General features: G+C 42.2%; 5 protein-coding genes and 1 long non-coding RNA gene across 19 annotated transcripts; 3 read left to right on the top strand and 3 right to left on the bottom strand.

Annotated features, from left to right (window-relative positions):
- Nucleotides 1-138,124: 138,124 nt before the first annotated feature.
- CTPS2 (CTP synthase 2) lies at nucleotides 138,125-283,700 on the bottom strand. 6 transcript variants are annotated; one of them, XM_077816266.1, is made up of 21 exons: nucleotides 283,633-283,698; nucleotides 279,378-279,434; nucleotides 278,039-278,103; nucleotides 272,845-273,050; nucleotides 263,170-263,340; nucleotides 261,177-261,277; nucleotides 258,864-258,980; nucleotides 257,856-257,939; nucleotides 253,024-253,104; nucleotides 248,757-248,908; nucleotides 245,467-245,599; nucleotides 237,150-237,238; nucleotides 235,891-235,985; nucleotides 234,046-234,108; nucleotides 233,097-233,140; nucleotides 173,117-173,213; nucleotides 162,575-162,630; nucleotides 160,371-160,467; nucleotides 153,953-154,097; nucleotides 142,607-142,717; nucleotides 138,125-139,815 (listed from the first exon to the last, which is right to left on the bottom strand). In XM_077816266.1, the coding sequence occupies exons 3-20, from the start codon at nucleotides 278,080-278,082 to the stop codon at nucleotides 142,648-142,650; spliced, it is 1,845 nt and encodes a 614-aa protein (XP_077672392.1). In that variant the 5' UTR covers nucleotides 278,083-278,103; nucleotides 279,378-279,434; nucleotides 283,633-283,698; the 3' UTR covers nucleotides 138,125-139,815; nucleotides 142,607-142,647. The 6 variants fall into 6 exon arrangements, with proteins under 6 accessions (XP_077672392.1, XP_077672352.1, XP_077672360.1 ...); XM_077816226.1 differs by lacking the exons at nucleotides 138,125-139,815; nucleotides 142,607-142,717 and adding an exon at nucleotides 152,921-153,617; XM_077816234.1 differs by lacking the exons at nucleotides 138,125-139,815; nucleotides 142,607-142,717; nucleotides 279,378-279,434 and adding an exon at nucleotides 152,921-153,617 and having other exon boundaries at nucleotides 283,633-283,697.
- A 2,376-nt stretch (nucleotides 283,701-286,076) lies between these two features.
- Nucleotides 286,077-321,066, top strand: SYAP1 (synapse associated protein 1). The gene is made up of 9 exons (XM_077816277.1): nucleotides 286,077-286,411; nucleotides 291,087-291,205; nucleotides 297,790-297,856; nucleotides 299,782-299,855; nucleotides 301,228-301,367; nucleotides 308,830-308,975; nucleotides 317,141-317,199; nucleotides 318,135-318,282; nucleotides 320,042-321,066. Exons 1-9 carry the CDS (start codon nucleotides 286,210-286,212, stop codon nucleotides 320,167-320,169), a joined length of 1,083 nt encoding a protein of 360 aa, XP_077672403.1. The 5' UTR covers nucleotides 286,077-286,209; the 3' UTR covers nucleotides 320,170-321,066.
- On the top strand, nucleotides 308,990-314,896 carry LOC144264534 (uncharacterized). 2 transcript variants are annotated; one of them, XM_077816289.1, is made up of 3 exons: nucleotides 308,990-310,867; nucleotides 311,112-313,918; nucleotides 314,343-314,896. In XM_077816289.1, the coding sequence occupies exons 2-3, from the start codon at nucleotides 313,414-313,416 to the stop codon at nucleotides 314,870-314,872; spliced, it is 1,035 nt and encodes a 344-aa protein (XP_077672415.1). In that variant the 5' UTR covers nucleotides 308,990-310,867; nucleotides 311,112-313,413; the 3' UTR covers nucleotides 314,873-314,896. The 2 variants fall into 2 exon arrangements, with proteins under 2 accessions (XP_077672415.1, XP_077672424.1); XM_077816298.1 differs by having other exon boundaries at nucleotides 314,346-314,896.
- Nucleotides 319,642-337,451, bottom strand: LOC144264549 (uncharacterized). Of its 8 annotated transcripts, none has more exons than XR_013346067.1 (4): nucleotides 337,260-337,451; nucleotides 332,232-332,366; nucleotides 328,580-328,854; nucleotides 319,642-320,985 (listed from the first exon to the last, which is right to left on the bottom strand). It is a non-coding gene; the product is annotated as an uncharacterized LOC144264549 (long non-coding RNA). The 8 variants fall into 8 exon arrangements; XR_013346070.1 differs by having other exon boundaries at nucleotides 332,232-332,371; XR_013346069.1 differs by having other exon boundaries at nucleotides 332,232-334,785.
- A 426-nt stretch (nucleotides 337,452-337,877) lies between these two features.
- TXLNG (taxilin gamma) lies at nucleotides 337,878-391,544 on the top strand. Its single transcript, XM_077816339.1, has 10 exons — nucleotides 337,878-337,926; nucleotides 348,917-349,226; nucleotides 350,039-350,130; nucleotides 378,741-378,911; nucleotides 379,936-380,130; nucleotides 380,833-380,952; nucleotides 384,589-384,663; nucleotides 386,327-386,419; nucleotides 387,042-387,137; nucleotides 388,103-391,544. Exons 2-10 carry the CDS (start codon nucleotides 348,920-348,922, stop codon nucleotides 388,418-388,420), a joined length of 1,467 nt encoding a protein of 488 aa, XP_077672465.1. The 5' UTR covers nucleotides 337,878-337,926; nucleotides 348,917-348,919; the 3' UTR covers nucleotides 388,421-391,544.
- Nucleotides 391,545-412,851: 21,307 nt separating this feature from the next.
- Nucleotides 412,852-427,436, bottom strand: RBBP7 (RB binding protein 7, chromatin remodeling factor). The gene is made up of 12 exons (XM_077816349.1): nucleotides 427,117-427,436; nucleotides 426,609-426,753; nucleotides 425,872-426,017; nucleotides 423,720-423,893; nucleotides 423,123-423,238; nucleotides 420,448-420,608; nucleotides 418,221-418,347; nucleotides 417,945-418,022; nucleotides 416,525-416,601; nucleotides 415,870-415,927; nucleotides 414,482-414,592; nucleotides 412,852-413,399 (listed from the first exon to the last, which is right to left on the bottom strand). Exons 1-12 carry the CDS (start codon nucleotides 427,130-427,132, stop codon nucleotides 413,331-413,333), a joined length of 1,278 nt encoding a protein of 425 aa, XP_077672475.1. The 5' UTR covers nucleotides 427,133-427,436; the 3' UTR covers nucleotides 412,852-413,330.
- Nucleotides 427,437-454,153: the final 26,717 nt, after the last annotated feature.

Consider the following 454,153-nt stretch of genomic DNA (forward strand, 5'->3'; position numbering starts at 1 on the left):
TCCTTCAGATGCGAGGCACCAAACTTGCATTGGAGTCGAGTTAGGCACTTAGGCGCTTTTGAAAATCCCACAAGAGCCTGTCTGCATCTTTAGGCACCTAAATATCTTTGAAAATCTGACCCTAAGTGCCTGAGTCATTTTTGAAAATGGAACTTTATATCCTAAGGCACTTAGGCACCTTTGAACCCTCTTTATTTTTTGTAAAATTCTACATAATAGACAAAGAGCTCATTTTTTAATTCCTTGTCCACTTACCTCTAAGATTCTCACTCCACCCAAATTTAACATTGCCTAAATGTTCATGTTATCTTTATTTTTTGAAATGTGCTTTGCCTGATTCCCCACTGCATTTCCCCTGTTTTAAGCCACTGTAACTCAGTTTAAAAATCAGGGAAGTTACACCAGCATAATACCATTTACACTGATGGCTATAGGCTTGTAACAGAGAAGAATGTAAACTTCAGGTTCTGTCATGCTCATCAGTTTTCAAGCAGAGCTGTGCAATGAAAATGGTATGGCCTTAAATATTATGGACCTTAATTACTTTAAAAACATGTGGCAGAATGCTGCCAGAATTGCAGGAAGATCCTAATAGCATAGTATCTGTGTATGCACTTCCAATCTTCCCTTATGAAATTATCCCAGCAATGGTTACTCCCTAAGCCTGCCAGGCTGGTTGGCAAGAACAGGCACTGAAGTTAAAGATCTGATAAAATCTCAATAGATTTAGACCAAGAATGCACAGCAGTGATTTTTCAAGGACTTAAACGTTTTGGATCTGATCCTGCAAAGATTTTACACACTTCATTTTGTATGCTGTGAGCAGTAATCCCATTTCTTGCAATGGGATTACTGACAGTGCACCAAATTAAGCGTGTGTGTAAATTGTTGAAGGAGCCAGGTCTTTATTTGTACTTCCCCTTCTACCTCCCCAAACACATCACTACACACTTCAGTGTAGTTAGAATTTATAATGCAAAAAATTATAGTTTATTCACTTTCTAATGCCAAAGGCTAACAGAATTTTCCCCTCACGCTTTTCAGTCAAATTCAACTTCAAGCAAAGATCAAGCACAGAAAAAAGTTCAGCCCCAAAACACGAGCATTTTAGGAAGTTCACAGCATGTTATAACCTCCTCTTTTTCATAATAGAGAATGTTGTGCAACCTTAACTATACAAGTCAAATAATGCTGTCACACAGGGTAATATGCCTTATCTTAAACATGACCATTACCCTCACTGCTAATGTTGTTATACTCTGTGCATTTTGTTCTTTGTTTGTAAGCTCTTTGAGGCAGAGGACTGTATCAGGTGCGTTTGAACAAAGCCGATCCCAGTGCAGTGCTGATCCTGATTGAGACATATAAGTGCTATGTAGAAATAAACAGTAGCAGTCACTTCAAAATCTGAGTACTTGTCTCCAGAATACATTGATGGGCCCAAATCTATATTTCTTGTGTACCTCAAGCTCCCACTGCAGTCGGTGGAAATTTGGGCTATGCAAAGAATGATGCTAGAATCTCACGCCGATCTCAAGGTATGTGGATTCAGCGAACACTATATGCAAGGTCAGACCAATGCAAGAACCACAAACCTGGTTTCATGTGGGGAAGACAAGACTGTCCATGACAATTGCAGGCTGTGGTATCCTTGCTTTGCGTTGTTCTCATTTTTCACATAATGTGTTAATGCATCTTGCTTCAAAGCAGTTAAAGGAGATGTGACAAATCTGCTGCACTTTGCTCTGTCACGGGCTCTTGCTCCCCAGTTGCTGGGGCCAACCCTGTTACACTAATAAAAATGATACCAACAGGATCTTGTAAGAGGGACAAGGCAAATTGCCTCGTTTATTGTAACTACAACAAAATATTCCTATATGCAATTTCTATATAGATCCATTCACACACACAGACATTCACTCACAGGTTCTACACAAAGGTTGTTATAGTTACCAGCCTAGATGTTGCTTGTGCCAAGTCACTGGCCAGGCGGCCTGGACACGAGAGTGGAGCCGAGTTGTTGTCAGATGCACATCCAATGCTCCTGGAGGATGGTCGTAGAACCAGACTCTAAGAACACAGTCCCTGGACCCAATTTTTATAGGTCTCTGGTTCAATACAAGTCTATGGAAGTTGCTTCATCATGTTGAATTTACAATTGAGATGACCATCAATCAACTCAATCAGCAGGTGGTACATCCATGACGGCTCCATGATGGCTAGATGTTATCTTCTTGTTCTTCCTTGATGTGTTTTGGGTGGATTCTGGTTCACCCTCCGGGGGTCATCCGGTTATCTACACTTTGCATCTTCTTCGGCCCATCGATATCAAGGTTGAAATTCTTAGGATTAGGCTGGCACCATTTACTAACCAATTATTTCCCTGCTTCAGTCTCTCAATCCCATGCATTCATCATTCATTCTTTTATTTAACAACACAATCTATTACCAACAGGAGCTTATGCTTAAATAAATTGGTTAGTCTCTAAGGTGCCACAAATACTCCTTTTCTTCATAGAAATGAGAACCCCCAGACCAAAGCAGCTGATGTTCGATCTGCAGTGCTGTCATGCCCAAACAAAAGTGGCAGATATACTCATTAGGGAGCTTTTTTTCCGGTAGATGCCTGTGCACAGATTGCTCACTCAATTGCGGACATCGAAGTAACTGATCACTTCACTCGTGCAGTTAGTAGTTTTCGTTTCACAGTCAGCCAAAAGAAAACTGAAATGCAAATACCACCCTACTGTGAGCATTCGAAAGGACTGAAAGTATACAGGCAGGCTATTTTTTCCTTCACCATGAAATGTTGCTAATGGAAGGAGTCTCTTCTCAAAGAGATTTAGATCAAATAACGTATTTTATTATGCATTGTGCTAGACTGCACAGATGGAAAAACTGTATGTGGAAGGAAGACTACATATCTCATATTTTAATTCATAATAGGCTAGCATACTTTCAGACCATATTTCTATGAATCCAGGTCCAACTCTCATGTGAATATTTATAACTCCAAAATAATACCCAGTCTTGATTTAATGATGGCAAGTGATGGAATCCACCAACTCATAACAGCGTACGCATATTTTAAGGGTATGGTATCAAAGAGAGAGAGGAAAAGGGGATTTAACTAGGAATAAGGGGATTGAATGTAGGCCATGTATCAGAAAAGCTACCTCACTCTGACATCTATTCGATTGGAGAATATTTTCCAAAGGAAGTGGTGAAGTCTTCCATTGTGTGGAATTTTTAAAATTGGATTGGCCATAACACTAACGAATGTACAATTGGAAACAATCTTGCATAGACAGGGGCATACTTCACTGAACCAATCTCTTCATTTCTAGGTTCTATGGGTACCTTGCCGTAGTTTTAAAAGCTGTTTTGAGCCTTTAGGGTAAACTTGAATCATGGATTCAATTTCTTCTCAATAGCCATGTGTTAGCCGACGGCCAAGGATGTTTGGTGAGGTGCCAGCTATGCCCGTTTATACCATCCGTGACTTTAACCGCTAGGACGCACTGTCCCTTCGCGGCGGGCAGCCCGGGCTAGGCTGACGGATGCCCCAAGGTCCTAACCACCCGTGACTTTAACTGCTAGAGCTCAGAGCTCCTTCGCAGCGGGCAGTCAATACTGACTGACAGGTGCCCCAATGGCAGCACTAAGAGCCTCTCCACACCCGTGACTTTAACTGCTAGAGCTCAGAGCTCCTTCGCAGCGGGCAGCCAGGATTGACTGACAGGTGCCCCAAGAGTTTGCCCCGTGGAGGCGGCACAACTCAACGCTAGGCTCTTAGTACTCTCACCTAATGGCCAGGCTTTAGAGCCAAAACGGCTGAGGTTCTTTAATTGTGTCGGCTGCTTTACAGTAAACCAGAGAAAACAAGTCAGGCTTATGCATAAATGGTTACCAAAATTTATTAAGCTAGATTCTAATCATGTGGTTACAAAATTGCTAGTGCCTACTTATTTAAATGTAGAGATGTTACACACACAAGCAAGTTACAAAACTGAAGCCACAATCCCAAAGAAAGAAAACAAAGTATAGAGCTCTATTTCAAAATATGTGTACACTAAAGATAGGAGATCAGGTGTGGGTGCTTCTTACCCTCCTTGCATCTCTCGATTCCAGCGGTGCCAAGCCAGGATCGGTCACTCAATTCCGCGGAAAGACGAATAAGGGACAAGGCGTAGGGACCCTCTTAGCTGCAGAAGCCTTGGGAGGCTGTCACTTATCTGACCAGCAGATAGATAGTGAAAAGCACTCAAAAATCATGGTGCTGTAGGTCCCCTACTTATACCTCTGTACTCCTTTATTCTCTTTCTCCTTTCTTATGCCAAATTGAGGCTGGTCTGTCTGGGTGACGCCAGCTTTCGCAAGAGTAGTTTACACTTGCAAGGGAGAGAAACAATAAGTGTCGACTACTGGACATTTCTTTTATCAGGGTAAATATTTTCCCAACTAGGATGTTGGTGTGTGTGCATCACGCTATTTAGTAGGGGCTAAAAGCCATGTCTGTCACAGGGCCTCTGCCTGCTGTGAGCTTAATCGTTGTATCTGCCCCCAGAGGCACACCTGTGCTTTCACAGCTTCAAAGGCTGTGCTGGAATATATGTTAAGTGCCCTGTTCCGGCTTCCTCCTGTGTTTCCAGCAATGCTGGTCTGGGGGGGGGGGGCTGGCTGTCTGGCTACACCATGAGAGCTAGAAACTTGTGGAGATTCTCACATAATCAGAGGATTCCAGGAGCTCACGCTTTAATAAAAACACCAAATATGTCAAAATAAAAATCACAAGAATTACCCCCCTTTCCACACCCTCCTAACTGTCACCCAGTCCCTGCACACACACACACACTGCTTCAACACCTCCCAAATCCCCCTGGACTGCTCCAACCTTCCCATTCTCTACCTCTGCACCAAGAGTTATAGCAATCTGAAAATGTTACAAGCAGCTCATGTTAGGGTCCATGTATCCCTGGCCAATTGACCCAATGTGATGGGTTGCTCTGCTCACCACTGAGCGACGACACCTCCTGACGGTGCTGGGGATTAGCTCAGTCAGGCTGACACTCCTTCCAGCAGGTACACTCCATCAGTTTCTCCTCTGCAGCCCCTCTCTCGCTTCAGGAATGGCAGCATCCTCTTCATGACTCAGGTCTCCAGCCAGGTCACCGTTGTGGTTTCCCCTTCCCCGCTGCCTCACAGTGCACTCCCACAGTGGCTGGCAGGGTAATCTGGGCCCATCCTCTACTCCGGGTTCCAGCTCAGGGACCCTCTACACAGTAGCTAAGGTTGTTTCCTGCACCTTGCTACCTTTCCCTGAGCCACCTCTATACTTCCTATAGACCTTCCCACTCCTCTGGGTTTGCCAGTCTCTTCAATCCCTCCTCCCAGAGAGTATCTTTAGGCAACTTGTCTCTGCAGCCCCCCCCCGCCGCTTGCTTGCTTGCTTGCTTGCTTGCTTGCTTGCTTGCTTGCTTGCTTGCTTGCTTGCTTCTCCCAGGGAGTGACTGCAGACTTTTTCCTGCTGCCTCTTCTGCTTCCAATTTCCTGTCTTTTGTACATGCCCCACCTGTCCCTCACAGGTGAGCTTCTCTCAAATTAGCTGCCTCGAGCCTAAAACTCGCCCCCCCCCTTGCCATCTAATTAGCTGATTTTGCCCACCTGGCCCAATTCAACTTTTGCAGGGCCAGTGTGGGGACCACACCTCATCATACCCAGTGAATTTCTTTCCTTTGTTTGTGCTTATTCCCACTGTAATGCTAAATTCCTTGACAATACTTCAAAAGTAAAATCAGAGCCTGCGTGTGGGTTTTAGAGCACTTGGAAATATCAGTCTTAAAGCAAAAATGTGGGTGTCAGGGCAAAAGTTCCAAAAGGAGCCACTGCAGAACAACCTAGGCAGAGAGCAAAGAACATGCATAACCCCCATTCTCTGAATGCCAAATGTAGGACTTCAGATCCCCGTGCATGAGTGCAGGTTCAATAGCAACAGCACACTACCTTGAGCCACTTATTTAGTGCAACAGATTGTCTGCAAACCTTCTAGCTTCAACAGGGCCCTAGTTGTGGTCCACATGCACATTTCACTCTTTGGTTCAGTGGTTTGGGTTGACCCACTGAGGGGAAGCTTTACTCTCAATAACCTTTTCAATATTCCTTCCCAAAAAAGACAATAGATACCATGGACTAGCTGAGATAAATCCCAACAGGGTAGGATCAGTTTGGGGAGGGTCAGATCATCAGCTTGAGCCCCAGGTGTGGGCAAAACAAAAACAAAAAAAACAACAGCTTAAGAACCAGCTGATTTTTGTAAATGTGATTTTTGGAAAGAGCTGTAGCTTGGGAAACCCTTGCTGAAATGACCCCAAAATCAGGACAAGTAACTACCCTACACCGTTAAGAAACTCAGCAAATTTCAAGAGAATCCAAGTGAGCATGTGGCTTTTGGAGCACTTACAATAGTAATCTTTTAAACAGTAAGTGAGTCTCAACCTTTAATTATAGCAGAGCTGCCCCTCCCCTATACTACCACAAAAAGATGACGAATCATAGAATATCAGGGTTGGAAGGGACCCCAGAAGGTCATCTAGTCCAACCCCCATCTGCATTGTCAAATCTAACAACACACTGCATTGTGTTCTGTTACAGGCACATTCAAACCATTAATTCAGATCTATGAGAAAAGGAAATGCTGGCAACCAGCTAGTTAATGAAACCCTCATCTGTCAAACTATCAGATGAAGAAGTTTATAAATTCAGAGCAATTTGTTGTTCTGTTTTCTTCAGATTAAGTGTATAACTACTCATATCTGTGTGTATTGGGTTTAATCTTCGTTTACAGCTGGTAGATCTTCTCTCAGGCATTCGCCTTGCTGGAAGGCTCATATTTATACCCGGATAAAAATGTACAAACCACTTAAAAGATACTTATTCATAAAAGAACACAGACAGTCTAAAATCCCTCTCTTTACAATTTCCCTCCTAGATCAATGGAAGGAGAAGGGCAGGCCAAATTCTATACTCACTTACGACTCAATCTAATTCCCACTGAAGCCAAAAGTTCCATTCACTTCAGGGAAGGGCAGATTGAATCTTTATATCTTGTACAGCCCCGCTGATGCTAATGAATAATGATACAATTCTGTCATGGTGGTCAGCACTGTCACGGAACCATGAATTTTGCCATTGATTTTAATTCTACCACAAAAGGTCACCACGGTCACAGACCTGTGACTTTTGCCATTTATATGGACCCTTACACTAATAAGGGTTGTCATCTAGGTGTGTGCTGGCCCCTCAGTAGCTGTGCCCGAGTACATCCCTAAGAAGCAGAGGATGGCAAATGGTCAGGACAATGCAGGAGCGTGTGGGGAGGAGAAAAGGAGGAGGTCAGAGCTGTGAAGTAGGGACGTTGGTGGGGCTTTGGCTCTGCGCCCCACCCCACCCCCCGGCAAGCCTCTCCACATTCATATCTCCTATTTTGGTCTCCCCTTCAAATATGCCCACTCACTCCATGCATGAGTGAAGCTACAGTTTTCAATTGTTTGCTGAAATAAATTTAATTAATATAAGAGGATATTTTATCACAATTTAAAATTAAATTACCTTTCACAAATAAATACTGAAATGAATTCTTCTTTTTTCATTTTGCATTTATTTACTTTCTAATTCACAAAGTTCCAGTCATTCACCATGGGTCTCTCAGTCATAGTTGTATCAAATCACAGAGGTTCTGCAGTACTTGTTCAATTACATTCCTAGTTTAAAACAGTACTGAACACCACTTTGAGACTGAATGGAACAAAGCAAGATGTTGGCCATTACTAGGTGGAACATAAGACCAGGCATTTGCTAAACTTAATGCACCCTGGCAGCTGACATGTGGACAGAGGCAGGCCTGTCCAAAATGCTGAAACAGTGTAAGATGCTTCTAAGTAGAAATTAAGATGAATTAAAACATCTTGTTTTGTTGCTCAAAGTCAAAATCACAGAATCATAGAAATGTAGGGTTGGAAGGAACCTCAAGAAGTTGTCAAGTCCAGCCCCCTGCACTGAGACAGTCAACCTTGACTGTCCCTCACAGGTGTTTGTCCAACTTGTTTTTAAAAACCTCCAATGATGAGAACTCTACAACCTCCCTTGGAAGCCTATTCCAGAGTTTAGCTACCCTTATAGTTAGAAAGTTTTTCCTAATATCTAACTTAAATCTCTCTTGCTGCAAATTAAACCCATTACTTTGTGCCCTACCTTCAGTGGACAAGTGGGTCAAGTAGCATTTCATCACCATTCTCAAGTTATTACAGGGTACCATACATTGAAATGGGTCCATCAACTCTTCACATGAGCACAGCGGGGGACATTAGGCCCTTCTGACCAACTGTATCCCCAAGCAGTGGGCAAACATTGCAACTCTTAGTATGTGCAGGAGATAACTCGGCTGGCTGAGTGACTCCTTACGCTGTGTCTTTCTCCTGAATTCTCACACTTCCCCCTGGATAATATCCCAGTTTTCCCATGGTGACAGAACAGGGACCTCAAAATACAGTAAAAGGATCATTTTAATAAGACTTTGAGGGTATTGAGAGGAGAATCATGATTATGCATAGCTTTACATATATTATACCCCAGTCTAGACCACCTCATGCATGAAAACAGAGCCCTGAATGGGTACCCTGGCACCACATGCTGAAAATGTCATATGTGCTTCTCTCCCATATTCCTGCTGAAATAACTGCTTGTATGGGTATTTGTGCAGCTAAGAACATCTGACAATATAGACCTTCATTAATTAATTAACCCTGACAGTTTACCACTTTAACAGATGAGAGACACGAGGTACAGAGTAGTTAAGTTATATGCCCAAGGACACTGGCACAGCCGGGACTAGCCTGCGGGGTGAAATCATGACCCCATTTAAGTCAATGGCAAAATTCCTCTTGACTTCACCAGGGCCAAGATTTCACCCCATGAGTCAAGAACCTCAGTCACCTACTCTGATCAGTAGATATAATCCCACAAGGTTTACTTACTTTAGAGATAACTACCTCCCAAAATAAACCATGAATGACAATTATCCTTGCTCATTGTGACATCAATGCAGCATGGGACCTATCCTCATTCATTCGCACAAGACATGACTTAGCCACCGGACTCTAGGAGAGGGGCACTGAGTTGTGGATTGCTAGCAGAGACAGACACCTCCCTGAAGCCCAGACTTAGTTGCCTATCTCCATGAGGGGGGCAGGGCTTAAAACAGACCCTCCCATTGGCTAGTGTAGGTGGCTTCCTGCTTAGCCTGCTGACTTTTGTGGATTTCCTACCCCCCCCTCCGATGTTCTGGTTTAACTTGGATTTAAACTTGGAGAGTGGTCAGTTTGGATGAGCTATTACCAGCAGGAGAGTGAGTTTGTGTGTGTATGGGGGTGGGGGGGTGAGAAAACCTGGATTTGTGCTGGAAATGGCCCACCTTGATTATCATGCACATTGTAGGGAGAGTGGTCACTTTGGATGAGCTATTACCAGCAGGATAGTGAGTTTGTGTGTATGGTTTTTGGGAGGGGGGTGAGGGGGTGAGAGAACCTGGATTTGTGCAGGAAATGGCCCAACTTGATTATCATGCACATTGTGTAGAGAGTTGTCACTTTGGATGGGCTATTACCAGCAGGAGAGTGAATTTGTGTGGCGGGGGTGGAGGGTGAGAAAACCTGGATTTGTGCTGGAAATGGCCCAACTTGATGATCACTTTAGATAAGCTATTACCAGCAGGACAGTGGGGTGGGAGGAGGTATTGTTTTATGATCTCTGTGTGTATATAAAGTCTGCTGCAGTTTCCACGGTATGCATCCGATGAAGTGAGCTGTGGCTCACAAAAGCTCATGCTCAAATAAATTGGTTAGTCTCTAAGGTGCCACAAGTACTCCTTTTCTTTTTACTCTAAGGTGTATCTCTCTTGCCCCCCATTCATTGTATAGAGAGCCTGTGTGTCTAACTCAGGCTTTGCTGTTTTTGTGATTTTCTAAGTGCCTGAAAATTAGGTATTGTGACACTCGGCAACACACTACCTAGGTCCCTTTGTGGTTCTGAAGCAGGGCCGGCTCTCGGCACCAGCAAAACAAGCAGGTGCTTGGGGCGGCACATTTCTAGGGGCAGCATCCCGGCACCGGCCATGCCGCCCCAGCTCGCGTCCACTCCCCCTCCGCCTGCTCCCCTGAGCGCGCCACCGCTGCTCCGCTTCTCCCCCCTCCCAGGCTTGCCGTGCGTGAAACAGCTGTTTGGCACGGCAAGCCTGGGAGGGAGGGAGGAGAAGCCGAGGCGGCGTGTTCAGGGGAGCAGGCGGAGCGGAGGTGAGCTAGGGTGGGGGGTTGTGAGGGGGAGCCGCTGGAAGCAATGTGGGGGGAATGCAGCACACCCAGGGGAGGCGGTGGAGCTGAGGATTTGGGGAAGGGGTTGGGAAGGGGCGGAGTTGGGGCAGAGCTGGGGGCAGGGGGGGCAAGAAAGAAAAGTGTGGGCAGCAAAAATTTTTTTGCTTGGGGCGGCAAAATTCCTAGAGTCGGCCCTGTTCTGAAGGTAAGGCTTTTTGGATTATTTTTTTAATCCATAGGATATTACTGAGAAGCAAATGGACATAGTACATTAAATAGCTTAAGCATTTCCATGAATTAACAATAAATATATTCAAAACACTGTCATGCCCATGACAAAAGGAAAAAAAGGACCTAGCGCTTCATTGTTTTAATACCCAATTATTTTACTTGCCAATTATCCAAAAGCCATATAAAAAATTAATTCAGCTTAACGAAGTGGGAGACAAGATGGAAACATGAACATCAGAGTATCTGTCTGGTTTCTAATTGGCAGAGATCCATGTAAACAAGTGAACATAAGTCTAAATCCCATCGAAACAAATGCAAACTCCAGCCTATCTTAATTGTTATTGCATTCCCTTTTGTGCTTGCTCAACAACTGTTTGCGCTTGATTAATTTTTTTAAAAGAGAGTTATATCTGTGAGAGCAGAACATCAAGAGCATAGTTTTTATACCAAGGCCAAATTATTAAGGATTTTTGGCTTATCAGAATTCAAATAGCTCCTCAGAACCTCATTGATAGAGAGGTCACATGGCAATACATTCCTGCAGTTTGCCCTGCAGCATAAGAGCAAGTTTGTCCCTGATGATCAGAGACTCCTTGTCAGAACAGTGCTCAATTTCCAAGACAAAAACAATAATGTTGTTGTCAGCCAGGACCACATGAACACATAGATCTTTATAGTTGTCCATAAGGTTCAAGTTGGGTAGTGACCAGGTGAAGAAACTAAGGGAATGAAATGCAGGTTTGAGCCAGTGATTATAGAATCTGTTTATATTAGATCATACTGAACAACAGGATGTGTTCACCATAGGTATGCCAATCAGCACTGCCTTTGAGACAGTCTAAAGGAAATTCCTTTTTGATGTTTTTTTAATAGATTGGGCATAATGAAAGATCAGAATAAAAATTTAAACTCGGTTTTTTGTGACAGCAGTGGTTGCAAACATCTGGACATGAATTTCCAAATCATATCAGTGCCTGCATCAGTTAAATGGAAATCTCCCATAATTAGGTAATATAGTTTGGTCTTTTCTAGTTCAGACCATTCTAGATAATAACCCTTTTAAGACTGAGGTTTAAAAATAGAGGCTTCCAAGTTCTTTTGGTCCTTTGGCAAAGTCTTCTTGCCAAGATATACAGCTCAAATACCCGCAAATAGTGGGATACAGAAGAGGTTTTTCCACTGATCTCAACATTCTGTAAGGCTCTGCATATTCAATTTTTCTCAAAGCTAAAGCATACTGGTAATCTCCTGATTATTATATGAAATGGAGAGCAAATTGTGTCTAGTGATTCTCTTTGGATTGGGGCGGATTTAAAGAAGTAATTAAACTTGAGAACTGTGTATGGGATCGTCACACTCCAGCATGTTGATCCTGCAAGTTGTTCCATGCAGGCTGACCCATGATGTCACTGGGGCTCCAAAGATACAGTGGTCTACCGGTGCAGAACAACTTGCAGGGTGAAGGCCTAACTGAAGACGCGATGCAGGAAGGAAGATAATAATAGGATGGACTAAGAGAGTCAGAACCGTGGTTACATTAATGAGGCTACGTGGTTACACAGCAAAAGTACACAGTACAATACAGCAAAGATGAGACTTGCATAAATGAATTAATGCCCCAACTCCTTTCCTTAGGATATTTCAGCAGATGTGGGACTTCAGCAAGGGTGGGATTTGTGTAGATGAGGAAACTGAGGCACAGAGAAATCAAGTGTTTTGTCAAAAGATCACATAGTGAGTCAAGCTGGGAAGAGACACTTAGAATCAGCACTTAGGCTCTGTCTACACGACGAGATGAGGATGTGATCCCCAGCTCCTGCAGACAGACTTGTGCTATCTCTCATCCGAGCTAGCAGGCTAAAACCAGTAGTGTAGCCGCGGTAACATGGGCAGCAGTGGCACAGGCTAACCACCCCACGTACAAACCTGCCCGAACCCCACGGTACATAGCACCAGTGGCTAGCCTGTGCTGCGGCTGCTGCCCGTGCTACAGAAGCGACACCGTTATTATCAAATGACAATTAGCATGAGTAAGTCTACAGGAGTTGGGAATCACACCCCTAGCTCATAGTGTAGACATAACCTAAAATTCCACTGTGCTAGGTGTGTTGGAAATAATGTTCATCAATGGATTAGACTAGCTAAGTGGATAGCCCAAATCCAATGGCACCCAGGCCTGAGACTTAAACACAAAAAGTACCCTTCCTTCCACGTATGATGACTGTCTTTGGATAAAGTATTCTCATCAACTGACCTTGTATCAGAGCTCCAGTATTAAAGTAAACGTACTGCCTGTGTGGCTAGCTTGGAAAGTGCAATTAATGTCTCAGGAATGTACTCTGAAAATGTCATTCTCTTGAACACTTGAGTGAGAAACGACGCAAATGAAATATGTTCCAATTAGTGTATTCTCTTTTCACATTTACATAAAAGGCGCTAACAGGGCTGTATAGATGTTATGCTGGGGTATAAAACTACTCAAAACGTATCTCAGGAGCTGCACGGGCAACACAGCACACAGCAACAGCACACAGCAACATCCAGACAGCTTAATACAATTCAGGAAGGCCTGACTGAAGTACAGAATACCAGAAAATAAGCAGCTGATGACTGAATTCTATTGCTTTCTTCCCAAATCGATCAAAGAAAGATGTCAGAGTATTGCTCATACTGAGTGCTTTGATGCACTGCAGTATGTACCTTCACTTTTTAAGGTACAGACGCAATCTGGCATCTCCAAGCTGACCAGTGTCCGCCAATGTTAGTGGTGGAGTATTTGATTGTTGCTGTGGAATATATTCAAACAGCCAGGGAGGTGGTAGGGATATCCTTTTTTCTAATTAGTGCACTGTTTGTGCTCATTTAGTTCACTCTAATTCAAATCCATTTTTTGAATAATCACTTTGTTTCTTTTTTGCTACATGTCTTCCTTTGTCCTCTTAGCACTCCAGTCACTTCCATCTACAAGTATTTATTTTGAGGTGTGTAAGATCAGACTAAAAAGTTTGTTAGCCAAGAACAAAGAGAAATCATTAATATATGCTGTGATGTACTATGGCCCATGGCTTCATCCCCTCCCATATGCTATAGAGGAAAAAACCTGTTTTCTTCATAGCTTTCAAGAGATCCGCATTGTACCACTCAACTGCATTGTCCAAACATAGGCAGCATGTTGCCACATGCTTTCCTTGACCTGCAGCAGCTCTATGGAAAATAAGCCAGACCAGTCTTTTGCATCCATACCTCTCCTTGGGATGGCTGGATCCCACTACAATGCTCCCATGGTGGCAGCTAACTGGTGTTCTTTTCCTATGGCTTCTTCCCCTCTCTCACTCACTCACCTCCAATGCACTTTCCTTGTTAGGTGCCTGCTCTGAGTCTCTGCTTCTCAGATGTTTTATCTAAGCAATGGTGTGAGCGGTGTGACAAAGCTCTGTCCTTGCCTCCGTGGGTCCCGCGTTTCCTGACGGATTTCGCTAGCCTCAGAGGCCCACTGTGACCCTCCACGTAACCCTTCTTTCTCTCGAGACAAGGGTCACAGTCTACTGAGCCATTTTCATCATAAGCCAGCAAGGGAGGTGAGGAGAAGTTATTCTTCCTTGCACAGTCTCTGTTGTCTCCCAGTTTCAGTGATTAATCAGGGGGCAAAGGTGGGGGGGAAACCCCGGGCCCACTCTCTACTCCGGGCTCCAGCCCAGGGACCTGAATAGTATCAGCTATGGTAGCTGACCTTTTAGAAACATGACATGTACAATTCCCTGGGCTACTTCCCCCACAGCAGCCCTCACTTCCTCAAGCTCCACTTCACCTTTACCTCAGGGTCTCCTTCCTTGTGCCTGATATGGTGTGTACTACTCAGCCTCTCCAACAGCACAACTTCCTCCCACAGCTCTTGACATGCACACCCACCTGACCAACTGGGAGGCTTTTAACTACTTTCAGCCAGCCCCTGATTGGCTTCAGGTGTCCCAATCAACCTAGCCTTCTCCCTGCCTTCTGGAAAGTTCTTAATTGGCCCCAGGTGTCTTAATTGACCTGGAGCAACTGCCATTTCACTTATCCTGGTACCAGGGATTTGTTTAGCCTGGAGCTAATATATCTATCTCCCACTACTTTTCTATAGCCATCTGGCCTTGCTCCATCACAGCGGGCAAACTTTCTCAGATAAAAGAGCCACTGCTCCAAACCTTCATGGAAATCAATCCTATATCAAATGGCTATTTGACATCTCAGAAAGGTTTTTTCCACATCAAGAGAGAGAGTAAATAAAATATTTTTGCATGCCTCTGCACCTCCACCTCAGATGGCTAATGAAAGTGACAAACCAAGGGCAGGAAAGACTTCTGCAATATTTTCATCCCAGTGAGAAGCAGGAAATAATCTCACACAGAAGCCTGTTCTTCTGAGATTTTTCAGCTCCATTTTGCAGACCCCAGAAACCTGAGTAGTTCTAATAAGTGCCCAAACATTTTGGTGCTTATTCATAATGAACCTCCGATCCTTTTGGGATTCACCCACTACTCATTCTTCCTGTTTCTGCTCCCAGCCTCACAGGCTCTTCTCTTCTCCCACCCAGCTTCTGTGTGGGTATCCCCAAGACCTGTCTTTCGATTTCCAGGCCGTCTTGCCTCCAAATATTGCAGCTCACTTAGACTTATCTCATTATTGCTCACCGTATATACTCCATCCCATGCTTCATGTGTCCATGTTACTGCTTGTCCACCCACCATATTAAAAACCAGATGTACTCCAGGGGAAATGGGGCCACCCCTTCCAGAAGCTGTGATGCATGAACCATTGGAGCTACAACAAGCATTTTGTGCCGTCACACGTTTCTAAAACACTACTGATGGTAAAGTTGCTTAATACACTGGGACACTCAAATGTAGTTCTCTGGCTGAGGATGTATGCACATGCACCACACCACGGCAGGAAGCCCTGGCTGCCTGGTCTGGTGTGAAGCTTGCCAAAGAAGTTTATAGTCACAGTGACCTATTGACTGATTAGTGTGTTTAGTATCCCATGTAGCTGGGGTTGTGGCACCTGTCCCCAGTGCTTAAAGTGGTTGGGGTCTGTCATCACCCCCACAGCTGCCCACCCCCCTGCCCAGCACTTCATTCTGCCCCCAACCCTCAGATCAATTCTGCCCCCACATCAGTTCTGTTGGCTCCTGAGGGGAGGTGGGTAGAGTTCTGCCTGCTTCCTGCACCGGCTCCAATTAGCTGCTCTTCCCTAGCAGGCAGGGAAGTGGGGAAAGCAGCCAGTCAGAGGGAGCTTTCCCCCAGGAAGGGCTGCAATGTGTGACCTCTCAGCAACCCTGCTTGATTCTTAGCATTTTTCTCCTGGGTCCTTGATCTCTGGTGACCCAGAACACTTTAAGCTCTGCCTGTTCCCAACCACATGTAACCCTACTCTCCAGCCTGTTCACAGCTGCATACTTTTGCCATGATTGAATCTGCAAGAAATTAAATCGTTCTCCCTGTGTAGAGTAGGGGTTTAGCCCTAAGTGTTGGAGATGTGATAGGCCAGAAGGTGGCAGCAGTCACATGCATCCTATGATCTTAAAAATTGTACGTCCTAGAGGAGAAAAACTGATAGGGTTACTTCGTTCTGGAGGTATTAATTACCACACAGACTTCAATTAACCCTGAAATGGATATTCTGTACATTGTAAGCGGGTGTCAGTAACGCTGTCCTGTGTTAAAATACTTCTATTACAAAGTTGAACTATCAGCAGTCAGAGGGCAGCATACAGAATTTGCATAAATACCTTCATACAAGGATAGGCATACCGCAAGATTATCTTCCAGCATTTAACTTCAGCTAAGGAAACTTCACTGGAGAGATACTGTCATTTTGTGACAAGATATGTTAGTGGAGGGTTGTTTTAAAGGTGGATGATGGTTTGAGTCCTCAACTCGATCTTCTCTCTTATTTTCTTTATTTTCTGTCCTTCCAAATTATATTTTCATGCCCTAAATGTACTAGCTTCTTCCCAAATAAATGAGGTACTTTCCACTTGAAGGGTTTACAAGCTAAATATGAGACAATAAGAAATTAATTAGTATAATCAATAGTTATAAAGTACTTAACTTAGGTTAGTCACATATATTTTAAGACTACCAAGCTATGTATTACACTACAACCATTTTCACATTCAGTGGATCTTAAGCCAGAGTCCAGGGGGGTTCTGTTGGCGTACACACCAGAGTGGGACACCTACCCTTTTACGGAGCACAACACTCATTCCCTTGCGCTGGCTCAGCTCTTCAGGCCTGATGTTGGGCTGGGCCATGTCTCCCTGCACACTCTTCCACCATCTAACCCTAACCCTAATGCAGGGGTGGCTCTAAGCTGTTCCTTATTGTTACTAATTCAGGAAAGCATCCCTATTTGGAAAAGCACAGAGACGTATTTAATTTTAAGCACATTCTTTAGTCCCATTAAGTCCATGAGAGTTAAGCACATGCTTAAGGGCTCCCTTGAATAGGGATAAACTTAAGCAGTATCTTTTGAAATTTAGATTGTAAACTCCTGGGGCCGGAACTTTGTCTGTCAAAGCACCCAGAAAACTCTTGCAACTATATCGATACTAGAGTGAAAGTACTCTAAGAACCCCTGATCTAGTGTAGATGGTTCTGTTTATTTCTTTTTGAATATCACTGCCAAAGCAGAGAGCACGTAATGCCTTCCACTGTTTTTACTTTAAATAAAGATTTTGTATTCAATATCTGCCTCACATAAAATAAAATGTAGATGCTGCCAAATAATTGTTACACTTCTCTGTTAGTCTCATTCACCGGTCTGTGTTGTGCTCAATGCACTTACCATAATACTCTCTTTTAACTACATAAAGCCTTTTTTAACCACAATCATTTTAAATCCCACAGGATACTGTGAAAGACCAGGCTAATGTTGGAACTGCAAATTCACCAATACCAAATACCTACCTGGGAAACAAGTATTTAATAATTGGCTCTTCAATCTAGCGGCGGACGGTAGGACACAATCCAATGGCTGGAAGTTGAAGCTAGACAAATTCAGACTGGAAAGAAGGCATACATTTTTTAACAGTGAGGGTAATTAACCATGAGAGCAATTTACTAAGGGTCATAGTGGATTCTCCATCACTGGCCATTTTTAATCCAAGATTGGATGTTTTTCTAAAAGATGTGCTCTAGGAATTCTTTTGGAGAAGTTCTATGGTCTGGGTTACACAGCAGGTCAGATTAGATGGTCACAATGGTCCCTTCTGGCCTTGGAATCAAAAAAGAAGGAGAATAGGCAGCTCTGAAACCTGAACTAGTCAGACAGCACAAAGCCCCACGACAGAGCAGAGGAAGTAGAATTCAGAATTTTCTGCATGTTCCTATGTGTGGCTATCTTTACATTTTCCTCCGCAGTCTTTTTTCAGAGAGCAACAGATCGACTGTACAGTACATATTGAGTACTCTGTGAGTACAAGAGGAGTACCATGGGCTTTCACCTTTGAGGATTCTGGAAAGAAAAGCATGAGGCCAAAAACAGTTCACATTCATCTTATGTCAACCACTGAAGCACCATCTGGAAGTGCACTAACAAGTACTCTCTCTCACCCTGGGCATCTGCTGGTAGAATGGTATGACCATTGAGCAGGGGTGAGGGAAGTGTTCCTATGCCCTTGTCCCTCTACTCTCTTATTTTCATCCTGGGAATTCATGGGAAAGATTTTGCAAATTCTTTTTCATTTTAAGAAATTCTAAAAAAGTAGTAGGCAAACTGTGGTCAGTTTGTTAAATATTCTTAACAGATTTCAAAGTACATCATCTTCCCACCTTTATCTCAAAATTGAAATTGAGAAATTAGGACAAAATCATTAAGGTGTTTTGTTAACAACCAGCTGCATACATACCAGGACTGTAATTTACAGCTCTTATTCAAAGGTATCAGAGTAGCAGCCGTGTTAGTCTGTATTCACAAAAAGAAAAGGAGTACTAGTGGCACCTTAGAGACTAACCAAAAGGTAGTTTGTCACAATCTGACAGAGGAAATCAATTACAGTAAAATTCCATCACATATTCAATAAGACTGAAATATAGTAAACCCTTGCCATAACTGCTGTATAATGTATTCAAATTGCAAAGGGCATAACTAGCCCCAGACTCAACATGTATTTCCATCAAAGAGTAAAGGTATCATTCCCTAACCGCTGTGGTCTTTTATAAAAATTATATTAGGTTTTTTTCCATGTGTTTCATTTGTTATATTCTTTAGAGTGCTGAAATAATGCTTTACATACTGCCCATGTCAGACAAGCAGTAAACACCAGCTTTTAGAGGAAAGTACAGACAGATTCAAATCTACCTTCTTCTAGCCTGTAGTTTATTTTCTACACAGTCCATTTACTGTATCTACATCCTTTTTAAGAGCGGAAAGGGTTGTCATACATGTTTTATTAAATCTAATGTGTGACTTCGTCAAATCTGGTCTCCATTACTGAAAAAACTGTATTGCCAACCTCAAGCATTAATATATCATGAGATGGCATAAAAACTAGGAGATTTAAAAAAATAATAAATATAGGGTGCCTTTTATTTGCTTTCTGGCTTTTGAGCCTTGATGTTATGCTCAGGTCACCTTTTCAAGCTTTTCACCATACCTGAGGGGTCAGATTTTGTTTGTTTTATAATGAAAGCTTAGATTCTCTCACAGTCACATGAATCCAGGAGGTGGAGCTTTAATAAGAATACCAAATACCATGAAACTCATGATAAAATCATGGGCAGTAGCAACCCTGCCCTGCAATAAATGCTCAAGTTTATTGATACTGAAAACTGTTCAAACTCTTAACAGAACAGAAGCAGTGTTATTTAGTAGAGTGAATACAGGATTTAGGGTCAAGCACCCCTGAGTTCTAATCTCTGCTCTGCTGTCTGGCTTGGCACAAGTCACTGAGGCCTACATTTTCAAGCTCATAAGTTAGACACCTAAATCTATATTTAGAGCATGTAAATGAGTGGCCAAATTTTTCAAGGTGCTGAAAACCTACAGCTTCCATTGGAGCCACATTAGAAATGTGAGTAGCAGTGACAGGATGGGTGAGGTAATATATTTTATTGGACCAACTTCTATTGGTGAAAGAGACAAGGTTTTGAACTACACAGAGCTCTTCTTCAGGTCAATAGCAGTTCAGTTAAAACCCAAAAAACATGCAAAAGCCAGGGTTATGCATCTGGAAAGGTATGTGTGTCCGCAAGTCTCCGATTTGAACACATGCCTTAGTGGGTTTTTTTTAAATGTGAACTTTATCTTTAAAATAAATATTTCAAATAGATATAAAATGTGAGCTGTTGCAATAGATAGGTTGTAGTGCTAAGAATGCTCCTTTGGGGATGTAGACTATGGCCTGGTCTACACTACGAGTTTATGTCGGATTTAGCAGCGTTAAATCGAATTAACCCTACACCCATCCACACAATGAAGCCATTTTTTCGACATAAAGGGCTCTTAAAACCGATTTCTGTACTCCTCCCCAACGAGAGATTGTGGAGTTCCCTATCTCTGAGGAAGGGATCAATGCTATTTAACTGATGAGTAATGTTCACTCTCAGTCCAACAGTTCTTATTCCAGGCCCTTTGGAGAATCCTTCCTTTTATTTAATGGCTCTGTCTCCTTATTTCCTCTTGTTTTGTTGCCTTATGTATTTATCAACTCTTGCTACTAGTATTTACCTCACACTGTCTGTATCTTCAGAGATATAGGAAGGCTAAACATTATTATACAAAGCCTTTGCACCCTTACTCTCGTTCTTTGTTTTTGTTTGTTTGTTTTAATTTCCTTTCATGCACTTTTTGACATCTCTTTCTGTCTCTGTCGATGGCACTATGGGCGACTTTCACCAGCTGAGGATTTGGCCCTGAAAATTTAGATACTTATTTGTATAGCTTGAGTAGGCTTTTTAGATAGGGAACAAGGTCCCTGCCTTGAGGATCTTACTAATTTAATTAATTTGCTTTTTAAAAAGAGAGGACAATTTGAGGGTACTGTGCCTTTAACAGTAATGGCATGACTCCTGTAACTAGCTTTGTGCTGGCACAAGGGCCACTCATGAGAAGTAACTCGCAGGACTGGAGCCTTAAGTTTCTTTTATTCCTATTCTAGTCAAATCAAATCTTTTAGGAAAGGTTTTTTTTTATTTTGACTGTATAGAATTTTTATATAGGAGATATTTGAGAAGAACTTCTTCTCTCCTTTGGTTCATTTCTTTTGTTCACTAAGGTTCTGATCAAAAGCCCAGTGAAGTCAACAGAAAGACTGGCACTGATCTCAGTGAGCGCTGGCTCAGGCCCAAAAGTTTCTTTTCATGATCTTCTTGTGTAAAGGATTTTACAATCACATTAATTATTTATAAATACTAAATGGTGCAAGTGTTAAAAGGTGAGTCAAGTACTTTTCAGTTTTGACAATATTTACACCCTGATTCCGTTTTCTTATTTTTGTTTAATTATTTTTAGTTGCTAGGTTATTCAAGTGTTGAGCATCAGGGCTCCTAGGTTTTTAGAGTTTTATGGTCTTATCCAGGCCTGCCACCAATTTCTACCCAAACGCACCCACAATCAGTGTTGTTAAAACATCACTGTTATGTACTCCTTGCACAAGGTAGATTGCAGAGTTGCTACGAGAAGCTTGCCTTCTGTACCAGATTTGAACTGGCTACAGAACTTCCATTATGGTGAGAGATACAAGGGATGTGTTCTTTTTAAGATACTTTAATGCACTGCCAGGTATAGTACTTACCTGCTCAGGTAAAATATGTTACACACACTGCCACCTTGTGGCTGACTATTATAATAGAGTTTTAGCCTTCCATGACATCCCCGCCTCCACTCCCCTTTGAGTTTTACATTCCTGTGTTTCTCAGCAGCGTGCAGAGCTAGCCATTGCCTATCTGCCCTCTCACCCATACATATTGTTATTGGCAGGAACAGTAGCAATCTGTGTAAAACTGTACTCTTCGTCCCTGGCTGCAGACCTAGAGAGCCTGAGGGCTTGGCGCACAGCAGACTTGTGAGGGGGCCAGCAGTAGGGCAGAAGTACACACCACAATTTTCCAAGCTGCTTCTTTCTCCTCCAATGTATACCAGGGAGGAGGAGAGTGAATTTGACCCTTGATAGCTCTTGTTCCTTTTCAATATTATTTCAAACCGAATTCTCTTCACACTAGTCATCTGGGGGCTATACAGACGGAGAGCTGCGTTATGCAACAGACGGAGCAGCTTTCTTTTGTAAGTTTCTAGCTCACGCCATCCTTCTATCATATGTTTTTCCATTCTTTTCTCAGCTCATATCGGTGTGATGTTTGCTTTTGGTGATATTGTTTTCTTTTCCTACTGTCCTTAAAGTTACATTGTGAACAACAGTGATGCCTATTCATGTATGGTAATTTGTTTATGAGGTTTCCCAAGGATAACCGTGCTTCCTTCAAATTCGTGTCTTGGAGATGCTTTTGAATCTTAGTCAAATAAGTAAATTTCTCCTCTGCCTACCAAAACAACATGACAGTGCATTTATTCACAAATCCCATTTCATTGGCAAAGATGTTATTGACTCAACAGGATGTGAATGAACCTATATTGTATCCTCACAGTTACACACATACCTAACTTTATGCATGTGGTTAACACCTGTTGAACTTAGCTTGAAGTCAAGCAAGAATTAAAGTACTTTGATGAATCAGGGCCTCAATTCATAGAGCAGAGAAGAGGTCATTGTTGTGATGGAGGGTTGTTTGAGCATATTGCCCAGATGTTTGCTGAGAAGTCATTATGTAAGTGAGGCCTTTTCCCTGTAATTGTTTGAGCACTCTCCCCTCCCCAGTGCAGAGCCTCACTTTCATGTTGGTTTCAGTTTTTTCCAGCTGTGTGCTTTGCTTGCTTTATTGTTCTTGCTGCACAAAACTGAAATCAACATGAAAGTGAGGCATCACTCATATATTGATTGGGTCCAAAAATATTGCAACGTGGCTCTAATATTAAAGTTGAATCATTTAACTCAGGTTTAATATATGTGATCCAACTAATAATCTATGGCCTTTCCATTATTTCATATAATTAATAGTAAATTATGGCAAGACTATTATCATTCTTTAATTATTACCAGAGTTTTTTATTACTATGATGTAAATCTTGCTTTGGATAGCTCTGGGAGATCATTGCCTGTAAAATGGGTGAAAGCAGCATGCTTTACCTAGCACTAACTGAAGCTTTACAGTCATCTTTACAGTCAGTGCAGAATGCATCTGCCCATCTCCTGAGGAGAATGGATTAGTGAGAGCACTGGGTGACAGGCAATTTCTGGGTCAAGCTCAAGTTGCTGATTACCTCTTGCAAATCTCTAGAGGTCCAACTACCTCAGAGATCACAGCTTCCTTTTGATCCCTGTAGCCGAGCGAGACTCACCCCTGCGGCTCCTCCTGCTGGTCGTCCAGGGAATTAGCTCGCCAGCCTCTGGAGCACCCTCTGTCGGCCAGTGTCTCGCCTGTCACTGGCCCCCCGTGTCCCGCTTGGACCCCGGTGCCCCTTTCCCTTGGGTCCTGCCCCCTGGAAGTACCCCCACAGTCTCTGGATCTCCCCTCCCTGGGGAACCCCCAATCCCCTATCCCGCAGTGTATGGCTACTGCCAGTCACCGCCTAGCCCCCGTTTCCTGAGGCAGACCGCAGTATAATTGCCACTCATCACCGGCAAGGAGGGTTTGGACCTGCTGCCTCCGCTTACCCTTGGGCTGCCCCCTGCAACTCCAGTACCTATCTGGCCTTACATTAGGCCTGTAGCCTGAGTGGTTTCCAGGCCGGAGCTCCCCAGCTCCTCTGGCCTTCCCCCAGCCCTGCTCCAGTCTAGGTACCCTACTCAGCTGGCAACAGCCAGGTCCCTCTCTCTCAAAAGGCTAGAGAGAGAGTCTCTATGCTCCTGGCCCACTGCCCTCTTATAAGGGCCAGCTGGGCCCTTGTGGGGCGTGGCCCCAGCTGTGCCTTTTTCCCCAATCAGCCTGGGCTGCTTGCCCCAGCCACAGCCATCCCCTGGGCTATTTTTAAGCCCTTCAGGGCAGGAGCGGGTGACCACCCCGCTACAATCCCATATGACAACAGCATTTATCGCTGGAATGCTTAAGCTAACTGTTCTACACAAGAAGCTCCAAGAAGCTGAAGAGCCCTCACCTCAGAAATTCATTCCCATCAGAAAAGTGTCTAAACCAGGGTGTGCAGCACAAAACCCTTCTGTCCAGGCTGTTCACTGCCACTTCTCCTACAACCAGCATTCAGCCCACTAACATTGTTTGTCCCCCCATCTTTACTCTTTAAAGTTGGTTTTGCTCTTTAGTGGAAGGCCATGCTCCTCCATATGGGCCCAGTTCCTAATGCTGAGTGCCCTCGACTCCCATCTTCACTCAGTACCTCACAAAATTGAACGCTACATTGAAGAAGTGTTTTCCATGCCATGTAGAGTTCTTCCGGAAACTATATAGATGGATGCTTTATTTGCAACAAATAAAGGTATTAAAAGTTCTCACTATTGTAACTCAATCCTCCTTACTAATTTTATAGAAGAGCTAACTCTATAAGACATACAGAGCCTGCATAGTGAGCAAATCTTTCCTCCTGAGTTTAAGTCATCTGAGAATTTATATTTTTGTCCTTGTCTTTTATTTCTCAGGGTTTGGGCTCCTGCATAATATTCACGTCTGGCCACTCTTCTGGAGTGTTAGCTTTTAGGTTAAATTCATAACTACATAAAGTTAGTAGATGATGATTTAATAATACAGTTATCCAGGACAATTTTTTGTTACTGTTGTTTGTTTCAATGTCAGCAAGGAAATAAAGAATTTTGCTTCCTTTAATAAATTTCCAGCTATTTCCCCAGCTATAGCTAAACACTAAGCCAGCCTCAGTGGCATAATTGTTTATTTCTCCACATTAAAACATGTGCCAAATAGAAAAGATAAAAAAAATTAAGACTAAAGAAGTTAAAATTTTAAACAAATCTTCACTAAGTTAATTCTAATGCTTGGCCACAGTGTGAGGACACTGTAACATCAATCATGAACTCGGCTGAAGGAGACACACACAGTAAGTGAGGCTGAGGCAGATCCATTGGTAGCATTGAGAGCCTAGTAGTTCAACTCTGGACTTCTCTAATGGAGAATAATGAGTCACTTGTTCACTTCCTTTAAATAAACCTCCAAAGGCTAATAATCTTTTCAGGAAAGATTTACATTTAAACTACTTTATGAAGACTTTTAAGTTAGTTCTCGCCACAGGAAAACTACCAGAGTGAAATACAATTGCCCTGGTTAGGCTTGATCTTTAATCAAAAAGAGTACCCTCTACAGACTGCAAGATATCAACTCATTTCATTCCATTGTGCTTCCAAAATTCAGACATAATTTTTGGCTAACAGGGTTATAAATATTAGGATCATTAATCCACCAAGATTGGTCTGGGTTCATCAAAAGGCAAATATGCAATTAACCACGTCAGTCATCACAAAATGTACTTTTATTCATATATCAATTGGAAATATATTTCTTTTGAAAGAAGTTTGCTGCTTCTGGCTATGGGAAAACCTGAACCTGATAGGCATTTATCAGTTCCTCTTCAGTTTAAAACATCTAAAATCTATCTTTTTGCTGTTGGGGTTGTTTTTAAACTACACTTAAGCATGTACTTAAATGCTTTGCAAAATAGGAATGGGATTACTCACATGCTTGAAGTCAAACACATCCTGTGAGTTCAAAAAAGAACGAGATAAGTTCATGGAGGATAGGTCCACCAATGGCTATTAGCAAAGATGGTCAGGAATGCAATCCCATCCCCTGCATGTCCCTAACCTCTGATTGCCAGAAGCTGGGACTGGACAACAAGGGATGGATCATCCAGAATTGCCCTGTTCTGTTCATTCCCTCTGAAGCACCTGACACTGGCCACTGTCAGAGACAGCTAGATGGACCATTGATCAGTAATGGGGGTCACTCACTTCTTGAATGCCTCCTACTGGCTGGGTGTGCCCAGTCTTTTCCTTTCCCCTTAGGCCCCATGCAGACTGCCAGCCAACCTTGATGTCTGTTCCGTGGTTTGGCCCTCCAGCCGAGTCACAGTCCAAATGAACCCCTTCCAGAGTATTAAAGAGTCCAATAACTAACAGTCTAGCCCTTGCTAGGTTCTTCAGCCCCAGTTCTGGGCCCTTTAAATTCAGCCCTTTGTTCAGGCTACCAGATATGGTCTGGCCCGTTCTTGGGGTTTACACCACTTTACCTGTGGCCAGTGGGGAATCCAGGCCCACCCACTTCCTCAGGTTCCAACCTCAGGACCCTACACACAGCAGCTACAGCCTGCTCAATTTCACTTTATTGATGCTTCTTCCCTGGGCTTCTGCCTACCTGCCCTCTTTTAGTTTCACCCCTATCTCAGGGTTAAGGTTCTTAGCTCCTCTCTCTCTCTGCAAATCCAGCTTAAGTAAATGCAGCCAGAAACAAACTCTAGCTCTCCTTCAAACTCCTTTGACCTCAGGAGAACGGAGCATAGTGAAGCACCAACCTAACCCTTAGTAGGTCAGTTCCCAGCCAGGGACTGACCTACTAAGCACCTCCAGCTCCTTTTATCTGAGCCTGCTGGGCTCTGATTGGCTGCTTCTGTGAGGCCTTTCTAGGCAACCCTGGAGAGCCCACCCTCACTGCTCCTTTCCTGTCACTTTGCTGTTTTCTGGGGCAGGGTGTAGGAGGACCACAGGGCCTCCCATAGGGAGCCACAAAGGCCAAGTACACGCAGTCATCCTCCCGTTAAGAGTACCAGGGCATGTTGTTGGGGCAACTGCATAAAACGAGGTAAGATGTCACTCTTAAGCTCTCTGCTTAAGCACATAGCATCGAGTATCTGTTTGCTCACACTCCAGTGTACATGCACACACTACATGGTGTTAGAAAGAGGCAGGATCTACCTTCAGAAAGAAGAGAATCAAAGAGAAAAGAATGCTCTGTTGTGAGAGGAGACAGTTTGAATTTCTCACTCTCAAAGACTGGAGCAGATCTAGAAGAGGCTGGAACTAAACTGAAAGACCAGATAAGGATCCAAGAAGGGCTGAGAGGGAAGGGAAAGATCCCAGAGAAGAGAAGACAAGGGGTGGGGGAAGGAGAAATGGCATGGAAAAATAAGCTCTATTAAGAGCTGCAACAAGGATTTCTTGAAACAGGGGCAGTGAGAGAGCAAACAAACTGCCTCAAAGGGGCAAAAGCAGCAGAAATAATGAATTAATAGAGTCTCAAAAGGATCAAGGACAATGGAGCTGGTGGTTCCCATAACGCCCCCCACCCCCCAGGTGCCTTAGCGTGGCTGAAAAATCAACATGGCCAAAATGGAAATGCCATTTTGAGCAGTTTCATGTGGCATTGGGACTTGTAAATAAGAGTGTGGAACAATACGTTCATTTCCTGACATTCATCAAGGGAGACAATTCACATGACATTCTGATGACATAAGTTAGGGTTGCCCTCAGATCAGAAGATTGGATATGAAATAAAGAAAAAATTCATTGTGTATTTCATTGGGAAACAGGAGCTACTCTCCGAGAATAATCAAATAGAAGCTGCACTAGCCCAGAGAAAAGAAGAACATGGAGCGAGGCTAGAACCATGCGTGCAAACTATATAAGAGGCTGCAGAGTAGAAGTAACAGTTGTGCTCAGATAGGTCATGCTGGAATTCCTGAATTAGGAAAGTACAATGAGCAGAAAATACTAAGACCTGAAAGAAGAGATCCTTTCCCTGAGTGCAAAGGCCACCGTAGTGATGGTTACCAAAATGGCAATCAGTCCCAGATGATGCCAGTCGCTGGGAAAGCTGAAAGACAATCATAAGAAGAGGAAGGTTCCACAGTGGAAATAATCGAGCTGTCAATGGCTGATCGTGGCATTACTGGAAAAGGCGGAAGAGATAGGCGGCCACAATAGGCCAGACCATGGAACTTTTAATGCCCATAAAAGACTTCAAAATTTGTCTCCTTTTTTAACTAGAAGGAAAAGGATAATAGGATTGTACTGGAAAATCTATTTCTGTCTGCAGTAAGCATTTGCCCAGTATGGCCTCATCTGTGATATGTGACGTGTTATATTTTATTTCCATCATCCCTGGGAAAGATTTTAGCAGATGCCTTGTCCATATTTGCAATAATGAGCTTACTTGCTTTTTCATGTGGGCAGGGAATAGCTCAAATCAAATGATAAGAGGGCCTGGGGACCCACTAATAGCACAGTTTTACAGAGGCAGTCAGCCCATTGCATCTCTTTATGCCACATGACTGACTGGCAACAGTAAAACTCTTGAGCTTTATACAACAAAAAAATAAAATAACCTGCAGGATAAACCTAGGACTACAATGATATACACATGAATATGATTCAGGTTTGATGCCTTTCCAATTACCCCCTCAAACTCCGAATTCTCCAGGATATGTCCTATACATTCAGCTGACTGGCCTTTTCTGATATATAGACTTAAACATAATTATTTCTAAATCCTCCCCATGCTGTAGCACCATTGACTAAAATGGGCAACCATTACTTATTACATTCAGAGATTTGGAGGGGGGTGAGATTTCAAGGTATTAAGGTTGATATTTTCAAAACCACCTAAAGGCTCTGGGAGTCCAATTCCCCCCAAAATTAACTCTTTTTGGCACCCAAATCCCTAGGCAGCTTTGAACATCTCAGCCTGAAAGCACTGCCATTTATACTGGAAACACTGGGAAACTGTGAGTTGTCAATGATTTCAAGGAATTTTACATGATAGCTGGAAAAATGTTTCAAACAGAAATGCCTTAATAGTTACAGAATAAAGTAATAAATTTATAGATCGGAAATTTGCATAGAAAAGTAGATACTCTAGTCACTGGCTCTTTTAATCTGTAGTTCTAATACATCGTAATTTGTTTGCTGGATTTTTGCTTTTGACAGGCAATGGGGAATTTTGTATCTACTTTAATGTACTATTTTGGTTTTCTTAGAGGCTTGATGTGAATTTATTGCTCATGAATGGTAGAAGATGGATAAGGTGACCATACATTCCATTTTGACCGGGACAGTCCCCTTTTTTAAGGCCTCTCCTGGCTGTCCCGATTTTTTTAGCAAAAGCAAAGGGGACAAATGTCCACTTTTGTCAAAAAAGTGATGTGCAGAGGAATGTGCAGGGGGCCGCCTGCATGCAGGGGGGATGTGGGACAGGCAGGGCAAGCCTTTTGGAAATATGGTCAGCCTATCTGCGTCACTGCTCACCCAAGCCCTGCCTCCCGTGCCAGGGTGGGGGGCCGTGGGCCAACCCCGCGTGGTGTCCCATTTTCCCTTTGGGAAGTATGGTCACCCTACCTAGTGTGTGAGTCTCTGCTCACTCAAGCCCTGCCTGCCCCCTGTGCCAGGGGGCTCGGGATAGCCCTATGTGGGGTCCTGGTTTCCCTTTGGGAAATATGGTCATCCTAAAGATGGAGGTCTCTAGCAAATGAAGTCCTCAACTGAATCATAGGGGCATCAGTCTTGCAAAGTACTGAGCACACTAGCGATGATCCTGCAAAGCATAAACATGTGCTTAACTTTACGCCCAGGAGTCATCCCAAAGCTTCCAATAGAACTGTTCCCCAGCTTAAAGCTGAGCATATGCTTAAATGCTGTGCTGGATCAGGGCCGAAGCGCTCAGCACCTTGATGGCTGGAGCTCAGAGCTGGTACAGGACAGTAGCAGCAGTGCTGGCTTACCCAGTAGGCCCTGCCAGCATGCCTCAGCTTGAACTAATATCTTTTATTGATCCAACTTCTGTTGGTGAACGAGACAAGCTTTCAAGCCCCACAGAGCTCTTCTTCACGTCTGGGAAAGATACTCCCCGCGGCACAGCAAAATGTAAGGTGGAAGATTGTTTAGCATAAGTAATTAGCACATATTGTAAGGGACCATTCAAGGTAGAGTTTTGGCCAATGAAAAACATTTATAACAATTGGGATATTTTCAATAATGTCCTTGATACAATTTTTTAACATTGATAAAATATAAAAAAGCATGGAATATTTCTCAAAATCCAGATTGTATAGTTTCAATGTGTTGCAAAAAGTGTCATTTTTTAAAAGGACGTTTCTTGACCAAACCACCCCCCTTCCCTAAAACCCCCAACAACTCTGCATTCAAAAACTTTGATCAGCTCTAGTTTTGAACTCTCAGTGGTGTAAGTGCTCCATATCCACTTACCAATCCCAAACCATCCAACTCCCACTTTACTCTTTAAAACATACTTTCCCTCTAGATAGGATAGGTCTAGTAAATTATAATTAATAAAAAAGGCTATTGGAAAAATACTACCATGAATAAACGTGGCTTTAAATGAGTGCAGCTCAGCAACTACATTCAAAATGTACAGTATTTTCTATCTGTTAAAATGTGTCATTTTTAATAGTGTATAATAGTTGGTAATTAAATGTACACAGCTGCATCAGATAGGATACCTGTTTTTAAAGGGTTCACTATCAAAGGAAAGAACCCATCTTATTATCTGTTCCCTGAGTTGCTCGATATTTTTAGCTCGCTCTTTAATATAGTTCCTTTGGATTTTATTAAAGTACTGATTTTAAGAATTATTTGATTGCTAGGTATGTTATATTTTGCTTCTGCCCAATTCTGAATTCGGCCCAATTCTGCAAATGCTTAACTTCACTGCTGTGAGTAGTCCTGCTGATTTCTTAGTGTGTATTAGAAGCCAGTAATTCAAGAAGTAAATGCAAGTCCAATAGCACATAACATCCGGTGCGTGGGTGGTACCATACAGTAATTGATCTGTTATCAGTCTTTTGGATTAATGTTATATTCAAAGATCTAATGATTCAGATTTCTTCTACTGCATTTGACTGAGTGAAAAGATACAATTATGGATCAAGAAAAGGAGTACTTGTGGCACCTTAGAGACTAACCAATTTATTTGAGCATGAGCTTTCGTGAGCTACAGCTCACTTCATCGGTGTAGCTCACGAAAGCTCATGCTCAAATAAATTGGTTAGTCTCTAAGGTGCCACAAGTACTCCTTTTCTTTTTGCGAATACAGACTAACACGGCTGTTACTCTGAAACCTGTAATTATGGATTAGCAATGTTTGTGATAACTCCTCTGTAGGTCTAAAAATAATAATTTAAGGACTATTGTACAATGATTTTTAAAATATTATATATTTTTGCATTTTCTTCCCCCTATTTTAAGACAGAAACATAACAATGCACAGAAACAAGAATATTTTAGTAGATGACAATGATATGAAACAAATGACTGTAAAGACAATAGTCAAGGCCCTCATCCTGCAAAGACTTGTAAATCTTTGGGCCCAAAACTCTAAAAGTTTGAGGGAATAAACACGATATAAAGAAGTTAACAGAAACTCAAAATCAGCTGAAACCTAATAAAATATTAAGATGCTTAAAATAGCCAGAGAATGAATACCATTTTTGATATGCTTGTCAATCCACCAAAATCTCTTTATATCCAACTTCTAGACAAACAGTGTTGAGGCAAATATTAACTTCTTGTCTACTGAAATCTTTCCAATAATACAATGTAAATTACAGGGGATTGAAATAGGACTAGCTGAAAATCTTTTCAACTCTTTATCCATACTGATGGCGTAAGCTCTCTGGGATAGGAACTAGATACATCTTGTCATATGTTCACACATTATTGGAGACTGTAGGCACAACCATATTATCCAAGATAAATAATAAACAAATTTTAAAACTAAGTATCTTACTGGCTAGATGCCTTGAAATTAGGGCAAGATTTTCAAGAATAGGAGCCTAATGTTAAGCTGCTAAATCCTTATTTAACCTCTTTGCTAAATGACTTGATGTTCAGAAATCAGCACCTAGCAGCTCCCACAGAAATCCCTAGATCAGGTCCTTTGTTTAGGAGCTTAACTAGCAGTGCTAATTTTTGAAAATCTTGGTCTTAGCTACTTCCTGAGGGCCCAGTTCTGCTTTCCTTGAAGACAGTGATATCAATGAAAGCTTTGCAGTTGTCTTTGATCAGAGCAGGAAATGGGATTTCTGCCATTGAATTCAGTGGGAGCAAGAATTGGCAAATTGATGGTGAGGGTACTGATCTAACAGGTTCACAAGTCTAATCCCATTGTTTCTGTACATCCAAAACTTGTTCCCTCATGCACATGGTTCTTTTGATACTCATACTCTGATCCAAATTGCTCTGTTGGGAGGAAAAATTCATGGTCTATAATCCCACTGATTTTGTGACAAGTCTGTGTTCAGGCCTGCTTTCTTGAATACTTTTTTCAACACCCATAAACCTAGAACACCCGCTCGTGAAGATGATATTCAAACCTAGATGTTGACAGGCCTATCATATAAAAGTTATCTAAATTTTCAGTTTCTCCCTGTTGAGCTACTTGCAGAAAAAAATGACTCTACATGAGTCTGGGTAAAAGAATCAGGCCCAAAGGTTTAAGCACTTGGGGTGAAATGTGGGACCCATCAAATTCAGTGGGAATTTCACCAAGATACTGAAACCTATCAGAATAGAAAAAAAGTCATTTGATTTGTTTACTCCTCATTGAGCCCAAATTCATCAACAAAAATGTTTCTTAATTGATGCTGAGGGATTGAATAAGTGGTTAGTGGGATAACTGAATTATAAATATGACAAATGATCAGTTAAAGAGGGCTTGCCAGGTTGGCGTAAGTCCAGGGTTAGACATTTTATTGCTGATACAGAACAGAAGAAAGATTGCAGGACTTCATTAATGAACACTTAACATTACGAAAGAAGGATTTATATTACACCTGCGTAAGTCTACTCCCTCACTTTGGGCAAATAAACTTCTTTTATTGTTTGTATTATGCTGTTTCCTGGCCTTACTAACCAACCAATTAAGTTATTCACCCCTCTTTAAATAATAAAAAGTACTTCAAACAAGTCAAATTAATGTAGAAATCTTGTCATAACCAGCTCAATTTCAAACTGCTTGGAATTCATTCCTTATTCTGAGTAGGTTGCCAAATAAACTCTATAATGTTCTTCTTTTAATGCCGTAAGTCTTTTTTAATGTTCTAAGGCCTGATTCTCATGTACACCACGGCCCCATTTTTCTACCACTCTGGTAGTGCAAAGCAGTTTTAAAGTGGGATTGTTGGTATTGTTGGCAGACTAGGTATTGTTCACAAGGAGAGAGGAAAGTATAAGGCTATAGAATAAGATAATAGGATCGAAACATAAAGCAGCAAAGTCCAGGACAACTTGAATGATTCCTTCCTTCCAGCATTTTAGACCTTTTCTCCCACACACAGAATACATTCTCTGAACGTCAGGCAGTTTGGGTAACTCTCTTCCAAAAACCTTTTGCCAAGTAGTCTGCACGTCTGCCATGACCCTTTAAAAATAATCCTCCATATTACATTTTTTCACCTTGTCTAAAGAACTGGAAAAACAAACAAATTCCGTTAATGAACTGTAAGTCAAATGCAAGCAGTTTATGTCAACTCCAGTATTTAATTCTCATTTAAATCAATTCCATTATGTTTAGGAATAACTGATTTCCCTTTACAATTTCAGCACTGAGTCCCTTTCAAATTAGAATTGCCACTGATCAGTGCTGATACCCTGCACTTGAAAAGCACTCAAATCAAAGTGGTTAGGTAGTCATGATTTATTCATTTTGGAGGAGGAGGCAGCTATGAAAGTGCACTTGCAAAGAATGCATCCTTCGACATTACCCTGTACAATGGCATCAAAGGCTAGATGACATATGCTTTCAGGAGAAAATTGACTCCTGGTGGTGTAGACTTGTGCAAGGCCCTCTACAACACTTAACCGCAGAACAGAGACTGTGCAGAGAGATTACCCAGCAGTAGAGCACCCTCTGTGCATTGTGTGCAACTGGTTTCCACATTGGCCTGTAATTAGCCAGCATGCAAGCTCAATTTGGTTGTGGCCAGGAAGTTATTAATTTGCAAGAGGGTGAATTTATTGAATCACAAGCCTATCTCTTCACTCACACATTTGCTTGAGAGTAAGCAACACATGAGAGGTGTTTACTTTAAGGTTCGACTGAGGGAGGTGATTTCTATATTTTCCCTTTCCATGTATTATTTTTGCTGCTGGTGTTAGCTCTGGGCCTGGGAGGAGTGTTGATTAGCATTTTCTACTACTGTCGAGGTGTTTCTCTGTTATCTGTTATATAGTCAACTGTGTAAATACAAGTTTAAGTAATGCTATACATAAAAAATATGGGGAGGGGTTGGTTTTCATTCTGCCCAATGAATGTGCGCCACTTCCGTTAGATTTCTGATACAGCAAAGCAGTTAAGTATTTGTCTAACTCTAAGCCCTTACGGCTTCCCATTGAAGTCATCGGGACTACTCACAGTAGTGAGATGCTCAGATACTATGGTAATAGTGGCAATATAAGGACAGACAGCAGTGTGGGAAAGCATCATTAAATCAACATATCTCACTCATCTACCTTCTGGGGAGAAAAAAAAAGGACAATATAAGAACAAAGCCTATCTGAGGCAAGGAGAAATGAATACACTGCTGTATCTTTCTTTATATTAAACAACAACTTTGTGGGAGGAGGGGGGTTGCCTTAAGATCTACTTTCAGCCAAAGTACTCAAATAAGTCTGAACAAGCATCTGAACTTCTGAATGCTTTTCAAAATCTGCATATCATATGTTACTACCGTAGTACTCTTGTTATATAACCTTTCTTCCCCTTTCAGTCCCCCGAAGTGGGTATAATGATTGAGAACACCAGTGTTGCAGGATTTTTCTGGTCCTTAATGATTCCTGGAATGTCCCAAGGTGCTTCCATCTCAGACTAAGACATTTTTTACAAAGAGGCTAATCAATATTTCACTTGCTATTATCTCCAAGAAAAAAATTCTATTAACTTAAAGTTAAGCAGCCCTATCACGCCATCCATTTATTTTAAAGCATCCCCATTGACCTCATCAGAGAGATCTGCACAATATGATTGTTATAGTAGGTAACAAAGATTAGACAAATACTAGGAATATAAGAATTAAAAATACCTAACTCTTAATAAGCATGGGCATTATAAGCTAACAATAACAGACATCAGAAAGTTAACATTAAATGTTTTTAATTAAATTTACCCATTTCTGATTTCAGCCATCTTTGCCACAAGAATGGACTATTTGGAGAACAATATTTTTTAGGAGGACAGTAAAAAGCAGGCAGTAAAATGTACATATGTGTTTGGTTCCTCAAATGTTTAATTGTTTCACATATTGAAATTACATGGAATATGAACTTAATGTCAATATTTTGATGAAGCTTCACTATAGAACAATACATTTAAAAATGCTACAGAGTCAGTAGAATATTAAAATGTTACTGTGCATATGACTTGTAATCATTTAACTTTGACACTGCAAGAGCACCCAAAGGCTCCAGTCAGGAACAAAGCCCCATTGTACACAGCACTGCGCCCCCCAGGAGTGCTTACAATCTAGGAATACTTACAGTCTAAGGCCTTGGTCCTGCTAGCTGACAACGGGGCTGTATGTGGGCACAGGGATCTGTTTACTTGGATCTGCTTGCTGGGGAAAACAAACAGCAAGAGAAAGGTAATATAGAATAAAATGCCAAAGGTACATCTCATCAATGTGGGTGTTGGTTTGTTTTTTTTTTAATTTCCCCAAACCATCCCCATCACTGCCATCATTTCAGTCTTCCCTGATGCCACAGTCAGTTTTTCCGCCACAGCTGCCCTCAAGTCTCTCTTCCATCCTGCGTATCCAACAGAGTTGAATCAGGCACTGTATAGGGGAGGAAAAAACGTACCAGCCAGTCAAATAGTGCCTGATGTTACAGAGAAGCAGAACGTCTACAGGACAAGCGGCTGATACCTTTCCTGAGCATATAGTGCAGCTCCTGCTGCTCTTTCTCTTGTTCCCATTCCTGTCATCCAGGAAGAGAGAGCTCTCTCTCACTCTTCACAGGGAAGGATGGGGGCAGTACTCTTAAAGCTAATCCCTGCCTTTAGAATCTTAATTAAATAAGAACTTTAACCACGGTTACGGAGCAGGCAGCATCAGTTTACAACAAATGGATAATAAATGATAGTAATAGCATTAAAAATTAAAAGAATCATTTCTAGTGTAGCATTAACGGGGCATGCAACTTGCTAATGAGTGTTAATTAATATGTTAATGACATATGACTACAATGTACAATCCCACATTATTCTGCAAATCTCTGTTGCCGAGTCTGCACTCTTTTTGCGCATGGAACACCTGCTGTTGTCAGTGGGAAAATCCACATGCAAATGTACCGTGAGAGGTGCAAGCTGGTCGCAGAGGCTAATTTGTTAACATGATGTTCTTGTTGTTGGTTTTCATTCTTTTCTTTTCTTTTCTTTTCAATTTTGTGTGTGAATTTACTTCTAGGGAAGTTTGCCAGTTCTCTGATCTGGAGACTGTGGGTAAAGCAATAGAGTGGGTCTCAGGAGTTCTGGGTTCAGTTCCTCACCCTACTTGTATGACCATGGAAACAAAAAACACCTAATCTGCTCATGCTTCAAATCCCCATCTCTAAAATCGAGATAACAATCCCTACCTACCTGTCAGGGCTGTTACGATGATACGTTCAATACTGCTTGTGAGATGCTCAGACTATGGCAGTTCAGGCCTAGACAGATAGGTCCAGCCTGGAGACTTAACAGCGCAAACTATCCTGTGCAGCCCTACCAGCATGCCAGAGCCCTGACCTGGATTAGACGCCCCTTTGAGGTTACGGGTCAAATGCCATTAGAGTTTGTCAACATGGGGTTTTTGCAACAACATCAACAAAAAAAGTCACAATTTTCTCACCAGCAATCATCTTTAAGTCCATTCCACCTTAGAACTCCCTGCTGAGACTTGCAATGAGGATGTGAATTAGCACAATTACAGTGGCAGCTTTAGTGACATGAACACCTGGGCATGCTGGGAATTGGACTGATTTGGTTTTTAGGTTTTTCCATGTCAGTAACTTTCCCCCGCACCCTGTAACACACATTCAGGAGATACTAAGACAACCACAGTGTTTATCACCGGTAATGTCTAAAATAAGATTGAAAATGAAAACTCTGTCACAGTGACCTTTTCAGTCCCTGCACACTTTTGGAGCTCTTTGCAAACAGTGCTGGGATTTCAGGTTTGCTAATGAATTTCCGTTGCTAAATAATAAATGCTTCAAGGCAGAACAAATCTGTAGTCAGAGGGTAAAATTGTGCTCCGTTACGCTGATGTGAATCCCTGTAATTCCTCTGAAGGCTGCATTGTGTTCATTATTTCTGGGAGGGGTTTCTGGAGATAGCTGGGGTTTGAAAGAGTAAGAGATCAGAAATAAATGCAAGTAGAGAAGAGCACTAATCTAGGTGGCTATATAAGAAACAAACCTTGTTAGATAAATCTGGTAGGTCTTTGGGGAGGTGCCATAGCCATTGGTTCCCTATTCCTGTCAGACTTCATGGCCAATGCGATTTCTCTCTGCCCCTAGGGCCATAGTCAGTGGCTGGGTGGCACTTCTGAGGGGGTGGCCTCTCTCATGTCCCAGAGTAGCTGTAATTTTCTCCCCAACTGCCTCTTACCAGGGTTCAGAATGTTGTTTCCAAGAAAATATCCCAGTGACTTTACTTCAGAACAATCCAAGTTTCGAACCGGCTCATTTCTAACTGAGGTCAACACAATGGCAGGGTCATAGCCTGCCCCCTCCATCATACTCCCAGTTATACTCCTCTCTGTGTGACGGTCCTGCTCAATTGCACTAGCAAACTGAGCACGACCCTCACGCAGAGAAGAGTATACTGCACGCAATTAAAGGGGACAGTAACAGGCATACTCCCCTGGGGGAAATCAGAGAGGCCAACTCTCAGCACCACATGCCTCTCTGTACTCCTCTGAGGATGAGGCAGCTCCAAGCACAATTGAGCCCTATATAATTGATCAAATAATGCATCACAAGTTACCTGACTAATGGAAAAAATCATTTTTGACATATTCAAAACTGTCAGTATTTTAAAAATCAAATCTAGGGCATGATAAAAACATTCAATTAAAGACAGGCATGGAAGTGAACTGTATGGAGTAAAAACAGGAATTCATCGTTTAACACAAAATAAATGAGAGAGCAGGCGGTGGGGAAAATTCAAGTTATTTCATTATGCAGCAAATAGAATGAATATTTATTAGCAAAGGAAAAGAGCAGTGTATTATTAAACAAATGTAATGCAGGTGGACTAATAATGAGCAAAATCTATTAAGCTGCCTTACTCCTAAATTACACTGACATTTTTCTTTAATACATCTTGCCCTATAGTGGATTTGATAGTGTTTCAGTTTAAGCTCCTTTTTGCCCCTCTAATAAAATATTTCCATGGGAACATTAAGTAAATAGCGTGTTGATATTAGCCTTCTCCAATATACTCAATAAAACCCAATTTAATACTCAAAGTCAGACGCTTCTATAGTTAAGTATAAAATCTAATTTGCTCGGATTCCATTGTTAATGGTTTACATTTTATTGTTATCCTGTAAAGTCCATACACTTTGCAAACTTAAAAATATGATTATCTATGCTCTCTCAGGCATGTCAAAAGGAGCTTTAGCTTGGTAAAGAATGGATCTATTTCGGAATGAGTCCAGTATCATATACACTCGTAAAGTATCCCTCCAACCACAGTTCAGATACTTTTCCTAAAAATATTCTGAAGAATCCAAGTCTTTTGGCTCATTATAATTCACCTGGAAATCTTGTGGGAATTAACTTTCCTTGCAAGATTTCCAATACTTCCTATTTCCATATGGTTTGAAAATACCACAAAAACAGTTTTTCCCGCAGTGTATCAAAATGTACCCTTTTAGTCTTCTCTGGAACCAAATAGCATTGAGGTGAAGAATAATATGAATGGGATGATAATAGTTCTAATCAGTTCCAAATCCAAACCAGGATGAACTAAAAGCAACAGCCTGGTTTATTCTTTCTCTCAGCCCATCTCACCTGCTGCTCTCATTTGTTCCATTCACTTGCTCAAACTGTTTCATACTTTCTCAGAGCTTTCAGCAAAGCATTTAAACACAGGGAAACAGAGCAAAATGGGCCAGTTCTTCCCTTCTCTTATCTGCTTCAGTTTGCAAATGGCATGTTCCCCTCTGTCCACTCTCCCACCTAAAACCAGGCCTGTAGCTTTTCCCCTTTCTCTTACAAAATATTTCATGACTGTTTACTGAACACAAAGGAAATTATCACCCAAAATTAGCCACCTGAGCTAATTCTTCCCCAGGCACTTTATAAAGTACATCTGAGAGGGCAATACAGCCTACTCTGGCCTTTGACATTGTTTAAAAGTGCTAAGATTGTATCAGTTATACTGAATAGACTCAGTACAATTTTCAAAGGCTCGCAACTTGGTTAAATCAACATCAGTTTTCCGCAAAGGCACTTTTTGTCACAGAGGACTGTTTTTTTTGCCAAATTTCAGCTTCCTGTTAGGGATGAGAGCTGTTTAAAAGACAATCATCATGGCAAAAGTATATTTTTTGCCATTTCCTGCTACTCAAAAAAGGTGAAACGGGTTTAACGCAAACATTTTAAAAATAAATTTACCTTCAGACAGACTTGGCCTGGAAATATTCAGTGCAATAGATAGTGAAAATTTTAGAAAGTCATGATCACCTTGTAACATGGAAACAGTTACGCAACTTTCACTCGGGCAGCTGTTGGTGCACCCTCTATGATTTACATGCATGTCTCTGCACATTATAGATGGAGCAGCAACAATAATGTAATTATTTTTATGTTTAAATATTTTATGGCTGCTGAGCACAAAGAGAGTAATTATGCGGGAGAGCCAAAGAGAGATTGCACTTCCCCAGACCCCTATCCTCTCCATTCCAATGGTCCCAAGCTAAAGGCAGAAGCACAAACACAGAATCAGCCTCTTCCAGGCCTCATTGTAACTGTTTCCCAGCCTAAGATCAGCGTCTTCTGCTCTGCTTTGTGACTATAATGCTGTTTCTGCCACTGAGTCATACTCCTAACGCTGACTGTTAACAGACAATATTTGCCTCTCTCCTTTGTGAAAATCGAACATTTAGTCCTACCCTATTTTTCCTGTCAATATCCACTGGATCACCCTTGTCCACATGTTTGTTGGAACCCAGCCAGTGCGGACCACCCTAGGGCATGGTTGGGGAATATTGGTGAGGATCAGTGTATGGGAGCTTGAGTGCTGGAAGGCACTTAAAGAGTTAATACAGCAGGTCTTACGACACCCAGAAGCAGTGCTGACTATTGGTATCGATTCCACATTATTATTAATAAAGTGCTTACCACTGTTGTAACTACACATTTTCGCCTTTGCTCCTTGTTCCTGTGTTGTTCCCCCTCCCACCAGACAGGTCAAACTGCCACGGCCACGCTATACTTGTTCTGTGAATAATGAAAGGACTTCATTTACTGGAAACATCAGTCCATCCCCTTTCACAAGCCTTAAATGTCACTTAGCTTTTTTTTAAAAAAGAAAAGCTCAGTTGGACAGAATTGAAATAAAATTACCTTAAAATATGTGGAATATCATAAATCCTGTTGCAAACTGCATTCCTTCTTATCATTCTTGACACAGAATCTAAGGTTATAGTACATCACCAGCAAGACAGATATTATTTTTCGGAGAGAGCTACCCTGGTAGCTATTGACAGGAGGGTTCCCGTTAGAGTGGTACCTAGGGTGACCAGACAGCAAGTGTGAAAAATCAGGATGGGGGTGAGGGATAATAGGCTCCTATATCAGAAAAAGCCCCAAACATTGGGACTGTCCCTATAAAATAGGGCCATCTGGTCACCCGAGCGGTACCAAAAACTGATTTGATCAGTATACAACCGTTGCAATAACTTCAGGCCACTAACACGGGGAGAGTGCACCAATAAACTGTTATTACTCTGAAGGGACACATAGTGTGGGTTTGTTGTTTTTCCTGTAACTTTATCTTGTTAAGATTGTATATTTTGGATAACACACAACAGGAAAATTGATGCTTTATATTTGAATGCAAAAGAAAGTTGCCTATTAGTTGACTTTTAATTAAGAGATGTTTCAAAGTATAAAGTAAGAAATGTGAATGCTAAACTGAGTTATGTGTTGTTGTTGTTATTTCTTTGTATGGCAGTAGCAGCTATGAACCAGTCATAGATCAGGATCCCACTGAGCTTGGTACTGTACGAACACAGAACAAAAAAGATAGTCCCTGCCCCAAAGAGTGTTAGCTATTCCTGTGCTCAGTGCTACAAGGGTGAGGTTTTCAAAAAATGTTTACCTTCAATGGGAGCGGGAGCAGGCTTCGGCATAACACCTTGGATTCAAAGTGCTAGGTAGGGGTAACAGAAGGACACAATTGCATTAAAAATAGCAATAGCCAACAACTGGTGGTCACAAGTGAAAACAACATACTTAGAAGACAATAAAGAGAAAGGATATAAATTCAGAGTCAAGCGGAGGTTCTGAGTTGGCATATTGTGGAGAACAAAAATGGCATACTGTGGAGGAGAACGAAAACAGCGAGATGAAGATAGTTCCGAAGAGCTGAGGCTTGCAGATTAAAAGCATATTTTAACTTGGCAACAGAAGAATGAATTGCAGTAAGATAATGAGAAGTTAAATGAAAAAGCTAAGGTTAATGGGATGGTAGGAAATAATAAGAGTAGAAAGGCAAGAAGGGCCAGGTCAGGTGATGGTTTAAATGTTAGAAAGAGAATTTTAGGATGACAGCATAGATGGATGAGAAGCCAGTGAAGAGAACGGGGAGATGTGAACAATGAGGCAAAGGTTTTGAACCAATTTGGCTTGGTTTTCAACCAAGCAAACTAATTGAAGAAAAGATTTTAGAAGACAGGAATAGACATTATTGCAGAAATCAAGAAACTGGCAGTGTTCAAGTAATCAAGGCATAAGATCAGAAGGTCACAGCCCTGGTTCTATTTTTCTGTGTTGTGAATGAGCAATTTGAAAATAAATTAGTGTAGAAGATACGTGCGTGGTTTAGCAACGTGAGAAATATATGAACAAAGCTGCTGGTTGAAGAACATGCCAAGGTTCCTGACAAGCAGCATAAGGGAAATGCCCTTGCTGGTGAAAAAAAAATGGGAAAGAAAGAGGTGAGGAGAGGGGAACTTCTGTCTTGATCGTATTAAGTTTCAGGGAATTGGCTTTTATCCATGAGGAAATCTGAAAAAGTCAGCTAGAAATAGTACTCTGGATACCCAAGGAAAATGAACCATGAAAGAAAGAGCTTTTAACTTTAAAACCCTGCTGCTTAATTGTGAACGGCATTTTGGATAGACATGAAAGCTGTGTTATGTACAGAGATAATGAATGATATTTTTTTTTCTGAAATAGTAGCACAGCACTAAAAACAGTCTGCAGGAAACCAAAGCAGAAGATGGTGTGCAGCTGAACTCCACTTGCAAGTAAGAAACTCCCCAAATAAGTTGTAACTTTTGCATTCCTATTTTTAATCACAGAAAGGGAAGCAGAGTGTTGAGAATTTTTTTTTAATATATGAGCTAATAAAATATTTAGAGCGTCATTAACCACTTAACCATAGAGCCAAACATCTAATATAGACAGTGTGTTTATTAAATAGTAGTAATGATTAGTAATAAATAGCTCTGCATTTATACAGCCATTTCATCATGATGTTAAAGCTCTACTTCCTCTTTCCAATGTGTCATCCTGCTTGGGCTGTGGAAGCATTTTACAAATTCCATAGGTGGTCAAAACATCAGCTTCAGAGTTTTTCCTCTCATTACAAAGAACTCATAGGCTGGTCATGGGACTCCTTATATGTAACTGGGTCACCCATGTCTTATAAATTTGGATCTGATTTACAGTTGTGTTCCATCACTCAAGAGTATTTTAATCAGTTATGAAACTACTAGCAGGCCACAGAATGCAAATTTCTTAAATCTATCCTGAGTAGCATTGCTGATGAGCAGATGGATGGGATGAATTTAATCCTTGCAGTAACTCCACTAGTTTCAGAGGAGTTACCCCAGAGATTAAATTTGGTATTGTGTTCAAACCCCTATAGTGCAACCCACCCTCTCTAAAAGTTGCTCTAATTAGTTGTTCTAACTGAATTTCAGCCTTCAGTAGAAGACCATTCACACATGTCCAGAACTTTTGTTTTTGTCTAACAGCAAAGAAGTAACTCATTAGACCTGCTTTCTGCACAGAGGCAGAAAATATCCTATGCAGATTAAGAACACAGTCACAAAAACAAATCATTCCGAGAATGGTAATATGAATATGGTGTTGACAACACAACTATTTAGACAGACCTCAGCTGATTTCAAAATGTTAAATGGTGATTTTAATTGAGTGAATACTTGTCATGATGCTTAGAAATTAAGGAGTGAGCCCAGAGGGAGCTGTATATTAAAAGTATCTAATGAGTGCCTGTTTTCTATGGGTAATGAAACAATGATTAGAGTAAGAGATAAGACATATCATGACCCAAAGTACTCTCACATTGGACCTCTCTCCCTGTTTATCACAGTTAATACTCATATACTGTAGTCTACAGGGTCTGATCCAGCTCCAACTGAAGTCAATGGGCATCTTTCAGTTGACTTCAAAGGGAGTTTGTACAATGCCACAGTCCCCAATATATTCTAATAGACAGCCATCAGTTTGTTGCTGGATATACATAAAGGCTGAAATTTTCAAAGAGGCCCAAGAGATTTAGAAACCCAACCCTCTCTGAAAATCCCAGCAAAGTAAATACCTGATGAGTTTCAGCAACAAACCTAACCTGGGGAGGAAAAGTGTCTTATTCTCTACATAACACCACAATACCAGCTGTGTGGCTGTCACACTGCAAATAAATACTTTTCCTTTAAGAAAAATGTTTCAGCAATAATATCAGTGTAGAAAGAAAGACTGCAATGTTTTATTTTCTGAGTTGGTGTCCTTTGGAGCAGGCAGTTTTGCATACCAGTTAGTGCCAGCTTGTGGTAATAATAAAATACTATTTTGATGGGAAAATGATAGTTTCTTTTAGATATGTCTCTTGTAGTCTGTTTATATTAGAAGAAGATAAAGTTTAATAAAGTGTTCCCAGAAGTTTCAATATCTTATTTAACATGTTCCAGGGCTCTTCAGCGAGTGTTTTCCTTCTTGAGCAAACTCCTGCTTGGTTATATTTTTTCAATTTGTTGGTGGAGAGAGAGTGGCCGTGAGAGGATGTTTTTGTAAACATCATTTCATTCATGTTCCTTGCTACTGACCCCCTTTACTTTAGTTTTGGTACAACAGCATCACGTTGTATTATCAAGACATAGCATATACGTACACTGCATTTCTTGATGATGTATTTTTCTGTTTCTTGGAAACTTAGATTACAATGGAAATTTTAATCTAAAATTTTAAAGTAAATAGAAAAATAGGGGTGTGGGGTTGACAAGATATTCCAATTCTTCCAAGCTTAAATTCCGGATGTTTAAAAGAAGGAAGATAATTTAAGAAAGAAGAAATTAGACAAATGTTCACATCAAGTAACATTGTTCATACTTACATGCCATGATTTTCAGTGTGCTAGAAATTCATAGAAATGGTAGATTACAGGCACTAGATAGAGATGCTTAGAAAATTTAGTTCTCAACAACACTAAACCTGCTCGAGCGCCCACCCAGTGACCTGGGACAATTACACACCAACCCCTGGGCACCTCTAAGAGGCAATACTTCCCCACTCGCAAGCAGAGAGTCTGAGTGTAGCAAAAACTTTTAATAAAAGGAGGGGAGTGACTCAGCATTAATTTGGGAAAACACTGCAACTTGATTCATAAACATAAACTATGAGCAAAATACCCACCCCCTAAGTAAGTTGGGCAGTGTCCTTTTCCCCTCAGGTTCTTAAGTCCAGCAACCCAAAAGTCCCTTTAACATGCCCGTCCCTTCTCTGCACCCCACTCACAGTTGCTGTCCTTGGTCAGTGCAGCCCCAGAGTTCAGAGGTTCATCATCTGAGTTCATCTCCCACCCTGGGTGGAACGGGGGCTAAGGAGGCACCTTACGTGCTCCGCTGCTCAGGCACTCACTTGCCACCCCGCCAACCAATTGCCACACCTCTCTGCAGGGCTCTGCTCTGGCCCTCTCTGCCAGCCACCCTGCTGGCCATGCCCCTCCGCCAGCCAGCCACTTGCCAAGATGTTTTCAGGGCCCACCACTTAACATAGCTCTCAGTGATTTCAGCTGTTTAGTGGGAGAGCCTCACTGCTGGTGCACACTGGGCAGTCTCTTACATCAGAGACACTGTCCCAGAGTAGGTCTAATACTTAGACCTAGACATCAGTGATTTCAGCTCTGCAGCATGTAGCAGTACTCTCCATTGGGTGTAAATTGGCTCTTTCATTATACCATGGAGAGAGGAAGAGTCAAATAGCATCTAGACCCTTTAAACAGGGCCCACACCACTAGGTACAAGTACCTGTCCCCACCCTCTCTCAACTCATTGGGCTTTGGAACCCATGTCCCGTGCCTAGCAAGTACCGTTCAGTTGGGAGTGAGTCCCTTCATCAGGATATGCTAGGTACAGTTCTGCTGCCCTCGATTCACACAACAAGGATAACAACCCTTTATTACTCCTGCCCCAATAACAAAGAAACTGGGAATCCAACACCAGCCACAAGTGATCATTTGGGCAAGCAATCCCATCATGCTGAGCACCTAGGCAGTGTGGTGCGCCCATGCAAATTAGATCAGCTCCTGAAGTCCTTTTCCACAGCTCACCACTAGATGTCAGGGAAGAGCTCAGTCAGACTCTGCTTACATCAGGGTTTACAATTTGTGTCCAAACAAAGGGAGAAACAGGTCTCTCCCAGATAGGTGGGAATGTCAGATCTATTTACCTGTCTTCTATGTAAATTAAGCATGGTTGAATCAAAACAATGGAAGCCCATTTACACAGAAATCAGCAGGGGGATGGGAAGTCCACAGGAAGGGAAGAACAGTACAAAGGCATCATGCCACTTGAAACAATGTCATTGAACTTTGGAAGATATAAGCAAGGACAGAAGCCATCTTTGGCATCCATCACTAGACAGACACAAGGGACCAGAGCTCTTGAAAGCTGAGAAAATTGGGTCCTTCAATGAAGGGGGAGCGGTTGAAGTCTCTGGGAACTGAATATGCGTGAAAAACCTGCTGAAGCAAAGATCTTTCACCCAGGAAGAAAAGGAAAGCCAGCACCTTGTACTTCTGCAGAAGATCCTGATTGAGGGAAAGTCAGCCATGGCTGGGAAGAAGGAAGGTATATGAAAGGAAACCATCTTGAACACAGTCTGTACCTTGCTAGATTAAGTTTTAGACTTTTAGATGCATTTTCAGTTGTATTTGCTTGTAATCATTTCTAACTTTATTTCTTGTACTTGGCATCACTTATCTATTAACAGGTTTCAGAGTAACAGCCGTGTTAGTCTGTATTCGCAAAAAGAAAGGGAGTACTTGTGGCACCTTAGAGACTAACCAATTTATTTGAGCATAAGCTTTTGTGAGCTACAGCTCACTTCATCGGATGCATACTGTGGAAAGTTTAGAAGATCTTATTATATACACACAAAGCATGAAAAAAATACCTCCTCCCACCCCACTCTCCTGCTGGTAATAGCTTATCTAAAGTGATCACTCTCCTTACAATGTGTATGATAATCAAGTTGGGCCATTTCCAGCACAAATCCAGGGTTTAACAAGAACGTCTGGGGGGGAGGGGAGTAGGAAAAAACAAGGGGAAATAGGCTACCTTGCATAATGACTAAGCCACTCCCAGTCTCTGTTCAACCCTAAGTTAATTGTATCCAATTTGCAAATGAATTCCAATTCAGCAGTTTCTCACTGGAGTCTGGATTTGAAGTTTTTTTTGTTGTAAAATAGCGACTTTCATGTCTGTAATCGCGTGACCAGAGAGATTGAAGTGTTCTCCGACTGGTTTATGAATGTTATAATTCTTGACATCTGATTTGTGTCCATTTATTCTTTTACGTAGAGACTGTCCAGTTTGACCAATGTACATGGCAGAGGGGCATTGCTGGCACATGATGGCATATATCACATTGGTGGATGTGCAGGTGAATGAGCCTCTGATAGTGTGGCTGATGTAATTCAGTCCTATGATGGTGTCCCTTGAATAGATATGTGGACAGAGTTGGCAACGGGCTTTGTTGCAAGGATAGGTTCCTGGGTTAGTGTTGTTGTTGTGTGGTTGCTGGTATTTTTTTTTTTTTTCATAGATATTTAGGTCAGAAGGGACCATTATGATCATCTAGTCTGACCTCCTGCACAACGCAGGCCACAGAATTTCACCCACCACTCCTACAAAAAAAACCTCACACCTATATCTGTGCTATTGAAGTCCTCAAATTGTAGTTTAAAGACCTCAAGGAGCAGAGAATCCTCCAGCAAGTGACCCATGCCCCATGCTACAGAGGAAGGCGAAAAACCTCCAGGGCCTCTTCCAATCTGCCCTGGAGGAAAATTCCTTCCCGACCCCAAATATGGCGATCAGCTAAACCCTGAGCATATGGGCAAGATTCATCAGCCAGATACTACAGAAAATTCTTTCCCAGGTAACTTGGATCTTACCCCATCTAAAACCCATCACAGGCCATTGGGCCTATTTACCATGAATATTTAATTACCAAAACCATGTTATCCCATCATACCATCTCCTCCATAAACTTATCGAGTTTAATCTTAAAGCAAGATAGATCTTTTGCCCCAACTACTTCCCTCGGAAGGCTATTCCAAAACTTCACTCCTCTGATGGTTAGAAACCTTCGTCTAATTTCTAATCTAAATTTCCTAGTGGCCAGTTTATATCCATTTGTTCTTGTGTCCACATTGGTACTGAGTTTAAATAATTCCTCTCCCTCTCTGGTATTTATCCCTCTGATATATTTATAGAGAGCAATCATATCTCCCCTCAGCCTTCTTTTAGTTAGGCTAAACAAGCCAAGCTCCCTGAGTCTCCTTTCATAAGACAAGTTTTCCATTCCTCGGATCATCCTAGTAGCCCCTCTCTGTACCTGTTCCAGTTTGAATTCATCCTTCTTAAACATGGGAGACCAGAACTGCACACAGTACTCCAGGTGAGGTCTCACCAGTGCCTTATATAACGGTACTAAAACCTCCTTATCCCTACTGGAAATACCTCTCCTGATGCATCCCAAGACGACATTAGCTTTTTTCACAGCCATATCACATTGGCAGCTCATAGTCATCCTATGATCAACCAATACTCCAAGGTCCTTTTCCTCCTCCGTTACTTCTAGTTGATGCGTCCCTAGCTTATAACTAAAATTCTTGTTATTAATCCCTAAATGCATGACCTTACACTTCTCACTATTAAATTTCATCCTATTCCTATTACTCCAGTTTACAAGGTCATCCAGATCCTCCTGTAGGGTATCCCTGTCCTTCTCTAAATTAGCAATACCTCCCAGCTTTGTATCATCTGCAAACTTTATTAGCACACTCCCACTTTTTGTGCCCAGGTCAGTAATAAAAAGATTAAATAAGATTGGTCCCAAAACCGATCCCTGAGGAACTCCACTGGTAACCTCCCTCCAACTTGACAGTTCACCTTTCAGTAGGACCCGTTGTAGTCTCCCCTTTAACCAATTCCCTATCCACCTTTCAATATTCCTATTGATGCCCATCTTATCCAATTTAACTAATATTTGCTTCAGGGTGGGGAGCTGTCTGTAAGCGAGGACTGGCCTGTCTCCCAGGGTCTGTGAGAGTGAGGGATCGGCCTTCAGGATTGGTTGTAGATCCTTGATGATGTGCTGGAGAGGTTTTAGTTGGGGGCTGAAGGTGATGGCTAGTGGCGTTCTGTTACTTTCTTTGTTGGGCCTGTCCTGTAGAAGGTGACTTCTGGGTACTCTTCTGGCTCTGTCAATCTGTTTCTTCACTTCAGCAGGTGGGTATTATAGTTTTAAGAATGCTGGATTGAGATCTTGTAGGTGTTTGTCTCTGTCTGAGGGATTGGAGCAAATGTGGTGTGGTCAGGGTGAAAGCTGGAGGCATGTAGGTAGGAATAGCGGTCAGTAGGTCATGCCTCCAGCTTTCACCCTGACCACACCACACGATCCATCGTCTACAGCCAAGCTCTGCGATACAACCGCATTTGCTCCAACCCCTCAGACAGAGACAGACACCTACAAGATCTCTATCAAGCATTCTTACAACTACAATACCCACCTGCGGAAGTGAAGAAACAGATTGATAGAGCCAGAAGAGTTCCCAGAAGTCACCTACTACAGGACAGGCCTAACAAAGAAAATAACAGAACGCCACTAGCCATCACCTTCAGCCCCCAACTAAAACCCCTCCAACGCATTATTAAGGATCTACAACCTATCCTGAAGGATGACCCAACACTCTCACAAATCTTGGGAGACAGGCCAGTCCTTACCTACAAACAGCCCCCGAACCTGAAGCAAATTCTCACCAGCAACCACATACCACACAACAGAATCACTAACCCAGGAACCTATCCTTGCAACAAAGCCCATTGCCAACTGTGCCCACATATCTGTTCAGGGAACACATCACAGGGCCTAATAACATCAGCCACACTATCAGAGGCTCGTTCACCTGCACATCCACCAATGTGATATATGCCATCATGTGTCAGCAATGCCCCTCTGCCATGTACATTGGTCAAACTGGACAGTCTCTACGTAAAAGAGTAAATGGACACAAATCAGATGTCAAGAATTATAACATTCATAAACCAGTCGGAGAACACTTCAATCTCTCTGGTCACACGATTACAGACATGAAAGTCGCTATTTTACAACAAAAAAAACTTCAAATCCAGACTCCAGTGAGAAACTGCTGAATTGGAATTCATTTGCAAATTGGATACAATTAACTTAGGGTTGAACAGAGACTGGGAGTGGCTTAGTCATTATGCAAGGTAGCCTATTTCCCCTTGTTTTTTCCTACCCCCCTCCCCAGACGTTCTTGTTAAACCCTGGATTTGTGCTGGAAATGGCCCACCTTGATTATCATACACAATGTAAGGAGAGTGGTCACTTTGGATAAGCTATTACCAGCAGGAGAGTGAGTGTGTGTGTGGTGGGGGGTGAGAAAACCTGGATTTGTGTTGGAAATGGCCCACCTTGATTATCATACACATTGTAAGGAGAGTGGTCACTTTAGATAAGCTATTACCAGCAAGAGAGTGAGTTTGTGTGGGGGGAGGGGGGAGAAAACCTGGATTTGTGCTGGAAATGGCCCAACTTGATTATCATACACATTGTAAGAAGAGTGATCACTTTAGATAAGCTATTACCAGCAGGAGAGTGGGGTGGGAGGAGGTATTTTTTTCATGCTTTGTGTGTATATAATAAGATCTTCTAAACTTTCCACAGTATGCATCCGACGAAGTGAGCTGTAGCTCACGAAAGCTTATGCTCAAATAAATTGGTTAGTCTCTAAGGTGCCACAAGTACTCCTTTTCTTTTATCTATTAACAATAGGACATCAGTTTTGTTTTATTTTTACTATAAACCAACTCAGTCCTGTGTTTGAAGAATAGGGTGTATTAAGTTAAGTTAATAAGCTGTAATGTGCTTTTGTCTCTTTAAAGGAGCAATGAGCCTTATTTCTCAGAGCTGTCCAGGAGAGGGCTGGATACTTCATGACACTCATTTTGTGGGAACTTCAGGACTGGGAGTGTGTTGTGGTCACCTTGTTGGTTGTAACCAAGGCTGGTGGAAGCCAGAGAAAGATTATAGACAAGGTGCTGGGGTCAGAGTTGCTGGACGAAGTCTGCAGTTATACACAAACTTCAGGGTGTGATCTTCATGCCTGTAGGCTGGCTGTGAGCATCCCAGACTGGGAGCTATAGCAGCAAAGCATTGTAAGGGACCCAGGATTCCCAGGCAAGTGGTGACACAACCCCTTGCTGGTCTGAATTGCACCCCGAACAGTGACAGTCACTGTGTCTTGGAAAAGGTTGCATATGTTCTTTATAGCAAACATTGTTTTTAGATTATATTTAGGAAGTATGAGTAGTGCAAGGGTCTGATGAACAATATTAATAAAATTGTGTATATGAGCTTACCTTTTGTTTCATTCCTCAGAGGATAAAATACCTCACCATGCTTTTGGTTAAATAGAGACATTTGATTCAATTTAGGTGCTATACCCACCTTCAGAATACATTTTAGTTGGTGCTGTTAGTCTCTTTATGTATGAAACTGTTCTCCATAATCCACTTTGCCTCTTGCATGCAAATCTCATAAGGCTAGAGTGTTGCTCCAACCACCAGCAAATTGAATACATTTCCTTTCCTGAGATGGTGACAGCCTTAATTCTCAGGGATCAAATGACAGCATGTACTTGTTAGCAACGTTGTAACTAAAGACTGCATCCTGTCACAGCCATTCAGTGCAAATGCTGAGGCTAATATTGGTAAGACACCATTTCCATGTTAGTTTTCAAATGCCCTTATATTGTCAACTTGGAGCAGACATGGAAGCAAAACCACATCTAGATAAAAAAGGAGATCCCTTTTTATCATCTCCCTAGAGATACTTGTTTGTTTTATAAATACATCAGAGTATTTTCCTGCATATCCTGGCCGAGTTTCAAGTATTAGTCTATCAAAACTTTCAGCTAAAACACAGAATCCTCAACTTGAGTATTGGAAAGAAGTAACAGAGGATTTGATTGACAGATATTGACAGCTTGACAGATTGATTGACAGATATTTCTAACTAACAATGAACTTCTCTTCGGTATTAAATTGGTATCTTACAAAGTTTTTATTCAGATATAGATTTGAGTCACTTTTATAACAACGTGATTGGAAGAATACAAAACATAATGGTATGAATATAAAATTTATGGAGCATACATTCTAAGAACTTGACTATATTATGCAACAGGAAGCTAGAAAAACTTAAATTCAGACTGTTAAGGAATAATATACCAAGGAATTAAGATAACATTTGCCTTCTATTATAAGTAGAGCTGCCCAATAATTCAGTTTACCCATCCATAAAATGGTTATAATATTTATTTCATAGTTTGTGAGGCCTCATTAACATTGGCAAACCACTTTGAGATACTTGAATAAAAGATACTATATATATGCAAATTATTGTTAATCTTTACAGTTTGGTTTAAAACATCATTCCTCAAAGTTTACCATTGTTCCAATCTGAGGGCTAAATCCTGCCCTGGCCAACACAGTGAAGGGGAAGCAGAGATGCTAGTCATCCTCTCCATTAGGGATCCTGCCAGCCAAGGCAAGATTCCCCAGAATGCAGAGGGCTGCTGCACACGACAGGGGCAGGAGAAAGTGGGGGTGGCACTATGCCCACTTTTTGCCATGGGCCTAGCCCCCTGCCCGACCTCTTCCCACCAATACCCCACGTCCTGGCCAGGCTGGAAGCTGGAGCCCGGCCCAGGTAAGAGCAGCCCAGGGTGTCTGGGCATCTGTGGGGAGCGGCAGACCCTCCACCTGTCCAGGGAGGGGGGCTGAGAGCAGCCACTTGCCCATATCCCAGCACCCTGGCTCCCTGCCCAAGGCAGATGGAGGGTCTGCGGCTCCCCACAGCTGCCCAGGTGGCTCTCACTCCGACCCGGCTGTAGCTTTTCAGTCCCCAAGGCCCTGTGGCCAGGCCAGAAGCTGGAGCTGGATCAGGGTAAGAGCCGCCTGGGTAGCTGTGAGGAGCCATGGACCCTGGTGGGGCCAGAGGTGGGGACTTGGCCTAGGGAATGCTCTCAAGCCCTCCCACCCTGGGCAAGTGAAGGGGCCCAGGCCCCCTGGCCCAGCTGCAGTTTCCAGCTTGGCTTGGGCAGGTAAGTGTAGGCCTCTGGGGGCCACAGAGGGAGCAGGGCCTCATGCCCCCTCCCCAACTTCTAGGAACAATCCATTGTCCTGGCACACAATCATGTACCTTTCTTCTCCTTTGACCACAAGCAGTATGCAACCCTGCTAGAATTTATTTCTGACTCCAGCATATGTGCTAAACTTCCTGTGGAGTTGAAAGCTGGCATGTCCTCTAATGTGCTGACCATAACCCCTGGAGAACATGGTGGACTTGCTGTTGCATTGTCATTATGGATCAGTAACTGGTAGGAAACAAAGGGTAGGAATAAATGGTCAGCTTTCACAATGGAGAGAGGTAAATAGCGGGGTTCCCCAGGGATCTGTACTGGGACCAATGCTGTTCAATATAGTCATAAATGACCTGGAAAACAGGGTAAAGAGTGAGGTGGCAAAATTATTCAAAATGGTTAAGTTCAAAGCAGACTCCAAAGAGTTACAAAGGGATCTCAAAAAACTGAGTGAGTTGGCAACAAAATGGGAGAAATTCACTGTTGATAAATGCAAAGTAACACACATTGGAAAACATAATCCCAACTATACATACAAAATCATGGGGCCTATATTAGCTGATACCACTCAGGAAAGAGATCTTGGTGTCATCATGGATAGTCCTCTGAACACATCTGTTCAATGTGCAACAGCAGTAAAAAAAGCCAACAGAATGTTAGGAACCATTAGGATAGATAACAAGACAGGAAATATAATAATCCCTCTCTATAAATCCATGGTTTGCCCACACCTTGAATACTGTGCGCTGTTCTGATTGCCCCATCTAAAAAAAAAAGATATATCAGAATTGGAAAAAGTACAGAGAAGGGCAACAAAAATGATTGGGGGAATGGAACAGATTCCATATGAGGAGAGATTAATAAGACTTTGACTGTTCAGCTTGGAAGAGAGATGACTTAGGAAGAATATGATAGCAGTCTATAAAATCATGAATGGTGTGAGGGAAGTGTTATTTACCCCTTCACAACACACATGAACCAGGGATCACCCAAGGAAATTAATAGGCAGGAGATTTAAAACTAACATAAAGAAGTACTTCTTCACACAATGCACAGTCAACCAGTTGAACTCATTGCCATGGATGTTATGAAGGTCAAAAGTATAACTTGGTTCAAAAAAGAATTAGATAAGATCATGGAGGATAGGTCCATCCATGGCTATTAGCCAAGATGATCAGGGGTGCAACCTCATTCTCTGGATGTCCCTAAACATCTGCCTGCTAGAAGCTGGGACTGGATGATGGGCATGGATCGCTCGATAAATTGTCCTGTTCATTCCTTCTGAAGCATCTGGCCCGAGGCACTGTCAGACGACAGGATGCTGGACTGGATGGACCACTGGCCTGACCCAGTATGGCTATTCTTATGTTCTTATCCAGGTCCCCTAGTTCTCTGTTGATAACATGCGCTACTGTCTGCAGGGGCTCCTTCCTCCCTCTCTTAACAGAGTGCAGGATTTTGCCCTATATGTGTTTGCCTTATAGTTTTACAAAACACACATGCTGAATTTTTTGCTTATCTGACTGAATTCTTTGCTTATCTCAGAATTTTATATGTCTGGTGAAAAGTTTGTGAGGACAAAACTTTTGTTTCATACTACACTGTACAAGGCTACATACTATCCCCTGAAGTATTTTCCTCCCATTGGCTCTAGCTTTTGAATGCAGTTATTGCTCACAATTATATAGAAAGCAGAAATAATTCAATAATTTCATAAATGTTGTTCTTTTGAATCTCTCTTCTTGAACAACAACAGATATGTTTTCATTTGTAAATTGGCCAACAAGCTGCAAAGGAGTTAAGTAATAGCAGTGTCCTGTTGTGGAATTCTCTCTCTGGCAAAGAAAAGTAGTCCTTTGTTCTTAACATCAAAATAATGTGTTCATGTCACAAGCTCAGATGAGAGACGTCTCATAGCAGCAAAACTTTTACTCATTTAAAAAAATGTGCCTATTGGAAACTACAGAGAAAACGTACTTAATAACACTGAATGGCTGATTGGAACAGGTTTAACGGTAACATGTGTGGGGCCAAATTCTAACACATGAACGTACGTACATGAAGCAAAGCAGTGCTAACTTGTATGTGCATTTTGACTGAGATCTGCCCAATGCAGCTCTCTTGCACATTCTGAGCCAAATCCTCTGCTGGTGTAAATTGGCATAACTCTGCTGAAGTCCATGAGGTTATGCCAATTTACAACAGCTGAGGATCTGTCCTTTTATTCTTAATAAAGACAGGAATGCTTGGCCTGGAGGGAGGGGTATAAATATGGGCTAATACCAGTATAGGGAGCATATGTGTATAAACATAAACTACATTGCCTTTTCTCCCAATACTATGTACCCTTTATCTTCCCTTGTGATGCACATTACAGGGTTCCTACAGAAACATCATTCTACTGGCAGTGTGCCTAGTCACATCAGCAGCCAAAATTGGCATACGGTGGGTAGTAAGAGCATTCACTGTCTGCCAATCCCTGTAACAGCAGTGCACAAGGTGAGTGCAGAGTGAAGTTTAACCTCAGCATTTTGTTTCTTAGTATTTGAGTGTTTAAATCAGCTCAGTGAAGTGCCATGCTACCCTGAAAAGTAGAAAAGGCATCACTAGCTTACCTGTTTGTTACAGCTTGTTAACATCTGAATCATATTTGCTCAGTTGACAATTAAAGAAATGTTTTTTCAGTGTCCACCCTGCAAACTCAATCTGAGCTCTGAAAGTCAATATATCTTATTTCTGATTCATGCATCATTCCAGTAAATAAAGGTGCCAAGACCAAACTTTGTCCTCATTTCATGCGACTCCTCTGTCTTCAAATTCTCTTCTCAGTTAAATCTCTGCTGAAGTTATGAATATTGGCTATGTACCTGTATCTCAAACATGTGTCGTATGCCTGGGTGACGCACCCCAGATAGATTTACATCAGGACTAGACAACTATGGGTTTATGGCCCATTAAAGACACTCAGTCCTCACAATGGGTCATTGAAGAAACTCATCCCAGCCAGCAGCCCTTCCTGCGGATGCTTCAGACAGCAAGGTTCCAATGGCCGCCCTGTGATTCAGTAAACCATGTAAGGACATGTGATGAGGACATATGACCTAAGACGCCCTCCTTTACCAGTAACTTGCCATGCTCATGTGACACTGGACTCCATCTTAGGCCAGTAATTTTCCATGCAATGGCAGAGGATATAAATTTCAGATTGTGACATCTCTGCTTTGCCTCTTTCCTGCTTGAATTCTCTCGACTGTGGATTTACAACTAAAAGGAGTATTTTGAACAATGGACTGAGGACCTTCCAATCTTTTGGAAGTTACCAGAGAAACTTTTCCAAGCCAGCAGCCTATTCCATCACTGCCACAACCCTGATATAAGGACTTTGCAATAGTTTGTATGTATATGATCTATTAACCATTTATAACTCTCTTCTAACTAAAGATTTATTAATAAAAGAAAAGTTTACTAAGGATTGCCTGACAGCGTGATATCTGGGTGAGATCTGAGATACATATTGACCTGGAGGTAAGTGTCTGATCCACTGGTTCTCAACTGATTACACATTGTGGGCCACATATGCGACCCACAATGTGTTACCTGGGCCACAAGGGCCGGGCAGCCCCAACCCCAATCCTTGCCACGTGGGGTGGCCAGCTGCCTGCCCTGGACCATGTGGGGCTGGCTAGCAGCCCTGGACCCAGCCATGTGGGGCGGGCCAGCTGCCCCGGACACGGACACCCACTACAAGAGGCCAGCTGGCTGTCCCAGACCCAGACCCGGAGCTTGCGGGGCCTGGCAGCTGCCTCAACCACTGCCATGTGGGCTGGGTGGCTGCCCTAAACCATGCCATGTGGGGCAGGCTGGCTGCCCCAGACACAGACACTGGAGCTCGTGGGGCCAGGAGGCTGCCTAACTGATCTGGGCACAGCTGTGTGCTAATTGGGCCACACTTGGCCCACGGGTTGAGAACTGCTGGTCTGATCCTTTGGGATTAGTAGAACTTCACATATGGTGAACTGGGTTTTCAGTAACCTGTGACTATATTAGGCCTGTTTCTCTGGATGGGAGACAAGGGCTGGAATGCCTAAGTGGGACTGAGTTTGGCTCTTTGTTAACCAGAGTGGTACTGCAGAAGCTCTTTTGTTACTGGCTTGGTGAATCTAATTATAGAATAAACCCCACCTGGTTTGGGGGATTGCCTTCCCTGTTTCTTGCAGTCTCCTTGAGTGTGGCATTCTTAGTGTGGCCCATCCCTGGTACCTGGTCACATGGGGCACTACAAATTTTATGGGATCTAGAAGACCCAATAAGGGGAAAGGGGTTGGACCTTCAGGCAAATAAACACAGATTATGGGTGTGAGTAATACAGCATAAAGGTGTCCCCCAGCACGAACAGGGAGGAAGAATCCAACAGGAGACCCTCCACAGATAATCACCTATTGTGTGAGATGCCCATCTTGATGGGGGTTTGGGTATGAGAACACTGATGCTGGACATCTCATGATATTGCTCCTTCTTCATTTATATCTATGTACCTGTGGCATTGATTATCTGTGTAGTAAGGTTTTTAATAAAGGGAAGCTTGATAACTTGTGAATGCTGTTGTGGTCTCTGCTGTCATTCCTCGTGTGCTCCTAGAATTTCCAGACCAAATCACATTTCTAGTGGGAGTTCTCACTCGGATAATACTAATACTGTAGCCTTTAGTGAGCATGAATCTTTGACCCAGGTTACTGTGGTTTAAGATACCACTGGTAATATCAGCCCATCAATAATGTAAAGGCTTCAGTCTTGAACAAGTGTAATTTCTGAAGAAGGTTGATTTTCCCCACCCTATAATACTAGCTGTTTACACTACCCAAGATGTTTTTCTGTTAAATCCTGGGTGAGATGGATTAGTGGGCAAAGAGGAAGTGAGATGATCAAAGGTGCATGATAATATCATATACCACATTGCTTTGCAATTTATTACATAGATATCACCTCCATATAGGAGATACATGGCTTTAAAAGTGTCAGCCTAAGGGAATTGGACACCCCGTTCCCATTTAAATTGCTGGGAACTGGGTATCCATATCAGATTGGTGGCTTGAAAACCTCAGCTGTACAATTTACCCACACACTTGAATTCTTGAAGTACAAAAAAAAAGATTCTCTCTTTTTCACTTGCCTAATTTAACATAGTTTACTGATCTTTTAAAATGCTGACCTTGTATGCTGAATTTCAGCTAAAAAATTTTAAGGCTAAATTATATAACTTGATGAAATGGGAGTTTCTAACTAATAATCTGAGAAATTTGCCCTTAATTTTTACATCCACTAATGCAGGGAGCCAGAATGTTAGCCAAAGCAAAAACCTTGGCAATGGTTTCTATACAGGTGATAAAAATATTGATGTAACTCTAAACTTGTGTCTGTGCAAGAATGCCATTACAGTCCACATGACTTTATGCTATTGAATGCCAATATATTCTAGTGTAAGTCAAAATCTTGCTTAGATCACTGGAAGCAGATGAAAAGAAAATATTTTTGTAAAAATTTGTGAGAGTACCCCCCCAACCCTACATCAGAGGGGTTGGTTTGTAGGATAAACTCCTTCCCCGAGTCTGGAGCCACGAGTATGGGTCAGTGCAGAAGGCTGTCCGTAGATCTGAAAAAGCGTCTTCAGCCACAGTCGTCCATCTTACTATATCTGGGCCCTGAGCTTTCATTAGGTCCGTTAATGGGCATGCCCTGGTGGCAAAGTGGGGAATGAACCATCTATAGTACCCCACTAGTCCCAGGAATGCCCTGACCTGTTTTTTTTTTTGGAGTGGTCAGGGCCACTTCTGTATAGCTTCTAACTTGTTGAGTTGGGGCCTCCCCGCACCCCTCCCCACTATATACCCAAGGTATTTGGCTTCAGCTAGCCCGAGTGAACATTTGGAAGGGTTTGCTGTCAGCCCTGCCTTCCGCAGGGTATCCAGCACTGCCTCCACCTTCTCCAAGTGTGTCCCCCAGTTGGGGCTATATATGATGATGTCGTCGAGGTCGGCTGCTGCGTACTTGCCATGTGGTCACAACAGTTTGTCCATGAGCCTTTGGAAAGTAGTGGGCACACCATGCAGCCCAAAGGGGAGGATGGTGTACTGATATAGTCCCTCTGGAGTTGCAAAGGCAGTCTTCTTTTTGTCAGCCTTGGCCAGGGGGATCTGCCAATAGCCCTTGGTCAGGTCAAGGGTAGACATAAACCGTGCTTTTCCCAATCTGTCAATTAGCTCATCTATCCGGGGTATAGGGTACGCATCAAACTGGGACACCTCATTCAGCTTTTGGAAGTCGTTGCAGAACCTCACGCTGCCATCTGGCTTAGGCACTAAAACCACTGGACTTGACCATTGGCTATGAGATTCTTCAATGACTCCTAAGGCCAGCATTTTCCTGACCTCTGTCCTGATATCCTCTCTTTTGGCCTCCAGGATCTGGTATGGCTTGATGTTCACCTTCACTCCAAGCTCTGTGAGGATGTGATGGTGAACCTCAGTTGTCCTGCCTGGCTTTTCCGAGAACACATCCTGGTTGTGTTTAAGCAGGCTGATCACTTCAGATCGTTGCTCTGGACTCAACTCCAGGGATATTCCCACTTGGTTGGGCTGGTTGCTTTTAGGGGATGGTGCCCCTAGCGCGACCACATGCGATTCTCTATCCTTCCATGGTTTCAGCAGATTTATATGGTAGATCTGCTCCAGCTTCTGGCGACCCAGCTGTCGGACCTTATAGTAGACTTCTCCTATGGCTTCTATTATCTCATATGGCCCCTGCCACCTGGCCAGGAGATTGCTCTCTGCCGTGGGTATGAGCACCATTACCCGGTCTCCCACCTGTTACTTCCGGGTGGTTGCTTGGCGATTGTAGTATGTCTGTTGGGCCCCTTGGGCCTTCTCCAGGTGTTCGCGCACAAGGGGAGTGACTTGGGCTATCCTGTCTTTCATTTGCAACACGTTATGATGATACATGGGGCAACTTTAATCTCCAAGACACTTTTGGTGCATTTTTTTCTAAAACAAAAGCACTGGAACTATGATGATAAAAACAATGCTGAAAGATTCATATAATCTTATCACAACTGCTGCCTCAAAATAAAAACAAACAATCTGATCCTGGAATGCCTGCATCATTAATTTGGGGTCCAACTGACCCCAATACCTTTTCAGTGACTTTTTTCATTATACCAAAACCACAACAGGTATGCAGACGAAACCAATGCTAACAAATTGTCCTCTTCATAGTTTGAGAAGACTTAAAGAAAGAAGCAGTTATGGTTTGCTTATAATGTTTTATTTACATTTTGATATAAGTTTGGGGTCCAAGAGACCCCCAAACACCTTGGAAATGTAGTACTTTCTTTTTCCGCACTAACATTGAAGTGTCTACTGAGCCCATTACCTTTTTAGTGACTTTTTTGCTACACAAAAACCACAACTGGTAGAATGATAAAACCACTGCAGAAAGACTGACCTCATCCTAGTCTGAGAACACTGAATGTATGAGGAGGCACAGGTTTGGCAAGAAAAATTGTAGTTACATTGTTATGCATGTTGGGGGTAAGATAGGAGGGTTAAGCCAAGTTATTCCTGGTAGGACAAAGTAGTCTGGACATAATTGCTCCATTTACAGTCTCCATGTCTGGCTTTTGCAGCAGAGATGAAGTCTAAAGAAATGGGGGGGCGGATTTGCAGGTCCTGCTTGGTCTAGATCCAAACAACTTTATTTACCAAATTATATGAATGTTCCTCAGAGGCAAAAAAGCTCAACTACCAGATGCAAACATGGATTAACAAAATCATTCATCCCACAGGGCAATTTTTCTGACTTTGGTGCTGTTTCAGTGGAGGTAAAGAAACCTTATTTAACTTTCTGCACAAGCTTGGCATACATTTTCTGATATTCTTTATGCTGCAGTCAGTCAGCTGCAGCCCATGCTTCCATCATTTTTGGAAGCTACCTAGTAATGAATAAAAAAGATACCTAATATTATATTAAACCACAGACGTCTCCACTACATGGACTTCTTTCTTGGGAGGCCACTTGGCAAAGCAACAAATTGACCTTTTGTCTATTCTGCACCTTCTACTGTGTTTCAGAGCCACTTTATCTAAAGCTAATTTACATTACAGGAAGTGGGGACCATCACTTAAGCATGTTTAAAGGGGAATTCATTAAACTGCAAAAAAATAAAGCAAAACAAAAATCTGTTTTAAAGAGAATCATCTCTTGTCTTATAGCTCTCTCTCAAGTACCATGATCTTAAGACAATCTTGCTTCAGAGTGGCCCTCTCAATATTTTATAATATAGCCCATTTGCCTTTGATGTTTTTTAACCTCTGGGGTATGTTTGTTTGAAGCCGAAAGACTCTCTTTCTCAGATTAGTGAAAGAAGAGTATTACAGAGCATTATTTTTTGTCCTACAGAGAAATATAGAAAATAAGATTCCTTAACATTTCAGCCCAGTGTTCCATTATACTAGCAAATTCAAGATCAAAGCATCATCACATTTCAGTAACAATGGACAATTTAATCTGACGTATGGGAAATAAAATTGAGCAAAAATGATGTAGTTAATAAAATTTGAACTAAGGGAGAAATTAGCACTTTTAAAAAGACATTATATTAGTGAAGCTTCTGCTTTGATGTTCCTCTGTTTTGACTGAGATCCCCTGAGTCTCAGAATTAAATAAAGTATATCCTTCCCTTTAAGCTTTGCATTTAAATTTTCCTCAGGAATTTTCTGTGTCTTGAAGTAGAAAGTTAGACTAGTAGCTAACAGAGCAGGAAAGGATCATTCTGCAAGACAGTGGGGTGTCAGGTCTCTATTCTGCAAAGAGATTTGCACAGGTGGAGCTGTAAACCAGCAGGCTGGCCCACTGAAGCTGTGTGGGTGAGCTGCGGACTGTGGGTGCTGGAAATTACCAGCAGTGCAGATCCTTTGGCAGGACTGGGGCCTCGCTGAATTTAAGGAGAGTTTTTCAAAGGCATTAAAAGGCAGTTAGACACCCAACTCCTACTGCCTTTCAACATGCCTTTGAAAATCTCCCCGGGATTCACCAGGCTGGCTGTGACTGAGAAGCTTTGAGGAGGTTGCATTTAAGTACAATTACAAATAGGTATGGCACCTCCAGATTTCTGATCTATGACTAGGTTCAATACACATTTTATATGGCTGTATTTGAATAACAAAGTAGTTGATGATTATGAGTATGACTTAGTGTGCTGTTTATAAAACTGGACCATGTGTAGGTACAGTATGATTCTACACTGAACTCAAGGGGAGAAGTGTCACAGTGACAAACTCTGTAATGGGAGGTAAACCGAATGTGTTACATGAAGAAAAAAGAAGAAGTCAGCACAAGTCATCTTTAGAGGCTGAAAACCCTTTGGTACAACTTGTCACATACCAGGACCCTCCAACAGGAGCAACCAGACTGAACAGTAATATTTAGGGAGCATGAACTGGCTAAAGGGAAGAAGGCAATGAATTATCCAACATTTGGCTGGATAGAGGTTACTAGTGGAGTTCCTCAAGGATTGGTCTTGGAACCAATTTTATTCAATATTCTTTATTAGTGACCTTGGCACAAAAAGCAGGAGTGCACTAATGAAATTTGCTGATGATACAAAGTTGTTAGGCATCAATGCAGAGGAGGGTGGGAATGTTATACAGGAAGAGCTGGATGACCTTGAAGACTGGAGTGACAGAAATGGGATGAAATTCAATAGTACCAAGTGCAAGATCATACACCTGAGACTAAATAACAATTTCTGCAACAAGTTTGAGGCTCAGCAGTTGGCAGCCTGGGTGTGCGGGTCGATCACAGGATGACTATGGAGCCACCAATGTGAGGGGGCCATGAAAGAGGCAAATGCCATCCTAGGAAGTATCAGGCGAGCCATTTGCAGTAGAGATAGAGAAGTATTAATGCCATTGGACAAGGCACCGATAAGCCCTCATTTGGAATACTACGTACAATTCTAGTCACCTGTGTCCACGAAAGATTAATTTAAATTGCAACAGATTCAAAGAAGAGCTACTGGGATGATCAGAGGAATAGAGGACTTAGCTTATGAGAGGAGACTGGAAGAGCTTGGCTTGTTTAGTCTCACAAAAAAAGACGGCTGAGAGGGGCAAGGATTGCGCTCTATAAATACATTAGGAGGTAAATACCAGGGAGGATGAAGAGCTATTTCAGCTAAAGGACAATGCTGGCACAAGAACAAATGGATATAAACTGGCCATGAACAAATTCAGGCTGGAACTAAGAAGAAAGTTTCTAACCATCAGAGGGTGTGAGGTTCTGGAACAACCTCCGTGTAGGTGTTGTGGGGGCAAACACCTTAATTAGTTTTCAGAGAGAGCTGGACATATTTACGAGTGCAATTTTATGACAGGGTTGCTTGTGATGGTAGGGGACAGGGCACAACAGCCCTGGGGCTCACTTCCAGTTTATGTCTTATGTTCTTAAAAACTACATGCTTCAGGGTTTCAGCTGGCTATCCGCAGAGGTCAAGAAGGGATTCACACCCACAGAGAAAATGTATTCTGAGGTTGTTTATCATCTCCTTCCTCTGAAGCATCAGAGATGGTCATCCCTGGAGAAGGGACAGTGGAGGGTGAGGGCCAGGGCTCTGAGTTGGTACTGAGCAGGGTTTCCCTCTCAGGTGCTTGGCTGGCTGGTTCTTGCTCACATGCTCAGCATCACCATATGTGGGGTCTTGAAGAAAGGAATTTTCCCTCAGATCATATTGGCAATGACACTGGAGGGTTTTTTGCCTTCCTCTGCAGCATGTGGATCACTTGCCAGTATTATCTGGCTCTCTCTCACTTAATCATTTCCCTGCTGTTAAGGTGCCTCAGACACTGGTGCACCTTGGTTCTTCCTATTCTCTGACTATGGCACATAATAGTCTCCTGTGATCTAATTTCAGTTGTTGGGTTTCGCATGCGGGTGCTTGCGGCCTGTGATATATTGGAGGTCAGATTAGATGATCTGGTGGTCACTTCTGGCCTTAAACTCTATGATCTTCATGAAGGTCTTCTTGTCCACCTTGTATAATCATTATTTTCCTTCTACATGTGCTTCTAGGAACCAATTAGCTGGGGGATCTGATTGTTTTTCATGATTGTACCTACTTCATTCTTCCTATGTAGCTCTTCTGTTCAGGAAGTTCTGCGTTTTATCAGCCACTACAGAACAATACAAAACAAATTATCTTCCTGAACATATGCCAGATCCATGATGTTCCTTGTCTCTGCCAGATAGAGAAGCAAGAGCCATAGCTCAATGTAAGAAACTAGGTCATTTACTTGACACTCAAAGATAATTCTGGGGCAACACTCAAGCTTTGGTCTGTAATTTGTTCCAGAGTGATGTATGACCCATGCACATTGCTCTTGACAGCACATAAATAAAAGACTTCAGAGTTCAGTATTAGCAGTCCTTAAGAACAGCTACCAGACAAACTCTGATGCTTAATACCTCTGAACCTGGGGAAATTCAGGCTTCAGCTGTATAGCTCAGACCCATCTCTACTTTAAGAGAAAACTTCTTTGCCTACTTTTTTACTAAGCTTTTGTTTTTTTTCTTTCTAAGATTCTAGAGGTTGAGATTTTTTTCATGCTGTGTGAATTAATACTGCCATGTGGCACCTCCTGTCCAGAACGGCTGTACATTTTAATTACGTATTTGATTTACTGGGTTGTCATTATAATGACAGCAGTGCTAGACTTGCAAGAAAACAGGCCTGCTGTAAAGTAAAAAAAAAAATAAAAGGACAACTCGAAGCCCAAGATTGCAGAATACTCTTACAGCCTTTGTAACACCGAAACTTAGCACACACATTTCAATCAGTGCCACGATGGAGGGTGCTCTTGGAGGCTCACATGAGCCTCTTGTTAAAATCCCATCATCAGACTGAAGGGGGCTTTGAGGCTAGTCTCTGAAGGAGTCTAAATTCTGTTAAACCATTCCTTGAAGAGATGTAGTGTCCCAGTGTACTTAAGTACATTTGTATATATGGATTTTGAAGTACCCTACTTACCTGTATCTAAGTATTTTAAATATTCTGTACTTAGTACTTGTATCTAAGTACATTTTAAATATACTTCAAGTGTAAGTAACTTTTTTATTTGGAAATGCTTTTTCAAAATTGCTTTTCTGAAACAATCACATCCCTCCCAACTGTCCTGGATTCTGGTTGGCCCCAGAACCCACTGTCCCAGCTTGGGAGCTCCAGGCTCTGACTTCTGGGTGACAGGGCTTTTTTCTGTTGGCCCTGCTGTTGTGCTATCCAGAGAGGGTAATGGCCCCACACGCTTCCCTCCTGATTGGTCACCACAACCAATGCAGAGATACTCATGAATAGGGCCCTACCAAATTCATGGCAATGAAAAACACAACACAGACTGTGAAATCTAGTCTCCCCCTGAAACCTGCTGGTGAGTGGCAGAACTGGGAGTGCCCAAGCCAGGGCTCCTACAATGCACCAGGCTCCAACTACTAGTCCTGGCTAGGCTGGGGAGGGATAGGACTTCCTGTTCTCCTGCAGAAGCTGCTCCCTGGGCTGGTTAGGGCCCACCTCCAGGAATCTCTCGTAGCTTCAGGAAGCTCTACACCTTGCCCCACTTCCTGCCCCCATCACTCCCCAGCCATGGGGGGAGTGGTCACTGTACAGGGAGCAGCCGCAGAGTTTCTTGCAGCAGGAGAAAGTTCCTGAAGGTGGGTCTGACCCGGCCCAGGGATCAGCCCCTGCAGGAGAAGAGGAAGTTCTGTTCCTCCCCAGCCCTGCCAGGACTAGCAGCTGGAGCATGGCACACAATAGGAGCACCCAGCTGGGGCATCCCCAGCCAATGGTGCCGAAACTGGAGAGGCCAGGGAGCCATGCCCCCCCCCACTTTTTAAACATGGGTATAGTTTGGGGGAGCAGAGGGTGGCATTGCCCCTCCAAAACTGCAAGTCTTGGGCAGGCACAGAGCAGCACCAGCAGGGGCTATGCTTCATGGTGGGGGACACACATGCACATCTACAAAGGTTCCAGCACCCTTGGCCCCAGCCCTGCTGCTCCCCAGCTCCAGGCCCAGTGCTCAGGAGGTTAAAGGGGCCTTGGGTTGGCGGTGGGGGACAGAAGTGCCACCCTGACCACAGGGCCCTGGGAGGTTGCTCATCCATAAGGCCAATGCTACTCCCCCCTAATAGTGATGAACTACACCCCCATAAGAACATAAGGCCGTGCTGGATCAGACCAAAGGTCCATCTAGCCCAGTATCCTTTCTTCTGACAGTGGCCAATGTCAGGTGCCCCAGAGGGATAAACAGAACAGGGCATCATCAGGTGATCCATTCCCTGCCACCCATTCCCAGCTTCTGGCAAAGAGGCTAGGGACACCATCCCTGCCCATCCTGGCTAATAGCCATTGATGGACCTATCCTCCATGAACTTATCTAATTCTTTTTTGAATGCTGTTATAGTCTTGGCCTTCACAACAACCTCTGCCAAGGAGTTCCAGAGGTTGACTGTGTGTTGTGTGAAGAAATACTTCCTTTTGTTTGTTTTAAACCTGCTGCCTATTAATTGTGTTATGAGAAGGAATAAATAACACTTCCTTATTTACTTTCTCCACACCAGTCATAATTTTATAGACCTCAATCATATCCCCCCTTAGTCGTCTCTTTTCCAAGCTGAAAAGTCCTAGTCTTATTAATCTCTCCTCATATGGAAGCCGTTCCATACCCCTACTCATTTGTGTTGCCCTTTTCTGAACCTTTTTCCAATTCCAATATATCTTTTTTGAGATGGGGTGACCACATCTGCACACAGTATTCAATATGTGGGCGAACCATGGATTTATATAGAGGCAATAGGATATTTTCTGTCTTATTATTTATCCCTTTCTTAATGATTCCCAACATTCTGTTCGGTTTTTTGACTGCCGTTGAACATTGAGTGGATGTTTTCAGAGAACTATCCACAATGACTCCAAGATCTCTTTCTTGAGTGGTAACACATAATTTACACCCCATCATTTCATATGTATAGTTGGGATTATGTTTTCCAATCTGCATTACTTTGCATTTATCAACATTGAATTTCATCTGCCATTTTGTTGCCCAGTCACCCAGTTTTGAGAGATCCTTTTGTAGCTCTTCACAGTCTGCCTGGGACTTAGCTATCTTGAGTAGTTTTGTATCATCTGCAAATTTTGCCACCTCACTGTTTACTCCTTTTTCCAGATCATTTATGAATATGTTGAATAGAACTGGGCCCAGTACAGACCCCTGGGGGACACCACTATTTACCTCTGGATTAAGTTTAGAAGTGTGAGCACCAAGGGTCATGTCGTTGTGGGAGTCTGCTATAGACCACCGGACCAGGGGGATGAGGTGGACAAGGCTTTCTTCCGGCAACTCACAGAAGCTAATAGATCACACACCCTGTTTCTCACGGGAGACTTCAATCACCCTGCTTCATCTGCTGGGGGGGGCAATACAGCGGTGCACAGACAATCCAGGAAGTTTTTGGAAAATGTAGGGGACAATTTCCTGGTGCAAGTGCTGGAGGAACCAACTAGGGGCAGAGCTCTTCTTGACCTGCTGCTCACAAACTGAGAAAAATTAGTAGGGGAAGCAAAAGTGGATGGGAACCTGGGAGGCCGTGACCATGAGATGGTCGAGTTCAGGATCCTGACACAAGGAGGAAAGGAAAGCAGCAGAATACGGACCCTGGACTTCAGAAAAGCAGACTTTGACTCCCGCAGGGAACTGATGGGCAAGATCCCCGGGGAGAATAACATGAGCGGGGAAAGGAGTCCAGGAGAGCTGACTTTATTTTAAAGAATCCTTATTGAGGTTACAGGAACAAACCATCCTGATGTGTAGAAAAAATAGTAAATATGGCAGGCGACCAGCTTGGCTTAACAGTGAAATCCTTGCTGATCTTAAATACAAAAAAGAAGCTTACAAGAAGTGGAAGATTGGACAGATGACCAGGGATAAGTATAAAAATATTGCTCGGGCATGCCGGAGTGAAATCAGGAAGGCCAAATCACATCTGGAGTTGCAGCTAGCAAGAGATGTTAAGAGTAACAAGAAGGGTTTCTTCAGGTATGCTGGCAACAAGAAGAAAGTCAAGGAAAGTGTGGGCCCCTTACTGAATGAGGGAGGCAACCTAGTGACAGAGGATGTGGAAAAAGCTAATGTACTCAATGCTTTTTTTGCCTCTGTCTTCACAAACAAGGTCAGCTCCCAGACTACTGCACTGGACATCACAGCATGGGGAGGAGGTGACCAGCCCTCTGTGGAGAAAGAAGTGGTTCTGGACTATTTAGAAAAGCTGGACGTGCACAAGTCCATGGGGCTGGATGCGTTGCATCCGCGAGTGCTAAAGGAGTTGGTAGGTGTGATTGCGGAGCCATTGTCCATTATCTTTGAAAACTCATGGCGATCGGGGGAAGTCCCGGATGACTGGAAAAAGGCTAACGTAGTGCCCATCTTTAAAAAAGGGAAGAAGGAGGATCCTGAGAACTACAGGCCAGTCAGCCTCACCTCAGTCCCTGGAAAAATCATGGAGCAGGTCCTCAAGGAATCAATTCTGAAGCACTTACATGAAAGGAAAGTGATCAGGAACAGTCAGCATGGATTCACCAAGGGAAGGTCATGCCTGACTAATCTAATTGCCTTCTATGATGAGATAACTGGTTCTGTGGATGAAGGGAAAGCAGTGGACGTGTTGTTCCTTGACTTTAGCAAAGCTTTTGACACTGTCTCCCACAGTATTCTTGTCAGCAAGTTAAAGAAGTATGGGCTGGATGAATGCACTATAAGGTGGGTAGAAAGTTGGCTAGATTGTCGGGCTCAATGGGTAGTGATCAAAGGCTCCATGTCTAGTTGGCAGCAAGTATCAAGCGGAGTGCCCCAAGGGTTGGTCCTGGGGCCGGTTTTTTTCAATATCTTCATAAATGATCTGGAGGATGGTGTGGATTGCACCCTCAGCAAGTTTGCAGATGACACTAAACTGGGAGGAGAGGTAGATACGCTGGAGGGTAGGGATAGGATACAGAGGGACCTAGACAAATTGGAGGATTGGGCCAAAAGAAATCTGATGAGGTTCAACAAGGACAAGTGCAGAGTCCTGCACTTAGGACGAAAGAATCCAATGCACCGCTACAGACTAGGGACCGAATGGCTAGGCAGCAGTTCTGCAGAAAAGGACCTAGGGGTTACAGTGGACGAGAAGCTGGATATGAGTCTGTGTGCCCTTGTTGCCAAGAAGGCCAATGGCAATTTGGGATGTATAAGTAGGGGCATTGCCAGCAGATCGAGGGACGTGATCGTTCCCCTCTATTCGACATTGGTGAGGCCTCATCTGGAGTACTGTGTCCAGTTTTGGGCCCCACACTACAAGAAGGATGTGGAAAAATTGGAGAGAGTCCAGCAGAGGGCAACAAAAATGATTAGGAGACTGGAACACATGACTTATGTGGAGAGGCTGAGGGAATTGGGATTGTTTAGTCTACAGAAGAGAAGAATGAGGGGGGATTTGATAGCTGCTTTCAACTACCTGAAAGGGGGTTCCAAAGAGGATGGATCTAGACTATTCTCAGTGGTGCAGATGACAGACAAGGAGTAATGGTCTCAAGTTGCAGTGGGGGAGATTTAGGTTGGATATTAGGAAAAACTTTTTCACTAGGAGGGTGGTGAAAGACTGGAATGCGTTCCTAGGGAGGTGGTGGAATCTCCTTCCTTAGAAGTTTTTAAGGTTAGGCTTGACAAAGCCCTGGCTGGGATGATTTAATTGGGGATTGGTCCTGCTTTGAGCAGGGGGTTGGAATAGATGACCTCCTGAGGTCCCTTCCAACCCTGATATTCTATGATTCTTTCCATTCTGAAAACTGACCATTTATTCTTACCCTTTGTTTCCTACCTTTTAACCAGTTACCAGTCAATGAGAGGACCTTCCCTCTTATCCCATGACAGCTTTGCTTAAGAGGCTTCGGTGAGGGACATTATCAAAGGCTTTCTGAAAAATCTAAGTACACTACATCCACTGTATCCCCCTGGTTCACATGCTTGTTGACCCTCTCAGAGAATTCTACTAAATTGGTGAGGCATGATTTCCCTTTACAAAAACCATGTTGATTCTTCCCCAACAAATCATGTTCATCTATGTGTCTGACAATGTTGTTTTTTACTATTGTATCAACCAGTTTGCCCAGTCCTGAAGTCAGGCTTACTGGCCTGTAATTGCCAGGATCACATCTGGAGCCCTTTTTAAAAATTGGTGTTACATTAGCTATCCTCCAGTCATTGGTACAGAAGCTGATTTAAATTATAGGTTACAGACTACGGGATAGTAGTTCTGCAATTTCACATTTGAGCTCCTTCAGAACTCTTGGGTGAATACCATCTGGTCCTGGTGACTTATTACTGTTTAGTTTATCAATTTGTTCCAAAACCTCCTCTAATAACACCTCACTCTGGGACAGTTTGTCCCAAATTTGTCACCTAAAAAGAATGGCTCAGGTTTGAGAATCTCCCTCACATCCTCAGCTTTGAAGACTGATGCAAAGAATTCATTTAGTTTCTCCGCAATCGCCTTATCGCCCTTGAGTGCTCCTTTAGCATCTCGATTGTCCAGTTGCCCCACTGGTTGTTTAGCAGGCTTCCTGCTTCTGATGTACTTAAAAAAATTTTTGCTATTACTTTTTGAGTCTTTGGCTAGCTGTTCTTCAGATTCTTTTTTGGCCTTCCTAATCATATTTTTTACACTTAATTTGCCAGAGTTTATGCTCCTTTCTATTTTCCTCACTAAGATTTAACTTCCACTTTTTAAAGGATGCCTTTTTGCCTCTCACTGCTTCTTTTACTTTGTTGTTTAGCCATGGTGGCACTTTTTTGGTTCTCTTTGTGACATTATAACAATATTTCTATGAAGAATATGAGATGTGAGATGAATATGGCATAACTAAGATATGCTTTATGCAAGATGAATCATGTGAGGTATCATTGGAAAGGTTATGATTTACTGAATGTGTTTATCCAATTTGTATGCATATATCATTTCTGTATCTGAAGTTAGGAATATTGTCTATATAACAATTACAACTGTGTGTGTACTTGGAAAACACCCACCAGACAGTAAGCAATCAGCCTTAGTGGGCCATTCGGAAAAGACAACGAGTCTTTGAAGATTTGGATCTCCCATCTTCCCTAGAGTTCCTTGCTGTGGACATTGCAAATAAATCTTGTTTCATGGTTGCTTTGACACTGCAAGGTCAGGTGATAAGGTCACCTGGTACAAAATACCACCTTGGACACTGCTGGTACTTTTCCACTGGAAACAAAGGCTTCCTGCCTTATGTAAATTCTGTTTAAGGCTGGGGAAGGAAGGCATTCAGGGCTCTCCTCCATTTGCCTGCCAAGAAGGAAGACTGCTAAAAACACCTGAAGGGGAAAGCAGGGTTCAGTCCAGGCTGAGACAACGGTCCAGTCTGTAAAGAGAAACTCTGCAACTTGCCTAAAACATGGAGGGTGAGAAATTACATTTTGTAACCTGTTTCTTGAGTGTATTAAGCTTAGTTTGCATGTTTTGTTTTATTTGCTAGGTAATCTGCTTTGTTCTGTTTGCTATCTCTGTGGCCTCACCTGTGTGTGTACTGGAGAAGGCCCTATGGCGCAGCAAGGACAGGCTGAGGAAGCCCAGGCTGGGGGAACGGGCAGATGCAGTGGGACCCCAGCACATCAGCTGGCATCCCAGATGGGGGATTCCAACCCGTCACACTCTTACTATGTTTTTTAATTTGGGGTATACATTTAAGTTGAGCCTCTATTATGGTGTCTTTAAAAAGTTTCCATGCAGCTTTGCAGGGATTTCACTTTTGGCGCTCTACCTTTTAAATTTCTGTTTAACTAACCTCCTCATTTTTGTGTAGTCCCCGTTTCTGAAATTAAATGCTGCACTGTTGGGCCGCTGTGGTGTTTTCCCCGCCACAGGGATGTTAAATTTAATTATATTATGGTCACTATTACCAAGCAGTCCAGCTATATTCACCTCTTGGACCAGATCCTGTGCTCCACTTAGAATTAAATCAAGAATTGTCTCTTCTCTTGTGGGTTCCAGGACTAGCTGCTCCAAGAAGCCGTCATTTAAGGTGTCAAGAAACTTTATCTCTGCATCCCACCCTGAGGTGACATGTACCCAGTCAATATGGGGATAGTTGAAATCCCCCATTATTATTGAGCTTTTTATTTTAATAGTCTCTCTAACCTCTGAGTGTTTCACAGTCACTATCACCATCCTGGTCAGGTTGTCAGTAATATATCCCTATAGCTATATTCTTATTATTCAAGCATGGAATTACTGTTCTATGATTCTATGGTACAGTTTGGTTCATTTAAGATTTTTATTTCATTTGATTCTACGCTTTCTTTCACATATAGTGCCACTCTCCCACCAGCATGACCTGTTCTGTCCTTCCAGTATATTTTCTACCCTGGTATTACTGTGTCCCATTGATTATCCTCATTTCACCAAGTTTCTGTGATGCTTATCATATCAATATCTTAATTTAATATGAGGCACTCTAGTTTGCCCATCTTTTTATTTAGACTTTTGCATTGGTACAAAAACACTTTAAAAACTTGTCATTTTTTAGCTGTCTGCCATTACATGATGTAATTGAACAGGTCTTTTTTTCATTTGACTGTTTTTCATCAGATCCTACCTGTATTTTAGTATCTTCCATCCTCTCCTCCTTACTAGGACATAGAGAATCTCCATTAATAGATCCTCCCCTAAGGGATGTCTCTGTCTGAAACACATGCTCCTCCACACTCTGTCAGCTTTCCCCCAGCCCTTAATTTAAAAACTGCTCTAATGGTCTAATGACCATTTTAATTTTAATGCCATCAATCTGGTTCCATTTTGGTTTAGGGAGGGGGGAAAGCAATTTAAGGGACTTACCAGTATGCAGGGCTGGGGTCTTGAGCGGGGGGATGCGGGGAGGCCTTTAAATCGCTGCCTCTACCCCAGGGCTCTGGCAATGTTTTAAAGGGCCCGGCGCTCTCACTGCAGTAGCGGTGGCCAGGAGCCCTGAGCTGTTTAAATCGCTGCCGGAGCCCCATGGTAGTGGCAACTGCAGCAGGGCCACTACCATTCAAAGGGCCAGGTGCTCCAGCCACTGCTGGGAGCCCAGGGCACTTTTCAATTGCCCGCCTGGTGAAGCTGCCCCCTGCTGGTACTGTCAGCTATGTACCAGCTCTTGTTGGTATGCCGTACCGGCTTAGTTTCTCCTCTGGGTTTAGGTGGAGCCCATCCTTCCTGTATAGGCTCCCCCTTTTCCCAAAAGTTTCCCCAGTTCCTAATAAATCGAAACCCCTCCTCCCTACACCATCGTCTCATCCACGCATTGAGACTCTGCAGTTCTGCCTGTCTAACTGGCCCTGCGCGTGGAACTGGAAGCATTTCAGAGAATGCCACCATAGAGGTCCGGGACTTCAATCTCTGACCTACCAGCCTAAATTTGGCCTCCAGGACCTCTTGCCTATCCTTTCCTATACCACTGGTACCTACATGTACCACAACCACCGGCTCCTCCCCAGCACTACACACAAGTCTATGTAGATGTCTCAAGAGATCCGCAACCTTCGCATCAGGCAGGCAAGTCACATGTTGTTCTCCCACTCATCACAAACCCAGCTGTCTATGTTTCTAATGATCGAATCCCCCATAACTATTGCCTGTCTCATCCTAATAACTGAACTTCCCTCCCCCGGAGAGGTATCCTCAGTGCAAGAGGATACCCCAACATCATCTGGAAGGAGGTCCGAACAATGGGATCGTTTCCCTCTGCTCCAGTTGGATGTCCTCCGTCCTTGAGACTTTCATCCTCCTCATCAGCACAAAGGCTGTCAGACTGGGGGTGGGACCATTCTACTGTGTCCCGGAAAGTCTCATCGAATACCATGTGACCCTCATGTCTGAGCTGCCCACTGCTCTCTGACTGTCCAGGTCTGAAGTCAGCACCTTCGTCAGCTGCAGCACAGAAGTAAGGGTGGCAATACCATGACCACCCTACAATAGCATTGCCACCCCTCCCCCCCACAACCCTCTTTTGGGTTGGGATCCCATGATTATAACATCATTAAATTTCAGATGTAATTATCTGAAACTGTGAAGTTGGCGATTTTTAAAATCCTATGTCTGTGTAATAGACCAAAATGGACCGTGAATTTGGTAGGGCCCTACTCAAGAGTTGCTCCCTGTCCCAGCCTAGCAGCCATCGGGAGACTTGTTCATAGCATCTGGGGGAAATCACAAAGTACAAGGCTCCCTGTTTGGAAACTTTACTGCAGTAACAACTCTGTGGTGGACCAGTGTCCAAAGAAAAAATAGATAATCTAATTCTCATAATATGGGAATTGAAAGTACTTACATTTATACTTGTAGTTGTACTTTTACTTATAAATACATAGCATTATTTCCACAGCATACTTGTGCCTATAAATACATACACGTGCCAAACACACCATCACAGAAGTAAGTCCTTTTTATCAGTACTTAGGCAATACTGTAGAGATGATACATTCTTGGGGACTCACTGAAGTGAAGTGCAATTTTTTGGCTGCTGGAATGCATCAGATTGCATGAAATAGCAGGTCTTTTAAAAAAAAAAAATTCTAGAAGAGAATTCCTGAAAGAATATCTCACACACACACACACACTTACACTTCTAATCAACTACACTCAAGCTGAATGCTGTGCCAAATATTGCAATATCAATATATATAGTTCATACTTTGTTTCTGAAAAGTATGAACATGTCCAGTAAGTGCATTTAATACAGGTTTGTTTGCCAAATAGCTTCCTGGTTATAGATATGAGAAAATGTTTCTAGTGAAATGAGAAAACAAGGGCCTGATTCAGGGCTGATAGAAGAAAATGGAAGTCTGTTGACTTCTGTAGGCTGTGGATCAGGCCCCATTTGAATAATCTCCTCAGTATCTCCTCTGGTATATACAGGATAAAGGGGAGAGGGATATTTGTCAGAACCCCTTATTACAATATTGGCAGCACATCACAGATTTCAACTGAGCCCTGTCAAAACAGCCTATCCAGATGTACAACAGTTTTTGTAAGAATTAAAAAGAGAATAGCAGAAGCTGTAGATAAAGCTGCGGTCATGCAAACTCAATGTTGTGATGACAGTCTTCCTTACGGAAATAAAAATTAAGCCAAGTTGCAAGAGATTTAGTTTTAATATTCTGAAATTTAAAAATCGTGTGAACACACTCAGTAAAACAATTTTCTTTTAAAAATCAAAAATATTTCTAAACTGGATATTGGCTGCACTGAAAATAAATGCTCATGCACTCTAGCTGAAGTTCAAGGGAGGCAAAGTACTCCAATTAAAATGCATCAGGCATTTAACTTGAACCAAAATCCAAAGCTTCCTATATGATATAAGTGTGTATTTTATCCTAGCACAAGTCAGTTGGGAAAGAACGAGAGAGTATGTCTTCCTTATGTACGGTACAGGTTGTGTTAATTCAAACTGTAATTTTCAGAAGGAAAATTAGATGCTTCATGGTTTACAATATGATAAGTTGAGATTGGTAGGAAATAAGAGAAACTTCAGTTTCAGTACTATTAGATTTAGTGAAGTCACACTTCTATCAGAACTTTGCCCGATAAGAAGCATCAGTTAACCAGCCCACCAGCAGTAGAAGACTAACGCAGTAACAGCTTAGAGAAATAATGGAATTGTATCATGGTAGATTTTTCTTTCAAGAAGAGAATGTCTCAGTAAATAAAGAAAGATCTATAACCAAGAACTGAGGGAACAAAAGGTGCCTTCATAACTCTGGCACCTTTTATTCATTTAACCTTGTGTTGCCTCATAATCTGAGAACACAGCTAAGATTACAAAGGATATTAAAGGCACTTTCTGTCCCTGGTTATTCCCATTGTATCTCAGGTGGTTTATTAGTGTACCTCAGATTTTTATAAAGTGGTCACTGACCTTAGCTGTATTACATAGTTGTAATTTTCACATAGGCAAATTGTTCTTGAGAGATTTTTTCCAACAAGTTAAGCACAGACATGTTTCAACCATCAGTGCTCCATGTCTTTGCTTTCATTCCATTGATTCTTTAGCAAATATCTCTTGCAGATACAACGAAGAACCTTTCGAGCCACATCAAAATGAAAAAATCCCACTTTAAGCTTCAATCTCCCTTTTCTTTATTTACAGGCTTATGGTGAAGTCCAGGGATTTGTTTCACAATCTCCCTTTAAGCCTTCACTGTCTCCAAGCAGCTGGCAATGTTTGCAACTCTTCTACATGGGTAGTTAATTTTTGCAGGGGGTAGGGAAATTTGATTTCTTTCATCCTGGCATGTATAGTTCCAGACTGTGTCGGATTTCCCAAGAGTACACATGCCAAACATAAATTCAGGCATCAAAAGTGACCACCTATTTTAACACCTATGGAGTAGATGGAGTATGGATGTGGCATTTCCTTTTCCCTAGTAGTTCTATGCATTAGTCACAGCAGCAGACTGAGTCTCTGTAGTAAAATGTTCTGTGAAGCATACATTGTGCATTCAAATATTCAGTGTTCTATATAGAGTGATTAAAAAGGGAATTTATTTTGCATGTGTGATATCTGTATTCGGTACACATCACCCAACACATTCTAGAAGCCATTTATGTACAGGTGCAGTATTTTATTAATATTCTTTTATTTATTTGATTTTAAATATCATATCCCATAAACCTATGTACCTGCTCTGCCATAGCCATGAAATCTTTCTTTTAAAGTTAAAGAAGTCAGCTCTTAAGGATTGAAGGACTAAATTAATAAAGCTCTTTTATCACTTCCTAGCTGATAAGAAATTGCTCATCAAGCCAACCCTGTATAGAAATGTATACAGTATTTCAGTAAAAGCCATTCAAAATCTATTTAAAATGTTAGAACTTGGAGAAGACACATTGCCAAGCTAAACTGCTCAGATTGCTTACATGCCATGCTGCTGCATGAGAGGGAATAAACAATGGAATTTCCTCTAATCCTTTGGAACCTGCAGCTCTTACAGAATTATTTCTATACGGGCTCCTTAGCTATCATTTGAAAAAGGCCAACATTCCAAAGATTAAAATTGCTTAATAACTTCCCTCTTACAAAAATATCCCCTATATAGAAAGATATTGCTTTCAACCACCTTCCATTAAACCCCCTGAGCTTTAGAATCAAAACAACAATATACCTGAGGGCCATCCTGTCATGTATTTTATACGTCACACACACCCCTTTGTTTGCATTTGGCTTTCCACATATTAGCAATGGCAACATATAGGCCACACTTAGGAAACTGAAATATTGCTTCAGTGTAACTTGGCAGTGACAGGGAGTAGAACTGAATAATGCACAGAATATCCTAAGCCACTGCAGGCCAGATCCTCAGAGCTACGTTATCTGGAGGATTTACACCAGCTGAGGAGTCATATATGCAAGTGTTGGGCTTTATAATACCAGCACACTTACAGCTGAGCTTGATGTTAACTCAATAGAGGAAACGATGACATCACTGTTTGAGCAATAGCTGTAATAGCTGCTGTCCTGTATCTTCACATCTGTGAGTGCCCTTCTGACCCAGATGTCTTTTTTCTTGCTAATTCATCCTGTGAAATTTGAAATGCAGTTTATCACACTGAAAGCTAAATGCAAAATCCTCAATTTTACCTGAGTGAGGACTGTGTGAAAACTAAGTGAGAGCTTCAGGACTTAGCCCTTGGAGCTAAGCAGAACTATCATCTGTGCCTCCAGGTATAATCCAGACAGATTTCAATCCAACTTTAACGGTGCCATCTGCCAATCACAGCCCCTGAGGCAGCGGGCAGGAAAGGAGCACAGTCAGAGTATATCTACACTCCAAATTCCTCTGGTGCTAGAATGGCCGCTTGGGGTCATATCAACTGGGCACGAGTTACTGGAGTGCTGAAGCTGAACTAATTTACACTATGAACCAAGTTGACCCTTCACAACTCTGGGGTAGGCTGACCCACAAAAGCGATGGGGCCTTCTGCTTCGATTCTGTGCTAAATGCAGCTCAGTCAGACTCAAGAATCAGGCGCACTAGCTATTCTCTCTCTCCACACAAACACCGCCCCCCCCCCCAGAGAATACAGGGCTTAGGGGCAGGAGAGAGAACTGTACACAGTGGTTCTCAACCAGAGAAGCTGGGGCCTAACTGAAGGACTTTTCAGAGTGGGTGCTAGTAGGGGCAAACCTTCTTGAAGCAGCTAACATACCATGTTTTGCCTTTAAAGAAAAACTGAACCATTTTATTCAGCAAGTCATCCTAAATGTTTCTGGCAGTCCCTGTGGTGAGAAGTACTTGTCAATATGCAGGAACTGTAGTGTGTAAAATTACAGCTTTTAATTAAAACTGGCACTGCTGCAAACATTTTTCTGAAAGGTGACATGTGGTTTAGTAGTTCAAGTGGCAGAGAGGGTGATGTAGCATTGCCAAATGCTGGAGATATGGAGGATTTGGAGGGTAAACGGTTCTGAGGTGGAAAACTGATCTGCATTGTGAGTGGTTTGGAAATATAGGTGAATTTTTCTTTGCAAGCCATACTATTATCCCATTGGTCTCTCCTACAGCTTTAAGATACAGCCAGTGTTGAGCAGAGAACTGAACTTTTGGCTAACAGTGTTTAAACACAGTTCATCACTATTAAGACCATCACTGTACATTATGTGGGTGAGGTATCTGACTACGTTTGCATTGAGGCCTGACTTGGTAACTCTGCCGAATCTGTGTGGGCTATGCATTGTTCCACTCAAATGCTTTGTTCAGCATGAGCCCAGGGAGACTCAGGTAGGAGGTATACGCACATAAAACTAGGACCTCGTAATATTTAGGGTTCATCTACACAGCTAGTGTCAGCAAGTCTCAGAGTCCTGGTCTGCAGAGACTTGATTCTCCATTGCCCTGAACCTTGAATAAAATTCTGGCCCCACTGAAGTTGATGGGAGGTTTGCCACTGGCTTCGCTGGGGCTAGGATTCAACCCTTTGTGAAGCAATTTACACCTGTGCAAAATGAGTGTAAAACTACCATTCTGATTTGGTAGAATTTTGCACATGCTTGTGCAATCATTTACACCAGTGCAACCATACAATGTAATGGAGAATCAGACCCTGCATCACTGCATTCGCACCTTGTTTGTAGCATTTGGTCTACTAAGTTCTTCTGGCAGTAAAAGTACTAATTTTCATGCCAACTTCTATTGCATGTTTGTGTTTTTATATATTTCCACTGAGAACAGAACTGGTAAAATGAGTGGTGGGTGTTCATAGACCTATTTCCTGTGTCTAGAAACCATGGTAAGAGGCCCAGAGGCTCATACTGCTGCATTCTGCAGAGATTCCTATAATTGATCATTACTTTGACATCCTGAAGTGGAGATGTGTGGGTGGACACAGTCAGCATGTGTAATCCAAAACAAACCCAACCAATTATTCATAAATGTTAAGCTTTAAAAATACAATAAAGTACAGCCAGTTAATGTGGCTTTTCTCTCTTACAGTTGCAATGTTTTTCTGAAGGAGGATACAGTCTCCATACTCTGCTGTGCCCATCCATTAAGAACAAATACTTCAGGTGTTCCAGGGACTAGAAGGCAAACTTGGATGCTCTAAAAGGCTTTCTATTAAAGACATTTTGCTGCTGGAGAAAATGAAGTGGCCATTAATATATCTTTTAGTCTTCATTTCACCATAGATAAAAAAAGTCCATGTAATATAAGACATCTGCACTGCAAACTTTGAGCAAAATACAAAAATATGTTGATTTGTGTTTGTGATGTCCTGTTCAGCACACCCAGAACCATGAGCCCCTGGTTACCCCTCAGCCTCACCAAGTGAGAGCTTCGATGCCTCTCAGCTGTGTGTCAGCTCCCTGACACACCAGCCTGTCTGCCTGGTCAGCAAACTCTTCAAGACTCTGCCAGTCTAAGCTTTATCTTGCAGGTAACAATCAGTGAACCCTAGTTTCCCAGAGACATCTATCTGCAATGTCCTGTCCCTCGCACTGAACTCACAGAAATTTTTTGTTGCCTCCAAAGAAAAGCGTACACACCTGCCTTTTAGATTAGCTGAACACTTAAACTTCACTTTAATACACAGCTATGATGGGCTCCACTCACCATGCTAGTGTAAGGGGACTGTTGCCCCCTTACTTACATTCAGTGGGGGTGTTTTGGTTGGCTAGCTCCCAGTACTAAAAGGGGAAGGGTCTATGGGAAATCAGGACCCTGACACTGATAGTCCCTAGGATCAATGGGGAGAGGCCAATGCTCCAGGTCTGCCTGAATGACAGGGCGGGCAGGCTAATCAGAGAGTCAGGAGGCCAGGGAGGTCCTGTCCTTCATGTGAGCTGAAATTGCCTGGGTCAGACAGAGTGGGACCAAGCTAAAGAAAAAGCAGGGTGCAAGCTGAGCTGGGGAGCAGAGCTGTGCCAAATCCAGAGGGACCAGACCCTGTCCTGGGAGCAGAGCTGCAGCCCCAAAGCCAGAGGCACAGCCCAGAGAGAGCAGACTTGCCCTGGGAACAGAGCTGCAGTAACCAGAGCCAGAGGGGCCAGAAAAGCAGCCCAGGAAGCAGATCAGTGCTGGGAGCAGAGTCACAGAAGCAGCCTGCAGAGCAGACCTGTCCTGGGAGCAGAGCTGCAGCAACCAGAGCCAGACGGGCCAAAGAAGCAGCCCAGGGAGCTGGAGGCAGAGCAGCAGCAGTGCAGAGACCGAGTGGTGGAGCTGGGGCTGGAGCAGTTTGGAGCTGGGTGCAGTGAGCAGCTGGGGAGAGCGAGCGGGACCCTGGGAAGCGGGCCCAGCACAGGGAGACACCTCAGCCAAGAGGCTCTGCAGGCCAGGCTTGGATCATAACCCCGACAGGGTGGGGGTGACACTGGGAGGAAGGGTCCTACCACCTAGAGCCTGAGAGCCTGTGGCCACCACCAGAGCAAGTGTCCAACCCACAGCGTCCCTGCAGCACCACCAGGGCCTGAGAGGGAGGCCTGGGACTTACAAGGAACAGACTGTGACCTGCCCTGACATTGCAGACACACTGTTTGTGATGTTCCCTGCCACAGAGCGGGGTGATGTGTTTCCTTGAACCTTTCCCATTTTTCCTTATTCTTTTTAAAATTAATTGTTGATTAAATAACTTGCATTTGCTTTAAATTGTATGTAATGGTCAGTGGGTCAGAGAAGTGCCCAGTGCAGAGGGAGTACCCCGGAGTAGGGACACCCTAGCCCCTGTCCTAGGTGACCACAGCAGGGTTGGGGATCGAGCCCCCCAGGAATCCTGGGCCCAGCCTTGTTGGGGTTACGAGGACTCTGCCAGACAGGAGAGTGGAAGGGGAGTCCTCAAGGGCAGGGAGGCCCCTGGGTAAAGGAAGTGGGAGCGAGGACTCAGATCCTTTCGCTAGCCCACTTCACCGGGATAGTACAGAAGCCAGGAAAGTTCCCCACAATAGCGGGACTATTCCCCCGCTTACACTAGCGCTCCCAGATGCACGTCACTCCAAGGACCACAGCACCCTCTTCATGACACAGCCCTCCAGCTAGCTGTGCCACGATCTGCACTCCCCTTCTGGGGGGCCATTACTGCAGTCCAACTGTCCAGCCACTTCCTCAGTGACAAGTGGGAGGAGAGGGGGATCCAGACCCACCCACTACTCTGGGTCCCAGCCCAGGAATTCTGTAGATGGCAGCTAGATGCTGCATCCCCTCCAACCTCTCAGTACATTTCCCTGGGCCACTTCCCCGCAGCCCCAGCACCGTCTTCACCCTTACCTCAGGGCCTCAGCATACCAGTCTTAGCAGCCAGCCAGGAGCTCTCTCTCATTCCCCTGATCCTGCCCAGCACTGCTCTGTCCAAGGTGCTAGCTTTCTTCCACCTGCAAGGCAGCCAGGTCTCCCTCCTTGAGTTCCAGGGAGCAACTGATCATGCTCTGCCCTGCAGCTCTTCTTATATGGGCCTGCCATGCCTTGATTGGCTGCTTTTCGCATAGCCTTCCTAGGGCTCCATTACCCCTTACAGGTCAGTCCTATTGGGTTCTGGGAAGTGGGTGGGCACAAGCCTACCCACTGCTAAAGGACCCTCCCCCAGCCTTAGGGGAGGATCCACAAGGTCCAGAAACTCAAATAATTACAGGGGACAACCAAAAATGTAACAGGGGCAGATGTGAAGGTCAAAGGGCCACACAAAGAGAACCTGAAGGGGACACCGAGCAGAGAACCCCGGACAGCAGAAAGAAAAGGAGTACTTGTGGCACCTTAGAGACTAACCAATTTATTTGAGCATGAGCTTTCGTGAGCCACAGCTCACTTCATCAGATGCATACCGTGGAACCTGCAGCAGACTTTATATATACACAGAGAATATGAAACAATACCTCCTCCCACCCCACTGTCCTGCTGGTAATAGCTTATCTAAAGTAATCGTCAGGTTAGGCCATTTCCAGCACAAAACCTGGATTTGTGCTGGAAATGGCCTAACCTGACGATTACTTTAGATAAGCTATTACCAGCAGGACAGTGGGGTGGGAGGAGGTATTGTTTCATATTCTCTGTGTATATATAAAGTCTGCTGCAGTTTCCACGGTATGCATCTGATGAAGTGAGCTGTGGCTCACGAAAGCTCATGCTCAAATAAATTGGTTAGTCTCTAAGGTGCCACAAGTACTCCTTTTCTTTTTGCGAATACAGACTAACACGGCTGTTACTCTGAAACCGGACAGCAGAGAATCCCGGACAGCACCGACTGCTCCCCGAAGGTGTCAAGGGAACCAGCGGATGCTCTGCCCAGATACATGAGTGAAGTAAGGATTGGAAATAGGCCCCACAGTCACAGGAAACCCCCTCAACCAATCTCCTCTCCCTGGTCTTATAGATGGCCACTTTGGCCAGAGCTAGGAGGAGGCTGACAAGGAGGTCCCGCGACTTTGTGGGGCCACAGATAGGGTGTGAGTATATGAAAAGGTGAGGGGAAAAGTGCAGCCAAAAATGTAAAAGGATGGTCAGGAGGAGCCGGAACAGGGGCTGCAACCTGGCACATTCCAGGTATACATGCACCAGGGTCTCCCTCACGCCACAAAAAGGACAGAAATCAGAGACAGGGGTAAACCGCGCCAAGTACACACCCATGCTCACGGCTCCGTGGAGGAGCTGCCAACTAATATCCCCAGCGGGCCTTGGGACTAGGGCGGAATATAGGCTAGCCCACTGTGGTTCCTCACCCTCAACAGGTCCTGGCACTTCTTATCGGGGTGGGACACGAGGGTGAGGAAATGAAGGATGTGGAGCACGAGCACATACAGATGTTTCCTCGGCACAGTCTGGAAGCGAACCGGCTGCAAATTGCGCAGCCGGCTCATGGTGTACGGGTGGGACAGCCATGGGGACTCACGGGGCAGGGTCCCAATGAAAAGGTCCGGAGGGCCTGGGGTGCAGGGTGGGCAGGGAGAACCCTCCCACAGGACCTGTTTGAGGTAAACCCAAGCAGTGGGCAGTAAGGCTTCCCTCACCTCCTGAAGTATGTGCCGGGGAGTACGAAGGGTGGAGAGCCCCATGCGGTGAGCAAGTATCAGGGGATCCACCCAGTCTCCCCGGTCGTAGTCCAGGAGGTCTCCGACTCTGGTGACTTCTGCCAGGACCAACCTCTGGTGTACTGAGGGGGAATGCCCCACCTGCACATGGAGCTGGGGGTTGTGTAGCAGGGGCTCTGCAAGGTGCCAAGCTGGCTCCGCAAACTGCCACTGACCTGGTCACCAAAACCAGCTTCCAGGTCCAGAGGAGGTCCTGGTAGAAGACGGGCAGCCCAGAGAGGTCTCATGTAAGACCTCTTGGGATGGAGATAAAGGAACTGCCGGTTATATCGGAGCCCTCGGAAGTGGCTCAGGAAGGCATGCGCCAACGTGCTCCACACCGAGCTACCTGCAGCTTAGAGGAGACTCTGCAGGGCTCAGAGGCAGAAGACATGGACTTGAGTGTGCAAGCATGTCAGGCCCTGTCCTCCCTCCTCCAGGGGGAGATGTAGAACCCCTGCAGAGACCCAGTGCAGCCCTGGCCAGAAGAACTCCAGAACCAGCTTCTGGATATTAACCAGGAAAGCCGGGGCTGGGACCAGGGTGTTGAGTCGGTGCCAAAGCATGGACAGTGTTATACCAATAAAACAAAAACCAGCAGGATCTTATTAAAGGGGAAAAGGCAAAATGTCACATTTATTGTGAATATAGAAAGAATCATAGTCTCTAAGGTGCCACAAGTACTCCTTTTCAGTATGCAGTTAGTTATAGCTATAACATTCCATTCAATTTCATATTTATTCACACATTCATTCATACACACACACACACACAGGTTCTGCAAGGTTGTTATCATAGTTACTAGCCTTAGAGTTGCTCATGCCAAGCCACTGGCCAGGTGGCCTGGACACAAGGAGGGAGCAGGGCCTTATCAGATGCACATCTGATGCTCCTGGAAGTTGGTCTGCAGAATCAGACCCCAAAGTTCTCACTTTCTAGAGTCCATTTTTATAGGAATTTCTTCCTATGCCAGTCTATGGGAATTGCATCATCATGCTGTTGCTGAATCAACCAGCAGATGGCACATTCCTGATGGCTCCATGCTGCCAGAGGTTATCTTGTTCTTCGGTTCTCCTATCCTTGACGCTGTTGGGTGGATTCCGGTATGCCCTCTGGGGGTCCTCTGGTTATTTCCACTTGACGCCTTCTTCATCCGATGGACACTGGATTCTTAGGCTGGCACCTCCCTGATGATTCAGTTATTATCCACACCAAACATCCATCCACGTACATCCACTATCTCTATTTTAATCACAATTGTTAACAAAGCGAGATGAATACAACAAAAGGGCGGGGAGCCTCTGGGTGCTGTTTCTGTTGTTACAGAGTATTGCTTTGAGTCTCTCTCTGTGAGTAGTTGTTGTTACAAAGAATTGCTTTGAGAACAGACTCTGTCTTAGGATGTACTAACACAATTAGCAGCTTGCAAGTTTCACACAGAGAGGGAGAGAAACAGTACCAAAAACCAAGAGACCTCTTAATTAGTAAAACCCTGGAATTTAAACTATGGGGAATCAAACTCATTTGTGATTTTAATACAGAACTTCTTTAATATGATCCAACATAATGACTAGCTGGTTGAGCACCAGTGCCCTCCCCCACAGAGAGAGGCAACAGAATAATCCTGTCCACCTCCGCAGCCGCTCAGACACCCTCCCTTACAGGCCAGTGTGGGGCAGTCACCCCATCACAATAGCCCTGAGATAGTTTTGTAATAAAACAAGAATACATTTATGAATAAAGAACAGGGATTTAAGTGATACTAAGCAAGAGATAAAGAGCCAGGTATGGTTACAAACTAAACAAACTAAAATACACTTTCTAGTGCCTAAAACTTAATTCAAGCAAGTTATATCTTTGCCTAAAACAGTTTCTCACTTACATCAGGCCAGGAGGACCCACCATTCACAGGATCAAAAGGTGCTGTTCCCTATGCCCCCTATATGATAGATCATGAGAATGTCTTTTTGCTCCCTTATATTACTAAAAGTCCATTGTTTCTGCCTCAAGAGCCAGGAAGGCTTCCTGCGGTGCAGACATGGCTCTCACTCTCCCCCCCTGCACACACACACCAGTGAGCTCACTAAGCTCCTGCCTCAGTTACTTGTTAGCTTGATAGCTTTGTTTACCATATGTGTAAATGTAGTTCCATTGTCCTCTGCCAGTAATCAAGCCAGTCCAACAGTGGAGTCCACGTTCCTTTCTCTAGGGCAGGCTTAGTGCCTGCCAAACTCACTTTAAGAACATACTTCCAGCACACATCTGTACTTTATGTACACAACCTGTACATACCTCACGCAATGGTTTTCGGGGCCATTGTGACACCAGTTTACATATGTGACACCGGTTTACCAGTTTTTATATGACACTTTTTTGTGTGTCGTGTCTGATCTGAGTTACACTATAGTGGGCCCTCTGGCACTGGGCATAGAGGGGCTCCCAAGGTCACAGTGGTATTATTTCTGTCTGCAAGTACCATTTCTAAATCACAATCCAGTTTTCTTTCATCCCTAACTACAAATGGGTACATATATCTGCTGCCACAACACACGACAATAACTCAGAATGTTGGCTTATGAACTGAGATAATAAAAATGACCATTAACCTCACCCCATCTGGAACAGAATGCAAAACCATCGCTTTGTCTTACTTTCCCACATTAAATTCTTTGAAACAGACACACAATACATACACCATAAATACAGACTAATCAAGCTGTTTTTCCTACAGGCTGGGAAGGAACCAAAACAGAGAGAGAAATTATTACCATTGTTTGTCATTTGAATTGCCTGAGATACCATAGTGATGAGGACTCTATAAACAGACAGACATCACACGACACCATGCAAACTGATATACCATATAAAACACACAATGATGTAAAAATTGTACTGTCATGCCATATGTAAGGAAATATTGATTGTTTGAAGGCATTTGAAAAGTCAAGTCACTAGGTAACATTTAAAACCTCTAAATTTCTCTTGGAGCAAAAGACTTCATAACAAAATTTGTATCGGGATTAAGTAACCTATAAACAGGACAGCTAACAGGGTAGAAATTAGAGCTGTTGAAATGTTTATAATACAGTGCTTTATTCTAGTTGTCATGGTTTCCTGAGATGTGTTCACCAATTCCTGTACATTTTGGAAATATTTTTGCAGACTATAAACACCACAATATTACTGGAATAAACACAGGTGAAGTGAGCTGAACCCCCACCCCATGGGTGCAACAAAACAACCTCACTTACTATTGTGTGGGTGTAAATTAAAAGTAAAAAAAAAATAAAAAAATAGTACGTTATTTGCTCCTGTGATAGGCCAACAAATTACTGTCCCCCTGAAGCAAGTGGGGAGCAGGGAGGGAATGGAGGCACTTTGAGTCAGTGTCTTACCTGACATGCTCTTGGAGCAGCACAGCAACTCACTACCCCTATGTCCTTGGGACACAATTTAACCCGACAAAAATTCCACACTATGTAAATGTATAGGGCAAGATAAAAATTGCCCTCTCCAATCTTCATCAGTGATTTCAACTTGAAAATTCAGTTCACCCTGTACACACGAAAGTTTTTATAATGTTAGAGGAGCAGAATACCAGAGTCAAGTTCTGAAATGGAGAATTTTTGCTGTTTAATTTGTAGTTTTAAAAATTCATACAGAACCTCCATCTTAAAGCATATCTAGTCTTTTCTGAGTATATCAATCCCAAGTTACCACTCAGCTCTGTGCATAATAAAATGCAGCAGCTATCTAAATCCCTTTGAATACTAGTAGACTTTATTTCTAGTTCACAGCATTGCAGTGGTTATCAACTGAAGGAGACTATTCCTCATATAGTCTCTTTGAATGTCCAAATACAAATAAGTGCTGGAAACAAACTCACAGAAATTTTCTAGTTAGACATCCCCTTAGTCAATATTTCTAGTACTTTTTACTTCACTTTATTTTGAAGGCCTTTTGTGTATTGTGGTCTGAGCACAGACTGCATGATAAAGAAGCTAGCTGGCAGGGATTCTTTTCCCCTCTGCAGTTAAGCAGAGCAGGCAACAATGAGGAGAATAGTAATAAGGTGTATCAGTCACTGGCAAAAGAAAATCTGCCAGCCATAGTTATGCTGGGCTCATCTCTTATATGCCAACCTCTATGGGGAACATGTGCACATACTGGGGCAGGTCTGACATCAATCAGTGGGACACATATTCTGGTCAGTATATTATAGTAAACGAGCCAAGATATTTCAGTACTTGCATTCCATGGTATATGCTAGTGTAAGGCACAGTAGTGGATAGACAGTGGTCACTGTTATCCTTGCAAATAATTAACGTTACTCTGGTACTTCTTAAGACATCAAGAGTGACAAGGCTGAATATAATTTTTAGATTCAGGTTTATCGTGTAGCTATAATATTTGTTGTCTAAAGTGAATTCGTCATCACCTACTGTAATTTAAGACCTGCATGAAGATTATTTGTTATCGATAAGAAAGGTGATGGAAACAAGTGTGGACTAGATCTTTGGTTTTGAGTCTGCCTGCCTAAAGGGGTCATCCAGTGAGTCCCCTGACAAAGAGGAATGCTTGGGTGGTGTAGAGCCAGGGGCAGGAAAGGGAAGGGGTGTCTCAAGGGGAAGGGCAGGGCACCATGGCACTCTCTAATCCCTAGCTGGCCCAGTGGGCCTTGGTGTTTTAAATTATGCCACCCAGAGACACCATGCCCCACCTGAACCAGACTAGACTTCCCTTCTACTGTCCTTTCTACACAGGTCTGGGGAAAAAGGTCTCGCTCACATTTGGGAAACAAAAAAACCTAACAGCTGACACCAGCAATACATCAGTTACTCAAACAGCTCTTTGGCACAAATATGTTTCACCTCACAACTTCCCCCTGGATCCCCATTTACTGCCTTCTCCATTTAGCTCTAAGCACCCAAGAGCCAAAGATTTCTGAGCTTAGCTTTAATACTCTCTTTTCATGCATAACTCTCCCCACCCCACACACCCTTGCAGGAGGGTTTCTTCCTTTACATTTCATACCTCTTCAAATTCCTACTGTTCGAGTCAGTGGACAGAAGATATCTGAACTAACAACAGCAGCGCTGTCCCCACATCTTTCGCATTAATGTTAACGCTGCTTTACCTCATGCTTCAGAAGACAGTATTTAGAATGGTCTCCCTCTCAGAGATGAAAGTGCTTGATAGGTGTCCTCACATGTATACCAGGAAGTTGGACAGAGACAGAGAGAATGCATGCCTGACCCACCGAAAAGGTTGGAACTTTCAAGTGAGCAGCCCTTCAGGTCCAGGCAGAGGGAAACACAGAGGGCTATGTTTCCCCTCTTTTATGTGTAAAGATTCCTTGTTATAGTTCACTTCAGATCACACCACAAGTAAGGCCTCATCTACACTGGGTTATTTGCACCGGTGCTTGAAGGGTGCCTTGTCAAAAGAGGTCACAGATCCAACAAATGAAGTGTCTCTAGCTGGTTCTGGGCTGCTGTAGGGTGCACATGTCAGCCCTGCCTGGGGAACTCCCCTTTGATTGCCTGCTTTCCCCACTTACCCACCTCCTGGGCAGAGCAGCCAATCAGGACTCCACCTCTCCCATCAGGGGATTACACCAGGAGGGGAGGAGGAGAAAGGAGTGGAAAGATCCCAGCAGCACAGGGTGGCTCCACTTCTTCCACCCTTCCTGTGAGCAATGGGGATGGCTCCTCTGCTCGTCCCCCACTGTCCTCTCCCTCCCTGCAATACCCAGCTTGAGAATGGGAGAGGGGAACCCACTGCAGCCCTTCCAGGCCCGGGAGAGGTGGGATGAAGAACGCCTCGAGCTGCAGAAGGATCAGAACAGCTGTGGGGGCAGAACTGATGGAGAGCACGGGGAAGAACAGATATGGGGCAGAAGTGATGTCTCAGCCATTTCTGTACAAAATGAGACATCCCGCACACACTTTTTTTCCAGAGCACTTTAAGCACTGATTTGCATCACTGTGTCTTCATCAATGTAGCTGCACTGGTGTAAACCCCTTCTGGAGAAGGTCTGCAGCTGTGTAAAATGTAATGTGTAGCAGCTTCAAACCAGGGTAACCTGCACTGGTGCCGAGAACTGTATAGAGGGTTGTGCTGGGGCAGATACATCTGTCTAAAATATTCCAGTTTGGAGACAAGGGCTCAGGCTTGACTCTGATTCCACTGCCTTATAGAACTTAGTTTAGCACAGTAATAATCAGACCTCAGTAGCTGAGGAGCCACATTAGCAATCAACATTACCCAAAAGAGACCCAGTAGTGTGAATTAATTATTTTAATTTCCTATAGTACTGTATATTTAAGCAGTATTACAGGGGAGCTCTAACAAGGAGTACTTGCTGATCGTCTATAGAAATCTGGCTAGTCACGGCCTGCTGTTCTCCTGGTCTCTGGCTGCCAAATTGTGTTAAGAGATAGGAAAGTATTTTAGACATGTTTAGTTAATCCTTTTCTATGTAAAACAATTGCTCTAGCTGTTCACTTCAATGTTACATGACCCACAGTTGGCAAAGGAGGAGGCCCAAGTGATCACAAATGGGACGGGAGATAATTTCTTTAACAACATGTGGTCCAAACTAAGAAAAAATTGAGAACCACCTGTTTTATGGTGGTAAAACAGCCACCTTTAGAGAAAAGTCTGATGGGGTTTTAAAAAGAGTGAAACAAAAAGAATTCTATAGACATGCAGAGGTGTTGTTTAGAAATTGCTTTAAAAACATACAGAACTTAATAGAGAATTGTGTCCTTCCTCTAACTTTTTTAAATCATCCTACAGAATTCTATAGCAGAGAGAATTTTCTATGATGTTGCTTTCTAAAGGTTATAGTTTTCTATTCAATTGTCTAGGATTTTCTAAAGGGAATTTATATACATCAAAATTTCAAATATGTAAAGAGTAAAGATATCTGTGCTTTATACCCATGTATTAATATTCAAAAACTAATGCTATGCCTGATTCCCAAAACAATTTGGGCAAGAGAACCAAGCAGTGGTTTTCTCAACTAAATTTTTTGTCACCCTGTAGCGAAGCGAAGCCTCACCGGCACGGTGCCTCCTGCTGGGCGCCTTGGGAATTAGCTCAACTCCAGCGCACCTTCTTCTGGTCGGTGTCTTGCCTGCCTTAGGCCCCCAGCAGTTCCCCTTTACTCTGGGTTTCCCCTCCCAGGGGAACCCCCAACCCTCTAAACCCACCTTCCCTCAGTGGCTACTGCCAGTCGTCACCTAGCCCCCACTCACTGGGGCAGACTGCAGTCTGTAATGGTCACTCATCATTGGCAAGGGGGTTAGGACCTGCTGCCTCTGCCTATTCACAGGCTGTATCTCTGCAGTCCCAGTACACTATAGGCCTTCAACAAGGCCTGCAGCTAGGGTTTTACCAGGCTGGAGCTCCCCAGCTCCCTTGCCCTATTCCCCAGCACTGCTCCCAGGCAGCTAGCCCTTCCCACTCCAGGACTAGAGTAAGCCTTTCTCAGCTCCTGGCCCCCAGCCCTCCTATCAGGGCCAGCTGGGCACTAATTGAGCTGGCCACACGTGTGGCTGCTTCCCCAATCAGCCTAGCTTGGCTGATTTTAACTCCTGCCTATCGGAGTGGGGCAGCTGCCCCACCACACACCTCTTCAGGTAAATGGAATACATGAACTGTTAATACATATAACTAATTCCAGGAAAATACAGAATTTGAATTATTTTCTGCATTTTAAAGGTGTCATTTATTCTATTCATATTTAATCACCAAAGCTTGTTAACACAAACACATTAATTTACGAAGAGCAAGGGAAATGGATTTAGCTACAAATGTTGCTTTGTAATTGGCAAGCACAGCACTGCAGAATTTCTTGGCACAAGCCCCTCTGGACCACATACCTCTACACTGGACTGATGATTTTTTAATGAAGTGTCACAGAAGTTTGGGATGAATTATTGCATATAGACTTTGTGAACCAGTTAGTGAATAAATAACTGTTATCAATTATTTATAATTTTCTCTACTGAGTAATGAACTACTGATAGTCCTGAATTACTCTTTAAAATATTGTATGGTTAGTAATTTTTGGAGACACTGATTTTCAACAGCTTAAGATATTATTTATGTTGTTCCAGCTGTGAAGCTTATATACCAAGAAAGAGAACAAAAAAAGATTCTCTTGGCTTATTGAACAGAGGTTGATATTTATTATTTTTGGTGAGTGAGCTGCATAGCCACCTTTTGGAGGCTTTTTTTCAACATTTTCACCTTTCTTTCCTCCGTATTTGTTTGGTCAACCTGTCAGCCATCCACATCTGGGGATAGGTTGGTTTTTGTCAGCTATCACTTATGGACTAGATGGGTTGGGGTTACAATGGAGGCACTATTACAGCAGCAAGTTCTGTGTAATGGACTGTTTTCCCCAGGGACCGACCCATTTGCACACGAACACCAAACAAAACCAAAAAGTAGAAGATAACCACGTTACTACTCCTAAAGGCTGGGAAGAGAAAGAATGTGAACAATTATTATTATTATTTCCATTTTTAAATACTTGGAACATACTCTGATACTATGGTGAGGGGGGCCGTATAAATGAATAGACACAAAGTGATAAATACTCCATTCTCCCAACCTCCCTCCCGCCCCCCAGCATTCTTTGCTGTAAAGTCTCCCAGCTTTTCATTCTATAAAGGGGAGGATGGTGGGAGAAGAAAGAGAGCCTCTTTTCTTCTCGCTTCCCATACACCTGCTGCATCCCCCATCCAAATCCTCCCCATTGTTGTACCAATAAAATAAAAACCAGCAGGATCTTATTAAAGGGAAAAAGGCAAAATACCACATTTATTGTGAATACAGAAAGAATCATAGTAAGCAGTTAGTTATAGTTATAACATTCCATTCAATCTCATATTTATTCACACATTCATTCATACAAACACACACACACAGGTTCTGCAAGGTTGTTATCATAGTTACCAGCCTTAGAGTTGCTCATGCCAAGCCACTGGCCATGTGGCCTGGACATGAGGAGGGAGCAGGGCCTTGTCAGATGCTCATCTGATGCTCCTGGAAGTTGGTTTGCAGAATCAGACCCCAAAGTTCTCACTTTTTAGAGTCTATTTTTATAGGAATTTCTTCCTATGCCAGTCTATGGGAATTGCTTCATCATGCTGTTGCTGAATCAATCAGCAGATAGCACATTCCTGACGGCTCCAAGATGTTATCTTGTTCTTTGGTTCTCCCATTCTTGAGGCTGTTGGGTGGATTCCAGTCTGCCCTCCGGTGGGTCCTCTGGTTATTTCCACTTGACGCCTTCTTCATCCGATGGACACTGGATTCTTAGGCTGGCACCTCCCTGATCATTCAGTTATTATCCACACCAAGCATCCATCCACATACATCCTCTATCTCTATTTTAATCACAATTGTTAATACAACAAAAGGGTGGGGAGTCTCTGGGTGCTGTTTCTGTTGTTAGAGTATTGCTTTGAGTCTCTCTCTCTGTGAATTGCTTTGAGAATAGACTCTGTCTTAGAATGCACTAACACAATTAGCAGCTTGCAAGTTTCACACATAGAGGGAGAGAAACAGTACCAAAAACCAAGAGACCTCTTAATTAGTAATACCCTGGAATTTAAACTCTGGAGAATCAAACTCATTTGTGATTTTAACACAGAACTTCTTTAATATGATCCAACACCATGACCCTCTCCGTTTGAAAATCTGGTCAGTCTGCAGTGAGAGGTTAGAGTAGTGGCTGCGAGTGGAGATTGTGGCTGATTCTAGTGTCCCTACAGCCCCTAAGCAGCCAGAAAGCCCTGACACTTTGTTTCTGTCTGTCAGCTCCCCAATGGGTCCCACTGCCCCAAAGGCTCTGGACAATCTGCCACAGGAATCCAGCTCTTCTCCGTGGACTCTGCCAGAACAAGCTCAAGGTTGCTCAGAATGCAGAGCAACAATATCATGCACATCAGACAGCTGCTATAAATGTCACAGCTGTTGCTCTCATTCTGATTTCTCCTCTCATTCATCTTCACTCACTCCATTTAAAAGGGGGAGTAGAGGCACGCTCGTCTTCAGCCTTCAGTCTGAGTGTGTTCAGCACACAGGTAAGATTCAATAATGCTGGTATTAAAAGCAGTGTTATCCACCTTGGGGACTAAGCTGAAACACCTACCGCTAGCCCCCAATTGCAGCTCCTGTAGTTATTTTGTATGTGAAGCTAACATATGTTTATACATTCTCATCTAAACTCTGCCTGCTCTATTGCTCCCGCTCCAGAGGGTGTTCACTGCAGAATACAGCTGGCTGGCTGCAGTCTTGTCTCTGTGTCCTGCCTGCCAGCCAGGCCTGGCATTCCAGAATACTCCCCCTCCCTCTCCTGTTTAACGCCAAGATGACAAAAATGATGACACAATCAGTCTAGTGGCTGTCTTTGCAAGCCATCATGGGACGCTAGGGCGGGAAAGATGGTTCATTTCAAAATCACAACAGATGTGTGGATCGGTTGTCAAAGCACCAGTACGGTGTGTGGTGAGCATGCCAAACAAAGTCAATGCTGAAGGAGGGAGAAATGGAGATCAGGATCTCAGCATCCAGCCAGAAGTTACAGCTGCACATCCAGGTTTTTCTAAAACCCACCACATATATAACAGACATCTGTTCAGGGAGTGCTGAGCGTTTGAGCAATCAAACCCTTCCTCACATGATGGCCTCAAACAACAGGATCTCACAGACTTCATAGATTTAAGGCCAACAATGACCACTGGGATCATCTAATCTGACTCTCATTTAGCCCAGGCCGTACAATTACATCAAGTGACTTCTGCATCAAGCCTAACCATTTGTAGCTGGACATTGCTACACAATGTGTGCCTGCTTTCTGCGTATCACAAATTCGCTTTTTTTAACAATTCCTATTTAAACCAGCAAAAAAAAAATCGGACCATTTTTCCTCAAAACTGGCACAAAGCGTTAAGTAAAATCTGATTTTCCACACAAAAATAAAAACCCCAAATGCAGTAGGCTCCTGGCATTTCATAGAAAGAGAAACATTTGGGTGTACCAAAAAATCCCTTAAAACAATTCAAAAATAGTTCTAGTAAATCACATCAGGAATCTGCTGCACTTGTGCAAACTGGAGAGTGACTTCTAATTCCTAAGGTCCAAATCTTGTCCTCTCCCTATTTCCATATGGATGTGTGTGTGTGCGCTGCCTGTGGTTGGGAGGGGTCCGATACGCACCCTGTTCATAGAGGGTCTCCATGTCTTGTGTGCTGTGCTCCACAAAGACTTTCCACTAGAGTATGGAAGGAGTTTTGGGGTGGGCCATTAGAGGTTCAGTCATACCACTGTAGCCATGGTCACAAGTAATCTCTGGCCAAACCCTCCCCACCCCTATCTCTGGGTGTGAGGGGGAGGACATCCAGCCAAACCTTATATAACTCCCCTGACAGCCCACAACATCAAATTTGCAAGTATGCTTTGCATCTGCTGTTATAGAACATGTTTTAGAATAATATGAGTAGCTTTCACTCTTTAATGACCTAAGAGGTAAAACAAGGTCACTCCTTGTTTATAAAGCAAGGCCCTGCTATACGTCATGTTTAAAGGCATGTTAGCTAATCATTTTTATACATTGCCTTAATCTAGACACCCCTACATGTGTTTGCCTCCCCTAGGTTCCTCTGGGTTGTGGAGCTACAGAGTTTAGTTAGCATGGAGCTATTTCCAACCCCTCTCACAACTGCAGACTGGTATTTTTGAGGTCCTTTCATCCCTCAAGTTGAATTCTGGATACAGTCTCATGAGTTGTTAGAGGTACATTATCCATTTTATACATTAAATAATAGATAATCAAATGCTCATTATTTAATTTCTACCATATCTGCCTATTGGCCAGACCGAGTAAATGTGCATTTTTCTTTTACAGTAAGTTTTCCTAATGACCTGGCCACAGTGCTCTGGCTGCCCCAGATTTAGGAACAGCCCTACAGCTCTCATTCTATTAGGTAGTGGAATGGAACAGGCAGCTGCCAGGGAGAGGATGGAGGATAAGCCGTGTGTCTGCACCATTTAAAAATCACCCCAGGGCCAAAGTAAAGTTAATGGCGTTAGTCCAGATTTCCACCTTCAGGGACTCTGGCAGATCTGAACAAAAGTGAGGCCATCAGAGGTGGATACTTTGCTAGCTTAGGGCAGGATTGTGCCTTGTAGGCAAAGCCCTGTGTTGGGGGCAGTGCAGAGCTGTGCACAGGGCTTCCTGGAGCTCCTAGAGCTGCAGGGGCAGAGACATTGCTACATCTTTTAGGAATGTACTGCAAGTGTCACCCTCCACAGCCGCTCAGTTCTGTCAGGGCCAGTGCAGACAAAAGACTGGACCATGGCTCCCCCTTCTCCCAGACCTACCTGTTTTGCGGTGGCTAGTGTCACTTGCACCATAGCCTCACCTACGCCCAGTCTAAAACCCACTGAAGTCGATGGGAGGTTTTATTCCGCTGGGATTTCAGGCCCATATTCCTTAATCTCAGCTCACATCTATTGATGTCAGTTGGGTCTGGCCCCCTTCAAAGGGTTGCAAGACTCTGGTACTCTCCCCTTTGTGAACCCACACAGGTGGAGGTGACAATACAGCCCATTGTTGTTACTTGTCCTTTGACAGATGCCATTATTTCTCTCTGCCACTGGCAGAATTAACATAGCTGGCAGCGACAGTGTTCGGCATTAACCTCAAAGGGTGAAGAACATGGATCACATGGGCCAGCACAGTAATTCCAGGCTCTCTAAAAAGAGTTTATTTTTTAAAAATGACTGCATAAATCAGAGCAATGAGAAATCTGACAGCGGCTGGTACAGAGATTTATTATTAAAAGTTAAGTATACTTTAGATAAGAGACTCTTTACACCTACAACTTCCTGCCATCCCCCACCCCACTGCCTACCTACTCACCCCTGGAACTGACCTTAAGCCACACTTGAGAATCCCTTGCCCTTCAGGGCTATAAGCAATTCTGCTCAGATTGCGTCAGTACACAACGTACTATAGAGATTTAAATGTAAGATGAGTAATTCAGATGTAATATAAAACCTAAAAAACGCAACTATTCTCCGCTAAGTGAGTACTGTGAGATTTTCTCCTGGATGGCACATTGTCCCTGCTCTCACCTTCAGTGGTGCTAGATGTGCAATGCACTCTAAGCAGCCTCATTCTAGAAATGAGTGTCTCATATCTCCCCACAACAGCTGTGGTTGATTAACACAAAATGATAAAACTGAGCTTGCTAGATTGCATCCTGTTTACTTCTGCACTGCACTCCCAGGAACACCAGTAGATAGCTGTTCTGTGACTTTAAACTAGCCTCCATTCACATCCAGCAGGGTGTCTGACCCCTGAAATATATTATGATGCATACCAACACAAAGCACCCCTTTTGTTGCTTCTAGCCTGTGAGAATAATAAATTGAATGCGTGGGTTATATAAAAAGTAATAATTACGCATAAACCAGCCCATATTCCCTTGGCGATGGCACCTCATTAATTTTGCCAGATCCTCTCCCTAAATTATAGCAAAGAATTCTGCTGTCATTTTTTCTTTTGTGAACAAATATTAATAAAGAATCATAAGACAGGAGCTCTGCTGCTTTTATGGAATTGCTAAAGTGTTCATATGCAAAGCAGGTGGGCACAGTGGAAGTACCTTGATTGACAGATTACACAGCAGTTGGATTTGCTACAGCTGTTATGGGAAGGATTGCCATTCAAAAACAATTCAGTACTCCAAACTCACAATATCATAAGCTTCCTGCCTCTCATCAGCACCTAGTAATGACATCATCAAATCAAATTGGTATTTATATGTTTTCTTTACACCCTTACCCCATGTTTTTCACAATGGCTGTCTTTGCTGTCCTAAGACCTTAGTATGTGAATATTCTTCTTTTAAACAAACAACAAGGAAGGAAATTCCTGGACTCCAGTTTTGCCCAAGTTCTGACATATCCAACTTATTGTACCCCACAGGATTAATCAGGTGCAGAGCAATGTTCCACCTTTTTGAAACAGTGTCTGCCTTACGGCTCCACTGTACAAGCAACTTTTGGAAGATATATTTACAACCATCAAGAATAAAACTAAAATTGGTCCTTTTGCTGTTGACATATGAAAGTCTGGAGAATGTTCCTTGATTCACCCCTACAGTGTGTACATGAGCAGAACAAGATCACAAGGACATTAAAGGGGCAGCAACTTGGGAGTTGGCTATGGCAGCTGTTTTGAACAATTGTAGGAAGATAACCAGGTTTCATAACCTACTTGCTGGAAAAGTTAATGCAAATGTCAGTCGATATATATGACTAGTCATTGTGCTCATAGTGAGCAGGAGATCACAGGAGCTCAGCTTCTTCACTTCCTCTTTAGTCTAGCTGAGGTAAATGGCTGTTGCTATGCAGGCATCATTAACGTGCCCAAACACAAACAACTCCTGACACCTTTCATTACTTGTTTCTGTCTGACATGATTCTTAATTCACATTCTTGGAAGATCATAACCAAAGTTCAGAGAGAGAGATGAAGTTAATATGATTTCACTTGCAAAACACTGGCTAATAAACTGCTAATAAGCTACCCTGAAGCAATGAACATGCTTGCCTGAGACATTTCACAGAGCGTGAAACTTTACGACAGGTGCAGTCGCAAAAGACTATGAGGAATTTGTATTGGTTTGACTTAGAAAGGGTAGGAGTTATCATTTTAAAGGCCACTACATAGACAGCAAACTACTATCTCAGTAAATGGCATTCAGTATATTTCATTTCATTCCTCATTGTAGTGTACTTCATGTACCTGAACAAGAAAAATCTAATGATGTCAGTTGACCAAGGTTGCCTTACTGTACTGTAGTTCCACTTGACATTCTACATCCTTGGGAGGTGCCACACCAGGAAACAGATTCAGTTGTCACTTTCCAGTCTGGCTTCAGCTACATACTTGTATGATATTTTTCCCCTGGCTTTTTCCACTTTACAATATTCCATTAACTTTAACCCAATAAGCCTTAGCAAATACAATGGTTTAAAAACAAAAAATCCCAAGCTATTTGACTTCCCAACACAGGTTTTTGTTCTCATTCTGATTCTTCAAGTACCTTCCCCCAGTTCTCTCCTTCTGAGACTGTCATTGCCAGAAGAGTATCCACTTCAACATTTCAAGCAGGCTGCAAGTTCCCAACTGAATGCTGTTTTACAAGCAGCAGCTACAAAATAAAACTGAGATTTCATTCATAAATTGTGTGGGCTCAAGGTGAGAATCACATTTAGACTCAAGCACTCTCCCAAATGATGCTCTCAGTAAAGAAAACAAATGTGCCTGATGACAGAGAATAAGGCTGAAGATCAATGGACAAATGCACATCTGAGATTCCAGCTGAATCTCAGAAGGGTAATAGCAGCTGAAGGACCCTTAGTAAATGTGGCCACAATAAAGAACCCTGATACAGTAAACAGATAAAATAAAGTTAATATAACCTTAAGTGTCTTTATTCTGTCAGAGGGCAAAGGAATTGGTTGGTATATCACAAATGAGAAGAGACTCATGGAGAGGGGAGTGGAGAAACTCCTTGGTCTATTCCCCATCCTACATTAATCCCATAAGAGTAAAAAGTTAATTATGCTAAATAATACCATCTCCAGAGCCATTTTCAAAGGTGGGAGGTCTGATTTTCAGAGGTGCTAAGATCCCACAACTCCCACTAACGTCAACGGGAGAAGCAAGTGCTCAACATTTCTGAAAATCAACTTTATCTAGGTGCCTAAATATTAAATTAGATACCCAAGTGGAAAAATGTTAGCCAGTGCCTCTAAATGACTTGCTGTACCAAGTTTTTCTATTATCTAACTCGATCTTTCCCTAATATCTCATTTAAATTTTTACTTTTCTGTGTTCGCCTACTTTGTCCTTATCATCCCTCTCTTGGATTTCCTTTAAAGTAAACAATTACCCATTCATCCCATTTTTAAGAGGTTAAACTCTGTTAATCTTTCTTTGTAAATTGTGTCATCCAGTAATTTTATTTTTTGCTTATTCTCAGTCTATTTCTTAATGGACAGGTGAACACTGCACAAAAGTTACTAACAAAAATTATATCTCTGGCAAATTGTAAGTTCTTCATGAAAATATACATTATCCTACTTTTTGTTGGTAACTTTTATGGGTTCTTTTTAGTGTAGAACATCTAGATACTGTAAAAGAGCAAAGAATGACAAACGTTGAGTCCTGAATGTGTCTTGAAGAGGAACTTTTAAACTACAGCAAATATGAAAAAAAATCTTTCTTAAAAAGCAATTTTCTCTGCCACTAGTTTGTTGAATTCCCATGTTTGATTAAGTGGTCTCCCTCATAGACCAGCTTCTGCTTTCTCCTGCAGTGAGGTGATACTCCTTTGCTTGTTATATTATACAAAAAGAACGAGGAGTCCTTGTGACACCTTAGAGACTAACAAATTTATTTGGGCATAAGCTTTCATGGGCTAGAACCCACTTCATCAGATGCATGGAGTGGAAAATACAGTAGGTATATATACACACACACATATACATACAGAGAACATGAAAAGATGGGGGTTGCCATACCAACTCTAATGAGACAAATCAATTAAGGTGGGCTATTATCAGCAGGAGAAAAAAAACTTTTGTAGTGATAATCAGGATGGCCCATTTCAAACAGTTCACAAGAAGGTGTGAGTAACAGTAGGGGGGAAAATTAGCATGGGGAAATAGTTTTTAGTTTGTGTAATGACCCATTCACTCCCAGTCTTTATTCAAGCCTAATTTAATGGTGTCCAGTTTGCAAATTAATTCCAGTTCTGCAGTTTCTCTTTGGAGTCTGTTTTTGAAGTTTCTTTGTTGAAGAATTGCCACTTTTAGGTCTGTAATTGAGTGTCCAGGTAGGTTGAAGTGTTCTCCGACTGGTTTTTGAATGTTATAATTCTTGACGTCTGATTTGTGTCCATTTATTCTTTTGTGTAGAGACTGTCCAGTCTGGCCAATGTACACGGCAGAGGGGCATTGCTGGCACATGGTGGCATATATCACATTGCTAGATGCGCAGGTGAACGAGCCTCTGATAGTGTGGCTGATGTAATTCAGTCCTATGATGGTGTCCCTTGAATAGATATGTGGACAGAGTTGGCAACGAGCTTTGTTGCAAGGATAGGTTCCTGGGTTAGTGTTGTTGTTGTGTGGTTGCTGGTATTTGCTTCAGGGTGGGGGGCTGTCTGTAAGCGAGGACTGGCCTGTCTCCCAGGGTCTGTGAGAGTGAGGGATCGGCCTTCAGGATAGGTTGTAGATCCTTGATGATGTGCTGGAGAGGTTTTAGTTGGGGGCTGAAGGTGATGGCTAGTAGCGTTCTGTTACTTTCTTTGTTGGGCCTGTCCTGTAGAAGGTGACTTCTGGGTACTCTTCTGGCTCTGTCAATCTGTTTCTTCACTTCAGCAGGTGGGTATTATAGTTTTAAGAATGCTGGATTGAGATCTTGTAGGTGTTTGTCTCTGTCTGAGGGATTGGAGCAAATGTGGTTGTATCTTAGGGCTTGGCTAAGGATCATTTGATGTGGTCTGGATGAAAGCTGGAGGCATGTAGGTAAGCATAGCAGTCAGTAGGTTTCCAGTATAGGGTGGTGTTTATGTGACCATCACTTATTAGCACTGTAGTGTCCAGGAAGTGGATCTCTTGTGTGGACTGGTCCAGGCTAAGGTTGATGGTGGGATGGAAATTGTTGAAATCATGGTGGAATTCCTCAAGGGCTTCTTTTCCATGGGTCCAGATGATGAAGAAGTCATCAATGTAGTGCAAGTAGAGTAGGGGCATTAGGGGACGAGAGCTGAGGAAGCGTTGTTCTAAGTCAGCCATAAAAATGTTGGCATACTGTGGGGCCATGCGGATACCCATGGCAGTGCCGCTGACTTGAAGGTATACATTGTCCCCAAATGTGAAATAGTTGTGGGTGAGAACCAAAGTTCAGCCACCAGGTTTGCTGTGACATTATCGGCAATACTGTTCCTGATGGCTTGTAGTCCATCTTTGTGTGGAATGTTGGTGTAGAGGGCTTCTACATCCATAGTGGCCAGCATAGGCATGCACACAGGGTGTGCCCAGGTACGCCCCAAGCGCAAAAAAAAAAAAAGAAAAAAAAAGGGGCACCCAGACTGCCGGAGATGGGGGCGGGGGAGTCTGGGGGGGGGGGGGGGGCCTGGACCGGCCTCTCTTCTCCATGCCCACTCTCCCCTGCGGAGGCAGAAGTTTGGTGGTTCTGCATGCCCTGGGCTCTGTCCTGCTGCTTCAGCCAAGCTCCCGCCTCTTCCCCCAGCGTGCTGCGTACTCGCCTCTCTTCCTCTCACTCTCTCTCCCTGCCCCAGATGAGTGTGTGCCAGGGAGAGAGAGAAGGAAGTGGAGAAGAGGCAGAGGCAGGGCCTTGGGAAAGGGGGTGGAATCAGGGTACACCCCCTCCAGTCCCCTGCAGTGAACTGCTTAGAGCAGGGGACTGGGAGCACCCCTATGACCCCAGCCCACCTCCCCAGCCCTGACCCCTGCACGCCCCTCACACACACCCAGCCCTCTGCCCTGACTCCTGCACCCGCCACAACCCCATGCCCTGACTCCTGCACCCCCCCCAACCTCACCCACACCCTGAGCACCAAACGGGGAGCTCCTGCACCCTCCCACCCACATATCCTCCTGCACCCCTTGCACTGAATGAGAGCTGCCCCAGGTAAGCGCTCCACACCCAAACCTCCTGCCCCAACTCTAAGCCCCATCCCTCATTCTAGCTCCTGACCAGACTCTACACCCCAACCCCCAGCCTGCTCCTGCACCCTAACTCCCTCCCAGACCCTGCATCCCCAGCCCTGTACTTAGTGCACACCCACTCTCAGCTCGGTGCGGAGAAAGACAAAGAGAATGGGGGGAGGGATAGTTCAGTGGTTTGAGCACTGGCCTGCTAAACCCAGGGTTGTGAGTTCAATCCTGGAGGGGGCCATTTAGGGATCTGGGGCAACCATTGGGGACTGGTCCTGCTTTGAGCAGGGGGTTGGACTAGATGACCTCCTGAGGTCCCTTCCAACTCTGATATTCTATGATTCTATGAATGGGCTAGAACCAGGGAGAAGGTAGGTACCTGCTCTATGTGGGCAGGAGTGGGGGGATCCTGTTTACCCCCTTCCCAGCCCTGCTGCACTTGCAGTTTACCCCAGCCCCTCCCTTGCTCCAGGGACCAACCCTAGCTCCCGCCCCACTATGCTTTTGCCCCCGGCCCCTGCTTTGCTCCAGTCAGCAGGGACTAATCCTCCCCCCATGCCCCACTGTGCTCCTCTTGCCCCTGGCCCCTGCCTCACTCCAGCTGGTGACCAATTCCCCCCATGCCCCACTGTGCTCTTGCCCCTGGCCCCTGCCTTGCTCCAGCTGGGGACCAATCCTTCCTCCCCCCCACCCCCGCCCCGCCCGTCCCCACCATGCAGGGTGGATACAAATCAATGACTTTAAAAAAAAATCAAAAATATCAGACTTTTTTTATTTAAATTGGATTTTTGAGGAAAAAACATATCTAAAGATAGTTTTAATTAAGATACATTAAATCTCATCATGGAATAGGGATTATAAATTCTAATTCTATAGTATGAGACAATATATTCATGTAATGTTTAAAAAAAGTTTTGTAAATGAGTTCTAATAGTTCATGGATTAGGGACCCAATCTTATGGGGTTCCACAGGCTTCTGTATAGATTATTTAGGTTAATCTTTCTATCTACCCAATGGGACTCAGTGCTCAGTCTAGAAGATACCATCAGAAATGCTTAGTTTTACAGTTGTATTATGCAATAAGCGCCGAATTGCCTAATATAGATGTTGTAGAAATGTATAGAAAGCCCTTGTTCACTTGCAGCATGCGTCCCCACTACTGCGGCGCCGCATTACCATTGGTCCTCCCCTCCCCCTCTGACTACTATTCTAGAAAATTCTTTGACCTCTATAAGCAGCCACGTCAGGCTTGCCCAGCACAGTGTCTACAGTGTTTGTAATCTTTGTCACGTGTACTCTACTGAAATAGCATAACAAGCCCATGGCTTTATGTTTTAATTCAATCGTATGATACCCCTTTTAATTTTAAAATATGGATCGGTTCGTTGTTAAGATAAGAAAAGGAGCAGACAAATTGAATTATAATGAATGTGTTGATAGGAGTGCAAATACCTCAGACTCCTCAGTTAAGAATTTACATGAAGATAATGCAGCCATCAGTTCCAGGGCATGCAATAAACTGAGTAATGACCAACAGAAACAGCCTTTGTCTCTTAGTTCAGGTCAGTGTAGTTCCTATTCAAAGCCATCAAACATTCTATCTGATGACCCGGTCTGTGATACTCCAAAAAATAGATTAGAACGCCAGTCTCGATTATCTAGAGGTCCTTATCAGCCTAGATTGAGTATGTTTCCTAGAAGTAAAATAGGGAATAAACAAAGAAGTTTTCAGTCCGATTGGTATGAAAAGTATAGGTGGTTAGAATATAGCTCATCAAAGGACACAGCATTTTGCTTTTACTGCCGTTTTGTGTCCTCTAATGATGCAGCAAACAAAGGTCACACTGATCCAGCATTTATTGATTAGGGATTCAGGAACTGGCATAGGGCTAACAAATGTTTTAAAAACCACCAACTGTCAAAATCTCATGTGTTGAGCTGTTCTTCGTGGTCAAGTTTTAATGAAGGGAAACCTATTGATGTATTGTTGGATGAGGGCAAGCAGGCTTATCTGTCTAAACAAGAAGAACGGTGCCATAACCAAAGTGTAATGGAGCAACTGATTGACATTGTTCTGTGTTTGGAGAAAGGTGGGAAACCATTCAGGAGTCACAGTGAAAAAGCTGACAGTTTTGAGAAAGGTTTATTTCTAAATCTTGTCAATATGCTCCAAAAACATGATCCCATAAAGGCAAAGCATGTACAACAATCTCCTCGAAACGCTACCTATCTGAGTAATCGCATCCAAAATGATTTAATTGTAGCCTTGCACAACGTTGTGTCTTCACTAAATGGAAAAATGGTCTCAATAATTGCCAACGACACTACTGACTTTGGACACCATGAACAGATGTCCATTGTGGTGCGGTATTTTGACAATGAAGAACAGTTCAGTTGAACATTTTGTGTCTGTTCAGACTATTAACAGTTGATGTTCAGTCTATTTTTGACCAGTTAAATGATGTCCTTGGCATTCTTAAAATTGACTCGTCATCAGTCTGTTTTGATGGCGCATCTACTATTTCTGGATATACTGCGAGAGTTCAAATGAAATGTAAAGAAAGAAACAGTGAAATACTCTATGTACTCTGCTATACGCATTGTTTGAACCTCAGGCTAGAAGATGCATGCACTGCAAGTAAACAAAACAGAACTGTCTGATTTTTTTCGTGTTATTCAGACTCGTTATGCCTTCATGGAGGGGAGTCCTGTGCAACATTCAGTAATGAAGAAGATTTCACAAGAAGTAGGATCCCAGCTGAAGACTTTGAAGTCCCTGTCAAACACAAGATGGGCATGCAGAGCAGAAGCAGTGGCTGCTATAAAACAAAACTACTCCATTTTATAAGCTTTACAAGAGATTATTGAAACAACTCACCTTACTGACGCTAAAATAAAAGCCAGGGGCCTTATCCATGAGCTAAATTCATTCAAGTTCATCTTTGCCCTTCACATGATGCACCCTATTCTCCAGATGGTGGTAAAAGTGCGTAAGGCTCTTCAAGCTCCAGATCTCAACTTACTTACTGCAATGACAGGGGTGAAAAGCTTGTGTAACTCTTTGGCTGCGATGAGAAGTGGCCCAGAATATTTTCAATCTATTTTCAATGGCAGTGTGAAAATGTGTGTAGAGAACAATATATCGATTCCTCCAGTTAAGAAGAGAAAAATGTCTACTTGTATTGATGATGTGTTTGAGTCCCAGCATCACTTTGATACAAAAGAGGAGCAGGAGAGAATAACTTCATTTTACCCACTCCTAGAAGACTCAGTGATTACCGGCATTGACCAGCGATTTGAACAGGAGACTTGTAAAATTGTGACTGCAAATGGAAAACTGCTGAGCTTAGACATTGGCAAAGATGATATGAGAATCATTGCCAACAAATTTAAAGTGTCCTTGGATGAGTTGGAAGCTGAAGTCGGACTGCTTCGGGGTTATGACAGATCTGTTCCTAAAGGTAGCACTATGAACACCACCAGAGAGTGGCTTGATTGGCTAAAGGAATCGGATCACTCTTCCATGTTCCAGGCCTTTTACAAATCTATTCAATGCTTTGCAGTCTTACCTGTTACAAGCTGTTCATGTGAAAGAGCCTTTTCGAAACTAGCCCATGTAAAAAACAAACTAAGAAGTACAATGTCCCAACAGCGCTCGACTCACTCATGATTTTGTACATTGAACAAGAATTGGCTTCATCAGTTAATTACAATGATGTGATTGAGGAATTTAAGTCCATAACACCTGGTGAGCGATGTCTCATTCTCTAGGACAGGAAGATGATGAAACCTTAATCTGTTTTGGTCAATTTGGGTTAGCTCATTATCTTGTTAAAGATAAAGATCATGAAAATTGACTGTATCTTTGTATACATCTGGTTATCACTACAGCAAAAATTTGGTATTTTGTGTCTCATTTTTTAAAGTTTGTATTTAAGTAAAGTTTAGTTGTTAATTTAAAAAATGTTAAGTTTAGTTAAGTTTTAGTTTCTTTAGTTTGTTTGATGAATAAAAATAATGTCCTTTATAATTGAGTATTCAATAAATGTTTGCCTTTAAAAAAATAAATAAATAAAATTCCCTGGGTGCACACCCTAATGAAATGTGCTGCATATGCCCATGGTGGCCAGGATGGTGTTTTCTGGAAGATCACCAATGGATTACAGTTTCCTCAGGAAGTCAGTGGTGTCTCAAAGATAGCTAGGAATGCTGGTAGCGTAGGGCCTGAGGAGGGAGTCTACATAGCCAGACAATCCTGCTGTCAGGGTGCCAATGCCTGAGATGATGGGACATCCAGGATTTCCAGCTTTATGGATCTTGGGTAGCAGATAGAATACCCCAGGTCTGGGTTCCAGGGGTGTGTCTGTGCAGATTTGTTCTTGTGTTTTTTAAGGGAGTTTCTTGAGCAAATGGTGTAGTTTCTTTTGATAACCCTCAGTGGGATCAGAGGGTAATGGCCTGTAGAATGTGGTGTTGGAGAGCTGCCTAGCAGCCTCTTGTTCATATTCCGACCTATTCATGATGATGACAGCACCTCCTTTGTCAGCCTTTTTGATTATGATGTTATTCCTGAGGCTGTAGTGAAATTTAGTATTATGATTTTATTATTGCAGCAAATGTTATTTATACAGTGCCATAGGTATGCATGGTGCTTTGGACAAATACAGCAATATTTTCGCCCTTTAAGAACGTACAACTGAAGTAATATGCAGCAAAGAGAATGTGATGTGGGGGAATGAGAACATTTACACAGTACGAAGGTCAAGAATTATTTGAAAGTACCCATCTGTGGTCCTGTTTATTAAAATAACCACACCATAGGTTTTGAAGAACAGGAGGCTGCATCAGACACAGGATCAGAGAGTTCATTGTAGGCACAGTGCATAGTGTGGGAGATAGTGCAGAGGCCTCTGGGGGGATAAAGACAAGAAAAGAGCAGTGGGCAGAGAGAAAGTGGGGGAGTGATGAGAGATGAGATGTACTCTCCTAGGAATTAAAATCTTTAAATTAGATGAGGAGTACAGGCTTTGCCATGCTGAGCTTGAGAACTGGCCATGGGAATCCCGGAAAAGATGTTGGAAAGAGTTTCAGCTGTAAAACTAAACAGAGCAGGAGGAAGGGAAGGAGAGGAGGAGGGGGAAGGAGTGATCACTAACAGAACCCAAGATAATGATCAGCTGGTAGACAAATGCTGTGTCCCCAACTATAGATATCTGATAATGTACAATGGCAAGAAGCAAAGGATCTGATAGAAGAACTATATCCCTATGATTGGTAGGATTTTTAAGGGTTCCCTATTGAATATTTAGCTTTAATAAAGTTAGGTATCTTGTGTTAGATTGTCAGCTGGTGTAAATCAGTTATTGAAGGCAATGGAGCTACACTGATTTATACCAGCTGATGATCTGGCTCCTGGTTTCCATTTACTCTTGAATACTGTAGAATCTACACTGACCATTCCATTCTTGATGGAAAACCTTTGCTCTGACTTTAAAGACCTACCCAGCAAGTACAAAAGAAGTGGGGCAGAAGTGTCCCTTCTAGGAAGGTGTCTTCCTAATGAATGACATTACAGCATAGTCAGGTCAGAAGACGGACCTGTATTTTGGAGATATTCACAGACATCTTCCTTGAGGACAAGGCTATGACTTACCATAGCATAACCACACAAGGGAGTAAGGGGATGTGAAGCGGACACCAAGTCCTTTTACAGCCTGCCAGATCCCTGCCCTGGATACCAGGTGGGAGAGAAGCAAGCTCCAAAGGGCTGCTACGGCCTGCCATGAGAGGAGTGTGGACGGAGGAAGTGGTTTGCTTGACAGTGAATGGAAGAGAAGGTAGGTCCAAAAGATGGTCTATTACATACGGTCCATGCAATGAAAATATTTCTAATCCCTGATGTAAATAAGTTTATTTAATTTTAAATATCAGCTTTCAGGGACACTTTCCAGAGTGGACAAAGCCTTTCAAAATGTACACAACTAGATCTAAAATGGTTTATTTGACTATCTTTTGGTAAGATACATGCACCAGAAAGACACAATTAGTTATCAAGTCCTACAACCAACCCAGACCATTGCAATAAGATTCAAATGGAGATGCAAAGGGTCTGATTCCTTTCTTACAACTGAGACACTCAGGAGTAGCTAGATTTAGCTCAGAAGAGTGAGAATAGTGTAAAATTGGTGTAAGCAAGAGGAGGTTCATGCCTTTCAGCTTGGAATTAGACACAGCTACTCTAAAAAAAATTGCTCATCTATCTCCTTACGCATTACATTGAAAAGTCACCTCATCATGCTGATGTATATAAAAAGGGAACAAAATAAAAGATACAGAATAATGAGAAGACTGACACAATAGATGAGATGGGAGCTAGCTCCCTATGGGACATTTTCAATTTATTTACTATTGCAATCTTACCAGCAATTATCTTTTCATTTCCATTTGTCTTCCTTCATTCCCTCCACCAGGGTTTCTTTTTTGTTGTAATTACTTTTTGCCTACCACCCCCCCCATCCTTCCACTTCCCCCCCCCCAAAAAAAAATCAACCAGAGAGGTGCTATTTTTTAGTTTGTAATTTGTATTTAGTTCTTTCTGAAAAATCGATGTAAAGTGTAATGTAATTTACAGGGAACAAAAGGTATAGTTTTTTCATATACAAAACTTAAAAAATATTGTTAGCAGCTTATCTCACTCATGAGGCAGTTCAGAAGAATGGCTTGCAAGATTAATGTTTTCTGTCAGACTGTTCCTGAATGGAACTGCTGGTCAATGGACTCCTAAGTGTCTATTTATTTTGAGTTAAATAAGAAAATACATGCCAATATAAAGTTTAGGTTGAAGCTGTGCAGAGAAAATCCCATTTCATGGAGGATTACAGTATTTTGATTTTTTTCCCCCAATTATGGACAAAACCCAACTGTTTTTCAGTCCTCTGAAGAAGAGAGAGCTTGGGGTCCATGACTCCAGGACAGCCTCCCAACCTGGCTGGCTGGCCTTGAGCCCTAGACCCTAGAAGGCTTGAGGTCCTGGCCCCAGGACAGCCTGTGTGGCAGGCAGTTTTCATCGGAACTCTGTCTACCTTCTGGAGGAACTTAGTCGTAATTGAACCATCTCCGCAGAACTTTTCCATTTGAACAAATTGGTAAATTCCAACAAAAATCTGTGTTGTTGGAATTTCTACACTAGGCACCTGACATATAATTAATAGTTTTATTTGAGATAATGTTGAAATAAGGAACGGTACAGAGTTCAAGCATAGGAGATTCTGGTTGTCGGGGGATAAGGTACAGATTATCAAGGGGTGCAAAATTCGATTTAGGAGCTGGTGGAGCAAGGATCACATAATAATCTGCAAATTCCCCGACTGGGGGAAAAGTTTAACCGGTCAGAGTACAGGCATCGAGATATGGGGTAAGTTATCCACACAACAGCTATGTTCAGTATGCTGGGTATAGCGAGAGAATACGGGGGTGGGGATGGGTCTACCCTTATTTGGTGGGGTTTAATGTTCAGCGGGCTTACGGTTCCAGTTCATTAGGTCCGATGGGGAAGGCCTCTCAGTCTCTTTCCCACACTGTGTGCACAGTGTCGTACCGGCTCACTCCTCCTGGTACTGTCGGTGGCCGGAGATGTGCTCGATATAGATGTCCCTGGGCCATCGGATGGTGTCCGAGACCATGAGGCGTCGCATGAGCCGTGCGTAGCGTCTACTGATCCCGCAGGTCCGCAGCACACGCTCGTTGCAGGGGTCCCAGGCGCCCAGGGCTCCGACAACCAGGGCGTCCAGCTGCACCTCGTAGCCCTTTGCTCTCAGGGTGTCGGCCAGAGGGGCGTATTTTTCCAGTTTCCGAGCTCGAGCTTCTCGGAAGGCCGGGGTCCTGTTCTCGAAAGGGACCGTAATGTCGACTAGGATGATCTTTTTCTGGGTTTCGTTGGTGACAACCACGTCGGGTCGTAGCGGGCTGTTGGTACCGGAGATGGCGCAGTTCACGGCGACCTCCCCCAGGCTAGGTGAGATGGCTTTCACTAGGCGGTTCTGGATGGCATTGTGGCGCAGCTGCCAGGCTCTGGAGTGGGGCTTGCAGCTGCACAGGACGTGGGGCAGGGTCTCGTTGGAGTAGCCGCACTTCCTGCAACGCTTGTCTCGGTTCCCGTGGCGGACGGCTCCGTTGAGCGGGACGCAGTTGAGCCGGGCGCGGTGGATGAACCGCCAGTCGGCGAAGCGGGTTAAGCCGCTCCCGGCGAGGAAGTGGTTGCTGGCGTCCCACTTGCTGGTCAGTTCGAAGGCTTTTCCCTGGTCCGGCTTGCGCTTCAGGGCTTCTACGTACAGCGAGTGGGTGGCTGCCTTCAGGGTCCTTTCCAGCAGGCCCCTGGCGCTCGGGGTGACGATGGTGTTGCCCTCGGACCTGATCTGTGGCACCAGGACACCCAGCTCCTGACGCTCCTCACACCACTCCCAGCAGCAGCCGATGCGCTTCCCCAGGCGGCGCGTGGCATTGCGGGCACGGGACCACAGCGAAGCGATGTCGCCCCCATCTCGGCCGAATTCACCGTCCAGGGAACCGCTCAGGAAGCTGGCGATGTCTTGGCTGGAGGGGGCTCTACTGATCCGCTTTTGCGTTGCGTCGTGGAGGGCTTTCGCTGCGATGCTCCTTACCGTGGCGTCGGGGCATGTCAGCAGGCGGAAGGCGTGGGTGATCACTGCGATGTCACACAGGTCACCATGCGGGGGACATTGGCACCGCCATACCTGTGGGTGATATAGACCAGCTCGTTGCTGGCTCTCTTACTACAATAAAACCCCATCAGCTCCCACATTGTCCTCCTTCCAATCCCTCCTTCAAACTCTTGCCTTGATGGCTACAAAAAAACCTGACCATGGTTGCTGGTTTGCTATGAACAGTGTCCATCATCCTGGCCAATCTTGTCATATTGTTTCGTTGTGCTCCCTCATCTGTCTGTCATATCCACCTGTTGTCTCTTGGCTTATACATAGACTGCAAGGTCTTTGAGACAGGGACTGTCTTTTTGTTCTGTGTTTATATGGTGCCTATCACAATTGGGTCCTGGTCTGTGACTGGGGCTGTGAGGCACTACAGTAATAAAAAATAAATAAGTAGATTAGCCAACCATCTACAAAAAAGCTTGTTTCACACCTTCTTCTGGGGAGAAGAAACCTCTCCAGAAACCTTCTCACACAGATGGCTTTCCAGCATTCCCAGGTGGTCACCAAATTTGGTCTATTTCAGACCAAGACAACTAAATTTAAGCTAACTCTTCTGTTCAGTTCACATCCTATACACCAAAGATAAGTAGCATCTCCATCTTTAGTTTGCTAGACAAGCTTTATTATTGCACTTAATGCTGTTCAGACTTGTTCTTGGGTAGTTACTATCAGGTAATTTTCTGACTATAAAAATGTTTAATTTTCAATTCTCTTTATGTGCTCTGTATCTGTGCATCTTTTTCACCTTACACTGATTTATTCTGTATAAAGCATTTCTATTAGAGCTGTGAGAACCCTGTACATTTGAATCTCAGAGGCTGGCAGTGGCCTAATTCCTGCAGGTTTTGGTTCCTGCCTGGGACACTACATTATATTTGCTGTTTGCCTTTTTCTCCCCCTCACTGAAAACAGTCACCTTAATATTTGCTCCCTTGGATCAGGGGGAACTCTTCCTTGCTCTTGTTGACTTATGGGGACAACAGACCACATCTTACCCTTCAGAAGACCTTCAGAGATTGAAGGAGCAGTGGCCCATACTCATTGCTCCACAACCCACTGGCAAAACCCAAAACCTTGAAAGAAGGGAGATAACACCCAGCACTCCCCGAAGATTATTCAAGAGAGAGAAATTGACACAAATGAGCACTCACAATGTGTGACCCCAGCAGAAGGGGAGACAGCTAACCTGGAATGTCTACCCTCCAACAAGAAGATTGTTAAGATCAAGGGGATCCCAGAGTTTGTGGCTCTGCTATTGTCCCAGGCACCAAGCTTGACCTTGCTAATGCAAGGGTTTATCTTTCCAATAAGTTTCCATGTTGTGTCATGGAAGTTGCACTCCCTCAAGCCTCACTGAGTTTAAGTTAACCCTAAGAAATAAGTATCAGAGAAACTTCAAGCCGTAATGTAATGAAACTTCAAGCTACCTCCAAAGGGCTTCCTCAGAGGAGAACTGTTGAATGAAGACTGCATTGCCCAGACTTTGTCTGAAGTTTTGTCTTCTCCTGCTTTTCCACTCAATTTATTTCTGTTCCAGCTGCCTCAGACCACTAAAGTCTTTTGGGATCTTATTTTTATTGCATTGTCCTTTCATTTGTTTCTGTGAAAACTTTGCCCCAGAAGGTGCAGCCACTTTGGGTCTTTAAATCTATTTCATATTCACATATGTATCTTAAACAGAATTTCAGATTCCAGTTAAGCCAAGATTTACTTTCTTTCCATGTGTGAGTTTGGATCAACTGACAGAACAAGTCATTGTGCTGGAGGATATGTTTGAAGCAAAATGCACACTGTTTTATTTGACTGATTTGTGAACTTTTTTGGTTGGTTCATACATTTTTAAAAGTGAGGGTAATATTACCAATGGTTCTGCTGTATTCTCCATCACTGGCAATTTTTAAAACAAAATTGGATTATTTTTAAAAAGATATACAGTAGAACCTCAGAGTTATGAAGTTGTTTGTCACTCTGAAATGTTCATAACTCTCAGCAAAATGTTACGGGTGTTCTTTCAAAAGTTTACAACTGAACATTGACTTAATAGAACTTTGAAACTTTACTATGCAGAAGAAGAATGCTGCTTTTAATGATCTTAATTTAAATGAAACAAGCACAAAAACAGTTTCCTTACCTGGTCAAACCTTTTTTTAAACTTTCCCTTTATCTTTTTGAGTAAAAGTACTGTACAGTATTTGCTTTTGGCGGGGGGGGGCGGGGGGGGTCTCTGCGGCTGCCTGATTGTGTACTTCCGGTTCCAAATGAGGTGTGTGGTTGACCGGTCAGTTCGTAACTCTGAGGGTCTACTGTCCTCTAGCTCAAAACAGGAATTAACTCAGTGATGTTCTAAGGCCTGTGTTATACAGGAGCTCAGACTAGACGATCACAATAGTCCCTTCCACACTTGGAATCTATGAACTCTATCATGCAGAAGAAAGACTACTTAGATTAAGTCAGGTCTCATTGTGAATGTAATATTCAAATAGAAAGGAACTGTAACCTGTCATATTATGAACTGAAATCAGAGCACTAATCTTATTTCTTGTATAAGGTGCTATAAAAATTGATTTTATTTTTCTTAAATTTAAAAATAATATGATACTTGATGAGAGCATTGTCTGTTGTGATCATTTCTTTTTGCACAAAGACATGCCAGAGGCACAGATTCTTTTGAATCCACACACCAAGTCTTTGGAATTCCTGCCATGAGTAAAATTTTGAATTATCAGGTACAGTCTGATTCAAGTTTTTCTGATTCAGACATGCATACATGGCTAAAAGGAGAGTTAGAAATGCTTTCACACTTTAATGCTTAGTTTTAAATGGCTGAACTTTCTTAATCCATGTATTATTCACGATAATTCTACAGCCTGCTCTAGTTTCCTTGGGAACACTTTACTCAGAGATTAAGAAAAGTAACACATTCATTATCAAACAAAAGTCTGATTTAGGATTTTTTTGCTCCAAATACTACAAGAAGAGTAATTACCAGTACATATGATCATTCACATGGAACAATTCTGAGACAGCTCTATTAAATATAGTTCCCCAAAGTATAATTAATTCCTTTGTTGTTCAACGTAGACTAATATCTACTCAAAGTCTTCTTGAGATTCATGTGGCTATAATATAAAAATCTAGAGGAATGCAATTTTGCAATAATTGTCTACTTTAAGTGTGGGTTGTTTGCCTTTTTGTGTTTATTTCCTGTCACTGTAACTATTAAGTAAGGTTTCCTTAATGCAGCTTTTGTCTGTGATCCGAAACCCATGGCAGAAATGACACAAAACATCTTGCTGAGTGCTTAGGGACTGCAGCAACACCAGGCACCTAATAGGAGCCAATGCCATCAATAACACTTAATAAATAAAAAGTCGTTTCCTTTCCTTGTGCCAATATTTCATTTTGTAAACGATACAACTGTTCACAAGCGACCTTTCAAGAAAAAGTGGCAGTTTCAGAAACAAGCTGGTTTTCACGGCGCTTTTGCCAAGTACCGAGCAGCAATCGCAACATTGCTGTTGCATCCTGCTGCTGTTTTGAAAAACCACCATAATTCTTTTCAGCAATTAAGCAACCCTTTTGTATGCTCACCACCATTTTGCTTATGAAGTGGGCCCCACTGGTCCATTCGTGTTCTCCAACTGAATTGTTAAGATATACTTCCTATTATAGAGCTTCATCCTTTTACAATCATTGCTATGGCAAATATGCATGCCAACAAAAAATGGCATCACAAAAACAAACTGGTGTCAACTTTTCATCCCATTGGGCAACGTACACAGCTCAGGATTTCCTAGAATGCATGGTGGGTATTTAGACAGCTCCAGCCATGTTACAGAATATGTTTAGTTTTGCTAAATTAAAAGTCCATTAAGCTCCTTGCTATGTTACGTGAATACAGTAATAAAGAACAAACATTACCCATAAATATTACTTTGTTGCTTGAAAATTACATTTCACACAAATCATACTCTGATTACATTCCAGTTTGAAAATATTTAAGAATAAATTTCAATGCTTGTATGTAGGATTTTTTATACCTTTAACATTTGCAATATTTCCCCTTTTCTCAGGCAAGATAATGTGAGAGATGACTGATTCTCCACTAATCTCCAGATTCTCCATCACTTGCAGCCTATACAGCAAGACTGGATGTCTTTCTAAGATTGCTACCGCTTGAACAGAAGTTATGGGCTTGAAGAGACATTACTGGTGAGTTATGCCACCTTAGAATTGTCTGAGTGGTCCTCTGAGTGCTGAAAACTTACAGCTTCACACACAGTCCACACGGTGTCAGAAATGTAGTATAGAGTCCAGTGCAAAAACAGCCAACTACTAGTTAGTCTGTTTGTTTGTTCGATCAGGCAATTTCTTGTTCTGTCATTTTGTCTCGTCATGGGTGGCTGGTTTGCTAGACACTTACCTGTAGGTTGTGTACCTAAGATGACAGGTTACTTCTAGCCATTAAATCAAAAGATTTAAAGGACAGCATGGATGGGAGGCAATGCTGGTTTAATGAAGCCAAAGCGGGTGGAGCCAAGGGTGTGTAAAGGTGGTCTCTGAGACCTAGGTAATGAAGTTCAGGACAGAGCCTGACTTTGCTTCAATAAACAAATGGGCCCTGGTAGGGAGTAGTCATTGCCCGAACAGGTGTTACCTGAACGTTTGGAAAAAGATTTAATTCACTTTTTACAGGACTTTAAATGTGAAGATTGCCTACTTTTATATATCATGGACTCTGGACTGACTTCTATCCTTCCTTGCTAAACCCAGCTGAGAGTCTAAAACCCACAGTTCCCACCCTGCAGCCACAGAGGGACAAAGTCAGCTTTGTGGCCCAGCAGATAAGGCATGGTAATGGGAGGCCGAAAAATGAATTCCATTGCAGGCTTTTCCAAAGATTCAGTGTGTTACCTCAGCCAAGCCATTTAGCCTCTCAATTTCCTAGGCTGAAAGCAATCCCTTCCTTTATAAAGGGTTATATTCATAAACAGAAGTTTCATTTTAAAAAAAGAGGTAAGGATGAATGTATTTGAAGAGAGTCCAGTTAATATCCCTCCCATCAAAAAACCACTCTTTACAAAAATTATAGTTTTAATAAACCAAAACTTTAAAAATGAACAGTTATAGGGTCAACCCACTTCCCCACTGCCATGTAATCCACCTGATTTATATCACACTCCAAACTTAACTTTGCACCAAATATATGAAAAGGTCAAAATAACAAATCAGTAGGAGATTATTACATAATATTTCATATTCAAAGGAGGCATTTATGGTGCACAAGACATCAGCTCTGCTTTGACATATCTTGTCAGGCCTACCGAAATAGACTTTCCTTCCCTGGCGCCTGAGTTTCTGCATGCCCCACAGTGTCCTTCGTCTCCCATGATGCTCTCTTAGTCCCCTGTAACCACACCAATCTCCTGCACCTACCCAATGCATCCTCTATTCCAGTCTCCCTCAGAGTCCTTCATTCCAAGTCAAGGAACATGGTTCCGTATCACCACTCCATTTCGACCCCACATGGTGTGCCCAAGTACTTAAGTAAGTGAATAGGGAAGTGTCATTCACCCCTTCACAAAACAAGCAGCAGGGGACACCCTTTGAAATTCATAGACAGCAGGTTTAAAACATACATAAGGAAGTACTTCTTCCCACAATGCACAGTCAACCTGTGGAACTCAATGCACCAGATATTGAGAAAGCCAAAAGTATAACGGGGTTCCAAAAAGAATTAGAGAAGTTCACGGAAGATAAGTCCAGGAATGGCTATTAGCCAAGATGGTCAGGGACACAACCCTATGCTCTGGGTGTCCCTAAACCTCTGCCAGAAGCTGGAACTGAACAACAGGTGATGGATCACTTGAAAATTTCCCTGTTCTGTTCATTCCCTCTCATGCATTTGGTACTGGCCATTGTTGGAAGACAGGGCTAGACAGACCATTGGTATGATCCAGTATGGCTGCTCTTAGGTTCTTATTTGTATTTAAGTACATAACTAGTATTTTGACATACTCGCAATTAAAGCACTTTAGTACAAGTATGTAGAGTATTGGGCACAGAATATTTAAGTACATTTTAAAGATACTTAAAGCAAGAATAATTTTGTCTGCAAGTACTTTTTAAAAAAATTTATCATGCTCTGCCTCCCCCAAAGTGTCCCAATTTCTGGTTGGCCCCAGAACCCACTGTCCCAGCTTGGGAGCATCAGGCCCTGATGTCCAGCTGAGAGGGCTTTTTTTTTTTCTTTTGGCCCTGCTGTTGCACCAGCGAGGAAGGGTAGTGGCCCCACCATCTTCACTCCTGATTGGTCACTAGAAGTCAGCAGTGGGTAAACTTGCTTCTCAGCCTAGCCAAGGGGTGAGTCAGGTGGAGTGGCACTAGGGTGACCAGACAGCAAATATAAAAAATTGAGACCGGGGGCGGGGGAAATAGGTGCCCATATAAGAAAGAGCCCTGACTATCGAGACTGTCCCTATAAAATTGGGACATCTGGTCACTCTTAAATGGTACAGAACAGGCAGACAGATACCTCTGTGTCCTGCACTGAGCGAACAAGCCTGGTAACTGCATCTTTTTTCTATGCTTATATTATTTAGGTAATTGTCCATACATTGAGCAGACCATTGAAGGGAATGTGGGAGTGGAAAGTACTTGCGTTTTTATTCTTGTATTTTTACTTTTAAATACATACGCACTATTTCCACAGCATACTTCTAACTGTACTTATGAGTACTTCGGTCACAATGTACTTGGCCCTTAAATGCTTTTTATCAGTACTTACGGCAACACCGACCCCCAGGCCCTACTGCTCCTGTTCCTCTGTATGCTCCCCCTCCTCATCCCCTATGGCTTCTCCTAGAAAACAGGGTTTAATTGACAAAATCTCTCCTAATCATTATTGTCCTTTGTGAGCAACACAGGAAGTTTCCAATTCCTCCTTGATTCCAGGCCTGGGCAAAATATTCCTCATTGTGCTTCCTCATGAAGGGGCGAAGAGAGAGCCAGATGGATGCACATGCACACCCATAACTTCCTCTTAGGTCTTATTCTATCTCTGCCCTAAAGAGCCCCTCAGTGAACCACTTTCCTGCCGACCTCTGTGTGGGTGCAGCATTATACACTATACAAAGGAATGAATCTAGTCCAGTGCCTCCCAAACTCAAAAAAAGACAGCAGTCACGAGTGACAAAAAACCTGTTCGATAGCTGCAGCAAAATGATGTGGACCAGCACTAAAGAGGGAGGAGACAGTACGCACTGTCAGTCTGAACTACTGTATTAGAGCTGAAGCTTGTTCAGATCTTAAATTCCTATGCAATGTGAATAGGTTATAAAACTTAAACCCCATCCATTTTGTTTGCTCTAGCATTTATGTATCCTTTGCCTCATTAAACTGATTTAAACAGCCTTTGTGATCTCCTGGCTTGTTAAAAAGCATGCCTAGTATCATATGACCTCCAGGCACTCTGAATACAATGTGCAAAATATCATAATAGGATCATGTTGGCGTGTGCCTGCAAGAGAATAAATATATCTTTGCAAGTAATTCCCACCAGCAATCTTGGAAATAGTACAGTACACTACTTAAACATTGGCTTAGGCACACAACACAAATACCATCAAGCTATAAGAAGACAGGCCCAGTTTGTGGGAACTTTAATTCCATGGTTAAACGGCACGTGGAGAAGCACAAGGCTGTGCATGGAAATACTATTGTAGACATCTATGCAGAAGTCCTGACAGATGGCATATTCACCTTGGCTAGTTGATTAACATTCATTTCCAATAGGCAACCAAATTACCTTTCTACACCCATCCAAGATAATTTTTGACACTGATTAACTTAAGTAACAACTACAAACAATTTATAAGTTATTATAGATGGTGCTGGTAGACTGGGACTCAGGAGCAGGGAAGATGAGAAACGGATTTGCTGGATAAGGAGATTGGGGCTGGGAGCTGGTGAGAAGAACTGGAAGCCAGGTGGCGGTGGGGGAGAGCAGGGGAGGGGAGATACACATTGATTTCAGACAAGGAGCTGGGAGAATGGGAGAAAACTTGGAACCAGTAGAAAGGGGAAAACAGGGAGAGAAGCTCTGACAAGGGGGAAAACTGGGACTGGCTAGCTACAGACATGGATACAAGGAGCCAGTGAGAGGAGACACTGGGGTAAGGAGCTTTGGAGGGAGTAGGAAGATAACTGAGATTGGATGAGGAGCCAAAGGAGGGAGACTAGGATAGGGAACCAGTGCAGGGGGAGATTGGGCAGAGACAGATTGGATGAGGAGCCTGGCAGGGGAGACCAGGGCTGGCTGTGCAAGGAGACTGGGAGTGAGATAAGACACCTGAGGAGTAGAGAGCAGGAGTGAATAGGCAAGGAGAATGGGACTGGGACAAGGAGCCAGGATTATGGAAGAAGCAGAACCCAGACAGGTTAGAGAGGATGGGACAGAAAGGTTCTCATTTGGTGGGGGAATGGGAAAAGTCTGTGTTAACTAGAGCACATTCCCCTCCAGAACCTGGAGTGGAACACAAGATTCTTGAGTCTCATCATTCCACAGCTGTCAGCAAGTACCTATGAAACCCACAGGCAAAGTGTGTGTGTCTCTTCCCTCTTTAGTGCTGGTCCACATAGCAGTAGTAGGGTATAATCCTCTATCAGTTACTCAAGTACTGTAACAATGAGCACTATACAAAAGCCCATGGGAAAATTAATAATCCTACCTTCAGGGCAGGGTTTGAATCATATGTGGTACATAAGGCATGGGGCTGTATCTTGAACTCTGAGAAAACAAAATATTGAATTAAGTGAGCACTGTCCACCCTGCAGCTCATTAAATGAGTACTGATGGAGATACGAGTCCTGCAGAAGAAACACTATGTGATATGTAGTTACATGTAGTTAAGGACTGTATTATAATGCATCTGCACAAGGGTGAGAAATGAAGGTTGCACAAGCAACTTTAATAGCTTCTGAGAGCTTGACTTTTCATCCTTAATAATGTTATTTGAAGGTACCTTTGTGTGTGTATAATTTTTTACATCCAGACACATACACATTTACTTTCCTGGAACTGAAGCTAGGACCCTGATGACTATAAGTTACCCATTCTGTAATAAAAGCAAGAGTCATGACTTTTACGCTCTTGAGAGCGTTCAATATAAGTGAAAAATAGAACAAACAAAAGCATCTGTTGGAATTAATCACCAGAAATTTTCCAGCCACACTTTAAACAATACATCACTATTACTTCAGCTCTTGTGGGTCTTTTCAAATCTAATTCCAAACATTGTTGTAAATCAACTAAGACAAAATCAGTCCTCTTATACGATAATAATGGAATATTCCTGAGAACAAAACAAATGTGCAGAAGTGCCTAGAAAAACATATTAAGTCATCATGAGAAAAGAGTTGTGGCTAAAATTTATTAATCTTATTGCCCTTGCAATAGATTTGCTGGCTATCACTGGTCTCCCAGGCATGATCTAATAGTATGTGGCCATTATTCTACTGCTGAATGAATTCATTACTCACTCCCTCTGTGAGCCTTTAGGAGAATACTTTACTAATCAGCATAACTCCCCATGAGTTTGGGAAAACATATAGGAGTGCATTTGACTGTGTGTGCTATCATCCCTTTGGTCCAGTTGGGCAAAAGTAGAACTTACTGCGTTCGGTTTACTGTAACTTTTGTCATTTTTCATCTAAGAATGTTAGTACCTTGAATGTCCATTGTCTTCAACAGGCTTTGGGGCTGTACCTTGAACGCTGAGAAAACAAAATATTGAATCTGACCTAATTTAGCCCACTTGTTGCCCACTACTTGTATCCCGCAGCTTAGTGCCATCTGAGTTTATGCCAAGCATTGATTTAGTCCAAGCTTCATGCCCCTAAGCTACTACCTACCAATTGCCATAATTCAGGCCAGATAACTGTAGAAGGAAAGAGCAGGATTGCCCAGATGCTGAATTCTGGAATAATCTTACAAAGCATTGGGTTGTGAAGGCTGTAATCATCGCCAGAGACATATCCCTGTACCTGTAGCTGAGTAGAGTAATTCAGGGTCTGATTCTACAACACTTACCACAGGATTCCCCCCTCAGATGTATATTTGCATTGCTACTAATAGGGCCACATATCTGAGCTTGGGCTACTCAGGTGAGTAGGGAGGCTGTTCTGGTACCTATGTTCCTCCAGCTGTGAGCCTGAAAGCTGAAAAACAGCCAAACATGCACAAAATTAAACAAAGAAAAACTCAAATGGGTTATAAATCTAATATACGTGTTCTTTAAAAAATATATATATTTGCGTTAAATTGCAAGGTTGTGACTAAAAATGGCAGGACAAGAGAACAGAATGATCAGGGGAAGTGCTCTGAGTTCCTTAGGCCAACAGTAATTATTAGGGGATAACTATCTTTCAGTTACACCCACGAACAAGTTGGCCACAACATTTACTAACAAACGAATTCCATTATGCAGCATTCTATCGCCAGGTGTGCGGAGGCTGTGACCAGCTAAAAGTTGGAAAGCAGAGAGCAATCCAGCCAGACGTCTCTCCATAGACGCTAATAAGCATTTTGGTTAGTTCTCTAGCGGCACACTTGTTGAGAAATGCATTCGCAACATTTACACATCACCCCTTGTGAGCTTGTCTTTCCATGTTGGTGTAAAAGGAGTTCTGAAACATTTAGACACCCCCTTCACATGTAGGGCTTTAATTTCTTCCTCACAGAGGTAGTCAAAAAAAATGGGAAAGCTACGTCTGTGACCCAACCCATCACAATGCCTCCACTCCCATCTTGCTGAGCTAGACACACGAACTGGCTCCAGCACAGACCAAGAAGTTGGGCCACGCCCCCCTTCAGTTCACAGAAACTAAGATTCACCTAGCCCAGGGGCTTCTCAGTTAACAGGGACTTTCCCAGCACCCAGTATTCAGTCTTTCTGGGAGCCTGAACCCCCAATGAATCTGTTTTACTCTGTATAAAGCTTATACAGGATAAAAAACTTAAATTCTCCACCCTCTATAACACTGATCGAGAGATATGCACAGCTCTTTGCTCCCCCAGGTATTAGTCACTTCCTCTGGATTCAGTAAGAAGCAAAAGTGATTTTATTAAGTATAAAAAGTAGGATTTAAGTGGTTCCAAGTAATAACAGACAGAACAAAGTAAGTTACCAAACAAAATAAAACAAAACACGCAAGTCTAAGCCTAATACAGTAGGAAACTGAATACGGGTAAATCTCACACTCAGAGATGTTCCAATAAGCTTCTTTCACAAACTAGACTCCTTCCTAGTCTGGGTCCAATCCTTTTCAGACCAAAGTTGTAGTTTATGACCTGGGTCCAGCAATCACTCACACCTCTGTAGGTACAGATCTTTGTTCCAGTTTCTTTCAGACATCTCTTTGGGGTGGAGAGGCCATCTCTTGAGCCAGCTGAAGACCAAATGGAGAGGCTTTCAGGGCCTTTTATATTCTCTGTCTTGTGGGTGGCAACCCCTTTGTTCTTCCGTGCAAAATCACAGCAACAAGATGGAGTTTTTAGCCACCTGGACAAGTCACATGTCCATGAATGATTCAGCTTTTTGCAGGCCGATGCCATTGTTTACATGTTAGTTTGAACATTCTCAGAAAAGCTCAGATGTGGATTGGCATCTTCCAAAGTCCATTGTTAGTTAAGTACTCCCAATTACTTGAATAACCCCTTCACACTGTGGTGACCAAATCTGCTTTATGTGCTTCCTACAGCAAACACTTTCAATCAAGCATAGAGCCAACGCTCATAACTTCAGATCTAAAAACGATACATGCACACAAATAGGATGAATAGATTCAGTAGATCATAACCTTTGCAAAGATATGTCACATGGCATATCTAGCATAAAGCCTATGCCAGTTATGCTATAGTTACACTCATAAGCATATTTCCATAAACAAACGGAGTGCAACGTCACAACGTCAATCTGCTCCGGGCACTGGGTGTCCCCCTTTTTGTGGGCAGCCTCCTAACTGATCCGTATGTCGCAGGAGACACACAGTGTGCCGGTAGCAATGCCACCGGCTCCCTCCGCTTCCAAAGCTGCCACTGTGGTGTCAGGCACGGTGAAGGAGCTAGCTCAGTTTCAGGCAGGTCGTCTGACAGGGACAGAAGAGGGACCATTCCTTCCCTACATCCTCCTTAGGCAACAACGACAGATAACAGGTTTGGCTCGTAACTCCCCACATGGGAAGAAGTTCCATCCAGGGAAAGGTGCAGGCAGATCAAATTATGCATGTGCATCCCATTGACAAACTTCCACTCACCCAGGTGTAGGTGTATGGCCCTCAGTGGGAAAACTTTGTAACAATAGTTTTAAATTACTTTGACTATCCTTGCTCTGGGTTAGTGTGCTATGGAGTTGTTGCCAATCATGGATCTGACATACTACAGCAATTAGTGTTAAATAACGATCAAGCAGAACACTATCCCTGAGAGTATTCAACAATTACTTGTTACGCCAACCACAAGAAACTGTTCAAACTGCCTAATAAGGCGGCAGTTAGTACATTCCACTATGCATCCCGCTGCCCAGACTATCTCTGGTGCTGAAATCCTCTTCCTTGTTTTCATTGTCTCTTACCTTGACTACTTCAGCATGCTTCTTTATGGCTTCCTCTGGCTCCAGCTCACCCGAACCCAGGATGTGTATGTCAGCACTAAGCCAAAAGTTCCAAAAATGTTGACAAAAAAACTACCTAAAAATTGCAGAAAGATTCAGCATTTTCCAACCAGCCCTACTGCATCTTGCCACTGCCAGCCTTCCCATGCTTCCATCCTCAAACAACGCTCATTCATGCTAGGATCCAGTTCAAAACCCCACTCTCCTGGTTTTCAAATCACGCCTGTGACAGGGCGCTGAGCAGAAACTGCTTAGCCAGCCCTCTGTCACTCCAGCTCCAATTAAGGGAGGTGAACTGGAGCTGGTTAGACCACCTGGCCCTGATTGGGGAAGCAGAGAAAGCTGCTGCCTAATTAGATTGGGGCTGTATAAAAGCCTCAGCAGAAGGAAGCCGGAGGGGGAGCAAGAAGAAAGGGAAAAGACAGGGAATGGAAGCGGGAAGGTAGCTCCTCCCTCCCGCGGGTGGTAAAGGGCTACCTGTGTGGAGAAAAGGTGGTGGGACCACAACCTGTAAATAAACTACACCAGTGGTTACTGAACCCAGGGTCTCTGAGTGACTTTATTAGCCCAACGGGGCAGGCGCCAAGAGGGCCCTGCAGCATCCTGTTACAACTCCCCGAATTTTGCTCCAACTTTTTCTGTGTGTCATATACAGCACTGAACACACTAGCATCTCTTAAAACCATCAAAACAGATGATCATACCAACCAGCCCCATGGGTCTCATTTCTCTGTTCCTTCTAGTACCAGTCTCCTCTGTCATTTTAGCCAATTTCACAACTGATGGTGTCAGAGAGGCTTCTTCCTGAAATACCTGTTCATACCAATTCCCTCCAGAGGGCAGAGCTTGACAGTGAAATGGGAATAATCTGCTCTTCAACATGATCCAATGAAAGATGGCAAGTGGAACTGGTGCTAGTAGTAAGATATTTAAGTAGCCACTAGCTCTTTAACCTCAAACTCTAGAAATACTAGAGGAGTTTCAACCCTAAAGCACTGACTTCCTTATGCCTAAGGTCTCAGACTACTTCAGCTTAAGACTATTTTACCAACCACACTTATGCTTCCTTTTCTTTCACTGCCAACCCCAGCCTGCATTAAGAACTGGATTTTCCAAAGAGCTCCGCACCCAGCATCCCCCTGGTGACACTTATAACCAGAGTTTCACGGTGTACTAAGCTCTTTTGAAAACCTTGACCCATATGCAAGCAGCATACAGTTGGCCTCTTAACAGACATATTATAATGAGAGTTAGAGAGATAGCTTGATGAAATCCTATACTGAGAGACTTCTGTATCTTCCAGACAATAAAGACACTAGAACATCCATTCAATATTGTTTTCACTAAGGACGGCAATTAATATGTATCATTTAGAATGATTATTCTACTGTCCCTCCCCACACAAGTCAGAATTGGTGTGATAAGCAGCATGCTGAAGAAAGCCACATAACACAACAAAACAACATTTTTGCAGTACGAATAATCTTACGGGCAAATTATTAGTCTTAGCAACATAAGACTATTTTAAGGCTCATTCTTAACTAAGGTAATAGTGTAATTTGGCCTGCATGGGAGTGTTTTATAAATAGTAGATATAGCACTAATGGTCCAACTGTCAAATGTGCCCCATTTCCTCAAATAAAATGCCCAGATCTGTAATTAGGCAATTAAAAGGGACCTCTCTCTATGCTAACATGCCAAATGGAAATTGAAAATAAGGTTGTTTATGTTATTTTGAAGCACTGTACTAGAATTTTTTGCAGCATTACAGTCAATGGACAGAAGCCATTTATCTATCTTGCCTAATTAGATTATAAACTGTTTGAGGCAGGGACTGAGTCATGTCTGTACAGTGCCTAATGCAGAAGGTGTCAGGGCTGGGGTATGGGCAGTCTAGCCTAGGGGTTAGTATCTGGTAGAGGCCAAGATTCCCAATTACCGGGAATCAGGCCAGGTTGGAACACCAGGAGAGCAGAATTGAAAGACAAACTGGAGGGTCAAGATCAAGAATCAGGATCAGAAAGCAGGAACAGCTAAACACTAAACCAGCAGTCCATAGCAGAGTGAAGTCCACTTGTACAGACACCGTCCTGATTCTGAGTGGGGATCTTGGGTGCTATAAAATATTAATAATCAAAAACCAACCAGCATTGTTACGTCTGATCCAGTTCAGCGTCAGACTTTTGAGTTTCTCTAGCAAGAGTTTTCCATATATCATCATGCTTCCAATTCAACTCTTATCCAAAGCCAGAAGATGTTTTGTTTTAAAGCCACACATCTAAAATCCACTAAATTTAGCTGAAAATTATCAGCTTTCTGGAAAAAGTTCTTTGTTCAAAGTTCGATACAGAACATGCTGATCATCTAATGGACTGTTGATATCATTATACACAGGTAGTGAGGTTGTATTACTCACATATATTCTTTTAAGTACATTGCAAGAAAGGATAAAAGCAATCATTGTCTGAAGTACCCATTATTCATTTTTGTAGTTCTGAACAACAAGTCCCAATTAATTTACAGATATTGCTGGAAGAGATAATTATTTATGTTCCTTTTTGTTGCTTCTTCATCCAGCTATGCTTGTGAGCAAAATAAATCGATCACAAGCTGATCTCATGTTGCTGGGAGTTGAGAATTCTCAGTATTATTATTTATTCCTTGTTTAGCACTGAAAATTTACAAGAAAGAAGATTAAACTTAATGTTGCAATAAAGCCAGATGCATGGGGCTAACTCTAGGCTTCCACACCCACAGTGTCTAAAGGGAGGTAATGAAAATGCTTTCTTATAGATTCTTGCATCTACACTATGCTGCTCCCTTGAAAGCACAGACATTTGATATTCATCCAGGACATATCACTTGGGACTAGCAAAAATAATAAAACAATGGGACATACAGTACATTTGTTCATTAGACATATTTCCCACTTAAACAGAAGAGAATGTATTAATATAGAGTCCCCCGATTTTTACTTTCTCTATTCCCACTATGTTTTCACAAGACATGGTATTAAATAAACTTATTCTTTGCCAGAAGTATCAGAACTATGTATCTGGTTATGCTAATAAGCCACAGAGGGCCCTCCTGCCATCAGGATCTTTTGTTCTCATTCTTTTTATCAAGAATGAATAAATAATGATACTTAGATCCTTTACAGCACTTTTCATCAGTAGATCTAAAAGTGTTTTACTTACGAGGTCAGCAGCATTATCCCCATTTTACAGATGGGGAAACAGAGGCACAGGGAGGTGACCCAGCAGGGCAAAGCCAGGAATAGAACCTATGTCTCCCAGTCCAATGTTCTGTCCACCAGGCAGCACTGCTCTGAAGAAAAACTGGAGTATGCCCTGGGTGAAATCCTGCCCCCAGTAGAGTCAATGGCAAAAGTTTCATTGACTGTAACAGGGCCAGGATTTCTCCCATTGACTTTAAAGGGACATAAAGGGCTCAGCATCTGACAGGACTGGACAAAAATTCTGTAGCAAGGCGGTCATAAATATAAAGGGAAGGGTAAACACCTTTAAAATCCCTCCTGGCCAGAGGAAAAATCCTTTCACCTGTAAAGGGTTAAGAAGCTAGGATAACCTCGCTGGCACCGGACCAAAATGACCAATGAGGAGACAAGATACTTTCAAAAGCTGGGAGGAGGGAGAAGAACAAAGGGTCTGTGTCTGTCTGTGTGATGCTTTTGCCGGGGACAGAACAGGAATGGAGTCTTAGAACTTTTAGTAAGTAATCTAGCTAGATATGCGTTAGATTATGATTTCTTTAAATGGCTGAGAAAATTAAGCTGAGCTGAATAGAATCAGAATATTCCTGTCTGTGTGTCTTTTTTGTAACTTAAGGTTGTGCATAGAGGGATACTCTATGTTTTGAATCTAATTACCCTGCATGGTATTTCCCATCCTGATTTTACAGAGGTGATTCTTTTTTTACTTGTTACTTCTATTAAAAGTCTTCTTGTAAGAAAACTGAAGGCTTTTTCATTGTTCTAAGATCCAAGGGTTTGGGTCTGTGTTCACCTATGCAAATTGATGAGGATTTTTACCAAACCTTCCCCAGGAAATGGGGTGCAAGGTTTTGGGGAGGATTTTGGGGGGGAAAGACGTTTCCAAACAACGTTTTCCCAATAAACCCAGATAAAACATTTGGTGGTGGCAGTGGAAGTCCAAGGGCAAAGGGTAAAATAAATAAATAGTTTGTACCTTGGGGAAGTTTTAACCTAAGCTGGTAAAAGTAAGCTTGGGGGGGGTTTCATGCAGGTCCCCACATCTGTACCCTAGAGTTCAGAGCGGGGAAGGAACCTTGACAAAGGCAGATTGAGGTTAGATATTAGGAAAAACTTTCTAACTATAAGGGTAGTTAAACTCTGGAATAGGCTTCCAAAGGAGATCATGGAATCCCCATCACTGAAGGTTTTAAGAACAGGTTCAACAAACATATGTCAGGGATGATCTAGGTTTACTTGGTCCTGCCTTAGCACAGCAGGCTGGACTAGATGCTTCAACCAGGTATTAAAGTTCAGTAAAATGCTGGACTGAACCCCATGGAGCTTCCCTGCAACTGTTTGAAAGGAAATGCTTTGCAAAGAAGTTGCAGGAGCTGCCTGATCCCTAATGGAGTGTGTGTGCTAATTTGAGCAGGGAGGGGGAATCTAAACCAGCTAGCTCAATATATCTTGACACTCACTTGGGGAATCTCTGGGCTGATATCGCTTGACCCTCCATTCTCTCAGCAAATGCTGTAAAAAGCTTTGAGAAGTCCTGAAGGTTTTGATCCCTGGCAAATAAAAAGCTGGCGCCCTGATAACATCTAAGGCATGCGGCCCAGTGTCTCTTTGATTACATTATATATGATTTATTGAAGAATGTTGGTAAATGAATCATTTGATTCAAATGGAAATCTGTTACTATTTTAGGTAAGGACTTTGAATGGGTCCTGCATGATACCTTATCCCTATGGAACACAATAAACGGAGGCCCTGCCACAAAAGCCAGTATTTCTCCAATTCTTCTTGCTGTTGTAATTGCTACCAAAAGGGAAGTTTTCATAGATCAGTGCAATGGGGATCAGGTTGCCAGGGGTACAAATGAGGGCTCTCATTAAACCTGCCAAAACTTCAGTAAGGTCCCAGGAGGGGGAGGTTTTCCTATTGTCAGAAAAACATGAATAAGACTGTTAAGGAATTAAATCATAGTTGGGTGAGGAAAAACTCAATGGGAGGGTGAGATGAGCAAATGACTGCAAGATGCACTCCAACTGAGCCAACAGACAGTCCCAAGTTTTTTAGCAAGAACTAGTAGTCCAAGATGGGAGGGAGCTGAGAGTCAACAGGTCGCAACTGTCATTCACACCAATTCCTGAATCTCTTCCAGTTCTCAGCATAAATTAGTGAGGTAAAATCTTTCCTGCTCTCCATGTTGTGCTGCCTTGAGCAAGCCAAAGATTTTCCAAGGTGAAAGCTGTTCAGGAATGAATGAGCTGTTCAGGCATGAATGTTATTTTGAGCAATGGTACCTTCCACCCTCATCCTCCCACCACGCCGCTGAGTATACAGGGAAGGTTCATGCAGGTGAGGCCAAGGAAAGAGCCCTTGCTAAAAGAACTGGCCTGCCACAGGGAAGCAAGACAGGGGCCTGGCAGATCTACAGGGTGCCTGTTATAAATAAGAAAAATAAAATCTGGTGCAAACTGGCTTCTTAAAAAAAGCAAATTTAAACATCTGTGGGAAGTAATTGAATCTGCATGCCTGTCACCAGCGTCTGCAGGCACCATCTCCTCTATCCTGTCCAGGATTGTGAGCTGAAGAACCAAACTCAGCTGGATGCCATTGAAGCTGAGACAGGTGTCAGAATCCCTACCAATCTAAAACACACAGACAACTGGCCAGAGGACACAACAGAACCAAACTACTAACACAGAGATCCTCCCCACTGGCTGGGGAGCAGCTGCCGAGCCACGCGGGGAGTCTGTTTCAGCCCAACAGCAGAAGTAGCTTTGTACCGCACCAGTGCGCCCTTGCTGTGGGGAGCCAGAGGGGAACTGGGCAATCCATATGGAGGCAGTTTCTCTGGCCCCACTCTGCCTCTGCTGCACAGGAAACTCTCAAAGTTGGGCTTTACATTCCATGGGGGAGAAAGGAGACACATCCCTTCACAGCTCCCCAAAATCCAGCCTGTGAACACACAAAAACCCACACCAATTTCATTGCCAGGGGAAATGGCTCAGTCGCAGAGATGGGAGCCGGATTTGCCCCTTAGTACAAGAATCACTTTCCCTGGCTGTCCTGAGTCCTGACCATCTCAGGCTTGATGATAACCACAGATAAAATTAACCAGCATATACTTATGCAATCCAGGAATTAATCATTCATCTTCAGAAGTCATAGAACCATAGTGTTAGAAGGAAGCACAAGGATATCTAACCCCCACTAAGATACAGGATTCGTTGTGTTTAAACTATCCAAGACAGATGATTATCCAGCCTCCTTTTGAAAACCTCCAGTAAAGGAGTTCCTACAATAACCTTGGCTGTTCCATTGTCCTACTGTTCTGACAGTTAGGAAGTTTTTCCTGAGATTTAATCTAAATCTGTTATGTTGTAGCTTGAACCCATTGCCTCTTGTCCTGCCCTCTGTGGCAAGAGAGAACAATTTTTCTCCATCTTTTTTATGGCATGCACCAATGAATGCCCTACTCTATAAATACAGAATTTGGCACAGCCTATAATGAACCAGCGGGGAAAATGACTGGACAGAAGAAGTGATGCAGCAAGCATCATCTATTAAGAGAAAACATCTCTCCAAAAACCTCATCTCATAGCCCAGTACACCAAAGGGAATGTTAGTCCTACTGCTGAAAAATGAAGGTAGGCCATCTGCTTACTTGAAGGTACCTGATGGGTTTGAGGACAGACCTGCCAGCAGCCCATAGATAATTAGAAGAGCAATCTAGCTAGTTAAGACCAAGAAGGGGAAATGAGGCCAGCTATCCATCCCTTGAAAACATTGGCACTCAAACCCCAAAACATGTACTTTGGTTCTCAGTGTAGAATCCACAATGTTCAAATGAGCAGCAGACCTATCTCATGATCACTCAGACTAAAGAGGCGACTGAACCGTTTTAACGGCTAAGTTACTTCTAGACGGCATGGGCCGAATGCAGGAATTATCGGATGAGGTTCTAGGAGTTGTGGTACACAGGTGGTCACACTAGACAATCACCTTCAAATGATGAAAAGATTCAGTCTGGGTATGAATCAAGTTTTAGGCCAAGATTTGAGTCAGTTCTCATGTTATCCAAACCATTTTGCTGTAATCGCCCTTCCAGTGCAGCCCATTCAGGTACAAATGGCAGAAATCTAACCTTACACTTGAACTCCTGCAGCTCCGAATGCGGTTTACAATGCAGGCAGGACTATTTTTCTAGGATGTGATTCCAAAGGTGTGACAGGATGTAAGCAGCGGCCTCGTAAGGCAATCAATCTGCCGCACAGTACTGAGAACGTATTCTGAGATAAAGCACCGTGTGTACAAACAAAACTGAAAAGCACAAAATACAAAGGCATGCGGCAAGGCAGCTTGCTCAACAAATTTTATTCCATCAGAAAGTTCCCCCAGGCTAGGCAAAGTTTTGCCATTAGATCCTGCAGCATTTGAGCCATTTTAACAGAGCCATTTAAACAATCATTAGTGCAGTTTGTGGTTCACTCCTTATGTAAGTATGCAATGCTTTAATCTTAAGAAACCAGACAGTGCTTATATCAGAGATGATCCACTTGTGCAAGATAAGGAACAGCAGTGTTGGATTAATTCTTCCATCAATGGGAGAGTTTTGGGCTGTGTTGGAGGAGCTATATAAAAATTAATTGGTATTAAAAAAAATTGCATTAAAACTAATGATATAGACTCAGTAAAGAGACTGAAAATTCAGTACCCTTTGAATTACTACTGACAATTAACTTCAAAAGGAGGGAATAGTCGAGTTTGTTTCAGATAAGTGATAGATATTTGTGAAGACAGCCTCTGAATAATTATAAAGGAATTACCCCAGTCCCTTGCATATAATGTAGATTCTTTTTATTTCCTCATTCTTCACTGAGAGTCCCCAGACATGTCATAGAAGATGGTGGGCAAGGGTTCTTCCTATGCTGCCAGCCTGTGCCTGTGCTTCCCTCTGCTATTAAGGGAAGGTCTGAGAGGCTGTTTGTGCTGCCACCTAGCAAGGTGATGCAGTGACCCCTGTAAACAAGGAGTGGGATGGAGAAGCTGATTGGAGCCTAGGCGAGGCTAGAGCTGAGCCCAGGGGAAGGGTTAGTGTTGGAAGAGAAGACGGACACTTGTGGGGAAAGGACTGTGCCTAGTGAGACTGGGATGGAAGATTGGCTACATTTGTTTGAACTGGGCTGCTATTCTGGAAGCAGGGAGCTTTTATGTGACTTAGTCACTTCAGTAACTGAACTGCGCTGATGGCACGAGACTCCTCAGAGATGAGGGGTAACTGAGGCAACAGATGGGCCCACACTCAGATCGGGTCAGTCTAGTTACACCAGGGTTCTCATCATGTTTGTCATAGCACTGACCATATCGTAATGGAGAGAGTGTTTTGTTCATGCCTCCTCTCCCATCTGTGATCTGATAATATCCCTGGGCAACTACAGCAATTGCTTCCACATGAAAGTTATGTTAGGAAGGTATATGTTCCTCTTCTTTCTGCCCCAGCACAGGATTCCCTGCTGCTTGACTCTCCTGACCCCGACTCCATACCTCCATCCTATTGGCCCCTAACTTTCCTGTTCCTCTGGATGTACTGCCCCGGCTGCCTCACTCCCTTCTCTGACCTTTTGCTTCCTCTCCTCCTTTCATATGGAAACTGCCTCACTCCCTTCTCTGACCTTTTGCTTCCTCTCCTCCTTTCATATGGAAACAGCCACCCGTGGAGACAGCCTGCCTCCACCTCCTCATTTCAAGCTGCTTTTCAAACCTCAGATTTCTTCTTTGCAGTTAAAAGCCTGGACACTTAGAAGGAGATTCATCAGCATAGGACCATAGACCACAGTTTGGGAACCTCTGTACTAACTATATCCAGAAGTCATTCCTATTCAGTGCCACACTCTTGATGGAGCAAATCCTGCTTTGACTTACTGTATATCCAGTACAACCCCTATTGGCTTCAGGCATGTTGCACAAGGTGTAAGTCAGTGCAGGATTTGACCCACTCTTGTCTACACAGAGAAGTGCTCTCTAGCAATGAGCAGTAAGACTAGCAAAGCAGCTCTTAGCACCTGATCCAAATCCCACTGATTTCAATGGGAGTCTTTCCAGGAACTGCAGCAGGCTTGGATTAACCCCTCAGTCTCCAGGCAAACTCACCTTTTTGCCACTCTATCAGTTATCATGCTCAGCCTGTTCCCAGGAATTACACTAGCCCAAAGAGGTTACATCTCCAGGCTGCAGGTTTCAGAGTAGCAGCCCTGTTAGTCTGTATTCGCAAAAAGTGATGAAGTGAGCTGTAGCTCACGAAAGCTCATGCTCAAATAAATTGGTTAGTCTCTAAGGTGCCACAAGTCCTCCTTTTCTTTTTATCTCCAGGCTGGTAAATGAACTAAGGCTATGTCTGCACTGTAAACAGAGGTGTGAATGCAGAACTTGTAGACATGGGAGTTAGCTTTGATCTAGCTAGTGCGATCACCATAGTAGTGAAGCCACAGAAGCACGGGCTTCCATGCAGGCTAGCTGCCTGAGGTCCTACGTAGCTTGTACAGTCTGCTGCTTCACTGTTATTCGTACCTGAGCTAGCTTGGGTATGTCTGTGTACAGCAATCGCACCCCCTGATTGTGGTATAGGCCTCTCCTAAGTGCTGTATGTAAACAAGGGGTAAAAATCGTGGCTTCAGGGAAGTTATGGCACAACTCTCATCTACTTCAGTGGAACTAGGATTTCACTAAAGGCTTTCTTATATCTAACAAGAACATTCTAATTCTTTATCAATTCACAGCCATTCTGGGTTGGCTGCTGCATACATTCCATTTGTGTTTGCTTGACCTGCCAGATTGGTAAACTAGCAACTTAACCCAGTTCCACTGTAATAGCATTCAAAACAGTTACAGAAGAAAAAAAAAAATGGGCCCCTCTTATTGTTCAGATTTTGTCAGTTGTTTCCCTTATCTAAAAGCTTGTTTTATTGCCCTTCACTGTGTATTCTTTCTTATGGCAGAGGTACTGGATGCTACATCAAATTCTCTGGCTTGCTTTAACTTTATGAGACCAGCTGTGAAATCAGATATTTCCAAGAGAAATACATGCCCAGGGGATGACGGCACAAGGTGCTGACTATCTTCAAACTTCAACTGACTTCAGTAGGAACTGAGGAGCTTAGCAACTCTCTGGAGGCATTTGGCAACATGCAGAACAGGCCCTAAAGGCATGTGTCACCTTTCAAGTTATTACAGTGTGTCTTTTACATGTGAAGTGTTTTAGATCATAAAGTTGGACAGGAAATAGTTCAGACCTGCTTGTAAAGATATAATAGCAATGCAACCAAGTAACAAATGGCTAGTAAATGCTTACATGGCCAAGTTAAACAAGACACAGCTTAGCTCATTAGCTTGCCAGCTCCCCACTTCACAGCTGCCCTCTATATGAAGCCAAAGAGAACAAGTTGGAAAGAGCAAGGCTTTAGAGTTTAGTAAATAATGAAAGAGACAGAAAGGGGATTTTGTTAAGATTTTGAATTATGACAAATACATTAAACAAATTGCTTTGCTTCACAGTAACCCCATCCAAGAGCCCAAGTTATCTTTTATTCTGACATACACCCCAAAACTCAAATCAGGTAAGCAACCATCTATAAGTTTGGTTGTGTGTTTCTTTCTTTGTAGACTGTCTTCTCTGTCTTGCCACAGTGATAATTAAATGTTTCCCTGAAAGTATTGAATAGGAACATAAAAATGTAAATAAAATAAATTCTCCTTCGCCCTCTTGGAATGGGATGGTCAGTACCCATTGAAGATTGAAGATACGGCAATAGAGCATTTCATAAATAATGACTCACCTTTCCTCTCAAAGGGATAGACTGTTATGCTATACAAAGCACACAGGATCTTTTAGAAGAGAGAAGGCAAATATGCCATATTTATTGAAAATACAACAGTTAGCATATGCTTTTCAGTCACACACACACACACAGTCCTGCCAATTGATGATTTTATAGTTACCAGTCTGGATCGATCTAGTGGCCAACCAGATTGGTCGCAGAGGGGAGCCAGGCTTTGTTGGTCACGATCCGATGCTCCTGGAGTAGTGGCAAGACGAACCCAAAATCCCATGGCAAAGCACTCTGTTCTTATAGTTCTTTTTCTCTGTTGAAGTCTATGGATTTTGCTGTGTCAGATTGTGATAGGTTACTCCTTAATTGGTGTATCTTTTGATGTAAGTATTCCAAAACACCTCCAAGAGGGTTATCTTGTCCTGTTTCCGATTTAATCAATTGTCCTGTCTTTAGGGGTGCCAGCCTGCACCTCAGGGTTATCAATTTGCCCTTCCTTCATTATGGATGTGCGTTGATGATTTTCTGGTGTCGTTAAGTCTCTTTACTCCTTTTTCCTTGACTATCTGGCTACAACAATAGCCTTCACACCTTATCTTTTCCTGATGCATACATTCCTCATTCACGCAAACAGTCTTTTTACAGAGACCTTTGAGAATACAAACAGTGTCAGGATCTTGTATTGTGTCTATGTTAATGAGATTCAAAATAAACTGTCTTACTTACCAACCCTTAAAAACAATTAAATGTATATTTAACTAGAGTGCCTAATTTGTAATACATATAGGAAGCCATATCAGACATTATAACTTATCCTAAAAGGAAAGGGTGACCATAATAAGTTATAAGGATTGTTCTGGTCTGTCCCTCCCTGCCTTATCAGTACAGACAGTCTGTCAGATACAGTGGCAGTCTGTCAGATGCATTCCTACAAATGTCCCAGAGGGTCATTCCTTTCTGCTATTCAAAAAGGGTGGCTGGTAAAATGAAATCAAGACATGCATTAGTAACTCTATTCTTATAATACAATTATAAAATCCTGCTCCTACAAGACTGCGCAATGTGTAAAGGCTGAAGAGTCAATATTCTTCTGACTCAAAGCCTCTTTGTTTGTGGCAGTTCATGGATCAGTCTGGTGTACAATTTGAATTCTCACATGTATGTTTCCCTTCTCTTTCCTTGGGGAAAGATAGAGATATGCCTGTCATCTGGCAGTAGCAATTACATTTAGTTTGAAAGTACTGATGGGTGTGAGCTCATGACCCAAAGGAGATGGATGAGGTAGAGGTAACATACAGCAATTTCAAATACTGGACAGTCAGAAATTGGATTTTTTTTTTAAAATGACATAGACTTTCTGACAATAGCAGGGAATAAGTGTTAAAGAAAATGTCTTGTGGATATATCTTGATACGAATTGGACCCAAGGGATTTAACTGTTTGCATTAGTCCATGCTGTAATATATTAATCTCTTCAAATATCACACTAGGTAGAAGAGAATAGCTAGAATAAGGTTAAATACAATTTAGCAGGGAGCACTTAATTCTTGTATGCAATATGCACTTGCATAGCAATGAGATGAATATTTATAAAATGCTCAAACATGTGGTAGGTGTCTCACTGAATACATAAGAGAAATGGCCCTTGCCTGAAGAACTTATCCACTTTCAGACATTATGTACAAGTGCCTATGAAGCAAAAGGCACGGTCGGATCTCCATCACTGACAATTTTTAAATCAAGATTAGATGTTCTTCTAAAAGATAAGCTCTAGCAATTATTCTGGGGAAGTTCCCTGGCCTGTGTTACACAGGAGGTCAGACTTGATGATCACAACAATCCCTTCTGGCCTTACTATCTATGAGGCTAGGGAAGAAGGGAGGACAAGGGTTACAGTAAGTGTGTGTAATGATGCAGGACTCACCTCTGCAGCACCTCCTGCTGTCTGTCTGGGAATTAGCTCATTTTCCAGCTCCAGAGCACCCTCTGCAGGCCAGTGTCATCATGGCTGGCCCATGTCCCTTCCAGACCCTGGTGCCCCTTTGTCTGGGGGTTCTTCCCCAGCAGTATCCCCTCAGTCTCTGGGTCTCCCCTCCCTAGGGAACCCCCAACCCCATAATCCCACCTTGCCTCAGTGCCTACTGCCAATCATCATTTAGCCCCCCACTCACTGGGGCCAACTGCAGCCTGTAATGGCCACTCATCATTGGCAAGGGGAGAGGGAATAGGATCTGCTGCCTCTGCCTATCTCTGAGCTTCCCCTTTACAGCCCCAGCACCTGGTTTAGGCTCCACACAAGGCCCTGCAGCCTGGGAGGTTGTCAGGCTGGAGCTCCCCAGCCCCTCTTGCCTTTCCCCCAGTGCTGCCCTAACTCAGGTTCCTGCTCAGCTTCCAGGCAGCCAGGTCCTTCCCTCTCAAAAGCTAGAGAGAGAGTGTCAACCAGTGTCTGCCTAGCAGCCTTTTTATAGGGCCAACTGAGGCCTGATTGGGGCTGCTTCCCCAATCAGCCTATTTGCTGCTTACCCCAGCTACAGCCCCCTTCAGGGCTGTTTTAACCCCATCAGGGCTGGAGCGGAGTGACCACCCCGCTACAGTAGGTTATTAGAGCATCTTCATGGTTTAAAGGGTTCCATTAAATTTACAGGCGACTGTGGATTGAGTGGGAGAGGTGAGATGGAAGAAGGCAGAGAATGTGGGCATAGGAGAGCATCAAGGGAAGGACAGGAAGACAGTAAGGAACGGTGGGCTTGGGACCAGCAAGGGGACGGAAGGGTAGAGATAAGGGTCAGGAATGTGAGCAGAGGTGGCATGTGCGGCAAGGAAAAGGAAATGGAGGTAACAGACACATGTTACATGAAGCGGATGGCAGCTATTTTAGTTTACAGTGTTGGAACCTGGAATCCTGAAGTGAATGAGGAAGGACAGGGCCTCTATGATGAGGACGGGGTGTGCAGACCTGCCTCAAACCTTGCAGTGCTGATGTGTGAAAAGCAGGTGAAGTGAGGCAATGTGGGGGGTGAGGAGGCTTATCAGTCCCTGGAGAAGTGGATCCAGCACATGGGACCTTGGTTTCAGGGTGGTTCTGCATGAAAGAATGACATCAGCAGGCCAGTTAAATTGGAAGAGGCTGCTGCTGAACACCATGAAGCACACCTACCTGCTCTCTGGCCCTTTCCCAGGGAGTAGGGTTCTTTAAAAGTCACCCTTGGACGTGTCCTCCTGCTGCTGCTTGTGACAAGGGAGGGGTTCCTCATGGATATTGTGGGGCAGACCTCCAGGATCCAATGTCCTGGGGGCAGCTCCCCAACACAGTCTGGAGGGGGAGAGGACACGGTAAGCGAGCTGAGTGATCAAGCTGCTATTCTGAACTCTGTCACTAGCTTCCTTAACTTTTAAAAAAAAAAAATAAATCACAACTCCTCTGTGCCTTAGGTATTCTACCAAGTTTCTGAGTGGGGAAACTAGCTCCTGGGGTACTCTCATAAGTCATTTTTTTATGAATATGTTTATAGATTAACAGGAGATGGCTGCATTGATAGACAATATTGCATTCAGGCAGACTGTACATATTGCCTATCTTAATGCTTTCATGAGACACAAACAACATATGCTATATTCTGGACAAATTACAACACAGTGTATAAACATTTTCATATAACATAATTTAATGTATTTGAAAATACATTTTAAAGTTATAGACATTCTTAAACGTCCAACATGTTCTAGATCACAGAGACATATAGTAATATCAACTTTGACAATACCTGTTATTTCCAAGGCAAACATCTGCAAACCACCCCAAAACAATGACATATTAGAAGCTTATTTCATCATCATGGTTTCTCTTAATGAACAGAAACTGGGGCTTTCTAAAGCAATTTTTAAAAAGCTCATACTTACAAATTAAATATTACTAAGTTATTTAAAAAGCAAATCACTTTTTTTAGATGACTGTCCAGGCACAGGATACCACTTGCCAGTGTGCCTGGGTAAAAAATAATCTTTTAATTTATAAAATTAAAATGTGACGCTTGAGGACCTCATTTCAGACATTTGGGCTACGCTAGCTTTAGGGTGCTGATCCACACTATGGGCCAGATCCTTGGATGGTCACACAACTGGTGGAATCTGGTCCTAACTGGCCCTTGGCAGACTCACTACGGAATCATCTGTTGCCCTTGTGCTGCTCAGATAGTAGGCAAGGTAGGATGTGGCCAAGATACCCCTAAAAGACACTGATTACTGGCTGCAGTTTCAGTAGTTCTGGGTGTTTGCATCTGTCATAAGTTAGAATAGTCCATTGGCTGCTCTAATGGGGCACAAGGGGACCAGCTCTGTACAGAGTGGCCCCTGGATCAGAGGAGTGTGAATATGAGTTTTAATCCATCTTTGTACCCATTTCCTGGACATATGCTATGTGCAATTCAGCTGGATCCCAGGATCTGCCCCTCTTAAATTCTGTGCATTTATGTTTTGTTTACAGCTGACTAGATTACATTTTATTGTGTACCCATGTGTTTAAATACTCTTAGGCATCTAATAAATTCAAGCCTTCTACTATCCCATTTAGAATTTAGTAGGCTAGCATTATGTTCAGTATTATCAGCTTTTCAAAAATATTACTGTTCAGGTGAAAGCAAGAAGCAGACAAATTTTAGCAGCTGTATGGTGACACTGCATTTGAAGAGGCAAAATGAAAAGGCATGCATATTCAGCATCGGTTATTAAACTCCGTGAAGACTACAATAGACCAACATAACGCCTTGTTCATGTTAACCGCAAAGGATTAAACATTTATTCAATAATCTTAACACTGAAATGATTCTCCACTGCTCACATATAAGATCAACTTTGTTTTTTAGTTCATTCCCACCTTTGAGCACACAGACAGCACACACACAAAAATACATTTTACTGTTCTAAGGCAAAAGCATTTTTCCCTGTGTTTCATTTTATTTAAAAAACAACCCCAAATCTTCGTGCAAATAAAGATTGCTACAGATAAAGAACTATGGCAGATTCACCTGAGATCATTCAGAAATCATAGGACAAGACCAATTATTGTGACTGACAGCTAACATTTGATGGTCCTTTGTCTCATTTTTAAACAAACAGCAATTATCTGGAGAAAATATCATGTGGAAAATGTCAACTGGAAAACAATTCACATCTATAGCAGGGAGGGAAATGCTTTTGTGAGGAAGTTAAGTTTCTGGAATAGCTTTAAAGTCTATATCATATGCTATTTATATCATATATGGAAAAATAAGACTGTACAAAAATGGTGCAACCAATTAATGTGAATTTCCTTCCATTCGATTTTGTTTTGTCTTTCTAAAAAAAAAGAAGCAAGATATTAGTGTGTGTACAAGCCTTCTCTGCATATCCATTTAACATTTTTGTAGCTGGCAATCCCGTAATGTCCGTGTACCCAGTGGAACTGATGATGGACGTAAAAATAATTTTACAATAGAAACTGCAAGTTTACTTAGATTCAGCAGAGTGCTAACAAACCAAAGCAAATATAGTCTCCATGTGCATCCACCCTTGATTAGTGGAAATCATGCCCCTCTTAAAATCTTAATATTGTAATGAAGATAACTGAGGTGATGATCACTTTTGTAATTTGATTATGCCTATAAGTAAAGCTGTGTGCTATTTGCTCATCTAGTGTAATTCTACAATGTAATTAGTACCTACTGGTGAGAAATCAAAATAGAAATGTAGATTCTTCAGTCTGAAACTCTGTTGGCAAAGTAGCTTAAAGCATCACAGAAATACATTAATGCAAGCAATTTGCATCTGAAGAGTCACAATTCTGTAACTAGATTAATGGCATGTTCGGATTTGCCATCATGCACTCTGTTGGGAAACCCATAGTCAAAGCTAAAGCAGATCTCATAAAGTCAGTTATAGACACACACAGTGTCACAGTGTTGCTTTTGCAGCCCAGGCAGTCGGCGGGGTGAGACGTGTTTTATTTCTTTACTGACTTGTTTAAGCTGCTCATCACCGTCGTATTTGAGATCCTCATACAGATTAATCCTCCTTAGCCATGTGAGGTAGGGAATTATCATTATCCCTATTTTACAGCTGGGGAACTGAGGTATAGCAAGATGAAGGGTGGGATTCACAAGGGGGTTTAGGCACCTGCCCTGAGTTAGGTGCCCAAGCTCCCTATACAATGCATGGTGGACACTGGCACCTAAGAATAGAATTAACAAAAGCCATCATACTGAGCAGGGAGTTTTCTAAGATAGCCAAAAAGGGACAGGTTTTATACCACTGGTTAGAGCACACGCCTAGCACAGGGGAAACCCAGGTTCAATCCCCCCTCCCCTGCCTAATGTGGCAAAAGGATTTGAACATGGATCTTCTACCTCCCAGGAAAGAGCCCTAGCTACTGAGCACTAGGACATTTAGGATCAGGACTCTCTCAATCTCTCCCAGTGATGCTGTCCCACTGTGTATAAATACTTAAATATGCACTGAGCCAAAGACAGAGTCAGAATAACCATAGCCCGGTGATTATATAGACCACCCACTTGGGAGGTGGGACACCCAGGTTTCAGTCTGCCTATGCCAATGACTATTTAATTATTTAAACACAGTGGAACAGTTTCAACAGGAGAGCTGGAGAAACAGCTATGCAGGCATATGCCATAGTCCCTTGGCTAAGGCAGTCCTCTAAGAGGTAGGCGACGCAAGTTCAAATCCTTTCTCCACCTCAGGAAGAAGTGGGAATTGAACCTGTGTAAGTGCTTTAACTACTGGACTAAAAGTTGTAAGAGAGAGGGACACTCTACCACCTCCTCCTGTTTTGGGTGTGTTTATTTGTGCTCCAAGCACACTACCCGCTCATGCTCTGCAGGCAAGACAGAAGAAGTTCATTAATCTTTATGGGGCTTAAGTGTGAGTTAGGTGCCAAGCAGTGTCAGGACTTACACCACTCTAGACACGTTCAACTGCTGAAATTTAGGCACCTGGAGGACTTTCACAGTTGGAAACTTAGGCACAAGGGACTTTAGGTACCTACAAGGTTAGGCAACAGCTAAGCAAGGGCTTTGTGGATTGCAATGGTGTCTAAATATTGGACTTAGGCACCTAATTCTACCTTGTGAATCCCACCCAAAGTGACTTGCTCAAGAGCACAGAAGAAATATGTGGTTGAGCTAAGAACAGAACTCACATTTCCTGAGCCTCAGTCTACCTTATTTATATGCAGCCTTAATCACCAATGTGGCACAGCAGTCAGCAGTTATGCCATGCAAATGGAGAGGATTAAATTGGGGAAATGGAAACCTAAAATGAACTGCATACAACGGTACTGAAGAACACTGCGCCATGGTTCGGAATGAAGGGATGAATGAGATTATCACACTGGCTATGATCTAGAAGGTCTTGTGTGCAGGTTAAGTCTCAATGGTTAAAGTAAGATTGCAGTTCAGTCCATGACTTAGCCAAGGTCAGGTGCCTCAAGGGAAATAAACGTTCAGATAGTTGTGGAGACCATTACTGTTATTGTTAAAGAAGCAAACAACTAGAAGTAACAGGACTTTAGCAAGAGTATACAAGCAAACAAACCGCCAATTTAAAAATATTAGCTTGCTAAATTCACATCCCTACACTGGCTGAACACCGAGATTTATCATGAAGTGTCTACACTGTCCTAAGGCTGAGTGTCCATCTCTGGAAGAAATATGACAACAGAAAATAAAACACAAAGAAATGGTTCAAAGAGGGGCAAAAACCAAATCAGGTCAACACAGTGGAATCAAACTCATTTTGAATTGCATGCTAAAGTAACAAACAAGTAAAGAAAACAATATTTGGAAAGATTACAAAAGAATAATTATAAAGCATAGCTTTTCAAACACTATCAGAACTTGGTTTTGTCAAGCACCTTTCACACAAACTGCACCCAAAACACACTGCAGACTTTAATAATACAATTAAAAAGTTAAACAACAAAAGGGGAGAGAAATTAAATGCTGCAGGCAAGGGAGAAAAGACAAGTTTTCAGAGGGGATTTGGAGTGAGAGGGAGACCCAAGATAACTTTGTCTCTTGGAGTAAGTCAAGAAGAAATAAAGGTTGTAAAGAAGCATCAAAAGGGCCCTGTTCACCTCAGTAGCATTCTCCAATTCTCTGCTCTCATGCAGGAGGTTCAGCTTGTTTCTGAATCAGGAGGTTCTTTTTCTGGGGAACTGTCATCACTGAGGTCACTGTAGCTATCACTAGCAAAAAAGAATAGATTGTGTGAGTGGTGTAGAAGAAACAATTGCTTCATCTGAAGCCCTCCAACCCCAATGACCCACACTAAGGTGCTGCTTTCTCAGGAAAGACGTAAGCACAGGCTTGACTGTACTGCCATTGTAACATGGTTTCCTTAATAGGAATGGACTTAAGCGTCTGCTTAAGTGCTTTTCTAAACTGAGTTCTAAGTAACTGATGAGAACCAGTACTCCATACTGACAGTATATTATTCTTCTGTTTGGTTACTATGTCTTAACACTTAACAGCTTGATGCTGAAGAGTGCTGAGTGACTGCAAGCACCACTGATGTCACTGAGAGTAGCAAGTTCTCAACATAAGATTAGAAAAGGAATGTTCTAATTTACAATAGAGAAGAAGGAGTTTAAATTGAGAAAAATTTAAAGTAGAGTGAGTTGGGAATTTTCCATCGAAGGATTTACCAACAAAAAATGCCCTTTTCAAAAAACACATGTTCCAGGAGGAAATTTCAATATAGCCAGAAAAATCTGATTTTCTGTCGGGCATATCAAAATGATGGCTTCCCAGCTGTCTCCTAGAAGACTCTTCTGCCTATAGGCAGAAAGTCAAATTGACAAAAGCCTTCCAAAAGGACTGCCACGGCTGAGAGCCCGGAACCTGCCTTTCTGGATCTCAGGGCTCCCTGCCTTCACCCCAAGCACCAGAGAGGCAAAGAGCTCAGGCACTCAGCCTTCCTGCCTCCTCCTAGATCTGGAGCTCTCTGCCTCCAGAAATAGGGGAAGGCTAAGGGTATGTCCACACAGCAAAAAAGGTCAGTGAGCCTCACAGTCCAGGTCAACTGACTCAGGCTTGCAGGGCTCATGCTAAGGGCTAAAAATAGTAGAGTAGATTGCTTGGGGTGGAGCCCGAGCTCTCCGACCCTCCCCTCATGTGGGGTCTCAGGGTACTGCAGTTTTATGGCCTTGCAGCCCAAGTCCAGCGAGCTTGAGTCAGCTGCCCCAGGCCAGCCATGGCCATGCTGTGAGTCTTTTATCGCAGTCTGGACATATTTTTCATGTGAAGGAATTTCCATTTTCTAGCCAGCTCTAATTAAAGGCCCACTTTTATTTATTTAACTTGACCAAAAAACTTAATTTATATTTAAATTAAAATCCTGCTATTTCAAAATCACATCAGAACAAGATCCTTACCAATGCACTACTAACATCCTAACAGCTTCCCCCTTCATCTCCTGTTTCCTATAAATACATTGTTTTATACAGGAGAGAAACTAGTGTGCTAGTGATCATTTTATCAGTGAACAGAACAAGGAAATGGTGAAGAATGTAAAGCAGCACAGTGATCAGCTGAAGGAACTTCAAACAGGCCACAGCGGTCTTGATCAGACAGACTGCACGTTCTTCAGAAGAGTTCAGCTGAACAGCTCCTTGCACAGCCTATGGCAGTGGATGTGTATCTGGGTTGGCGAGCTCTTGGGCTCAATCACAGCTCTTCTGCATGCCCAAATTAAACCTGTTCAGAAGATAACACTCCAGGTGGATCCCTGGCACTCTCCTCCAGTGTATCCCCCAGCTGTTTTACCTCCCTGTGATCACAGGGGTGCTGTGAAAACCAGGGAGTTGGTAGCCCCCTTTGACAGCTACTGAGCTGGTGAACTGACTGGCAGCCTAGTTGGAAGGGAGATGATATACTGCAGTTCAGATAATTTAGAAAAGTCATTAAACTGCACTAAATTATGCTTGGGCTCAATGCAGTTTGCCTAGGGTGCTGGATTTGACCTTAATCTCATCTTGTTCATGTTATATATATTACCTAACTAAAACACAAAAATTGTAGAAGAGTAGAATAGGGTATATGACAGCAAAGTTGTCTTATTTAATTTCAGACTTTCACTGCTAGGGGAAATCTGCAACAACGTAACTCATTATGTCCCCAGAGGAGAGAGGAGCCTATGGCAGCATAGCCCCCTAGTGCAGACACAGACTATAGTGTCAGAATGAGGGTTTTTTGCTGAGGTAGAGACACTGCCTCCCCGAATGATATTAGCTATGCCAACAGAAGCATTCTTCTTTCAACATAGCTGCAGCTACATTGTGGGTTTTGTCAGCATAGCTCTGTCGCTTGGGGTTGTGTTTTTTTCATATTCTTGAGAGATACAGCTACACCTTTATATGTTTTAAGTGTAGACCAAGCCTCAGTTGCTTTCACATTTACTAAGGGTATGTCTATACTTGCAGAGTTTTTGCACTGTAAGTTTCACCAGTGATAGAGAATTGGTGAAAGTAAAGAGCTAGTTTGTGTACACGCTTAATTCCTCAGGTGTCAGAGAGCGTTTACATTAGCAGCACTTCCATTGCCAATGAGAGCAGCGCTCTAGGGCAGCTATCCCATAGTGAGGCTCTCTCCATTTTGACGATGGGTCTTGTGGGCGGGGGGGTGATTGTGGGGCACCCTGGGTCCCTGCACAGCCTCCTCTCCCCAAACACCAATCGGCTCCAGTAGCTCAGCATTGCTCCAAGCAGGGGATCCTTTGCTCCGTGGAGCGGGCACTGTCACCTGGCCAGATGATCACTGAGCACTTGCCAAGAAAACAGGAAGGGGAGTTTCAAATTTCCCAGAGCTTTACAGGGGGAGGGCTGGATGTCTGTTTACCTGGCATCAGAGCAGCAGAGCTGCTGGCCAGAGTGGTCACCTAGGCAATGTGGGATATCCTCTGGAAGCGAAAAGCTCTGTAAACAGGAAGAACATGCCTTCACTTGCACATCACCGCAAAAGCATCACCGGTAAGAGCTGTATGCCTCTCGTGGAAGTGGTTTTCTTTTTGCAGTGAAACTTCTGAGTTTCACTGCAAAAAGTCATTGGCAAGTGTAGACGCTCCCATGGTTTTTGCACAAAAAAGGGCCTTTTTCCACTGTGTAGACATGCCCTAAGTCTTAACCTATAACTTTCTGTACTTCCTTTGTGTTATATGTATGTGGTTGATTAACCTTGTTAAAAGAGTGGGTCATATAGGACTAACTAAATGATCAATCTGAGGATTTTAATATGTGGGAAACAATTACATTACCAACATGCACCAGCTAAAGTGAAGAAAAGTGTTGCTAACAATATGATCAAGCATGCCAAATGCACACAGACAAACACAGTTTCATCAGAGCATCGTTGCCATTGTACTTACTTCTTTCTGAATGTGCCCAAGGAAGCATGGAATAAAAACTTTGTATTATTAAAACAGTTATGTGTATAATACAGTACAGTATAATACAGAACATTTTCAAGTACAGTAATTAATTGCAGTGTTTTGCCATGTTATGGTAACACTTAGCCTTTAAGTTTTCTATTAGCACTTGCAAATATTGGGACTTTTATTAGTTTCAGGAAACATGCCCTACCTTTCGTTTCTCCATCCAGCATATATACTGTTAATTTTAAAAAGCGGCCAGTGGGAGCTGCGATCTGCGGAACCTGTGGACGCGGCAGGTAAACAAACTGGCCTGGCCTGCCAGGGGCTTTCCCTGAACAAGCGGCGGACTGGCTTTGAGAACCACTGTTTTAACGGACTCAGTGAGAGTTGGATCAGGCCTTTTGTGGCTTTAAGTAATTGTTAAAAAAGTAAAGACTTCTTGGAACAAAATGATGCCATTAGCTTTGCCCAAGAACATTTCCTCAGAGCCCTTTTGACCCTAACGCCTACTTGTTATGTTTAACAATTCCATCTTATCCTGTTGATGACTTATCCTTATGACTGTTGGATGTGAACATTAAGGTTCAAATTATCTTTTGGGATTGATTGAACAGGAAGTAATTTAGGGAAAAATTTGACTTTAAAAAAATCAGTGAATTACAATAAAATGAAATACCACTTGGGGCAAGAGCTCGGGGACAGATATTCCCAAATGATAGCAAGCAGAAACACTCTTATGTAGGAGCAGGTTTTTTATACATACTTTTTCAGGATGGATCCAGCCTCATCCTCCTCCCCCAGCACTGAAGCAAGAGTTCCATTAGCACCAAATTCACCTATATTTAGAGCCCTGGGATGTCCCTATCTGTTTATTCGAGTTACTGTACCTCTGTTTTCCCCTCACACGCCATCATGTATCAGTCAATGTTGTGCCTAGGTGCAGCTAAGAGGAGAGGATTTCCTGTTCGTGTTACTATGGAAATCATCTGATGTGTTCATGTGGTGATGGGGCATGAATGTAAGCTGCAGCGTGTCACCCCATTGATGTATCTCAGCTCCTACAGGGGCAGGGAGTTAAGATCATGTCTAAACAATACATAATCTGCTGTGGTGCAGACCAAATTTAAACCAGCTGGAGAGTCCCCTAGAGAATTCCCCGTGTGTAGCAGGAATTTCCACTGGCAGAAGAGCTGGCGGGGGAGGCACCGCTGAAATCTCCACTCTTGGCATAAGGGAAGGTAGGAGTGGAGAGGAGGTGTGGAAGAAAGGTTCTACTGTGCCCCGTTCTCCAATGGTGAGAGGTCTCTGAGGGACCTTATGTCAATGACAGAAATTAAAGCTGCCCCCTTTAACTTACACCAGGGCTGGGCAGCTGAAAATCAGGGAGCCATGGGCTGTTCCCCTCTCTCCACTACACAGCAGAAAAAAATCAATCCTTTTGTGTCCTATTTTGCCCAGAACTCCTCAGACACCAGGAATTATACCAATGGTGTCACTGTTTCCACAGGGCTAGACATTGCCTTTGGGCACAGCCCTGAGCAAAGGAGACCACACCAGGAGTAGCTCTGAGAGGCAGTATGACTCAGAGACACACCTTTGAGGCAAAATTCCTTCCCAGAGCAAAGAGGAAGCAGGGACGGTTGTGATTTGCTTCTGGGTTTTCGGATGCCTTTGAGGCAAACTGCCTAGTAATACTACTACTGAAGCTAGGATTCAAAAAAGCATTAGACTGTTATCTGGGTAATGAAAACATCCAGTTAAATTAGATGGTCAAAACACATTTAGAAAGGATAGCACCTCAGACTTCAGTCAACCACTAACTAACTAACTAAGCACACTGCTAAGTCAATCCCTCAGGGTTCGATTCACAAATGGACTTAGGTGCCTGACTACCAACATTTAAGTACCACTAACATTCACAAAACTGCTACCTAACCCTGTAAGGCTCCCTTTTCATAAGTCAGCACCTGCAAAGCTGCCTAACTCCTGATGCCATCTTCCAGCTAATGAGCTGATCAGAGCTCTTGCTGACATCTAATCCCCAGAAAGATTCTCAAACTAGGTATTCCCCTGACTATATCACCTGCCAGGCCTGATCCATTAGGCATGCTCAGAGCACACCTATCCTCTACAAAAGGCAGCCGGGGATGGAGGGGAGCCAGCAGGTCAGGAATTTTTCAAACTGGTTGGGGTATGCAGCTGTAGGTCTAGAATATCCAATAGCGAGAGTGCTTATCTGGGATGGAGGAGACCCACTCTGCCTGATTTGGAGCAAGGACTTGAATCCAGCTCTCTGACATCCCAGGTGAGTGTCCTAACCATTGGGCTATGGGCTGTTCTGCAGTAGGACTCATTCAGTCGCTTCTGTTTAAGCGGTTCCTCTTTGCTTAAGTACTTAAATATTCATTGGAACAAGGACTGGAATCTGGCTCTCCCACATCCTGGGTGAGTGTGCTGACTACTGACTATAATGGGGTGGAGTCTCTGTTTTTTGTAAGAAATGGCTGACTCGGCTTAGACACCTAGCTCCAAGTTCATGGCTGAGAATCTAAAGCAGAGACAAGTGCCTAAGGCACAGCTCAATAGAAGTTAGGTACCAAAATCCCTTTAAGCATATGGGCCCTAATTCCCACCCCTTTCCTCTACATCTCACGCCTGGCTATCTTAAGCAGCTCCCCACTCAGCTTGCAGGCTTCAGAGAATGGCTCTCTTAGACACCTAACACTCCCCATTCAATGCACAGGGAGCCTGCATGCTAAGTCAGGGTTGAAAATTCTAGCAGACTGCAGGACACCTAGGAGTTAGTGTTGCAATACTTATGTCCTCTTTGAGAATCTATCCCTACCTCATTAGGATTAGGAAGGAACTTCTCCTATAGGTTTTCCTGTAATTGTCCACTTCAGGGTCTCTTGAATCTTCCTGTGAAGCATCTGGTGCTGGTCACTGGTAGAGGCAGGGTACTAGATCAGACAGACCATTGATCTGAACTGATATAGTAGTTTATAATTGGTGTGGGGGAGAGCACCACAAGAGCATCCCTTGAAACCAGGACTTGGCATTACAAGGATAGTTCCCCTCTGGCACCCTCTAGTGTCTGCCATTCTGGTTCTGCAGTGGTCTGTGGCTTCCTTGGCCCAACCCTCCAGCCAGTCCAGTCCCTTTCTGGTGTTACAAAATTCCAACTGAAAATTCAAATAAACATCCAAACAAATGATTCTGTCTCTCTTGGGTTACTCTGACATTCCCTGCTCTTCAATCCTACTCCCAGGCTCTGCAAAGTTCCTCTTTGCACCTTAAACTGAGCACTGTCTCCACAGCTTTCTCCCTAGTGGTTTGTTTCCTCCTAGCAGGTTTCCCACTGTTTTCCCTGTACAGTGGCTTTGGCAGTTTCTCCCAGGGACCTCCCTGCTTCTTGCAGACTTTACCTCAGAGTCTTTCACATGGCTTCCTCCTCCTAAATATTCTCTCTCAAGCCTTGTTATGAGGCCCACATATTCATCATACTAACACCTAGCCCCATTAGCTCCACCCCCCTGAGGCTGGGATATAGTTAATTATGGCACAGCTGAGACCAGCCACTTTCCCCTTATAGAGGCCAGTCTCCCTGTGATGCAGTTCCTATTCTACTATTTTCCCTGCCAATGCTGGGTTGTTTCCTACTTTACATTGTCTGGTGTATTGCCTACTACAGTGTGCAAAGTAAGGAGCTTCCACCACTTTGCTAGGGAGACTATTGCAGAGCCAGATACATCTTGTCATCAGAGTTCTTCCTGATATTCAGCCTCAATATCCCTTTCTTAATTTCATTCCATTACTCCTAGTGGTAGCTGGTAAGTACTTCCTCTCCATTTACAAGGCTGCCCAGGGCAGGAGGGAGGCAAAAGGGGCAGTTTGCCCTGGGTCCCCTGTTTGAGAGGGCCCCCAAACTGAATGGTGCTGTGATCCCACATGCCAAGTCACAGTGCCTGGAGTGGGGAGCTGGGCCCAGCCCCATGGAACAGGAGCTCCTTCTGTGGGGTAGGCTCACTCTCCAACAACCCCCCACCAGGTCTCCCCTCAGTGGTCATTTCTTTTGGAAGGGTGGAGGGGTCTCTGGCCCATTCATATTTCCACCCTTCAGGTATTTGGATATTGTATCCCTTCCTTAAGTGTCATTTAGCTAAACTACATATGTTTAGTTCTTTTACTCTTCTCTTCTCTCAATCCCTCTAACTTGTCAATATTCTTCTATTAATGCGGTGCTCAGAATTTAATGGAATACTTCAGAACTAGGGAGAGAAGGATGGTTACTTCCCTGCTCTGCATTTTCCCAAGTGGAATCTCATTTCATTCTTTTCAATTCATGTTTCTAAACTGTCCAAGTCCTTTTGTATCATTCCTGTGCCCTGACTTGTGTTTCCAACTCCTCCTAAATTATTATTGTTTGCAAATGTCATTAATTTATTGTTACCCCCCTGCTCCAGACCCATTAATGAAGTTATTAGAAAAGACCAGGCCTAATGATTCCTGTGTTTTCCCAGGAGACCTTCTTTCAACTTCACATGGTGCTGCTTTTTTTCCCTACTTAATTTATTGCACTTCAATGGTTTTACAACCAACATGATATTAGCTAATTTCTACTACTTTTTCAAGCAAGATTTCACAAGACCCAGTACCAAATTCTTTACTAAAATCCAAATATATTACTTCTGAAGTTCTCTCTTCATCCATGAGCTTTATAATCAAATATTTCTGTCTGGCAATATTTATTCTTTATAAACCCATGATGCTTATTGCTCATGGTCCCTTTTGAATTTAGGGATCAGAGCTACTGTAAACTGGCATCGCTGCACTGAAGCCAATGGATATATACCAATTTATACCAGCTGAGGATCTGGCCCTAGATGTTTAGTGATTTCTTTTACTTAATCTTTGTTTCATTACTTTACTAAGGAGAGCAAATATATGTATAGGATGGCAATTGTCAAGAATCACATTTGTTTTCTATTTTCAGAATTCTCTGTTTGTTTTTCTCTGGTGTCTCCCCAATAGTCTGTACTTTTTCAGAAACACCCATTCATTTACTAGTATACTTAATACCCCCTAGGATGACCAATAGTTGGAATGGCTGATCAGTAGATTTTGAATTTTTTTAAATGTTCTTTTACCATGCCAGAGACATACACCACATTCCTTTATGCACTGAGAACAAAGAGGTACTTAAAGAAATGAAAGGACATTTCATTTAGAACCAATAAAACTGTACTTCCCTTTCCAATTTATAGATAACCTGTATAATGCACTACTACAGGAGGCCATCAAATGAAACTCTGGATTTGAAAACAGGATAGATAATGTTATGACCACACCTCTAATAACATTTGTAGCAATGGTTAACAACAAGGTAATATTTGAATACTATGAATTACAAGAGATGGCCTGCTGAAGTCAGGAAGGAGTTTTTCCCCATATTGACAGGTTTCAGAGTAACAGCCGTGTTAGTCTGTATTCGCAAAAAGAAAAGGAGTACTTGTGGCACCTTAGAGACTAACCAATTTATTTGAGCATAAGCTTTCGTGAACTACAGCTCACTTCATCGGATGAATACTGTGGAAAGTGTAGAAGATCTTTTTATACACACAAAACATGAAAAAATACCTCCCCCCACCCCACTCTCCTGCTGGTAATAGCTTATCTAAAGTGATCACTCTCCTTACAATGTGTATGATCAAGTTGGGCCATTTCCAGCACAAATCCAGGTTTTCTCTCCCCCCCCACCCCCACCCCCACACACAAACCCACTCTCCTGTTGGTAATAGCTTATTTAAAGTGACCACTCTCCTTACAATGTGTATGATAATCAAGGTGGGCCATTTCCAGCACAAATCCAGGGTTTAACAAGAATTCCAATTCAGCAGTCTCTTGCTGGAGTCTGGATTTGAAGTTTTTTTGTTGTAATATCGCAACTTTCATGTCTGTAATCGCGTGACCAGAGAGATTGAAGTGTTCTCCGACTGGTTTATGAATGTTATAATTCTTGACATCTGATTTGTGTCCATTTATTCTTTTACGTAGAGACTGTCCAGTTTGACCAATGTACATGACAGAGGGGCATTGCTGGCACATGATGGCATATATTACATTGGTGGATGTGCAGGTGAACGAGCCTCTGATAGTGTGGCTGATGTTATTAGGCCCTGTGATGGTGTCCCCTGAATAGAAATGTGGGCACAGTTGGCAACGGGATTTGTTGCAAGGATGGGTTCCTGAGTTAGTGGTTCTGTTGTGTGGTATGTGGTTGCTGGTGAGTATTTGCTTCAGGTTGGGGGGCTGTCTGTAGGCAAGGACTGGCCTGTCTCCCAAGATTTGTGAGAGTGTTGGGTCATCCTTCAGGATAGGTTGTAGATCCTTAATAATGCGTTGGAGGGGTTTTAGTTGGGGGCTGAAGGGGACGGCTAGTGGCGTTCTGTTATTTTCTTTGTTAGGCCTGTCCCGTAGTAGGTGACTTCCAGACTCCAGCGAGAGACTGCTGAATTGGAATTCATTTGCAAATTGGATGCAATTAACTTAGGCTTGAATAGAGACTGGGAGTGGCTAAGTCATTATGCAAGGTAACCTATTTCCCCTTGTTTTTTCCTACCCCCCCCCCCCCCAGACGTTCTTGTTAAACCCTGGATTTGTGCTGGGAATGGCCCACCTTGATTATCATACACATTGTAAGGAGAGTGGTCACTTTAGATAAGCTATTACCAATAGGAGAGTGGGTTTGTGGGGGGGGAGGGGGAAGAGAACCTGGATTTGTGCTGGAAATGGCCCACCTTGATTATCATACACATTGTAAGGAGACTGATCACTTTAGATAAGCTATTACCAGCAGGAGAGTGGGGTGGGGGAAGGTATTTTTTCATGCTTTGTGTGTATAAAAAGATCTTCTACACTTTCCACAGTATTCATCCGATGAAGTGAGCTGTAGTTCACGAAAGCTTATGCTCAAATAAATTGGTTAGTTTCTAAGGTGCCACAAGTACTCCTTTTCTTTTTCCCCATATGTACCTCATTATACAATGGCCAGGACCATTAGAGTTGAGGTTCACTTGCATCTGAAAGATCTGCGGTAAACTGTAAGAACCAGGATTCCAGCAGTTTGATTTGGCTTGATAATTATGTTCCTATTGAGTCTTCAGAAAAATTCTTCCCCTTTGCTCTTAAGTAAGAGAATCCATTTCAGAAATATTTAAAAGCAATGCATGGGGGAAAAAAGCAAAACTGGTAAGTTCTGCACTTCAAAGTTGAATCTGAGTAGGTTATCTTATGGTGGTCTATATTTTGAGAAGCATTGCCATTTTACCCTAAGTTCCCCCTGGCCTCACATGCTCTTTATAATTATTACTATTAACATGGCATCTTTGATTATTAAAACATTTTACAAATATGAATTAATTAACACAGGCTGAAAAGTATTGCTATAAAAACAGAAATGTCCCAGGAACTTTACCTTGGATACACAGACAGGTCTGGGGCTGTTGGGATCAGAGATCTTTGTTTGGCTCAGCCACAAAATTCTGACCTAGGTTCAAATCCTACCCAAACTTGGGTTTTGCTTTGGGCCCTTTTCTACTTGCTCAATATTACCTTGCTGCAACAAAATAACCTTGACATTCACTGTTTCATTGTTATGATCATTCACATACAGATAGGTAAGAAAACTTAACTGCATGAGTTGCCAGCAGACCTTTTTCCTGGTAAAATAAACATTAACACAGGTGAAGTTAGAGGACCAGACACCTCCTGTGAGGTGAAAAATAATTTTCCTGTAACTGATTGCAGCCAGTCAGGATTTACTTATTTGCATTTCATTACAGTAGTACTTTATTGTTTCTGATCCTACTATTGTTAGTCTTTGAGAAGGAAAAATTGAAGAGCCATATCTCTATAATGACTGTTTTCAGCCAGGGTTTTTCCTCATAAATGTAATAAAAATCAATATAAAAAAGCCCCCTTCCCTTCCTCATTTATTGTATCAATAAAGGATAGTCCTGCTGAAACTAGGCAAACAAGCAAATAATAACGTTACCTTGGAGACAATTTACATCCACGTTGCAAGTATGCACTGAGTGTCCCAGTTGCTGCAAGCAAGAGACCAAGGTATGGAGGTGAGGGCTTCATAGGTCTTGAGGAAAACTCTGGATGAAACTGGACACCAACAAAATATGGGTGATCTAAAATCCAAAGGGCATAAAGAAAATGGTAGAAGCTAGGAAATAGAAGACAGTTCTTAATAAAGCTACTTTATAAGGAAAAAGATTTAACACAGGGCACTAAATAACTCTCAATCTTATAATTTCATATGAATTTAATGGGGAAAAAGATCTTAATATTCTTTGATTAAATACAACAAAGGAAAACTGACTAAGGCTATCCAGGCTGTAATGTGCGAAGCTGAGGGCCAATAATAGCACAAGTGACTCAGATTTCATTCCCATATTTACAATGAAATCACTAGAATGCACCAAAGTGTGCTTAGGCTTCTCTCTCGTATTTACACTGTAGTTTAGTCTCTACATTTTTTGTGTGTATGTACAGATACACATAAATGTAAGCACAGTGTGCATAATAAACTGTCAGATCCTGCAAGCTGCTGAGTGCCTTCAACTCCCACTGAAATAAGTAAGCGTCAAAGTCACTTGGCACTTTACAAGAAAAGGCCTACCGGCTGGAAACAAGAAGAGAACAGTGATCCCATTTTGTGAAGGATTTTGATATTTGGTTTCATTCTGACTCGGAATACAACCCCAAAATACTGTAATTATCCACACAAGGGAATGGAGCTCTGGTTCTGGTGTAGTCTGCATGGTAGGCTGCTGCAGAACTTAGAAGCCCTGCAGTCCCTGACTCCAAGGCAGACTGTGTGATGGGCTGCCCCAAAGCCATGGAGACCCTGGGAGCCCGGGCTACTGAGAAGCTGCAAACCTCAGAGCCAGGGTTCCCTGGTTCTTGGCTCCCCATTAGCCTGCTGCGGAGTCAGGTGGACAAGCTGGCAGGAAACCATCTCTGTGAAATGGTTTGATTTCAACAAAAGAGCAAATTCTGACAATGTTTTGTTGGAATTTTCCTGACCAGCTCCAGAGAATATATTTACTAATCTTTTCAAGTAGCACAAAGCAGCTGATCAGACGTCCCAGCTGTGTGTACTACTGACCTGCAACGTTTGGTATAAAATACTGTGGAATAGAAATATAAGGATTAATTGCAATAAATATGGTGACTACTAAGGGAGAAGACTACTTTTTTTTTCCCTCTAAGGAGAACTCTGTTTTTTCCTGATGGGGAATTCTGATTGGTGAATGGGAATTTTGCAACCTTAATTCATTCATCCCATGTGTATGCATTATGATACAGTTTTTAATTACATGACCACATACTTTTTTTTTTCACAAGACCCCTGCCTCATTCAATGAAGGGATGGACCTGCTCTGGGAATGAATCATGGTTGTGTAGTGAAGGAGGCTGTTGTCTATAGGATCCCTGCTTCATTGGTCTCATGGGTAGGACAGCTGAATGCTGCCCTTAGGAACCGGATTCTATCCCTGCCTCTGCCACAGAGTTTCCATGGCTTGCTGGACAAGTCACTTAAACCAAACTTTTCACAGCTGGTCCCTAATTGTATGTTCGTTATTTCCTGGGTTCCTGACCTGAAACTGTACAGTCTGATTTGCAGAAGTGATGAGCATAGAATCATAGAATATCAGGGTTGGAAGGGACCTCAGGAGGTCATCTAGTCCAACCCCCTGCTCAAAGCAGGACCAATCCCCAATTAAATCATCCCAGCCAGGGCTTTGTCAAGCCTGACCTTAAAAACTTCTAAGGAAGGAGATTCCACCACCTCCCTAGGTAACGCATTCCAGTCTTTCACCACCCTCCTAGTGAAAAAGTTTTTCCTAATATCCAACCTAAACCTCCCCCACTGCACCTTGAGACCATTACTCCTTGTCCTGTCCTCTTCTACCACTGAGAATAGTCTAGAACCATCCTCTCTGGAACCACCTCTCAGGTAGTTGAAAGCAACTATCAAATCCCCCCTCATTCTTCTCTTCTACAGACTAAATAATCCCAGTTCCCTCAGCCTCTCCTCATAAATCATGTGTTCCAGACCCCTAATCATTTTTGTTGCCCTTCGCTGGACTCTCTCCAATTTGTCCACATCCTTCTTGTAGTGTGGGGTCCAAAACTGGACACAGTACTCCATATGAGGCCTCACCAATGTCGAATAGAGGGGGACGATCACATCCCTCGATCTGCTCGCTATGCCCCTACTTATACATCCCAAAATGCCATTGGCCTTCTTGGCAACAAGGGCACACTGCTGACTCATATCCAGCTTCTCGTCCACTGTCACCCCTAGGTCCTTTTCCGCAGAACTGCTGCCTAGCCATTCGGTCCCTAGTCTGTAGCGGTGCATTAAAGGTAGAATGGTAGCAAGAATCCCATCTGTCAGCCTTTTGGAAGAGAGCCACATGACTCCTTTCAGAGTAGCAGCCGTGTTAGTCTGTATCCACAAAAAGAAAAGGAGTACTTTTGGCACCTTAGAGACAAACAAATTTATTTGAGCATAAGCTTTCGTGAGCTACAGCTCACTTCATCGGATGCATGCAGTGGAAAATACAGTGGGGAGATCTATATACAGAGAGAACATGAAACAATGAGTGTTACCATACACACTGTAACAAGAGTGATCAGATAAGGTGAGCTATTACCAGCAGGAGAGCGGGGGGACCTTTTTTAGTGATAATCAAGGTGGGCCATTTCCAGCAGCTCACAAGAACGTGTGAGGAACAGTGAGGAGGGGGGAAATAAACATGGGGAAATAGTTTTACTTTGTGTAATGACACATCCACTCCCAGTCTTTATTCAAGCCCAAGTTAATTGTGTCCAGTTTGCAAATTAATTCCAATTCAGCAGTCTCTCACTGGACTCTGTTTTTGAAGTTTTTTTTTTGTTGAATTGCCACTTTTAGGTCTGTAATTGAGTGACCAAAGAGATTGAAGTGTTCTCTGATTGGTTTTTGAATGTTATAATTCTTGACATCTGATTTCTGTCCATTTATTCTTTTAAGTAGAGACTGTCCAGTTTGGCCAATGTACATGGCAGAGGGGCACTGCTGGCACATGATGGCATATATCACATTGGTAGATGCGCAGGTGAACGAGCCTCTGATAGTGTGGCTGATGTGATTAGGCCCCGTGATGGTGTCCCCTGAATAGATATGTGGACACAGTTGGCAACAGGCTTTGTTGCAAGGATAAGTTCCTGGGTTAATGGTTCTGTTGTGTGGTGTGTGGTTGCTGGTGAGTATTTCCTTCAGGTTTGGGGGCTGTCTCCCAAGATCTGTGAGAGTGATGGGTTGTCCTTCAGGATAGGTTGTAGATCCTTGATGATGAGTTGGAGGGGTTTTTAGTTGGGGGCTGAAGGTGATGGCTAGTGGCGTTCTGTTATTTTCTTTGTTGGGCCTGTCCTGTAGTAGGTGACTTCTGGGAACTCTTCTGGCTCTGTCTATCTGTTTCTTCACTTCAGCAGGTGGGTATTGTAAGAATGATTGATAGAGATCTTGTAGGTGTTTGTCTCTGTCTGAGGGGTTGGAGCAAATGCGGTTGTATCGTAGAGCTTGGCTGTAGACAATGGATCGTGTGGTGTGGTCTGGGTGAAAGCTGGAGGCATGTAGGTAAGCATAGAGGTCAGTAGGTTTCCAGTATAGGGTGGTGTTAATGTGACCATCGCTTATTAGCACCGTAGTGTCCAGGAAGTGGATCTCTTGTGTGGACTGGTTCAGGCTGAGGTTGATGGTGGGATGGAAATTGTTGAAATCATGGTGGAATTCCTCAAGGGCTTCTTTTCCATGGGTCCAAATGATGAAGATGTCATCAATGTAGCGCAAGTAGAGTAGGGGCATTAGGGGACGAGAGCTGAGGAAGCGTTGTTCTAAGTCAGCCATAAAAATGTTGGCATTCTGTGGGGCCATGCGGGTAGCCATAGCAGTGCCGCTGATTTCAAGGTATACATTGTCCCCAAATGTAAAATAGTTATGGGTAAGGACAAAGTCACAAAGTTCAGCCACCAGGTTAGCCGTGACATTATCGGGGATAGTGTTCTTGACGGCGTGTAGTCCATCTTTGTGTGGAATGTTCGTGTAGAGGGCTTCTACATTCATAGTGGCCATACACAACCTCAGCTGTGCAGAACACAATGCCATCCACAGCCTCAGAAACAACTCTGACATCATAATCAAAAAGGCTGACAAAGGAGGTGCTGTTGTCATCATGAATAGATTGGAATATGAACAAGAGGCTGCTCGGCAGCTCTCCAACACCACTTTCTACAAGCCATTACCCTCTGATCCCACTGAGGGTTACCAAAAGAAACTACAGCATTTGCTCAAGAAACTCCCTGAAATAGCACAAGATCAAATCCGCACAGACACACCCCTGGAACCCCAACCTGGGATATTCTATCTACTACCCAAGATCCATAAACCTGGAAATCCTGGGCGCCCCATCATCTCAGGCATTGGCACCCTGACAGCAGGATTGTCTGGCTATGTAGACTCCCTCCCCAGGCCCTACGCTACCAGCACTCCCAGCTACCTTCGAGACACCACTGACTTCCTGAGGAAACTACAATCCATCGGTGATCTTCCTGATAACACCATCCTGGCCACTATGAATGTAGAAGCCCTCTACACCAACATTCCACACAAAGGTGGACTACAAGCCGTCAAGAACACTATCCCTGATAATGTCACGGCTAACCTGGTGGCTGAACTTTGTGGCTTTGTCCTTACCCATAACTATTTTACATTTGGGGACAATGTATACCTTGAAATCAGCAGCACTGCTATGGCTACCCGCATGGCCCTACAGTATGCCAACATTTTTATGGCTGACTTAGAACAACGCTTCCTCAGCTCTCGTCCCCTAACGCCCCTACTCTACTTGCGCTATATTGATGACATCTTCATCATCTGGACCCATGGAAAAGAAGCCCTTGAGGAATTCCACCATGATTTCAACAATTTCCATTCCATCATCAACCTCAGCCTGGTCCAGTCCACACAAGAGATCCACATCCTGGACACTACAGTGCTAATAAACGATGGTCACATAAACACCACCCTATACCGGAAACCTACTGATCGCTATTCCTACCTACATGCCTCCAGCTTTCACCCTGACCACACCACACGATCCTTTGTCTACAGCCAAGCTCTGCGATACAACCGCATTTGCTCCAACCCCTCAGACAGAGACAAACACCTACAAGATCTCTATCAAGCATTCTTATAACTACAATACCCACCTGCGGAAGTGAAGAAACAGATTGATAGAGCCAGAAGAGTTCCCAGAAGTCACCTACTACAGGACAGGCCTAACAAAGAAAATAACAGAACGCCACTAGCCGTCACCTTCAGCCCCCAACTAAAACCCCTCCAATGCATTATTAAGGATCTACAACCTATCCTGAAGGAAGACCCAACACTCTCACAAATCTTGGGAGACAGACCAGTCCTTGCCTATAGACAGCCCCCCAACCTGAAGCAAATACTCACCAGCAACCACATACCACACAACAGAACCACTAACTCAGGAACCTATCCTTGCAACAAAGCCTGTTGCCAACTGTGCCCACATATTTATTGAGGGGACACCATCACAGGGCCTAATAACATCAGCCACACTATCAGAGGCTCGTTCACCTGCACATCCACCAATGTGATATATGCCATCATGTGCCAGCAATGTCCCTCTGCCATGTACATTGGTCAAACTGGATAGTCTCTACGTAAAAGAATAAATGGACACAAATCAGATGTCAAGAATTATAACATTCATAAACCAGTCGGAGAACACTTCAATCTCTCTGGTCATGCGATTAGAGACATGAAAATTGCGATATTACAACAGAAAAACTTCAAAACCAGACTCCAGCGAGCGACTGTTGAATTGAAATTCATTTGCAAATTGGATACAATTAACTTAGGCTTGAATAGAGACTGGGAGTGGCTAAGTCATTATGCAAGGTAACCTATTTCCCCTTGTTTTTTCCTCTCCCTTCCCCCCCCCCCCCCCCCAGACATTCTTGTTAAACCCTGGATTTGTGCTGGAAATGGCCCAACTTGATTATCATACATATTGTAAGGAGAGTGATCACTTTAGATAAGCTATTACCAGCAGGAGAGTGGGGTGGGGGGAGAGAAAACCTTTTGTAGTGGTAAACGCCCATTTTTTCATGGTTTGTGTGTATAAAAAGATCTTCTGTACTTTCCACAGTATGCATCCGATGAAGTGAGCTGTAGCTCACGAAAGCTTATGCTCAAATAAATTGGTTAGTCTCTAAGGTGCCACAAGTACTCCTTTTCTTTTTATATACAGTTCACTATGATAATGTTTTCACTTATTTAATACATGCCAAAGGTGTTACAAAAAAACTGAGCTACTTACTTTCCAGTTCAATGATCTCCATTCTACTCCCTTCTGTGTCACGGCCAACAAATTTCAAACCTTTCTCTTCAAAGCAGCCAGTCAGTTCTGGATTTACCTGGAAAATTGAAAAATATGGGTAGTAATTATTGTAGAATTTACATATTTAACAAAGGTAGATAAGTTTTTAACTTTTTAAATTTATATGTAGGAAAGTGGGGGGCTGGGAATTATTCCTTGTTTAAAAATTGTGCAGTGAAAATTTGTAAAATTGGTGGTTCTTACGTAATATGAAATTAAGCAATATTTTTTTAAAATGTGAAATGCATCCAAAATACTAAAAGGGCTCCTACGAGTATACTATATTTGTATCAAGCATGGTTGATATTCTAGAGCATGTATGATGTCGCTAATAAACAAGTATGTTTCTTTAATATAGTCAACCTTAAAAAAAAGAAGTTGGTGAACACTTGAAGTCCTAAAGGAAAATAATGCCCAAATAAAACCCACATGACTCATGAAACCTAGAATCAACAACTTCATACAGCACCTTCTCACACATACATACCCACAGATACTCACAAATATATGATATTCCTATCCCAAGCAAATTAACATTCATCAACCTCAGCCACCAAGCTGCACCCACCCAATCTTAACTCTGCCCTCTGTGGCTTGTTGTCAGCGTTCCTGTAATTCATCCCCTATACTTGATTTCAGCATTATTTGCCCTAAGGAGCTGTGCAATTTTAAGTGAGGTTTGGAAGTGCAGGTTGTTGTTGTTTGGGGGTGGGGTTTTTGTATTTGTGAACTACATCATGTTTATTATTTTGCTATTAATAAGGAGTGTTACTACATTGCGTGGTTGGTAGAATAATAGTTATTGATCATTAGGCAAGGGAGAGTACTAGGGGGCTCAGTGGGCTGGGCAGCCTCGTAGCTAGTGTACCTAAATTCCAGCCCTTTGCCTCTCTGTCAGGGCAGCAGAAGTATCTTTTCCTGACCTTACGCCAGGGATCTTTGGCTTCCCACCCACGTCAATGTGTAGGCCCTTAAGAGGATATTGTAGGGAGACTTGTGGGAAAGTGACACCAGCAGAGTCCTCCCTGCAGTGCGTCTAAGTTGCTCTCCTGAGGCACTTCCTACATAGAGATCCCTTCGGTTTGGGATATGCCCCTATGAACAGTCAATCCCCTTACACCAGAAGAATCCAAAGGAGCAGGGCTCTGCCAGACCTGCTGGTTCTTCAAGAAAGTGGTGGTTGGCAAAGGCTCTGCCTGTGGACCTTGCCCACTCTGTGGCCCCCTCTCAGGCTCACTCTTCTGTCTGGCTTTCCAGAGAAGGATTTCTCTCTCCTACAGTCTGTTCACCACCCTTTGGCTGAGCTCCTCTTAACCGAATCCTCCAGGCGGAGCATGCTTGGCAGCTCTGGAGGCATAGGGCAGCCAGGGCCCAGTATTGCTTTTTAACCCCTTCGGGCCCAGGGTGGGGTTTGTATATCCCATCACAGAGAAGTACAATAAATGTGTAGTTTTTGCAGGGCATGCAGCATGAACTGAAAATGATTTGCAGAATAGGAGTGCTATCTGAGCAGTGCAGCCAGGAGGCAATATTCTTCTTTTTTATTTTGTCATTAGTAGTTGCTACTCGGAGTCACACAAATGTGATTACCTCCCCTATTGTGCCTATCTTCACTGATATAGATGGAGGCCTAACCGTCCCCTACACCTTTATTCAGGTAACCAATCAAATCATTTCTCAAAAGCCATCTCCTCTTGTGATGCTTCTCTTCTAGTCTGCGCAGCATAAGTGTGACTTCCCCTAATATCATTCTGGAAGTCTGCTCACAGGAGGGGCTCATATAATAAACTGCAGTTACCTCGTTACCTATGTGAATTATCTGAGCTCAACCAGCCTGAGAAGCAATACACCTAATCCTGCTCCCAATGAAATCAATGGGAATTTTACCATTAACTTCACTGGGAGAAGGATCAAGTCCAGTATCACTCTTCAAGCTAGGTCTCCTCCTAAAATGCAACACTGTCTGCAAACCACAGAACTCTTTGGATTACATCTAAATAGTACCTACTATTACACCAAACCCCTAAGGCCTTGCTTAACCCTTATTCAGGAAAACTCCCATTGACTTCAGATTAAATAAATTCTTCATGGTTTGCCAATGCTATACATTCTCAACAATATAAATTATATTAGCAATGCCTTACCTCATATCGATGCCTGTGTCGTTCCTCCACAAAATCTTCATCACCATAAAGTTTCCCTGAAAATAGCACAAGGGAAATGATTAACAGTAAAGTATTGCTTCTAACAAACATTTCTAGAAACCCAAAGACACCGCTCTTACAATGTGCCATAGTGTTTCTAGTGTTGTTCTTTTAGTTCATGATGTCCTGCACATGCTCCATGAAATCTAAATTCCAAGAAATTTCTTACACTCAAAACAAACAACCCAATTGTATTCACTATGACCCTAACACAATCTTTGCTTGTGCTTTCCTGTCTCACTACTTATCCAGTTGTTTGCAGTGTCGTTGTAGCCACGTTGGTCCCAGGATATTAGAGAGACAAGATGGGTGAGGTCATATCTTTTATTGGACCAACTTCTGTTGGTGAGAGAGACAAGCTTTCGAGCTTAAACAGAGCTCTTCTTCAGAAGAAGAACAGAACTTGGTCCAATAAAAGATACTACCTTACCCATCTGGTCTCTCTAACTTACCAGTCACTATCAACTTCTGCAAGTAAGATTATGAATAACTTTTGTAGACTGTAGAGCTTTGACACCAACCCTGAATGGCTTTGCATGATTTCATAAAGCCTCCACACAGGAGATGGGCTAGTGAATCAACCTGTATGAAACCCTTATAGGGATACTCAGCACCTCTGATGCATTCACAACAGGCATCTGCAAGAGAGTGCAGACTAAGCTGAGCCTGCTGCCCAAACCTTTGACTAGGGTTCTGTTCCATTTTAAAGGACCAAACCCTGCAGTTGACATAAAACCTGCAACAACACAAAGACATTCCCTCTCTGTTCTTTTTTCCTTTTCTTTCTGCTTCCCCGGCTTCTTCCATCTAATGACTCCTAAAGCCCATCAGCCTAAGCTAAGATCATAAGAATGGCCACGCCGGGTCAGACCAATGGTCTATATAGCCTAGTATCCTGTCTTCTGACAGTGGCCAGTGCCAGATTCTTCAGAGGGAACTAACAGAACAGGGCAATTATTGAGTGATCCACCCGTTGTCATCCAGTCCCAGATTCTGGCAGTCAGAGGGATAGGGACACCCAGAGCATGGGGTTGCATTCCTACTAACAGCTATTGATGGACCTATCCTCCATTAATTTATCTAATTCTTTTTGAACTGTTATACTTTTGGCCTTCACAACATCCCCTGGCAATTTGTTCCACAGATTACTGTGCATTGTGTGAAGAAGTACTTTCTTTTGTTTGTTTTAAACCTGCTGCTTATTAATTTCATTTGGTGACCCCCTAGTCCTTGTGTTATGAGGAGTAAATAACACATTCTTATTTGCTTTCTCTACACCAGTCATGATTTTATAGACCTTTACATAACCCCACTTGGTCATCTCTTTTCCAAGCTGAAAAGTCCCAGTCTTATTAATCTCCCCACAAAGGGAAGCTTTTCCATACCCACAAACATTTTTGTTGCCCTTTTCTGTATCTTTTCCAATTCCAAAATACAGTGAAAACTGTGTTAACCGGCCCAGCACAAACCAGAAAGCTCTATAAACTGGCGTTTCTAATCTTCATCGAAAGTCTGGTTTATAGTCTGGTTGGCGTGGGGCCGGCAGGCTCCCCACCTGGTTTCACATGGCTTCCCGGAAGCAGTGACATGTCTCTGCTGCTCCTAGGAGGAGGAGGAATGGCCATGAGAGCTTCAGACTGCGGGAGGAAGTGCAGGGCTGGGGGGCAGGCTCTCAGAGGGAGATTGGGTGCGGGAGGGGACGTGGGGAAAAGGGTTAGGGCACAGGAGGGGGCTCAGGGTGCCGGATCTGGGGGGCACTCACCTCTGGTGGCTCCTCGCACATGGCGACCTGTCCCAGCTGTCCTAGACGGAGGTACGGCAGGCAGCTCTGCACACTGTCTCCACCCACAGCTCCCATTGGCCGTGGTTCCCGGCCAATGGGAGCAGCGGGGGTGACATGCAGAGCCTTCTAGTCACGCCTCCACCTACGAGGAGTAGGGACACGTTGCCACTTGCAGAGAGCTGCCCAAGGTGAGCGCCCCCCAGATCGGGCACCTCAAGCCCCCTCCCACACCCAAATTCCCTCCCAGAGCCTAAGCCCCAACTCCGTACCCCCTCTTACACCCAAACTCCCTCCCTCTTAGTTAACTGGCATTTTTCACTTACCAGCACACCCCATTGCCCAACATGCCTGATAAAACAGCTTTTACTATATCTTTTTGAGATGGGGCAAACACATCTGCACACAGTATTCAAGACATGGATGTACCATGGATTTATATAGAGGCAAATTGATATTTTCTGTCTTATTATCTATCTCTTTCCTAATGATTCCCAACATTCTGTTTGCTTTTTTGACTGCCGCTGCACACTGAATGGATGTTTTCAGAAAACTATCCACGACACCAAGATCTCTTTTTAGAGTGGTAACAGTTAATTTAGACCTCATCATTTTATATGTATAACTGGGATTATGTTTTCCAATGTGCATTACTTTGCATTTATCAACATTGAATTTCATCTGCCATTTTGTTCCCTAATTACCCAGTTTTGTGAGGTCCCTTGTAACTCTTCACAGTCTGCTTTGGACTTAACTATCCTGAGTAGTTTTGTATCATCTGAAAATGTTGCCACCTCACTGTTTTCTCCTTTTCCCAGCTAGAAAGTGATGAAAGTCTAACCGTAGTTCTAATTAAAGGTAATGGACCAAATTCTGCTCTCTGTTACACTGCTGTAACTAAGATTAGAATCTGGCCCAAATTGTTATTGCAGGACTGAACTGCGGGAGGACATCTCCAAAAATTGCAGTGTGGAAATAAAGGTCTTACTGAGGGGGGTTACAAAAGTTAATCCTAGGGAAACCTTTAGAACCCTTCATATTCCCATTCTAGTTGTGATTTATGAGGAGTGGGAGCAGGATTTCCTTCTCCAATACAGAGTATCAAAGCTCTACGCATTCCTCTGACACATATGGCCATCCAAGCTACTCAAAATAATGGCACAGATTTACAACATATTGCTGCACCTTCACATTAACCTTTCTAGCAGCAGATAAGGACCACATAATAACTGTAGTATAGCAACAGGAAAAGATTATACATGATGAAGCGTGTATCCATATCCTCTCTAGTGTTACCCAGGCCACATAGCTGATTGTCAAAAAGCCATTATCTCTAAAAGCACTTTTTCTTTTAAATGGGTATATAGACTGCACTTTCATTTCCTGCCAAATTACATAAAGAAAAGGAGTACTTGTGGCACCTTAGAGACTAACCAATTTATTTGAGCATGAGCTTTCGTGAGCTACAGCTCACAGTGAGCTGTAGCTCACGAAAGCTCATGCTCAAATAAATTGGTTAGTCTCTAAGGTGCCACAAGTACTCCTTTTCTTTTTGCGAATACAGACACGGCTGTTACTCTGAAACCTGCCAAATTACATATTATCTTAAAAATTCAAAAAGCTACTGTCTACAAATCTGAGAATGCAAAACATTTTTTCATATCCCAGATGAATGCCACAAGCTGAAAAGATGAATAGGATGATAATGTAGCAAGTACGTCTGAATCTGCTGATGGACAAAGAATTGTGTTGTATCAATGTTTTATCATCACCTAATTTCCTTTATAAGTGAGACATGCTAATAAGTGACCTACATTAAGCATTATTGCAACTTTTGAAACATGTGGCTGAAATTGAATGTGGTATTTCTTTTTGCCTACCAGCTATAAGTAGTAACTTAATTTATACCACTTCTCCATTTTGACCCCACAAAAACAAAAACCACAACACTAATATATTAGTTTGTGGGGCTGGGTGGTTGGTCCAGGACTAAGATTAGGGCCCTAGACTATGGTTTGTGGGGGCCGTGGGAGGTCCAGGACTAAGATTAGGGCCCTATTCACAGCCCAGAGCCCTTTTGGACCTAACCCTAACCCTAGCAGTGAGCTGCCTGCTGACACAAACCTTAGCAATAGCCCAGGACTCCTTGCCAGCACAGACTGTAACACAAGCCCAAGGATGAATGCCAGCCCCAACCCTAACTCTAACTCTAGCCTGGCAAGTACTGCTGGCCCCAACTTTAAACAGGGACCACCAGTAACTAACTGTAACCATAACTAGAGGATCTCTGCCAGCCTATGGAAGGGCAGACTTGCTCCAGCCTCCTTTCTAGCCCATTAACGGCTCAGAGACCTTCTTCTAGTAAAACACCTCGTGGTTCATTTACAGGGTTCTTTTCTAGAGCCTTTACAGACTGTGCTGCAACATATCAACAGTCCCATGGAGCCCTCAGCTCCTGTGCCAAGGAGAAGAGAGATATCTTGTGATTCATGCGACAAGGCAGCTGGCCTGGGGCTGGGGCTGCCCCTCCCCCACCCTCTTTCCCCTTTCATAGTTCCTTCCTGCACCTTTTGAACCTTCTGGGCTAATGAGTTAATTAGCCTTTTAACTCTCTCCATCCCATCCCAACCTATCAACTGGGCACAATGCCCATATTCAGGGTGCTGTGGGACAACTAACTGGCGTTGCAGTGATCAGAATGCTGGCTCAGCCACTCTTGCCCCTGCACTCTAACATCCATATCCCCCACCCCCGTTACCTCAGAATCAGATTTTTCTTTCCCTGTGCTTTCCCTTGCATAGCAGAGGTGTCATGCCGTGGGGGTCCCTAGGGTGATCATCAAGGTTGTTCTTGTGGTGTCCACCCATTTTCCATCCACAGAACCCGTGCTTGGTGGGGGGAGGATGTCCCCACAGCTCCATTTCAGCCCACAAGTCGTCATACAATGTGCATCCCTAGGGGTTGCTCTCCCTACTCTATCGCTTTACATCTGGCAGTGGATCGAGGGCATGCCCCTCATTCCCCTGGTTAGTCAGGGCCTTGGGCTCTCCCAGCCCTCCAAACTGTGCCTGAGCTGCTTCTCCTTGGGGTGCACTATGGGGTACCTCCTGGGCCCCTCAACCTCTACTAAGGAGCTCTGCTTGTCTTTCTCCATCGTTCCTACTTCCTGAATTCCTATCCCCTCCCGCTCAGTCTCTTGCAGGACTCTGTTTTCCTCCCCTTTCACCTGCGTTAGGCTCTGTTCCCTAGGGATTTCTAATTTGCTCTTGCTGATCCCCTGTGGAGTTGGCCCTCTGCCCTGGAGAGATCCACCTCTGTGAACCCCTCTGTCAATTTTACCAGTGCATCCAAAATGCCAGATAGATGCCATCTAACCCACACCTGTATGTTCCTGGGGAGGCCCTGAAGGAACTGTTCCAACACCAGAGCATTCATTATCTTCCCCACTGTTTGGATGTCTGACCTCAGCCAACAGGTGGCCCAATCCACCAATTTTTGGGCAAATGACTGGGGCCTCACTGCCTCATAATCCTTGCGCCTCAGAATTTTTGTGGCCATTTCTAAGTGGAGGCTGACTAGATGTAGGATAGCTGCCTGGACCCCCTCATAGTCTCTGGCCTGCTCATTATTCAGGGAAATATAGGCTGCTTGACCTTCCCCAGCCAAACAGGTTTGGGGTGATCAGTGAGCCGCAGGCTAGGTTGGCACTGGGGCTGGCAGATGGCCCATGGGTAGGGGGTAAGGATGGGGCTAGCAGGTACTCTTGTGGTACAGGTTGGGCTGGCAGTGCATGCTAGGCTTGGGTTATGGTTCGAGCTGGCTGAGGATTCTGGACTAGGGCTAAAAGGGCTCGCAGAGGGCTCCAGGTTGGGGTTAGCTTTTGGGTCAGCAGAGGCCCCTGGACTTTGATTAGATTTACAGCTGGGCAAAGGCCTTCTGGCTAAGGTTAGGGTTAGCAGAGGCTTCAGTACTAAGATTAGGGCTGTGGCCAACAGGCTATCCCAGGCTAGTATTAAACTTTGGACCAGGAGACAGCCCTGTGCTACAGATAGGGTTCGGGTCAGCCAGAAATTCTAGGCTAAATTTATGTTTGGATTTGGCAGGTCACCCAGGACTGTGGCTATGATTGGGGCCGACAGGTGTTCTGCAACCTGGATTATGGTTCATACCAGGAGGGGGCCTCAGGTTGGGGCTAGGGTGAGGATTGGGACTAGCAAGGGTTTCTGGGCTAAAATTTGGTTTCTGTGTGGCAGGTTGCCCAATACTGGTGTTAAGGCTAGGGCCAGCATGTGGCCCCAGGCTAGGGTTAGCATTCAGGCCAGCAGAAGCTCTCCTGATAGTGTTGTAAGTAGGACTGGCAGAGGTTCTGGGCTGGGGTGAAGTTTGGAGTCAGGAGATTGATCGGAGCTAGGGTCATAGTTAGCACCTCACCCCTAACCCAAACGCAGGGCCCATTGGCGTATGTCCACGCTGCAGTGGGGAGAGGGCCTCCCAGCCCACGTCGACAGATTCACACTAGTGGGGCTCAAGTTAGTGCACTAAAAATAGCAGTGCAGACATTGCAGCTTGGGATCTTAAGATCACCTACCTTTTGGGTCTCACTCAGGTGGCTGTCTGAGTCTCCACCAGAGATTTAACGCCCACACTGCTACTTTAGCACGCTAGCTCGAGTCCCAGTAGTGTGAGTCTGTCTACCTGAGCTGGTAGTCTCACTCCTAGCTGCAGTATAGACACTCTTGCTGGCCTCAACACCAATCCTAGCCCAGAACCCACCGCTCTTCCCAACCATATCAGTATCCCAGGGCTGCCTGCCAACCCCAACTCTATCCCTAGCCCAGATGCCTCTGCTGAACAAAATCCTAACCTTGGACTCAGGGCATCTGCCAGCCCCAATCCTAGCCCAGGGCTGTCTACTCGCCTACCATGAGGCTGCCTTCCACCAACAGCCCTAACCCTGGCCCCAGGGCATCTGCCAGCCCCAATCCTAGCCCAGGGCTGTCTACTCGCCTACCATGCGGCTGCCTTCCACCAACAGCCCTAACCCTGGCCTGAAGGCCTCCACTGATCTGAACCCTAACTCTTACCTGAAAGTCTCTCTTAGTCTCAACCTGAACCCTAGCATTGAGGCTGCCTGCCGCCCCAAATCCTGACACTAGCCTAGGGCTATCTACCAGACTCAAATCTAACCCGGGGGCTGCATGGTGGCCCCAACCATAGCCCTAGCCTCTGTTGGCCACAGCCTCTGCAAATCCCAACTTTATCCTTAGCCCGTTGGCTTCTGCTGGCCCCAACCCTAACTTTAGTCCTGGAAGCTCTGCCAATCCCAACCATCATCCTTCCCCAGGGTCTCCTGCTTGCTCTAACCCTCATCCTAAACTGAAGGCTTCTGCTGGCTCTGGCCCCAACCCCAACAGAGGGACCCCAATCCAGCCAGCCCAAACCCTAACCCTAGCTTTCTGCCAGCCCCAGCCTTAGCCCAGAAACCTCCTGCTGGCCCCAGCCCTAACCATAGCCCCCAAGCTAAGGTTCGAGTCTGGCCAAGAGGCTCAATTTCTTTTTTGAGATTTTGTCTTTATGGTTAAAGACTTTATAGAAAACACTGTTTTCATTTGATTGTCATACGAATTCTTATGTTACGTTGCCTTCTAGAAATGTCATCAGTAGTATTTAAAAAAGGGTAAGTGAAGGAAAGAAATGCCGGATTACTTAAATTCATATTAAAAATCAGTCAAATAGTCTTTGTGAAGTAAAGTACTGTCTTTTAATTTAAGATGAAGGTATCTCCATCACTCTTATATAGCTAGTAGCACATGCTTCTCTTAGGAGGAACTCACTAATCCACTGAATAATGAGTGATCACCTGGAGAAGATGCATTTCCAGGAGGTTACAAATGATACTCTGACCTCTTCAGCTGTACTGGAAGTTTATAGTACAGGGCAGGAAGGTGAATTCTCTAAAAATCTTAATTCAACTATATCTGGTTTTGTTATGGGGTCGGCACCTGCTTTTCAGGAGCACCCCCCACCCTTGGTTGATGGTTTCTTTGGTGGGTCTTCAGTGACTCACTCAGCCCTCCGGTCAAGTCATACACACTGTCTGTAGGCACAACAGAACAAAACTCTTCTGGGGTATACAGCCTTTACCTTCTCCCGGCCCTGGTATGGTGCCATACCCCAGGGCTTCCCACCTAGAGACCACTGCCAGGCTGCAGCCCTCCCCAGCAGCCAGCCAGGAGCTACTTCTTAGCTCCCTTGGTCCCTGCCCACACTGAGCTGTCCATAGTCCTGATGTTCTTTCAGCCATCCAGGAACACAGTCTTTTCTCTTCTAGATCCAGGCAGCAACTGATTGCCTCTGGCTCTGCAGCTCCTTTTTATGTGGCCCTCCTGGCCCCTCCTGCAGCCCTTTGGATTGGCTGCATCCCCTGCAGCCACTCTAGGATGCTTGGAGGACTTCTCATCTGCTCCTCTCTGGGACGGAGTGTGGCAGGACCCCAAGGCCTCCAACAGGGGACTTCTGGGCCTAGTCCACCCCATCACAGGTTCCCAGAAAAAAAACCCCGGACACTCAGTTATATCTTAATTACGAGCTAGTGTCTTGCACTGATGTATATTTTATAAATATATTCTAAAATAGAGGAGAAAATGTTACACTTCAGTTAGCACATTCAGCTCAGGAAGGTTTCATTAAAGGGATGGCTTCAAGGGGCAGTATAAAATGACCCTTTGTAACATAACTGCCCGGGCCAAAAATTCATCTCCAGAAATAATGGGATCTGAACTACTCATCATAAATAAAGATTTCTATTTTGTAGCATTCTTTTGTTCCTGACTAATCCCACTTTATCAACAGGTAATCTCATGTATATTATTGAGGACTTTGTAACATATTTGGGTACAAAATTAGTTGGGGGAAAAGAATGAAGTATTTTTCTGTATTGTCTGAATGGAATGTCACTCATAGCATAGAATATTTATCATTCTGAAAAAAATGGTCCATTAGTTAATTAATGGGTAATTTCTTTGTGTGACAGACACATTAAGAGATAGCTGAAGTTCCTGTCTACTAAATGGAATGAAGCACTTAGATAAGAATCCGAATTCCCGATGTAGTTTGGGCATTTATTCACTTCCTCTATTTTTTCACCTGATATGTAAAAGTAAGAAAGGAGGAGGCTTTGGCTGAGTCCTCTAGCAGTGGACTGTGGAAGTTCATGCAGACAGGCATCCTTTAAGTTAATCAGAAGAAACATATCAGATGAGAGAAGGTAAGCAGTGTCTGTTTGCCCTAGAATTCTGGCTAGAATGAACATGACTGGATTAAATCCACACTCAGAGCATTGGGAACGGATGTGGAGCACACTGGCTATCATATCATCCAAGTGTGCTTCAGCTTCCAAGGCAGTAAAAATAGTAGGTTTGGCATTTGCTGTGACATGCCAGGCTGGATCAATAACATTTGCTAAGCATTACTGGAGCTCAAAGAATCCTAATGCCAGGGATCTTGATGGTGAAAAAATTAGAAAATTGGTTAGAATAAAAATGGACTATTATTCCATGATGGGCAACAATGGATTACATTGAATTTATGAATTACTAATGTTTAGTTTATGGGAATAATGACACAAATGTTCCCATGTGACCTTTTTTCTGGCACACCCTCTGGGCAGGAGTATATCTGACAAATATCTCTGTTCAATATGGCTCAAGCTCTACCCTTAGAATTTCATTCATCACTCCCACTGGCTTCAGTGGGAGCTGCATGTGAGCATCCAAGGGTAGATTTGGGCTCAATATTTGTTTTCCTCTCTGTGCTCCTTGTAAGCTGAATACAAAAATAGAGAGGGTTATTACCAAAGAGGCAAGGACGATCATCAGTGTACAGTTTAAAAAGTGGCTGGAACCACCGATGTCACATTCTGAAAAACTGAGGCTCACACTGCATAAATAACCAAACTTAATTTAAAAAATAAAACTGCAATATTTTATACCAGGGAGGCTTCATGTCCTTCTTGACTGACCCACTCACTCGGCTTGCTGGAACTCCTGGATCCTGCTGCGTATACTGGTGTGTCATCAAAAAAGAGAGAGGCAGCAGCCTGTACTGTACAGTGAGGAATGCTTGTGCCCTTGTAAAGAATCTGGCAACATGGGGCCATCATGGGTAGCCCATCCTTCTGTAGAGACGAGCACTGCTGGGGAGCTAACATGTTGAAGCCAGCCTGGAGTGCTGAGCTTCCTATCCTCCCACTGCTGCCTTCAGAGCCACCAGTCTGTGCCAGCTCCCTTCACAGTGACCATTTTATCTGGTGCTTGGAGGAGAGAAGTGAAAGTGGGACAGAGAGAGAGTGAAGCTGTGTATTTTCCCCCTCCAGTGCCTCTCTGATAGTGGGTGATTCATCTGCATGCACTTCAAACAGGGAGAGAGGGAAGAGAGAGGGCTGTTAATCTGTCTTTAGTAGATGGTGTTTACAGATAATAAAAAGATTCACCCCAGGAACTAATCAGACAAATAAAAAATGCTATTTGTGTAGTTGCTTTTCAGGGTAGGAAACATTTTAAATGTGGACTGCATGGTGTGTAAGGAGAGGCAATGAATGTGACCACAAGAACATGTTTGGCACAATTCATTTAGGCCTTTAAATATGAGACAGATGGTATTTTTATCATGAGAGAAAATGAAACAGCCAAGAAGTAACTTACTTAAGACAGAGTCTTCTGTTTTGAAAATAGTCCTCCTTTTTCCCAGTCTCATTGTTCCTCCCATATCTCCAGGATTGTGTTCAGGCATGTCAATGACCTTGCGAGAGAAAATATTGAAGTAGTGTTTCATGATTTCTTTCTTTAGTTGAGAAAAATATTATATAGAAGTCTGTGACATTAAAATATTAACTTTATTATATTTACAATATTTCATACATATTATTAGGCTGGAAGACCAATGAATTCCAAAGCATGTTTACCAAAGAATGCCGCTACACAGTTGGCAATCACATCATTGCCAAAAGTTTTGGTAGTGTAATCAGATTGCAATGATGGATATAAACCTAATATCCAGCCAGACCACCTTAAGGACCTAAATAAAGACTGATCTGGGTGGCACTCAATCTGCAAGGAGTCTACAGCCTTTTGGGATTTCCCATGATGATGATGGTGATGATGATATATGCAACCCACATTAGGATACCATCAAGGACAGCAAGACATTTTTGGGGCAAGAAAGGTGTCACAATATCACTTCAACTCTCCAATCTTATGTACCATTCTTTAAATGTGTAATGCTTTGGAACCATAATTTGATCACAGCTAGCTCACATGCTGCTGAACATGATTTGCCCTGGTTTACGCTGACCGGTCAGTCGTATGCACTGTCATTTAAGTTAACTCAACTCTTCACAAAGATGTTTGACTACAATAAGATTTTCAAATGTAGACACCCTTGATTTCAAAAATTACCTTTGGAATGTGAACTAGACATACCCTGAGGTAGCCCTGACTTCCTGAGTCTGTAGGCATCCTGACACATTAGCTGCAAGAGGTGTGAACTGCCCTAGTCATATTAATGGGGTGGTGATTCTGAATCATAAATAATATCAACTTTGTTAACAGCTTTACTACAGATAACAGAAAAACATTACGAAGGAGGAGTAGGAAGTTCTGCACAAACTACTGTGAGTGGCATCTCATATAGCTATCATGAATGGGTGGAGCTTGGTTTGTGGGCAGACCTTGGGACGATATCATCTCTTTCCCTGTTGCAGCAAGACCCCTGAAAGAAGTACTTTAAGATAACTCTTATCTTCCCACTAACATAATGAATTCTGCTCTCTAATGCTGACTGTCACCTGAAGAACCAGAAGCAGCTGAAACTGCATTTTGCCTACAGCAGGAACAGTATTCTGATGCTGCTGCACAAAACATACCATTATTTCTGGTAGTCTTTGTAACCTGAACACGCTATTCAATTGAATATCTTTTTTGCGATGAGTGAGATTAGTTGCAAAGAATGATACAGGGATTACAGTTTAAAATTTTGCCCTGTTTGCCTGGTTCTGCTGGTACTAGCCATTATATCTATGGGAAATCCGTCTCACAGTGGTAAAAACTTTCAAAATGGTAGAGACACCAAATTTATGTATCCATATATGTAAAAACACACCAAGGAATGAGACTGGCCAAGAACGGTTCAGAAAATAAAAAATAGTCACCCTGAGTGGTAATCAGGAGCTGCATTTTATTAACGTTAGTTTGCCCTTCTGGAACAATAAAAACATCCTATGAGAGCAATAATGCATTTCATAAAGTGAAGCTATACAATTCAGAAGGGATGGTGGAAGGTGCTTGGGGCACTGTGCCAATGTAATTCAGATGTGCAATTATCTCTGCATAACCTCATATCTTTCAAATGTTATTTATGATCTATATACTTGTTGTAAAGTACCATGAATAAAAGCTGTGATCAAATTGGTTGAAGATTACAAACCCTGTAATTACTTCCCAAAGAACATGAATGTGGGGATTATGCAGCTTCTTCAGCCAAAGTATCACTACTCCAGTCCACATATTTTTTAAATCAATTATACTTTTCTGAATTCTACTTACCATTTTATTTGCAGTACACTGGGCACAGTTACATAATCAAAACATATAATATCAGAAACAGAATGTACAAAACACACAGGGTGAAATACTTACTGAAGTCAAAGGCAAAACTCCAATGGGGAGTTGCTTGCTTGCCTCTAGAACATAGGAAGGGAAGGGCCTTTCAGTGGGTATACTGGTTCTTGCAGATGATATGGGGTGGTGGTGATGAAAGTCATTCATCCTCACTAATGATTACCCCCAATAGGATTGTGCAGGCTCCATGCATTTGCTGTTTAATGTGTATTTCAGGTTACTGAAGAAGATCATGAGGGTCAAGGTTGTTAAAATTGGAAGCTCCTAAATCCATATTTAGTTACCTGCTTGAATTTCAAAAGTGCTGAGCACCGAAATAGCATTCTACAAAGTCAACTTTAGGCTCCTGTTTTTAAAAATTAGGTCTGAGAGGTTTTCATCTATTGTTACCTGAATGCTGATGATTATACTCATCTGTACTTTTTATTCCCCACTTCAAATCTAGACTTTATAATCTCTTTGCCTTCCCAATACCTGACCAACATAGGATTTTCCATGAACTTTCATTCAAAATATCCTGAAAGTAATGCTGGCAGGCAGATGGAAGCCTCTGGAGAAAATGAGAGAGATGGCAACTTCATCCTTTGAGACTATGCCAGATTCTTGGATTCTGTGACTTTGCCATTCTAATCTGGGCCTGTCCATATACTTATCCACCCCTTAGTCACCTCCACGTGAGATTTCAGAACTTGGGGCTGATCTTGATGAAGAATCAAAAGCATCAGCTAGCACATAATGTGCCTTCCTATTTACTAAATGGGGAACTTCAGTTGGAACATGTTACAATTTTGCTCTGGGATGTGAACTTCTATTTTTGCCTCCAGGTAGAAAGCGAAATGCTGATGAGTATCTCTAAAGCACTAAAAATAGCCAGTCTATGAAACCACATCTTCTCCCAAGCCCCACTACAGCAGTTATGGTTATGCAGAGATGAAATCAGAAAGGCTAAGGCACAAAATGAGTTATATCTAGCAAAGGGCACAAAAGGCAATACAAAGCTGTTCTATAAATACATTAGGAGCAAGAGAAAGACGAAGGAAAGTGTAGGTCTTTTACTTAGCAGGGAAGGAGCTTATAATCAAGAAGGTTGAAGTGTTTAATGCTTACTTTGCTACATTCTTCACTGAAAAGGTTAATGGTGATCAGATATACAACACCATTAATATTAACAAAAGGGGGGAAGGAACACAAGCCAAAATAGTGAAAGAACAGATTAAAGTATATTTAGATACGTCATCATGACCTGATTGAATTCATCCTGGGGTACTTAAGGAACTAGCTGAAACAATCTCAGAACCTTTAGCATTTGTCTTTGAGAACTCATGGAGGATGGGTGGGGTCCCAGAGGGCTAGAGAAGGGCAAACATAGTATAGATCTTTAAAAGGGGGAACAGTCAGATGAGGATGTTGCAGAGATCACATGTATTTTGGGCTAGGCAGCCCCAATGAAACACTGATAATGGATGAACATGACATAACAGAGTATATGTTTAGGTAATAACAGTATGGTCTCACTGGTGTTAAATCACAATGATGAATGACTTTAAACACCTTTAGAGCTCAATATTTGCTAGTAATTTTCTGTTTGGAGTATTTCATTAGGAAATGTATAAATGCAAATGAGAAAACTGTCAGGCTCAGATATTTAGTGCAAAAGCCTCAACCTGTGGAAGCTGCACCACTTATCATGTTAAGTATTTGCCTTCTGGCACAAGTCTTTACTGGTGGAACAACTTAGCAACTAGCCTAATTTTCCCAGGACCATCAGGATTTGGAAGAGATTGTCTCACATCCTGCAATACCAACTGGGAGAATGCAATAAATCAATTTTTTTAAACCCCCAAACCTTTCTTTTTTGTTTCAGGCTGCCATCTGTAAATGTGGCCACTTTAGAACTCTGCAACTGCAAACAGCCGACGTGGGGAGAATCTCATTTAACAACAAATCACAACATTCCATTTACATCCAGAATTCTGTGTTATACTCTAAAATACATAGCCCTGGTCTACGCTACGAGTTTAGGTCGAATTTAGCAGCATTAGATCGACTTAACCCTGCACCCGTCCACACGATGAAGCCATTTTTGTTGACTTAAAGGGCTCTTAAAATCGATTTCTACACTCCTCCTCGATGACGGGATTAGCGCTGAAATCGACATCACCGGGTCGAATTTGAGGTAGTGTGGACGCAATTCGACGGTATTGGCCTCCAGGAGCTATCCCACAGTGCTCCATTGTGACCACTCTGGACAGCACTTTCAATTCAGATGTACTAGCCAGGTACACAGGAAAAGCCCCAGGAACTTTTGAATTTCATTTCTGTTTGGCCAGCGTGGCGACCTCATCAGCACAGGTGACCGTGCAGTCCCAGAATCGTAAAAGAGCTCCAGCATGGACTGAACAGGAGGTACTGGATCTGATCGCTGTATGGGGAGATGAATCCGTGCTATCAGAACTCCATTCCAAAAGACAAAATGCCAAAATATTTGCAAAAATCTCCAAGGGCATGATGGACAGAGGCTACAACAGGGACCCGCAGCAGTGCTGCATGAAAATTAAGGAGATCAGGCAAGCCTACCAAAAACCCAAAGATGCAAACAGCCGCTCCGGGTCAGAGCCCCAGACATGCAGCTTCCATGATGAGCTGCATGCAATTCTAGGGGGGGCCCCTACCATTACCCCACTCCAGTCCGTGGACACCTGCAAGGGGGGAGTCTCATGCAACAGGGAAGAGGATTTGGGGGATGAGGAGGAGGACGATAGTGCACAGCAGGCAAGCGGAGAAACCGTTCTCCCTGACAGCCAGGAACTGTTTATCACCCTGCAGACAGTACCCTCCCAAGGCGGGCTTCCGGACCATGAAGCTGGAGAAGGCACCTCTGGTGAGTGTACCTTTGTAAATATAATACATGGTTTAAAAGCAAGCATGTTTAATGATTAATTTGCCCTGAAGACTTGGGATGCATTCGCGGTCAGTACAGCTACTGGAAAAGTCTGTTAAGGTGTCTGGGGATGGAGCGGAAATCCTCCAGGGACTTCTCCATGAAGCTCTCCTGGAGGTACTCCCAAAGCCTTTGCAAAAGGTTTCTGGGGAGGGCAGCCTTATTGCAGACACTTTAGGACACTTTACCCTGCCAGGCCAGTAGCACATAGTCTGGAATCATTGCATAACAAAGCATGGCAGCGTATGGTCCCAGTGTTTGCTGGCATTCAAGCAACATCTGTTGTTTATCTCTCAGTGTTATCCTCAGGAGAGTGATCATCCCAGAGAACTGGGGGGGAGGGGGTTTAGTTGGGTTTGTGCTGCACGTTAACCCGAAAACGACAGCCCCTCCTTTTAAATAGCTAACCCAATGAGGGCTTGGTATGGGAAAAGAGGGCGCTGCTGTTTGAAACCATTCCCACATGTTATGAAGGTTGAAGAAGCCAAAAGACTGTGGCTTACCATGGCTCCCTGCAAGCTGAATTCTGTTGCCCAGCCCTGCATGTGTGATCTTTCACACCGAACCGGCAGGCCCTCAATATAAGAGGTAAAACACGACCTTGTACCGAAAGCACATGTGCTATGTAATGTTAACAGCTTGGTTCACCATGAAAGAGTCTACCCATTGTTTTCTAAAATGTGTCTTTTCAAATACTACTCTCCCCTTTTTTCCTCCCACAGCTGCAAATGTTTCAACGCTCCCCCTATCATCTCCGTCCCAGAGGCTAGCGCAGATAAGAAAGTGGAAAAAAAGCACTCGTGATGAGCACTCGTTCTCTGAGCTCATGCAGTCCTCCCGCACTGAAAGAGCTCAGCAGAATGCGTGGAGGCAAACAATATCAGAGTCCAGGAAAGCAGATGAACGCGAGGACAGGAGGGACGAGCGAGATAAGAGGTGGCAGGAGCAAGATGAGAGGTGGTGGCAGCACGATGAGAGGAGGCAGGATGCAATGCTGAGGCTACTGGGGGATCAAACTGATATGCTCCGACGTCTGGTGGAGCTGCAGGTAAGGCAGCAGGAGCACAGACCGCCGCTGCAGCCCCTGTGTAACCGCCCGCCATCCTCCCCAAGTTCCATAGCCTCCTCACCCAGATGCCCAAGAACGTGGGGGAGGTGGGGCTCCAGGCACCCAACCACTCCACCCCAGAGGATTGCCCAAGCAACAGAAGGCTGGCATTCAATAAGTTTTGAAGAGCAGTGTGGCCTTGCCCTTCCCTCCTCCCCTCATCCACCACTCCACCTGGTGCTTCCCTCCTCCTCCACCCCTCTCGGGCTATCTTGGCAGTTATCCCCCTATTTGTGCGATGAATTAATAAAGAATGCATGATTTTGAAACAACAATGACTTTATTGCCTCTGCAAGCGGTGATCGAAGGGGGGAGGTTGGTTGGCTTACAGAGAAGTAGAGTGAAGCAAGGGGGTGGGTTTTCATCAAGGTGAAACAAACAGAACTTTTACACTGTAGCCTGGCCAGCCATGAAACTGGTTTTCAAAGCTTCTCTGATGCGCAGCACGCCTGCTGTGCTTTTCTAATCGTTCTGGTGTCTACTGCGCATAATCAGTGACCAGGCCATTTGCCTCAACCTCCCACCCTGCCATAAACGTCTCCCCCTTACTCTCACAGATATTGTGGAGCACACAGCAAGCAGCAATAACAATGGGAATATTGGTTTCGCTGAGGTCTAACCGAGTCAGTAAACTGCGCCAGCATGCTTTTAAACATCCAAACGCATACTCTACCACTATTCTGCACTTGCTCAGCCTATAGTTGAACAGCTCCTGACAACTGTCCAGGGTGCCTGTGTATGATGGCTTCATGAGCCATGGCATTAAGGGATAGGCTGGGTCTCCAAGGATAACTACAGGAATTTCAACATCCCCAACAGTTATTTTCTGGTCTGGGAAGTAAGTCCCTTCCTGCAGCTGTTCAAACAGACCAGAGTTCCTGAAGATGCAAGTGTCATGTACCTTTCCCGGCCATTCCACGTTGATGTCGGTGAAATGTCCCTTGTGATCCACCAGTGCTTGCAGCACCATGGAAAAGTACCCCTTGCGGTTTATGTACTGTCTGCCTTGGTGATCTGGTCCCAAGATAGGGATATGTGTTCCGTCTGTCGCCCCACCACAGTTAGGGAATCCCATTGCAGCAAAGCCATCCATTATGACCTGCACATTTCCCAGAGTCACTAATCTTGATAGCAGCAGCTCAGTGATTGCGCTGGCTACTTGGATCACAGCAGCCCCCACAGTAGATTTGCTCACTCCAAATTGATTCCCGAATGACCGGTAGCTGTCTGGCATTGCAAGCTTACAGAGGGCTATCTCCACTCACTTGTTAACTGTGAGGGCTGCTCTCATCTTGGTATTCTTGCACTTCAGGGAAGGGGAAAGCAAGTCACAAAGTTCCATGAAAGTGCCCGAACGATTGCGAAAGTTTCTCAGCCACTGGGAATCATCCCAGACCTGGAACACTATGTGGTCCCACCAGTCTGTGCTTGTTTCCCGGGCCCAGAATCGGCGTTCCACAGCATGAGCCTGCCCCATTGCCACCAGGATGTCCAAATTGCCAGGGCCCGTGCTTTGAGAGAAGTCTGTGTCCATGTCCTCATCACTCTCGTCACCACGCTGATGTCGCCTCCTCGCCTGCTTCTGCAGTTTCTGGTTCTGCACATACTGCAGGATAATGTGTGAGATGTTTACAATGCTCATAACTGCCACGGTGATCTGAGCGGGCTCCAAGCTTGCCGTGGTATGGCATCTGCAGGAAAGCAGAGTTGCAGCGGAAGCGGTGGCTGACGACGGATGCCACGAGAATAGATATTTATAGAGAACGACAAGAGGACCTGAAAGGTGGATTCATGAGAGCAGGAAAGCACAGTTGCAGCAGAAGCGGTGGAGGACGATGGTTAGCACTGCGCACATTTCCCAAGGAAGAACACATGTACCCGGGAGCCCATGATAGACAACATGGAGAAATTCGTTATTGAGACAATAGCAGCAGAGTTGCAGCGGAAACGGTATATGACGACAGTTAGCAGTCCTACTGCACCATCTTCTGCCAGCAGCACCCAGGACACAACAGCAGCAGTGTCGGTGAGCTGAGCTGAGCGGGCTGCATGCTTGCTGTGGTATGGCATCTGCGTGGAAAAAAGGCGCAAAACGATTGTCTGCCATTGCTTTCACGGAGGGAGGGGCGACTGACAACATGAACCCAAAACCACGTACAACAATGTTTTTGCCCCATCAGGCATTGGGAGCTTAACCTAGAATTCCGATGGGTGGCAGAACTGTGGGAACTGTGGGATAGTTACCCTCAGTGCACCACTCCGTAAGTCTATGCTAGCCACAGTAGTGAGGATGCATTCCACCAACTTAATGCGCTTGGTGTGGACATACGCAATCGACTGTATAAAATCGATTTCTAAAAATAGACTTCTATAATATCGACCTAATTTCGTAGTGTAGACATACCCATAGAAAGTGGAAGTACTCACAAAGCAAACCAAATAAACTCGCTATGCTACTTTAGGATTTGTACAGTTAGCTCCACATCCACAATATGCTATGTCATATCCTTGAATTGATATAATTTCATTTTAAAGACTCTTTTCAGAAAATCAGTAAGAACTTCAGTTTTGTCTGCCATTTTAATCCTCTCCTGTTTAGGGAACAAATTATTTGTCACTGCGGAAAGCACTCAATATTAATATAAGTGCTGATCAAATTGCCAGGAGAAGGAATGACTATAGAGATTAGCTACACACTGAGAGCTCAAAGGATAATGCTAACAGTAACATAGGTGTGCAGAGGGGAAAGCAGATGGTTTCATGAAATGAAGCGGCAGGTGCTGCTGAATACTAATACCTATTGGCATGGTTAGGAAAATCCCAGCAATGAAAACCAACAAAAACTCCCCCTAAAATGCCCAGGCACCCTTTCATTTATTGCTGTCCAGGAGTAATCAATATTTGCTAGATTTAGATTGATCTGTTTCAATGAAGATAAGTATATTGTTCAGCAGGCCCAACCAATCAGAAAGCAGTAATGTTAAACTAATACTCTGGAAATTTTTTAAAAATTACAAACGAAGGAAGTCCATTTGAAGTGAGAATCAATCAGCTATAGTTGAAAAATTGGCACCGAAGCCTTCCAAGTGTGAACATGAATACAGAAAATTTCTTCCCATACTTTTCAAATCTTATTTATTGGCAGAAGATGCACAGACTACAAAACTTCTATGGCCAGTACTAAGCAAATGAAAACATTAAACGCAACAAAATATATTTTTGCCCAAAGAACACTGAATTCCAAGCAAGCAAAATTATTATTACACACATCTAAAACACTCATCACCACAGGATCTGCCAGTCAACCACTGGGTTCATCTAGTTTGTCTCAAATTACATCCATTTCTTGCAAAACGATGACTGCCATCTGTAAACTTGGAAATTTAAAATTATCAATGGCCCAATCATACATCCCTTACTTACATTAGTAATCACTTTGAAAGATGGGGCTCATTATTTGTCTTCACTGGATTGTACTATAGTACCCAAAAATCCCTCCATGGCCTAATCTAGCTAACTGAACCACATGACTTCAGGCTGAAAATTGTTGGGTTCTTTCTGAGATTTTTGACATTTTTTAAATCCTTGCAAATTCTTATCTACACTCCTGTGGTAAGATAACTTCAGCCAGTTCCCATTTTCAACACTCCTCCTATTTGAGTTTTATCATTTCCTTATTTTGAATTTATTTAATCAAGGTCTAAGCCCTCTGAGAAGAATTCCACTTGAAAAAGCAGAAATTTTAGTACATATAATTTTACCTGAAAATAATCTTACAAAGCGCATAAAAAGGATGTTCCTTTTTAAAACAATGATTTCTCATTCATAACTACTCACTGAAATTGTAAAGATAATAGGGATGCTGATGTGGGAAGCCCACAAAGGCATTATTTACTACATTTTAGAGCTAGTTTAAATCTATCCAAATTTTCCTCAATATTCTGTGATACAGGAGGGCCAGGAAGCAGTGGTAGAGTGTTTAGAGGGGAACTATATAAACCCTAAGCTAATTAAGGTGTGGTTCCCTGTAGACTAGAAAGGGTTGCTACAGGTTAATTGGAGCACCTGTTGTCAATTAAGACCCTGTCAGGAACCTAATAAAACCCCCGGCTTCAGGCAGTTGGGTGGTGGTTGTTACACCAGAGCTTGGAGGTGTGTTGTGAGATTTGGAAGGCCAGAGAACTGAAGTAAGGGAGACTCCATCCCCCAGCATCTAAGGACTGAGGATAACTCCACCTAAGGGGGATGAGGGTAAGAAACCCACAGGGGTTAAGAGGGGCTGGGACTCAGAGTGAGGAGCAAACCCAGACCCCTCCCTTGCTTCCCTCCTCTATCACCTTCCTGGGCCACTAGCGGGGCCCTTGGTGCCTAAGAGCAGGGGCAAGGGGTGGTGTCTTAGTCCCCTTGCCCCCCAAGAAAAGCACAGGACCCACCATATGAAGATTGGCCATCTTGTCACAATTCATATTGCACCAAAATCTTCTTTGTTTTCTATTTGGATATTTAGCATTACTTCCACTTGATTTCAGAATATTTCTAGTATTTCATGCATGATATTTTTGGCATTGATATGAAGATCATGATACTTGATAGCTGCTGGCCATTTCAATAGATTAATAAAATCAAACAAATACAGCAAATAAAATTCTCACATAAAACAGAAAAAAATCACTAGTACAAATGAGATTAGACACTTGAAAGCTCAAATCCTCCCTAAAACTAGAGTTAACAAACTCCTATTGACAAGATATGGCATGAGCTGACAGCCACTTGCAATTTGTCTTTAATTTTATAATTGTAATAAAAACTGGATACAGTTTATTTGTAGAGTTACACAAAGGATCTTAATCAAAACTCTGCATCCAAATACCCCTGGACTTCAGAGGGGTTCAAAATCTGAACTTTTGCAGCTAGCCTCTGACTCACTAGTGGGTTAAACCAAAACCCTGGATCCTAACACACCAAAACTTTGGAGGGAGAATCTCAAACTTAGTCTAAATTTTATAGCTTGGGCTGATTTCTAGTTTAACATGACCTATGGCCCTGATTCTGGGAAACACTTAATCGTGTGCTTAAGTTTATCCATCGATACATGCTGTTCTGAACAGGAGTGCTTTCCTGAATCATGGCCAATACGAATATATATGTGAACCCAGTTAGCTAGTGGAGGAGGTTAGCATAACCCTTGAGACTCTGACTCAATTACCCTTAGGTCTTGTTTATACTGATTTTTTTTCCTTAGAGTGTAGCATTGGTGAGAGCAATATCAGACTTTCACCATCATTTTGATTTCCTCTGAATAGAGCTAGATGACCTGGTGGCTAAAATGGCAACCAGCAACCAGTCTGCTCTAGCACTTCCACTTATTGCTGGCCCTGGAGGAGCTGCACTGGTGCTATGTAGAGCAACAGAGGGAGAATTTCACAAAAAGCTGAGAGTAGACAGAATTAACAATGAAGTTAACATGATACCACTTCTGATTCACATGGGGCCAGATCATCCTACTCTAAAGAAAACTCTTGTAGGGTTAGAAGCGAGTCCTTTAGAGGAGTTTTTCTTAGATGATTCCATTTGGGTGAGGGTGGTGCCTTCCTAGATTTGGAAAACAAATCCTTCCAGGTATACCTTTAGAAAAAATCTTCTCTGTAGATGCTTTCTGTAGTATAACTGATTGCACATAGCAAGAGATCATAGAAAGTACAGCAAGGAACTGAACCTTGATAAATTAAAAAGATCACAGTCCATTCTGGTAGAAATGTCTGACATAAATCGTTTGGAAGTGTGCCCCAAAGAATCTGGAGCAAGATCATCAACAAATTAAAACTGTTATTTATATGGACTGACAACGGAAAATCTTTCATAATCAAGTTGGTGTGGCAGCCCGGAAAAACTTCAAAGAGTTGTCCCAATCCACGGTCCTCAAGCTCGTATGAATCTTTTAGCAATTCCGGTTTTGTTATACACTATCTAAAATTTCAATCTCTCATACTTAGCATTTCCTTTTGGAACTGATTCAGACCCATACTTGTGAACTCTGAAAAAGCTGCTGGAGGAGAAAGAGAAGGAGTCATCTTGCTCTACTGCGTGACAGACTAGAGCAGAGGTGGGCAAACTACAGCCCGCGGGCCACATGTGGCCCGCGGGACTGTCTTACCCAGCCCCTGAGCTCCCCGCCGGGGAGGCTAGCCCCCGGTCCCTCCCCCGCAGCCACGCCATCGCATGGGCGGAGCTCTGGGCAGCGGGGCTGCACACTGCTGTAGGGCAGTGCAGCAGCGTGTCTGGCTCTGGCCGGGTGGCACGGCTGCCAGATATGCTGCTCTGAGCAGCATGGTAAGGGGGCCGGTGCTAGTGCTGAGGGGTTGGATAAGGGGCAGGGGGTCCCGGGGGACAGTCAGGGGACAGGGAGCAGAGGGCGGTTGGATGGGGCGGAGGCTCGAGGGGAGGGGGGGCAGGGGACGGGGAACAGGGGGTAGTTGGATAGGGCAGAGGTTTTGAGGGGGGCAGGGGGGGAACAGGGGGGTTAGATAGGGGGTGGGGTCCTGGGGGCAGGTAGGAGCAGGGGGTCCCAGGAGGGGGCAGTCAGGGGACAAGGAGCAGGGGGGGTTGGATGGATCGGGGGTTCTGTGGGGGGGCAGTCAGGGGGCGGGAAGGGGCGGAGGCCAGGCTGTTTGGGGAGGCACAGCCTTCCCTACCCGGCCCTCCATACAGTTTCACACCCTGATGTGGCCCTCGGGCCAAAAAGTTTGCCCACCACTGGACTAGAGGCTGGATACACACCATCCCCTTCTTTGTATCCTCTCACATATGCCCAAGTGGATTTGCTGCTCACCCTCCCTGTCTGGAATTACTGGGCTTGCAGAGCATGGAAGTTCCATGAACTGATAAAGACAGGCTGAGAACTCAGTCATATAAAATACTCTTTGCTGTCTCTTGTTTTTTCTTCTCCGTTTTCTTTGCTCTTTTTTTATTTTGTGGCCTGCATCTCCCATTTCTTTACTCACCAGAAGGCTACATGCTGCTCAAGGTAGGGGTCTGGGAGCCAACTGGTAGTTCCAGTAGCCTTTATAGTGTTCTTGCAGCTCAGCTCTATGCTACAGGAACAAAAAGAGAAGAGAAGACTGTGCCAGAAGTTTCCCCATAGCTGGCTACATTAGAAGCCACTTCTGGAACAGCACAGTAAGGCAGTCGACTTCCAGGGACCTACTTGCTACTTTCTCCACAGCCACAGAAGCATGCTTGTAGTGCTGGGATAGGTGGAGTCATACTATTTTATTCACCCCTTCTCTCATGAGTTCTGACCTGCCCCTCTCAACTTGTATCTAGTGAAAGAAGTCCTGGCCTAGGAACTAGGACGTGTTGAGTTCCCTCACTGTCCTTAACAATACTTTCCACTCAGAGCTTTGCAAACTGAACATATTGTCCCCATTTTAGTGGTGAGGAAACTTAGTGTAAAAGAGGTTAAATGATTTGGTTGAGGGGCACTGCCTAAAAGTCAGGAGGCCTTTCTAACCTTGGTTCTGACAAAAACTTGCTGAGACCTTGGGCAAGTCACTTAACTTCACAGCACTTCCATTTGTTGAAAGTATATCTACAGGCATTTTTTTAGTTATGAAATAAAATGCAATATATTATCAAGGCCGGTGGTCAGAACAGAACTCAGTCCCTTCAGGCACCAAACTTGGTCTTTCATCCAGTTGATCCCCTGGCTGTTGGGGAAGACTTCTACCACGAATTTTTGCATCATGCCTTGGCAAAATGTCAAGTGAAAAACACTTTGCAGGTTTTCACCTGCCTCGCTGCAGATGTTCATCAGCCTCCTGAAAATTCAACATTTTTGGAGTCCAAAATCCCATGTAAACAAACTCATGAAAAATTCTAAACCTGTTTTCTTGACCAGCTGCTTCCATCAATTTTGCCCTGTGAGAGTATTACTGCTTTATTGATAAAATCCTTTATAACTGTGTCTGTATGCACAATCTCTGCTAAAGCCAACTATACATTTTTTTTCCAAATACATAATCATTGCATATAAAATGCAATCCATAAATAAATATTTTAATACCGAACATATCAAACTGATTACTTTAATTTTTCAGGTAGATATCATAGGAACATTTCCTTTCAGGCTTTACCAGAAGCCCAGAAAGATGTCAAACAAATCCCACAAAGAACCTAGATGTATTTTGAACCGTTATGCTGCAGAAAGGGGGCAATCCTGGCCAGCTGTCCCAGAGTGAACTGAAACTTGAGACTTATTGAAGCTAAGTGCAGGCAAAGTGGCTGAATTCAGACAGTGCTGTGCATGGAACGGATATGCAAAAGTACACGTGAGCTGGGGTCTTGTGTCGATGTGGGTAATCTTTGCTAAGGGCTTGAATTTATCTAGAAGTGAGTGGAACAAACTTCCTGCACTTTGGGCCTGATCCAATTCCCATTAGAATAAATGGCCAAACTTCAGTAGCACAGGATTGGACTATTTATGACTTAACACGAATCCAACCATAATCACTTCACATCCCTCCATTCGCATCTACTCATGCTGTTAACCTCATCACAGTCCCCCTTGGAGACTTCTCCAACTCAAGCTATTAGGGTGTTCCTAGCCTTTTATATCTTTGTTAGGATAAACTCCTGCTCCCTCTGAAGCGAGCTAAATACAGCTGAACTATATTAGGATTGGGAGGCTATTCAGAGGACCAAAAAGAAGAGGTTTCATGGGACTAGCCAAGCTTGGGGAGGGTAACCGTGACAATGTGGCTCCCCTGGCCAAACTCCCCACTAGAGGGGAGCTTTGCCCAGGCTGGAGTTTTCTATGTGGGACTGGTGGAGGACAGAAGTCTTCTTCTCCAGCCACAGATTACTATCTGTGCTACTGCATGGCCAGTCTCAGAGATGCAGCCATTACTCCTGTGCTCCCTGATATATAACTGCACATTGCAAAGGGGTAAAAGATTTGATCTTCAAACCCCCAGGTGCTCCTGCCTCCAATCTGAGCTCTGTCTATTCCTTTATTCAGTATTTAGTTATTTCTCTTCCCAAATACTAGAATGGGGGGGGTGGATCTTTATAAAGATCTAGTAGGTGTAAATCTTGAAAAATAGGTAAGAAGGGTATTCATTTTACAAGCAATGATTAAAGATTTTAATTATACCTTAACTAACTTAATGGAAAAATCAATGGAAAATTTGATCTTGGACAGTCCACCTGGTGCTTTCTTAATAAAATGCCAGGTACTTAGTCACAACTGATTTAGCATCAAGGAAGAGAAACACAAATATGTCTTTCCACTGCCCCCCAAATCCTACCAATGTTTTGATGCGTTGTTCTTATATAATCAGTGCTTTACATATTTCACAATATTTTCTATCACTTGCCATGTTTACAAAACATGCACCTTACTTGCCATTGAAACAGATGGATACAAAGCAGGACAGCATAATATAATAAACATATTTGTCATACACACAACAATAAATCAACAGAAGAAAAGTGTAGGTTTGAGTGCTCAGAATCAACAGTATCTAGCTTCATAACCTCTCCAACGCATCATCAGTGATCTACAACCCATCCTGGACAATGATCCCTCACTTTCACAGGCCTTGGGAGGCAGGCAAGTCCTCGCTCACAGACAACCAGCCAACCTGAAACATATTCTCACCAGCAACTACACACCACACTATAGTAACTCTAACTCAGGAACCAATTCATGCAACAAACCTCAATGCCAGCTCTGCCCACATATCTACACCAGCAACACCATCACAGGACTTAACCAGATCAGCCACACCATCACCGGTTCATTCACCTGCACGTCCACCAATGTAATATACGCCAGCAATGCCCCTCTGCTATGTACATCGGCCAAACTGGACAATCCCTACGTTAAAGGATAAATGGACACAAATCAGATATTAGGAATGGCAATATACAAAAACCTGTAGGAGAAAACTTCAACCTCCCTGGACACACAATAGCAGATTTAAAGGTAGCCATCCTGCAGCAAAAAAACTTCAGGACCAGACTTCAAAGAGAAACTGCTGAGCTTCAGTTCATTTGCAAATCTGACACCATCAGCTCAGGATTAAACAAAGACTGGGAATGGCTAGCCAACTACGAAACAGTTTCTCCTCCCTTGGTGTTCACACCTCAACTGCTAGAAGAGGGCCTCATTCTCCCTGATTGAACTAACCTCGTTATCCCTAGCCTGATTCTTGCTTGCATATTTATACCTGCCTCTGGAATTTTCCACTACATGCATCCGACAAAGTGGGTATTCACCCACAAAACCTTATGCTCCAATACGTCTCTTAGTCTATAAGGTGCCACAGGACTCTTTGCCGCTTTTACAGATCCAGACTAACATGGCTACCCCTCTGATACTTAGCTTCATAATTGTAATCTAGATCACCCTATTGCATATAAGATTTGGCAATTTAGGCAAACTGCAGCTACAGGGCCTGATCCAGAACTCACTGAAATCAATGGAAAAACTCCCAATAACTTCAAGGGGACCATAGTTGAGAGAGGTTAGCCATTCCCGCAGTGTCTTGAGAAAAACGGATACACAAACAATGTTAGTAGCAGGAGGCAATTGCAGGTTGGAAATTGGATGTGTCATTGCCAGTCCTCTTATCAGGGGAATTTAACTGCAGAAATTAACATTACATATTTTTAACTTTTTGTTTATTAATCCCCACAGGATATATCTAACATATTTAAAGAGATGAACAAAAATAATGATGGAGAAGTCAGTCTGGAGGAATTTAAAGCTGCGCTAGCCAAGCTGAAAAGGTCTGGCCAGTAAAATATTCTTCAAAGGGGAGGAGCATCACAACTACAAGAAAGGAGAGAAAAAACACTGACTTCACAAAAAAGTCTTTAAAGCTACAGATTTATTTGTTTTTTATTGTGAGAAAAGTGACCATGAGAAAATAGGGACCTTTCTTAACAAAGACAAAATAAGATGCACACTTTATTCTCAAAGATGCTCACCTTTATCATATTCCAGCAGATCCCAATTCCAGTTATTTCATAGTCACTAAGCAGTCTTAGTAAAGCAGTTCCATTAGGAGCCAGGAAAAAGAATCAATCACTCCATGTCCTCTTCCCCCACCAGACCATCACTGAGCAATCCCCATCACTGGGTTCTGGAGGTTTCCAAGGGTTGCTCATAAAGGCCTTCAGACCCCTGTAAACATTAACATCCCCAGCAGGTCCTATGGAGAGACCTAGCCACGCTACTTCCTCTCTTCTACTCCCACCAAACCACCTTCAGACCCATTAGCAAAAGAGTCCGCCTTGGATTCCGATGACGGAAGTTTCCCATTGTCAGGTATCACTTGTCCCAACATTCTGTCATCCCCCTGCCCTGCCCTGGGATGAATTTAGTGAGTCTTAGACCACAGAATTGGGTAATTCCTTTCAGGAAAGAAATTGAGTGGGCAGCAGACAAAAGATTAGTAGATTATCCTAATCTACATTTTATTCCAGTCAGAATGTACCCTTGTTGTGGTAGAGCTTTTGGCTCAGGAAATGTTATTGGTAGGTAATTTTTGTGAGCTGAGTGTGAATTCTTGGAAGCGCCTTTGAGAATGGCTGAAACACAAATTTTTTTTAAAAGATTCTCTCTTTCTAATTCTAAAATAAAACATAAGAACAAACCAATACAACAAATTTGTAATTAATGCTGAATTTGTTTTTTAACCTCTTCCTCCACAGCAGGTAAGGGCAGGGTGGTAGAAAGGGATACCAGCTAGAGGTTTGTTGTTACCTTGCTTCAGTATGCTTTGAAGGACCTGGAAGTACTCATCTCATGGGAAGAAGTTAGAATTATGAACTCTTTTCCCCCTTCAAATAGTTAGTCTCTAAATGTCTTTCTTTTTCTTTCTCCCTCCCCAATTTATTTGACTAGAATGAAGGACAGGAAAATGGAACTGTATTCAGATACTGAAACTGAGACAGATAAAGTTTATTGGATTTCAAGCGAAATCTCTGGTATTAAGAGGCAATACAGAGTGTCTGAGCTTGCAGTTACATTCCATTCCATTCCTTTCCATTAGAAGGGCACATACCAAAAATATTTACTTATCTTGGTTTGAATTCTGCATGAGGGGAAAAAAAAAACCCTATTCTGTCTGTGACTCAGGGTCAAAGAACTCATTTTATTTTTATGTAACAAAAACTGTTCAGCTGAGATGGGCAGATTTAATAATTTTAAAGTGAATTTGCTGATCATTGTGAGATATTGTTGCTTATGTTTTATATTCAGCTAACTTGAGATTCCAAACTGAAGAGAAAATCATACCACTTTACTGCTTAAGATGATCCCACGAGAATGTCTGATTTATAACTTGGAGCAAATGAACCAACCTAGATGGAAGAGAAAGTTCTACGGCACAAGCTGAGCCAAGTATCCAGGAAACTTTCTTTGAGGCACATCCCCACCCCAACTCACCCACTCCACTAACAAGGCCAGCCTCAATGACCTGCCCAAGATGCACAAGTTTACAAAGGGCAAACAATGAGTAGGCACTGCATAAAAATAACAACCCCACCTATTAGCTCATACTCACTTTTCTCAAAATTAAAAAAAAAACATAAATCTGTGGCTTTAGGGACTTATTTTTGATGAGGCCCATGTTGTTTCTCTCCTTTCTTGTAGTTGTGAAGGTGGGCTTGAACCCTAGACCTTCAGATAGAACCACTAGTACTTGAGCTAAGAGACTGTCTTCGTTAGCTAGAAGCTGTGGTAAAATCTTAGTCTCTTATGCAGATCAGCCAGGATAGGAAGACAAAAATGCATTATCCTAGTATGGCTTGAGTAACCCACAACATATACAAAACATTCATACAGTACAAACACGATCGCCACCATGAGTCAATGTACCATGAGATGTGTGGCACAAATGTTCACCAAGACGGGGTGGAAAAGGAAAAGGTAAACATAACACAAAGTAGTGCAAAGATACTACAGAGTGAACACACAAGTTAAAATTGTGGTGTAATTTGTGTTGACTTGACACATTAAGGCCATTATCATATCCCACAAAGATCTGAGTCCCAAGATACAGAAGACCACACAGGTAATCGCAAAGGTAAACAGCACACTCAGTCCTGTTGCCAAGCCATGCTGCACGCAATCCTATTTGTTTCACGAGCTGCTCAGCTGTGAGTCCATGCTGTGAGAGCTACAAAGAATAACCAATTCAAACTAATTGTAACAGTTAAAATATTGATTACTGCAATTTATTCTAATGAATGAGCCTACTTCCCTGCCATTCCTCTTTAATATTTAATACTTGTTGCCAAAATACAACACAGTCTGACTTTCCAAAGATAGACTCATAGGCTTTAAGGTCCAAAGGGACTGTAAGATCATCGAGTCTGACCTCCTGCACATTGCAGGCCACAGAACCTCACCCACCCACTCCTGGATGACCCAAAGGCTCAGCAAAGCTACGGTAATTCTCATCCCTATTCATCGTGGACCATGTTCCTTCCTTTCGTTAGCTTTTTGCCTTCCAAAAGACCACAGTAACAACTTTCACCAGGAACGTTTTGGTAGGGCAGCAGGACCACTTCACTGGTTTCTTAACAGAGCACTCTTTAAATATCCACCATGCAGATATTTTTAGGGTATTGTTTATTTATTTTCTTCCTTTCCTCCCTCCTCCCAATTTTGGTATGGTTTAGTTTAGTTTCTTGCCTACTACATACTTTACCTCAATTCACCAGTATTAGTACCCACCCTCCATTTAAAAGCATACAAAGTTGAAATAAAACTGTGTAATTGCAACTGGCCAGTTCCACCACTGGATGGCAATATTACTTAGCAAATTACCAGCATAAACAGATCTAACAAGTTTCAGAGTGGTAGCCGTGTTAGTATGTATCAGCAGAAAGAATGAGGAGGACTTGTGGCACCTTAGAGACTAACAAATTTATTTGGGCATAAGCTTTCGTGGACTAAAGCCCAATTCATCAGATGCATGCAGTGGAAAATACAGTAGGAAGATATATACATACAGAGAACATGAAAAAATGCGCGTTGCCATACCAACTCTTAATGAGACCAATCCATTAAGGTGGGCTGTTATCAGCAGGAGAAAAAAACCTTTTGTAGTGATAATCATGATGGCCCATTTCAAACAGTTGACAAGAAGGTGTGAGTAACACTAGGGGGAAAATTAGCATGGGGAAATAGTTTTTAGTTAGTGTAATGACTCATTCACTCCCAGTCTTTATTCAAGCCTAATTTAATGGTGTCCAGTTTGCAGATTAATTCCAGTTCTGCTGTTTCTCGTTGGAGTCTGTTTTTGAAGATTTTTTGTTGAATAATTGTGACTTTTAGGTCTGTAATTGGTAGGTTGAAGTGTTCTCCGACTGGTTTTGAATGTTATAATTCTTGACATCTGATTTGTGTCCATTTATTCTTTTACGTAGAGACTGTACAGTTTGGCCAATATACATGGCAAAGGGGCATTGCTGGCACATGATGGCATATATCACATTGGTAGATGCACAGGTAAACGAGCCTCTAATAGTGTGGCTGATGTGATTAGGTCCTACGATGGTGTCCCTTGAATAGATATGTGGACAGAGTTGGCAACGGGCTTTGTTGCAAGGATAGGTTCCTGGGTTAGTGTTTTTGTTGTGTGGGGTGTGGATCTAACAAGGATCTGCTTAAGGGCTGGTTGTAAAGAATTATGGGAATCTATAGACCGTTTGTCTGTAGTGCAGTCACTAGAGCTTGTAATTACTTTTACTCTCTTGCAGGGACAGTCTCAAGCTTAGCTCAAGAGACACGTACGATGCTGAAAGTGGCCTGTCTGCTAAATGGTCTTTGATGGCCTGTATTTTACCCAAAGTACAGAGAGCCATTCCAATGTGTGACATCTCATGAGCCATCAGGGATGGAAACTACACGACTGGAAAGTATTTCAGTGATGTGCACTAAGATTTTCCAGCCCTTGTGAACTGAGATAGTAGACCTTACAATATCATTATTGAGATGATCCTCATGCCTCCCCCTCCCTGAGAACATTAGAACCACAGTTAATGCTCCATGCCATCCAAAAGCTTTTCTGAAATGACATAAAGCACTGACCTCTAATTCTAGGAGTTCCTGAGAATACTATACCCCATGATAGAACTGAACTTGGGGGGAAAGCAGTGAGGCTATTAAAATGACCTGATCTTCAAAAGTCAGTATAAATTAATTCTTAAAAAGTCAATACTTTTGTTATTGAAAGTTAACTACAGTAAAATTTGTATTATCTGGCACATTACCAACTGGAAAGCTCTATAAACTGGCATTTCTGATCTTCATTGAAAGTCCAGTTTATACTCCAGTCGGTGTGGGGCCGGCAGTCTCCCTATCTGGCTCCGCGTGGCTCCCCGGAAGCGGCGACACGTCCCTGCTGCTCATAAGTGGAGGAATGACCACAAGGGGTTCAGTGTGCAGGAGGGGGTGTGGAACTGGGGGTTGGGGCATGGGAGGGGGTGCATGGTGCGGGCTCTGGGAGGGAGTTTGGGTGTGGGACGGGTCTCGGGGCAGGGGCCTGGGTGGAGAGCAGGGTGCCAGATCCGGGTGGCGCTAACTTCGGGCAGCTTCCCACAAGTGGCGACATGTTCCTGCTGCTCCTAGGCGGAGGCGCGGCACAGTGGCTCTTCATGCTGCCCCTGCCCCGCCCTGAGCGCTGGCTTCACAGCTCCCATTGGCTGGGAACTGTGGCCAGTTTGGGCAGCACCTGCAGGGAGCTGCCACACTTCCATAGTGCACTTTGATCTATTCCTGTTTCAAAGCACACTATGGAATTGTTAGCATGGGTCAATAGGATTCACACAGACACTAGTGTGCAGCAAGCCATGAACTAGCCTGGTCAACACTACAAAGTTAGGTCTCCTGCCAACAGAAGCACCCCATTACAGCAATATAGCAAAACCACCTCCCTGAACGGCGTTGAGCTGTGGTCCCTGTACTGTGGTCAATGCAGTGTGAGTGTAGATGCTGCATGACCTATGTTGACCCTAATAGTCCTCCAGCAGCTGTCCCACAATGCCCAACACTGATCACTCTGGTCACAATTGTGACCTCCACTGCCTAGGGGTCATGCCCCACTCCACTCTCTTAAAACACTTGGTGTATTTTTGACATGTCTTTCCCTGAGCGCCCAGCTTGGGAGCACATCTCCCAGCTCTCCACTGTCATGTGCAGCTGCCCAACTGACCAGACCAGCTACATGATCCAGATGTACCTGGAGAAGACAGGAGGTACTGGATCTCCTGGGACTGTGGGGAGGAGAGTCTATGCAGGCACACCTATGGACCAGTTGTAGACATGTGGACATCTATAAAAAAATTGCACAGGGGATTCAGGCAAAGGAGCACGACAGGGACCAGCAGCAGTGCCACATGAAAGCAAAGGAACTGCGGTATGCATATGCCACAAGATCTGGGAGGCCAACAGTTGATCTGGTGATGAGCTGCAAACCTGCTGGTTTTACGATGAGTTGCATGTCAGATTTGGCAGACATGCAAGTATGCACCAGCACCCCGCAGACTACCATGGATACCTCAGTGGAGCCCAAGACACAGACCCCTGCCATAAGTGAAGAGGAGGAGGAGAGGGACACATATTGGGGTGGGGGTGATGTAGAGGATCCAGCTATGCCACAAACCAGGACCAGTTTGAGACTCCGCTGTGGTCCGGCTAGTCCCACCAGCCAAACACGGACAAGCCCGATCCAGAGAACCCTCCTCGGGTAAGTGCTTTTTCCCTTACAGTGTTTAAAAACAATTGTGGCACCTGGCCCATCCCAAATTACCAAAGGCCACATGTATCAATATTTAACTGTCTTACTCATACAGGAAGAGGTAACAGTACAACAAACAGAGCTAGAGTTATCTGCTTTTCATTCCCCTGTAGGATTAGGAGGACGAAGGAGGGCATATGGAGCACCCTGTTGATTTATATAGGGATGTCCCTTGTATCCTCCTGAGAGATCTCAATGAACCTTTCATGGAGATACTCTCCAATCCTCTCCCAAAGGTTTCTAGGGATGGCCACCTTATTTTTTCCTTGGCAGTAGGACACCCCGCAACGATCTACTTGGTACCACGGGTCAAATCCCTATCCCTATTACTCCACACAGTCAAATCCCTATCCCTATTACTCCACACAGTCAAATCCCTATCCCTATTACTCCACTCCCTATTACTCCACATACACTGACCTGGGAGAGGCACGGCTACTGTCAGAGTAGCCAAAGCAGACTGCATTTCTGCACTTGAATGGACAGATCTGTGTGCTTTCTAGTTAAAATTCTGTTCAGTTAATTCATGTTTGTATTGTATTGTCCTTTTTTATTTGTACACTGTCTTTTCCCCACTATTTTTGTCAGACAATAAAATTCTATTTTTTGTAAATAAATTCATCTTTATTAGTTCACCAAGCACACTGCAGAATGTATGGCAGGATTCAAAGCACCCAGCTCTTGCAAATGCACAGCACCACAGAATTCATAGGTTCAAGAAACCACCAAGTAATATCTGTACACATACAGCAAGCACTGCATAATTCAGTTTCAGCGAAAGACCATGTAACAGTTATAAATGCACAGGAAATCACAGTAATTCAAAGGTTTATTATAATACACGGTGTAGTATGTATACGTGCACATCAAGCACTGCACAAGGCCTGACAGCCTGCAAACCCACAGGGCCAGGGCACAGTCAAGCACAGCACATGAATGTGGCTGACTATTACAGTGTTTTTTCAAAGCCTCCCGCAACTGCATAGCTCTATGATGGGCTCTTATAACGGCCCATGTGTGTGGCTGTTCAAACTCAGCAGACAGCCGCTCCACCGTGGCGGCAACTTTCCCCCCTTTCTCTCACATATGTTATGCAGGACACAACACAGAGCTATAATTATTCAGATATTTTTCTCACTGAGATCCAGTCTAGCAAGTTGAGCTGTCAATTAATCGCAGTTAACTCATGCGATTAACTAAAAAAAAATTAACTGTGATTAAAGAAATTAACTGGGATTAATCACAGTTTTAATAGAATACCAATTGAAACGTATTAAATATTTTGGATTTTTTTCTACATATTCATATACATTGTATTTTGTGTTGTAATTGAAACCAAAGTATATATTATTTTTATTTATTTTTATTTTTTTATTATTTATATTTATTATTTTTATTCCAAATATTTGCACTGTAAAAATGATAAACAAAAGAAATAGTATCTTTCAATTCACCTCATACAAGTATTGTAGTGTAATCTCTTTGTCGTGAAAGTCCAATTTACAAATGTAGATTTTTTTTTTTGTTATATAACTGCATAGATAACTTCTGCTGGTAGCATCTGACTCAGATAATGAAAATGAACATGCATTGATCCGCACTGCTTTGGATTGTTGTCAAGCAGAACCCATCATCAGTATGTCCCCTGGAACGTGGTTGAAGCATGAAGGGACATATAAATCTTTAGCGCATCTGGAACATAAATATCTTGCGACGCTGGCTACAACAGTGCCATGCAAACGTCTGTTCTCACTTTCAGGTGACATTGTAAAGAAGAAGTGGGCAGTATTAGCTCCTGCAAATGTAAACAAACTTGTTTGCTTGAGCAATTGGCTGAACAAGGAGTAAGACTGAGTGGACTTGCAGGCTCTAAAATTTTACATTGTTTTATTTTTGAATGCAGTTATTTGTACATAATTCTACATTTGTAAGTTCAACTTTCGTGATAAAGAGATTGCACTACAGTACTTTTATTAGGTGAATTGAAAAATACTATTTTTTTTACAGTGCAAATACTTGTAATCAAAAATAACTATAAAGTGAGCACTGTACACTTTGTATTCTGTGTTGTAATTGAAATCAATATATTTGAAAATGTAGAAAACATCCAAAAATATTTAAATAAATTGTATTTTATTATTGTTCACAGTGTGAATAAAGCTGCTCCATGAATGCCAACAACAACCTGGAAGTGTTTTTCGTCATGCCCCTCAGCAATCTGCCCTCAAAGAAACTGTCATGTCCCGCACTGTTGCAGTTCTTCCTGAGGTTCTGATAATATCAGAAAATCATGCATCCTGTATTTGCAACATTCATGACAATAGTACAGAGCTGTGCCAACTCTGTGCTTCTATCACAGAGGGTGGACACCAAACAGTGCTACATGGGTTTGTGGGATCATAAAGAAAGGTGCAAAAATTATGGGATACGGATGCATTCTGGGATGGAGAAAGTTGTGAGAGGGGAACTCCCAGAGTTCACTGTGTGACTCATTTCTGCCCAACAATACATTGTGAAAACTTCCCAGAAGGCATTTTGCCAGACTGGGATACCTACCCATTGTGTGCAGCACTTTGCATTGACACAAACTCTACTAGTGAGTACATGAAAATCCAATGCAAGCGGCCAAGTGTGTGCTCACAAGTAACATACTAACTGTGGCAGCTGTATGCCAGCTTAACTTTAACTTGTGTTTATAAAGTTTGTAGTGTAGACGTGGACTAAGTGTTCATAATAAATTAGGAATACAAAATTAATGATAAAAAGGATTAAAAGGTTGCAAAATCAAGTACTTTCAAGTCAGGAAATGCCAAAATGAACATTGCCCTTGCAACATTAATTTACCCCCACCCCACATGCATATACACTATGATACAGTCTTTAGTTACATGCAGAAGTGACTGTGAAAAATTTGGCATACATGACTTGTCCAGTGTCACACAGAAACTTGGTGACAGAGGCTGGGATAAAATTCAAGCCTCCAGAGTGGCATTCATCTGGTCTAACCATTAGACCACTCTGTCTCTTCCTGCAGTCCCCTGCCTCATTCACTACCCATCTTCCAGCTTCCTACAGACAATAGCCTCCTTCATTACACAATCCTTATTCATCCCCAGATCAGATCCATTCTGTGCACTCAATGAATGTCCTGTGTAAAAAGTAATATGGGATCATGGAATTAAAGGCTGTATTATAAATAATGCATATAAACAACATAAGAATGGCCATTCTGGGTCAGACCAAAGGTCTATCCAGCCCAGTATCCTGTCTACCAACAGTGGCCAATGCCACCGGGGTGACCTCCGCTGCTGCCACGTCCCTCACCCCCTCAGATTCTGGGGGAGCCCCCCCAGCCAGCGGGGTGGGGGACTAATGGCCAATGCCATGTGCCCCAGAGGCCGTGAACCTAACAGGTAAGGATCAAGTGAACTCTCTCCTGCCATCCATCTCCACCCTCTGACAAACAGAGGCTAGGGACAACATTCCTTACCCATCCTGGCTAACAGCCATTAATGGACTTAACCACCATGAATTTATCCAGTTCTCTTTTAAACACTGTTATAGTCCTAGCCTTCCCAACCTCCTCAGGCAAGGAGTTCCACAGGTTGACTGTGCACTGAGTGAAGAACTTCCTTTTATTTGTTTTAAAGTTGCTACCCATTAATTTCATTTGGGTGGCCCCTAGTTCTTATATTATGGGAACAGGTAAATAACTTTTTCTTATTCACTTTCTCCACACCACTCATGATTTTATATACCTCTATCATATCCCTCCTTAGTCTCCTCTTTTCCGCTCTGAAAAGTCCTAGCCTCTTTAATCTCTCCTCATATGGGACCCGTTCCAAACCCCTAATCATTTTAGTTGCCCTTCTCTGAACCTTTTCTAATGCCAGTATATCTTTTTTGAGATGAGGGGACCACTGTACGCAGTATTCAAGATGTTGGAGCACCATGGATTTATATAAGGGCAATAAGATATTCTCCGTCTTATTCTCTATCCCTTTTTTAATGATTCCTAACATCCCATTTTCTTTTTTGACTGCCGCTGCACACTGCATGGACGTCTTCAGAGAACTATCCACAATGACTACAAGATCTTTCTCCTGATTAGCTGTAGCTAAATTAGCCCCCTCATATTGTATGTAAAGTTGGGGTTATTTTTTCCAATGTGCATTACTTTACATTTATCCACATTAAATTTCATTTGCCATTTTGTTGCCCAATCACTTAGTTTTGTGAGATCTTTTTGAAGTTCTTCACAGTCTGCTTTGGTCTTAACTATCTTGAGCACTTTAGTATCATCTGCAAACTTTGCCACCTCACTGTTTACCCCTTTCTCCAGATCATTTATGAATAAGTTGAATAGGATTGGTCCTAGGACTAACCCTTGGGGAACATCACGAGTTACCCCTCTCCATTCTGAAAATTTACCATTTATTCCTACCCTTTGTTCCCTGACTTTTAACCAGTTCTCAATCCATGAAAGGGTCTTCCCTCTTCTTATCCCATGACAACTTAATTTACGTAAGAGCCTTTGGTGGGACCTTGGCAAAGGCTTTCTGGAAATCTAAGTACACTATGTCCACTAGATCCCCCTTCTCCACATGTTTGTTGACCCCCTCAAAGAACTCTAATAGATTAGTAAGACATGATCTCCCTTTACAGAAATCACGTTGACTTTTGCGCAACAATTTATGTTCTTCTATGTGTCTGACAATTTTATTCTTTATTACTGTTTCAACTAATTTGCCCGGTACTGATGTTAGACTTACTGGTCTGTAATTGCCAGGATCACCTCTAGAGCCCTTCTTAAATATTGGCATTACATTAGCTATCTTCCAGTCACTGGATACAGTAGCTGATTTAAAGGACAGGTTACAAACCGTAGTTAATAGTTCTGCTATTTCGCTTTTGAGTTCTTTCAGAACTCTTGGGTGAATGCCATCTGGTCCTGGTGACTTGTTACTGTTAAGTTTCTCAATTAATTCCGAAACCTCCTCTAGTGACACTTCAATCTGTGACAATTCCTCAGATCTGTCACCTACAAAGGACGGCTCAGGTTTGGGAATCTCCCTAACATCCTCAGCCGTGAAGACTGAAGCAAAGAATTCATTTAGTTTCTCCGCAATGACTTTAAGTGCTCCTTTTGTATCTCGATCATCAAGGGCCCCACTGGTTGTTTAGCAGGCTTCCTGCTTCTGATGTACTTAAAAAACATTTTGTTATTACTGTGATACAGCATGGCCAGAGGGCAGCAAAAGACTGTTTTTTGGAGCCTTACTCCTTGTAGAGGGAACAAAGTTTGCTATAAATTAATTAGAGCACCTGAAGCCAATTAGAGCACCTCAAGCCAGTCACATTATAAAAACCCCCTGCTTCAATCAGATAAGTGGAGAAGTTGAAACAGAGTGGATTGGTGTTGGAGAAGAGGAGAGTTTGGAGGGAAGCAGAGGAGAGTTTGGAGAAGTGCTGTGGTGGGCTAAGAAGACCAAGACCGTAGGTAAAGAGACACCTGGTTTGTGCAGAGGGAGGGCAGGAAGCCCTACAAGCTGAAGGGCAGGAGAGGGAAGTAGCCCGGGGAAGGAACTGCTAGTTCTAGTGGTTTACTGCTATCCCTATGGCCCCTGGGCTGGGACACGGAGTAGAGGGTGGGCCTGGGTCCCTCCCTCGCCACTCCCCTCCTCTAGGACACTAGTGGGGCAGTTAATACCCCAGTTCAGGGGCAAGAAATGGTGCCCTGAACCTCCCCCCACCCCCAAGAGGAGAAAGCATGAGACCCATCATTGTAGTGCTGGAAATTTGCCACATTACCTTTTGAGTTTTTGGCTAGCTGTTCTTCAAACTCCTTTTTGGCTTTTCTTATTACATTTTTACATTTAATTTGGCAGTGTTTATGCTCCTTTCTACTTACCTCACTAGGATTTGACCTCCACTTTTTAAAAGATGTCTTTTTATCTCACTGCTTCTTTTACATGGTGGTTAAACCATGGTGGCTCTTTTTTAGTTCTTTTACTGTGTTTTTTAATTTGGGGTATACATTTAAGTTGAGCCTCTATTATGGTGTCTTTGAAAAGTGTCCATGCAGCTTGCAGGGATTTCACTCTTGTTACTGTACCTTTTAATTTCTGTTTAACTAACCTCCTCATTTTTGCATAGTTCCCCTTTCTGAAATTAAATGCCACAGTGTTGTGCTGTTGAGATGTTCTTCCCACCACAGGAATGTTAAATTATTATGTTATTATATTATGGTCACTATTTCCAAGCAGTCCTGTTATAGTTACCTCTTGGACCAGATCCTGAGTTCCACTCAGGATTAAATCGAGAGTTGCCTCTCCCCTTGTGGGTTCCTGTACCAGCTGCTCCAAGAAGCAGTCATTTAAAGTATTGAGAAATTTTGCCTCTGCATTTTGTCCTGAGGTGACATGTACCCAGTCAATATGGGGATAATTGAAATCCCCTGCTATTATTGAGTTCTTTATTTTGATAGCCTCTTTAATCTCCCTTAGCATTTCATCATCACTATCACTGTCCTGGTCAGGTGGTCGATAACAGATCCCTACTGTTATATTCTTATTAGAGCATGGAATTACTATCCATAGAGATGCAATGGAACATGTGGATTCATTTAAGATTTTTATTTCATTTGATTCTACATTTTCTTTCATATAATGTCACTCCCTCTCCCCTGCACGACCTGTTCTGTCCTTCTGATACATTTTGTACCCCGGAATGATTGTGTCCTGTTGATTGTCCTCACTCCACCAGGTTTCTGTGATGCCTATTATATCAATATCCTCCTTTAACATGAGGCACTCTAGTTCACCCATCTTATTATTTAGACTTCTAGCATTTGTGTACAAGCACTTTAAAAACTTGTCACTGTTTATTTGTCTGCCCTTTTCTGATGTGTCAGATTCTTTATGTGAATGTTTCTTGTCTGATCTGGCCCATACTTCATCCTCCTCCATCCTCTCCTCCTGACTAAAACCTAGAGAATCTCTATCAATAGACTGGCCTCTAAGAGATGTCTCTGTCCGATCCACGTGCGCCTCTGCAGTAATCATCTTTCCCCCATCTTAGTTTAAAAACTGCTCTGCAACATTTTTAAAGTTAAGTGCCAGCAGTCTGGATCCACTTTGGTTTAGGTGGAACCCATCCTTCTTGTATAGGCTCCCCCTATCCCCAAAGTTTCCCCAGTTCCTAATAAATCTAAACCCCTCCTCTCTACACCATTGTCTCATCCACACATTGAGACTCTGAAGCTCTGCCTGCCTACCTGGCCCTGCGTGTGGAACTGGAAGCATTTCTGAGAATGCCACCATAGAGGTCCTGGATTTCAGGCTCTTTCCTAGCAGCCTAAATTTGGCCTCCAGGACATCTCTCCTATCCTTCCCTATGTCATTGGTACCTACATGTACCACGACCACCGGCTCCTCCCCAGCACTACATATAAGCCTATCTAGATGCCTCAAGAAATCTGCAACCTTCGCTCCAGGCAGGCAAGTCACCATACAGTTCTCCCGGTCATCACAAACCCAGCTATCTGTGTTTCTAATGATTGAATCTCCCATTACTAACATCTGCCTTTTCCTAATGACTGGAGTTCCCTCCCTCGGAGAAGTAACTTCAGTGTGAGAGGATACCCCAACACCATCTGGAAGGAGGGTCTCAACTATGGAAAGATTTCCCTCTGCTCCTGTTGACTGCTCTCCTTCTCTGGGCCTTTCATCCTCCTTAACAGCGCAGGCACTGTCTGACCGGAGGTGGGACAAGACTACAGTGTCCCGGAACAACATACCTCTCTACTTCCCTTAGCTCCTCCAGTTCTGCCCCCACTCTGCTGCTGGGCTTCTCCCTGAATTCTCTCCTACAGCTACTTAGGTTAATGATAGGGTTTTTGTTTAAATCAAGAAGTTTTGATTATAGTTTAGTTTAAAGGTTTTAAAGAATGGCAAGTGTACCTCGCCCCCTTCTCACTCCCCTTCCAAACTTCCTCTCGAAACTCCCTCTTAGCAGTCCCTGGTTGCTTGCTCACTGCTTTATAAATCCCTGGCCCCCTGACTAAGGCTCAGACAATGAACAGACGCTTCTAGATTTCAAACCTTGTTTAGGAGCTCACAGCTTCCAACTGCCGGCCACAGCACACAGTCCTTCAGACAGACAAAGACAAGCTCAGCACACCGCAAGTGACCCCTAAACACAAACACACACTACAGACAGCCACTTACTCCAAGGGTCCCATATTTGCTCCTCCTTCACCTGGAGAACTCCAGCTCGAAATTCCCTGTTAGCGGTTCCTGGTCACTACACAAGAGTAGTTAATTTAGGTAGCATGGGCAACATTTTATTCTGGCATTTCCTAACGTGAGTGTGTTTGACATTGGGATCTTTTTATCCTTTTTAATCTTTAACTTCATATTTCCTAATTTTTTTATGGTTTAGTTTATCGATGAGAGCAACTTTACCTAACATTTAACAAAGCTTTTTGTTTATAAATTTCCTTAGTTTTATAATGCGTGCTATTTTAAATAATAAAGCATTTACAGATTTGTTTAAGATGTTAAGTTTTCACATCATAGGGGGAAAAAAGAGATAATTTTTTTAAAAACAGAAAACAGGAGGAACTCGTGTCTATAAGTTCTCTCTTTTTGTGAAAGGTAAATATTCAGAAAGCTATAGCCCCGCAATTTCCAAGCAGCATCTAAACAATATTTGTGAAAAAGAAATTGCAGTTTTGAATCTTATTTTCATGCAGCTCTTGCTGAGGAAAGTAACAATTACCCTTTGAATAGAAACAATATAACTTACCCTAGTACAAACCCAAAGAAGCAGAGCAGGAGCTGATCCAAACCCAATCTGCTTTCATTACAGCTCTTCCTGAAATCTTATCATGTAATAATGTTATGTTTAGCTGACAGAAATCAGTTATTGAAGACAGCTGTTGCCATGACAACCAGGGCACAAGTGATTCTCCCAAAGTATGCAAATGAACTGGAAGGAGTGAGGGATAAATGGCTGATATTCTCGGATGTCACAATATCTCAGATGTCACAATACAAGGTCCCCCACAAAAGGCTCTTAAGCAAAGTAAGCTGTCATGGGATAAGAGGGAAGGTCCTCTCATGGATTGGTAACTGGTTAAAAGATAAGACATAAAGGGTAGAAATAAATGGTCAGTTTTCAGAATGGAGTGATGTAAATGGTGTCGCCCAGGGGTCTGTACAGAGACCAGTCCTATTCACCATATTCAAAAATGATCAGGAAAAAGGGGTAAACAGTGACGTGGCAAAATTTGCAGATGACACAAAACTACTCGAGATAGTTAAGTCCCAAGGAGACTGAGAAGAGCTACAAAAGGATCTCACAAACCTGGGTGACTGGGCAACAAAATGGCAGATGAAATTCAATGCTGACAAACGCAAAGTAATGCACATTGGAAAACACATCCCAACTATACATATAAAATGATAGGGTCTAAATTAGCTGTTACCACTCAAAAAAGAGATTTTGGAGTCACTGTGAATGGGTCTCTGAAAATATCCACTCAATGTGCAGCGGCAGTCAAAAAAGCAAACAGAATGTTGGGAATCATTAAGAAAGGGGTAGATAATAAGACAGAAAATATCATATTGTTTCTATACAAATCTATGGTACACGCACATCTTGAATACTGCGTGCAGATGTGGTTGCCCCATCTCAAAAAAGATATATTGGAAAAGGTTCAGAAAAGGGCAACAAAAATGATTAGGGGTATGGAAGAGCTGCCATATGAGAAGGGCTGCCATTTAATATGGACTTTTCAGCTTGGAAAAGAGACGACTAAGGGGGGATATGATGGAGATTTATAAAATCATGACTGGTGTGGAGAAAGTAAATAAGGAAGTGTTATTTACTCCTTCTCATAACACACAAACTAGGGATCACCAAATGAAATTAATAGGCAGCCATTTAAAACAAGCAAAGGGAAGTATTTTTTTCACACAACACACAGTCAACCTGTGGAACTCCTTGCCAGAGGATGTTGTGAAGGCCAAGACTATAACAGGGTTCAAAAAAGAACTGGATAGGTCCATCAATGGCTATTAGCCAAGATTGGCAGGGATGTTATCCCTAGCCTCTGTTTGCCAGAAGCTGGGAATGGGCGACGGGGAATGAATCACTTGATGATTACCTGTTCTGTTCATTCCCTCTGGGGCACCTGGCTTTGGCCATTGTTGGAAGACAGGATACTGGGCTAGATGGACCTTTGGTATGACCCAGTATGGACATTCTTATCTTCTTAATATTACCGCTCGGGCAGTAGAAGGCGACAAATTTGCACTATGTCGACAAAATCAGGTTTTTCCAGTTTTCCTAAATTTCCTAAAGTCAACAACATACAAACACAAAATACATACTGGAGATTGTTGCACACACATTAATTAGCAGCTAAAATCTGGTTCAAATTCCCTATGGCATGTTGACAAAAAAAATTCCTAGTGAAAGATTAGATACTGAGGTACAGAAAATTCTGACCCAATCTTAACTATGGTCTCACTATTGTGAGACTATAATATAAAATATATCAAGTCCGATTATATATGATAGCCTATTGGGGAAAAGTGTAGATGCAAGAGGCAGAGAAGTGAGAGTGTGAGCATGCAAGGACAATGTTAACAAATAGGATAGAGCAGAAAAGAAATATCTTCAGATCATATCTCACTGTTCATTAACCAGGAAGAAATCTGCAGGAAATGAAGGAAAAAAATCTATCAAAAACCCCTATATTCCTTCAAAGCTAGTAATAGCTTCACAATCAAACCACCTTCAAATCATCTGACAAGTACTAATTAATGACAGGATTCAGAGTAGCAGCCGTGTTAGTCTGTATCCACAAAAAGAAAAGGAGTACTTGTGGCACTTTAGAGACTAACCAATTTATTTGAGCATAAGCTTTCGTGAGCTACAGCTCACTTCATTGGCTGCATGCCAATTAATTAATGTTACTCATCTCAAATGCCCACACCCAGTATAATTTACACTCTCTCTCTCTGTGAAATGAGTGGGCGATTGGATGCAGAAGATAAGCTAAATGGATTGTGTGATGATGCACTCATCAGCATATGGAGAAATGTATGCTAGGCAACCAACAACAAAGACTGAGGCTATCTCCACAATACAAATAAACACAGGTTATGTGTCAGCATTTAACAATGTCATCAATAACCTGTAGCTAACACAACAGTTGGTCCTTGAGTTCAGTAAAGCAGAGCTGTTATGGGTTGGCAAAGGCAAAATAACGTATTCTTAATGTTGTCCATGCAAAATCCTTTTGGCCATTACTTGTCTGTAATTCTCTTCACACCCACAATGTAAGCCTGAGTGTTACACTGCCATGAGAACTGACAACACAATAAGATTCAGTTTGTGGGAGGTTGCCCTGCTTGATCCACCATGAGGCATCCAGAAGTGGTGGTGAGCTATGGGGAAAGAATAGAGAACACAAGAGTGATGGTGAAGGAGAGACATGCAGGGAAAGCCCAAGGATCTCTAGTGTTGATCCTCTGCTGCTCTGAGCTTTTCCTGCTACTGACATTTGTTGGGAAACGCTTGGGGATTCTGCTCCATACAGATGGAATTATGTGTCCTACATATAACTTGGTAACGGCCAGTATGGACATTCTTATATAAGCAGTTTAGTCATATTATCAGTTTAAGGTTTCACATTAAGGGACTGTTTACATCATTGACAATACTCACATTGCTTAAATGGGAGCCTGACGGAGCGCTAAGTATTATTTAATTATTCTGTAGTAATGTGGCTACAAGAGGTTATACTATTCTGTATATATTCATTACAGTGGAAGTGTTGCAGTATATGTTGACATATCAATGTGTCACACAGTGGTTATATTTGTGATAAGTGTCACAAACCTAAGAAGATTGGGAATCAATGCACTAGGTCATATTTGTATCAACATCAATGTAATAAGCCCAAGTTGATTTAGGCCACACACAGACAAAAGTATGACAAGGTCCAAACAATATTTTTTTCCAAGCTTAAATCCTTTATAAGAGTACACACTTATCAGGACTACCATATACATATGTTTGCTGTGCACGCGCACACACTCTGCCATGCACATGGTGTTGTGTGTGTGAAGGTGCTTACAAGCGTGGTCATCGTGTAAATCGGAGCAACAATGATTTGACATAACCAGCAGATTGGCATACTTTGTAGAACAAAGAAATCCATATGAAATAAATGCTGTAAATGTATCCAGATCATAGTAACTTTGAGCCACCATTAGTGGAGGAGCTGAAAATGGTGATGGGATGTGAGGAAAGTGAAGAGTTTGAGTTAGTTCATGCAACCAATATCAGTTTTCCGAAGTATACAACAGGATATAACATTCCCACCATATAAACCTAATATTCCTAGTGTGCTTTCAACAGTCTCCAGCAGACAGCAGTTCACAAATATGCATCGTTAGCGTTATTTGTCCCATAATGACAGATACCGAAACACCAGGTTAAGAGCTCGCAAAAAGAAAAGGAGTACTTGTGGCACCTTAGAGACTAACCAATTTATTTGAGCATAAGCTTTCGTGAGCTATTTGAGCTTATGCTCAAATAAATTGGTTAGTCTCTAAGGTGCCACAAGTACTCCTTTTCTTTTTGCGAATACAGACTAACACGGCTGTTACTCTGAAACAGGTTAAGAGTTGTTGCTGCTGCCCAAATGTAAGAACAACAGTCATAAGTAATAGTTTTAATCTAACAATCATAGGCCAGTAATTCATTGTGGGTAGACAGTAGGTGCAGATCCACTGGTAGGTGCATTCCTGGACAGCATGGGATATGGTATCACACACAAGTCAGGGAAGGGAAATAGACAGACAATAACCACTTGCACCTACATGAACATTTTCATACAAGGATCTCAAAGTACTTTACAAAGGGCATGATTAACAGATAACTATGCCTATAATGCATAGTGCAGTACAAAGGAACCATAGGCTCTCATGGAAGGAAAATACTTGTAATATTAAAAAAAAACTTATGAAAACTAGCATTCTAAATAAACGCTTACTGGTTGTCATTTAAAACTCCATTGTATAAAGGGGGTCAAATCTCAGATGATTTAGATCACTCTAAATTGTCCCTCAATCCAGCGGGATTACATAGATGATCTGGACTTCCTAATGATCATCCTTTCTCTCCTATGTGCTATTAGGAACCTGTGCAGCTCATAATTCCAATTTTCTTTTACTTGAGGCTTACAAGGCTGTAATAAAAAAATGATGAACAGACTCAATGAATAGACAGAGCCTCTCCTCTGCAGATATCAAAGCCCTTGGAACATAACGACTGTTGTAATTATCTCCTGTCTAGAGATGAGAAAATTAAGTCACAGACAGGTTAAGTGATTTGCCGAGGTTATATGACAGTCAGCGATACAGTTGGGAATAGATTCTAGGATGCTTAATCCCCAGGCCTGTGCCCTGTATTTACTAGGCCATGTTGCATCTACAATAGCCCTTTAAATATCCTCATTTAGCTGGCTTGAAAACAGACTCCTAACCGAGTTGGATCAGCCCCTAGAATTGATGTCAAATTCCCAAATGTAGGGAAAAAATGGAACTGGAATTCCTGATTTCCAGTGTGAATTCATTAAGTTTTCCCCATACATTCCTCAGCACGCAGCTAACACTCCGAACTCCATCACTCCTCCTTACTTGTTTTTTATGTTCTAGTTTTCATATGCTACAACCATAATGTTATAGCAAATGCCTCCAATATTTCTTTTGTATCATTCATCGGCATTTTCATTTTTGACTTGATATCTGGAAATACTGTTGGTGTGACGAACTGTAATCCACCACCGGAGTTTTGATGGATCTCTGTGTAACCAGGTAGGGGACAGTGGTCAGTCACCATCTCAAATTCTCAGCCATACAGGCATGGTTAGAACTTTAATAGAACCACACATTAGCAAGCCATGACTTCTCTACCAGGACTTAGGCTATCTTTTGAGGAAGTAATTTCCTGTAAATGTATCCCACAGGACATTCCTCCCCTTTGTCATACACTTGCCGGAATACCTGCTGCAAACCAAAATTCAGTGTCTTATGCACCACACACTTCTGAGTGCAATTTGGTTTACTGAATACTGATAACCTGCAGAGCTCGCTCTTAGAAGTTCTGAAAGTTGTTCACTCTTGTTTCTCTACATCAGCTTCACAAGGTGGGTGAAGTGATATCTTTTATTAGACCAGTTTCTGTTAGTGAGAGAGAGATGACTTTCGAGCTTACACAGAGCTCTTCTTTAGGTCTGGCCTTGTCAGTTTGTCATAGTTTCCTCTTAGATCAGGCAGACACAGCCATAATTGTTTATGACAAAACCTACAGTCCCCAAGAAAGCCCTTTGTAATGGGTGTGGGCCAATCTTGGAGCATCCACTTTGGCTGGCTTCAGTTTAAACCACACCCCATTCTGTGTCCTAAATTCAACACCTAGGCCATGACAAGTGTGATAGTGTTCTGCCCTAGCAAGCAGGCCTGCTTGCAAAAGCCTGGCAAACACTGTCTATATGTTGCAAGCGGCCCATATGCATCTATGCTTTATCAGCATTATATTTACCACCCTTTGGAATGTAGGTGTGTTCCTCAGACTCAAAAGAAACATCAAGAATTCAGCAAAAGCAGATGATGTTACAAAAGCAGATTTAGTAGTACTATATGTTGCCAAATACACCTACCAGTACCTATTTATTAGATCAGTAGCTGACACATGCTTGGCTTGGCCCAACCTGTTCAATAAACTGTTACAAGCACTGAATAAGAGTTAATCAACACTTGGTTTATAATTGTCCACACAAATTGTGCGATCCTAATGTAGTAATTTACCCTACCAAGGAAGATCAAAGGCTTGCTGAAGGTTTAAAGTGCAGTTCCACTCTCAGAAGTGACATTGTAAAAAGCACAGTTCAGCTACAAGATTATGCCATGCCATAGTAAATGTGCTCAGTTTACAAGAAACTGTTTCTTAAACAACCAATTCTGCAAGCTCATCTTGGGCTCAGAGTCAAGCTGGGTTCTTTTCTTCTAACTCAACATCATCCATAATAAAGGTACTACCAGCTAAATTAAATCTTGAGTGACACCTGTTCAACCCTACACAACTCCAGGGCCTTCAATAGGTTTGCGAGATAATTAGAATGTATTAAATAATTCTGTTGATGATGCACAAGGAATAGGGTTGCCAACTTTCTATTGGCACAAAACCGAACACACTAGCCCTGCCCCTTCTCTGAGGCCCTGTCCCTTCCACGAGGCCCTGCCCCTAACTCACTACATTTCCCCCTTCCTCAGTGGCTCACTCTCCTGATCCTCACTCACTTTCACTGGGCTGGGACAGGGGGTTGGGTGCGGGAGAAGGTGAGGGTTCTAAATGCGGGTGCAGGCTCCAGGGTGGAGCCAGAAATGAGTGGTTCAGGGTGCGGGACGGGGCTCCAGGCTGGGTCAGGGAGTTGGGGTGTGGGAGGGGATGATGGTTCCGTCTGGGGGTGTAGGCTCTGGGGTGGGGCTTGGGTGCAGGAGGGGGCTCCAGGTTGGGGGTGGGGCCGAGGGATTCAGAATGTGGGAAGGGGCTGTGGGTTGAAGGAGGGGGTTTGGATGTGGGAGGGGTGAGGGCTCTGGGCTGGGGGTGTGGGCTCTGGGGTGCAGGACGGGGCTGTGGGTTTGGGGGGGCTCAGGGCTGGGGGTTGGGGTGCAGGAAGGGGCTCTGGGTTTGGGGAGGGCTCGGGGCTGGGGCAGAGGGTTGGGGCTCGGAGTTGGGGTGTGGGGTGCGCGGCTCCTGGTCAGCGGCACAGTGGTGGGACTAAGGCAGGCTGTCTGCCTGTCCTGTGTCACTGCGCTGCACCCCAGAAGCGGACAGCAGGTCTGGCTCCTAGGCGGGAGGGGGGGCAGGAAGCTCCTCGGTGCACGCTGCTCTCGCCTGCAGGCACCACCCCGCCCAGCTCCCATTGGCCGGGGGCAGCACACAGAGCCCCGTGGCACCCCTGCCTAGGAGCTATTCTCTGTCACTGCATTTATTTATCCTTACTATCATCACAAACAGAGATGGAGAAGGGTTAACCCTGGCCATTCCTTGAAAGCTTAGGTAGGTCCTGTGACCCAAGAACCTCTTCATGCCAACTGGAAAGGGGGTTATAGGAATCTCTTGGTTCTGGTATGTACATTCTGGTTCCCCAAAGAGTGTCATGTGAGGTCTTAAATGAAAGCCGGTGTCACACTGGTCATTAATATCATTGTGAAACTATGGACAGATGCTATGCAAGGTAATATATATGTATAATGAAAATATGTTCTTAAAATCTGTATCAAGATATTAGTCATCAGCAGAGGTGAAAAATGGGTCTTCTGTCAGACAAGAGATGTTTATCCATCTATCCGTTTACATGTAAATTGAGTATGGTTTCACCTATCACCAGTCTGAACTGAATACAAATGAAAAGACTGTCAAGACTTCAGAGAAAAAAGTCTAACTGGAAGACAAAAACACAAGACTCCTTCACATGAAGGGCAGGTGGTGGTGAGGTGCCTCACAACCTGGGGTACCCATGGGAAGCATCACAAGCTCCCACTTATCCCCAAAGACCCAGAATCTGGGGACCATGTTACAGTCTGTTTCTCTGCAGATCCTTTGTCTCTCTGCCTCCCTACAACAGGCTGCTGTTTTTAACCATTTTCAAGTCCTTTGTTTAAGATCTTCTGTCTGGTCTCCCCTGAAATTTCAAGCTGGGACCTTGTTGATTTGACCTAATTTGATTTTGATTCGATCACTATATTGCTTAATTCTTAATTCAGTCATGTTATAAGTAGATTCATTTTAGCGATCTGCCTGCTTGATTTTATTTGTTTCCTTATTAACTTTAATACAGTTAATAAAAGCACACTGAGTCATATTTCTTTCAATAAGTAACATGGGCCAGAACCATTTAGAATCTAAGTGAGTACCAGCCATAGGCGCTGACTCCATGGGTGCTCCAGGGCTTGAGCACCCAAGGAAAAAAAATTGTGGGTGCTCTGCACCCACTGGCAGCCCTACAGGTCAGTACCTCCCCCTCCCACTCTATGCCTCCTGCCCACCAGCAGCTGCACCAATTGGCTCCTCCCTCCAGCGCCTTCCACAGATCAGCTGTTCCGCGGCGTGCAGGAGGTGCTGGGGGAGAGGGGGAGGAGCAGGAGCAGCGGGTGGAAAGAGGCAGGGCCGGGGCAGGAATGGGTGGGGGTGAGAGGAAAGGGTGGAGTGGGGGCAGGGCCTGGGGTGGAGCAGGGGTCAAGCGCCACCCCAGAATCTGAGTAAATCAGCACTTATAGTACCAGCTGGTCCATTTAGGAGCCTAATTAGCTTGGCTCAGAACACAGCAACAACCACCTCTTGCAACTTCTATTTGTTTTGCTTCCAGCAGACTGTAATGGTTAAAATGACTAATATCAAATTATTTACTGAACATTTTAAAACACTCCTCTGGAGACAGATCAATGGATATCTATAGGTCAGTGGTCCCCAAACTTTTTGTCACCCCCCCTTAACTGTAATGCAATCTGTCCACAACGCCCCGGGAGCCGGGGCCGGAGGCTGGACCTGAGGGTGGGAGCAGAAGTCACAGCCGGGAGTGGGGCTGAAAGCCAGGACTGGGAACCGTGGCCGGGAGCTGGGCCTTGGTTGGGGCCAGGGAGCCGAAGCCAGGGCCTTGACTGGGGCCAGAGCGGAGCTGGGGGCATAGCGGAGCTGGGTGATGCTCCCTCCCCACCTACCATGGGGACTGGCCCAGGCCCCCCTGAACATTCCTCTGTGCCCTCTGGGGGGCACACCCTATTGTTTGGGGACCACTGCTATAGATATAGATCATATTTAAAAATTAATATATAGCTGCTAACAGACATGGTTTTGGGTGTGAAAGGTAAGGCCATGACTTCTGTGCTTATAATTTCTTTTATTCTTTGTTTCACATGGGTAATGGAAATACCCAAAAGTGTTACATGAGAACCTTAACAATCTGCATTAATGTGGGGCAGCCCAGGCATGGACTAACGGGGACTAAGGATTAGCAAGTGCAGCAGTGTGACTACTGAGAATGATACCATGCTTCCTATTAGCCAAAAGGGAGCCCCAGGTAACCCGTGCCTCGCTCTTGGAACTATCTAATCTCCAAGGCAGGATAATTTATTTCTCCTTCTTCTTTTCTTTCTCTGTGACAGGGCTCTTCCTGCTGCTGAGTCTGACAACATCAGGGAGGCCAGGCTAGGCTCTGGCTGGTGTCATAGCAGATGCAGTGAAGCTGCCAGGGATATGGAAAAGAAGCCAAGCAGGTGGCTTTAGCAGCTGCTGATGGAGTCCTGCAGACCCTTAAAAAGAATATCATCATTTTTCCTTAATAGCAGCTCTCAAGGCTGCTGTTGCCTCTGTGCTTTCTACAGCTCAGAGCCCAGCTGCTGCTGAGGAGAGAGGAGGTGGTGCTTTATAATCTCCTCCGCACAAGCCCATTAACGTACGCTGTGACATCGTCTCCTGGATTCCTCCTTACCCCTGCAGCAATTACAGCACAGCTGGGAGCACTGGGGCCCAGATTTTGAATGGTACTTAATCGTTGCTCTGCTCAGTGTTGCAAGGCCTAAGTAACTCAGATGGCCACATCCCATGTTCAAAAGTGATTTTAGGCACTTAGGTGCCTAATTTTCATTGAAAGTCAATGGGCTTGAGAGTCTAACTCAGTCTCTCCCCACCAATCCCACTCTCACAAGCATCAGCCTCTGGGAGGAGGAAATATGGCAGGCTCTGTGTTAAGGTTTACCCAGCAACAGAGGCATAGCCACGGTGTAATATGGCAACAACACCCTAACATCCCCTATGAAGCTTAACATTACCCACACTGGCATCATCCCAGCTGAGCAGCAAAACCTCACTGTTCTGTACCTTCTATTGTAGATTTGTGAGTCTGTGTCTTACTGAAATGCAGATTAATGAGGGTCTCCAGTTCTTTAGACAGGTAATTCTTTGTAAGGGTTCTATAAAATAGGTTTGAGAACAAAGTGATTAAATTTTTAGCCAGTTATAAACAGCAGCTGTAGGGTAGCAGCTTTATTGTATTGCTGCAGGATCATGGTTTCAGGAAGCGCTATGAGATAACCACTTTTCAGTACATTCTCCTCCCCAAGCCTGTGCCTCACGTAGTACGGGTGCATACTCAGTTTAGAGAGCTTTATTGTCGTAACAATCTGACTGTTAAGTGTGTATACTTCATGGGCAACTGACTCAGATGCGCACACTAGGCAGCATATCACAGCATAAAGTCTGCCCCAATAATGCTTCTACTGAATTGTTCATTACTGTAGCAACCACACCTGATTCTGTGAGGGAGACACCTTGTACATACCATTATGTAAGCGTCACAGCATAACAAAGGAGTGCCTAGAAGAAACTGAGTCTGTAGATTAGGACAGCCAACTGTATTCTGCAAGATGAGACAAAGAACCTTTGCACATCAGTAGAGATTTTACAGACACTAGTAGTTGTAACAACCAAAGCACATCCCTACTTTATTTATGGACTAAATGCAACAAGTTGCTCTCATCTCCCCACACTGCCACCATAACAGATCCACATCCAGGAGTGATACTACCTTCTCTTTAGTGGCTTTAAGTACAATTCTCTGAGTGAGGTCCCCACCCGTAGCAAAGGTTATCTGATGATTTTCGAGCAATCTGCTCCTCTCTGGATGCTCCCTATTGCCCCATTTATACTTTGTATCCTCCTGATCTCATAAATTCAAGGGCAGTGACACAGGCAGTTATTTTGTCCCACATCTTCCATTTCTGGTTGAGAGTTAATTTTCCACATCCAGCAACACATGCCTTGAAAAAGGCCGTGTACCACCAGGCTGACTATCAATGCACTCTCACCTTTAATTCTTTTTCTGTTTTGCAGAGCACCACATCCTAAGGGCTGCTGGATTTGGAGACACCAAGCACCATCTGCGCATCCCTTTGATCTGCACACCACACGGCAGTTTGTGTGACACGCACACACACACGTATTTCAGATTGTTTGCCTTCAACAAAATAAATTTGCCTATCAGACACATCTCTCCTTGTGACCAGAGGACCAAAATGGTATTTTCATTCGTCAGGAAGACTTAGTGCTGACCCACAGCATGGTGACAGTGTACAGTTGTTGCTGGCGGCACACTCATGCACAATAGTGAGGGAACGACTAATACTGATTGCAACCCACAGGATATAGGTATTGCTGTACTTCATGAGCTGTGACAGATTCCCGTGCAGTTAGAGGAAAGGCACTCCAGCCCAGCTTTCATTCTACCTTTTGCCACCTGTGTCCCCACAACAGGCACTTATCTCATTTGCTGGTTACTATATCCTGGCTACTATATCCTACAACCTGATTCAAAGCTGTACTGCACTCTTGCTGACCTGTAGCTATAACATGTCCCTTTATTTTACCCCAGATGCTGCATTAGGCATGATCTGCACACAGCATAGCAAAGATTTCACAGGCTGTAGATTTTTCCAGTTCAGACTAAGATTTTACACTTCCCTCCATTATGCTTATTCACTAAAACAACAGATCATTCCAGATATTTGCGGTATGTGTGTCCTGTATGTCACAGAAACACAGGGTCCTAGTTTATGCCATCTAGTCTGAGAAACCTGGTCTGCTCTATAATTTTTCCCTCTGCATCAGATCATGCAGAGTTAAAGAGAGATTTTACCAACTGACTAGATCCCTGATGCTCTGGAAGCTACTGATTATACACAAGTTGCATACAAATAAAAATAAGTGAATTCTGCAAAAAATAATAAAAAGTATTCACAAACATTTATTCAAATTTATAATCCAGTTCATTTTGATTGTTCTCCCCACTTTTTGTGTTTGTAAATATTTTACCAAACAAGTTTACAGGGGTGAACAGTCACATAAAATTCCCTTAAAATTAGCAGCTTGACTTTGTAAACATGATCATGGAAAGTGACATGGTGCTTGTAGCACTTACAGGGACATCTGTGAGAGCTTGGAATGAATCTCCAGACTATCAAGCACATTATTTGCCCAGCTCTAGTGTGTTTAATGCCCATTTTATGCTACCAAAAAAATGTCATTGTCAGAGGAATACTTAGACTCCGTGACTCTTGATAAAATGGTTTCTCTGCCACAGGGTAGACATGACTGACCCATGGTGAACTGCATCATAAATTACAGTCAAAAGACACATCCATTACCCCTCATACTCTGAGCCTGGGTTACAAGCACCACACCTGGATCTCCAGGAAGCGAGCAGTTTAAAGTACGACCGTGAGAGCTAGACCATAACAACAAATAAAGACAAAAGTCATCAGCACAAATAAGGAGTATACTGGACCTTCAGCACCTTAGAGTTAATTTTTACCTAATCAGCTTTTAGCTGAAATGCTTTTAGAGTTTTGTGCGTGTAACATTTTTTGAGAGAATTATAAATGAAAACTGTGTACTTTGGAGAATTATAAATGAAAACTCAAAATAAATAACTATTAAAAATTAGGTCTGTATTTTAAATATAGGCAGGTTCTTGGACTGTACTGTAACGGTTAGCCATCCACTCCTATATTACATTTCTTTTACATTCTTCTAGCCCAGAAGGTCAATGAATATGTTTTATGATAAAATGCTGTATGCTAAGTGTAGCCCATAACTAGCTTAGTTTTTTATTATATTCATCAGTAACAAAAGGAACCTACAGGCCTGTACCCTGTAAGACATTAGCTTAAGCAGGTTAGCATAAGTATAGCCAAGCACAGTAGACCTGTGACCCTTGGCATAGATGAATGACCTGACAGTTACCCTTAGGTTTTGGGGAACTAGGAATAGCTTGCTCAATAGCAGGAGTTGGAATATAACGATTATCAGGCAACCGCAGGAATACTGAAGTGATACTGGACTTGGATATTTTAGGACAGAAATGTTGGCAGATGTCTAACCTCAAACTTGCTTGAGCCATAGGTGGCATATATGATAATTAATTAAATTGCATTAATAAGTTAACCTATAGGATATTTAAATGCACTCCAATAGTATGAGGGTGAGGAAGTTAGATTTGGACTTGGAAAGCTCGGCATTAGAATGAATATTTGTGATAGTGTTCAGGCCTTGTAATAGGCCAAACCACCATGTGGATGAGGTTAGCTTTCCATCATTTGACCCTTTAGCTATATTCTTATCTTGGGCATTGGGGAACCTGGACTATTGGACTCACTCAGCATGCCAGAGGCAGGGCTGGTCCTTTGTCTCTTACCACCGGTCCTCAAGGAAGGGTGTAAGTATATAAGTCTAAGAGCATATGCAAGGGAATGATACCACAGATATCCCCAATACTGTATTATTCCTGTCTGTGTATGTGGCTTGGAGCTTTTCTGTCTCTAGTACTGGTTTTAATAAAAATTACCAAGGCTTGGCTTTGCCCTCAGTGTGAGTGTCCTTGCCATAGATCCCGAGGCTCCCAACGAGATACTGAATGTATTGGTTTTAGTTCTCTGTAGTCTGATTCTGGGACAAGAACCCTCTTACACCCAGCTCACTAATCAGGATCAACAGGCAATCAATACAATTATTATTAACCCTTAAAAAGAATCAGGCAACATACATTTTGGAAACAACAAAGTTTTATGCATGTACAGAAAAGCCTCTCTCTGTAGAAGATTTCCCCAGGCTAACTCTGAAGCGGGTGTGGCAGAGCTTAAAAACTAAAACACAGTTTGTAGGGGGGAAATACCCACAGAAAGGCCTTCATGAAATCTCATCTAAATGCATAGATAGGGGTTTATGGTGTCCCTTCAGTTGTAAAATTGTTTTCATTAAGTCTTTTTTCTAAAGTATGCAAAACCTTTGATCATTGGAGCTATAGGATTAAAATTAGTGTACTGTTTTTAATGACAAAAGAAAAATTTCATAATCAGGGTGGAGTGAAAGCATACAGACTATAAAGGCTGTCCCAACCCCACAATTCTCACTCCTGCTGAATTCTGTTAGTTGTTCTGGGTTTCGTGAGTCAGGTAAGTACGATCTGAATTTATTACACGTTTAAAATCTCTTATATTAATTTGCCGTTTTCTTTTGGAAGTGGGTTGAACCCATCATATTGAAGAAAAAGCCCACTGTACCTGTGGGTTAACAGTTAAGTATAATGTATTCACTGCTGAGATGTTAGTGGGAACAGAATTATTGGCCCAATAGGAAAAAAAAATCAAACAAACCTGTATACCTAGTCGATAGTTTCAATATATTAGAGGAGATTTACATTTTCACCTGTTGATAACTGCTTGGTTAACATAATCATTTCTAATCCAAAAACTGCACTTATAATAAACAATTGTTGCTTATACTAACTACTTGCCCTCTTCATCCAAAACAGACACATGCTACCTGGAATGAAATCCATCACTGATTTTTTCCTTCTCTTTAAACATTCAAATGTCGGGTTTTGTTTTTGTTTTCACAGTTATTCTTCAAGAATATAAACAGAAATATGGAAAATTTACTTGATAGTAACCTTTTAAAATATTTCACCCAATATGCGTTGATGGAGGGTAGTACCAGCGCGCTGTCCATTGATGGACTGAAAAACCTGCTTCAAAATCAATTTGCACAATATCTGCAGGTAAGTGTAGCCCAAGCAGCATCAATTGTACTCTGTGGAATGGGTGGAAAAATGTAAATATAGGCCCTGATCCTGCAAGGCAGAGCCTTATGCCCCCATTGACTTTAATGATCATTGTCAAAGGGTCAGTATGTGAATCCACCACTCGCCTTAGTGAGCAGTTACTCACAATGGACAACTATGTGAGTACGGAGTTCACAACTTGGCACTATGAAAGAAGTACTTTTAATGTATTTTATAAGGTGTTCTGAAGGCAAAGTTGCACCAACTGGATCATATAAAAGATTCCCCGCAGTCTATATACTGTATCTAGGGTGACCAGACAGCAAGTGTGAAAAATCAGGACACGGGGTGGCGGTTATAGGCGCCTATATAAGAAAAAGGCCCAAAAATCGGGACTGATCCCTATAAAATCAGGACATCTGGTCATCCCAACTGTATCTTGATTAATCTCAGAGGATCTTTAGACTTTTAATACTAGGTAGACTTTGACTGGTAATTATTCAATTCTGAAAACAGAAGTATCAGAACTTAGGTGAGAAGTCTGAAGAAGCTGGTAAATAGTTGAAGATCCTGCTGTAATGGAAATGGAGATAATAATTCTCTGTGATTTCAAGAAAAGTGCAAAGGCAAAAAATCACCACCACCACTTGATCTGCAGAAATGTCCATATGACACCATTTGGGGGTTTCAAGAATGATCAGATTTTGGAAGATTAACTGGAGTTGGATTCTGACTTCAGTAGGACTCCAAACAGTTTCCTTTGCTGGAGTGGACATTTAGATGTTAAATGTGGGTGTGTTGAATCAATGTTGGTACATTTTGTCAAAGGCCTGAACTCAGTGGAAATTCCAGAATTTTGTAAATAACAAAAATCCACTTTATTCATTTTGCTACAATTTGTTGGATGGAGAAAAATCTCTTACATGATCCAGTATATGCAATTAAGCCTAGTGAAAAACCATAAAGTATAAAAAAGTGCTTCCTTATCAAACAATTATCATAATTTATAGTAATAATTTAGTTAATTGGAAACAAACCTGTAAGTCTGCTCAGGTGCTTTCTTACTAAAACTTTTTTATATCAGTCATAGCTGGTTCAGCCTTGGAGGAAAATAAATCCAGATTTGACTGAACACTCACATTTCACCTGTCTTATCAATGATTTCTGTTTGCAATTTGGATAGTAGATTTTTGTAGCATTTTCCCTTTTTGAAGAAATGTGCAACTTGTTTGACACTGAAATAGATATAAAGTATGACACAACATAAAAAAAGCAGCTTAAATCACAATCAAAATTAGGTTTATCCCGCTTTATAAATTTGACTTATTAACAAGAATGTTTTCAGAAAATTCACTGCACCAGAATGTCATGTGCACTTTCATAATACGGACTGGACTAAAAGGAGTTGATGCTCTTAGCTAGATTTTCCACATTTGAACAATTTTGCTAATACAATACAGAGTATTCTAAATACGGGGGGAACAGTCCTGTCTGAGGGCCTGATCCAAAGTCCAGTTAAGTCAATGGGATTCTTTCAACTGATGTAAGTGGGCTCTGGGTTAGACCCTGAGATAGCACTGTGTGGTAGATGTTGACTTTTAATGGTGGCCACTGTAGCTCAGTGAGTCTATGCTACTGCTCCTATCATTCTTTCCCCATCTTTGTGATATAGTCTGAACTCAATTTACCTACATCAGAATGAAAGCCTAGTCATAATGAAGCCTTGCTGTAGAGATTTGTTCAAGAACCTCTGGCGTGTTTGGTTGCACTGAGTCCACTGGCTCTTGCACATGGGGACATTTTGATTTCTTGATAGTCTGTGAGAATTTTAACTATTTCTTAGGAATGCTCTTCTATAGTGAACGGCAGATGATTGCTCACACTGTTCAGAGGACTGGCACATCATTGATAACAACTTTAGCAGACTGTGGACATTGCATTTCTTGGTTAGTCAATATAACAATCTCACACACACACACATGCCATGTACTTACTGATAGATCCCATAGTAGTAGCAACACCTCCATAGTAACATTGATAGTTAGCCTACTTTATGGGCTATGTTTCTTATCAGGAAGGATCTGTGACCATTAATTTTTTTACTTAACTAGTTAAATTATTTTCCCATAAAAACAGGGTGCATTCTCTCTCGATAACATAATTAAATCGTTGGACAAAAATAATGATGGGAAAGTCAGCTTTGAAGAATTTGTGTCCATTATAAAACGTGTAACTGGCACAGGCCAGTAAGACAAAAGGAGGACCACTACCACTGGCAAAAGAAGAGAGAAAAAACTTGGCATTCATAAAAAGTATATATTATATATATGTATTTACAGATTTACTTATTGTGATAACATTATCAGCAGATAATAAAGACGTTCTTTATTGTAAAAGGATTGGTCTCCTTGTACTGTATTTCCTATATACTGGTTATCAACACACACTAAGCAGGTCCACTTCCCAGTTATTTTAGAATTAACATTTTTATTTCATGCTACAAAAACATGATGTGAGGAAATGGCCTTTATATAGCTCCAGCTTTATGTGGGGGTAGTACTTTGACACATGGTACAGTTTAAATCGGGGTGGGCAAACTTTTTGGCCCAAGGGCCACATCAGGGTTCCAAAACTGTATGGAGGGCTGGGTGTAGTGTACTAAATTGCTCCTCATAGGAATGTGCTACTTACGGTGTACTACTTACGGCTGCTGGTGCTCTGAGCGGCCTGGTAAGGGGGCGAGGAGCGGGGGGGTTGGATAAGGGGCAGGAGGTCCCGGCGGGCAGTAAGGGGACAGGGAGCAGGGGGTGGTTGGATAGATGTGGGAGTCCCGGAGAGCCTATCAGGGGGTGGGGTGTGGATAGGGGTCAGGGCAGTCAGGGGACAGGGAGGATTGGATAGGGGCTGGGGTTCTGGGGGAGGGGGCTAGAGGCGGGGTGTCCCGGGAGGGGGCAGTCAGGGGACAAGGAGCAGGGGGGGTTGGATAGGTCTGAGGGGGGCAGTCAGGGGGCGGGAAGTGGTGGATAGGGGGCAGGAGCCAGGCTGTTTTGGGAGGCACAGCCTTCCCTACCCAGGTGTAGTATATTAAATTGCTCCCCGTAGGAATGTGCTACTTACAGTGTACTACTTACGGCTGCCAGTCCTGGTGCTCTGAAAGTAGCACATTCCTACGGGGAGCAATTTAACCTGGTAGTGGCTCTCACAGCCGCGCGGCCCGGCAGGAACTCGCAGCCGTGCCACCCAGAGCGCTGATGGCACATGAGCTGAGGCTGTGCGGGAGGGGCTGCGGGCGAGCCTCCCTGGCAGGGAGCTCAAGGGCCAGGCAGGACGATCCTGCGGGCCAGACGTGGCCCGTGGGCCATAGCATGCCCACCTCTAGTTTAAATTCATGGTTTTGGAAGGAATATATGGCCATATACATTAAGGTCGGTCTATCACTCCCAGCAAGGATTGTTCACTACAGTATATACTAGTCAATTCAATTTAAGTCAGGACACACATCTCAATATAGTCAAATATCTGAATTAGATATATTTAAGATTTGTATGTTAAATACAAACTTACCCATATTCTATTTACTATTTTAAAAAAATATTTTCCTCAATAACATGCACAAAATATACCTAACAAAAATAGCTGTACTTAGGTGAATCAAGTAAAAATCTGTAAGGAATATCATAACTGTATACATACAAAATTAATTATATCAAATCTAAGATCAAATATGGCCTGCATATTACAGTAGAACCTGAGAGTTACGAACACCTCAGGAATGGAGGTTGTTTGTAACTCTGAAATGTTCATAACTCTGAACAAAGCATTATGGTTGTTCTTTCAAAAGTTCACAACTGAACGTTGACTTAATACAGCTTTGAAACTACTGTGCAAAAGAAAAATGCTGCTTTTAATCATCTTAATTTAAATCATAGGGTTGGAAGGGACCTCAGGAGGTCATCTAGTCCAACCCCCTCCTCAAAGTAGGACCAAACCCCAATTTTTGCCCCAGATTCCTAAACAGCCCCCCCTCAAGGATTAAACTCACAACCCTGGGTTTAGCAGGCTAATGCTCAAACCACTGAGCTATCCCTCCCCACCCGAACAAAATGAGCACAGAAACAGTTTCTTTACCTTGTCAAATCTTTTTCTTTTAACTTTCCCTTTATTTTTTTAGTAGTTTACGTTCAACAAAGTACTATACAGTATTTGCATTTTAAAATTTTTTTTGGTCTCTGCTGCTGCCTGATTGCATACTTCCAGTTCCAAATGTGGTGTGTGGTTGACCAGTCAGTTCATAACTCTGGTGTTCGTAACTTTGAGGTTCTGCTGTATCACAAATGTGTCTGTGACCTCTGCTCTGATGGCCTATGTTCTAACAGGATATATTCATTAAACCATTCTGACACTAAAGGTTTCAATTCCTTCTTTCACATATTCTTGCTATTGACAATATAATAATAAAATATCTTTGATATTCGTTTACTTTAACAACTTTAAGTTACAGTTAAGAACTAATTTAAAAAAAACATTATTAGGGTTAGAAAGTCAAGGACACAAAGTTAGGAAATGTCAGAATTAAAGTTGTTTATGCATCCTTCATTTGTCCTGCTTCTGCATATGCATTATGGTACAGCATTTAATTTCATGATTACGTTCTATTTATTTTCCACAGGACCCAGAAAAAAACATTTGATGATGAATTAGATGGATGGTCAGTACATTACAGTACATGGCTACTAGCAGAGCATCCACCATTCTCTCTGCTGGCATCATGTTCTGCCTTATGATAGACAGTACAAAGAAAAAATGTTCCAAAAATATACTTCACTATTTACATTTTTAAAGTAACATTTTGCTCCTTCTGGGAACCTTTTAGCAAGCAACATTCACCGCAACTATGAGAGACAGGTCTGGATTGCAGTTGGGTGGGATGATGTTTGTATTATTGTGAAAATCCTTTCACCAATACAGCTAGCTGTTCCAATTCGAGAGCAGATCTCTTTGCTACAATGAAACTTCCAAACACCTGTTCTTTAAGGGAGATCTGACCCTTTACCCTTTAAGGGTCCAGTCCTGAAAGGTGCTAAGTATCTTCAACTCCCACTGAAGAAAGGGGATGTTGAAAGTGCTCAGCACTTCATAGGAAACACCAAACATGTTTCTGAATCAGGCCCTAAATTGGGAACAACTTACAGTACATGGCTACATAGCTGCAGAGAGTAGATGAGACATATTTCTATTGGTTCAGATCCTAATTCCTGTCAGTCTCATAGAGGGGACATCTTATATGCACTGTTTTTAATGGATTTGAGGTGGCCCTGAAAAATATTCAGAGTGGGAATACTCTAAAGGAAGGGAGATTTCACTCTTTCACAAAAGTGGTAAGACATTTTTCTGGTTTGGCTATCGTGACAAAGTTCCTCCTCTGCCTTGGTGGGTCCTGCGCTTATTGGTGGATTTGCTTCTTCAGAGGTTCACAGCAGCCCTCAGTTTGGCCACTTTCGTCGCTCAAATCTGCCATTCACTCAGTTAGCCTCATCAATGGCCAGCATGGGGAAAGGAAGAAGAACAATCCCCGCAGTCTCTGCTGATCCACCTAGTGGATCAGGGAACAGGCCAGAGATCTTCCCCTCTGGTGGAACCCACAGTCCAGTTCAACTCCTCCGGTATCAAGTAGGGAGTTGGGGGGATGGAGGGATGGGGGGAACCTGGGCCCACCCTCTACTCCAGGTTCCAGCCCAGGGCCCTGTGGATTGCAGCTGTCTACAGTGGCTCCTGTAACAGCTGCATGACAGCTACAACTCCCTGGGCTACTTCCCCATGGCCTCCTCCCAACACCTTCTTTATTCTCAACTCAGGACCTTCCTCCTGATGTCTGATAATGCTTATACTTCTCAGTCTTCCAGTAGTACGCCTTTTCACTCTCAGCTTCTTGCGCCTCTTCCTCCCAGCTCCTCACACGCACCACAAACTGAAGTGAGCTCCTTTTTAAACTCAGGTGCCCTGATTAGCCTGCCTTAATTGAGTCTAGCAGCTTCTTGATTAGCTGCAGGTGTTCTAATCAGCCTGTCTGCCTTAATTGTTTCCAGAAAGTTCCTGATTGTTCTGAAACCTTCCCTGTTACCTTACCCAGGGAATAGGGACCTACTTAACCTGGGTCTAATATATCTGCCTTCTATCACTCTCCTGTAGCCATCTGGCCCGACCCTGTCACACTATACATTTACAACTTCTGAAGTTTGCTTTTTTGTATTTGTTATAAATACAAAATAAAATTTATGCATAGAAATAACACTTAACCTCTTTCAATGAATAGGAATTTAGACACTGACTTCACAGGAGTGTAGGATTCAATCTCTTAATAAATATTTAGCATATTCATTCCTCTTTTCAACACAAGCCCAATTAGCCTTGCAACATCAGTCCCCTCTATTGTCCCCTACAGATTTAGTCATCTTTGGGAGGAGTATGATCAGGTCCATATCAGATGAAGTTATTTTTGCACATTAAAACATTTACAATTTTTTTTAGATTCTCTTTTTAATCCTTTAAGCACATAGCCTACATCAGAAAATTCCAGCATCATAGTAATTGCTATCGGTATTATTAGTTACCTTATTGAGAAGAAACTAATAAAACACAAGGAAACGAAATTAAAAATAAGGCATCCCTGTAAGAAGGAGGACAGACCACTAGCTTAGAACTTGGGAGACTTGGGTTCAAGTCCCTGCTCTACCACAGATGTCCTTTGTAACCTTGGGCAAGTCACTTAGTCTCTCTGTACGTACCTCAGTTCCCCATCTGTAAAATAGGGATAAGAACACTTTCCTACCTCACAGGGGTGTTGAGAGGATAAATTAAAGATTGTGAGATAAAATAAGGTACCTAAAATAGACTACTGTGTACACTTCAGTCCTTAAGTAGCTAGTGTTTCTTGGAGAAAAATTATTTTTCAAATAGTCTATTTCTGGCCAAATATAAACTATTTTCATACACCTTGTTTTTACTCCAATTTTGGCTATGAGCCCAACCCTGCAAATACTTCTGTATGTGAGCAACTTTATGCATGCAAGTAATCACACTGAACTAAATGGGATTACTCATGTGTGTAAGCATTTGCAGGTCTGGGATCTATATTTCTTTTCTTTTTATCTCTGTTATACAATCGGAGAAATTTCTGACTTTGACTGTGTTACTAACACCTCTTGTAAGTTATAGGAAAAGCAGGCAACGGGAAGTAAACATTAAATAGTGTTATAAAAGTGTCACTTCCTCCCAAAGCCCACTTCTAATCCAAGGCTCCGGGTTATGAAAAATGCTTACATTTTACTTATTCCAAAATGTCAGGAGCACTTCGTACTATATGTAATATCAGAAATATCATGGAAAATAAAGTTTTAAAAATAAAATCAGCATTTTCAAGGCTAGTACTGACAGAGCCATTTTTACAAAAGTTATATTAGAGGCATCAGCAGATAAAAGACTGAGACCACAACGCAAGAGCTCATCAGAAAAGATTACAACCTGATTTAATATTGTGGGGAAAGAGGGGGAATAAAAACAAAATGCCTTTGACCATTTGGATCAAATTCTGCCCTAACACGCTGTGTAAACACATTTACTGCAAAGGGCTGCAACGAATGTACAAAGAAAACAGTGCAGAATTTATCCCTAAATGTATTATTTGCAGTATAAAATTATTCCACAGAATAATAATACAACTTGGAGCATTACTATTTCAAAGTGTTGCAAAAACATGAAGTACATTAATCCTCACAACAGCCAGGCAAGGTCAGTAGGTATTATCATTCCAATTTTACAGGTCAGAAAACAGAGGCAAAAAGATTAAAGGCCTTACCATAGAACACATGCAGCAAGTTATCAACACAGCTGGAATTAGATAGCATGAGTTTCTGGGCCTGACCAGCCATCATTCATCTAGCCGACATTCCCTTTGTGAAATCAAATCTATATTAAACAGAAGCTGGGCCCAAGCTTCAAAATCTGGATATGGAATTCTAACATGCACGATATGATGGATACAGCACTGGGCTGGGAGTCAGACAAGCTGGGTTCTATGCCTGGTTCTGCAACTGACGGACTGGTTGACCTTGGGAAAGTCACTTCACCTCTCTGTGCTACTGCTTCCCCCATCTATAGATGAAATTTTCCATCTGTGCAATGTACTTGGAGTTGTACAGATTAAAAGAACTATTGATTATTATTTTGTGACATTCAGATAAGAGATTTTCGTTCAAGACTATTTCTAGTGCTAAAGCAAGGATGGATAAATGCATAAATGCTAATAACTGTAACAGGAAACTCAGACATGTCCACTTTAAATCCCCTAGACACATTTTATAATGCTTTTCACCATGTGGGAAGGAAAAATGGTAAAATTTTGTTTAAAACAAACTTTGTAGATAAACTTTATAATGTGCAAGTCACAAAAGAAACTCATAAACCAGTGTTTTGTATGCAGAAACTATCAAATAGTTTCTCAGCACTGAAATATCAACTGCACACTATGGTTCCAGTCCTCCAACACGTACAGACTGGCTTAACTCCTGCGTGTAGCCCCTCTGACTACCCATGAAGCTCAGCAGGAGTACTCATGTGCATAAAGTTTCTCCTGGGTGTGTCAGCAGGATCAATGCCAAGTAATGCTTTTGTAATCATACTGAACCATGGAACAAGATGAAATAGATGAATAATAGTTGAGCTGATATAGATCAACAACACGGTAGGAAACTCCCTTACAGCTTAAGTATGCCTTAGTTACTCTTCAAACAAGTCAAGTCACAACATTTACCTCTTCAACTTTAGAATGAGAAGCAAATATCTCAAAAAGAAAATCTTCACAGTGCTAAAAACTTTTGAGCAAAACAGTTTCTGTGCATTCTATTACAGCAATATCACTTGGGCCATTACAGTTCCAAGGACACAGTCAATTAATAGTGTTGCCAATTCTTGCGATTTTTATCATGATTCTTGTGATATTTTGCTGTTTTTCTTAGCTGCAGCTCCTTGAGTCAGGTGATTGTGTGAAAATCTTAGCTTTTATTTTTTGTTTTTATTTAAATAAGTTCCTAGCCTTCATGGTTGCAGAGAAAAGCTGTAAAACAGACTCTTACAAGCTCAAATCCAAGAAGACAAATAAAAAGAACCCCAAATTTATTAATTATTTTTAGAAATCTCATGAGTGTTAAGCCAATCTCGTGATTTCTGGGGTTCAGCTCATGATTTATGAAACTTGAGGTTGGCAATACTATGTGTAGTAAATTAAAAAGAGTTACAAGAAATTCCAAGTTCTACACCTTCCCCTGAGAATCCTTGCTTATTGGCATGGTTCAGCAATCACATGGTCCTATTTTTTTTATTTAAAAACAAAACAAAACAAAACAAGCAAAACACAACTGTTACTGGACCAGTGTTTCTCCACTCCCATTCTCAAGGAGCAACTTCCAGAGGAGGAGTAGCCAACACAAGGAAGAGCAGTACAGTAAGTGCTCTACTTCTGATTCAAGCCTTACTGAGTTGCTGAGGGTGTTACCACGGGAATGACGTGGTGTTCCCTCATCAGCTCTCACGTTGCATGAAATCATCTCTATAGCCTCAATAATTCACAAACCTCACTAACCTGATACCTCTTAAATTATTTCTGTCCATTACTATAAACAATATCCAAATATTTTAATACAATGCAGGCTCTGCTAAACTGAAGCCTTTAGGGCTACAGGTATTAATATGGTAAGATGCCCAGTTGAAACAACTGAAGGTTCTCTTTGCCTCACTCAGAGTTCAGCTGTGAAATATCAGCATTTCCGCTATACAGATTAAGATTCAGAAACAAGCTTTGCAGAGTAGCTGTTATGCACATCACACACAAACTGTTTAAACTCCATTCATTACATTAATCTTTTGTGACTTTCAGATTTTACATTTATTCCATTATTTTCTTCATATAAATTGTACTTGAATGTATGTCTTGCTTCTCCTTCAATGCTATCAAAACGCTGCAGATCTCCCAATGATTCATGATATTTCTGTACAACAGCAATATGTTGTCATAGATATGAGCTTCAATTCACTTCTCAACACCTTTTCCCTTTTGTATGGGGTCAGAGGTGCCCACAAGTCTTTGCTACTCCTTCTGGTCCATTGCAGGGGTTCATAGGTCTTAGAGTTCCAGTCCTTTTCTCTTCAATCTTCTCTTGACAGTCTTTTCATCGTATCTTCTGTCTTCACATCCTTTCTTGCTGTCCTTTTCCTCCCATGCTTTCTTTGCAAATCATTCTTCTCTCATTAGTATCACTTGTCCACCCACTTCAAATGTGCACTCTCCAGCCTATTTATTACTGGGAGTCCCACATTCATCTTTCCCCTAATTTCTTCCATGCACACACTGTCTTCCCTCCACTTGGCTGCCATTCTCAATATATTATGTGCTACTACCTGTATCTTAGAACCATAGAAAAACTTTTTTCTTCCATGTGCAAAAGACCCCACCATTTCTAAACCACAGAGCAGGCAGAGAAAAACACACGCAACATATACTTTTCCTGTCAGTTTGTTACTTAACTGAGGTCCTACAGTACTTCTATCTTTTTCACTGTCACTCACGCACAGTGGGCTCTTCTTTTCAGTTCTCCAGATCTCTCTCTGATAGCACTAAGGGTATGTTTACACTCCAAAAAGACACCCGCAGTCGGCCTGTGCCAGCTGACTCGGGATAAGCGGCTGTTTAATTGTGGAGTAGACATTCGGGCTTGGGTTGCAGTCAGAGCTCTGGGATCCTCCCCTCTTGTGGGGTCCTAGACCCTGGGCTTGGGCTCATCTGAACCACAATTAAACTGCCCCATAGCTCAAGCCCCGTGAGTCAGCTGGCACGGGCCAGGTGAATGTTTTTAACTGCAGTTTATACCTTCAGTGTACTTCCCAAAGTGACTGGGCAAGGCCAGATGGCTATAGAAAAGTTGTGGGAGATAGATATATTGGCTCCAGGCTAAACAAATCCCTGGTACCAGGTTAAGTGAAATGGAAGCTGCTCCAGGTCAATTAAGACACCTGGGGCCAATTAAGAACTTTCCAGAAGGCAGGGAGAAGGCTAGGTTGATTGGGGCACCTGAAGCCAATCAGGGGCTGGCTGAAAGTAGTTAAAAGCCGCCCAGTCAGTCAGGTGGGTGTGCATGTCAGGAGCCGTAGGAGGAAGTTGTGCTGTTGGAGAGACTGAGCAGTACACACCATATCAGGCACAAGGAAGGAGGCCCTGAGGTAAGGGTGAAGTGGAGCTTGAGGAAGTGGGTGCTGCTATGGGGGAAGTAGCCCAGGGAATTGTATATGTCATGTTTCTAAATGGTCAGCTACCATAGCTGATACTATTAGGGTCCCTGGGCTGGAGCCCGGAGTAGAGGGTGGGCCCGGTCTTCCCCCCCACCTTTGCCCCTTGATTAATCACTGAGACTGGGAGACAACAGAGACTGTGCAAGGAAGGATAACTTCTCCTCACCTCCCTTGCTGGCTTATGATGAAAATGGCTCAGCAGACTGTGACCCTTTTCTTGAGAGAAAGAAGGGTTACGTGGAGGGTTATAGTGAGCCTCTGAGGCTAGTGAAATCTGCCAGGAAACACGGGACCCACGGAGGCAAGGACAGAGCTTTGTCACACCAAGTACACAGATTCTTTCTTCTCCTTGAGTGTCTCTTCTGAAGCTTCAATCAACAGCTCTTTTTCCACCCTCTTCACTTGCAAAACTTCAGGTTTCTTCGTGTTTATCTTCAAACCATGGTCATCAACACAGATGTCCACTTGCTATTGTTCTAACATTTAGTACTATTATTGCACTTTAACACAGAAAATTGCTGTGAGAGTTGAAGTATGGATTTGAACAGGCTAAAAAATATTGTACTGTGGACTGATTGCTATTACACTGTAATAAACAGTAGTTCTCTGTAATCATTGATAAAAGAATACAGCATGTAAAGAAAAAGCCAGCAATGAGCTCATGCTGACAAGTTTAAATCTTGATTCAGATCCAGACCAAAATTAACTCAAAGCGTGGGACATTCAGACCTGGGGTATTGGTTCAGGTCCATCTTTAGTGAGGATTAAGGGATTTTCAAAGGATACAAATAATCCATAGCACTTCAATGGCATGTTACAAAGACCATCTACTTAACAATAAAGAAACATGGCAACATCAGGATAAGTAAAATGAGATTACTGACAAGAACATTTTGAGGGGGCTAAATGTCACCTGCAACAAGGTTTAGTAGGTGAGACCCGGAAAGGGAATAAACTGTAATGGCATGATAGGAAGAAATTCTGCTGATGCCCCCTTCCCAAGGACATGCATTCAGTGCATCCTAAGATCAGTCTTCCCTGTAGCCCGGCCCTTCTGCATCTAAACTTCCTGCCCACCAAACAGGCTTAAGATAACCTTGATAATGTTCAGGGTTTCAAGAGTACATTGATTTATGGAATTCATCAGGGGTCAATTTTTCTTAGATGCAAAAGAAGCATGCAGTCTGTAAGCATGCAGTCTTTTGAAGACTAAGCAAAAAATCCATTTTTACATTTCAGATTACAACCTAACACTTCTGGAGCAAGCTGACACTGGAGCAGCAGTTTAACATTTAGCAGTCTGTTAATTCAATATATATCTAAAACATTTCTCTTGTCTTATCTTTTTCATATTCTAGAAATCTCCATTTTTCAGATAGTCTGTGAGCTTTCCTGTTATGAGAATATTACATCCTCTCCTCAACTATGAGATATTATCAGGGGGCTCCCTTCCAAGATTTTGCCAGAGCACACATGGATGATGTGAGTGCAACTTTATATTACTGAGTCAAGAGGACTTTCTATCTGGAAGATCCAAAATCACTATGATTGGAACCATTTGTACTTTCACTTTTATTAAATCCACTGTGATGTTTTTAAGTGCTTGACCAATTTTCCTCTGCTTTGGGACAGTCCCATCAAACATACAGCATAGAAAACTGTCCTAAAGAAGGACTTTCTCTTTGTGACACTAGAACAAATTTGGAAAAAAAAAACCTATCACATAAAAAAAATTATACCAGTCCTTTTCTTTATTTTCCCTGCAATTTTATTGCAAAAATTTGTGTTTTGATAAGAGATCTTTCCTTGCTTATAGCTTCTTGTTATGTTTTACTCTATGGTAACCTCGTTACAATCCTTATCCTCTGCTTATATCAATCTGTGGCCATGCAAATTACTCTGATATAAAAATCAACATTATATCTTCATTACTCTTACATCTTCATTATAGTGCTGAGTTCCCATTTAAACAATAAATATACTGAATATGGACAGCAGACATCTCTTCATGTCACAACACATGAAAAAGATACATAGCCTTTCATCTAACCAAGGCAAAAAAGGGGTATTAAGAAAACACACAGAAGAAACAAATCAGTACTTACAACAGGGTATTTTGTGTTTGGGTCAAATTCTGTAGAATTTGCATCTGGAACACAAAAAATTCAGAATAACCACCATACATTTTCATCATCCTAGATCATCATCTTTGTTGGCTTGTAGGACTATATTGTGCCCTTAGGCACGGCCTTGTAAAGGTGTGTGTGTAAGGTACAACACCCCAGCAGCAGCATCAGGAAGCACAATGCCTCCGGGTAAGTCGAAACGTCAAGAAGGGGGTGTGATTCCCAACTCAAGGAAACATCTGTGCTAGCTCTGATTGAGCTAGCACATTAAGAATAGTGTAGCTACGGCAGCATGAGCAGTGGGACAGGGTAGTGTCTGCCCCAGTGTCTCAGACAGGTATGTAGTCAGTGTGGCTAGCTCCTCTTCCTGCTCATGCTTTTGCAACTACACTCTGTTTTCAGTGTGCCAGTGAGATCAGAGCTAGAGTGGGTACATCTTCACAAGCTGGGAATTACACCTCTAGCTTGAAGTGCAGACATACTCACAGAGACTCACCAGAGTCACACTTCCTCCCCTACTACCGACTTGTTCCTGAGGGCAACAATTTACTGCTGGCCTAAACCAGCACTAAATTACTACCCACCCTGCACTTATTTGGCTACTCTGCTCAATAAGTAGTGGGATGGAGCCAACGTTCCTCCCATTCCGCATCACTACCTACCCACTTGCTTGAGGGACAGACTATAGAGGTGAGCTGCCCAGTGTATTCCTATGCTCCTGAAACCAAGATCTGAGTAGCCTGCACAGGGGTAGAAAGAGAGTTCTTACTCCCTTTCATAGGCATATAATCCAATTCACAATCTAGCTCTTCAAATTTTTTCACATTGATCTAAACACATAATACTATGATCTGAATAATATAAAGTTCATATAAAGAATAAGCTTTCTCCTAAGTGAACCAAATCCATACTAGGATACTGAATTTACCTTTCCAGTTTAAACAGTTTCTTGCAAACTCCACCACTGCCAGCTGCATCCCCAAGCAAACTCCTGCAAAGAAGAGAAGAGAATCGAGTTTCACACAATCGAAAGTAGAATTTGGAAAGTAGTCTCAAGTCAGCTATCAGAATACCCACAGTTTTGATTTCTGGCTACCCAGTTTGTATGTACAAACCCATACATTCTGGAAATCCTGAAGACTGGTTGACTAATTGTAGGCAAGAAACGTAAAGGTCACTCTAGACTATTCAGAATAACAACGTCCTTAGAGTCCTACTAAATAATCTTTTTTCATTTTAAATGTTATGTGCCTAGTAGGGATAGGCTACAGCTGAAAGTTTGGGTATGTTCAGACCCAAAACTTTGGCTGGGCCCATCCCTAGTATCTAGTCAAAGAATTCATCATGCATCTTAGATCGTAAGCAACTCAAAGCAAGGACCATATCTTCTTAAGTGTCTGCATAGCACCTGGCCAAGATCCTAATTGGACACTACTATAATAGAAAAGTGTAATTAAAAGGAGTAAGCAATACAGAAATGATCAGACATAACAAACATGTTGAAAGGGATATTTTCTTCAGATATATTGAGCTAAAAGTATAATGTTGCGGATTTGTTACTCTTAAAAAGACTGATACTCCAAATCAAATGTAAAATCTATGAACTAACTAAAGTGATTCTAAGGTCTTTGAGGCAGGGACTGTCTTTTTGTTCTGTGTTTATACAGCACCTAGCACAATGGGGTCCTGGTCCATGACTGGGGCTCTTATGTGATATCACAAAACAAAAACAAATAACAGAGTCAGCATCCCTCACATAGAACTTGAATGCTGACTCGAGTCAGAAACCACTTACATTTTAATAGGTTTCAGAGTAGCAGCCATGTTAGCCTGTATCCACAAAAAGAAAAGGAGTACTTGTGGCACCTTAGAGACTAACCAATTTATTTGAGCATAAGCTTTTGTGAGCTACAGCTCACTTCATCAGATGCATGCAGTGGAAAATACAGTGGGGAGATTTATATACACAGAGAACATGAAACAATGGCTGTTACCATACGCACTGTAACAAGAGTGATCAGGTAAGGTGAGCTATTACCAGCAGGAGAGCAGGGGGGGGGGACCCTTTTGTAGTGATAATCAAGTGGGCCATTTCCAGCAGTTGACAAGAACGTCTGAGGAACAGTGGGGGGAGTGAAGGGGGGAATAAACATGGGGAAATAGTTCTACTTTGTGTAATGACACATCCACTCCCAGTCTTTATTCAAGCCCAAGTTAATTGTGTCCAGTTTGCAAATTAATTCCAATTCCCAATTCAGCAGTCTCTCGTTGGAGTCTGTTTCTGAAGTTTTTTTGTTGAAGAATTGCCACTTTTAGGTCTGTAATCGAGTGACCAAAGAGACTGAAGTGTTCTCCGACTGGTTTTTGAATGTTATAATTCTTGACGTCTGATTTGTGTCCGTTTATTCTTTTACATAGAAACTATCCAGTTTGACCAATGTACATGGCAGAGGGGCACTGCTGGCACATGATGGCATATATCACATTGGTAGATGTGCAGGTGAATGAGCCTCTGATAGTGTGGCTGATGTGATTAGGCCCTATGATGGTGTCCCCGGATATGTGGACACAGCTGGCAACAGGCTTTATTGCAAGGATAGGTTCCTGGGTTAGTGGTTCTGTTTTCTTTTTACATTTTAATGAGGCCCACGCAACTTTGCCAGGTAGATTTTAGGTCCTATTTTAACAACTACTTTAGTTTTATAAAAAATTAACCACCTTTCGCTACATATCTTCAACACTCAGTGATATTTCGTTAGTTGAAAGATCTTACCAAGGAAAGGTTTTTTCTTTTTTCTTGCCCAAGAGATTGCTTGGAGTTTGCCTTCTGTTCCCCTAAATCCAAACCCACCTGGGACCAAAATGCCACTGTAATAAAATCCATACATAAAATGATTGGGATGTAAAATAAGGATAAAAAAAGAAAGTCTCCGTGTGTCACTTAAATGATAGACTTGCCAGGTTAAAATTAAATAAACGTGGTGTTAAGGGATACCACATTTTGTATATTTCAAGATGCCAATTCTCTGTGATCTTTAATGAGAAATACACCTCATCAACATGAAAAATCCATTGGATTTATTTCAAGTTTTGGAACATCTGCATCAGTGTTCTAGCCAAATTCAAATAAAGTAATTACATCCTCTCCAGTGAAATTCCTATTTCCTTAACAAGCTACAGAATTCTTCTTCACTTCTTGACACTACACTGTTGGATGGTACTTCTGGTGCCTTGACAATAACTGCTGAGTAATACTAAAGAGATGCCTTATGGTAGTGGATGAAGTAAAATGTTCCCTTTAATTATACAGGGTGAACTGCTGGTCCCAGTGCCATCCATCGCAAAACTTCTGTTGATTTCAATGGGGCCACTCACAGTTTAATAATTTTGCCAAGTAGATTGATGCTTATAAAAACAGCCTTACAAAAATGTCATGAAAAACATTTAGTAGCCCGGGCACAACACTGACTTATTCACTTTTTACTATGATGTTTGATGACAAAAATAAACTACTGATCCTTTAGTCACATCAGAAAGGGTAGAATTTTTGAAAATGCCCAACTCTTCAAATGTACCTAGGCACTCAGGCACATTTAAAAACCCCACCCAAAGAGGCCAGAACAGGGGCTGAATTCTGGCCCAGTATTTTTTAACGTGTTATTTCCTCCTGTATAACTCATTCTTGTCACAAACTATCATGAAGCTATTTCTTCCTGTCAGCAACCAAACCAAATTCCTAAACAAGTCTACTTCGTATAGTGAATGGTTCAAAATCTTTTGAGTAATATATGATTTGCCATTTGAGATGTATGTTAGAATTAGTGTGATATTTTTACATAAAATCAAAAATCTTTTCCATGATAGCTTTTACATTGCAAAGTACTGAGTTAAGGAGAAAAAAGATAAGATGATATTGAATACTGAAATTATACGAGACACTGGAAAAATCAGTTAGGAAAAAATGTACATTAAACAAAACAACAAATCATTAAACTCTTCTACTTTGTATATAGAATACTTGATGGCACTTACTCTGCTTTGCATAATTTTTGCCACGCCTGGTGGTATTTCACTGGGTTCTCAACTTCTGTAGAATGCTCAAGCTCTATTGAATCTATATACTAAGAAAGAAAAATATCGGACAAAACAGTATTTCATTCCACCAAAAAAGCATTATAATGTTATACTGTAAAACAAACATTTATAACATAAAAAAAGCCTGCAGGACTTTTCAACGATTCCCACAATAAATCTGCACATAAAAAATACTAGCTAAAGATCCAATCCTGCAAGGACCTCTGCAGTGGTGGTGGAAGTAGGGGTGCTGCCACACCCCCTGGCTTGAATTAGTAACAACAAACACCAAATACATGGTTTCCATCATCAGCACCCCCACTATAAAAATTGTTCCAGAACCCCTGGACCTCTGTTTAGCTGCAGAGGTCAGCCCATGAGGAATTCTTTGTAGGGTTGCATCTATTGTTATGGTGTGTGTAGTTTTCTAACTGTAAGTCTTTCTTCTATATACTTTCCTTCCTCTGAATTAGTTCAAGATGGCAACTATTCTGGATTGAGTCACACAGTGTTCTCTCTCAGAGATTCTGGATCAGATCCTCAGCTGATGTAAATGAGTGTGGTTCCACCAAAGTCGAAAAAGAAAAGAAGGATAGCGGGGCAGTCATGGCATTGGACTGGGACTCAAAAGATCTTGGTTCAGTTCCTGGCTCTGCCACAGACTTCTTCTGTGACCTTGGGCAAGTCACCTAAACTGTGTCTCAATTCCCGCTCTATAAAAAATTCTATTTTAAATTCTTCAGGGCAAAGATTGTACATTCTGTATGTATATATAGTGCCTAGCACCATATAAATTTCAATTATTTATACAAATAATAATAAATAATACACCAATTTACACCATCTGACGATCTGGTCCATACTCTTTGTTTGTTCTTTGGCATTTTCTTTAATCTAAAATAAAAATCATCCACTCTGAAATTACGCGTTTTCCCTTTATCTATGAAAAACATACCATTGGTGAATGACAAGATTGTTTGAGGTTTGTTTGATTGGTAGTTTTAAGGTGAGAGAATTACCTTCTATCCAACATTTTCTTCTTTCCCAAAATATACAATAGCGAATATAACTGCATATTTTTATTACGTACAAATAGGATGCTTTATTGTTTTACATGATTGAAAAGAGAAGCTAGCTAATGGTACATTTAAAATTAGTTCTGCTTTCACTGTCAAACACACCTAGTCAGCACATTTATAACTATTTAAACATTACAGGTTTCATCACTCAAATATGCAAATGATGTGTTATAAATTCGGTATCACTATGTTACATTAAAGAACTGCTTCAGAACACAGGATTAGACAGAGGAGCTGCTGGCAAAAAGGCTGGAACTCAGGTGTTTCACAAGAGCTCTGAAAGTGGAACTGGCTCTGGGGAAGCTTTGTCACTGATTTTGGCCTACCTTGTGCAACCTAGGTGCATGCTTTGGCCTACCTACGTGCATGCTTAACTTTATACATGCAAGTAGCACCACTGAATCCCTGTAAGCCTCCTTGTGCATGTAAAGTTAAACATGTTTGGAAGGATTGGGGTCTTAGTCATCTTTGTTCAAGGTGAACAGGGCTTGTTTAAATAATAGATAATACTATTCACCCCTATGCAGGAAGCCAGTACAAGACTTAGAGCACCAATTAAACCATCAAAATAGGAATTAAGTGGGACTTAAATGGTGTGTAGGCCTTGCACTGGCTCTTAACATGGGGGGGGAGGAATTTCTCTCAATGCAAATGAAATAGGATTCAAATCTCAGTGTCTCAACTGGGAGAGAATTTATTTATACAGACTCACTCAAGTCTCAGCTTTTACCTATCATTGAGAAGACAGTGCTTTCACAGTTCGTAATGGGCTCTAACATTATTTGCCCTACCATTTTCAGGGTCTTTTGGCAGAAGGGACAGTGCCCACAGCAACTGAACAGCAAGTGCACACAAAGAGTCTGAAGAACTTTCCAGGAAGGAAAACAACTTGGGCAGCAAAGTTGTATCTGGCATGATGATGACAACACTTAAATAATGATAAATGAATCTTGCATTGTTCCAGCAAAACTTTGGAACCAAAGTAGAGCAAGCTGTGCAGTCTGTTTCAGAGATGGAATTTCTTATCTCTGTGGTGTCTATCAGAATGTTCTCTCTCACTAAGGCTGCTTGCTCAGCCTCTCCCAAACTAATTTGAAGAGCGGGGTAGCGGGGAGGTGTCTTAAGGCAACTGCTGTCCGATAAGACCAAGTCATGGGAGCCTCCACTATTGGTGGTAGTGCTCCACTCAATAAAATGAGAAAATAAAGGCAGAGCATATCAATGAATGTACCTCAATCCTAATGCCATATACCATTCCTTGTCAATTTACATCTCTTCCCAGATGAAGGGTCTATATGGTGCAATTGCTCTGATGCCCCCGACTGTATAATTAACAAATTCGTATTTCAAGCAGGGGTTCCAAAACCACAGCAAGACTTAGACTGGCAGCCAAGGAACAGCACTGATGGGCAAATAACAAACAGATGTAGATCTAAGGCAAATTACAGTGCCCCACTTATAATTTTGACCAAGAGTAGTTACTGGCTTCTTGTACTAAAACAGCTGGTTTGATTATGCCTGGTATCCTACAAAAACACTGTGGGAGCTAGAGCAGTTAAAGTCAGGAGTTCACAGTTCTGTTCCTGGTTCTAACAGGTGGTATATGGCCTGTATTTTGCCTGGGTGGGCATAATTTAAAAAAAAAAGTTTTCTTATTTCTGACAGATCTGCTATCACCTTCTCTTTGAAGAGACTACATCATAATCCCTACTTTTATTGTACTCAAATAGGTGCCAGGAAGTTGAATTCATCAGCATAGCCTAGTGGACAGAGCACTGGACTAGAGCTCAGAAGACATAGGTTCCATTCCTGAGTCTACTATTAGTCTGCTGGGTGACCTAGGGTGATTTCACCTCTCTGTGCCTCAGTTTCCCTGTCTGTAAAATGGGGATGATGATACTCACATTCTTTGTCAAGCACTTTGAGACCTACTGATGAAAAGAACTGGGCATTATTATTATCAGTATTTAAAAGTGGTGTCCTGCCTGTTGTGAGGAGAAAGGCGAACGATGTTCTGGGAAGGAGGAGATGTGCCTTGTAGTGATAGACTTAAGGAGCTCAATTTATTTACCTTAACAAGGAGAAGATTAAGAACAGCCATACTGGGTCAGACCAAAGGTCCACCTAGCCCAATAACCTGTCTTCTGACAATGGCCAATGCCAGGTGCCCCAGAGGGAATGAACCAGATAATTATCAAGTGATCCATCCCCTGTCGCCCATTCCCAGTTTCTGGCAAACAGAGGCTAGGGACACCATCCCTGCCCATCCTGGATAATAGCCATTGATGGACCTATCCTCCATGAATTTATTCAGTTCTTTTTTGAACCCTGTTATACTTTTAGCCTTCAAAACATCCTCTGACAAAGAGTTCCCCAGGTTGACTGTGTGCTGTGTGAAGAAATACTTCCTTTTGTTTGTTTAAACCTGCTGCCGATTAATTTCTTTTGGTGACCCCTAGTTCTTGTGTTATGAGAAGGAGTAAATAACACTTCCTTATTTACTTTCTCCACACAAATCATGATTTTATAGACCTCTATCATACCCCGGAGTTGCCTCTTTTCCAAGCTGAAAAACCCCAGTCTCTCCTCATATAGAAGCTGTTCCATACCCCTAACCATTTTTGTTGCCCTTTTCTTTACGTTTTCCAATTCCAATATATCTCCTTCAAGATGGAATGACATCATCTGCATGCAGTATTCAAGTTGTGGGCATACCATGGACAAGATTATAATAAAATCCAATGGCTGGAATCTGAAGCTAGACAAATTCAGACAGGAAATAAGGTGCAAAATTTTAATAGGAGGGTAATTAACCATTGAAATAATTTGCCAAGGGTTATGATGTATTCTCCATCACAGGCAATTTTTAAATCAAGATTGGATGTTTTTCTAAGAGATGCTCTCATTTAAACAGGAACTAATTCAGGGAAGTCCTAGGGCCTGTTTTATAGAGGAGGACAAACTAGATGACTACAGTGGCCCCTTCTGGGCTTAGAATCTATGGAACTTGGTGAGAAGGGAATTCTTCCTGAAAACAGTGGAGGGATCTACCTGAAATGGGAAACTGGATGCGGAATGCAGACTTACTTTAAGAGGTGGAGGTTGTTATATCGGGACATCTACTATTGTTATTTACTATTGGAAAGATGCTCTAATATCATGGTGATGATATCACATCAGAAAACAGATGGATGAGATTAGATAAGATCTAGCATCACTGTTATCATCCTACTTTACCCCAAATGTTTAGCTCTGCTCTTCAATTTGCTCCTGACAGACATGTCACTTATCAGGCTTCCAACAAACTGCAAATTTCCAAGAAAATCAACTTGTGTCATTTAAATGGGGAGTGCAAAAAATGTTTACCTGTTTGGGATGCTGTTTCGTAATTCTGCAGCTCAAAAACAGCTGTGTTCTCAAATGAGCATTGGCATGAGGTCATAACAAAGATTAGGTCCCTATAAATATGCTTTCTTTTTTAATTAGAGGGGTGAATTTAATATCTGTAAATTGGGTATTGCAGACGCACAAGCCGTTTTTTCCCCAAAATTTGGTTTGTTGAAGAAAAAATTCACCTGTGTTGAAAAAAAAGGATTATACATCTGCAGGAGTTAATATATAGATATTAAATTCTAAAAACAAATTGTCTAGGGACAATAACAATATAGGCAAGTTCTAGCTATCCAGCTATGTATTTCTATTTGCCCCATAAATGTAGTAGATGAGCATCTCTCTCAGACACAATAAAATACAAATAAAAATGTAAGCAGGGTCTGAATGAGCTCTCCCCTGGCATCTAGTGATGAGCTGGGGGAAAAGACTGCAGAAATAGACCATGTTTTTATAGCTACACCTACTCCGCCTTAGTGTGCCACATGATGGGACTGCTTTGCCAAAACAATCACTTTTGGCTGGTGTTGGATTACAAATCACATTAGTATTGAGTGCAGGGATAATGAAATGTTGCTGTCCTTATTGTACGAGTAAAGGGCAGCAGAACTGTGCTTAGCCTGCCCTGATTGAGGGCTCACCCTAAACTGAACCTCACTCACTAAGCAGGATATAGGGGTGCCAAATCCCAGTGAAGGAGAGAAAGGATTTGGACTCTGCTTAAAGAGTTCTGGAAACCATTTGATCTTCCCTCCTCCAGTGCTTAAGGACAGAACTAATTAGACTCAATTGAGAGTCATTACTCACTGTTAAGCACGACTAGGGGCTAGGCCTTAGACTTGGTATAGGGACAGTGCAAAGGCTAAAGAGCTGGGTTAAGAGGTGGAACCTCATAACATGGGATGGCAGAAGTAGGAGTGAGTGTCCAATAGTGGCAGCATGTGACCAATGGCAGCAAGAGAAAAGCAGCAGAGGCAGCGGCAAAGAGCCAGTTGCAGAGGCGCACAGCGACCACATAGACATTGCTTGACGGTCCACCCCCTTTCTGGAGTGGGAGGTAAACTCCTCTGAACTCTGGGTCTTCGCTGATCAAGGACGGCCAACTGTGAGTGGGGTGCAGCGGAGGAAGAGGGGAGTGATGTGTTAAAGGGACATTCATTTGTCAGACTTTCCCACTACAAGGTGGGAAACTGAAGCAGAATGTACTGTGGGGTCAGGGTCCATTATGGCCACATGCTTTTGAATGTGGTTGTGAAGTTTTCCCAAACTAATGCTTGGTTCCCTTTCCCTTTAAATAAAAGTATCTTTTGTTATATACAGACTAAGACTATGTCTACACTAGCACTTACTGCAGTATAACTTCTGTCGCTCAGGAGTGTGTAAAAGGCCTCTGATTTTACACTTTCTATTTACCAAGCTATAAAAGATGGTCATTCATAAATGAGCAAGTATTTCAATACATTTAAGCTAAAACATTATTTCAGTGTTATAATTTCAATGTGGAGCAGTTAATATATGGTAGTTGATGAGTAAACTCAAAACTCTTGCTTTCACCATTATACATCTGAGGCTAGACTATGGCTCTATTCGGGACAGTACTTATGCACGTGCTTAACTTTAAGAAGAATATTTGGCCTGCTCCAGGGACCAGTGAGGAGTGATGGAGACATGCCTGTACCTCATCCTCTCTCCACCTCCTCTGGAAGAGCTTACGCTCCTGACAGCACTAGATAGAGCACAGGGACTGTGATTCAAGAGGGAGAGAAATGCTCTTTGCACCCTTCCAGCCACACAAGAATCAGGTGCAATCTAGCCCAGGATTGCTTGTTATGATCAATTTATCTGAAGTCACTTAGAGACCATGTACTACAGCAGCGTGTCATTTCCGATACTGTATTTTTCTCTGCAAACTCAGATTCTTAGTGTTTTGCTAAAACACAGGCTGTTAAAATTTCATCTGTATTCATAAACTAATATTAACATATTCCTCCACACCACTTTAGCAACTTTTGGCTTGGGATCTCCAGAGGTGAAACCTGGCAACAGAAGCAGAAAGTTTCACTATAAAAATAGTTGATATCACACTTTTAAGATTACCGCAACTTCCCAGTTTAAGTAAGAACAAGTTAGTTTCTGAAATGTTCCTTAAATTGACCACTTCCTTTGACGTATGTAAAAAAATAAAATAAAAGGGCCAAATTCCGATAAACTCACACTGAGTAGCACCTTGCTCCATGTCTAATCCTACTGATATAAATAGGGTTACTCATGGAGTAAGGTGTTACTCATTGTGAGTAAGGGTATCAGAATCTTGCCCTAAATGTTAAACAGAAATTCAAGTTCTATTTATCATAGAATTATAGAAATGTAGGGCTGGGAGGGACCTCAAAGGTCATCTAGTCCAGCTACCCACACTGGGATTTAAAGTCCTGACAAATTTGCCACTGGTCTCTCACGTGAGATTCTCCCAAACACTTCAGACAACTGAAGTGCGGGTCACTCATGGGCATAGGCTTGCCACAGGAGGCACAAGGTTTGAAGCCCAGAGACCACGGCACACCCAGCCCCGTGGGTGAAGAGAGCCCCTCAACAATAAGGGGAGGGGGTTCTATCTACCTAACACTATTTACAATATATGCACTATAACTATACTTAAGACTAACAAACTATAAAACAGAGTAAGAACCACGGAGAAGACCATCTTTCCGAAGCAAGAGGAGTTGTTCCAGCAACCATCACAGGTGGTAAGAAGGAACCGAGAGGGTGTGGGGCACTCCTTATACGAGCACATAAGTGCATGGTTCCAGGGGGTGCTAGAGCCAGCCACTGAGGGAAATATCTCCAGCAACAGTGCACATGGGGCACACACACCTACCATGGAATGGACATGAGCAAACACTCAAAGAACAACCAATCCTCTCCCTCTTTAAAACAACTCTTAACATATTTGAAGCCTGTTATAAGGTCCCACATCAGTCTTCTTTTCTCAAGACTACACGTGCTGAGTTTTTTAACCTTTCCTCATAGGTCAGGTTTTCCAAAACCTTTAATCATTTTTGTTGATCTCCTCTGGACTCTTTCCAATATGTCTACATCCTTCTTAAAGTGTGATGCCCAGAAATGGATGTACTACTCCAGCTGAGGCCTCACCAGTAGAGCAGGACAATTACCATCCGTGCCTTATATATGAAATTCCTGTCAGTATTAGCCTTTTTTGCAGTTACATAACATTGTTGGCTCATGTTCAATTTGTGATCCACTATAAGCCCCAGATCCTTTTCAGCAGTAGTTATCCCCATTTTTTATTTGTGCATTTGATTTTTCCTTTCTAAAATGTAGTACTTTGCATTTGTCTTTATTGAATTTCATTTTGTTGGTTTCAGGCTAATTCTCCAATTTGCCAAGGTCATTTTTATTTTTTTTCAAAGACTATAATGTTTTTCCACTTTTGAGCTCCGTTCTGCAAATGCTTACTGCAAAGGGTAATGCTTGATGCTGCATGTAGTCTTATTAAAATCAACAAGCACTTCCTTTGGTAGAAAGCACTTGCAGATTAATGTCCTTTGTTTGTAAAGCAAATCCAAGTAGGGCCATTATTGCAGTGCCCCTTTCAGATACATTTAGTGTAAAATAAAATAAAAAAGAAATCTTTCATACTCCTTAAAAACCCATCTCCAGTCATTTTGTGTACACCTGTATATGTAAGTCCTAATTAAGATACATTTTAATATTACATTTGCCTAAGTGATGGAAGCTAACCATTACATGTTAAAGCATTCCTGAAACTGAAAGAGATTGATCCTCACCATTAAATTCAGTTTGTGATTAATTGCCAAAGCTGAATGTTCCAAGGCCTTGAAAACAGATGCATAGCAGTCACTTAGTTTCGTATACTTGCCAACCAGAGCTATGGAGCATATCTTCAGCAACCTTTCATATCTGACAAAAGCAAGGTTTCTAATTATTATGCTCATATTATGCATTCTAACTAAGGCTGTTGATTAATCGCAGTTAACTCATGTGATTAACTCAAAAAAATTAATTGTCGTGGTTAATTGCAATTTTTATCACACTGTGAAACAATACAATAACAATTGAAATTTATTATATATTTTGAATGTTTTTCTACATTTTCATATCTTACTCCTGGGGGAATTATGCACCACTGCACTTGCGCAGAATTTATGTCCCCAGCAGATTTCTTTGTTTCCCTGCAGAAAAATGACTTTCTGATGGGGAAGCAAAGGGAAACCACAAAAGCGGTCATGCGACCCTTCCCAGCAGTATGTTTTGAGTGACCAAAGCAGCTGGCAGAGAGGTAAATCACTGTGGGGTGGGGGTGGGACTGGAGAAGATGTGGCTGGTGGCTCCTACCCTGCGCCGGGCTCAGCTACTAGTCCTGGCTGGGCTGGGGAGGATGGGACTTCCTCTTTCCCTGCATGGCATTCAGGGCTGGGTCAGACCCACTCCCAGATTTCTCCTTCGGCTATAGGAAGCTCTGCAAACTCGCCCCCACACACACCCCCGCACTTCCTGCACCCATCAGTCCTCAGTTGCAGGGATCATTGTACAGGGAGCTTCTCCCCAATCCATACAACCCCCATGCATCCAGACATTCCCATACCCAGACGCTCCTGCTGAGCCTCACCCCCTCTGCACCCAGAACCCTCCTGACGAGCCCCACTCCCCCTGCACCTGGCCCACCACAACGAGCAACCACACCCAGATCCCCATCTACCAAGCCCCAACCAGCTGTACCTGGATCCCAACCCCACTGAGCCCCCCACACCCAGACCCCCCTACTGAGCTCTATCCCCATCCACACTCAAACCCCCCATGCTGAGCCCCAACCACCTTCACCAGGACCCTCCTGCAGAGTCCCAGTACCATTGAACCCAGAACCCCCCAACAAGCCCCTGTGCATCCAGATCCGCCTGCACCCCAATCCCCTCTGAGCCACCTGCACCAGATTGCCCCACATAGAATCTGTCAACCCACACCTGGATTCACCCCACACTAAGCTCCTCCACACTTGGATCTGCCTTGCTGAGCCTGCCTGCCCACACCTGGTGCACCTGGCACGGAGGGGCAGGGCTCTGGGGTGTCTCTGGGGCAGGCCTGATCCTTGCACTGTGTCAAGGTTGGGTGCAGCCTCACCACTGAGTTTGTTTTCTGGGAGGGGGGAGCTGCACAGTGATCTCCCACCTCTGTGCAGCCAGTGGCCTATGCTCCCCAATGCCTTCTGGAGCCTCCACATTTATTTGACAAATAAAATTTGCAGAATTTTAAAATATTGTGCGCAGAATTTTAAATTTTTTTGGTGCAGAATGCCCTCAGGAGTAATATATATTGTATTCTATGTTGTAATTGAAATCAAAGCATATATTATTTTTTATTACAAATATTGCACTGTAAAAATGATAAAAGAAATAGTATTTTTCAATTCACCTCAAAGTAGTGCAATCTCTTTGTCATGAAAGTGCAACTTAAAAATGTAGATTTTTTTTTTGTTACATAACTGCACTCAAAAACAAAACAATATAAAATTTTAAAACCTACAAGTCCACTCAGTCCTATTTCCTGTTCAGCCAACCGCTAAGACAAGCAAGTTTGTTTACATTTATGGGAGATAATGCTGCCCTATTCTTATTTACAATGTGACCAGAAAGTGAGAACAAGCATTTGCAAGGCACTTTTGTAGCCAGAATTGCAAGGTACTTACGTGTCAGATATGCTAAACATTCGTATGCCTCTTCACGCTTCGGCCACCATTCCAGAGGACATGCTTCCATGCTGAAGACGCTCATTAAAAAAATAAGGCGTTAATTATATTTGTGGCTAAACTCCTTGGGGGAGAATTGTATGTCTCTGGCTCTGTGTTTTATCCGAATTCTGCCATGTATTTCATGTTACAGCAGTCTCAGATGATGACCCAGCAAATGTTGTTCAGTTTAAGAACGCTTTCACTGCAGATTAGACAAAACACAAAGAAGGCACCAATGTGAGATTTCTAAAGATAGCTACAGCACTCAACCGAAGGCTTAAGGATCTGAAGTGCCTTCCAAAATTTGAGAGGGATGAGGTGTGGAGCATGCTGTCAGAAGTCTTCAAAGAGCAACACTCCAATGCAGAAACTACAGCACCTGAACCACCAAAAAAGGAAATCAACCTTCTGCTGGTGGCATCTGACTCAGATAATGAAAATGAACATGCGTTGGTCCGCACTGCTTTGGATCATTATTGAACAGAACCCATCATCAGCATGGATGCATGTCCCCTGGAATGGTGGTTGACGCATGAAGGGACATATGAATCTTTAGCGCATCTGGCTTATAAATATCTTGCAACGCCGGCTACAACAATACCATGAGAACACCTTTTCTCACTTTCAGGTGACATTGTAAACAAGAAGCAGGTAGCATTATCTCCTGCAAATTTAAACAAACTTGTTTGTCTGAGCGATTGGCTGAACAAGAACTAGGACTGAGTGGACTTGCAGGACATGCAAAGTTTAACATTGTTTTATTTTTTAATGCAGGATTTTTTTACATGATTCTACATTTGTAAGTTCAACTTTCATGATAAAGAGATTCCTCTACAGTACTTGTATTAGGTGAATCGAAAAATACTATTTCTTTTGTTGTTTTACAGTGCAAATACTTGTAATCAAAAATAAATATAAAGTGAGCACTGTATACTTTGTATTCTGTGTTGTAATTCAAATCAATATATTTGAAAATGTAGAAAGCATCCAAAATATTTAAATAAATGGTATTCTATTATTGTTTAACAGTGCGATTAATCACAATTAATTTTTTGAATCATGCGATTAATCATGATTAATTTTTTAATTGTTTGACAGCCCTAATTCTAACAAATGTTTCTTTTCTAAAAATAAGATCATAAAATACCCCATTTTAAAAAAAACATAAAAATTTTTAAACTTAGAAGGCCATAGCCTCAGCAGGCATAAGTCAGCATTGCTACACTGAGTACAGTGGAACTATATCACTTATGCCAATTCAGGACCTGACCCAGAGTCTTATATTCATAATGATTTAAAAACTTTGAGAAAACGTAATAAGAGTTACAATACCTGCCTGCCATTTTCTTCCATTTGAAAAGAAGATCACTTGGTTGGTCATCAATAGGTAGGTTTAATCTCTGTTTAAAATATTTAATAATGCCTTGTTCTTCCAACAGGATCGGCACTCGGTAAGTGGAAGAAACATCATGGATAAATATCACCTAGTAAATAAATTGCGATTATAAACGAAAATTGGTCTTCTAAATACTTGCATACGAAACATAAAAGCTAAGGAGATTCATACCTACAGAACAAATGTAATTCAATACATATACTTTGCCCGTATACTAAAATTAGATAAAGCAACATAATCAATGTTTAATGTCCCTCTCAATCACTTATCTGTAAAGAAAAGCTATTTAAAGTATAAAGATGAGGATTCCCTCAACATTTCCCTTCTTTACCCCACCAGAGTAGTGGACAAGCTATGTATTATTATTATTATTATTATTTGTATTACCATAACACCTAGGAGACCTAGTCATGGACCAGGACTGTGCTAGGCGCTGAAGAAAATGCTTCACTGTGACAAAGGCCTCAGTCCTATGAACATACATGCGAGTAACGCCATTGAGGTCAATGTTGCTACCCACGTGTGTTTGCAGAATCTGGACGCATAGTGTGTGTTCCAGATGTAAACATATCTAGTGTGTTTTAAAATATTAATACTAAGATCTGTTTATATGTGAGGCCCCACAAAAAGTTAGAGATCAAGTTGGTTTTCCTTTTTAACAAATAAACAAACAAACAAACATACATTGCAGTATATTTATTGCCTGAAGAAAGAACATGAATGGAGCCTGCTTCCTATTTGCAAAGAAAAGCTCTCTACTGGGGCCTAAAGAGTTAATGGTGTTTTCAGTAATGGAGGGTTTTCTTAACCACACTATATTATGCAGTCAAATGGTAGACGTTCCAATTCAAAAATATATTTATAAATGTACTCTCAATATAAAGTGTGACCAAATTGTCAATAATTAAGCTCACTATATTTAGCCTGCAGGAAATTGTGGAATCTAAAGTCCTGAGTATGAATCTATATGCCCTCTCTTGATGTCATGTATGGAGATCTGCTTGATAAGGAATGGCTAGTTACCCCCACAGTAACTGCAGTTCTTCAAGATGTTGTAGTCAGTGTAGATCCCACTGTAGGTGGGCATGTGTCTCATGCATGGAATAGCGGAGTTTTTTGACTAACTGTGTTATTAGGGCTGCGCCTGCACTCTGTTCTCTTTAGTGCACCCATAGAAGGACCCAAAGGTTGGGGTAACTGCAACCCTCCCTCAGTTCCCTCACAATTCAAAGCTCGTGTTAGCCAGGGACTCCAAAAAGAAGGGATGGAGGACAGGTCGTGGCATCCACATTGATGACATCTCAAAGAACTACTGTTACTGTAAGGTTTCAGAGTAGCAGCCGTGTTAGTCTGTATTCACAAAAAGAACAGGAGTACTTGTGGCACCTTAGAGACTAACCAATTTATTTGAGCATAAGCTTTCGTGAGCTACAGCTCACTTCACTGGATGCATAGAATGGAACATATAGTAAGATATAGATAGATATAGATATAGACACACACACACACACATATACATGCAGATAAGTTAAATATTACTATACAAACTGTGAGAGGCAAATTAGTTAAGATGAGCTATTATCAGCAGGAGAAAAAAAACTTTTGTGATAATCACTACAAAAGTTTATTTTTCTCCTGCTGATAATAGCTCATCTTAACTAACTAGCCTCTTACAGTTTGTACGGTAACTTCCAACTTATCTGTATGTGTATATATATACACATAATATATATATATATATACACATACACATATCTTACTATATGTTCCATTCTATGCATCCGATGAAGTGAGCTGTAGCTCACGAAAGCTTATGCTCTAATAAATTTGTTAGTCTCTAAGGTGCCACAAGCACTCCTGTTCTTGTTACTGTAAGGTAAATAACCATTCTTTCTCCTGCGACTATGTGTCAGCGTGGATCCTGCTGTAGGTGACTGGCAAGCGGTAACCTCTCTGGATGATAGGAGTGAGAAGTTCCAGCTGCATCAGTCAAACAGCAATTGAAGCACTCCTTTCCAAAAGTTGGGATCTGGCTGCCATGTCAAGGATATAATATTTAAACAAAAGTCAGTGGGTTGCTGCAGGCTGCAAGATCTCAAAGACTGAAACATTCCTGAAACAGGCACTGGACACTTGCTGCCTTTGCCCCAGTGAAGTGTGTCTTGAAGTTCGGAGGGAGAGACTCATCAGCCATCTGATAGTAGGCGGAAAATGAACTTTGTGATCCACTTACAGTCTCTGTGACAAGATGGCTTGGCCTTTTGATGGACCAGAAATATCCACAAAGAAGTTTGGATTCAGCCTGAAAGGCTTGGTCCTGTTAAGATCATTGAGCAAAGCTCTGGATACATCCTAGTATACAGCTTCTTTTATCCCAGAGTCAAATGCAGCTTTGAGAAGAAGACTGGTAGGGTGACTGACTGGTTCAGGTGAAATTCTAAGACTCCTTTAGGGATGAACCTGGGGTGTGATTTCAACATCACTTTATCGCTATGGAAGGATGTGAAAGGCAGCCCAGCTATGAGGGCTTAGAACTCACTGATCCTCTGTGCTGAGGGATGGCCACCAGAGACACCATCTTGACAGTGGGTGGTATAATGAGCAATCCCACAGTAGTTTAAAAGGAGGCTCCATGAGTTTTTAGGCGAATAATGCTGAGGTCCCACATAGTCGTCGGTGTCTAACCAGAGTTTAAGTATAAAGGAGGCCCTGGAGGAATTTCAATACCATCAGATGAAAGAAGTTAGAGTATGACTGTACTAGATTATGGCAGACCAATATTGCTGCAAGGTGAATCCTGAGAATGTAAAATGCTTGTCCTGCATGCTTCAGGAGCAACATGTAGCTGAGAATCTTCAGTGCCAGGTCCTCTAATGGGTCCCTATTGTTTTGGACTTCCCACACAGAAAATCTTTTCCATTTCGGGACACAGGTCTTCCTGGTGGAAAGTTTCTAGCTCTGTCTGAGAATTTCTTGAATCTGTAGGGAGCAGTCTCTGCAAGTAGTGTTCAATCAGCCGACCACCAAGCTATCAGGTGCTATGACTTGTGAGTCTGGGTGCAGTATCTGATCTTTGCTCTAAGATATGTGTGGGCAGGTTAGGCGCTGGCTAAGAGGCCACCTCGGACATCTACAATAGATCTGACACCAGAACTGTCTCATCCAGTAAGAGGCTATCGGGATGATCGCAGCCTTGTCACATCTAATCGTGGATATTCCCCTGGGAATCAGAAGAATCGGCAGAAAGGCATAAAGAGGTCCCCAAGGCCATTGAAGAATCGAGGTGTCTAGTAATGAGCCTTGGCTGACCCCCACCCTTCTAGAGAAGAAGTCTGGGCCATAGGTGGTAAGAAGGAACTGAGGGAGGGTTGTGGCCATTCAGGCCCTTATGCTCTCATTCAGGAGCATGAGGCAGCACTGGGTGCATGCATGGCTCCGACCAACACTGCTATTCAAACAAACTCCAGTCTCATATGCATCAAGTGCATGTGCACCTACAATGGGAGCCACACTGACACACTCAGAGAAGAACTGTAGTGTCTACACGAGCCACGTATGAATCTATTATGCTTGTTAACATGTAAAAGCTTTAATACTCCAGAAATATTGGATAGTATTTGCATGTTTATTTTGGGGTACTGAAGAGCCATTGACAATTTAGTCACTGCTAATGGTGATGTTATAAAAAGTTTACAAAGGATTAATAACTGATGTAAATGTTATACGCACATTAAAGACATAAATAGGATGCTATACATGGTTATAGATACATCAGTAAAAGCTGTTATAGGTTATTATAAACCATGGTTTCAAGCAACCTTCTGAAGTATTGTTCTAACAATTTATAACAACTGATTAAACATGTATTCAAAATCTAATTCTTAACCCTTTATAAACAATCTGTAATTGGATCCTTTGTAGTAAGCGTGACAAAATTATTAAAGGCTATTTGACATACCAAAATTAACATGTAAACAATAACCAATACTTTTGAGTAGTTTATATTTTATATATTGATTATTTTATATTTCATCATATAATTGCTTGCAATTTAAAAATCAGTGGATTATTGAAACAAGTATTTCTTGGAGATTAAAAACAGAAATATATTCAGATATTTAAGGTGTATAAAACTAGAAAAATCATAATTGTATAGTTTGAGAAAAAGAAAGATGATGGCCAAGGAAGTCTGAAAGTACAAACCTGTTCAGGTTCCACATGGCAAAACATGGAAATCTTTTCCTTCACCGCCATTTCTATAGGCTTTGTACTTCTGCAGACTATCTGTCAAAATACATCATAAATAAGAGGCATGGAAAAATAAGATAGGAAAAGACTCTAAGTAAATGGAAGCTCCTCAACATTAAATATGGAAAAGATTGACCTCTCAAGAAACAACAGCCTGGACAAATAATTTTTTTCTGTTAGTTCTACAATATATCATAACACACATAAATACCATTTAACAAGAGATAGCTACATCAGATCTCCACCAACATATCCATACCTTTATTCACCTACTTTCCTGTTTTCTACTTTTTATATTTCCATTGCTTCCTCTGCTTCCAACGCTACCTCTCTATCATCCTCCTCAATTCTCCCCTTCTTCCTGACCCTACTCTTTATTCTTTCATGCTTTACTAGTTTACTCTTCAGGTATCATTTGAGTAACACACAAAATAGCAAAGAATAAGGAGAGTCAAAAGTGTGATACATTATCACCAAGTTTGTTGTGTTTTTGTCAGTTATCCTTTGTTTATTTACATGACTTTCTTTATCCTTCCAGTACCTTAACAGTACATTTTGGTTTGTTTGTAATTCACCTGACTGCTGCCCAGTGGACCTGGGAGCTGCTCTGTGTCCCTGAAAGAGAAGATCAACAGACCAAAGAGAGGAGTTTCTTTTCTTTTCTAACCTTCCAATTCCCTTTTTCTGATGTATTTATATCTGTGAATCCTTTGTGCTGAAAGCAGGACATTTGCGAATTTGTAGAAATATTTGCAATTTTTACCAACAAGGAATTTTTTTCCCAGGACAGATGTTAAGTGATTAATTTCTCAATTATTATTTATGTTACCATAGCATGTAGGAGCCTTAGTCCCCATGATATCAGGCACTGTACAAACACAGAATGCCTTTCCCCCCTATTTATGATTTGTTTGTGTGCAAGTGCTGATTATATTTTTAAAAAGCCTTTTTGTTCAGTAAACTTGCTCTTACTCCTTGATCACTTTGCTAAGTAAAATACATGCCAACTGAATTTTATTTTGCCTACCCTTAAAACAGGTACTCCAGTATGGAAAAATGTAATGCAAACCATAAAGAAAGAACTAGTGCAAGTTCTAATCGTTAAAGAAGAATTATGTAAGTAATTTTTAAATTCCCTTTACCTAAATGTGGATGAATATTCAGTTACACTTAAAAATTGACTTCTGTCTTGGAGAAAGGCTTTATCAACCATGACAATGTGTGTTCAAGATATTACAGAGAAGTCTACAATTCTTAACACACAGCTTCCAAGAGGGTGACACCAGGAGGTAAGAATTGTCTGCATGATGCGGTAAAATTATTGCTAATGGAGTCATAAAATTAAATGCATCAGCAATAGCAGGAAATAAAAAACTGCTGGTTTATATTTCCCAAAGCAATAAAATACAGGTTCACAGTAGGAATTATATAATTCAAGGAGGCAGCATTGGCAACCAGACAAGATATAATTTTTCAAGATGTCATGAGGGAGTCCCTTGGATGTATAGAGATTGTGCTCTATTTTCAAAGCTCTTTAGCTTAGAAGAAGACTACTCCACTCTGTTTTAGTGGTCAACAGCTACAGATAGTAGGAACATTATTGTTCTTATGCCTGAATTCAGGATATGGGAAAGTGACTACATTAATCTGTTTTCCTTTCATTCCACACTCAAAAATTAACAGTTTTTAAAAGTCTAATTTTCACAATAAGGCACAGGCAATTACTTTAACTATCTCCAGAAATCAGGTGCCCATTTTGTGTCTGAAGTTAATTGCATGCAACAGAGTTTGAAATTTAGGCCCTAAATCCTGAAATATTGGGTATGAGTGAAAACTTTGCATCAAAACCAGTTAAAGTTACTAAGTCACAACAGGTTTCAGAGTAGCAGCCGTGTTAGTCTGTATCCGCAAAAAGAAAAGGAGGACTTGTGGCACCTTAGAGACTAAATTTGTTAGTCTCTAAGGTGCCACAAGTCCTCCTTTTCTTTTTAAGTCACAACAGTGTGGTTACCTATCATGTCCTTTACCAAACTGATGATGTTGCAGTTACGATTAAGGGATTTTGATAACTGTATTCTAATGGATGTTAAGACAGCCTAGAATGAAAATATAGGCACTGTTTTTTAAACAGTGAAAACTGAAATAAAGCAAAGAAATGAGAAGCTAAGATAATAAATCTTACCTACCCTACATATAACTGTAGACATTATCATTATCAGATGACAGAAAATGCATCACAATGAAACAACCTTAATGCCAATCTATGGATTGTTTGACTTTACGTATTTTTTATTAGCTTGATTTCAGTAGCTAAATATTTTCTTTAAATAGATATTTTTAAATGGGAAATATTGGTTAATATATTTATCCATTAACAGTAAAAAAAACTGGTACAGTGCCTATAATTGTTTTTTCCTTGATAGTAATATGTACATAGTTTAATAGGAAAATTATGTAATGTTATTAATGTATGATAAAATTAAGTAGGTAGTCTTGCATTACAGGCTTATTGATATGGATCATTGAAGTGTACATATAGAATTGTTTCCTTTTCATAACTGCATCATACTGTTTATTTTTCGAGTTTCCTAATGACAGAATAGTATTTATTTTGAGTAAGCATTAGGGTTGTTGGGTGATAATTAAATAGTTCTTTTATTCTTGATAACACTAATGTGTTTGTTTATTATACATAGAGGTGAATTCACTGTGACTTAACAGTCTCAACTGTTCTTTTTAAGATTACTTTTAAGTTTTGGAATTTGCCAGTGTGTGTTTTCTTTGGGGTTGGTTTGTATTTGCTTGTTTGTTTGGGGGTTTTTTTGCATCTTACATTTCTTCCTTTGTATCAGAAAATAAACGGACAGGATTTGAATGTTCTTTAACAAACAGTATTCCGTCTTACCACATTTAAACCATTCAGGTGATTTATGAGATATAATTTTAAAATTTGTTATAGTTAGTATGGACAACTGATTCTGGAACATTCCCCCCACACATACAAATATTAACATTTTTATAATGAACCACAAAAACACATTTAGTTTAATGAGTTATAAAAAACATATTCATTTATTTTATGATCTCTGCTGGATAGGAGGCTTCCAATTTGTAGAAATTAAGGTAATCGGAAAGTCCATTTTTATTTATTGGATTTTAGAAAAGAAAATTGGCAAAGTTTAACAAGTCTGCCACAAGTACAATGTAGATAGCCCAAACACTCCATGGGAGTTCTGTCTGGGAAAGGCACAAAGGGCCAGGCTTTCAAAGTGCTGGCAGATTGATTAATTTTGCAGTGTTCATTACTGAGATTATTGATTTACCTGTGAAAGGAACAAAATTCAATAACTTTGTTCTACCAAATTACACTTAATTGGTATTCCAAACACAAGGATGTACTTTATGACTGAAACAGTAGCATTTATCCAGAATAACATATGAACTAAACAGTTCTCTCTCTTGGAAAGGTTCAGGAAAGAGAAAATTTACCAAAAAAAAGGCAGAACACAATCTTTACTTGTGTATGTTGTCATTGTACAATAACATAATTATACCAAACAGCAGAGTTATGTATCTTACTAGGGGCTTGATATTGTAAGATACTACACAATTCTATGAAGTGCTAAGCAGCTTCAACTCCCAACAGAGTCAGTGGGAGCAGGAAGAAGCTCAGGACATTAAGGGAATGCCCAACACCTTGCAGAGCTGAGCCCTTAGAACTTTATTATGGTTTTGCCCAGAACCCAAGCAAAGGGCTGCTACTAGAGCAGACCAGGAAGCAGATTCTGGCTCAGATCATCGCAATCTGTCTCCCCTCTGCTCCGAAGACAAAGTTCCCCATGACAAGCTTCTACACAGTCCAGCATATTTTATTCGGAGAACAAGCATATCTTTGCTAGGTAGTGTGCTGGCCTCTCCTGCATGAGGAAGGACACAGTGGCTCTTTGGAGCCTGCTTTCTGCCTCCCCCCCACCCCCCCCCCGCTTCCCCTGTGATACAGGCCAGGTTGAGGAAATAATGCGACACCTTTGCACATCATTCACACATTTTATAATTAAATTGTTGGTCTGAACATCAATATTTTAATTGGACACACATTTTCAAATGATGGATTATTTTTCTGAACTCATTAGTAAAACTGATGATGCAGCCTCACATCCCAAGAATTCCTCTCAGAATAGATCCAACCTTAACCCTAGACTTTTAAAGCCACGTATGGAGATTTGGCTATAAGACTCTTTAAGGGGAAGTGCACAGCTAGGGATATTTTAGGGATTAAAGTGTATTGACATTCAGTACATTTTTGTAGTTTAATTTCTTTGGTTTTTTAGTACACTGGTATGGTCCAAGTTGCTTTCTTCCCCTCCCTCATAAGGGCTTGTCTACACTTGAAATACTACAGCAGCACAGCTGCACGACTGCAGCTGCGCTGCTATAGCACTTCAATTTAGACACTACCTCTGACAATGGGAAGGATTCTCTCATTGGCATAGATAATCCGCCTCCCCTATAGGTGGTAGCTAGGTCAACAGAAGAATTCTTCCATTGACATAGCACTGCCTATACTAGGGGTTAGGTCAGCGAACTACAGCGCTCAGGGATGTGGGTTTTTCATACTCCTGCGTGACACAATTAAACCAACTTAATTTTCTAGTGCAGAGCAGGCCTAAGACAGATCCCCTTTCCGAGTAGAAAGAACTGCAGTCTTATGCTTTGAATTATTTACATGCACCAATATATCTAGATGACCGATAAACACAGATTTTATCATAGCCTTATGAACTCACCAGATCCGGAGACAAACCTAGGCCTCTCAGCGCTCGAACACTGTTCTGTGTAGGTTTTGTTTTCTGTTCTCCAGTAGCATTAGGCTGGAAACATATTTTAAAGGCTGAAACAGTAACTCAGTTATAGTATCAGGACAATAGTTAAAAACAAAGAAATGTCAGTGAAAGTAAGGATATTGATAAAGAGAAAAAGGTCTACATCAAAGCAAAGCACAATATGTTAGCATGGAGAATACTAACACTGTATTATTTTATGCATTAGAAACCCTTTGGAATTTCTAGCCTAACAGCACTAATTCAGGCCAACTGTCTCTTTTAGACCAGTCTATAGAGAGTATAGGGCTCAGAACTGTGGAGGAGAAACATCCAAAACTGGACCTTCTGTAATAGCTCGGAAACTCCACAAAACAGTGCCATGCCTTCAGTGACCTTCCACAAGTGGAACTGATTGGAATTTAGTACACAACTCTGTCCTCAAATATACACATTCAACTACCATTGAAATTAATTGTAAATGGATTAATATAAATCAGGACAGAATAGACTCCTTTTTATCTATATGGATAATCCAAAAGAAATTCTGCAAAATATGGTGGTATTGTCAGTCCCCCACGTCTACTTTCCAAAAACTTGCCTATAAATATTTACAACTTTAAAAAAAAACTTTTAATCTATTTATTGGCGTAAAAGTCATGGTTAGATAGAACAAAAAAATTTCACCAGTATAAAACAGATGTAAACTCACAGATGAGTTAGTTTTATTAGTCTTCAGTTACATTACCTGGAATACTAAAAGGGAGACAATTAAAGAATATTGGGTGAAATCCTGGCTACAGTAAAAACAATGGCAAAACTCCCACTGGCTTCAGAGGAGCAAGGATTTCACCCATTGTCTCTTTAAGCTTTAAAACACTGACTCCCTCCACTACAACTCCTAAAAAATTATATAGAATGCAGTACAGGGAAAAACTTAACTGAAAATGAAAATATATTATCTTACTAACTTACCTGTGGTACAAGGCTAACGTGGATATTGCAGAAGTTTTCTCTTTTTGCCTTAAACTGGAACTGTCTGAATGCCTCAACAAATGGCATTCCTTCAATGTCTCCAATAGTTCCACCCAGCTGAAAAAGAAGGCTTAGAATTTACTACTGCTCTGTCAATTAAAAAAATTAATTTCTACTTTGTCAGCCCTGAAAATTTCAATTGCTCATCTCAGTTGTGCATGTTGTAAGAGTGAGAATGAATGAAGTATGGTTCTGAAGGCACATCTTGTAAGGAGCCTTTGCATCATTACATGGGCCACTTCATGTGGAAAACTTTACTCATTTTCAATGCTGATTTTATTCACTTTCAATGCTGAGGGCACAGTTTTTCACAAGAATAAGTCTGTTAACACCGAAAACTATATGCTTTATATACAATTTTCAGTATCTTGGAGACACCTGTATTCTTGAATCAAGTAGTAAGGATCAAGTTATCAATACAGTAAACTGCAATTTGGTAATTGAGAATGAAAATGTTTTTTTAGTTTCCTGTTTGCTGAATTAATAATAACTGAGGTAAATATGAAAAGGGCATCTAATGCTATTATCATAGCTCTACAATGGGATAAACTGCACATCACCAGTTTGGCATCCTAGTAAAAGCAGAAATAATTAGAAACATTTTATGCCAGAACAAGATAGAAGTAAGGAATAAATTAAATTAATAAAGAAAGGTATTCAGCAATAGCTAGATTCACAAAAAGAAAAGGAGTACTTGTGGCACCTTAGAGACTAACCAATTTATTTGAGCATGAGCTTTCGTGAGCTACAGCTCACTTCATCGGATGTAGCTCACGAAAGCTCATGCTCAAATAAATTGGTTAGTCTCTACGGTGCCACAAGTACTCCTTTTCTTTTTGCGAATACAGACTAACACGGCTGTTACTCTGAAACCTGTCAATAGCTAGATTGGAGCTGCATAAACAGATAGAAAGACTGGAGCTGCATAAGCAGTCTTCCAACAAGATCGTTAAAAGCAAAATTATCTCAGAATGTGGTCTGATGTGCCCTCTTGTGGTCTCTGGAATCATTGCACATTTTTGTTCAACTAAAATTAAAACACACACACACACACACACACACACACACACAAAGACTTCACTGTATTTGACATATATATAATAAACCTACTTACTGCAACAATTTGCAATTGATAAATTATATTTGTAACCTGAAAGCCTTGAAACCGTATTTGAGTGTGTCTTGGTCTCTACAGAAAGTTTCCTGATTTGGAAAAAAAAATCACTGAAAGCCTCACCCCTACCTAACATAAGGAAGTTCCTGTGCACTTTTCTGTTTATTGCTCTGTCTAAGCTTAAAGCAAATGTTGGATCTATATTGTACACTTCATAAATATAGTGGAATCTTTCTAATCAAGCCGAAACCTGAGGCTAAAATCAAGGCTGGATTGTTTTTCCAAAAGATATGCTATAGTTCAAAAAGAAACTATGAGCTTCATACAGAAATAAATAAGTGTCTATGGCCTGCGTTATGCTGGAGTTCAGACTAGATGATAATAATAGTCCTTCCTGGCCTTAAAATCCATTAAATACTCTTTCTTCGAATTCCCAGACATGTCTTCTTCAAAAATTTCATTGAAACTTGAATGATAATAAATAGTACTACCTAGCACATACGTAGTGCTTTTTGTCCTTACATCTCAAAGTGCTTTATACAGGAGGGACTATACTGTTTTGCAAGACCTTAAAAATAAAATAGCTAAAATGTGACCTCAATCCATAAGTTCTTAGATACATTCTTGAAAGCATGATCATGAACAACCTGAAAGGATCCTTGGTTTGAAGATTGCAAACTATGATTTGAAGAGTTCTTCTACTGACTATGATGTCATGATTTCTGAGATCATCAAGGAAATTAAGTCCTGCTCCTTAATATTGTTAACCCAGTGTACGTAGCTGGAATCCATTGTATATGGCTTGTGAAAATAAATACACCGGAACTTAATTACACTGACTGGCTGCTTTAAGAGAGTATCAGTACCTAAGGAGCCACTCTTCAGCAAGTTTCAATGCTCTGCATGGGGATTTAATCACATTAATGGAAGTCACAGGGAGGAATCCGTGCATAACATACTCAGAATCAACGCCAAGGGCCATACAGTATTTGTGTGTCTTTGTTGTTGCTATCCATATCAACTCAGCCTGACATATATACACAGCACAAAACAAGGGAGGAAACGAAAGTTCTGTTTATTCATCACACATAACCAACCCCATGGATTACATCTGCCAAGATGGGAAGTTTCATACTTGCCTCAATGACACATATTTGTGGCTCTTTCTTGTCACTGTCCACAGGAACCTTTGCCTGATTCATCACCCATTCTTGAACAGCATCAGTAATGTGTGGAACAACTGCAAGGCAAATGAGAAAAGGAAGCACTTCCTAATGTAGGACCACATATTGCTTCCCACTTAGAGAGGAGAGAAAAACACAGTGAGCTGGGAAGATGAAAGGGGGAAGCAGCAGCCCCATGGCATGTTCCTCCTTTCTTTGAGCCTGCAGAAGTCCCTCCAGAAGACTGAAGTATGGCCAAATCTTGTTGGCAAGGAGGAAGGGTTTAGTCAAGGCAGCAAAGAGCAGCTGCTCTATGCAGTATGCACCCTCTGAAACCCGAATGGATGAGCATGCCAGCACTTCCGGTGTGAATGACTGCATGCAAATTGAAAAGGATGTTCCTGAATATTTATAGATGCAACTGAAATTTGCTCTTTGAAAACATATATGCAAGTAAAGCTTGATTACTGGAATGCACATGGGAAGCAAACTCCTCCTGGACCATCTGGAGGACAGAACAATGTGCTCAACTAGAAAAATAGGCAGCTTTAGCACACTTACCTACTGCACTCAAACTGTCCTTGATCTAAATTAACTTACAATTTCAGTTGCCCAATTTATCAACAAAATTATCATAAATCCAGGAAAGTATTTGAAGTGAGCACTTCATTCACATTAATCCAGTAATGCAAATATGTCAGTATCCCTCTGAGTAAATAAAAGTTACCCAAGTAATTGTTCTAAACAGTCTTTATTAGAAACTCAAATAATCTGCATGACTTTAACCTACATGGAAAGTGTGACGTTGCACTCCATAAGATTTTATGAAAATATGCTAATGAGTGTGAATATAATGTAACTGGAATATGATTCATGCAAAAGGTCTCTTGTAAGGTATCATTACAAAACTTATAATCTACTGAATGTGATCGTCCTATTTGTATACATGTATCATTCTTGTATCTGAAACTAGAAATATGAACTATAACTCTGAGGTCCTATTGTAGTTATGCAACATGTGGGTCATTAATGGTGGTTTGGAATCTTGATGGCTCCCATCAACTAGGACAGTTGGTTGTAAATGGCTCTGTTTACTTGCAAACCTTCCTGTGAGTCAGGCCAGGAAGAATAAAGGCTTGGGGTCTCACAGGACATGTGACCATTTCACCTGGTACTGGAATCCATCTTAAACCTGGTGCTTTTCCATTTAGAAGGAGGGGTGGGGACCCACAGAGGCAAAAGATTCCCGCCTTGTGCCAAAGCTATATAAGGGGGTGGAACAGAACAAAGGAGGTTCCAATCATGAGAAATCCCCTAGTTACTACCTGAGCTGGAGCTAACAAGAACTGTACCGGGGAAAGGACTGGGCCCAGACTAGGAAGGAGTCCAGTCTGTAAAAGAAGCTTATTGGAACATCTCAGGGTGAGATTTTATCTGTAATCAGTTCTTAATATATTAGGCTTATACTTGTGTGTTTTGTTTTATTTTGCTTGATAACTAACTTTGTTCTGTCTGTTATTACTTGGAACCACTTAAATCCTACTTTTTATACTTAACAAAATCACTTTTGCTTATTAATTAACGCGGAGTAAGCAATTAATACCTGGGGGACCAAACACCGTGTATATCTCTCTATCAATGTTATAGAGGGTGGACAGTTTATTAGTTTACCCTGTATACACTTTATACAAAATAAAACGGATTTATTTGGGGTTTGATCCCATTGGGAGCTGGGTGTGTGAGTGCTAGAGACAGGAGCACTTCTTAAGCTGTTTTCATTTAAGTCTGCAGCTTTGGAGCGCGTGGTTCAGACCCTGGGTCTGTGTTGGAGCAGACTGGCATGTCTGGCTCAACAAATTAGGGTTCTGTAGGCCCAAACTGGCAGAGAAAACCGGCTTAGAGGTAGTCACAGCACATCAGGTGACAGTCCCAAGGGGGTCTCTGTAACCGAACCCGTCACGGAAAGTACCTTGAACTGTCTTTCCCAAGTAATCTCCATGTCTTTCTTTATTGATTACATGTTGATAGATCTTTCCAGTGGTGATGTTATTATCTTTATATAGGTTGATGTCCAAGAATCTTTCATAATTTCCCAAGTCTAAGTCAACTTCTCCACCATCATTTAGTACAAAAACTTCACCTGAAAAAGAAAATGAAAAGGTACAAAATAAATTGCCCTGGCTTTTCCTCCTACATTAACACATAGGAAAACAATGTAATGATTACAAATTACTAAATAAATGGCAGGAATTCTGCAAACATAATAAATACATTTTAGTAAAGGTGCTGTATAAATAAGTGCAATGAAGTGCAGTGCTTTATTTCAATTATGTTAATTATTTTAGGCTCAGATTTGGGATAAAATCTGCATCAGTGACTTAGCAAGTTTTGAAAATGTTATCCCTAGTTTTGATTCAGTTGTTTCAGCATAAATATCTGGTTTGTCATACCCACAGCTAGGGACTTATCCAGTGACCACTGAAGGCAGTGGAATCTTTCCATTGACTTCAAAGAGCTTTGGATCAAGCCCAGAGACTTTTTTCGATCTCTAAAGATGCCTCTTTTAAACAGTGACCTTCATCAGCCTGTGAGGGAACCACACCTGTTGCCTCCAATATGGCTCCATATGAAATCAGATGGGAAAGTGCTTTGGAGAACTGAAAAGTACTTCAGCAAGAAGTACTGCTCTTAAGCATCAATGACTAGATAATTTGCTGGATTCATATTATACAAACAAAGATAAAATCTTTCGAAGGTAAGCTCTAGAATATGTAAATACACAGTTGCAATGTAAAAATGTGTCCATCAGGATATCACACTCTCTTTAAACAAATAATGAAAGAAAATGCACTACACAAGAGGGTAGAGGATTTACAATCTGTGAGATGCTACATTCCTCCAGTGTGCTATTAATTTCCCATTTAAGTCACGGGGGCTGAGTACGCCCACCACTTCTCTAGAGCAGGCTCCTTGAGAATAAAGAATGAGGAAACTTTGGCTAATTTGAAATCAGGAAAAGATTAACCTGGGAACTCTGAACTATGGGTTCAGCTAGCTAAAGTTACATTGCTGGTAGCATTTTGATCAAAGGGACCAGTCAGCCTGGTGTCTGCTAGGAGGTTACTGACAAGCAAACGTGAGTGTTACACACAGAGCTGTATTGATTACTTGTAAGACTATTGATACAGAAGGGTACTTTGCAAACTTTGAGGAAGACTTAGAACCTGGTATTTTGTAGTAATGGGGGAAAGCTGGCATATTTTCAGACTGCACGGCCGACTCTTTTAGAGCATGACCTGATACCCAGTCAATCAGTGAGAGTTTTTCCATTGATTTCAATGGGCACTGGATCAGGCCGTTAAAGAAGAGGAAATGTTTTGGGATTATAAAAAATAACTGATGATATGATCTAAAAGACTGAAATATGACGTTCTGTCTCCCATTAGATGATATTGGGGCAAGGGCAGAGGACAGATTTCTATATTTCAATCACCTGAAAAAGTCTAAACATTTACTGCAACTGAAATGCCATACTTAAATTAACCTGGACACAGACAAGATGGGAAACAAGAAGCTATGTAACTGTTTTCTCTATTTACATATAGATAGATTTAAACCTTGTTTTTTACATCCAGTTTTGACTCAACGCCCCATTTTCTTCACTAATGTGAGTTGCAGGAAGTCAAACCTGATGGACACTGTCCCAAGGTTTAGGAGAATGAGTGGAGTGAGTGGAGATAGGCAGCTCCATGGCATAGGCCAGGCTAAAGTATAGCCTACAAAGGCTTAGCCCTGGAGCAGGATTTTTTCCTTTTTATTTCTTTTTCTTTTCTCCTTTTTTAATTAGATCCTTTTATATTTCACAGGTTTTTTAAAAATCACGGAGTTCATTTTATGTGGATTCTTTCTGTCATCTGTTTAATTCAAATATTAATATGGTTTAAAATACATATGGCAAGAGATTGGTCCATAAAAATAATAATTGCTGATATTCTTTTTAAATTATTAATGAATAAAAATCTAATAGTATTTATATCTTTATAAAAATGAGGGCAAAAGTCTGCCTTCAGTTAAACTGCACAACCTCAGTGCAGAACACAGAATTACATGAACATAATCTAGTGCAAAATTTGGCCCTCTGATTTAAAAAGTTACCTACTGAAAATTTACAATAGCTCCCAGAACTGTTTCAATAATGCAAACAGGTTTAATTAATATTTGTAAAAGCATTTTGAAGATTATGAGTGCTATTATATTATTATTATCAGCAACAAGTATATAAATAGACTTGTTAACTTTTATTTGATAGTATGAGCTATTATAACCTATTGTTAAAGGATTGGTATGCACTTAGGCACACAATGAAAGATTTATTAAAAATATACTAGTTTGCATACAGCAGTCAAAGGAACTTTGCTTTATCACCTTTAGTAAAAATTTCACTAAACTGCTTGTTCTAGATATAGCTTTTTATATCTGAAACAGGATTTTCTTTTCCTTTATAATAAATGCACTTATTTACTTACTTTTTCATTTAAATGAATATCTCTAGTGATAATTTCCAATTACACATCCGATTAAGTGAGCTGTAGCTCACAAAAGCTTATGCTCAAATAAATGTGTCAGTCTCTAAGGTGTCACAAGTACTCCTTTTCTTTTTATATATAAAAAAGCAGCACAACTTGACATTTATGAGAAATAGTGACTTAAGTTCAGATTAACTTGAGGTACCAATATTTGAAAAGTATGGCCTAAACAATTTACCTGTAGCCTGTAGGTATTGATAGGTAAGACATAGGTATAAGGCAGTAATGCAATGCACCTAAAAGCCTCAAGACCTGTAAGACAATAGCTTAGCTCAGCATTTTTCAAATGCGGGCACCGTGGCCACATGCAGCCACCAGTAGAATTTTTTGCAGCCACAACAGCCTCCAAAGCATGGGTGGAAATTGGAGGAGACAACGCAGTGGCCCCTCCCTGCAGCGCCCAGCTGTTGCTCCAGAATAGCTGTTACCAAGGGCAGTGAGATGCACCACCAGGGACTGGTGACCTACACCACGCAACCTCCTCCTCATGAGTGCTTGGCAGCGCCTCTGGAAACACATGGGGCTGGTGTACATGGCACTGGAGATGGCTCTTGTCAGTGGAGGTGGCTGCAGCATTCGATTGCTGGGGCGCTCTCCTGCTCCCGCCCGATCTGGGCACGGAGCCTAGGACTCCCCAGGTGGCCAGGGAGTTCCTGACCCACCTTACCTGGGGTGGGGTCTCACTGAAGGGCCATGGGAGGCAGGGACAGAGAGACTGGTCAGTGCTTCCCCTGCCTGGGGCCGCACACACTGTTTACAGATGCTGTAGTTATCGCAGTAGCTCAGTGGCTCAGGGCTGCTTCACGGCTTGGCAGCTTCCCAACAGGGTGAGGGGCTCCCGCTCCATGACACCCTCCAAGCACTAAAATAGGAACAAAGTCTGGGTGCACTGAATGGAGAGCTCTACTTCCTACTGCCTTCCAACTACATAAATAAATGACAACGATTTGGACATGTATGTGTGCATATTTATTTGTTTTTTTTCCTAAAGTTAATTAAGTATTTTAGGAAAAATTGTCAGAGCAGCCACCAGCAAGAGTTGGTGGCCACACACTGAGACCACCAAAAAATGTATTGTGAGAACCCCTGGCTTAGCTAAACTAATCAAGGCCTAAGGCCTCATAAGATAACCAGGAGTAACCGTAGATCATACGATATCACAAGACAGAATGCTTTAATAAATGAGTATGACTCAACTTCTGACAGGTAACCACAAGATGTCAGTTAATACCAGCTTTAGATATTTTAAGTTAGGAACATCAGAAGATATCCAACCACAAGAATGCCATAGACACTAATTGACGAATATGCTAATAAACTTGAGGTAAAAGGCCTAGTAACTTATGGGAGAAGAGCACCCCAACTTTAGTGGGGTGAAGAAATACAGACAAGGAAAAGGGGCTGAGACCCCTACTGAATATGCGCTAGGCACAGTAAAAGTGCATTTCGGCCAATATGCCTTGGAAGAGGCCAGGACAATGACTGCTAGTAAGGATGACAATGAACCTTTTGGGTTGTTCTGCAAGAAATAGTGTAAGTATATGGATGCTCAGACACTCGTTTTATATTATTTCTACCCTCTTTGCGGAGTTGAAGTGTTTGTGATATTGCTAACCGTGCTAAAAAAATATTACCAAGACAGAAGGCCTTTCCTAAGTAGGAGCATCTCTGCTGTGCACACCAGGGTTCTCATCATTGTGATAACTCTAATACTTCTGGGTCTCATCAGGAGCCAGGACCCTCGTAACCCACAGAATGTTATTGGGATTTCTAATTGATCAATATAATGAATACACAATCAGTAGATAAGGCAACATACCTAAGGTCACCCAGTAAGGCAAATGGCAGAGCCAGGAATAGAATCCAGTTCTCCTTAAGTCCCAGTCCTGTGCCTATCTATTGGACTAGGCTGCTTCAGCATCGAGATCTGAGCTAACCCCTTTCAAGTGCTGCTCTGCTACTCTGTAAGTCATATCTCCCTCTGACTTGAAAAGCAACAGTTCAGTTCTTCAAAGCACCTGCCTTCTGGACTTGAAATTACAGGACCCAGTTCTGAATTTGATTCCTGTGGTGAATAAGCCCCTTTTCATTTTAAATAGATACCAGAGTACACTTCAACTCCAAGCACAGCTGGAAATATTTTAGTAATCAAGGGGGTTTTCTCCAGTCCTCCACTACACTAACCACCCACAGGACATTCACACCACAGGCTATAACTTCTGAAGCTGTCAAACTGACAAGAATGAAACTGCCAAAGATTTGACTTATCATGGAACCGAGAAAGTGACTTTATAGTTAAGACTATAACGAGTTTTCCATTATAAAACTAATTTTGACCTTCACTTCTACCTTCCTCAGAAAGACTCCTTTCTGTCTGAAATTTATTACATGTGGCCTCCTGCCAGAAAACTTTATAGGAAACTCTTTGAAAAATGAGCTCTTGGAAAGGTCTATCATCTTTTAAAAATGTTGTATCTCAAATATAGGTTGGCCTAGTAACATTAAATTTATTCATAGTATCATAAAAGTTAGAGATTAAAAAAGCCTATTAGATCACCCAGTCCATCTTCCAGACAATGAAATAGTATGACTTTCAGTATTTTCTGGAAGTCTGGTTATTTCATTCTAGAGTTTGTATTGATCAACCAAGATACTCAAAACTAGATCAGATGCAGGACCTACAGCCCTCTCTGTGTGAAACTATGCAGACATTTAGCAAATATTTTTAAAGATTTCCAGCAGCTAATGGAATCCTCAAAGGCTGATGTGTCTGAGAACTCCATTAGCTCTTGGCATACTCTACAATTTTTGCAAAAGACTTGCACAGTCTGACTATGAGGGGGTTAGAGGTCTTGTAGGAGCTAGTGTAATCCTTGAGGAAGATTTTTCAAAGGCACAAATGAGAGTTAGGTACCCATTTCCTACTGATTGTCAATGGGAGTTGGTCACCTAACTCCCCTTGGTCCCTTTGAAAATGTCTCCTCTTTGTACATTGGCTGATTCAGGGAATGGATGCAGTCTCCGATGAATCTGACTCCTCACAGAAGCTCTGTTCCCTCTGCTGCCACAGAGAACCACCCTCCATCAGGACCACGGTCAGCTGCACAAGCAATGCTGGGTATGTCTACACTGCAGCTGGAAGCATGCCTCCTAGCCTAGGTAGACAGATACATGCCTGCTCTACTTAAGCTAGCACACTAAACATAGCAGTGTAAACATTGCTGCTCAGGTGATGGCACAGGCTAGACACTCAAGTATGGACCCAGGGGGGGTCATGCGGGATTGTACTCAGATGCCTAGCCCATGTCGCTGCCCACGTCACAACTTCCATGCTGCTAGTTTTAGTGTGCTGACTCAAGCAGAGATAGTGTTTGTCTGTCTAGCCAGGATGGGAGGCACACTCCCAGCTGCAGTGTAGACATACCCAGCATTGCTTGTGCAGCTGACCATGATTCTGATGGAGAGTTCTATCATTCTCCTCTGACATACCCATTGTGGCCATTTTGGAGGCCTAAGGTCCCTTGGGTGGGCTACATTTGGTTTTTTAGGAGGTTGTTTGGTGCACTGCTCCTGCTTCACTTTGGGAGCAAGGTGACCCTTATCTCTTTACATCATAGATTTCCCTTTTACCAGCTGCTGGTCAGGAAGGGAGTTCAAGAGTCTTTTCTGGCCTCAGATCTGTCTCCCAAGTATAGAGCCATCTTTTCTGACACAAAAATACACCTCTTTACACCCCTTCAAACACTTCACTTTAGGAGCAAAGAGAAACAATTGAGGCACTTTTTACTTCTGGGCTCTTTTGGCATTTATTCTGCCATAGCAAGGGTGACTCGCCTGCAAAAGGGGAAAATCTTTGCAATGAGGTTTTGTAGATCATATTAACATATCACGTTTTAGCACAGGGGTGGGCAAACTTTTTGGCCTGAACGCCACATCGGGTTTCCGAAATTGTATGGAGGGCCAGTTAGGGGAGGCTGTGCCTCCCCAAACAGCCAAGTATGGCCCAGCCCCCACCCCCTATCTAATCCCCCCCGCTTCTCGCCCCCTGACGGCCCTCTCGGGACTCCTGCCCCATCCAACCCCCCCGTTCCCTGTCCCCTGATGGCCCCCCCAGAACCCATGCCCCATCCACCCCTCCCTGTCCCCTGACCACCTCCAGATCCCCCACCCCTGACTGCCCCCCGCCACCCCATCCAACCCCTCCTCTCCTTCCTGACTGCCCCCCCAGGATCCCTGACCCCATTCAACCCCCCTGTTCCCCGCCCTCTGACAGCCCCGACCCCTACCCACACCCCCACTCCTCTGCCCTCTATCCAACCCCCCTGCTCCCTGCCCCCTTACCGAGCTGCCTGGAGCACCGGTGGCTGGCAGCCATGCTGCCTGGCTGGAGACATCCACACCACCACGCAGCACAGAGCACCGGGTCAGGCTGCGGCTCTGCAGCCCCACCACCCAGAGTATTACGCCAACAGTGCAGTCAGCTAAGGCTGCAGGGGAGTGGGAACAGAAGGGGAGGGGCAGGGAGCTAGCCTCCCAGGCCAGGAGCTCAGGGGCCGGACAGGACGGGCCCATGGGCCAGATGTGGCCTGCGGGCCGTAGTTTGCCCATCTCTGTTTTAACATATACAATTTAAATAGTTTGGGTTCATTTTCAGTCCTTGAAGCTCTGGAGACAAAAAGAACTGGAGTAGCTTAGCTTCAATGGGAGAAGCTACGCCTGCATCCAAAGCCAACAAGTTTGTCTCTGCCTCCAAAAGCTGTGGGGTAGACTAAAGACCCACAGTCAGAATTTGCCTAAGAAACATAATTTAAAACACTACTATTGGCAGGAAGTACATGTTTGAATGCTGTGCACAACTTATTTTGTGATGAGCAAATCAATAATGTGGCAGAGGATGCAAGTAGTGTTTTCCTTTATAAATCTGGACCATGACCACATAAGATTTGGATAACTCATCAGCAATTTTTTTTCAGCCATCATGATCAACTTCGTACAACAAGTATGGAGAACTGTATGTAATCAAACAAGCTTTAAAACTTCAACTCCTAGACATTTACAGTACTCCAGTTTTCTGAGAGAGACTAAAATGTACACTTTCAACTAATGCTAGTGGCTTGTGGGATGTTTTCCAAAGCTGGCTCGTTAGCAGCATAGCCACATGCTTTTGACACCTAGATGAATTTGTCCCAGCCAATCTATTCTAATTTGGATTATTTAATTAAAGTCTGAGGTGTCAGGTTCAACCTCACTCTCCTAGGTGTTTTAGGATATCAAAAGGATATGGGAGTTTTGTCTAAGAGTTTGACCAAGACATGTTGGTAGATCCCATAATGCTGTCTTTACCAAGCCACTAGCCAATAATATACACATTTGCCCTTGTTCGAACTTTTTTGCCTTGTTTTCAATCCAATTGACATCATTCAACCCAAATCTCTTTCTGACAGTCCTTCTCTACACAGGACTGGCATTTAAAATGTCAACAGACCCAACTTTGTTGTTAAAGTCAAATTATACATATTTAATTATTTACATCTCTTCTTGTAAGCCTTATGACCCCTTAGTTATTTATGTTGCTCTTTGAATACCTTCCAATTTGTTGACAGATATTTGGTGCTGAGGTGCTGAGAACAAAATGAGTGGCTTGACAAAGTCAGGCTGGACATTTGCAAGAGAGTGGTGGAAGGCAGGTATGTTAGCCCTAGAATGATAAAGGCCCTTTTTCTTATAATCTGATAAGGGGTTACCTCAGACCTGAGACCTTTAAAAACTCTTCCTGTGGTGAGAGAGGAGGAGGAGGAGAGACAAGCTGCTGCAAGGCTAGGGGCAACAGGGAGAGAAGCTTCTCCAGGTTGAGAGGCTGTTCTCCTCCCTACAGGGGCAGGGCTGGCTCCAGGCACCAGCTTTCCAAGCAGGTGCTTGGGGCGGCATTTAGAATGGGGCAGCAGTCCGTGTCCCGTGGCAGCAATTCGGCAGCAGCTCCGCTGATCTTCCCACCGCGGCAGCTTTTGGGCGGCAGCTCCGCCGCCGTTGCGGTGGCGGCAATTCAGCAGTGACTGCTTGGGACGGCAAAATTGGTAGAACCCCCCCGGTATAGGGGAAACAACCAAATATGAGTGCCTGTTTAGGGGAAGGACTGACATCCCAGGGCCAATAAAAGGAAAACACCCCAATGACCCTAATGAGGGAGGCAGCAGAAAAAGGTATCCCCCTTTATTTTGTGTTTGTTAATTTATCTCTTTTGTTTGGTGGAGGAGCACTCCTTGGGCCTGCCCCAAGGCCTACCTTGAAAATATTGATAAATAAACACAGAGTGGGAAGACAAACTATATCCAGAGCGGGGCTGATTTACTCCAGGCCCCGCCACTGCCAGAGGGGGAAGTGCTAAGCCCACTGAGACAAAGGAGGTGCCTGGGCACAGTGGGTCAAATTCTGACTCGTTACATCTGTGCAATCCCACTGATTTTGATTTCACATTCTAGATACTATCTCATCTATCCTGTGTTAGAGAGTCCTTATTAACTCTATGACTTGATGCCTCTGGCAGAGCAGCCCAAAATTCCATTGCCCACTTTTCATCACTATACTGCATTATACGATCATATCTAACTGAGCTTATGGCATCACTGCTTTCCAAGTGGTTCCCTCCCCCTAAATATCTATGTTCAGATTTGTTGTTCTCATTGTATCATAGTTTGTATTTCCAAGCTGATTCTCATGTTGTTATTTCCAGGCTCTTTAGACCTCTTTGTGTTATTTCTCTGTCTTTACGAGTGTTCACACAATGTTCGAATTAGGTATAACCTGAACTGAACTAATTGTTGCTTTATCTTACCATGTAGCATTCACTGCTGATGGCATTAAATAAAACCACATTTAACACCAATATCTTCAGCAGTCCATACCTCTATATCCCCATATTACGTGTCATTTCCTTTTGTTATCTAGTTTTCGCTAGATGCAGTCTATAATGCATTCACATGATACACTTAAATTCTGTTTATGAAAACAAAACATAATTGAACTTATGCATGCAGAAAGAAAAGGATCACCCTTCATACCATGCTCATATGGTGAGAAAGTTCCAGCATCTATGTTAATATAAGGATCAATTTTGATTGCAGTGACTCTTAGACCACATGATTTCAGTATGGTGCCAATGCTGCTTGCAATGATTCCTTTGCCAATGCCTGAGATGACACCACCAGTTACCAGGATGTACTTCATTGGAAAATGAGTAGCAGCACATAGGTCTCGAGCTGGAAATCTAACAGTGACAAAAAGCACATTTGGTAAACACACATTTATCCTTAGAAATCACACTAAATCAGCATGCAGAAAAGGAAACCCAAAATGAGCTTCAGAAACCAAAATATCAAAATTAAATATAGTCACAATTTTGGACTTTAAATCTTTTTAAATTTAAAGTTTTTTAATCACTTCATACATATTCTGCTAACTTTAGTTCAAGGATTTTTCATTCCAACTACATTAACCACAATAAATTTTATCTTTGTCTGACAGTTCTATCTTTAGAGGAAGAGACTGAACCTTTGAAGGACTGTCCAAACCAAAGGATCCTGTCGCCCTGTTTTCCAGCTGTTTTTCATTCCCCCTTCTGCCCCCAGAGCCTATCATGTAGCCACTATTCTTCCAGAGGGCTTGCTGTCCCTGCTAAGCCAGGAAGCAACAGACTGAAAAAGGGAAATGGAACCAGATCTTCCACAGAACAATGCATGGCACCACTGATCACCAGCCCAGAACCTTTTTCTTACATGTTTACTCCATTAATAGATACTGCATGAGAGAAAACAGAAAATCAATAATTGGAAGACTTCCATTCTGCTGCAAAGTAAAAAGACAGTGTGGTGATGGAAAAGCAAAGTCTCAGATTTAAAACGACATCATAAATATAATGATAAATGTAATGCTGGGCAACTGTACTTGCATCAGGGGGTTGCTTCAGTTTCCTGGAAGTTGATTCTATCCCAAGACTAGCCAAAGGATAGAAACACTGGCCCGTGGGACTGTTGAATAGTGATGGCAGACTCTCAGAACATGAGTCTGGGGCGTCTGGGGCCAGAGCTGCGCCCACAATGCGAAATGATGTATTGTGGACTCATGTCTCAGTTAGACTTTGGGCTCGACCCAACCCCCTTGCTGGGTCTTTGGGTGTGGGTGCTGTGGGCTTACTGGCCCAAGTCAGATAGGTTTGTGTATAGATAGATGGAGGAGTTGGGCTCAAGCCTGAGTCCAGACTTTCACTGTAGTATAGACATACCCTTAGTGTCCTGACACCCATTTGTCTAGGTTGGCATTCTGCCACAACCTCGAGACATAGCATAGTCTAGTGGGTTGTGCATTGGGCTCAGAGCCAGGAACTTGAGCTCTAAGCCTGACTGACTCTGACACTAATGGCCTTGAACAAGTCATACAGGGCATGTCTACGCTGCAAAAAATAGCCCCATGGCAGCAGATCTCAGAGTCCGGGTCAACTGACTTGGGCTCACAGAGCTTTTGCTATGGGGCTATAAATAGCAGTGTAAATGTTCCTGCTCAGGCTGGAGCCCAGGCTTTGAAACCCAGCAAGCAGGGTGGGTCTCAGAGCCCAGGCTCCAGCCTGAGTGGAAACATCTACACCTCTATTTTTAGCCCCGTGAGCTCAAGTCAATTGACCCAAGCTCTGAAACTCAATTACACAGTTTTTTTCTGCAGTATAGATATACCCTTACCCTGAACATGTCTCAGTTTCCCCATGAGTAAAACTGGGGATAACACAAACATTTCTCTCTCAAAAGACATTGAAAGAATTAATTTATATTTATACCATACTTTGAAAATTAATGTGCCAGGTAAATGCTTATTATGATGATGATATCTTGATTAGTAGAAGAGGTAGACTACCACATTTAAGAGTTTTCTACAGTTTATTTTAGTACTAGTGAATCATCATGAGACTAGTGTATCGTCATGCATACACAATAATTGAGATTCATAAACAATACATATCTAAAGCCTGGTCTTCACTAAAAAGTTAGATTGACCCAGCTACGTCACTCAGGGGTATGAAAAATCCACACCCCTGAGAGATGTAGTTAAGCTGACCTAACCCCCGGTGTAGACAGCACTTGGTCGAAGTAAAAATTCTTCCACTGACCTATCTACTGCCTCTAGGGGAGGTGAATTAACTACTGTGATGGGAGAGCCCCTCCAGCAACTGTAGTGAATGTCTTACACTGAAGTCTTCAGCTGTGCTGCTGTAGCATTTTAAGTGTAGACATAGCCTAATTCCTATTTAACTTACCTCTTGAAAAGTAGGCTTTTTGATTAGTAGCTTTCCTAGCTACATTTTCAGAGAACTCCCTACCATCAACTATCAAATTCAAAAACGAAGACCTCTGTGGGGTTCAAAAGCTTGTCTCTGTCACCAACAGAGGTTGGTCCAATAAAAGATATTACCTCACCAACCCTGTCCCTCTCTTATCCTGGGACTGATAGGGCTAAAATTACCGTACACTGAATGCTGTATGACAGTAAAGTTTAGACATAAACAAACAAGCTAAATATGAGTGAACAGTGTAACACTGTTGCAAAAAAAGCAATCATCATTCTGGGATGTATTAGCAGGAGTGTTGTAAGGCAAGACACAAGAAGTAATTCTTCCGCTCTACTCCACTCTGATTAGGCCTCAACTGGAGTACTGTGTCCAGTTCCGGGCACCACATTTCAGGAAAGATGTGGACAAACTGGAGAAAGTCCAGAGAAGAGCAACAAAAATGATTAATGATCTAGAAAACATGACCTATGAGGGAAGATTGAAAAAATTGGGTTTGTTTAGTCTGGAGAAGAGAAGACTGAGAGGGAACATGATAACATTTTTCAAGTACATAAAAAGTTGTTATAAGGAGGAGGGAGAAAAATTGTTTTCCTCAACCCCTCAGGATAGGACAAGAAGCAATGGGCTTAAATTGCAGAAAGGGCAGTTTAGGTTGGACATTAGGAAAAACTTCCTGTCAGTGTAGTGAAGCACTGGAATAAATTGCCTAAGGAAGTTGCAGAATCTCCATCATTGGAGATTTTTAAGAGAAGGTTACACAAACACCTGTCAAGGATGGTCTAGATAATATTTAGTCCTGCCGTGAGTGCAGGGGACTGGACTAGATGACCCTCAAGTTCCCTTCCAGTCCTACAATTCTATGATTCTATGAAACAAAAGCAAAGAAACGCTATATAGCACAATTAAGCCATCTTGCATGGCTTAGCTTTTTATTTCTTTGACTTAACTTAGACCATTACAGCTATTTATATCAATACAGGTTGTGTTAAACTTTAGTACTTTCGTGAAGTTAAAGTGCTATATAAGTGCTAAGATTTTTTGGTTTTGTTATCATAACAATCATAGAATATCAGGGTTGGAAGGGACCTTAGAAAGTCATCTAGTCTAACCCCCTGCTCAAAGCAGGACCAAGCCCCAATTTTTGCCCCAGATCCCTAAATGGCACCCTCAAGGATTGAACTCACAACCCTGGGTTTAGCAGGCCAATGCTCAAACCACTGAGCTATCCCTCCCCCAAATAAGCAGTACTGACATTTATCTGAAACTGAAATGAAATTATTTTCATTTTTTTTTTCTTTATTTGAATTTAGATGTGACCAGCAAAAATCTTTAGGCACATGATTGATACTTAAATTAACATATTACACTTTAAATCTATTGTATCAAATTACATTTACTAAGGGTTATTTTTGTTTTTAATGCAATGCTATTTTGTTTTATATAAGAATCCTAGAATTCCATGAGTGATAGGTGCCCAATAAAATAATTTATATTTTCTCTCAAGTACACAGCTTGGTCAACCCTCTGCCTAGAAATCAGTATGCATACAGTAATCTTCTTATTTGTTAACACTGTGCAAACAACACACACTTAGGATCACAGAGAAATTGCATTAATCTGAAGAAAAGCACAAATACAAAAAACATTGACCAACAGAGCCCTTTGCTTTGAATGACAGTGTGACTATAGATTCAATATACAAACTGCGTGTTGCTAAGGAAAAGTCAATTCAAAGTTGAGTCTTAAAGGACAGTCAGCTTAAAAACTATGGGCCACACTCTCTGCTATGTTGGTTATTCCCCTATAAGGACAAAGAAACTTTCTGGGACTGAACTCAGAATCTCCTCAACCTTCTTCCATCTAGCAGGGACACATGCCCCTACAGACGGGGCTGACGGCCCAAACTCAAAAACCTGTGAATGTCTGCATTTGCCAGAGGGATCAACGCATAAAGGCTCTCTGTCTCTGCACTGCTTCCAGGACCTCCCTGCTTTCTCCCAAGAGTTCTCCAACTTCATCTCTAATTTATATGATTTTATAATTTACAATTTTGAAGCATCTTTGTTTTAAGTTTAAAAAAATAAACATTATTTTCAGTGCATTTTCTTTACTTCTCCTGTCTAAGAATCAAAGATCTGGTTTGATTACTCTGCCCAGTACTTCACAGGAGACTTGACATAGGAAGTGCAACAAGGCTAATGTACTGGACAAGACGCAAATGAAATGGATTCATCCTTTTATTAAGATGTCACAGATGTGTTAACACAAGGGTAGCCAACCTGTGGCTCCGGAGTCACATGAGGCTCTTCAGAAGTTAATATGCGGCTCCTTGTATAGGCACCAAGTCCGGGGCTGGAGCTACAGGAGCCAACTTTCCAATGTGCCGGAGGGTGCTCACTGCTCAACTCCTGGCTCTGCCACGGGCCCTACCCCCACTCCACCCCTTCCCGCCCCCCTCCCCTGAGCCTGTCCTCACTCCTCGCTCCTCCCCCTCTCCCCCAGAGCCTCCTGCACGCCACGAAACAGCTGATCAGCGGGGCTGCTGGTGGGTGGGAGGCGCTGGGAGGGGGGGTGAGGGCTGATGGGGGGCTGCTGACATATTACTGTGGCTCTTTGGCAATGTCCATTGGTAAATTCTAGCTCCTTCTCAGGCTCAGGTTGGCCACCCCTGAGTTAACAAGTACCAGACTGTCATTCAGAACACATGCTACACAGTAGGTAGATGTGTCGTGTTCAGAAACCTCCTATCTTCTAAGCTATAAAAATAATACAGAGTTCGAGGACATATTACAGTGAAAAGATGAAGACTACTGTATTTGTAATATTTCCAAATTAAACATCAAATAAGTCCAAAGACATTAGAATATGAGATAGTGATCAAAAATATACAAGAAACTAAAATATCTTCAGAACTCTACCTTCTTCCATGTACAGCTGTAAGCAGTGCAGACCTTCCCAACATTATACAATGTCACAAATAGGCCTGCAAAATAGACAACAACAGGCACTAGTATTTATCCAAGTCCAAGGCACACGCTGTTTAAAAAACAGTGAGATGCATTTTCAGATGGTTCCCAGGAAAGACAGAGGTATAAAGCGCTCGTTAACACAAGTCAAAGTTTTGCATCTAATTATTAATGCTCTTAAAACTTTGGGAGGGAGTGTGTGTTCACAAGATAAAGCTATACAGTCAGCAAGCATTCAGCAGATTAAGGAAATACTGCCCACTCTGATCAGAGAGAGCCTAACAACAAATAGTGCTTTAAAAAAAATCTAGTAATTAGAACCCGGTTTAAAATATTACCAGATACCTACTAGCCAGGGGTGGATACAAAAAATGAAATGAGGAGTCCAGCAGCAAAGTTTACCATCCTGTAGTAGAACTACCCTGACTACTCTGACTACTAACTCCAACCCTAATCCCCAGCTTCACTGCTGGAAAGAACCAGGGTGGCGGGAGCTCATCCTGCTGGATGTTCCATAGATCTGTTAGTTGTGGATGTCTGATAAATTCAAAACCCTCTCCCAGCTTCCTCCTCTGGCTGAAGATATTTTAGCTTCTGGCTGAGGAATGGGAAGAAGAGCCGGTTGTCACTTTATCGCTCTGAACCCAGACTCACATGTGGGGCAAAAAAAGAAGTTCCCACAGGATCAATGCAGGCCTGGTAATGATTTGGTACAGAGCAAACACTAGTGGGGGAAAAAAAGAGTTCCTTTACATTCACATTTGTTTTAAGCAAAAATGTTAACTACAGAAGCCAAGAAGGACAAAAGACAAATACAGAAATGAAAAATTTAGAAGAGTGGAGTACATGAAAATATACAACCCAAGCGAACTCAGAAAGTATTAAAAGCAAACTTCTACTCTTATTGCTCTACATGGTTCTTGTATCAGTTGTTTTTCTGAGATAATTCCACAAAAAAACTGGCCTGAAAGACACACAAGAAACCAAATCTAATGCTTGTACCAGTAACAGTTCTGCTGATAGGCAGAACTATTTATTGGAACTCTGGTGAAAATACTTACAAAAGGTGTATAAAAGTGGTATGAACCATAGAAGGGAAGTCATTATGTGATTGTCATTCTCTGGTTCTTAACAATTTGCATTTTTTTAAATCTCCTTTTTAGTGGCTTAGAGGCAATCTCACTTGCAGTGTACACAACTGCAGTACTGCATACAAAAGAAACAGTGTAAAACTTTAAAATAGTACTAATAACAAAGCTCTAAGTCTGCAATGTGGTGCACAAAAACTGACCTCTACTTCCATTCAGAGCCCCGCTGACATCAATAGTATTCTTCACTGCTTCAGGGTCTATCAAAATAGAGTAAATTGCAAGACTGGGGCTTAAATTTCAAAATTTTCACTCATTTGAAAAATAAGTGAAATCAATTTTACTTTATACATTAATTTTTAGACAGACAGACAGACTTCAAATAAATCTTCTCTTTTCAGGTCACCTTCTCTTTGTCCTTCTACTTCTGCCTAGGTTCCCCCCTTAGCCAAAACATACATCATTCCACAGATGCTGATCACCACAAGGGGAACAGGTTTATTGCTAAGCAATGTCCCTCCTAATGTTTCAGAGATGGCCAACCAACAAAGTGCAACAAGGTAAATAAATAAATATCAATAATAATAATAATAATACCTGGCTGTTATGTAGACCACAAAAACTGCCTCATATGTGGCAATTTTAAATTGCACAAAATATTTTAAAAGAATGTTACATATTTTAACCTATGTGAATATATACATATAGATAATATTTTATAACATTATGAATACTTTAAATATAGTACACACAGTGGGATGTATACCTGATCACAAAGTTTATGCACAAGCCCAGAAAAGCCACTCCATCAGATAAAATGTCATTATTGTAGCAATATTAAAACAAGGGCTTGAAAAAATTAACTGACGCCTACTGCCAGAGGCTGACACAAAATTCTCCCTCAACCAGTGAGCTGCAGGGAAAACATCCTGGCCAGTAAAGCCACTCTTATAACTGAGAAGAGGAAGGGTGCTAGGATTCCTGCCAGCAAATCTGGGGACTCCGTTATTCATAATGTTGGGGACACTGGGGCATGGCCACTAGGTAACTCAAGGGAATGGAAGACCACAAGTGTCAATGAAGCCCCCTCGCACTAGGCCCAGGTGTCCTTGGCCCCCCCTCCCGCCTGGAAGCACTCGCAGCAGCTCTGCGTACTAGGCCCAAGTGTCCTTGGCCTCCCCGCCTGGAGGCACACACAGCAGTTATGCTGAGAATCTACAACAATATGTTGCAGAGTCAAACTGCCTAAAACTAAGCAAGGCCACGCAGGGCAAATATAAAAAAACAATGCTAAATAAAGCAGCTTTATGTATAGTTTAATAAATAATACAAAAAAACAAAAAACTAGCTGGAAACTGGATTGGCTGGCTATATGGATACTTGGGGCAGCTTGCTATTAAATAAGTATGCTAAAAAAAAAAATGTATAAAAGCCTGTGTAACTTCCTGCTCTGTGTACAGAATCTGAAATTCAAATCTCCCTGTACCTATTTAAAGCTTCAAATAAACTTTTCTGCTTCTCCACCCCCTTGTAATTATTGGGTGTAGCACACCGGGTAACGAACCACTCAAGCTGTTGTTCAGCCTCTCGGCACTGGGTGCCGGCAACAATAATATAATAGTACCTCAGAGTTACGAACATCTCAGGAACGGAGGTTGTTTGTAACTCTGAAATGTTTGTAACACTGAACAAAACATTATGCTTGTTCTTTCAAAAAGTTTACAAATGAACAATGACTTAATACAGCTTTGAAACTTTATTATGCAGAAGAAATATTCTGTTTTTAACCATCTTAATTTAAATGAAACAAGAACAGTTTATTTACCTTGTCAAATCTTTTATTTAACCTTTCCCTCTCTCTTTTTTTTTTTAGTAGACTTGTAGAACTTATAAGTTTTCCATACAGGAAAGGGAAAATAATCCATGTTATTAATAACTAACTTTTCTATGCTATTTTGAGGGGGTTTATTTTATTTATTTTTAAGATTTTTGGACCCATCCACTTGTGTTTTGGACTTCTCCTCAACTGCTGTTGTCAACAGCATTTTGTGTCCAACCAAGCAATTTTCATCACTCTTTCTGAGAAAAAAAAATACTGAATTGGAAATGTTAAACAGACACTTATGCACGTCAATAACAATACACAAATGAGTAGTCCTATTTAATTCAACAGGACTACTCACTTTCCTGAGTATTTACAGGGTCACGGTCTTAGGACTAATCCTTCTCCTAATGAAGTCAATTAAAAAAACTCAAATTAACTTTAGTGGGACTTCAGGTTGCAAGAGCTCACAAAAACAACCCATTATTTTGCAATAGAATGAAAGAATTCAAAGGGGCCTGACAGGCCACAAACGCTGTTGAAAGTGGCAGCCAAACCTCTATAGAGAGCTGTTCAAGCAGTCTCAAATAGACACAAATCAGATGTCAAGAATTATAACATTCATTAACCAGTCGCAGAACACTTCAATCTCTCTGGTCACTCGATTACAGACCTAAAAGTCGCAATATTACAACAAAAGGACTTCAAAAACAGACTCCAACAAGAGACTGCTGAATTGGAATTAATTTGCAAACTGGATACAATCAATTTAGGCTTGAATAGAGACTGGGAGTGGATGGGTCATTACACAAAGTAAAACTATTTCCCCATGTTTATTCCCCCCTCCCCCTGTTCCTCAGACGTTCTTGTCAACTGCTGAAAATGGCCCACCTTGATTATCACTACAAAAGGTTTTCTCCCCGCTCCCCCCTCCCCCCGGTATTAGCTCATCTTAAGTGATCACTCTCCTTACAGTGTGTATGATAACACCCATTGTTTCATGTTCTCTGTGTATATAAATCTCCCCACTGTATTTTCCACTGAATGCATCCGATGAAGTGAGCTGTAGCTCACGAAAGCTTATGCTCAAATAAATTGGTTAGTCTCTAAGGTGCCACAAGTACTCCTTTTCTATTTTCTCCTTTGACTCACATGGTTGACATGGCTAAGCAGTGCTCTGTGGACAGCAGTCTTTTACTTTCACTTTTAAAAGCCAAATTAGAAGCATTTAGTAGGTCATGGTTTCAGTTGTATAAATGAAAGTATTATTTCCAAAGATCCCATGACTTGTAGATGAGCAGAGAAAGAATCTGGCAAAGTTAGCTAGGAAAGGGAAACAAAACAAAAAACACTAAGGGTATTAGGTTGCTATATGCTCTTAATGAGCAGACTCATGCAAATACACGTGAATAACTTTACTCACAGGATTAATTGCTTCTACTAACACAAGTTATTTTCATGGTTAAGTGTTTGCAGGATTGTACCTCAAACCTGCAGCATTGTATTGAAAATTAATTAGTATAACTGGTGAATTTTTTATTTACTTTTCACATTTCTGTTGGTATTGTTATTGAGTTGAGAACTGCAAATAGCCCTCAGCAGAATGGCTCATATACTAGATAAGTCATGTCCATGACTAGAAAGTTATTTGGCACTAAGATTTGATCTGTGACCTGAGTGTCAGGAGGAAAGCAGGAGGATCCCTGCACAGGAAAGCTACAAGCCTCCCATTTTTGTTGATAAATTTGCTAAAACTAATCTATGAGGATGAAGTCCATTAATAGAAATAATTTCTACAATTATTGGAATATATCCAATCATTAGACAGGAAGAGACTCTAGTGTATGACTTAAAGATGTCTAAATATGAAAAAAATATTAGGAAGAGTGCAAGGAGGAATAAAGGCCCCATCTACTCTAGGAAAATACATGTTGCTAACAGCAACACCTTGCCTGGCTTCAATTAGTGCTGAAAAGAGTTCACCTGCTCATGTAGATGGACTCAAATCCTTTTCAACCCTATCAGAGATAGGGAAACATTATCTCTATCATGTTTTTAATCATGATGGTGAATCAGCTTCCTCCTCCATCCACACTACCAGTTAAACTACTTCAGCAATGGGTTATTTTCCTAGTGTCCTAACATGCACGGGGGGGGGGGGGAAGGACTAGGAAATGGTGAAGTGTTTGCCCCGGGCTGTCACCCTGTCTCAGGCAGAGCTGGTGTGGCTCCTATGTGTTTACAGAAGAGGGGGGCAGTGACTGGCACGGCTCAGTGTACGGCCCTGACTACCCACGTGTGCAAGCAACACAGTGGTGCTGCTTGGTTGGAGGGGGCAGGAGCTAAACCCCCCTTCCTGTAACCCCAGAGTACTCCGGGGCTTCAGCCCGCCCAGGGCCACCTAGTGGGGGAGCCCGAGCGCGGTTATGGGCCCGCACGGCCCTGCCAGCGGGGGGAAAGGAGCCCAAACCCGCCGCTGCTGCTGCTGCTCTGTCACCGGGGCGCCTGAAGCAGCGGCGCCCCCCGGGGGAACTTGCCCGGCCCGGGGAGAGAGGGGAGCCGGGGCCGCGGCCGGTCCCCCTTGCCCAAGGCCGGCGGGCGCGCGGGCCGGCAGAGGCCAGGCAGGCGGCAGTTACCTGGGCGCGCGCCGCGTCGTAGCGGCGGAGGCGGTTGCAGGTTCCTCCTCCCTGGGCCCAGGTGCCGAAGGCGGGAGGCAGAGAGGGAGTCTCCGGGCGGCCGCCAGGGGGAGCCCGCGCTGCAGCCAGCGCCGAGCCCGGCCCCAACTGGCCCGTAGGTGGGGGGGGGGGCTCTCGAAGGGAGGAGAAGGGACCCAGGCAGGCAGTCAGAGAGGCCTGAGGTCCCTGGGTGAATGCCCCGTGCAAACCGTGCCCTCCATACAAACTTACCCGCTCTGCCCCGCCGGCACTTTTGCTCAGGCATTTTTACAATGATCTGCCTGCCCCAGCCTGGGTCACTTTTTGGCATGCACATGCATTTATCTCATCTCCCTATAAAGCCATGGAGCACTTTTTTGAATGAGCATTTTCTGTGATGAGGCCACTAGCTATATTTTTTTAAATATTGACCTTGAAAATCTCCCCTGGGTGTAGCTTGGAATAGCCCACTGTTCTCACCATGCTACTGCTTTCAAGTCTCCACAATATTTAAATTACTAATAGATCTTATTTTTTCTTGATTTTTCCAATCCCTTGGGAATTTCTGCTGAAGAATGTGAGTGACGCAGACAATGGATGTAAATGATGTTCGCACACAAAGTCCATCTCCCTGCATCGGGATTTAGGTCCTGATCATGCAGTTAAACTCACATAGTTGAACCCTTGCATCTGTGCAGAGTCCAGTTGACTTAATTGATTGGAATCTCACTCTGAAAAGGAATGAAATTTAAATATAAGGGTGAAAAGTGATTAAGAAGAAGAGTTATTAGAGACATGGTGCAACTGTTCCTGGTTTGAGGGACTGGAAAATAGGAAATAAAATGTTTGGTCAAATGCTACCCTCACATATTCTGGTGCAAGCTATTGACTCAAGATTTATAAGTAACTTCAGAATTATGGAGACTTACAACAGCAACATGGAGATCAGATAAGAAGATGCTTTATTTCACTACTGAAAGGGAAAGCAAACTTTTTCTAAAGGTCATCTTTCAGGGCTGATTTTGCAGCCACTGTGAACACAGAACTCATATTGATTTAAATGGGCGCTCCAAACACAATGCAGAATTGAGCTTTAAAAGACAGAGCGTGATAAATTTCTCTCCAGCTTTGTTGATTGTTCAGTAGTTTTATTTTGTTAATGTAATTTTATATATAACGGAGATGCTTTTGATTTATTTTAAACATTCTCCTGCATCATTCACTGATCTGATTCTCAATAAGAAAAGGAGTACTTGTGGCACCTTAGAGACTAACCAATTTATTTGAGCATAAGCTTTTGTGAACTACAGCTCACTTCATCGGATGCATACTGTGGAAACTGCAGAAGACATTATATACACATCTGATTCTGTGAGTGTCTCTTTCCTTTATGCTTACCTCTCAATTCTCAAAAGGGTCTCATCCTATTTCACCTTTCCTAACTTCACTTGACCACTACGTAGAGACACCATCATCATGGCAAATCCTAAAGGGATCTGGCCTTCTTGCAGATTCAGGGCCACCTGGATCATCTCTGGCTATGTGCTTAAGGTGGTTTGGCTGTATATTCCATCACCAGCAATCTTATTGCACCACTGAAGCTTTTGGCACCCACATGATCACCAGTTGTGTAGCTGCACTCCTTGATACATACACTTTGGAATTTTTTGGTCTTCCATTATAATATGTCCATATGGAGAAAGCCACCAAAACTTGGAAGACATTATCTTAAAAAAGCATTGTCGGGTTTAACACTTATTTTTACAGAGCCATAGCGCTTTATGGACAAACACAAATGACAGCACCCTGCCCAAAGCAGCATGCAATGTATGGTCCCGATTATCCACATGCTGAATTTTACACACGTGGGAAGTCCTATATGACTTCATGTGACTATTCATTAGTATGTAAAATTAAGTACATGCATGCATGATCAGGGCCTAAGTTTGCATGTATAAGATCAGTGGGTTGAGGTGACAAAAGCGCTGCATCATGGTGGGGAAATGTATTTATTTACAAAATAGCGTGTGTATGTAAAAACTAAACAAAACCCCAAACCGTGCCTTCGGCAGCGATGGGAGAACACAGTAGATCCCCCCCCCACGCCTTCCAGGAACAATCCTGGAGGCTGCAATCTTTTCGCACATGCACTTGCCATTGACTTCAATGAACAATCCCAACGTGCGAGAACTTGCGGGAGAGGAGGAAGCGCCTGCACGCAAATCCCCACCTCTCCCGTACCCCACTGGCTGCCCCCTCTCCTTTACTTCCCCATCGCTAGCCCCCCTTTCCCCCGGCCCACCGCTCTGCCCCTCGCCCGCCTCTTCCTTCCCCCTCCCCAGGGGAGGAACAGAGAGAAGGAACTACGGAGCGTCTCGCCCCCGTGACCTACGGAAGTGACGTAACCCGGATCGGAGGAGGGGAGACTCCGGCGTCCGGTGATAGCGTTGTGTCGCTCTCGGTCCGTGGGCGCTTCCGTTAGAGCCGTTGGGAGCGGCGGCGGGCACCAGGAACCGCCGGAGTCCGGCACCGCGAGCGGCCGAGGCCGCCTCTTGCGGGATGCTGCGGGGTCTGGGCAGCTGGTTCGGGCTGGAGCGGGCGGGCGAGGAGCAGAAGCCGCCGCCCGAAGAGAGCAGCAGCCCCGGGGAGCGGAGCGAAGCCGGGGGCGCCGAGGGGGAGGCGGCGGGCGGGGACCCGGCCGTGCGGAGCCAGGAGCAGGTGGATCCGGATCCGCTCCTCAGCCAGGCCAAAGGACTCGGCAGTGAGTGTCCGGCCCGCGGCCGGCAGGGGGAGCCGTCTCTTGCCCCGGTCGCGGGGCTGCTGCTCTGCGGGGACTCCGCGCACAGCCCGGCCCAGTAGCCCCCAGCCAACAGACCTCTCGTCCCCATTTACTGCCCCGCTACTGGCACTTCCCCTCCCCCATTCCCGTCCACCCACAGACTTCACGCTGCATCCTCCCAGAGATCCCGTTCCCCACCCCAGCGACACCCCGGTCTGCATCCCCCACGCATTGACAGGCCCCCTTATCCCTGTCTGCCCTCTTCCCCCCCCCCACGCGCACACACACGCCCATACTGACCAGCTCTGACAGCTGCTCTCCCCACAGATGCTGATCTATTCCCCGCCCCCCCCCCCCCCGTTAATCTGGCCCTGCAACGCGAACACCTATCTCCTCTCCATCCACCCACTGACTCCCTCTATCCCCACCCCACCACATAGTTTATTACTCATCCCCATGGAACTTGCCCTCCTGTCTTCACACCCTCCCTGAGTCTCAGCCAGAGCCTCACAGCACAGGTTAAAGCTCTAAAAAGGAGCTTGGGGAAAACAATACACATGCTCTTTACACCATATTATAACACACTGGGGGTGGGAAAACTTCCTGCAGGGGTTGTGGAACTAGAAATATCTTAATAAAGAAATACGGTCAGCTGATCGGTGTCTCTTAGGGTTTATCTGCACAGAAAAATTGTCTCACTTTAACTAAAGTGACGCAATCCCCTCTAAGTGTTGATGCAGTAATACAGATATAAAGGTCTCTTATTCTTGACTAGCTTATTACTATTTGGAAAGCAGAGTAAGCTATAGCAGTAAGCCACCTGTTCAGTAGTATAACTAAAGTGGGTTTTACCAATATGACTAATTCAGTTAAAAAAACCCACTGCCTTAACTGAAATAGTTATACCAGTACAATACATGGGTGTAGGCCTGGCAAAAAGGTGCTTCTTAAAAATCATGTTATCCCTTAGGCTCTAGTTAGACTATAGGAAAAGGTGCCCTTTTTTAAAATCCAGGTAATGTAGCTGTTGAAAACCACTCAACACCAAGTAGGCCCAGTTTAATACCTTTAACTTGATTTTAGCAGGTCAAGTTACAGCGTAAATGGGACCCATAACTTGACCTGCTAAAATCAGCTAAAGCTGTTAAATTGTGTCTACATTGGCATTAAGTGGGGTTTCAGTTCAGTTGAAGTGCCTTCTCTGTGTTAACTCCGGTGAAAAAACATCTTTTTCCTAGTCAAGACACCATAACATCTAATGTAGACACTGTTTGATAATTGTTTAAGGAAGGAGCGTGGTTTACAATATCACCAGCAAACAATTTTAAAGGTGTCACATTGTCTATGTTAGCTGCTGAGTGGTGTTTCAGGTCTTCTTAGCTGACTTAATTAAAAATATCTCCCCATTCCCCACCTGCCCAAGTGAAGACAGGGCTAAAGCTCTTCAATCCTCAGGCTTTACCTCTCGAGAGACTCTAGTCATCTCTTTCACTTGCCTAGGCTTTGCAAATCATATATGAATTACATTCTGTGATATAATTGTGGCATAGGTTTATGATATGTACCCAGTTGACATGTATTGTTCTGCATTTTACAAATTTGGACCTCTTCTGTATCTCTTTCACCCTAACCAGGACTTTCAAGAGACATTCATGCAAATAAAGTTAGAAGCTGAAAATTAGGTGTCATTCTATTGTCTCAGCTCCAAGTTTCTGTGTTTCTGATGTCAATAATTTAGTTATCAAAACAATAACAATAGAATGTATGTGATGGAGGTGTTCTTAACAATTCTGTAATGTCACTGTGCACTGTTCAAGGGACACCACACAATTTGAAATCATGGCACAAATTTTTTTAAAAAAAGTAGTTTTGGATACGAACCTTACCCCAAAGTTCCAGTGGCACATTTCTCTACTTTTTCAGTGTGGTTATTTCCACTGTTCCTATGAGAGACTGACTATATGAACTGCTCTCTGAAGTAAAAATAAACTGAAAATATTTTTTCAAGTATTCTCGCTAATCTTTCAGTTATAGTGAGCTTTGTTACAAATAATAAGTAAGCTGTTTTCATCAGACAGAGGCGTGGCTAGATAGTGTTCCTTTAAACACCTGTTGTGTTCGTGTCAGTTGGTGGGAGAAGTGATGTTTGCATAGAAAATAATATAGTGTAGTTTATGAAGTGCAATAAAATTTTTGCATGAAAAGTTTTGTATAGTACACCAAACTATGGCATTTTATTTTATTGATGTCTCCTCTGAATAAGTAAAGCTATAATCAGATAACATTTGGGAGGTTTGCTTTCATGTACCACTCTGAATGGATAAAACACAGAAGGCTCTATTCCCCATTAACTTGGTTGTGATGGAGAAGCATTATCAAAGAGCAGGGTTTACAGTATCCTCTGAAACTTTGGAATTCGTCTGATCTCTTTCAGAACCCATTTCTGCAGCCAACCCCCATTTAACAAGAATGATTTGTTCCTAGATTTCATGTTTTGCTGTGGGCTTTGTGAACTGCATTGTGCTAGAGTAGTGTAGATGTCTTGATTGGTTGTTCTGATATAGCTGGGTCCTAAAGCATAGGTGGCTTTGAATTTTCAATGGAAGAAAATTGATAGCCAGTGGAAGGACAAATATGGGCTGATGTTCTTGTGATGGCCTGTCCTATTGCAGAAATGAATTATCACATTTTCTAAAAGAGCTGTAGCCTCTCTACTGCTGCCACTGTTAGACCCAGATTTAGTGAATATAATAATTCAATGAGAGCAAACCAGATCATTGAGAGCAATGTTGCATAGTAATCTGAAAGTGGAATAAAAGATTTTCATCTGTGTGGCCTTCTCGGCTATTATAAAAAACTTGAGGTTTTGTACTACTTTGACAGTTGGAGGGGCAGTTGCCTTTGATGGAAAGGGGAGGTCGGTGACCCAGCTAATTCTGGTGTATAAATTCTGACTAGAATTACTTCTGTCTTGGCCAAAATGAATTTTAGTTGATTATCACTAGGCGTTGACACCTGTTTGATGTTGCCACATATGTAAGTGGTGGATCAGTAGTACATTTTGATAGATTATGTCATAACTTGTGGAGAGGTTCAATAATGTTAAATAGATAGCAATCGTATGTCCTATCTAATTAGGCTCTTATACTGCATTGATAGCCATGGTATCTAAGCATCCTTCCTGGGATGCATAAATGACATGATTAACAACTGTCACATGAGTTTATTTTTACATCCACTGTCATGAGGAAAGTCCCATTTTGTTCCTGTACACATCACAGTTTGAATCCTAATTGTAAATCACCCAGGGTAACAGATACCATGTGCTAGAGCTTTGTTGTCGCTGTTTACTCTGGCTTTTCTTAGGAATAGAGGTTCGACATAGGAAAGTGTTTGGAGAAGTCATCTTCATTGAGTGTGGGTTTGTTTTTTTGTTTTTTGTTTTTTGTTTAAAGATTGGATGGACTATTGAATATTTCAGGAGCATTAGCAGTGTCATTTCTCAGAAGGAGTTGATGATGTCCATTAGTAGCAGACATCGGTCTTTGGTGGTTTTCACCAGCAAAAAGGGGCAAGGATCTGTTTCACAGTATTCCTAAAAACTTTTAGCAATTTATGTGTGGTCGAGCCAAACATCTGGGTTAGTCAATATCATCTGTTTCCGATTCCAGCTCACTCTTCCTGTTCTGTTTACCGTGACACAAAAAGTTAAGAAGAACAACCCACTGTTTTGTATATGATAGTGAGGATAAAAGTTATAGCTTTTTAAAAAAAAGTATTAAGTTAATATTCATGAAATTCAGATTGTCTTGTAGACCTGAAGTTCTAGAAAGGAAAAAAAGCTTAGGTATTCTTTTTGGCAGAAAGAGTGGCAATACCTGAAGTGCCAGTTGTTTCTGAAAGTCAACAGTTTTTAAAGTTTCAGCTTGACCTTCCTGGAATGATTAAAATGTTTCACTCCTCTCTTCTGATGTCCCCTGGGTTCTAAATCATATTCTCAATTATTCCTCTTTTGATATGCACCACTTAACTTAGATTTAAAATGACTTCTGCATAAAATCTGAGTATTATCAGTGTTAAATTGTACCAATTTATTGGCATCAGATATACTGAATCACTAGGAAGACTACAGAAAACTTTACACCTACTAAATCTATGTCTCTAGATATTTACATGGTACCGTACACATAGTATCTGAAAAAATAAACTAATCCCACATCATTTCAAGATACCTCGATATTAAGTTGTTGTTTGTCACACGTTTAAAGGCTAGTGGCTTCTTCATGGTTTGTCTGAATATTATTTAAATTGTGGTAGTGTCTAGAAGCCCAAAGAACAAGATGAATATCTCATTAAATGAAAAAGAGCTTCAGATCTGTAATAGCTTATCAGTTTAAAAAAAAAAAAGTTTTGGCCAAACATACAGTTCCATCCCTAAGGGAGAAGAATTTAAAAAAGGATAGAAATATATAGTTCACCTGCAAAAAGGCCTTCTAGAGTACTAAGAAGCCAGTTTAAGTAATTCTGTTTTAGAACTTTTGTTATAAACATGACTTTCAGATTAGGTGTCTAAAAATGTACAAGAAGAAAAGAAAATATAACTAAAGAATTCGATATAACAAAATATTTACAACTCTAATCTCTTCATTTGTGAAAGATTATCTCTTCAATTTTGCGACTGCTGCTACAAAAAAGATATCTGAATCGGTTGCTGAAACAGCACAAAATATAAAGAAGTCTGTAGAAGAAGGGAAAATTGATACCATCATTGATAAGGTATTTTTTCTGCATTATGTGAAACTGATCTGTAATGTACTCCTAGTATCTGCTTTATTTCAAATACTGTTCATCAGCATCTGTATAGAGTGTCTGGGCCTGCAAAATGGTCTGCCTTAAACAAACCCCCAAAACTGGTTTTTAAAATTGCAGATTTTTAGGGCTGATTTCATATATTTCTTGAATAAATAGCTAAACAAAATTTGTTTTATCTGACAGAAGTGTTTATACAGAATGGGCATTTCAAGGAACGCTATTAATGAAAATCTCTCTCACAAAAATGTTATCACTATAGCAATCTTAACTGTAAGATCGTTTTAATATTTTTATTTATGTATTAACTATCAAAGCATTACAATATAAACATGACCGGTTAATTTATATAAATATTACAAAACACTGTTACATTATTGGGTGATGCTTACTTAATAAGCAGCTACTCAATCTTTTGTTTTCTCCTCATTGTTCAGTGTGTTGCCCTAGGTTTTATTTATTGCACACAAGCAACCTTAATTCTGACATTTTTTAACTCTTGAGTGCTGGACTTTGCAATCTTAATATTCTTTTAATATAGCTAGTTTATTTTTATTTTAAAAAAGTAAACTGAAAAACAGATTCCATCCTGTGGCATCATATTGCCATCTAATGGTTCACCAGCAGGGTTGGAACCTCTAGATCGGGCTCAGCAACCTATGGCACGCTTGCCAAAGATGGCACACGAGCCAATTTTTAATGGCACGCTGCTACCTGCCGAGTCCCAGCCACTGGCCCCGCTCAGCCCGCTGCCGAACCCAGGCCAAGACCCTGGCAGGCAGCAGCGTGCCGTTAAAACTCCTGCCCGCCCCGGCCTGCTCTTCTTCCCCTCTCCTCCCCCCCTCCCCTCACCCCCGCAGAGTGAAGAAGCTTGGTCCTGGCAGCTGCTGCTGCAAAGCAGGCAAGCTCCCTCCTCCCCCACCTCTTCCCCCAGCATGCTGAGTTCCTGCCCCTCCCTGCTGCCTCTGCCCTGACCCCTGCACCTCCCCTCATACACACCCCAGCCCTCTACCCTGACCCCTGCACCTCCCCTCATACACACCCCAGCCCTCTACCCTGACCCCTGCACCCCCCTCACACACACGCAGCCCTCTGCCCTGACTCCTGCACCCCCCATGACCCCAGCCCTAACTCCAGCACCCCCACGCATACCCAGCCCCCCCCACCCCTTTCCCTGACTCCTGCACCCTCCTCACACACCCCATGTCCTGACTCTTGCACCACCCACATTCCCACCCCCACCCTGAGCACCAAACGGGAGCTCCTGCACCACCACCCCACATTCCCACCTGCACCCCTTGCACCAAATGGGAGCTGCCCAGGTAAGCACTCCACCCCCAACCCTGAGCCCCCCTCCTTCATTCTAGCTCCTGGCCAGACCCTACACCCCAGCTCTGTGCTCAGTGCAATCCCACCCTCAGCTCAGTGCAGAGAGAGAGGAAGAGAATGGGCTAGAACCAGGGAGAAGGTAGGTACCCACTCTATGTGGGCAGGGCCGGGATCCCAGACTGGCAGCGGGCTGAGCCGCTCAGCGCCATGCCAGTCTGGGGTCCCGGCTGCCAGTCCTGCTCAGCCTGCTGCCAGTCTGGGGTTCTGGCCGCCAGCCCCTTGCCAGCCAGGGTCCTGGCCACAGGCCCCGCTCAGCCTGCTGCCGACTTAGGTGAACGGAACCCCAGGCTGGCAGCCGGCTGAGCAGGCCGGCGGCGTAAGATCAACATTTTAATTTAATTTTAAATGAAGCTTCTTAAACATTTTGAAAACCTTGTTTACTTTACATACAACAATAGTTTAGTTATATAATGTATAGACTTATAGAGAGAGACCTTCTGAAAAATGTTAAAAATGTATTACTGGCACGCGAAACCTTAAATTAAAGTGAATAAATGAAGACTAAGCACACCACTTCGGAAAGGTTGCCAACTCCTGCTCTAGATTCACCACATAGACCTCTTCCATTTGAGCTAACAGAGTAGCTGATAGCAATAGTAGGTGGTGTTCTCTGTGCATTACAAGGGAATGGGATGGGACACTTTTCTAGTGGGTTTTATAGATATTTGCTGTCTCCAGAGGGAATGGTGAGACTCAAATCTTGGGTTCTGCTCCAGGTTCAGGAGGCACACTCTTCTGCCCATTCCCGCAGCCCTGATACCTACTGTCACATCACCTCCATCCTGTTTGTGTTCCAGTCCTGTCTTTTCTCCACCCTTGGCATTTCATCCCTGTCCCAGTCTCCTCACCTAGCCAATCCCAGTCTCTGCTCCTCAGGTTTCTCATTCCAATCTTCTTGCCCAACAAGTCCTAGCCTCATCCTCCTGGCTCCTTGTCTCCAGTATCCTAGCCCAACCAGTTCCAACCCCCTACCAGCTCATCATCCAATCTTTCTCCCATAACCCGCCCTCTAGTTGTCTCCCAGCTACAATCTCCCTCCCCGGGCTTCTCATCCAATCTGTGTCCCAGCTCCTTGTACCTGTCTTTGTCCAGCCAATTCTAGTTCTCCACTTGCATCCCAGCTTTGCATCAGAGCTGTCTCCCCTCATCCTTCCTTTCAACTGCCCCCAGTCTCAGTTTCTGTCTTCCCTCTGCTTCCCCAGACTCCTTGTCTCAATCTGTTCCCTTTTCCTTCTCTGGATGTCTGGTTCTTGTCCCCTCTGCATTTGAATTGGGCTGCTTCCTCCTCCACACTACTTGGGCAGTGTGTGTGTGTGTTTATGTATGTGTGTGTATCATTGAGAGCACAGAACAAACGGACTTCTTGTTTTCAGTTCAGGTTCCTGGATCTGGCTTGGTCCTTAGCAGCTCAGAGCTGCAATTTCAGGAAAAGTCCAGCTCAGTGCAGATAGAATCTTTGGGGAATTAAGAAGCTATAATGTCAATCTCTTTTGAGCATGTGCAAACTAAGATTTTTCAGAAGTTTATAAGTTGGCCAAATTTGAGTAGCTTTTCAGATGGATGGCAAAAGGTACATCCCTGACACAACGGCCACCCAATGCCCAATTTTAAGTCCCTGTTCCAAAGCACGAAGACCCTAGAACTTTTCAAAGAAAAGGTTGTCAGAATTTTTCAACAAGGGCACAACAATATATTTTTCCTTAGCCTTATTGTTGGAAATGGCTAGACCATATTGGTTGAAATTTTCCACAAAAATTGAATCTGGGATAGACACCCATCATGAAAATTACAGTCTGAACGACTACATTTTGGCAACATTATAAGCAACTGAAACACTGTTGGGCAGCCTTAATAATAGGCTGTGATACCAGCCCAACCTATATTATTATTCATCTGGTAAACTTTTCAAATCCTGGGAAAAAGGGTAAGTGAGATTGAGTTTTGTGAATGGTTGCATATAAGTGGGTGTATGTGGTGAACTCTTTGTAGTAACAGAGTAACAAAGGGACAGGAACTATAGAAGAGGGTGGAGAAAACAATGGAAGGAAACAAAGAAAATAGACTCTGATTACAACATAGGAAAATATACACCATAATCTCTTATCTGTTTTTCAAGCCTTTCTGCGATCATAAACTTCAGGTGGCATGAATATCTGTGTCTGTTTTCTGACATTTATATGATTTAGGATTTTCTTTTAAATTATCCTCTGATCTGTGTATGCAAGGGTTGTTCTGAAATTTTTAACTAGAGTTTTTCTTTATTTATTACTGTCTATGATGAGAATTTTATAATATGTTTTCTATTGCTGTATCTTGTCTTTTGGGCATGAGAAGTACAGGCTTCCATTCATATCTCTTGTTTATTTCAGTGCTTCTGTCATTTCATTTGTGTAACGTATTGTTATAGTGTAAATGAGAATACTACCATTTTCTTGCATTTCTTACAGTACTGTACCTGTAAGCTTGATTGTGTTCTTACACAACTTCCATAATTATTTTGTGAAATGTTTTTATTTTAATTGTAGTCTGCCAATGGCTTCTTGTGAGTTTCTGTCCTTTGAAAAATATGTTGTCACTATGATGCTGGACATATTGATTCACTCTTTTGTGATGATACCATAGATACCATGAAGGAAGTTTCAGTAACTGTAGAACTGCATGCAAAAGCAACTATTAAGCTTGGCCTTGGGTATGTCAGGAGAACTGTCTGGGACATAGTTTACTATTCATGAACTTAGTCATAAAACTTTTTCAAATAAAAAGGAAAAAAATGTGTACTGTATTTGGAAGTATCATCTGGAAAGCAGGATATATAAGAATGGCACAGGCATGTATGGGGTTGGGGAGTGGGCAGTAAGAGAAGAAGGGTGTTAGGGAAAAGATGCATTCAAATGGGAAAATGGAGAGACTAGCAAAAGGAGAAAGGTACTGCTCTGAATGATTTGAAGTAGTGCATACTTTGGTCTGTGTAGTGTTTTGGGTTGGCAAGAAAGGTCTCGCATTGTAGCCTGATGCCTTGCTTCTCCACTGGATTCACTAATAGAGCAGCATCCAACTCTGGCCCACAAGGAGGTATGATACAGTGCAGGGCCTAGATAACTGAGAGTAAGAGATGCAAAAAGAACTTGTGTAACCCTCTTAGTAAAAACACAGTTTCTACAGAAATAAAGGAATGATGGAGGAAGAGGAAAAAACTCTAAAAATACAAATGAAGAGAGAGACTGAGAAATACAATAGTGAATTACTTCATTTTGGGGGGAGATGGCGTCAAGAAGCAGTGTAATTAATGGTGGGTTTATTGATAACAATTACACTGAAAAAAAAAATATCTTCCCTTTAAAACCTTAGATTTCTTTCTTACCCCACTTGAAGATGTTATGACTAAAGGATGAAATTCCCTGACCTCTTCTCTGCCAGTAAAAATGAAATCATACATCTTTTTTGATAACCCTCCCTGCTCCTTATACTTCTTTGCGTTCACATTTCAAGATTAAAAACAACTAAAGTTACTTGCTTCCTTAATTTAAAGATTGAGTCACGCCTCAAACAGTCAGCGAGATTCACTCTGGCCCCAAGGCTGGAGTGTTTTGAGGGATGGAGGCCTTTTGGGGAATTTAGCTGAGAATCACTGTCTGGGGACCTGACTGTAACCTTGAACTTAATTGACTGGAAAGAGGGAAGGCAGCTATCCAACCTGCCTTTTAAATGCCACTGGGAGTTGAGAATCAGAACTTTGTAGATTGTAACTTTCCTAGAAAATTATCTATCCATAGATGGTTTCAGAAGCTGGTTTCTTAGGCCTAATATGCCATTCTCTTGTGAGGCTACATTAATCAATTACATTAATTCCCAATTATGGCTGAAATTTTACACAGAAAAACCAGGAAATCCAGTTATAGTTCTCAGTATCCAGAACTTTGCCCACTGAGCATATGAAGTACTATGTATTTACTGGTGTTAACAGATTCATAAACCAATAGATTTTAAGGCCAGAAGGGTCCATTGTGATCCATCTATATAACACAGCCCATAGAATTTCTACCATTGATATCTGCATCAAGCCCAAATATTGGTGAACGAGCAAGAACATATCTTTTAGAAAGGCATGATTTAAAGACTCCAAATGATGGAAAAATTACCTCATCCCTTGGTAATATGTTCCATTAGTTAAGAACCTGAGTATTAAAATTTGCATCTTATTAGCAGTTCATATTTTTCTGACTTCAGCTTCCTGACATTAGAACTTTTTATGCCTTTGTCTGGTAGACTTAAACAGCCCGCTAGGGTTGGATATCTTCTCTCTGTGTTGGTACTTAGATTGTGATCAAGTTGCCTCTTAACTTTCTCTTGACTAAATTAAATAGATTGAAATCCTTAAGACTTTCATAGTAAGGTTCATTTCACAGAGCATGAATCATGCTCCTAGCTCTACTATGAGACTTCTCAGGTTTTTTTTTCAGTTTTAACATTAATTTACAATACAGTAAATTCTTGATTATCTAGATTTAATGCAGGACATTGAATAATTCCTTGATTACTGAAAATTATTAAATGTCACAGAGTGGAAGTATGACTCTCTATTAGGTAAGCACAGTTTCTCTGCCAAATTCTAGGGGTTGCTTTGGGAACCGTACGTTTTGAATTTGGTGACTTGTAAAATCTTAACTGCAACATTGTGTTTGATTTTTTTATTCCCTGCATTTAATTTCCCCTCTCTTCTTTTAAAATATGATCTGGGTGTGTTTGAATGGGTAATACTTTTTAAAGCACTTTAAAATACTTTATTTAAATATGCAGATGTTCAGGGAATCTATGCATTGTGTGTACTTAAGTGGATAAGAAAATAACATATTGCATGTGCACAGTACACTTTCATGAAATTTATTTTTCAAAGTTGGTAAAATATGCATATCGCTTTGGAGGACCATACACACGAGTTTCAGCTCTTAAAGAGAAAACTGAGTTTTGGGTGCAGTTAAGGGGTAAGGGGCTGAACAATTAGTATGACGTCTTCTCGCTTAGCTAACTTGCAAAAGAGTAAGGCCTCAAGTATAACTAAAGTGTCATGTTAAGTTGAAATGTATTTCAAATTATTTACTCTCTGAATGTTATTAGACAACTCTGTAACATATTCCATTAAGGGAATTTACCTTTTCTTATAGACAATTATTGGAGACTTTCAGAAGGAACAAGAGAAATTTGTTCAAGAAAAGCACACAAAAAAGTCAGGTATTGAATATTTATTGTTAAATGTAGGTCTTTGACTAAAGATAACTAACACGTTTCACTAAATTTTGATGAAAGCTACATAGATCAGCTCAGTCTCAGTAGGATTAAACCTAATCCTTGTGACAAAAAAAGATGACCCATGGAAACTTGGTATAATGCACAATAGTTGTATATCAGGATTTCAGTAAGTGCATTTTTGGGAAGAGATAAGGGATCACTAGTTGAAACTTAGCTAAAACAAGTTAACTATACAGCTAATCCAGCATTTTCTACTAAATTCAGCAAACATATTTAACTATAATAATTGAAAATCAGTGGGATTGATCTCTTGTGACTTATTTTGAACCTCAGGTTGTTATATTTTTGTGAGGAGGCAGGCATTCTGATTGCCTGTCACTTGAGCTCTCTACTAGCCCTGAAACACGTTACTAGATGGAATGAATAACATACGGTGTGGGTGCCACTCTAGCATTTCATTAGTTTCTCTGTGGGATGTGCTCTACTTATTGTTCTGGGGAAAATTGCTTTCTCTAAGGTTTGTAAATTATCTGTGATCCAAATCCTTCTTGGGTTATGCATCTATGTATGGTTAGATAAGAATGGCCATATCGGGTTAGAGTAGTGGTCCATCTAGCCCAGTATCCTGTTTTCTAATAGTGGTCAGTACCAGATGCTTCAGAGGGAATAAAAAGAACAGTGTTATTATTGAGTGAGCCATCCCTTGTCGGCCAGTCACAGTTTCTGTCAGTCAGAGATTCAAGGACACCCAGAGCATGGGGTTGCATCCCTGACCATCTTGGCTAAGTCTTTCATGAACTTCTGTAATTCTTTTTTGAACATAGTTATGCTTTTGGCCTTTACAATGTTCCATGGCAACAAGTTCAACAGATTGATTGTGCATTGTATGAATTACTTCCTTACGTTTGTTTTAAACCTGCTGCCTATTAAAGAGTGAGATCACTGGGTCTGCTTATGCGAGTAAGACAGGCAGAATTTGTCCCTGCATTGGTTAGGTCATTGGTTAGGCTGGATAGAAAAGTGTATTGCATTTTGACATAGATCTCTTTTTAACCTTGAATATGTTGATGGTTTCAAATGGATCATGCTGAAGTTTGTCATACTGTTTGCCTTTATTAATATATATTATTAGATACTATGTTAAGTATGCATTTATATTCACACCTAGAGATTTAATCTTTACTTTATGTATGAGTAGTACAGTGTATCCTCCCCAAACTTACACTCGCTTTTGGACTACCCTTTGAACTTCTCTGAACATTTTAAAGTAAATCTATAAATTAGCATTAAGCATTATAAAATACACCCTCTTATTTTGGTGAATCTAATTTTTTTTGTATTCCCCCTCTCCCCCCTCACAGAATGCCTGCCTCCTCACAAAATATAACAACCTGAGGTTCAAAATAAGTCACAAGAGATCAATCCCACTGATTTTCAATTATTATAGTTAAATATGTTTGCTGAATTTAGTAGAAAATGCTGGATTAGCTGTATAGTTAACTTGTTTTAGCTAAGTTTCAACTAGTGATCCCTTATCTCTTCCCAAAAATGCACTTTTTTTGAAGAAGTAATAAAATGTTGATTGAAAATAATTCTTGCTGAATTGTTTTCTTTTTTTGACCAGCTCTAATAAGCAAAGACTCATTCCCATAACTCATCTGCTATACCTTGAGATCCGTTGTAAAAAAAACAGAAATTAAACTAATATACTAAAGTGAGCACAGTTCTGAAACAATTTGTTTTAAAGATGTCCTGTTTCCATTTAATTTTTCAGCTGGGTGACAGCAACACAGGGGCCCCAGGGGCTCAGCTGTCTTTCTGGCATTGTGTGTTGCTCTGTCTTAGTATAAATATTTTTGTATTTAAATATAATAAAACTTGAATTATTTTTTCCTCTTTAATGACAGAAGCAGCAGTGCCTCCTTGGGTAGATAGCAATGAAGAAGAAACAATTCAACAACAAATCTTGGCCTTATCAGCAGTAAGTTTCTTGTTTGTTGTTAAAGCTGTGTTTTATTTTGATTAAAACATATTCAGTAATTCCTCACTTAAAGTCGTCCCAGTTAACGTTGTTTCGTTGTTACATTGCTGATCAATTGGGGAACATGCTCATTTAAAGTTGTGCAATGCTCCCTTATAACATTGTTTGGCAGCCGCTTGCTTTGTCCACTGCTTGCAGGAAGAGCAGCCCGTTGCAGCTAGCTGGTGGGGGCTTGGAACCAGGGTGGACCGGCAGCTCCCCATCAGCTCCCCGCTCCCCTCAGTTCCCTGTGCAGCAGCCACCCAGAAGGCTATCAAATGCTGGCAGTACAGCTGTCCCTCCCCCCACTGCCATGTGCTGCTCCTGCCCTCTGCCTTGGAGCTGCTCCCGGGAGCCTCCTGCTTGCTGTGCAGGGGAGGGAGTAAGAGGGGGACTAATGTCAGGGTGTCCCCCTCCCCCCAACTCCTGCTCCCTGCTTACCCATTCTCCATATAGAACAGGGAGGAGGCACAACAGGGCTCAGGACAGAGAGCTGGCCGCAGCTGCTGTCTCAACGTCCTACTCTTTTTTTAAAGGCAATGTACTTAGTGTGGTGTCAGTGTACTTGAAGGGGCAATGTGCATCTCTCTCTCAAACTCACTCACACACACACACACTGTCTGTCTGTCTGTCTGCCATGCTGTCTCCCCTCCCTGCATTCGTGCTGCCTTGTAGAGTGTGAGACTACATTAACAACAATGTGTTTAACCCTTGAGGGCTCAGCCGAATGCTAGTTCATCATTTAGCAGTAAGACATTCCCTGGGAAATATCCCACCCTCTTCCACCCTCTAACTTCACCACCTCAACCAAGCTTCACAATCATCATTGCTGTGTACAGTATTAAATTGTTTGTTTAAAACTTTGTGTGTGTGTGTATTTTATTTTTATATATATATATATAGCTTTTTTTGTCTGGTGAAAAAAAATTTCCCTGGAACCTAACCCCCCCATTTACATTAATTCTTATGGGGAAATTGAATTCGCTTATTATCATTTCACTTAAAGTCGCATTTTTCAGGAACATAACTACAACATTAAGCGAGGAGTTACTGTACCTTCAGTAATTTCATCACTTATCAAAAAATTAGACTACATTGTGTATATGCATACAAAATTTAGATACAGCATGATGTTTGTCTGGTTACCAGTCACATGCCTGAAGCAACTTCTGGGCCAAAACAGAGATGGAAAAATGTATCCTCCTATTTACACTTTTGTCTTTAACGGAAAGTTACATGGCTGTGATGCTAAAGAAATGTAAGATGGTCTGGTATGTCAAACGTGATATAGTTCCTCTGATGTCAGTTAATAACTGTAGCATGTTCTTCAAAGGACAGGCGAAACTTTCTGCGTGACCCACCAGCAGGTGTTCAGTTTAACTTTGACTTTGACCAGATGTACCCCATCGCTATGGTAATGCTACAAGAAGATGAGCTCCTGAACAGGATGAGATTTGATCTTGTCCCTAAACAGTAAGCAATTTCTGATTATATTTGTGTACTGTCACTCTCTTAATTTGTCTTTTAATTTCTAACCTTAACTTCCCTAAATTATTCATCTTCCCTCTCCACCTCCCTCAGCTTTCCCTTTTGATTCCTTTTGCTGCACATGTTGTTTTTAATAAATATAAGTTATACATAGCTTGTCTTGCATACATGGAATTTTGTGAATGAAATATAAGCATGCATTTTATGTTGGTCCATAAATAAGGAATACTGGTATTAAAACCTTTTAAAGAAAATATCCAGTCAATACAATGCAAATATTCCTATTTTTACCAAGGTATTTTTAATTGTAGCCATTTCTTCAATTTAAGCACCTACTATATTAAAGAGAGAGACTCCTTCACTTTACATTTCCATCTCTGGCTTTTATCATCTTAGACTGTTATTTATTACTTTAGTATAAAATTTGAATTGTTCAAAACTTTTTTCTTTGAGAATAAAAAATACTCACGCAGTTATAGATTGTTATAAACAAATAGTTAGAAGTTCTCTTTTGTGTAGTTCTTCTTCTTTTCCTGATTTATTAGGTGCTTTAGGCTCTTGACTCTCCTTAATGTTTTGAGTTATTTCCACAGAGGTGAGATAACTTGGCATAGGCCCTTTAAAGTATAGGTGGTCAAGATTCCCTTGCTCTTTCAGAATAGCTCTTGGTATTCTCTCTCTCATTCCATGTGTTGTCTTATTGTTTGTTTTTGTTTTTTAACAACCAGCTTTGTTTTACACTGTTTGTTTGCTTGGAACCATGCAGAATGTGAAATACTTATTTCTCTCAATTTAAGCACCAGTTTTTCCTGGTTACACCAGATTAAGGCTCTACTACAACTTCCAATCAATTTACTACTTTGAATGTGACCAGCTCCAAATTAATAAAATTAATAAAAATAGCAAAAGCCAAAGTTCATTTTATAGAAAGATTTGTTATTCCAGATTGCGGAAACTTTTGTTATTGTTCTTGTGCTTGTTTTGTTCTTGTGCTTGAATTCTTCATAATTACACACATGCACAAAGTACATTAAAATAACATTATTAAGATTGTAAAGTCAAGGACTCAAAAGATAGGAAATGCCAGAATTAAGGTTGCTTGTGCAACCTACATTTATAGAATCATAGGACTGGAAGGGACCTTGAGAGGTCATCTAGTCCAGTCCCCTGCAGTCATGGCAGGACTAAGTATTATCTAGACCATCCCTGACAGGTGTTTGTCCAACCTGCTCTTAAAAATCTCCAGTGATGGAGATTTCACAACCTCCCTAGGCAATTTATTCCAGTGCTTAACCAGCCTAACAGTTAAGAAGTTTTTCCTAATGTCCAACCTAAATCTCTCTTGCTGCAATTTAAGCCCATTGCTTCTTGTCCTATCCTCAGCGATTAAGAACAATTTTTCTCCCCCCTCCTTATAATAACCTTTTATGTACTTGAAAACTGTTATGTCCCCTGTCAGTCTTCTCTTTTCTAGACTAAACCCATTTTTTTTCAATCTTGGCTCATAGGTTATGTTTTCTAGATCTTTAATCATTTTTGTTGCTCCTCTCTGGACTTTCTCCAATTTGTCCACATCTTTCCTGAAATGTGGTGCTCAGAACTGGACACAATACTCCTGTTGAGGCCTAATCAGCACGGGGAAGAGCCCCCTTGTACGAACACATTACAATAGTTTGTGATCGTGTAATTAAAGACTATATTTCCCTCCCCCACAGAGACCCCTGCATCATTCAGTGCACAGGATGAGCAACGCTCAATTAATGAGCAGCTAGCTATTCATTATTTTGCTTTCTCCTCATTGTCTCCTCAGTGGTGTGGTCTTACGATTTATTTATTGCACACTATTCAAACCCTGCTCTGATGACAGAATTATTAATTTCCTGATAGACTTTTCTGTGGTGCTCTTCACTATAGTATCAGAGTGTTTCACAAACATTAATTCATTTATTTTTCACAACACCTCTATGTGGTTAGTGCCTATTATCCCCATCTGTAAAATAGGGCCGAGGCATAGAGATAAACATCAAATGTATCCACTAATTCAGGGTTCCCAATTTGAGACATCTATGATCTGATTTTTCAGAATACTTAGTATTACTTAGCACTGAATATGTTCAAAGCACAGCTCCCATTTACTTAAATTGCAGCTCTGAGTGCTCAGCTCTTTGGTGGAGGCAGAGATAGAATCCAAGTTCTTCAGGGCAGCATTCAACTTCCTTAAGTGTGAGACCATACTTTATCTTCCTGCAGTTCCCTGCCTCATTCACTACACACTTTCCAACTTCTGGTATATACGAGGCAGGGGTCTTACAGACAACAGTTGTCTTTACTACACAAATCTGATTATCCACACAGCACCATCCATCCTGTCCACTGACTGAGGCAGAATTCCTGTGGGGGAAAGTAGTATATGATCATGTAATTGAAAAATGTATCTTATTTTATATGCACAAGGGGAGGCAAATTAAGGTTTCACAGGCACTTTAATTCTGGCATTTCCTAATTTTTGAGGGCTTGATTTAGTAACCTTTATGTTCTTTTAACATGGGGTGAAGGGATTGTGTGTAATTTCTTAGTTTTCATAAAAGCAAACTGAAAAAATAGAAGTGGCACCATATTGACATCCCAATGATTCATCAGCAGGTTGGAACCTTTAGATGTACCACACAGACCTCTGCCACTTGAGTTAACAAAGTAACTGATAGCAGTAGTAAGATGTCCTCCCCTATGTGGACCAGCACTACCTGGAGATGAGACACTTTGCCAGTGGATTTCACAGATATTTGCTGAGTGTGAAGAATAGCAAGACTCTAGAATCTTGGATTTCATTCCTGGAGGAATGAAGGAGGGAATGTCCTCTAGGGGTTACAGACCCTTTGGTTTGTTTCCCCTAAGCTTAACCCCTTCTGTCCCATCCCCTCCAACTTGTTCCAGTCCTGTCTCTTTTCTACCCCAGCTCCTTGTTCCGGTCTCCTCCTCACACTTTTTTCATCCCAGTTCTGATTGTCTTTCCCAGCAAGTCTCCCACTGGATACTCTGCATCTGAGTCCCAGTCTCTCCACCCATATTCCCAGTCTTATTGTCAAGCCCAGCTCAGCTCCCACGCAGCTCTCAGGCTCCTGATCCAATTTCAGCCCCCCCTTCCCTCCCTTATCCCCTCAGCACACGCATCCCCTAGCTGCTTGTCCAGGGCACCCTAGTTCCTCATCAGATCTGTTCTCCATCTTCCTGTTCTCCCACACCATACTGGTTCCCAGTTCTAATCTTGCCCAATCAGTTCCAGTCTCTTCAGCTCCCTTTTCCAATCTCTCTACGCCATTTATCTCCCTGGCTCCAATTCCCAGTCTCCATGCCTAAAAAGTCCCAATCTTATCTCCACTCCATCCCACCCCACATTGTCTGGCTCTTGTCCTCTCTGCGTTCAAGCCAGGTACCTTCCTCTTCAGTGCTGTGGGTGGGGATGAGAGGTGTCCTTGAGACACAGGAGAGAATCTCCCTGCTCTCCATTCCAGTGCATGGCATGCAGAAGCCAGAGCTACAATTTCAAGGGAAGTCTTGCTGAACCCTTCCATCCCGGGGCTGGAGTATACTGAGTTGCTCTGTGGGGGAGAGCACATTTCCAGTCTGGTCACACATAGCTGGAGCATGGTCAATGCAGATGGATTGGTTGAAGGTTTTAGCTCTGAAGCGCTAACAAGTCTGTACTTAGCATGTGCAAAATGACAGTTTTCAAAGGCTTGTAACTTTGCCAAATTCAGATGGATTTTTAGAGGAACAGCAAAAGGCACATCCCTGACACAAATGCCATCCCCTACCATATTTTAAGTCCCTGCTGCAAAACATGGGGGACTCTAGAGCTTTTCAGTGGAAAAAGTTGTAAGTGTTTTTTTAACATTGCAAAAAGTACTTTTTCCCTAAGCTCATTCTAAGAAACAGCTGAGCCATTTTGTCTGAAACTTTCCCAAAAAGTTCAGCCTGAGCTGACATCCAGTATGGAAAATTTCAGTCAAAACAGTTAGTTTGGCAAAGTTATATGTAATTGAAACAGGGTCTTACAATGGGTAGTGTTGGACAATTTTATCAGTAATGCAGCCAGCTTTGCCTATAATACACAAACATTCTCAGTTGTTTTTCCCACTCAAGTTCCCCTTCCTCCTCCCTTTTTTTAAAGGAGCATCTCATGTGGAATACTTTGCCTATTATTGTGTTACATCCTGTGTTCCCTCTAAGCTGTGTGGCCGTGCAGCACTCCATCAAGTGCCAGGCAGGGGCGCACATCCTCAGTGACGGAGGGAGGGAGCGGGGCAGGACTGAAGAACAGCGGCAGGGACTGCTGTGGAGTGGGGGGTGGCCGGGGCCGGGCAGCTGGAGGGGAACCGGGCAGTGCCAGCCACCCTGGCTGATGGGGAGGGAGCAGCGGTGGTGCACCTCTCCCTGCAGCAGGTAGGCTCAGTACCAGGCGGGCACCCATACCCGCCCTGCCCCAGTACTTGCAGGGCCGTTGCACAGCACCCTGCCCTCTGATTATTACATAACACCCTCCCCATCCTGCTCCCCTGGGCAGTGCTGCATTGCCAGGATGGGGATGATCTTCTCTCCTGCTCTCCCCCCCCTCGCACGGAAGGAACCGACAAGAGCAGAGGCTTGGTGTTGTGAATGGCTGCGAAGTGGCTGGGAGTTCAGGGCGGTAACCAAGGGCCCTGGAGACAAGCAGCTGAACTGCCTGGGCTGTGCTTAGTGCAGCTGCAACCGCAAGTGACTAGCACCAGCAACTTCTGGTTCTGTTTCAACACACCGGGCAAGGGTGTGATTGGCACACGAGGGAATCCGCACTGTGAAACCTGGGCTCAGGAATATTGGGGCTGGGGAGAGAAGGGGCAGCTTCTCTGGGCACAAAGGCATGGGTCTGAATCTGGGCTACCGATGCTGTATGCACTCTGCAGAAGTGGAGGGAGGGCGCTGAAATACCTAGGGATGATTTTTTTAAAGCAAAATTTTAATTACACTTCAACTCTGGACACTGCATTGTTCCTTCAACCCCCTTCCTTCCCTTTTTTGTTGTTGGAAAGCTCATGCAATTCCTTAGCGAGACATCCAAGTTGTTATCAGTCCTTTTAAAAAAAAATGTTGCTATAAATCAATCAGACCACTCTATCAGGAGTTTGGCTGCAACATAGCGTAAAAAAGAAATGATTAATCAACTGTTGTGTCTCCAAAAAACCAGCAGTTATTTTCTGTGTAGATTTTAGAGGCACAAGTCTGTGCTTTTTTAAAATCATGTAATTAGGGGTTTTTTTTAAAAAAAAAAAGATGAAGAATTAAAAGAAAAAAAAACCTGAAGATGCCCCAGTTGCAAGTTTTTACTTGGAAACTAATTAAAGGCTACCTGTAGATAATCTTCAAGAGTCTAGATAAAAGAAATCCAAAGAAAGTGATTTCTTATGAATTTTTGCAGGGAAAGCCTGATCTTTGTGGGTACGTACGTTGTTTGATTTTGAATCTTTAAACTTTGCGGAAAACGCTTCCTAAATAAAGGGATTTGTTATTAATCTATTTTGATCCTTCATTGTATGCTAACTCCTGTTGCAAAAACTTCCATGAATTTTGAGGTGCTGAATAAGTTGGCAAATGCTGACCATCAGTTCAATGTGTAGAAATAGCAACCCACTGAGGTAATGTAACAATCAATACTGCATTTCTGTAAGATCCATATAGTTTCACAATCCACTGTGTTAGAATCAGGTAATTTTCTCCTTTTGAATATAAATGTACTATGTATTTTTTAATATGAGGAGAACACTTTAACGGTGTATGTTCTGCTGTTAGTACTGGAGTAATTTCCTTTCAAATATATGCCTCTGTGTGTAACTCACTTTAAAGAACAGGTTTCAGAATAATAGCTGTGTTAGTCTGTATCAGCAAAAAAAAAAAAAATTAAAAGGTGGAGTACTTGTGGCGCCTTAAGTACTCCGTGCTTTCTTTTTCACTTGAAAGAAGTGATTCAAATTTTCAGATTTTATGCTTTTCTAGCAGGTCTCGGCTATGAAGCTTGTACATAAAGATTTGGATTTTGTTTGCAGATTTCACGTTAATAGAATACTGTGTACCAATACTTCACTGCATAATTATACTCCAGATATTTTGTTTTCAAACTGACAGTGAACATTTGATGTTGCCAAACAGCAGGTGGACTGAATTTTTAAATGTGTTGAACTTGAAGGTGACACTCCAGGTTTAAATATGCTGCTGATTGTAGATTTTTGAAAGTATTCAACTCTTCTAGGGCCAATTCTGCCATTGTTAGTTAACCAAAACTCCCATGGGCTTTCTGCTTAAGTGAGGAGCCCAAACTTTGGCCCTTGTTTAAATTGCTACCTTACCATTAATGAAAAATACAGTTGGGTTAAACTATACTATATAATATGTGAGGGTGATTTTATATCTAGGTTTTTTGTTTCTACTGGTTGCGCACATCCACATATTACCTTGATATTGGTGCACATAAAATTAATTCCGCACATGGATGGAAAAAATTAGAGGGAACATTGGTTACATCCAGCTCACTCTAGGGCATTTAGTATCATAGGGACACAATTTTGTAAGTGCTTGCTTTTTATGAGACATTCCATTGACTTTAGTGATGTATGTAGGTTTGGACCTTTAGTTAAGGACTGCTTTACGCAGCTGATGCACAGAGAATATTGCATGTTGCAGCTACTTTAGGTGTAACTAAAGCATACCTTGAAAACGGTTTTAAACTTTGTAATATAAATTCAACAAGCAAGAAAAAAATGTAAGACACCATGTCTGTTGGTGCAACACCATGAGGGAGCAGTGCTGTACAGAGGGAGCAAATAGTATTCCTTTTATCCCAGATCTGCTGCTCTCCACAAAGCTAGTAGAGCTCTGATCCCACTAGTAGCCCAGCCCAGGCAAAGTGGTTGTACCTTATCAAAGGGGATGAGACTTTGGAGAGGGGAGATAAGCCAAGACTAGAGCTGGGATTCATGTGGTTTTGTTTTGCCTCACTGAAAAGTAGGAGTTGGTAGTATGGTCTTTTGAAGATAATTAATGTACATCAGCTTGTTTATTATGCTAATTTTTTTTCCTAAGAAAATACACTGTTAACTCCATTTTAAGTGGTAAATATGCAACAGTAACTTAAGAGGCGGGAGACTCTTGTAGTGGTTGTTTTTTTAAACTGTGTATCCATATGTCAGGGAATTCAAAGCTTTGGTTACACTTCCGAGTACTCCAGACACTTGAGAAGGTGGAAACAAAACTCTGCCCTTACTCCTGTAAGCCATGACACTAGCTTTGACTACAGTAGCTTTCAGTGTCTCCGTTTTTTCTACCTTGCTTGCGACGAACTGTAAACTTTCCACAAATCAAATGTAGTCGTTAAAGCTATGTAGTCATAAAAACCTATATTTGTGTTTTTCTTTAGTGTAAAGGAGGAGGTGTTTTGGAGAAATTATTTCTACCGGGTCTCCCTAATTAAACAGTCTGCACAGCTCACTGCACTGGCTGCTCAACAGCAAGTTGTAGGAAAGGAGGAGAACAATGGCAGGAAAGAGGATATACAGCTGACAGGTACAGAAAGTATTTGTTTTGAATAAGCAGCTCACTATGAACAATCCACTCTGTCACATTTCTTAGTATCTATATGCATCAGATGACCTATACGTTTTTTAGTTTGCAACTTGCTTGTACCATATACAGGAGGTTTCTTGAAAAAGTGTTTCAAAAACAGATCCCTCTTAAGATAAACTTAGAGGGTTTTGGTTTTTTTAATCTACTGATTCACTGTAAATATTGCCCTCTCTTCTATGTATAATTAAAGAGAGGCTGTTTTCATCAAAAGAGTGCTGAAGTTGATTCAGGTATAGATACATCGTTAAAATGTACTCAGTTTATTTAAAAAAAAAAAAGTTAGTTTGAGGTATTACTACACATTCCACCTAGTTCTTCTGTTAAAATTTGGTGTTTTATAAACACAGTAATCTTGGCTGTAACAAGTAAAGGTTTTTTTTTTTAAAATCAGACAAGTGGGTTTTTTTAAGTTGGCAGTATCCCTTTAATAGCTTTTTTTCAGGAAATACTTTTGTATTTTAGTTTTTGTTTGTTTTCAGATTATTTGATTAAGATGTTTAATTTCTCTTCAGCTTTGTTTTTGAGGGAAAAAAAATCTGTTTTGAATGTTGCGTTCAGTTTAGCTAAACTTCTAATATAGGTGCTGATTTTTCTATATATGATATGTATCCTTTAAAAAAGATACCCTTGACCCCACCTTCTTCTCCAACTACTGTCTCATCATCTCCCATTCACCTCTGAATTCGCTGAGTGCACTACCTACAACCATTGCCTGAAGTTCAACGCCTCCATCTCCAACCTTGAATCCCCTCTAATCTGTTTTCCACCCTCTTCACTTTGCTGAAACTGCTCTCACCAAGGTCTCTGCCCCCTCTTGGCCAGTTCTCAGGATCTATACACCATACTCATCCTCCTTAACCTCTTAACCTACTTTTTAAAATCATTTATGATGATTTCCTCCTTGAAACTTCATCCTCTTTTGGCTTTCACAGCTCTGTTCTTCTCTCAGATGTGTGACCACTTCTTCAGTGTCTCTTTCAGTGGGTCCTTCTCTTCTCTTCCACTTTTCATGGTGGTCCTGAGAGATCTGCCCTTGGCTTCCTCCTCTTGTCCATCCACGCTCACTCTCAGTGCAATCTCATCTTCTCAAATGGTTTCAACTGTCTTCTCTGCCAATGACTCACAAATCTACCTCTCCAATACAAACCTATCTCCCTCCATCCAGTTCTGTATCTCTGCATGAGGCTGGATGTCTTGTCATCAACTTAAATTTAGCATGGCCAAAACCGTGTACCACATTCCTCCCTACTTCCTTTTTTTCTCCTTTACTAACAACATCATGATCTACCCAGTTAATAATACTTGTAAACTGGGTGGTATTACTGACTCTCCCCTCCATCTAGCCCTATACATCCAGGCCATGACCAGATCTTAGGGCCTCTTCATCTCCCATCTTCACTCCTTTCAGGTCCATTCAGATGCAGTTACTAAGATCATCTTCCTGGTTGATCTCTTTGAACATGTCCCTCCACTAACTCCATCACCGCCACATCAAATGATTTTTGTCTTTATCTTTTAACACCCTTTGTGTAAGCGCCCCCCTGCTTGCTTGCTCTTACCTCTTATCACATCACTTCTCCATATCACCAAGAAGACTAACCTCAGTTATCTGTTTCTCTCACAAAAACCTTTGTGAGTTCTTCCACAGTACCTTTTATGCATGGCATACGCCCTTGAACTACTCTGTGAAGCTACAGTATTCCTTTATATCCCTCTTCAATTCTCCCTCCTGCCATCATGCCTGTGAGAAACTGATAACAGCTGGGAAGATAGTCTGGTAGACACTTCCAATATTTTGTTGATTTTTTTTTTCAGGTTATTTTATTTTTAAGGTTTCAGAGTAACAGCCGTGTTAGTCTGTATTCGCAGAAAGAAAAGGAGTACTTGTGGCACCTTAGAGACTAACGAATTTATTTGAGCATGAGCTTTCGTGAGCTACAGCTCACTTCATCAGATGCATACCGTGGAAACTTTCCACGGTATGCATCTGATGAAGTGAGCTGTAGCTCACGAAAGCTCATGCTCAAATAAATTCGTTAGTCTCTAAGGTGCCACAAGTACTCCTTTATTTTTAAGACATCTCAAACATCTAGCTACGTACCTTGCTGGCTCTGTAAATATGCATTCTTTCTATTGTTTCCCTTGTCCTCTGTTTCCTTTTCCTTTTGACTGTTCATTACATTCACCTGTTACAATTTGTCTTAAATTATATTATGAACTCTTTGGAAGCAGAGATAGTCTTCTGTTTTGTATGTTTTTTATATTGCCTACCACTGTAGATGCTACTGTAATCCTGCTACTGACTTTTTAAACTTGTACATAGTATAAAGTTTGGATTTTTAAAGTTTCCCTGGTTCAGCAAAAATGTATTCTCTGGTTATTGGGTTCCACTTTTCTTGTTACTACTAAAAGTCTCTAATTTAATTTTTGTTTCTATATCCTGCTGCTTCATAAAGCTAGCTTCAGCAAATGAGGAGTAACTGCTAATGTTATGGCTAATTAATTGGGAACTGAAATGAAAGAAATTCTGACATTTAACAAATTTACACAAAGTGTCTTAGATCATAAGCTCTTTGGTGGAGTGTCTGGGTCATTTATTTGTTCATTCAGTGCTTAACACACTTGACTGGAGGCTCAAAGTATGCAATAGAAATAGTAATTGCTGATTTAAAATCTTGATCTTCTGTATCAGTGTAAAATTTTGTTCTGTAAGGAACCCTCACTCCTAAATTTGCACTGCAACTTCTCATGACATTGTTGCAGGAGTTCTGCCCACTTTCTAGGTCTAGGCTTTTACATTTGCATTTGAAAGAGAATCCTTAATTCACAAGGCTATAGGAGACAAGGTACTCTGCAACTTGCTGAAATCTAAAAAGACTTCTGCAAACAAAATAACACCACAAGTGGGAGGGGTCAGGAGGAATATCCCATTACCTTTCAGCAAAGTGGAGAGGGCCATCTTCTGCTCTGTCTCCTATGTGCTGGAGTTCTTCTAGCTAAGGTTAAATAAAGGGGCTGCTCAATGGCCTTTCAGTGGTCAGGCAACACTCTGGAGAACATTAGGTATTCCACAGAGGGTTTTCTAGTTGGATCCCAATCCTAGTAACCAGGTTTCTCAGTATGGCTAAGAATATTGCTGCTAGACCACAGCTTGTTGGAATATAAATTTGAGTTTTCAGAGTCTGCTTTTCCCATTTTGATTTTCAATTAAGTTGACCTTTTCTGAGGCTGTTTCTGCACTAGGAGGCTGGAATAACTAGTAGCACTTTCTTGTAAATCGCTCTTCCTGATATTTCACAGGCAAAAGTTTCTGCACAAAGTCAACTCTCATTTTTATAGAGATCACTGCATCGCCTCTCATTTTGTCCCCATCTGTTCTCTCTCTCCTTAGGACCTGCTGTGGCTCAAAACCACTTCATATTTTATTAGTCCAGAACCCAGGATTTTCTCAGATTAAATTTTGCTCATAACAAAGAAGCTGTTTACCTGAATTAATAGAGCCTTATGTCACACAATGGTTGGGTATCCTTGCCTTTTAAGCATGAGGGCCCCCTACCTTAGGTCATTTCATGGGCTAAAAGTGTCTCCCTCTGTGGTGGTGGCGTGCTAGGCAATAACTGGGTTGCAGGGGCCAGTCTACATCTTTACTTGACATTACCAAACTGATATGATTGGATGCAACTTGGAATGCAAAATACTAAGGGTTGTGATCCAAAATGTTTTTCCCTTCCCAATTGTTCTGTTTCAGTAAGCCTGTCCGAGGTTGACCTGGAGTTCTAGCGTAGCCTAGATTCCAGACTGCTAAAATCCTCTCAGAAAGGGAGATTTTGGATCTTACCTTCTAATTGACTTTGTGAGAAAGATCACAAGCCTGGAAGCCTCACCCAGATACTGATCTATTTAGTTGACTTATTTATTGGTAGGGAGTTTTTTCAGTTTGATTTAGCCAATGTTTCCTTAGGCCTGGTCTACAGTAAGCTGTTATTTCGGAATTAGCTGAGTTACCTCGAAATAAAACTGGTTCCGTCCACACGACCAAACCAGTTTCTTCGATTTAAAGGGCTCTTTACTCTGATTTCTGTACTGCACCTCGGCAAGTGGAGTAGCGCTAAAATCGAGACTGCAGTTTCAGATTACAGGTACTGTGGATGCAATTTGACGATATTGGCCTCCGGGAGCTACCCCAGAATGCTCCCTTGTGACCGCTCTGGACAACACTCTAAACTCCGATGCACTAGCCAGGTAGGCAGTAAAAGCCCCGGGAACTTTTGAATTTCCTGTTTGGTCACCATCAGCACAGTCCACCATCACAGGCGACCATGCAGAGTCCACCATCACAGGCAACCACGCAGCCCCAGATTCACAGACGAGCTCCAGCATGTTCCGAACGGGAGGTACTGGATCTCATTGCATGTTGGGGAGACGAATCTGTTATGGCAGAACTACGTTCCAAAAAAAGAACGCAAATACGTATGCTAAAGTCTCCAGGGCCATGACGGAAAGAGGCTACTCAAGGGACACAAAACAGTGTCGTACAAAAATCAAGGAGCTTGGGCAAGCGTACCAAAAAGCCAGGGAGGCGAACAGGCGCTCTAGGTCACAGCCCCATACATGCCGCTTCTACCGTGAGCTGCATGCAATTTTGGGGGGTGACGACACTACTACCCCACCACTGTCCGTGGACACCTGCAAGGGGGGAGTAGCATGGAGCGAGGAGGATGAGTTTTTGGAGGACGAAGAGGAGGAGGAGGACAGTGCACAGGCGGCAAGTGGGGAATCTGTTTTCCCCCCTAGCCAGGAACTATTCTTAATGCTGAAGCCAGTAGCCTCCCCCTACTCCCAAAGCATGCTCCCGGACCATGACTCTGGAGAAGGCACTTCTGGTGAGTGAGAGCTTGATCAGAGCAATGCAGTGGGGGGGTGGGGGAAACCCAGCCACGCTTGGCTGTTCGTGTTTAGTTTAAAGGGCTCATCCCTGCTCAGAGCCTCATCGGAGCCCTGCAGTGTTTGTGGTGGGGGATGGGATGTTGTGTGAAGTGATCATCCCAGAGAGCCCACAGGCTGCCTCCAAGCTGAATTCTTTGCCTGGCCGCTGCCTGCAAGCTGAATTCTGTTGCCTGGCCGCATGTGATGTCTTACTCATACCAAAGTGGCAGGCACTTCAGTATAAGAGGCAAAATGAGACCTTGTACAGAAAGAACATGTGCTGTATACTGTGAATTGCCTGTTTCACTGAGAAACAGTGTGCCCTTTGTTCTCTAAAATGTATCTTTTAAAATACTACCCTTCCTTTTTCTCCTCCTGCAGCAGGTGAAAATGTTTCAATGTGGCCCCTATCTACTCCGTCCCAGAGGCTGGTCCAGATTAGAAGGCGGAAAAAACAAACTCTGGACTACATGTTTGCCGAGCTCGTGCAGTCCTCCCACACTGATAGGGCCCAGTTGAATGTGTGGAGGCAAACAATTGCGGAGTCGCGTAAAGCGTTACATGAATACGAAGAGAGGAGGGACGCATGCGATGCTGTGGTCAAGCTCATGGGGCAGCAAACTGACGTGCTTCACTGTGTGGTGGATCTAATGCAGGAAAGGCAGCAAGACCACAGACTGCCGCTGCAGCCCCTGAACAACTGCCGTCTCTCCTCCCCAAGTTCCATAGCCTCCTCACCCAGATGCCCAAGAACACAGCAGGTAGGCTACGGGGACCCACACAGTCAACCCCAGAGGACTGCACAAGCAGCAGAAAGCTGGCATATGCTAAATTTTGATTTGGTTTCTGGTTTTGTCCTTCCCTCCTCCTCCACCCCCATAACCCAATATCCCCCTCCCACTCCCATCTAGCTTCTGATTTCTCTCAGTGTTTTGTGCAACAAATAATAAAGAATGGTTTCTAAACAATTGTGACTTTATTTCCTTTTATATATATATATATATATATATATATATATTTATATTTATATTTATATAGGGGGCGGGTAACTTTAAGAGAAACAAACACAACTCTCACACCGCCCTGGCCAGTCGTGAAACTGGCTTTCAAAGCTTTTCTGATGTGCAGTGCGCCCCGCTGCACTCTTCTAATCGCCCTGTTGTCTGGCTGTGTGAAACTGGCCACCAGGCGAGTTGCCTCAACCTCTCACCCTGCCATAAACGTCTCCCCCTTACTCTGACAGATATTGTTGAGCACACAACAAATAGCAATTACAATTGGAATATTGGTTGTGCTGAGATCTAACTGAGTCAGTAAACTGCGCCAGCGCGCTTTCAAACATCCAAATGCACATTCTACCACCATTCTGCACTTGCTAAGCCTATAGTTGAACTGCTCCTTACTACTGTCCAGGGTGCCTGTGTATGGCTTCATGAGCCATGGCATTAAGGGGTAGACTGGGTCCCCAAGGATAACTATAGGCATTTCAACATCCCCAACAGTAATTTGCTTGTCTGGGAAGTAAGTTCCTTCCTGAAGATGCAAGCGTCATGCACCTTTCCCGGCCATCCCACGTTGATGCTTGCAGCACCATGGAAAAGTACTCCTTGCGGTTTATGTACTGGCCGCCCCAGTGTTTCGGGGCCAAGATAGGGATATGTGTTCCGTCTATCTCCCCGCCGCAGTTAGGGAACCCCAGCGCATTAAAGCCATCCACTATGACCTGCACGTTTCCCAGAGTCACTACCCTTGATAGCAGCTGGTCAATGATTGCGTTGGCTAGTTGCAGCACAGCAGCCCCCATAGTAGATTTCCCCACTCCAAACTGATTCCCAACTGTCAGGTAGCTGTCGAGCATTGCAAGCTTCCACAGGGCTATGGCCACTCGCTTCTCAACTGTGAGGGCTGCTCTCATTTTGGTGTCTTTGCGCTTCAGGGCAGGGGACAGCAAGTCACAAAGTTCCATGAAAGTGGCCCTATGCATACGAAAGTTTCTCAGCCACTGGGAATCATCCCATACCCGCAACACTATGCGCTCCCACCAGTCTGTGCGTGTTTCCCGGGCCCAGAATCGGCATTCCACAGCATGAACCTGGCCCAACAGCACCATGATCTACCAATTGCCACATGCTGTGCCGTCTGTGTCCATGTCCTCATCACTATAGTAATTGCGCTGTCATCGCTTCCTCACCCAGTTTTGCAGGTACCCCACATACTGCTGGATAATGCGCGAGGTATTTACAATGGTCAAAACTACAGCGGAGATCTGATCGGGCTCCATGGCTATGGCGCCTGCACAGGTAATCCTGGAAAAAGGGCGCGAAATGTAGGAGAGCAGAGTGGCAGCAGAAGCTGTGCTGTTTGGTTCACGGTAGCCGAACAAAGGCTGAAAATGGTTGTCTTCTGTGGCTTTCACGGAGGAGGGAGCCCAGGACAGACAACATGGAGAAGCTTGGAAGCATGGCAATAGCGGGAGAGCAGAGTTGGAAGCGGAAACTGTGCTGCTCAGTTCACGATGACCGAGCAGAGTTGAGTTGGGGAGGTGGATTCATAGTAGCAGGAGAGCAGCTGTGCACTGTCTGCTGAAAGCAGTATGGCATCTGCACACCAAGAAGGTGCGAAACGATGGTCTGCCGTAGCTTTCTGATGACACACACCCAGAAACACCCGCGAGAATGTTTTTGCCCCATCATGCACTGGGAGCTTAATCCAGAATTCCAATGGGCAGCGGGAACTGTGGGATAACTACCCACAGTGCACCACTCCGACATTCGATGCTCGCCTTGGTACTGTGGACGCAATCTGCTGAATTCACGCTCTTTAGTGGGGACATAGAAGACCGAATGTATAAAATAGCTTCCGAAAATTCAAATAGAATAATTTTGAAATAAGTTCTTACTGTAGACTTACCCTTAGTCTGAAATAATAAGTGTACAACTGCTTACAGAATTTTATCTTAAATTTCATTTTAAAAATAGAATCAATGTAGAAAAAAACATTCTCTGGTTAATTCATTCTTATTTGATAAATATTTCACCCATAACTCAACCTTTAAATATAATGTATCTCCTTTAATAGAAAATTTCCTTGCATAGTTAATACTTACATAGTTTAAATTAGTTCTGGAGATATTTAAGAATAGTAAAATATATCAAATTTCTGGTTTTTTCTCTTCCTAGAAACAGTACGGCCCAAAACACCACCGGTTGGAATCAAATCTCAGCTAAAACCTCAAGAGGTAACAATGGTTGTATACTACATCTGAAGTTCAGTGTATGAAATTTACATTTAATGTATGATCACACAAACTGTGAGTTTGAGGTTTTTTGTTATATTTAGAGATAGCAGGTTTGCTTCATAATAAAATATTTATCTGTACAATACTGATATTTCTGGAGACTTCTGCTAAGATTTAACATTATGTCATTATGACACTGAAAACAATTTTGCTTGCCACTGCAGAAATCATAAAGAGAACTAAAGACTTTATTCTTAATCTTGGATTGCAATATTGGTGCCAGGAAACTCTTTCAGACAGAGTTGGAGCTATAAATTTACTAAGCAGTAATAACATTTAATACACCATGAGTAATACTTATTTTAAATATAGATTGGTGGTTTTGCCGATATTGTCATATATCTTAATACTAGTAGAACTTACTTTACAACTGAATATCCAAAAAGTTCAGTGTTCAACATCTAATTCTGCAGTCTAGCTACAGCTTTTTCTTTACGGCAGTACAGAACATTAGAGAAATGAGACCAGTGAATTCTATTCTGTTAACTAAAACCAGGGGAGAGGTTTCCAGAGATCAATCCTACTATAACTCTCATCCTCTTATGGATAGTGTTTAATTTTTTAACTTCCTCCACAATTAATATAAACATTCTTATTACGATTAAATTACTTTAATCTTTTCACTGTTTTTGGAGATTACTAAACTGAATTACAATTCTTAGTAGAAAAATAAAAAAACGTAACATGGAAATTAGTCCCTTCTTCAAAATGTATATCAAATGGTTTTTTTCTGTACAGGAAGATATGGTAATTGACAAAATAGATTTTTTTTATTTGTATTTGACTACATTAAGCTATGGAAGAGAAGTTCACATAGAGTAATGATTGTCAAGTGTGTTTTCCTTTTCGAATGATCAAAATTTATTTTATTCAAGGACGAGGAAGAGATTTCTACTAGTCCAGGTGTATCAGAATTTGTTAGTGATGCTTTTGATGAATGTAACCTGAATCAGGAAGACCTAAGGAAGGAAATGGAACAATTGGTGCTTGGCAAAAAGGAAAAGGAGACCTCCATAGTAGAAGGTAAAACAAAAATTAAAGCTAATAAAGTAAATAGCTTTTTATACATTTGATTACATTCGTTCTCGGCAATTTTAAAAAAAACTGTAATGTTTACTGAATTTCAAAAGATAGTAGTAAGGGTTTGCTAGACTTGGAATAACAGAATAATTTGACTGAGCCTTGTAAAATTCTACTCTTACTAAGCAAGTAACTTTTTGACAACCAAGTCAAAAAATCATCATGTCATCATAGAAGATTACATGTTTTGCTTGACTTTCTGGAATGCCTCACTGCAGAAAGGACTAATCACTATTCAAGCAGACTCTTGCATGGAATACTAGTAACAAAAAAAAATGTTCTGAAGAAACAATCAACTTTACAAGAAGTTCTGCTATGAAAAAATGACTGAAAATGACAGGGATTCTCATTTTTTCTTAATTCCCATCTCACATACTTGATTGTAAGTAAAAGGTTTTTTGTGTAACTGCAATCCTTGCAAACTCAATGTGGGATCTGAAAGTCAAGCTGCATTTTCCTTATTGTACATCATCATCAACAGTAAAGATTTTACAATCCAGATTATGGTTTCAGTGATACCTGTACCTTAAATAGAGTTACATAAATTTAACAAATCAGAAATTACTAAATAATTTTGAAGATGATGAACAAGAAGAAATATAATTCAATTGTCTTAGCATGGCTCTGTCGAGTTAACAGAAGTAAAAAAGCAGAAAGTTTAGTCTTAGTATATGTGACTGAATATACCACAATAAAATAATCTGACATTTTTTACATAATCACTTTTTAGAGTAGAATTGTAGTCCAGATGTTCAGATGCTGTGAATATTAGTCTGAAATCAGTTATTTGCAAGATGTTGCAACCCCAAATTTAATAGTTTGTAGGTTTAACCTTAAAAATACACTCATATGCATTTTCCTGAATTGATTGAAATTCTTGCTGAGTGGTTTTAATAAAGCTGTCAATATATAGTGTATTTAGCAGAAATGTTAACTCACAATACTGGATGAGACTATGGAATTACCTCCTATGATATCCACACTCCAGCTTTGGCCAATACCTAATCCTTCAAATGCCAGCCTCTACCCTAGCCACCTTCTCATTACTGACCTCGTCAATTTGAAGGAAGGGTGGCAACACAGGAATGCCTTCTGACTCCTCTTTTGCCCTGAAGTATGCAAGTTCATTATTTTTATCCCTTATTATATTAGCTTGCCTAGCTACGTATCTTAGTGGAAATAAAATTGTCCATCCCTCCTTCAATTACCCATAGTATTGAATTTTTATCTTTGAAACCAATGAATTCCACAAGCTGGTAACACTTGATAATGGATCATCATTAACTGTAAGGTGTGTAGCAGTTTTCATGTAGCATAGCTCTTTTTATTTCTTTTTCTGTAAGAAAAGGTGGGGAGGGGTTGACAGCAGAGAGAGAGACTTGAATTCACACTGTTTATAGTTTGAAAAATCAGCTTGTCTTTGGTACAGGTAGACATTTTGGGTTACACTGAGGTGGAAAAAACATCAAATATAATAAATATTTGTCCATTGTTATTACATCAATACTTTATAATAATATATTCTGGGGACAGTCCTCTGTATATTAGTTTTTCATCCACAGTTGTTCCAAAGATGAAATTCTTGAGCTTCCAGAACTCTGGAATGCAAGACAGGTAGCCTCAATGAAAATAATCTAGTTATACATAAACAACATTCTGTACCGTCAAAGTAGGTATTACATATCATTTATCTTCCTTGTAGAAGAGACTGCTGATTGGGAGAAGGAATTACAGCAAGAGCTTCAAGAGTATGAAGTGGTGACAGAATCAGAAAAACGTGATGATAACTGGGACAAGGAAATAGAGGAAATGCTGCAGGAAGAAAATTAACCATTTTCCTGAAATCACTGCAACCCATAAACAATTTCTGAAAACTGACATGAATATCTGCTTTCATACTTGCTTCCAAAATATCTTCGAGAGACACTAACTTAAAATCATTAAAATTCCATATAGGGATGGTACAGCCAGCCTTGCTGTTCTTTGTATGAACAGTTTATGAACGTGATCACTCTTCTTAAAATATGATTGCAGGTGATATGTAATAATCAAAAGTGATAACATTGTCATATGAAATTACTGGTATTTTATTTTAATATGTTTAGTTTGTACTCTTTCTTTAGAGGGCCAAGAAGTGCTACTAGGATGTAGTAGAATACTTGTAAATCTAAGAAAATCTGAAGTTTTAGTCTACAGTCTTCTACGGTGAGGTAAAAATGGGATGTTGTGACTACCTTTATGCATGCAAGTAACTGCATTTCATCATGTTTGCTTTTTAATCTCTGTATGATATTTATCTGTGTACCATTTATTAAGTTACTTGTAACCATTAGCTTTCCTTTATACTTTACTTCCTAAGAGCATATGGCGCCAAAGAATTTACAGGAAATCTTACGAGAATAGTTTCCTGATACCAGTTTGTTTTTTAAAAACCTTTACTAATCCAGACTCTAAAAGAAGCACCAATTTATAGTGATGGGGTACAAGTCACTTAACATTTAAATGGTTAAATAATAAGAAAATAATTCTTACTTGCCTTGATCTAACATGTTTCTTTAAACCATCGTGTTACAGTATCTCCTTTCCCCACAGACAGAAATGGTTTGATAGTCTTGTGTCTTCAATGGATAACTAAATTTCATGTCACTGAGAGAATTGCAAAGACTTTAAAAGAGAAGAACTTAATTCTGTTTTCTGGATGAGAACAAATTAAATATTTGTACAGTACTTATTCACTTTTTCTTTATTTTAAGTGCTGAACTTAAATATGTAGACAAGTGTCTTGATTTGGACAACTTTATTAAATACTGTAGATATTTATAAAATTTACTTTTTTTTAGTGTGACTATTGGAATATGACTGATCATGGTTGGATACTTCAAACCTTCTGCAGATTTCCAAAATGTACTTTACTTTCTTGCTGATTACATTTAATGATTAGGACCCCCTGAAAGAAGTTTCTTTTTAAGAACTGAGGTTCCAGATTCTTTCCTATTGCTAGGCACTTGTGTGTCAATTATGGTTTTTCTCTTAAACCCAGTATCCTGTTTACATAAATAAGAAAATAATATTCAATTTGTTGCCTACTTTGAAAGTAACTGTTGTACAAGGTGTCTTGTCTTTTAAAATGTGGTATTATGCTGCCTTTTCTTAAACATTCATGCCACGGGTAACTCCAGAATTCTCCGATAGCTTACATTTTGTCATTAAGTTTTAAATTTTTAAGTCGAGTAGGGTGTGGGATTTGATTCATGGAGCCCTTCCCAAACGGAAGACTGAGACTAGAATATCACACCACTAGTAATGGGGACCTGGCCTGGGCTCATCCTGTTAAGATTCTGCTACTGCTATCAGAATGCTGGGTTCAGACTCACATTATTTTTCGGTTGATAGCATTGCTTTCCCAGGTGATCCTGCAGATTATAGAGAAGACCTGATGACCCGTGTTTTCCTGTCCTGCAATTATGAAGATCTGACTCTCAGCGGCTCCCCCAAAGATATTTCTGTTAATGGGAGGTAAGTTGACAGTGGAAATCTAGATTTGCAGAATCAGAAATGGGGAGCTTTTTGTGGTCCAGATAGAGGGTGAAGTAGATCTGACCTTGGGTTTGCAAGGTGGTAAATAGTAGATGCAGAGTGAAATCCAGATTGAGGGAAATCAGAAAATGCAAGTGGCAGACTAGATTTAAAGAAGAAGTAGAGGGACTTGGATGGAAGATGGCCAAAATTTCATGGGGCATGAACAGTACCTTTTTTAAAAATTGTTTTAATTCTACTGTCAGAGTTCTAATGTTTTCTTTATATTTACATAATACAGTTAACATAACTTCATTACATTTAATATTCTTATCTATGAAGGTAAAAACTGTCACATGGCCTTTCAAAGCTGTACAAAAATAGGTGAACCATGCTGATATATGGGAATATAACAACTAAAATGCCATCAAAAAGCTTGCATTTTCATAGATTCCAACCTAAAAAGTTGTATAAAAGGAGAAATGTGATTGCAAAATGTAAACTTCAAGGCTCTGTTCCTTCAAACATGTATGTGAGTTGAAGTGGTGAAATTTTTTCAGCAAAATTTTCAGGACTGGGTAACTATTCATGAATTTTGGTTGAATTCAGCAAATCATTTTGGCTGGAAAAAAACTGAAAAAAAGTTTTGGGAATATGACTAAAATATTAATTATTTGCTCAGCTCTACATCTGAGTAAGTAGTCTGACTGATTTCAGTCGGGTTATGCACATGCATAAATGTTTTCAGCCTGGGGCCTAAATTTCTAAATTACTAACAACTTTGATAAAAGTTATTTCAAAAAATAAGGAAGACAGTGACCTCTTAAATACAAAGAACCGCATTAACATAACAAACTCGCTAGAGGAAAACACTTTTCTAGAAGGGTATATTACAAATCTAACATGAAAACTGAGTTGAGCCCAGAAATACAGTATGTACTGAATGCACTGACTAACCAGGCTGTAACATGAACAGGCCCCAGTATATTCCAGCATCCTGGAATCCACTCCTTGCTCTGCAGAATTGTTCCAAAATCTAATAATTCATTTTTAAATTGTTTCTAGTCCTTGTGTGTTCACATTTTCAAAGGTTTTTTTTTGCAAAGCATAAATTGGTATAGTGTTTTTGTCCTAATATTAACTCAGAGGTGTGAACTCCCCATTCATCTCAATGGGATGTTACCTCTGTGTCCTAAAAACAATTTAAATATCAGCATTAATTATATGCTGATTATTTTAGCAGAAAAACCAGCTAATGGGGAAAAAAATTATCTGCCTCCCATTTCCTGTGTAGATTGCTCCTTGCAGGATTGGGGCCTGCAAGATTACTAGGAAGATAGTGAATACACAAAGTACTGACTATGCAAAAATTGCTGTCAAATGCACAAAGTAAACAGAAAAAAAACAGAGGAATATTTTTGCTCTGAGACAGAATAATAACAGTAACAGATAAAAATTTTTCAGTGAGAAATGGGATTAAGTTGACTGTGAGAGAACAAACAGCTAATTCGGGAGAGATGGGCAGGCTTTTAGGTCCTCAAATGTTCTGGATCTATGTTGCTTATTGAAAAAAATGTGCTTTAATATCAGTTTTATAAATGTTCTAAAAAATTATTAAACAAAATCAAGGAAACATACAACCAAAGCCAGAATATTGTTAATATTAAACTAAATTAAGAGGAAAGCAATACAACTATCAGATCAATAAATCAACAAATTAGTCTCAATACTGGATTGCAATTACATTTTAAAATTAAATCATCAGATTAATACAACAAATTATCCTTATACATTCTAAGAAGGGATCTCAGGAGATCTCTTATAAATAAGGCTATGAATCTGTCACGGAGGTCACGGATTCTGTAATTTTACAAGACCTCTGTGACTTCTTAAAAATTCCAATAATTGAGCCCTGGTTGGCATCAGAGTTTAGGCTTCAGCCCCAGGCAGTGGAAGGGCTCAGGCTTCTCAATAAATCCATGATTTATTGTTCATTGCCCACGTCCTGTCCGTGACTGTTAATTAAAATACCCATGCCTTACTTATAAACCCTAATTTAAAGAATTTTACCCAAATCAAATCTATAACTGGGAGCAGGTTAAAGATTTTGCTACTGAAACAATTATTATCTAAAGTATGAACCACAGCTTCAGAGCCAATTTCAAATCTTCCATAGATTTCAGTCAGTTCTTGTGTAGTGGCTAATCCTTTCCTTGCCTTACTCCAACGGATATTATAAAACGGGCTTTAAAAGAACACCCTGATAAGCAGCAGTTTGTTTTACAAGACCAATTTTCCATTAAACAGTGTTGACTGGCGTTAATTCTGCTACCATTCTTTAATGCTTTACTGACTGAGTTACATATCATCTTTACCATGTTTTTGCCTGGGATTGATATTGGATCAACTGGCCTGCGGTTACCTGGGTCATCCCATTTACCCTTTTTAAATAGTGGCATAACCTTAGCTTTTTGGCAGTTCTCTGAAACTTTTCCTGTTCTTTTTCTTGTTGTTAATCATGTTTATTTCATGGACCAACCAAGAATGGGGCTTCATTGTCCTAGGTACCATATGAATAGAGAGAAGCAAAGAGTTTACAATCTAAATAGACTGGACAGGCACAGGGTGGAAAAGGACAGAACACACAGAGTGAATGATGATGGTGGCAACCAAGTGTCATGTTAATTCCATGACTTTTTGTTCTAAGACTCATTAAAAATCGACACTAATATTTCAGAGAGTTCCTTGGCCAATTATTTTATGACACTCCGGTGCAAGTTATCTGGTGCTGTTTAATTTTAATAATTGCTGTTTAATATCCTTCCTGGTTACTTATGGATTAGAATATATTTCCTTCTGACTGTAGGAATAAATGAGTCTGCCTCTTTCCAAGTACAGAACAGAGATACTTATTGGATACTTCTGTTTTTTCTGCATAGGACCTAACTGGCTTACCTGATTCAGAAAATCACTTAAGCATGATCTTAAATGCCTTGCTGATTTGGAGCCCCAAATCTCTGTGCTTTATATCCCCAACTGTAACATTTGTTAGTGTGTGTGTGTCATTTCCCCATGTGTAAAATGGGAATAATATAAGAATGTTGGAAGGATAAATTTGTTGGTGTTTGTAGATGCTTAGATACCATGGAAATGGGGAACATAAGAACAGATAGAAAAATATAGAACAAAGTGAATTTATTGTACCAGATAGCCCCTTCTTTAATCATTGGTTTTGAATTCCTGCCTGGCTGTTTGTCAGTTCTCACATCTGAAAATCAGTTGCATAGTTCGGTAGAATTCAGAATCCTGATGTGCCAGAGTTAGATTTATCAATAAAATGTACCCATTGACTAACATTACACAAGTTACACTTGGCAACTCCACATCTGTAAGAACAAAGTGCATGACTTCCTTGTGATCATGCATCAAAACCAGTTTGTTCAGTATATTAGAGTGAAGCTCAAATTAAGTGGATTCATAAAGGTTGAACACTTAGTGCCTTTGGTGTCAGTAACCACAGGTGCTTCTATTTACAGCAGCTTGATTAATGTACAGTGTGTGGCTTCCCACCTAGATTCTTAGCTATTGCTGCATTTAAGAGGCTATAAAGAAGAAATACAGGTGCTTTCACATTCATGGACATCAAATGTTTCAGTTTACAACTGACGACTTAAAGTTACTTAGGACTTTTAAATACTTATGGTACGCTTTAATGAGTATACTTGAGAGTGTATGTTTACTGCTGTTTACATCAGGGGAACTTACTTTCTAGCCCTTTCCCTGTGTAGACACTATAGCAGGGATCGGCAACCTTTGGCATGTGGCCCATCACAGAAATCCGCTGGCGAGCTGGGGACAGTTTGTTTACCAGCAGCGTCCGCAGGTTCAGCCCATCGCAGCTCCCACTGGCCGCAGTTCACCGTTCCAGGCCAATGGGGGCTGAGGGAAGCGGCACGGGCTGAGGGATATGCTGGCCGCCACTTCCTGCAGCCTCCATTGGCCTGGAACAGTGAACTGTGGCCAGTTGGAGCTGCGATCAGCCAAACCTGCAGATGCTGCAAGTAAACAAACTGTCCCAGCCCGCCAGCGGATTTCCCTGACGGGCCGTGTGCCAAAGGTTGCTGATCCCTGCGCTACAAGTTTTCATATACACCATGCTTTCACACCCTAAAATTACAGAATAAAAAGGCAGGCATGTCTCTTGACTAATGATAACAAAGGACAAAAATAAAAAAAAGGGGGAAACAAGATCCTTAAGATAACAATAGGTCAGCGTGCTCTTTAGTTCTCATCAGGTTCTGGGCTCTTGCAGAGCAGGAGCTGGAACTGCAAAGAGCCAGACAGTGATGTTCCACTGGCACAGTAGTTCTTGCTAGTGGGCCTCCTTCAGGAGCAGGGAGAGACTGGTCAAAGGGTGAAATGCCCTAGTTGTTGTTGATGTGACTTCCTTTTCCCCAGGTGATCGGTCTTAAGGACACTGGAATATTAGTCTTCCCTCAGGTAGTTTGTTGACAAGAAAAGCAAAGCTTCTCAGGCCTTACTCTTGAATGATTATGGTTTGCAAGCTTCGTTCACTCCACCTTGCAGTGCCTCCCTCCCCAAGGCCTTCAGACAAATCAGGTGTAAGGCTTGTTTTGGAACCATGCAGCTTGGTCCAATCAGGTTTAAATTAAGTCATCATTCACTAGTGTCAACTAAGAAAGGTCCCACTTGAGCCAGAAATTTTAAAATATCTGGTGTTTGCATACCACAGAGGACTATAAGCTTGTGACCCTCCAAAAATGCAGAATGTAAGGCCACTTTTGAGGAAGCTTGAGGTGCCTTTGTCTGGGTGAAAAAATCTTCATGACATTATGTTACCAATTTTGGGGAAGTTCAAACCAAAAATATTACAGAAATAACACTGAAAAGATCCTAGCAACAACCAACCACTCAACACTCATCCATCAGCAACATTAAAAATGAGCAGAACAAGCACTGTCATTCTTTTCACAAAGACAACAACTTCCAGTAAACTTTATATTTAGCAACTGGGACATAAATCAAACAGCTTATCCCTCTGGATTTTTCACTCAGTAGAGAAGTTACTTTAAAACCTACTAAAGTGATACCTTTAAGAAATAAAAATAATTAACATTTAGATAAGGTCTGTATTTCCGTATGCACTGTTTCTCTCACAATTTTTCTCCCTTTTGCACAACTTCAATTTTAATGTTACAGGTTCATCTTTAAGGGTCATTTAATCCATAATTCATGCTCCCCCTCTATTTTACTGATTATATCAGAGGTCATGTAGTATCATGGAAGATATTCTTTACAGACCTTTTGTAGGCAGGGATGAATTAAAGGGCAAAAAGGGAACTTTAAATCTGAATTAATTGCTTTTGTGAATTTGTCAAGGCTTAATATTTGTATTGATGTATATAAATTCTATTTGTTTGGCAAATATATAACTGCTTACAGATGAATACTCTGACTGTCTAAAATGCACCATCATACTTCCATTATTCAGTTTGTTCCTATGTGACTATAACAGTGGGGGAGATTTCCAAGGGCTCAAATGCCAATTGGGTGCCCAACTCTCATGGAAAGTTACTGCTTCTCACTATAAAGTACAACAAGTGGTTTTTATAATTAAAAAAACATATTTTCTGGGAGTATATAAACTAACAAAGATCATTATCTGACTGAAATCTGATATATAAGGTCTTTGCCCACTGGCAAAAAAAAAATCTGGTAATATTGTAAAATCTGCTTAGTTGATTTTAACATGGAAGACTGAAGCAAAAGTTGTTTCGGATGCTCCTCTGTTTTTTTTATGGAACATTCAATGTCTTCCATTTAAAAGGATCAACGTGCCAAGTCACTAGTGTATAGCATATCTAGCTGGTTACGTTTGGTAGGAGGAAAAGCACTAAGGCTCTGATTTTGTAAACAAATGTATGTAAGTACACACCTCCACTCATGTAGACCTTCACGGACTTCAGTGGAGCACTGTGTTGGCCCAAGTGTCTACCTCCAGGCCACCCTTTGCAGGATGGGGGCCTTGGAAATTAAACTTCAAAAATTACTACTTCCATTGAGCATTAACTCATTATATAGATGTAAAGTGTACTGCACTGTATTTTATATGCACAAAAAAGTGTGTAGGCATTAATTCTTAAATTACCTACAACTTCTTTGGTTTTTTTTAGACTGCTGGATTCAAACATCTGTAAGAAAACAACACAAATTTGGAAATGAATATAAATACAATAGACAGCAATCTGGAGACCCAAGATACCTAAAACCATCAAGAAAAAGAAACCAAAATATATAAAATTGCTAGTTTTCTCAGAGGGAGTTAAAGTTGCTACATTGGGCATTAACCTTTGAGAAATGTATGGATATAGTTACCTACATATAATTTATTTTAGCACAAGGTGTCCAGTGAAACTAACATTTTTCTGATTAAATTTTAATTTCCCTATGCATTTTGTACAGCCAAACACTATATTTAACTAATAAAGCTGTTCTGTGCTCCTGATCTAGTGTTAAATCTTGGGGGGGAAGGGTTTACAAATGCTTTAAATACAAAATAATTTTCCAAACAAAATATTCCCCTAAATTTATCTTCAGAGGCATAGGAGATTTAAACACATACAGTTTAGCTGTAAGAATGTCTTTAACTGACAACTCAGACTGAAAGCTAGCCTATCTTTTTTTTCTTTGCTTTGTCACTTACATAAGATCATAAAGCTGCTTTTTTTTGTAGTAAAAATACCACTGCATAACAACTTTAGCCCCATGGACTCGCAGAATAACACTGCATAAATTGTACCAGCATCTATGGTCTGACTGTGTGCTGGATCCTTGAACTGTTGAGCCCTCAACTGTTGTTGACTTCTCCCTCATGACCGTTATGCACAAGTGAATGGACTTCAGTAGGAGTCGGAGCATGCAAAAACTGCAGACCCTGATTTCATACAAGTATCTAGATTCCAGCTGTAGAATTACAACCTGGAAAAAAACACGGATAAGATGTAAGAGCTTCAAAAATTGGACCTGGGTTTAACTTCAATGGGAAGACAGGTATACTATCTGAACTGATCTTTACAATATATAGCACGGGGAGTGACTGGCTGATAACTGTACTACAATAGCTGTACTCCCAGTAAGTGAACAGTAATAATGATTACCCAGTAATGGGTGATATTTTGGTCATGAAACATTTAGTTTTAAACACAAATGACTTTCCTGTTTAAGATATAAAACACAAGTTCACATTTTTTAAACTAACTGGTAAAAATGTATAAAGCGATTTTGAAATAAGGCTATCACCAGATGATGAGCTAATTGTTGCTACATTTTCTTTGAACTTTATTAAAAGATTGAGATACATGTAACTTCTTTAAAAATTACTACACGGAAGGTAAGACTAATGTAATTTTTGTAAAATAATGGAAATTAAAACTGAGTGCTATGTAACTGCTTATCTTTGCAGTGTAGCCCAAGATTTATTGGTCTTTGCTTTTCATATACAGAAATCATCATGCAAGCTCATTGTTAGCTTTAACTGAACACTGTTGCAAATGGAGGAGCAACTAAGAAAAATATCCTCTTTAAATATATTCATCATTTTTAATTCAGAGAGATTATGTATAGAAACTCTTCTGAAAAATTAATTCCCTGCTTCATCTCATGAAGTTATTGCTATTGAAAAGATTGTGACAATACTGAGGTAGGCAGAGGAAAATTAGAAACAGGTGAACTGTTTTCTGTACATGCATTCATCAGCACTGAAGCAAACTAAATTTCCAAACAAAGTACAGACTGTAAATAAATATATTAATTTAACAGAAAATTAGTACAAAAGATAAACCATGGAAGTAAGGAAATTTAATTAAGGTTTAAAACAAACACTGGAAAATAGACTTCCTTCAACTACTAAGTGCAAAAGAGTTTGCAAATAATTATGGTGGTTCTTTGAGTGCTTGTTCATGTTCATGCACACACTTGATTGGAATGCACATGAACAACACATCTCGAAGAACAGTTATGAGAAGCAAGTAACCATTTTTTATGCTATTAACTCTGTCCCCTCTATGTTGCCTTCAGTGGTGGGAGAAATTTATTACTAGCCATGTGAAAGAATGTCTTCCTAACTAAATTGGTTAGTCTCTAAGGTGCCACAAGTACTCCTTTTCTTTTTGCAAATACAGACTAACACGGCTGCTACTCTGAAAAAAGGCCTTCGTTGTTCTGATGATCACTATCTGAACAGCTGGCTGCAGGATGCAATTTAGTAGATCTTTCAGTAGAGGGAAAAACAACTTGTTTTACCTATTCCCAAAATAACTGATTTTAAACATTCACATTTACTAATTTGGGGTTTCACAGGACCATGGAATATCCCCCCAATGAGTCTTTGCACTTATTTTGGGGGGCCATGTTTAACTCTTTCCCCTTAGTAGTATCTTATTTCTGTTTTAGATAAAGTATTCCTCACAAAGGAGGGGGAAGCAGAAAAAAGATACAGTTTAATCAACAGGTTATATACAAAATTAGAGAAAATATCTTGATGTAAGCTTAAAATAAGTTAGTTTAAGAATCAACCTTGTGTGTGAGCGTCTGGATGCATGTTCCAAACCAAAGCTCTGTAGTCATACATTGTCCCCAGCTGCATTCTTAAATCAGGGTTCTCTTACTCCCAAACTCAGTTTTTACAGCTGGATAAGTTTCCTATCTTGACTTTTATTTGCTCCCTGAAAAGGGCAACTGAGCCTAATTTACTTAACATTCCATCTGTTAGACAAATCTGAGATTTTTTCCTTTCTTTTAATGCAAAAGATTGCCCTCACCTGAACTGATTCCTATCCACCCACACTTCTTTATCTTCTTATCCATTGGAAATGTTTAGAAACTTGCATCTGATGAGTTTTCTTATGCGGGCCACATGTCAATTCATAACTGACACACCTACCATTTAAATTTCAAACAGCAGTTTTGTCTTTTTTTATAAAATCATAACTGGCATCCAGCCTATATGAGGTATAACAAGACTTTCAGGTCCATCAAATATAGATGTGGATGTTGAGCATTATTTATTATTAGGAGTGGGGGAGAAGACCCTGTTATATATACATTTGGAGTGGATGTGGAAAAAATTGATTTACCTCTGTAGCTGGAAAGTGGAGTCTAGGTAATACTAGAAAAGTGAATGAGAGAGAGCTGATTATCAGTCATATAGTGGGGTGAAGCACTGATGCAAAGCATTAATAATATTGGAACTGGATCAGATTTCTGGTCCATCTAGCCTAGCATCCTGTCTCCAACAGTGGCCAGCTCTTCAGAAGAAGATGCAATAAAAATCTTAAATTACGCAGATGTGGTATAATCTGCTTCCCAGATTAGGTGTCTCCCTAATCACTAATAGTTAGATTGGTTTAGATCCTGAAGCACGAGGTTTAACAGTTCTTCCAAAATTTGTTAGCATTAACATATCATTCTGGATATTCTTGTCCATAAAAATGTTCAATCCCTTTTTGAATATTGTTTGTGACCTCAACGACATCCTTTGACGAGTTTCAGAGTTTAATTATGTTCTTATCAAACAAGGAACCAGAAGCTCCCAATCTGCCTTCTCTGTATCATTTTATACACTTGTATCATATCCCTCAAATTTATCAGCTTTCTAAGCTAAACAGTCCCAGTCTTCACTCTTCATAGGAGAGTTTTCCCATGCCCCTAATCATTTTCATAACCCTTCTTTAAACTCCATCTAATTCTGCAATATCTTTTTTGATACAGGATGACCAATATTGCTGCCAGTACTCTGGGGGAGGCCACACAATTGCTTTAGATAATCAGATAGTGTGTTCTGCATCCCATCCCTCCATCCCATTCCTTATGTGTTCTAACATCTTGTTTGTTTTTCTGATTGCAGCTTCCCGGTGTGTTCATTGAACTGTCCACGAAGACATCAGGTCACTTTCTTGAGTTGATACAGTTAATTTAAAACCCTGTAAAGTATAAGGGCAGTATAAATTGAGTGGTCAATATGTGGAAGGTAATATATGAAAAGTTATGATCTCTGGTCTGTGCCCTGTGGACAATAAAAGGGTCTGATCTTCAGCTAGAGGAGTCACATGTCATTTTCTTTGGAATGAAGGATGTCTGTGGCTTTTAGATGAAAGCGAGGACAGAGATGGTGATCACAAAAGGACAAAACTAAGATCTGTGTTAAGCCTTAACTAAGTATTTCCTGACTGCCTTGCAATTAGGTGGTTATATGTAAAAGAAATATTATCTAGCTTTCAAATGGTGGTTGTCTTGAATTTTTTCGTACCTTGTTTTAAATACAACCGTAACACTCTGAATGATGTGTGAAAACTTACTGAAGCAACTCCATTTACATCAAGTTGTGCAGGAATCCCAGCCCCAATACTCTCTCCGCTTTGTGGCTCTTAGAAGATGTGCAGGGCTGTTTTTCTGGTATCAAGTAATGATTTCCATGGGATTTGATGGGTATCCTGTACTTTGAAAATCAGACCATTAATTTAGGTGCCTAAATATGGAATTAGGAAATCAAGATTTAAATACGTTTTTTTAAATTGGCTATTGTTTCTACTAATTAAAACCTCACACTAGACATTTTAGCAGACTTTGAATGCACAAAAGGAATGAGAAAGTGCACATTATACAATGCTAGTTAAAACAAACCATTGCAAGAGAGAACATTCCTTTATTTTGAAGCAAGACTCCCACTGATTTCTGCTCCATCTGGAATCACCCCACTGTCCTCCTCCAGTATTCAATCTTTATCTATTCCTGTTATAATTTCGCATTGCAGAACTTGGCTTAGATCTGAGAGCTCCACAACTCCATAGAGTAGCTAAGTTTTCAGAGAACACCTCTACCTAATGCTGCAGCCGAGAATATATAGTTTTAGATTTAGTTCATTTTTTTTTTCTTCACTGAAACAGTAACCTTTGAAAGTCATTAAGCTTTAACTAACTTGGTCAGTTCGGCATTTCTGTTAATCTGTGACAAACTTTGCTCTTTTTCCATGACACTTCTTACCAGTGGAAAGCAAAAGTGTCTGAGAAACTGGTGTAGGTTGAAAGAAAGAAATAAGGTAAACTTAAGAAATGCATAAGAGGTTATGGAGACTTTCACGTTTAAATCAGTTATATGAATTGAATAGATAGTGACTGAAAGTTCTCGCATCATTCTTTCCTTCCCAACACCTTTTAGACCCAAGTTAAGTGAAATGGTGGTTTATCTAGTGCCAAGTTGACTATTCCCAGTCTATTGTTACATAACCCATCATCCAAAGGCCACCTTAGCAGAAGTTTGTGACTGCATATTACCATTCAGGTATAATTTTCAAATGCAAATTTGCATTTATACTGCATGTGCTCAGACCTACTCACAAACGGCATTTCAGTTTCCGGTACTGTCAATAAGGCTCTTTGCAGGCACACTCATTTTTAAAGGAAAATAGCTTACAAAAAGAGAGTGGAATGGGAGGTACAAGAATAGCTTTTTCTGCTGGAGATATGATTTCAAGTGAAATATTAATGGTAGTTTTCTCATCCTAGTTCAAATTTGTACACTTCAGAGAACTGTGAAATGTGGTATGGCAGGTAGGTGGCCTTTGTACACGAGGCCTATGACTGACTGTGGAAACTGATGGTTCCTGTTCTCATTATGCCTGCCTCAGCCTTCCTCACAAGCACTAATCTTTTGCATGAGTTATTACCAAGAAATATTTATAGTAATTATTGCTGGTCCTTACCACTGGCATTAGCAAAAAGTAGAGTGCCAGAAGTGTAAAAATCAATGCAGTTGAAAATATATTTTTAAATATGTTGTTGCCTGAGGAAAATTCTGTTTCTGTTGCTAGAATGGCGTCATCAGACTCCTACTGCACTGGTAAGTACTAATCTGTTTCTGGCACCCTAACACAATGCAATTGGTCTCATGGTTAAGCTTTTACTTTAATAAAAATAAAAGCACCAACCGTAGGGGAAAAGGCTCCCCGCCCCGTAGTTCAGAGTTGGATTGGTTATTCCCTCCCCTTCAGAAAGAACCTGTTCATTTTTATTATGGTATGGGGGGAGAGTGCAAGATCAATTCTTAATTGTTGTGTATTTGTTAACATAGTGCCAGGGCCAGATTAATGGACTCTAGGGCCCTGGCACACCACAAAATGAGGGTTCCCCATGGCTCTGTCCCACACTTGACGTGGCAGCAGAAAATGGAGGGAGAACTTCCTGTTCCAGAGAAGGGCTGGCAGCATGAGCCCACCTGGAGCATTGAAATTCGGAACCAGCTGGGGAAGAGGCCTATTTTTCCATCCAACTGTTAAGTTGTGCATACACTGGTAGAAGAACTAGACCCCTTTGTCTGAAAGAAAGTTGATATTAAGTCAAGTCACGATTATGATTTTTTATGACTATCCAGAACAGTTTTTAAAAGCCTTTAAATTAGCCATTAAGGCTAACAAATAGCTTTCTTATGGACCCAAGCCTTAACATTACTGAAAGCAGTTCAAAGCCTACTTACTTTCTCTCAGCATAGATCATCTTTACAAGTGTAAAGTAGCTGGGGAGAGAAAATCTGATGGCCAGAGCACCTGACTGGATGTGGGATTTCTCTTCCTAGCTCTGGTAGTAGAAGTTATTTACCCTCTCTGTACTTGAGTCTCCTCATGTGTTAAACAGGGATAATACTTCCCTATTCCATGGGTAAGGAGTGATGTTTAATATATTGCTGTAAGCACTGAGATGCTTTATAGAAGGGCATAGTAGTAATATAAACACTGGTAAAAATTAACATACAAACTGTGTTCTATTCCTGTGGCAGGGAAACTGTTGCCTGTCCTCTCCTCTTCAGTGTAGGGTCAGGATCTTTTGGATCCTTTCTGCCTCCCACAGGCCTTCTCACCTAGCCACAAGTGAGAACTTGTTTTGTATCTTTACCTCTGCTGCTATCACACCACAGAAGCCTCTGTCCCTTTACTGTCTCAGAGATCTGAGCATGCTTTTTTCTCTCCCCTCCACAACAGAGTCCCTATAACACATTCAGATACCTTTAGGATTTTATCCCATGCTTCTAAGTAGATGCTACCCTCTACAAATAACTTCTACAAAGATAAGCAGCCACCCTGTATTAGACATTATGTCCTTTAGTAACATAATATGATTTTGTGTAGTATGAATAGGGTGAGCATATTTCCTTGTGAAACACCAATGTTTATATTTTCAAGGCCTGTGCAGGCATTTGTCAGTTAAAATAAATAAATAAATTATAACCCCCTCCAGACTGGCCACCTGAGGTGGTGAAATTGATGACTCTTTCAAAGAATTCATGTTTACCTCCTTCATCCAACTTATTAGTCTTCCTTTCCACTAATCTCTAAGTTCAACTCTACTTACAAGAGGGCTAGATGAATCATGGGGCACAAAGCAGCAGAGAAGGGGATTGTTTGACTGAGATGAAAGCAGCCTTTTAATCTTGCCAAATATACTGAAGTGTCATTCCCAGAAAAATTGCCCTACATAGCTTCATCCTTGTGATAGATGTCATAGTTTTTTCTCTATGAAAATCAGGTCCCCCTAACCACAAATATTGCAGTGGGATGTGGTGACTTTTAGAAGTGTTGCCACATATTTTTCATACGTGTTGCAAACCAAACAGCAGAGTTAGCTTAGTCTTAGTTTTCAAAGTGATGCTCTTGAGCAAGAGCAAATAAAATACTTAAAAGAAAGTTAATATACACAAATACAAACAGGGCAAAAAAAAGGGGGGGGGGCATATGAATGGGGCATAATTTCCCACCAATAATCAAATCTTTATATAGAGCTGGCTCTTGAGAGCTTCTTGCTGAAGTATTTTCTACCTTACTTGAAACTCCTGCATCTATTAGGCCAGTGTACTCTATTAGTACTAGAATTGCCATTCTGCTCAGCAGGAATTGTAGCATCCTCAGTTAGCCACAGCTCACCTAAACAAGTAGTAATGTCTGCTTGTAGGCAGAAGGTAAGTCACACATTCATTCTTAGCTGAGGCCTGTTACCTTCACTCGTTTGTCCTACTTGTAAAGTTGTATTACCTTAACTAAAGGTGTGACGCTGCACTAATTTAAAGTGCTGCAACTTTTAGTGGGCACTTAAAAGTGATTTAAATTGGGTTTACAGCAGAGTGGACACAAGGACAAGCTAAACTGCTGTATGCTCATTTTAAACTGATGAAAGTTTCCACAGACAGGCTAAGTCCACACTGTAGCTTAGGTCAGTATAAGTTATGTTGCTCAGGAATTTAAATAAGCCCCACACACACACACCCCCAGTGATGTCAGTTACACTGACCTTAGCACCTGTGTGGACAGCACTATGTCAGCAGGAGAGCTTCTCCTGCTGACATACCTACAGCTTGCAGGGGGTGGTGTAATTAAGTTGACAGGAGAGTTTTCTCCCCTCAGCTTAGAGCCATAATTCTCGACCAGGGCTACATGTATCCCTTAAGGAACGTAGAGGTCTTCCAGGGGGTACATCAGTTCAACTAGATATTTGCATAGTTTTGCAACAGGCTACATAAAAAGCACTAGCAAAGTCAGTATAAGCTAAAATTTCATACCATGACTTGTTTGTACTGCTCTGTATAGTATACACTGAAATGCAAATACAGTATTTATATTCCAATTGATTTACTTTATAATATGGAAAAATGAGAAAGCTACAGTGTGGACATAGCCTATCTGTGGAAACTTTCATCAGTTTAAAATCAGCGTACAACAGTTTAGCTTGTCCTTATGTCCACTCTGCTGTAAACTCAATTTAAATCACTTTTAAGTGCCCACTAAAAGTTGCAGCACTTTAAATTAGCGCAACGTCACACGTTTAGCTAAGTGTGATCACTGTAGGGGCCATCGTTCAGGGGGAGGCGGGGATCCTACACCAAAGACGCTGCTGTCGGTTGTCTCTATACGAGGGGGTTACGGCGCCATAGCTATGCCCGCATCATCCACCTCTGGCCTAAATCCCTGCATTGTAGTTTTAATTAAAGTTTTGCTGCTTCGGCTGCAGGTCGGCCCCATGTTTCTACTTCAAGAACAAATATCAGTTTTCACTGGCAACAGCGCCTCTCGGCTCCGCCCGTCCGGGCAGCTGCAGCCTTCCTCTCCCCTTCTAGCGCTCACTTTGCACAAAGAAGAGAAGTGGTGCTGCTGCTGCTCGGGCCAGACGGCCACGTACCCTGAGCGCAGCCGCTGCTCTGGCCTTGGGCGCAAGGGCGGTCGCCGGCTTGGCGCAGCCCTCACACGCGCCGTCGGGCAAGGACCCCCACCCCGTCCCCGGCCGCTGGAGGGGGGCCGGCCGACCCGCGCCTGTAAGGTCCCCTAGCGCCCCCTGCCCAGTCACCTCCAGCGCTGCGGGTTCGCGGGCCGGTATCAGGGGCCTGAGCCCCGCGGAGCCTCCGCCTGAGCGCCCGCCGCTCCCCCCGCCCTCCAGCGTCGCGGCGTTGCCCCGTGCGGGGCCGCATCCCGCGCGCCGGGAAGTTCTCCCGCCAGAGTCGCGCGGAGACTCCACCGCCCGCTGCCCCGCGCGGGTGGGGCGGGGGAATTGCACGACAGCTCCCAGCATGCTCTGCTCTGGTGTGGTCCAAAGTGAGAGAGCCTGATGGGACCCGCGAGCCGCGTCACCCGCACGGCATGCTGGGAACAGCAGTCCCCCTCTCTGGGCTGGCGGGAGCCGCGCTGAGGGCGCCCTGGTCCCAAGGTGGGGGGGAGGAGAGAGAGAGAGAGTGAGAGTATACATCACGTGGCCGGGAGAGCTGCGCGGTGATTGGCTGCGGGCGGGGCCGGCACAAGCGCTTCCGGTGTCTCTGGTGCGGACGGCGACGGTAGGCTGCTTGTTTGGATGCTGCCGTCACATCATGGCGACGCGCGGAGCTCAAGCCGCGCGCGGAGGAGGCAGTAACAACAGCCCTGTAGGGCCCAGAGGGAGCCGGCGCCATAGTCCGGGGGAGGAGGAGGAGGAGGTGGTGGTGGCGGCGGCGGCAGCAGCAGCAGCGCGAGGCAGCCCTGAGGTAACGGCCGGCCGCGCGCGCCGTCGGGCTCTCCCCACCAGCGAGCGCGTCCACCGCCCCACGCGGCGTCCGCGCGTCGGGACAGCGGCTGGTGTGGGCGGCTCCGGTGTGCGAGGCAGCGCCTCAGCCCCGGCCTGGCGATGGGCTCCGCTTTCGAGGTGGGGGAGACAACTGCCCCCAGCCTACGGCTCGAGCCCGCCCGGTCCGCGTGGGGCCGGTGGCGCCGCAAAGCGTAAGAGATTGGGGGGGGGCCCCCGGCCCCGGCCCAGCCTCTGGGGGGCCCGGCTCCCACGGTGGGGAAGGGTCGAGCGCGGCAGCTGCGCGTGTGACCGGCGCAGCTGGGTGGCTAAGGCGGGCTCTGTAGTGGCTCCCAGGGGGCTGCGGCACGACCCTGAGCCCGCTCCGCACGCGATACAGGCCTGCCGAGCCAGCTGCCCAACTGGGGTCCCGCTCGTAGGGTTCCACGCCCGACACCGCCGAGAGCCCGTGGGCTTGTCGGCTGAGGCTGGTCACTCATCCGCGTGGCGGCCCCGTTAGTTCCTGGCACTTTCTCCTGTGGGAAGGAGGCCCGCCCCCGGCCCGGGGAATAGCTGGGCAGGCTTTAATAGGAGCCAGTATTGTCATCTAATGGGTCACGCGGTCATTTCAGCCAGAGGTTGGGGGGGGGGGGGGAATCTGTATTGTAGTTGTAGAATACTTGTGCGTGTTAACTGTTACCGGGTAGGATGGACTTTGCCCATTTCTCATTTTTGTACCATTTGTTTTAATTGTTTCTCAATATAGTAGTAGAATTGATCCAATATAAAGTGTTCCTAACTTGTGTGAGTAGTCCCATTGAAGTGTATGAGCAAAGGTTGTGTTTCCTGATCCTATTTCTGTTTGTCCAGGGAAAGTAGACTTTTATATAAAATATGAATCAAAGGGAATGCTACTAGCTTAATTTTCCACATCTTCTAAAGCAAAAAAGGCAACATTCTTAATAAAATCTTACTAAGAATGATACTGTAGCTCAGTGAATTTACGAAAAGAAAAGAAAAGGAGTACTTGTGGCACCTTAGAGACTAACCAATTTATTTGAGCATGAGCTTTCGTGAGCCACAGCTCACTTCATCAGATGCATACCGTGGAAACTGCAGCAGACTTTATATACACACAGAGAATATGAAACAATACCTCCTCCCACCCCACTGTCCTGCTGGTAATAGCTTATCTAAAGTAATCGTCAGGTTAGGCCATTTCCAGCACAAATCCAGGTTTTCTCACCCTCCACCCCCCCACACAAATTCACTCTCCTGCTGGTGATAGCCCATCCAAAGTGACAACTCTTTACACAATGTGCATGATAATGAAGTTAGGCCAAACCTGGATTTGTGCTGGTAATGGCCTAACCTGACGATTACTTTAGATAAGCTATTACCAGCAGGACAGTGGGGTGGGAGGAGGTATTGTTTCATATTCTCTGTGTGTATATAAAGTCTGCTGCAGTTTCCACGGTATGCATCTGATGAAGTGAGCTGTGGCTCACGAAAGCTCATGCTCAAATAAATTGGTTAGTCTCTAAGGTGCCACAAGAACTCCTTTTCTTTTTGCGAATACAGACTAACACTGCTGTTACTCTGAAACCTGTCAATTTATTTGAGCATAAGCTTTCATGAGCTACAGCTCACTTCATCAAAATGCATCTGATGAAGTGAGCTGTAGCTCACGAAAGCTTATGCTCAAATAAATTGGTTAGTCTCTAAGGTGCCACAAGTACTCCTTTTCTTTTTGCGAATACAGACTAACAGGGCTGCTACTCTGAAACCAGTGAATTTACAGTATTCCTTCTTTCAGTTTCTTGCAAGAAAACGATAATGCTTCTCTTGTATGGACTTATGAAAACACACTTGTTTGAGGACAGAGTACTCTAAAGATAGAGTGCTGTCTTAAAATCTGCCCTGATGCTATTTGTATATACATATTGAGTGTAATACAACTGTTGATCTAGGTATATTATCACTTCTTCTTTTCTGCTCCAGTATCTCATGTCATACTCTTATAGGTTTTCTGGTGGCTGTCATGTCATGTTACCTGTAGTAGGAAATGTAACTTTCCAAGGTGCAAAGTTTTCTGTTTTATCTGGTGGAAAGTTCTCAAGAGGCCATGAAACTGTTCCTCCCCAGAATCACAAGCTACCTTTTCTGCAGCATACTAGTTTTTACTATCCCAGTGAACACTGTGTCTTATGGTTAACTTTATTTTTATATAGTGCCCGTTACCAAAGCATTCAGAATTTTAATAACAATTTTAAAAAGCAACTTGCTTCATAATATTTCCTTTCTCTTAAAATAAGAGCATACAGCCAAACAAAGGAGTCAAATTTGATTAAAGAACTGAAAGGTAGAGCAAGAGATATTGGGCAAACAGTAATTTTAAACAACGGTTGGAAAGCAAAACTCCAAATGTGACAAGCAATTGGGGAAAAACTTTATATGATCTTTTTTGTGTAAAGAAGGCCTAAAAGGGTTTTTTCATAGGCTGTTACTTTTTTACATTAGAAGCTCAAGTCTTGTGTACCCTGTCTTCGAGAGAGATTCTGCGGATGACCGGAGAACTAGTAGGATTATGGCATTAAGGACGTGAAACCTGATTGAGGGAAAGTGAGTCACAGTTTAAAAGTGTTTCAGCTTTTTTGTTAACACCTGTCACAGACATTTGAGTTAAACAGCTAGAAGATTGGTTTGTTAAACATTCAACACTTTGTCTTTAATTCAGTTAAGGTCTGAGAGAGTTCCAGTTGAAGCCCTCTGGGTCCTCCAAAGAAATCTTCTGCGAACAATTGATATTGCCGATATTTGTAATGTAAAAACCCTGAGAACAATGGGGGCAGGCCTTCTTTATGCAACATAAAGAAGCAATTTAGCCCATCCCCTTTTTGCAAATCCTGTTGAAGATGTGTTTTTAAGAGAGTGAATAAAAATTAGATGTTCAGTTTCAGCTGAGTTTCGTACTACAGGGCACATCACAGAAAAAACCCATGCTGTTTAGTAGGCTTTTGAGGGAATAGTAGGATCCTTAAACACAAGAGATGTGTGAGTGCACATACTTGTCGGAACAAAGCTCAAGAAGCAGGCCTTGAAGGTGGGGGTGGAGTCCCAGGGGGTGGTTTGGTGCAGGGGGTCCCAGTAGGGGCAGTCAGGGGACATGGGGAAGGGGTTCTGAGGGGGGCGGGAAGGGGGCAGGGGCCAGGCTGTTTGGGGGACACAGCCTTCCCTACCCAGCCCTCCATACAGTTTGCCCACCCCTGGGACAAAGCATAGTTTTCACATGTTATCAGGATGAGGTAAATATGGCGGGTTCGGGGGGGAAGGGATGCCAAGAGTTTACCTCAACCAACTAATGTGTGAAAACTGAACTGTCTAGAATTTTAATGCATTGGCTGACACATGATAAAAACACCTTTTTTTCCTAGTGAAGACCAGGCTCTTGTATAGTCATAAAGTAATGCATGTGTGGCAGGATTAAAGACAAGTGAGCAGTATAATTGAAATATTCTTTTAAAGGAAGTGGCTGAAATAGTATAGTACACTTGCTTTTTGACTGGTGTATCAGCATAAAGGTATTCAGAAATGATTCTGTATACATTGAACAATACAAGAGGTTCAATCTTTGGCACATGCTTCAGACTCTTCTGTGATGATGAATTATAACCATTACAGCTCACTGACTGCTATTATCTAAATATGACACTGCCTCATTTTTGGACATGGACATCTTGAGTAAGTTCCAGTATGGGTTCTGGCCTTTCCTCTGGGGTTGAGACTGTGTTTGTCAAGTTTTGATAAATTAGTCTCCTCGGTTTTGAGAGCAGTTGCAGAGGAACTATCAATCTCTGTTGGTTATCAAAGACCAGGTTGTCTGTGTGCTGTGCAACTTCAGACTCCTTCCCCAAAAAGACTTGGTTTGAGAGTGGATTGGTAATTGACAAGCTCTTGACTGTGAAGAGAGATTTTTTTGAGGTGTCTGGTGGTAGCTAGTGTGTCAGTATTTTGGGGCAGTCTGTGATGTTAAACTAAGTGCAAAGATACAGGTAGGTCCTGACTAAACTATAACTTTTAGGTACGTTATAATCTCGTCAGATGATAAGTAGTATCATAGCCATGTCCTGTGACTTGTGTTACATTGTAGGGTAGATGAGATTTTAGTTTGACTATAAACAATGTAGTTGCTGCAAACTGTATTCTGTCCAGTAATCAGTCCTAAGCTTTCAGACATCCTTCTGTTCTGTATGGTTTCTGTATAATTTCTTACATGGAGAGTCCTTTGGACTCTGGCACTGAACAGATGCCTGCTTAATTGCCTATGTTTTAGATTGCAATACAGTTGTGTTTGAGAATCTTAAGTTTCTGAACCTTCTCTTTTCTAAGAACCTTTTACAATGTGAGTAGCAGTGATGCCAGCATAAGCTTGTAGGTAGCCTGAAATGATAACTCTGAGGAAAGTGGGAAAGTGCACTCTGAAGGCTAATTTTCATCATCTGGTACATACCCTTTCCCTGGTCAATTCAGAAGTTCAGAGAGCAGCGTGAAAGACTGTGCCTGGAAGCTTTGGGGTGAGCAGAAGGGAAGTTGCTTTCTGACTCCAACCAGTGATTATCATATGTCCTTAAGCATAACGTTTGAACTTTGTATCTCTTTATCCTGGCCAATTAACCTGGAGATAAGTCTTATTTTAAAAAAAGTCAGTTTTTTTAAACACTAAGCTGTTTGTCTTGACAGTAGTGAGTTTCACAGCTTAGTGTGGAAACAGATTTCCTCCTATTCTTTCTTAAACTTTTGCCTTTTAACTTCATCAGTTCCCTTTTACTCTTGTATTATGGGGTAGAGTAAAAAGGTGTCTGATTTGCCTTCTCCTTACTATTCATTTTATGTATCTTCTCTTATTGAAAACTTTCTTAATCCATGTAAACATGCCACCTTGGACTGATCCTGTCAGATCTTAAGCCTAGAAGCATCAAATCTAGTTTGAAGCTGGTGATGATATTTCAGTAGATGGTACTTTGCCTTAATATTGAATTAGCATTTATTAGACAACATGCTGTTGGAAGTGTTGCATATCAGGTATCTGAAATGATTGTGTGTAGAGAGCTTGCAAAGCACTTTAAGATGAAGGACTCTTTTACCATTTGTTGCTCATCAGCTTAGCACTCAAAGCAAATGAACCAATTTCACTCTTTTTCATTTTTACTTATTTTTATTTTTAAATAGGTGGGTAGTCATTGCTCTAGACTGTCAAGGTTCCTTTCCCACTCTGAACTCTAGGGTACAGATGCGGGGACCTGCATGAAAGACCCCCTAAGCTTATTCTTACCAGCTTAGGTTAAAAACTTCCCCAAGGTACAAACTTTGCCTTGTCCTTGAACCGTATGCTGTCACCACCACGCGTGTTAAACAAAGAACAGGGAAAGAGCCCACTTGGAGACATCTTCCCCCAAGCCCTACACCCCCTTTCCTGGGGAAGGCTTGATAAAAATCCTCACCAGTTAGTACAGGTGAACACAAACCCAAACCCTTGGATCTTAAGAACAATGAAAAATCAATCAGGTTCTTAAAAGAAGAATTTTAATTAAAGAAAAGGTAAAAGAATCACCTCTTTAATATCAGGATGGTGAATACCTTACAGGGTAATCAGATTCAAAACATAGAGAATCCCTCTAGGCAAAACCTTACATTACAAAAAGTCACAAAAACAGGAATATACATTCCCTCCATTTGTTTAATGGCTTATTTTACCAGACATTAAACAAAAGGAAATCTAACGCATTTCTACCTAGATTACTTACTAACTAACAGAAGTTCTGAGACTGCATTCCTGATCTGTTCCCAGCAAAAGCATCACACAGACAGACGAACCCTTTTTCCCTCCTCACCCACCCCAAACTTTGAAAGTATCTTGTCTCCTCATTGGTCATTTTGGTCAGGTGCCAGCGAGGTTATTTTTAGCTTCTTAACCCTTTACAGGTGAAAGGGTTTTGCCTCTGGCCAGGAGGGATTTTATAGCACTGTATACAGACAGGTGGTTACCCTCCCCTTTATTTTTATGACATAGACAAACATACAACAACAACTTTTGCAGATCTTGCAGGTTAATCGTGAACTTCATCTAAGATTTTGCTAACAAATATCTTCTGCATCCCTTTCCTAATCTGTCACCCTCCCAGAAGACTGGGATAATAAAACTTGAAAGAAGTATGTCCTAAATGTATTTGGATTCTGGCTCTGTTGGACCAACAGTGAGGAAGACTTCAGATCTGCGGGGCCATCCTCAGAAAGCCAGTGTAAATAACTGGATAATGTGTTTTCTGTGAGAAGCATTGATAAACAGCTCATTTGCCATATTCTGCATTTAGGAACATTTCCGAATCACCTTTGGGGAATACCCATGTAGAAGACTGTTCAGTAATCCATTCTCGAGTTGAGACAGGCATGGATTACTGAAAGAAAAGGTCATCACCTTCTAGTCACATGCAGGCTTCTGCAAAAGAGATTTCCTTCTTCACAAAAATTGCAGCACTTTGAGGGGTGAATAAAAGTGTAGATGCTTGGTTTATGTAGATTGAACAAACGTAGAAAGCTGAAACTGTTCACTGTCTTTCATGATAAATCCATATGAACAAATGCCAGTTCTTAGAATAGGGGTCTCTGGATGCATTTCCTGATGCCCTTTGATCATGCTGGTATTCATGAGAGTTGCAACTGCTTATTTTCTTTGATCACACTCAGTCTCACTTTCAAGGCAAAACTTCAAAAAGGATCCCCTGTAGAATGCAGGCAGAGAGCAATTAATGTGCATAACATATATTCGGAAAGAGCTGCTGAGGCCAGGACTTAGATTTATAGTGCATAGGTGGTGCGCAGGTCAACAGTCACAGCGTTTCACGTTGAATTACCCTCTTACTCACACATCAGGCTGCATGCAAATACTCTGGCTTGCAATAGAATCCCAGTCCTGCTGCACGTGTGCATGTGATTTAGTGGAGATCCAGGCCCATCCCTTCAGGATAAGAGCTGCTGCTGCTGTGGGGTAAACCGCGGGCAAAAGGAAAATCACGTTATGCATGACTTTTCCCCCTGCCATGACAAATTTGTAGCCTTACTTACAATTGCCCAAGTTGTGTGTCTGCCCTGCAGTTTGATATGTGCACACTGTGGTCTATACTACTTCGATCATGCTGAAGAACACACTCAGTGAATGTCTACAATTATTGGGGGGTAGAAGCATCACTACAATTAAGACTGAGACTACATTACCATTTATGAGTTAATTTTTCTAAGTGTTCTGAAATCCACAGACTTACTCTGATTGTCTTGATTTCTTATGCCTTAGATAGGGTTAGTGGTCCAAAAATTTGAGGCCATTTGAACAAGGGATTCCCCAAGATGCAGTGGTCTTTTTAAAAAAAAAAAAAAAAAAAAAAAGTCATGTGACATCAAAATGTTTTTTTAACGTTTTAGCACAGACCTGGGGCTCAAACTATGGCTCGGATCTTCCCCCAAATACATCACCTTTTCAGGCTTGATTTCAACTAGTGTCTGTCACCCACCATTTCTTAGGGCAAGAAATATTTTAAAAGCTATTCAAGATAGAAGTTCGGTTTACAGCCTGGTTCTAAGATGACAAGACAGATGTGACCAGGTGTGCTGGATTGCAGCGGTACTCAGGTTTGGCCCAGCCACCCCTCTATCATGGTCAGCGGTGTGGAGGGCCAAACTGGAGTGGCATTGCAACCCTGACGCCCAGGTCACAACACCCAGCGTGGGGAGCTGAGCCCAGCCCTGTGGGACGCAAGAGCTGCAACTGGCCCAGCCCCGGACAACACAGGAGCTGTATAGTGGTCCAGAAATGTATTAGACATTACAAAGTCAAAGGTGCCACTGACAGGATATTTTGTAGATCTGACGTTGTCAGTCTGTTTACTCTGAGACGAGAAATGGATTAAACTGATTTGGTTTATTGTGCATAGATGAGATAACTATGTTCTTAATTGTTAAAGGGTTTATATTACAGTATACTGCATCCTATTAATAAACATGCCTATATGCAGCCTATGAGAAGTGTGGTTGAGGTTTAACTAGTTTTTATAGCTGATGACTGGACCTGTGAGGAGTTTTTTTTTATTATAGGCATTTTCAGGGCTCTTTACCATAAAATTACAGTGACAGAATTTATATCATTAAACCAAAGGTTATATTTTTTTCTTAAGACATAGGAGGAAGCAAAGGTTGAATTATATGTGGACTCATACTGTTAATGATAGCTTATGTTTCTTTGAACAACTCTAGTCATTTTTATGAAAAAAGAAAATGGCCTTTTCTACAGAAAAATTTGCACCAGATTATTTAAACCAGTGCAAACCCATGTGTAGACACTTGTCTTAAAACTTGTTCCTTATCAAATTAGTCTGGAATAAGTCTGATTTAAAACCAAAATGAGTAGCACACAACCCATTTTGCAACTTCTAAACCTTTTAAAATCAGTTTAAAGTCACACCTTAAGTTTATACCAGTGCAACACTGCATGTAGACATACCCTTATAATAACTTGGAGATACATTTACCCTTGCAAATGTCATGCTGGTTAGTCTGTATCATATTGTACCCCATGGCTTATTTCTCACCCCTAAAATTGGTAGTCAAGTTAGGTTTGAGACAGTTTGGGAAAACTTGTATTGCTACTACCCATGATGTACCTGTGCTGTGAAGAATAGACTTCATTACTGTCAAACTCTTGCTTTCCATCACTAAAATTCACTTAAACGTTTTAAAGGGTTTTGGAAGAAGATTTACTTTTACAATCATAATTCCCTTGAATAGCCAGTATGTTATGCATGTTGTAATGGCATGATCATGAAAAGCAGGAATTTTGTCTCAACTATTCATTTGCCGAGGTATTGGCCTGGCTCTTGATTAAAGCATACAGATTAGAATATTCAGGCTCTGATATTGTCTATCCTTAAATGATTATAGTGACTGATTATGTGTGGTTTTTTCATGGATGAGAGGATTCACTGGTGATAGTTGCATTTAGACTTACAATTGTTAAGGGCGTGGCCACCATCTGTTCAATTCCAGAGGTCCATGGTGGGTTTCAGTATGGCACCAAGAGAACTATGTCCCACAAGTGTGGATTTAAGCATAGACCAGTCACCAGAGAGAACTACAGCTTACCTTCCAGTCAGGTGCTGACATTCTTCTGACTTCATATCTGTTTGAGGCAGATTTTTATGAATATTACAAAGATGTCATTGTCTACCCACAGAATTACAGATAACGTGTCTTAATATTCTAAACCCAGAGCCAATTGGTATAAGTGATTTTTTTTTTTTTTGCTACTGTAATATTTTCAGAAAGGTGAAATGTGACTGAAGATGAAATGGCACATACTCGTGTTCCTTCTCCATATTTTTAACTGTTTTTTGTAGCATAAGTTTTAATATCAATTTCTTTTTAATTTAATCAGCTTAGTAGTGTGTCTTGCAAACTCTATTACTTTTATTTTGCAAAAAACAAAACATTCATGTTCCACCATGTATTTTCCAGGAGGATTTTTAAACACTTCAAATTATTAAAATGTCCTGTTTCTTCCTCCTCTTTCCCCTCTCCCTCCTGTAAGTGTCCTTGTTCCATTTTTGAACTATTGTTTGAAATGTTAATATCTTTAATCTTTGAAATTGAGTCATAAAGTAGCTGTCAGACTTCATTAAAGTTCTGCTGCTGGCATTTACTGGTGCTGCGGAGTATACAGGATGGCCTCGACCTGTGTTGTAGTTTAGTCTCGCCTGTAATCAAGGACCATCTAGGTGTGGGTTCAGCAATCTTGCATTTGAGTCTATGTATTGTGATTTCTTTTACTAAATTGGGAAAAACAGCTTCTCAAACTGACGCTGGGGATGCAAAGGTCAGAAAAAAGAAAAGGAATACTTGTGGCACCTTAGAGACTAACCAATTTATTTGAGCATAAGCTTTTGTGAGCTACAGCTCACTTCATCAGAGCTGTAGCTCATGAAAGCTTATGCTCAAATAAATTGGTTAGTCTCTAAGGAGCCACAAGTACTCCTTTTCTTTTTGCGAATGCAGACTAACACGGCTGTTACTCTGAAAAGTCAGAAAGTTTGTGTTTTTAATGCGGGTGTACATATTTTTGAAATGGTTAAATATATGTGGCTTTCTGATTTTTCAGTAATCTTTAGATTGTGTCACATTTTGAATATAGGGTGTAGGCTGGTTCATGATTTATTAAATTTCTTGAGGGTCATATTTGAGTGTTGTTACTTGAAAATTAACTTAATACTCCTGCTTCCTGTGTCTGACAGTGTTTTTCATTTGATTCCAAAGACTTTGACCAATGTGTCCTTATTTTAATACTGTAGTCAAAGCTGCTAGAACACTATAGCTTTCTCACAAATAAAAAGTTAACATGGAAATATAATTTTAGTATGTAACTCTTCTAATACTCCACTTTTGGAATGACAAGCCATGGAAGATAATTCTTAGCTTGATTCATTCTTAACAGGGTGATGTTTCAGTGACATACTCTGTGTGTTTGGTGAGTGTCTCCAGGTAGTAACTACTTCACCTGCTCTATGAGTTTAAAAAAAAAAAAAAAAGCTGGAGTCCTGTGTACCTACATTTTTCAGGTTACTTTCTTATGAGAAAATTATTGTCAAGTGTAGTGCCTACATTACTCCTTAAATATTTGGGGGTAAGTTGGTCATCTTTAGATGTTGCTTTCAGTGAAAAGCAAAATTGCTTGTGTGTGTGTGTATACACACACACATACATACACACAATATTAGTTTTTCTAAAAATATTGACTATAGTTTGCAGTTCAACTTAATGATACAGTAGCTTTTTGGATTCTTGTTTAAGCATACTGAAAATAGAGTAGAGGTTTTTTACTTCAAGTAAATTTGTCTTGGTAGCTGATCTGATTACTTCTTCCCCTTTTCTAGTTTATGATTGGTACAACCGATGAAGCTGGAATTTGTGAGATCGGAATGAATACTCAGGATCAGTTGATGAACAGCAAATGCGTTGAATCTGGCACAACTTTGCAACATCTGCAGTCCAATTGTGATGGCATAGAAAGTACAGCTGCATTGGAAGATGAAAATTATATCTCAAAAAATAGAAAGCCTATGGATTCAATGTACTGTACTCAAGAATCACGTGAGGAGACTCCTGGGAGAGAAGAAGCCCGTACTGAGCCACCTGATGGCGAACAAGATCCGGAGACTGAAAAAAACAAAGAGAAAACCTTAGGTATGCACTGTTTTAGGGTTTGTCTTCTAAATTACAGCAAGTTTTATGTTTTGAAAAAGATGGCAGTTTTAATGTTTCCTTAAAAATGGGCTTCACATTTTACCCTTGCAATCTCTGAGTTATTCTCAGGAGCTTTAGTTTTGTTGCCAAATGGCATTTTGTCCTCCTTATCATGATGTGTGTTGGGGGAAGTGGGAAGATATGCTTTAAAAGGTCACTGGTTAAAATTAATATTAAAAAGTCCCTCACCTGTTAATATGTTAAAATCTAATCCACTTGTCACAAGTTGTTTTACTTCTTGCATTTCACTCAGTATGATCAATGGAAATAGACTAATCCGTTTAACTTCTGGTTTTTAAAAACTATGATGCTGCATTATTTGGGTTACATACACTGAAGATGACTGTATATCAGACCACTTTTTTACTTTTTACTCATGAATATTTTTCTGTATTTCATAACAAAATCTGAATTTTAGGTCTCGGGTTTCAAAAATGTATTTCTTGGTTTGTATCTTCTGAAAGAGAAATTATGAAAGTCAAAGCATTCTTGTGGTCTAAGGCTCTGTCCATACTGCAGTTGGGTTAAATATACTACCACCCTACATGTTATACAATTCTACAAACAGCAAGATAATTATATGAATTCATTGTTTTGTAGGGACTTGTGTTGCCATTCTCTAGTAAAACAATATACAGCTATTAAACTAGCATGCCATTAAAAACATTCTAGCTCATCATTAATACAGAACTCTTTTCAGAGGAAAAGCTTTCATAGCATGTTTTCAGTATTTAATTTTTTTTCATCCATAGGAAAAGAAGTACTGTTATTGATGCAAGCCTTGAACACACTTTCTACTCCAGAAGAAAAGTTGGCAGCTCTCTGCAAGAAATATGCTGATCTTGTAAGTATTATCTATAGTTAACAGATACCAAGAGTACATGTAAATTTCTATTTCTTGTAAAATGGTTTTGGAGAAAGTTATTCATCTCCTTAAGAATGTGAAAATACATATTAACTATGGAAGAACAGCAGATTTATTTATTTTTTTTTAATTCAAAGATGTTTTTAACTGATTCAGCTATGTCCTTGCATTAGCAGAATGTATTGGTTGCAACATCCAGGTTTCTGATGGAAATTGTTGCAGTCAAAATAAAAATTTAACACTGGAAGTCATTTTCACTTTTGTCTGTCTCCACAACTGCTCTATAAATCTAAAGAGGAATTTCATTATAATAGTATTCTGATAATGAAGTACTGCAACATACAATGATAGAACAGATTTCAGTGCTACTAGCAATAAAATCAACATCTGTAGTCCAGTGGTAATTAAAGATTTTCTAATGGGCTAAGAGAACATTGTGCCCCTATTCTGCAATATTTCTAATTTTTTATAAGCTTGTCAATATCTACTTGTCTCATGCTGGAAGATTATAACTTTCCATTGCTGAACACATCAGCTAGTTGTGAATATGATTAATCTTTTCCACAAAAATAATCCCACAAAAATAGTGTCTGGATTGGATGTGAGGCAAGGCAGCATGCTCTAATGTGCTCAGCATACTATAACTTTCCAAGACCATACAATGTAGTTCAGCCATTAGTGATAGAAAATGACGACCTAGTAAAATTTTTGGAAATTGGGAACAATGTAGGTGGACCTTCTGTTCTTCTCCAGTATGTCTTCTGAAGATTTAGTTTCTTCCTTGGTTTTAGAACATTGCCTCAAGTGAATGTTTGTTATTCTAATGACTGTAAATCGCAATGGAAGCATATGGTCTTTTTTTCAGAACCAGCCCCAAAAAAAGAAAACTTTGCCAGTTCACTATCATAGTTTTTTATTTGGGGAGGATACTACACTGGTGATTGGGAACAGGTGTTTATTCTAGAACAGGTTTCAGAGTAGCAGCCGTGTTAATCTGTATTCGCAAAAAGAAAAGGAGTACTTGTGGCACCTTAGAGACTAACCAATTTATTTGAGCATAAGCTTTCGTGAGCTACAGCTCACTTCATCAGATGCATTCAGTGGAAAATACAGTGGGGAGATTTATAAATCTTATTATAAATTACAATTATAAATAAATTATAATGTATAGTATTCTTATTATAAATTATTTATAAATCGTATTATTATAAATCTCCCCACTGTATTTTCCACTGAATGCATCCGATGAAGTGAGCTGTAGCTCACGAAAGCTTATGCTCAAATAAATTTGTTATTATAGAACAATGTATTCTGACATAATTTGGTACTTAGAGAAGGAATAAAACTGGCTAGCAAGGTTTCTGTTTGGATGAGTTTCAACAAGGCCTGTCAAGCCATTAAAAAACTTAATTGCAATTAATTGTGCAATTAATCACACTAATAAACAATAATAGAGTACCAATTATTTAAATCTCGGATGTTTTCTACATTTTCAAATATATTGATTTCAATTACAACACAGAATACAAAGTGTACACTGCTCATTTTATATTTTTCTGATTACAAATATTTGCACTGTAAAAAACCAAAAAAATAGTATTTTTCAATTGACCTGATACGAGAACTGTAGTGCAATCTCTTTATCATGAAAGTTGACCTTACATATGTAGAATTTATTTACAAAATAAAACTGCATTCATAGATATTAAGGTCAGAAGGGATCATTATGATCATCCAGTCCGACCTCCTGCACAATGCAGGCCACCCACCCACTCCTGCGGAAAAACCTCTCACCTATGTCTGAGCTATTGAAGTCCTCAAATCGTGGTTTAAAGACTTCAAGGAGCAGAGAATCCTCCAGCAGGTGACCCGTGCTCCATGCTACAGAGGAAGGCGAAAAACCTCCAGGGCCTCTTCCTATCTGCCCTTCCCAACCCCAAATATGGCGATCAGCTAAATCCTGAGCATATGGGCAAGATTCACGAGCCAGTAACTCATATTCCACCCCATCTAACATCCCATCACAGGCCATTGGGCCTATTTACCATGAATATTTAAAGATCAATTAATTATGCAAACTCATGTTGTCCCATCATACCATCTCCTCCATAAACTTACCGAGTTTAATCTTAAAGCCAGATAGGTCTTTTGCCCCCACTGCTTCCCTTGGAAGTCTATTCCAAAACTTCACTCCTCTGATGGTTAGAAACCTTCATCTAATTTCAAGTCTAAACTTCCCAATGACCAGTTTATATCCATTTGTTCTTGTGTCCACATTGGTACTGAGCTGAAATAATTCCTCTCCCTCTCCGGTATTTATCCCTCGGATATATTTATAGAGAGCAATATCATCTCCCCTCAACCTTCTTTTCGTTAGACTAAACAAGCTAAGCTCCTTGAGTCTCCTTTCATAAGACAAGTTTTCCATTCCTCGGATCATCCTAGTAGACCTTCTCTGTACCTGTTCCAGTTTGAATTCATCCTTCTTAAACATGGGAGACCAGAACTGCACACAGTATTCCAGGTGAGGTCTCACCAGTGCCTTGAATAACGGTACTAAAACCTCCTTATCCCTACTGGAAATACCTCGTCTGATGCATCCCAAGACCGCATTAGCTTTTTTCAGGGCCATATCACATTGGCGGCTCATAGTCGTCCTATGATCAACCAATACTCCAAGGTCCTTCTCCTCCTCCTCCCCCGTTACTTCTAATTGATGCGTCCCCAGCTTATAACTAAAATTCTTGTTATTAATCCCTAAATGCATAACCTTACTCTTCTCACTATTAAATTTCATTCTATTAGTATTATTACAGTTTACAAGGTAATCCAAATTTTCCTGGATGATTTCCTGGTCCTTCTCTAAATTGGCAATACCTCCCAGCTTTGTATCATCCGCAAACTTTATTAGCACACTCCCACTTTTTGTGTCGAGGTCAGTAATAAAAAGATTGGTCCCAAAACTGATTCCTGAGGAACTCCACTGATAACCTCCCTCCAGCCTGACAGTTCACCTTTCAGTAGAACCCGCTGTAGTCTCCCTGTTAACCAATTCCTTATCCACCTTTCAATTTTCATATTGAGCCCCATCTTTTCCAATTTAACTAATAATTCCCCAAGTGGCACGGTATCAAACGCCTTACTGAAATCTAGGTAAATTAGATCCACTGCATTTCCTTTGTCTAAAAAATCTGTTACTTTCTCAAAGAAGAAGATCAGGTTGGTTTGGCACAATCTACCTTTTGTAAAACCATGTTGCATTTTGTCCCATTTACTATTGACCTCAATGTCCTTAACTACTTTCTCCTTCAGAAATTTTTCCAAGACCTTGCATACTACAGATATCAAACTAACAGGCCTGTAGTTACCCGGATCACTTTTCTTTTTCCTTTCTTAAAAATAGGAACTATGTTAGCAATTCTCCAATCATACGGTACAACCCCTGAGTTTACAGATTCATTAAAAATTCTTGCTAATGGACTTGCAATTTCGGGTGCCAATTCCTTTAATATTCTTGGATGAAGATTATCTGGGCCCCCCGATTTAGTCCCATTAAGCTGTTCGAGTTTCGCTTCTACCTCAGATATGGTAATATTTACCTCCATATCCTCATTCCCATTTGTCATGCTACCATTATCCCTAAGATCCTCTTTAGCCTTATTAAAGACTGAGGCAAAGTATTTGTTTAGATATTGGGCCATGCCTAGATTATCCTTGACCTCCACTCCATCCTCAGTGTTTAGCGGTCCCACTTCTTCTTTCTTTGTTTTCTTCTTATTTATATGGCTATAGAACCTTTTACTATTGGTTTTAATTCCCTTTGTAAGGTCCAATTCTATTTGACTTTTAGCCTGTCTCACTTTATCCCTACATGTTCTGACCTCAATAAGATAGCTTTCCTTACTGATCCCTCCCATCTTCCACTCTCTGTATGCTTTCTGCTTTTTCTTAATCACCTCTCTGAGATGCTTGCTCATCCAGCTTGGTCTACAACTCCTGCCTATAATTTTTTTCCCCTTTCTTGGGATGCAGGCTTCCGATAGCTTCTGCAGCTTTGACTTGAAGTAATCTCAGGCCTCCTCTGCCTTTAGATCCATAAGTTCTTCAGTCCAATCCACTTCCCTAACTAATTTCCTTAATTTTTGAAAGTCAGCCCTTTTGAAATCAAAAACCCTAGTTGCAGATTTATTTTTGTTAATCCTTCCGTTCAGTTTGAACTGAATTAGCTCATGATCACTTGAACCAAGATTGTCCCCTACAACCATTTCTTCTATGAGGCCCTCACTACTCACCAAAACCAAATCTAAAATGGCATCCCCTCTAGTCAGTTCAGCAGCTACTTGATGAAGGAATCCATCAGCTATTGCATCTAGGAAAATCTGAGCCCTATTATTATTACTAGCACTCATCCTCCAGTCTATATCTGGGAAGTTAGTCTCCCATGATCACGCAGTTTCCATTAATATTTACTTCATTAAAGAGGGCTCTATCCATAGCCAAATTAGATCCTGGTGGCCTATAGCATACCCCAAGCACTATCCCAGGGGAGGCTCTAGTAGTTTTCTTCCCCAATGTAATTTTTGCCCAGACGGACTCTGTCTTATCCATTCCATCACTTCTTATTTCTTTACATTCTACCTCATCATTGATATACAATGCTACTCCACCACCTTTACCTTTATTTCTGTCTTTCCTAAACAGCACATACCCTTCAATACCTGTAGTCCAGTCATGACTACTATTCCACCATGTTTCTGTTATCCCTATAATATCTGGTTTCACTTCCTGCACCAGTAGCTCTAGTTCCTCCATTTTGTTACTTAGGCTCCTCACAGTGGTGTACAAACATCTTAATTTTTGCTGTTTGGCCTCGCTCACATTCTGTACCATATTAGGCACGGTCATTCTACAGCCAGTATAACCTATTAGACTGGTATCCACCCTGCCCTTCCTCCTTATATACATTCTCCTACCCACGGCTGTATCCTTTCTTACTTGTTTTCTTCCCCCTCAATGCTAAAATCCAGCATGGAGGTTACCTGAACATCTCCCAACCTTCTCCCCCAAATTCCTAGTTTAAAGCTCTCTTAATCAGTTTTGCCAGCCTCCATCCTAGAAGTCTGTTTCCTTCTCTACTCAGATGAAGTTCATCCCGAGAGAACTGTCCCCTGTCCATGAATGCCTCCCAGTGGCCATACATCCCAAAGCCCTCCTTATAGCACCACTGCCTAAGCCATCTGTTCATAGTCATAATCTTCTCACACCTTTGTTGCCCTTCTCTGGGAAAAGGCAGAATCCCACTAAAGATCACCAGAGCCTTGATTTCCTTAAGCATCTTCCCCAGCCTAGCATAGTCTCCCTTAATACTTTCCAGCGAGAATCTATCCGTATAATTTGTTCCTACATGAAGGCTAATTAGGGGATTCTTTCCTGCTGCCTTTAGGATCCTTTTTAACCTCAGGTCTACATCCCGTATCTTAGCACCTGGAAGACAGCACACCCTTCTATTCTCTGGATCATCTCTGGTTACAGGCCTGTCAGTAGAGAGTCCCCGATCACATAGACCTGCCTTTTCTTGGTGACAGTGCTGTTCTCCAGTCTATCCCCTGTTCCCTCTGGCTGCAAGTTCTTTCCATTCCTATTCTCCCTTGTAATCCTCTTCAGCCCATCCTGTATCCTCCTGGGGCTCATATTTGGTGTAGTCTCCATTGACTCTTCCCCTTTTCCTGTAGGACTAATCGCTCTTCTCTTCTTCCTTGCCCTTCCACCTTCAGTGACTACCTGCTGAGCCCCTTCTTCATTTTCCAACTCTGCAAACCTGTTCTTGAGCTCTGTTTTTCCTTCACTAGCCCGTCTTTTCCTCTGCCTGGTTCTTTTAGTCACATGCTTCCACCGACTACTTTTCTCACCCAGTCTCCACTCAGAATTCCTCAGTCCTGCTTCCATCTGCAAGTCTGAGCTTTTCCCTTCAGATACCTCATGTCTTTGCTCCATAATCTGCTCGAACCCCTTCCTAAACTCAACAAAACTTTCCACCTGCATCTCCAAACCTCGGATCTTTTCCTCCATCAGCTCTAATCAGACAGCATTTCGTGCAGACAAGTCTTACCAGGTACCCCCTCCAGGATCATGTACATACCGCAGCTTCCACATCCAGTCATCTTCCTTGTGTCTTCCACTACATGGTCACTCCCACTGCTGCCTCTGTATCTGTCATAGCCTTCCCACCTAAATCCTGTTAATCTGGAAAACACAAACCACACCAAAACACCAGCACCCACAGCAAAAACAAACCCAAACAAGCACCACAATACAAACTCCCCTTTCGAACTCCCATTCAAACTTCTCTGTTTACAGCTCTGTTTGCTGGCTCCTGTGCCGCTGCAGCTGTAAAATTTTAGAGCCTACACGTCCACTCAGTCCTATTTCTTGTTCAGCCAATCACTCAGACAAACAAGTTGTTTACATTTGCATGAGATAATGCTGCCCGCTTCTTGTTTACAATGTCACCAGAAATTGAGAACAGGCATTCGCATGGCACTGTTGTAACCGGCGTCACAAGATATTTACATGCTAGATGTGCTAAAGATTCATATGTCCCTTCATGCTTCAACCACCATTCCAGAGGACACGCGTCCATGTTGATGAGGGGTTCTGTTCGATCACAGTCCAAAGCAGTGTGGACCGACGCATGTTTACTTTCATTATCAGAGTCAGATGCTACTAGCAGAAGGTTGATTTTCTTTTTTGGTGGTTCGTGTTCTGTAGTTTCTGCATCGGAGTGTTGCCCTTTTAAGACTTCTAAAAGCATGCTCCTCACCTCATCCCTCTTAGATTTTGGAAGGCACTTTAGTTTCTTAGACCTTGGGTCTAGTGCTGTAGCTATCTTTAGAAATCTCACATTGGTACCTTCTTTGCGTTTCGTAACGTATGTAGCAAAAATGTTCTTAAAATGAACAATGTGCTGAGGCATCATCCAAGATTACTATAACATGAAATATGGCAGAATGCGGGTAAAACAGACCTGGAGACATACTGAACTCCTTGGGGAGATTTGTCACAAACTTACTTAACGCATTATTTTTTTAATGAGCGTCATCTGAATGGAAGCATGTCCTCTGGAATGGTGGCCGAAGCATGAAGGGACATATGAATGTTTAGCATATCTGGCATGTAAATACCTTGCAATGCTGGCTACAAAAGTCCCATGCGAATGCCTGTTCTCACTTTCTGGTGACATTGTAAATAAGACGTGGACAACATTATCTCTCATACATGTAAACAAACTTGTTTGTCTTAGTGATTGACTGAACAAGAAGTAGGACTGAGTGGAATTGTAGGGGCTAAAGTTTTGCAGTGTTTTGTTTTTGAGTGCAGTTATGTAACAACAACAAAAATTATACATTTGTAAGTTGCACTTTCACGACAAAGATTGCACTACAGTAATTGTATGAGGTGAATTGAAAAATACTGTTTCTTTTGTTTTATCATTTTTACAGTGCTAATATTTGTAATCAAAAATAATATAAAGTGAGCAGTGTACACTCTATATTCGGTGTTGTAATTGAAATCAATATATTTGAAAATGTAGAAAAATATCCAAAATATTTAATTTCAATTAGCATTCTACTGTTTAACAGTGCGATTAAAACTGCGATTAATTGTGATTAATTTTTTTAATCATCATGAATTTTTTTTGTGTTAATCATGTGAGTTAACTGCAACAGGACAGAAGTAGAGACATTAACTGAAAGTAGATTTGAAAATGTGTATTTTTTTTAAAATCTACAACTACTTGAAGAAACAAAAGATACTAAGTGGTAATGAAAAGAAACGTGGATGGCATAAAAACCCATGTAAAGTCTCCATTATGTTACCTGTGCTATGAATGGAGGTGAAAACAGCATTATGGTTGTGTATATCGTCATACCTAGGCTTTGCAGAATTTAATTTTTATATATTTGATTATGTGGATGTTTATTTTTAAGTATTTTAGATTGATAAAAATCTACTTTTTCACTGTTGAGAGATTATGGATTTTAAGCTTTATTTATATCCATTACAATTTTCAGTTGTGGGGAATTATGGGGAGGAGGTTCATTGAGATTCAAAAAGTTAAAGCTTTAAACCAATTGACAAATTGTCAATGTCAAAATATACAAAGGAAATATCCTTAAATCAACAAGACTTTTTTTATTATTAATTTGCTAATCCATTTGTAACCAGCCTTATTCAAAAATCTTCGTCCAATCCTAGTCATAACCTTCTGTAACAACAACTTTATTCCTGCACCAGGATTGACAGCACAGCTCTGGAAATGACTTGTTAGCTGAGGCTGGAAAGTGAGCAGATAAAGTAAAAATGCTTTAGCTTTAAGTCATTATTTTTGCAGTTTTTATAAAAGCAATCTAGAAAGATGATCTCCCTCTACACCCCATTTTTTAGGTCAGATCTGGATCTTAAAACCTTTAGTCTGTACATGTGATCCATTAGTGGTCCAGTCTATCTCCTTCACATCTTAATTCGTCCCATCTGGAGAGTCCAGTTTCTTAGACTAATAGTCACTCTAAGATGGTGGCTCAGCACACCTTGTTTCAAGAAGGGATTTTCTTACAGTTTCTAAACCAACATAGATGCCAGCCTCTGGGGATAGGGAGCTCACGCAGAGATTAATTAAATACAGGGAATTTGAATATTGCAGGAGAGGAAATGATAAAAATTGATTAGAACTTGTGCAATTTGCTCTGACTTGGCTTTCTCCTATGAGTGAGCAACTCCCTGTAATCATGACAGAAATCACCAGTTCAGTGGCTTCCGTCAATAAGGAGGGTGGGAAGGGGTGGTCATCCTTGCAAAGGGTAGTCCACGTTCTGATGCTTCCTGAATGAAGCAAAATCTCCAATCCAGCAGATTTCTACATATTCAAGGAAAGAAATACATCACAGCCGACTGGCGAAGCAGGGAACAGCTAGATCATGCAAAATTGTTTCTCCATCCAGAAATCTTTCAGTTTCTAATGAAGAAATTTGGAGTACCAGAGACAGATCTATTTGCATCGTGAACAAGCCGTGAGGTGTCTCCTTTTCTCTAAAAGTGATATCCAAGAGCAATAGGCGAAGATCAGGAGGGAATAAACACAGATAGTATTAGTGGCTCTGTATTGGGTGAGTTAGGCCAAATGTTTCTGATCCCAGTGGGGAGTCCATCCCTGTTGTCCACCCTTTAAGACAGGATCTGTTTTCTCAGGGACTGATTTTGTAACCCAGAGCCAAAGTATCTAATAACTGCCTGGCTTTTGAGCCGTCACACATGAAAGCAAGAGGCTACTTGGAAGACATGATCTCCACTCGGCTGGTATCTAGAAAAGCTTCCACTATTTTTTTCAATTCTGGAACCTGGCAGAAGTTCAAGCTGTGATGCAAGAAACATAGTATGTCTCAGTCACCATCTATATCACAGACCTTCAAATTCTTCCAGTAGGATCTAATAAAGAGCTTCACAGCTTCAATGTTAAAATATCAAGTGGCTGCATTTTCTAGCATATTTTCTTCCACAGGCAGAAAGAGGATCTCTTTACAGTGGAATATGAAGCATTTCCTCAGAGAAAATTTTCTCTATCATCCTCTTACGATTCATCGAGCACCACTATGGGATCTCAGTTTGGTTAATCTGACTTAAAACCTCTCTGAATCCATCGGAAAGCTATCCTTGTATTTCCTGTCAATCAAGGTGGCCTTCCTGTCTACCATCACCTCCACCCAAGGGGTGTCAGAGCTTGGGCTCTGATATTGAGAACAGGACTACATATTCCACAATAAGGTTTTATTCCCCAAACAAATTGACCCTTATCCCAAAAATTAACACAGTTTTTAAGAGCCCTCGAAATCATGCTCCCCACTTGTCTAAAACCATCTCACCCAAGAAAGGAGCTCTGGTAAAGGTTAGATCTTCTTAGAGCCCTGAGTATCTGTCTCCATCACACATCAGTTCTAATGCTGTATTTATTTTCTGCCATTGGGAAAGGAAAGAAGTGAAATCTCCTATTTCAAGATTGTTGAGATGGTGCATCCATTAATCCTATAAGCAAGGTGGATAAAAATCATATTTAATTTTCTTAATTAATTAATTAATATCATGTAAGTTAAAAAGAAACATTCAAGAGGTATATATTTACTGTCAAATTTTAAAGAAAGTTACGCCATTGAAATGGTGTTGAGCATTAAACATCTGAAATCAAAGTTTGTTCTAGTGGTAGATCAACTTTGACAACTCTAGCTTCTTCTGCAGGTGCAAAGAGCATATTTTCTTTATTTCAGTTTCTTCATCAATTCAATGACTAGCTTATTCAAATTTGAGAATCCAATTGGTAGTTGAGCAAAAAGAACTTGTTTTATTTTTTTTCCAATATACAAATAGAAACAAAATGTGAGACAATAAGGTCTTAGTTTTAAAATCTTTAAGGACAAAGTGACCAGAAACAATCAGTTCAAATCACTAACTACAGATAATTCTTCCTTTGTTTAATGTATCCATTTTAAATGCAAAACATGTTTTGATAACCTACTTTTTTCTTAGGTATCCAAACCTGTAAGATAATTTTATTTTACTAATAAAAATTAAAATGCTGTGCATTTTAAATGAATTCCAGTTTTCATACAAATGCAGCTTTACACAAATCAAGAGTAAAAAATGAATCCTTATCTAGTAAATAAGAAATGCATCATTCATTATTTCTAACTGTAAAAATTAAGAATCAGCATAAATTTGCTAAGATATATAATTGCTTAAATAAATGTGTATAGTAGGACTGTCGGTTAATTGCAGTTAACTTGTGATGTGATTAAAAAAATTAATCTTGGTTGATCGCAGTTTTAATCCCATTGTTAAACAATAGAATACCAATTGAAATTTATTAAATACTTCGGATGGTTTTTCTATATTTTTTAAAGTGTACACTGCTCACTTTATATTTTGTATTACAAATATATGCACTGTAAAAATGATAAAAGAAACAGTATTTTCAATTCACCTCATACAAGTACTGTAGTGCAATCTCTTTATCATGAAAGTTGAACTTACAAATGTAGAATTATTTTTTTGTTGCATAACTGCACTCAAAAACAAACACTGCAAAACTTTAAAGCCTAAAAATCCACTCAGTCCTATTTATCATTCAGCCAATCATTAAGACAAACAAGTTTGTTTACATTTACGGGAGATCGTGGTGCCCACTTGTTTACAATGTCACCAGAAAGTGAGAACAGGCATTCTCATGGAACTTTTGTAGCTGGCATTGCAAAGTGTTTACATGCCAGATATGCTAAACATTCAAATGCACCTTCATGCTTTGGCCACCATTCTAGAGGATATGCTTCTATACAGATGATGCTCGTTAAAAAATAATGCATTAATTAAATTTGTGACTGAACTTCTTGGGGGAGAATTGTATGTCTCCGGCTCTATTTTACCTGCATTCTGCCAATATTTCATGTTATAGTAGTCTCGGATGATGACTCAGCACATGTTCGTTTAAGAACACTTTCGCTGCATATTTGACAAAACGCAAAGAAGGTACCAATGTGAGATTTCTAAAGATAGCTACAGCACTCAATCCAAGCTTTAAGAATCTGAAGTGCCTTCCAAAATCTGAGAAGGATAAGGTGTGGAGTATGCTTTCAGAAGTCTTAAAAGAGCAACACTCCAATGCGGAAACTACAGAACACGAACCACCAAAAAAGAAAATCGACCTTCTGCTAGTAGCATCTGACTCAAATGATGAAAGTGAACATGTGTCGGTCACACTGCTTTGTATTGTTGCCAAGCAGAAACCGTCATCAGGATGGCCGCTTGTCCTCTGGAATGGTGGTTGAAGTGTGAAGGGACATATGAATCTTTAGCTCATCTGGCATGTAGATATCTTGCTACCCCAGCTACAACAGTGCCATGCAAATGCCTGTTCTCATTTTCTGGTGACATTGTAAACAAAAAGCTGGCAGCATTATCTCCCATAAATGTAAACAACTTGTTTGTCTGAGCGATTGGCTGAACAAGAAATAGGACTGAGTGGACTTGTAGGCTTTAATGTTTTGAATTGTTTTTGACTGCAGTTACTTTTTGTGCATAATTCTACATTTATAAGTTCAACTTTCATGAGATTGCACTACAGTACTTGTATTAGGGGAATTGAAAAATACTATTTTTGTTTTTTTCGGTGTAAATATTTGCAATCCGAAATACAAGGTGAGCAGTGTACACTTTTTATTCTGTATCATAATTGACATCAATATATTTGAAAATGTAGAAAACATCCAAAAATATTTAAATAAATGGTATTCTGTTAACAGTGCAATTAACTATTAATGTTCTTAATTGCACGATTAATTGTGATTAATTTTTTTAATCGCTTGACAGCTGTAGTATATAGATATAATGTATCCTCGTAGTTAGCAAATAGTAGTACAAGATTAGGTTTTAAGGATCTATTTAGCTATAGATCAACATGTTTACCAACCAGTGAGAGTCTGCCTTTCTTTAGGAAACTAAAAAGTATAAATGCAAATAAAGATGAAAATTTATTTAAATCAATCCACCCAGCCCTATAGGTCAGTCCTTTTCCCGTAACCAGCATAAAGGGCAGTAGCAATCTCATGGGCACAGCGATTTTTATACACCATATGAAAAGATCTCTAGAATAGCTATCTGGTCACATCTATTCACATCTTTTAAAACTTTACAAGCTGGATATTCAGGCATCAGCTGATGTTGCCTTCAGTAGGAGCGTGCGCCATACGGTGGTCTCTTTGGGCTTCTCTACACTATCACTTACTTTGGTATAATTTATGTAGCTCAAAGGTGTGAATATTCTCTACCCCTGAGCAACGTAAATAACACTGACCTGCGCCGGTGTAGACAGCACTGTGTCGGTCAGACAGCTGCTCCTGCTGACATAGCTGCCGCCTCTTATGGAGGTGTAGTAATTAAATCGGCAGAAAAGCTCTCTTATCGGCTTACAGCTTCTTCACCAGATCCACCACAGGGATGCAGCTTCTGTAGCACTTCTAGTGTAGACTAGTCTTCAGTAGTAGAGAGTGAGTTTAAAACCCTGGGTATATAGTTCTCTTTGAACCTGACTTGAAGGCAGGAAACCATTTTAGGGTTGGACATTTGACTACAGTAATAGTCAAATGACAGTTAAATATTGGTCAAATACTGTGAAATGTGAAAAAAGTCATGTATATTTTAAAGCACTAATTTTTTAGAACAGTGTAAGAAAGATAAGATGTAGAATTAACCTTATTTAAGTAACTGATTACCTGTACCACCTCTCTTAAGGTTCTTTTAGTTTCAGTTGCATAACTATATAAAAGGGGCGTGAAAGCTAAATTTAGTTTTATAAAGTTTTATTAACTATCCTTAACTGCAAATAATAATAGAGGGTCTGAGAAGACAAAAATAGTATTTGGACTATAATTGGTTATAAAAAATTTTCTAGTTTTAGCCATTCAGGTTTTCAGAATTAAATTACATAACCTCAATAGAAAATAACATTTATACTCAATTACTATCTTGAGAGGATGACTCTCTTTTTAGATTTTTTTAATAAGGCCATGTCTGCAATACAAACTGTGGTCAACGCAAGCTATGTTGGCATACAGCCACATAAATCACTCAGGCACATGCACACTTGGCTGCTTGCATTGTTGTAACACATACTCACCATGACTGCTTTTGTTGTTAAGTGCAGTGCAGTCAGAGTAAGTATACCAGTGTGTCGCACCACCATATTGTGTGTTGTCTTTCGGGAAATTTTCATGTTTTGTGGGATACAAAGGCTAGCCCAGGTATCTCTGGGACCTAGTGATCAAGGTCCCAGCATGCAACTTTCTCCATCCAAAACCAATTTTTTTTGTGCCTTTTAGAAAATATCTTACCAGCCTGCTTGGCACTTTTTGGTGCCTGCTGTCTTTGACAGAAGCATGGAGTCCGCGGAGCTCTGCATTATCTCATGAATGAACATTGCAAATACAGGATGCACAATTTTCCTGCATTTGCAGACCCAGAGGAGTATCTCAGCAAAGGTTGAAGAAATCATCATGTCCCCAACAGATTGAGGGAAATTCAAGTTTGTTGGGTGGCATTCACAGAGCAGCTTCAGATGGAGCTCCAGTTCTGGGCACGAGAAATGAGCACTGGTTGGCGAGATGGCATTGTAATGTAGGATTTGAACAATCAGCAGAAGCTGCAGAACTTTGGGATGAGAGAGGCTGCATTCCTGGATCTGTGTGCTGAGCTCACTGTAGCCCCCCAGTGTAGGGGCACCAGAACGAGAGCTGCATTGACAGTGGAGAAATGAGTGAGTTTGCACTCTAGCCTTGCAATGCCAGATTGCCATTAGGCAGTGTAAAATAATTTTGGAGTTAGAAAATTCACAGTGGGAGCCATTGTTATGCAAGTGTTTAGGGCCATTAATCATCTGCTATGTAGGACTGTGCTTCTCGGCAGCGTGCAGAAGGACATAATGGATGGATTTGCAGCAATGGGGTTCCCAAACCTCAATGGGACGATAAATGGCATGCATATCCCTATTTTGCCTTTCTACGGAGTACATTAACAGAAAGGGCTACTTTTCTATGGTTATGCAAGTCTTGATGGATAACCAATATTGCTTCACCTATCAATGTGGTTTGGTCAGGGAAGCTGGATGACTCTCGCATCTTTAAGAACGCAGGACTCTTCAGAAAGCTACAAGCAGGAACATTCTTTCCCAACTGGCGGATTACCATTGAGAATATTGGAATGCCAGAAGTGATTCTGGGAGACCCAGCTTACCCCTTGTTCCCCTAGCTCATGAAGCCATACGCTGGCCACCTTGACAGCACCAGGGAAGATTCAGTTACCACCTCAACAGGTGCACAATGACATTGAATGTGCTTTTTCTAGATTGAAGGAACACTGGTGGAGTTTACTCACTAGATTGGATCTCAGTGAGAAAAATATTGCTGTGGTTATAGCTGTCTGTCACATCCTGCATAATATATGTGAGGTAAAGGAGGAAAAGCTGCCGCCCGGGTGGAAGTGGAGCATGTCTCCTGGCCTTGAACAGCTAGATGCCAAAGCTATTATAAGAGCCCAGCGTGGAACTATGCATTTGAGGGAGGCTTTGAAAGAGCACTTCCACAGTTAGTCACAGTAGTACTCTGTGCTGGAGTGTTCACTGGGCCTGGAGCTTTGTGTGCTGCTAAGAATTGTCGTGTTTGATGTGCATTTATAAGTGTCCAGGTTTTTCCTGAATCTATTAATTTTATGTGGTGTTTGGTTTGTATCTTTCATATACTGTTTGCTTTGTCTGCTGCTAGGCACTCTGAAATATTTGTTGTGAACCAACAGAAAATTTAATTCTCCAAAAATTAGAACTGCATTGAGTGGGGGAAAAACGGTGCATAAAATCAATATGGGGGTGGCAATGATATACAAACTGTTAACCTAGATTAAAAGGGTGAACATTTAAAATTAGAAAGGGAGTAAATATTTGTCTATTTGAGTGCACAAATGTAGTTGATTGTTGCTAGACATACACCAACTGTGTGGTTCTCACAGGTCAGGTTATGTGAAGTTGAGGTTTTCCTTGCTGTCCCCTGGCATAGAGTGGTGTAGGGGTAAGGATTCGCCTGTGACGGGATATGGTATGTTGTGGGACGGGGAGGTGTAGGGAGTGGCCACCATAGAGTTTTCCAAGGACAGCAAAGGGTGGGGAGTCTTGAATTTTGGAACTTGTAGGTCAACCATGGTCTGCAGCATTTGGTTTGCTGCTGGAGAAGACCCATTATGTGCAGGTGCGTTTCCATCCCCTTGTCATGCTGGGACTCCTGGCCCTTTTTCCTATCCTCTTTCTCCATGCTGTCAGTCATGTCGGCCTTCCAAGCCCTTTGTTCACAGTCCAGTGCAGCAGTAGTTCGTTTAATTTTGCTGAACGTGTCCTCCCCAGCCCTCTTCTTTCTCCTCATGAGTGCGAGGCATTCTGCGGGCATGGATGGGGCACCCCTCAAATTTGCCATGCCAGAAGCTGCTGATTAATAACAGACATATGTACCATTGGGTTAACAATCACCATGGAAAGGGATAGATAACTTTAAAATATCCCTTCCCTTATTCCCATAAACACTTTTAATAAGAAATGCTTATTGACACTTCAGCTTTGGACTCCCTCAGCACTGCAATGCTCTCCAGCCCCAGGAAGTATGGCAGAGCAAGGGGTGAGCGGTAGGAAGGATTTTCTGTTGCCTGAAGCTATAAAACTTCGGGCCCTGTTCCATGAGTATAGGGCAGTGACACTGATTACTGGCACTGTTTTCCACAGGGAGCGGTGGTTTTAGTTGATATCTCACTCCTGAGGTTCGCAAAGGCACAGAGAACACAGCTGCTACTGGAGTCCTGAAGCTGCCTGTACCTGTAGCCCATATGCTGCAGTGGTGCCAACTAAACTCATGACTGAGTGGTGTGGGAAAGTGTCCTACAGCAGAAGAAGAAAAAGTGCTGCAATCCCCAGAAACCTTTGGGAGAGGATTGTAGAGTATCTCCATGAAAGTTTCATTGAGGTCTCTCGGGAAAATAAAAGGGACATCCCTACTAACATAAACGAAGTGCACTGCATGGCCCCTGGCTGCATAATCGAACAGCAGAATGAAGAGCAGATTCCAACTCTGCCTCTGTACCTTTTTATCTCTTTTTGTGCAAGTAAACAGTGAAAAGTCTATACCTTTGTCTTAACTTAGGGGTGGTCTAGGGGCCATTTTTAAATGTAAACATTCTAAGGAAAAGTGTGTGCACACACTTAGCTGAGCTTCCTCCCTCTACATCAGGCTCATCTATGCTCACCAGACAGGACTGGCTAGACTGCAGCAGAATCTCAAACAGCTCCTGGCTTGTGGCATGGCTGGAGTCCCTTCCCATATAACAACCCCCACCACCTGCTCCTCCTCCTTCCTATTGGCTGTTCACATCAGGAGTGTCTGTCACAGGCTCCTCTGAGGTACCCACAGTGGTCTGCAGGGTGCTCATGGGAGTCTCTGCCAAGTATGGCATGCAGTTTGTTGTAAAAGCAGCAGGTCTGTGGGGCAGCACCAGATCTTATTACGCTCACTGACCTTGTGGTATTTCTGGCAAAATTCCCTCTCTATCACATGGCACTGTTGCTGATCCCTGCCGTACCCCTCTGCATACATCTCCTGTGTAATCTTCTCATAGATGTTCATATTTCTACATCTAGTCCATAATTGTGCTTGCACAACCTCCTCTCCCCATGAGCCCAGGAGATCCAATAATTCGTCTCTGCTCCTGGTAGGAGTGCTAGTGTGTAGTTGGTTGGGCAGTTGCACACAACGAGGGTGGTCAGATAGGTGTGCTTGCCGAGGTGGGCAGTCAGTGAAAAGACATTTCAGAAACACACAGGAGGCACTGGGAGGGAGGGAGAGGAGTTGATCAGCGGGGCCGATGGATCCAGACATAATTCCACACCCTCCTCCGAGCCTGCCGTGTCCCCGCTCCTCCCCCGCCCTCCCAGTGCCTCCAGCATGCTGCTGAACAGCTGTTCCCCAGTGTGCAGGAGGTACTGGAAGGGAATGGGGGGAGTTGATCAGTGGGACCAGCGGACTCCTTGTTTGAGAAACACTGATCTACGCTATCCAGTCCACATTACCTGTTTTTCCAATTAACGAAATTAGCCCTAGGATCACTAGCTATCTAACATAAACTCCTACATTTATGACAGACTCTGCAGTTTGAAAAGCTTGCACATTTGGTCTCATTTTATGTCTGCATGCAGCTAGAACTTGAAAGGCAGTATGAAATACTGTGATAGACATATACAGTGATCTGTCATGTTAGTTAATAACAAAAAAAAAAAGAGGAGTACTTGTGGCACCTTAGAGACCAACCAATTTATTTGAGCATAGGCTTTCGTGAGCTACAGCTCACTTCGTCGGATGCATTCAGTGGAAAATACAGTGGGGAGATTTATATACATGGAGAACATGAAACAATGGGTGTTACCATACACCCTGTAACAAGAGAGTGATCACTTAAGGTGAGCTATCATGGTTTTTTTCCCACCGCTCTCCTGCTGGTAGTAGCTCACCTTAAGTGATCACTCTCGTTACAGTGTGTATGGTAACACCCATTGTTTCATGTTCTCTATGTATATAAATCTCTCCACTGTATTTTCCACTGAATGCATCCGACAAAGTGAGCTGTAGCTCACGAAAGCCTATGCTCAAATAAATTGGTTAGTCTCTAAGGTGCCACAAGTACTCCTTTTCTTTTTGCGGATACAGACTAACACGGCTGCTACTCTGAAACCAGTTAATAACAGTAACTTGTTCAGTTTTAAAACTACTTTACAGCAATCTTTGATTTAAACATGTTACAAAACAAGGACAGACACTATAGCTCTCCGACAGTCTTTAAAACATACACATAAGCATGTGCACTTTCTTTACTAATTACTCAGTTTCAGGAACTGGTCAATTGACTGACTTGGATAATCACCTAGGAGAAAATCTGTATATTACTTATCACAAGATCTTTGCTCAGCTTACAGCTCAGTTATCATTCACAGCAGGAGTTGACACTGTTTAACTACTGTATATGGCATATATAATATCAGTGTTTGATATTAATATTTTAATTCATTTACTTATTCACAGACAGGGAAAAAGGGAAGTCTCGGTTTTGTGAAAGGATGCAGCAACTCTAATTTCTTAGATTATGAAAAAAATCTAGCTGTTTGACCTTGGGTTTTTATTCTGTTAGCTGTCTGTTCTGTCTTTCTTAAAGGCTTTGATACCTGGGCAATTCTTAAATAGTAACGACTGCTAATTTTGGGACCTTAGTTAATACAGCAGTACCGAACAAGAGTAGGACGTTATAGTCTGCAGTAGGTTTAGTCTTAGATACTTATGCCTGTGTCCAAAAAACAATTAGTTATTTTAATTCAGAGAAATGTGAAATGGTGAATATCACACCAAAAAAAATGTATTACCTTTTTTAGCAATCTTAGGTTAATGTTTAAATGTTCAATCTTGAATAAGGTTCGTAATTGCAAAAGAAAAATGAAATAAAACAAACATGGCAACTATAAAGGAAAAAGTCAATTTTAAATGCAGTTATGCTAGGTTAGCAACAGGTTAGCTCTTCAAGAATCATGCTGTTCATTATCTTTTCATCATTAAGCATCAACTGTTTCATCTATATCTTTGTTATCAAATTCATCAGTAACTCGTTCTCCCTCTTAACTTAATAATCTTCAGATGAACTTTTCATCTGTCCTTTCTTTAATCATATTTTGATACATGATCACCAGCTTCCCAGCAGTGGAGGTCTTCAATCTATTTCTGTTTCTTGAATGATGATTCCCCAAATCAACCAGTTTTGTTCCTCACATGCAATAGAGTGCACAAGTGTTAAAAGAATATCTGCCACTGTAGCAAGAACATGAGGAGTACACAACCCTTTCCACCATGATGGAGCATGTTGTTTTTATATTCAGCTGCTGGGACTGCACTTTGCATTGTTTTACAACTGACTGGGCTTCTTTTTTTGCTTATATTTTGCTATCTCCATCATCATTGCTTGTTTGTTTGTATTTCCTTTAAAATTTACAACAGTCACTGTGAGATCACAAGCTGAATCAGATTCATGGTCAGATTTTGGCCCTGGAAGCATGTACGAGAGTGATCACTTGATTTTTTTTTTTTTTTGGTGATATTATCTTCTCTTTCTTTTCTGCTTTTGTAAATAGACCTTATTCAGTATTCTTACAGGTTTCTTAACATTGAGAAACTCGTTCTTGGCATCAGATAGTGTAGAACTATTATTTTTCATAGTCTGACTTAACTACAGTATGAAGCAGTTAAATGAATTTGTCTTTTAACATCCAAAAGACATCATGTCATAAATATAAAGGGAAGGGTAAACACCTTTAAATCCCTCCTGGCCAGAGAAAAAACCCTTTCACCTGTAAAGGGTTAAGAAGCTAAGACAACCTCACTGGCACCTGACCAAAACGAACATTGAGGAGACAAGATACTTTCAAAGCTGGAGGGGGGAAAACAAAGGGTTCTCTCTGTCTGTGTTGTCTTTTGCCGGAACCAGAGCAGGAATGCAGGTCAGAACTCCTGTAAGGGTTAATAAGCAATCTAGTTAGATATGCATTAGATTCTGTTTTGTTTAAATGGCTGATAAAATAAGTTGTGCTGAATGGAATGTATATTCCTGTTTTTGTGTCTTAAGGTTTTGCCTAGAGGGATTCTCTGTTTTGAATCTGATTACCCTATAAGGTATTTACCATCATGATTTTACGGAGGTGATTCTTTTTCTTCAATTAAAATTCTTCTATTAAGAACCTGATTGCTTTTTCATTGTTCTTAAGATCCAAGGGTTTGGGTCTGTGTTCACCTATGCAAATTGGTGAGGATTTTTTATCAAGCCTTCCCCAGGAAAGGGGGTGTAGGGCTTGTTGGGATTTTGGGGGGAAAGACGTTTCCAAGTGGGCTCTTTCCCTGTTATATTTGTTAGACGCTTGGTGGTAGCAGCAATAAGGTCCAGGGACAAAAGGTAAAATAATTTGTACCTTGGAAGTTTTAACCTAAGCTGGTAAAAATAAGCTTAGGGGGTTTTTCATGCAGGTCCCCCCATCTGTACCCTAGAGTTCAGAATGGGGAAGGAACCTTGACACATCATCAAAAATGTTAGTGAAGACTACTCAGAGAGCACACCCAGCCACCTCTTCTTCAAGAGCAGCTGTATGAAGTCTTTTTGCATATTTGAAGTTTGAGACATTTAATAGAAGATGCCCATCAAGTAAGACTAGGCTACTCAGTGTGAATGAAATTGAGTGCTATACTAACTGATGCTGAAAAATGTTTGCTGGTACTTGTTGCTTTTGAAAATTTTGACCACGCTTTTCACTTGTAGCAGGTGGTGCAAAGTTGTCAGATCTTCAACATCGCAAGTGAAAAACTGCATAATATGGTGTGCCCGCAAGGGCTGGGGTGGGAGATACCAGCGAAAGGAGGACACTTAGGCCTAAGAATAGTAAACTGCGCGGGGAGCCCCTAGGACGCTCGGAGGGCCTGCAGGGGACTCTGGCTGTTTGGGACAGCTGACCAGGCAGGACTCCACGGGGGGAAAGTCCTCTGCAGCACTATATTCTCTGTGCTTATTTCGGGGATACATGGGGTCAACAGTTGGTTACATTCGCAAAAAGAAAAGGAGTACTTGTGGCACCTTAGAGACTAACCAATTTATTTGAGCATATATAGTTTATGCTTATTACATAAACTAACTCGTTTACAGGCAAAAATATGGTGAGCTATGCTACAATATCTTTTGGCAGGGTCTGTCGGACAAAGTTCATTGAAACTGCCTGCGTCCTCCGCTTACATCCAGTCACATACTCAGTCCAACACTTAGCTCCTCGCCAATCTTCCGCAACCTTGCCCCTACATATGGGCAGCATATCCATAACACAGAAGTTGTGGATACTCATCAGCAAAACCCCAGGTAGTGTTCATGTTAGCCATGTTGTTCACAACCAGAATAATCTTCTGTGGACCCAATTCACTAATTATATTTTCTTTTTCGAGTGCTTGTTCACGTCCATTCCACATTAGATGTGTGCACGCTGCGTGCACAAGCGTCGGAAACTTTTTCCCTTAGCGGCTCCCGGCAGGCCCCCCGAGTGGCGCCACTGCGCCCCACATATATACCCCCTGCCGGCCCAATCCCCTCCAGTTCCTTCTTACCGTCTGTGGCAGCGTTGGAACAACCTCTCTCTCTCTCTCTCTCTCTCTCTCTCTCTCTCATAGAAGAGCAGTCCCTTAGCCTGTAGAGTAGCTGTTATTCGTTTGCTTACATATAGATTGTGAACACTTAAGTGAGTAGGTGCTTGGAGGCCTCCAGCACCAGCTGCGGGGCATGCCGCAGGCCCATGGCTTCAAGGCTTGCGCCGCGAGCCGCAAACCTATGCCAGTTAGTGACCCCCACGACTCGTGTCCACGTTGCCTGGGGGACGGACATCAAGCTGAAAGGTGTAGGATTTGCAAGGCGTTCCAGCCAAGGACAAGGAAAGACTTTCGCCTAAAGCAACTGTTGATGGAGGCCGCATTGCAGCCACTGGGCCCGGAGCACCCAACGCCGGCTCAGGCTTCATCGGTGCGTAATGCCCCAGAGCCATCGGGAGACCCGGCACCGGCAAAGCACTGTAAACTGTCAGCCCCGGAGTGCCAGGCCAGGCCCCAGCACCAATCGTCCTCCCTGGTTCGGTCCCCGGCGCAGCCTAAAGGAAGGCTTGGTCATTCCCCACACAGGAGGCTGGCGCCTCCCAAGGCACAGACAAGAGCTGGAAGGCCACGATACCAGTGCTGACACAGGCGGTCCCAGCGGCACAAGCCTCACCGAGCCCAGACTTAAGTGAACCCAGTGTGGACGATGGGCTCAAGGGCATAACGGATCAGCCTTCTATGCCTGACACCTTTGATGTCGCAAAGGACCCCATCGAGCTGTCGGCAGTGAGTCCCCTCCCATATGGGGAGCACCCATGCCTCGGGCACCGTTGAGGGGTAAGCCAGCAATGTTGTGCCGCTCGAAGACACCATCCCAGCTCCACTCCCGGAGTTGGTCCGGGTCAAGCTCCAACTCCGCAGACTCGCACTTGCCAGCGGCCCAGAAGGAGGTTGCAGCACCAGCAGCAGGTCAACACAAAGAAGCACCAGAAAGGGCACACCACTCTCCGGCACCGCCCAGAGACTGGCACTGGGAGTCGAGACGGCCCTCACCAGAGGTCTCCCGCAGGCAGTCCTGGTCCAGGGAACACCAGCACTGGTCCAAGTCCCGGTCCCAGGGGTACCAGTACCGTTCCCAGTCCTGCTCAGCCAGGAGCCACTCATTCTCCCGCCGGCGCAGATTGTTGGCACCGCCATGGCCTTCGCGATCAGCGTTGCTGCAGTCTGGTGCCGGCTCCGGCCACTATAGCTACCTGCACCAGGGCCTGGACAGCAGGGACCCTCAGGGGAACTGGCAACCTCAATGGGGGCCACCAGGCCGTTGGCCATTCTGGACCCCCTGGGCCTATCAGGAGCACCAAGGGGCCCTGTCCAGGACAAGTTACTCGGTGTAGCAGACCCGCTTCCCGCACCGACGCCAGATGGTGCCAGAGGCAACAGTATCCAGTCCTCCAGCATAGACCGGAGAGTCCGGCCCCAAGCCCGGTGCTGTCCCATGGACTCCCACCCCGCCCTGAGCCGGGGGCCCTTACCACGGGAGATGGGGAGCAGGAGGACCAACCAGAGAGGGTCAAGCAGCAGTTAACCTCTCGTCTTCCCTCGATGAGCCGGTGGCGGGTACAGAGGTATCTGGCCCTCCACCAATAGACCATAGAGCCCACCAGGAACTGCTGCGCAGAGTTGCCCCAAATTCGGGGTTGCAGGCCAAGGAGACGGTTGAGCAGGAGGACCCCATGGTGGACATTTTGAGCCCTGAAGGGCCATCCAGAATAGCGCTCCCGCTCTTTGACTGTTCAGTCTAACTATAAGACTATATGGCAGATCCCGGCCTCCAGCGCTCCAATGGCTAAAGGAGTGGAGTGTAAATACTTTGCCCCATCTAAGGGCTATGAGTTCCTATTCTGCCACCTGAGTCCATGCTCCCTAGTGCTTTCGGCAGTGAACGAAAGGGAACGCCATGGACAGCAGGCCCTGGCCCCTAAGGCCAAGGAGGCGAAACGCCTGGACCTTTTTGGTAGAAAGGTGTACTCATCTGGGGGCCTTCAGTTGAGGATTGCTAACCATCCTGAACAGGCACAATTTCAACTCCTGGGCGGCGGTGGGGGAGTTTAAGGACAATCTCCCGCAAGGTTCCCAACAGGAGTTCACGGCCCTGGTGGACGAGGGTAAGGTAGTAGCCAAGACCTCTCTCCAGGCCTCCATGGATTCAGCAGACGCGGCAGCTAGAACAATCATGTTGGGGTGATCATGAGGCTCTTGGCGTGGCTCCAGAAAAGTCAGGCCTGCCTCCCCGAGGTCCAGAATACGCTCCAGGACCTCCCCTTCGAAGGGTCTGGGCTCTTCTCGGACCAGACAGACGCAAGGCTGCATAGCCTCAAGGACTCGCGGGCTACGCTCAAGTCGCTGGGTATGCACATCCTGGAGACCCAGAGGAAGCCCTTTAAGTCGCAGCCTCCCCCTCAACGCCAGTGCCAGCCTCGCCATAGGCATGAGCCTTACCGTAGGCGAGGCAGGGATAACAGGCGATGGCGCAACAATAACAATAATGCACCGGGCCAAGGCCAGCACAAACCCTAGCCGGGCACTAAGCCAGGCTTTTGAAGGTTCGCTTGAGGACAACGTACCAGACCAGCCACCAGATCTGTCCCTTTGTTTCCTGAAGAGCCTGTCCTGTTTCTCCCATGCATGGTCCACCATTACGTCAGACCATTGGGTCTTACGCACGGTGCGGAACGGGTGCTTGCTGCAGTTTGCCTCCCTTCCAACCCCCTTCCCTGTCCCTCTTCAGGGACCCATCTCACGAGTATCTCCTAGAGGAGGAAGTCCGCTCGCTGCTACAGGCGGGGGCAGTAGAGGCGGTGCCTCATGGCCGAAGGGGAAAAGGGTTCTGCTCCCGGTACTTTCTCATCCCCAAGGCCAAAGGGGGCCTTCGCCGAATCCTAGACCTGCGCGGGCTCAACGAGTTTCTGGTCAAGCCCCGGTTCTGCATGGTTTCTCTGGGCACCATCATCCCTTCCCTGGATCCAGGGGACTGGTACGCCACCCTCAATATGAAGGATGAGTACTTTCATATCACCATTTTCCCAGCACATTGGCGGTTCCTATGCTTGACCGTGAGCCGAGAACATTATCAGTTTGCGGTTCTCCCATACCTCAACGACTGGCTCCTGGCGGGCCGATCCAAGGCGGAGGTGTGAGGCTATGTAGAGGTGGTCCTGAGATTGTTCCACGAGCTGGGGCTCCCGGTCAACGTCCCCAAGTCCACACTCGTACCCAAGCAGAGAGTGAAATTCATAGGGGCGGTCCTGGATGCGGGGCAGGCCAGGGCAAGCCTTCCGGTATCCCAATTCCGGGCTATCCAACAAGCAGTGGCCTCCCTGCGCCAGTTTCCAACAATGGCCATGTGCTGCCTGTGGCTGCTGGGCCATATAGCAGCATGCATGCACGTGGTCAGGTATGCCAGACTGAGACTCAGGACTTGGCAGGCGTGGCTCGCTCGGGTGTACCGCCCAGGCAGGGACCCCCTGGACTTGGTAGTGACAGCCCCAAGGGATGTGCTGGACTCCCTGCTGTTGTGGCAGTCCCAGCCTGTGGTTAGCAAAGACATCCCCTTTGCCGCCCCACTTCCGCACCTGATGCTGGTGACGGACGTGTCAGACCACAGATGGGGGGCTCACCTAGGGGACCTCATGACGCAGGGTTTGTGGTCCGGAGGAAAGCGGTCGCTCCATATCTAAGTGAAGCAGCTCAGGGCGCTTCGTCTCGCCTGCCAGACCTTTCACGCCACTCTGAGTGGTCACAGCGTGACAGTTCTGACAGACAACACTAGTGCCATGTTTTATAGAAACAAGCAGGGCAGGACTCGTTCCTCGCGACTCTCCTCCTCTGGGACCTTTGCATAGCCCATGTGATTCACCTCAAAGCGTCCTATCTCCCGGGAGTGCGGAACGAGCTGGCGGACTCCCTCAGCAGGTGTTCCCATACTCCCGCCCCCCAGTTCCTCCATGGAACCTTAACCTGGTCCTTTCTAAACTCATGGGACCCCCTTTCGAGCCCCTCACTACCTGTTCTCTCCTCCTCCCTTTCCGGGAAGCTGGCATTTCTGGTTGCCGTTACTCAGCCAGAAGGGTTTCCGAACTGAGGGCCCTCACCTCTAAGCCATCGTACACAGTATTTCACAAGGACAAGGTGCAGCTCTGGTCGCACCCCAAGTTCCTCCCTAAGGTGATGTCCCAATTCCATCTGGGCCAGGACATTTGTCTGCCAATGTTCTTCCTGAAACCTCATACGGTCCCGAGTCACTGCAGCTTGCACACCTTGGATGTGCGTAGAGCGCTGGCGTTCTATTTGGAGCGCACCAAACCCTTTTGCAAGTCCACACATCAAATCTTGATAATGATTTGATGAACATCTGAAGACTTTCCAGGAGTAGGAGTTTTTGATGCCGAAGCAGATAAAGTAACAAAATTCTTATTTGAAGATGAAGAAATTGAATTAGCATCATTTTCATTGCCACTTATATCCCTGTATTCATCAAAAGACACTAGGCTTCATGATACTACTGTCAAAGACAAAGTAGAAGAAGAGTACACAGAAGAAAACAAATTTTGATGTCGACCAGTTTACTATTCTTTGCTGTTTGCCTGTAATAATCTTTTGACAGTAGCTGGACACATCACAAGAATTCCTCAAGTGAGCGTTCTCCTTTCTATCTACCTTTGTCTCATACTCAAGAGAACATAACTTGCACTTAGCTTTAACAGTGTTTCCATGTTCATGTCTAGTGTTTAAAAAAAAAAAAAATACAAATTATTTTGGCTTTCCTCAACTCTGCATAATTTATTATGTTACTGTTAATGTCTCACTACTTCTGGATTTCTGTCTCAGTTATGAAGTCTCTCTTGAATTTTAATCAACCAGTAGCTATTCAGTCTTTCTAAGCGCTGCTGATTGGAAGATTCCATCCTGTCCAAATGTTTTTGGGCATATTGTCCCCTCCCTCCCAGAACCTTTAAAGACTCCCAGATCACAGGAAGGGAGAGGGGGGCAGGCTGCTCCTTCTTCCTACAGCAAACACACAGACTCATAAGCAGCAGGAACGGGAGGAGCTCTACAAAGATGTGATGTCACAAACCTCCATTAACATAGAACTTTCCATATTTCTCAGGAAGGTTTTGTTGGAGATAAGTGTGTGGGGGAATTGATGGAGGGGGTGTTTGAGGGAGAGAAGTGGGGATTTATTTACATAGGCCTATAACAGGTTGTTTGTGTTGAGGATAGTGGGGTTAATAGGGAGCAGGTTTGATGGCTGTGCATCTTTTGTCTTTGTGTTCGGAGAGAAAGTTTAATGACTGAATCCTCCTTTCCCGTCTCCACCCCCTTCTGAATTTTTCTGTAGGTTTGTCTTGGCAGTTTAGATTGACCAGGACCAGGGACCATGTCTTTTAACTTGTTTGATGCGCTTTGTAGACCACCATGAACAATGATGGCCTGGAATACAAATAGATATATGTATAATGTTTGTTCTGGAAGATTACAGCCATTAAGATGATCAACTTTAAGTTAGTTCACTTTTTCCCCAGCAGATGGCATTAGCATGTAGTAAAGCGAGTAATCAAGACATTTCGGTAAGTTTGCTAACAGATGTCACCGTGTTGCAATAAAAAAGCTAGGCCACCACCTACATCTGCGCATTGTTGCTGGAATATCAGATGATATTTGACCATGGTTAAATAGTAGGCTGTCAGTTGACCAGTCAGTAGATCAACTTGTTAAACCTAACATTCCTATTGCAATCCTATTGGTTAATGCAGTGGTTCTTAACCTTTACTGCAGCTTACACCCCTTTGGTTCTCAAAATATGTTCACGCACCCCTTATAAAAATCTTTGAAGTAGGTCAGTTCTTTAAACCTACATATATCATAACTACAGAATGAAAGAGAATTATGTATTTTAATTTCACAGTAAAATTAAGAATACGTGAAAAATGACACTTTTTTAAGTTTACCGTCTCAGTGACTCTTCTGTTGCTGTTGTTCAGTGATGTTCGAGAAACAAGGAACTTTCGCACCCCCAGAAAGGGCATCTCGCACCCTCAGGGAGTGCGTGCACCCCAGGTTAAGAACCACTGGGTTAATGTATCTGAGGACCTTGTAGATGAAAGAATAGGAAAACTTATTCTGAATTACCAAAAACTTCCTTTTTCTGAGTTAAAAGGTACACTGATTCAGTTCTCCCATCTTTGGAGAATTTCTTTGGTGTGTAGAATTAAAAATCCTTGTTGGTTTATTCATCTTGGTTCTTGAGAGATGCTCTACAGAAGAAATTCACAACTTATAACTATAGCATATAGAAATTTACTAACAAGTTTCAGTCCACGGGGTGTTACCCTTAGCTGTGAAAGCTGTTTAAATTGGTAGGTTTTTCAGAGTGCCTCACATATCTGTGATTGATAGGTCTGGTTCTGCTTGCGTAGCTGCATGCAGGCTGAGAGGCTGTTGGTTAACAGTTCTACAGACCTTGTAACTCGGAGGAAATTTTTGGTAAATCAGAATAGGTTTTCTTAGCTTTATATTCCAAGACTGTCCATTCACACATTTGGGATTAACTTTTCCCCGGGACCAAAAAAAAAAAAAAAAAACCCAAACAGTTGTTGTAGTCTACACTGGTCTTAGTGAAATGTATAGACCTTCACCATTCGTTTCTGAAGCTACTTAAAGTTCATTCAATCTTAGTTTAAGTTGTTCTGACTAGGTTGAAAAAGATGGCACACTCATCTCCATTTTCTTAATTATGTTCTCTAACTTTAGTTGGAGGAGAGCCGGAATGTTCAAAAGCAGATGAAGATACTGCAGAAGAAACAAGCACAGGTTGTGAAAGAGAAAGTCCATTTGCAGAGTGAGCATAGCAAGGCCATTCTAGCACGCAGCAAACTGGAATCTCTGTGCCGGGAGCTTCAGCGTCATAACAAGACTTTAAAGGTTAGTTTATTTGTGTAAATTGTTTTAAAGTAAACCCTATTTCTGATTGCTATTTAAAATTCATACTTGCTGCTAGCTAGCTGGTATTTGCACTGTTTCATGTCCAATACCCAGATCAATAGAGAATAACAACCCTTTTGAGTATTGGGATTGTGGGAATTGGTGTGTTTACTTTAGTCAGTTTCCTTCTCAAACTGGTCCATGAATCATGCTTAGTTTAGACTGCTGTAGTGTCTAGTCTTGCCGTACTAGTTACTGAGAGCTGTGGTGTTGGCTGCTAGTAAAATAACATGAATGAAATCAAAACAGCGTAAAATGACAAGATATAAACAAAGCTTGAATTGGCAGGAGTAAGGGAAAGGGGGGTTGAGATTCCATTCATTTCCCTGTGTTATTATAGGGAATTGCTTCACCAAATAACTGTTTTATTAACTTTAGGGTAGCTTTTAAATTGAAGTACAAAAACCTTGGTGAGGAGGTGAACACAAACCATTCAGTTTTCTATTTCAAATGTATCAATGCAGGATTTTTTTGCCTCCTGGATAATCGTTGCTGGCCTTACCAAACCATACTAACATCAGTTAAACTCTTTCTCAAGCCATAAAGACGAATGCTCTTCAAGCATACAATTATAAACCATATCCATTTTAGATCAATTGAAAACTAAAAACAAAACAACACGCTAGAGCTTCACTTGCCAATACCAAAATATATAGAGCATGGTAATAGACTGCTGAATGTATATTAAAATACCTACATTAAAACACCCAGCTAACACCAGAGTGGTTGCAAGACCAGGAACCAGCTTCCCTAAAGAAGCATCCTGATAGCACACTGAATTGGTAAGGATTTAATTGTCAGTTTGGGCAAAACTTTGGTTTTGGTTTTTGAACACACCAATGTTGTGGAAGTATTCAGACCTGAAGTATTTATTTTGACCCATCTCTATCTTAAAGATTGATTATACGGGCATATTACGTCACTTTTGACTTGCACACCATTAACAAATCCTTTTGGATAAAAGGAAGAAAACATGCAGCAAGCACGTGAAGAAGAGGAGAGACGTAAAGAAGCCACTGCACATTTCCAGATTACACTGAATGAAATTCAGGCCCAGCTGGAACAGCATGATATACACAATGCCAAGCTCCGCCAAGAAAATATTGAATTGGGGGAGAAGCTGAAGAAACTAATTGAACAGTATGCTTTACGGGAAGAGGTAATTTAAATTTATGCTTCCATAAGCACTCAAATTAGTTTCCTTACTACTTTAAGTGGTGGCTTTCTAAAGAGAAGTGATAATGATTAAAATCAGTTCACTTTCATAGAGTACTACAGCTTTCTTTGGTTCCCAACCAGCAGCTAAGGCACACAGTTGTAGAATAAGTGTTCTCTGATTTTTTTTTTCATAGTGTGGATTGCTTTCTAATACTGAGGTTGTCATGAACCACTTCTCTCCCCTCTCATTCATGATCACATCCTGTGGCAACCAGAGCAATTGTTTATGTGGAAAAGTAATACTAGGAAGTTAATGTAATTTAGTGCTGTTTAACAGCTGGAAATGAGATGTGACCAGTCAGCTGTTTTTAGGCCATGGTTTGCAAACCTTTGCATTTACTTTCTGGTTTTTAAGATGCACTTGAGTCATGTTTTCACGCTTCTCTCATCAACTGTGAGAGGCAGAAACTTTTTTAAATAAAAGTTCAAATTCTCCTGTAATCACTTGACTCTGGAGGCTTGGAGCTTAAAGAAAAATACCACATATATTGTGATCCAATGGTCCGGCAACCCTGACCATTGGATCACCAGGACTGAATACTAAAACTGTTCAAAACTTTTTTTTTTCATTAAGAAAAATCTTTTATGTTGGCTTAACTGTGTACTGCTCATATTACACTGTCAGGTTTTACTTTTTCCTTAGCATATTGACAAAGTGTTCAAGCATAAAGAATTACAACAACAACTGGTGGATGCCAAACTTCAGCAAACCACACAACTTATAAAAGAAGCTGAGGAAAAACATCAGAGAGAGAGGGAGTTCGTAAGTTGCTTCTAAGCTTACTTTTAAAAAACAAAAAACACAGCAACTGAAGGGGCAGCATATTTAGGGCTAAAATACCTTTTCTACAAGATACTAAGATCCAAATGGTTTAAATTAAAAGGAACCTGAATTGTACCTGCAATATACATCTATATAGGTGCAAACAAATAATGTGCATGCAGCTGCAGTTTTTTTGGCAAGAACCATTATCTGTTTGAGGGGTGTGTGTGTGTTTGTGTATATAAATGCATTCTCCGAACACAATTTAGGTACTTCTGTTAGGCTTGGAGATTATTCCACATAGTGCAACTTTTGCGGCACGCTTCCTTGTTCTTCTGATGCCTGAATTTGGTCAGCTATGCTCTAAGAAGTGTGAGGTGGAAAGAGGGTGAAAGCAGAAATAATGTAAGCACCTTTAAGAGCACTTGCTGTTACCAGGAAGTGTGTGCCCAGTGTTTTCTGAGCATTTGAGAGAGTGTAAAACTAGGAATTTTAGCAGCTTGGCTGGAAACTACATAAGACTGAAGTCTTCAGTTGAACTCTTCAATTGAAAACGTGCCCTCCTGGTGATGAAATGGCTTTAGACATTATAGGGCTGATCCAAAGCCTTTTTAAAGTCCATTAGAGTCTTTGGATCAGGCCCTAAATATTCACCCCCCTCCACCCAAAGTAGTGATTTTGTTTCCAGAATTTGAACAAAATCTTAGAAGGTGTTGGAGAGAGGCCTATGTCTTCTATTTGTTTTTATTACGTATTTATAGATAGGGTATAGAAAAAAAACTTGAAGTTTCAAAATTGGCATGAATATAGTCCTCACTGAGAATGAGTACTTGTGTGATTTGGGATGGAGGGGTCAAAAATCAAGTAATTTCTGGCCATGTTGACTAATCTTTGAAGACTGTGATTTAAAGATAGAGGATACCAAGCTGTTTTTGTGAAGAATTCTTGCTTAGATTTACAGGTGTGTAAGTATTTGAATCTTCTGTTGTCTAAAAGCTAAGACATACTGATAATCTCCTGATTTTAAATTAGACAAAGTAGATTTTTAAAAAGTTTAAATTTTAGCCAAGTCTGACACAAACTCTCCCACTTTGACATCACTACGCTTTCTCTCCTCAGCCTTGCTGCTTTACGTACAGGAGTTGTTAATGTTACTGGCATAGTTTTGTTTCATATAAGACAAGTCATCGAAGTAGTCCAGTTCAGTCTTTGCAAATAACTTCTTTAATATAGGTGACAGGAGAACATCACAAGTGTGAAGCTAATTGTACTACATAATTTTTTTTCTATGCTTGGGCATTCATATATTTTTGTAGTAGAATAGCTTTTTATTGTACTTCTGCATATCATTTAATACTTAAGGCATTTTACCAGAATGCAGACATAAACTGAATTTTCCCAACTGTTAAGATTTTTTTCCGTATAATAAAATCAATTCCAGTATACCATAAACTGTTTTAAAATATCAGCTAAGTACTATTAGTTTGTGACAGAAAGGAGAACACCGTGAGTTGTTTAGGTTTCTTAAGTAATCTGGCACAATTTTTACCTGTTTTGTTCTTTAACAAATTAACTTTTTAACCATTTAATGCAAGAGTAGGCAAGAACATGTTCAACTGTATGAAGTTTCACTGTAAATCAAACTTTCTCATGTATATTACATTGTATCAAGCCATGGTTCTTCAAATGATTACATATATCTATTACACTAGGGTGCATGCATGCCTTGTGAATGGATGCTGGAGAGTTTTCCCTACCAGTACCTACCCATAGGGGCAGCCATGCCAGTTCTATGGTGTCCCTCGTGTTCTGAGCTGAGGGTATAAAGGGCAGAGCTGCCCTGCCCGTTCTTTTGTTCCTACTTACTGTCCATGGTTGAAGCATGCTGACAGCTCATTCCTCCTGGGAACGTCCCTTTATAGCTAATAGTTTCCCAACTGTAGTTAACAGTAATACTCATTTTGGTCCTTTGAAACCCCTCTTCTTTTTTCTCTTCCTTATTGTCGGTATTCAGCTCCAGGCTCTGCTTGGTACCAGGGGAGACTGTGCCAAGGTCCCCTGGCTTCAAGCCTTGCTCTGGGTGTCGCACACCAATTCCTGTGAGTGATCCTCACTCTCGCTGTTTGAAGTGTTTAGGTGACAGGTAAATAGTCTTCCAAGGCTTCAAGACCAGAACAATGAAGCAAAGAGAAGATTCTCTCTCATACATCCTCATGGGGGCTGCTCTTTGCCCAGCATCAGAATCTGACCGAGGGAGTTCCTTGACCACTCTTTCCACATGTGCTCCCCCAGCCATACCTGTGGACCGAGACAAGAGAAAATCTCGCTCACCTGGCTGTCCTCAAACAAATGCTCAGAGCATCCTAAGAGGACTGTTTTGTCTTTGTCAAATCCTCCATATAGAACGCCTTAGTTTCAAAGTTTAAGCCACTCTGGTACCGTAGGTAGAGCGTGCCCTTCAGCCCACCACTCCCCAGTACTGCAGTTTAGTGGCTCTTATAAAGTAGAGCTGTAGAACCATGTCCAGGACTGTCCATATTGGCTACTTTATTGACGCATGTAGTGGAACCATTGCCCCTGCTTGCAGCGGGGCAAAGACCTCTTTCAATACAGACCACTTCAGAGGCATATGAAGTTTGCAAAAGATCTGTTGACCCTCTCAGTATCACCCTCGCTGATCATCCAGATTGACAGTGTCCTTCCAGAGCCAACAAACATGGTGCACACTTTGGGGTATGTTGTGATGCCTGTGATTTCAGGTCCTGTATTGTTTTTCTCAATGTCTGTTCCAAGACCACTGGTAATGGCTCCACGTCATAAAATGGTACCAATTGCTAGGAAGCCCTTTCAGGTCTGTTTCCCAGCTGCTTGTTTTCTATCAAGAACAAATGAGAGGGCATCCCGTAACAGTGCAGTGGCTTTCTAAGTGGATCACCAGCTGCGTTGCCCAGGACGCCCCCAGAGAAGCTGTCTGTGCATTCAACCAGAGCACACTAAGCACACTGCATTTCTGGGAAATTGTCGCTTCGCAGATGTCTACAATAGGGACAAAGTTGTCTTTAGTCCACTCATTTGCTAAACATTACACAGTTACTGTTGCATCAAGGAAATATGTGAATGGGAGGAAAAGAGTCCTGTAGTCCATCTTCTGATCAGACTCCTAGCCACACTTCCATTGAAAACAGCTTGGGAGTCATCTAGTGTGATGGACATGTGCAATCACTCAAAGAAGAAATGGTTAATCACCTTCTCGTAACTTTTCTTCGAGATGTGCTGCATATGTCCTTTATGCAACCCACCCTCCTTCTCCAACGCATTGGAGTCTATCATCCAAGATTCTGGTACAAAGAAACTGAAGGGTGGGTGGTGCAGTTCTTCCGTTTATGTACTTTGTGCTTGCAGCTCAAGGGATGCCTGGGTGCAGACATGGCCATCCCTGTGGGTGCCACTAGGGAAAACTTTCCAGCACTGATGCACAAGGCACACACCCCTAATTTAATAGACATATGCACCACATCTCAAAGAACAACAGCTACAAGAAGGTGAGTAACTGTTTATTCCCGTTTACATTATCCTTAAAATTTTGCCCTTCGATATAATGTTCAATAATACAGTGCCATTTTCTCCACTTTTTAGCTATTAAAAGAAGCTACTGAGTCCAGACACAAATGTGAGCAGATGAAGCAGCAGGAAGCCCAACTAAAACAGCAGGTAACTTAATAAAAATTGTAAATGTACTGTTCAATACAGATGCTCCACAATGAAAATATCAAGAGATCCTTATGGTTTTGACTCAAACCTGACATTTTGAGGAAGTACAAAAAATTGCAAATTTAAACTTTCATTAATGGAAATATTGAATTTTTATGGAAACTTAAATTGGTAGCAATTGTCTGTTCAATGAACACTTCTCGCTATATGTACATTGGAGATACTGTTTTTTTAAAATAAGGTTTTCTTTAAATTGCTATTTGGGGCTCCTAGTTCCCTCCACATTACTGGAAAGTGTAGATGCTGAACTGCTAAGATTGTTTCATTAATTTAAAAGAACACTGCATCCATTGTGCTAAGACTAGACTTTCAGATATTCTAAGGACCTGTCCTGTCTGTGGCTTCCACCCCGCTGGTTATTTCACAACACCTCTTTTTTTTTTTTTTCCCCCTGTGGGTGATTTTTCCCTCCCTCCTCCCAGTGACCGCTCACCTGTTAAGAAATGCTGATCTGGATGAATTCCTGATTGACCCTTCTGCCAAATTGGAGAGGGAAAGTGTTTTGTGTGTTCAGTCCCTGTGCTGAAATGATATGATCATGCCTCTACCAACCTAAAATTTGCAAAATATGCCCCAGCTGTGATAAGATTTGACTGCAAGAGAACTGAGAGGGAGTTCTATTTGCTGCTTTGAAGTTTTTTCAGGTTACGTGGGAAGCTGCTAAAAATGGCTGTGGGACTCCTAATTTGCTTATTCCGATAACAGCAGATTCAAAATCTGTCCTCTGGATAGAATGTTGTATTTACTAGAAATTCCACGAATGAGGCTACTTCATTGTCCTTACCAAATAATGGTTAGTTCCCTTGCCCAGTTTGTCTTTTATAAGATGTGTAAACAAGGATATTAAAAGGCTTGTTTATTCCCTATCCGATCTCACTTCCTTGGAGTTTCTACTTATAGTGAAAATTTGTTAGGATAACTTAAGCCCCAAACAAGTCCCCACTTCGATTCATGTTCGTAGGATCAGAACCTTCATTGTTTCTTAGCCATATCTTTAGTAACAAGACTATGTGGTTGAGAGCCTCGGAGGAGGATGTCACTTCAAATCCAATCTCACTGTTACACATGTAGAATTTGCAGTTTGTTACTAAATCTCACACCTATGATTACTTCAACTTTTATTATTCGTCTGATCCTAATTTGCTTTGGTGTTTTAATCCTTCCCTTGTTCAATATTTTGTATCTTAATTAGTTTTTAAATTACATATTTACACCTAAACTTGTGCTTAATTTTTCAAATTTTAGCTGTTACCTTTATTTGTACATAGTTAGAAATGCATCTCTTTCAAACTTCCATTTAACTGAGATAACAACCATGTCTTAATGCCTAACTTTTGTTAGAATATATTCTGTTGCTTTATAAAGATAACCCTAGCTCAGCATCCATGCACAATTTGAGTAACCATCTATTTTTATAGTCATGTATACATGCTTTAGGTGAAAATTTACCTGATAGATTAGAGGGGGAACGTAAATATTGTTCTCTTACCTTTGTTGAATTACTACTAGCTGAAATTTCTGAAGTACCTTAATAAAGATTGCTCGTGTGATAATATCGCTACAGTTTAAAGATTAAATATTTCCAATTATTTTTTTCCCAAAGCTTTCTCTTTACATGGATAAGTTTGAAGAATTCCAGACCACCATGGCAAAGAGCAATGAACTTTTTACAACCTTCAGACAAGAAATGGAAAAGGTACTTTTATATAATTGTTAGAATTTAATGAAAAATATTAGGGGAAAAAAAATTTGGCTCCTTATTAGGCCTTAAAATCCCTGAAGAGGATATAGACTTGAATGCAATTTTAAAAGTAGTTGTAGCTGGAAAAACTGTAAAATGGCACGTTAGAACTAGTTATCTCCCTTTGATTCCAGTCTGATTACTGAGAGAGAAAAAAATCAGCATAGCTGTGGAAGAACATGATGCAATCCATTCTTCTGAAAACTTGCATAACTGCATGCCAAGTTCTGATTCCAAAAGCTAATATTAAAAGCAGAAAACAGCTTTTTAAAAAAAAATTGTCATATGCAATACTTTAGTTACGAACTACTTTTGTTTGTAAATGGAGAAGTTGATTGTAGACGCTTTTGGGGGAGGATGGAAATATCTTTATAATCACCATAATCTTAAAAGTAATATTTTTAAATGTTTAAGATTTTAATAATTTTTCATAGGACTGACATGAAACCCTTTCCTGTACATTTATTTTATAAGATTACTTTGAAAACTACAGTTCGAGCAACTTACTAAAACATTTTAATATGTGGTTACCTCTATTTTGATCCTAGTCATAAAACTAGCTTTACTATATTTTTAGATGACCAAGAAGATAAAAAAACTGGAAAAAGAAACAATAGTGTGGCGTACAAAATGGGAAAACAACAACAAAGCTCTTTTGCAAATGGCTGAAGAGGTGGGTAACAATCTTCATAGTTTAAGGAACTGTGTAGTAACATTCAAGCAGGGCTTGCCTCTACATGGCCCTTCATTTCTAGATAGCTGGAGATTGTCAAGAAATGCTCTGTAGCTGTTCAAACTATACAACTAATTTTTGTTTTTTAATTACTAACAGTTTGTGCTGCTTCTTTAAATAACTTTTCCCAGGTAAATTTACCATCCTTTTCAAGGCACAAAATGAATTTTGTTTTTTGTAATTGCTATCCATGACATTTGATCTTCATATGTCTAGTCAGTCAAAAGCATAGCATAGGAATTGCTGTCCCTAACCTATTGCTTACTAGGTAGGATCTTACGGCAAAATGGTACAAACTATTTATGTCTATTAAATGCTGGGACAGGTGCTAGATTGAGAAGCCTGCAGAATCCTGGGAGTTGTAAAACTCACTTAGCTACAACTAGGGGTCAGTGTAGTTCTGCCATGTCTGTTAGTATTCTTTCTGTTCCATTTCTGCCATGAAATCTGGTATATATGTTTGTGTACAAACTGCTTGAAATCAGAAATATTTGGTACCCATTCACTAAAGTTGGCTGAGTTCCATAAGTAATATCCCCATAACTGTTGTCTTGAACAGTAACAAGCTGTTTGGTTTGTGTGATTTAGTCTCAGTGAGTTCCTAGTGGGCTCTTGTTCACATTAGAAAACACTTGTTCACAGATGGCAGTATGTAGTACCCTGTGTTGCATCTCAGCAGACTGGCCTGTCAACCCCTTATATGTGGTCACCCTTTGGTTTAGAACATTGGAGGCAGCCTGAGAATTTGCACCAACGCTATATATGCTGTGCCTTTTTGAGGGATTAAAGGGACAACTTTAATCTCTCTGCCTGTCAAAGTAGTGCCTTTTTAAAAGAAATAAATATTCCGACCCCCCCCCGATCACTTTATTGGGTTAGTCTCTGTTTATTTTTATCCCTTACAGAAAACAGTTAGAGACAAAGAATACAAAGGCTTTCAAATAAAACTGGAGCGTTTGGAGAAGCTGTGCAGGGCTCTTCAGACGGAGAGGAATGAGCTGAATGAGAAGGTGGAAGTCCTTAAGGAACAGGTTTCTGTAAAAGAAGCAGATGTGGATCTAGCAGTGCAGGTGTTGCAGTCATGCACTCTCAATTCCCATGAGGAGCTGGGAACTTCCACTGACACAGAACCAGGAATCCAATCAGATGCTGAATCAAATGCAGCAAATGAAGGAAATGGCTCTGAAAAGACTGTCTCCACCAGTCCTGTTCCTGTTGACTAAAATGAAGTGTAAACACTGTATTGAGAGATATATTTTGTGTATAACTTTCTCTGTTGGTGGTAACTATTGGTTTTGTGGTGAAAATTTTCTTACTTTTTCTACCATATATGTATTTTCTTAGAACTACTGGACTTATGTGGTACAGGAAGCTGCATAGCAGCTTTGAATAGTGTAATCTGTACATTTTCCACAACTGTGTTGCACATCTGCCTCATTTTAAAAAAATATTTTTCCATAAAGAATGCATGTGCATTTCCTCTCCCCTAAACACAAATCTCACCATATCAGTTAAGACTTGTGTAAAGATTTAACATTTGATGGGGAAAAGTGACAGGAGTGTCACTTCATTGGTTTGAAAATAACATTTTGCTTCTGTTAACTGAAGTAAGGTTTGGTATACTAATGTAATTACCAAACTCTTCAGTCAATTCTCTACATCCATTCATCTAATGGCCAGTAGAAACTTCAACTATCTCACCTGATTATATATGAAAATAAGGGTCCAGAATATGATCAAGAATATTTTACAGGGTTTTAGTGTAGTTGTGGTATGACAAAAACAGCTTTCAAATATGCATACTTTAATTTTCAGCTGGTAAAACAGGGTGTACAACTTTCTTGCAAACTTCTCAGGGTTGTGCTCTAAGGTTAACTCACAGACAGACTATATTTGCCCTCCCTGTGAATGTGTTAAATTTAACTTGCAAAGAAAGCATACAGGAATGAGTGTTTATGGAGTGAAGTTATCTGTAATGGAATATACACAACTGCAGAAGTGTTAGTCATGTTATGTCCCTTAACATGAAGCCTCAGCACTGCAAAGAATTCATAAAATGATTATTTCTGATTAGAGAAGTTGCATTAAATAATATTTTCAAACGAGTTCTTATAGATTTGTTGATACTGTAGATGCTTACTGCATGCAGTGCTTAAGACACCAATTTTTGGTTTGGATGTTCTTTACTTAGCACTGTATGCAATATATTTAAGGATCTGTAAAGAACACAGTTAATATTTGATCATGTGGATTCAAATATATTCCCAAAGTAAAACATTTAACTTGTCACGCACCTAACCTGAAAAGACACTGATCAGTAGACAGAGTGCCTTCCTGGTACCTACTGCTTGCCTGGTAAAATTGGTAATTCAGAGGTTTCATGTTAAACTAATATGCCATAAATAAGAAAAAATTACATTTAAAAAAATGTAATGGACTGCAGTTGTGAGCACTACAGTGTTTCACTTTGAAAACTTGGATATCAAATTTTTAAGGGAACTGTTCGCTGGGACCAACATTTATTTTTAGCAAGGCAGGTAGTGTAGGCAGGTCATGTGCTAAGTAACAAGCTACTGTTAACTTTAGCCCACATATTTCGCTTTCTAGTTTCAGTTGTTATCACTTTTATTTTAAGAGATACAAACGTGTAGCTTTTTCTGGTACTTAATGTTCTTTGCACTTAACTTCAGTGGGGGATTTCTGAACCAAGCACATAACTTTCAATGAGCTTCCCTCCCCGTCCCCTTTGTTCTTTTTGGCAGTTCAGTGGCTAAATTACTTGAATGTTCAGGCTGCACTGAGCTCTTGATCCCTTCCCTGATGTAATGGTGTACATTGAAATAATGTAGATGTCTTATAAAGAGAATAAGGTTGTATAAAGCCTGATAAATGTGTTTTAGCTCATACCACTGAACAAAACTGTATCAAACTGACATTTCTTAAATTGTGTAGCAAATGAGTGACATAAATTGGGAACTGGCCAGTTTTTTCTCTTCAATTTGCACAGTCTGTTTTGTATTTGTGGTCCATGCATGGTGAGTAATGAGAAGGTAGAGGTGAGCAGTCAGAGAGGTTGGACTCAGCTTTGAAACACTAATCACGTTAACCGCATGGCAACAAAAATACTGGAAAGAAGAAACATCCTTCCAAAGTTGCTTCATCAAATGATTTGTCTGACTTTGAGTGTTGTCATGGAATCAAAAAACTAACAGAAGTAAGTTTTTAAATTTCTGCCAAAACTGGTCTTCAGCTAATAAATTAAGTGAGCGTGAAATCGTTTTCCTGAGGGCAAGTGAAGATCTTAATGTATCAATTACAGCACAACATACCCTTGGCAAAAGGTACACATTTTGCAAGTGAAGTGGAAAGTGCAGTTTTCTCTTTTTAAAATGTATTATTTGTTCTCCTGTATCTATAACCACATTTCTTTTTATAATGTGTGTTCTGTGTGTAGTCAGGAGTGAACTTTGGTCCCTGCCGCAAGGGCTGTAAAGATATGAGAGACAAATGGAAGGGCAGTGCAGATGATACGTAGTTACTGGCTTGCATGTGTAAATGAAGCAGAATGCCTCCAGTAAAGGGTTTTAAGGAATCTGGGACTTTCTTCCTGTCTCTGTGTGACCCTGAAGAGGTCCCACATCACACCAACCTTCCCTCTAGCAAAGGTGGGCTGCACGTGGCTTCCTGAAAGCAGTTAATGTCATTCCATGCACTGACCAAAGGGGTGTTGCTATAAAGAGTGCAAGGGATAAGCCCAGCACTCTCACTGATCTGCCATACAGCAGGCTGTTGCACTGCCACTGTTCAGCCAAACTGGTTCCAGTAGGGTTTTTATGGAAACTTGTATTGTGTATCTTCCACTACCACAACTGTTTAATCTGGGCTGTAAATTTATGTAGCCTCTGACGTGTACACCTAATTGTTAGTTGGGCCCATGATTAGGGTGCAAAAAAATAAAAGCTAAATTGTGTGATGCAAGACCCAAATACGTGTAGTAGTGTACACAACTATGTTAGGGCTGTATCTCTCAAATCTGTTTTGTCCTTCCTTTATTCCACTTACACCTGGTTATATTACAGTTTAATTCTCAGGTGTTGCAGAAAATCTACCTCTTCAGACTGTAGATGGAAATAACTGTGAAAAAAGTGATGCAGAAATCTAGTTTGTGCTAAACACACTGCTTTATTTTTACAACCATGTCTGCTTTCATGAGAAAAAAAATTGAGAAATGAACAGGCAGTCTTGTTTTGCTTTTCAAAAACATTTTGTAGGGATTTTTCACTAATGTGAATCTGAAATTTTATCTACTCGATTCTGTATAGATTAAGTAAATATGTATGCTTAATATATCAGACTCTGTGTTTTTCTTTTATTCTTGGAACATATTCATTCCTAACTTGGGCTGTCTGGCATTCTTGCTACACTTGTTAGGAGCTTCAGGAGAGAATTTAGAGGTGTGAAGTTTGAAACTACTAAAGGTATATCTATGCTACAGTGGCACAAACAGCACTGTAGCTATGCTGTTGTAACATAAATTCTTCCTACATTGACGGAACAGGTGTTTCCACTGATGCAGATAATCCACTTCTCTGAGAGGCAGTAGCTGCATTTACAGTTGGAGGTTAGGTTGACCTAACTCTGTCAAACAGGGAGCTAAATTTTTCACAGCCCTGAGTGATGTATCTAGGTCGACCTATGTTTTAGGTGTAGACCAGTCCTAAATGTATTCAGGTTAAATGGCAACTGCTAATTTCAAACAGCAGTCTTGAAGTTTGAGCTTTTTAAAGCACAGAATTGCTGTTTCTTTGATGGAAATCTTAGTTATGTTCAACACTGAGCACAAATGGGCTGAGTTTCTAATAAATTAGAGGCTTGGAATGTGAAGTGGAGAACTTTTGAGGTTTTGAATCTCTTCACTACAAACATCAGTTACCTTTTTCATTACTTCGCTAAATTGCATTATTTTTAATAGTCATAGTTATATGCTACTCTATTGCTTGTGGGAGTGGGTTGGCGTGATTGTGTGTCTTGTCACCTTGTGCCAGCTAAAAGAAAACAGGATTTTAGGCCCCCCAGATTGGGTGGTGTTTTTAACAGTTTGTTTTCATAACAAGCTATGCAAACTTAATCAACCACTACATAGAGGAATGTTCCTGCACAATAAGACTATTACATTGTAATAGCACCCAAAGTGTCCATAATGCTTTCCAGACGCAGTAGTGTGCAGTGTCCAACTGAATGGTGTAATAAAATGTGTAAGTCTTGCTCAGTGATTTTCCTGGAGCAAGAAGCTGCTTGGATACTGTTCTAGTGTGAATAAGACTGCTAACTCTTGAGGATCCAAGGAAGTGTATCTTCAAAATTCCCAACCTCTCTACACTCAGGAAGTCTCATGCTAGGCTACTGGGGTCTCTATGGAAAGGCTTGCAAAGGGACCAGGTAATACTTTTCAGATATGTCTACATTTGGGTGAAACTTGTAAAAGATACAGAAGTGTTAGTAAAAAGAAAAGGAGTACTTGTGGCACCTTAGAGACTAACCAATTTATTTGAGCATAAGCTTTCGTGAGCTACAGCTCACTTCATCGGATGCATACTGTGGAAAATACAGAAGATGTTCTTACACATACAAACCATGAAAAAATGGGTGTTTACCATTACAAAAGGTTTTCTCCCCCCACCCCACTCTCCTGCTGGTAATAGCTTATCTAAAGTGATCACGGCTGTTACTCTGAGAAGTGTTAGTGAAGTTCTGAAACAATTTGATTCAATCCTGTCACCTGGTATCAAAAATGCTCTCTTGATCAGACAAGCAGTACTCAGGCACTCTCACACAACAACAAAATAGTGTGAATCAAGTCAATACCTGTTTCCCTAGGATGCAAAATGGATTAAGGAATAATATAGCTTTAAAATTAAACTCCGCTATTTTATAAATTAACTGCTACCTTAAAATTCTGTTTTGTTGGTCCCTGCATCTTCAGAAATATTTCAGTGTAAATCCAGAGCTTTATGGGTGAGGTATAGTAATAGGATAGAAGGTCTTATGTGTTTAAGGTGCTGGTTCAAATCTAGTCCATGTTGGTGATCAAAGTTGCTACTCCTTTCTTGTAAAGGAGTTAAAAGCTGAACATTGATTGGATGTGGAAAGAACTCAGCTTAGTTGTCATTACCAGGTGAGGGCTGCAGCATGTTGATGAGGCAATTTAGAAGGGAGGCTTATGCTACTGTTGCTGAACTGGTACATATGCCATGTTTCAACTGAGGACTTTATCAGGGATCAGTTTAGAGCACTGAATTCTTTGAGTTTGTAAAGTATTACATATATGTATTGGGTTTTTACAAAGTTAAATTGCTAGATCTGGCATTTAAGGGAGGAAATTCTGTAAATGAAAGCTGGTTTTTTGAGTAGTGTCCCTATGGGTGCTCTACTCTAGGTATGCTAGCACCCCCTGTGCCTTTGATCAGAGATTACTTATAGTAGTGTCTGTTCGGCCCACACATGCTAATTAGCCTCATGTCCCGTTCTATTGCTATACAGCATTGGGCGGGCAACGGTCCTCTGTTCCTTCTCAACTGCCTCGGCCTGAGGCAGAGCTCTGGTAGTTGTCCCTGTTGAGATTACTTCAACTGTGTCCTGGTTTCTTATTGTAGTAGGTAGTTGTAAGTGTAAATAGTAAGTAGTAGTAACTTTAGCTTCCTAGTTTTAAAATAAATATATTTAAATCATTAGATATTAGTATATAGCATTCACTGGGAGTTTATGCCCAGTTCTTCTGGTTTCAAACGTCATCTGTCATGCCAGAAGGAAATCCCAGTAAGCGACAGGCAGTCCTGGTCCATCCCTTACTTTTGGGAATCTCACTTCTGGGTAATATGCAACTTCTGTCTGGCACTGAAATCTAGAGCTAGAAAAAAACAGGGTGATCAAACTTCATCTCCTAATGAACGGAGATCTCCCTACACCCAGCTTCTGACACAGGCAAAGGGACCCTCTGTATGCTGGTCTCTGCTGCCTCCACTGTATCTGAGCTGCACTTCTCCACCTAAGAGGAAGACTCGACTCCTCTCATCAGTCCTCCAAAAGACTGTGCCCCATGCTCACAAGGCAGGAAATCTACCTCAAAAAAGCCAAGGTTGTCAGTGTTTTCAGCCACTTCAGCACCATCCACTCTCCAATCAGGTACCCGCTGAGAGTACTGCTAGACCGAAAGATTGCAAAGTCTTGGACTTGAAGAAATCATTGGTATCAATAGCAGACTGAGATAGCAAGAAGAGCTCATCCTTTCCTTCCTCGGTACCAAAGAAGCCCACTCTGGGTGTGACTGTACTTCCCTTGGAGCAGATGAGACTCTGGTACCTTCAGTGCCCTCAGCCACTATTACCTTGGTGCAGACCATGGACTCAGTACTGACAGCATGCTCAGAATCATGGGAGTTTCATTTTCCCTGGGACCTGGCTGTACCTGTGACAGCTGATTCACTGCTGCTCGGCTCTGACATATTTTCAGTACCAAGGACATTGAGATTGCCAGAAGTTCACCTGGTACCAAGAAGTTTCACCTCAAATTTCTCCAGGCCTGCCACCATTCCATAGTGAGTTTGAGTAAAGGGATTCTGATGAAGAATTTGCTTCAGTTTCCCAATTATTGATCCAGGGCTCTCCTCACCCCTATAGAGGCCCCTTTCTAGAAGTCTCTGAGTCTGACCACTTGTGACACAAAGTTGCAACCACCATCTTGCTGGTATGAGCACCTATGTGTGCCCCCTCCTATGCCTCATTCATCACTTCCTTGGCTATACTGGGACCCTTTGGCAGCTTATCACCAGCTATTTTCTAGGGCTTTGAGCATCACCCGTTGCAGAGATAAGCAATGATGGTTGCCTGCTATCTCTAGGAGACTGATCCTCAAGAAGAAACCTTGGAGCTGGAAGCTAGAGCCAATGGTCTCTCCTCTAGCCAACATCTCTTCTTTATCTCCAGATGAAGTTGTGCCGCCTCCTCCATCCTTGGCGGGTGATTTTTAAGCAGTTTAAGGATCTGGCCAAGAGAGTTGCTGAGTCCTTGCAGATCTCTCCCGAAGAACCTCATCGTAAGCTACTTGATATCCTTCGTTCACCCTCAGCTGCCTGCATAGCTTTGCTGGTCAATGAGGCCATTCTGGACCAAGTGAAGATCGTCAGCTACTCCAGCTACCATTCCACCTACATGCAAGAGAGTGAATAAGAAATATGTTCTAGCAAAAGACTGTTTTTATTTTCTCATCCCTTTCCTAATTCTTTGGTTGAAACAATTAATGAAGGTGGAAGGCAGTACCACGCTAAATCCACGCCCCATGAAAAAGATGGTAAGTGAAAATCTTACCAGCCTCCTTACAATTTAGAATTGCCAACAGGCATTTATGGCAAAATATAATCATGTAACTTGCACAAAACTGAACTCTCTCTTTGACCACCTACCGAAGGAGCACAGCGATCAATTCCAGGCGATTATTGTGGAGGGCCAGATACTTGCCAGAACATCTACAAGCCTCCCTCAACGCTGCTGATAGTGCTGCTTGTTCAATCTCTACAGCAGTAGTTATGAGAAGGGCTTTCTGGCTCCAAGTCTCCAGATTTCCAACAACGGTCCAGAATATGATGGAACACCTTTCTTTTGATGGGTCTAAACTGTTTGCCGACAGCATAGATGAATCTCTGTGCACGTTAAATGACTCTAGGGCTACTTTTCATTCTGTTGGGATTTATACACAAGGGAATGTTTAGCAAGTCCCAGGTGGCTCAGAGATCCTGTCCTGCCCAATTCCTGACCTCCCAGAGGCTATGTGAACCATATCAAAAGAGAGAAATTCCAGAGAAGGAAACAGTCAACCTCGCACCCTTCCACCTCCAAGGAGCAATTTTGATGGGGTAGTCAACAGTCTGAATTACCATCCTCATCCTTACCAGCTGCACCAATTCACCTGCCTCCCTTCAGTGACTGCCTTTACCACTTCAGGTGGGCTTGGGAGTCTATCTCCACAGACAAATGGGTTTTGGAGATAATCTCCAAAGGGAACACCATCCATTTTACTTCTCTTCTGCCATCCACCCTCCTTCCTCTTCAGAGAGCTTGCTTCATCAAGAAATAGTCTCTCTCCTACACTTGGTGCTATAGAACCAGTTCCCATGCAGTACAGAGGAAAGGGGTTTTAGTCCAGCTATTTCCTGGCACCAAAAAAGAATGGCAGTGGGAGACCCATCCTAGATTTGAGGCTACTCAACATTTATGTGAAGGCACCCACATTCAAAATGGTGACACTTGCAGTGATAATTCCCTCATGAGATTGGTTCTCAGCCCTCAACCTTCAGGATGCATATTTTAAAAAGTCATGTCAGTGGTAGCAGCCCAACTCAGTAAGAAGGGTGTTTTTAGTGTTCCCTTACTGGACGATTGGCTGCTGAAAGGTCCCTCCCTGGAACTCACATCATGGGCAGCTTCCAAAGCCATAAATCTCTTCCTCAGCTCGGGTCTACAATTAAACATTCAAAAACCCACTTTGACCCCTGTGCAAAACTTAGAATTCATAGCTCATTTCGATTCAGTAACAGCAAGAGCTTACCTTCCTCTGCACAAGTTTGTGGCCCTTTCCAACACAGCCAGTACAATGCAGCTCAGCCCCCAAACTCCAGTTATTGGGGCACATGGCAGCCAGTACTTTTGTCATAGACCAGACAAGACTTTGAATGCGCTGCTTTCAAGGGTGGCTCAGGACTGGTTATTCACCAAACAGACACAGCTTAAATATGCTTTTTTCCATACCGACCTGCATAAAACAATCCCTCAGTAGCTGGAAAGACCATCACAACGTGTGTGCAGGAGTCCCATTTGCATGTCCTTCCCCAACAGTTGTCACAATGAGATGCCTCCCTGCTAGGGTGGGCAGCACATCTGGAAACTCATGGCCCAGGGCAAGTGGACATCGCAAGAGACCGCACTACACATTAACTTGCTGGAACTCAGAGCAGTCAGATACTCGTGTCTCCAGTTTCTATCATTAATCAGGGGCAAGCACATAAAGGTCATGATGGACAACATATCATGCATGTATTATATCCACCAGCAAGGAGAAGCAAGATTCCCCTTCACTGTGCGCTGAGACAGACGAGCTTTGGAATTGGTGCATACGCAATCAGGCTGCTGTGATGACTATCTTCCAGGAGTTCAGAATGTGACCGTGGATACAGTCAGAAGGCACTTCTTCAAAGACCACGCGTGGGGAAACAGATTCCAGCATATTACATCACATATTCCAGCACTCGGGCACCCCCCAGATCGACTTGTTTTCCATAGTGATATACAAGAAGTTTGCCCAGTTTTGCTCTAGAGGGGGACTGGGTCACTGATCCCTGGGGATGCCTTTCACCTGCGTTGGTTTTCGGATCTACTGGATGCATTCCCCACCGACTCTAATAGCCAAATATAGTCTAATAGCCAAAGTTCAGTTCAAAATAAAAAAGGACAAAGCCAGTCATCCTAATAGTTCTGACCTGACCCAGACAAATGCAGTTTCTTTACCTAATACAGTTGGTCATTTGCTCACCAATCTCTCTCCCCATTACACCTCCTCACTTCTCAGCAAGGCAGGAGGATCCTTCACCCCAATCTCTCAGTACTTTGTTTCAATGCATGGTTGGTGGATGGTTCACAGGACTAAAGATAACCAGCTCAGAGAAGGTAAAGAGCATACTGTTTTACTCACTACACATACTCTCAGATGGACAAGATTTGTCTGTTGGTGTGACCTCAGACATATTCTACTGATGACCTCATTGCTGCCAGATATACTGGACTATATCCTAACACTGTAAAGTTCAGGGCTATTGCTGAGCTCCATTACAGTCCACCTGGCAGTCATCATGGCTTTCCATTCTCCACAAGAGGATTATTCCATTTTTGTCCACCCAAAGGATAGTGAAGTTTCTCAGGGCATTTGGAAATGTCTATCCACCAGTCAAGCATCGTCGTCCTGTTTGGGACCTCAATCTGGTTCCTAAATGCCTGACAAGACCACCATTGGAACCAGTGGCTACCTGCTCACTGCTCCATTTATCAATGAAAACAAAAGTCCTGATAGCTGTTATGTTGGCAAGATGGGTTGGGGAAATGGTGGCCCTTATGGCATTCCCCCCTTTCACAGTATTTTTAAAGGACAAGGTAATGTTGTGACTCCATCACAAATTTGTACCTAAAACTTCTTCTGGGTTTTGTATTAGCCAACCCATTCACTTGCCAGTCTTCCACACTGAATTTCACCTAGATACTCAAGAGGCACTGTTGCACACCCTTGTCAGGAGAGTCCTGGTCTTCTATCTGGATAGGACTAAACCCTTCAGAAAGATCCCCAAAGCGTTTCTCTTGCTCGCAGATAGATCAATAGGATCTGCAATCTCTAATCAAAGACTTTCCAAGTGGATATCGGAGTACATTAATTCTTGCTACGACTCTTGTAATATTCAAGCAGCTTCAGACATACATACTCTCTACAAGGTCCATTTCCACCTCTATGGTATTTCTCAAAAACATGCCCATTATTGAAATACGTAAGGCTGCTACTTGAGCTTCTGTACATGCATTCGTTGAACACTATGCAATAGCTCACGACTGTGCTTCCAATATTGTGTTCCGCGTGGCTGTACTTTCTTTCATACTGGACTCTACTCTGAAGCCCCTTCCACCTTAGAGGGTACTGCTCGATAGTTGCCTAGAGTGGAGCACCCATAGGGACACTACTTAGAAGAAATAATTACTCACCCTGTGCAGTAACTGTGGTTCTTTGAGATGTATGTCCCTCTGGGTGCTCCTGTTATATCAATAAAATAAAAACCAGCAGGATCTTATTAAAGGGGAAGAGGCAAAATGTCACATTCATTGTGAATAGAGAAAGAATCATAGTAAGCAGTTAGTTATAGCTATAACATTCCATTCAATTTCATATTTATTCACACATTCATTCATATTCACACACAGAGGTTCTGCAAGGTTATCATAGTTACCAGCCTTAGAGTTGCTCATGCCAAGCCACTGGCCAAGTGGCCTGGATACAAGGAGGGAGCAGGGCCTTGTCAGGTGCTCATCTGATGCTCCTGGAAGTTGGTTTGCAGAATCAGACCCCAAAGTTCTCACTTTCTAGAGCCCATTTTTATAGGAATTTATTCCTATGCCAGTCTATATGGGAATTGCTTCATCATGCTGTTAATGAATCAGTCAGCAGATGGCACATTCCTGACGGCTCCGTGCTGCTAGATGTTATCTTGTTCTTCGGTTCTCCCATCCTTGAGGCTGTTGGGTGGATTCCAGTCTGCCCTCCAGGGGTCCTCTGGTTGTTTCCACTTGATGCCTTCTTCAACCCTGGATTCTTAGGCTGGCACCTTCCTGGTCATTCATTTATTATCCACACCAAGCATCCATCCACATACATCCTCTATCTATTTTAATCACAATTGTTAACAAATTGAGATAAATACAACAAAAGGGCGGGGAGTCTCTCTGCTGTTTGTTGTTGCAAAGTATCACTTTGAGTCTCTCTGTGAGTAGTTGTTACAAAGTATTGCTTTGAGAACAGACTCTGTCTTAGGATGTGCTAACACAATTAGCAGCTTGCAAGTTTCACACAGAGGGAGAGAAATAGTAAAAACAAGAGACCAAAAACCAAGAGACCTCTTAATTAGTAATACCCTGGAACTTAAACTATGGGGAGTCAAACTCATTTGTGACTTTATTACAGAACTTCTTTAATATGATCGAACACTCCACTACCCACCTTCCTTCCCCTCTGTTTGGTGTTCTCTGCTATGGGGCTTCACAATAGACAAGGAACTGAGTGTGGTTCACCCATGCAGTTCTACATAACAGCATGGGGCATGGGGCTGACTAGCACGCGTGGGGGGCCGAATGGATGCTGCTATGAGAAATCTCCGATCAAAGACACGGGGCGATAACACACCTAGAGTTTAGGCCACATAGGGCTACATATCTCGAAGAACCACAGTTACTGCACAAGATGAATAACCATTTGATATGTGAACTGGCACATTGCAAACCTTGTGAGTTATACCTTAAGACTTTTTAAGATTTTTGTGGGTTTTTTGCCTAATGTAAATGTGTGGATCTTGGTTAACATTGCCAAAACCACCTTAAGATTTGGAATGTCTTGACTTCAGAGTACTTGATCTCTCATAGCATTCAGAAGATTCTTCACATACTTTCCTCTTTTGAAAAAGTTAGTAGAAAAATTAATAGAGGTTCATGGGATTTCTCAGCAGCTATAAGTCTGTGCTTCTGGAAACCCCTCTTTCTTGTAGGCCTGGAATGTCAAGAAACTGCCCTTTCCACAGCCAGAGCAAGGTGAGAGAGGATTCAAATGTTAGACCTCTACTAGTTGAATGTCTGTATGAAACATGCAGTCCCTGAGTAGGATTCAGGGACAGCAGAGAGGTAGGAAATCCAGCACTGTCCCTTCTTCCAGCAGCTGGGGTGGGAGGTTGGCTTCTTATCTGGACTTTGCCCTTGGACATGTTTTTTCAGTCTTTGGCTAAATAGTCCTCTAGCTTTAGGTATTTCTACATTTTATTGTGAGGGACAGATGGTGTAGGCGTGGTTTGACATAAGTAACTTGCCTCATTTCTTAGTGGGCGTAATTGGAAAAGTGAATGGAAGGTTAAGTTGTAAATAGGGACTGGACAAACGGTATTCTGGAGTCAGGATGTCTGTGCTAGATAAGATAAGCAGCAACACCTTGATGGTAGGGACTATGGACAAGATAAACCTGGAATGTAAAGATCAGGTTCCACTGAACAGCACATAGACAAAGCATACTATACAGGTATTGATTCCTGCAAAGCAAGCCAAGCCAAAAAATGTGTGTTGTAATGTATAGCAAATGCAATGTAATGTGTAAATGTATATAAAGGAAGAGGTTGTCTGTGTAACTTTGGATGTGTGGTATGCCTTATACTCACCCCCTGTGCTTGAGTCTGATCAACAGTGTAGCTTTGCTTGTATGCCAAATAAAAGAACCTGCGTGATGAAATCTAGAGTCAAACTGAAGTGTTTTGGATCCCAGAGAACTGGAAGAAGTGTTCTCTCAGAACTGGACAAAGTGTTCTGGATAAGCTGAATGGAAAAGGTCTTGGAGGGAACTCCAACAGCTGGGATACATTAGGAAGAATAGTACTGATAGATTTTTTTTTTTTTTTTTTTTTTTTTTTTTTGGAGTGGGGGAGAGGATGAGACTGACACAATATAGGGAAAGGAGATAAGGGAGACGACAAAGCAAAGGAAAAGATGCCTAAAGGCAACATATATTATGATCCACACAGGAAAGAGGGGAATGAAGCCAAGGCAGGAAAAGCTATGATACAATTCACTTGCATCACTCTAGATTTTCATCAGTTACAATGTTTCAATTGAAATACAGTGCACAACTTCTTATTCCTTTACATTTTCAGGGGGCTTGATCGCCTAGATTCTTGGCTAGTGACTTAATCCTTGGGTTTAAGCATCAGGTAAATTTTTAAGCTTTGATCCTAACAATTCACAAAAAGGAGGCTAAACTGCCAAGGCAATGCTGAGAGACACAAGTGGGGAGGCATGTACAGTCACTGCCTTCTCTCCTTGTAAATTACTGACCATTGTTCCTGAAGCATCCAATTAACATAATTAGGCAGTGTGGCTGGTCATGAGCTGTATGCAGTGGTGGTGTAGCCATGTTGGTCCCAGGATATTAGGGAGACAAGGTGGGGAAGGTAATATATTGGACCAAATGCTGTTGGTGAGAGAGAGAAGCTTTTGCGCTTACACAGAGCTCTCTCAATTTTCTTGAAAGGCTGGTCTGCAGGTTTTAAATATAGTTTTCAGATAGCTGCATTTTTTTTTCAATTTATTCATAATTACCTGCTGCTGTTTCTTTCAGCTTAAAAAAACAAAGTGGTGTTACATTGTCAGTTTACAGGTGTGCATTTCTGCAGCTCAAGGGATTGTACAGGCTTCCTATAAGACTTCAGTGAACATAATTCAGCCCTTAAGCTAATTATAAATTTGAACATGCAACCTTATGTGGTATCAATACCGATGTCAGGCCAATGGGGAAATCACCCCAACTCTGAAATCTGCCATTTCAAAGGCCTGCTGATTACTATTATCGTCTCTCCCCAGGAGTGTCTGAGGTTCTTCTGGAAATAGTTTAATGTAGCAGAGAGAGAGGTCCAAAAACTCTACACCCAGCTCCCTTGAAAATAAGAGGGAATGAATGGGTAGCTGTATCACTTTTTCTCTGTCTTCACCTTGGGTAGTAACCTGCAGGAGTAGCAGAATTGATTTAACCAGGTACATTTACTAACCAATGTGTAAATGCATTTTAAATTATACTGCACTAAACCACTGCTGTAATGCATATACAAACCTCTTGATTTAAATATACCTTGTTGCATGTGGTGTTTTGGACCCAATGCTATTTGTTTGACTTAAATCCTGAAAGACTAAGTTTGAATCCATTCATTTTTTACTTTTTTTAAAGAGGGATCTAAAGTTAGTGTCTGGAATTCCTACTGAGAAGCTTAAACAATAAGTGGTTGGATCTTTAAAAGTGATGAGCACCAGCAGGTCCAATAGTTTGTGTGTTGCCTTCAGTTATAACATCAACTTCATTTAAAACTAAATGCAGTACACATACAGTGGGAGGTACTGGGACTTCACGGTCCATTTAAAGATCAAACCACTTAGGCATCTGAATATGGATTTAGACATCAGAAAACCTTGGCCTTTTTTATATTATTTCACATACAAATTACATTCACACTTTGTAAAAACACAAGGATCAGCTGAGCGACCAAAGGGGAAGACACTGCACTGATATGGGTAGCCAGCCACAGTGAATCTTAGAAACTTTGGGATATGTAGGAACCCACCTCCAAGTCTGATGAGGATGCTGCTGCTCCTTAAGACCAAGATGGTGCCGTACCTGTTGGTACCAGAGAAGGCTCATACTCTGAAGAAAGGGGAACTGGGGATATAATCTGGGGCTTTCCCCTAGATGGCACCAGCCTCGCAGATACCCTGATGGCCACCTCTGGAGGTGCATGCTTGGTGCAGAGGTGAAGGTGCCGGGGGCGGTACCCCAGATACTGGTGCCAGGTGAGACTCTTGAACCACTGTTGAACCAAGAGATTTAACAACTCTCTTGCACACTCAAACAACACGGGAGTGTAAGGCACCAGGAAGATACTCTGGTACTGTGGTGCGAGGAGATGTCGATGCACATGCTTCGGGAGCTGGTCTTGACAGGCCAACACTGCCCTCCAGAGTCACCGAACTCCCGTTTAGATGTGTACCCTGGGGAGTGCTTCCTCTTAGAATGCTCTCCTGTGTCCCTAGCTGAGCTCATCCTCTTTTAATCCCTCGACAGCCCCAGAACTGGATCCACTTTCCAATGCCTCTTCTTCAGGACCAGGTACCACTGGAGGTGTGCTACTGACCAATGCTGAAGTGCTCAGATGGAGGCTGCAGGACAGACTCCAAGAGCAGATATTTTAACCTGTTTGCCTTGTCTTTTTTTGAACAAGTTTTAAAGCCCTTACAAATGCCTCACTTCTCACTCTCAAGCCTTCCCAAACACACAAGGCAGATGAGGTGAGAGTTGCTATTTGGTATGGCCTTGCCATGAGAGCAACAGGGCTTGAAACCTGGATGGTGTAGCATACCTCCATTACCAGAGCTGGTAATCCAAACTGGGTGACAGAACCTATACAGACAAAACAAAAAACTTTTTTTAAACTCTACATGGAAACTGTACACTGATAACGAGAGACTTGCAGAAGCAAGGACAGGGAGCTCCACCAATTGTCACGGGCAGCAGGAAAAAACTGAGAGGGGAGGGGATCTGAGGTGGCTCGGCCCTTTATGTCTGTGAGACAGCAGAGGGCATTCAACCCACCTTGACAGGTACTGGAAAGGGTAAAAAGTCTCAGACAACTGTGCACTGAAGTGCATAAACACCTACCATAGAATGGACATGTGGAATCACTCAAAGAAGTAAGGTGTTCCTGTTGTTCTGTGATAGTAAGTCCGGTAAAGAACGTAATAGTTTTGGTAGACATACTGGTAGAAGCATCACCTTTGGGTACCAAAACTTCCTCAGAGAGACAGGACCTTGCAGCATCTTCTCCAATTTTCCTGAGCACCTTGGGAATCAGAGGGTAAGCACATCACCTGTGGGGATCACTGCATAAGGAATGTGTATGGTGGGGATCTGACTTTACATCTCCCTTGGAGCAGAAACTGAGACATTTTTTGTTCTTGAGTATTGCAAGCAGGTCTATTGATGGATGACCCCAATCCTGGAAAATGCGATGGAAGACAGAATGCTTGATGACCTAAACATGGGCTGATTAAAATTATCTACCTAGGTGTATTCTGTAGACATGTGTGATGTATTGCCCTGAGAGATACTTAGTGCTGAATATACCAGTTCCATAGTCAAACTGCTTCCTTACGTAATCAAGATGATCACCCCCCCTCAGCTGTTTATATATAAAGTGACCATTGTGTTGTCAGTCAGAACTTAATTGTCAGACCGCAGATCCCTGGCAGCAATGCAACGCAGGCTCTGTGAACTGTTCTGAGCTCTAATTAATCTTTGCATAACCGTCTTTCACAGGGATGCATCCATCATTAAAGTCTTGATTGGGTGGACTGGAAGAGCTGGTTTCTTTCCATCAGTTTAGTGATGTACAAATGTCAAAGGATTAGAGGCATGTCAGCATGGTATCTGCTTGATACATATACTGACTCTAGCCAACTTTGTCTACAGTTTGTAGAGACAGTCTGGTATGCTGTTGTGACAAACACTAAGGAGACCACATGCCTGAGCAGACTTAGACAAGTGCAATAGTATGAGGATGTTTAGAAGACGAATAATGGGGGTAGACATGGCTTTGAATCTGTCTTGGAGCAGATAAGCTCTGGCTGTTAAGTCTAAGGCTGCCCCTATGAATGCTTTCCTCTGTATAGGTATTAATAGGAACTTCTCTGTTGATCTTCAAGCTGAGGGAAAGAAAAAGTTGAAGAATCTAATTAATGGACCTTTCCACTCGTTGAGATTTCCCTTGGAGCCAGTCATGTAGATAAACTTGTCTTCCAAGGTGGGCAGCAACACCTCCTAAAACTTTGATAAACACCCTTGGCCCTGGAGAGAGATGGAAGGGCAGTACCCAGAACTAATAATGATTCTGTCCAACATGAAATTTTATACTTCCTGCGTTCCGGGATACAGGGAGACGTGAAAGGTAGGCATCATGCAGGTCAAGAGTCGCAAACCAATCTTGTGGATCCAGCAACAGAATTATGCAGGCTACGGTTACCATTCTGAATTTGAAGAAGCAAACGAAGGTGCGGAGTCCCCTCAAATCCAGAAACTGGCACCATCCTTACTCGCTTTTGATTTGGTATTAGGAAATAAATGAAGTAAAACAAACCAACCCCCACACAACCCTTTCTATAGCTCCAGGAGACAGAAGGGACTTCACCTCCTGATGCAACAGGGAAAAGGGATGGGAATAGGGGGTGAGGCATAGTACAGAATACGAGAGAGTATCTGACAGACTCTAGGACCCAGCAGTCTGATATCATATTCCAGGGATGGCCAACCTGTGGCTCCAGAGCTGCAGGCAGCTCTTCAGAAGTTAATATGCGGCTCCTTGTATAGGCCCCAACTCCGGGGCTGGAGCTACAGGTGCTAACTTTTCAATGTGCTGGGGGGTGCTCGCTGCTCTGCCACAGGCCCTCCCCCTACTTCACCCCTTTCCCGAAGGCCCCCACTCCTTCCTGAGCCTGCCATGCCCTCGCTCCTCCCACCAGAGCCTCCTGCATGGCGCAGGAGGCATGGGAAAGGAGGGGGAGACGCTGATCAGCAGGGCTGCTGGGAGGCAGGGGGGAGCTGACGTGGGGGCTGCTGACGTATTACTGTGGCTCTTTGGCAATGTCCATAGGTAAATTTTGGCTCTTTCTCAGGCACAGGTAGGCCACCGGTCATATTCTATGATTCCTGGAAAAATTAAATGCCATTCCCAATAGGTGGAGAGGAAGGGTATATATCCAGCAAACTGACAACAGAGCAACTCTTGATCACCCTTTCAGAATGATGATACACGGTACATTAATGATCTGGAGGATGGTGTGGATTGGACCCTCAGCAAGTTTGCAGATGACACTAAACTGGGAGGAGAGGTAGATATGCTGGAGGGTAGGGATAGGATACAGAGGGACCTAGACAAATTGGAGGATTGGGCCAAAAGAAATCTGATGAGGTTCAACAAGGAGAAGTGCAGAGTCTTGCACTTAGGACGGAAGAATCCAATGCACTGCTACAGACTAGGGACCGAATGGCTCGACAGCAGTTCTGCAGAGAAGGACCTAGGGGTTACAGTGGACGAGAAGCTGGATATGGGTCAACAGTGTGCCCTTGCTGCCAGGAAGGCTAACAGCATTTTGGGCTGTATAAGTAAGAGCATTGCCAGCAAGTCGAGAGACGTGATCATTCCCCTCTATTCGACATTGGTGAGGCCTCATCTAGAGTACTGTGTCCAGTTTTGGGCCACACACTACAAGAAGGATTTGTAAAAATTGGAAAGAGTCCAGCGGAGGGCAACAAAAATGATTAGGGGGCTGGAACACATGAGTTATGAGGAGAGGCTGAGGGAACTGGGATTGTTTAGTCTACGGAAGAGAGGAATGAGGGGGGATTTGATAGCTGCTTTTAACTACCTGAAAGGTGGATCCAAAGAGGATGGTTATAGACTATTCTCAGTGATAGCAGATGACAGGACAAGGAGTAATGGTCTCAAGTTGCAGTGGGGGAGGTTTAGGTTGGATATTAGGAAAAACTTTTTCACTAGGAGGGTGGTGAAACACTGGAATGCGTTACCGAGGGAGGTGGTGGAATCCCCTTCCTTAGAAGTTTTTAAGGTCAGGCTTGACAAAGCCCTGGCTGGGATGATTTAGTTGGGATTGGTCCTGCTCTGGGCAGGGGGTTGGACTAGATGGCCTCCAGAGGTCCCTTCCAACTTGATATTCTATGATTCTATGATCTATACTTTGAGCTGCAGGTGTAATTCCTAGCTCATGGAGATGGAGCTAGTGTGCTAAAATAGCCTAGCCATGGCAGTGTGAGTGGTGGGACAGGCAGTCGTGAGCCGGGGCCAGAACCGGTTGTTAAATTTAGAAGCCCTTTTAGAACCGGTTGGGACAACCGGTTCTAAAAGGGCTTCTAAAAATTTAACAACCAGCCAAAAGTGGCACTTTAGGCACCGACTCTGTGGGTGCTCCAGGGCAGGAGCACCCACCAGCAGCTCCACTCCCCGCCCCTGGCCCCAGTTCACTGCTGCTCCGCCTCCGCCCCCGCCCTTGACTTATGCTCCGCCCTGCTTTGCTTCTCTGCCCCCGCAGCTTCCCGCGAATCAGCTGTTTGCACAGGAAGCCTGGGAGGGTTGAGAAGCAAGCGGTGGCTTCACGCTCAGGCTCAGGGAAGCAGAGGGGGAGTGGAGGTGAGGTGAGCTGGGGCGGGGGGGGGGGGGTCGAGGAGGGCCGCCCACGCCACACCAGGGAACCTTTTGGGGTGGGGGGGCGGGCGGTGCAGAGGAACCGCTCCCGGCCCCAGCTCGCCTCTGCCTCCCGGGGCCTGAACGCGAAGCCGCCGCCTGCTTCTCAGCCCTCCCAGGCTTCCCGCCAAACAGCTGATTCATGGGAAGCTGGGGCAGGGGTGGCGAAGCAGAGCGGGGCATTCAGGGGCGGAGGTGAGGAGAGCTGGGGCTGGGTGCAGGTGGAGAGCTGCCGGTGGGTGCTCAGCACCCACCAAATTTTCCCCGTGGGTGCTCCAGCCCCAGAGCACCCATGGAGTTAGTGCCTAAGGCGCCGCTTTTGATGTGATCAGTGGGGGGAGCGGCTGCTCCCCCCCCAGGTATGCTCCCCCACCCCTAGGAGCCAGAGGGACCTGCCGGATGCTTCCTAGGAGCTGCCCCAGGTAAGCACCCCCAGGACTCCCCACCTTGCCCCCCGGCAGGTCCCTCTGGCTCTTAGGGGTGGGATGGGCACCCACTACGGTGGCCCACGAGACCCTGGTGCCCGGTTCCAAGGCAGTCAGGGGACAGGGGAGGGGGTGGATGGGGCAGAGGTCCCAGGGCGGGCATCCTGGAGTCAGGATTCTCTCCTTAAAACAATGGCCTTTACTATGGGTCAAGAGGCAACAGCTGGAGCTGCCTGGATGGACATCTTTGATTTGAGGGAGAGTTAATAGCCAAGATTTAAAACTCCTCTGTTCTCTTGTGGGAATTTGTCCATGTCCAAAATATTTATTGTAATTTAAAGTCATATTCTACCCCTAATGCCTGATAATTTGCAATCTAGAATTGTGGGCTTACAGATGGGTAACTCAACCATCCAAATAAACTGAACCACTTAGATTGAGTCATCTGTGGCTGCTTTGTGCTCTTTCCATTAGCTACCACAGCCACTAGCAGTCCAGGTACTGGGTGCATGTATACTTTCCTCCAGTGGAAGGCAGCTGATAGCTCTTATCTGTTTTATAAGGTTGAAGTTACCATCACTGGTGTTTGCCATATATTTAGGCAAATCTCCGTATTTGTAGAAGGGAAATGCTAAATGGCCAGGCACAGAGGCAGGAAGAATATCCAAGAGCTCATGAGGTCTTTTGTACCTCCTCCAGGGTATATTGAGGGAATCAGCTACACATCTGAGGAGATCATAAAAGCTCTTGCCCACCTTGCTGCCACACTGTGCTGAAAAAGGACCAAAAGATGGGTAGTGAAATAGCAGCTGCCCATACTCAGGTCTCTGTACTGGAGGCAACTGATTCTGATTGCTAAGACAGTACCAAAGGTTTAAGACCATGCTCCCTCAGGGCTTCAGCAGTAGACAGATCAGGCTTTGGAGTCTTCTTGAATCAGGACCACTTTTAACTAGGAATTCCCAGTGGGCATTTGCCCCTGCTCTTCTCAGAGGAGAAATGCTTCTTTTACCGGAGGTTCTGAATCTTTGAAGATAGAGCCTGGGAGCTAATGGATCTGGAAGCCTGAGGCTAAGGTGAAAGTAACTGGGGGAAATCTGCCTTGTGCAGAGCAGTGGCCAGCCAACTGCGTGGAGCAGTCCTATAAAAACATTAAGGACATAGCTTCCTTCCCTTCAAAGGGAAAGGACTTGTACACGGAGTATGTATCAGGGAAAGGAGCTTCCCAAGACAAAAAGTGGTATTAAAATACCATTGTTAATCAGTATTGTTTCCTCACAGGAGTGGCCATGCCTAAAATTTATGATTTAGTATGGGATATCCCTAAGCCCTGGTACCAGCAGGCAGTTCTTGACCAATGAAAAAAAAAATTAAGGTAAACTACCAAAAACTTACCTGTGGGCAAACTATTCTGACTAAACGGTACCAGTATAGACACAAGTTTTACACAAGGACTGTAGACAGACTGTATTGAGACAGACACTAAGGAGTTCTCTTAAATGTAGGGAGGAGGAGGAACTGAATGATGGTTGGGCCCACACCTATTACTGGCCCTAGTGCACATGCAGTCCCCAACAATACTGCTTTAATAAATAAATAAAAACAAACAAAAAACACACACACGCATACCCCCCCAGGAAGGACACATTACACTCCACTGATGGGAAGTAAAATATTGGAACTATAGAACCAAAAATATTTCAGACTTCACTGTTTATTAAAATGTCTTCAAATGGAAAAATTAGTTTTTAATATCACATGGTTTTAGATTTTTACTTGATGAATGTAAGACTTTCAACCATTAGTGGGGAAAAAAATCTTTAATGTAAGAAAACATTATGGTGCATGAACACTAAGCTCACATATTACAACTTCTCAGAGGGTCAATTCCATAGCTACTGCTGCCTCTCCTGACCCTCAAGAGGCAATGTGTAACAACTATGTTTATTAATAAACAGTAAAGAAGAATATTTCATAGTATTTAGGATTAGCATTGGGCTACAAGAGGAAGATGTGAGAGTTATGGTGCATCAACTGGGTTTAACATTTGTGAGATGTTAAATACTTGGTGATTAGAGAGGCTATAAAAACAGGTTTCAGAGTAACAGCCGTGTTAGTCTGAATTCGCAAAAAGAAAAGGAGTACTTGTGGCACCTTAGAGACTAACCAATTTATTTGAGCATAAGCTTTCGTGAGCTACAGCTCACTTCATAGGATGCACTGTATGCATCCGATGAAGTGAGCTGTAGCTCACGAAAGCTTATGCTCAAATAAATTGGTTAGTCTCTAAGGTGCCACAAGTACTTCTTTTCTTTTTAGAAAAACAGAAAACTCATAGGAGGTGATTTCAATTATTCCCATAGTGACTGGACACATGTCACCTCAGGACATGACAACGAGATAAAATTTCTAGACACCATGAATGATTGCTTCTTGAAGCAGTTACATCTAGTACCTACAAGAGGTAATTCTTGATTTAGTCTTAAGTGGCACACAAGCTCTAGTCCAAGAAGTGAATGTGGCTGAACCACTTGTTAACGGTGACCATGATGTAGCTAATACCAAAGAAGCCCACCACAGGAGCATTTAACTTCAAAAAGGGGAACTACACAAAAAATGAGGAAACTAGTTAAATAGAAATTAAAAGGAACAGTCAAGAGTGAAATGCCTGCAAGCTAACTTTTTAAAAACACAATAGAGGTTCAAATAAAATATATACGCCATGTTAAAAGAAATTAGTAAAGGGGTCCAAAAAATGCCACCCTGGGTGACTGGACAAGAATACAGTAGATGAAATTCAATATTGATAAATGCAAAGTAATGCACACTGGAAAACAATCTGAAATATATATATATACACAAAATGACAGGGTCTAAATTAGCTATTACAACTGAAGAAAGATCTTGGAGTCATGGACAGTTCTCTGAAACCATCCACTCAGTGTACAGCAGCAGTCAAAAAAGCTAACACTGTTAGGAACCAGTAGGAAAGGGATAGTAAGTATTAAAATGCCACTATATAAATCCACAGCACATCCACATCTTGAATACTGCATGTGGTTCTAGTTGCCGTCTCTCAATACTTAGAATTGGAAAAGGTACAGAGAAGGGCAACAAAATGATTAGGGAAATTGAATGAGTTCCACAGGAGGAGAAATTAAAGAGTGGGACTGTTCATCTCGGAAAAGAGAAGACTGATGGGCTATATGACAGAGGTTTATAAAATCATGAATAGTGTGGAGGAAGTGTTATTTACCCCTTCACAAACACAAAAAGCAGGGGGTCACCTAACGAAATTAATAGGCAGCAGGTTTAAAACAAACAAAAGCAAGTACTTCACATAGTGCAATCATCCTATGGAGTTCATTGCCCAGGGATGTTGTGAAGGCCAAAAGCATAACTGGGTTCAAAAAAGAATTAGGTAAGTTCATGGAGGATAGGGCCATCAAGGCTATTGGCCAAGATGGTTAGGGATGCAACTAACTGCCAGATACTGGATGATAGGGGATTGATCACTCAATTGCCTTATTCTGTTCGTTCCCTCTGAAGCATCTGGCATCGGCCACTATCAGAAGACAGGACCCTGGTCTAGATGGACCACTAGTCTGACTCAGTGTGGTCATTCTTGTGTGTGATATGGGCCCACCAAAAGCAGAGATCCTTTCTCTTCACAGGAACTCATACATGTAGTGAGGATAGGTATCTTTTCTCTATTAAAACAGTGAAATTAAAGAGCTTGCAGGTAACTCTAATTTAAGAGACAGGACTAGATTATGTAACTCCTCTATAGCTAAGGAGACACTTGCCTCAAAGGCTGATGCATCCAAATTCAATAGAAGTGTCTAGATGTATGCTGTATCCAATTTAGTTAGCTAAAATACATTGTTTACTCCAACAGTCAGATGCCACTTCAGATACATACTGAGTGAATCATCTGCTCTCCTTTCCTAGGTCTATTTTTGTATTTCACTCCACAAAGTGAGGATCCTACATAAAGGTATTTCACTAGCCAGATAAGATAGCATGCACTATGGCCACAAGTATGTGAATGATTATTATAATAATGAGGTCTTCCTACATAGCAGTTTATAATATTTGTATGGGGCCTCGCCCATGATACCTAAATACCAACTGTTTTTAATATGAAGATTTTGGGTTTAAAGTAACCTCACAGACAGCATTGCTGAAGACTTACACAAGGATATGAAAGTTGACCATCTAGCCACAGAGCAAGATGTCCTTTATAAAGTTCAAGTACAAAAAAAGGTGTCTTTTTCCAAGAAGATATCTACAGGTAACTTGTTTTGACTTTCATTAAAATGCCTCTGTGATCAGAATCTGTCTCTCCATCCAGATCTCATTTATACTTTAGCCCTATAACTAAATATCATTAGAAATACTAAGAGAGGGAACAATGGGGACAGCTGTTTAAGTATTAAGCTTTAACATCAGGCAGCAGGTAACTCCCATGCCCCTCCACACAACCTTCTACATCTATGCAGACAAACATGGAAAGGTACCCACCCTATTCTTTGGAGAGCACTGCCAATAGGCAGTAGTTAAGATTTTCTTCTTCAATTAATACACCAAACAAACATTTTCTTCAAAAAAGTTTATTTATGCAAAGCCAATAAGGAAGCGTTCTGTAAAAGTGAAAAGCTCATTTTACATATGATAAAAACATTTATGCATTTAGTCTAGGAAAAGTGAGGATTTTGAGTTGTCTAATCATTTACAGGAATCTGCAAGCTTGTTTTAAAAATAGACATTGGTATTCAATCACTTATTTTTCCCAATATCTAAATGCTGTACAGTTTGCTATAGCTCACTTCAAGGTGCCCCCCCCCAAAAAACAAATAAATCAGGGATATCCCATTAAATTCAACTATACAAGCTTTGTGCTTGATAAAAATCAAGCATTGGTATAAGCATTACATTCAACTGAGAATATTTTGAATGTATATAGTAGTCAAAAAAAAAAAAAACAACCAAAAACCAACAATAACATAATTTATATGAATGTCAGCCACTTCACAAACACCCAACATTCTTGTCTTCCTATTCCTAAGGAGAAAGTTATGTTCCTTGACCCTCCAGTTCTGACGCTGCTATATCTGGTTCTTCATCATTGTAAATGTTTTCAGCCTAGAGACACAAGTTATTGTATTACAAAGTATCAAAAAGTGGTAGGCACATTTGATTAACAGTATTTTTTCAAATCTTAGATGTCATATGATTGCAGAACTGAGGAATAGACACTGAGAAAATAATCCTGCTCTCAAAGAAGTATCCCTTTCCCTGACTTTAAAGAGGGAAGTCAGTTTTAAGATTACGTAAAATGGCTAGACTAATCAACACTAATATTAAAAGTATGTATACGATATTTGAAATTGATGCACTTTAGGCTAATCGTAATCCATTTAGCTCTTTACCCAAAACATTTTGTCCCTATCTCATATCCAGTTTCAGTCTTACTTTAAAACTACTATCCCAGTACTAATTTGCTTCCAAAAAACACACATCCTTCAATTTACAAGGAAAAAACTCAAGTTGATAGAAGGGGAGGTACATCTGTATATACATTTAGTTGATGTTATTTAAGTAGCTGTGGTTTTCTGGCTAAACTCATGTGGTGTCAATTTCTATCAAATGCACGTTGTTAGGCAATTGTCCTGCCTTTACAGGGACTCTGATAATGTAGGGCTTCCTCTTTAATACTAAGATCCTATAACTAACTAGGATTAACGACTGCCAACATGACTCCCAGAAGTCTTAAAAATGCAGTTAACTTTGCAATTAGGAGTTCTAGAAGCCATTTGTAAAACAAAAGCTTAGATTCTGGATAGCATAGCATAACATAAACCTGGAATATCTGCAAACTCACTCTGAAGATCTATTTTTCCTTCTTTTGAAGATACTAAAATATCAACTTAGCTCCAGTTAACTCATCTGTTGAAATGGATATTTTTGGTATATATTAGAAATTAGCCATTTCTAGTTCAAGATATTCTTAATAAAATTCAAAATGATATACAAGTCATAACAGATAACTTTTTTTGTATGAATATTAGTCTTAATGTTCAGGTCATAAGTTAGTTAGAGGAAAAAGATTGCCTACATGAGACATGGTCTGTCTTTTTTAAAGATTTTTTTAAGAGAAGGATAACCTCCTTTTTCATTTATATAATGAAGCAGAAAACAATACAGAAATTAAGTTTGACACTCACCATTTGCCATATTTGCATTATGTTGTCCTCAGATACAGAGCAGATTACCCAGGGTTCGTTAGGGTTCCAACTAAAATCTGAAATCTTTGCAGTGTGTCCTCCATGAATAAACTGTTAAGAAGATCAAATTTAATGACCCAAGACATCTCTAGACAATTACTGAAGTAGTGAAATATTTTAATTTACTATTCTCATTAGCTAACAAAGTAAAACAAAGGTTTTACTATGTACAGTAGAACCTCAGAGTTACAAACGCCTAGGGAATGGAGGCTGTTCGAAACTCTGAACAAAACGTTATGGTTGTTCTTTCAAAAATTTACAACTGAACACTGACTTAATACAGCTTTGAAACTTTACTATGCAGTAGAAAAATGCTGCTTTCCCTTTATTATTTAGTAGTTTACATGTAACATGGTACTGTCCTGTATTTGCCTTTCTCCCCCCCCCCCCCCCCGTGTCTCTGCTGCTGCCTATTCCAAATGAGGTGTGTGGGGCTGACTAGTCAGTTCTTAGCTCTGGTGTTCGTAACTCTGAGGTTCTACTGTAAGTGGAGATCTGAGGTGCAGTTTTAAAGAAGCTGCCTTAACACATACTCCACAAACAACATGTAAATGCCGCCCACACACACACACTTCAGATCAGGACTGTTGAGGAGAAGGCAGGAAACACCATTTTAAAAAGCATAGTTGCTACCTGTGTTACTTGGCACAGCACCCTCCTGCCTTTTCATAAAGCTCTATATTAGGTTATTTTACTCAGAAGCAAGATGAAGAGTTCTTACTGGATGTGGAAGTCAACCAATAGCAACTGTTTTCCCACATAGTTGCACACAAAATATAGTGTGCTTGTAAATCATTTGATGGAGAGCCTAACATGAACTAAAGAAGCTATTTCACAATATTTCCTTTCCTCCTGTAAGGTTGCTATTAGCAACACAGCCATTTATAGCAGCATTAAGTTGCTAAGACCTCTAAATGACTATCTACCTAGGAAACATTAAACACTATACTTTGTTTCAATGATAACTTGAGGTAGTAGTTTAGTTTTCGTTTCTACATAGTTAAAAGTATAACCTACAGCTGTGTTTTCTAGATGCTACCTGACCTTGGATAGAGGCAACATTGCAGACCTACTGCAGCAATGGCACTCTGCGCACCACTTATACAAAGGAGCATTAAGAACCACTGCCTTAAAACTCACTTAGCAGTTGAGAGCCACAATCAAGTACCGAGAGATAGTGGGGCGTTGAAGAATTTGCCTAAAGTAAAATCCTGGATTAGACAGATTATTGGTCTGGTCTGCTATTGCAGTTCTTTAGTCTAAGAATAAAGATATAAGTTCTTATGAGGCATCAACAGGTCTTCAAGCTAAAGACAGCAAATACATACCAAAAGTTCAGGAGGCCCATCTTCTGCATCCTCTGCAGATTGCTCTTCTCCAATTTTACTGTAAAGAAAACAATGCTGTTTAAAGGAAGTAGATTTAAACCCTTAATCTTGAAGTAGTTAATCTCACTGAGGCAGGCAAGAAGCCAATTTGTGAATTAAGGTTTAAAAAAAAGTAATAGCTAATGGAGGGTTATGCCCTTCTCCTATCAGGGGCACTCGCGCTGAGAAAATATCTTTGTTTTCAATTCCTACTCTTGCTGCTTATTCTTCACCAGAAGTTTTAATCCTCAAACATGGGTCATCACAACTGGCTGCTGAAAAAATCAGATTCTGCAGATTAGATCAATAAAGGACCCTTGGGGCAGAGATCACTTATTACTAAAAAGATGAGGGGGAAAGACATGCAGAGTTGTTCAGAAGCTTTTTCTCCCCCACCTTCTTTCCCCCCCCCCCAACATAACTGGCAAAGATCAGTAAAAAGACAGCATAGTATTCCTACACTGAAGTTTGCTAGTTTTTAAATAGAAAAAAAGCTTATCCCTAAAAATAATTAAGCCTACAATTTAAGTACAAATGCAAAGCCTACTGCATATATTGGATACTTGTCTGCTACCTACATATAGATTTTAAATAAAGGAACAGAATCACTCTTTACCTTAGATCCCATACGTTTAGCCGACGATCAGTACCACTTGAAGCAAGAATTGTTTCATTATGAGGAGACCAGTGAACCTGTAAGAAGAGAACATCTCTCAAAAATAGGAGTATGAAGTTACTGACTTTGCATGTATTCTGAACTAGTAACTTTAGATGTGACCAACATTGCCAATTTTAACTATCAGTGCTTGAACTGCTACGGCCATAACTGACCAACATTTTTAATAAAAAAGGACAAGTTTAGAGAAGTTAGACTCAAAAATATATAGACTACTTCTCACTTCATGTACCCCAATATCAAGGCTTTCCTTCAATTCAGAGGATCTTAAGTTTCCTCATGGAAGAAATCCAACCACAAGAAATATACCATTAAAAACTGTTATACTACCATAAAGGGTCAGTATTATTTAGTTCCATTTTCTACAATGGTCAACTGTGTCCGCAAGTCACTTTTAAACCTGCCTAATCATACATAAAATGAATAGTAATTGAATAAAGTCTCACAGCTTTAAGGGAATATCTGGAATTAGAATTGCCTTCTGTTTGTGAATTTTTTTTTGGAAATACATATTTTAGGAACATGAGTCTGGGTCAAGCTAAGTCTTATACTCCAGACCTCTATCGTACATATCTTAGGAGATTTTTTTGACTCAAACAAAAAGACAGCTTCCCTGTGCATATCTTCTCAGGTGCACATGAAAGCAATCTTCTGGATCTACACTGGCTGATTAGTTACCAGTTGGTTTTGGAGAGCTGATTGTCATCTATAAATCCATAAATGGCTTGTGATCTGCTACTGTTAAGAACCATCTCTCCCCGCATGTCGTGCTACAGCTAGTGCAGAGTGCTCAAAGCTGGAGAACCCTCTGAGAGGAAACTGGTGCCCAGGATTTCTTTGAGAGGGGTCCTCAACTTCAGAATCTATTCTTTACCCATCTGAAATAGCCCAAATCTGTTATCTTTCAGGGCACACTGAAGGATTTGGGGGAGGCACAGATACATAGACAAGAATTGTTTTAAATTCTACTGAGAAAAAGCTGCTGGGCTTTTATACTTGCCCTATAAATTTTATTTTAACCCTAGTGAGAGAGTATCTAATGAAGCATTTCCCATAAAACGCCAGTTTGTGTGCTGCTGTTAAAGCAGCAAGTTAGAAAGCCGGCAGACTTGTGAATATACTTTGGGAGAGAAGAGGAAAAAAGTCTACTCACATTACCTATGTTGCTTAAACTAAGGCTTAATAGTGGCATTAGTTCAGCTATTAGTTCTTGAAACAGATCTCAGTGATCAGATATATTTCAATTGATCACAATATCAGAATTCCAAACCAAACCATATTCCCACCTGATCCGGAGCTCTCAGCAATATGCACAACCTTATTCTAAAACCTTCAAGTTATTCATTTTTCTTGTGCCCACCTGAAAGATTTCATCCTTATGAGACTCAAAAGAATGAAGTTTTAATTTAAGGTTTCGCAGATCCCACAAAGCCACAGTCTGTGAGGGAAAGGGGGGGAAAAAAAAAAAGATACTTTTACTCCAAAAGCCTCTGAAGTTACTCAATTTTCAATTAATACATTTTAGCTACCCTTTGCACTTGTTTTATTGGCATTTGTGACTAGTGTCTAAGCACACTTTTAGGAGCATATACATTCAATTTGTATAGTATGTTAAAAATATACATAAGTAAAACACCTTGTCAGCAGAACCAGTTGCTAGAATGAACTCGCTGTAGGGATTGAAGGACAGGCAGTTGACCTCGGCTGTATGGGCATCTACAGAATGACTTGGCTTGGATGTAGTATTGGACCTCGTGTCCCAACTTTTTTGGATGAAGGGGTGGGAAAAAGGAAGAACACACAAAAAAAAAAATATGCCAGTCAAAGGTGGTAGAAGGGAGAACCAGTTCTCACACACTAAACCCTGTTCAGCACTGACTTTTGCAGCAAGAGTTCTGTTCTTGAAACAACCCAGTCTGAAGATTTGCCTAAATGAACAGTTTGCATCCAGCAAGCTAGGGTGTGTGGATCTACAGCACACTAGTATGCTGCGCACTAACTTTTCATCTAAACAGGCCATAGTGGAATGAACACTGGTCACAAAGTTAGCACTCATTTCATACTACATAAAAACCATACACATTAAATATCTGTACAAAGTTAACAAACGTTACTCTGGGACTAAAACATTCCTTCCAGGCTGAAAAGCCTGGTATACAAGTTTCAACATTAAAAAAAAAAAAAAAAAAGGCGGGGGTGGGGATTGAGAGTCATTTGTCATTCCATACTGGTACAATCCCATCTGTTTTAGAACATACTAATCAGTTAGAAGATTTATAGCAGTCAGGATTTCACTTTTTGGTAAAAACAAAGCATTTACTGTACAACCTCAAGAGTTTTCCCTTTTACCAAGGGGAATGATTAGTCTGTCAAGTAATTTGTTAGAGTAAACAGTTATGATTGGATTCCTCACATCTCTGAAAAAGTTCAGAGCAACTAGATTAATATTTAGTCAGTCCACCTGACTTGATGGTATTTGCAGCTTGCTTTTAAATAGAATTATCAGGTCAATCAAGGGGAAGGATGATCCAGGGGTTAGGGCACCAGCATAAGACTTGGTGAGGCCTAGGTTCAATTTTCTGCTCCACTGCAGACTCCATGTGTGACCTTCGTTAAGTTACTTAGCCCCTCTGTGCCCCTTCTACTGTAATTCCTGGGTATTGTGAGGATAAATACATTAAGATTGAGGCACATAGCCTTAGCTAAACAAAAGGACTTGAGGAGGGAACAGCAGTGACAGCCTCCCTTATAACTTTTAGCCCCCGTTGGTTAGGTTACTCACCTGGAATATGGAAGACCCAGGTTAAATTCCTCCTTCCGCATGATTATGGAGAATGGATTTGAGCAGGGTTTCCCAATTCTCAGGCAAGTGCCCTATCACTGGACTACAGAGTCATCCTCACTGTCTCTATATGACAAACATTCATTGGGCTAAAGTGGAACAGCTTCAACAGGCGCGACTGAGAAACACTCTCTCCCTACCCCTCAGTATATGCCATAACCAAGTGGCTGTTTTGTGTTCAGATCACACACGTGCCAGATCCGGCCCACAGGAGAGATAGGGAGGGCAACACAGATCTTCACCTGGTTTGAGAATTGCACTGGGACTTAGGTGTCCGGATGCCTACCTAAGGCAGCAATGCACATATTTGGAGGTAGAAACTTAGGTGCTAAAGAACTTTTTACAGCAGAAATTTAGGCATCTAGTGATTTTAGACACCCACAAGATTACGTGCCAGCTGAGCAGTGGTTCTATGGATCATAGCAACATGGCTTTGCACCTACAATGATGGGACCATAAAAGAACCCAAAATCTGTAGGTCACAAGAGAAACTGTAGAATCAGGATTCCCATTCACCATTTGTTTAACCACAGATCTAGATTTACAATGTAGTCTTAGTAAGAAAAACAACACTGAACAGGTTTCAGAGCAGCAGCCGTCTTAGTCTGTATCCACAAAAAGAACAGGAGTATTTGTGGCACCTTGGAGACGAACAAATGTATTTGAGCATAAGCTTTTGTGGGCTACAGCCCACTTCATCGAATGCATAGAATGGAACATATAGTAACATTGAACAGTAAGACAAATAGAAGGAAATGCACATTTAGGATTATTCCTATCCAGATTCCTAGAAATACAAGTAATGCTGTAAAATCTAGGTTATTTAACTTCACGTTAATGCAACAGAAGACTAGAGTATTTTAGGATTGCAGGCCACCTCATAGCCTGAATAGATATCTTTCTTTAATTAGGCAGTGTGCAGTGCTTGTCTAGACTGTTGCATTGACAAGCAGGCAAATAATTATAAGTTCCAGAGAACTGCTCAGCTTCTCCCCACCCCCAACTCTCCTCCCAAACTTACATCATAAGCTTCTGATCATCAGCAACTGATCCAAATAAAGATTCATGAAGCAGATGCCATGCCACATCTTCTACTACTGCAGAATGTCCCGTAAAGATTGCTTTAGCATCAACAACTTTGCCTTCTTTTGGTCCTCCACTTATATCCCACAGACAAACAGTCTGCAGACAAAAGTCACATTTTAATACAATGTAATTTATTGTTCAGACTTGCTTTCCTGGTGTAAATCCTTCAGTACATGGATAGTAATTTAGTTGTATTCCAATTATGTTGTCTGATATCAGAATACAAGTTCAATATTCAGAGGTTTTAGAACTGTTAACATAGTTATGCCACACTGCTGGCATTCATGTGTTTTCTGTAACTTGAGACCATCATTCTTGTCTTTTAAAAAGCCTAATTTAATGAAGTTATACCCTTAAACACCACCATCATAACTGCCTATAAAAAGAAAACTTACTGAAGCCAAAGGAAGTCTATGATATTCCTACTGGGGTCTCTGCCCAGACTTTATTAGAATGTAGTTTTTGTAGTCCACCAAATACTTCGACCAGCCTCAGAGACACAAAACACTGCAGGGGGAAGAGGGCTGGCGTGCGTGCCTGTGTGGGAGACATTGATCACTGTCAGGGGGCAGGGTTGGATGTGAGTTCATGCCAACAAGCAAGAGACTGGTGTGGAGGGGTAGGGCTTTTTATTATGCACAAGGCAGGCTCTGTCCCTGAGGCAGAAATGTAGCAGCCTGCCTGCCTAGAAAAAGGCCAAGATTCTGTATGGGGATGATCCCAAAGTTTTAGAGCACCCAGTAGTAGTACAGAGGGCTGTATTTCCCAGTTCATGGTGTTCCAGTTAAATAAAACAGACTTTGCCTCTAGTGATAGTTTTAAAAACTTCATCTGGATTGATTCTGATCAGTACATGTATGACTACATCCAGTATCTTTCAGTAATCAGGAAGAGAGTTGTCAAGTTTCGTCCTGGAATATATGGCTATTGACCTGACACATTCAAGAAGTTTCTGTCACTTTATTTACATGGAGCTGTGTAAGATTCTACTCAAACCAAAATCCTTCAAGTTTACTTCCCACTATTGTTCTTTCATCAGAAGATCGCACAGCTAAGCAAATGAGATAGTACACTGTTTTTAAATGGAGTAATTTAACGGTTTAAAGCATAACAGTTTTTGAAAATAAAGACTTAAATTAAAAGAAAAAGCAACCATTGTTAATGTTGCTGTTGATGGTTAAATTGATCTCATTCTCTGAGGCAGCAATGTAGCAGCAGCCTGCCTGCCTAGTAACTATCAACTTCATGCTGTTAACACAGAAGGGGTAGAACCAATGGATTCAGTGCTAGAGGACAGATGTCTGTATCTCAGAGAAGATAACATCACAGAAGGCAATTGCACTGAGGAGCTTCTGCGAAATGCCAGAGAAACAGCTGAGGAATATTTCATAGCCCCACCAGGTAACATCCCTTTACCAAAGCTACAGGAGCGAGCTACTTTTCTGCAAGTCTCCGAGTGAAAGTCAAGGTCTGGAATGCCGCTTCAGCTTTTAAGTCATCTGTGAGAATTGGCATATATGCAACCATGGCTGTGGAGTATCTTGATGCAAGTGTCTAATCCCAAGAATAACACCCTCACATAATTATTTGCTTTTTCTTCCTTCCTTTCTTCTGTAAGATTACTCTGAAATTAAAGGCTTGGTGTATTTTTCCAGTATTAAAAAAACAAACCAAAAAAACCAACACACATTGGGAACAGTTAACTAACAATAGGAACATTAACATTCTCAGTCAATTCCCCCAGGAGCATAAAACCTGTAAAAGTTTTAAGGCCCCTACATTGCCGGAATGATTTAAAGCCTTATAAATGACAGTCAGGGAATCAGCTAAGAAGATCTATGTACTTTCTTACTTTTTTTCCTGTGCCAAAGTGGCACAATAGAGTTAGATTACAGCTCAGGATTTATTTGACTTAACACATTAAAAAAAGACTGAGGGCAAATAAAACATTTACCAAGCAGTCAATAAAATGTCAGGACAATCAGAACCAAGCACTTCCCAAAGTACCCAGCCAGGTCCAGGACAATGATTAGCAAAACTGTATGACTTGTGTGTGAAAATCTGAGCAATTTAAAATGAAATTCTACTTTTTTTTTTTTTGGCTGTTTGGTGTTCTGTAATGTAATTTAACTGGAATGCAGGGTATTATCTACAGTGTTTGCAACTTTCATGTTTTAGGAAATGCTGAATAGTTTAGTGACTTTTTTCTGTATTGTAGTTTAAATAAATTACCAAAACAATTGAAACTGGTGTGATTATATTACACTATTTTGATAGATAAAATATGCAGAATTTTTAAAAGCAGAATTTTTTAATTTTTGTGTGTGAAGCATTCCCCCAGGAGTAGCTATTACAGGATAGGCATTAACTAGCTATAGAGGTGTCGCAACCTCCTTCTGTTAAGGATGATGTGTCATGGTAAGCGGGCTTTCAGGGTATAAAGGATAGAAACATGAACATCTAAAATTTAAAATATGAAGACATTTTGATGCACGCTGGATGGAGAAGACCAGTGGAAGAGATTTTATGGAGAAAAATACTATTAGGCCATGTGAATCAGCAACTCTTCCTTTTGTTTTGTATTAACAAAGGAGGAAGTTAGTTTCTTACATGATCATCAGATGCACTGAGAAGGTGTCCACTCAAATTGGAATTCCATGATAAACCGTAGCCTTCTTTTTGGTGTCCTCTTAGCCTAAGGTCAGGATTACATTCTCCACTTGGGTCTGAAAAAGAACCAAACCACTGTTTAGCTCTTAGAGCTCCTTTAGACAATATGAATATGATGGATTATAATTGATCGAATTTTTATTTTTTGCATTGCAAAATAAAATAAAACTGCAAAATTGTCTGCATATGCTTACTACAAGGAGAAACAGGATTTGCTTTTCAATTTCGTGTTCAGAGTAGGTTACAAGACACTTGATGATAGCTAAAGATAGCCACAGAGGGTCCTCCTGCTCTATCACCTCAAGTCTGAAATACGTAGACAAAATTCCTGAGCTTAATTACCCCAAGCATATTCTAACTAATCCAAATTGTTTTTAACTAGCACGGGAGTTAAGGCACCTTCAGACACGTAGTGCTTTTGCATCACAATACAATAAACCAGACTACTGTCAGACTCATGTTATTACACTTTGTTTCTAGACTACATGTGTTATACTAGAGAAGACACTGTATACAAATTCAAGCAGTTTGACCCACCTGGTTTAGATGGATGTTTGGTGTAATCAAAAACCAGCACATCAGAGGAAGGTGTTTTTGTAGCAATGATGCACGGGTTCTGGGGCATGTAGCGAGCACGATTTACTTCACCTTCATGGTTAATTTTAATTTCAGTTTCAATTTTACCAGTTACAGATCCAAAGCCACCAAATTCTAGATTTTTTTTTAAATACATATAAAAAAATGTTTTTGGTTAAAATCATGTGAACTATTTCAAGTGTGTTAAGCCAGTGTTCTCAGGCTTTTCATAATCGCAAGTTGTTTAATGTAGTAATACAAGTCACATGGAAGATTAAATACATTACACCCCTTTAATATAAAATCTTAAAAGTGATCTTATCTTGATAGCAGTGAAGTATTCTTAAACTGAACAGGTCATCACAATAAGTAGTGACCAGCCGTAACACCTTCAGAGGGGTACATCTCTTGCTCAAGCTAGTCTACCAGTTTGCTTTAGTGTCACAAATGAAAGAGCTAATGAAGTCAACATTTATGTCCAATACAGTAACTCTTCACTTAACGTCCTCCCGCTTAATGTTGTTTCGAAGTTACGTCACTGCTCCATTAGGCAACATGCTCGTTTAAAGTTGTGCAATGCTCCCTTAGAACATCACTTGGCTGCCTGCTCTGTCCACTGCTTGTAAGATTCTGTCAAAGAGCAGCGACTTTGCAAGGGAGCATTGAACAAGTTCCTCTTCTCCACCTCCTCCCTCTCCCTCCCAGAAAGTCCTAAGCGCCGTCAAACAGCTGTTTGGTGGCAGGGAAGTGCTGGGAAAGAGGGGGAGGAGCAGGGACGTGGCATGCTCCAGAGAGGAGGTGGAGTGGGGGTGGGAAGAGGCAGGCCTGGAGCATCCCCTGGCAAAGTCGGCACCTGTTCTTCTGGGGGAAAGCTGTCGCTGTTGCTGTGCAAGGTACTTCCTAGTGTCCTCGCCAGCAGCGGGCTGTGCCTGAGTGGGGAAGCCAGGGGCACCTCCCAATCACAGTACGGTACAGTACATAATGCCTTTTGTCTGCTCCCAAAAAATGTCCTTGGAACCTAACCCCCCCACATTTACATTTAATCTTATGGGGAAATTGGATTCATTTAACGTCTTTTCACTTAAAATTGCTTTTTTCAGGAACATAACTACAATGTTAAGTGAGGAGTTACCGTAGAAGACTTTTGCAGGAGGTTCTCCAATACTGACTTAACGTGAATTGTTATCAGCTTTCAGATTTTTTTAAAAAGGGTCAGTGTAAAATATATTAAGGCTCTAGAATAGTGGTTCTTAACCTTTACTGCAGTCTGTACCCCTTTGGTTCTCAAAATATGTTCTTGCACCCCTTATCAAAAATCGTTGAAGTAGGTCAGTTCTTTAAACCTAGACATATTTGTTGTTTGTATATTACAGTAATGGTTAAAAAACATATGCTGTTAATAAATACATAGATTTGATGAAACAAAGTAGTTGTACTTACGTGCCTGTGCTTAATTTGTGTTTTCGATGATTTACCTTCTAAAAAAAGCTGGCATGTCTCACACCCCCAGAAAGGGAATCACACACCCCTTAGGGGGTGTGTGCACCCCAGCTCTAGAACTACACTATATGCCAGTGGCACACGTATCCATGGGGGTATGCAGAGGTCTTCCAGGGGGTACATCAACTCATCTAGATATTTGCCTAGTTTTATAACAGGCTACATAAAATGCACTAGCGAGGTTAGTACAAACTAAAATACAGACATTGACTTGTGTATACCACTCTATATACTAGAGACGGAAAGGTAAGTAAAATATTTATATTCCAATAGATTTACTTTATAAATTATATGGTAAAGATAAGAAAATAATCAATTTTTCAGTTACAGTGTTCTGTGATACTTTTGTATTTTTAAGTCTGATTTTGTAAGCAAGTAGTCTTTTAAGGGAGGTGAAATTTGGGTTATGCAAGACAAATCAGTCTCCTGAAAGGCATACAGTAGTCTGGAAAGGTTGAGAGTCACTGTTATATACAATAAACAAGTTTAGTATACAAATAGACTCTTAAGAAAAATATTTTTAAAGTTAAAGTTAGAATGCTATTAAACAAGATATGTACTGTTTAACACTGCTGCTAGAACAACACAATCTAAAAATCCCTGCAATACTCACCTCCCTTCTCACTATCATAGTGAGAAGCATCAAACTGAGCATCATCATTAGGAATCTGGACCCTTGCAACAACCAAATGGTTTTGTTCATCGGAGGTATGTGTTCCCAACACTAGCCAATGAAGGGCATAATCCTTTCCTTCAGGCCTGTTCAATAAAACAGACGTCAAAAAGTTGAACACAGTTATACTATACTTGTAAATATTTTTTAGAGGCAAAGTTCTTCTGTATCATCCCAATTTCTATGGGAGACTACAGATTAATTGGGGAAAACACTTTCCCCTACCATATTAGGCATATCAACATATATGTTTACAAGTTGAACTCCAGGTGTTCTTGACATCAGTAAATCTGACAAGTACATCTTTAACAAAACTGACATCCGTCTTTTAGAGCGTTTGTCACTATTTCTTGAATAGTATAAATAAGACTTCTATGCGCACATAATTTAAGTGGAGGCATTTTGACATCAGCCCCTGCTATGGTAAACCCATGTTAATGGAGGTAAAGGCTTTTGACATTGAACAGATTTTCCAGTTTTGGTACTCCAAGCAGTGAGCTCTTTATTCTGCGGTGAAGCAAGAGGAATAGTTCAGATACTGAAGACAGGACTGACTGCTTAAATAGAGATTATGTCCCTCTTGCCAGCTTCTACTTTTACTGGCACCCTAAAAGTTTATCCCCAACACGGCACAGGAGGGTTTACGCAGGTAAGGGGAGTGCAGGCAGCAGTCTCACCTCGTCACATCAGGCAGCCACTGCACCGTGAGGCTGGGCCACTCGAGGGCGTGGGTCATCACCAGGTCATACAGGAACGGGGTGTTCTTCTTCCAGATTTTGTACTCTTCGTTGATGACACGCTCCTCCACGGTGTCCTCGAACACTGCACGGACGGACGGGCGGACAGACAGACAGGCAGAGGCGCGCTAGGCGGGCGGCTCCCAGGAGCCGGGGCGGGTGGGGGAGGCGGAAACACCCGCGGCCTCGCGGTTTATTTTTTTTCCCCCTAAGCCGACGCCCGCTCGCGGCGAGACCCAGCGGCGGCTCCACCCGGCCACGCGCTCCCCTCCTCGCGAGCTGCGGGCCGCTCAGCCCCGCGGCACCGGGATCGCCCCGCCCCGCCGCCCGCCCCGAGAGACCCGGAGCCGAGAGACGCCCCCACCTCGCCTTGCCCGGGGAGAAGAAACCCGCCGACCCCCGACCCTCCAGCCCGAACAGGCACCGGCCGGGCCCCGCCGTCTCTTACTCTCTTTATTCGCCATTTTGTGCGTGGGGCTCCCTCCCGCGCTGCGCTCCCCTCCCCCCGGCGGAGCTGGCGCCGCCGTCTCCGCCGCGGATGAAGCGGCCGCTCGCGCGCCGGCCCTGGGGGTTCCAGACGGCCTCGTTCTCCCTTCAAACCGTTGGCTTGGACTCCGAGAGACTCGCCAACCCGCGCCGCCGCCAGAGCGCGTGCGCAGCGACCCGGCTGCGCTCCCGGGTCAGACCGCCACGACCCCGAGGCAGCGCCCAATGAACGGGGGCGGCGAGGGTGAGCCGAGCGGCAGCCCGCGTGCGAGGCGAGCCGCAGCTCAACAAGCCCGGCCCTCGGCCACCACCTCTTCCGGGGCTCGCTCAGGCAGCCAGGCAGATGAGCGCATGCGCAGGAGGAGAGCGCCGAACAGCGGGGGGCGGGGCAAAGGACGGGTGGGGAGGTGCCAAGCGGCCCAGCGAGCCCCTCCCCCCGCCTGACGCGACAAAATAAACCACGTGCCCCCACCCCACCCATTAGCAGTGACGTCAGCGCTCTTCGGGCCGCAGGGCAGCCGTGAGGCCGGAATGCCCAGGCGGCTGCTCCGCCCCCCCGCAGTAACCGTTCCCCACGCCACGTGCTCGTAGGCCAGCGCCCCGCCCCCAGCAGAGCGGGAGGTTGGCGTAAAAATCATCCGTTTCCTTAAACAGAGACAAGGGAGGTGGGTGGGGGGGGGAGCGTATTTTGCTTGACTCCCTGGTTTGTGACTCTTCAGGCCTGGCCGATAAAGGTTTTTATCCCCGCCCTGAAAGAGAAACGTCTCTTTCAAACCAGGCACTCAAGCCCTGAGCGCAAAGAGCCTCAAAGACTCTGTCCAGGGGGGCTGCCAGTGAAACACAGGGGTGAGACTCACTAGTTTTAGGGAGAGGTTTCACAATAGCAGCCGTGTTAGTCTGTATCCGCAAAAAGAACAGGAGGACTTGTGGCACCTTAGAGACTAACAAATGTATTTGAGCATAAGCTTTCCTGGGCTACAGCTCACTTCATCGGATGCATTCAGGGAGAGTTGGCAACGGTGTATATCAGCATTACAGGTCAGCCTGCCAATTTCAGCACTCAGGGTTGTTCAGACAGGGCCTGCAACAAGTAAAACCAGCTTGATTCATATCTCAGCGACACCCACTGAACATTCTCTAAAATGGAGAGATGTGAGCGTCCTCATACGTTTATCAGGAATTTTAAGTTTGGCAAAAAAACCTCCTCTTTTCTGCTACAAAGAAGCCAGTATAGTTCAAATCATTCTACAATATAAGCAAAATCTAGGGTCCTGTTTTAATAATCCGCTACTCCAATTAGACAAAGCACCAATAGGAATGTATACGGCTACAGTTCTCAAACACTACAGTGTCTACAAGTTTCAGGCACAGTTCCAAAACACATCCACTCACATATAACATTTTCTCCAGATATTAATTATACTAATTTTCTATAATGGAATATAACCCTACATCCACATCATACACACTATTGTAATAATCTTTGTACAAAGTATGTCTCATAAGTTATCATTTGAAAACTCATAATTTGCTGGTTAGTATTTTCCTGGTAAAATATGTGTGGTAACATTGCATGAGAAGTTACACAGTTCCACTGTATGATATTTTTAACACATGTTCCAAACCCTACAGCTCTGCCTAGGTAGAAATCAGATCTGTTCTAAACAAAGGAAGGAATCTCTGCTTGCCTTAATTTGCATTTAAGCAGTAAACAGAGTCATCAAGTAGGAGAGAAAACAGCAGGGACTATCCTTATACAGAGACTCTTTGTCTCCTAGGTTTCAGTTGGAAATGTTTTCCAAGGGGGGGACTGAAACTATAAATAGGAGGGGCAAACACCCCAAAGGAGCCTCCTCCTCTCTCCCTGCCCACCTCAATCTTTGTACCTGAGAAGATAAAAGGAACAGTCATTGGACCATAGGGGAGGGGTTCTGACCTGAGAGTGTGATCAGTAACCTGTTGGAGTATGTGGTGAGACAGTTTGCTTTGCAACTAAGATAAGTTCTTAAATGTTAGTAAGTGTTTTATTCTTCTTGTAACCATTTCTGACTTTCATGGCTTATTACTTGTATACCTTAAAATTATCTGTTTGTAGTTAACAAATTTGTTTTACTTAAACCAGTATGTTTAAATTAGGTTATAAACTGGCATATTATTCCCTTAAAGGAATAATGGACTTAATATATTTGCTCTGCCTAGGAGAGGGCTGGGCAGTACAAGACATACATTTCTGGGGGAAGATCTGGGATGGGGGTGTGTGTTGGGGTCACCCTGCAGTATTACAAAGGCTGGTGAGAGTTCAGGTACAGGTGGCAGGCTGCAGTTATACACAGGCACTCAGGGTGTGGCTTGTATGCTGGAAAGCTGTTTGACTGGCCCAGGGTGGGAGCTAACACAGCAAGGCATTGTAAGACCCCCAAGGTTGCAGAGCTGGGGTGACACAGCCCCCCACTAGTCTGGATTGTGCCTCTAATATGTCAAATGTACATACTACTGGAATACACAACCACCCCAAAAACTGTTCTAGTCACTTAGAAGGACAGAGGGGAAAAACAACAAATTACAGTGTTATAGATCCCTGTGTAAAATCATCACATTAGTAAAATGCACAGATATAAGGCAAACTTAACAAATACAGAATTGTCAACCATCAACTCAAAGTAGAAAAAATCCAAAAGTAATATAATAATATCTAACTCTTATATAGCCCTTTTCAGCTGTAGATCTCAGTGTAAACACAGAGAGGAGGAACTATATCATCAATTACAGGATAAATTAAAACAAAAGGATACTTCCTACAGCAATGTCCAAAACACAAGGAAATGCAAGAAAGATATTCCCTCCAATTATCAGAAATAGTACTAGATTTCCCATTTAAAAAGTCATGAGGAAAAGCTTGGAGAGAGGAAAAAGATAGCAGAGCAACATGCTGTTTAGTAATCTCTCACGGAATGAGAAATAGATAGTAACACTTATAGCATGCTAATAAACTGAGTTAATTAAATTGAGAAAGTGTAGTAGGACTGGCAACAAAAAGGGAAAGGGGGATGGGAGATGTAGAGGGAAGGACTGCAATCTTGTGCAATTTAGGACTCTGGCCTGTAGGTGGTAGCACTCTGGCACTGATGAGACAGCCCGAGCAGCACCTAAGAGGATCAAAGAAGTAAGGAGAATTCTCTTCTCAATTACTTGTGAAAGATGCACAATATGAAGGGGAATAACTTGTCTCTTTTTCATCCCACTATAGCCCATGCTGATGTGGGCTGTCTCCAATATAATGTTTGTAGAAAATGAAACATTTTGGCTTTGGGACTGAAGCAGAGTCCTGGGAGATCAAAATTCAGTTGGACAGTTCCTCTGCAGTTGAAACCGCCTTTTGTTTGACAAAAAGAAATAATGCTTTGCATGTATGCAGCAATCAGTAAGCTCAAAATTACTTTCCAAAAATAAATATTAGACCCACTTTTCAAGTATGGAAACTGGTAAAAGATTAGAGTGGTCACTGTTAAAAAATTAATATTTTCCAACAGAGGTATTGGAAAATATCAGTTTTCCTGCACTGAAATAACTGTTGGAATGGTGTGTTAGAGTAATAAAGCTGTCACACAGGAATGTTAGTAAAAGTCTGAACTTCATTCTTTGGCCCCAGTTACATGATATGGGTCAGGTTTACAAAAAGTATAATATGCCCCTGTCAGATAGCACGGTCAGTAACATTCATTGACTCCTGTAGTTATTGTTGTATCTTACTTTTTTTAAAAAATCAATGCAAATGAAACCTAACACTAACCAAATAAATTATAACCACCACTGGCTAACGTAGCCAGTAAATAAAATATATTATTGCCCCTTTTTGGCCTGAGCAGTTAGCTGATATTTGGGGCCATGCTCGGCTGTTTTCATTAGGAGGAGAAATTGATTAAAAGAGTCAGGATTTCTTTGGTGCTACCTTGTTTATTTACAAAGAATGTACAAAGTCCTGTTTCCCAGAACTGAACATTGATCAACTTTAACCAAGTCAGTAATTGATGGCATTCATTAACATAATAATACAAACAAAGACATCTAGGACGGACATGATGATAGACTAATGGAATGCTCCTGACAGATCAGAGGATTATTCTGCCTCTTATTGGACATTTCTCAGTACCAGTCTCTGAATTTCATTGGTTTTCTGATCACATGACACTTTCTCAGAACAGTTCTTGCTCCAGTGCCTCACTGAAACTTGCTAAGTTTGAGCAATAAGAGTCACCAGCTTGCTAAGATTCATCAAACTGAGCCTCACAGGAGGTTTGTGTGATGGCTAAATTAAGGCCAGGTCTGCACTATAAACGATGTCTCTCAGGGGTGTGAAAAATCCAGTGTAGACAGTACTATATTGATGGGAGGGCTTCTCCTGTTGACATAGTTACTGCCTCTCACAAAGGTGGAGTAGTACCTATTATCAGTGGGAGAAGCCCTCCTGTCGGCATAGGTAGCATCTTCACTGAAGTGCTGCTACAGCATTTTAAGTGTAGACCTGCCCTAAGTCTGTAGTGATGTTGCTTAATCCTTGCTAGAATTGGGGCTAGGACAAGGTTAGAGGGGAGAGGGGGATGTGCAGCCAAATTGTCTGAGAACCGGAACTTGCTCTGGGACTAGATTCGCTATCTAATGGACTTTCTGTGGTTCAGCAGACTGGAGCCCATACCAGGAGAGGCAGGGGGTGAGGAGAGGGAAGGAACAGAGGCAACTAGAAGCTACCAAAAGTTGTAGTATGGGAACCAAGAAGCAGTACTGGGTTTTACAATGGCGCCAATGGTGCCATTGCACTGGGCCCATGTTCAAAAGGGCCCCATTATGGTTGCTAGGCAGGAGCACTGGAACCTCCCTAGAAGTGGGAGGGCCACTGGCACCTGGACCATGCTCCCCCCGCTCCATCTTGAGGAGTCTCTGCTCGGTCTCTTCCCCCCACCCCCGACCCTGCCCTTGCTCCACCCCTTCCCGCCCCCGCTCTGCCTCTTGCTGCAAGGCCTCGTCTGCTGCTCGCTCGTCTCTGCCCTCTTTCCTCCCCCCCAACTCACTCTTAAGGCAGGAAAAAAAAGGATGGGGCAATGGCCCACCTGCCCCTCTCCTCCCTCCCCCCAACCCCTCTCCCCCAGTTCCAGGTATCCGGTTTTTGACTGGAAACTCCAGGTACTGGAAAGTCTGGTTGAAAAGTGGACCAGTGCTGACTGGACACAAAGTCCGGTTACAGGAGTAACCGCAGTTAGTCTCCCCAGCAGGAGGGTGGGAACAGCAGCAGCTGTTGCTGCCTGGAGAAGCTGCAGTTCAGCTGGAGAGAGAGACCCAAGGACTCCTCTCCGGAGAGAAGTAGGTACCGGCTCTGTGCTGCCCTTGGGGAGGGGGGAAGCCTGTCCATCACCCCCTGCTGTGCTTGACCCTGGCCCCTGCCTCATTCTGGGAACTGAGCTCCCTATCTTTTACAATTGTTCCCTCTAGGGGCTGTCCCACAAATGTGTTTGGCACTGGGCCCCCAAAAGGTTAATCCGGCCCTGCCAAGGAGAAAGACAGGCCAGGAGGGGTAGGCAGCCAGCTTTTGAGAGGGGAAATCCTCTGTAGTGAAGATTGCAATATTGGCTGTGGTGTTGAAAGATAAAATTGTTATGGTGAAGAAGCCAATAAGTATTTTTATTCTCCCCTACCGCTGAAGAAATTAGAAACTAAAATTATGCATTTCATACTTAATTCAATAAAGCCTTCTGTTTTAAATTTTTTTATAAGTTGTGTACTATCTAGTCTGCTACACTGGAGTGCACTAAATGCAGGGGCCTTATCACAGAATTTAAGTAAAGCTTGCTACGACATACATGGGGCCTTGATCGTGATACATTTTCCCACTCTATTTTCCAACTATGGCATTTATTAGTTGTGTAGATGCCTGCAGCTGCCAAATATAGGCCTGATCATACAAAGTGCTGAGCACTTGCCAGAAAATTGTGAGCTCCCTCAACTCCCATTGAGGTCAAGTCAAAGGCCCCGTGCAGAATCAAGTCATATGTGAACAGTTGTGTATGGGGGCAGGGTATGGGTGTGAGGAAAGCTGGATGCAGCATTTTACTGTATGTAGGAGCAGATTTTTTTTTTTCCAGATTGCTTATCTGAGATGTGATTATTTAAGTGCAGTTTATTTCTGAAATGGCTAAAATTGGCATTGTGAGATTCTGTTTGTTGTCTCTCAGTGATGTCCTATAAAACTTGCCTAATTTATAAATTAAGAGTTGGATTGTTCACCCTAAATGCTAGTCTTGCAAACTCAACTTCAGAGTCAACCTGGGTTCTTAATGGCTCAAGCATTATTAGTAAGAACACTTTTGCAGGCCAAATTCTGCCATTCCTTACAATTCTGGATCAAATTACACCCCAAGTGATGCTTGTGCAATTCCATTCTCTTCCCTTCTGCCAAGTTATACTTGTATTCACTTGCACAGATAAATTCTGCTGTCAAATACATTTAAGTACACCAGTGTAAATCAGTATTCCCTCTAATTTTTCCCATAGATTTTTGGAATTATTATGTGCACCAATATGGAGGTGATGTGTGATACATGACCTCTATATTGGTGCACATAACAATATTCACGTGGCGAGGGTGGGGACAAGCGGTTTGGGGTTGAGGTGCAGGGGGGGTGAAAGCTCTGGTTGGGGGTGTGGGTTGGGGAAGAGGGGTGAGGGCTCTGGGGTGGGGGCCAGGGAGGAGGGGTTTGGGGTGCAGGCTGCCCCAGGGCTACAGGGGGCGAGAAGAGGCACCTCTCCCCACCAAGGCAGCGCTGGGACTGGGGCCGCGGCCGCAGGAGGGGCGCCTCTCCCCTAGCCACAGCAGGTCCAGGCCGGACCTGGATTGGGGCCATGGGAGGGGAGCCTTTCCCTGCCATGGCAGGTCCAGGGCCAGGCGTTAGGCATCTCGCCCCGCCCAGGGCTAGATTAACGCAGGGGCTTTAGGGACTGCAGCTCAGGGCCTCAGGCTAAGGGGGGGACCCACAAAAATAAATCCATAATTATACACAATTCAGTGGTCACCAACCCGTTGATAGCGATCAACTGGTCGATCCTGGAGCCTCTGCCAGTTGATTGTGATCTCTGGGATGCTAAAAGTCTGGCAATGCAGCAGGGCTCAGGCAGGCTGCCTGCATGCTGTGGCCCCACACCGCTCCCAGAAGAAGACAGCTTCTGGGATGTCTCTGTGGCCCCAGGTGGTGGGGGAGGTGGCTCAGTGAGCTGCCCTCACTCCCAGCACCATCCTCGCAGCTCCCATTGGCTGGAGACATTGGGACAGGGGCACACAGAGAGCAGCCAGCTGCTTCTGAAAGCTAGGGAGGCAGGCAGGCAGGCAGCCTGCCTGAGCCCTGCTGCGCCACTGGCTGACAGCCGCCTTTGGTAAGCACCTCGAGGCTGGAGCCTGCACCTCGCACCCCCTCCTGTACCTCGCACCCCCTTCCCAGGTCAGAATCCCCTCCTACCCTTACCCTCTTCTGCACTCCAACACTCTGCCCCAGCCTGGAGCCCTCTCCTGCACCCAAACTCCCTCCCAGAAAGAAACTGATATAACAGTTGTTGTAAGGTAAGAAGTAGGCTAGTTTGAATTAACTTAACTATATTCTATATGTTTTAAGACTGAAATGTAACAACATAAAACCATTCTGTGAATTAAAAGGCAAGTTTAGTATAGCATTAATAGCCTCGTTGCCACAATTGTGATCATTTTTTGTTTTAAATTAGGAAAAAAACTTGTATACAGGGGCCACTCAAAATCTAATAGCCCCAGGACCACAGGAGAGTTAATCTGGCCCTGGCCCTGACCTGCCTGCGCGGTGCTTAATAGGCTGCTGCGCGGCTGCACAGTTTAGAAGGAATTTAGGTGTAAATCCAAAGTATCTCTACTGTCCTTGCCTTGGCAATCCTGATATAATGAAAATATGACATCTTATTTTTGAACAGTACAGTTATTTAAGAATGCTAAGAGGGGCAGCATACTACAGTATGGCAGGCTATTTACAATTCAGTGTGGTTATATCTGTGGCCACAAGTTAAACATATCCTTTGATTCCCAGATTTACGTAACAAATAATTATACAAGGCCATTGTTCATCATGTAGTGTATGAATTTGGCATCCGATTTCACTGCAGCAGACGAATTTTAAACTGATTTTAAATTTGTGAAGCACAATCACTTGAATCATAGGTAATCTTAGTAAACTATACTTGCTTCAAACACAGACAAGAAAACCTCTATTACCAACGTGTGTTTCAGTGGTGGGGGTGAAATCATCTTCTAGATGCGCATGCAGCACATCTTGCATCACCGCGCCAGATATATGCGGAAAGAATTATTTGCAGTTGTTAATTTTCAGCTGGAGTAGAGGTGTGCTTATTTGTTTTATTATAAAATAAGTTGGCTTAGCAGAAACTGTACCTATTATACGTTATCTGGCGCTAATGAATATTCATAACATAACTCTGCAGCTAGGCTTAGATGTTACTGCAAATCCCCATCGCAAACAGAAAGCTATGTTTAAAGGATGTCAAGGCTGCAAAAGTACTCAAGTCTGCAAATATGAAATCTAAGATCACAAACACAGCCTTAACTATGTAATAAATGCATCCATAGAAGGTGATAGTCATATGATTTTTCAAGTGTAATATCATCCAAGTTTTCTTTAGACACCTGAAACTCACTTTTATTAAATATACATACAAATAAAACTTGGCTCGAATGAATGCAAAAATGTATTTAGAACTTGATGAAAGGTACCTGAATAATTTCTCACTATTTCCCCTGCTCTTCTTTGCACTTATGTAACTATTTTTATCTTTCAGGTGCAAACAGTAGCTAATCAATCATCACAACAGGTAAGTACTAATACAGGTGAAGATGCCATGTATACTTCACTTTGCTGCCTTGTTATGAAATCTTTTAGATTACAATTGCGGCACTGGTGTGGTTGGGATGTAACTACGGTCCTGGTCCTGCAAGCTGCTCCATGTGGGTGTACCTCTGAGCCTTATTGAAATCAGTAAAAATGACGAGTCCTTGAGTTAGTATTTCTCCCCACTGTATTGAACCCAAATGCTCTTCATATTTTAAAATAACCAAAGGGTAGTAATAAAAAGTTGCAAGATGACATTAACCTGCATTCTTCATATTGGTGCAATGGCAAGAGTGAGGCTGATGTGCCATAAATTTAGTCATGGTGCATTAATTTCTTTCATGCCACTAACTGTCATCTTCTAGTGCTGTGAGCAGAAGTGATATTGTTTTCCTCCTTGAGGGTTCTCTCAGCCCCTGGCAGGAGGCAGTTGTATTTAATGAAGAAACCAGTACTTCAGTATGAAGTGCATAATTCATGAGCCCCTTTCTCTCAAGTGGTACCAGCTGCTTTTATCTCATTGAAAATGGTAAAAACAAAATGTAATTCTTTTATTAAAATGCAGCTGTTGCTTTGAAAAGCATCTGTTTGCCAAATAATATTACAAGAGAATAACATCCTCAACTACTGCTGGCAGTGACTAGCTGTAGCAACTGCAAAACAACAATGCAGCGTAGTGATTAGATACTTCTCATTAGTGAGAAACAAGTAAGTCTGCTTTTCATATTACAAAGTCTGATCTACAATACTGTGTGAAAATCAATATGCCAAAGGTCCACATACATGAATCCAATTAGAGGACTGGACCTTTGTGACCGAATGCCCCCTGTATTCACACCATATGCACTATTGTAATCTTTGTACAAAATATGCCTTGTGGGGTATCATTTGAAAACTCATAACTCCCTATTCAACAATATCCTGGTTAAATATATGGAGCAATGCAAGCTGAAATTATGACCAAAATGTGTTTACCAGCCAAGTCTGGGGAGTGGATAAACCTGTTCCTCAAAATCAAAGGACAAGCTGATGCCTCTAACCAGGTGTCATCAAAATTAATTGGCAATCACTGGTCAAGTAGCCATTCTTTGGCAGTGAAGGGGGGGTGTAACAGGGCACAGACTCAGCCAGCGGCACCTCCTGCTGGCTGTCTGGGAATTAGCTCTTTTTACCAGCTCTGGAGCACCCTTTGCCAGTGTCTCACTGTTGCTGGCCCCAGTGTCCCTCCTGGACTCCAGTGCCCTTTTACCTGGGGTGCTGCCCCTCCAGGCAATACCCCACAGATCTGGGTCTCCCCTCCCTGGGGGGGAACCCCCCACTTTCTATCCCCACCTTGCCTCAGCCTATGGGCTACTGCCTGTCACCATCTAGCCCCCTTTCACTGAGGCCGACTGCAGTCTGTATAAGCCAGTCATCATAGGCAAGGGGGGTTTGGACCTGCAGCCTCCGCCTACCCATGGGCTGGCCTGTTGCAACCCTAGTACCCTGTCTTAGGCCATCTGCCAGGCCTGCAGCCTGAGGCTTTTCCAGTCTGGAGTCTCCCAGCTCATCTGGCCTTCCCCAGCCCTGCTTCACCTCAGGTACCCTGGTACATTCCCCAGCAGCCAGGCCCATCTCCCTCCACAGCTAGAGGAAACTCTGTGTACTCCTGGCCCACTGCCCTCTTATAAGGGCCAGCTGAGCCCTGATTAAGCCAAGCCCTGATTGGGGCGTGGACCCCAGCTGCTTCTCCCAATCAGCCCCGCTTTTCCTTCCCTGCCACAGCCCTCTCCCCAGGCTGTTTTAAGCCTTTTAAGGCAGGAGTGGGTGACCACCCTGCTACAGGGGGCAGGAACAGATTGATTTGCATTTTAATCTCTATTGCTCCAAGAAGTGGGAAGGAACTTTATCTAGGGGTAATTATTGGGAAAATGCATCTCAAAGGATGGACTGGACTAGAAAATGAGGGGCAGAAATACCTAAAGACTCTTTCATCTTTCTCCCAATCACTTGCCCTTTCATCTAAGGGCATGGCTACACTTGCAGATGTAGAGCGCTTTGAGTTAAACCAGCCTTCAGAGAGCGCAGTAGGGAAAGCGCTGCAGTCTGTCCATGCTGACAGGAACAAGCGTGCTGGCGTGGCCACATCTGCGGCATTTGCAGTGGCATTGGGAGCGGTGCATTATGGGCAACTATCCCACAGAGCACCTCTTCCCATTCTGGTGCTGTGGCTTGTGGGAAGGGGGCGAGAGGTGCGGGACATTCTGGGTCCTGTCCCAATGCCCTGTGATGCATGGGTTCGCATCCCGGCAATCCCTGTGCTTCCGTCCACATTTGGCGCCATCTTTCAACGTTTTTTGTACTGCGAGCTCTGTCTTCCCTTTCGGTCTGTGGGAATGGAGCCTGAACTGCTGAGGAGTATGCTGACGAGTCTCGCCAGCACGTCACGTTTGGCAGTCGAGTTATTCCTTATGATCCAAAGTGACAGTGAGGGCTCAGACGATGATATCGACTCGAGTAACGTATATGACACGAGTTTGCTTGTGGCACTCACGGACATGCTCACCACCGTGGAACGCTGCTTTTGGGCTCGGGAAACGAGCACTGAGCGGTGGGATCACATCGTCATGCAAGTCTGGAATGGCGAGCAGTGGCTGCAGAACTTTCGGATGAGAAAAGCCACTTTCATGGGACTGTGTGAGGAGCTCGCCCCCACCCTGTGGCGCAAGGGCATGAGATTGAGAGATGCCCTGATGGTGGAGAAGCGGGTGGCTATTGCAATCTGAAAGCTGGCAACTCCAGACAGCTACTGATAGATCACTAACCAGTTTGGAGTGGGAAAGTCGACTGTTGGAATCGTGTTGATGCAAGTTTGCAGGGCCATTAATCACATCCTGCTCAGAAGAACTGTTACTCTGGGTAATGTGTGTGACCTTGTGTATGGCTTTGCACAAATGGTTTCCCTAACTGCAGAGGGGCAATATATGGCACAGCTATTCCAATTCTGGCACCAGCTCACCTAGCCTCCGAGTACATTAATCGGAAGGGGATTGTGATCCTTGGAGACCCTGCTTACCCTTTAATGCTTTGGCTCATGAAACCCTACACAGGGAGCCTTGATAGCAGCAAGGAGCGGTTCAACAACAGGCTGAGCTGGTGCTGAATGACTGGAGTGTGCTTTTGGCCATTTAAAGGGCCGATGGCACTCTTTGTATGGGAAGCTGGACCTGGCTGATGACCGCATCCCCACAGTTATATCCGCGTGCTGTACCCTTCATAACATTTGTGAAGGGAAGGGTGAATGATTCACTCAGGCATGGAACTTGGAGGCTCAACACCTGGAGGCTGAATTTGAACAGCCAGGAGCAGGGCTATTAGAGGGGCTCAGCGTGGGGCTGCAAGGATTAGGGATGCCTTGAGGGAGCAATTTGAGGCTGAAAGCCACCAGTAATGTCTGGTGCCCTGCATGGGAGTGAAGTGCAGTGGTTCCAATGCTAGTAGGAATCTGTGTTTGCTACGCTGACTTGCAGTGCCTGTTTCTTTCCTGGGCTAAGCTATATTTTACTTTATGCAATAATAAAGAATGCTTTCACCAAAAAATTCATTTATTGAAAAGAAACACAACTGCTTGGGACACAGAAGGGGCAAGGGGGTGGGGTGGGGAACAGTACAATCACAGATTTGCGTATGTCCTGTTATACTCAGCCTTCCTGTCTGGAGTGCTGTGCAATGAGTGCTGCACTTCAGGATGGCTATACTGCATGGTGATGGGGGGTGAGTGCAGTGGGTAAGGGTTGTAGTTTTCAGGGCTGGGTGGTGAAGCCACAGGTATTGGAGGCAGCTGGTGGTGGTAAGAACCCAGATGTTGGGGAAAGTGGGTTGGAGGTGACATGGGGGCACAAGGGAACGAGTTTTGGGACAAGGGCTGTGGCAGGGGGGTTGGGCATGGTAGTGCTTCGCCTGCATGGCTATGAGCACCTGGATCGAGTCCTCTTGGCGCTCCATTATGCTTATCAGCCAATCCATGCTTTGCTTCCGGAGCACCGCGCTTTTGTGCCGGTGCTCCTCATTCTCCTGGCAGATCCACCTTTCACTGTCCCACCACTCCTGCACTTTTCGATTTTCCTTACTTGAATGCTGCATTACTTCATGCAACATGTCTTCCTTGCTTCTACGTGGCCTCTTTCTGATTCTTTGGAGTCTTTCGGCCGGTGATAATACGGACGGCTGAGATCTCAAGGTTGCATCTGTAAAGGTAAAATGCAACACTTAACAGAGGCAGCATTGTTCACACCAGACAGAGAAATGATTCCCCCTTACTTATGGGCAAGCACAGTCTACACAATAGCATAAGTTGCCCGTCCCAAAGCAAGCACACATAACCCATGGGAGCCCCAAAATGGTGAGTAAGCACAGGGTCAAGCATGACTGATTGTTTCACAGCTGTACTGTCTTCTGGGTTTCTGTGCCTTGGGGAGAGCCAACAGTGGCAGCGGGCCCCTATACTGAACTCTGTCCCCACATTTTCCACAGGAGTTCATCCTGGATGATATCTCGCTGCTGAGGGTGAGCTGGGAAGCAAGGGAGGGTCTTCTACTGCAATGCGGATTTTGGCCTGGTCCATAGGCAACTTGCCTGTGTGCAGCAGTAGTCCCCCCGCCCCTCATGGCATAGTGGCGTGGACAAGTTAGCCTTACTGGGACAAAGAACACAGTGGCTCTCCCGAGAAACCTGCACAAGCACATTGCCCAAGTTCTGGATGAGACCTTTGAAGAGATCACTGAGGCCGATAACCACAATGTGAGAGAGCACATCAATGCCCTATTCCGCATCTAGGCATGCATGCAGCCCTAACCCTCCTCGCCCCAAGAGCCCGCACCAGATATCTTCCTTCCCAAAATAAAAGCCGCTTACTGGGAACCTCCTCTGGTGTTCATCCTTCCCCAAGCACCAGCCGCCGCAACTGGTTACCTTCCTCCTAGCTTGAGAACAGCTCCTGGCTGCGTGCATCTAAGGATTCTGGGGCGTCTTCATCTGCCTAGGCACCCTTGCTCCTGCTTCGCTGCTGCTCCTCCTCTTCCTGCCTTGTTGAACTGGGCTCTGAAGTGTCCACTGTGGTACTCAGAGTGGAGGTGGGGTCGCCCCCAAGTATTGCGTCCAGCTCTTTGCAGAAATGGCAGGTCTCAGGGGCAGCACTGGAGTGGCTGTTTGCCTCACGGGCTTTGCGGTAGGCGTTCTGCAGCTCCTTCACTTTAATCCTGCACTGCAGTGCGTCCTGGTCATGGCCCCTTTACATCATTTCCCTTGATATCTGCCCAAAGGTATCGTAATTCCTATGGCTGGAGCGCAGATGGGACTGGACAGCTTCCTCCCCCCAAACACTGATGAGGTCCAGCACCTTGCCATCGCTCCATACTGGGGCTCGCCTGGTGCGCGGAGGCATGGTCACCTGGAAAGATTCGCTGCGAATACTCCACGCCTGGCTGCGCAAACAGGAAGGGGATTTTCAAAATTTCCAGAGAATTTAAAGGGCGGGTCTGATGGTTGGTCATCTGAGGGCAGGGCAGTAAGTTCAAAGCGATGACCAGAGTGGCTAGAACAGGCATTGTGGGACACTTCTGGTGGCCAGAGTGCACTAACAGACATGGGTGTCCACACTGGCACTGCACTGCTCCAGCAGGGGCGAACAAAACGTTATTCCGCTTGCTGAGGTGGAAGCGGACCAGCCGCGGAGTCACAGCGCTCTATGTGCCTTGCCAGTGTGGACAGTAAGTGAGCTAGTGCGCCCGGGGCTCCTTTAATGCGCTGTAACTCGCAAGTGTAGCCAAGCCCTAAGACGACAAAGGAACCAGCCTTTTGGACGTTGAGGTCATATCCTGACTTGAGAATTTGGTTAGCAATGTGGCTGGAACCTGTGGTGGGGGATTTTACTTTGAATCAAGTCTAGTTTAAGTCTCAGCTACTAGGAAGTGTTTTATCTTTATTTCTCTTGTAACTATTTCTGACTTTAATGCATTGTGCTTGTACTTGCCTAAAATCTACATCTCTATAGTTAAATAAACTCCTTTTATTCTTTAATCAAAACTAATCCGGTGTTGTGGTTAAACTGGGGTGTGTGGTAACTCCAATTAAAGTAGCAAACTGATTTAAAATATCCACACTGTCCAGGAGAGGGCTGGATAAGTGCACAACACTGGAAAATCTGGGAGTGGGTTGGGGTCACCCTGCAAGTAGTAATCAAGGCTGCTGGAAGCTATAGTGTGGCTGTGTATAGCTGGCAGGCTGCAGTTATACACAGACACTCAGGGTGTGACCTGCATGCTGTTTGGCTGGTTGTGAGTGGCCCAGGTTGGGAGCTGCAGCAACAATCATTGTGAGGCATCCGAGGTTGCAGGGCATGTGGTGACACAACCCCCCTCTAATCTGGATTGCACTCTGGAATGTTATAACCTCAGACCCACGTGGCCACAGGGGCATATCCACACAGATCCAGGTGCAGGATGGGGGGCTTTAGGGTATCATTCTTCATGTCAGGGACCATGTATATGATTCTGCACTGCCTTCTGCCTTTTACAGTCATTTATAAGCCTGAGCAAAGTGGTTGTCAAATACTACCATATCAGAACTGATTTATGATTGTCAAGGTTCCTTCCCCACTCTGAACTCTAGGGTATAGATGTGGGGACCTGCATGAAAGACTGCCTAAGCTTATCTTTACCAGCTTAGGTTAAAACTTCCCCAAGGTACAAACTTTTACCGTTTGTCCTTGGACCTTATGCTGCCACCACCAAAGTGTTACACAAAGAACAGGGAGAGAGCCCACTTGGAAACATCTTCCCCCCCAAGCCCTACACCCCCTTTCCTGGGGAAAGCTTGATTAAAAATCCTTACCAATTTGTATAGGTGAACACAGACCCAAACCCTTGGATTTTAAGAACAATGAAAAATCAATCAGGTTCTTAACAGAAGAATTTTAATTTAAAGAAAAGGTAAAAGAATCACCTCTGTAATCAGGATGGTGAATACCTTACAGGGTAATTTAGATTCAAAACATAGAGATTCCCTCTAGGCAAAACCTTAAGTTACAAAAAGACACAAAAACAGGAATATACATCCCATTCCGCACAAGTTATTTACCAGCCATTTAAACAAAACGGAAATCTATCACATATCTAGCTAGATTACTTACTAAGTTCTAAGACTCCATTCCTTTTCTGTTCCCGGCAAAAGCATCACACACACAGACCCACCCTTTGTTTCCCCCCACCTCCAGATTTTAAAGTATCTTGTCTCCTCATTGATCATTTTGGTCAGGTGCCAGCGAGGTTATCTTAGCTTCTTAACCCTTTACAGGTAAAAGGACTTTGCCTCTGGCCAGGAGGGATTTTATAGCACTGTATGCAGAAAGGTGGTTACCCTTCCCTTTATAATTATGACAATGATTATGATCATATATGTTCTATCACCTGTTTACATTTTTAAAAAGTCAGTTACAAATAAACAATCTCTGCAGTTCAAAAAGTCAACATTCATGAGAAGTTAGACTGCACTATATGTACGCAATCTCACTGATGCTCCTGGACCACTCCAGATGCAGGAGAAACACAGACAGACTGGCTGCTCCAGGAATATTCAGAAAACAACAGTATTCATACAAACATTAATTTCAGTTATCAAGCCTAACTAATATTTTCAAATGGTTGTATCTTCTGAAAGGGTCAAACATGAAGATAAGAAAATATGTTATGACAAAACCTAATATCTTAGAGCCAAGACTAGACTGGAGTTACTCCTAATTATACTGATGCAGTCGAGATCAGTATCTGGCCTCAAATGTCTCTTGCAAACTGGAAGCTAGTTTTCTTTTTGCTGATGACCGTCAAGAAATTTGTTCCCCACTTTTAATGTGACTAACAACATGGGATTTGACTACCAGCTGCTATGCTGACTGATCCTAGTAAATGTGTGTTTTTCCAGTTACGTGTGGTTTTAAGGTTCAGTGGATATCAAATAGAGACATCAGAAATATGGTTTCTTAAGTTGTGCAAAGTCTTTTTGCCTATATTGCATGGCAGAACTTCTCTATGGGAGGGGGAGAGTTGATAATTACATTTTCAGTCAATGGACTTGATTCTCCAAGGCACTGCTAGTACCTTGGGTAATACCCTGGGCAAAGTGAATGCATGCAAAGTGATGCTTCTCCCAGAGTTAGTGGAGAATTCAGACTTGGTAGAGTTTTACATCCACTTAGCACAGGAGTAAATAACTGCATAAGGTACAAAGTAGTGATAAATCAGACCTGATGCCTTTGATTGTGCAAGCAATAGTCTCTTCAGTTAGGACTGTTTACATTTTTCACCTGTGTATTTGTTGATAATTTAATAAGTTCCTCCCATGTCTGTAGGATCCAGTGCCACATCAAGACTTAACATAGTTGATATTAAAAAGGTCTAAAAAAGATATTATAACTTAATCTTCCCTAAGCACACCATCACCACCATTTCTGCTATGGTCATTATTTTATAAGTACTCCAGCTAGTGGCTTACCTCTATGTTGCCTTTCACTATGTCAGAAAGGAATTGGTTTTTGTTGCAGGTTTCAGTTGTCTAAACTTTGCTATCCAGCACTTTTACTTTTATGTTTTCTGGAGCAAGATTTTTCCTATATAGATAAATTAGAAGAAATATATATAAATCACATCCAAAAGATACACTTTTTTAAAAAAATCTTGATGGATTTAGCAGTCCTCACAACTGAGCATCCCTCTTAACTGCTTTCTTTGTAGCTTTCTCTTGTCCTTGTATTTGAACTCTTTTCCATAGCACTCCTTGTACCTGGAAAAGCTCCCTTTTCCTAGGGGAGCAATGCACCACGCTTAATTCATCCCCATCCCTACTCAACATGCACTTTTTCTATCAAGGTTTCTATGATCATCCATTAAATAAGGAAATTCTATTTTTAAAAAGGGAAGCTGCATAATTCTGGGAGAGGTTCTTATCTGGTGCAATGGAGTATTATAAATCTGAACTGTTATCTACTTTACATTTGATTGTAAATTCTTAAACCCTAATCCTGCAAAATAAATGCACAAACTATGAGTAGTTCCAATGAAATTAATGGCACTACTCATGGTAGTAAAATTAAGCATGTGCATAAGTGTTTGCAGGATTAGGGCTTTGGAGTGCAAGGATTGTCTTTGTGTATCCGGGCTAAGCTAAATAAATAATCAATCACAAAAATGAAAACCTACACAATAGAACTCTGCTCCGTTTTCAGCTACACCGTGTATCTTCATGGTTAACAAACTTCTACATCTTATTTTCTCATTATTATTATTTACCAGTAAAATGTCATATTGACCTAAACTGCAATATAGTATATATGAGAAATACATTGACACTTTTGCAGCAGCATTATTGAACAGCCTTTGGAAAGGATTTTCTTGCATACCTTGAATACTCCAGAGTGGAAAAAAAAAAAAAAAAAAAAACCCTAAAAAAGAAAAATTCAGCCAAACCAAAACAAGCTAATATATTCTTTCAAATCAGTTTACTTTTATTAAAGGTCCATTAAACTATCACTGATACACTAAGTATCCTTGTTTGTAATCCATCTACAGCCTTCAAGAAAGGAAAACTTGCCAAATATATAGAGTCTGTACTATTTAAACTATAGTGAAAGCACAACAATGTTCGTTGTTCAAAAATACCTATCAGCAAACTAAAAATACTACTATAACTATGAACCATGGAATGCTAATAATGACAGCCTCACTTTTGATTTAGTTCCACAATATTTTATTTTCTTTCCCACAAGATTATAAGATATGGAAGTTGAGGATTCCTAAAATAATTGATATATGGAAGTAAAACACCACAGCTTCCTAGAATTCTTAATTTGGGATGGCAATATTATGTAAACCTGTCTATGGCCAGACTCTGTGCAGAATAATAGTGAGTTTTATTATAGTGCACTTGCACCAGGAAGATTTGAGGTACAAAATTACTGATAACTAGAGCTGGGGCTCTGTTGTAGGAAATGTTTGTAAAGAAGTCTGTTGCAAATGGAGTGGACTAATTGTTGTTGTTTTCCTAATATCTGGGGTGGGATGGTTGACTCAGCAGACCTTGAAAGGCAAACAGAGTGTGGCATCTACTGCCCTTGTTCTGTAGTAATGAGTGAGAGAGACAACTGCAGACTGAGTCAGGTCCCCAGCTAACCTCCAGTGTTGCGAATCTAGTTACCTGCTGATGGTGAATGCAAAGTATAGCTGAACTGAGCAAAGGTGCACTAAAAGAAGGTGCTATCTCATTCTAAAAAGTATAATGTAGTCCCTCTTAGAGCTGCTCTGCAGGGTGGAGTGGCTCCACATTGCTCCTATAAGAGCAACAAAGAGGAACCAAATTACATTAAATTGGTATAATTCCGTAGAAAAAGATTTCACCAACAAATTTCCTCTTAGTCATTATTAATCCTGTATTCAAGTTCACAGGAAATCAATGTCAAGAATAAAATCTATATCTCCTAACTCCACAGCCTGCACTGAATGTATTTATTTGAACCCTATCGCCATAGGATTTGAGCACTGACAAATATTTGCTAAGTATCACAAGACCCCTGTGAGGCAGGGCAATATTATCTTCATTTTACCGAAAAAGAACTGAAGCACAGATTAAGTGATTTATGTAAGGTCACACAGGAAGTATAGCAAATCTGGGAATTCAACCTACATTTCCTAGTCAAGTGCCTTAGCCACAAGATCATCTTTCTCATATGTACTGTCAGAACCTTCCTTCCCTACCACAGTGAGCTTTAATAGCTAAACTCTACTGGATATAATAATGCTGCTTTTCTGTCAGCTTCCACAAATTCTCACCTCAGACAGAAAAACTAGCAATATAAATAGTGACAAGTAAATTGAGAGTTTGTAAACCTTTGGTGATATTAGTAATATGAGTGATATTAATAATACAAGTAAATAATTTTTCAATCTGATATTGATCCCTTAATCTAAAATTTATACCTACAAATACAAGCACTTATTCAAAATTTTGGACAGATCATATTCCTGCTTTAAATGCTGATGTTATGTATCCTGAATGGAAATAAAAATATAAAGGAGGTTCAACATGTAAACAGAGGAAAGAAAGGCATTGGAAAGTTATCTGAAATATAGGCGCTGATTCAGAGGCTAAAATAGGGGAAAAAACAAGTTAAAAATTACTTAGACAAGTTAGAGGTCTTCAAATCCCCAGGGCCTGATGAAATACATCCTAGAATACTCAAGGAGCTGACTGAGGAGATATCCGAGCCATTAGTCATTATCCTTGAAAAGTCATGGAAGATGGGAGAGATTCCATAAGACTGGAAAAGGGCAAATACAATACCAATCTATAAAAAGGGAAATAAGAACAACTTGGGGAATTACAGACCAGTCATCTTAACTTCTACACCCAGAAAGATTATGGAGCAAATAATTAAGCAATCAATTTACAAACATCTAGAAGATAATAAGGTGATAAGTAACCGTCAGGATGAATTTGTGAAGCACAAATCATGTCAAACCACCCTGATAACTTTCTTTGACAGGGTAACAAGCCTTCTGGGTAAGGGGAAGTTGTAGATGTGGTATATCTTGACTTTAGTAAGGTTTTTGATATTGTCTCGCATGACTGTCTCATAAACAAACTAGGGAAATACAACCTAGATGGAGCTACTATAAGGTGGGTGCATAATTGGTTGGAAAACTGTTCCCAGAGAGTAGTTATCAATGGTTCACAGTCATGCTGGAATGGCATAACAAGTGGGGTCCTACAGGGATCAGTTCTGGGTCTGGTTCTGTTCAATATCTTCATCAATGATTTAGATAATGGCATAGAGAGTACACTTATAAAATTTGTAGATGATACCAAGCTGGGAGGGGTTGCAAGTGCTTTGGAGGATAGGATTAAAGTTCAAAATGATCTGGACAAACTGGAGAAATGGTCTGAAGTAAATAGGATGAAATTCAATAAGGACAAATGCAAAGTACTCCACTTATGAAGTAACAATCAGTTGCACACATACAAAATGGGAAATGACTGCCTAGGAAGGAGTACTGTGGAAAGAGATCTGGGGGTCCCAGAGGACTACAAGCTAAATATGAATCAACTGTAGAACACTGTTGCAAAAAAAGCAAACATCCTTCTGGGATGTATTAGCAGGAGTGTTGTAAGTAAGACACGAGAAGTTATTCTTCCGCTGTACTCTGTGCTGATTAGACCTCAGCTGGAGTATTGTATCCAGTTCTGGGTGCCACATTTCAGGAAAGATGTGGACAAACTGGAGAAAGTCCAGAGAAGAGCAAGAAAAATGATTAAAGGTCTAGAAAACATGACCTATGAGGGAAGATTGAAAAAATTGGGTTTGTTTAGTCTGGAGAAGAGAAGACTGAGGGGGGACATGATAACAGTTTTCAAGTACATAAAAGGTTGTTGCAAGGAGGAGGGAGAAAAATTGTTCTTCTTAACCTCTGATGATAGGAGAAGAAGCAATGGGCTTAAATTGCAGCAAGGGCAGTTTAGGTTGGACATTAGGAAAAACTTCCTAACTGTCATGGGTGGTTAAGCACTGGAATAAATTGTCTAGGGAGGTTGTGGAATCTCCAGCATTAGAGATTCTTAAGAGCAGGTTAGACAAACACCTGTCAGGGATGGTCTAGATAATACTTAGCCCTGCCATGAGTGCAGGGGACTGGACCAGGTGACCTCTCGAGGTCCCATCCAGTCCTATGATTCTCTTCCAACTTCACTAGTGTAAATCAGGAGCAATTTCAGCAACTTAATGTTGTTACACTGATGTATAAAGCTGGTATATTAGAGGTGAATCAGGCCCACACTACTTTTTAATGTGCTAGTTATATTCCTCCCTGTATTCTATTAGCGGGAGAGACAAGTGTCTTCTTAAGGCTTGAACAGGGCCATTGGAAAGTCATCTTGACCATAAATGTAAGAGTAGCCTCCCTGGAGTAATAGCTTGTATGGACACCAGCATTTTGTGCCCTGGCACTACTCTGGCCCTGATCATGCTCTGTAGATACTTGCAGGAACCCTTTGTGTTTGGATCTCTCCAATTCTGTGTGGAATACTGTCCTCAGCAACCTCTGTGGCATCATCTCCTCCCCATCACTGAACTCTGGAGAGGCCTCCCTGTGGGCCCAAGTGTCAGTACAGAGGTCAGGAGGTAAAGGACTCGGTGGATGGGAGGGGGAATGGGTGGGCTAGAGGTGGTATTAGATGAGGTGTAACCTCTCCATCCTCACAGAGATTAAATTTCAATCTCAGTCTGTAATTTTTTTCCTGTGGCACCTCCTCCCTGTGATGTAAAGTGCAGCCATGCTCAGGGCAGGGGTATTCCTGGTAGTGTAGCTCCATTACAGAGAGAGGGAAAAGGAAGCCCTTTGCCTACACTGCTCAGGGAAACCATGCTAGAACCTTGCTAACAATAACCGTGTCTGAACACAATTATTGCTAGTGTGGTTTCAAATGCAGTATGCACAGGATAGTCATAGCAGCTCTTGCATCAGTACACTACAAATTGACAGTTTTCTCTAATACATCATTTAGTTCTTTAACTTTGTATATGCAGAGTCCAATATCACAATGCATTCACTCTTAAGCTCGGACTATATTAGTGGATCTTGTTGCAAGCACCATTAGAAGGGTCTACCATACTCGAAATACACTTCATGTTCACACACAAAAGTGCAGCTACACACAAATGTTGCCAGCACTAATTCAATTGCTGATAAAATTCAGGCCTGTGATTCACCACTGGTGGTAGCAACAGTAGAAGTTATAGTATGGTGCAATTTGCTAAATTAGACACGCTGTAAATGAATCCAGAAATCAATGTGGGACAGACTGAGGATTTTGCTCAGGTTAAAGTATACAAATCTAGAAATGGCATAGATGCACGGTATTTTCCTTAGAGCAGGGGTGGGCAACCTGAGGCTCTGGAGCCACATGCAGCTGGCTCTTCAGAGGTTACTGTGCGGCTCCTTCCATAGCCGCTGACTCTGAGGCTGGAGCTACAGATGATAACTTTCCAAAATGCTGTGGGGTGCTCACTGCTCAACCCCCTGCTCTGCCCCAGGTCCTGCCACCACTCCACCCCTTCCCCCAAGACCCCTGCCCTTTCCCCCGAGCTTGCCATGCCCTCGCTCCTCCCCCCTCCCCACCAGAGCCTCCTACGCACTGCAAAACAGCTGATTGCGGTGGGCGGGAGGTGTGAGGAGGTGCTGACTGGCGGGGCTGCTGGTGAGCAGGAGGTGCTGGGGACTGGAGGGGGGTAGCGGATAGGGGGATGCTGATATATTACTGTGGCTCTTTGGCAATGTTCATTGGTAAATTCTGGCTCCTTTTCAGGCTAAGGTTGGCCACCTCTGCCTTAGAGGAACTCACTTGTTGCAAAACTGTGTGTGAAATGTGAGAACTGTCCATGTTATTTTTAAGGATTGCCAATCTCCTACGAAAACTCATTACTTATGTATGGAACCAGCGAATTTAATATTGACAAAATTAAGTAAAGCTATTAGAATTCATTGTCTTTCTAGATGACCCCCTTCTGATTTGTATATATCTCAGTGCTGAATAATACTACAGAATATTTTAAAGTCTGAAAGAAAAAATTTGAGGGGCAAGCCAGCTGTACAAGGTATAGCAGAGTGAACATGCAGTGCTTTGTGTTTGAGCTGTTATTGCTTTTAATGGAAAATGTGTGTTCTACTTTGCTTTAATGCCTTCATTGTAATGATTAATGCATCTGCATTTGTGTGTGATTATTTTGTAATTAACTGTTTTGTTGTTACTAATTGCCCATTACAAGGAACAAGCTATAGAACATTAGTCTGTTCATCTCACTGAGAAATTTAACTCCATTATAATCAAATCATAAATGAGAAGGAGTTGCTGGCAGGGAGTTCTCTATAAAGGCCCCTTTGGTCTGGAATTACTTCCCCCTTGGTCCACCAGAATGCAATTTATTAACTTTCCACACATGTTGCTTAGGCTATTAAGCGATTGACTTTTTTGTCTACATGGAAAAAGTAAATATAAGTAAATAATATTTCAGAATTTAAAACAAAACACTAAACATGTTGTTCTTTGAATCTCCTATAAAACTATTGTAAAAGAATAAAGTCACAGGCCTTGGGGAAAATAATGACAGTACACAGATGAGGACATACTTTCCTGGAAGTCTAACCCACAGAAGGTTATAAAAATCATGACAATATCTCAGGCCTGATGCTGCAAAGAAGTAAGCATGTGCTTAACTGTTTGCACTGTGAATAGTCCTATTCACTGCCCACACAGTATGTCTACACACAGGTGTGATTGTAGCTTGTGTAGACATACACAAGCAAACTTTCATGTAGATATACACTCACTGTGTAAAATTAAGCACATTAATAAGTCTTTGCAGGATCAGGACCTTAGTTTGCATAGAGCTAGAAAAAATGTACCACATAAATCAAAATTTGTCAAATATGAGAACATGCAGTATTAATTTTATGTTGCTACATACTGGAGAGTGACAAATGAAAATGTTTACTCACAGGGAAACTGACATTAACTACATTTTCCTTGGTCCCTTCAAAAGAGGGATTTTTCATAATTTGTTACCTAATTTTTCAAGACAAGGAAAAAGTCAGTGTTGGAAAATAGCTTGTTTTTAGGCATTTTTCATGTTTTAGTTGTATTTAACAAGCAAGCTGGGAACCTAATTCTATAGCTCATTAAACATTTTCCATGTTTTGTTTAAAACTGAAACATCTCAAAATATGAAACAATGGAAAGACTAATAAAGGATCTGTTACACCCTGTATGAAGTGTTGACTCACTGAATTAATATGTAAAGCAACAAGCTTGTCAATTACATTCCAAGCATGCCTGATATAATGGATATAAAGCTTGTTCATCTGCTTAATTCTCTCATGACTGTCTTCTTTTCTTCAGCATAAGAAAGCAGATAGAAGAGCTATCATTATGAACAAGGGGCAGATTCACTCAAATTGGTGCAAGATGTAAATTACATTTCCCCAGTTAATTCCCTTGCCCCTCAGAGGATACACCCAGGAGTAGGAAAGGTGGTGTTTTCATGACCACCTTCACTTGGGATTTTCTGCCATGGAAAAACAGTTTTTAGTACTCCTGCCCTAGCCTGCACTGCTTTAAATCTATGTTGGTCTTATATGTTTTTAGTGCTAGAACAGCCATGCTACGAGGCCCATATAAAAACACAGGTAGATTGTTTAAAAAATGGAAAAGTTTTATTGATTAGACTGTACTGTACAAAAGTAAAGGAATATTCTTTAGGAACCATTAAGTTCTGCTGCAAAGTGAATTATTTCTATACCGACAATTTTTAAAACTAAAAAGCAAAAAATATATAGATACATTCAATCATGTTATTATTGTTCCTGTTAACAAACCCTTGGAAACAGAATCTGTTTTTTACTGATGCTTTTCCCCCTTAATCATACATGGATTTGGAGGGCAGCTGTTAGCACTTTTTGTTTGTTTTTAGAAGAAGGCATTGAATTCTTTATTTTTGGGAACAAGGGAGGTAGACACATATTAAAGGAGCTTTGATAGGTTACATTTTAGGCCTACTTACCTAATTAATATTATTTTAATCAGAAAAAGGGAACAATAGAATACTAAACACCATTTTGACTTACAGGTGTACAGTTGTCTATATACAACTTCTGTTTTGGGAATGCTCACAATAGAGGCCGAACTCAAAAGGGAGCAGCTTGGCTCAGTTTACATGGACTGAGCAGGAGAGCAGTTATGTGGTGCAGGCTTCTGCCACCAGGCCACACCGCTAAGCTGCTGCAGGCCCTTCAACTGCAGAGGACAGCAACAATGAACCCCGACTGAAAAAGGAAGACTCTCTGAGAGGATTCCAGGGGAACTCACAAGGAAACCAGAGGCATGAGCAGAGGAACTGAAGCCAGACTAAGAAGTGGCCCAGGGAGCAGGCTTGGGGCGCCCACCCACAGGCTCTATATTTTGAATTATTGTTTTATTGGGCCCTGGGTTGAAACCTATCTCCGGGTGATGCAGCTGCAGACTCCCGCCACTGGTGACACAGCCAGAGTATTGATACTAGGTGGTACTGCCAGGCATGGACACCAACCCTTTCCCTGCCCCACGACACAGTTCCTCTCCTTAGAAGTATGACTTATGTTCTTTGTTCCTAGGTTTATGACCTGGTATTTGGTGCTGTTAAAACACATGCTGTTTACATGACTCCACATTACCAAACAATCCCCGTTGTTCTGTATAACTAGGGCACTTCGTTTTCAGTTTTTACTTTATTTAATTTTCCCCAGGATTGTATCGGTGTTTATTACTACAAGAACAAAAAGAGGTGAAAATTGGTGGAAAAAACTATTAATTTTTCTGGGTAAATATCGGGGTTTATTTTGGTGGACGGAAGGACGGGGGGAAAAGTATTCAGTAGATTAAAACTTTGATTAATAGAATTCAATGTAGTTTGTTGCAGAACTAAAAGAGAACACAATGCCACCTCTAAGTTTAAGAAAACAATATATCTCTAATCCCCAAATAATCCCCAAATAAAACTTTTCATTTGAATAAACAGTTTACTGTTGCAGACTTAGAACTATTAGCTTATAAGTATTTACCTTTAATAATTGTGCCACACCATCTAAGTGCACAGACTCAACTTCATCCTTTTCTCCTGTTTGTTTTTTTTAAAAACTTTTGAATATTTCTTTGTGTTCTGAAATGTATTCTCATACAGATTTTCGTTTTCTTCCCATTTTAGTGTGTCAGATCTTTAAACTGTTATCTGCTAACAGCTTGAAAGGTATATGCGGTGGGCATGAGATTCATCAGTAGGTTTAGATGCACACACACTTCAGAGCTTGCATGAGTGCCTGTTTGTTTATAGTGTGTATCTTCTATACCAGTAGTTCCCAAACTTGTTCCACCGCTTGTGTGGGGAAAGCCCGTGCGGGGCCGGGCCACTTTGTTTACCTGCCGCATCTGCAGGTTTGGCTGATCACGGCTCCCACTGTTCTAGATTAATAAATAGCCTTA

This window comes from Eretmochelys imbricata, chromosome 1 (genome assembly GCF_965152235.1).
Source record: "Eretmochelys imbricata isolate rEreImb1 chromosome 1, rEreImb1.hap1, whole genome shotgun sequence".
Taxonomy (NCBI): Eukaryota; Metazoa; Chordata; order Testudines; family Cheloniidae; genus Eretmochelys; species Eretmochelys imbricata.

Bases quoted from the DNA above. Each gene is read 5' to 3' on its own strand.
- CTPS2 (XM_077816226.1), bottom strand. From the start codon at position 278,082: ATGTTGGGAAGGTCTGCACTGCTTACAGCTGTACATGGAAGAAG. The intron at 237,239-245,466 runs GTGAGGATCAAT...TTTCTTTCTTAG, and splicing joins ATCACAAACTGAATTTAATG to TATATAGATTCAATAGAGCT. The intron at 153,618-153,952 runs GTAACGTTATTA...TTATTTTACCAG, and splicing joins GGATGTAAATTGTCTCCAAG to GAAAAAGGTCTGCTGGCAAC.
- SYAP1 (XM_077816277.1), top strand. From the start codon at position 286,210: ATGCTGCGGGGTCTGGGCAGCTGGTTCGGGCTGGAGCGGGCGGGCGAG. The intron at 297,857-299,781 runs GTATTGAATATT...CTTTAATGACAG, and splicing joins AAAGCACACAAAAAAGTCAG to AAGCAGCAGTGCCTCCTTGG. The intron at 299,856-301,227 runs GTAAGTTTCTTG...TGTTCTTCAAAG, and splicing joins AAATCTTGGCCTTATCAGCA to GACAGGCGAAACTTTCTGCG.
- LOC144264534 (XM_077816289.1), top strand. From the start codon at position 313,414: ATGTTCCGAACGGGAGGTACTGGATCTCATTGCATGTTGGGGAGACGA. The intron at 313,919-314,342 runs GTGAGTGAGAGC...CTCCTCCTGCAG, and splicing joins CTCTGGAGAAGGCACTTCTG to CAGGTGAAAATGTTTCAATG.
- TXLNG (XM_077816339.1), top strand. From the start codon at position 348,920: ATGATTGGTACAACCGATGAAGCTGGAATTTGTGAGATCGGAATGAAT. The intron at 378,912-379,935 runs GTTAGTTTATTT...TTTGGATAAAAG, and splicing joins GTCATAACAAGACTTTAAAG to GAAGAAAACATGCAGCAAGC. The intron at 380,131-380,832 runs GTAATTTAAATT...CTTTTTCCTTAG, and splicing joins AGTATGCTTTACGGGAAGAG to CATATTGACAAAGTGTTCAA.
- RBBP7 (XM_077816349.1), bottom strand. The intron at 423,894-425,871 runs GTGAGTATTGCA...AAAAAAATCTAG, and splicing joins CTATGATAGTGAGAAGGGAG to AATTTGGTGGCTTTGGATCT. The intron at 418,023-418,220 runs GTGTTTTACTTA...TTTCCCTCACAG, and splicing joins CAACTGGTTCTGCTGACAAG to ACTGTGGCTTTGTGGGATCT.